Consider the following 576,716-nt stretch of genomic DNA (forward strand, 5'->3'; position numbering starts at 1 on the left):
TTAGTGTGTGCGTGTGTGTGTTGTTCCTTGGCAGCCACACATGCTTCTTGGCCCTCGATCTCGTGATGTCACAAATTGTTCTTGTAGGAGAACAAGTTGTACTGATGGTGTCTGAGAGTACACATAATGCCTGTCTGTCAGAACACTGTTTTGTTTTTGTTTTTTGTTTTTTTTTTTTCTTTGTACATATCTGTGCATACATGATTTTTCTTTGGCTAAATTATAGTAGTTTGGTATTTAAGAGGATTCCTCACCCTGTCTCTTAAATAACTTATTGATTGTTGGTGAGTGCCTTGACAAAACTTCTGGGCAGGACCCATTGTACATATGTAAATATGTATTTTTGTAGTGTTTACATTTTATGCATTTTGATACTACTCAAATCAGGTCAGGGTTTTTTTTTTTTTTTTTTTTTTTTTTTTTATTGTCACAATTTTTAAACTATTTTCTTACAGGATTGGTTTGTACACACAACGCAGATTTTTATAGATTTGCTAAGCATTGTGGGCTAGGCCTACATTTCTTTGGATTCGTGAGGGTTTGCTTGAGCAATGTAAACAAATTCAGGTACTTTAATAAAATTTCAGGATATCAAGTATTATGCCACCTTTTTCACACCAAATTCCATACCCAGCGTTTTTTTTAAGGACTTTTTTTTTTTTTTAATTATTATTCAGAATGAAGAAATCCCCTGAAATGGTTAAACTACTGTACTTGAACACAATTGCCTCTCGGATGTTTAATTCTCCAAGAATGCTATTGTTTTTATGTACTCAAGGGCTCAAAAATAAAAGTACTTTTGCAAATATTTCTGTCATTTAGTCCTTTATTCACACTCCCACCCATTTATCTCCACACCAGCTTTAGTTAGCCTGATGCAACATTGAATTAATTGCACTTTTTTTTTTTTTATTGGAGCATCATGGCACAAATGGAAAAATACAAAGTATGATTTTTAAAGAAATTTCAAGTTATCCAATCACTCAACCATAATTCCCCCTTTGGCTGCTTCTTCTTACCCTCAGATACCTGAAATGAAATCACAACGACCTTGGATGAACCTGAGTACCAGGTGGAGATGTAATACAAGCCTGGTGGACATCACATGATTTATAGTATTAACTAGTAGGACATGGCAACACTTCACTGATAAGACGATCTGTAGGGCTTGAGGTTGCATTCGGAAAGTCTGATACTTCTTATTAAAGACTGCCCCCTACTGTTACTTCACACAGCATTTAAAAGGCTGGTGCCTTCATGCCATTATCAAATCGGTCAGTCTATTTTGCATGAGAGCAGTGAACAAAGTCTTGCAGAGACAGTTCAGACCATCAGATAATCAAATGAGGTAATAATGTGATCTCAAGGAATGTGACATGCCAAGGTCAACTTTATTTTTCCAACAGGGGATAATATTGCGGCACAGCCAGTAGCAAACACAAGATTCAACATAATATAAAATATAATAAGACCGCAAAAAATGACAAACACACAAAACCACAGACCATTAATTTAAAATATTAATGGCAGCAGTAAAAAAAAGAGTTCTGGAGTCTATTTGGCAATCTGTGTCTATCTATCTAAAGCCACAAGGGGAGACAAGTCAGCTAGAATCGTCCGGGCTTTGCATAAAACTCTCAACTTCTTTCGTTGAGAAAGGTTGTTCAAAGTGACGCCTACCACCTTGTGACACACCTTTACAGTACCCTGAGGTCTCCTTTTGTTTTTAGGTTACAAAAAATAAGGTAAAGGTAAAAGAACAGATTAAATAAAACATTCCCATAACAGTGCAATCAGCATTAAACAGACAGCTTACGAAGGCAGTAAAGGGGCAGGTGGGCTTTGTTACATCAGTATGAGGATGAAATGTTGATAACAGTCTCCAAGTGTTTACTCGTGCAGTTGTGGTGAGCATGGTGTAACTATCTGAGCATTGGTGATTGTGAACATCCCCTTTACCTCAGATTACAGATCCTCTAAAGGCTGCTCCCAGCAAAACCTTCCTCAGACTGGTTTAATGAACATAATAATAGGTTCAGTGAACTAGGATGACTTTCACAGTCACCTGATCCGATCCAGTCAGACAACTTTGGGATGTGGCAGAACGGGTTCGCAACATTCATGTGCTGGAGATAAATGACAAGTTTACATAAAATTAGATGATGCAGCATGCAGGATAATTTCAGGGGAAGATTACCTTCTTGTGAAATTCATGCTATGAGGAACTGAGATTGTTCTGAGAGCAAAGGGACTATGGGACCCACGATGTTCCTAATGAAGCGCTGGTAGCGAGCGGAGGTTGAATATCACATCATTATGTGTGTGAATATTTATCAGTAAAGGTGACAGTGTGTGTGGTTGAGTGCCCAGCGTGCATTACACTTCTAAGACCCTGCATTGTCATGTGGAGACATTACATTTTGGGTTCTATTTGGCAGTATACTTAGGTTTGCCTAACTTAGACCTGTTAGCTTTACTCAGTAACACTAATGGCTAACGATTCCCAAAAATAAGCATATGAAATAAAAGCTCTGGTCTCAGCAGGTCAACCCAGTTTCCAGGCTTCGACTCCAGCTTGGGACCTATGCAGTAGGCCTTTTCCCTCTCTCACTCCCTATCTCCCCATTTCCTTTTGGCCTCTCTGCCACTTAGTAGTTTAAACACCAACCAGCCAAAAATATCTAAAGGAAAAATGCAGTAATTGGCCGGCAGGTAGTGGAATTAGCCACACAGGGGCAGTGTAACATTACACTGAGCAAGCTAATCAGCAGAGCTGGGTTCTAATTCAGCCTGCCGCACACAGTGCTGCAGTTTTTCTCTGTTGCTTTGATGCAGTTCACTCAACAGGAACTTATTCTCAGTCACAAATCCGCACAACACGGAAACATCTTTGCAAAACCCACTAAAACAATCAAAATCTTGTTCACATATCAAAACAAAGTCAGTCAATCCCTTCAACTTTGTCACTAATGAGTAAAAGCATCTCGCCAGCGCTTTTAGATTCAGACTTAAAAAGATTTGATATTTGAACAAAAATCTGTCTGAAGAGGAGGCCACTGAAAAATATAATGATAGTTCAGAAAAGAAAAACATATAAAGAAAAAATGAGAATAATGTTTTGTAACTAGAAGCTGGACTGAGAATCCAACTTAAGACAAGTTGCTTTACAATGACATTCGTGAGAAATGAAATACGTCTGCAACACTGTGAATAATACATCAGTCTTTCTCAGTTGTTTTGATGCATCCCATAGTGCAGTTCTCTCAACAGTTCATGGATTTCTTCAGCACATTAAATGTCCCAAAGCCACTAACCAATCAAGAATGCATTTAAATGTTTCGATACAAGCAAAGTTAGTCAGTTACTTCAATGTTGTCAAAACCCTCTCGCTTCTAGACTTACATGTCAAATTAAGTATTTTAACCAAAACCTGATGGACTCTAGAAAACAAACCTAAGGTAGAGCGTAGCCATGAGAGAGAGTCCAGCTCATCATGAGTCTGTTCAATGTTGCATTTTTGTTTACGGTACACTTGAGATCATCTCAGAGGATTGTTGGACCATACTGTCATATTGTATAGAAATGTTATATGAAGGTCAGTGGACGACACAAGAGTTGGATTTAAAGCTGATGACGTGTTACAGCCACAAATTTACATCAATGACAAGCATTTGATACAAATACTTTTGAGATGTGTTAGTTGTATTTTCAGTCCAGTGTTTCATTTTCTAGCACTTCTTGTGTTCTGTGTGTGCAATTTTTGATTCATTCATTCACTCACTCACTCATTCATTCTTCAGCTCACACTGAATGAGGGCGGGGTACACCCTGGACAGGTCACCTGCCCATCACAGGGCCAACACACAGAGACTAACAACCACTCACTCAATAATTTAGTCACTAGCTAACCCAAACATTACGGGGAGAACATGAAAACTCCTGGGAACCAAACCCACAACCTTCTTGAGGGGTGACAGCACTCACCACTACGCTGCCGTACTGCTGACAAACAGATTCAATTCCACTCAAAACATTATGAGACCAGTTTAGCAGTGCACATGGTAATTGTGTTACACTGAAGATCATCACCGCCATAAGTGTCAGTACTTGTCTTCCTTTAAAGCAGAAGTGGCCAGACACAGCGACCTCATCAAGGTTTAGAACCGACTCATTAAAGAATCGTGGCAGAAAGCACCTGATAAGGACGTGTGATTCGAAGCTTTAAAGTAGCTTGAGAGGGAAAAGTAATCGAGTTAAACATGGCCAGAAATCTGAATCAGAAGCCAGTTATAAAACCTATCAGACACAGAAACGGAGCAAGAGAAAAATTATTTTTGAACTGTTTTCTGAAATGGAAGCCGCCTCGCACAGTGTTGACATTTAGATACACTTAACTGTTAACAGTGACACAAATGGTCCCCGTAACAGAACAATCAAGTGCTTTATTTGAACCTGAATCACAATCTTTGGCTAAACTTAACCGAGTAGTATCTGGTCTAGATGCTCATCAAATCTTTACTATTGTGTTAAAAATGATTCATTTTCCTGAAGAGATTTGTTACAGTGTTGGACTTGAGAGATAAATGAGGATGGCAGTCAGTGGCCTCGCACTCAAAGACAATGAAAGTGTACACATTTTGTAGAGGCCTTCAATTTTGTGCTTGAACAATGAGTGATGCTCAACGCTGTAAAATCCATCCCAGTAGTTCCTGGCTCATTAAAAGAGTTTTTTTTTTTTTTTTTGAGTGGGGGGGTATGTTGAGGAATTATTATTAATAATAGATTTTTTTTGTTGCCAATGGAGTGTATTTAAGGATTTGGTTATGTAACCCCCTTGGCCATGGCAGAGGGAATGATTGGTATTCCCTCTAAGTGTGTGTGTGTGTGTGTGTGTGTGTGTGTGTGTGTGTGTGTTGCCAAGGAGGCGAAGCTATGTGTGCCCCTGTAACCTTGTTTACTTAACCTAGCGGATTCTGGGTTTTCTCAGCTGTCACTAGGTCAGGAGTCAAACTCCACTCTCAGAGGAAACCAGGGCAGTGATCAATCAAAATATTTTGTTGGCATGAATGAACACAAACCAACGGCACGTCTCATTGTGACATGAGTGTACATAAGATAACCTTTCAAATTTCCCCAATAGGATCAGTAAAGTACTATCTTAAACTGGTGCGTCATATGTACTGATCCATACAGGAGACTCTTATGCTCACTTCATACAAGGGACTTTTCTCCCAGAACAGAATGTTATTATGCCTTCAGGTCAAAGAGAGATACTTTCCTTTCTCCAGCAGATTCTAAAGATGCCTTGTAACCATCTATCTCTCCTCGGCCGCATGAAAAGAAGGATCTTACAAAGTTCTCTTTTTTTCCCCATGTGTAACTTAAGCTGAAGAACCTGAGCCCAGATCAGTGGCAATGACCCCATTTGACTTAATGATCCCTTCAGATATCAGAGATGAAACATGGCTGAATGCATGCTCACTCATCCTAGCCAACACTTGGTGAGATGGAATAACTTCATGTGCTTATTTTTGTCAGTTTCAGTTTCTAAAGGGGATTACCACATTATTTTAGCTTGCTGGCATTGTCCTACTGGTGTTTTGTTTTTTTTTTTTTGTTTTTTTTTTATTACCATGTGCAATTAAGCAACATATCTTTACATCCAAGTGACGAAGCCCTTGAGAAAGTCTAGGAGCAAAGAGAATGTAAGGTGGCATTAGAGATAAACAAAATTTATAAGCAATCCATTTTATGATGAATCTCTAAATTATTTGAAAGGACTGTGACTTTCTACCTTTGTGATAATGAAAAATTCTCAAGTTTTACTCTGATCTTTTTTGTTTGGCGTGTTTCTTATTGGCAAAGGTGGCCTCGGGTTGACTGGACTTCAAGTTTAGCAACTCCTGACTCTCTTTTAAAGAAAAGTCTGAAACTGGAGGGTCAAATATTTTCTACCACACTGTGTATGTTAGAAAATACTGTATGCATATAACATAGACAAGAGCAAAACAATGTAGCGATTGATATTAACGAAAAAAGAAAAGATTGTAGATAATGCCGTTGGCCTAAGCTGGAAACCTTGTTGAGCTTAGCTGTATTTTTCCATGAAAGGCTGGGTCAGAGTCAAGAGTTTTGTTTTTGTGTTTTTTACTGTCTCTCTCTTTCTCTTTTGCTTTCCCTACATGGGGTTATTAGAAGATTGGCATCCCCAAGTAGGCCGGTTTGACAAGCGCCTGGCCAATCTTGCGGTGGATCCATTTTCTTAAAAGCCTGGAGATCCTGGGTGAGATTCTTCACCCTAGACTTTGGGCTGTTGCTGGGATCTGTCTTTGAGCTTTTGGTTTATGTTTAAGTGTGTGGTGGGAGGTTTGTACTGGGTAAGGCTGGGGTACCCTTTACAGCCACCGAGTGCCTTATTTCTAATGTGCTAGGTTATGGGTGGATGCCAGCAGTGCAAATGTTTCATCAAAGTTTTTTTTTTAGATACAGTCAGACTTTTTGGTTTCTTTTTCCCCTTGCACAGCCTTGTTTTGTTTTTGTATTCATTTCATTAGTTTGGCCCACGCACTGTCTCTCCTCCCCCACATTTGTACATTTGGTTGGTTTAGATCATTTTATATTAAAATAAATTTCCACCTTTTGTTGCATTTTGGCTATATCATTACTTACTGTGGGTGTGACTGTTTTGTTTTTTTGGAAGAGGGATCTCACAGATATTCTTGTCACATTGATCTACGTTTCACCGGTGCTTCCCAGTCCAATTGTGTAGCTGCTGCTGCAGGGACATCCAAAAAAAGTTTTTATTTGCTGTTCCACATGACATCTTCATCTTGTTTTATAATTGGATTAAAAGTTTGCTGCTTCTCAGTCTCACGTGTCTCATCAACATAGTTTTCAGAATACAAAGTCCAGAAAAACTTGTTGTGAGTTTACAGACTAGCAGATGAATACTAATATTGCTGTTACTATTTAATATTTAAAAAGACAAGTCTTCGATAATGTGTGACATTACATGTTCCTGTGATTAAGTATCTCACACTGGTCAAGCCAAGTCAGTCAGAATAACATAAGAATTCACATGCGTGTTGGGAAATAAATGAAATGAAAGTGAAACTGAGACTGGCTAAGAACCAGCAAGCTTCATCTTGCAAAACCTCAAAGTTTCTAGTCTGGCTGCAGAACGTTAGAGGCCCTTTTGGTCTTTGGTTTTGTAGAAAAGCATTGCGTGCACCTTTCCTGCAAGGTGTTGTTTGTGTACTGTAGTTTGCAAAGATGGCTAAGGTGTTTTCTTTTTGTTCTTGAGCAGGTTTTCTTTTCTGTTCATGGATTCAATTCTGATATGAATTGAATAAAAGGGCAGAGTTTATATATAGAAAATCAAGGTAAATATTACAGAATTGTTGTGCATTGATCCTGTAGCACCAAAAGCAACAGAGACACTCCACTCTTCGCATCATATTCTCAAGATGCGAGAGGAATATGCCTGTTTTATACAAGACCGAAGGAAAACAAACAAAAAAAAAACATCTTTGTTTTAAGAAAGATTCAGTGAAAATAAAGTGCCGAGACAATCATCCCATGTAAAATTGGGTTTAGTGGGCTTTGGGGCTTTTTACTTTTTTGTGCCACTCTTACCAAAAAAAAACCTGCCACCTGAGAGATACCTGAAAAGTGCCAATGTTTTCCATTTTTCCATTTTCCTCAGGATTAACAAGAACCAACTAGCCCTCAAGTTGAAAAAGTAAGGGGTTGCTATGGGAAATACTAAAAATAGTAAAAGCACAGGCGTTAACATCACTACTTGCTTTTCACCACTTTCAGGTTTTCAAAACAGTCTCATTACAGTCTGAGCTGTAACTTTGTTGCTTTCCCATAATGTCCATTGCTGGTGGCTGCTCATGTATATAGTCCTCCCAATATATATAGTAACTTCAGTCTTTCCATCTTTAGGTAATGTTTGGATGGGTGCTAAGACCGCATCATTTGATAGTGTGGGCTAAAAAAGCTTTAGGCTGCAGGATATGCAAACATTTCTGACCGCCAGCTCCCCCCTCTCACCCCGGACTCTGACCATCACCGCCTGCATGCATGTCTCCTCCTCCTCCTCCTCCTCTCTCCCAACCGCCCTACAACCTGGCAGCTCTTTAAACAAGGTAAATCCCGTATCTGCATGCCATGCCATGCCATATCACCATCTATTGTCCGCCGCATCCGTCATGCATACCACCAGTCTCTCATGTGTTGCCGCCCCGGAGCTTCCACCCTGCTGCTGCAGCCGAGGCTACCACACCTGTCTGCTGGAGCCTCGCGCTCCTCCACTACCTTCAGCCTTTTTTTTTTAATCAATTCAATTATTTCTAATTCGCATGATCTCCAGATCAATTGCTTTTGATTGTGCTGTGCGCGCACACACACTACTCTCTCTCTCTCGCGCGCGCGCACACACACAGACAGACGTTCATGAGCGAGGAGCGGGTTTTTGTGCGATAACGACCCACGTTAACAAAAGACACGGCAACAAAGCTACATCTGCATTCCTGGTCCACGCAGCAATGTAATGCAGTGTGCATTACGGCGGCAGGTATGCAGACAGCGTTCAAAACACCTGATATGATCAGAGCGTCCGTTTCCTCATTAATGTCTCTGCGTGACGCGTCTGTGGCTCCTGAGTTTGGGTCTGTGAGATCCAAGAGGTATGTCGCCACTCAAACGTGCACTCGCCCCCCAGTTGCCTGAATGAAGCGGAGAATATTGAGCGAAGGCCGGTTGGCAGCAGGCGGAGGACCGGGTGTGTGTGGCAGGTTGGAGTGGCCTTCACATGTTGGAGCGGGGAAGGGAGGGGTTTAAAGGAAGACTTGTTGTAGGGGCCGGCTGTGGCCGAAGAGGGAAGGAAGCCCACACCGAGGTGATGCAACTGCCAATAAACCCAAATCTGGCAGAGTAAAAAAAAAACAGGCGGACTCAGCACACTCCGGCCAAAGGACGGGGCGCTCAGCTCAGGTAAGACTACACCTCCCAGAAACCCCCCGGAGCCGCGGGCAGAGGCATCGCGTACGCGTTTTAATCCTAATCCTCCTCTCTCTGGGCAACAGATAAGCACAGACTATGATGTCATTGTAATCACTTAGAGGGACAACGTTATGTTCAAGTGCACGTTGAAATGGATATTTTACAGGCAACAATTCGAAAAAGCGAGAGAGAGAGAGATAGAAAAGAAAAAGTAATTTAACAGCCGTCCGGTAAGTTATCCCTTATAATAAAGTCGGGGTGAGTTCAGCGGTGATGCAGGGCTGGAAAAGTGCAATTTAATCTGAGTGTGGGGAAACACGTGGCACTGGTAGTGTGCAGACCCCCCTCTCAAATTGTGACCTCACCAAAGGAGGGAAGAGAGAGGCAGGAAGGGGGTTGGGTGAGAAGGGAGGGGGGGGGGGGGGGGGGGGGGGGGGGGGGGGGGGGGGGGGGGGGGGGGGGACTGTCTGACTGCCTGTTAGAGGTAGTTGTTGACTTTTCTGGTGAGGATGGGACGCGGCAATTGCATAGTTGGGCTGTTTGACACAGATCCGGCTTAGAACGCTCTTATTCCAGGTCGCCGATTTGACTACATAGCTACAGGCTATGAAATAAAATACACCGTTTTGACAACATACCTGACTGACATGCCCATAAAACAGCTATTCTCTCCTTTAAAATTCACAGCCGTACCTTCAGTGTTATGTTGGCACACAAATGACTAAAGGGTTTTAAATATAATTCAACATTTTCAGGAATGATATAACTGATTACTTTGTGTGTTGTATTTCATCGTCATCATTATACTGTTGCCAATCCAAATCTTGACTTCCATTTTGTTAGCGAACACAATGGTGACACAGTTCATGTTGATAATGGACACGCCTGTGATGGGCAAATATTGATTTGATTAAAAACATGATGACAGTTAAAACGGTTTATTGTAATTACAGTGGCAAGAAAATGTAAGTGAACCACTTTGTGCTATTGGCATTTACTGCAATCTGTCAGAACTAGTAACACAATCATTGTAAATAATTTCAAACACTCAGTCTAGGATGGAAACAGTGAACTGGAGTTATCGGACCCGGGACCAGATATGTAATTATGAAAGTAGAAACAGACATATGCTCTATACCCCTTTTTTGAAATCTCATTCATTGACAAATTGGGGACATGATCACAAGCCTCATTCCAACACGACAGTCAACCGTCACTGCTTGTGCCATAAGCGATCACGCCTGGCCAGGAATTCACAAATCATTGGTGGGATGGCGAACAGAGCTCATCAAACATTAACTCAATAACTCCAACTTTAAAGCTCTGTTTAATTGTGAACTTCATTTGTCAGGAAAGGTGATGCCTTCATTTGGCTTCAGAGAATTTCAACTGTCATTATTAAAAGGTCAAATAGTATTTCAGTTAGTCACAGGTCGCGTTGCAACAGATAATGCTAAAGGAAAGTTTTAGTCCAAACACAATTCTGTTGTTTAAAAAAAAAGAAAAAATATATATGTAATTTTGAGACGAAAACGGGACGTTTTATAATGATGCAAGTTTGATAATTAGATTCATGAACGCAGCTCTGTTTGGTTTTATGTTAAACTTAATGTCTCCTCTTTATTTTGCAGTTTCACTTACTCTAACTTGGCTCGCTCTTAAAAAAAATAACCATGAGGAGGATACCGTCTCACTGCACTCCATGTAAACATACTGATGAATGTGCAAGAAGTGGCATAATTTTGTCTTTTACACACGTGGGCCTTGGAGTACAGTTGATAAGACCAGACACATAGAGGCTGCAAAGTGTAAAAATATCGAACTTAGATCCAACACTGATTCGCTTCCTTTTCAAATGAGAGACATGGACAGACAAGACACAGACACACACAGGCAGGCAGCAATCTGGTGGTCTACAGTGTCTGTTGCAAGTTCCAACTACGGATGCACCAATACCACTTTTTTTTTCAAAATTAAGTAGCGTGTGAGTACTTGCATTTGAGTACTCACCAATACAGATACTTTGAATTTTCTTTTTTTTCCCCACACATATTTGTTATCTGTTATTTGAACAGCATTCTTCAGTATGCTTTTCTTATACATGGGTGACTGTATTGGAGTGAAACTTTTGACAAACACAAATTCATAAACTGACATTCAACATTAGTGCTTTTAGAAACACGGCATTTCAGATTTCAGTAAAACTTTGTCATACGCTGAGTGCTGACATTTCACCAAAGTGCTTCAAACATAGCACTACCACACATACTGACATTTAATAAAAGTGTTTCAAAGTTGGCACTGCCACGTGACATACACACATACATATTCTGCTGCAGTAAAGTGGTATTGGCAATTTTATGTGTACGAGTACGAGTACTCATGCCCAGTATCAGTATCGGTGCACCCCTGGTTCCAATTACACAAGATTGTATGTCACATGTACTTTTTTCTGAAATACCTCCTTCACTTCTTAGCTGTTCTGCTAGGATGCTGATGTCTGTTATATCCCTCAGTTGGAGCTGGGGGTGATGAGCAGCAGAACAGAAGTCAACTGGCAGGAGATGTCCTTGTCTTTCTTACATATACTGAAAGGTCTCATAAAGGACTCAAAGGTGGAGGATAAATAAAAACCTTCCTGCCTTATCTATCAAAGAAGCCTCCAAACATTACAGGGAGTGGTGCTGTGGTGCTACTGCGTACACAGTATGTGAAGTATGCCAACTTGCCTGCCTTATCCTCGCTTCGTTTACCTCCACTGCTTCAGCAGGATGGTTTAAATCAAGAGAGAGAGGCACGTTCTCATTCAGGGGGCCCCCCTTATATGGCGGATTCCAGGCAGGCGATTGGTCATTTGGACGTCCGGCACTCATTTAGGGGTTAGTCTGCTCAGGTGGAGCCCATCCACCGCAATCAGCACCTGGAGAGAAAACAGGTGAGAGCGAAAGGAAACACACAGTGCTCATGCCTGGCATGCAACAATGCCAGTTGATGTCACACTGCCGTGAAGCGTCGCCGGATGTGGTTGTACTGTAGCACTTTTATGGTTACATGTACCCGACACTGGTAGCTAAAGGCTGGAGCTGGTCAACAAACTTTTCAGTGTCATTTACATACAGAACTGAAAATTTTTTTTATTAAATATGGAAAGTGTTGCAGTACAGCATGTAGTGCAAAAAGCAACATGAAAGTAGAGGGAATCACGGAGCATCCTCATTTGGGGTATTCCTGACTCTCGGCCTTGGGGGCAGACTTAATTGAAGCAGCAGGATAATCCTGCACATCAAAGTACACCTACTACAGAAGGACATCAGTGGTCCACTCAGAGTCAAGACCTTAATCCAGGAGAGATGCTGTGAATTCACCTTAAGAGAAACTCACAGCAGGCACTTTGTGAATATGTTTCCTGAATGTTATGCAGGTCTGATCAGCAGCCTGTTTGAGGTTGTTGATGCCAAAGGAAGCTTCCTTTAATTCCTCCTTCAACTTATTAAATACAAGGCTTCTCTTTCTATCTCTACCAGGCCTCTAAATGTTGAATATTGGAAAACCAGTTCACATATTTATTTTTCTCTCAGAATAAACACATGCCGAAGAGACAAGAACAAGAAGAAAGAAGGGACCTGTTTTAAATTGACCACATTTTCATTTTTTTTTTTATATTTTTATTGAACCTGCTATGGTCCTGCTTTAAATGTGTCTACTTACAAACCTAGAAGCATTTTATATACCTCTTGGTATTTTGTGGATCAAACTCAGTTTGTTAATTTAGTAAAATCACGTAAAGATTCAAATATAATGAACATAACCATATCCCACTACAAGACTGTAAATAGTTAGTTCTGTACGTGTCACTATTATTCAACAAACATGCAAATGTTGTGCACACATTAATGGCAGTAGCCCCAGCCCCCGATGCATGCCCTCACCACAACCTTTCCACCGTATCCTTATACACACACAGGACCGCCTTTCTTTCACTGTAGAGCTGGTCTGTTTGCTTTCCTCATGGCACTATGTGAGTAACCCTGCTCGAATTATACCAGAAGTCATTTGCTACATTTTCTATGACTCTTTTCTCTGTTATCACTTCATGTGGTCAATTACAAATGATTGCAATATGAGCAATTGTTAATACATTGTCACATTTTAACAGGGATCGTGCCCAACGTTTTCTTGACTCTGCCGTTAGAGTTTGGAACAGAAGGAACAAGTGATTGAGCATTAATTGCTTTGACACCTAAACTAAAAGAAGACTTACAGGCAAACTGTCATGTATTACAATGCAATTCATATAAAAGCTGCACTGCACCGCCTGACACCCAATGTCATCCAAAATGTATTCAGGTCAGGTACAATATCTCCTAGTAAGTGAAGGGCTCTTAGAAAACTGAGATGAAGGTTGGCGTTAATGCTTTTATTGTAACAGAAATCCTAAACTAGGCTTGAAGTAATTATTCAAAGAATATGAGTAATCAACTGTGAAGCTGGAGACACCAGTTTCCAGCATAGTGAATATTAATGGATTTTTTTTTTTTTAATTTTTTTTTTTCTGCGCTGACAGTAGAGGGAATGTGACAGTGGAAGGAAACTTTGACTAGAGTGAGGCAGTAAATTACCTCCCTTCCACCTCCAGGGCATCATGTCCTCAGATCACAGTTTGAGGTAGTTAAGATAGAGAAGCAGAGTCTGTGAGGAGCTCAGTATCATCTCAGTCACTCTTCAGGCGTCTTTAGGAACATCCAGCAATGATGATGATGATGTTTGGACCCTTTTGGCAGAAAGGTAAAGCAAACAATATGATCAAAATCAAGGGGGATATGAAGAGGATGGCAACTAATAGATAATTGAATACCGATGAAAGCAACGCTGTTCTATGGTGGGCCATCAGCGTTGTGTTTTATCGTCTTTTCATTCATTTTTTGGCTCTACAGCTTGCAGCCTCACTGCTTTGTTTTGTCTCATTCCAATCACTCTGCTTGATCTTACTTCCAATAGAGTATGTCGGGCATTTTTCAGAAAAGGTTTCCTTACCGGGAATGAATTATAATGCGTAACTGCCAGTTGAGTGAGTAGGAAACTGACTGTTAAACAGATTCCATGCATAAATCTCTCAATGACTACTTGTTTCACTATCTCAAAGAGTAGTTTATTCATGTGGTTTTAAGAGTCGGCAATAAAAAGACGTGCAGAGATTGTGGTCGCAATTGAAGATAGACAGTGATACTTTGCTGCGTACAAAATGCAGAGATTGTGGTCACAGTTGAAGATAGACAGTCATACTTTGCTTTGTACGTACGTGTTGCCTTTTCACTGCAACAAACTGTGCTTCCGATTGCATAGGATATTTGCAATGGTGGAATTTTCCCATGGTTTGCATCAGGCCGCTTTCACAGCAGGCGTTGTTGTTTTTGTGAAGAGTTAGTCCAGACATGTCTGGACATCTGGAATGCCCTGATATTTTGGGAGAATAGGAAGAGAGGGAGTGAATGGGCTCAGGAAAAAGAGACAGAGAGGGCAGAAGTGATGTGCTTTAATAGCAGTAATACAATTATAGTGTCAAGGCTGCTTTGATATGAGAGACCTCTGTACTTCATACACAGCTGGTAATGTCAACATATCGATATGTTCATATAACGTGAACATATCAATATATTTGTTTAACCCTGTGAAGAGAGGAAGAGATGGGAGAACAGGTCATAAAGGACAGGATGGAGACTCAAACCTCTGCCATATGAAATTTGTCCCACCAGGGGGCCCTGTAGCATAGTTAAGTATTTTTTGAGGAGTGCAGCAGTTCAGTGTCAGGATCTCATCCTGTTGCAGTTTTGAAACATCAGGTGAGATTTGAACGCAGCCTGAATGGAAGTACCTCACTGGGCGGAAAACTACCCAGTCCGCTTGGCAGCACAGCCTCTGCACATGTGACAGGGTGAGGCAGAAAGAAAAAAAACAAAAAAAACTAAACTAAACAACATTGTACTGTGCCGCAAGCAGATATGCTGAATGCTCTGGTCTTACCAAAGCTCACAGTCCCTCCTTCTCTAAAAAAAAAAAAAAACTAAACAAAACATATGGTAACAGTTTTGGGCTCATTGCAGAAATCAATCTAATTACTCGTAGTGTTTGCATCAAGAATGACTTTCTATCCATATGCATGGTTTCATGCAATGCAAAGAAGCAGCAGACGCTTTTTTTTTTTTTTTTTTTTTTTTGGAAAACATTTGTAGGAAAAGCGCATATGAAAGAACGAAATTCAGTCAAAGATAGCTGAGTTTTTTTCAGCTATATTTGTTTCACAGTCCTGGTTCTGTACCTGATGCTGGGCTCCTGTTTCACTCATGAAACTGCTTCTCCGTTTTAAATTATAATAATTTTAGGGACAAAGGCATTTTGCTACCAGCGTCATAAAGGTTTATAGGACACTAAGGCCACATACCAGGACAAGAGGACCAGCAAATGTTTTGATGCCTACAAATGAATAACTTTACTTTCTGATTACAAAAACACAAAACACAGATTATGCTACATTTGTAGATTATCAACTTTCCCAAAAAAAAAAAAAAATGCATCATCAATTCACCAGAATCTGTAAATAGATAAATATATTAATCTCCTTGAACCTTTCAGAAGCTTTCTGCAGATGGATGGAAGAACAATTGTCAAGTGTCAAAGTCACACAAAGCATTTTGCACAGGTTTAGGGTCAGTTCAGATATTCAGGGAAGAAAAGCCTCCATCTAATATCTTCACCACTTGTCCGTGCAGTGTCACAGGAGCCCATTCCAGGTGACACCCTGGACAGGTCTCCTGTCTGCCACAGGGCCAACAAATAGTGATAGACAATCACACAAGCTCACACTCAAATCTACAGGCAGGACAGAGTCACCTAATGTGCATGTCCTTGGACTGTGGGAGGAAGCAGGAGTAGCAGCATACTGAATATGGTTATAGAAACTGCTACAGAAAGCAAATCCGTCCTGAAACAGCTCAGTACCTGGGTAGTGTAGTGGACGAGACAGAGAAAGAGACAGCCCCATCGGCACAGAGAACCAATGGCTGTGGAGAGCACAACGATTTTTGTGGTATCAGTCTAAGGGAGCCGCAGCGATGGCCATGGCCTGATGTTTACAGTGGAACATGTGCTGTAAGTTATTCATCATACGTGCTCTGACTGATTCATTCGTCAGTTTTTCAATGATCTTGTTTGTCTGCCGATTAATTTTGGTGCAAAGTGGCCGGAGCACTCTGGAAATTATGCTAATGAGAGCAGTAAGGCTGAATCAAAAACCCAAACAATTAACTACCAGACTTTGAAATACTATGTCGAGCTGAGAGGAACTGAAGAGGTAGGGGTTATTCACCCAACCTGTTTAATCTATCTGAACTGGCTATTCAGATTCCGCTCTTTTTCACCCCTTTTCATGCGCTGAATGCTTCGGTACGTAGCTGACCCTAAGTTACATATTCAAGCAGCTATATACCCAGCATTGTGACCTGTCTCTGACCTAGAAAAACCTTGCAAGAGGTTTTTGCAAACCTACAGTGGAAATCTGTGGGCTACCTGGATTTGCAAAGAACCCTTGCAAATCCAGAAACAGACCACAAATTTCCCTTGCAGTCAAGTCTGTGGTCCCACTGAATTCTCACACATTTCCTGACATAAACTATTTGTTTTGTAGCCTGTATTTATGATTGTGTTTGATTGCTGCTATCTCTGGAGTCGCTTCTGGGCCAAGGTCTCCATTCGCTGAAAAAGATAAGAGAGGTTGACCCCTTTCTCATGTGTGTTTGTGTTGAAGCAGCAGCTAGTCATTGACTGCCACCAGAATATGCCTTTGAATAGATTTTCTCTCTGCTGTTTGGCACAGTGATTTGGACTCTTTTGTCTTGGCGCAGGGTTTAATAAGAGTTTTCTTTCCACTGCTATTTTTTAAACTGCTGTAAATGATGTATTTATGTGTTTTTTTGTAATGCCCTTCTCCTTTTCCAAATCGTCTATTGCAACAGTCAAAGTGAATGAATGCCTTAAAAAAAAAAAAGAAAAAAAAAAAAGAAATCATGATTTGCAGTCCTCATATTAAAATCCTGTATCTCCTAGTTTCCAATGTCATTGCTCTGTTGTAAAAATGCATATTTTTTCAGCAGCCCAGAATAGTGCACAATTTTCTGGCTTCAACAAAGGTCTAAACATAGTCATCACTGCTTCAAGTACCATCCCAATTTCTCTGTTTTTTACCTTTCTGTGCACAGTGCAGGAGAGAGGCTTTCTATCGTGACAAAACAGCTCCTGTGGAGTCCCAATCATAATGCAGCATATTGACATTATTGATAATAGACACAACTGCCTTGCAAGCCGAACAATATGATGCATTTTGCTTACAGATAGCAATAACCGATGTTGTTTTGTGTAGAACCCATCTGTAACACACCATGTCAGGGAAGGCCAAATACCTAGTCTGATTATAAAAGTACAAACCGTGTGCCGGTAAATTTACAAACACCTGCTATTTGAGGGAAATGGATAGAAATTTATGCCTTTGCCTCAGTTAAGTTTTTTGCTTCAAAGATGCTTCAGTCAAGTAACACTTGGAAAAATAATCTTTCTGTTTTGTGTGCCATGACTTGCATTCCTTTGACTCCTCAAAAAATAGGGTCTCAACAATAACCTGCTCTTGGTGGTTAATGTGTAACTAGGTGGCATCCACACATTTTCTGCCCTTCCATTATTTTTGGCTTGCCTGGCCGCAAGCCAGAGCGCCATCTCTGAATATCCATTATGTCCATTGACAGTCGCTCAATTATTTGGTGGAAATAAATTTTCTTAGGTCAACAGGAGGACGTTTACAGCAGCTCCATGTTGTCAACTACTCCATATTCTCAAATTGTGACTGGGGCCTGTGAGGCATGCTTGTGTTAGAAGCCTGCTCCCGTTTCCCCTGTTTAAGTTACTACATGATGAGTCGGTGTTTGTACGCCTGTGACAATAGCCTGTTCACGTGTGTTGATGGCGCTATGAGCTGGTGCAGTTGGAGGGAATTTTTTGTCATATGTTGAGGAGCAGGGGACAGCACAGTGGCATAGTGGTTAGCACTGTTGCCCCACAATAAGAAGGTTGCAAGTCTGGTTCCCAGCCTGGGGCCTTTCTGTGCAGAGTTTTCATGTTCTCCCCGTGCCTGTGTGGGTTTCCTCCAAGCATTCCACTTTCCTCCCACCGTCCAAAGACATCATATTTGGGTTAATCGGAGTGTGAGTGTGAGTGATTGTTGGTCTCTGTCTGTCTCTGTGTGTTGGCCCTGTGATGACCCCGACTTCACCCAGTGAAGGGATTGGCTCCAGCACCCTGCGACCAGGAAACCACAAAGCATTTGAAGATGAATGAATGAATAAATGAATAAATGCACGTTGAAGTGTTTTGTCACATCAAGGTGACTGGTGCTGTCCATGGTACTGAAAGGACGATTAAACTTTATAATGATAAATTAGCATTGAACCACGTGCTTTGTTCTATACATATAACTGTAATTAGGCAAGTAAGCAAAGTTTATTTATTTTACTTTGCTCAGACACTAGGCAAGTGTGCCTAGTGTGGTCTAAAGAATAAAATAAAATGAAAGAATTTAAAAACAAGATACAAAAACCACAAGATTAAGTATACTAGGCAAAAGAATACCAAACGCTACTTAGAAGACAGTTAACAAAATGCTTGCCTGAAAAACATCTTACATGTTTTCAGTTGCTTTTTAAAGTGTCTTAGGTGAGATGGGAGACAATTTGAGAGCCTGAGCATGTAGGGCTCATGATGTGGAAAAACCCCTCTGTGACTTTTGCTCATCTGCTTATCTGTCACTGAATGAATCACCTCTACATAAGAGAACAGCGATGTACTTAATGAGTTACAAACTACGTTGTCAGAGAAACATGGATTTCAAAACCAAGTTTCACATCACGGCTAAAATACTCTGTCTTTTCTTTTCTTAATTCATCATTTATCCATTTATTTACTTCTGTTTTCCTTGATTAGGAATGCTGTTCTATTCAATGTTGTCTAATTGCTTTCATTACAAGCTGACCCATAATTTAAAGAAGAAGTTTAATTAAACTTGAAAAGCAGCATTGTGAAAATCTAATTACTTTGTTGATTAGTTCAGCTGTTTGCCAAGACAGCCTTCCTTTTAGCACATGAAATAGTGAGCGTCAGAAAGAGCGACATGATTTTTGCTCACAGTCACACCAAGACGTGCAATGGTAACACAATAATTAGGACCTTTTCTTCATTCTTTTTCCCACCCTGCACAACAGGAAATGCTCAAGCCAATCACCAACTTGGGAAAGTGACTGAGTGGCATGATGTATTCTCACAAATGTTCACTACTATAGTGTCTTAACAAACACAGAGAAACATTGCACTGAGCAACTTAGCTTCACTTAGCTTCGTCAGCTGTGCCTTTCAAAACACCAAAATTCCTAAAAAATATTTTGCCCTTGAAAGTCAAGCATAGTAATATGGATGTACCCCCATGGTGCAAATATTACTTTCACTAATTAAATGGAATAAAGTCACAGTAACATTACAATAAGACACATTCTTCAAGTGACTGCCAGACATTTTTCAGTCAGCTGTTTTACATTCACTTTATATTCCTAAGCTTTATTCCTAAATTCACAAGTTTAACTGCACTGTTATGTGCGTTCGGTTCAGAGCATTTCGTTCAGAGCAGTGTCGTTGACCTGTAGCGCAGTACAGCAAGAGTTAGAGTTAGCATCATCGTCCTGCTTGCATGGTTGCATGGTTTCTTTCTGGGATTTTTTTTTTTTTTTTCTTCACAAATTTCACAAAGATCCGAAAGTGAGAGAATAAATCTGAGAGCAGAAGTTTTAGAAGCTGCGTCTGTTTCAGAAGGACTCAATAGGAAGTTTAGGATGTTTCATGAGTAAGGCCACATCTCCTTTTTGCCAACAGCTGGATTTAGTTGACATTTATATAGAAAGAGTAATAGTCAGCACATGTATGAAGGAAAAAATTAAGAAAAAAATCGATAAGCAAATCATATAAGTGAACATTACAGCGTTGTCTTTACCTAGAGAAAACACAAGCCGACAGAAGTCAAGATGTCTTTGTCAGAACTCATCAGGAAGTCTATGTCAGAGTGGCACTTTAGCTCCAGCCTGGACGCTGGCTGTTTTGTCCGGGGAACATCATTCATAAGAGTCAACTGACAGGGTCCTTTTGGTGTAACATCTCACTGCCACTCCTCCTGGGACTGCCCAATAGGCTTGGCTCAGATCTTGTGTACATACATTAGCAGAGTCAGTGGGATGGGGCCAGATCACTGTGACTTCACCTCTCACACCAGTTAGTTCTCACAGGCTCAGCTGCTGCTCCTCTTTGATGCAAAAGTTTTTTTTTTTTTTTTTTTCCTTTTCTTCAAACGTCATATTTTGGATGGTAAGAATCAAAACTTATCCGTCTGTCATCTTTTTAATGAAGTTTTTATTCATGTGTGCGCGATCAATGTCCCTGGGCATGTTTAGCTCCCTGTTGGTTCCTGTACATGTGAAAGGGGGAGTGTGTACATGTGTGTGTGTAAATATGAATAGTGGCTATATTTGGCCTCTCTCTCTCCCTCTTTCTTTGCTGGAGGGTTTTTTATTCATTAGGCCAGTGATGGAGTCAGAAGAAGCAGCAGAGTTGCTGGGTTTGACTCACACTCACCCTACAGTAGGAGAGCTGGCGAGACATATTCTCTCAGTACAGAGTTATCTAATCAGGTGATGAAAGAAACTTATTTAGAAATGTGGTTTCGCTGATAAAGAGAAAATGAATAATTCCACAAAGAGTTTGGTCAGACTTGAATTTTGATTTGAGTTGATTTCAATTGGGAATTTTAAGCATTTGCAATAAAAGATTAATCATTTAATGAAGAAAATTATTTGCAGATTAATCTGTAGTGAATATTTTTATTAGCTTATTATTTACCTGCTGAGAGAACATGAAAATCTTTGGGAAAAATATGCAGGTTATTCACTTTTACAGTTCAAAACTAATCGCAGGTGAAATCTGAAATAATCTTCACAGAACATGAATAATTGAAGTCATCAATCACATTTCAAACTACATCAGAAGTATTTTCTGGCTGCTTTTGAGTGTTCTTTTCCCAGCTTGGCTCTCTTACAGCAGTAGTCAATGGGCAGTCTAAACGTTCCCCTAACAGTTAATCTCTTTACACAAAAGGGCACTTTGTTATGGCAGCTGCTTTGCTGCAAAAATGCAAATCTGGTTACTACATGTTTTCTAAATTCTTTCTTTTCATCTTAAAGATTCCGTCAAAGTCGTTTTCCAACTCAAGTTTTTTGTTGAACTCGATGGAGCTCAGTCTAATGCATCTGTATTTCTGCTTTTTTTTTTTTTTTATATTTAAAACAGGTCATGTATAAAGGGGGATGATTTGTTTTGAATGTGGCTAAGGGGACAAGAAACTAAAAAGTGTTGCCTTGCCCCCCTACCCCCACACCGTCCCTCCTCCCCTCTCACCCCCTTCTCCTCCACCCCTCTCTGCCTGTCACATGTTCTTTTCACAGCATAGAAAAGTTTCTGGATTAGGGCAGAATTAACACAAAGCGACGACGCCACTCCAGCTACACTCGCGCAAACACCACCGAGGAGGCAAGAGGGGGGACGGAGAGAGAGAGAGAGTCACACGACAGGGTGAAGACGGGCAAGACACATCTGAGAACTTCAAACTCTGATAACGACAGGCGGACGAGCCCATCCTGAAGAGAGAGTGAGAGAGAGAGAGAGAGAGAGAGAGAGAGAGAGAGAGCGACGGCAGCACAGAGGCAGCGGGATCTTTGCAGACAAGGTCCTGAAGGATGGAAGAGAAGCAGTTTGCTGGGATCCTGGTGAGTTCACTTTTGTCCGCACTCAAATACATAGATGCTCCAGTTACACACACACACGCACACATACTTGACAAAGTGAATAAAGGATGTCAAACAATGGATGCAGCCACCTGTCTGAGTCCGCTGCTGGGATGCAGCTGCCGGACCACCACTTGAGTTGCCCTCTGCTTCCCCTTCTCCCCAGTTTGAGCTCAAGAGGCCCAGGTGATTCACTGTCACTGGCACCCACAGACTTTTACTTTCTTATTTTGCACACTTCTGTTCATCAAGTTCCGATCCAATCTGATCTGCTTAACCTAGAAACACTTTTCAATCTCTTCATCTGATCTACAATTTGGCTTTTTTTTTTTTTTTTTCTTTACAAAAACAAACATGCACAACTTTTCTGCTGTTGTTCAGTGATCAGGCAGGAGCAGAGATGTCTTCAGCAGCTGCTCACTCAGGCAACCCGAAGCATCTAGTCTTCCATCCACTCACACTCTCCGTACATCTGGTCCTTATAACTCATGAGGCATTTTTTTTTTTTTTTTTTTTTTTGGCAGCTTGCAAAAGATGATGCCTAGAAGAAAATGTGTCAGTGTCAGGCGTCTGCTGTTAGTGAAGCTTTAAATAGAGGTTTGGCATTATTGATCACTTCTCTCTCCCTCTCTTACTCCCTCTCTCTCTGTCCAGTCCATCTTGAGACAGCGATAAACACGTAATCACAGCTTTAACTGTCTTCTGACATTCTTTTTTCATTCATTTTTTTTCCCTTCTCCTTTTGTGATGCATCCTGCTAAAATCCATATGTGCTATCTGAACTTAAGGAGCATGTGTGTGGGTGTTATCAGTCTCTCTCGCAACATTTGAAGGTGACTGGAAGCTGGAGATTGATTCTTGTTCTCAGAACTGTTTTTTTTTTGTTGTCGTTTTAAGCTCTGTGACAGGTTGCCAATCAATCTGAACTCAAATCTGCCAGATAGTTGGAAATTATAGTTCTGTGAGTTTAGCGGCTGTCATCTTGCTGTGTAGTATTCAAAAAGTCATTTAATGATTGGGACAAATGAAGAGTAGGGTTTGAATCTGCGGTTAGTGTGAACTTTTTTACTGCCATTCACACATTCAGTACGGTCTGCAGTGACTGCCATGACTCCTCAGCCTGCCAGGAGCTCATCGTCCATGTATTTGAATGTGTTGCTTATTCATGCTTATTCATGGGGTGCTTTGCATCTGAAAGCACCTTCCCTGACAGTAAGTACCCACCCAGAGGGGAAAAAAAACATGTAGTTTGTTATATATCAATGTAAATAAAAGTCTCAACTATTTCAATAAAGTTCAGTTTAGTTAAATGTTCTGTTCTTTGTGCTCTGGGTCGGTTTTAAATCTACTACATATCATTGTATGTACTGCAAAGCAAACTCTGAGATGCTAATAACGACGCATTGGCCTTGCTCTCTTGGCCGGAGTTTCCTCTTATCGCTAATACGAATGATTGCTTATTTAATTTGGCTCAGGTCATCACAGCAGTTGGTGGAGAATGTTTGTGCTCAAAATCTAAAACTTTTGTTCCCTCTCCAACACTAACAAAACCCTGGTTTGATGTCAGTTCTTTGGATTTAGTGAACTATTCAAATTTTACGATGTTGCTCAATTATCACCACAATCAGTTTTGGTTGGGGGAAAAACAATTAGTAAATAATAGCTTGTAGACTAACTTAGAAGGCCTTAGCTTTCTTCTCGGTCAGAGCCCAGAAAATTATGACTCTGGTTCAACTCAAGAGTCACTGTTTTTCCTCAGAAAGTAGGGCAAAGGTCGGAGTGTAACCGACGCACGTCTTATCTCTGGAGGTAAACATGGCCACAGAGCTGCAGGAAGGCTAAAGAACAGCTCCAGCAGTGACAGTGGCCGGCCTCTCACCACACAAACACACACACACACACACACACACACACACAAGCACACACTTGACACACAACTTGCCCTCTTGTGATTGGTTGGCACTGATGGCTGGGGCTGTTGTTTTCAGCAGTGGCAGACAGTGATGTCAGTGGAGACATCAACCAAGAGTGAAAGACAGTGTGTGAATGGGGGAATTACGGACAGACCTTGTTCTCCCATCACCAACTGTCACCTCCTCTGCAACTATTCTTCCTCGTCCTCCTCATTCATCTTTTCATATTCAGAACAAAAGTTGATGAAATTAGAATTTTTCATTTCCCATCTACGCCTTTCATCATTACATCTGTCTAGACTTACAAAATCGCCCTTTTCTTGTCGAGCTTTATTGACAAAGCGGTACTTTTTCTTTGTAAGTTCCTGCCCCGTCTTTACTGTCTGGTTCTCTTTATTTATGTTGGCCCAGATGGTTGGTGGATGGACATGTCACCGTAAATCTCGTGACACACAAGGCGCCTGCTTCCTGCTACCGCTTGGCTCGGCTGGTAGCCTCCTGCGAGGCACTCTTTCTGTCCAAACTTAGTTTCCTTGCTCGTTCACAGTGTTCAAAAGGGAGCCCCGTCCCCTCAATCTTCCTGCGTTGTCTTTGACTGCCCTGGACGCCTCCACTTCCACTGGGCGGATGAGCAGATGGTGCCCTGGCACAAGCGTTTATTGGGCGGATAGCTGTCTCTTTGTTGTTACTCCTTAGTTACGTCTTTGCCCCTTGTTGTCTTGTAAACGTCTGCTGTCGGGATGTATGTACAGCGATGTGAGAGGAGGTGGGGTTGGACCGAAGTTTGGCGTATTTGTGCTGTATTCATATGTCTGGCTGCTGCCCCTTCATCACTATTAAAGCCAAATAGAGGGAGAGGTCACCGAAGACTGGCTTGTCATCAAAGGCCAGCGTTGGCAAAACCTCTTTGTCCTCAGTTTGGGCTTAGATGTAACAATTAAGAATCCGTCAGCAGTGAAATGACCCTCAGTTTCTTTTTTTCGACACAATCAACTTTGAATTTTCACCTGTTCAACACAGAAGATGTTACAAATGTCATCCTCTAAATGCTTCTTAAAGCACAGCTTTGAGGCCTTTTATACTGAAGTTTTCACAATTGTTTATTTTTACCTTTTTAACCTTAGTTGTGATTGTTGTCAAATATTAGTCCAGATATCTTTAGATGATCTTTAACATACATTTTTTAAGGGCTTTTTAAGGCTTTCTCTTAACCACTAATTGGCAGAGAGATTGAAGGGGAACAGGGGGAGAAAGAGGGTAGTGATTTGCAGCAGAGCTTCCAGGCTGGACTCAAACCCAAGGCTTTACCCAATGGGCCTAGTGGGCCATGAACTACATTCTTGCTCAGTGTCATTGTTAAGAATCATCTGATTTGGAGTCAGATGTAGTTGATGCATTATTTATCTGACACAGTGATTAACAGATGCAGCTCAATTGATGAGCATTCAATTCATAGTTTTCACAACCGTCGTAATCAAAACTGAGGATGCAAATTATGAATCACGCAATCAATCATTTACTTTTACCACCAACGATTCCAGGGGTTGCTGGAGCCAATCCCAGCTCACACTGGGTGACGGCAGGGTACGCCCTGGACAGGTCACCAGTCCATCACAAGGCCAACACACAGAGACAGACCAACAACACACTCACACTCAGACCTGCAGACAGAATTTAGAGTCACCAGTTACTCCAAACATGATGTCCCACACGGCAGGAGGAAACCCACACAGGCAGAGAACTTGCAAAGAGAAAGGCCAAAGGCTGGGGAGCCGAACCTGCAACCTTCTGGTTGTGGGGCAACATTAGTAACCATTATACTGCAGCGCTGCTCGCGAGTTAGAATTATTTTAGATTATTGTTGTGGTTGCAATGAAGGAGAGACTATAAGAATATGAATGGTGAATTTAATCAGGGAGAGTTTTTGAGAGGAAATGTGTCCCTGGAGTGACAAACATACTGCGGTTGCAAAGTAGCGTGAAGTTTACTTTCGCCCCGGCATCGTGTTTTTGACAGAATTATGGTGAATTATAGTTACAGCTACTACAACGTCCGTGTCTGTCGCTTTCATACAATCAGCACAGGCATAAAAAATGAGGGGCCGCTAGCTGTAATGGATCATACGCTGCTCTTTCCTGATAACTCTTCAGAGATCTGTGTGTTCTGACAGCCTGAGTGAAAAGTATCATTTTTCACATCCGCGCAAAATAATGCTGGGGGCAGTTTGGAGAGGCGACAAGCACAACACAGTGGAGCCAAGGAGGGATCTGTATCTGATGCAGTCACATGAAAATGTGTGAGAAAATATCTTTGGCTGCCATTACGGCTGAGTCTTAATTTCTAGTGTTGATTGACCCAGCTGTTTTTTTAGTTGTAAAATTGCATTGTTACTGCTTCGTATCAAAAATGATCTCCATCCATTCTGTCACATCTGAAAAGTCAGACATAGATGATCACTGGCATACACTGAGAATGTGCAAGCTGCTTTAAAACAGGAAGCAGGGTGTCTACTCATTAGTTGACTCGTGACAGAAAATGCCATGAAGGAGGAGCATTTCTGAATATCTGAGAGGTGAGAGGCTGCTTTCAGAGCGTTTTATGGCTTCTGCTTAAAAAAAATATAAGTAATTGAAATAGTTATTTTTCTGCCATAATTAACTTGAACCTGAACTTAGTGTTTCCACACTAAGTTCAACGTCTACTATTTCAGCCTGAGGCAGATGCATCAAAAATATCAAATGTTTACCAACTACAGGAGACACTTCATCACGCCACATTACTTTCCTCTCTTCACTGAGTCGTTGTTGCATCAGGCCTTTCTCCTTTTGAGGGCTGTATATACTTTTTTTTTGTGCTGGCATCGTGCCATCAAACAGTTCTAATTTCTGTCCAACTGTCGATGGAGACACAGCCACGGCGTTCAGGCTTTCAGGGGCTGGTCAACAAAAGAGATTTAGTTTCTTTTACAATGCAGCGCAGCTAAAATTCGAAAATGTCTCTTATACGCAAAGTGGGAATTTTGTATTTATGACTCTTATGCAATAACATGGTTGTGTAAAAAAAAAGTGCATCAACAGCATCAGCCAATTTGTTACACTACACAGGAATGTGCCTTTGAGAGGCTGTGATAGCCCCACAATTTGTGTACCCCCCAAGTGGGGGGTATTTGTGTGATTGTATGTGTGGGTCGATGTGAGAGAGTGTGTCACCAAGTGTGTGCGTGTGCAGCATTACCCAGGGGTTGTGTGGCTAATGTGTGCTGTAGACTGTGAAGTGGAAACTAAATGGAAAGAAATTGTGGAACCCACAGCCACAACCTCCCCAAGGTCAGGACACACACACACGCACGCACATACAACCGACGCACAAACACACACATACATACAAAAACAAAGCACACACTCATACACAGAAACAAACACACACCCACACACACACACACATTGCTAACAGAATTTGATGCATTAAAGTTGATAAGATGTGCTTCTAAGTTTTGCTCCATTTTGTCTTAAATTATAAAATAATAAACGCACAATCTGTTTAGTGGCCCGAAGGCCACAAGGCTGTGACTTTAGATCCAAAACTTTGGTCCTGGAGCAGATTTTCAGTTCACTGGGGATGTTTCATGCTTTTTTAAAGAATAAGTTTATTTCCTAGTACGTCGCTTTGTTTGTAGTCAGGCTCCATGTGTAGGCCTGTGAATGATTCTGAATGTTGTGTTATTGTTTTCATCTCTCTATCACTGTGAACTGTCATGATGTGGGTGCGCTCATTACAGGTGCAACGAGACAGCTTCCCTCCATCTCTCTATTTCTGCCCTTATGTAAGAGACATATTGAGTTGCCAGTCAGCCAGTTTAGTTAACATCAGTGCTCAGTAACCGTGTTTACTGCCTTTGGGGCAAGGGGCCAACAAACAGATGTGAACCGAGAAAGAGAGATGGGAGGGCAGGTGGGGGGAGAGAAGTCAGACATGATTTCTGTTGCTGATTTCACCCTCTGACTGACTGATGAAATGAACGGTTAAAAAAAAATACTAGCAGCCATACGGGTTGCAGGCAGTGCCTAATGTCAGCTCAATGGCAGCCACTGTGGCGAAGGCACAATTGAGGGACAAGGGCCACAAATGCCAGACACGTCCACTGCTGGGCACTCTTTAAAAGGTAACCCACCACTAACCAACCCCCCGTGTACACTCACATACACAGTAAAAAAGGGAGGGGGTAAATTGTGACTTCATTGTGTTTCCAAGCTTTAGATTTCATTTGGAAAAAAAAAAAGACACTCAGGCTGAAAATGTAGTTTTTCTGATTTTCTTCCTTTCCCCTTCTCTTTCTGGTTTAATGGGTCTCTCTTCTTCCGACAACACAAGAAAGGCAGGCCAGTTAGAGTTAGAAAGAGGGGGACTTTACACTGTTCCTCTCTCTTCTTCTGGAGTCGGTGAAATTATGGACAGGGCTCTGACATTGTGTCCACACAGCGGAGCTCTTAAATCTCTCAGAGTTTCTTTTAGCATTATCATCATTTTCAACGGTTTCCAATTGAACTCTTTTCAAAGGCCCTTTCACAACCATATTTAGGTAATTTGTTGCGCTTGAACCCAACCTGCTCCCTGGCTCTGTATGTGTATGTGAGTGTTGAATGGCAGCTATAAGCCTGGGATGAGGGGGGGTCTGCTTTTCTCAGGGTCGGACGGCCTTCTCCTGTTTGGTCACACACCACCCCTGGGTTATTTATCACTTCTCCCTCTTGTCTCCTTGTTTCCTCCTCTCTAAATCCACTTTCAGACGTGGAATCTGTAACACTGTGGGTTTCAAAGCATAATGGCGACGTTCCTTGTTGATGGTGGGCGGACATGTTACTGATCCAGGTGCAGCACAGCTGGAGAACGGCTGTTATTTGGAAAATAGTGCCAGAAGAGGCTGCAGAAGTGGTGACATGTAAAACTATAAAGCTTTAGGATGTTGCCTATTTATCCTCACAGCTTAATGGTCAATCGTCCACAGATTGCCCTTGTTAGAATAACCCTGTTGATTTTTTTCAGTTTTCTCCCATTTACATTTTCTTCAGAGTTTAACATTCAGCAGATGCGACATAAATATATATTTTAGTACTCAAAGCACAACAGTCAGGCTGCTTCCTTATTGTTTCCTCACATGCTGTTGATTTTAAAGTGGAGAGTTAATTTTGTGGGTTTTTTTTTTTCTGTTTGTTTGTTTGCTTGCTTGTTGTTTTTTTTTTTTTTTAAATCTTGTAGACATTTGGAATTAATGTGTATTGAAAAATCAGCAGCCGGGAATTTGCATTCATCTGCTTTCAACCCTCTCATTTAAGCAAAAAAAAAAAAAACCTTTTCATTCGCGACGTGGGGCAGTGGAACTAACTGTCAGGAATGAAACGCAGCATTAGCGTCCATTCACCGTTATATCTGTGTTCGGTTTAAGTCCAACATTCACACTTCAACGGTTCATTATTTGCTAAATGCTCCACTACAGCTGACTTTGCACGTCCAACATTTGGAGTTAAATGGTACGGTATCCTAGCTCGGAATGAGAGCAGTAAGATTTTACAGAAAAGACAACCAAGCCGAGAGTTGAAAAAGTACAAAACATTCCTTCTGAGTTGTCTCCATTAATGACCCCTTTTAAGACACATAATCATTTGAGTAATTTTTAACATAAAAATATTGTGTTGTATTAAAGACAGGCTGAAGATAAACTTTCTTTTCCCTTTAATTAGCCCTAGATATTAGATTTAAATTATTATTTTCCTTGCACATCAAACGCGAAAAGCCTACTTTAGAAATTATACCAGTGTCAACATATATGCTGAAAATTAAATGAGCAAGCCCAAGTTTGGGCAGTGAGTAGCTTCCTTTGTCCAACCAACAGCCCAAAACCCAAATATACAAAGTTTACAATGGTAGAAGGTAAATGTTGCAAACTCCCATCTGAGAGGTTGATAGCTGTTTTGAAGTTCTAGAAATGAAATTTTGAGGCGAGGTGTGAGAACGTTACTGCATCCGAAGTACGAATGCCAACAGTGCAACTCTTAGAGGAAAAACAACTGTGGGTCTTTTCAGGCACGGTGCTGACACCCTAGAGGTGCTGCTCTGAAAGGGGCTTTTGCTCCTGAACATCCTGCTCCCACTTCACCCAGAGCGGAGAAAGCCACCCATCTCACTCCAGTGTCTGACTTGAATATAACTTTTAGAAAGAAGTCGAAAAACACTTCAAGGCCCCATTTAGTAGCTGTGTGGAATTTTTCGATCACGTTACACGAGCTTCATCAGCAAACAGATTTGGTCTAATTGCCACAGAAAGGTAGAGAGGAAGCCTCTGTTGGCTTGAAAGCTGTTTTTAAGGCGCAGATTAAAAGTAGAAAGACTTCAACTTTTGTGATGTTGCAGTGCCATTTTTTCAGGTTTGTTTTGTTGCTGCCCTTGCAATGGTCGATCTTATCCGACGCAGGGATTTGTGTGTCCCAGCTCTGTAACGAACAATGAAGACGTTTCATATCGCTGTCTGTGTCTGTTTTCCACTCTCGCTCTCGTCACATTTCTAGCGCGACAGTGACTTCTGCCACGTGAGGCCAACTTCAGTCACGTGTTCATCACTTTCATCCCCAGAAACGGTCCCATATGTTTGTCAAAATGTGTATGTTGTGTGCTTTTTCCAGCCCGATTTGTTCCCATGCCTTCTCTCCAATGAGCCCCACTCTCCCCGGGGGTCCGAGCCGAAGCCTCACGCTATTTATACAGACCGAACAGCTGGGGCCCTCCCAGCCAAAGCAGTGAGGGATGAGGGGTCGGGGGATGGGTAGAGGAATTATCATGGAAACTTCAGGTTAAGCCAAGCGTTGGAAATGTCTCTCTGTTCCCTCTTTTTTTCTTTTTTTGTACTGTCTTCGTCTGCATCATGTCTTTCTCCCCTGGGTGTCCACAGAGTGGCCAGCTCAGGTCAGCTGGACGGTCGCACAAACACCCCTCGCTCCTTTGAGCTTCGGTTCGCCATCATCCCTTCAATCCCTTCCTTTGCTCTCTGTTTGTTCCTGCCTTTTATTCTTATTGCCGCTGACGTTTTCTCCCTGTTCGCTCTGAATAACACTTTCTTCTCCCACTTCAAGTTAAAGAGCTGGCTGTTTTGGACCGAACATGAAAGGATTTTCCCTCCAACTGTGCCTCAACATATTTTGTTCTTTTGTCATGCTGGACAAAGCCAACCTGCTGTTGCAAAACTGAGCTTTTTGTGTTTCTTCCCTTTTCTTCAGCTCTACGGCTCCTGTGGTGCTTGTCCTATTGTGAACCATCAGCCCTGTGAAGTTCTGTCCTCACCGCTCTTCCCCTTCTCCTACACTGTCCTGTCTTCTTTTCACCTCTCTTATCATATCTTCTCGAGACCTTCCTACCCTCCATGCTTAGCTTTATCCTCATATGAACCGCTAAGGAAGGAAGAGAAAGTCAGACCTATCGATGCCTCCTTCAGGCCGAACCCCCCCCCCCCCCCCCACACACACACACACAGTCAGACATCCCATCATAGGCATCTGAGCCAACTAGAGTTGAAGACACATTAACCTAATTGCTCGTAGGGACAGATATATAGATCGAGGGGGATGTAACAAGCTCAGACATGGTTGTTGGCTCCCTGTGAGATCAGCCTGTCTGTGTAAGAGCAGGCTGATCCACAAATATTAAAAGACAAGACATCATGCTGAAGCAGCCAGCTTTATACACGCTTTTTTAAGATTTTACATTTATGCATCAAGTTTAAGCGCAAATCAGCACTTTTATTGCATGTTAATGTCAAAGTTTGCTTGAGTGAAAGTGACAAATGAAAAGGGATCCCATCTTTTTTTCGGCCTGTGTGACTCCACTGAAGCTTCTCTTTTTACACCAGCAAATATTCGAATGTTTTACTTTGTGTAATTATGACATCACACAGTTACAAAAGTCCTGACAAATTGTTTTAAGGCTCAGTTTTTTAATATAAGCTTTAGGCTTTGTCAAGCGTCATTGCATTTGTTGAAAGAACGTTTTGCAGGGTTTTCTAACATTTCACTGAATATTAATTGCATTTCATTGACATTTTGGATCACAAACCGTCTCAGTCCATAAAAGAAAGCCAAAGCACAGATATCTCTCCATGAGTCTGCAGTGATATTTGAGTTTATTTGTCAACACAGATAAGAACGCTTTGAAAGGGGAGAGAGAAGTATGTGAGAGGAGATGAAATCCCAAATCTGCTCCATTTCAGGCTCCCAAAAAATATTTCTCTTGCAGGGTCCGAAAGACACAAGGATATTTTCTCCTGTATACTTTCGCTGCTTCACCACACAAGAAAAGATTACCACGCTCTGAGGTGAAAAGTTTGTTGTGTTTACCTGCACAACTCTGCCCCGTCGTCAAAATATCTTAAAATTTTTCATTATGATCTGTGGCTTTGTATACTGACACTTTCAACTATCATCCAGTGAAAACTTTTTTTTGTTTGTTTGTTTCTGGTGGTAAACGCCGACATTGTTGTCTGATTGTAACCTGCTGCTTAAGCCAAAGCTGCTTAGAATCAGGATGTGGGAACACATTTCAGTTGCTATGTGGCTGTCAGAGCAGTTGCTACAGTTACACACGCACACACAAAAGGAGCACAATTTTAGTGTTATTAGGCCAACAATTCAGTATGTATATATTTGCATTTTGTTCAAGTCACAGGGGACCTTTCCTTGGTGCATGACTGAAAGGACATGTCTTCTAGTAATTATAAAATGTTCTTAAACATGTTCCTAAAGATTTCTTTTTTATTACCTGTTTGATTTAGGTTTCTAATAAACGTAAGGAAATGTTGTTCCGGCCAACAGTGAGAATAATGGTCAGTCAGAGTTTGAGCGTGAAACGAAAAGTGGAAAAGGACGCCTCCCTGGCCTGGTACTTTGTCTGTTATTTCTCAGTCTCCCTTTGAAGTGAAATTCGCCGTCTGTTGTTTGTATTGAATGTTCATTGGAGGTGTTTAAATCAATGTTTGCATTTGGCCTAAGGGTTACATGTAATGAATGTTGGCATGTGTTTGGATGTTAGCAGAAAAGCCTGGAGGAAAGGGGAGATCCATCCTGACCTTATCAGCCCTATCTGTCCTCTTTGCTCTTTCCGCTCTTGGACATTGATGGTGGCAAGCAGAAACCATAGTTTGTTTTTTTTTTTTTGTTGTTGTTGTTGGTCATTTTACTCCCAACGCAGCATCAAAACGCTTCATCTTCTTTGCTTTCACAGAGGAAACAATAAACTGTGCATTTGCACCAGATTTGGTGAAATTTCAGCTTTTGACTGTATTTAGTGATGCGTTTCCTGCAGATGTTGCTTGTTAATCCATTTAGCATGGCCCTGTTGATTTTCTTTGTTAGCTTAGACTAGTGATCCACAGCCAGCGGAAATTTTTTTCCCCCAAGGTTAATTTATATTAGAATGCCAAATAAAAACTGTCATCCCGGGCAGCACAGCAGCACAGTGGTTAGCATTGTTGTCCCAGAACAAGAAGGTTGCGGGTCCGAGTGTGAGTGTGAGTGCTTGTTGGTCTGGCGACCTGTCCAGGGTGTACCTCGCCCTCACCCAGAGGGAGCTGCGGAGCAGATAAGCAGTAGAAGATGGATGAATGAGTGACGTTCCTTACACTGGCATGTTGCTCTGTTAATAAAAGAGCCAAATATGTGACGATAACTGAATACCCAAGAAATTTCATCAGTCAAATTTCATTTCAAAAAGACACATTAAATGAAATGGAGAATGTTTGTAATGTCACCTTTCTGAAGGGGTCACACAGAGCCAAAAGAACTGTGACAAACAGTTGTGGTTTTATTAATCCGTGAGTTGTTATTCAAAAGACACGCAGATCCAATCTGAACAAGCTGGCTGGCCCCTGAGGCCTGTTAAGAGGAGATCCTTCATAAATATTATAATTCATTTTAGTCCCACAGCACTTAATAAGCCACCTGACAGTGCAAAGACATACTTGTATGCAGTGGGCGGATGTGGAGGTTGCTCTCAAGAGCAGAGTGTGAGAACAATGCAGGAATCAGCAGGCTTCGGTGTCGCTGAATATGCAAGAGAAAGTCATTACTGTGCACGTTCTTATTCTCCCTGGCAGGCCGTTCTGCCACCGTAGCCAGTGAATACACTTCGAAACAAGTGTGTATTTTAACAAGTTGCTGTTATATTCAGCAGCAGCATCTGTGCTTGTCTAATTAGAGTTAAATGACCTAACATAATAGGGCAATTGCTTAACCAAACAAGTCTGCCCCGCCATCCACAAACAGCCAGCAGCAGCCACAACAAGCATTTATTTGAAGATCTATTTTTTCCTCCCAAATTCAGACCGAGTTTTAAACGATCTTCCCCACAGTTAATGCTTAAAAGTCACTAAGTTTGACCAAATCTGAGGCCAGCAGACGCTCATGTGGCAGAGTTGGTAAGAAGTGGCTCTGTTCACGTTGCGGAACCAATGATCTACCAAAGTTTTTGTTCAAAGGCACACACACTTGTCTGTATTATTATGCTTCTTTGTCGTAGGGCTACAATAAACGACCTTATGTTTCGAAAATGTTCTCTCCCTCTCTTTCACTCGCACACACACACACACACCTCCTGACAGATTTTCTCTAAGCAGTGTGTGTGTGTAACGATGAAAGCACACACACAGAGCGTAGGGCTTTATTACTAAAAGAAGTTTTTTTGCTCTGGTAAGTTTTTTTTTTGTTGCTGTTGTTTTTGAATAGAAACAAACTATCAGACTCGGCTGGCTGCACCGTCAGTCACAGTCTGCAGTAAATAGCTCCTTGGTAAAAGACATTTTTCAAGAAAATGGGATAGCTCACACATCTAGCAGCGTTCCCAATGTGCCTTTGTGTTGCATTAAATTGGAATTATACTTGTGTATCAGCCTCACTGTAGGTGCCCTCAGATGTAGAGGCAGATATTGTTCAGCTCAGCATTTTGCCCTCTGATATTCCCACTCGCACATTATTGCCTTAATCGTATATACTACAGAAATAACACTCTGTCTTTACATGTTGGAATTTAAAACAACAATGGGAAGGTTTGTCCTGTGTGTGAGTGAAGTGGCTCTGCAATATCATAAAACATAGCATGTGATCGAGAGTCATTTCAATTCAGGACGCTTCATTTTATATTCATTCATTCGTTCATTCAATATTCATTAGTTCTTTCTAATATCTATAAAGACACACCTTTGTCAAACCAACCAATCACAGTTTGTTTTTTTTTTTTAACTCTTAAAGTGAAACAAGCATTGCATATCAATGCATATTTTTGGGTTGTTTCAAATGTGCCTGGAAAGGAACTTTAAATTATATGACTCGCTGGGGTAATTTGGCAGGTTTTTGGCTGTTGTATATAACCTTGCAGTTTAACAAACCGGAATAGAAACTTTAAGCAAACGATTTTAAACTTTCAGCAAATGATTAGAAAAAATTGTAATCATTGTAAATGTTATACAATGATCCTTAGCCCTTTAGCTGCCAGGGAATGTAGCAAAAATAGCAGCATTGCTGCACACATCTTCTAAATAGCTAAACTTAGCGACTGAGCAGCCATTTACCCAAATAACTTTGTCAAAAACCTGCTACTTTAATAAAGGGTTATCAGTTGCTGTGAGGAAGGAATACAGATGTAATTGCCAGTGTGCAACAGAAGCTCTTAAACAACGATTTGTCTGTTCTAAATGTGTCAGCATGTGCGACTACTTGTTGAGAGCACTTGTTTTCATTGCCCTTAGAACTTCCTCCGAGTACACTGAATAGGGCGGGTATATGGTAATGATCCCTTTATTGGATCCCCTGTGAGAATCTAATCCTCTGAATTGATGGACAAATGAATAGCATCCTGTCTGCGTTGCTTATCTTGTGTTAAACATAACTGCAGGGCCTCCACTCAAGCGGCAGCGGCCATTGTCCGCGGCTATCAAACACCCATTAGGCTGGGGGCCAGTTGCCCATCAACTTTTGACATCACAGCACATCATGTCAGAGAATCTGACAGCAAGTGATATGTTGAAAGAAGGCGTCTCATTCTGCTGCATGACTGATGTTTTTGTTAATCTCTCAATTGCACCCCTATTCGAATCACTTTTACCTTTTTCTTTGGTGCCCTCACTTCCTCGCTCTCTTTGTCATGGGCGGCCATTAGCCATATGGTGGCAAACAGGAACAACAATGTGCAAATAAAAAAACGGAGGCTCGGGAGGGAAGCGCTTGAATTTGAAAGGGTGTAACTCAGCGAACATGTTGCAGTAACGAGGCGCTGGGGGAGGAGGCGGGCTTTGGCTCAGTCGGCCTCTCGTTGTGACATGGCAGAGGTGGGGTGTGGGACGGGGGGCATTGGCAATGTCAGGGTGTAGAGACGGACGAGGATTTGGAAGAGTCAAGTGCTGCTGAAAGAAAAGTTGTTGGTGGTCTGCAGAGTTGCAGCAGCTGCCTCTGAAAACAAACGGAAGAAATAAGAGAGTCACAGAGAGAGGGGTTGGGGGGTAGGATGGCTGGGGAGCAGGGAGGGTACCCGGGAGTCCAGCTGAAGGCGTGCAGCATCCTCACTTTTTTTTTTTTTTTTTTTTTGTCTTCCTGTTATAATCTGTTGGGAGAAAGAGGGAGAGAGAGAGCTTGGCTATAGTCCACGGGTGCGCCAGACCTCCCCCCATTTTACTCCGGCCTGCTAAAGTAGAAGATCAGCACCCCTCTGCCCCCTCCGCCACCACCATCACCACCATTGGTCCTCCGCTCTCCCACTTACTTGCTCTGTATTCAGCCTAGGTGCTGGAGTGACAACGAACCATTCATTGTGGAGGTAGAGGCAAAAGACTGTGGATCTCTCCTGTGTCTTTTTTTGGGAGATGGTGGGAGTTGGGGAAAGGGAAAGGAGGGTTGGGGGGGGGCACATATTCCTGAAATGGTGAACTTCAACAGAAAAAGGGGGCATACGGAGAAAGTTAAAGAGGGAGAGCAGAGAAAGAGGGAGGGGGTGAGTAAAAAGTAAGAGCGCAAAGGGAGGGGAGGGATGGTGGGGATGCAGAGCTAGAGTCACAGAAGTAAGGGAGGAGGAAGGGTGGGGGGGGGACAAGAGAGAGAGAGAGAGAGAGAGAAGGAGAGAGGGGAGAGAGAATAGGCTACCATGCCGAATGAGCAAGAGAGGCGGAGAGGAAGCAGAGCTCCATCAGATGAAATGAGGTGAAAGTAATTCAGGCATTAATCAAGCCAGGGCAAAAGGGAGGGTATACTGTGTTTTCTCCCCCCTCTTTCGCTGCGGAACTGAAAGGCAAGGTGTGAATGAAGGAGCCTACAGTGGCCAGCAGAGAAGCACCACTGGGTCACAGCATCAAATCATGTCTGAGTCGAACACCATTGCTGCTTCCACAGCAGACCAGGTCAGTTCAAGCTGTCATGTTGTTCTTTTTGTTGTTGTTGTTGTTTTGTTTTATTTAGTTTTTTAGCTTTTTGGGGATTTTATTTATTTTTTTTATTATTTATTTATTTATTTTTTTGGTTAACGCGTATCCGAAGCAAGTGTGTTTAGTTGCACCTCACAAGCAGCCGGAAACGTCTTGTTAGAAGACTTAGAAAGGAGACTTGAAGGCAAAAGAAAAGCGAGCATATCCCAAGTTCCGGTCAGATGTATATCATCTTTAGATCCTAATTCGGAAGTAGTTAGAGCGAGTTTCTAAGAGCAACCGACTGAGTGTGTGTTTCTTGGACTATCAAAGCAACGATTGTTTTGCCCGGAGCTGCCTGGACAACGGTACAGGGTCCTGAAAGAATTGAATTCATCAAGACGAGCTATTGTCAATGCCGCCTTATTTTTCGGTGATCATTCAGGGGGTCTGTGACGACTCAATACCCCCCGCACCACGTGAGGAGGGGGACGCAGCTCTTTAAAAACCTGACCACGTGTGGTGGAGCTGAAAAGTTTTTATAAGTAATTGCAGTGGGAAGTCCGGGCAGTGCTGTGAGAGATGGGGTTGGTAAGGAAGTGGGCTGGTCTGCCGTGTGTGTGAAAGAGAGTGACAGAGTAGGAAAGTAGAAGTGGCCAGAAAAGGCTGATATTTATGCCCCCCACCCTCTCCCTTCCACCCCCACCTCCCTCCCGTCCACTAGCTGCTTTATAATTGCAAACATCCCTCGTTTTCCTTTAAAACTGTCGTCTGACTTTGAAATACTTTGAAACAATTAAATCGACTGATCTGTTTAAGATAAGAGATGCCATTATTTCCGTTATGGAAGGTAAAGACAAAGACTGTGTGTGTGTCAGTGTGTGTCTTTACCTGCCTCTGTGTCTGTTTGTGTGTGAATATTTGCACATCCGACCTTGCTGCCGGCTTATGTTGTTAGCCAAGTCCTTGTTTCCTGCTTCCGTTCGCTACTGTCAAGGCTGAGTCAGCTTGGTAGAGTTCTGTACGCAAACACACACACACACACACACACACACACACACCTAAATGTTTTGAGCCTTACTCTCGTACATAACAACACGCACACCAACACAGCAGCTGCCCAAATTGCTCATACACAAAATGCGGGAGGTTGTTGTGGGTGGAAGCTTGAAGATATTTAGAGCTGCACATTTTGTGTGTGTGCGTGCGTGCGCGTGTGTGTGTGTGCACAGATAGAAAAGCAGCACTCACAGCTGACAACTCTCAAACAGTCCACATGCTAATCCTCTCATTCTGGACTGTTAAGATTTGTTAACGTGCACATACCATATTTCCCCCAAAGCTTTGACTGACAGAACTAAGCACATTTACAGGTTTACTTGTGTAGTCACTAAGTAATTACAAGCCTGCACACATGGGTGCAGATTTTGGATCACCAGCGACAACTACAATCAGAAAAACTGCCTTTAATATTCAAAGGGAATCATCAGTCCACAGCATCTGACGACTGACTCCATTTAGTTCAGAGATGTTTACACTGTCCTTTCATTGATTTTGTTGACATGAAGCTTTAGGGTTTGTTTTGATTATGTGATAAAGTGTGGAATACGGCCCTTTCGCTTTCTGACTTTGAAACTTGGTACGTCCTAAATGGCTCCTTCACTCACATGCGTAGAGGGCAAGTTCCCTCTCTACAGTAGGCTGATACTTTGTTCACATCATACTGTACCTTTACAGTAAAAGAAAAACACAACAATATTTTATCACAACAAAATGTTGTCCACATTGTCATCTATGTGTTTCCTCTGTAAAGGCATTAGAAGAGACGAACTACCTTATGGACAGGCATAACACCGCTCAGATTCACATCTACATTCAGCTATTTATCAGATATTATCCAAATATATCCAATGTTGGAAAAGCACATGCTTTTCGTGTTGTCATTGAAAATTGCCCCCTGAAAAAGAAGCACCTTGCATCATTTCTAAGTAGCCGTGTTCGCCACCTCTGCTCAGCTTCCACATAAATTACGATCATGAAACCAAACCTCTTCATGCTTTGGGTAAACATATCAACATATATAATGAAAAGCGCTTAATTTCACAGACCTGAAAGCACATGCAATAACTGGACAAGAAAATTTGTGAATTCATCATGTTCAAACTTTCTACTTAGGAATTGTGGCTCTGTACTACTGATCCTAAAAAAAATAAAAAAATAAAAAAATAAAAAAATCCAGCGAAGTCTATACAGGTGATTGACCTAGTTGTGATTGACTGTAAGGAAGCATAGCCAGGATGCTATTCATCAAGTTTATGTGAAGCCACAGTTTGAATTCCCTCTAATTTCCATCACATTTCCATTTGATTAATGATGAAGCCTTGGAGATTGGGTAATCTGCTACAGTGACTTTTAGATTGGTCAGAGTTGGACTTTCTGTGAATGCTGTATAGCTGAATATAAATTGCTGAGTATAATAATGTTATTATCATCAACAACACACTATATGATTTTCAGCCATTTAAAATGAAGTTTTCTTTTACAAACAAGGGCCTCCTATAAACACCTGTCCTCACGTGAAGCTCTCGGTCACTATCCACAAACAGTTTTCCCGTTTCTGAAATCACCCAATATCCCATACTTTTCTAAAAGACATAATAGAAGAAAAAAAAACAAAAACAAAAAAACAGCTCAGCTCTGATCAAAGCCCTGCTCGTTCATTTCCTATGTCATTGCATGGGTCAAATCCTTCCTCTCAGTGGTAGACCGACCTCTCCATGTTGGGACAATAGTCCGAGGTCATGTGTGATTCGAAGGCATGCTTCACTAATAATTGGAGTAATAAGGAGTTCAGATTGACTCGGTAATTGCTAAGTGAGCACTGGTGATTGGCTTTGACATCCTCTTACTGAAAGAGATGATCTGAACTGATACTACGTACACGTCCAGACCACAGCTCTGATCGTTCTGTCACTGCTTTGACGGAAATTGTCGCAAGTCCAAAGTTTCCAGTGCCGCACGTTTTTTTCACTTGCAACTGCACGCTTACTTGCAAGAGTAAACCGCTTGTTGAGCACCTTTCAGCCTTCGCTGAAATTGTCTGACTTGAAGAAAATGACTACCCTCCTTACCAGACTAACCCAAGTTATTGCTTTATAGAGAATATAAGCAGATTTTCTGGATCACAAGGTGCCTGCCAAGAATCTAATGAGGCCTGTTGTGTAGAGAAGTCAAACGTTTTCTGGTCCATTCAGAGCAAACACCTACCTTTTCTTTCTCTCTCTTGTCTACAAACATACTTAGACATATTTAGCCTGTCTGCCCTGCAGGCTGTCACGGTTTTACTGCCTGCTATTAAGTTCTCAGAGAGTATGCTTTTTTGGGGGGGTTATTTTGACACATACACGTTGGTTGTGAAATTAAATGTATTGAAATGTATGGAACTGGCTGTGCCATACGTAATTTTAGCTGCTAATACACAGTTCAGTACATTGCAACTTAGCGTAGGAAGCCAGCAGGGGCCCACACACTTACGCATGCTCACAACCACAAAAATACTCTGCCCATCTGGGAGCAGGTGTAGCAGTTTATGGAGCGGAATTGCAAAGTAGCTGTGTTTACTCAGTGCATCATGGCTTAGCAAGCCCGGGAACAGACACATGGAAAAGAGAAAAGAGAGACAGAAATAAATGTAGTTATTTGTGTGTGTGTATGTACGGGCCCCTTGTCCATCTCCCTGTGGTGGCTCTAACATTCGGTCTCCCTCTGACTTCACTAAGTTAAGCTTCCGGGCTCACAGCTGGCCTGCAGAAGCATGCCGTCATATAACCCCACACACAGCAAACTGACTGTACATGCACAGTCGGGTGGATGGATAGATGGATGCAGGTTAGATGGATAAATTAGAAGAAGTGATGGCTGATAATGACCGGCTGCATGATGACCGGATAAAAAACTGATCAGTTGAGCAGCTTGATGAGAGTAGAGCTGGGTAGTTGGTGGGAGGGAGGAAGGAAACAGAGCAAAATATCAGTGACCTGCTGTGCATATAAATGGACAGGGAGACGCAAGTCAAGGGTGAAAAGCTGAAGGAGTAATTTGCTAACACGTTACTCAGATGTCTGTTTTAGCCACGGTGTATCAGTAGCGTTGCTTTATGGTGATAACATCAGTTTGACAGTTTGATACTATAAATTAACCTTGACCCTTACTCAGTGTTTTTATGGCAAACTGCCTTTCAGAGACACAAACCACAGCTGTAGTTTTTAAATGAAAGGTAAAAAACCGACCCACATAAGCATTAAGTTTTGAAGCTGTGTGATTCAAGTGCGGAGTTTGCATGTTCTCCCCCTAACCCTAACATGCATGTATAGATTAACTGGTGACGTTAAATTGACCATGGGTGTGAATGCGGGCATGAGTGTCCTGCGATGGACTGGCGACCTGTCCAGGGTGTACCCTGCCCCTCACCTAGTGTGAGCTAGGATTGCCTCCAGCAACCCCGCAACCTGGATAAAGCGGATGAAGATGAGTGAGTGAGCTGTGTGATTGGATGGGTTCTTGCCGAAATGCTCTCTTCTTAAAGGGTGTATGCGTTAGATAAGAGAGCGGGCAGTCTGTTAGCTTATAGTATAAAGTATAAAGCCTGCATGTTTGCAAGTTTCAAAATAATTTACCACCTACCACCATTGAAATTCATTAATTAACATGTTGCCCATTTAAAAAAAATATTTTCGGGTGAGTTTCATATGATTTTTACCATCTGCCCCCTAATTTGTAGATTTACTAGAGAGGTTTAGTGCCTAAATCAAAATGTGTTGATAAAAAGGAAAAGAAAAAGAAAAAAAAGCTGAGAGTAGCTCAAAGTAGCAGAATAACTGCAGTGAAATTGGAAACTGTAGGGTCATTTCTCCAGAATGTGTGTCTCACCGTGGGGGCACTAAAAATGACAGTTTCGGACAACTGCTGGAGACAAGGAGGGGTTAAAAGGGTCAAACCTTTAGCTGGTTCAACATTGAACATTTAGTTAGCAACCCTCATCGCAATAAAAGAATATTACTTAATCACGCCTTTCACAGTTAGGTCATTTTACCAGCGTGTGATATGTTATCACTGGACTTTTTATTGATTTTACTCTGTGTACATTGAAATTGAAATACATTCGAAGGACAGCGAGTAAGCACTTGTATGTGGTTGCCATGGGTGTTTAGGAGCCCAGCTAGAGTTTCCCTCCTCAGGCAAAACCACCAATTTAAGAATGTTGAGGTCATGGCAAAGGTGAGCCTTCAGTGTTAAAGGGAAGTGTTATCCAGCCTTCAGAGCCAATGGGACTGTAAGTGACATGGCTATGTTCAAGTATAAGCAGGTCCTTACAGTCATCCCTCCACGCTCAAAGGCAAAACCTCTGAAAGGCAGTCAAGGTCAGTTTTGTTTCCATTCAACACATTCACACAAAGCTAGAGTGCCAATTTGCTGTAGGAGCCCATTATCTTTGACTGCACCTCTCAGGAGCGGTTACCCAATTATTCCACTTTCTGGATGTTCTCATTACAAACTGGAACTAACTGGACCATTGTGGTGAGTTCAGGTCTGTCTTCCCTGTGAAAATGGCAGCAAGCCATTTGAAATTCTGGCTAGTGAGGCACTGAAGTGCAGATTTAGCACCGTGGGAGGTCGCTGCCACCCCGCCCACTTTTACTGATATGAATAAGGTTGATCTCATTAGCTTTATGGACATGCAAGAAGAATTAGAACAAAACAATGATTCACTCTTGCATCCACATGCATATATACAAGATGAAGAAAGTCAGACCAGCAGCTGGTCTTCAATCTGTTTTTCATGAAGAATCGCAAAAAATGACAATTTTGTCTTTGAAATTGTTGCTTCTCCGAAATATGATCCAAGTCAGGCCAAATTAACTGACTCAGTTGTTTGTTCCCATTAATTTACTCATCTTCTACCTCTTATCCATTTCGGGTTCAATACGAGCCGATCCCAACTCACACTGGGTGACGGCATCGTACACCCTGGACAGGTCACCAGTCCATCACAGGGCCAACACACAGAGACAGACAGAGACCAACAACCACTCACACTCACACTCAGACCTACAGACAGTTTAAAGTCACAAGTTAACCCAAACATGACGTCTTTGACAACAAGCTGTATCTCAGATTACGGTTGTTGTTCAAGCCCATGTTTTGTTTTGTTTCTTTAATTCGTGTACCTGCTCTTATCAGCTCTGCATGTGGTTTTCAGTTTCTTTTTTTTTTCTAGTTTAGGTTCCTGATTTTGTTAAATAATTGCTCTTTGTCCTGATTTGAATTTGAATTTGACATCACAGCCATTGTATGTTCTTTTTGTACAACAGCTCAGAACCAATCAGATTGCTTCATTTAATCTACCCATTTTAATAATAATAATTATTATTATTATTATTAATAATTTTAATAATCTGGAATCAAAAGACAAAAGACATTTTACGTGTTGTTTGGTCAAAGTAAATGATTAATAAATGGGGTCAAAGGGAACAGATGCCACTCCTTATACAAAAGACCAAAATGAACACATATACGTAGTTTTCATGATATTTGAGGTAATGTATGACATTGTTACGTAGCTCCTCAACTCCTGGCACGCATGGTTGCAGCATTATCCAAGTATCTGATGTTGGTCTGCAAATGTTTTCCTTTAATTTTTGTGTTTGCTGAGCAGACACAGTGTGGACACAGATCACAGCGGTTAAAACCCTGGCTCAAGTGTCCACATGCTGTATCCCAGTTCATTCAGATTATCTGGTTGAAAACAGGATATAATGGCAGTGTGATCATACAGAGCATCAACTGAAATCATCTTGGAGACACGATGTGACCAGTTCAGGAGGTAGAGCAGGTCATTGTCCCAATTGGAAGGTAGCTTTTTTGATTCCAGGCTTTTCCATTCTTGTGTTGATGTGTCCTTTGCAAATAAATGGTGGCAAACCACTTTGAGGATTGATAAGACCGGAAAGGCATCATATACATAAGTGTATACTTAGCATTAATATATCCTCATGTAGTTTTTTCTTTGACCTGTCTGCATTTGCATTGAACTCTTTGGAGGAGGGGATCATGTGCCAGGAAACCCAATGAATATTGAGGCAGATCACTGTGAATCTGATCTCTTTTATCTCAGAAGTCCAGAGTATGTCATCTTTGGGAGAGGTCAGAGGTCCGCCCACTATGCAGTGTATTTATAAAAGCTTTGAGGTTGTATTACTGCAATGCACATAACTAGCATCAGTTTCAAATTTCAAACATTCCAGGATATAATTGTAATTCAGCAAGCGCAACTAAGGATTAATTCAAAACCAGAACACACACACACCGCAACCTCTGTATGAGTCAGAGCTTGTTTTCTAACACTAGCTGGTGTAGCTGTCTACAATGCTCCATAGTCAAATCTGATAAACTCATCTAAACTATATGCTTCAGATTTAAAGTGCAGCGACGCTGCTTTTACAGATTTGGGAAGTTAAAGTAAAACTCTGAAAATGAGGTGAAGAGAAAAGGCTGATGAAGCTTATTCATCAGCTTTGTCATCGATTTGTAGGAAGCAAAAACCAGGGGTGAAAAGAGCTGATGATGAGGCTCATTGAGGCAGCATGCTCACTGTTAGCAGTGAAAAACGAGGGGGGGGGGGGAAAGGCTGATAATGCTTTCTCAGGCTATCTGTGTGTGCATTTACAGTGTGTGCATGTGTGTGTTTGAACACTCTTGTTGAAGCAGCACACTTGTAGTGTGAGGATTGCGGGCAACTCCACAGAGATGAGGGTTGTTAATGCTGCCTCGAGTGAAGAGGGCTAAAACAATGAGGTGAAACAAGTGCAAACAAGAGCAGTAGAGGGACATGGTGACGGAGTCTGATGTGGTTTTGTGTTAAAAGAAAGAGAGGCGATAGAAAACCATCAAAGTAAAACTCAAGTCATCGACTAGGACTGACACCAAGTATTATTGTGATTATAGATCAATCAGATTGTGTCCATTAAATGATCTAAATTGTGTCAGAAATTTGTCATGGGAAAAAAGGAACACTTCGTGTGAACAAAGCAATCTGACTTCAGGAATTATCTAGGTCCCTTAAATTCATTTCGTGGGATAACTGACTATGTGACTGCATACTTTGTCCTCTTCTTCAAACTTCTGGATGGCTGAATGGCTGAACTGCATCAAAGGCTTCTGCAGCCTACTGCAAGAGAAAAAAAAAATAGAATATGATATTAATTCAAGGGGGACAATTTGAATCATGATTTGTTTGTGTCTTCTCCACAACACCTTCCAGGCTTCAGAAGAATGCGGGGAAATGACGTTGTGACGTTGTTATAGGCTGTCATATATACCCACATATATTTCATTTTCTATCACATTAATTATGGCTTACGCCAACAATTAATTGCCAAACCAGTTGATCTATCGGCCCATTATTCCTGCTGCGGCATCAGCAAAACAGTTCAGCTCCACAGCTGATATTGTGAGAATATCATAGCTTGAACTCGGTGCTCGCATATAATTTCCCCATAGATGCCTGTGCTCTTGTGCAACTGGAAAGAATGTGTGGGTGTACGGGAGGGTGTGCAGGGGTGAGCAGAGGGATGCAGGTGAACAGCTTGCGAGAGGCCAGCAGTTCCGCAGGCCAGTCTCGCGCATCACTTGACAGCCATACCTGATGAAGGCCTACGCACAAATGAACTTGTTAAGCAAATGAGTGAACAAGCAGGGACAGGTGGAGAGGCGGAGGGATGGGTTGGTGCACATGGCTGCAGCGGCTCCAGCTAGACCTGCCTGTCTGTCTGCGCTCATTAACCACAGATGCCTCCTCCTCTACCGTCTCACTCCCGAAGAGCTCTCGGTTACTTTGTCTATTTCATCCTGTCGCTTCCCATCTCTCTTGTTTGCTGAGGCTTGCGTAATCCCATTGTTTTAATAGAGAACGGGTCTATTTCTGAATTGGAATGGGAGATTATCTTTACGATGCTTTGACAGTGTGCTGTCATCCTGGACTCACAGATAATAAACGGTGAAAAAGGCTGTCACAACAGATTGGTCCACTTTGGATGCCAAAGATATAATAATAGTATCATGGTATTTACATGGATCTTACATGTAGCTGGTGGAGAAAGGCAGGGCCGGAAATCCAATGACAATAATGCGCAATCATCTGTGATTATCTCAGGCAATCTCTCCCAAAATAAAACTCACCGATCATAAATCCCGCATATGCACACGTGCATGAATGGACTAATCTGCACAACCACAAATGAGCACACAAACATAGCCATACCCATACTGACATGTGAAAACTAGCCAGGAACCAGTCCAGGAACGTTTCAACCCCTATAACCTTGAGATATCAACTGCTAACCTTATGCCCTTTGCCCTAACCCCATCCATTCCAGCCCTCCTTGGACCTTCTCAGCCCTGCCCCCCACCTCTCTGTCTTACAAAGAAGTTTCACAGAACTCCAACCCTCCATTAACCCACAGGGGAAAGCATTTGAGTATTCCTTCCTGGTAAGTTTGGTGCTATAAGTATCACAGAGGTGGAGACGTTGGTCTCTCGACAGGCTTATTGGGACTATTTGATGGGCTGATGGTGCTTTTGCATCACTTCCCTTACCATGGAAGATTATGTCAAGGTAAGAGATGACACATTTCAGAGCTTTTAAGGTTTTTAGTTTGGTGGTGGTTGGTGGAATATCAGCAGTACCAAAGAATCTATATATAACTTGTATGACTCATCTGAAGCGCTGCCTTAAATTCAGCCGCATCATCTCCCTTTTGTAACAAAAGGTGATAGACCTTCAATTATTATGAACTTTTCTTAGTGTGGATTCAAAACTGTCTCCCAAGACAGCCATTGCAGCCATTTTATTATTTAATTGGTTAACCAATAGCTTAGTGATTGACTGGTTTGTTACCTGTTTGAACTGCCTTCAATAATGATTAATTTAAACATATCTCAAATCTGTCATGGATACTGCATTTGTAATGGAATGTAGCCATGATGTCTTCTGTGACTTTCTGTGATCAGATATCACTTCATGAAAGGGAAACTGGCTTGTTCCTAATCCACATAGCCAGGAAAGGCGGTTATTTGCATACTGGATGAAACTGCCAAGAAAAGCTCACAAGCTTGAAAAATTTGGACGCAGAGAGTCTTGATAACGCTGAGTGGCATAGAGAGGGAGAGATGCTAAGTCCTTTTGCATGTTGTTGTGTTTGCATTGCGTCTCGGCTACCAGTATGGCAGATGAGAGTACCAAGAAAGCTGCTAAGAAGACTATTGCTGCTATTTGGTACTTGAACTCAGGCATAAACTTTAAAACTTGTCCCAGGTATTTGACATAAGCTCAGTGGTTGATTTGTGTGTTACCTGCACATCTTTAAAATTGTGTTAATACATGTTTTTGGATTGCCACGAGCTGGAGGTGGTGTGAAAAGCTGACCACTACAGAGAGTTGGGCAGTAATTATGCATACTTTCTGACTTTCTGTCAATGTTCACCCTTCAAACTCATGCTATTGTACCTAAAGTTGGCATTCTTTTGGTATTGATTTTTCAGACAGATACAGAAATGGGCAGACACAGCTCAACCAATTCTGACACAGGAAAGGCTTGGGGGAAAATTGCCTCAGATGGTCTTTGATGATCAGCCTTTAGTTGAAGCGTTGCTCATGCCTCAAAAAGCCAGTATAAGTTTCACAACTGCTCGTCAGAAGGCTGAAAGTTTATTGAGTTCTCTGTCTCATCATGTCTGGAACTCCCCTGCTATGCAGAAATGAAACCAGAGCAAGGATGTTAACTGTAGTCATAAAGTAGTCATAGTCTGATTATCTTAGACGTGTATAAAACGTTTTCTATGCACAGACTATTAGATACATTATCATCCTTCATCACTTAACTGACTGTTCTTTGTGCGCACCTGAATCATTAAAAGCTTCACCTACTATAGAGCAGATCAGAGATCTGCCGAACATAACTTTACTACCCTTTACCCTTTAAAGCATCACACCTATTTCCCACCCCGTTAAATGCCCTGGCCATTCACATACTTAATTAGATGTGTCAATTCAGGTGGCTCAAGCACAGTTCAATGCAAGTATCTCAACACTCTGAGAGGCCGTATAGGGTGAACTACAAGCTGAACATGGCTGACACGCTGAGCGACTTTCTGAATATATTAAACTTATAGGTGACCCCCTAGCTTTTGGGCAGCCATCAACCCCAGCCTTTTGTCTGACTGGACTAGACCTTTCCTGCTCCTCTTCATGACACCCAATCCATTGGCTTCAATTAATCAGCCATGCAGGGGGATTTATTCAGTCCGTGCCCAATGGGATCCTTTGGTATGTGGCCCCAGTGGTGGCAGGTTGAGAAGCCACAGTCTGGACTGTCTTTAGGCCTATTACTCTCACCTCAAAGCCCACTCATAAAGACAGCTTGTTTTTGGGGGGATCCAGTGAGCTTTTTGTCCCATAATAGATTCAGTCAGTGCACACAGACATGTTTACTAAACTCTGCATCGGTGGAGCGAGGGAGATTACGTGTGCCACTTTGAATAACAGTCCTGGTTCCTGGCTGCTGACCATCTGCAAAATTACTTTTTTAATTTTTTTTCCTTGCTTGTCCCGCTGGGAAGTTGAATAACACGAGTCCACCCCAGCGTGAACTCTTGGATAAAGTTGTTTTTCATATCTGGTGTAATCAGGTGCATTATGTGGTCCATTATGTTCAAGACAGTACTTCCTCTGCTCTTTGCGTTTTGCTGTCAAAAGGGTCTCCTGACTTTATCTTATTCAATAGAAGTATCACACATCAAATAAACTGTTTCTGCTCACTTTTGACAGAGCTTCACATACCCCCTAAAATAAAATAGAGGTGAACTGAAAATTGACCACTGATGCTGCAATATAAAGATATCAAGACCAGAGTCATTATAAAAGAGCCCTTAACTAAATTAAAGGTCAACTTTGTAGTGTGCCAATAGTATAACAAACACAGTTGGATGCAATTGATTTGAAAGACATTCCAGACTTGGCCTCACCTGGTCTTAAAATGTGTCTCAGGTGACCTGTTCACCAATGGACCAATCCACACCTGATTTGAAATGTATTGAAATGTGTCTGGAGTGACCACTTGTGACCGGCTCTCCCCCCCACCCCTTATATGCAATGAATCATGCTTGTGTTGTCGTTTACAAGCAGTCCAAAGGGTGGTTCTGTGGTGTCCGAGTGAGAGGGGCAGAAAACTCTTTTCAGTTTGTTAGAGAACTGTGTTCGGACTAATCAGACCATGTCGGAGGATGTTTATAGTCTTTCATTGTGGTCCAGGGCACATTGTGTGTGTAGAAACTGTGGCCACATGTGGCTCAGACCACCTCTGAATGCGGTCTTGAGTGATTGGATCTTAAAAGTGTCACTGCATCTTGGGTGAGATCACATGCTGTCCACCTCTGACTGGATCAGCAGGGATGAATGCTACTACCTGTTTTGGACATCCAGTGGCATTTGTCTTTAAGGGTAAGGTACAACATACTGTAACATCATTTATCTCCATTTTCTTCTCTTTAGCAGAATTTTATTTAAAAAAAAATGTATTAATGCCAGCTGTGAACTGCAGCTGGATCCAGGTTCTTTATACACCATTAGAGAAAGGCCATAGACCTGTAAACCCTGACTTGACTGATACCCCTGTGAGTGTTTGGACAGATGTTTCCAGTCTGCCCTGATGAGACATTTCCTGCTTTCACTTTCACCTTTTTTCCCACTTCACCGTTGCATACCACTTGCCATAGCAGGGAATTTGTCAAATTTTTCACCCATGCTTGGTAAGTCATTTTCATTTCTGTTCACATCTGTGACCACGGCTCATTAAGACCTGTTTAGTCTACAATAAATGTCTGTCACGGGGTAGCACATTACCTAACAGTTTTGTTGGAGGATACACATGCCTGTTTAAAAAATGCCCATGTTTTGGATCAGGTGTGAGCCCTCGCTCATCATCTCTTTCATCCCAGCTTCCTTGTGCTCAGTTGTTAAAATCTGAATAAAAGTAGACTTCGGTTTAAGTTGTCATCATTTTGTGAATCAGATGAACCACAACATTTTTGGTTATTTTTCTCCAACTGCTCTGCTCAGTGGCCTTCATGTGTGTGCAGAATGTATAGGTGTACGTTTAGTGAGCTTTTCTCTTGTATTGACACTTTTCTTTTTTCTTTTTTTCTTTTTTTTTTTGCCAGGAACAGCAATTCTAACTGCCTTTTGGTTTGACATGCGCATTGGTAGGCTGCAGAGAAGACCTATTAAAATGTGTGAGAGATGGAAATTAAATAGAATTATATGTCCAAACTTAAGCTAAGTTCAAAGATCATCTTCAAAGGAATGAGAAGGAAGGTGGAGTAACACAAAATATATGTGTGTGTGTGTGAGTGCTGCTGCCATCACATGAACGTAAGTGAGTAATTCATGCTACTCTCCAGTGGGCAGTATCTCTTTCAGACATGGCTGCAGCTGTCAGGAGGTTTGCACTGCTGTCTGTCAAAATAGATCTATGTGTGTATGGAGATGTGTTTGTGAAATTGTGCACATACTCGACACTAGTGTGTGTGGGTTTGTGTTTGTCCACAAAGCTGGAGTGCTTTCTTTGGACTTTGAGGGCAGTGAGGATGAGCGGGAGTGGTGTCAAGAGTAAAAGTGGGTAAAAGTGCATCAGGGATGAAAGTGACGTGCTCTTGCTGCAAAAGCAAAACTGACAACGAAGAGTCAATTTTCTGTAATATCACATTTATTTTTATTTTCGAAGTTTATCCAAAATATTGTTGGAATGATTGACAGCAGTTTAAATCTTTTAACAGTGTTTAATGTAGACTAGTGGTTCTCAAATGGGGTTAAATGTACCCCTGGGGGTACATGAGGGCACTCCAGGGGGTGCGTGAGATTTAAAAAAAAATATATGTTAAAAATAGCAATCAATTCAAAAGCCCTAAAAAATGGTTTAGGGTTTTTTTAGCTGAGAGGGGCCCTCAGCTGAAAAAGTGAATTACAGGGGGCACTTCACTGAAAAAAGGCTGATAACCACTGATGTGTGGTTGTGTGTCAATGTTAATCTTTTCAGGAACAAAAGACACTGTCTTCCCTTCAGGAGTGTCCTGAGTCACTGCCACACCTTTTCTCTTTAATGACAGGGGGTAACAGCGGCCTTGTGCTTGTTGTCAGTGAGTGTTCTCCAGCTCAAGGGAACTCAGCTGCTGTCTTTGAAGGGCTGCACATTCATCCTCCACACCTACAAACGCAGTAGAACATTTATTCCCATCACATTATGCCTGCCGGCCTTTGTAGTGCGACACATTTTTGGGGGTAAATCTCACTGATCCCGCCTATGTGAGGCGTTCATTCTGAGCCTGCCCAATTCGGCTCAGCTCTCCTCTTTGCATTCACATCCCAGGAACTGAGCTGGCAGTCTCTTCAGGATGAGCTTAGCTTAGTGACTGTGTTGTGTTGACAGCTGTTTGACAGACTGTTGGACTCAAACCTGTGAGATTTATGATGCCAGATTTGTAAATCGCTCTTTGACACCTGCTACTGCCAACAAGAATATCAAATAGTGTTTGCTTGGTGACGTTACTTTATTTGTCCACATAGGCAGATTAGGTTTGTACTGATAGGAGCCATCCATGTGCACAAGGAGATTAAAGATAAATATATGACCTAGTTAGAGAATTGCCACTTGGAAACCGATCTGATTTGTTCAAAACAACATAATATTTGTTCGCATACAAGAAAGGGAAGTGAGATCCAATCAGAAGCGATCATCACTCCAGGTACATGTTACGCATACCTTAAAATCAGGTTTGAACAGATATGCTAGAGCCAATCACTGTCATGCCTGGTCCCATTATCCTTTAAAGGACAGATAAAAGTGGTGAAAACCCACATCTTTGCAGGAAACCAGATGACAAGCAGGTTTTTTTGTCTGACAGAACTCCATTTACTTTTAACTGGGACCCGGATGACTGAAAACCTACAGAAAACTGCCCAGATTTAGCGAGTTAAATTAATTAGTTGTGGTGACTTGGATGGCCGAAGGATAACAATGACACCCCTGCTACTGAAGAACGAGTTTGGGGACTAATTATTTCACTAAGCAAAACAGACATGGACGCACAGATTTCTTTTGATGCACATGATGATCTCATTACTTCGCCCTTCATTTGCCTCTTTTTATCACTGGAAACATTTGGACCTCTAAATTTTAAAACCTGGTGCTTTACTTTCTGAAGCAACTGTGACTGAGCCATTTAGTTATCTGCTAATTATATCAAATCCAGCTGCGGACATGGACACAGTGGCAGCAGTGAAGAGCAGTTAACGTATCGGCTCATGGTCTGTGCTTTTTTTTGTGTTAGTATTTTTCAGACTAATCTTTGTGCTGGTTCAACTGATGATCGCCACACCAGGCCTCTTGAAAATCACTTTAAATCAGGCATTCGTGCAGCAATTTGTAACTGTACATAATTTGCTCTCAGCTATTTTGATGCTGAGTGCGTAAAAAGAGTGGTGATACTTAAGAACCACGATGCGACATGATTTAAGAGCTCCATGCAGGCAGTACTTGAAAAGACATGTATCATCTTTACTCACAGATCTGTTGTCCAGATCAATGTGTCCTGCTCTAACAGCCTGCTTCCTGTATTTCTGTTATTACAGCCCTGAAGCAGCAGAGTCAGAGAAATACTTGGGGTGGGGGGGGGGGGGGGGTGGTCTTATATAAAGCCCAGATGGTCTCAGAGAAGCATGTGATGCAGAAATGGAGGGATATGGATAGAGGAGTGTCTGTCTGTCTGATTCACTGGCCACGGGGCTCCTGGGAGTCAACACCACAGGCTACAGCACCTGGGCAGTGAGAGGCAGACATCAGGGTCAGTGAAGGGAGAGAGGGATGTCATGAGGAACACAAAGTTCAGCTTTTAGCCACAGGGTTCAGCCAGTATATGGTGCTGATTAGGCTGATATCGCTCCGACTCCACGTATGTTTTGTTGATGTTCAGCGGATTCAGCGCCGACCCCCAGCTATATCGTTTCCTGTGATCTGTGATTCTGCTGGAGTTTCGTTACATACCATGAATGTTTAGAAGAAAAAAGTGTCAATGTCCAAAACTCCTAACACTGAGAAGGCTACTGTTTAGGGTACGCAGTGCTCACACTTGAGGAGTCTTCACCTTGTTGCCATTTCCCCTCAAATCTCTTCAGACTCTTCCTGTAGCCAGACAGCTCATCCGTAAGAGACGTGACGTGTGACAGCTGCTCTGCCAGTCAGCTCTGCTGAGGCTGTTTTTGGTAGAGATCCAGTTTTTTGCATTTCTTTGCTGGACAGATGTTTGGCCAGTTTAGAATGATACACTCATCCTATAAAACTTTTTTTTTTTTGTTTTTTTGTTGCCAAATACACCTCCAAATTCATCATGCAATTGTTTTATGGTGATGTTTCGCTTTTTCTGGTAGATTTTTATCAGAGCAATATATTTTAAAATGTAATTCTGGAGAAAGTTATTAGCCATATTTATGGTGGGAAACAACAACTTGTCTCCCAACATTGATTTGTGCACAGCTTGTAGTGATAAATAATGCAACAAATGTAACAGGAATTTCTGTGCTAACAAAAAAAAATGACTCAGCTGCTCACAAATGAAATTAGGCCTTCAAAATTTATTTTACGCTCAATATTGTTCCTACAAAAAATTAGTCGGTTAATCATTTAGTCAATAAAGTGTCATAAAAAATCGAAATAAAATACTTTATAGAGCAATTTTCATACAATTGATGTAATTCAATGTGTTTTAGAATAATAAACAAAGTATTGCCATAAAATAAGAGTGGATAGAAAGAAAATGAAATTCAAAAAACAAATACTATAAAAGGCCAAGCTAAATAAATGGTAACACCAATGGCATAAAAATGTAAAATAGTGATTTTTGTAATTTCCCAAAGGTCAAGGTGATGTACTCACATGGCTGCTTTTAAAGACATTTTCAAACTTTAAAGACACACTGAAAACTTAGAAATGTTTAAAAAGCTGGAAATAAATGTTTTTTGTTTTTTGTTTGTTTCCTGTCAGCTCTATGCTAACGAAAGCTTGAAACTAAAAAGAAAATACAAATGAAATGATCAGTTCATCTTCAAGGTATTTGCTCATTAATGTGTGATAAATTAACTGTTAAACTGCTGCAGCTCTGGTCACATCTGATTCCGTTAACAAGTTAAGTGTTTGATCTACCAGATACTTTTTGTTCATGTTCTGTAACAACATGTGAAAACCGTGAAAATGATATTACCGTTATTTTAACAATACCCTTTATAATGATATTTGACTTTTAGTTTAGGTGCAGCATCCACCTACAGTTTTAACATGTGAACATTTTAGCATCACTTCCCTCAAGTGCGCCGGCACAGGCACCCTTTAATTAAAACATCAGAGCACGTGAAGTAACAATGAAAGAAAAAAAGAGAGTTGGGGTCAACTTTGTCCACTCAAACTGACAGAAACAAGATAATTACTTCTGATTATCATCAGGCTGAATACAGCTTAATTTAGTACAGGCCGCCTACACACTGGCTGAAAGCTCTGCTCAGTTTGAATTGAAACTCCTTACAGTTGGCTTTGAGGCTGTCATGAATACATCAGGCTGAGTTTAAGCGGGAGGACACTGAAGATTCAGCAGCCAGTGTAATGCTCAGTTACTCTCTCCCGCTCTGTTTGTCAGGCTGCAGACCTGAGCAAATCTTTCAGCCTGTGTGTTTATTTTAAAGTCCTACACCTGGTTGCTGATAGGGAAGTCAGACGTACAAGATGTACAGCCATGCACTGGGTGCGGTAAGAACACACACAGCTGTACAGTGTTTCTGAAGCTAATCTGTCCTTCCAAAGTCAACTGCAGACCGAGACGCTGTAATGTGTCATCCCGCTGTGATGGCGTGCTCACCGCTGGGGTTTCCTCCTCACACACTGCGTGGACACTGTGGGTGCCCTCTGAATATCTCCTCACAGACAACATTTGTGTTTGCTGATCTTCCTGTCTGTCCCACCTGCAGCCCCCTCTCCCAATTGTGCAAACTATTAAAAGGTCAAGGATGCTGGAGAGATGCTTTTTGTTTTGCCCTCCTAACATGCGAGCACAGCCAGACTCAAAGATAAACGCTGGCACATTAAGGGGAAATATGTTTGTTTTATGGAGTTGTTGCTGTTTTGCTGTCCAATTTTTCTCCATTGTTAGTCATGCTTTAGTGCCTCAGGGCTGCACTGTGGCACCATGGGGGCAAAATCAGGATGTTGTTTTTCAGTTGTTGTGGTTTGGCGCTGATGAAAACGTTTGCCCTGATGAGCAAGTTGCCTCACTCCCTGTCAGAAATGGTGTTCGTCTATGAGAAGCAGTGCTTTGTGTCTATGTGGTTTTTTTGGGTTTTTTTTTTTTTTTAACCACATCTGAGGGCCTTGTGTTGTTCATGGACACCATAATACTGGACTTTGCACTTTCAAAGGGCTGTTTGAGGATTAGGTTTAGGGTAACGGCTGAAGTTAGGCGCTTATTGTGATGGTTAAGGAACAACAGGCATTACATCAATGATGCAACCCCACAAAGATAGCTATACAAACCAGCTTGTCTGTGTGTGTGCTCACCATGATGTCCCCAGGACATAGTTTCATATAATTAAGAAACAAATGTGACTCTACTGCCAATTTATAAACCTTATTGCAATAGCTCATTAAAATGCACCGCTGTTTCAATATTTGAACTTTAAGACACATATACTGCTATAGGCAGAAAGCTGTTTTTGCAGTTGTCAAGATTTTTTTGTCATGCCAAAAAAGATGGCATTTATGAGCATTATTCACATTTTTCTGTCACATTCAAAGCTTTTCTCACTGAATCTACAAAGCTGTTCATTAAACGCGAACCCTCAGTCGCAGACTCTGCTATGCACAGATAACATAGGCAGGGTGAATCAATAAATGAACGAAAGTTCTTTTTATTATTATTGCGTCATACATACAGTTACGCTCAGCCCGCAGTGGAGAGTTTAATCGCATCATACATGCATTTAGACAAGATAGAGTGCTGTATCAAATAAAATTTCAGAACAACATTATAACTGCCCTGATGCAACAACCCTTTGGATTATCTGTGTATCTGAATATTTCCGGCATTTGTCAAGTCATTTCACATTTCATGAACTCTCCTAATATATCCTGCTGCATTCTGCATAAAAAGAATGTTTCCACTTCCTCCAAATCGCATGCTTAGCACTATTTGTTTTCTCTCAGGATATTTTATTATATGTCAAACTCAGTGGTCAAATGAAGCATACACTTCTTCTCTTAAGTTAACATTGCAACAGAAATAATTGCTAGAGATAAAGTACATATCCAACAGCATAAACATTCGGTTCACATTTCAGTTGCACTGTTCATGGCATTCTGTCATGGAGGTAACCATATGCAAAGCAGTCACGCTGTCTATCTTCAATCTGCTCTACAAGTACCTGTGTTCACATTTTACTAAAGGAGTGGACACATGCGCTTAACTAGCAGTAGTCGTTTTTCTGCAGGTACGTGAGAATGTTCATGTGCTCCCACAAACACAGAGAGACAGACAGACGCAGCTGAGGTTGGGGAGGAGGTCAGGAGAGGGACCATCTGATGCCAGCAGATGGAGTGATTGAGGGAGGGAGGGAGGTAGGAGAGGAGAGGCTGGAAATCAGGACGACAAGACCAAATGCTTATGGGCTGTTTAAGGCGCCGTTTTCACTTTACATCCTGTCTGCTCCAGTGGCCCACCTTATGCCAGGCTTCAGGGCAGAGGAGATAGTATTTTACAGAGAATATTTAATAACTGTGAGTGTGAGCATGCCATATGAATAATTCAACTCCACATGCGCCTCAAAGATGTTTATTGTTCACCACCATTTCATAATACTAATGAAATTACTATCAGGACCGAGACATAGATCTGATCACCAAGAACAAATAACCCTAACCCTGAAGAAGCTCTTCTCTGTGCATGAATCAGACAGCACCTGTCTGATTCATGCAGCTAGGCGAGGTGTGTCTTCACCTGCTTAGCTGCAGTTATTGGAGCCACTGCAGCAGCACTATCTCAGAAATGCACTCATTTTCTCGCCACCTGAAGTCACCTCTGCCTCTGTCACTGTGTTTTTATTGCAGAACGGAGCGGTTCCAGGCGAGCCAGTGAAGAAGGATGAAAACTCCCGGAGAGGGAACTGGGGCAACCAGATAGAGTTTGTTCTCACCAGTGTGGGCTATGCTGTGGGCCTGGGCAATGTCTGGAGGTTCCCCTACCTGTGCTACAGAAATGGAGGAGGTATGCATTTGTAAATAGTGCTTACTTCTGATTGGCTTTATTGTTGCTGTTTAGAGTCTAGTGTATTCATAAAATGAATACAAAATAGTTTGAGTCCTAAAACAACTTACAGTACTTAAAGCAAGCATGAATGTCTGTGTAGATTAATTTAAAAACTCTATAGAGCGGATGCAGGTAAAAGATTTAGGAGTTGTGATTTTTTTTTTTTTTTTTTTTTTTGCTGATTTAAGTAACATATTTTTTTATGCACCCTTGTATTGAGCAAGAAGTTGTCAGAGTAGATTATTCAGTGAAATACTGAAAGGCCTACATGCCATGTCTACTCAGTTTGCATAGTGAAAACATATTAACACAATTCCTGTACAAAAACCTGCTCAGTGTATGCAAGTGATCAAGTGAATTTATTGTACTGTTAACACTGTTACACAATATTTCTGGTTTTGGTACACTGTTCCCGCTGAATTTCTGTGAGTCACTATGTAAAAAGGAATCCACTGAATGTAAAACTAGAAAAATGTACCCCAGCTAATGGCACACACTGTGTCGCTCCTGTTTCATGACTGCCACTTGTGAGTCCTTAATAAAAGTGTGAAGCCCTACAGTGACCCGCTAAAAAGGTTTTCTCCATTAAAAACTTAGGGAACGGCTCAGCTTTTCAAAGATAAAGGATTTGTGAAATGGTTGCTAGGAAACATCTGTAGCACTGTCAAAGGCAATCAAGTGCTTTGTAAAGGGGGACTTGCTGTGGCATCAGCAGCTGTAACTCTTTAACAGCCTCTTTGTAGATGTGCTTTCATCTATTAATACATTTATACAATAGAAATATGTGTTGCAGACTCATCTCACACAATTTACAATAAGGAGAATCTCCTTATTCACTCTATACATTGTTTAACATTCTAATATGATATTCCATATGTATGAGCGTACTAAACCCAGCTATCTACAGCAGTCGCATAACAGGTGGCTTCAATCCAAAGCGTCTTCTTAGGCATCAACTTTTGTGTAATGACATTATTGTTTAGTGGGCTGTGAATGCTTTCAAATGTGTGTGAGTGCGTAGAACCAGGATCCAGCTGCTGTTGTGCTTCTGACGTGCTGCCCTCGCTCTGTAGATATTCAAGACAAGAACTCAATGAGAAGAAACTGTGGCCATGCTCTGTCGCTGTCACACCTGCAATCCCTTACAAGGACACAAGTATTTTGTAGACCATGCATTAGCGCTTTGCAGCTGTAGATATGATAAGGTTTCAGTACTACACAGGGTCACAAAATTCATTTATATTTACATTTAGTTGCTTAATACACTTTATCACTATATCGACATGTTTTCATCAGTGTTTTACTGATAAAGGTATCATGTGTCGCCTTGCTTGCAAACGAGTTTTCTTCTGCATCCTGTAGTTAGAGTTCATACCTCTACAGAGCACATCATCACTACCAGCTTGTTAAATCTGTCAATTTAAATAATATGTCTGATTATCTTTGTGCGCTCGTGCTTATGGGCCATACGCCTCCACATTCTTCATCTAGCTGTACAGTACTTATTATCTTTGGCAGACAATGGCATAAGAGTGAAAGTGGTATTGTATCTTTCTGCTGGACTGACATCTTTTGTGTGGACTGTCAATAACAGTGTTCTCAAATCGGCAGCAAAAAGCACTAAAGTTATGCAAATCAGGCAACTTGCAGCAATTGTGTTTGTGTCACATTGTTTTCTGCTCTCCAGGTGCCTTCATGCTGCCGTACTTCATCATGTTGGTGTTCTGTGGCATTCCCCTCTTCTTCCTCGAGCTGTCCTTTGGCCAGTTTGCCAGCCTCGGGTGTCTGGGAGTCTGGAAGATCAGTCCTATGTTTAAAGGTTAGTGGTTTCATTGTGTTATGACATGGACAGCTTGCCACAAAGATAGCGTTTCTGTAAAAATGTGCACATTATATCTAAACAATCTAATTATGGTTGTTTACACCCCAGTTTTGGACAAAACCCCATTCCCCACAAAAGTGACAGTACCGTTTTGGGTTAAAAGGCATTTCACCCAATGAATGAGAATAATAACGATAAAATAAAGAAATGTGTCATTTTGAAAGTCAAATGGATTGTAGAGTTGACATCACAGCTGTAATGACAATGACAGTGGGGGATAATCAGGCTGGGTTCACTTTCAGAGCAATTTGATATACAACAGAGAACTGACCCGTTTATCCAAAATATTAAAGATTGTACAAATCTAATTGTATTTGTTTCACACACAGCAATAAATTATTACAACAATACAGTCAAGTTTACTTCTCGGAATAATCTGAACTGCTCTCCTTTCTACTTTCCCCTTTGATGTTCATCAACACTGACACTTTGTCAAAGTTATTTATGTATTTACTTTTGGACAACCCTCTAGATTTTCTAGAGTTGTGGCTTGTTACGGCAGGTGAGCTCCTGGTTCATGCATGTGCATGTATACAAATAGCGCCTGACACTGAACTTCAACTCTTGGAAATAAAGTCCAGCACAGAAAAATCTCCAAGGTTACTCATGTGTCCACTGTAATAAAGTTGTGTGTGTGTGTGTGTGTGTGTGCAAAAATTCAGCATATAGTTAAGATGTTGAGGTTGGAGTTTTGCTCATTATCTGTATTCAGCAGCTTGTCTTGTCAGATCACTTGATGTGGATGATAAATACAGAGTAGAAATGAACAGGCATCACTTCCTACCTTAACAATTGACCATTTTTCCTCCATCCTGTCTTCATCTCCCTCCAGGTGTCGGATATGGCATGATGGTGGTGTCCACCTACATTGGGATCTACTACAATGTGGTCATTTGCATTGCCTTTTACTACTTCTTCATGTCCATGACAAACCTGCTGCCGTGGACTTACTGCAATAATCCCTGGAACACACCAGACTGCAGCGGCGTGGTGAGCACGAGCAACCAGCTCAACGCCAGCCTGGCTAACGCTACCACCACCCTGGTGGCTGGAGTGTCCGAGCTAGTCAACCGCACCAAGAGGACCAGCCCAAGTGAGGAGTACTGGAAGTAAGTGCTGGAAGTGCAGCAAGGAGCTGTGGTCAAGTTCAACTTCTGAACTACAAGCAAGGCTGTTTACATTCAATGGTATTCATCCCTTATTCAGAAAAACGATGAAGCACACGAACAAATGGAGGCCCAGCTTGTAGAAAAAGTGAATACATTTAAATTATGAGATGCAGACAGTATTGGTTTGACTCTTTATTAAACAGTCTAATAAACTCTATTCTAATTTATTCTACCCAAACGTCAACCTGTGGAGCAGAAAGCTGAGTCCAACATTAAACCAGCAGTTCTTCTCACCCCATCCTGACTCAATAAGTGGCACAGCTCCCATAGACCTCCATGTTAAAATGAATGAAAATTTTCACAGCCTGGTCTATAGTTTTCCTCCTTCATGTTGGCTGTATGGTGGTGAATTTATACATTTCATCAAGGCTCTTCATAACGGAGGGTGTGCGGCTTTGAATGACAGGCATGGGGACCTATGGACAGACTGGCGTGTACTGAACTCATAGACAAAAATTAAAAGAGCCACTTTTCAGTTCGCAGAGTCCTGCCAAGATAGTGGCAGCATAGCAGCCCACTCTCCAGCAGCCTATGGGTTGGAGTCATGAAAGCTATGCCCACGTGCGGTTCCGCTGAAGTGTTCAGTGGATAACCATTGTGTGGTATTGTTCAGTACGACGTTTACCTATGTTTAGGATTCATAAAGCTATACTTTATATAGTTAAACGGTCTGCTTAGTGTTGCTCACCAAACCTAAGATACAGGTTAAAGTTTAACAGAAAGTTTTGTCTGTCATAATTTTGGACAGGGGCGGATCTGTTTGAGAGAACATTTTGACTAATAGGTCTAGTAGGTTTTGCCCAGTAAAGAGGCCTCTTTGGTTTTTTGGGTCATTTGTGTTTGACACAGAGGTCAAAATTGACTTACACCTGTTAGATAAGCCCACCTCAAACATTGATCTTGTTTTGCGGAAAGCATTCAAATATTTGAACTAGATTTGACTGGCAGTGTAGCAGCTTTTGAATGGGCCACAGTGACAAGCAGAATGTTTCCCATATTATGTGTCAGTTTTTGAGGATGGACTTCTATCTAAGGCCTGTAGAGATGCATCTGTGCTACATACAGTAGGACTTCTGGTGATATGGATCATAAATCAGAGGGGTGTGGTGAACAATTATTCTTCGAGTCACACTCCATGTGACTGATCATTTGGATGAGGGGCGAAAGAGGGAGGGACGGAGGGAGGATGAAAACAAGACAGCTGTAATTGTCTGAAAATGCTTTGTGAGTCGGCTCAGGTAGTCAAGTGTTAGCCCAGGACCAATTCAATTTGACAGCAGCAGCAGCACAGGGATTTCTGTGGTCACTTCATAGCAGCCTGGTGTCACACGCATGACTTAATGACGACGGATTATCATGTGTAATTATTCTGTAGTCCAGCTCCTCTTGCCTTCAGCTGCCTGCAGTTTAAGGTTCTCTCACTGTGTAGCAGCAGTAGCTGTTGTTGAGAGTGCAGCTCTGCACAAACTTCTTCCAGCCACAAGGTTCATATTCAATTTATGTTTGTAAGTAAATGTGCCTACTAGCAGGAAAGTAGTGAATTGAAAGTTATTTCCGTCTCTCAGACACTATGTATTGAACATCTCTGATGACATTGGGAACTTTGGAGAAGTCCGTCTCCCAATCCTGGGCTGCTTGGCTGTGTCCTGGGTTGTCGTATTTCTCTGTCTCATCAGGGGTGTTAAATCCTCTGGAAAGGTAAGTGCACACACACACCCACACACACACACACACACACACACACAATATACACTTATCACTCTGGTTCAATTTTGCTGCAAAATGCTACAATTTCCTGTGGACTTAGCTTCTCTGATTATGTGTGTGTGTGTGTGTGTGTGTCTGTGTGTCCAGGTGGTGTACTTCACAGCCACATTTCCCTATGTGGTTCTGACCATCCTGTTCATACGCGGCATCACTCTGGATGGTGCCATCAACGGTATCAAGTACTACCTGACTCCACAGTGGCAGAAGGTTCTTGATGCAAAGGTATCTCCTTAGACACACAGGCAGATGAACAGACAAATCAGTCAGAAATAGAGGGGGATTTATTTGCTCTACTCTGATTTATTTACTTTTTTTAGGTGTGGGGAGATGCTGCCTCGCAGATTTTCTACTCTCTGGGCTGTGCCTGGGGTGGACTCATTACCATGGCCTCCTACAACAAGTTCCACAACAACTGTTTCAGGTTAGTGCCCCAGGCTCTATGCTCGTAGAGCGTCACTGACCACACAGCACTTTTACACGACGAGCCGCATGGTCCCATTCCTACAGCACTTCCGCTCTTCACATCAAGTACTTCTAGCAGACACACACACGCACCTAAACACTGATGACAGAGCCATCAGTGGCAATGTGCATTTCAATATCTTTCCCATAAACATCTGAAACATCTTTCACACAAAAACTGTAGGGGTAAGGGGTTGAATTACCGGCCCTCCAATTCCTCACAGATGAGAATGTGGATTCACCAAGTATGTCGCTTGAGACATAAGCAAACAGTGGAAACACTGACATTGTCTATTTAAAGGTAAATAAATCCATTTATCGGCACCTAAATGAAAGGAAGAGTGATATATTGAGCTCTAGAGGGCGTAAAATTTAGATTTTTGCCTTTGCCTAGATCTCTTGTTTCTATTTTTGTGCTAAGCTAAGCTAATCGTCTAGCTCTTGGTTAGAAAGTGCATAGACATTCTTTATTGAAACTGTCATCTGCTCAGCAGAAACGTTTGGGAAAAGGGAAAATGTAAACAATTCTGTATGCTTTTTGGGGTGCTTATCCTAAAACTACTGTCAGAGAAAAGAAATCTTGAACACATTTCCCTTCCCAGAAACAAAAAGAGTTTGGTTGACTGTATTCAAAAACAGATTTTGAAAAGCTCGGATATGAGGTTTCTGCAGTGTGACTGTAATACCCCGACATTAAGATTTCCAAATCAAATGATTTGCGTAAAAGCACTGCTGTGCGACATCAACTCAACTACTGTGAGAGGTTTCTGGCTGCCGCTGACTGTGTGAATATGCCCACTAATTTGTACTGAACTATATTGCAGCAGTGTCTAATCAACAGACCAGCATGTTTGTATTTCGACTAGTGAGAAGAACTAGATGGGGTGTGAGACGGTGAAGAGGGGAGATACAGCGAGAGCATGAAAAGGGGAGTTGGATATACAGAGAATAGACAGAGAAAGGGAGAGGAAAGGACGAGTTGTCTTTACTTTCTGTATGGCATCCTCCCAAAGAGTCAGGGCCAAAGAGTGTTAAGAGTGAGAGGAGAAGGCTAAAATAGTCAGGAGCGAACTTCAAGGCCATGGGTCCAAACAGAAAAGGAAGAGAAGGTGAGATAAGGTGAGACAGGAGGAGGGGCAGAGATAATACTTTTTTGGACTCTCATTAAGAGACTGGTCGCACTCAGCCTGGACACCAAGGAGACGAGCGAGAAGCCAAGGAGAATGTTAAGATATGCAGTAAAGGAGACAGAGGAGGAGATAAGGAGAGGAAAAGATGTCATTTGTTCTCTTGAGCTGGTCTACACATACTGACAGTGGGGGCGTCGGGGGTGAGGAGGAAGGATGGAGATATAATTTGTGCCTCTGCCAGGAGCTTGAGGTTTTGCTATCAGCGCACACAGCTGCGCGGCGGCCTAATCAGCTTGTGTTTTCCAGCTCCGTCCCCACAGAACCGCTCTCTACACTCCTGTAACAGCAGTGCCTGGTGCAAAGTCCTACACACAGTGTGGGTAGTAAAAAGGAACTGACCTTAAAGACATCAAACACATTCTGTGTGATGACTCTAACGGGAAATACGAGGAAACAAAACACTTTCTGACCACAGGAGTCTCTTGCTCAATATAACAAAGCCAGCGTCAGAGAGAGAGTGAAGAAGAAAAGGTGCTCTCCTGACACCTGTTTCCCAGAGACAAGGGCAAGCCTGCACCACAAAAAGTGTTTCTATATTATTAAAAAATTCTGCATTGTGGCTGAAGTTGACTTTAATTCCATGATTCCTGCCTTTGAGAGTGAGATCACAGTAGTTCTTACGCATTTCATCCGCCTTGGGTGGCATTCTGTATCAATATTTAAAGCAATATTTAAAATTTGCAAATTGCTGGTTGATTTTTTTTGTTTTTATTTACATTTACCCCTACAGATTTACAATATTTATATATTGGAAATTTCAAACTGTCATGCTTTTTAAATACCTTGAAAAAGCAATTAACTACGAATAATCTGTGCATCTGTGCTCAGGGCCTGTATGAGTGACAACAATGCAGGATTCAGTGTTTTCCAGCGGTTTGATGAATGTTCTGCATGTTGTTTTTGCCTGCTGCACACAGAGACAGCATCATCATCAGCATAACCAACTGTGCGACCAGTGTGTATGCCGGTTTTGTCATCTTCTCCATCCTGGGCTTCATGGCACACCACCTGAACGTCCCTGTGTCTGAGGTGGCTGACCACGGCCCGGGTCTGGCCTTTGTGGCCTACCCAGAAGCCCTCACTCTGCTTCCCATCTCACCGCTGTGGTCGCTGCTCTTCTTTTTCATGCTCATCCTCCTAGGACTGGGGACACAGGTGAGGCTGGAAAATTGTACAGCACTTGTGGGTTTATATTTACATCACAACCACATCAATAGCCAAAAATCAAATCACGTTTTTGATAAATTAGTTGTGCAGTGCAATGTTATTTTTCTGCTCATGTGGGTCTTGGAGCAGTTTGACCTCCCAGTTAAGGGCATGTTTAATGCTAGGATCATTTAAATTAAACTAAAACAGACTAATGTGACCTCAGTTGTACATGAATCTATACATAGTGTACATTCAGTACATGCTTAACACCACAAATCCAGTTATGTCTGACCGTCTGTCTATAGACTGTAAACAGAGTGCAAAGAGTGTGTGTTTTTTCGGCTTTGTAGCTGGAACTTTCACGTGAGTTGTAGTTTGCAGCTATACGTTATTACAGGCAAATCTTATAGTCTCCAGCCTTACCCTGTGTTTGTGTTGTCCAGAGCGCCTTGCTGATGCTGTAAATGGGCCTTTTGAGAAATTAGTGCTTCAGGAACTGAGGATTTGTTTTTTACTGGATCTGTACAGTAGATGTGTTCATAATTTGAAAAAGCTTAAACTTTAAAATGTAACTTTTGCTCATGCATAGAAAACATTAGCTTTAAAAGGTGTTAGGTACAAGTCCAGGAGAAACATTGTGAGTTCAACATCAAACTTCATTAGTGTACTCACTGGGTACTGTTTCCTGAGGTGGAAAGCAATGTCAGCATCTTTTGTTCTAGCGAAGTTATCGTGCAAACCGGTTGGCCCAGCCCATCTCATCACACTCCGACAGCCTCTGACTGCAGCCTCCAATCTGCCCTGAGGACAAAGTGCTGCTCAGGGGGCATATTTTTACCTATTGTCACGCAGTGACGGCTGAAGCTCTTGTTTAGTGCCAATTACAACTCCCGACCTCCACTGAGAAACCACAGCAGTAAAAAAAAAATCATCGGCCCTTTAAAATATATTTTATTTCTTGACAAGTTAATTGCATGGAATTGTAACTTTTTTTGCATAATGTCGTACAAGTAGGTTCATATTAACATTTTCAACAGTGTACTATGATGTGGTTAAATATTTAGCTGTCCCCAGGAAACAGTTGCATCAAAGCATTGCATTTAATTTATGAAGAAAAATCCAGCTTACCAATAGATCAAATACAATGAATCAGTTTAAAATTTACAGCCTCTCTGCTTTGAATGATGGCGTTATGCTCAGTTACTGATGAATAAGTAAAAATTGATAAGATGAAAAATGGTCTGTCTCTGGTTCTTTTAGTTCTGTCTGCTGGAGACCCTAGTGACTGCCATCGTGGACGAGATCGGTACAGACTGGATCATCAGAAACAAAACTGTGGTCACGCTGTCCATTGCCGTAGTTGGATTCCTACTGGGAGTGCCACTAACAACACAGGTAAGGCCTCAAAAACACACAGAGAACTCTGCACGCAGCCTGTTTTCTCTGGTGGAGACTCACTTTGCTCTCTCTGTCTTCTGTGTGCAGGCAGGGATCTATTGGCTGTTACTGATGGACAACTATGCTGCTAGTTTCTCTCTGGTCATCATCTCCTGCATCATGTGTATCTGCATCATGTATATTTATGGTAAGAGGCTGGAAAGGCATCATTAGTTTGGTAAATATAGACCGATTTTTCTCATGGTGTTTCGGACAAGATGTTCATTAATAAAAGATTATGAATTGAATTATTAGCACTCTAAAAACATATGCAACTCAGTGGTTTACTAATTGGCCATAGATAAGAAAAATGGCTCCACAGAGACTGTTTCAGCAGAGCAATAATGGAGTCTGAAATGCACTCTGTCACCTGAACATCAGTAGTAATTCTCAGCCTGTCTGATGACAACAATGAATCAAATTTCTTAGGCATCATATCCGCACATGAATTTTTCCTTTTACAATTATTCATTGAAGAGCCCTTCAAAACTCACTATTAAGTATGCACATAAAACAATCATCAGGCTAGTTTGACAGAGACACGGCAATTTTTTTAGTTTGTGCGGCACAAAAATAAAACGATATTTTCCCTCTCTAATGTCCTAGATATTACCTTGGAAAAAAACACTTGCTATTTGTGGTTTGATCATATATTAGAAAAAGTAGCTATTTGACGTTAATTGGTTGCAACATGAATGGAAGGAATGTGTGTAGAGCTAAAAGGAGTGTGTTAAATCATCCAGCTGGCTCTGCGCGAAGGCAGCTGTTCACTGTGAGAATGGCTGATGGAATCAGATGCATATTTCCTTGACTTCATAGGTTTCTTGACAAACCAATTTTGCAAATCAGAAATGAGTTTGACCCATAACACCATTGAGCATTCAGTGCTTCGTTATGCACAAATCCATCCATCAATCCATCGATTTTTTTTTTTTTTTTTTTAATGGAACCATTTCTGGGGCCTCCTGCATGTGGGGGCTCTCAGCTGCAGTCAAAATCACCAGCCCAGGTGCACCTTGCCTGATGATGCGTTTGTTTTCGTTGCAGGTCATAGGAACTACTTTAAAGATGTGGAGATGATGCTGGGATTCCCTCCTCCTCTCTTCTTCAAAGTCTGCTGGCGATTCATCTCCCCTGTCATTATCTCTGTAAGTCAACATGCACACACACACACATGCTAAACACCTTAGCTCAAACTGTAATGTTCCTCGTTGAAAAAAGATTGGATGACTCTGACAGGATGGACACCACACACACTGGTTCAGCCATTTAAATGTGAGTTTCTCAATTTTCCTGAGTTGCTGACACGTTTATTGAGACCTGACCTATATTTCCACGGCAATCGACACTAAGCTGTTTGGCTGCCGTTGGCCGAACAAAATCTTTTTGACTGGAAAATGGACACATGCAGTTGCTATCAATAGTATTTCCCAAGCGGGCGCATTAGTCCACTAAGCTTCTGGGCCAACCAAGAAATGCATTGTTGTGGATTAGTGGTCAGATATCAGGAACTTTTGTTCTCTCTTGCATTTCATTACCGAGTTTAATGCCCTGCTTCCGAGGGCCTCAGCTAGAACTGTAACCAAACTCACTGCTGCAGGGAGCAGTCAGTATTTACAGTCATAATTATCTACAAATTTAAAAAAAAAATCATGTGTTGCGTGAGCTGCTGACAGCAGATATTTCACCTGCACATTGTGTAGCTCTGCAGGAAAAGAAATATCAATTTTTTTATTCCGACGTTAGTAATAACATCTATTTGTTTGCGCAAACTGTAGCTGCTATCCTCCTTTTACTGTTACCATTTATAGCCTTCCAAATTTTTTGCACACAATCACATTACATATGTATTTTGTTATTATCTGAAACTGTTGCTTCGTCCTCACCACTTCACCACTATGAAGTAAACAAAGAACAAATATTTTAGCATCTGTTGGCCTGAAGCACTCTTTCTATCTGTGTAGTTCATCCTGATCTTCACAGTGATTCAGTACAAGCCCATCACCTACAATGACTACGTGTATCCCGGCTGGTCTCTGGCTATCGGCTTCGCCATGGCGCTGTCCTCGGTGGTCTGCATACCCATCTATGCCCTCTACAAGATCTCAAGGTCCCCCGGAGCCACATTCAGAGAGGTACAGCACCTGTCCCAGCTCATTCTCTGTTATAGCAGCAGAATATATGTAAAGGAAATGGAAATATCAGTCTACCCTAAAATACAATACTATCGTTCATCTATATAAATAGAAAGAAAGAAAATAGAAATAGAAGGTGTATGATATGCATGACAAATGGTAAAAGCTGCTCACATCACTGTGCAACAAAATCATCATGATATAATCATTGTTTCATAGCATATGAAAAATTACCCCAATTATTTCATCTCACCTTCATCCTGAAGGTGCATCACCCGAGTGCGTCATTAATATAACAGTATTATTACATAGAAAAATCTAAGATTTCTTAAGAAAACTTAAATTGGACACGTAATTCCAACCTAAAGCCTACAAGCTAGAATTGTCTGGATATGTAAAAGCCAAAAGTTGCTGAAAGCATTTGAAAAATGTCTTTGGTGTTGACAGGAGATTTAGTTTATTACAAAAATGTTGTATTAAGCTTTTGCTAATGTCATTGTGCCATTAAGGTAACCACTTATGATCATTGTTTGTGGTAGCAAGTTAATGACATTCCATTGTCTCAGTGAAGTTTAAGGTATATAACTTTATATGGTATCACCAATGTTTCACACACACCGTGTGCTGTGTGTAGGTCCTGCACTGCAGTTGAACAGAGTGGATGCATAGAACATGTCACTCAGTTCAGTTTCTCAGCTGCTGTTTCTCATTATTGGAAATATAGGTTTAGGACAGAGTGAGAGAGAGAGAGAAGGAGAGTCCTTCCCCTCAGGGTATTACTGAAAGAGCAAAAGAGAATTGTGTTGCTCAAAACAGGTCAGTCTAAATGTGATCCAGAATTGCTTTCACGAATCACATGGTCAGGGTGTAGCTGATGGAAGGCTGAAAGCAGCACCTTGGAGGAGTGGAGTCAACTTGTCTTTGTCAAAGTAGTAAACGGATATGTGAAATGTCAGTTAGTAAAAGCAGTTGAAACTGTTCACAGCTTTAACATAGTCTGATGACTCTCTCCTCGTAAAACCTCTCCATCTGTGTCCGCCCTCTCAGCGGTTGAAGAACGCATGCCGACCACATCCCAAGTGGGGCCCCGCCCTTCAGGAACACCGGACAGGCCGCTACGCCGCCATGGCCTCCGAAGACACTGTGGAGGCTCGACCCCTCAAAGAGAAGGAAGAGCTGAGGGAAGAGCTAAAGGAGGAAGAGAAAGAGAAGGAGAGGAAAGATGAGATCAGCCTCACTATCCAGGGGAGCAACGGCTCCACCAACACACACAACAACCCCAACCCCAGCGCATAGACAGCACCCGGCTCTGTCAGCGCTCCTGGGCATGGCCCCCTTGCCCAACCTCCCCAACATCTCCTCCTTCTCTCCCTCCCTTCTCCTCCTCTTCTCCATCCTCACCCCACTTTCCCACAGCCGTCTGTGGGGGAGATCCCATTCGCAGGAGACCCTTACATATTGTAAGGGCTTATTATATCTATCCTAACCTCTTCTATCTGTCTGTGTGTTCTCTCTAGATAAATGAGAAAAAAAACAAACAAACAAACATACAAAAAAAAAAAAAAAACGAAAGGAAGAAAAAATTGGGTCATCATCCAAAAGATTTGCGTGTATGTTTGTGTGTGTGTGTGTGTGTGTGTGTGCGTGCGTGTGCACAAGAGAATGAGAGCGGATGTCAATTTGTTCAACATAATTTAATAATGCCGTTCGTTTTTTCCTTTCATTTTTTGTAAGACTTGTGTATGTCATCATCATATGCAGTTAGAGGTACAGTAGATTGTGACGCTGCATGCATTTGTTTTGTGCACGCAGCAACATAGAGACAAACACTGTTCTCCTTTATTCTGTTAGTCGGGTCTGTTTGGGATTGGTGATTTTCCAGCGGCAGTGATTTGTCAGCTAGAGACTCGTTGTGGTGCTGTGACATAGAGGAGGAGGGCGAACTGTGCCTGTACTGGCCATCAGCAGTTTGGTGATGCTGAAAGAGGGAAAATAGTTGCAGAAAAAGAGGCAGATACATTCATTCACACTCAAACTCTCACATTTTACAGCACACAGTGACCTCAACCATAGTTGATCTCAGCTTAAGACTAAGCCTGTTGTTTTTTATGCTGCTGCTTCTTTAAAATGAGTAAGTTCTCCGGAGCACAAATATTTAACACCTGAGAAGGCGACTGACACTTAGGGCTGATTTTCTGTGGAAATTTCCTCCATTTGTAAGTTTTTTTTTTTTTTTTTTTTTTTTTTCACTAAAGCTGCTTAAACTTTGAAAACTCAGCAGAGAAACATCAGTGAACTTTAACTGTACTGCAACTCTCTGCCTCCGCATTCACATGCGCCTACACAGACCCACACACACACACACACACACACATAAACAAACATATTTTCTCACAGTTTTTTGAGAGAAGAGATCCCATGGCCAATTCTCAGGGTCCAAGCAAAGCTAAACGTTGTGGTTTTGTTGTAGTTTCTCTCCTGTGGAAACCTTGTCTCGACTAAGGTGGCCTGTCAACACCTTAGGGACTTTATCCTCGCTGTTGAAAAACACACAAACACGCACACACATACACAAAACAGGCAGATCCAACTCTAAATATAGAAGTGCCATCTCTTCTTAAGTCTTCCAGGCATTCTTTTCGGGTGAAATGAATCTTGGTACAGTATGTGGTCTGTGACAGTGGATCTGGGCTCCAGAGAGTAAGCCAGTGATGGCTTTTTGGAGTGTATGTCTCCCTGTTGGTCGTAGCAATCTGCCCTGTTAAGGCATGTTACCAAAAACATTACCTGAGTTACCAGAGTCCTGCACATATTTTTGGTAACATACACACACACATATATATATATGTATATATATACATATATATACATATATATATATACATATACATATACGTCAAAGAGACTGATCTGGTGTCAGTCTCTCACAGTCAGTGGAACCTTTAATGTATTTACAGACACTTGTTTTAAAGCTCTGAGCGGAGCTGTGCTGGGGCTGAGTTAGAGACAGAAAGCAAACAGAACGCAGCTTGTTTTCAGAAGGAATTTAGAATAAAGAACTTAAATTAATTATGTAGTTGTAAATGTAGCTGTATAGTATCGTTCTCTCAGTAGGATTCTCCTTTTTACCTCTACCAGTATTGTAAAGTCACTTAGTAAATAATTATAAAGACAGCATATGTTTATTTTGTACAAAAATAAAATAAAATAAAAACTCCAGAATCCACCAATTAACCATGTTTACCATTCCTCATCTGTAAGTTGTTTTGTTGGTGGGGGGTAGGACAGAGAGGGGGTGTCTTTAGTATGCAGAGCGTCTGACTAAAAAGCATCCAGGACTGTATTGTCGTAGTGTGACAGGAGATGTTTGTGGTGGTATAAAGGCAGATTAAACAGCTATCGGAGGATTTGATCTGGGCCACATGTTCCTTCTTATTATCATCCTAAAACGTTTTGTTGGACACCAGTTCAGGTGGTTGTGAGATGTGTTTAGCTTCACAAGCAGTTGGAAGATTTTTTGACTATTGACTAGTGTGCTGTAATCAGCGAGGAACGCACATTAATATACATTAACCTCATATTAGACACAGCATATTTATATGTAGCGAGACATAAAGGAATAGTTTAACGTTTTGGGAGCTATGGTTACTCGCATTCTTCCTGAGGGTAAGATGAGAGGATTGATACCTCTCATGCCGGCAGCCAGGTAGCTTAGTTTAACTTAGCTTACCATAAAGACTGGAAACAGGTAGCCTTGCTCTGTCCAAAGGTAACAAAATCCACCTCTAAAGCTCAGTTTTATATCTTTTGTTTAGGATGCACAAAAACTAATAAAATAATAATAATAATAATAATAAAAAAAAAACTGCTGGTTGCCAGGCAACTGGTCCCAGGCAAGGGATAGTCCATCACACAATGTCCTTAAATCAGAAAATTGTCACCCTGACAATTGGCGCTGAGAAAAGCCTACAAACACGTTGATCTTAAGCACAGAACCACAAGCAGTGGGGTTGATAATGATAAGCACAGAAAGCATTTCTGAAACAAGCACACACCCCAACAAGGTGTTTATCAGGCTTTTGCACAGGACGGTTCTCCGAATGCAGAAACACGCAGTGGCTATTCCTATAAATGGAGAACTGTTGCGAGTCATCTCTTTATTCACATGACGTATTTTGTAGTAGGTGTTTTTTTTTTGTTTTTTTTTTTTATGAAACCAGGTGCTCTATGACACGATACATCACCGCCATTCGCTGACATAAAATATATTATTGTTTTGCCGCTTCAGAAAAAAAGGACGTTAGAAATTCCAAGTCACACTCTAGCAATGAGGTTTTATTTGCTGAAAAGAAAAATAATAATGAGGCGAAAATGAAGTTGTTGTACTTGGTGTGTAGTTCAGACCGTTTCCTGTTTGTGATTGCCTGTCTCGTGTGGTCATGCTGTAGTAACTGAAGCTTAGCCGCCATGTTACCATGCTATCGCTCTATATATCCCAACGCTCTCCATCTCAGCTGGCCCTCTGGCAACTCTTTCTCCCTTTGTACAGTAATGTAAAAAAAAAAATGTATGTATGTGTGTGTTTATCTTTGCTTTTATTTTTGAGGATAGGTGTGCGTGTTTTTTGCAGGCGCGCAGGGGGGGGGGGTGGGGGGCTCATTTTGTTTTCCGATTTGTCATTTTTCTTGTAGTGTAATGTAGACAATGTCGTGTATTGTCTGTGTGTAGTGGATTAGCTCTTACGGCTGAGCCTGCGCGTAGAGCTGGTGTAGTGTCATTTTTGGTGTCAATGTACTTTTAATCTATCAGAACTACCACGTCCTACTCTGCTAATAATCTAATCTATCTTTTAAGAAAAAAAAACAAAAAAAAAAAACAAACAAAAAAAAAAACATTTTGTACTAAAATAAGAGAAAGAAAACTACAAATTTTATCTTTGGATTTTAATCGTTGTTTATCCATGCTCATTGACTACTTTCTTTTTTTTCTGATTGTTGGTTTTTGATCTTTTATTCATAGGAACATTCAGATAAAGCCAGCAGATATTAAAAGCATTGCCAAACAAAAAGCTTTGGATCGAAACTTGAACTACAAAAGAATGGTTATATTTTACTGCAACCTCTGGTGTAGATGGCGGCTGCAGCAAATCATTGTTGTTCTTTGGTAAACGGTAACAACATGTACTTTAAAAGTATTTTACACAGTGCAGTGCCAACAACCTGTGGCCCTTAAAACTGAACAGTTTCGCATTTTCTGTTTAGTTGTTAGAAAAGGTTAGAAAACGTAAAAAAATCAAAACACCAAAATTACTCAGCAACCATGACTGAAACAACTTCAGGACCCGCTAAGTTACGATTTCATTCTTGTGCAGCTCTGATGCATAATAACAGCACATAACATTGTTTTATATTGACATTTTAGACTATTATATGACATACGATGTATCAGACAAGGGTGTTGTTACTATTTTAAATGGATTAACTGCTAAAACAGACCTCTACTGCTTAAGAAGAAGAAAAAAATTAGACCTGATCCATTCGGCCCTCCAGAAAAGCTAAAGAAAGCACATATGGGAATTGATCCGTGCACAGACGTGGCTGCACAGAAAGCCACCGATGCTAAAGAACCATGAGCCAGTTCATGGTTTGGACCATTTTTTGCACAGAAATTTACAGCACAACTGCTCCACTGTACTAAAAATAACAATAAACTGTGATTTTACCTTGTTTCTGTGATTCTCTGTAAATGGCAGAAAATTACCTCTTGAATCTCTTACTACTGCTCACATAAGCATAATCTCATTTTTCAGCACTTTAAAGAAATCATTCATTTCTTTTTTTTATAAGCAAAAAGAAAAAATATATGTAATTAGAATAATTTACATTTCCATTTGGTGAAAAAAAAAGGGGGCAAGAACAGCAAATGTCTCCGTCAGTGGTCTGGCTGAAAGAAAACTGAATGGAAATGCTGTGTTGTTGCAATGCCAATGTGAATTGTTTAATGGGAGGAGTGGAGAAGAAAAAGCACAAGTGAGTAAAGAGAACACAGGTCTTATGGTACCTTCTATCATATCTAGCTGTCTATCTAACCATGTCTGTTCTTCGTCAACCTTTAGGGCCAAAATCCATTGAAATGTCTTAGTCCTGTCAGCTGTATATCGTAAACTGTTGAATTACAAAATGGTAAATAAAATTTATTTTAAAGATCAATGTGCTGCAGTTTGTGTCATTTTTTTGTTTTGCTTTCGCTTTTTTAACAACCTGAGAGCTTGGTTGCTGTGGAAGTACACAGTGATTATCTCCATCTGATCATATTTTTTTTTTTTTCTTTGCATCATTAACTATTTAAAAGGAGCTATGTGTAAGTTCACTCTGCCACTGAATGTGATTTCTTGCCTTGTGGTTGTGTCACTTGACAACAGCATCAGATATTGCTTTGCTATCGCTGTCCCGGAGTCAGAGAAAACTGAAATCTTTGTACTACGCATTTATGCTTTTCAAATATTAATGTTTACATTTGGAAAGAGTTATTGCATATATTATGTCATATAACATGGTTAAATATGAAACATGATCAAAATTGTCATGGTCATATTTCCTTCCGAGTGAGATACTTGAAAAGGGAAACATTTAAATCCTCTTCTGATAAGTCAAATGTGACATTTGAATATTTAAGCAAACACATCGTCAGGAAACACTTGTTGTTTCATGCTTCTTTAACTCGATCTATGTGCACAACTAACTGTCTTGGCAGTTGAATTTTCCCCACTATTCACTGTTCAGCAGTGACTGCACAGTCTCACATTAAAGTAAAGACCTATCTGAAAAGGGAATATCTAGGGCTCTCCAAGTCTTGAGAATGATAAAAAGCCTTTTCATACCACTGGGGTGAACTGCACATTCGAGCTAAAAGCCCTAAATCGGAGGCTTGAATTAAAATAGGCCCAAGCAGTCACTTCAACGGTACAAGACATGGCTCTAATAAAGTACCAGTGTGTAGATGGAGAACAAGTGGAGGGTGGGGCGACAGAAGAACCATCAGAGAAAAATCTGAGTGCCAGAACTGTTCTGTTTACCCCCACTTGATGGAGTTAGAGAGAGCATTACTTTGAAAACAAGCAGCTTGACAACAAAATTCAAGTAAAACCGAATGAAATTATTACAAAATTCCTCCGTGATGTATCCAAATCCAACATCTGAATCGGATTAGCCATAACATCGCAATGAAATTGTTTGTTGTTGTTGTTTTTAAATTCAAATTCAAATTCATTGTGTGCAATTTATGTGAAGAAAAGCAAACAGATGGCATGTGCTCAGAGAATTTTTTATTTTTTTTTATAACTCTTGAATCCTCCCCAAATATGCCAGATAAAGCGTAAGTTTTGCACAACACAGGGCAAAGCCACATGAAGCTAAATCTAATCCAGAGACACAATCAGGTGTGTTGTCACAACTACTCCCCTTCACTATTCTGGCTGCAAACGAGCTCTGGATGAAATGTGTGAGCGCCGATGGGTGGATGGCCACAGTACCACGTGGAGTCAGCAGAGGGCAGCAAGGCAATGACTATAAACACTGCTCTCTCTGCATGCTGTGAGCTGGCCTCACACGGGCATGAAAGCATCACAAGCCTCAAACACGGCAACACACATGAAGCTAAGGGTCACAGAGAACATTCTGTGAATGGGCTGACAGGAATGTGCTTTGATCCATTTCATCTCTCAGTGGGCGAGGGACCCCACAGCTCAGAGAAAATGCAATGTTACTTAAGGTCCACATCACAAAAGTATTGAAAGGAACTTATGGTCTATATCACAGTTCTAGGTCCAGTAAAGTTCTTGTCCTGTATGACCTCAGTGCTATAACACTAAATCTCTGTATGTTATAAAAGGGGAAATCAGACGTCAGCCCCAGTCCTGAAAATGCTATCAAAGTAAAAATCTCTTAATGGCACATTCGGCAGATTAAGTCAGCTGGCTCTCTATTATGCACATGATTGTGCCCCGCAGGTTTTGGGTGATGTTCGATAAAACGGCTGGAGAAGTTGGAGGGGGAATCAGAAGGGGGCAGCATGACTGTGGATATAAAGGCCAAGCCTGTTTTACAGGCACACCTACTCATGCCAAGCCATTTTATTACCGGGCCGTAACATCCATCATGGGTGTCACCAGGTTACAGGATTAAAGCACATAATGAACACAGTTGTATTTCAATGACTCTTTAACACAACACAGATGAATTCATCATCAATTCATTCATCATCAGCCGAAACAGACGTGTTTGGAGAAGCTATAATGAGCAAACTGACGCAGGGAATCGTCTGTTATTATATTTCGGACGGTGACAGACAGATGACAGGTGCGGAGGTGTAGCTGGTGATTGTTATGCTTGTACGCTGTCCATATTGCCCAGAGGACACTGCAGCTGCTATATCAGGGGAGGCTAAAGGACATTTCCGTTGACTGGAGTCACCTTTTTTTCTTTTTTTTTGACAGCTAGCAATTTTCCTGCTTCTGGGGCCATTGTTGCATTTTGTGTGAAAGGTGACTCCATTCCTGGGAACTCGCCCTTTCTCCTTTTCGAGAATGAAATATAGCCACCTCCCAGGGTCACAGCCGCCATGCTGTTGGTTAGCTATAATAAAGGATATATCGGCAGTGGCACCAGGACTTAATACTTGCATTAACAAGGCCGATGAGTGAGTGAGAGCGCAATTGCAATGAGCTGTTATTGTTATTCAGATCATCTGAGGCCACCCAGAGATTAATAACTTTACCGAACAATCCCTCATCATGATGCCAGCTCATCATTGTTGGTTTCACTGCAGCCTTTGCACAATGCAAAGCAATGCGAGCCAGACACATATTCTAATTATTTCTATTTTAAATATAAACATTTATCCTCACAGGTTCGAATGAAAAAAACGTGAGAGACCTTAGCGTCAGAAAAAAAGGATTGCCTCATGCAGAAATAATAAGTTGATTGTTAGAAAATTAATCAGCTTCTCTCTTGATAATTTATGAACCTTTTAATCATTTACAACAATAACAAAAGTGTCACACAGTTTCTGGTTCAAACTGATGCTCTACCGCTTTTCTCTCTGTTGTATCACTGTAAATCAATTTAGCTTGGGGGTTTCGGACCATTGGTTTCTGATAACAGAAAATTTGAAGCTGTCACCTCAACCTTTTGAGCCATTCTGAAGGCATTGCTGATCAGCTTTAGTCAAATCTGAAATATGAAATTTCACACAGTTGTCCACCGGTGCCCTGAGGATGAATCCTTATCACCCCTGACTGAGACTTCCATTAACATCTAAACTCTAATTTGCTAGAGAGCAATTATTAGCACAAACTGAGCAGTGTCTGAGTAAGTCTTCCGGCGATCACAGTCTGTCTGATTTTCTGTACAGGCACTTTATTTGTAGCTTTATGTTTAGGTGACATCTAGCAACTTTAGCAAGTATGATGAGAACAAAGATGGAAGCCAGGTGCCGTAGTTCATGACAAAGTCTGTGTTGGGAGGAAAGTGGATGACTTTCATACATTGTTTGCTGCTCAGAATAATTGTGGCTTCTGTCTAAGGCAACAACACATCATTAGCCACCCGTTTACTTTTGTAGCAATGACAACAAACGTCCTTTAATTATCCTTTAAGAAGTGCCTGTTTTAATTAGACTTTAATTAGTCCTATTCTTCTTTGCTGCTTGAAAATAGTTGCTTAACAAAAGGTGCTCTGCAGAGGCTGTGTAGAAGTGTAGCCACGTATGAATGAAAGATTCTATATATATGCATTCATTTCATCTGAGCAATCCAACAATCATTTCACATCCACACTGGGTTAGTAATATGATTGGAGTACATCTGAAACCACTCTAGCTGTTATGGTCACATTATATTTTTTACCTTTTGTGAAAAATGAAAGCCTTAATTAGTGATTCGAGTAATTATGAGCCGCATTTCCTTTTTAGTCACTGAAATTAGTCCAAGAACAAAAACCCTGGGTGCCACGCTTTGCTTCATGCTACTCCAAAGCATCTTTAGCATAATTGTCCCTCCCTGCACAGTAAACTCTTTTCTCTGTTTGCTCTCAAGCTGTGTTCCAAGTTTGCAGAGCTGACAGTTTTTTGTTTTTGTTTTTTTCCTCTTTCAGAAACAGGCCCTTCAGAACTACTCAGAATTATTCAACTATTTCCACCAACTTATCAATGCTGTCCATGATTATTATTAGTCTATCTTAGCAGCACCCCATCATGTTGCCAAACCAAACATATTCACAACATTCCTTTCAGACATTTATTGATGTGTTATAGGAAACAGTACCATTTATCAGAGACGCCCGTACCTTTCTTTCCTTTTTACAGACAGTTTGGAAATTTGTTTCAACATCATGCAGAATTGGCTTTGCTGGCTTTGCTAAATGTTCCTCTGCAAGCCTGTCTGTCACCCAGTAATTGCTTTGCCACTTTGCAATTCTTCTCAGATTTCCCAAAGATAGTGGAGCATGTCAACTGTTAAATAGAAGGAAAATCGTTTCCAGAGCCAGCTAACAACACTGACTTTATCAAATTAACCCAGTGCTGCCTTTGCCAAGGTTTTCATAATTTGTCCATCTCTTTAAAAATGAGCTCACTAATTCCCATTTCCTGAAGGGTGACTTTGCATTTTCTGTGTAATTTAACTGTGTTTCTGTCAGCTGGTGAGCAGCAATGCCGCTGTTCACTGAGAATACAGAGGGGAAATGTGTTTACTTGGCAATTTCAGTCACCATTTCACCTAGTAGTGTCAGAATAGCATGAAAATTGAACCAAAATAGTTTACTGTTACAAATGAAGAAATTGGACTTTTGTTTCAAAATAAAGACATTTTACATTTATGTCTTAATGATTTTAGCGTGACTTAAGTATGACTACGACGCAAACAACATGTTTAATGAATATTTAGTCAGTGAAAACGCAGTTTTTCTCAAGTAAGACAGTTTAAGAGTACATTCATACAAATTGTCTTTGAAATGGCCCAATAGGTAAGTGCTTACCCTCAGAGAGTTTATTTTGGGGCTGACTGCTGTTTGGGGCAACATACAGCATGCACTACTAGATGTCCACTTGTAGGGATTGAGCTGCCGGTCAGACTTCCCTGGCACTCTCTTTACCCTTCACATTGCCTGGGTGTAGTTCTGTCAAGCCCACATTGACTGATTTGGATCAGTGGGTCCCGAGAATTTGTCTTGACTGCAGGAGGTTGGGGAAACAGACCGTTCATCACCTTAATGGAAGAGTATTGATTGTGGTGCAGAAGCACGATACCCGTCTGCAATAGTAATGGACTTCCTGAGAAAGCGCAGATGAAAAGACATCAAGGGATATCCAGGAAGATGGAGACACCTCTGCCTTGATAATCGGCACCTAGTATCCTGTTTAGTGTGTGCGCTCAGGGCTATTTGAGCAACAGGTTTTTAATGAAGTTTTTGTGTTTTGACCAAATTGTGAATTAGTTTAAGTCAACGTTTAGTCATTTGTTTTGGTTAGTTGGAGTCAACAATAAAACTGCACGTTTTTAGACTTTAGAGTTTGAAGCTGCCTACGCTATTCATTTCAGGAGCCATCCACATCAGCTTACCTTTGTACAAATGTCCTTGTGCTTTCTGCATGTTTTTGTCCATTAATTGTAGCTCAAATGGCTTTTGCAGCTCTGTGTCTAGTTTTCAGCATATTGCTGGTGATATGAATGAATATATCCATTTGCACCAAGGCAGATTAATCAGATAACATGAAAGATGGGCGCATTACTTTCCAATGCACAATGCCTAACGCTAGCCGTGCAGCAGCTAATTCATCCTCTGAACAACAGAGGTAAATGCTTTACCAATCAGGGGATTTACTTTGTGCTCCCACAGAAACAGGGATGATTGTTGAGACTTGCACTAAAACCATCTGCATGACTTTGACTTTAATGCTTTATTTTCATTATTTGATAAAAAGGCAACTTAGTATTTAATTTTTGTCTACATTTTTAATGAATGCTCTAATTTTTTTTTTCATTTCAATAAAATTATGACTTAATCTTTATCTGTGTACCAATAAAGCATAATATAATTTTAGTCATGGCCATATTGATTTCTACATTTGGAGATGTGACATCATTTATACAAATATAGTGGGTTAGGCAGGTCTTAATTGCCAAACCATAACTATAACAAATTAATTCATTAACAGCTCTACAAACTATGTCATTTAGTTTTTCAATAGCAATTGGATGTGTACATGTGTTTTCTTGCAAATTTGACACATTAATTAAAATTTTGATGGCCATGTTTATCCTGTGGCTAAAAATAAGAAAGGAAAAAGAAAACTTTCACAAGAAGAAGATGAAAAAGAAGGATATGGGATGATGGTGATAGAATTATCTGCAGGTTCAATGTTTGTACATGTTTTCACTTTGAGCTACAAATCTATGTTCAATGTCCAATTACTGAATAGTGCAGATATAATAATTTCCAAAAACTTCAGTGCCCACATAGTTTTGTTGTATTGCCTGGATCCATTGCTTCATGTAAATAACTTAAATAACTTAAAACTTAAATAACAATAATAAAATAAAAAAAAAAAAACCTTCATGAATTATTTAAACATATTCTTTTTTGGCTTTAAGTACACAAATGCAGATGACACAAAGCAGAAGTGATTTTATATTTCAGAAAAAAATACACGAACCATCATAACCCTTTAATCTTTGATCGTTTTTATAAAACGCTGTTTACTAGATGTGTACACCCTTTGAACTATCTGTTGGGAAATGGCTTTTTCTCTACAGATCAATGTAATCCCTCTCACAAGTCAAAATCACTGACAGCTGTCAAGGTGTGAGGGCCAGAGCAAGGGATGATGGACAACAGTGTGTGTGTGTGTGTGTGTGTGTGTGTGTGTGTGTACTGTGGAATCACAATATCTGGCCCCTTCAACATAAGACTCTCTTAGCCCTCATTCAGCTGTATGTGGCAAAGCCCTGAGCGATTAGTGGCACAAGTGTCTGCTTGTCGCATTACATTTGTTGTTTTGCTGGCCATTTGTAAAGCTTTCATGTCCTGCATGCTTTTGAATGGGAGATAATCTCATCACAAGATGTGTATGCATATATGTGTGAGTGTGTGTGTGTGTGTGTGTGTGTGTGTGTGTGTGTACGGCTGCAGGTTTGCTTGAATTTGCTTTTATCTTCCTAGCATGTCTGTGCAGGTCATTGTTTCTAACCCATATAGACCATATCGCAAACATAAAGGTGATTTCCTCACCTGCTTGTCTTTTCTTTTTCTCACATTTGTATGGAAATTACAGTCATTTGCAATATGCTAATGAAAATTTTATTGCGCAGTTGGTAATTTGTCGTAGACTGCATTGCTCCATCTGTCTGAGAATGGTCTTCAAAGTCTAGCTTTGCGAGGCATTTTGAAAATTGCCAAAATGTGTCATTTTTAGTGAGAAAGAGATGGATGACACAGTCACAATCATATTTCTCTCAATGACAAAGGGGCGAGTAAGTTTCTTTAAAGCAGTTTCTGTTTCCGTTGTCTTCTTGTGGTTGGCTGCATTGTGTGATGCAGGAGATGTGTGGCTGTGTTGAACGTTGCAAAGCATTTATGTGTCTTAAATTGTAGTCAGCTGTGGTTGCGTTGCTTGGATTGTGTGTGTCTGTAACGAGCGGGTATCCTCGAGGGGAGAGCTGCAGATGTACTTTCCAAATTTTGGTGTTTAGACTCAGGCCCTCTCCAATTTTAACACACTGTTGCTCAAGAAATTCTTAGCGCTTAACACATTCCTGTTTCTCTACCTGGACATTGAAGAAACAAATAAAGACACTTCAGCAGTGGAGGTGAAAAAGCCTGCACAATACAGCTGAATCCAATGTGTTACCTCTTTGATATCGAGGTGTTTTCATACAAGGCCAGTTGAAAAAGACAAGCTTCCTAATTACAGCGAGTCCCTGTGGGAGTAGTTGCAAAGGGATGAAGGTTTTTACTCACTCACACACACACACACACACACTTCACAGATACGCACACTCACAACCCTGGAAACAGCCCAGAGAACTTCAAGTCTTCTGAGGTTGGTCACAGAGCAGCACTAATGAAACTGTGACTAGTTCAAGTGCACTTAGACAGTTGGATAGTGTAGTGAGCACGTGTGGAGGACTGATTTCCCTGCAGATGTGGGGTTTCAAACTGGCAACCTTGACAGTATAAGCCCAACTGTCTCATTCCAAGGCGGTTTAATAAGGTGTTTACGATTGGAAAACACAACTTGTTAGTAAAGTTTATGGACCAATTTATGTGCAAATAAAATCTGGAAAAGACTTTGTATGCATACAAATAGCCTGTGTGTCGTTATTTAACATTTGTTGCATCTCTTGTGAGCCCAAAATGGAGAGTTAAGGGCGGCGGGATGAGAAGAGGAAAGACGGTGAAAACAGCCCTCTGCTCTTACAGACATTTCAGTGTGATGGTAATTGTCCTGATGTTGGTCGAAATAGGCTCGTGATGGCCCGGAGGGGGTTTGAGGAGATCATTAAAATCCCAGCTGAAACACACTCGCATCCACAAAGCTGCACGTTCAGCCACACAATTAAACACAAACTAATGTAGCTGCTTTTCATACTTTGCTATGCATCAAGATGCATGAAGATGTGCGTGCCTGTGTGCATTTGAATGAAAACAAACACACACACATGCAGCCATTAATCAAGGGATGTAAAATATGGGTCAGTGCGGTTTTAACCACTGCGGTGTGTGATTAGTGAAGGATCAAGTCATCACTGCAGGGTGCGCGCACATTCAGAGGAGCATGTGTGTTACTTATGTGGCTCAATCAGATTTTGGTGACTTGTAGCAGTACCAGTAACTTGTTGGTGAAAAGACAGTGGTTAAGTGCCTGCAACGGGTGATTAAAAATAACGAGTCAATGGTTGAAATAGCAAGCAAACAACCAATAATAAATGCGCAGTTTAGATAGTCAGGGATTATGGGCTGATAGAGTTTTGCATGCACACATTAGAGATGGTTTCATGTGTGCGTCAATTTCCATGTCAGTTCCTTATTACGTTATTATTTTATTATTATTTTGAACATGCGAGTGAATCAGTTCATGGAGACCTAAGGATGGTGAAAACCTTCTCATAGAAAACGGTCATCATAGCCTTAACTGACACAATAATAAGTAACTGATGACAAATTCTGATGTTTTCAAATATCTCTGCTCTCTGCTCAGGACACCGTTAGTCCACTGAATTGCAAATAGAAAATAGTTGGTTACTTATGTTTTTTTTTGTTTTTTTTTTATCTTGTTGACAAAACTGCCAACCCCAGAAAATTAAACTATATGAAACTGGTTAAATAAATGGGATGGAACAATGAGCTGAAAGAGGGCAGAGCAGTGAGCATAATGGTTAGCACCGTTGTTTCATGACGAGAACATCCAGGGCTCAGCCTCTGGTCTGGGTTTGCTGTTGCATGTGTGGCTTCCATCCAAGTGGCTACCCTCTATGACATCAAACACTGGTTTATGAGCTGCCATTTTTCCTGTCCTCAAGTTGTAATGGGCTTCCTAATCTTCCTTTCTGGAGAAGTTGGAGCTGAGGGTGGGGTGGGGGATGAATCTGACATGATCTTTACTCTGTCCTGATTGTTTGCAACCTCTTGGCAGGTCACATTCTGTCAGTCACACAGTAGCCGAGCCCGAATGCATATCCTGTTTTTAAGGTCTATTTTTGTGCAAGTGGGATCACCATTTGAAACGTGAACATCATGTTGTATTGAGAACGGCTTGAATTAGATGCTACCAGACCATTCATTTCATTAAGGAGCCCAGAAACTCCTTAATGAAAACGTTTACTGGGCCTATAAATCATGCTAGACATTTGGTAATTTTCGCATAGAGTTCAACACAATCTGACCTGCTTTTGGAGTGGAGTCGCCCCCTTTAGGGCAGTACATGGGATGCGGATTCAAGGCTCTTCATGCTGGCTTCACTTTTCACAGCCGGAGGCTAACAGGAACTGAGAAGCAAAGAAAAAAAAAACAAAAAAACTTTCAAATTAAGATTTCAATGATACAATCAGCAACACGTGACCTAAAAAAGACATGAAGAAATTACTACGTAACTTCAGTTCAAATTCAATGAACTCTAGCCGCCTGGCATGATTGGTATTTTTTTTTTTTTGCAGGATATTGAAAGGGCCACAGTTCAGCCTGAAACCACTAGTGGCCTAGAAATTGCACTTTTTTTTTTTGCTCAGTCCTTTCGCAGTTTCTCACACTCCATTCCAGTGGTTGCCGCCGCAGGAAATATGAACGGCCTGTCAGTGGAGGATCAAATCTCACACGCCCGTAACCTTTCATAACCATAGGCGGCTGTCCGTGGTGCTGAAATCACCGCGCTCCCCCTACCAAATGTGTTGTTTCACATTAAAGTGACGCTTCTAATCCGGCTTCATTTCGCTCAAGAAATTACAACCAAAGTTAACTGTTGCCGTCGATTCCATATTGACAAAGAGACCACCCAATCTGTGTTCTGAAAGTGAATGAACAAGAATAACAAAAAACCCTCCCTTTTTTTTACAGAGATAGACAGAGGAGAGAGAGAGAGAGAGAGAGAGAGAGAGAGAGAGCGAGAGAGAGAGAGAGAGAGAGGGGGGGAGGGAGTCAATTCACGCAGGGATAATTAGAGGAGTAGGTCACTGTTAGAATATAACGGCAGGGGAAGGGGAAGAGAGAGGGGGGGGAGGGAAAAGCGAATCAAGGCCACTAACAATATCAGAAGGGAGAGATAAAAGTCTAAATCGACCATCATCAGCGCTGACGTCCGGCTCTGGCAGATGCGAGCAGTTTCCTCCGGCTCTCAGCATCCAATTACAATGGACGAGCTGAGCCCGAGTGGACTCTAAACCGCTGCCCAGTCAGGAACCGGGGAGGAAAAGAGGCAAGCGGAACAGAGAGGGGGGAACAATGCTTCGACTCAACAATCTGCTGTCAACTGAAATGGGATACCTCTTTTTAGAAAATATTTTCTTTTTTTAATTATTATTATTTTTGTTGTTTTTTTTTTTTTGTTTTTTTTTTTGGGGGGGGGGGTTAGTAAGTCGCTCGGGCAAGTGAGGGGACCGCTGCCAAGATCAAGTCCGTGCACGCCGAGAAACGGTAGGTCGCTGTTGCGTGTTTTGGGGAAATGGGGGAGGGGGGGGGGCAGTGTGCGCCCGGGATAGTAACACAGAGGGGTGTAAGAGGATGTCTGGTAGCGACCCCCTTTTGACATCTGATGCATTTTAATCATCCTAAAACCAACAAGGGGGAGATTGTGTTGATATATGGTAGAGTATAAAACTGTCTGAGAATACAGAGCGAGAGCGAAACAAATGATGTTTATTTTTTATTTATTTCTTTTTCTACTGGAGCAATCTCAGGATTGAAGTTGAAATAAAATGAAACGGTTGTTTTGAGACTTGAGCACACCTGAAGGTAGCCCAAGCGCACTGATTCATTGTTTATGGGTTCAATTAACTAATAACTTCATTTAAAATAGTTCAGATATTACCCAGATGATACCACTCATTATGTCCTTAATAGCAGAGCAATGCACTAAATGTTTATTTGCCAGTAGATAATATCAGGCACATCGGTATCAAAAAAAAAAAAAAAAATATCTCTAGATATATGAGCTTTGTAATATAAGCATTGTCATATATAAGTATAGGACAATGCTGCTGTATAAAGTGACCACTGAGTGTATGTTGAATAAACAATGACCACAAGCAACAGCCTTCCGAATGACTGCAAAGTTCAACCATAACTGACCATCACAGATGTCGCCTTCACAGGAACTCCTTTGTTTTGGGCAGCATTGGTTTGAGCAAAGTACCTAATAACATGGCATTTCTATTTCCTTTACCTCCTCTAATATGAATGGACAAACGTTCTCTATCTTTTATAGTTCCTTGGTCTTTTTCCTCTTATCATCCCACGCTCCAAACGGTGAATAATTAAGATAAAAATGTTTCATAAGAAAGTTGTCACTGCAGTGATTCGGGACTTGCTGTTATCTTCAGCATCTGCCCTTTTTGAAACAGCTTTAACACCACTATCTCCATCTGACAACCCATTTTGATCGAAAACTACCACTTTGTCTGCAGAGGCACTGTGTATTCCAATCACATAGGTACATTAAAGTGATACTGTTGAAGTATAATAAGATTACTGCTGAGCACAGCACACACCTCGTAGGGAATCTGGCAGGAATATTATACAGACACCACAGGAGATGCCAAGAAGAGTGTACTGTGATTAGGTCACCACTAGGTTATTGTTCCATCTGTAGCATCTGACCACGGCCATGTTTTCTCGCTCTGACTCATGAGTGTCACAGCGTTTTTGCTCGCGCCTGACTTTAATGCGTGTCTCTCAGGTTAATTGCTATTCTGCTCACGAGGCAGCATGGAGCCAAACAGCGGGCCCCTGGACAGGACCTCGTTTGTTTGAATCCAAAGGTGGGGTATCTGTCTTTGTGTTGACAGATCCATACAGACAAGTTGACTTCTTATGCCTGCAGAGATCTTTTAATTTTTCATTGACTGGTGTCTGCCAGACAATAATGACTGAAATCTCTCTTGGCTGTGATTGTTCTGGCCTGAGTCGAGAATAACATGGTCAGACTGATCACCGGAAAGAGGAAATGCATGGGAAGGGGGAGGAAGGATTTTTAACTTTTTTTTTTTTTTTTTTCCTGTCCTTACACCAGAGTGTACAAGACAACCACCATATAACCTACAAGGCAGAGTCTAATTTGACATACATCTAACATGCTCCACTTGCAGTCAACAGATGCTGTCACTTTCTTGGAATAATTTATGAGGATTGAAAGACTTCTGCTGCAGACATTACTGCACATCCACTAGTACTGAAATTCAGTATAGAGGGATGATAAGCAATTGTGATTGAAGAATTGTTTTCCTTTCATGATTGAGGAAGCACACACGCACAGATACACACAGAGACACACACTTTTATCGCTGCTTGAGCATTACCCGCACTTTGGAGTGAACTGCCATAAAAAGGAGTAATATTTACAATTCAGATACCTTGATCTGGAACACTAAAGGAAGCACAATGATACATTTAAAAGAGAGCAATCAAAACACAAATCCATTCAATTGAATACTTGCATGAAAACTGAGAGTTGTATTAAAATGTAAGGGATTGTGCCGCATCTCAATAGAGGAGGCTAAGACTCCGCTTCATCCATCTCCCAACCTGTCTGATCTCACCCGTCCATTGCACTGCGAAACATGAAAGAAAAGAAATATAAAAATCAAACCACTGCACTGGTATAATCCTCCATCTCATGAATTCTGCAGCCTGTCAGGCGAAGCTACTGTGAAAGAAACTGCTGTGATCGATTGCATCAACCAACCTTGACAATTAGGGTGGGCAGTGTATACATATGTGTGTGAGAGCGAGAGGCACACTGAAAATTGACATCTGAAAAGAGGTGACACAAGAACCATCAAAGCGTCAAACAGGTGATGTTGACACAGATTTATTTGAAAGGAGACAAGCAGGAAATGCTGACAGTTATATTTCAACACATGATACAATTTATGAAACTGCTGCTGGTGTTTTTACCAACTAAATCAGTGACACGGACACAGTTGATGATACATTCACTTTTATTGGTTTTCGGAGCAAAAAAAGTCGTCATCATCACTGTAATGCTTTGGGAAATACACATATTTGCTTTTGTTTCAATGATTCCCACACTCTTACACATATATACTGTGAATGCTATGATGCTACAACCAGCAGGTTAGCTTAGCATATGACATGTCCACAGTGTATAACTGGACTGAAAGATTTCCAAAGCAATCTTTGAATGACCATTTTCATAAAATCTTTTTGTGGACGCCCTTTTAGGTCTAACCCCATCAGAATCATGTGACTATGTTCCCAGTACAACAAAATCTGATCACGTGAGAGGCAAAAACACAGCAGATGCAAGTGAAGGCCCAGGTCTTTCAAAACGGCCCCAAATCTTTTAACAAGATTGGAAGAAATTTGGAATTCAACTGAACTGAGAGTTTGTAGTCCACCTAAAATTCCACCATGTCTCCACTGGTTGCCTGGCAAACTTACATTGGCATTGATTAAGTATATGAGCAATAGATGTGCTGGTCGGATCTGGTACCTTCAGACACAGCCAGGTTAGCTGTTCCCCTTTCTTCAGTCTTTATTCGAAGCTAAGCTAAGCTAAACTGAGCTAACAGTGTCGACACTTGAGGTTCATATCTAACAGACGTCAAGGTGTTTAATCCTCCTATAGTTTGATTAGAGTGTGACCAATAGATTGAGCAGAATGAGAAATCTACATTGGCCCTGAGAGCTCAACACACGGCTAAATGAGAAAATACTCAAATTCACAAAACAAAATGTGGAAAAAAATCTTCATTACTGTGGCAACTCACCTGCTGCAAAAGTTAACAAAAACCCCAAATACACAAATGCGCAGAACATGATGAAAGTATTTCTAATACACAAAAGAAAGAAAATAAGAGGCTGCACATGGTGCAGGTATAACAGTAGCAGCCTCGTCTTCTCGCTCTTGCTTACTCTCCATAACCTTCTATTGGTTATAATACATCCATGGGCTCTTCATCAATGCTTTCAACTTCAAAACCCAGATTCACCACTTTTTTGCGTCCCCTGGAAACACTTCCATTTTGCTGTCAGTGTCTGCAGTGCACTGAGCTCTCAGGGCCACTGTACATACCGTCCAATATTAGCGTCTATGATATAGGTTGTAAAATAATATTGGCTTTTATGTCATCATAAGATCTTCTTAGGGGCGTTATGGGTTTATACGTGTGTTAGTTGTAACTAGATTAAATTGGTTATACTGCAGTGAATCCCCTCCTTGAGGATAAATCGGCATTGTGTATACAGCAGCCAAGCTATTTCAGCGGAAATGCCTAAATAGGTTTGTGGTAATCAAAGACAACGTCACAATTACATAGATGAACCACCAGAGAGCTCCGACATGCTTCTAACTGTAAAATGAAAAGTCAGTGTGTTTATATTTACAGCAAAATAAAAATTATTGGCCAATATATCATTAAGAAGTTCATGTAAGCCTCAGATGTGCAGTGTCTGTTGGGTTATAGTGACTAATGGCTTCATTTGTGCTTAAGAAAACATTTAATAATCCTTTGGAGATCGCATAATCCGATATAAACCACTAATGAAAACACATTTTGTGTTGCCAGGCTGTGGAAAATCCAGTTGGCTTATGTTTAGCATTTTCATTTGGTGATACAGATTTTTAGATGATAATAAAATATCAATAAATCGTCATTAAGTTTAGCCCTGTTAATCATTTACACCAGGTGCCTTATGGACAAGGGGAATTATCCTTTAATGACATGCTGTGAAACCTAAACTTGAAATGATAATTATCTTACCCCAAAAATGTTTTGTTGGTTCAATCCGTCCCTCGTCATTTTCAAATATTTACCAAACACAACGTCAGCTGATTCATAACATGTCACTGCTTTATCAATGCTTCATTATTAAAAAAGGGCTGAAATGTTTTTATTCGACACAGTTCATCTGTGATATGATAGATTATCTGTAAAATCAATATGTTTTTCCTCGGCTTAATACTAAAAAGCTGTTTTGCCATACACTTTGTCATACAGTTTTTTTTACACAGCTGTTTAGTCATGCAGACAAAGAAGAGGAGATTTAGAGGAACGTAAGCTCAGAGTGACAAAAAACGGGAGACGTCACTGAGGTAAAAGATGCTTAAAATCTCCCTTAAAGCTTTGAGCCATGATGATGTTGTCAACCCTCCTGGACAGGGAGTGCATCAAAGCAAATCTGGTCTGGAAAATGGATATTGACTTTGCAGTGGCACAGCTGCTCAAACTTATGCATTTTGCAGCTTGTCGAAAGTGCGTGGAGAGCATATGATGATTTCCTCATCAGCAGTTTGCTACTTTTGTCAGAGGAATTAGTGTGGCCATTTCCACAGCTTCAGCCTGGCAAAGATCACAGTGTTTCTGGGTTGATTTGAGCCCCCATGCCGTTTATATCAATAACCTCTGAGCCTCTCTGCTGGCCAGCTTCCATTACTAACAACAGTCGCTACATGGCAGGCAGAGCCGTCGTCGTTTATCATGTGAACTCTTTAAAAGCGAAGATTTATCGCGTTAGTCTAAGTTTAGAGAGATGGAGTGAAGGTTTTAGACCAAAAATTCCACTGGGAGGAATGGCAGTGTGCCGCTGCTATTTGTGCTTAAGCTAGCCATACACACACACACACACACACAAGCACAAAGTGTCCTAACAGTAAGCAACATGCACTCATTTATTTTTCTCTCCTCAACACACAGACAGTTGCAAAAAACTGTCTCACCCACCTACATACCCAACCCCATAGCCTTTCCAAAATAAAAAAAAATAAATGAATAAAGCAAAGAAACACCTGCTTTCATGGTGAAAATCAATGGCCCAGGAACCCAGCTGGACAGACTAGTAGTGGAAAAGTAAAGAAATCAATGCTGGCTTATTATCTCCCTTTACCACTGACACAAATGTATGCGCAAGTGTATATATGGCTGTCTCTTTGCATCTGACTTGGTTTCTGTCCGTGAATGATGATGGCTGCTGCCAGTTGTAGGCAGGACGTGCAAGTGCATAAGCATGTGTGTCTGTGTGTGTGCGTGCGTGCGCATGTCTTGCTGTGTGTGCATTTGCCAGTCAGAGTGTTTGTGTCTGAACGTTGGTGGTTAGTGCACGTGTACATGTGCTTCTTTGTAGGTGTGCTACGCATGTTTATGAGCAGGTGGACGTGCGCTTGTGTGTGCGCACGGGCGCACACATGCTTTTGTGTGGCTGTTTGAGACTATCGCTCAAAGTCAGCGTGGTCTTGGGTTAGCGCCACAGCATCCTCCCAGTGCCTTGGCCTCAGTCTATGCGTGGACAAAAGGATGCTCTGAGACAAATGATTTAGCACCTGTCAGTCAGAGCAGAAGGACGAGAGATGAGAAAAGAAGGAGGTCAGCGACGGGAAAAAGGAAAATGATGGAGGCTTTCAGAGAAACAGTGAGGAAGCAGAAGAGTAAAAGCGTGCTAAGGGAAAAGGTGAAGCATTGCAGAGGGAGAAAGAGAGCGGGATAGACTAAAGGAGAATTTATGATTTAGCTCTGGGTCATCACATAGCTCAGGTTCCTGTGAGCAATTTTCCCTGGGAAATGACAGCTTCTCTGTCAGTGGAGTTGTTTGCCTAACACCGGCAGACAGGAACTGTGCCTGGCCTTCAGGCCCCACAAGGAGACCTTCCCTCATCACAAGAGTTACCATAACAACAGATGAGGCTGACCTGCACTGGTGGCAGCAGAGGGATGTGAACTTTCCTTCTGCCTGCAGCACTATGGACAGAAACACTTTGCTGCATCTCCAGCGCATCACCACATAACGTCCTTGGAAAAATAAGAGGAAATCACAGCAGCATTATGCAGTGAACTTTCTGTGCTGTGAATGTTTGGCCAGCTGGCCTGTGATTGCTCAGCACTGTATGATGCACTATATCAACAATAAAGAGACACTTGTTGTTGGGGAAATTACCAAATAAACACGCTGCATGCCACCCTGGATTGCAGCGCAGAAATTATGTTTGCAGAGATGTTTGTGGATGCCTGTGCTGACATGGTTGCACACAGTGAATTCTGAACAGGCTTTGTGGGATGCACACTTTATTAGATTTCCTTCGGCATTTGTTGACTGACATTTGCCCAGGTAGGTCTCGGCTGCCTCTCCTCTACGCCACTCAGATCTCTGTCAACAACATTAGGCTCTAATCATCCTATTTACACATTTTCACACAGTCAACAGAGATATATCGCAGGCCTATTTTTTTTTTTTTTTTTTTTTTTTAATACCAAACAAAGCAGCCCTTCTCTGCATAAACATCAACAGTGCCCAGAGCAGGTGAGCTAACAAGCATCTGACGGTGTAGATTACGCATGTTCTGCAGAGGATTACTGAAACTGAAATGAAAAAAATTGACCTCTTACTGCTGAAATCCCACATCAGCATGACAAAAGCTGAGTGCCGAGCACAGTTGGGGCGGTACCATTGTGAATCATCAGCGCTGACAGTACACTGTTAGACAAGTGGCAGTCAGCAGGATTGTTTGAAGAAACCCTCGCCCAACCGTTGTTTTTCTTTTTTTTTTTTTACGCTGTTTGCATACCCTGATAACTCCATAGGTTATCCTTGTCGCCCATCAAACTCGTCCCAACATGGTATGCGTGGTGCGATTGCCAGAAAAAAAAAAAAAAAAGACAGAGATGCATAATCTATTTTCTCCACCTGGCAGGGTGTCATTTGCATTGATGTTTGGCACATATTCCATCAACAAATATCTGTGCATCCTGTTCCACGTTTATTCTTAGCTGAGGGCAGGCAAGTTTCTTCCTCTCTGGTTCCCTGTCTGACACTTTTCAAGTAAGCCAAAGCTGTTTAAAAGTCATCTCACTGTGAAAGTAACAAAAGCTCAATGACAGACCAAGGCCTTATTCAAAATTCAATTTTTGTGCTCGCAACAATAGAAATACATAATTTCTCTCCATGCTTGTTTGGAGAACTCTAGAGAGGAAGTGGCAGGCTCTTGTTAATAAGTTCTTGCTCTGTTTTTGCTGAGGGAAGAAGATTGAAATGCCTATGTAGGTCACATTGTATCAATCTGGCTCAATATCCTGGTAAATGTGCTCCGAATCAAACATGCAATATTAAAACGCAGTTCATTGCTCATTTTCTTCGTAATGCGGTGTGTCCGCACTGAGAATGACATCTGAGGCCATGATGAGACAATGATCCAACCGCTGCCGTTTTTGCCTTACATTACCAGCCTGGATTAAAAAACTACAAATGACACAAACTGGATATAAATCTGACAGAATAGTTCAAACACCCTGCAAGCTGAATATTTATCATCCACAGTTTGTTACAGACCCTTTCATCACTGAGCGGGGAAAAGATCTGTATGCACTCTAATAATTAATAAACAAGATAATCTCGAAATCATTCAGAGTGAGATCTAAATGCCATCAATTATCTGTTTGGGTGATTCTGCAATCTTCAGCAAACTAGAAATTTCACTAGTCAAACAAGCTTAATGGAATACAGAGACATGGCCGGGGTGTGCATGAATATTTGATGACTTTAGATTGGATCAATGTGATTCCTGCCTCTCCTCTGGATGGAGATTCTCCAGGTTGAAGCAGCAAAGCAATACAACAGATCTAACGGCTGTCACTGGAGCGACAGGCTCAGTGTGACATTTCAACATGTGTCATATCTCCAGCCCTGCCATGTCTTCATGTGATCGGCTGCCAATGAACTATAGTGAACACTGTACTGATACGTGGTCTTGGACAACCAGTCTGATGTGGAGCAGAACAATAAATCTCTTCCAGGCTCTGTATATATAGAAAAAATAAATAAATAAATAAAGAAGTGCTTGGATGAGTTGCTCAGTGATGGCTTTATATTAAAGGAGGATATGGCTGTAAGGTATAGCAAGCAGCCAATGCTGATGTTTTTGATCAGAAGATTTGAGCTGGTTACCACTCGAGATTTGTTTTGAGGAGGTAAATGTGGTTGGGGAGATTGTGAGGGTCACAACGGAGCCTGTGTCTCTGCGCTGCACATTTGCACCCCTCTGTGCGCCTGTGTGCGCCTTTGTAAGACAAAGAGAGACAGAAATAGAGGTAGAGTGTGAGTGTGTTTGTGCATGCATTAAAAAGACAAGAGAGAGGTCCTTGAGGCAACCTGCACATCTTTTATCACATCTTTAATTAATTGGAGCCCATAATAGAAGCTGCTGCAATTCCACTGACTAGACAAAGCTGAATGGAAAACAGGCAGGGATGAGGAGATACTCTTATATTGCTTCACTTTTTTTTTTTTTTTTTTTCACGTCAATCCTCCCTTGCCATTTCACAGTCATCTGCATACACAACATATCTGCGGCTGCTGTCAGTCCTTGGCTTTGAGGATGAAATATATTACCGTGAAGGAAAAAGGTTACATTGGATGTGAGTGATTAATGATGACTTTCCGTCTCCCGCATCCTCAGGTTCTGTCTCCGAAGGCCGACTGTAAAACCAACATGATCCTCTTGAGGTTCTTCAGACTCACCCTGCTCACAGTGGCCCTCATCCCTCAGCTGTCTCTGGGATGCCCATCTGGCTGTCGCTGCTACAGCCTCACGGTGGAGTGCGGCTCCCTTGGGATCAAAGAAATCCCTCAGGGTGTCTCTGCTGTCACCGAGGTTAGTTGGTCCCTCAACAATAAGTCAGGGCAGTGTTGCTGATCCACCCACCCCCCAGCCTCCCCTCCACCTCTCACATCACTGGTTTAGTATCAGTTAACTTCCTTTCTGATCCATTCTTATTACCCTGAGATGATTGTGGTTAATCAATTCGCCGTGACCTCTTTGATGTAAGCCTTAGGGAGGGGATGGGCCGCTGGCTGTGCAATTATTCATTCTTGCACAGAGACTCTTGCATGCCCTCTGATCATCTGTTGAGAAGATGTTTAACATCACACCGTCTTTTCCTCCCGGGTTCAGGCCCCCCAACATTACTGCAACTTATGAATATTAATGTGAACATACCCCGCATAAATTGTTCCATTAACCTCATTCAGCAGGTCTATCTCCTCAATCATACTTTACCTCATGGCCCGTGTTTCTTCTCCTCTTTTTTTTTTCCTTCTTCGTTTTCAGAAAACGTCTACTAGTGAATGCATCCAAGCAATCAAGCAGAAGGCTGGATGTTCGTGCACTTGTCATGTCACTCCAATCACTCAAGGCTTTTTTTTTTTTTTTGTTGTTGTTTAAATTTGAAGATGTTTGCTGACAAGAGCTTCTGCTGCATTTGGCAAGAGAACTGAAGCAAAAATAAAAGAGGAGAAATACTGCAGAAGCCACATTGTCAGTGTCATTATCCTGATCCTGAATGAGCCCATTGAACACTGTTTGTGTTGCCTGCATTAACATATATCCAAAGCTCTTCACAGCCCTGTGAGAGCATCGCTTTAGAAGTGGCTCTGTTGCTAATGTAATCTTTCCTCATGGTTAATGCATTTTTCTACCCACTGAGCACAGCACCGGAGCAGACCACAATCACTTTCTAGTACAAAACAAACACCAATTCAAATATCCCATCTCTTCCTTTGTTCACCTAATGCAATCAATCTGTGATCGCTCTACTAATTTCATTCTCCCTTGCTCCTCTGAAGACCATCTTTCTTCAGGATAATGCAATAGTCCAGATCCGCCTTCAGGACCTGACTTGCCTGGGCAGCCTCCATTACCTTTACCTCCAGAACAACAGCATCTCAGCCCTGGAGCCTGGGGCTTTTCTCAAGCAGGGGCAGCTGCTTGAGCTCGCCCTCAACGGCAACCTCATCCACCTGGTCACCCCGGACATGTTTCGGGGTCTGGAGCATCTCCGCATCCTCTACCTCGCGGGCAACCAGATCACTCGAGTGCAAGACCACACCTTCAGGGGACTTCAGGTCAGAGCCCATGAGCTAAGATAAAGGAATAGCAGAAAGGATGGCTGATGCAGGTTACTAAAATCTTAGTTTATGCTAGCAAAGCCACAGCAATTGTAAGTGGGATTCGTTTTTATGGATAATATAGAATGACATCTGTGGCTGTAAATCCAATTCATGACAGTTTGTCTGACTAATCCCTTTCATACAGTAATACAGCATTGACACAGTCTAGGGAAATAGAGTTATCCTCTCTTAACGTTTGACAGTTCTATTCCTACCCCTTTAACTAACTTTCACATTTTCCATCCACTGCTGTATGTCTTTTTTGCTGTGTGCAGCGTCTGCAGGAACTCCACCTGCAGGAAAACAGCATAGAACTGCTGGCGGAGCAAGCTCTGTCTGGCTTGTCATCTCTAGCCCTGCTGGACCTCAGCAGAAATCACCTCCGCACACTCGGAGCCTCGTCCCTCAAACCACTTGTCAGCCTGCAGGTGCTGCGTGTCACAGGTAGGAAGAGAGAGCCCTGAGTTCCGAGAACACATTATGTCTTACAGTAATATGACTTAATCCTCCAAGATTGAATTTAATGCTTCATAACACAATTCAGAAGAACTGATGCAGCCTTAGGATGCACTAAAATTCATGCACAGCCTCTTTAATTTAAAACCAGCCACAACCAAACAGGCTGACGCTGATGAAAATTATGGACCATTACACACATTTTACATACAAAAGAATTTCAGCCAAGTGTAGACCTGAAATGAGAAAAAACCCCTCAAAGGCATAATTTAAAGAAAAAGAAAAAACTAAGCCTGTAAAAGAGGAACAATTAGTTGTGCAGTGGGTGCCAAAGCAGCTCAAACTAATTGACACAATGGAGCATAGTGAAAACACACTTGGTTTAACCCATGTTTCCCTGTTTTGACTCTCCTCCAGAAAACCCATGGCGCTGCGATTGTGCTCTTGAATGGCTGAGAACCTGGATCAGCAAAGACGGTCAGCGTCTGTTGAGTTCTGCCGAGCAGCGTCAGCTGATGTGCTCGGAGCCTCCTCGCCTCTCCCACCTCAGCCTGGTGGAAGTGGCCCCCAACAGCCTGGTCTGCATCCCCCCAGTGGTTCAGCTGGAGCCCAGTCATTTGACTGTGCGCCTTGGGGAGAGCCTCAGAGTCTCCTGCCAGGCCTCAGGATACCCTCAGCCTCAGGTGACCTGGAAGAAAGCTTCCCATGGCAAGGCCCAATTATCACCTCGAGGCTTGGTTCAAGAGGTGGGACCAAACGGTGAGCTCTTCAGGCCAGGGGCCGGGGGAGTGGTCACCGCCCTGCCTAGCAACGGAGGGATCAAGGTGGGAGGTGTTGGTGGGATACATGAGCTTGTGCGTGGAACTGAGGAGGGCGGCGAGAGGGACAGCTTTGACCCGGATATGGGCAGTGGCATGTTGTTCCTCAGCAATGTCACTGTAGCGCATGCTGGACGATATGAGTGCGAGGCGTGGAACCCCGGTGGCGTAGCCAGGGTTACCTTTCACCTGGCTGTCAACATGTCTTCGTCTTCGTATTCATCCCAGTTCTGGCCCCGTTCAAACACCCACACTTTAGTTTCTTCTTCGTCTAACTCCATCTATCATCCAGAGGTTCTGGATGTGAGCCAGGAGCCCCTGTATGAGCAGGACAGCATGGATTTCAGCGCTCTGGGCCCTGCCACACAAACTGCCATTGCAATCGGTATCTCCTTGCTGGCGCTCACTGCTGTTCTCCTCCTTATTATGATTTACACACGGCATCAGCAGTACCGCAAAGAGGAAGGAGGCTCTTACTGCACCAGCAAAGAAGAGAGCATCCTTTATGTGAACGACTACTCTGATGGCCCCACCACCTTTGCTCAGCTGGAGGAGTACCGTGATGACCACGGCCATGAAATGTACGTCCTCAACCGATCCAAGCCCGTCCTTGGGTCCACTTCATCCAGGTGTCCCATGATGAGTGGGTTTGTTCAGCAGAAGGGTATGAAGGAGGCTCTCTTGGACCATGAAATGGTGCAGACTCTGACCAGATCAGGGGGAATGGGGCTTCGCAGGAACCCAGCAGATGGAGGAGAGGGACCCCTAACAACAGACCCAGAAGAGCTCTTCCTCAGTCAGAGTCTCCTCTTCGGATCCCAGGTTGCCTATGAGATCCATTGCTAAAGGGTTTTTACTTGTGTTCTGCCACAAGTAAGTCAGTAAACAACAAGTAACAACATGCTGATGGACTTAATTAAAGACATTAAAGGAAATCACCTTGGTGCACCTGATTTGAAGAATCAGATTATTGTGTGGTCTTCAAAAGAGGGGTGTGTGTCAGTTAGCCTCTCAGAGAACCTCACCTGACTGACTGGACAGTATTAAGAGGTGTCAGAGGAGAAAACAGTGATAATTGAAGGGAAAATAAGAACTGAATTGTACCTGTCTGTCTCCAAATAAACCCTTTAAAGATAATAATATGTGGCTAACCTTATCAGAAGTGACAGCGAATCTAAATCCTCACAAAAGAGGTTAAAACTGTGCAGCACACAGTGGCAACTAACAATATGGATTAAAACAGCAGCTCATATTTCGTACTTTAATTTCTTTCCTTTTTATTTTCTTCTTCAGGCTTTGTCTGTTTTGTCAGTGTTTTCTGTGTGAATATAATGGAACTAATTTTCACTGTGAAGTACAGTTGTTGTTTTGTGGACCCTGTTGCAGATTAGAATTAGACCTAAACCTTCTTAACAGAAACTGAATTGTCATCATCTATCTATGTGAGTGGGTGTGGGTGGGTGGATTTGTTTAAAAGAGCTTCATTTTAAATGCACCAGTGTGTCTTTTATAGAACATTTCTTCCATCCCCTTGTGTCCCTTGATGCTGACAGTTTGTTTTTTGTTGTTGTTGTTGTTGTTTTTGCTTTGTTTCCCCCCCCCCCCCCCATCTACCTATTTGTTGAAACAATAGAACAAAGAAATGCTTTTCCATTGGTACAATCTGAATCTTCAGCAGAACGGATCCATTAACATAAGTTTGTAAAAACCAATCTAATGTGAAGATTGCACAATTTGTCTTTGGTTTCTACCTAATAAAAATGTATTTTAAAAGAGCTACTGTTTCGTCGCTCACAAGGTCAATGCATTGCTGTTTTTCAGTTTCCTTTCTCTTATCTTCAACACATGATGTGCAGTAGCTGAATATGAAACGTGTGCTTGTATAGATAGAGGCTTTCAGTCAGTTGGTAGGTCAGTTTGCAAGAGGTCCATAGTTCACAAACTCTGTTCTTTTATTCCCCTCTGCTGTGCACTGCAGTACTTTCAGAGCTACTTGTGGAGTTGGATAATGGAGCACTATTGTCAATGTGTTTTGAAACGCCATATAATCTATGCGGGCTTCCGAGATCCAGAAGCATATTGATTCTAAAGCATTTCAATACACCGATGTCATGGTTATTTCATGGGAACTCAGTTGGGAGCACAACTGAATGCCACATTGATATCACTAACATTTTATAAATAATATTGTTTGCCAGACAGAGCATCATCACAGTTTAGTGTAGCGAATCACTGAACAGTATCATGTGTCAATAAAAGATTTGTTCAGGTCTTGGGCAAATACTTTGGGTCTTATTGAGTTAGTCATATATCAGGAGAGTGCAAACCAGTTGTCGAGATATTATAATATAGTCCTGCATATCATGCAGTCCTGCATGCAATCTTTCACCCAGTAAATTTTTGAAAAAGGGTCACTGAGGCGGTGCACACATGGTTTCCCAATAGGCCCTGTGATGTCTGCAGTGAAATTCAGCACATTTTATCAGTCAGCAGTAGTAACTGTCCCTTTTTTTGCATTTTTCCGGGCAACAGCATGTCAGACCTGAACACAGGGAGGCTGAACAAACTTGCCAAAATAGCTGGGTCTGGATTTACTCAGGTCTGATGCAAAAAGAGGCATGGACTATTAGATGGAGGCCATCTTGGACAAAACCAACCACTCTTTTCACATCATTGTGGCAGGTCAAGGAAGCAGCTCTATCCATCTATCTATCAGAAATATTAAGTTAGGTATGTTAAGAGTGTATGTGCAGAATAATGAAGGGTGAGTCTTGAGCTTGACCCTATTTAAGAAAAAAACCCAAACTTACATATATAAAAAAAAAAAAACCTCCAGATGCCCTCCCGTAGTGCTGAAGTGCTTACTGGGTCTCATTCTCGCCACACTCCTTCACAATAAGCCAAAAAGCTGAGTTGGATGGGCTAAAATGGCAGAGGGCCATATCCACGACAGCCAAGATCAGAAATCAGATGCTGCAGCAGTGACAGAAGTACCAAAAATGAACAGCTGAATCATCAAGAGCATAAATCTACAGACCTGTCCTGTTTTGTGTCAACAGTCCAGGCTGGTGATGGTGCAATGGTGTGGCATACGTTTTCCTGGCAGGCGCTGGGCCCCTCTCAGGGATTTGTAAGCTTTGCTGTTTCTAAATTGCTGATGTTAGCATTAACAGCTGGTCACTCAACAGTCTTGAAGCCTCACAGCCTTCAATCTGCCCAGAAGACAAAGCTCAGAAGGTGCATTATAACCTCTTGACAACCATCCATGCTCTATGACAGATAAATCCTCCAAACAACCACTTTCAACCAAATATTCAAAAGAAAGTTTAACATTAACATTAAGTGGTATTGAACTTTTCCTCTAACTCTAACTGAAAATGTCAGTGTACTAGCAGAGGTGAAATCAAATTGACTTGAAGGGAAAAGAATGCAATTTAAGTGGCCACATTTCATTAAAATGTTAAAATATACACAACTCATGACAACAGCACAGACAGCCTGAATACCCCGAGATATAAGATCTGGTTGCCTGTGGAATACATTGATCTCTCATAAACCGTGTTCTTTGTGGCCAGAGACATCCTGCAGAGGCAACCAGGGTTTAGCTTGATAGAGAGATCAGAGAGATGTGTTTGGCTGATGTTTCTGTAAAACTCTGCAGTGAATTTCAGATGACATTGTCCACATGGATTCAGCAAGAGCAGCCTCACCAAAGACAGCTGAGCTAATAGCAGGGGTGGAAACAGAACATATCACCAAACATAAGCAAATTAAAATGATTACAAAATATAACAGAATAGAGCAGAAAACAGACCTGACCAAAGACCCAACCCCACACCTCCTCATCACCACTGAATACGTATTGCCTTGTCTATCTCACATAATGAAATGAGAAATACTCGTAGCACCGCTGTCCTGTGAAACAATTTCATTTCCTTTCTGCCCCCTGCAATCCTCAGGCTTTGTCATTACATGTCCAACACAGCCATGCTCACAATGGTTGTCATGGGCACATGGATTTGATACTGCAACTTAATGTTGCTGTCACTGCTGAGTCTTAGTTTCCCTCCCAGCAGACATACAACAACAACAACAACAAAAAAAAAACATGTACAATAATCCTGGCAGCTAATCCAGGCGCAGTGAAACTCAACATGTTCAGTTGTTAACTGTCACTTTCGAACACGTCTTTGTTATTTTGTCGAATTCCTTTGTTGCAGACTACACACCAGGCATACAAATCTGATGTTTACAGTGTGTGCACCCTCCACACCTTTGCATCACCGCAAATGATTTCCCCATCAGTGTATCTGCAGGCATGCGCCAGTGATTAGAGAGCTCCATAAGTGATTTACCAGCCAGGAAATTATTAAAAAAATGGCACTAATGATAATAGTAATGTAGGGAATCAATGTTTTAACGCATTGCTGTCTGATACTGTGAGGACCTCAAAAAAATGCATGGCACATTTTACTTTTTCCAAAGAAAAAAAATTCATGCACTCATTGTTGATAGGATGCCGAAGATAATTATTGAATAATTTTGACTCAGAAAGAAATATTTGGCTACATACTCATAGGTGAAATCACAATTTTCATATGGGGCATCAAAACTGTTCAAGGAGAAGTCAAGGGCAATTTTCAACATTCACTTTTGAGCTCTTTTCATTGAAAAACAAGGAGGGAAGGAAATGGAGCAGCGACGTGCTAAGGTTATTGCTCAGTGGTTTTAGCAATAAGATTTAGGTTTTCCTTTTTATACCCGAAAATGATACCATCAATCAACATGCACCAGAGAAGAGTGAGAGCTCTTGCTTCTCATACTGAAATGGTTCTTTATTTACCCATCTTCCTTCTGTTATATCTCTCTTCTCATCTATCTTTCAAAGTTGGCTCAACGCCAGGGTATTTATTTTTGTATGAGGTCAAATATGAAATATCTGAGACTGAATTATTGATGTATTTTACCTATACAATGGAGTTTCTGTGAAAGACACATTTGTACAAAATTCATTTTGAAGATCAGTGTCACAACGAGTTATTTCCTGGGCTTATGTGCTATAAAATAGTAACCCCCCCAACACATGCCTTTTTAAATCTAAGTCCATACACCAAAAGATTCATTTCTGCAATATCATGTAAAGAATATATGATCCTCACCTTGGAACAACAATAGGTTAGCTTGGGAAATGGATGTAAGGGAGAACATTTCAGATGACCATTACCCCATTCTTCATTGTTTGAGACAATTCAAATGAGGTTCTGTCATATTTGATATATTCTCATATTCTCTTCTTCAATTCCATTGATAAACTGGGAAAAATTCACCCATTTCTATTTTGCACAGTGCCCTTTGTTGTCATCATATGTTAGCAGTCGCTTTGGTTCCTGTGGTCTGCTCTTGCCAATTTCATTGGCTTTTGGTCCTCACTTGTTGGATGCAGCCAAACCAAATCCCCTTAGTGCTACCTTCAGGACAGTTCCAACAGGTGGCGCTTCCTCCAGGCCAATGATGGAGCGCAGCTAAGTTTGCCTCCTTGCTGGCTCTGCGACCTTTCCTGTGTAAATGAAAGGCAAAAAGGCAATCTTTGTTCCTTCATGGATGTCGTGGGTAAGGTTTGTGTGCTACATGTAAATCAAAAACTTAATTGGATAAATCTTGGTCTTAATTTATTAATTATGCTGAGCCATGACTGCTGTACACACTGTAAACCAGTTAACTGGAACATCCTGTGTCAGAATATGTCAGTCTAATCTGCTCCTGTGTGGTGCCTGGGGTGCACTGCAGTCATTAATTCCATCTATTTTCTTTCCTCATTGCCAGATGAGATGTGTTTGGACTAGAGTATTTTATTAAAACATGAATCCAAACCAACATCAACTGTAATGAATGGATTAACAGTGTGCGCCTGCATAGAAAGATATGCTAAGAATATGTTTTTCAAGGCACGATGTGGTGATTTAAAGTTTCTCCTGGAATGTAGACTTTTAGGTATGGTACACATATTTGACATGAATGAACAACAGCTCTGTGATTTCTCACCAAGTACTACACAATTGAAAGTCAAGAAATCTCTTCAGGTAAAAGCTAGATTTTTTTTTTTTTTAAGCCAACAGCATGCCTGTCAAACAGACGTCGGATGACTGTCTTTTTTTCCTCTCAGAAAACTTATTGAAAAAACCCTGTGGAGAGTGGAAAAACATCCACACCAATGACTCACGCTGAACTTGAAAGTTTTGCTTGATATCTGCAGAGCAATTTCATCTTCTCCCATTGCTCTAGCAAATCTAATGGAGCCTCATACTGCACAACACAAACAGTAATGTAATTGGTCACCTGTGGAAAACAGTGTTTGGAAGTGCAAAACACCTCCTAATGAATATTTCGCAGTGCAATGTTTATGCAATCATAAAACTCCGTTTGGTTTGTTAATTGCCCTGACAGTTTTAATGTTTAATGTTAGTAGGTCTCATTAGTAACACTGTCAGCACCTTCATATATGACAACAGAGTTTCCCAACCAGGGGTACCTGCTGTTATGTTGGGAAAAGTGGTTGGTTGTTGCTGTTTAATTACATTTTTGAAAAAAAAAAAGGCATAATCATCTAAGCATTTGGCTATACCTTGATTAGATACACGGATAAAAAACTTTGCGCAAACCACTAAACAACTATAAACCAAGCTTAACATTTGTGTAGCTACTTGGAGAGTGTTGAAAAGTATTAATCTACAGTCACTGCAAATGTTTCAGTTCATCTGACAGAGCAGCAAGTGCATGTCAAATGGAGAAAACTGGACAATGCGCAATTGCATAGTATATGTGAAGCATTGAATGCGGTGGTAAAGTGTAAAAGGCTGCAGTTAAATTGTTTCCTGTCCCACTAGATTATTTTCAGCAGACGGTAAATAATGTATGTGAAACCAGTGGTCGTTACCACTCTGATGTGAATGATACTCTAGCACCAGTGTGTGTCCTTCATCCCTCACCGTCACGGTGCTTGCCTCTTTCCCATCATCCCTCAGCAGTTGAATGTCATATAGTGAAATGTGAAGGGCTGAACAGGATTGCGGGTCTCTGTGGGGCTCCCGATAACTGTGTAAGTATTGAGCCACAGAAGATTGAACAGTGATGCTGCCTTCCTTTGCTCCACTCCATGTGATGCTGAGCGAACATAATCCATATGCAAAGAGAAGGCAACAGATGTGTCAATTGCTTTGTCATTGAAAGGAGGGTACATTTAGCCCAAGTATACTGCTATTGCAAGGCAGAAAGTCTAAAAAAGTCTTTTAATACATCATAAACTGTAGGGCTCATGTATTTCTAATAAAATTTGAAGAGGTTTGATAAGACGGAGAGGAGAACTGTCTCATCTTGTATAGCACCGTGTGCCTCTTCTTTAGGAGTGATGGCATTAAAAATCACATTTTGTTCAATGGCAGCGCCAACCTGTGCCTATAAATGGGAAATAATCCCACAATGAAGTGTGCATGAACAATGCAATGAACTTCAAAGCTGGTTTGGATTTGGAAGCAGTGCGGAAATGCCTTACTGGTTTGAAGGTCAGGGAAATATTGTAACTTTTAAAGTTTCACAAGTTAATATGTTGATACTACCAACAGACATGGAGTAACAAATCACTGAACTATGCAGTTCACCTCCACCTATGTTTTATCAAATTTTATCTTATTGTTTGGCTTGTGGCCAACTGTCACTGTTCTCCGTGGGATTCCACTGTACAAATGCAATAATATAATAGCACTACAGAAGCATGAAATAGATATTGATTCTTATGAGTGGTGCATGTTTTCTTCACCATCTTCTCTCAGTGAAGGTTTGCAGATTTAGCCTGAAGTAAAGACCCTGCTTTTATTTTTCGCATCTCAGCTGATGGTGAAAAGGTAAGCAAACTCTCATATCAAGCCATAAATAATGACATTGTTGCAACCAAGAGTTGTCACACAATTTATAGTTGTTCTGATTCCGAAGATCGATGGCCTTTGAATATTTTATTTCGTTTGATAGCACTTTGTAGATAATGCATGTGACACCAGTGCCCAGTGCTCAGACATTGAATCTATCTTTTGAAGCGGAAACATTTTTAATTTAAAATAAATAATATCAAGGATTGATAGTGAATGGAATTCTGAAATTGAACACTCATAAGGTTTCTATCTAATGAATTTAAAGAAAACAAAAAAATCCCACTGATAAAGTATTTCTGTCTTATATATATATATATATATATATATATATATATATATATATATATATATATATATATATATATATATATATATATATATATATATATCACATATATATATATATATATTTATATATACATATATTAGATGCACTCCATGCTTGGTGCCCATTGTTATCACTGTGTATTCTCTGTAGACAATAAGAACACATTGCTTTTGCAATTGGACAGTATTGCAGGAAAGCTGCTCAACGCTGGCAATGACATTTAGAATCGCAATCTTCATTGTTGAGAGAGCTGAACTCTGACGCACCCCCATCAGCAAATGGTCCAAAGAGTCATTTTTCCCCCAGCGCTTTCTATGACTATTTCCCTCCAGAGGAGCTTTTCTGATAGGATTGAAAAAGTCCAACTCAACCTCAATTATATGTGAGAAGAAGCCAAGATGAATTCCTATCACAGTATAGTCACATGTGTCACAGATGATAATCTAATGATGAAGGTTTTTCTTTGTCCAAAAAACTATTTCCAGGCTCAGGAGTGAACTTTGAAGTAGTAGAATCCATAGTTGCAATCACATCATGACATATCATAACAAATTCAACATATCATGGACTCTGTAATTACGTTTATGAAATACTTCTGAAAAGCTCAGTAAAAGCTCACTGGCAAGACAACTTTAAAAAGTCTCAACTTAAAGTGACATTAAAATGTTTTTTGTTTTTTGTTTTTTTTTTTTTGTTAATGCAGGGTATATCATGTTTTGTGTTGATTTATGATGTCCCATGAGCAGCTAAGAATAAATGTTACTAATGTTTGGCTAAAAGATCATAAATGATCAGAGAGTCTCTTTAGCAGTTTCTCTTATATTATTCTAGATTGTTTGACTTGCTCTGGTCTCTGAATGTCTTTCACTGCTGCTGAAGGACTTTTGCTTTTATTCGTCAGACTCACTTAGAACATAAAATAAACTATACTATATGGTCAAATTACAATCCACAGATTTATATTTTGAACAATGATAATGTTAGAAGACAAGCAGCTGCATTGGTCAAGGCAGAACAAAATGAGACAGCAGTCCTATAAGAAGAATAACAGAAAAAGAAAAGAAAAGCTGGGTCATATAAAAACTCAGATTTTCACAATGTGTTCCCGAACCCTAACACAGCAGTTATTTTGGTCACTTTGACAGCAAAAGCTCTCCCTCACAGAATTCAAATTTTAATTCAATTCACAATCTTTAGCTAAATACATATTTTAACCAAAACCAATGATGTTTCACTAACTCTAACAAAGCTGTTGTCCTGGAATCATATTATCCATCAGAAGGGTCATATAAGAGGAACAGCGTTAATTTTGGACACAACGTTCAATGGAAACTTATCAAATCACGTAGGAACAAAACTAGACTACTATCATTGCTGTAAACTTCAGCAATTGCTACTATGACTTTGAGGTCTCATTCCACCTCCATCAGTTTTATGTTAATGCACTTCTATAGCACATTTGAGACAAATCAAAGAGAGCAAAGATTTATTAAATACCCCTAAATAATACTTCTACTACTACTTCTATTACTACTAGTAGTAATAATTCATTCATTCATCTCCACCCACTTTTCCATTTCAGGTTAAAATGATTTATAAATTAAAAGAGGGGAGGACCCTGATTAAAGGTTACACATGATGTTTAAGTGTTAAAAAATGTAATGGTTTATGCCGGGTGGGTGGAGTCCTGGAGAAGGCTGTGGGTTTAAAACAAGGAGAAGCCCTCGGTTCACCCTCTTGCCTTGCTGCTGCTGTGTCGCTATGAGGAGCTGTCTTGCCTGTTTTAAAGACATGTTGGGACTTCCCCAAGTAAATTGCTACTCTTGTGCCTTGAGAAAATAAATCATCCTGAACCTTGGCCTGTTGTGTTTCTCTGCCATCCCTCACTCATGTTGAGAGTTTCTGGTCTAGTGCTGAGGGGTTACACTACGCCCTCACTACACTTCGCCTAAGTCTAGGTGTGACACTGGCGAGGGCTGCTGGAGCCAATCCCAGCTCACACTGAATAAGGGCAGAGTCACACTGGACAGGTCACCAGTCCATCACAGGGCCAACACACAGAGACAGACAGAGACCAACAACCACTCTCACTCACAGTCAGAGCTACGGACAATTTAGAGTCACCTGTTAACCCAAACGTGATGTCTTTGGACGATGGGAAGAAACCGGAGTACCGGAAGAAAACCCACGCAGACACAGGAAGAACATGCAATCTCCACACAGAAAGGCCCCAGGTTGGGAATCACAGCCACGGCTTCTTATTGTGGGGCAACGGCGCTAACCACTACCCCGTCATGCTGCCCTTAGTAGTAATAATAATAATAATAGCAATGCTTTTTTTATATAGAGCCTTTTATTGCACTAAAAGTCACCTTTGTAGCCTGTTCCTTTGGTGTTATTGTCCCTTATATGTAGCCAGTCATCTTTGTCTCAAGATACTGCTGGCTTTGCTCGGGGCTTTCAGAAAAAACATGGGACATAGCAAACAGAACATATCAAGTAAGTGAAACTGTGATATTTGTGTGTGTCCTTCAATGAAACAGACACTCTCATTAGGACCTGGGCACTTATTGGATTCTGGGGTGTTATTATTTTTCCTCCGCCGCTTCGATGGTCTTTTTGGGGACTTAAACATGAAACCCGAAACACATGAATTTCGGACAGCATGTCAGGATTGCATGAAATAGCTTGACGTCATTGGCTGCAGAAATTTACATCAAAAAATGGCTCCACGGCACCACCTTTTGTCAAGCCCCTCCCTCTGGGGGAGTCCCGCCCTGAACACGTCCAAGTATTAATGATGAGACGGAATTAGAGCGCCAGCTACTGCACACAGGAAGTCACTCTCAAGGACCATGACACATAGATCAATGAACTCCTACAATTTTAATCCGAATGACTTCACATCCACTGAGTATTAGCTCCAGACCTTGAAGATGAAAAACTATCAAAATATTTTTGGCCCATTATCCATTGAGTCGCCATATTAGAGGAAGTCCTCACAACATAAGCATACATCGTCCAAGCTTTCCAAAATTCGCCACGCGTGATCAGGGCCCCACCCTGAACACCCCTGTCTGTTACACATAGAGCACCACCTACTGGACACAGGAAGTTGGCATGCCTCATAAATAAAAGAACTCCTCCTGCAAAATTTATCCAAAGACTTCACATGCACTGAGAATCGACGAAGATCTTTCAAGATGAAAATTTAACAAATTGTTTTTCATCCACGGTACCTGTTGGCTTTGGAAATGCGATGTATCGCCATAAAAGAGGAAGTCCTTGTCACTCCAGCATGCATTGTCCATGCATCTGCCCCGAATTTTGCACACATGATAAGACTCCCGCCCTGGACACCTCTATGTGTCAATACTGAGTCACACACAGAGCACCATCCGCCTAATAACATGAACATACACCAGATTTAGATTATATTTATAGGGTGTGCTCTTCACATCCTACACTACAACATAACGAAAGATTAGTGGATGTTCTCTAGCACCACATAGTGGACACTGACAATAAATTACATGCATGCCACTCACAATAAAATGTTTCAAGTTTTAACGCATTTGCATGGGGTGGGTTAGGGTTAGGGTTAACACTACTATTTATCTCTTTAAATGGACCCTGCCCATCGCCAACAGAATAGCCTAATATTTTATCCTTTAGAGTTGTTTATATTTAGTAAAATTGTTATAAGCAGCATCCTCATTTCAGACCAGTTAGGTCTGGGCGAATAAAGGCATTATTTCACATGATCTGTGAACATTTCTGCGAGGCTTGTCCCTCATACCAACTGTCACAATTGGGTATAGAGGAGTTTCTTATCTTTCTGCCAAGAACTTCATGTTTCCAATGACGCCTTATTATCTGCAGCTGCCGTGCTGGTGAGCACAAACGTATACATATGTATTGATTGCCAGTATGCAATAATTAGAGTACTCAGGAGATTCACACACCCAGAAGCAGGAATTACAATTATTTCATTTGAACGTGAAGAATTAGTGTAAAGATGTTGTGTTTTTCTGTATAGATCCCTGTGGTGACAGCTTCCTGTTATTCAGTGCTTTATCAACAGAATATTACTTTTTTAATTTTTTTTGTAGTTCCTAAGTGGACACACAAACCAAAGCACACGTGCCATCGATATATTATGGAATGAGCATATTTCATACAGGGTTGACCTCCATCTAGTGGCTGAAATGTATTCAGTTTGAAACGTATTAATTTTAATGACTGAGTCCCTGTAACATTCAGACAATGGTGAAACTAAAGAACAGTGCAGATGGCTGGAGAGAATAAAACAGAATAGAATTCCTAGAAAAAAAAATCAAAATAAATGAACAAAATCAAAATACAATATAAACCTTGGAGATAATATATTAACACAGTTGCACCACAAAGCCATGTCAGGTTAATTTACCTTTATACAGCTTTTCTCATTTAGCAATTTTGCTAAAGATAGCACCTTAGTCAAATCCCTCCATCAATGTGTTTTATTATTTACAAAGATGAAAGACTCAACAATTGTATTTCAAGTTAAAATTATTTCCAAGCTGTCAATGTCAATAAAGAATAATTAAAAATTAAATAACCTAAGATGTACTGTTATACTTCCAGCCCATTGCTTTAATTTAACATTTAACTTCATATTTATGTAACCAGGCAGATCCTGTCCTCTTTATGGAGTGAGATCAAAACCAGACTGCAACATAAAAAGTTGCAGAAAAATTCAGGTCATGGATTAAATAAACCTAAAAGCAGATAACAGTGGTGAGATATGGACAAAGTAAGATCAGAGCACAGGCAACAACTCATTCACTGTGGCATTTATATTAGTCCCGAATTCTGAGCAGATATTTTACACATTTGCAAACAAATGATGGAGGTTTACCTGGAATGAAAATTGAAATACATGTATACCAATGACTCAGTCAGCTCCATCTACTGTGAGCATTTGAATGCAGAACAGTAATAATAGAACAGGTTTTTGTGATTCAAGATTTATTTATTATAAGCAAAGACAAGAGGTGAAAAGAAAATGACTTTTATTGTGTGACTTTTGTCACTAAGCAGTTGGCAATGCTTACAGAGTTGTTGTTAGATGTTGCTGTTGTTTGCCCTTGCCGTGTCTGCCACCAAATATGGTTTCTTGTGGGGAACGGGTGGCAGATATTTTTGAAGAGCTTTGAACATTAATGCCATTAACTTGAACAGCTTGTGCCCTCCGAGCAGTGCTCACTATCGGAAGGTGAGGATATACGGCTGACTCGTTAGCATGCTAACTGACTTCAGTAGAAAGGGCATGATAGAGATAAGAGTTGCGCTCCAAGGCTGGAGACAACTGTTTGGATTTCAGCCTGTAACTCTACATTGCCCATAGAGTAGGCATGAAGGCATGTGTGAATGGTTGTTTGTCCGTGTCTGTACATGTTTGTTCTGTGATTGACTTGGCCACCTTGGTTTTACCAAACACTGCTGCAACCGTAACGGATAACCCATAAAGGGTTTGACAAACATTTGGTGAATCTATCATTTGCTATGTAATAATAACAACATTTTAACTCTCTGGTGAGTTAAGCTAACTGCACAATGTGATATACATAATATGTATGACATTTTTCTTTAATATCATGTAAATTGGGCCTTATAGAGAAAAATATTACAATAAAAGCTTAAAACATCAGAACTAAGGGAACCACAGACCAGCAAGGTGAGCATGGAGTATTTTGAGCCTGCATGGCACTGTATCTGAAATTTAAAACATGGCCTTTGTTCATATTACTCAGCAATTGGGGCTCTAGCTGGTCATCTCATTAGCCTGTTGAATTTACAATTCTAACACATCGTTTGGGGTTCAGTATGAGCACAGAGCGTCTGAGGATGAAATGTTGAACTGTTCATTTTAAACTCCTATTATAGTCTGTTTCCATTTGCTTATTTTTTTTCTGAAAGGATAATCTCACCTGATCTCATCACAATATTCACATCATCAGTGTCTGGTCCCACAAATTCTCTGTCAAACAGACTGCATCCGAGCAGAAATGTTAATTAGACATCTCGTTATATTGTTATGAAATAAACTCTAAACTGTGTAAGCAAAATCTGAAAATGTGTTTGTGCCTCACTCCTCTGGGATTTCCTCCTGCTGCCTTGATATTATTAATTAAACCTGGACTTATTTTTGTGCAATGGTTAGGTGAAGCAAGGAGCCATTTGGAACTGGAAACAAATTTCCACAGAGAATCTTTCAGAGTCCCATAAGATGAGTATATTTTACGTGCATGGCCACTGAATCCAGATAACTAAGGTTGGTATTGTTTCTTGAACTGTGTTGTGTCTAGGATTGTGTGTATCATTGCCTCTTTACAAAACTCAATCTAGAAGGGATGTTCCTTACTGTGGATTTACTTAAGAAAAATTATTGAAGGAAGGAGGGTAATAATGGCTTAATTTATGGGAGGTTTTTTTTTTTTTATTAAAGAGGGGTAAATCAAAAGGTGCTCATTATATACAGGTGCAGATCAAAGCATAAACTAGGTGAAACAGGTGAGCTTGGATATGTAAATGGATTTACATAATGTGATAATGATGATTCAGCAGCTGATGACTAATTTGGGAACTTGGGCGAATGAATGCAAGGTTGCTTATCAAATACAGGGCGGATTTATCTGACGAAGGAGAGCTTTTGAAACTAAATTTTGGGTTAGCATTGTCTAATAGCCATGCCTCGCACCACTCAGAACAGCCAGCTGGAGGAGCAGATGAACGCAACCTTACTTTGGATGGCAGCTGGCACCGAAAAGGGCAGAGGAGATGGAGAGAGGAGCGCGGCCGCGTCTAGGTCCTTCGTCGTGGCCTCCCAAGCTAGACTGGTCCTCGGCTGAAGTGGCTCTCGGTCAGCGGCAGTGTTGTCTTTCGTGCGATTGGCTTGGTTATTAAGTTAATATCCGAATTATTCTTCTCTTTTCTGCGTGCACCAACTCGAGACGCTGGAGGCTGAGTGCTGTGCAGCCAAACTTGTTCCGGTCTCCAGCAGCGCCAGCTTCAACTTGGAACTTAGCCCCTGTAGCTTAGCGGCTACGTTCTGACTCCTGAGTTTGTTTTTTTATTTATTATTATTGTTGTTGTTTCTGTTGTTGTTATTGCTTCGTCAGGTCTCCTAGAGAAGCTCCCTTCTTCAGAACTTCCCCAGAACTTCACCAAATTCAAGACTCCATAGAATTTCATTTTGACTGCTTTTATTTGGGGGCCGGTCCATTAATTACTAATTAACTAATTAATTAGTTAGTTAATTAGTTAATCACGACCTCGCAGAGCACACAACCAAATGAGATAAGAGAAGAACATTTTCATGCACATCTTGACTGCTTGTGGTAAATCAGAAATGTATGACTATGGACTGTGTATGAAGTTTCTTTTTCTATTTACAGAACCGTTATAGGCAACAACCAAGCACATAGATTACGGTGCTCAGGCAATATGCCATCAGTTCCGGTGGTTCGTCATTCAGGTGGCGCTGTTGTTAATAGTTCATTGTCCGATGTAAATTCTATCTCAGCCAAATTGTCTTGTAGAAAAATGCTTCGAACAGCTGTAAAGTCCTCTTCCCGGGGGGGGGATCAGTTCAGTATGTTTGCAGTCTCTTATTTGATCGGAATATCCAATTTGTTATTATATCGAACCTTGTGTCCTTGTTGGCCTGGATGCATTCCAGAGGGCCAATATACATCCGTTGCCTGATAATGTTGTCAGGCCGACCCGAGTGGAGGGTCAGAGAAGGGGTATCTCTGCGGGGTTAGGCAGGTTTATGCTGATTTTTGGCATGGACTGCATTTTATTGTTTTGGGAAAGCAGGGTCTTCTGATGCCAGTTTCAGATAAAGGTCCAGAATGGCACTTAGCAGAGATCTGGGAAATCTCTGTGGAGGCAATACCCTCTTGAAAGTCCGAGGGATGTGGGAGATCAGAATCAACCCCCCTAACTCTCCCCCTTTCCGGACCTCACAACAACTGCATGATTTTTGTTAACTACTGTTAACTTCTGCTATTCATTTTTTTTGTCTGCTTTTGGTTGCTGTACATAAAATCAAATACATAAAGCATCTTTGAACATTGTTTAAGGCACTCAATAAAAATTATTATTATTATTATTATTATTATCATCACCAATAAGAATCCATACTTCATTCATTTATTATGTTTTCTGCAGCACTACAAAGTTCCCAAGCAAGCAAACAACTGAGCTTACAATAGCTAAAGAGCCAGATTTGTCCTATGGCAGATGGTGGAGGCCAACACAGCAAAAAATGCAGATACATGCTACCTGGATATTGGATTTTCATTCATCTTACTATAATGCTTCATTAATGCTGCACTGCTGGATGTGTGATTGGCAAAGTTCAATAGACAAAAAACGTGATAATCCATAATTGCTGTGCTTTCTTGTTGCTGGTCTATTTGCTTTCTTTGGGTTTGATTTAAAAGGCAGTGGCAAATATTAATTCATGATTAATCATGAAGCAATCAGATTTTATCATTTCATCACTTAAATAAAACTCCAGTACAGGAAAAAAACAACCTATATGTATGTATTCTGATGCTCAAAACTTTAAATGGACGTTATGGCCTTGTATTTGATTATTTCAACAAAGGAGCACATGATTATGCAATGAAAAGTTTGTCACACAAGGAAAGCATATTGATAGAATCAATGAAAAATCCTTATAAAAGTCTTTAAATGCAGTATTGTGTGCAAGATACAAAAACTGCCATTATCAGAATAACGATCCAACAAGAATTATATTCAGTAAGCACTAAATTGTATATGTGCGTCCTGGGAACCTCTGTTCAGGAAACAAAACAGGAGCATCTTAGAGGTGATCCACATCCAATGAATTCTCCTGAGGAAGACAGCAAGAAAAATGAGCACTATAACACTGAAGCCTAACCTTGATAATGGTGTTTTTAAGTGTGTAATGGAACAGTGATAGACATTTTAATGGGCACTTACATTGAGCCTGGCTTTCATCTCCTTAAATTGTCTTATAACAGGATTGTGCCCTAAAAAACGAAAGTTAGAGCTGAACGAGAGAAGAACGTCTTGCTCGCATATGTTAAATGCATTCACAGTATTTTATACAATGCCTATTTAGGTAGTAAGTAGAATGATTGCGCCCCGATTTAGGTATTAAAAATGCAAACAAATGAGAGGTTGCCTTACTGTGTAGTTTCCATATCTTTCTCGCCAATATGGCCAAGCCCACAAGGAGCATCAGAGAAGAGCACACCAGCAAAGACTGCAAGATGTGGCTAAAACAGAAACGTGGTACAGTGAACAGGGGCCTAGGCTTATACTGCCTATCAGTTCTTACATAGTCATATGACAGCCAAGAAGATGACAGCTTTTCCTCTGCAAGAATGATATGATCATTATCTGTGCTTGGCCGAGCTCAGCTTGGGTGACCTCCATCATGATGGTATAGATAAGTAGCCATAATGTTTAACAGTGTGAACGCCGTCACATCAAATATTGAAGGTGTGCTGAAAAACAAAGCATGTATGTATGTGTGTGTATATATATATATATATATACATACATATATATACTGTATATATGTGTGTGTGTGTGTGTATGTGTATGAATAATACACATTTGTTCATACAATATGGGGAATGGCAACACAAAAACACTGTGCCTTATTTTTACCTCTGAACTCTCAAGGGCTCCTTCGCTATTGATTTGGGTGGAGGCAGGTGGGTGACAAATGGACTTGAGGTAGGTGGAGATGTCGCTGCAGAGGATAAAGATGTCACTCAAAGTGAGTCAAATAATATATTATAAGAGAAGGAAAGAGCGAAGCAGTATACCCCTCAGAGTTCTATCCTCAATATTCTTGATAAGTGACTTGTAATAATCAATACCTTGTACAGTTGGAGAACTAAGAGAGTCTGCCGTTTGTCACAAATACGTATTGATCTTTAATGCTGCACTTGGCCATCTTTCATTTCAGAGGCTGCAAAGTGATGTCGGGTAAAAGGCCACACAACCAGGGAATAGTGCTTCCTTTCATATCGACAAGGCTGAGATTTAAATAGTTTTCAGTGACATTTCAGAGTTTGAAGTGGCAAGTCTGATCACCATCTACTCAGTTGGCTGGTTTGCACCCATTATTATTAAAAGATACATAACAAATGAAAGAATGAAAAATTGGCAATTGAGATTTGGGCAATTTTCAGACTAACCAAGTTTTTTTCAGCTTTTTGTTTGTTTTGTTATTTATAAAGCAGCAGAAACCCACATTGAAAACAACTTGTTTTCAGTTGTAGGAGTCAGCTCTTATTTTCATTATTTTTTAAGAAAAACTCACAGTAAAGTATAAAAAGCACACTGTAAAGTAATCTATTGATAATCAAAGAGCAGATGGGCCAGTGAACAGAGTGGCTGAATTAGCAGCTAATGGGTAAGATATTTTTCTCAAGAGTCAATGGAAACCAAGCAAAAGACCTAAAAGGAGACTCTATACCAGGTTTTTATTTAACAGCAGGCTGTTAAATAAAACTTTTGACATTTTCGCTGACCAGTAATTTGGTCCTCTGTTGCCACAAGCTAAAACCAAAATTCAATACTGTTAATGATGAAAAATCTTGCAGAAACACTTTTTTAAGACTTACTGGTCGTGGGTCGTGGTGTGACCAGCACATTCACAGATATCAGCTGCTGTCCCGCAGAACACCAGTACCAGCCAGTATCTCTCAACTGCAGATTCTTTAAGGTTACAGTAAAAGTCCCAGTTCTGTCATCGCTGATGGCCACTGAAGTGTCTTCATAGCGCCCTTCAGAATCTGTCACCACACAGGAGCTCCAGTCTCCACTCCGACACCACTTCTTCTCACTTTCTCTGTTGGCAAGCAGTCTCAGAGGAGTCAGTAAGGGCTGTCCGTCAGCGTTTGACGCAGATGAGAGGATGAAATTTTGAACAATCTGGATATTGTTTGTGCTTTATAAATGTTGTTTTAAAAGTTGAGCTTGGTAAAATATACAGAGAAGAGACAGAATTGCTGTGCAGTGAATGGGAAAATCAAATACCTGTATCTCACACTGTAGTCGCACTCAGCTGTGACACTGCTCCCTTCTTTGGCACTCAGTTGACTGTTCACCACTGACATGCCTGCAGGGAGGATATCATCTTAAAATAGGAGCTTGTATTTCCAATCCAACTGTTCTAAAAGTGTTTTGTTTTTTTTTGTTTGTTTGTTTTTGGATGCATAATTTGGCCAGATCACTCCATTACTCACCATGAATGGCCTTGATGTTTGTGTATGCAACAACATCAGCGGTCCACAGGCCACCTATCTCTATGCCGCACATGTACCACCCAGAGTCCCCGGCGCTCAGGTTGTTCATGGTTACTGTGAACACCTGGTGGACCTGGTCGTCCGAAATGCTCACTTTGTCCACCCGTGGGTCAGTTGAGCGGGGGTCATCTGTTCGGGCCAAGCTGGTGCAGAACTCCCTCATGCTCCCTCGACACCAATATTTGACATAGCTGGCATACTGCGGCTCATAATGGCAGGGGACTGTAAGGGATCGACCCTCCAGGACTGAAAACTCGTAGCCCGTTTTCAGCGCAGAGATTAAGGCTGATGGAAAGTGGAGATGGTTGAAGACTTAAATTTAAACTTTCAGCAATGGTAGAGTCAGAGCAGATCTCACAGTGGACATTTTGTTATCTGTGATTGAGTAATCGGGGAAGTGGCCTTGAGCAATACTTAGTGTCATATTTTTGGTTTCAGTTTCCTCTGTAAGAAACACTTTTCCTACTTTGAGTTTTCTCTCCATACTTCCTATTCCAAAACAGGATTATTCCTCTATAATACAGATTTGGGGAGACAAATATAACAGAGCTTTTGAAAACCTGACAAAATAAACATCAAACATATTCTTGCAAACGGAAAACACTACAGGAGCTTGGGAGATTACAAAAAACAAACAAAGAAAGAAAAAAAAAACACTGAAGCTTTCTTTGCCTCCTCCAACCCTTCTGGTTGGTCTTCAGACAAATATAAGGACAGAAAAGTCATAAAACAGTAAAGAGAAGAAAAGCAAAAGAAACATTTCATATTGTAACACCAGTATCTGCCAAAAGCAAAATAATAAGGCAAGGCAAAGAATTAGCTGCAGGAAAAAACAGCCTCTGTAAACATATGACCTTCATAGTGATAGTTATTACCTGGGATCCACAGTAAAAGGCTTAAAGCGGTTACAAAGAGCTGCAGCATGTTTCAGCGTCAGTTTGAGGTTTACCAAGAGTGTCCTCTCAGTCTTGCCCAAACACAGATTCCAGTTCCCATTGGTCATGTGACCATAAGTTGGATCCAGATGTTCCAAACATTAACTATACAGGCACCAGTGAGATTCTAACAGACATGTCAGACCCGTAAACTGACAGGATTTTGACCAAAGACTCCCACCAGATTTTTGCCATTATTATAGAAAAACTTTGGAGCCAAAGCAGTGATAGCAGTGATCAGTGTGTTAAATTATAGATGGATAGTGAAAATGTATTTTTGCTGGGTATCCTGAGGAAACCCCTCAAGCATCCCTCTGAGAACCACATCTAACAAGCTGTTCTCACTGCGGTGTTGTTAAAATAGCAAGAGCTATATTGTTGCAGTTTTTGCTCAGGCTGTGACAGATTTTTCACCATGCTCAGATGAAATCACCCATACCAAATGCAAAATGCCAGAAAACTTAGAAGTCCAAGAAAGATTATTGAAGATTTTTTTTTTTTTTTTGGGGGGGGGGGGGGGCAGAGGACTGACCTATTTACTGCCATGTTTGCCATGGTGTGCTCTGACCTTCCAATGGGATTTTATTTACACATTCAGGCGCTCCATGTGTGGAGTGAACCTCCAAATTTCCATGATATGCAAAAAATCAACAACTGCCGACTGGCTGCAGTCGGCAGCCAGTTGGCATAAGAACTGGAGACTAAGGGAAGCAGCTTCAGACAGGTTCATTCTGTCTAAAGTACTAGCTTCATTTAATCTCACTCACGTACTGTGTCAGATACTGTATAATATGTTTCAAATTAAGAAGACATAGGGTCCAAGCTATGCTAGGTAATTACCTTCTGATTGTGGCTCTATATTTAGAGTACAGGTGCTATCAATCTTTTCTGTCTTCTAATGCAGTGCAAGATACAAAAGTGCATTTCCCAAATATGTCAAACTCTTCCTTTAGGATAAAACATGTCATTCTTTGTAAAAACTCCTTAAGCTCCTAATTTTATTATTTCTGGGTCTTTTTCATTGTTTCTTCTCCCCCCAAAAAAACCCAAATGATGAGTGCCTGCCCTTCATCCCCGCAGATAATTCTTTTGGCAGGCTACAATGAAATTATTTGATTTTGATGCCTGAACACATTGGATTTGGTCCAGTCTTCATTTGTTGGACCAAGCTTCTACACACACACAGCCCTCAGCCACCGAATTAACAAACAATTATTCCAAGCCTCTCAATTTGCTCTGTGAAGGGTGTCAAGGATGATCCAAAAGTCCCGAGCTTTTTTTCCGCCTACAGCTACAAAGCCTTTCATGGTCATGGAAAAATGGAGGCATGTCCTCGAAGCAAAACGAAACTTATTGCTCTGACAGAGTTAAGAAATGAAACCTAACGTTCAGAGAACTAATAATTCTTAGCCAATCACAAATCGTGATATATATGAATCATTTTAGCCTATGAATCATTTTAGCCTTGTGAAAGATTGGTGCACATTTCTGTTTGTCTCCGTTCAAAACAGGCTTGAAATAGATAAATAAAGATATAGATAGATAAATATCAAACTGAGAGATTATAACCAGAGTCAATCTTCCCTCTGTTTTGCAGAAAATGTGGCAATTTCCTCAAAATAGTGCCCCTTAAGTGTCTAAATATTTGTAATAGTATACCACCATATATATATATATATATATATATATATATATATATATATATATATATATATATATATATATATATATATATATGTATATATATATATATGATTTAAGCAAAATGATGCCATGATGCCTCTTAATGTTAGTTTTTATTATTGGGATTGTAATGTTCATTGCTTATTGCTCTGACAGTAATACCAGCACTTTGCCAAATTGGCCATCGATCAAAATGGTTGTTAGTTAATGACATTGTTTTGCTTCCAGTGAAGCAATAGAGCCAGAGACATATCAAAGTGTGATTGCAAGCAGTAATAGAAAGTGCATGCACTGTGCTATACTTATGCTTATGCGAGCATTTTAATTTTATGATACTTTTATACTAATGTGACTCTGCATTTAGATAAATACATTCACTTCTGGGTTTTATGCATTCTCATCACTTTTAACTCATTTAATTTTTTTTTCTGCATTTGTCCTCATAGCTTAACACCACAATACATGTCAGCTTTTGATGACATTGGTGCAGTTATAGTCTTGCAACTAAATGTTTAATAAGTGCATATGTCTGACCTTTGCCAGCCCTCCCTGGAAGCTAGTTTGTTGATCTTTATTGAGTGAAATGACCTTTGTGTGGCAAGGAGGGCAGTGCTACACCTCAGTGAATATAGGGGGGAACAAAGGACAGAGAAGACGCAGAATGATGGACAGGGGAAGGGAAGCAGGTGGTGCTGGTAGGAACTAGTGGAGAAAACGATCCGTTGCTTTTCCTGCCACCCCCCCACAGCAGCCCAGCATGCCAGAGACACAGGACATGGTTATGGCAACACCAGCCGCCGAAGAGTTGACCCCAGAGCACCAGGCCAGAGCCCAACCGCAGGGGCCAGGCGGCCCTGTCCAGACTGGGGGCCCCCTGGGGAAGAGAGGAGGAGGCATGGGAGGGAGCGGGGAAGGGGGAAGAGGAGGTAGCTAAGGAAAGGAGATGAGAAGCCAAAGAGCCCACTGGCCTACACTGCTGAGGAGGAGGAGCCAGGATGAGCCGGCAAGCACCACCTCCAGACCCAGGAACAGCAAACAGGCCCCAGAGCCACAGGGCACATTCGCCAGGGTGCCTTAGCACATTGACATGAAAGGGGCAGAAAGCCTGGCAGACCCCTCAGAGCCAGAGATAAACCCAGGGGTGAAGAGGAGAGGAGCACCTCTAATGCATGCTCAAGGTGCTGCAGTCCAGAGATCTGCCATAGTGATCCTGGATGTGGAGGGTAATAACAATACTGACATGAAGAGGAATTATAATAGAGAGTACAGAGAGTAATGTTATTGTAGAGGGAAGGTACATATGTGTCGAAATGCCATATGCTAGCAGGCAAGGTCAAGCTGCAGAATGACGTTTAGTCAATAAATGCAGCCCATTTTTTTGTAAAGTCGATTGGATTATTCAGGCAGGAGATATTTTCTCCAATGATACATATTCTACAAGGAGGTTCAACCAGCAGGAGACCTTCGGAGGCTGTTTATTTTTCCAGTTAACTAGGATTGTTTTCTTGGCGATGGCTTGAGCTACGAGAAAAGATTCAGATCACCAATAAGGCAGAGGTTAGGAGTTAGTGGGCTTCTGCAGTCCAAAATGGAGGAGAGTTTCTGTGTTACCATTGACTAGTAGTGCTGCACAGGAGAACAGAGCCAGAGAGCGTGGAAACAGCTGTCTGACGTGTTCTGAGTGCATTGAATTGATGTATCAGACTGAGAGAAACCCATTCTATACATCCTGAACTGAGTTAGGTGTGATCTGTGAAGTACTCTTGAATTGGATCGGTCAGAAATAAAAAAAATAAATTGTCATTTTAAATGTATCTAGGCAGATCTGGGTCCAGAAGTCAAAATCAGTGGACAAAGACAGATACATTTCCCATTTTGACATTGGTAGATTCATAGAATTGGTGCTTGATCTTAGAATGGTTTTTCTTCTTTTTTGGAGAGAGCTTTGTGATGTATATAACAAATGTTGGAGGGCTATAAGGTGTTCAGGAGTGTTGGAATTTTCTTCTTAACTGTGTTCATCACTTGTAAGTACTGGAGAAAATTTGAGTTTCTTATTTCAAAAGTTTCAAATAAATCTTTGTGTGCTGTGTGCCTCTGATTTTGATACTGCTATTGATCAACGACAGAGAGCCATAGCCAGAAATGTTTAATAAATTCAGTAGGGAGCCTTGGCGGCTGCCATACTTTCTAATGCAGTTAATAGTTCATCAGTGGTCAGTGCCACATCCAAGAATCTTCTTTGTTCTACAGTCAGCTGAAGAAGATTTTGATTTTTGAGAAAGGCCTGAATGAGTCCAGAATTGCAGCTATAAGAGATTTTCCCTTTTTGCGATGGAGTTGATTTGCAAGAAATTTGCCTGATGTGTTGTTATGTTCAAAATGACGGTATCTGAATTGTAGTATAAACTTTATTGTGGGGGGGGGGGTTATTGATTTGCTGATGTGAGAACTTATATGGGAGTCAGCCTTCTTCCCCTTGGCTGGGTCTGAGGGACACTCCATGACGCACCACTGAAAGTAAGCGTCGATGAAGCTTTGCAGATACTCCACTCTGGTGATGTTTTTAAATTTAAATTCTGTGAGTAAATTTCTGTGTGATCAGGCGAGCCAAAGATGCAGTCCAAAGAAAAGGCTTGCTGTAAATAGATCTAGTTTTACAGCAGAATGCCACGATGTAAGGATTCAAAATCGCACACAGTCTCCCGATTTCAATCTTGATGTTCACTGTCCACTATGGGGGCATGAGATTCCATTTAATTCTACATGTTTTCAAGATGTTTTAATGGTCATTTTATTTATTTTTTTTATCTATTAATGTATAACCCTTGGCCAATGTACTTTGTGCTGCACTTTCTGGATGAAAGGGGCTAGTAAAAAAATGCATCATCCTTATATAATTACATGTAAGAAATATTGGGAAATATTGTACTTTTTGCAAATTGCTATAATTTATTTAAGTTATGCTGTGCCACGACCAATTTTAACATTTAAATGTGGCTGCATGTAAATGCCTCAGTAACAGCAAAAGCGGGATGTTTGTCTAAATATTTACTGCTTTTAATTTCCAAGTAAAGCTTGATGACAATAGTTTTATTAAATGTTTCTTTTAATGCATGATTTCAACTCGTTATGAAATATTCTCATAAAACGTTACAGCTACTAGAAACTTCTGTCAACTACCAGATTACTGGGAAGTGAAATTATGAAGAAAATGTTGTACTTCCTCACTGAGGACGAAGTCCCCTTCTTAAAAATTTTGGTGTCAGCAACTTTTGTTCAGATTATTTCAGGTCATGTATATTCAAATTCCTTTCCAGAGTCCCCTGGAAAGGAATTTTTTTTTTTTTTTATCTTTGCATGCAAGGCAATTTTATATCCCTTTCAATTTGGTCATATCTGTCAGACCAAAGTAGCTAAAATATGTCAGCACATTGTGGAACAAATGTAAGTGAGGACCAGTTCAAAGCAAATGAGTTGGAAAGTGTCAGACTTTATCAGGAAAGCAGACCCCACGCAGTCCTGGAGGGTAATGCTCTCTGGGCCCGTTGCCCACGTGGAAGGAGTCCACCTCACACAGCACAGCCTCAATTAAAGCAATGGTTGGATCTGTAGTTCAGGAAAAGCTCAACAATATATGGATTGTGAAGAGGTAATTATTCAGATCTTTCATATGTGGTAAAATAAATAGAAGCACGGTATAAATCAAAATGGCTTCTTTGAAAAGTATACCAGAATTAAATATGCTCAGAGATCATATTATCTGCTATATCGCTGGATCATTATTATTGATATTAATTCTTGAAAGCAGCAAGTTAATTTTTTATCCCAGTGGAGGTATTTCAACTACTTATTCCGCTGGGTGGTTTAATTATGACCAATTCATTTTGGTTTATTTGATCATCATTCTTCTTTTTTTCCTTTTACTTTACCATGTTAAGTAGTTAACTCAAGATGTGAATATGAAATAGTATGGTGAAATGCATTTAAATTGCAGTCGAAAAAATGTCATGAATCTGGAACAATTATTAGCATGAAATGAAAATGCACCTCTTCTGAAAAAGTTTTCTATTATTGGATGAGGGGTCCTTTGCCTTCCATTTTTCATTATCCCATTAGAGTGTTGAATTTCTCCTTCCTCACTGAACAGCAATTTTTCCTCGCAATTAATTCATATCATTGTCAACAGGCAACTCTGATATTAAATGTTCTGTGGTATAAAGTTGCTATCCAACAACATGGAAAGTAGAAGATCGCCGCCGAAGGTCGCTGGAACAACATCTGTCAAGTTTAATTCTTTACAGTTTGAGCTTAATGCAGCAGATAGCCTAACAACAATCATTTAAAATGTTCTTTCCCTGAACAAGTAAAGCACCAATCACTAAAACATAAAATAACGGAAAGTCTCAGTATTCACAAGATAACCATTTGAATTTTCTTTATTTCTTCACCTCAGTGCAAAAAGGGAATGCTTCACAATTTTTACATAGAAAAAAATGACAGAACTCAACCATGTTGTCAGTAAGAAAATAGCACTGCATCACATATGACAACTGCAACTAGTTCAGTGTTGAAGATGGGACTGCACAAGGAAAATGCAGCATCATGTCTTGAAGGCGAGTTGTGACAATTTCTCTTCTTGTGATCTTTGAATGTAGGAAAAAAAAAAAAAAAAAGGTGGTAGAGTCAGTGACATTGAGGTTAAGGAAGTTGTTATTAAGAAGCAAGTGTGAAACAGGAAAAATCATATGCCCTTTCCCTCTAACTGCTGGTCTAAAAATGTAATAACTGTTTTCTAGCAAAGCAAAAGCAATATGTGGTATCATGTGGATCTCCTTAGAGTAGCGAAAACAAAGTCCGTCTTATCACATGTTCTATATGGAGCTGCTCCACTGAGAAATAACTGAAGACCTGGCACAGATGGTTTATGTGATTGGGAGCACCCAAAGGACAAAGATGTGTGTCATGTTTCATGAATGTAAAGCAATAGAGTAAAGTATATATCCACTTCAAAAGTCACTAACTTCACTTTCATCTGACCACAGCTGCATCTACACTGCAGCAATGGAACTGGACAGTTGACATCTTGATTTGTTTTCAAACTGAAAATGGGAGAATTTGGCTGTAAAATACAGACCTTTTCAGAGTGGGAGAGGGCGCTGTAACTTTGATCCAGATCTCGCTCAACCAATGAAGTTCATCACGACCAGATGGAGGACGGTGTGAGCAAATAGAAAGTCAGCAAAAGCTCTCTCTGGAGAAATAGACAGGAACTCTCCTTTGTTCTGTGGGTTGATCTGGATACGAAGACACACTAAAATCAAAAAAGAGAAAAGGAATGAAGACCTCATTCTTCACAAGTAACACTTTTGAAGATGATATCCAATTCATTCTCCCTTGAGCTGGATGGTAATTAAATATAAAAATCATCTCCCTCAGTGGAGTAACTCTGTTCATGATATACATTGTTAAATAACTATTGACTAATTAAATATATGTGAAATCTTAATTTTATTTACCTGAAATTAGACCAAAAATATATATATATTGTTATTAACATGACAATCATATTCACCCAACTACTAAAGTTCATCCAGATTGTGAAAATATTTGATGAAGACGTTCGGAGATGATCTGTCACTTCAATCATGCTAACAGGAAAGCTGACTGGCATTCACATCGTCCTTAACTTTGCGAATAGAATGGATTTCTGAGGTACAGCTGGATGCTGCTCAATGATACACATCCACTTAAAACTGAGACTCTCTAATGCAACAATACAGAAAAAGGTAACTATATAAAGTTTATTGACTTGTTCATGGAGGGCAGACGAGTCTGCTTTATGGGGCTGCAGTTTGCGGTGCTACTGAACGTAACATAATATAACTTACGGTGTGTGTGTGTGTGTGTATAATCATTTTACTTATTTATTTATTTTAAGTCTAGCTGCACAGCTCACCGTTAGTCATTAGCTCGGTTAGCTAAGCTGCTTCTGCACACACATTGAACCCCCCTCTCACTTCCGCCTTTTACTTATTGCACTCAAGAGAGATATACAGAGCAATCAAGTGCAAATACATGTATTTTACCTGCGAGAATGAAAGAACCCACGCAGGAGATGAAGCCCGATAAGAAGCTGTTGAAGGGGAAGGTGCCGACCAGCAGACAGTAGAGGAACTGGAGCGCTCCAGTCAACAAGATGTAGAGCAGGTAAGCGTCCACCACTTTGAGCTTGTTGGGGGTGGAGGAGGAGTACTCCTCCAGAAACCGAGAGATCACCGATATGACCGAGTTCGACATCGTTTGGCCTCTTAATTTACACCAAATGTGTCAGTCAGAGAAATCAGTACAAGTCCTCTGCTTCGGTCCAATGAGTGACGTGTCCTCATCTGCCGGAAGCGCCTTTCGGTGTTACAGAAAACAAAGTCCGACATCCATCCCTCTCGGAACTGAGAGCGAAAAGGCCGCTGTTGAATAAAGGTTTGTTTGGCCCCGCCCAGCGGGAGTCCTGTGAACAAAGATGTGTTAAAGGTAAGAAGAGGGATTACTCCAAAGGTATTTCGCGATGTTGCGTTTTCAAACTGTATTCTCGATTATCACATTAGTGGGACTTTAACGTGCCTCGTTGGTTTAACTATGGTCTCAAGAAGGTGAATTTCTACCTGAGTGATGGATTTAAATAATTGTTAATGTGCACAAACTCACAACAACAGCACACAAAAGGATCTATCCGCGTCTACCTGTTCCATTCGTCGCTAATACGCTTTGTTAGCTTTGTCAACTACACACAGTAAAGCAGGGCTTGTCGTTCACTGTTGTCGTATCAATAGACGATCTTCGTGAGCAGTCAGCTGATTTAGACTGAGTTACAAAACAGTCGAAAACAGCGTGCAGAAGCAGGATCTACCTTCAAACAGATACAAAGGATCACACCGTCAACCCTGATACGGCTGAATGTAGACCCGTCTATGTCAACCAATGGATCCTGCTACAAGCTCAGCCCCGATAAACGGCGATTGTGAGACTGAGTGAGTGACCTGAGAGTGAGCTGAAGCTTCCTCTTACTTCCAAAAGAATGGAATTCAACATGCGCGTCCCTTTCCATGGCAGGATAGATTGCTGTAATGATGTCAGATGTTCTTAGATTTATTAAATGTGTCATAATCAATAGAACCTCTGGTCGATGGAAGCAGATATCATCTCTGACAGTACATCGGGTGAGATCATACAGATAAACGTGTACTTTCGGTTTGTCACTGGGTGAAGAGGTGACCAGCTGTGGCTCAGCTATTTGTCCAAATGACTCAGCAAATAATTCAACGACAACAACAAAACCATTTATAAAAAAATCATATTTAGCCAGAATGAATGTTCGTTATCATATCAATGCTTTAGGTCATGCTACTGACTTTGACTGGCAACTTGAATTGTAATGCTCCAATCGGTGTGTTGTTAAGTAATAAACAATAACATTGACTGCACTGGCTTTAACCTTGGACTCCTCTCCTTGTTCTCTCCATTCCTTTGGATTGTGTTTCTCTCCCATCAGATCACATTCACTGTGGAGCTGGTGGCCTTCCTGGCGTCCAACCTCCATGTCCCTTTTGAAGACTGTAGAGACCAAAATTCTAGCTTGTAAGAAAGTTTTCACTCAATAAGCTAATTATGTAACTTCTAGGAATCAGTATGAATGTAATTAGGCACTAAAATGAAATTTTAGAGCTGCTAATCTGTTCAGAAAATGTTTTTGTCTTCTTAACCTTGATTTAAGTGTAAGTATAATTTAGCAACATTTGAGTTAATGGTCATTGCACAAACACAGAATCTAAATCGCATTTAGGATGCAATAATAATACAAAATAATAAACATAAAATTACGGTTTGCCTTGTCACAACAGGTATTCAGAATGACCTGTGGGCCAGGTTTGTAACTTTACCCAACCAGGATCGTATATGGACTCTGACCCTCACCAACAAGGCCGTTCTCAAACCTGCAGGTAAGCAACCATCTTTGTCTCAGGCTTTGTTTACTATGAAAGCAACATCTGCAACTCAGTGCTCCATCCACTTTAAAACCCCTTTAACAAAACTTCCCTGCCACCCTTCTTTTCCATTAGTCCCTAAAACCCCCTTGGTGATGGTCCATGGTTTTGGAGGAGGGGTGGGCCTATGGATCAGGAACCTTGACACCCTGAGCCGGTCGCGGCCTGTTTACGCCTTTGACCTCCTGGGATTTGGCAGGAGCTCCAGGCCCCCCTTCCCCTCGGATGCGAGCAAGGCAGAGCAGCAGTTTGTCAACTCCATTGAACAGTGGAGGCAGTCTGTAGGCCTAGAGAACATGATTCTCCTGGGGCACAGTCTCGGGGGATACTTGGCTACCTCATATGCTATTCAGTACCCTTCCAGGTATTGAAGCTGATTGGATACCATTGTTAGACAAGTTAACTGTTGGATTCTCCTCATTAACAGTCGCTCTGTCAAAATGAATTTGCACCAGGCAGCGTTACCTTTGTCATGAGATTCATCCACTTTTTAGCTTTTTAGCACTGAAATCATTTTCTATAATCCATAGCTATTGACACTTTTATAAAAAAAAAAAGACCAATATTGCCCCACTAGCATTAGGTTTACCTCCGCTGGCACGGGAGGAAATGATTTCAGGTTAACATTTAGTTGATATTGCTCCTGCCCTGTGTGCCCTCCTTTTGTGGATCATATCGCTCTTTTGATTATATGAAATCTCTTGGAACAGTGAAATAATGTGCTACTGACCTGTGACCAGTTTTTCCTCCGTAAATCAAAACACAGCCAACACAACCACATGAGAACAAGTGAATTCCCTTTTTAAATAATGTTGTTACTGGACAGGGGAATGACAAGTGTTGTGGTCTGAAGCTAGTAAAGACACCCATCTTTTTTTTGTGCTTGATGTTTCATATATTTCATAGATGAAAAAATATTTTTAATTGGGAATTTAGCTTATTTAGAAACTGCACATGTGACCACGAGGAGTAGATGAGAATGAAACTAATGAACTGAGTAACACTAATGCAAAGAATGAAACATAACAGTAGTACTGAATGAACAAATGAGTGAATGTACGACTCCAAATGAATGCTGATGTTGCAGGTGTATAAATGCAGTTTGATAACACATTCACCACAACTACATTTAAGTTGATGATGTGTCCAGCATTTTCTGCTGCTCCAAATGCTCAGAAAAAAATCAGTTAATGCTGCTTTAAATCCAAATTCAAAAATTCCGCTGATGTAGTATGACATAATAATATGATATTGTTGTATTTTCAAAGCGTTCTCCTTAAAAAGTGCATCCATATCGTGATGCTCAGTCATGGCCATCATAGATCTATTTGTCCCTTAGAGCCACTGGCCATCTTCCCATACTAGTTTACAGAAGGACATCAATGCACACCACCTTCTGCTCTGTGCAGAATGATGGCATTTAAGTGCCTGTTAAAATAATAGCATAACTGCCTTCTGTTGTCTTCTTCCAGAGTATTACATCTTATCCTGGTTGACCCCTGGGGTTTCCCCGAGCAACCCAAAACACAGCCTGATGATAACCCTGGTCAGGGGGCAGAGCTGGTGAAGAGGCCGTCCCCACCACGATGGGTCAAAATAATAGCATCAGTGGTCTCCCTCTTCAACCCACTGGCCGTCATTAGAGCGGCTGGCCCATGGGGTGAGAGAGGTTGCTGTTACTGGAATACTGTGCTGCGCCTTATATAATACTCACAGTCCGCTCATCTAACATTTATGTCACAAATTCAGGTCCGGGCTTGGTTAACAGATTCCGTCCTGATTTCAAAAGGAAGTTTGAAGATCTTTTTGATGATGACACTATGACGCAGTATATCTACCACTGTAACGCCCAAACCCCAAGGTCTGCCATTACACAAACAAACATGCCCAACAAACAACAAACCAACATGATTGCCATAACAAGCCATTCCCCCTTGTTTTCTTCCCTCCCCCCAGTGGTGAGGTGGGTTTCCGTGCCATGTCAGCGTCACTGGGCTGGGCTAAGCTGCCTATGCTGCAGCGTGTTCACCAACTGCCGCCCTCCATGCCCCTCACCATGCTGTATGGACAACGGTCCTGGGTGGACAGCTCGTCCGGCTACAGAGTAGTCCAGATAAGAAACCAGACCCACACCAGAGTGCTGGTAAGTGCAGATGCAGAGTAGAGACACCAGATATTATCCAAATTAATGTCTGTGAAGAGTGCAGTTCAGCCCTTAACTTAGAAAAAGCTTTCTTCAATTGATAAGTGGTTTTTATTTTCTGGAGAAATGCAACATGCCTTTGCAATTGCTGACCTCCTTATCTTTGTTTTTCTATTCCACCCTGCAGCTGATAAATGATGCCTCTCACCACGTGTATGCTGATCAGCCAGAAGAGTTCAACAGAGTGGTTGAAAGCATATGTAACTCTGTTAACTGACTGCACAGTTGTGCTTGTTTGTGTGTGTGTGTGTGTGTGTGTGTGTGTGTGTATGTGGGCAATCGTGGGTGTACGGGGATTGAAGGTATTGAGACAGTTCACCATGGTGGTTTTAGCAGTTTAACCTTTGTACGTTAAACATGCTGTGTGGTTTTGCTGTGGAGGAAAATCCTGAAGTTCTCTAGCTCTGCACAGGAATGTTGGTGTGAATGGTTTTCTCATTGTACCAATTTATTAATATTATTGTCGTACAATTCTTAGTTGATATGTTTCGGCACATGTATTTATATCAGATCAGGCGATATCAGATCGCCTATTTATAACATATGATTAAATTTATTTGTTATTCATGAAACGTAAATGAATCCACTGCTGTATTGTGCACTGGGTTTATACGATACAGAGCAGCTATGAGGCAAATTATTTTCACATTGTCCATGTGCCTGGCATAGGCCATACACTGTGTCATTCTTTGTCTCCTGTTCTGCTCTTTTACCTTCCCCGCTGTACCAAACAATCATTGTATTTTTTACCTTTAAGATAATAAAAGTTAACAAATTTATCAAGCAGTTTACTATTTTGTACTTGTGCTAGTGCTACAACTTGCACTTTGTGACTCAGGCAGCAGAGGTCAGTAACAAAGCTTTACCGTGTCAAAGGTCCGACTTTCTCAGCGATGGAGACCGAAACAGTACAAAATGTATTTTGTAAGTAATAGACTTGTGATTTGTGCACAGCAGCATTGTCAATTTATATAAATGTATCAAAAAAAGCAATGGAATTTTATGTAAATGTTCTATGCTGTTGGCTAGTTTAAGAAACAGCAGCATGAAGTTAGAAATTAGATGAAAAAATTAACTAGTAAAGTTAGTTAGTTGGTTGCATGCCCCACCATTGCCCTGTGCTTAGCAATATATGCACATTTACTTTACTTCAGAGGGGGAATATGTTTCAGATCTTTCATTCAAGTAAATGCAACAGAGCCATCATAAAAACACTACGTCTCTAAAAAGCAGTCAAAGAAAGAATACAGTGTATAAGCAACAGAAATAAAAGCACCATCTCCTGTTGCTGCTCATTGCAGCTTATCTAGCTCCAATTATGGTGATATTTTCAGATAAACTTAAATATCTAGACGTGCTTCCCTCGGCTTTCAAAAAACTCTTCTCTTTTTTTTTTTTTTTTAATCTAACCCTAACCCTCGATTTAAACTAAAAAGTCTATGATTTCCATATTTAACATGGTGGAGCAACATAATTTGTAATAGCAAGTGCAACGACGCGAAAGTACACAAGAAAACATGCTCATCTACATTCCTGCCCTGAAAGACAAGCTTTAGCTCATCTTAAAAGAGTGCAGCCAATATACTGTCAGGAGGTTGAAATGCTCAACACTCAGCAGTAAAAGAGCAGAAGCGAAACAAAAGAATATAGCGGCGCTTGTGTAATCAATATAGTCTGTCTTGAGGCTTTGTTGACCACAGAATGACAGATGAACTGTTGCAGAGGTATTTCATAGTCCTCATGTTGTACAGTCGACACACATGATTTTTTTCTCATATGAGTACAGCAAATTAATAGTCGCTGAGAGGAAAAATTACATGCTGACACTTGCTTTCTCCCTTGCCAGATCTCTGAATTACATAGTTCCACCTTATCACTCCTGCAACTTTTACAAGCTTGCGCACAGAATAACTCTTCAAACATCACCTCATTTAAACTTTTATTAACAAATATAACACAGACATTACAAAAAGAAGGTCCAGGTAGATATCGTAGATAAATAGAATAATGTTATCAAAATAGTTACTTCACATTATACTTTGAGTGCTGAGGTTACGTAGAATGAAAGATGTTAAGCTAAGGTGAATTACAACCAATGTAGTCTCTCTTATGAAATGTTTTGCTTCACTGACAACACAGGCAAGTCCACTTTTGCAGATAAAATGAAAAGCACAGGGAAACTGATGTCAAGGTAATTAGTCACACACAAAGGAGAAATACACACAAAAGAGTCAGGCAAAGTTCAACCACAAGGAGAATTTAGGTCTGAATTCTGCAAATGGAAAAGCTCATGAGATCTAAGCTGTGTTGCCTCCATTATCTGGAAAAGTAATGGAGGCAATATGAATTTTCATCTCATTGGATGATTGAAATAACATTTTAGCCATGTCCTTACAGACTTTGTGAAAGAGTATCCAACATCAAATTTTGGATTACAAAATTGTATGTGAAATGTAACAGTAAAAAAAAAACATGGAAAGTTCCAGCAGCCCTTTGCGGAAGGTGAGACCCAATTTCCGTATCATTTCCTTGAAAAAACATTTCATAGGATCCTACCATCATTAAAGCTACTGAAAACATTGAGTTTTTTTCACCAAGCTATATGAATGAACAGAAATTTCATCATCACAAAATGCTGATGACTTGATTGCACCTTCACATAATTTGTTCAGTGTCTTCAAACCTAGAACAGTCACTGTAATATGACAGTTAAGTTTAAAATATGAATGCGCGTTAATTTAAGCAATCAATTTTCATGCTTTTAAACACGTCTGCATTCTTCTTCACCACAGATTGAACATTGCAAAAGCAAGGCACAAGTGTGTATTTATACATTCTCAACGTAAAAAAAAACAAACAAAAAAACATTAATACTGATAATGTTATAATTGTTAGAAGTCTACACGTAGTTTTTAAAATATATAATACAAATTTTGCTGTATAAAATAAACAAGTTGGCTTAATATAAAAGGAAGGACTCTTTTAGTTCATATTTCATGAGCAAAAAGTGATGTCAGCAAAGCACCTCCTCATTGTTCAAGCACGACAACATCAGCCACTCCATGCACTTGTGTGAGCTGTTTACAGTCTAGAGATGCCACCAGCTTCCTGGGTCCGGGCTGGGAGGGGATGAAGTGCTCTGTCAAAGTCACTGTGGAGTGACCACCAACATCACTGAGAGGAACAAAGAGCAGAGATATGTTAGTGTTGAGGAGAGCAGTAGGGGGATTTGTTTGTGTGGGTGACAGGGCCGTGTCAGATTCTTACCCTACAAACACTTGATGCCCCTTTTGTAGCCCCAAGCCCTCCACTCTGAACACTACATTTTTTAGCATACGTGGCAGGGGGTTGGTAAAGGTGATCTTCGCAGCCATCTCCTTACCGACAACAGCTTCACCCAAAGGCTGCAAAATGTAAATTACATAATGTCAGAACAAGATCTTATTGTTTAACCCCAACAATCAGAAATGAAGCTTTATCAACAGTGCTGTTGAGGCTTTGATAATAATGACAGAACCAAAAACCTACTGTGATGATCAGGTCAGGTGTGCGGAGCCTAAAGGTGGTCTGGTTGGCTAGCACCTGCTTGGTCTCACTGACTCTTCCTGACAGGGTCAGCATCAGGGCTGCCTGATCCACCAATTGGTTTTGGTACTGCTGGTAGGGCAGCACCCACTCAATGCTCTTTTCTGCGTGGAGAGAAATTGAGTTATTCACAATTTTTTACGAAGAAAGTTTTACTTCCTTATGAATTGCGAGCGTATTAGCTAACAATTCAATTTGACTAAAACACAAAATTTCAATTTGGGCTTCCATCCAATTTTGATTTCGGTGGCATTTGGAAGAAGCAACATTTCCTCAGTTATTCCTGTGCAATAAATTGCATTAATGCCAGATGACAGTATGCCACAAGAAGTAACATAATCTTCCTATTGCAAATAAACAGTTAATTACATCACGCCCTTGCGCAATTGTGGGAAATCAAGAATTTTGTTTGTTGATCTAGGATGACCTTTAGTTTATCAAAGTTATCTACTGTTGAGGCCTCTGCAAGTGAGCATCAAATGCAACCTGTAAAGTTTCTATGGCAACACATCAAATGGATGCCAAATAATAAGAGCGTAATTCATCTCATCATTTCATCCACTGCTATCGCAAAAATATTGAAGATAGTGGTTTCATCCCCTGGTGGAAAGCCAACCTTCATTGGGCAGAAGCTCCACAGGAATCTCTTCTTTTTTGATGGTTCCCTTCAGCACACCGGTGTAGTACATGACAGCAACCTGGCTGTGCAGCGTGGTCTGACGAGGATGCGGGCTCTGGTTCTTCACCAAGATGCTCAGCTTGGCATCAACACCCATCCTGGGTCCTTCGCCCTCCATCTTCACCTCCACACTCACGTCCTCTGCCATGGGCACGGAGTAGACATCTGGCTTGCTGCCATAGCGACTAGCAGTCTCCACAGCGATGCGCTCCTCCTCTGAACCTGGGAGTGAAAAGGGAAGAGAGGGTTAGCGCATCTCATTCTGAGATGTCAGGATTTATGGGAGGATGCAAGAGATATGACTCTTCCAAGCATGATGCTCATATTTTAATATCATCCAAGCGCGGTGTTAACACATCAATGTAAGGTAGGGCTGAAATTAGCCGATTAAAATGCGTCGGCCATTACCTTCTTGGTGTTTGTACAGGTGTGTGATGTCTGCCCGCTCATCAGAGCCCACTGCTTTAGTGCTAATGTTGTGACCAACAGCTTTCTTCTCACTGTAGATCTGGCTGAAAGTACCATCCAGGTTCTTTTGCCAGTAGATCTTATCACTGTTGACCTGACAAAACAAACAAACAAACAAAAAAAGCGTGAAGATGCTTGCCAGCCATAGAGATAATGTAGTTGGACCACACCCTCTGTCACTTTCATTCATTTTTTTTCACTCTTGGAAAAATGAATTAATTTTATTTTTATTAATTATCTTGAGCATAAAACAGGTGAGTTGTTTTTCTTGGTCTGGTGAGAATCGGGATGGCACTGGTAAAGGTGTCTGCTGAGAAGCTTTAAATTGTATCTATTAAATCTTAAGAATTCACATTTTACTTCTTTCGTAGTTGTTTCAGCTCGACAGATTTCTTCAGCCCTCAATACCAGTAATTTAGTTCGACTGTCTTCCTCTCATCTTAGCAAACCATCAAAATGAGCCTTACAGTGGAAGTAAATCACAAAGACCGCTGCTCCCTTGCCAATTATAACTCACCTCAGCAAAGACAAAAGGCGTGTCGTGTTTGAGGTAGACTTGGCCAGAGCGGATAGCACTGACTGAGGCGGGGCCACAGCGGAAAGTGCCCTGGCTTGTTTCCTGAGGAGTAGAGTCAACAGCCTGCCAGCCTCCATTACCAGGAGGCAGGTCTGGTCTGGCCATCCAGCAGTCGTTCCATACATGAAAATTCCTTTAGGCAGAAGAGATTGAGAGATTTAAATTTGCGGCCGCTTTTAAAGATAGCTTGATATTTGGGGAAATCTGCTGAGTTTCTGAATTGGATGAAAGGATCTCATCTCTGTCCATTCAATATAAATAAGAGATACTTCTTTTGCAGAGACAGTCGAATACATTCAGTCTCTGGAAGGGTGGCCCTGAGAGCTCAGTGCATTGTTACATAGGAAAATGCAAATGCAAATAGATATGGACGTGCATGGATGTATCATGATACACAGATTACATTACATCGATGCAAGCACAAAACCTTTTTCTGCCACGTGGAAACTTCCACTGTAATTTGTGAGTATTTGTAGGGTCTTTGTGTACTTGGTTGTGCTGTGAAATATTTGCATATAAGGCATATGCAGTCAAATGGAATGGAGATCATTTCTCAATTTTTGTTTTGTCTATTTGGATTTGCGTTGGATGGATTTGCGGGTTGACTCAGGGCCACCATGCTCTTTCTTTGAGCTAAGCCACTGATCAAATGATTAGTTTCATGTTTAACAGATTAACTCTTAGCAGGAAAGGCATATCAAATAGCACATTAAAAGCGTGCAAGCAGAGAACAAGTGGGTGCACAAGTCTGGATTTATTTTTTTTTTAAGCAGAAACCAGAGAATCCAGCTTCATTTTGCTATTTAGCAGCAATTGCCTAATGCACCTTTGCTTTGTATTTATCAATAAGTGGTCAAGAGCAAAAAAAAAAAAAAAAAGCACATGTCATTCAAAGGACACACGTAGATAGCAGATAGATAACAATCAATTGAGCATCTGCAGTCCCAGAGGAGTTGTAGATAATTGATGGGGTTTCAGATGAGGGGATTGCTTGCTTTGTGATCTAAATATATGGTGCATTCCTAATGGATGGATTTTGCAGCAAGCTATTTTCCTAGCAGGGTGTCATGTCAAGTTACAAATCTTACCAGACAGAGTCACTATTGAGGTAGTCAATTGGCTCCATGTTGGCATCAAAATACACATCTGTGGTGAGGGACACGTCAGTATCATGTGCAGACTGGAAGTTGGTCACACTGCGGGCAGGTATCCCAAGGCACCGCAACACTGGAAACAAGCAGACAAATTCACAGTGAATTTCTGGTTTTCTGGTATAATTTGATTTATGGCTTCGGCTGATAAAGGATGTGAGCACACACACCTCCCCAGGTTATTTGGAGCTAAACAGGATGAATGAAGGCAACACATGCGGCTCTTTCTGTGGCAAAAATAGAAGGTATTGCAGGAACGTCAATGCAAAGTATTTAGGGTGTGACTGACCTATACGTTGCCATCAGAAGCAATGCTATGCGCTGAGGTCAGTGAGCCGACATGTGAGGCACCCTGTATGAATGAAATGCTCTGTTTCAGAGCAGTGAGAGCTGATGGAAAGGGCCTAAAAGACAGGGCGTCTGAGACATGATCACTTGCAGATTGTTAATTAAATTCATATGAATACTGGGAAGTGTTCTTTGTGGCACTAGTTATGCACACACGCTCACGGAGCCTTTTCACATGCCTATTGCTTTCCGTCACCCATCAAGCTTAAGTGTGTCTCCTTAAACACAACATCACATGCTGTCCTTTTTTTTTTTCCCCTTTCTGGATTGGACAGTTTGAAGAGAGGCACAAAATGAGAGAAAGAGAGGGAGAGAGGGGAATGACCAGCAGTGAATAGCTCCTGCTGGAACCGAACCGGTGCCATCACCAATGACCTTGTAGCCTGGTGTTCGTGGGTCATGCACTCTTTTAATTTTCCCACACTTACCTGATGTAGTGACTCCAGAAAAGACCCAGCACTGTCCATATGACACAGGCGTGCCGTTGGTAGAGTGGTATTTCTTCAGAATCTCCACACTGCTGCTCCACGCAGCGGGAGAGACTCCATCAGAGTAATCTCCGGACCAGTTCCCAATCAGAACCCCAAAGTCGTCCTGCGCGTTTATCTGAAAGAGGATGGGAGTACAGTCAATGACAGCCGAGTGATGATTGAGGCTGGAGCTAAACTTAAAGACACTTAAATTATATTTATTTATAATGGAAATACGGTTGTCTTGGAGGTAACCAATGCACCATTCACTCACTTACGGATCATTCAATAAAACACATTCTTCACACATTCAACAAATTTTTCTTCCTCTTCAAGTCCTGGACCCTTCATTACCAACAATACAAGCCAGATCTAACATTTGACTGTGTAATGCCAGAAACAGCGAATGTAGCCTCAGACTGGTAACCTCAACCAAAGATAAATATCAGTCTTCTTTGGGCCAATAAATTTTTTTGGTTTGCAAATTTTTAGACTTGCTGTCTTCAGAGCTTTTCGCGTATCACACATGCAGCTTTACCTCCGGCAACTAAAGTATATTATCACGTGAGTTTTCTTCCTGATAATGGTGAACAGAATGCTTTCTTTCTCATATACATATATAAAATATGAGTGCTAAAGAGCTCACTATTTCAAAAATTATTACAACGGGCCAGGCACTCATAGTAGGATGTTGATATTGAAATAATGCTTATTTGTACATGTATGTGTTGTATGTGTATTGATGCTTTACCATGGCAGAAATAACTCTAACTACGTTGACAGGATCCCCTCGTCCAGATGGAGGCATGTCACTCTTCTCCAGGATGAACAAACACGCGTCCAAGATTCCTTCATGAAACTACAGTGAAAGCACGCAAATTATTAACATCAACATAACGTTCATTCAAATGGGGATAGGTCATATCGTGAGAAAATGATACATATTATATACATTTCAACACTTAAAAACATTTAAGCAACAGTACTGCTTTAAACTATGAATAATATGATTCTGCTTTTCAGTCTGTGCATTTGAAGATTAGTCTGTGTGACAAAACAGGAAGAAGGTGATGTCCTGGAGGACATATGACGGTGAATTTGTCAATAGCAGAAGAATCATTAATCTACTGAGACACAAAGAAGCTCTCCATGAGGATTTACAAAAGCTGTTTAATAACAGAGAAGATTTTCATTGCGAAGCAAGTGAAATGAAGGTTTTCAGTCAGCTGTGGGCATTGCATGTTTTGTTTTGTAGTACAGTTAAAAAATATGCTTTTGAAGCAAACCTCTACTTTTATTCTATGGTTTTCTAACTGTCGTCTTATTCCACAAAAAGAACTGAAACGATATAATCCTGTGAGCCGTATAGTAAAGCTTCACTGGATATAGTATACCATATATTTTTACTATATGCATATTTTTGAGAACTGTTTATATTCTCAAGAGGAGCAGATGGGCTTTTGAGTGTCTTGATAGCGCATACCTGGCCAAAGTTCCATGTGCGGGCACCAATTTGCTTCTCTGTGCCATAGTAAATCCTCCCAGTGTCATTCAGCACATATTCATTCCTCTCATCCTCGTCATCCATGAATACTGTGTCCTCTGGAAACACATCACGCAATTAGTCTAACTGACTGTATGATCATTTATCAGCAAAATACTAACAGAACAATACAATACATAGACATAATTATCCTTGAGATCAAACCAGCCACAGGAATATATGAATAAACCTTTTTTCTGCAGAACTCTGAGACTCGAGTCAGACATTTTGCCTAATTCTCGTCCGTGAAATGACCCAGATTTAATGGCTTGTTCACCAAGTGACTAAACCCTTGAGGAATGTGATTTCTTTTCACAAATGATGTAAAAGAGTCTCCAAGGCCGGGAAACGGCGAAGAAACATAATGACTCCATGGACCTTGTAGTGGGGCCCACACTCATGTATGGGAAATCATCTGCTCTGAGTGACATCAGCAGCAAAGACTTGGGCGTGCGTCCCTGCAGCTTTCTCTCTTGCTGTTCGCTCAGCAGTTAGTGTTAGGTGGGGGAAAAAATAACATGAACAAGAAAAAACCATGAAAAAGGCTGCAGAGAGCTCAAGATGGACAAGGAAAAATGAAGTGCACTGAAGGGGTTTGGCAAAGTCCTGAGGGATGCCCGAGAGAAAGAGGGGAAGTTATGCTTGGAGGGGGGAGCAGGGAGTGGAGCGGAAAAGTCTTCAGATATTACAGTAGAAAGAAGGAGGAGGTGAGGTGGACAGTATCTGGCAGCTGATAATTGTGTTTTTCACATATAAGCGATTATTTGTGGAATGTATGACAAAACACAGGATGAAGAAAGACATGGAGGAGGAGGTCAGAGAGCAGAGCAGTCAAGCCACAGAGGGAGTGTCAGGGCAGCAGACGGCGAGCGGGGAACAAGACTGGGTGGGAAAAGCATATAAAGGCAGGAAATGCACATGGAGGCAATACACACGAGGGTGAGGAACAGTTGTCACCAGCTGCAGGATTACTTTGAGTTTGCCCCACAGCGTCTTATACAGTAAATGTAGGATTTTGACTTTTATGAGGATGAGTGAGAGATTGGTTTTGGGGAGTAAGAGATTGAAAGAGCAAAGAGGAGATTGGGCCAGCCGCCAACAATAACAACCTCACAATGAAAGACTGTCTTTTAATCAAATCCAGGTCCATAGTGTTTTTTTTTTGTTGTTTTTTTTTTGTTTTCTTTTGCTGTGTTGCAAAAAAAATTAATAAAATAAAAATAAAACACCTTTTGTCAAATATACTGTGTGCATAGTTTGTTGTTCTCAGCAAACTTGAAGGAAGTCTGGAGAATGAACAATAGATGTAATTTCCTAATGTTTCTACAAGTAAATACTAACTGTGACTAAGACTGACCTCTGTTCATTTGACATGACATGACAACACATATTAGTAAGGTGTTGCTGGCTGCATTTTAACTGTATCTGTCAGCTGATTGTTAGGATGTTCAAAAATCCCTTTAGTCTTAATACACCAATCAGCCTTATCTTTAGACTAGTCAGCTATGTTTTCAGTGAAAAAGACCAGTGATTTTAGATAGATCTGTAAAAGGATCATCACTTTACTCTTGGATAAGCGTTACGCTAATTACAAAGTTTCCAAAAATATAAAGACTATTTTAAGCCTGGAAACGACAGCTCTCCAGCCAGCCAACTGGAAACATAAGCTGCATCAACACATCAGACATTCAAAGATGGCAGCTGCATCCTCTAAGGCTACTGCGCCTCAGTCTGAAGAAGCATAATCAATAGACAGCAAAAAAAAAAAAAGGAAACACAAAGACGCAAAAACCCACAAGACCAGTGAACTACCTGCTGAGAAAAATGTTTGCAATGGTGGTTTTACTTAAGAGATGGACATGTGATTGACATCTATTGAATTCCTACATCCACCGAGCTTTGCCAGACGTTGGCAACACATCTGTGCATTTTACTGCCAAGTCAGAGTTTTCAGAAAAATGCCATCTCGCAGCTCTTAGATTTCCATTCCAATTAATTGACTTGGGAACAAAATGGTAATTACGTTAACTCCAGTATGAATGCAAGCAGATTTCATTTCTATGGTATCAATCGCTTGCATCTTCTGGCCAGTGGCACCAAATGAAAGAATAATAAAAAATGTGTCATTTGTGTAGTTTGCCATTGATGTTTTGGAACAAGCAGTGTGAGAAGTGTAGGAGTTTTCATGCAGCGGAACAGAAAGGGTGTTGTCTATAGTTCTTGTTTGCACAAGGAAACGACCCTCGTTCTTCCCTCCCTGAGCTCTGCCACAGCACAGGCCAGCCATCTCTTCTCTGCAGTTCTGCAGCCTATTATATTGAGATTTTATGCTTGTGGACATTTGTTGCATTGCCATCCGATTTTTATTATTGTGATTATTGGGCTCATGTTCAGGTTGAGAGAAACATTTGCTTGTATGCATGCACGTACAACAAGACTGTCATTCGCTAACAAATTAGTCATTAAGCTTGTTTTTGCTGCCCTAAAGTGTCCACAATATAAAAACCAATATTAGTATGCTTGATTAAAACAGTAAGATGGATCTTGCTAATCTATTTTGAAAATAATAATGTGGTGATGATTAAACCATATAAAGTGTTTGAAATACACAAAGGGGTTATAAGTCTAATTTGTCTGTGCTACTATTTTAGACATGAAGCTGCTACAGGTGTGTTTGATTTCACCCACAATATGTTTCAGTTTAATGCTTAGCACAACTAAGTGTGCCAACTACTCGTAAATCATACCCAGTCGAGTTACACAACTCCCACAATGGAGCACTTTCTCCTCTTATCACCCATTACTCATTTCTTTTTTTATGCCTCCTCTCCACATTCCTGGTCTCAGCTCACGTAAACTCTCTCACCTTCGCACCAAGGGTTGAAGAGCATGACAATGTTCTTGCTGGAGTTGTGAGTCGCTGTAGCCTCGCCCTTCAGTGAGGAAGTAGTCACGCTGAGCCCGTACAGGCCGATCACAGCGCTGGCTGGCGAGTTGATGGAGAGCCTGATATTGTTGCCAGTCTGCTTCACAATCTTGGCCTCCCAGCGTTCATCCTCCAAGTGCTCGACCAGGGGAATGATGACGTGCGTGCCTTTGGATACCATGGGCAGGGGTCCTACAGCAGACAGGTAAAGGTTTGAGTCATGTTGTGGCAGAGTGCAACATTACAGAAGAAACAACACTACAAAAAAAGGTTCATGGACATGTATTGAAATGTACTTCATGTTGTGCATTTAGGTGGATGCTGTATAATAAGCTGCATATTGCAGTAATGTGCAGAATTTCAACATCAATAAATAGTTTTTCTTACCAAAATGTATCTATCAGTTGAATATGGAATAAGACTAACATCAGGTGAAAACAGCTGCCCCTGTAGTCTGACTCAGTTTAACTGATTGCTTTCCAGCGCCTCTGCGGTTTATTACTAATGTGTTACATGTTGCTGCTTTCCCCTGCTTCCAGTCGTTGAGATAAACTAATGGCTTCCTCGCTGCTATGAATTTTAAAACTGTTTGGATTGCTGCATGCAAGTGACTTGCTGAGAATAGGTAAAACAATTAAAATATGAAAAGCATCCATTCATCCAATGATCGGCGTTCAAACAACTGATTATAGCGTAAGGAAGTAATGAACCTTTTGATGGCAGTAAAAAGACAAAAATGTGTGAGAGGAAAACACTGAGCAAGTGTATGGAAAGGGTACAGTCCAGTCAAAAGTGTCTTTGAATGACACTTTGCGTTATGTGTGTGTGAAAATTCTAACCTCTTTATTTGTGATCCTCTGCTGATGCTAAAATTACATGAATTTAGAAGTTAGAAGTAAACTATGGCTTTATTGTCAAAATATTTTTGACTCGTGTTTACTTGTTCTCACAACAGAAGACACAATGCTAGTGGTGCATATCCCATCTGGGAATGACTTCTCTGAGTAAACAACATTTTACACATGCATTCACACACACATCCCTGCAGAGAGTCTGGCCCATTTCATACTGATTTAACTTTGATGTTCTTTCTTCTCATGACATGATGTCCAACTGCAAAATAATTCCAGCAAAGTGACACACTGTCCACCAGAAGAAAAAACGAAAACGGATGTGTTTACGTTAATCCCCTCCCAGTAACTACTGGATGCTTTCCTGTGAGTGCTTTGCTTTGCAGCACCCTGCTGGTCTTTAGCTGATATTTGCTGAAGCGATTATGAAGATTACCAAGAAGCCTTTGTTCCCTGGCTGGCCACTGCCAGAGTCCCCCGTCCCTTCCTCTCTCACCTATGAGTGCTTTTTCCAATGGAAATCAATGGAAAACAGTGTCCCTTTTCTTGAACAGCATCACCTTTATTGAAAATAGACCCGGGTTCTTTATGTAGTGCCGAAGCCAAATAAAAGAGGAGCTTCAAAAACGATGCACTTTTCACTTCAAATGCAATAGTAAAAGGAATGGCAATGCGAGTCTGAGGACGGTTCTCTGCGTGTGCTGATGGTTTTTCTCCTCCCCTCCTGGTATGTAACTATCGAAGCAGCAGGTGACAGAAAATCACTTCTCTGTGTTGATGTAATGGCCATTTATTCCCGAGCGTGCAGTGGATCGTTGCAGTGCGAGGCCTGTAAATACCAGAGGGAGGTGTCTGGATTCCTGAGGTCTGGAAACTGTTAGCACCGGGCTGATAGGTGGAATCCAAAACTTGTGGTGCTGTCGTGACTCAACTGCAGGGAGACTTCTGATGTACTAGCTAAGCATTGCGCCCTGACCGCATTTCCCAGGCTCTGTTCTGGGGCAGCGGTTTACTCCTCCGCTGTTTCACAGGGGTTTGTGGTTACTGCTGCTTAAAGGGTCACTGCAATATTTTTTTCATTTGTAAAAGCCATCAAAGACTGTTTATTCTGCGGAGGGAAATCCCCCGTCACATGCCTCTCATTGACTCCCATTATGTTCCTAATGTCTGTATTAGAATTGGTGGAGAGTTCAAGCTGTTCAAACATAAAATAAAATTGTCTGAGACTGAATTAATGATCAGTCTGGTCAAGTTGGTATTTATGCAACAGAAAACGTCATGTTTATCTTACTGCCGCAGCTGCTTAAATACCTCCTCAGTTTCATTTGAAAGATTCAGGTGGGAAAGTTGCCCCACTGAAACATGTATATGTTTATATAGTTGTATTTCAAAGTCACAAACTATCTTGTTGTTTTTCAGTATATAAATTGTGCACAAATGTTGATTTTAAGGTTGAGTTCTTTACTTGCCGCCACGTCACAACCTTTCTGACCTTAATTCAGTGCTGACTGAACCATCTATTTAATTTATTTCAGCGCGTTTCGGTGGCAGCTTTCCCAGGTGCGGCTCCCTGTAGAAACTGTTGGCGCTTGCTTTTTGTAATAATGGAAGGTCTTCGCCTTGAGATAATGGATGTTATGATTCAGTGCTACCGGCATATAAATGAAGAGATTTCGGTTTTGTTCATAATGAAATACAGTTAGTTATTTCTAATTTGTGTTACTTTTTAATCATTTCAACCATCCATCTGTTAATATTTGCTATATCGAGAATTTTCTCAGACCTCCTGAGACTTTCTTTAGTCTGAGAAAAGACAATATCATAGAGAACATTTTCGAAAAAAATATTGGTTGTTAAAACTCATATTGATAGCTGCTCCCCAATAGTGACAAATCATACAACATTTCCCAATAACTCTCCCTTTTTTTGAAGAGTGAGACAGACCATTGATTACTCTCTTCTAGTGTTAAGTGGACCAACACTTTTCTTTGTGGGTGGGGGGTTGTATGTCTGCAGCAGCATGAAGAAAAACAAAAGTAAAAAACCCACTGTGCAAGGGCACCCCTGCCCATTAGCAGCAACAATATGACCAGCTGTATTATTTGTATTGGAGGCTGAAATTAGTTTCTCTGAGATGGCATGTCTAAAGTTACATTATGGGAACTGTAGGATGAAGCGTTTTTAAAACTTCACCCATACTTTCTGTGCTGATGCCTTGATATGTATGAACCTGTAATGTTGAGATGCTGGTTTGCTCTCTTCACCTATTTGGTAAATTCTCTCTTTTGTTTCACTCTGTTTTTGGTGCCACTGCAACACTGGCTTTGTTTCTGAATGATGGACAGCCCAAGTACTTTTTGTGCGCTAGCCAGTCATTGCCCCAAACTTTGCAGGTTTTTGCTTGAATGTTTTGCTAAACCCTCAATACGGTATGATGTAAGTATGATGACATGGACTGTCATTCTGTTGGTGTCATACCTGTTTTCAGGTCCAGATGCAGCTTGTCGGTGTCAGCACTGAAGGGCCTGTTGAGCTCAAGCTCCATCTGGAAGGTCTGTCCTCTGCGGATGATCAGCTCATCTCCGTGATACAGGTCGGTGTGGTGCTCCCGTCTGTTCTGACCTGTCTTGGAACTCAGCAGGTCCACTGATTGAACTGAGAACTTTAGTTCTGAGGGGGGAATTTTAACATCAGATTTAAGTATCTGTCTGTATCTGAGGATTGTCCGCAGAATTTAATTTAACCTTCATAGCACAATTTACCTTCCATTTCTTTTGCTTCCCCATTTTCTGACTTTCGCTTCTCAGGTTCTGGTGTGGGGTCAGGCGCCCCGGGTTTGACCACCTCAATCTTGTCTGTGACATCATAGGAGATGCTGTTCTGGCGCTTACAGCAGCACGGACACATCTTCTTGAACCATTGACGGCAGCCTCCCTCTTCCTGTTTCTTTACCTCCTCTTTCTGAATGGTCAGCTCTACCCTTGTAGGCGGAGATGCTCCAGGGAAACGCCCTATCTCCGACGTGCCTCTCACTGTCATCCGCTCACTTGGCATGCTGTTGAGGGGTCAAAAAAATTGCTATTTCAGCCGCTGATGTCATTCTATAAGTGAAGCCTTTGTTTAATTACAGAGAAAACATTTGAATCATGCCATGAGTTCATAAGTTTAAACTCTAATAACCAAACAGTGTGAAGAATATTACCAGGTTTTAAAATGTTCATCTCTGAATAGACCCTGATGTAAAAAGCTTTCACACTGTCATCAAAAAAATTGGATCATTGCCGAGTAACTGGCTCTTTGAACCATCCACTGATATTTTTTTGGCTGTTGCTATTGATTCCTATATACATATTTGGAGCAAACAACAAACGAAATGTAATTATTATCAACTATGTATATTGGCAGGAAAACAGAAAGATCAGACATTCAAATAAAAAACTAACCGATCTGCAATAACTTAAGGTGAGAAAAGTTCAACAGCTCAGTATTACAGAAAGTAGCAATAAACAAATAGATGAGTAAAACATTGTAGAGGTCATTGTAGACACAGGGCATAAAAACAAAGTTCATCCAACCGAGGCTTTGTTTGGTAAAGCAACATTAGTTGTTTCATCTACCCATCATGAAACACTCACGATACTTTCTCTTTTATTTTTTTTCCCACAATTACCAGATTCCAGACACGCACTCTACTCAGTCATTGCACTTTCTCAAAATAACCTGGGGTATTTAGCCTTTCGCTCTTGCCAGCTATGTTCCCTGAACCATCCAACATCCCTCCTGCAAACAGCTGGATCCCATCTGCTTAACCGTAGCTGCTGAGTATAGTTTCCGTGCATGTCTCCGTCCATGTGGGTGTAGATACAACGCAGTACCGTAGCACCCATGAACATTTATCACACTCTCATGTTCCCTCCCTCCCTCCCTCAGTACAACAACAATCACAGCACAATTATATCCAGCGAGACATTAAAGATAAGCCCGGGCTTCTGAACTCGGAGTCAGACATCCTGCGCCAAATATCAGAAACCTTTGCGAGGCAAAAGTAGGAGGCCTTTCTCTCTCACATGCAGATCTTCCCCGCTTCCTTGATACCATCTGCAAAGTATCCATCTCAACATAAATGTGACCCAAGGCTGTGGCAGTGCGATCACAGGAAAATAAATCCATATTACCCAAACATTAAAGTGCCATCGGTGTTGGCTCATTAAATGTAATGCGCTGCAGTAATGCATGTCGTCAGGAGAAAGGCAGCATTGTTAAGTAAACACATATATGAGCTGTTTCGTTTATGGGGCTGTTTTTCTCATTTTTACAAACACCCTTCACGAAGCCCCGCACCCCTCCCTGTAGTTTCTGTAGATACTGCTGTCAAACTCGCCCTTCTATTTTGATAAGGGTGGGAGATGGAAGTCTTAATATTCGTAAATATTTTTTTCTCCTCAAATTGAAGTAAAGAGTAGCTGGCATTGCTTTCATAACCAATAGCAGTTACTATAGCAAGCTAGTTAATCAATGCTAACTCCCAGCCTGTAATGCTGAAACATAATGCAGTTAAATGCTCCCTGGATGTGACAGCAGCACTAAGTTTTTGTTTTGTTTTTCAGGTTTGATGCATCGGGGAAGCTCACACTGGTAGTTTCTTAAGTCGGTAAACACAAGCCGATTTGTATTCCTCTTTACTGAAATGTATTTTAAAATGTCCCACTTGCGGCGACTAGGACTTCTCCATACTCTCCAACTGTTAAAATACCTGAATATTCAAACAATAATCACAAGTACTCAGCTTTATAATTATACAAATCCTAATTTGTTGATCATAATTTAAAGAGAACTAAAATCTCAACATCATCCTCATTTTCTCTCTAATGATGTTAATCATCACTCATATCTGTTTCTCCTATATAACAAATGATGCAATTGTAATGTCTCCATTGGACCTTGGATATCTTTAGTAACTACTAACCCTAACACGCACAGAAAGGCCCCTGACCTTCAAGCTTCTTATTGCGGGCCAACAGCGCCAACCATTATGTCACTGTGCTGTCCTTCTATATATTATATATACTTAAATTCATGAGACAAAACAGAACGAACTATATATCTTTGCTTGAAGTTCTTGTGATAATCCCCACTATGATTTTTTTTTTTTTAATCTGAAGTGAAGTGATGGTTGAGCCATGGCTGCTATTTGCAACAATGGCACAGTGCTGTCTGTTCACACCGACTTATCACTCTTCAAATCTCACTGTCTTTTTGAAACCTTCGGCTGTGCAACATAACGCAGCATTTTAAGGCTGCACAGGTGGAAGGAAGTTCATTTGACCAGCAGAGGGGTAGAATCTCTGATAGCCCTGCAGCTGCACTGTGGATTTAATGCTCATACAGGACACTGCTGTGCAGAAAGAAAAAAAAAAAAAAGCAGAAGACAATAGCTAAGGTTAGAGGTGATAGGGTGGTCTATCCACACTCTCAGGTCAGAACACTGTCTGTGTGTGTGTGTGTGTGTGTGTGTGTGTGTGTGTGTGTGTGTGTGTGTGTGTCTGGGCTTGCACTTCTATGTTTGTAAGGACAATTTTGAGTTACAGACCTAACAGGGTTTGGATTATGAATTTAGTTGTGATAGTTTAGACTATAGTAAGAGACTAGGAAATGCAGCATGTCTTCACAAAGCTTGCTCTGTTTCAATGTGTGTGCGTGACATGGATTTCAGATTTTTCAATTCAGTGACTTCCCGAGTTCATCAACAAGTTAAATAACATTCCCATCCTCTCAGCTGTTTCCAGATCCTTCAAATATTTGGCGAAAACATGAACATGGCCATGGCAAATCTAATAGAGGCAAAAGGTTATGTATATTGAAACTATGACTCCTTCCAAATTTCACACTGTTTTTCAGACAGCCCAAAAGACACGCTGTCTAAATATGGGAGAAAAAAAAATGCAGTCAAATCAAAAGAAAGTTCAACACATTCTGGTGTAAAAGCAAGTAATTTAATTCCATTATTTAAATGAAAGTTGTCTTTTTTTGCACTGTCACTGCGAATAATTGACTAAAAATTTGTGGTGACAAGAAATAGAAAACATAATGGGCCAAAAAAAAAAAAAAGCAGGAAATATGTCTTTTTAACTGAACAAAAGCTTTTCAGGCTGTGTTGTTGTTAGTGTGTCTCCACAGGCTTTAAAAAAGTTCAGTTATCTCACTATTGCACCTTGGGGGGCCTAAAATTTGCCAATTAGTCACCCACTCAAACCCCTAAAACCATGAAAAGCCATTCCACAAGCCTAATTTTTTGGCAGCGTTGCTCTTCCCTCACACTTTACTGCACAGACCTAAATGGATTTATAATACAGCCATCAGCCATGCTTGAAATGAAGTGCTACTTCTTCATCTTTTCCTTGCCCTGCCTATCACGACCCCATGTGCCACTGCCTTGAAATTGCTGCATGTGCCCTCTCCCCCTAACAGCTCTGCACCTCTCTTCAGTCTGGGTTTTTTTGTTGCTTGCATGCTTGGTATGCCCAGCAGCCCCTCAAGATAAGCGCTTCAAATTCAAGTCACTGTGCACAAACAACATCAGTTTGATTACCTGATGACTACGGTCCTGTGTTAGAGCATTGATGGATTTCCATTAACAAAGCAACAACAAAAATAAAACATAAAAAGCCATATCTAATAACCAAAGCGCTGTTATATGCAGAAGAAAAAACACAGAAATGGTTTCAATCCTCTGCACTGCACATCCTTCAAGGTTTCTTATGGGATCAACTCCAGCTGGTTTGCTGGAGTCTGAAGGCTTGAAAATGCTTCAGCTAACTCACTGTGTGTTCTTACTGATCATGGGGAAAAAATCTTGAAAGATGAAAACAACATTTTGAAGTTTGGGAGGAGGAATAGGCCTCCTTTGGCAAATTAGTTGGTCTGGGATTAATTAAACTGTTGGCGCATTTAATAGGAAAACAAGATTTCTTTCATTCAAAAACTTCACTCAGATATAAAAGCAACATCAATTAAAAAAAAAAAAAAGGTTTTCTTTCACATTGTTGCATATTGATATACTTTAGTGTTGGTTAAATGTGTCTCTGTGTTTGAGATGTGAACCTCCCTGTGTTGAAGTCAGGCAGAGAGAGGTTCACATCGCAAATAGAAACCTCAGACTTCCTCCTGTGTAAAAGAAGAAACCGTTAGGTCCTGAACGATTCATGTTTACACTTGACTTCACTTCTCCTGTGAAACAAAACGGAGAAAAAAAAAATTACAGTAGAAATGACTTACTTTCTGTTTGTTTGTGTTGATTCTTCTCTCGATCGGAAATAAACCTTTGCGTCTTCCTGAGTTAATTCGATCTCCGAGTATAAAAACTTTTGGAAACTTTTTTTCCCTTCACTGCCTTCTTGTCAGATCTTGAGTGCTTGTATGACCGCACTAGGATGAACTTCTTGGTTAAGTTGAGCTGACACACCCCCCTGACCCCCTTTCCTACAGCCCAGCCCAGCGTCCCGCCCGCTCCCCTCCCTGCGCTCATGTTCCCCACTCCCACCGGTTCCCATTTAGGGGCGCTGCGTAAAAGCGCACGTACGTACGGAGTACACGCACGCTGGGAGAGAGGGAACACCGAAAGAAGAAATGTTGTTACGCAATGTTTGGTTTCAACTTTTCCAACGCCGGAAGGGAGTGGAGGCAGTGGAGGGCAGTATGATAAGTAGTTTTTTGAAACGGTGAGTCTTAATTTGATGACTCAATAAAACCAGTAGGTTAGAGACGTTGTATCAAATAACGGGGACTGCATCATCATCATAAAAGAAACAATCATGACATAAACTACCCTCATTCAAAAAAAAAAAAAAAGGATGTACATTTAAGCATATACATTCCCTAACCCTAAAATCTACAAACACACAGTAACAGAGCAACCACATGAGTTGTATTTGTGACCACTGAAATAAGACCTAAATAAGGCAGGAATGACTCAAGGCCAAGCTCTCTTTACTGTCAAAAGCTCTGCTGCTTTCAGTTCCTTTAACGTGGTCAGCTGACGGAGAAAAAATTCAATCGAGTAAACTCTTCCTGACCTCTCATCCCATTGCACTCTAGCCCACACTCAATTGTGGCAAAGCTCAAATCTGACAGACATCCACCAAATATTCAGAAGAGGGTCAGACCATAAGTGTGGATGTTGTTGCACAAAAACAGAATTATCAAGTGTTTAACATCACACTCTGTGTCACAATTGTCAGTGACTATGATTAGCTAACGTATTATAGACCAGCAACTCTGGTTTGGCAGTAGATCACAATGATGTCATGTGTGATTAGTGCTGTTGTTCGCAGTTACAAAACAGATCTAAACATGCCTTCTCCTCTCAGGCAAGCTAAAATGATCATGTCTTATTAGAAGAGTGTTACAGCATCAAATCAATGAAATAAATTGAAGTTCAAGTATCATTCATTCATTGTCATTCCAAGAAATATGCCAGTTGCTCTGTGAGGCTGAGTCATAAGTACTTTGAGCTAAATGTAAATGTAGGCATTCTAATACGCTCCTAATGACAATGAAGCGTTGATGTTTAGTAGGTATCATGTTGAATGTTGATCATCTTTGTTGGTTTGCGTTTAATGTGCGAGCATTTGACAGTTACACTAAACTGCAGAGGCTGATGGGAACACTGTGTCTTCATGTCTTTCATTTCATTTCATTGCCAGCTGCCTATCTGTCAGGGTCTCTTGAGCCAATCGCGTTGAGTGCAGGGTCCAGCACATTACAGGGCCAACACATACAGAACTACAGAGACTAGCAACCACTCACACTCACGCCTATGGGCATTTTAGAATCACCAATTAACCTAGACATGCATGTCTTGGTGTGACGCGCATTTGGACTGTGGGAGGAAAACCGAACCAGGGGCACAGGGAGAACATGAATAGTCCACACAGCAAGGCCCCAGGCCCTGAAATCAAGCTGAGCGCATGTAGGTATTTTGTCATTACAAAATTGAAACAGTGGTACAAGTCAAAAAGCCAGAGGGCCACCCCAACTGCTACAGACAGAAGTATGAATGTGTGTACCAGATTTCATAACAATTTATCCACAAATCATAAATCCATTTTGATCAAAACTAAAATTGTCTTCCTTGTGGGAGTGCTAGTGGAAGACAAAGTTCATAAAATATTACCAAATCTCATGACAAATTATCCAAATTATCCAATCCAAAAAAAAACAAATTATTACTTCTTGCTGATGCAAGGTAAAAATTCAGTGGACCTAAATCCATCGGTCCCAAATGGTTGGAAAAAAACCCCACACTTCTGCTCAATCCAAAGCTATTGAGATATTTTAGTTTACCCACAGTAACACAACCATCACAGGAAATTATACTGCAATATATAACATCTGCAAGGGTTCAGTGAAGCAATACAGTGATTAGAGCTGGCTAAATTTGTACAATATGTGTCGAGTGAATTCTAGTTGCTGTAAGATATTGAGTGGTCTGCAAGTCAGAGAGGGGAAGCTGCTATTTGCTCTGCTGATATCGGCTTTAATAGTACATTATGTCCCCTCGCATTGTGTAGGAGGTCAAACAGTGTGGATCAGTATCAGAAAGGATTCAATAAACAAGAAAAACAGACAGGACAGCCAGTAAAAACCAAAGCGACAAAGACACCACCAAAAGTAGAGCTGAAACATTATTTTATCACTCACTGGTTGATTGTGCCGTAATAAAGACTGATTGCCATTGTATGGCCTCACCGCTTCTTTGCATGTCCAGCAAGTCTTTCTGTATGTGGCAACAAAGAAAGCACAGGAGTTACAACTAATGTCAGAAATGACTAAGTCCTGTTCAGGTGTGTTCAGCAGAGTTCCTCTATTCAGCCTGGCTCACTGGAATGGGCTACAGCTATGCTTTTTCTTCTGTCAATGTTATTTCTGTAACGCTCATAACGAAAGGAAAGGAAAAAAAAAAAAAAAAACTAACGAGGAAACAGCTTGATAATACAATTCATTATTTTGTAACAATAGCATGGTAAACATATTTTGATAAGAAATGTGTCTCAGAGCCATAAATTAGATATTGGATATTTGCATTTTGAAAAGTGTCGACCATTTGGCCATTTTATTGCTGAGCCGACCGCCTTGACACCAGTGTGATAAATGACGTGGACAACATTTGCGGCTTTTGCTGAGTGGTGGACGTGAGAGGAAACATAAAGGTGACTGTGGTTCACTGACTATCTGAGTATAACAGATGGGACTGGGTCCTGACTATTGCACTGTTCGTGGGAAACCGAACAGCCAGCAGCAGGCCAAATGAAACTTTCTAACTGTGGGAGACGTGATAGAAATGGGGAGAAAGAACCCGGAGTTCACTGACAACAAGTGGGGAAAAAAAAAAAAAAAAAAACAATAAAGGAGAGAACCTGTAATTCGTTGTATGTTGAAAGAGTTGGTATGATTTCTCTTTGCAGACATTCAATGCTCATTGTCAATTTAATCAAGGAGTGTCAGTTCAAATAGTTTTGGTATGCACAGTATTGACACCTCTTGTAAAATTACAGCAAAGCTCCTCTGACCTCTTTGTGTTAAGATCAAATACCCTCACACACAACTGCTCCATGTTCTTTACATTCAAAATACCCAGATAACGGCACAATATGCTGTTATCTGGCCTTATCTATTTGGGAATTCAGTTCGACATCTTGGAGAATATGCTCTCACAAAGAAGATCCATACCAGTCCAGCTGACAGTGGGCCACCACGTGAAAATGAATAAGTGTAGCATGTCGTATCATGTTGGTTTCATTCGTACATGATAAGAATAATAAAGGTATAAAAATTCAAGTTGTTGTTTTCCAAGACCATTTTCTCCATTTTTGACCGTGGAGCCATAAAAACTAAAAGCTTGGGCACACAACTTAAAAATGCTCCAGCATAAAACCTAAAATCCATAAAATCCATAAAACCACAGCACAAGGTTTTTTACTATTTGTTTTTTGTACAAATGAAACAAACACGATGCATAATGTTTGTTAATTAGCTATTTCTTTTTATCTGAACAGAGCCAGTGTAGCTGCTCCCAGTCCTACTTTTACTGTCTTTAAGGAGATAAGATCATAGTACAGCACGTTTTTTTGTTTTTGTTTTTGTTTTGTTTTTTTATCCAACTTTTAATTAAAAAAAAAAAATCATATAAGCATATCTTTCAACATCTGAAGTGCTCACATTAATGGATTATATCTCTATTGTCGGCCAGACCAGAAACTGTTACAACCAACTTGCATGTGTGGGTGAAATAAGGAATACCACGTAGACTTTCTCTGGAAAGCTGTTTAATCACTATGGCCTGGTCTGGTTTGCAAGATTCATGACTACATTTCATGACGACATTCAAGCCTGTGACATCAAGAACTTTGCCTTATTTTTTCAGTGGTTGGTTGAAATGCGCCTGAGTCTTAATCAGCTTCAATTCACAGTTAGTGGTGCTGTTTCATTTACTGCAGTTGCTGTGGAGATAAGCACAAACATGCCAAGCCTACAGGAGCTCTGCTTCTGAAGAAAGGGCTCATTGTTTGCTTTACCGCACTGGTTTCAGACACTTCTCCTGCATGTAAGGTTGAATTTCTCTCCCGCGTACTGATGACAAAGCCAGTGTGTTTTTGTGAACATAATTAAAACAGGAAGCGCATTTCTCTCCTCAATAATTTATTCAACAGCATGACATTTATTTACTGTCAGACTTTGGATATGTTTTTATGTCCCTATGTAGGCTAGGTTTTGCCTTTTGCCTCAAAGATGTGAAGAAGAAGAAAAAAAAATTGCTCACAACTGTGAAACCAAACTAGCACTGCAGTGTGCACTGATCTGTGGGAATTGTTGATATGAGTTTATTGTGGACATGCTGAGGCTGAACTTTCTTCATAAAGCCAAATATGAATAGAAATTTAACTCAATTGTGGCGCTAGATGTGTTCGTTTTGTGAATTTTGCTGGTTATATATGTTTTTACTGGTGCTGTTTTTACTTATCTTTCTTTTTATATATAATTTGCATCCTTACTGTGATTGTAAATCACTGTAACGTCCTTCACGATCAATTAAGTGAATCCATCTAATATAATCTAGATAGACGTCATTGTAGCACTTGATGGAAAGTTAGTGATTCATCCACGGTCTTAGGAAAGCTACTTTGAAAGCACCCTTTTGCTAACAGTTACTTCACACTTAAGGACGTTGAAATACATCAAAGCTACACTAGGGATCGGTTCACTAAAGCTACTTATAAAAGTAGTTCAAAATTCTTCATAAAAAATAAGCCAAATAGCAATTCATATCTGGTACAAAGTTATATCCAAGCATCATACTAAAATTACGTGGAAAAAGTGCTTGAATTCCTTCTTTTTATCTGTGTTCAGTAATTGCTCAAGTACAGTTATTATGTTGATTTCTTTGGGTGGAGGCTGAGCACAATAAACCATGATGATGCTATTGCTATGTGGGAATTAGCTACGCCTAACTTTTTTTTTTTTTACTGTTGCAGATGCCCAGTACAGACTTTAAGTGTGTGTGTGTGTGAGACTGCCAGACAAATGCCTTGCCTGGGCATGTCGTCATTGGGTAAGTGCTAGAGGGTTAGGGGGTTATGGTTAAAGCACAAAAGTGCTAGTATTATTGAAATATTACATTTCTTTTCTTCTCCTTAATGCCCATAAAGTTGAATGTTCCTTAAGCATTAATGTCTCAAAAATAGCAAAAAAACTGAGTGAACTTCATGATTCATCACTACTTGAACGTGATCATATGAATGTATCTGAACTACTTGTAAACTACTCTAAAATGAAGTAAGAGATGTAGTCTGATCATGAATGTGGTCTTAAAACCAAACTGTGCACCACAATTGTTTAAATTGTTTAGTGAATTGTTTAGTGGACTATATAAAGACCATGTCTTTTAAATGTTCACACAAGTTCCACAATTCTTGCAATTTAACCGTTGAAAATATCAATTACCTGTGTTTCATGATGGATTAGGAATGACAACAAGTAATGTGTCACAACTGATTCATTAACGTACACACCCAAGCATATACGGTTTCCATGAGTATGTCATTTTTTCTGAAGAATCAGACTGATGTCATTATTGCCACCGTTATTGTTTCACAAGAAAGCCACTTCCTGGGTTTGCATACTTGAATTTAAAATCACTCTTGTAAAGGAGGAAAAAAGCAAAGATGACAACAGACCAGGAGACACAGTTAAAAACCATTATGACTGATTTGTACACCAACATTTTGAATTTTATAATCCACTCAACCCAGTGTGTATTTATATTGTGAAGGTTTTTCTAATAGATCCAAATGCATCATCTGCTGGGGCATCTGCAGAGCCTCAAAGTGGATTTAGTTATTGAACCCTTGTGACAGGAAAGTAACCATGCTGCCCTCCGGTGGTCACAACCAGAGCATTTGCTATTGATGAGTCGAGTAAGCTGTTTTTAGCAGTACTCAAAATCCTACAATTTTACATGTGGCCTCTGATTTGCACATCCTACAAGTAGTTGTGGTAGGAAGTTGGTTAATTTTGAGGTAGTATTACTTTGAAAGGGCATCACTGTATGAAATGTTATGGGAATATTAACGTACTATTAGCTGCTTTCTTGCAAATTATGGTAACTTACCTGACTGTTTTTTAAAGCAAAACAAATTTAGCCATATTTCAAATTTTAAACAAATTAAATCAAAGGAATGGGAATACTCCCAAACAAAAAAATACAGCGCAAAAAAAAAATAAATAAACAAATATTAAAAACTTATATGTATAAATTACAATTTTAAAAAAGCAAGTTATGAGCATTCATTCCTTACTACATAATTTTTTCAAAAAGAACTGCAGTGTCTAGTGTGAAGTTGTTTCAATGGTGCTCTCAGGAATCTGCAGGCAGAGCTATCGGACCATACAAACACTTTTTGAACAGTGGCTGCCCAAGTAAGGGAAATTTACGAGGACACTTTCTTCGTTGTGTCCTTGCTGGAATTGGTCTTGTGATCCCAATATTTGCATCCTTGCAATCCTTGTTGAAACTCTGCAGCCATCCATGTTATAAAGAATTGATTTATGATTACACTAAATGTTCAGGTCACCCTAAGTCGGGGCATCCTTCATTACAGGATCCTTCACAGATGGTTTAATTATTAGCTCAGTTGACCTTTCATAATACCTGAACAGATTTGTTTCACGATCAATATTCATCACCTCATCTGTGATGTGGGTGTAAAAACACTCGATTGAACACCTTTGCCTCATCCTTCAAAATGCGTGAGAAATGGGGGACGTATGTAAATTACCCAGTAAATAATGTAGCAATGAAGTTGTGTAAAAATATGGCTAAATGAACATATTTGTAAAGTACGTGATCACCTTAAAAGATGAAATTGCTTCTCTTGAGAGTCAGAGGTGAATAGATTTCTGCCATGAGTGTTTCTGAAGTGGTCTGCAAGGGGAATTAATTTTTCCTGCACTCTGTGGCACCAAAATGGTGATATAGAGTGGAAGAACACTTTTTATTATTAAAGGAAAGAAGAAAAAAGTAGAATCTGATTTTAAAACACAGGTCACCTGAATCCCATTGTGTCCAAACTCTGAGAGCACGTTAAGGCCATTTTCAATGGCCTTAAAAATTTGGACTGAAGTCAATAAAAAATAAAAAAAGTTGAATATTTATGCAGGCATTTCCACCTTTAAACATCTAATCACTATATTTGCTCTTTTATTCTTGCTAACTTCTGCTTTTTGAAAATTTACTCAAAGTTTTCAAAGTCTAAAAGTAAATTGCTTAGGCCACAGACAGATATCATTTTAGGATTTGCATAGTTTACTTTAACCTCTTCTGCACCTTGAAGTGCAGTATAGGTACTTATGTGAATGGGCTACATCTGCTTGGCAAACACAATATTATTGTAGTAATTAGCAGTTAGTAATATTAATATAATCGTGTGGAAGACATAACGAAATATAAATATTATCTAATCAATATTCCAATTGTTCCATGGCCTATATAAAAGCACAATAATAACTGCAAATAGCGTCTAAGACCGTTAAAGTTATAAATTGAATGTCAAAGCTGCAAATCACAAAGGGCAAGACGCAGCCCACTATTACGTCATCACTACGCGTCAGTTAACCACCGGTGGTTAGGAGTCATTTCACACGTGAGTTAAACTGCATCGTGTTGACTAACGTAAACTGTCTTTACATTGAGTTACATCAAGTATGCAGAATGTCTCACTTAAGTTTTTTTGGTTTTTTATTTTAGCAATTTCTGGAAACATCCACTTTTTCGGATAAACGTCGAGCTTGTTTTTGTGCCAGTTCTCCTGTAGCTTGTTAGCATGGACGTCTCTTAGCCAAACTCAGTTTCCACAACATGTCAGTTTAATTTGTCACCGTTTACAACAGCTAAATTGACCTTAGGAAACAGGATGTATAACGCTGCCTGCAATTGCTCTTGCTAGTGGTAACGTCGGCATACAATAGATTGCATTAGCCTATAAATGTAATATCTGTTCTTCATACAGAGTTTCCTGTTTGTTATAGCTTCTGTGTCAGCCCTCAGAGGACTGATACAGAAGCTATAATCAGTCTGATCAGATCGTGAACTGGTGGACTGAAACGTAAAATTGATGCCACGATACTCTTTACTTGGTTGCTTACTTTGCCTGTCTTCTTGAGTATATGGATCACCACAGCAGTGTTTGCGATAATATAATCTCGTCACAGAAACATTGTAACTCTTACCCAAATATTACTAATTCTATCAATCATTTACTCGATCTGTAGATGTGAACTTGAACACCAGTCTTTCATGAAGACCTCACAGTGCCACCTTCAAGACCAAGACATTTAGCTTATCGACTGGAGGCTATAAGGTGAAAGCTATGCTGGCAAAAGCAGAGGAAAGGAAGCCAAAGAAAGGAGGAGGGAAGAAGAGGAGACACGCCGCTGATGATGGGAAAGGAGAGGAGAAAAAGATGAAGGGAGAAGATGACAATGGGAAGGGTCAGAGGGATGGTGGCAAGAAGCGTCTGGATGCCCTGAGTGTGGGCTATTTCCGCCGAGTCGGGGAAAGACTCAGTGAAGGCTTTGAAGATAATGAGGAGAGAGGTGAGAATAATAATTTTCCATCAGGAATAAATGTAATGCTTTACAGTTGTACCACCACCATGTCAGAGCGAAATCAGAGCTTAAGAGCCACGTTATGTCCAGAGAAATATCTAGCAGCAACTTCAAAAATCATTATTGTCATGTCTGCTTAGATCGATTAGATTAGTTGTCTTCCTAGAGTTTATTAGGTTGCACAAACTCTAACAGTGGGACCGTAGTTTACAGCTGCATTGATCTTGCATTCAATTTGCTCAGTTGATATACAGATAATTGAAAACTGTCATAATTGATTGGTTATTATTATTTTTTTAGCAAGTGTGTCAAGCATTTACAACCATTACAACCAACCATTGCGGGTTCTCGAACACGACAGTTCTGTGTTTTTCTCGGTATTTTATCAGATGAAATTCAACATTTTTGGGCAGTTTGAAGCAGTAATTTGAAAATGTTACCTTGGCCTGGAACTGTGATGAAAAGTTTTAATATTGTCTTTCAGAAATCATTCATGTTAAAAACACATTGCTGTGGATTCAGTGCATATTGTGCATTTTTGAAAAAGGAAACTTTCAAATATTCATTAACTAGACATGACTTTTGCAGTAAGACGGTTTTCTTTATTTAGGTGAAATTCTCATAAAGAAATTGACATTTGACATTTGGCTTTATTCGTTAAGTGAAAAGAAGAATTTTTGATTTCCTTGTCAAACACGTTGACAAAGATTAAAATAAATTATTGATTAAATTCGTTAGCTTATTTTATAACCATTAATATTCATAATGTTGTCTAAAAATGTCACAATAATTTACCAAAGTGGTTTTATTCAGAGCCTTTAGAAAGTCTGTTATAACCATCAATCAGTGTTAACTGAAAAGCATTCTGTGCAGGAAAATACAAGCTACAAATTCTCATATTAGAGAAAAAGGAGCCATTAATGACATATTTACTTACTGTACGTACAGTAAATTATGTTGATCTGTCCATTATTTTATCATTGTTGGAATTTAGGAGCACGCACAAAAAGTGCTAAAAGACAGCGATCATCACCTGCGCTGCTGGAGATCTTGGACTATTCATGACTTTTGGTTGTCATGTTGCCCATATGATTTGACAATGTTCTGCTTGTTGCATCCTTCCAACGAAAATATAACAAGCACGTCACACTGGCTCCCTCTGCCCAGCTCCATCATATGTTTGATTTCAGCCTTTTTCTCTTATTTCTCACCTCTGTCCACCCTTGTTTTGTCTCTTAATGTTTCCCACAGAGATTTTTGTGGAGAACGTGCTCTCCGAAGTCAAAGGTAAAGCAGTGTTGGTGGCGATGGACCGGACAGGAAGTATCACTCTGCAGCGGCTGCTCCCATTGTCCAGCCTTGAGAAGGTGGGAGAGGTGCTGGCTGAACTAGGAGGAAAATCTGGCTTGGAGTTACAAGCAGTTTCTTGTGATCGCTGCGGGGGCCATGTAGTGGAGAGTGCAGTCAGACAGATGTCCAGATGGACAGGTAAGACTTCTGATTGACAGACAACTCATCAAATTGGTTAAATGGCACAAAACTATCAATAACAGCTCTGTGTGCTCGTTTTTTCATGTTGTTTTTAGAGGCATCACAGGACGACCCATCTGCTGCCTCAGAAGAAGAAGCGAGTTGCGGGGTGCTGGAAGCCCAGGTGTTGTCTTTAACTCAGGTGGTCAGAGACAACATCGCAGAGTTCATCAAACACACTCACGGCTCACACGTGGTCCGCACACTCTTACATGTGCTGGCAGGGTGTGTTGGGCCCCCCCGCACCGAGTCTCGTCCAGGTACACTCACACACTATTTAATTGTGTGACCTTAGATGGTGTTTTTCAAAGTCTGGCATTGTGAGACCCCCCCCAGAGGCAGCATAGCTACAGCCATGCCAAAGTAGCAACCCACAACATGGCCCATTGGTTTGAGAAGTGGCCACTCTGAAGCCTCCACTTTGTAATTTTTAGGTTGCCACCTTGCCTTTTTGAAACCAGTAAAAACCAAATTTGGAGGAGGAAGGCGAGCTGAGGAGAGGAGAGGGAGCTGGATCTGGATCTGGCCTGCTCTAGACTCTGACTATGTATTGAAGAATACTTGAAACAAGAGACTGAGACCATAAACTCATCCGGAAAATATTTACTGAGCTAAAAAAATTAAGTGAGAAATGGGCCCAAAGAAATAATAATGGATTATTATTCTTACATAACGACATATTCATTGAAATATTTAATCAGCCAATCATAGAGTACATGAACTTACATGTCCACAGCTCCAGGTAACATGCACTGAGTGACGTGGTATTGTAGGTGATATGAATATTGGTGTGAGACAGGGCTGGTTTGATAGTTTCTAAAATTCCTAATCTCCTGGGACTGTCACGGACAACAGCCTCTAGACTACCTGCAAGAACCCTAATTTCAGCTTCCCTGACAACACACCAATCAGGCATCTGTAAATGTTTCTTATGTGTACAAAATGTGCCTTGTTTGTGGAGCTAATGTGGCTGTAATTTAAGAATTAAAAAATTAAAAAAAAATGTTATGTTCTCAGGGCAGTGCAGCGGCATAGTGGTTAGCACTGTCGTCCCACAATAAGGAGGTCATTGGTTCAGTGTGGAGTTTGCACGTTCTCCCCGTGCCTGAACGGGTTTCACATGACAAACACAGGTTTCCTCCCACTGTCCAAAGACATCATCTTTGGGTTCACTGCTGACTCTAAATTGTCCGTAGGTCTGAGAGTGAATGTGTGTGGTTGTTGGTCTCTGTCTGTCTCTTGGGTGTTGACCCTGTGATGGACTGGTGACCTGTCCAAGGTGACCCTGCCCTCACCCAGTGTGAGCTGGGATTGGCTCCAGCCCCCCCATGCAGTTGAAGATGGATGAATGAATTTATGTTTTCAAGTTCTCAGTAGACATTTTTATGGAGAATAAAATATTTATAACTCTATTTATTTTGGGAGGCAAAATATAGCATTCTGTCTGTTTCAATTCATATATCTATTCAAAGCATGGTTAATTTTAGTCTGTTAAATATTTTTCTTCCCTGTTTGGCCTACGACCTAATGTGTGCTATGAATTTTGGCCCCTTGTGTGATTGGGTTTGACACCCCTACTCAAGAGAGAAGAACGTGAAATGCCTCCATGAAGCGCCTGTCGCATTTACTGCTGCAGCTCCAGCTACTGCCTGTATTGATAAATGACGCAGATCATTGGATCAGACAGTACAACCTAACTTTCAGTTGTTTCTAGAGGACTGACATCTTGCTTTCACCTCATGTAGTTTGATTCCCTTACAGTGCTCCCTCCAACCTTTCCCTTTAATTCTCCTTTGAAATGTTTGAACCCCCCTGGCCGAACAAATTAATCTTCTATGTGTTTTGAATGCCTGTGACCCTGCATTGCCCAATAACTGGTAAAAGTGTGTTTAAGAGTTTTTCACAAAAATAATTTCACCCACTTTTCACCTGAATCTCTTCATTCCCAGGAAGAAAATAAACCTTATGACAGTTTCCTTTGTCAGCAGGAGACTTCTGAGGCTGACCCAGTGTGTCAGGATATTTACAGCCAGCTAGAAGCGTGTTCGCTTCATGCCATCTCTTCTGCTTTGACACAATCTGTTCCTTTTTTCAGGTGCAAAAGAACGCAACGTTGCTCCTCAGCTGACAGACTTTGAGATTCCTACGTCATTCTGGTACGAGCTCAAACACCTGACAGAGACCTTGATGGAGAATCTTAATCGTGAGTCATCGCTCTTCCCCCGCACTTTAATCATTGATCTCCCTGAAAAAAACTTTTTCTACGTGGAACTTTTTCATAGAGGGAAATGCTGCAAAGCAACGGGACCCATCCTCTCCTCCCTTCTTTGTTCATACCTGGTTAAAGGTGTAATCAGGAATCGGGCAGGGTGTGTGGATTTTTATTCATGATTTTTGAAAGGGGAGGTTGCTTTCTTGGTGTGACGGGGTCTCACTTTGTGATTTCAATATTTTCAGGATTTCATTGTTTATTTTATTTATGAAGAAGAGTCTTTCACATTGTCTGCAAGGTATTCACAGTTAAGCAAATGCTGCAAGGACTGCAGTCTCTCTCCTCTTACACTTTGCCAAGACCTCTTAATATAAGATTTTCTTCGGAATAGCAAAACCTCTGTAAATTACTGTTCAGTGAAAGTGAGAATTCAGAGGAGTAAGTGCTAAGTGCTCAAGGGCACTTGTTTTGAATAGATATTTGCCAAGGTTGTGCTCAGAATCAATATATTGACTGCAACCTTGAAGATTTAATATGGCAGCACAATGTAATTGTCAGTAAATGGTCCATAGGGCAAACATGCAAAGAGCAATTGTTTTTAATCGATCCCTCCTGCATGGGAGCTAAAGGAATTTCTTTTTTGCTTCATGCTTTGTAAATTGTCAACTAATTCCTGTTCTAAAGATACAGTTTGAGTTGAGTGAATATACTTTTCATACATGGGGAGTTACACTTCTGCAGTCACACAGAATAAAACATAACCCCTCTCCTAACTGGCTCTGGCCTGGCTCTGGCTCTTGTGCCACATAATCCCTTTTAAACATTCATTTATCCATCCATCCATCTTCTACTGCTAATCTGTTTCCTGGCTGCAGGGGGTTCTGGAGCCAATCCCAGCTCACACTGGCCGAGGGCGGGGTACACCCTGGACAGGTCACCAGTCCATCACAGGGCCAAACATAGAGACAGACAGAGACCAACAACCACTCACACTCACACTCAGACCTACAAACAATTTAGAGTCACTAATTAACCCGTTGATGTGTGTTTGTTAGACCTCTAGGATGCACACCATGTGTTTTCATTTAATGTGAATATAACTTGAGCTTTGGTGCAGAGCTCCTTTAAATTCACTGAAACTTTGAGTGATTTTTCTCTCTTTCCTTCATAGTAAGTGTGACAGATGCTGTTGCCAGCACAGTGTTCCAGACCATGTTGACTGTTTGTCACAGGAAACGGCCAAAACTCTGCAAACAGCTCATCAGGAGCATCATGGAGTATTTGACAAGCCGCAGCGCCGCTCCAGGAGTCAGGTCAGAGACAGAGGTGGAGTTGTGCTTGATTTTACCAAAAGATGTCATGTGCCCCCAAATGTGACAGGAAGTGTTGTTTTTATTGTCATCTAGCCCACTTCTGGTCTTTCTGAAGGACCAGGCTTCTAGTCGCCTCATTGAGACCATCATACAGCAATCCCACAAGTCCCTTCTCCGCGATCTCTACAAGAACCATTTGAAGGGTCAGCTAGTTGATCTGGCCCTTCATCCAATTGCTAACTTCCCCATACAGAGGCTGACTGCAGCCTCGGCCAAATACAAACTGGTAGGTCACCTGGCTGAGCAGATGAGAGCGGAGATTGTATAACTCTGGGGAGATGTGAACTTTCCCTCTTGGTTTACTACCCCTGCTTGTTTTCTCTGTAGTTTGTGAGGTTGTTTGATGAGCTGGTCCAAGGTGTGGAGGCCATCTTAGCCGCGGGCCACATGGGGGTGATTGTCCAGCTGGCAGAGAGCTGTGCAGAAAGTGGAGAGAAACAGGATGAGCTGATGCAGTGTCTCATGCATGTAAGCCTTAATAAGGGTTGGTTCTTGAGTTATATAGAACCATGTGGGTCTTAAATCAATATAACAATTCCCATGTTTCTATTTCTTCCTCCTTTTTATGACTGAGATGATTGAAAGACCATAAACAAACTATAAACTACTACTTAATGGTGGATTTATTGATAATGGTGCTGTTGATGTGTTGGCTTCCAGGCGTTCCACTGTGCTGAGCCTGGCTCTCGACACGTCAGCTGCCTCCCTCTCTTCATGTCCCTGCTCACCTACGAGGTGTACTACCACTCTGACACAGCAGAGGGCAGCACACAGACACAGGTAGACAGCTGTCTACAAGTCCAATCAAGCCTTTGAATGCCAATGAATCACAGTGTATTGGCCCTGAATAGAAGCTGCAGCTACAGGGTGATGAGGTTGTGGTGGTTTTGATCACTTCCAGGTCCCGCTGTCTTCCATCTGTTACCACGGCTCCCGGCTGGTTCAGGCACTCGCCAGGTTCAAGGAGCGCTCACACCTCCTCAGCAGCCTGCGCACTCTGAGCCCCGCTGACCTCCTGACGCTGGCCTCTGATCCTGCGGGCAGCCACGTCCTACAGGCCCTCGTCACCACATCAAGTGACAAAGGCAGAGGCAAGATCCTGAAGAGAATGGAGGTAAGATGGCAGAAGCTTTGATCAAATATTGTACTGAAATAAAAGTTGATTAATAAGTCGATGGAGCATTTTTGAAATCTTCCATCCTGCTCTTGTATTCCCAGGGTCTGTTTGTTCAGATGGCGTGCTCCAGATTGGGAAGTCGGGTTCTAGAAGCCATATGGTACAGTGCATCAGTCAGTCAAAAGCAAAGCATCGCACAAGAACTTGGTAAAACAAACGGACTCTTTCAGGCACTGTTTTGTAGAATCACACATTTTATGTGGATTTTTTTCACTTTCCGGTCTTCCTCTTCCATTTCAGTTCCATCCGAGAACCAACTAAGGTCCGACCAGTTTGCTCGCCATGTGTGGGCCAAGTTTGCCCTCTCCCACTTTGTACACAGACGAGCCCACTGGCAGGAAATACAGACCGGCGAGTCAAAGAAACGGAAGCTTTTTAGTGACATTCTTGAATAGGGAGTACGTATTCTAATTGTTATTTGCTATATATTGGAATTAAAAAAAACTAAATTGTCATATTTCATGTTGTGTTTTAGTTTTTTAAGAAGAGTGTTGCTCAAAGGATGGCAATGGCCATCTTAAGTGCAAGAACCATCCTGGCCTGTAGGGGCCGCTGGTGGAGCATTTATTCGTTGAGTCTTGCTTTGGCCGTGTTTTAGGGTCTGGGATGAATAGAGCACCACATGCTCAAATGTTTAAACATAAAGTCGATTACGAAACTGTCTGAAACTCTGATGCAGAGATGCACAGCTGACACTACTAAACCTTTTTTTGAGGGGGGGCATTTGAATAGCCGGTTTGCTGTCAGTGATTGCATGTATACACAGGGTGTATACTGCCTGTTAAATAAATTATAATTTGCTTTACGTCAAGCAATTTGAAAATGAATAGAATAGTTGAATGTTATTTTCCTCATTATTCCTTCACGGAAGCACAAACAAATTCAGGCTGTAGTAAAATCAATTTGTGCCTCAGCAGTGAACTGCTTTTGTCCCAGGCCTGTAGGAGACACATTTGTTAAGTCACAGTGGAGAACATTGATTAGAAATTGATTTGACAAAGAAGGACCTTCATCGTGGCAGATGCCTCTCAATCAAGAGGATGTACAGGGCCAAGGAGCCCCACTGCAAGATGACGCCTGTCAGTGCAGGAACAACACACGACCACGCCTTAAAGGAATAAATTCTGTCATTTGATTTACAGTGCGATTCGACCACGCAGTCATCAGCATACAGTTTCTGCTCTTTATACTAACCCAGCAGTACTCCAACTCCAGTGCTTTTCTTCTAAAATCCTTAGAAGACACTTTTACAAACATGAATTCCCCAGATTAAAGATAACACATCCACATCCATCTGCCCATCCATTATCTATTCTGTTTATGTTGGGAGGGTTGCGTAGGGGCTGGAACCAATCCCAGCCGGCATTAATGGAGGGTGGGGCACAGGGCACGAGGGTGGAACATAGAAATGTAAAAATCAGTCACACTGATTTGTCTGATGGTATGGATGCGGCAGAGATGTGTTACATTAACACCAAAGTGCAGATGTCGCATGCAATTACATCAACACAGAAATATGTTTGGCGTTGCACTGCTTTACCTAAGTGAGGCTGTTTTCAGTCAATGCGCTGAATGTAGAGAACCTTGACAGACCTAAAGGATCAGTTCACTCAAATCTGCTATGCCATAGTTTTATGTTGTGAAGTTCTTATTACGCCATCATGTGAACACAAATGAGGTGAATTATCACAACACACAATATATTTTTTTCCTGAGATCTCTTGCAAAATGTAAAGCAATTTACTTTGCTATAATAATCTAATAGTCTGAATATATTCACACTCCCATTAATGTGAGATGCAGGGCACTTAAGGCACTTCAGACAAATGATCCTGAGCTTCAATCAGGAATTCTGATTGTGGCCTAACAGCCCTGCTTGGTAGCAGCACCCCCCCCCCCTGCTCCAAATGTACCTTGTAATCAAGTCTCTGGATTCATTACAATAATTTGAGCTCTAAGCTTGACAGAGGAATGGAGAGAAGTGGAAAACAGCCAACCTGGCTCTTTCAAAAGGCGACAAAATACAGCCAGCAGCATATTTTAAGTTCACTGATGAACAGGTTTTATCCAATTTGTCTAATTGATGTAAAAAGGAAAATTGTTCTAACTGTAAATGTAATGAGGATTTAGGTGATAGCCTAAATCTTGCCTGGGAACAATAACCACCCATTGGCTGTGCTACAGCTGCTATATATATATAGTTGCTTGGCAACCTCACAGTGACATTTCAAGGTCTAAAGTCTGATCCCGCTCTTTACCTTATTCACTACTTTGACCAAAGGCTCCCAAAAATATCCACTCAGTTCTAAACTGATATTTTGAACATGATTATGAATGAAAAACACTTAATTTAGTCTTTGGCAGGTCAGCCTTTTGTGTTTGAACAATATATCATATGAACACTGCATGAATGTTTCTTTTCCATTGTATGAATTTCTGAGGCCCCTAATACAAAAAAATCATCCTCATGATTTGATCTCAAAATGCAGTGAACTTTATAGTCTGCAACTATAAATTGTCAGACTCAGACCAATTTATGACCAGACAAGACAACAAATATCACAGGCAACAAATGCAGGAGCCTTGATTTTTTAGCAGTTGCACAGAACCAGACTAATGCCTTTCTGCATTCATTCTTTGTGCCAAGCTGAGCTAACATCTCCTGGTTCCTGATTCATATTTACCAGACTCATCCTACTCATCTAATCATCTCTGCAAGAGAGAAAATGAGAGAATTTCGTCAAATAGCTCTTTGAAAAACGTGTTTGTTAAAGTTTCAATTATTTCAACCCATGACATTCCCATGATGGAGGCAAATGTTGAGAACAAATGACTTTGCTGTCACCTTTCAACCTACTATTAATCTACATTACATCAGAGATGGAGCATGCATGAGGCAAGTCCACAATGAGACTGATTTGTGCCCTCCTCTATAACCCCCTATTACAGTCTCTTCACCTGATTGATCCTCCTGCTTTGACAAACCAGTTCTAATTACACATGCTTCAGTCTGAGCATGACGTTTGTCTGGCTCTTTCTAACTCCCTTTTGTTGTTTTGTTGTTCTAGCTCTCTGCCTGTGCAGTCGGCTCTGTGTGCTCAGGAGACAAAGCAGACCGACAGTGACCTTTGGTGTACATTGCTGCCTGAAAACAGATCACATGGATTTCCCAGGGATTCAGCCACACGTCCCTTCAGTGCCACTCAATGTCTGGCCACGCCGGCGCATGGCCGTCACCCAAACTGAGTCTGCCCTAGTCTGCTTACAGCTACACTTCAAATACCACTTCTAGTATTACCTCGCAGCTAACATGCCGACACCCACACCCAGGGAAAATGTGCATCTCATTAGATATGCGCAGCACTCACTGAAAATAGTCTTTCTTTTTGGAGCACAGTGAGGAGTAAGTTCGACAGGCTTTCACTGACACAGTAGGTGGCTTTTTTGTCTTTCAAGCTGCCTCTGACTTCCTTTACTCTCGAGATGTACTTCTGCCTGACAATCACAAGGAATGCCCACAGAATGAGTCACAGACAGAAAGATGGAGAGAGGGAGGATTTCGGTCACGAATCGTGACACTGATAGGGCGTCATGAAAAGAAATCATATCATATTGTCCTCGTTTCCCGTTCTATTTCCTGCAGGCTTCAGTGCGGCTGTCAAATATATGTTATTATCTGACAGTCATCTGACCTGCTTAAGTGTGATGAAATCCTTTTTGTGTCAGTTTCGATTCGCAGTATAAATTCCAGCCTGCCTCAATTTGAAGAGTTTACTTTATCTCTGGACTCATCACTATCCACTGTTTATTCACCTAACGCTGTATGAAAAGAGGGAATACACCCCCCCCAAAGAAAACCCACCTCTTTCTCTAAATCAACATAAATATAGGACATATGAGATACCAGAAGACTCCAGGACTCATCGTCTCCTTGACAACAGTGTCCAAGCAACCATTACTCCTCAAAGCATTTCTCCAATGCCGTCTCTCTCTCTGAATCCCTCTCTCTCCTCAACCCCTCTGTCTCTTTGCCAGTTTACCATCTCTCTCAAGAGTCCTCCCATCCTAACCGCTCCCGATAGTTACTGTTACTCTACTAGCATCAGAACAGCGAAACCTGCAGTCATCTATGTGACTTGCTGTAGGGAACAGTGCTCTCTTAGCCTGAGGCGTCTACACCTGCTGAATCTAGGGTGGAGCAGAAAGAGGGGAGGCTGACAGTATTTTTGTGCGAATAAACTGAAATACATTTGCGGTGCATCATCTTTAGCTGATTTAGGGCAACATCTTTAACATGTTATACAGCCTCGTCAACAAAAATTATTATAAAAAATTATCTGTCTAACTGTTAATTTACAATTGAAATGTCACATTATGCACCTAAACAAAAAGAAGCCTTTTATTCTATTGGTATTTATCCAAATAGTTTTTTTGAAATTTAGTATTCCAATACATATATGGGAGTTGTTAGGCGTACTACTCTGGGAAATGGTTCTGAAACTCTTCCTGTCATTCCCCTCTTCAGGAGCCCACTGATTTGTACGCTGTTCATAAATTCATAACATTCTTCACCAACAGGGAAACAATTCTGGGAGATTATTTTGTTTTTACAGACAGAAGAGACAACAAGGGCCTCAATCTTTGTTCACAGCAAACTTGAACTTCAAAGCATTCTGGACTCAAAAGCACTGGACCTTTTGACCTGTCATACTTGGAAAAGCACAAGAGGAAGTAAAGTCTTTAACGCCTCTCGGTTCCAGGAATTACAGGAATCAATATCCAGGAATCGGTTACAGGAATTACAAAATAACGTATAAATATTATTAGTCACACTTGTGTTTGACCAGTCACAGTGTTTGTTGTGAAAAACATCCATTCAGCTCTACTTTTCCCTCCCGCTAACCCTCGTGGTGTAAGAACCATAAATCTAAAATAAAAAGGACAACTCAGAAAAAGCTATGTATGGAATTTCAATTTTCTATTAGTGTGAGGACCAAAACAAAATATTGTACGTTGTGTTTGGAAGATGGAAGAAATCCGTGAGAGATTCTAAATCCTGGACAGACCATAAAGATATAATTAGAGGTAAATGAGACAATTTTTCTAATTTTGGAAAGCCAACTCTATTTAGTCTTGCCATAGGGCAGTAGCTCAGCTATGAAATAATAGCTCAAATTTAATAGAATTTGAATTTTGATTTAAAATCAAAGAAACAAACAAACAAAAAAAATCCATCCACTTAGTGAATTGAACTGTGAGAAAGCGGTAGCACTACTCATTTCCAAGCATGTTTTTTGTTGCTTTGTGGTTTTTATTTTACTTCTTGTTTTCATTTTGTTTTGTTTGAAATAAATTAATTCAAATGATAGGACTGGAAAACGAACCAAATAGTTTTCTAATGTAATGGATTAACAGTTGAATGATTTATAGACAGACCTACTAATTAAACTGTTGAACCCTTGAATGTAAATGTAATTCATAAACTACTGAAACCATTCATGCAAAAAGGTTACAATAGTTAAATTTAATGGATTCCTAGTTGAAGAGGTGAACTTAAAAGAGTAACAGCTGAGAAGCAGTTCAAATAGTTTACTCAAAGTGAAGTGAAGTAAAAGTAGTCATCTAAAGGTAATAGAGCAAACATTTTAATACTGATTAAGTAATATATAAATCATTTTTGATTTTTGAAATAGTTAAAGTATTGCTTAACATGATAGCTAAATGAAGTAGTTAGTTACAAGTGGTAGATAAACAATTAAAATGGTCAGTTCAAAGTAATGGATGAAAAGTAGGATATAGCTGAGTTAACTGTCAGGCACAATGATTTAGTTTTGCTTCTTCAAGTAGTACTATGAATTTAACCAAACCAAACCAAAGCAGCCGGGAAATTGAGTTTATGAAAGAGTATGAAAGAATTACAGTAACTATACTGCTGTTTTTACAGCTGACAGAAAGGATAAGAGTCGCTGTCACAGAGGACTAAAACAGATAATCTGCTGAAGAAACATTTTTTTTTATGTCCTCGTCATCAGACTAACAACGGGACAGATCTGCATTCGTCCTGAACTCAGACAGTTCATATTGGTTGGTCTCAGTCTCTATTCTTCCACCGTCAATCTATTTTCAACCTGAGATTTTGTTATAGCCACTAAATATTACACACTTAGCCCTACATGGAAGAACATTGTTGAGAGGATGTCATGCAGTCTGTCTAGACGCCTTGTGACTCATCTGATCACCCATCATGGCACCCCTTAACCTTGTGAGGACAGTAATGAGACAACGTTAAAAAAAAAAAAAAAAAAAAGAGAGAGAGCGAGAAAAACAGGACAAGCCACTTATTCAGGTTGTCAAACAAAAACTAATTTATTTTCAGTGGAAAGATGACAGTGTTTAGTAGACAGTGACTAACAAGTGAGGATTAGTAAGTGACACCACCACACTTAACAAGATTTCCAAGCAACGTTTCCAGAACGTTCTCTTTTGGGTCACCTGTGTGGCCAGCCCCCACAGCATTCAGTCTCCACACACATTTTAATGCCAGTGGTAAAGAGAGGAAAACGAAAACATCAGCCACAGGTAGATTTCAGGTCTCGTGTTGTTAGTCCTCCAGAGCGCTGTGACTCAGCTTCAATTCAGGAAAAGTTCAGTCCGGTCATTCCTGCCAGTGACGCTTTCTTTATGGCCATTTTGACCCCCCCATCCCCCTTTCGCTCCATGTTCTATGTAAAGGGCTCTTTGGGCTGATCGTTCGGGATCCATTCAGCAAAAATATGGCTTGGGTGCTGATGTTTTTAGGTTTGTATAAAAGTCACTTATCAACATATGCCAACGGTGGTATCAAACACCTCTTTGAATCAGTAGGAGACACAAAATGTGGATGCAGTGAGAAAATTGTGGCTAATATATAAAGGGTCTTGCCTTTTGATGGCATTGCTAGATACACTAGCTGGATTGTGCATTAGCTATTGGCCAGTGAGGTACAGTAAGTCCAGTATATGTAATTGTAAAACCTACAGAGTCATGTCTTGTATCATCTACTCGGCATGCTATAAAACAAGGTGTACAATAGGTTTACTTCAGATTGCTATCACTCTATTTAATCAGTGCGTGCTACTTGGGTGTGTGTTTACTTGTGACCCACCCCGTTTCTCCTTCTTCTGCCTCTAAAGTTCCCAACTTTCTCCTTCTTGGCCGTCCATCTAGCCCCTTACTCTCCAATACGAACCTCTTCGGCTCCGTCTCCTTTCATGCCTCCTTTGTAACCTACCATCCGGTGTGTTTGCACATGTGTGGGAGTGTGTTTCTTTGCTTGCGTATGTGTGTTGTGTACGTGTCACAGTGCACTGAGGTCGTGGCAGGAGCGAGACTTCTGCCGGAGGATCTTGCTGCCCCGGTGACGGCTCATCTCCCGGTAGCGCCCCCTGTCCCGGTCCCGGTCACGGCCGTACGAGCGTGGCACCAGCCCCGCCAAGAAGCGCTTAGCCCGGCTGGTGAGGCTCTCCCTGCGACCTGCTCCGGGGTCCCCGTCAGCCCAGCCGGGACCTACGCAGTCGCCCCTTGCAGTCCGGACTGCCGCTTCCAGCAGCTCGTTGGTGCCATGGTCCAAGGAGGCCGAGAGCTCCAGGTAGAGGCAGTCGAACATCATGGCGCTGGATTGGGCCTCTAGTGACAAAGCAGACAAATTTTGAGAGATGTGTCTGGGTGGAGCTGAGGCTGCACACACTGGCAGCTACAAATGTAAATTAGATGCAGTAATTAACGGTGAGGACATGAGCTCTGAGGACAGTCAGCCGTCCACAGCTTGGTAACGACCCAGCTGCTGTGTGATGTGCATCACCACAAGATGAAATCTCTGCACCAACAGCTCGCTTATGGCTGTTTAGAAGACTCTCTTAGACTCTTAAGTGTTAGCTTGTTACTTCAAAGTGACAAAGTGAGACAAATAGAGTCAATTTACAGCGTCTGACTCTAAAAGCAACGCTGTTTTTGTTTTTTAAGTCTGCTTCGAAAATCTTGCCAGATAAGATGGCAGCTAAAGAGAACTAGTTATGAAGGAAGATTTTTTTTTTGATAATTGTGATGTATTGGGCTACAGAGGAGGCTGCACAGTAGGCACATTCTTCATTTGTAGATAGTTTGTTCAGTTGGGATTGAGACAGATTGCTTGACATCTGCTGGTGACTTGTAAATCTACCTTGAGTTAAGATTGATTTGTCAATTGGCCAAGTTGCATGTTCCATGTTACATGTAAGTGGTTCTTGAGTTGGGAAGGATTTTTTCTTTTCTTTCACCAATGCCAACTTCGGGTACGCTTTGTTTACAAACTATTCTCCCTTTCTCTAAATATATGACCGTATAACTAAAGTCCTCCTACTGGCTTTTTTCAAATCTTTCAAATCTCACCATTGCGCTATGAAGACTGCATGATGCAGTTGAAAGTTCTGAGGAAAGTGTGTGTGCAGTACATAGACCTTGAGTTGTGATTGTTTTGTCAAACTTTGTTCAAGCTACAGAAAGTCTTTAAGATGCTGGAGACGATGTTTCAGCAGCATATGTGTCAACTGACGCATGTCCATGGCTCCTGAGATAATGCCATGTGCTGTTGAAGACTGCTAAAAGATCTAGAAAGAGCTGGAAAGCAAAATGTCAGCTGAGAGTTGATTTGGTAAATTCTGTTTACTTTTCACTACTACTATTATTATGAAAAAATATGGGCAGCTGATCTTTCACTAGGGGATTAGGAGATTTTCATCAAGAGTCAATTTTTATTTTTTCATTCCCATTTTCATTTAGCTTTGCAATAACCCTTTTGAATCTTTTTCCAGTTCAACAAATTAGCCATGATTACAATGAAAGGTTTCTGGGATGGACATCCTAAAACATTTTGTCTCATCAATCATAAATCAACAAACAGATCCGGATGGAGACGTTATGGCAGGAGGGGGGTTACGCTACTGCCTGAGCTGTGTAAGCTCAAATCTCTTGGCTGCAGCTCAAATGGGAGAAAAACATTTTCTATCTCAACGTGACTCCCCTGGATAAAACCACGTGACTGAACGTGCTGACAACAGCTCGGTATCTCAGCTTAAAGCGTCTGTCTGTCCCTGATCAAACAAGGAAAGCTATGATAAGGAAAGCTGGGCGATACAGATCATTCTGCAACAAATGGGCCTCACGGTCAGCTCAAATAGCCTCTTTTTTTATTCCAGGTTCTTTATTCCTGCTCTGCTCAGAGCAGGACAGCATTTTAATGCTCACTATTAGTATTCACAATAACTACATAAAACTTACACTCAAATGAGGGCAAAGGACTATCAGCTGAAAGAGTTTACGCTGATTGATTAATTAAAAAAAGCATTCTGTATATAAGTTCAGTAATTATCAATTAAGTTCAAGCACAAAATAATACGCTGAAAATACAGATAAAAAAATCGCTCCCAGGATGAAAACACAGTACCTAAGAGGAGAGAATTTATATTTAATATAAATTAAATATGCCAGAACTGCTGTAGCCTCATCCTCCTGTAGCTTATGCAGCCGCTGCTGTGAACTTTTGGCTACATGTAGCAAAGGTTTAATTACTACCTCCTACTATCACATCCAAACATTTCACAGATTTTGACACTTCATTCACACATCGATGTAAAAAAAAAAAATAATAATAATAAAAAAAAAAAAGATTCCAGCTTTAACTGTCGCCCTTAAGACTTATTTTCTTCCCAATGGTAATGGCAAATGAAGAAGCTGTCTTTGAGAGAAACGAACATTCAAATAATTGCTGTAGGATGTAAATGCTGCACTTTGCGTCGTTTTTGATTTTATCCTCCAGCTGTTGAGTGCAATTACCAAACAGTGAATAGTTCAAGTCTATTCATCTTTAATTGTTTCCTCGGGTAATGAGGTTGTTTAAGACCTTGCGAAGTTGTGAGGTTGCCTTTTGCGGTTCATGTTTTCATGACACATGCTGTGGCTTTTCCTATGCAATATTAAGACTATGAATTAACTTCATCAGCTTAAGGATTTCTGTTAATGCATTCCTTCATCACTCATGGCGCTTTCTTATTTTGTTATTGTGATGGAGTTTTGATTGTTTTTATCAAATGAATATGTCGAGAACTAACATCCATAACACCATGCCTAACAAATCAGTCAACAAACAGCAAACTTCATCTGTTGTGTGAGAAGTGTGATTTGCTTCAGAGCTCTCATGGCAGCTATTACGCTTTTATATAATTTCCAGCAACATTTCTTGTAACAGTGGATGAAGTTCACTTTGTTGACAGGTAGATCTATGGATCAGGGATTAGCAACCTCCATCTGTTGACGATGATGATGATGTGATACAGTTGAAAACTACGCAAAAATGTAAAGGGTTGCTGTAGTTTTTGCACAGCGACATGCATAAAACACAAACATATATGCTCCACTGTTACACGGGTGTTACAACAGACAGCATTAGATTTGATCTTGGTGTAGTAATCCACCTGCGGAGCAGCTGTCGACCTGCTGCAGTCACCTAATAGAGGGAGAGGTAAGAGTGAGAGGAAATAAAGATATATCCCAAACCAGATCAACACAGCTTATCCTAATACCTGCAACAGCAGATGGAATTGAACTGAATTGAATCTTTCTAACTTGTTAAAAGAGGATTTGGGAAATGGAATTGGATAAGAGAGGTTGAGATGAGAAGAAAAAACAGCAGGGGAGATAAGAAGAAGAGAAGGCAAGTAAGGGAGAGGAGGGAGGAGAAACAAGAGGACGACAAGAGGAGACAAGATGAGATGAAAGATGAGATGAAAAAAGGGGGTCAAAGTGAGGAAATAAGGAGACAACACAAGTAAAAACAAGGAAACAACCAGAAGAGTGCAAGGAAATAAGGGAGGAGATGAGACAGGGAAAAGAGAGGAGGAGGAATCTAGAGGAGAGAAGAGGAACAGACAAGGATATGAAACAAAACAGGACGAGATGCTGAGGAGAGGAAAGAAGAAGAGCAGAGTTAAAAAGAAAAGAAGAGATAAGACAAGAGAAGTTAAGATGTGGAGCACCACCCAAAGGTTATCTCCCTCAATGCTGACAAAGATAAAAGAAATAACGGGTGGAGAATGACAGAAACAGAGCGAAGAATAAAGTGAGAGCCGCATTCAGCAGAAGAGGACGAAGCATGTGAGTCATGAAGACAGAAAAGGGAGATGCAGAAAGGAGAGGATAGTCGACATGGCATAAGAAATGAAGTAGCAGCAGGAAAAGAGGGAGAAGACGGAGGAGACAGAAATATGTTGACTAAGCAAACCAAGCCAGAGTGCGTATTAATCAAAGCCTCAAGGAGCCGCCACACCACAGGCTTATTGGTGGAATGATAAATATGATAAAGTGTGTGTATCATGGTGTGTGTTAATGAGGGATAAGAAAAGGGGGGAAGGTGAGACATCGCAGAATAAAACTGTCACTGTACAAGCACATGCCATAAATAGACTTTATGAGTTCAGCTCTCTCGGCCAGGCCTCGGGTTCTTTAAGGAGGATGTTAGCTAAGCGGACAGGCCAGTCAGCTTCCGTTGTCAGGTTCACATATCACAAAGAATACATGTGGTCTATCCACAGAGAACATAAAAACATCTTTGTCAGGCGGCCCTGGAGCAAGGATGGACCATTCCATAGTGCTGACCACATCCATGCTCCTGCTTTGGCTTTTGCTTTTTTGTTTTGTTTTGTTTTTTTCTCATTATAAATAGAGCATTCGCTCCTCCTTCCTGAGAGTTGCTAATATCTGTTTGAATTGCAAAACAAAGCAAAAGCAAACCAGATTTTACCAACACAACACACGCATTTCTCACATGCTTTCCCACTATCATCTCCCTGTAAACACCTCCTGACTGTGTTCAGTTTCAGCCTGAGGTGAACTCTGCGCCCAAAGCTTAACTCATCATAAACAAGCATCTTGAACCTTAACCCTAATATAAATCAAACCGTAATCTTTTTGGATTATGTAGGATTAGGTCAAACATTTTCGCCATGACAAAGCACAAATTCTACAGATGTTGAGTCATATTCTAAAAATCAAATGGAAAGTATTAGTTAAACAGAAAAGAAGAAAAGCCAAAAGCTTTTCCCGTATTGTTTTAATATACATACAAGATAGATACTCTAGATGAGAGTAAACATATATTTAAAAGATAAAAGGAGTTTTGAGGATTAACATTAATTCATTAAATATATTTGACTGTGAATAAAGAGTCGTCAAATGTAGCATGAACAAACTAAACTTTTACTTACTTATTTTTATTTTAATTTTTTGTACCATTAAAGAAACCTTTATGTAAATTTGGGCCACTGAGGGGTGAGAAACCTGAGCTGCCATTTTGTGCCAATGCTGAGCAGACAAAGCCAAATTTCAGTCATTCTTTCTGTTCATGATGAAGGCAAAAATATGATTTTGAGCATCACTTTGGATTTAATAGATGAAATTTGACATGTGTGCTGGAGGTCTTGTTCAGTCTCATGCACATATTTTGAACATTGTGGCATTGAAATAACTAATGGTTCATTCAAAAGGCATGAACATAAATATATTGGCAATATGTTTTGAGGTTGGTGGAGGTTTACGTTCACTGTGTGCTCACATGGCTTGACTGATATTTATGTGAAATTTTATGGGTTGCGTGTAAAAGTGGTTTGTGTGGTGAATAATGCTCTTTGTCGTATCACTCCTGCTGCAATCAGGCATCCATATTTTCATGCATATTATAATGTTTTTCTCAAGTGTACATTACCTCTGGAGCTAATAGTTTGAATGTAATACTTTTAAAACTGACTGAGGCTCCCTGTGAAGTCCCAGTGACGGCTGAAGTATCATGTCGCAAACACTGCAACTTAGTGGACTACATTCAAATATGCCAAAAACTGACAATATTCCATATAGCTGATGCTATTTTAATGCAGTTGATATTTTAGATTTGATATCTATTTATTTAAATTTTTTAGATGTTTGTATTCTTTATTGTCTTATTTTTCACTGTTCATTGTACCTTATCCCACTGTGGGACCAGTTAATAACTTTCTTATCTTATCTTATGATTACTCGAGTACTACACACCTACTTTAGCATGCACTGAACAAATGTATCATATCTTTGCTCGAGTCTCCACCTCCTCCTGAGGAGGAACATTACTCAAGTTACTCAGTCGCTTCACCTCTCTGCTGTTTTTTGGTGACAGTGTAAGTGCACACTTGGTAAACCGAGCATGTATGCTGTGGCTTTTAAATGAGAGTTTCGCTCATCAGTTGTGCCCCATCACTTAGCAACTCAAATGAGCTTAAAGCAACTGATGAAGGAAAGAGCTAAAAGTAAAAAAAAAAAAAAAAAAACGCATGAGAGAGAAGATCAGGATTCTTTAACATTAAAAGCTGGGTCAAATGGACACCAACATTACATTCCTGTTTGGAAAGATTCTTGTAAGGATAATTGGCCTCTTTACTATATCTAAAAGTTAACTTCTCCAGTTTACAGTTTCTGCAGTTGACAAATGAGGCAGTTTACAGCCTCTCCCACCGGCGGCACTGGCTTAAGGAGGCAATTTAGCTGTTTTTGAAGCACTGCAAAAAGGTAGAATTGGACAAAATGGGCGGCTTGTTGGGAATGTCTTTCAGAAAAGAGGTACAGAACAAGCTCCTTCATACAGGCAATGATATGCCAACAGGAATGTGAACTACTTCAAGCAGAGGTTAACATCACCCCACTAAAAGCGAATGCATTGGTATAATTGGCACAACACTTGCTACTCCCATTATATATATATATATATATATATACAAAGAGAGGGAGACCACTGTGTCTTGTTAAGGTTTAAAACTCAGAACGACAGAACACACAATTCATACTTCTTCTCGCTTCTGTCATTCTTCTCCTTCTTGTCCTTATCACAGTCCTAAACATGAAGAAGCAGCAAAAATAGGGAGAGAAATGTGGGCTGTGCGCCTGCCTTGTTTGTGCCTTAGCCTCATCTGTGTACACACCAGCCATGCTGAGAGCATGTATGGAAAGTACAGACATCATAGGAGCAGGAGAGGTGGCAGCGTCCTGAGCTAATTCGAACAGAGATGTGCTATCTGGGGATGAAAAAAACAAAACAAATAGAAAGATAAAAATTTAGCAGCTGACAGACACAGAGAAATGGAAGCCCTCCAGAGGATTAGATGGGGAAGGATAAGGTGCGATACAGGAAAATATGATCTTTGTGTCAGACTTAATTGTGTGAGACATTCACAAAGCAAACTGCTGTGCCGTGGGTAGACAGAAATTGCAGGAGTCACCATGAGAGTTTATATTCAATCAAGGTAAAACTCTGCTCTCCCTCTTTCAACCACAGTCAGTAGGCACCCACTTCCTATTTGAAACATGCTTCATAAAAACCTCCTCATTCAGTCCAGTGAGGTTACAATCTGCCTTTGGTCTGATCTCTGGTCAGTGCATTTAATGCATTTCTAAATTGATTCAGTTCAGCACTGTCTTTCTTCCTCAGTGATTTTGTTTTGCCCAGATCCTGCTTCAGTGTTGCGTGCCAAAATGTTGACTGTCTGTAAAGCTTGCTGCCCAGTAGTGATATTTACCAGAGTAAAGTGAGCGCTTAGATCTACAGGGTTTAATCATTCTGCAGTAGTTGCACCAAAGCAGCTCTGACACATTTAAAAATTATTCATCCCCTTGGACTTTCTCATGCTTTCTGTTTTTTCTTGTTATTATTATTTGATTAAATAATATTTGATGGAATTATGAATTTCTTAACAGTGATGAACTGAAATATGCCCAATATCAATGTGACTCCAAATCTCATTCTCATTCATCTAAATTAAGGACAACATAACTGCATTATTCAGCTTTGGCAGCATTAACATCCTCCAGTACTATCTGTGGATGTTGATCCACTTCTGATGCCAGAAAGCCTTTTCTACCCATTTACGAATGTGGTTATGTTATTTTTGTAGAAACATTTGTTTCGAGACAAAACATGGACACATTTTGATTCGATGATGCCACTCGATGAAACTTGAAGGTCTGCAATCTTCCCAACAGCTGTTGAGACATTTCACTCTGGCAGCTTGCTCGTGCTGCTTTGGAAGTCAGGGATCGCCACAGTCATATAGATTCATCTTTTGAGAAACACAGTTTCATGATAATCAATGTGCAGTGTCTGTTGAGAATTTCAGTCAGACTATATATGGGACAACAAATTGACTCACGTTAGGTCTGGAAATACTAAACTAGAGGCTTTAGGCTTAGCTAAAGTGTTGATTAAAGCACAACAACAGAAGGGTTCATGTGTGTGTGCACTCTCATCCATTATGACCAACAGAAAAAAGACAATAATATCTACCAGATTACTATAATCACAGCACCCTGATGTTTGCTCATCATTGCTTATATCTGGGCAGACCCATAAGCATGGTAGCTTTACCACCAGAGATTCCTTGTCATTTTGAAAGAATGACATTAACTATCAAGGCTCAGTGGATAAAAAAAAATGACCAATCAACCTTGTTTGACACTTAGCAGTTATTCAGCCATCTCTTTTGTAAAGGTGGAGAAATTCTTTCCAGGCTGCAGGGGGTTTTATAATTGCAGTACCAGAAGCGACCACTCTGAGTTAGCGTGATGGGAGCCTTATCTGGGGGGAGTGAAACATTCATATTGTAAACCAGTGACTTTTTCTCCCCTTACCTTCAGAACTAATTTCACGGGAGCGGACCAAGTCACTCTTGTTGCCCACCAGGATGATTGGTGTGTGCGGCTTGGACTCCCTGAGGAGCAGGCGGAGCTGGGCAGTGCGGTGGAAACTTCGCCTGTCAGTCACTGAGAAGACCAGGATACACACATCACTCTGTAAAGTGGACAGGTCCTGGGAATGTAAAGCACACAGACACACACACACATTCATCAATACACCGACACCTTGCCGGAGCAAATTAGCTGTCTATAGAGGAGAAATCCAGTAACGGCTGAATCAGTATGGACCATCCAATAGGCAGGACAGCTTAGCACAACGTCCCTTACATTTCATTCAACAATATTTTTAAAATCCATCTTCCTCCACAAGTCCCTGTATGTGAAAGGACAATACTGCCCATGCCAGACAGGCAAGTTTTTAGTATCATCCCATGAGGGGCCGCAGTCGAGGCTTTGCTGAACTTGATTGTATGCATGTCACGCTTCGCTTTGAATTTTCTGACCCTTTTAACAGTGGCCACCAGCATCCCATTGGGGTTTCCTGTCACAGAGGCTCAATTAGCCCGAGTGGCTCTAGCAGAAACAGCAGACTGGAGTCGCCTGGAACAATTTTTGTCCTCTCTTGCTTTTGCTCTGAACGTGGCTTAAAAAAAGGAGTTCATGGTGAGGTTTTTCTGGCTGCACCTGAGTTTTAATGAGTATATGTGTTCTAAGCCAAAAGTTGACAAGACACTTGGTTTTGTTCCAGAGAGAGCAGTGGCCTTATTACCTTTGAGCAAACTTTGACAATTCTTGTCTTTTTCCACAGACAGTCCATAAAAATAGTGCATAAAAGAAAAAGTTAAACCATTTGGAATAAATGGATGATAAAAACTACATAAAAAGCTCTTGAAGACAGTCAATGAATTCAGCTTCTGCAGTAAATGGGTCCTTTGTTGTCCCTGTTTCATGGCCAAAGTATTACAGCTCTGAAAATGTTCTTCTTTCTAGTATTCCCTTTAAAACAGCTCTGAAAGATATTTGCCTGTATACATTATGGGGCCAATAAGAACATGTGACATGAGGGGGTTGTCTCTCAAAAACTTACAATCATCAGACACTCAAACTGCTCAGCACCAAACAGCAGCGAGACAAACAGCATTATTAACAAGCTAGATAACTTTCACAAATACAGTGCAAGTACTTAAAAAAAGCTGCACATCTAAATGAATGGGGTCCATCACCAGACAACAGACAGACAAACTAACAGCCAGCTGGGGAAAATAGTGCAGCATGAAGAAGAGACATCTATTTCCCATTCTCTCTATATGCACTACAGAGAGAATAGATTGAATACATAAATGACCAGAAACCCAACTTCAAATACATTCTTTATGCTTCCTGCCTGCTGGATGTGTAAATGTGTGTAAAAAAAAACCAAACAAACAAGTTAGTCAAGAAAACTTCAGGGTGACATTGTACACGTTTCCAAAGATCTCTAAATGCAGCTTTAATATTCCAAATATACAATCCACAGCCCACAGAAATATTTTTACACAAAGTTATGTCGGTATCTGCTTGATCCAAAGCTTCCATGATTTTGAAGAATGTTTTGGAATTTACACTTTAAGTTCTTAAATGCAGTGGATTTGTTGACAGAGCAATATTACTCCAAGCTAACACAGGTCGAGCTGACAAGATTCAAGCGAAAGCCATTTTTTCTAAAGTTGGACGAGCACAATCAATACAAACTATTTTTGTCCTAAAGATAGAAACCTTAGACCAATCCCAGTGTAAAGCCAGTTAAACTCATGTCATCATGTTCTCTGTCGATGAAACAGAAAGCCAACATAGAATTACAAGACAAACAAGAAAATTTTTTTCAATACAATCAAAATGTTGTCTCTAAATTGATTTCACCATGTTAGCCCTGTAATGCCAAAGAATTTCTACTCACTGCTCATAGCACAAAAAAGGAAGGCGATGTTTATATTGCAGGTCAGAGGGAGTTGGCAAAATTTTATTACTGGCCTGGTTCCAGGTTTAATCTATAACATTCTATTGTGTCATTTCTAAAATCGCACAATTCTGAGGTGTGGAATTGCAAACCCAATCAAGTTTTATTTGAACTGTAAATAGGGCTCTGAAGCTGTAAATGGTGGTGACTGAATCAATACAGAAACATGTTATTCCCGCCAGATAACCCGATCTGCCTGCTTGTTCTAGACTGCCTTCTGTCAGTGTGTACGGTATGTGTGAGTGTGTGGTTTCCCTCGCCCTACATCCTCAGCCCTGAAGATAAATTCCTGCCCCATAGAGAGTTCCAGACGCCAGAAAAATTCACATAGTCTCAAGCAGCCAAGTAGTACCGAACCAGACCCAGGAGCAGGAAATTCATGGCAAGTGCCTTGGTGCAGTCTGCTTGATGGAGCAGAGGAAAATGCAGGGGAGAGAGAAAAGAGGCGGGGAGGGTGCCACTGGTGTGGAAAGCGATACCGCCACCTGTCACAGACTGAATGAGGGACGAGGAGGAAGAAAGCAAACAACAACACAAAGGGAGATAAACAAAGAGAAAGAGAACCTAATCTTAGCGAGCAGAGAAGTACCAACACAGTGGACATCGATTAGTTTGATGGAATGTTCCAGGAGGAAAACTGTTGCCAAGTAAACCGGCTTCACTCCATCAAACTGAGGCATAGCGACTCATGACAGTGCCAGCTCCCTCACTCTCACTTTCCTCTTTCTCTTTCTCGATTAAACAGCTCCTCTGTTTGCAGGGATCGGGCCATCTGTCAATACTTACTCCTTGCACACACACGCACGCACGCACACACACACACACACTCAAATGGACTAACACGAGCACAAAAGCCAGGCCAACATACACAAATAAGCAAACCCTCATATATTAATTAAGCCATCTTAATCACAGAGCAGTCATCTGGCAGATTAGGCCGTTTTTTTTTTTTTTTTTTTTTTTTTTTTTTTTAATGTTTCATCGGATTCATATTTTCCTGCTCACTCATCACCTTTCTTGGCACACAATCTGGGTGAATACAGGGTTTCATCCTTGCCCTTAGTTAAAATTAAGGGAACGTAATCTGAAAGGCATTGAATATGTATTTTCTACCTAATTTTCTCACTATAAGCAAGTTGGAACCTGCACACATAATTTTCTGCTGAACAAGTGTGATTATTTATCTGCTCATAATACACACAGCGATATGTGTGCGTCGCTCTGCCTGTGATCCTCTCACTGATTTGAAGAAGATTGGACTTGGGTGGGCAAAGGTGACATCACATATCTGCACACATTTTTGGCTATATTTAAATCTAAACGTGACGACAGCTGGAGCCTTATTTGCATACACTGCCAGCTCTGTGAGTTAAATCTGACACAGTCCAGTGCCAGTGTCTTGTTATTACTGTTAAGCAGTCACAACAGTTGCTCAGCAAAAGTTGTCGCCTCGGTTTGATGCTGTGGGGTCACAGTGACATTTTACACAATCTTCAAAATTTCACGCTTTAGATTTGATCAACCTCATTCAACAGTTTCGGTGTAAATTAAAGCACTCGCGAGATGTAGCACTATGTTATCACAGAAAACATTACTGCCCAACCTCGCAAAGTTCCATGTGGCTGCATGTGAGCAAATCTCTGGAGCCAGGTAAAAAAAAAAAATCAATGTGGGCCACAGCCTTCCCAGAAGACTGTTATATCAGTATACAAATGCTCATGGATTAGAAATCAAGTGTTCACATACTGCTATAATGTTCATTCGCTTGCTAATAACTTGGTGTGTTTATGTTTACTAAATACTGAGGCTGTGAGATGGTTATGTAGCTACTAAGTTGACATCAGTAGTGATGACATTCACTCACACCACAATGGCTGGATATTGAAATGATGAATAAATATTAGATTTATTTTGGGTGAGGGGGTCGTTCCTTTAGGCGACATACTTTAATGTTTCTGTCAAATGTCTCATGTTGTTAGCCATCATTTATAACTGTGTATTACAGTCTAGCTTACCGATAGCTCAAGTTCCATGAAATTTAACCTTTAGGGCTCAATTTCAATCTGATGCCATGGACACAAAAATAAGCATTTGTTGTAATAGCATCGAAAAAATACTGAGTAGGAGCAAGTCTGCCAACCCTGTTTCTCAGTTATCTCAAACATATATTCATCATTTGTGTGCTATTTGAAGACTGCAAATAGAGGCAATTTAGTTTAGGCCTTCATGCATCTTGATGAATGCTTTCAAAGCTGAGACAGGCGTCTGCTTTATCTTTTTATCTTTAAAAAGGGGTCTCAGGCCTGGCTTTCTTTGAGTTCATTTTTCAGCCTCTTCCTGTTTCTGCTGCTGCAATAGATCAGAACACATCCAATAAACCATGACAGAAAGCATGTTATCCAGCTGTTTTTTTTTTCAATGTAACATATGGACTTATGGGCATTAGGATAGTTTATTTTTGAAAAGGAGTGAACTAAGCATCCACCGAAAGCTCCATCCATCTCAGAGCTCTCAGTGACGATGTGGTTGTGACACAGCCTTTAATGCCACACTAAACTGGAATGAACTCTAACGTCGTATGTTTCTCATGCACACACGCTTATCAGCAAGCACTCGAAAACACATTCAAACACCAATTCACCAGAGCCAGCAGTGCATCAGCAACCATTAACTGTGAGGAAAATGAATCACTTATCAGACCTCATTTGCATAACATGTAGTGGCTCTGTAAGCGCTCAAACTATTTTTCCTTCCGGTTGCCAAAAAAAGGCAGAAAACACATCATATGAGCCCTTTTGTGTGTGACTACATGTGTGTGCATTTGCATGTATTCATCATTACACAACATGTCCCCTACTGCCTGGAACACAGACTCCCCACTATTATATCTAAGTTAATAGCTTTGCTGTACAACATACATGAGCAAAGCAGCCAATGGCCTTAACATGAAAGAAAATCACACCCCCACCTGCTTGCATGTGCACACACATGCACAGGCAAATACATAGACACCATTTGGCATTATAAAAAGTAAACACAGGCGCTGCACACAACTGCCTATTTGGCTTACGCTGTATCTGTTTCATCACCTGGGCAAAATGAAAGGGCAGGCAGATCAATGTGGATGTTGTGGGGACGAATGAAAGGAATGGCAGAAAAAGAAAAATGGCGAAGGAGAAGGGAGGCTTCAGAAATGCTTGCTCTGGGGTCAGAACCTGATAAAAGGATGACAAAGATTAGGGCAGATGAAATGCTGAGTTAGTTTGTTTTCGTTTTTCTCTGACTTAGTTTCTGTGGTACAAAGACAAAACTCCCCGAAGGAAACATATTACTGAGGCCATCTGGCTTGCACTGGCTTGGCAACACACACACACACACACACACACACACATACTGTACATGAGGACTGCACAAGCAGTGACCACCAATAAACACATTATTCCCTAGAGCAGCTGACATCACTCTTCAAACATAGCGCGCCATACAGACTTTGCACACATGAACAAAACCACCTTCCTGGCACACAGACACACACAGACAGACAGGAGGAGGAGGAGGATGTGGTGAGTATCCCTGTATGACCCATATTTAGGATTTATTATGGCAGCATGTAGAGAATTCACCCTGCTGGAGTGTCCATCAGAAAATCCCTGATTCAATACTGGTTTCAGGGATGCTGCTCAGCGGACCTCTGACCTCCCCTGTAGAGAGACGATGAGAGAGGATTTCCCCTGAGGACAAGGTGAATTATTGCATCACATTCTGTGCCCTGAGAATCAAACGGTGTAAAACATGCTTGCCAAAATTAGATATTCAAGTTTTTCTTGTGAAAAATGTTGTGAATAAATCATGACATGACACAAATGTATGATTCGAACGACGCTGCAAATAAATATTTTAAGCAACATGTATACCCTTATGGTAGGAGGAGAAAGGTTAATGTCCAGTGTATCAAATATGACACGAACAAAAAAGCAAATATGCAATAATTAGATTTTGTAAAGGGCAGGATAAAAGTTTGGATTCAAAAAATTTTTATTTCCTGTCTGTTATTTCTTGGGTTAGGGACTGTAGAGTTCCCATTAACTGCCTTGCTGGACAATTTGTTTACACAGTGTCTGTTCTATCATCCGTATCAGAGAATTAAATTAGTCTCATGACTCTGACACTAAAAAAGTTATGAATTGAATTCATAATCTTCTTGACCAAAATGCAATTTTACCAGTAGTTTCCATGATACACTTCTTAGTAATTTGTTGCAGTAAGAATTGCAGCACTTACACACACTTGCTCGTTTCATGATGGTATCACAAATAGTGCTTGCAATAACAGAGCCAGGCTCATAAATGTGTGGACTGATAGGATTGAATAAGCACTGGAGTAGCCTGTGACACTGTAAGGTCCCATTTCTCATTGGTTCTTGGTTCAAAATAATTCAGTGGGAACAAGCAGCACTAGAAACTTAGCCAACTTTTCAGACCTCTATAATTACTTTAATTTTTTTTTTTTTCTAAAAAGCTCCTAGTAGCACATGTTCCCCTTGGAGACATACCTTTCTATGTTGACTGTATGGTAGGTGACTCTCCGAATCGTCATGTTACAAGAACATAGAGCTGAAATCACAGCACACCATATGAAGCAGATGGACATTCCAAACGTAGCAGTCGACAGCACCACCATGGAAATCGCTGACATGTGACCGCTAACCATGTAAAATGTTAATGGCTGCGTTTCAGTCCTCGAAATTGTTTCCATTGTCTCACAACAAGCGGCAGAAATGACAACAGTACAAACTCTGCTGTATTAAAACATTGCACACATGAGCACAGAGCGGGTAGATTTTCAACAACTCTTGTTCGTCTGTTTTGTATTTGATGAAAATGTGTTCGCAGCTGAGTTACAAAAGTCAGTTCATACAAATGTCTGTTTGCAGGAAGAAACATTAACAGTGATTCAAAGCTGCTGCAAATGCTTTTGAGATAACTGAACACCTAGCGTGGCCAATTATTACCTTAATCACTGTAGCACTAACTGATGCTAACACTAAGTGGGGTGTAACTTCTCTTCTACAAAACAAACAGTGATAATAATATCCACATTGGGACATCAGACACTGACAGAGAAGACAGTTTGTTTGGACACGTACGTTTAAGAACTCTCTCTCAAAATTGATTCGTAGGCACCTGGACTTGTATTTGTCTATGAAGACGTACTACAAGTCCGCACTCAACCAACAAGCATGAACTTATGAAGTCCCTTGGATAACGTCTTCAAAGACAAATACGAGTCCGGTTGCCTAGAAATCAATTTTGAGAGAGAGAACAATGACCTGGATGAATGAGAATATTCATAGACGTGCGTTTAAGAAGCATCAAATGTTGAAATACAAAAGAGAAGGCCAGCAGTAAATATAATCATTTTCAAACATTTAAAACAAGTTTCTGAAATGTTCTTCGTGTCCAAATGTGTTATACTATATAATTATGCACAGGCTGATGTTTTATTCCTATTATTCCTAAAAAAAAAAAAAAGGAAATGATTTCTGTCCCTTCAGAGTAGACCTATTAGAGGTTTTACTTACAATACAGGGAATCGGGAAACAAATTTTTAACATTTAAATACGTCAAAGGTTTATTTATCGTTTAATACTGTGCAACAGCTGCAATTTCCAGCTTTTTATGGCCTTATTCTGGTTCATGAGTTTTCCGCACAAACAAATAGTGACTCCCAGCAAAGACAGAAACAAACAGAACAGTTCAAGTATTTCAGCCTATGAGGATTAGGGCAAGAAATGGGAAACCGTAAATAGAGCAGAACGACTCTTACAGAGCAACAAAACAACGAAACAGGAAAGAGAAAATGTCCAGGAAAGGAACTCCCTGAACAGGTCTGTTTCCAAGAGGCGGATAGTGGAACATTGTTTTGTTTTGTTTTCGTCACAAAGCAAGAGAATGTGGTCAGACAGTAATTATCGTCCTTAAAATTTCATCCTGAACTTTTTCTCTAATTTGCTTTCACAAAGTAAATGATCCATCCATCAGCAGCACTCTCTTTGATGCATGCTGATAATTATACACATATCCGCTGCTGCCCTCCATCACCCAGGCCTTACACTGCACATTGTTTTTGATAAATAAATCATTTAATCTCAAGCTATCAAATAATAATGTAATCTTAGACTAACTCAGGCATAAACTCAGGCATGCATGAAAGCACAGACACTGGAACAGACACATTCGAGATAAGAGGTGGTGGAACGTTCCTTTGGTCCCGAATGACCTCATTCTCCTACATAGTCCACCTGCATGCACAAGTCAACTGACCGTGCGAGAGATACATTGTCAGTCTAAAGGCAGAGGAGAGCATGGGCCAGCTAGGTCAAGGCCAAGTGTGCCAGTGTTTCTATTCTGAGCGCACGGATGACTTATTTAAACCATCCAACCCCAGTGACGTAAACAACACTTAGAATATCCCAGTGTCTGGCAGATCAGACTTTCCAGCCTTAGAATTGTGGACGCTGCTGTTTTACACATTTGACCAAGCCACATGCACCGAGTAAACACACACACACGCCTATCAGTAGAATCTATATTTATATATAGACAAGTATTGGTAAACACAAAGTGACCTCCATACCTGGAGTTTGTTTTCCACCATATATTTATATATATATATATTTTTTTTTTTTTTTTTTTATTAAATTATAGCACTGTCCAGACCTTCAAGTGTCAGTAGGAACTAACAGACATCTGAAGGAACAATTGCTGAGTATGACTTTTTCATGTTGTCTTGAAGGGAATGGTGAGGAGCTGAGTGGGCTGGCCAGAGAGCGGATGAAGCCCCACAGCGTTGGATGCTGACTGTTCTAGCATGATGTTATGCGTGAGTGAGTGATTAAGTTGGCCCCGTATGTGCATACGTGAGTGCGTATTTGTGTGTGTGTCTGTGTGTGTTGCCATGGTAACTTGGGTGTAGGTTGGGATGCCCCACAGAGAACACTTGCAGCTTGCTCCAGCGCCAGAAGCTCTGTCTCTTGTGACTGGAAGTGATGGGGGTTCAGGCAATGCCCTTTGAATGCTATGGCACGTGTCCAGCTGCTGCTGGACAACATCTGTCTGAGCAGCTGTATGTGTATGTGAGCAACTGTGAGCTCCGACTGTATTCATCTGAGTATATCTCTTCCATTTACAGGCATTACCACCAAAAAAAAAAAGGGAAAAGCACTAGAATATCAGCATGAATTGGCAGATGATTTGGGCCGATGTCCAGTCCACTCTGCATCCCCCCACTGCTGAGGGCCCTGGAGGTATTCCAAGCTTCCCACTGGCTTACGTCTGTTGCCTCAGCTTTAATGGCCTGCCTTCTATTAACATGCACATGAAAACCAATGCAATTAAATCTTAGTGAGATCTGATGGCAGAAAAGGGCAAGAAGGAAGAGATGAGCAAGTGCAAGGAAAGATGAATGACAGAAAGTGAATGGTCAAGGATATTTAGAGATGGTGAGAGATGCAGGAAAAAAAGGACGACAAAACTGGGCGCGAGAATGTGAAAACAACGCTTACAGAAAAAGTGGGGAAGTCATGAAATGAGTTTGCTTCCAGTGGACTTCCCCTGAGCTAAATGTAGCTGTATGTGAATAATTTAACCTTAAGGAGAAAGTCTCTGAAGGGTGAGTGGAGATCTGGAATCAGATACATCAGGGATGATCCACTCCAAAAACTAATTAGAGTGTTCCATCATCATTATTAGTGGATATTAATAATTGTATGCTTTGACATTTAGCAAAACATCCTCAACCACACAGGGAGCTTTTTGACAAGCTGTTACCGCTGCTGTCTGTCACAGCCAAAGTAACTCTTGCAAAGAAATTGTTGCATCCTGGGTGTATTAACTAATTTACACTGCTCAGCTCTGACGGCTGATGATGCATCACCCCAGCAATTTAATCCCTCAACTAAATGTTCTTGTTTGCTGTAGATTTGAGTTGAAATAGGAAAGGCTAACAAGAGTCACTTCCATGTCTAAAGTACGTGGAGCACGGCTGTAGGGTTGTGCAGTGCAGCGTACAGTAGTCTACAGAACAAAACCAGGCTTTAAGAGAAAGGTTACAGTATAAAACTTCATGAGACAAACAACACGGAGCAAGCTTTTAGTTGACAATCAGTGGCTCACCTGTTTCCAGTTATCGAAAATGATGAGTTTGCTGTCCTCGTCGTCAACTGTCACTGTGCACTCGTAGCCCTCACCTGCAAACAAATCCGTACGTTAAACACATAATCATGATAAAGGCCCACCACAGCATACGCTGCATCACACCTTAAGTAAATATGTCATGGACAAATACTTACTGACAAAAATCTGACAGCATGCATTGTAGATCATAAATTAATAGTAATAGCAACTCAAGTGCTGCTTGAAAATGTTGACAGTTACTCTGGATCGTAGAAAATGTCACTGAAGCCTTAAATAAATTTAGTCAATATGTTTAAAGTATTTATATGTATATTCATTCATTCATCTTCTACCACTAATACGTTTCTGGATGGCGTGGGGGATCTGGAGCCAATCCCAGCTCCTGTTGGCCAGGTTAGGGTTAGAGTCACCAATTAACCCAAACATGCGTGTCTTTGGAGGGTGGAAACAGGAGTAGCCGGAGGAAACCCATGCAGGATATATGGCAGCACAGCGGCATAGTGGTTAGTGCTGTTGCCCCACAACGCAGGTTCGGTTCCCAGGGCTGGGGAATTTCTGTGTGGAATTTGGATGTTCTGCCCCTGCTTGTGTGGGTTTCCCCCATATATATATATAAGAAATGTTACTCCCAATTTTTACAACAATGTTCTCATGTCAACATTTTTCAACAGTTTTGAGACTATGTTGAAGTTTATATTTTTATTTGTAATAACAATAGACTACAGCTTAATAGCAACTTTTGAAACGCGCATTTCCTTAAATGTCACTAAAAAGACAGCACTACAATGAATTACATGTCTATTCCAAGGTACAAATACACCTACTCTATCATTGATACTCTACTGTCTTCTCCTGGAAGTTACTTGGCAAATTCAAGTCAACGAGCTGATATATGAAATGTCTTACACTAAACAGACCAAAGAGCAATTTAGATTAGATTAAGATTCCCATGCAAAATATGGACATCACCAAGCTACATGGATTAAAGTACTTCTTTGTCCATTATTGAATGCATGAATCCAAGTGTAGTACATGAGCAGTGTGAGTCAGGGGCCAGTCATCTTTATGCATGACAAAGAATAGGTGCCTCTGAGTGACACAGATTTATCGATGGATGGTTGCAGGTGAAAGCTGATTTTCCTCTGGCCTAATGTCTGACACACACACACCAGAGTGAGGCAGGCGTGTGTGTCTGTGGAGTGGATCGCACATGTTAAAACAGCATCAAAAGGAAATAAACATATCAGCTGCATACTGTACAGAAATATGTGGTCAATTGCTTGCTATGCCATTCAAGCATCTGTCTGTTAAATATGAAGCTAGATAGCTGAGCTTAGTATGTAATCTGGAAATGCAGATAGGCGAGTCACTTTTCCAACATAACACAGAAATACACCTCATAATTGAGAACACTTTTAGGGCTGTATGTTATACGTATATATAGCAGATGGTTAGCTTAACACTGTGCACTTGTTTATATATATGTTAAATTAACAAGATAAGACAGGTGTTTTTTAGTGTTGGACATAGCTAAAGGTTGCTAGCTGGAGCTACATTTTTTACATTCACACTATAGTGTCATTCTTCTCGAAATCAAGGCAAGACAGCTAAAATGTTCCCAAATTTGTTAGAATTGTTTGTTAAACCTATTGTTTCTTAAAGCTGATCTAAATCTTAAATCTGTACATGAGGAAAGATGAACATTTCCTTAACTTTGGGAATGCTGTAACTCCACACTAAGCATCTAAACAATGAAACTAAAGATGCCAATGCACACAAAAACATAGTAAACCCAGTCAAGGCCATTACCACAGGCTTGTGTCTCAGAGTCTATAGAGAGGGATCTGTCCGACTGGCCGGCCAGAGATAAGGCCAGAGATGATTTGCCCACGCCATTCTGTCCCAGAAGAACAATTCTCAAAGCCCCGCCATGGCTGTGGTAAGCTGACTGGGTGGCTGACGATTGGCTGAAGGACTCATCCCGAGGCACCACTGTGTCACTGATAGGCAATCTGGCAGGTTCATCCAATCCCGGGATCCAATCGCAGTCCTCCGATACGGCCTCTTCCCTCCGCAGTTGGTGTTTGACCGGCAGGGGTGTGCTCCCTCGTCGAAGTGGGGGTACCGTGGTGAGGAACATACTGTACTAGAAGGGGGGGAAAAGACAAAGGTCTAAGTGTACAGCACGCATACAGCAATGTTCCTTGCAGTACTTTAAAATATACCAACGGTTCCACCTGTAACCATGTCTATACTGGTAAATGTTATCATGGGAGAAAGGGGGAGGGGTGTTTCCAGTGTGTGTGCCTATATAAAGGTGATAAGAATGGAGGTGATACAGATAACTGGCAGTGTGAAAGAAAGATGCAGATGAAGACGCAGAGCATGTCACAGGGAGACCTGTGAGAAGGGGGGGGGTGGAGGCGGTGATAAGAAGGAGACGCAGGACAAAAGGAGCTGTCGAAGGATGGCAGAAGACAAGAGGATGCTAAAAAGAAGCAGGTAGACATGGACACACATAGAGAGAGGGGTAGACAATGGAAAACTAGGAGTGTGTATACTGATAGAAAAACAAGGGAGGGACAGGGAAACAGGCTGCAGCTGTGTGTTACACAGGCATAAGTGCAGTTAGGCAGCTGTATACTGTACAAAGTGCACAGCATGAGTGCAGCATGAACACACACACAAATAGGTCAGGTACAGAGTCTTGATTTCTGTTTGTGGTTAAAAAAAAAAAAAAAAAAAAAAAGCCTATAAGAGGCTGCCTGTCGTTTTCTCCTGAACAATAATGTGACAGAGAAAAGTGCGTGTGCCAGGAACAGTGTGTATGCACGCGCATAACAGTGTGTGTTTGCAGCCCCAGCAGGTCAACCATAGATGGTCGCCGCCAACATTAATACACCAATTAATCTGGCTCCACTGCAGCCCAGTGTCTGCCTGCAGAAGCTAAGTACAGTTGGGCACTTAATTAAAGGGGATTGACACAATAACAGGAACATATTAGAGAATAATAAAATCCAATTAAGCACCACCACAGAGGAAAATGTGACAAATTATAGCTTGCTGAATCAATGACTCCATGACACCGTGTCAACAAGACCTGAGGATTATTGCTTTCACAAAGTTAAGATTCACTGCAAGGCTTTTGCATTGGATTTCATTGGATTGTTGAAATGTATCCAATGAACTTTGCCTCAGATAAAAAAACAAGAAAGAAAGAAAAAAGGCAAAGATTGTGCTCCGTTATAACAACCTTTATATAGAGCATAATGACACTACCAGTCCTTCATTATTAAAATCTATGCCACAGGACGACAGTATACTTCACAGCTCCAGTACATCACAGGATAGTAATATATATCACCTGCAGTAGAGACCAAAATGTGTCTCCCATCATGGCCACTGGAACAAAAAATTATAGCCCTTCAGGAGCAGTCCATTGTCAGCCCGCGCAAACAGAAGCCTATTACTAGTGTTGTGCTCTCAATAGTACTCTGTAGTAGCAGAGCATCTCTGCATATATTGTACGACACAATTCTACTGAGTAAAGTTTCATTCATTGTGTTGCTCTGTATAGTGTAGTTACATTATTAGATATACCTGAAGTGTAGAACAGTATTTGCTACTTATGGTTGTGTGATGTAAGTCACACTAAAACTCTGCCTAATATATTTTTGTGTCATAGTATATGTTTTTATTCAGTGAAGTGCGGTGTAAGACAATATACCGTAACACTGTGCAGTGATACATAGGTGAAGGAATTCTACTACAGTGTGAATACCTGTAATAGGTGTGTGGCGTAGTGTTGTGTGATGTATTGGTTTGTAATTGTTTTGTATAACATAATGAAATGTAGTGTCATGAAGCACTGTAGCCTTGAATGTTGCAAAGCGTAGTCTAGCAGAGTGCGATGTGTTGTAAAGTATGTTGTTAATTTGTGTGACATATTATATATATTATAGTTTAGTATAATATAGTACAGTGAACTGTAGAATGATGGGATGTAATGCTCCATAGGCTCCACTGGACACAGTACACTACAACTAGGATACAATATGGCATCCTGACTTATAGTATTGTGTTGCAGTATAGAATGCTGTAGTACAGATTCAAATAGTAGCCAGTATTACAATTCATTTTTATATGAGGTGTGGCTGCTTGTGACATAGTTGTCAATCCACAGGGACAGACTCACACACATACACACACGCAGCATTCACTCAGGTGGCTCAATTAGGTTAATTGGGGGACTAATACATAAAACATGGGCTTTGAGCACAGCTCAGGGGAGCTTTACATGCTCAGAAAGCAGAGGGACAGTCGAAGCCGGTGTGTCAGGCGTTAATCTCTCTCTCTTGCCAGACTGCCTCCAAACTGGGGCAAACAACAACGCACAATGCAAAATGAATACTACACGCAATGTTTTTCAGCTATTCAAGCCCGATCACACCAACTGCTCTGCAGCTTAGTTTACAATCCCCTGGACTTTTGATTGATTATACTTCAAATGCAACTATGGAACTATGGAATGATATGTATGGAGTAAGAGAGATATGGAGCACAGGAATATGAGCGTATGAAGTTTACAATAAAGTCTCTGACGAGCAGAGAACTCCGTGTCATCTTTTTCCAAAACATCAACATGTGGAGAGTAAATGATTTCAAAAAAAAAAAAAAAAAAAAAAGCTCGAAATTCCCTCACACACACACTGTCACGAACAACTGCTCTTCGTGAAAACAGTGATCAAATCGCCTGATGTTACACGTCAGTGTGTGTGTGTGTGTGTTGTAAGGCGCGCACAGGGCGGGTTTAAGCAGGATGGGTGTGTGCTGGAAAATATCCGTCTCCCTACCTGGTCAGCCATGGTCATCGATAAATCTCCTCTACGTGGAACAAAGTGCTGGACTTTCAGCCGTTCAGGTCATCTGTGCAGACGCTCCACATTTCGATAAACAGGCTTTTTTTTGGGGGGGGGGGGTTTCTTTTGCTTTGTTCTTGTTCTTTCTTCTCCGGCGCGTAAAATGCCCCTCAGCTGACAGGAGAGAGGAGGCGAGTCGCGAGGAAGGTTGGCGGGGTGGAGGGGTGGGGGTGGGTTGGGTTAAAGAGCTTACACCTGCGTCTCCGGTTGGAATAATAAGGAGCGAGTTCTAGTTGGAGGGAGGAAAGCGGTCAGCACAGCAACACATCCCCTCATGTGCCTACACTGTGCCATCGGCTGGCCACTACTGCGCCTCCCTCCCCACCTCCAGTTAATACCTGCATCCCTCTCCCTCTCTCTCTCTCTCTCTCCACAGTGAAGTGTGTGTGTTAGGGGGTTGTCCTTGACTCAGTGTGTAGTAGTGGCCCCTTCACTTCGCTCCCTCCCTCAGTGGTTAACATCAACCCCGCTGCGCGCCCGGTCAAACGCCGGTGCGGTCCGGGCTGATCCCGGCGTTTTTCGATCAGCTCCGACGAAAGAGGCTGTTATTGTTGCTGTGAGGGGAGGTCACCGGCAGAGGGAAGCAGAGGGACACCCGCTGAGAGGCGGCTGGAGAAGGTTTGACTGAGACCTACAGTAAGGCTGTTCACCTCCACCCCAGAATGAGATGATCTATTCAGCACTCCTCTTAAATGTGCAGTAGCTTCCACGAGGAGGAAAAGACGTGGACTTATACGTGTGGAGTAGTTTATTTGTGTATTTGGTCTTTAAAATTGTTGAAAAGTTGTGTCTGTGTAACAGGGACTTTCTGAATTATGAAAAAAATAACCCTGATGTTGTCATGAAAATGATCTTGTGTTGATCTTCACACAGGGCTGCCAGGTAGGCCTGCAGAGGTTAGAACGGTTTCCCTTTCCCTCTGCAAAAAAAAGAAAAAAGGATTTTACACTGGCTTTTGGACTATTGCAGAAAATTAAATAAATGTGTATGATACTTCAGCACGGTAATCTTAAAAAATAAGCAAGCCAAAATACAAAATACAGTTTTTGTGTTTGGCATTTAAATGTCCTTATAGTCTACATTTGGAACCAGCATTTTTGAAGGGGTGGAAAAGCTTAGAAGCTCGTTTTTCATAAAAATCTGATTTTTTACAATAATGCACACAAAATACTGCTGTCCCTTTTACTCGGTGCAGACATTATTAACTCTGTACCCCCCCAAAAATACAGAAACTTTCATCCTAACTGCCACAATATCCCTCAAAGGTTTAGATTTCTCCCTGAGGTCCACACTGTTTCCTGGCTCCTCCGAGATCTAGCCTGAAAAAGATCCAGGACCTTTGTTGCATATAACCTTTTTTCTGTCTTGTCTTCTCGCCCATTCAGACTCACAGCTCTTTGGTTTCCATTCAAAACCGAATGCCAAAAAAAAAATAAATGGTTACATAAAAATTATTATAAATAATAAATAAATAAATAAAAAAACTATAAACAATAAAGCTTTAATTACAGATGAGGATGAGGAAATAAATTTTACAAGAGAGCAAGCAAATAATGAGACTGTTTTTAAGAGTTTGTTTTCTCCTACCATTAAAAACTCAACGGAAAATATAAAAAAATTACCATGAATCTCATTAGAAAATTGCTAATAATAAATATTGAATTCAATTATTCTTTCATGCTTTCAATAACGAGTCACAATTATGAAAGTCCCATGATATAGTGTCGATGACGATGTATTCACATCGAACAAAGAACAATTAGTCATGTGAAGATGCTCATCATTCACACTAATAACTTTCCTGCGCAGCTCTTTCAAGTTGTCAGAAATCCAGATTACGACCATTCATGTCCAGGATTGCTTGTCATGAATACTCTGTTTCACTTGTAAAATCATAACATCTTATTTAGAGATAAAATATTGAGAAAAACAACGTCAAATTGAACAAAGTACTTAGGTTGATGATAATTTATTGAGGGGACAATTCATCCAGAATTGTCGATATTGGAGACGTTATTAAACAGTGAAATCAAGGTTTCTAGGCTAGTGGTTGGGATACATTACATGTGACCACAGTTTCATTTCCATTTCTTTTGTCTCATTGTATATATATCTTACACTTGCATATTTCCTGCCAATATCAACACTGTTCACTTGAAAAATGGCAAATGCAGTAGTTTGCAAGGAAGGATGTTTCTGAGCATACTCGTATTTAGTTTCACTCAGCCATCAAGTCCACCAGCGATGCTGCCACCATAACACCCCTCTGTGACTGTGTGCATTGGCTAACTGGCACACGCACTCGAAACATTCCTGAAAATTTGTTCAATTTTATTACAAAATTGCTGTTGGCCATATCTGTCAAAGTCATGGCAAAACGTCAGGGCTGAGTTGGAGCCGTCTTTGATGTCGCTTTGCTTTTGATGCGAAAAACTTTGAAAACCTTTTAGGTCCAATTCCAAAACCACCAGCAAGCTGGGCTTGTCACACATAAGGCCCTTATTTAGTGATAAAAAGGCTGTACTTCCAGTTTACAGGACAGGGGAAGTAAAAAGCTAAATTAATGTAAAGAACAACTTCCAGTGAGTGAATGTCTTTGTAGAGTAATGTGTTATACAGTGCCCTAACTCAGTAATTCAGTTCAAATAATTAATTCATTCAGGGGATCACAGATAACTGTTGTGTGTCTTCATTTACACACAATTGAAATAAAAGTATGGCAGTATTCTTTCCGTCACTGCAGAGTGCTTGGTTTATATTGTGGTGCCATTATCAGTTTGTTTGAGTTATTGTGTCTCCTGTGTCTGTCCTCCTTCCTGGTTGGGCCAAAATAGGTGGCTGATTGAGGAGCCCAGGAAATGGACCAGAGCACAAATTGTTTCCTCTTTGATTTTGTTAGGAGGGGTAAACTGAGTAAAGCTTCTGTTTTCAGCAACACTTTTTTTGGTAGATTTCTGTTGTATTAACTTCTTTTAAAGACCCAGTTATTTACTACAGTGAGTCAATTAACTTGGCGTCTCAACAGTTGCCTGATCTGGTGTGACCAAAACAGCAGTGAAAGGGTACAAATTGTCACGATGTTAAATATTACACTATGTTGTTATAAATGCTGATGTAACAACTTTATTTTGGTGCTTATATTCTCTCTCCTACATGCTCCTATAATGTGCAAATTTCCCAAATGAAGGACTAATAAAGGATTATCTTATCTTTTTTTCTCTTGGGGAATGAACAGGTTTGTCATGCTGCCTCCAAGTGGCCAGACAGACAACATACAGACACAATGTCCTGTCAGAAATTTGCCACTAACGCTTAAAGACGTGGTGCTTAGTCCGCGGTATGAGAAGTGCAACTCTGAGCTCGCCAGATGGCCGTCCCTCCCCCTCTCCCTAATGGGACAGTATAATGGGAGAGAAGGAGGGAGGACTTGATAAAAATGACAGTACTCCCACAATTTCTCGATTTATTTCAATGCATTCCTGTCCTGATATGCTAGTCCTTTTTCTCCAAGCTTGACCAACTACTCAGCTCCTTTTTGTGGGGTGAAAAAGGGCGATCAGCGGTTGATCTTCTAAAATCTAAGAGCGTGGTGGGGCTCCCTAATTATAGCTATTACTACTGGCCTTGCAACATCAGTAAACTCACCCTACTGGGCCACCTACAAAACACAAAATGAATACCCACAGTGGGTCTGTCTTGAGACTTCCTCCCCACAGTCCTCCCTTCGGTCGGTAGTCTGCGCTCACTTGCCCATCACCACTAAGCAAATAAGTCCTAATCCTGTTGTTACGAGCACATTGATAATTTGGACCCAATTTAGGAAGGCCAGAGTCATTGATTGACCAACTCCTATCTCTCAGCAACAGGCGAAAAGGTCTCATAACAATTACTTATAACTGTCACAGAACTCACTGATCTCCTGAAGGGTTGCGCGGGGCACCTATCTATCTGATGTGTGTTGGGGACAAACATTAAAACATTAAACTGCGTAAACACATCTTCCAATTGCACAAGAATGGCTTGCTACACTGTAAAATTTTCCACAGGATAATGCTAGGCTGGCCAAAATGTACCCCCGACAGAACACATGATGCTTAAGAAAGACTATAAGGTTCTCCTTCGAGGGTTCCTTAAGCACATTCTATGAAACATGGTAACCTTTCGTGGACTCCCTCACTACTGATACAGACGATGTCTGTCTGAGCTCTTACCCACGCCCCAACCCTTTTATTGGAACTGGTACTGAAGGAGTACACATTTGAATGTGCTGCCTATTCATTCTGGTGTTAAAATCAATAAAGACATTTCTGAAGTAAAGATGTGGTGTTTAATATGTGTTGGTGAAATTCATGCTCCATCAGCTAATTCTCAACCTCACGCTAGTTCTATTTGCTTGTTAGCTTCGGTATGAGCCAATTATATAATAAACAATCTTATTACAGTTTCATAATGAAACCTTTTCACGTTCTTTCCATCTTCCCAGTGCGTTGACTCACTGACTGTGGTCACAAATATTGGCTGAGTAAGGGTACCATCAAGGCTAAGACAGATGTCCAAATGGACACTGTCAGTATCTAGTATTTCTCACTAACCTAGGTCTATAGGATATAATGATCCAACAACAAACCAGCCCAAGTGTTATGACTTAAAGTTTGCCTTGTTGAAAAGACAAAATTGGTGCCAGGTTCTTAATTAGTTCAGAATGTGAAGAAAAATATTTGTCCTTTTGCCAGAGTGAGTCTCGCTGTTTGAACGTGCTCGCTTCGATTTGTATTAAGCCATTCTTCCCTCTGGGATTTGAATAGTGTTAAATGACTATGAATGAGCTGACATGCTGTAAAGGTTAAGTGGTAAGTGTTTTTTCTTGCTGCCACACTCAAATCAATACTGCTCCAAAATGTCGATACAGGCGCTGAAAAGTCCTTTCAGTTACAGCTAGCATCTCCTGAATCCCTTGGATATTAATCATCTCTTGGGCTCACATTGCCTCCCATTGTGCTCCCTGCTGCTCTTAGCTGTCTGATCACACAGCACTTTCAAGCGTACGACAGGCTTCCAGGCATGTCAGGGCTTCAGTAAACAGACTGAATAGGAAAGGGAAGGATCCTCTCAATGGGCCTGCTGAGCACGACTTATATTTTAAGCTTTCGCTAATCTGCAGACTTAATTGAGTCTCATCAGGACATCGGAGCTCGTCGTGCTTGGCACTGTTTGAGAAGCACAGACAGATGACAGAGATATGCTCTCATTTGCCACCGCCACACCCTGCCAATGGAAACGCTTGTGGTGGGGGATGCCAGGAGGTCAAGAGTGAAATAAGGTGGGCTTTATGAATGCCAATAACATCACCCGCAAGGTCAGAGATTACCTTATGTTATTATTATTGTCACATGGCTGCTGTGACCACAACTGAAATTGAATTACCTTTTACCCATACTGCCCATGATTTAAAAGTTGCTTAAGGAGACCAAATTGTATCTGTGAGCGGAAAACTGAGGCAGTGTTTGTTTGTTGTCTTTTTATTTTTCATGATGGCTAGATTGACTGCCTCTCTTTCAAGAACAGTTTTTTCCCCAAAGCAATAAACACCCTTAACTGTCATATGCACTGATCTTCATAGATTCTGCAATTGATCAAACCTTCAATATCCAATATGTGTAATATATTTATATATTTAACTGTAAATACTCATATTCACCATACTTACTTCAAGCTACCTCCTCATAACTGTGCGCCTTACTTCTATGTTTATATTGTATATATTGCTCAAATTTTGTATATTTTCCTAAACACTTTCTTTTTACACTGTCTTTTTTTTTTTTTTGCACTGATACTGGTGATGCTCTGATTTCAATTTACTGATGTATAATGACAACAAAGGCATTCTATTCTATTCAAATGCTGTATTACCAAGATGGCTAAAAGAAGCTGTAGCCACATGACCACTTAGCATGAGTGATGAAGCCCTATTGCTTTAATAGAGCACAAAGCAAAACTTCAGTTTTTTGTATCATTTTCTCATGATGGCATTTTATATTACGCATTTATACACTAATTTATAAAAGTGGGTCTACCAATCAAACATATTTCTTGTGTGTGGTTTTTAATTTAGATAGATCTATTTGTGTAAGTTACACATTCTAATACTGAACGATCTCCTCAGTGGCTCCAAAACAAGCCTGTCATATGAGATTTCATCAGTGGAACAGATTCCAACCTCCCAATACATTTAAACTAGTGTTTTGCATTTCTAAATGTAAATAGCCTGACGACACAAAATGCAATTACTTGCCTGCAGGCAATCTGTCAAGCAAAAGCACTGACCAGTGCAAATATGTGACAGGCCCTTTACATTGTGACATTACTCCCGTCCGGATGCAAATTGGCTCCGCTGGTATGAATTCATTTTCTCATGCGGCCATCCTGATGTGATTGTGCCAAATCCCCATCCAATAAGCACTTCTCTGCATTCAAGCTCAGAACAAAACAAGTCATATTCTATTAATACATCTCATAAGTCAGCAAGGGCCTCTTTTTATAAGGTTATTGAAATGACATTGAATTTAGATAATGTTGAAACCAAGAGATTTATAGGGAGGTTAAGAGTGTTGGAGCCACAGCACGTTGCGTCCCTTGTGTTTTTAGCCTGTCAGGCGGCTTAGTAATAGAGTTACAAGATTGTGCTGCTTGTTGTAATCAGATAAATGCAATACATTGATGTCCTGTGGAGGTTTCTCATAACAGGCAACGCTCTTTTCATTGTGTGTACATGCTCCATGTCATACTTCTCAGATATTCTATCGCAATATTTAAAAGCTCCACGGGGAATTTGATTTGTTTGCTTGGACGGGTAATGTTGGTCGCTGTGGGCTCAGCAGACGTCCTTCAGCCCCTGAGAAAGGCTGTTAAGATTGCAGGTTCAGGTCCTGTGTGGGAGCTCTAAAGGTGTCTCTCTAAGTTCAGTGGCCTGGATTTGTAGATGTATCTGTAGTGCATTTTATTTTGAAGCGGAACTGCTGTGTTTGGTTATCGAATCGTTTCAGATTTACAATTTTCCGCTTCTGAAAGCCTCCCACTGCCAAGACAAGGAGTTGCTTAGTGACTTTGGCATTGTGAAGAGTGATATAAACCTTGTTTTTTTATGATGGCACATAATGCATTCTTTTGATGATACACAGTCATCTTTCTGAGCGCTTTGTTACACAAACATTGTTGCCTTGAGCCTTTTTATACTTTTACAGGGAAAGCAAAGATGTTGCTATGACCAATAGGATGTGTATACCAAGCATGTCATGACCATGGACTGTATTTACCCAACCATAAATGCTTTTGAAGCTCAGAGTGGGCTGGTGTGTCAGCACAAACTTGCCAGCGCACAATGCTGCTGAACTCCCAGCTAGTCAATGAATGGACAAATGGATGATGTGGAACAGAGATTTTTAGAGTTTTAGATTGAAGATTCAAGCCCATATAGTGACCACTAAAATTTGCTATGCAAACCATTTTTTCTACCAGGAGTTCTACATATAGGATCCATGGTGAATGATTCGCCTCTCAAGTTACCATGACAGGATTTGTTTTTATCTTTAGTAATAATAATGACAATAATAATAATAATAATCACCTTCATTCCAGCTAGTTGCTACTTGCTTCTGACTCATGTTAAGTATTATATCATCTCATATGAACAGTTTTTTTTATAGATGGAAAGTGTGAACAGTGTTCATGCAAATAAGCATAGCTATAAGGGCACTCTCTTTAGCTCTTTACTCAGTCCGTGTGTGAGATTTTGGTGAGCGAGTGTGGAGGTGGAGGAGGGTGTGGCAGGTGTGGGGGCAGAGCAGGAGTGATCCGCCAGCGCTGGAAAGGTTTTCTTCGCAACTGACAACAAAAGACAGCCGGCAGTAAAGCGCGAAGCTGACGTACTGCCGGACGGGACAACAGGAAGTACAGCGGCGGGTTCCAGCATGGAGCCAAACACACCATTAAGATGGCTGCTAAGGAAGCCACCTCCCACAATAAGGAAACACTTGTCTCCTGTCGCTCACCTGGCCCATGTGATGAAGGCAAAGTTGGATGGGGGTTAAGTCCAAATCTGCTGATGGGAGAAGCTGCAGAACTAAGGCAAGGAGACAAAACATTGACAAATTCAAGGGCATAATAAGGCAGCCAGCTAATCGCAAAAGCCAACATTGAACCAATTAGCAGAGCTGTAGCTTTCTTGTTGCGGCGGTCTGCAGTCAGGGTGCCACGGCAGCTGTGGAGGTGGTAGATAATGAGCCCACAGTTGATGGCGATACAGAGGAGGGGGGCCACGTAGTAAAACAGGAAGGCAGGAACCAGGAAGAACAGCCACTCCTCCCGGCCCACTGACCACGTGCAGCCACCGTCAAAGTTGATGTAAGTAACCTTGGGTAAAGCCATGGTTACTGAGACCAGCCAAATGGCTACCACAATGCACAACCTGTGGGAAAGGAGGAGAGAACGTTGGTTTATTTATTGTACAGCTCAAATCAGTGCTAGTAACCTCAGGTAAGTCAGACAGGACATGAATGATATCTTAGTTTAATGGGCTCAGCCGACAGCTCCGTCATAGATCTACTGTATACAGAAGATTAAAAAAACAAACAAACAAAAAAAATCCATTATTTTCAAAAAAAAAATTATGTAGCAGGAGCATTTTTAATGCTCAGATTAATTGATTTCTTAGGCTGATTACATAATCACATTGAGTCGACATGTTAGTAATGACACTTTGGTTACACAACCAGACAACAGGAACAACATTTGCTCTTGTTCTTGTCGTTGTCCTTCAAGGCACTACGAATCTCTGAAGAGCTGAGGGAAATTGGTTTGGCAGTTCATGACAACCAGTGAAAAAATTTCATATCACTTTCAGGTTTTTTGCTTTCACAGACCCACTTCTGCTTGAAAAGTGATACTCACACTTGTGTCAGACTAGCGGGCAGTCGCGTCCTTGGTGCGACAATACGATACCTCAGCACTGACAAAGCTGCAAGACTGAAGATTTCCACTCCCACTGTCACTGAAGTCATGAAGCCCAGGAGGACACAGGTCCCGTCGCCGAGCTGCCAGTTCTGGAAACTAGCACTCAGAAGCACGCAGGGCAGAGTGAACAGGGCGCCCAGGTCTGCAAGGCTGAGGTTGAGGAGCAGGATGGAGCTCGGCTTGGAGCGACCCTGGGGATTCCTCACCACCACAAGCCAAAGCAGAAGGTGGCCTCCCACCCCCACCAGAAGAGAGACCAGGCTGACCATGGGAAGCACTGCAGTGAAGGAGATTGTGGTGTTGGTGGAGACGACGTTGAAGAGGAGGTTGACTATGGCAGGCATGGTGAAGATGAGGCTGAAGTTCTGATTCATAAAAGACAAGATTTACAGAGTGAGAATAATAAGAGGGCAGCATGGCGGCATGGTGGTTAGCGCTGTTGCCCCACAATAAGAAGGTCACGCGTGAGTGGTTGTTGGTCTCTGTCTGTCTTTGTCTGTATGTTGGCCGTGTGACGGACTGGTGACCTGTCCAGCGTGTACACTGCCCTTGCCCCGTGACCTGGAAACGGAGAAGCCGTAGAAGATGGGTTGATAAATAAAAAGAATAAAAAATAAATAAATAAATAAATAAAAAAAAACTAGGACAGATATGGATAAAGTAGAAAAGTTCAGGTGAGAGGGAGGAAATGCACAGAAGGTTAAAAAAGGGGTTGCAATGGAAAAAACCATCGACAAAGACATGGGATGAGACAAGAACAACAGAGAGATGGGAGGAAAAGAAAAGGAATTATGGATGCAGGTATTTACATGTGAAGAGAATTACCAGCAACTTAGAGAGCAAGGAGGACAAACCCATAAACAGAGGGAGCGCTGATCTTTTTGCAGGGCCAGCTCTCATGTATTATTTGTATATATAATAGGTGCCACACTGTGATTCACCTGAATAACCTGAACGTCAGAGCTCACCCCAGCCTTCCTGTCACTGAGAAGCCTGTCGAGGATGAGACAGCCGCCGCTCCAACCCCCCCCTGCTTTGCAAGGAGAGCGTAATAACAAGCATTCATTGACATCAGCAACTGAACTGTATCACGACTCTTGGAGCAAGACACAGACAAATGCGTCACACAGACAGGAAGGAAGCTCGTTCTCTTCAATCCCCAGCGGGGTAAACAACACAAACATAGCATAGTTGTGCAGGGGGAAAAATTGCTGTCTTTAGTAGAAAAAAAAAAAAAGCCTGCAGTTGACCGGAGCTCTGCAAATAAACAAACCACTTATCCTCATTTGTCAACAACCCACTTCTTTGCTGTTAAAGAGATGACCCAGCTACCCACACACCGATATTTGGTGTTTTCTCACTAATGTAATTCATGGCCATTCTTGTGCAAAAAGTCCTGCATGTGCTGTCGTCCATTAGCCCCAAATGGATCAAAAGGATCATACCACTGACGTTCTGATGGCTGGGTGAATCGATTCAACTACTCACTGCTGCATCCCACCGGAGCATAACAGACAAAACAAACCACAAACCTTTGAACAAGGATCATAATACGGGCTATTCAACATCCTGAGTTACTGTAGTGAGTCATGAAGGCATTTAAGATGTCTAGACAAGCATCCTTCACCCAATTTTACATCATCACAGTTTGTTAAACCTTAAAGACAGAAAACTGTGGTAGACACAGTACGTGGGTTACAGTGAAGTTTGAGGCACTAAAATTAAGTACGTCATTGTTTTGCTCAACATTAAGAGCAGGAAGGAAGCAAGCACAAATAGGTCGTACAGCGCAAACTATAAAATGCGTCATCAACAGCATTTCTTAATGCAATAAATACTGTTAATCTGGTGCAAGCCTTAAAGGTGTCAGTGGGTGCATTATTTTAAGGCTAGCTGTTTCTAACCTTAGCATATATAGATAAGATAGATGCCGTGTTAGCATCAGCAGCAACTTCATGTAGTGGTTGCGTAACTTGAAGATATTGAAGGCAAAGGCAAAGAGTCTGGAATGAATGAGAAATGCTGAGAATGGCATGCATGCATCAGTCGTCCTGTGAGCCCATTGTTTTTAGCTCAATGATAGAACCAGCACAGGAACAGCAGACCTAAACAATTAAAAACTGCTTCATAGAAAGATTATTGCAGAAATTAAATACCGCTGATTGAGAGGAAACGTTAATCGACTTGGGAAAAAGGGGATCATAGTTACAACAGCAGCAATCAATATAACAGAAGGGTAATTTTTACAAAACAATATGTTTTCTCAGCACTTTCACAGATATGCTCCAACCATTGACTGGAACATTATCATTATGTTACATTATGATTATTGGAGCGTAGTGGTGGGATACACCATTTCTTTGGCCAAAATCTGATCTGACTCCATCTGAGAAAGTGTGTGTAAAGGACAGATGGCCAAAGAAATGACCAAGCACTTGCTCATTCTTTCATCCATCTATTCCTTTCAGGCAGCATCCCTGTCTGAATTTTGCCTTTGGGTGTGGAGGAAACTGTATCTGCCTACAAAATTTTATGTCTGAAAGGCAGCACAGACACCAACTAATTAATCACCTCTGCCATAAGTTAATGTGAGGCCAAATGGATTTATTACATTGGAAATAATAAATCATTTTGCTTCCAGCTTTACTAAATTTCACCTCACACCACACACACACTAGTACAACGCAGGACTGAAGCGGAAAAACATATAAAGGGGGGAAGGTGGCACGTGAAAACAACCCGGAACACAGAAGCAATGGGAAGCAAAGAAATGAACTGAGCAATACAAAGAGGAGAATAATCATATATTTCAAATGCATTGGCCTTCAACTCAACTGATTTATTTATTTTAAAGTTATGACTGGCTCAGGGCTATTTCCACTCCAACCACTTCTTCTTCTTTTTTTCAGCCACGGAATGGATTCACATACAAGTGTAGCATGCAAATCGATCAATCCAGGCTGTGGCTCTCAGAGGAAAATGGAAATTCAAAGGAAAGGATTAAAAGGATTTATCATGCAGCTTGATGTAGAAGTGAGAGATTAAATGAAACATGAATGCGTGGAGCGGAGTGAAACACTGAAAATAAAGTTAACAACATATGCTTTGGCCTTCACTGACTGATGTTTTAGACAGTCCTCCACATCAACAAGATCATTACCCGAACACCAAATGAGCCTACGAATAGTATTAATTGCAATGTATCACATGGAAGTTGCAGCTTGCGACCATAGCAACAACATTTTTGAAAAGTTTAGCAATTTACACAAAGGTTGCATCCGGATTAGTGCCAGATAGGTCCATCACTTTGGTCCAGACTGAAGGGGCTTTTAAAAGGGCTGCCAGGGAACTGCACAGATTAGGTGAACAGGGGAATCAGAGCATGGTATCATGCCAGCAAATATTTATGTCAGACAAATGATCAGTCACATCTTCATCACTTAATCACATTTGCATTCATCAGAGCACCCATATGAACAATTAAATGACAAAAATTAACATGGATATGGAAGTCCATTACAAAGAAAATAATTCTTTCACAGCAGCTCCATCAGAAGTAATCACAGGAAATTGCAGTCGATGTAAAAAAAAAAAAAAAAAAACTTTTCCCAAGAGGCTTGAAATAAATCTTTGTGCTGTAAATCTTTCAGCCTGAATTGGACTGAAGAAAACAGTGCAAAGTTTAAACATGAGCAGAACCACAGGGATATATCTGAATGATCTTCAAGGTCTGTGCTCACTTACTGTGAAGAGTATCCACTCCGGGGAGAAGGCCTGCGCTCACCATCAGCTGATGTTCTGTATGAAAAAAGAGAAAGAGCACACACCTGCGTTCCTCCTCTCTATCCCCTCCTCCACTTGACTTCCCGTGCTTTGCCCACAAACACACACACACACACACACACAGGTACACATATGGACATGATGTGAGAGAGAGGGAGGCTGTTCTTTTTTTTCTCTTTTTTTTTCAGATTTAGTTTTCCTCAGCCCTCAAAGTGTCAAGATAACATGCAAAGATGCTAATCGCTTATACAAACCATACTGGGTGGGGAAGATACACAGGATATCACAGTCAAGGGGGCTATCGATGCTAAAACCAACTGTAATATTTTAGATAATATTTTATCTTCCAACCTTAATGTTTGGGGATCACTTATCCCTGCTATTAACATAAAAAGGCCTCTGTCTATGAAGAAATGCTTTTTGGGGGGCTTAATTGGCTTGCACAAAGCACATCCTGATTTCAGTCCCATCCAACAGCATTGGCCTGAACCAGAGTGCCAACTTTGAACTGGATCTTACTATCCAACATCTATGCCAGAATTTACTGATGCCCTTGTGCCTTAATTGGACAAAATCCCTACAGCAGGCGCTCCAACTGTTCTCTTAGTGTTCAAGGCCTCATAAGAGGCTGTTTTTGCCAAACAATAAAAAAGGGGGAAAAAATTACAAAAAACCTCTTAAACATTGATGTCCAATGGATGACCATAGTGGAGGGGAAAAGCCAAATATTTCCCTCTTGAGGTGGTTATGGTTAGGGTTAGGGTTAACCCCCCCCCAACACACACACACACACCTGAAGAAAAAAACAAAAACAAAACTTACTTGTCTGGCAACAGATGGCCAAACCACAACTCCTACAAATGCACCCAGTGAACTTGCTAACAAGTTTGCTGGGTGCATTTGTTGCCCCTATTTCTACATCAGTTTGAATCTGTCTTCTTTTTTTGGCTAGTATACTGCTGCATCCCTTGGAGCAACAACTGAGGGAAATCATGGGTGTCACATCACTGGTGTGCCCATGCATCCTTGAGTTATTGCATACAGACAAATACACTGAGGGCCAATTGAGCAGCAGCCTCTGGGGTTGAGAAAGAAAGCCGACATAATATCAGTGCCAAAAGCTGCAGCTCTCCAAAGGACCAAATAATTCTGGCTCCAAAAGTGCATCAATCTGCTTAGATTCTTGTGTTAAAATGCTCAGCTTTTAAGCAGAAAGCATGCAGCCAGCATCTTTTTTGGTTTCTAAAGCTAATTTCCCACTTAGTGGCACCATAGTCCGGACTACTCCATTTTGGTTTAGCTGATACTTGGTGGAGTTGGGCGCTGGCCCAGCAGCCCATTTGGAGTTTTAAAGCCAGTCTTCAGAAACTTATGGTAATGTCTAAAACGCTACAGCCATCCTTATGCACTGATAGCTAAATTTCAAGGATCACCACCTTAGCTTGGCATATTAGCACAATCACACAAACATTAGTAGCAGTAAAACAAGAAATTCAAATTTCTGCTGTGTTGTGTATCTACATGGAACCCTTTAGTGCTTTAAAATTCCTTTCCTTCCTTCCTTCCTTCCTCTTTCTCTCCAAGAATTAGTTGTCGATAAAATGTCATAACATATCTAACGCTGCCTCGGCCGCACCACTGGCCTCACTATCACTCTTTTTTTTCCACTTGCACACAGTCAGACACACACCTTGCACTTGCATAGGGTGAGAGAGAGAAAAAGATGAATATGACTCCTCAGATTGTAAAATTGGAGGTAAGATGTATAGAAGCCTTTTATGAACCTGAGAGGAAAAACACGGTGGTAGGTGCGTTATTGGGAGATGTCTCAGTGAGTGAGGAAGTGAGGAATTTGTTGAGTGTGTGGCGTCATGCTAATGCTTTTCAAAGAGGCATTAAGGTGTAAAGCTAACATGTGGTAACAACACAGAAGGGAAAATAGATTTACAGGCTCTCCTCAGGGGATTTATTGTTTCTATACTATTTGCCTGATTTATTTGGTTCCTCTTTGATATGTGTTATTTCTTTCAATTCTTTAATTTTTGCATTATAACTTTTATGCAGTCTTGGGGGTTTTATGTTTTATGTTCATTATTCTTTAATCATTTAATCTGAGATTGTATATTTTATTTCCAGGACAGCTGTTAAGTTTCTGTCTCAAACAACTTTTAATTAACTTGAGCAGGTTTTTAAAACATGCTGTGAAAATAACGAACCAAAACAAATATACACATTTACTTCCAAAATGCAATGCCCAACACACACTGAAGGTTCTTGACCTGTACTATAAGGATGTATGTAGTATGTTGTTCCATTGATTTAGATTTTTGGTTAGAGTGTCTGAGACTTAACATTTTGTTTTCCATGCTATTAACATCATTTTGTCCAGGCTAGATGGTTTTGTCATCAGGAAAATGTGGCAGATTTCTTTGGCCTCATTAACTACAAAACTCGATGAATGTCAAGAATAGCTACTTTATTGATTGATTGATCAAAGTTAATATGAAATCATTAAGTCATCAAGAAAAAAGCAGAACCAGCGCAAATGCGATGTGGAATTTCCTGTTTGTGAAATTTACATAACAGGCAACATTTAAATTCAGGATGTTATTGTGAGATCTGAGAATAGCCGTGTCCATCATTTCATTATTTCCTGATGTTTTATAGATTCAACAGTTGCAGACATTAACACAAAATCAGATTGGGCCGAAACTCTGAACTGATGAACCGTCAGGGGAAAACTTTCTTTTCCAGAAAAACTGATCTGAGGTTAGTGGACCCAGAGCTAAGACAATGGCGGCAATAAAAATCTACCATCAATGTAACTTTGATATTATGGCTCATCATAGCAACCAGTAAAAAAGAAGGGTCATCGTGTTTTTTAAGTGTATCAAGCATATTTTCAGAAACAAAAGCAGCACGGCTGCAGTGGCAAAGGGCAGAGAATCGTGTGGGAGAGAACTTCTGCTCAGTCATATGAGTCGTCTATTCATTTAACATTCAAACACACTTGCTTTTTAATATTGCAGGAGAAAAAGTGGTGGAATGCTGAGGAAGTGATCTTGGATGCAATCCCAGTAATATTTATTCATTCATTCTTTCATGATTACTGGGAATGAAATATAGAATCACCAAACAGAAAAGGTGAATTTCACTATTATTAGAAGATGAACATCTGAGCAAGCAAAGAAGTCTGGAAAACTGGTGTAGACCTGTCAAACCCCAGAGCCAAAACACTGTCTCATCTGAGCCAAACGGCAACTTCACGACAAGAAGATGAAGATAATGATGAAGATTTGCAGCCTACTGCTAAATAGAGAGTCTACAGAGGGACAGATCGCATATGAATCTGAACTCTAGTGACCAATGTGATTGGAAACAACTTGTACATTCTTACCCTGTTTATCTGAGCAGCGGTTCCCGGGCCTGAGGCCTTTCAGTGTGGAGTTTGCATGTTCTCCCTGTGCCTGTGTGGGTTTCCTCCAGGTACTCTGGTTTCCTTCCACCATCCAAAGACATCATGTTTGGGTTAACAGGTGACTCTAAATTGTCCGTAGGTCTGAGTGTGAGTGTGAGTGGTTGTTGGTCTCTGTCTGTCTCTGTGTGTTGGCCCTGTGATGGACTGGTGACCTGTCCAGGGTGACTCCGCCCACACCCAGAGAGCACCCCCTGCAACCTGGAAATGGATAAGCGATTGAAGATGAATGAATGAATAAACGGAAAAAAAGGGCAGTGATCATTCAGCCAATGGACAGTGACGCATGACCGTCTCACTTCTTTTCACATCCTGTAAAGGGGAAAATGGATGATGATGATGATGAAAATGTTGTTAATAATAACAGAATATTGATCAATCTTTATTGCCTAAATGTCCATGAGTGGAGGGAGAAAAGTAGGAGTATCTGACCGACAAAAGCCGGCAGATGTGGATGAAGAAGCGGATCGACTGTGGTCACCAACCCTCTGCTCCTGAGGATGTCCTCTCTCTAAGTCTGTTAGTACGTTTGGCATGTCAGTCCAATTTTGTTTCCATATACTTAGTTCTGTGGAACGGAATACAATTCCTGATCCCAGTCTGAGGTCTTCATTAACAGAATCTAATTTTAAATATCATCATTAACTGACTGATTTTTACATCAATCACCTGCAACATTTTTCATTGATGGTCATTCGAAGTTTGGAAACAAACTGATCAGTGAAAGGGACACTTTTCTTTACAGCGCTATACACACCTGTAATACACACACATTTTCCGATTTCAAATGCAGAACAACACAGTAGTTATTTCTGATCTGCTGAAATTTATGCCCACCAATTAGAGAGCAGCGTTCAGACAAAAATGGTAATGTCTGATTAACAGGCCATCAGGGAATAACAGCACGTCTAATCAGGGTCTCTTCTCTCTGTAATGGAAAATGCATCCAGTGTCTGGCAAGAGCAAGAAGGAAGAGGCAGGGAGAGACTAGTGAGTTGTAAAAACAACAACAACAAAAACAACTGCCACTGAGCAGGTTAGGTTCAAGGAGTTAGTTACCACGGCAACCAACCCAGAGGTTGAGTTACCTGCACCTCTTTCTGGAGCAGAGACCCCAAAGTCCCCCTCATCTACAGGTTAACAAACTTAATTTCTTAAAATAAGAAAGCAAAGCTTCCCAAGCAACACTGACAGAACGAGAAAATCCAGTTGGGCTCATTTCCCAAATAGTGTTGCTGTTCTGCCATTAATAACCTCAGAATACCCGCAACATCACTGTTTTGCATCCTAATTCATCAACCGCAATTTAAAGGCTTGTGGTGCTCAGGGGCGTTTATATATAACCCGGAATTCTGCAAGGTCACTGCTCACACAGGAGATTAGGGTGTTTTAAAGGAACCATGATGATTTTGTTCATATTTCTGATTTCCAGCCTTATGAGCTTCAATTAAAGGAAATGATGTAGTAGTATGCATGGCGGTAAAGCCTCAGTGTTACTAATGTTATATTATGCTCAATGTACTGTTTACAGCTGTGATGACACTAATCTGATCTCTTATTATATAACCTGAAACTTTAGCTTTAGCTGCTGTTTTAGCTGCTCCAAAGGCACAAACACATCACCAGCTTTGCTGTGTTGACACAGAGAGGCAAGTGGCTTCTGCTGACACGTGTGCTGGTGCAGAATGCATGCATTTTGAACGCGCACATACAAACAAACACACACGCGTGCACACACACACACACACATAGGGGGACATAGATGAATAAGCAAGCTAGCAAACATGCATATAAGTGTATTCAGACTTCACACCATCTGATGCACATAAAGACGAATAAGCTGGAATATGTCCAGATAGTAACATGCAAAACCTGCACACACACTCACACACACACATAAACAGACTTTTACTAGTGGAACCTTAGCCGTGTGAACCGTGTAGGTTTACATAAACAGTAATGAGCTGACCATATGGCATGTGGGACTGTATGTGGATGGAAATAAAGACAGAGAATTAACTGAGCTTTTCCGATGACCCCTTGAATGTGAATGCAACACCCACGCCTGTGATCTGTCTTGGCATGAAGGGAGATCAGGTGACTGAGTGTCAAAATAAAGAAGGCCCATCATTGTTTGGAGAGGCTGAAAAACCATCCATGCCATATGGCACCTGCAGATCTGAGATGGATACGTGACAAAATAACAGCATTCAAAGTAGTAGTAGAGTAATTCATGAGCATGGCAATTAAGTGCTGACCTCCCCCATTAAAAAGTCTCACCTAGAAAGAGGAGACAGCTGTATCATCGTGTATATTCTGCATTCATAGCAACAGGGACTGCTGCTTGGATCCGTCGTTGTGGTGATGACAGAGGATGATGATTTGTCTCTGGAAATGTGACCGTCTCTAGGCAAGAAGCACGCTCAGTCTCTGCTGCCATCTGCTGCTGAGAGGCAATAAGACTCATTTAGAAGGATTATCTGGTGTCATCTCATCACCATCTGTGCCACCATGCGACCAAATGTGTTGACCAGAGCTTTTAAGAAAATTATGCATCCACATTGTTATAATATGATACCTTATGCAACCTATAACTGGGAAGCAACAATTTTCAATTGGCTCCAATCACCACGACTAATCAACATGGAGGGATGTATGTTATTATTTTTCACAAAGAGAATGCCTTCATATTTTGAAAAATAAAATGAATAGTTTTAGTGCTGAGAGTTGTATGAAAAAGCTAACCATTCACCTGTCTGTCTAAAAGGTTAGAGCAACTGAACAGCTTTGGCAGCACAAAGATATCATGGAGAAAACAGAAGCTTTAAAGTGTATGCTGTTTTCCTGGTTTTCAATTGTGTATCAAGCTAAGGTCTGCTGTGGTAGTTTCATATGCAAAACTGATATCAATCATCTAACTTATTAAATGAGAAATGATTTCCTTACATCTGAAGCTAGAGTCAGTGGAAAGACTGTTTTTCCAGCTTCAGAAACCTCCTGAGCCACAGAAGACACAGGCTGTGCTGCACACCTTCTGACAAAGCCTGTTCTTATATCTTATATATAAGAGTATATATCTTATACACGATGAATTGATGAATTGAAGTTAACTTTTGATCAATTATCAATTATCATATTTTATTCAAATGAATGACAATGTGGCACTAATGTCACAAAAGTTTGACAAAGTAAAGTTTTGATTTACAATGACAAAAGCATTGAATTGAGTGCAATGCAATTAGAGATCAAGTTCCACTTGTAAAGTTGATTTTATTTATTCTGATCCATAGAAGCATTTTTAGAAAATATACTTATTTTCAGGCCTGCAAAATCAGATTAAAAGTGTGAGTAAGCCACCAACTGACTTAAATACTAAGTGCATGATAACACATTTCTCAATCATCAACATCAGCATACACCAAAAAGCATACTTACAAACACAATTATCAAATGACACTAGTTCACAAATAAAAACATGATTGTTAACTGGTAGTTATCACAATGACTAGTGCAGTTTTACATTTAGTATTTACACCTTCAATAGAGTAAATACAGTACAAACTCACTTTCAATGTATTCACGGATTGTCAGTAAAAGACGGAGAGAAAGGGAGGTGAGAGTATTTTCAACATCAAATGATTTTGTACAAATGCATAAAACGACAGCTTGTGAGTCTACTGGAGAGACACTGAAATAGCATGTGTTTGGATGAAAAGTATTTTATGTACTGCAGGTCAGAGTTTCCCTTTTGCCTGAGAAAAACCATATCAAGTGCAACCAGTTAAAAACAAAAAGCATACAGTACATGCATTTAGCAACAAATGTTCACATGGAGAAAAAGAAACAGAAGAAAAGAAGAAGAAGCAGCTGCGTCAGCTGGGTCCACAGTTTTAAAAGCTTGTCTCTCTCCAGTCCTCCACGTTCAAGTCTTCTCTTCTCAGCAAATGTCTCCCAATGTGCTGGTAATGTCATAATACATCTCTGTTACCGAGCTGGGGGTTTTCATAACCTAAAGAAGCACACATAATATTAATGCGTGGCTCTCAGACTGCACATCTGAAAAATGTTTCTGTTAATGATGAATCAGTTCATCATGGGCATTCTTAAAGATGGCACTTGTGGTGACAAACCTACAGAGATTTTTCTGATTGTTTTATTTTATGTTTCAGCTGATTGAACTCCATTTACGTCATCTCTTGTTTTCAACAAGAGGAACACTGACAGTGAAAAATATCGGCAATTTACTGTACTCTACTCATCTAGCTACATGCCAACTAACGGGACAGCACCATGGAGCATTGAAATTACAAAGCCAGATATATTTCTCAAGAGTTCGTTGGAGTGCAAAGCAGAGCTGAAAGGACTGAATATTCATCAGAAAACAAACACAACAAATGCTAATGCTGCTGTGAATCAGCTCTATGCGCAAATGGACATTTGTTTCCTTATTAGCTTTAGAGGGTTAGTATTCACTCAGAATGGCCATAATTACAATTCTAGGATTTAAGGTGCACTATTTTATTTGAAAAAGGTTAAAATAAACTTGTACAAAGTGAAAAGTGTTTCACCCAGAAAATAATAGTCAAATGATACAGTTGTTCTTAGCTGTGTTTAGTTTGTAGTCCATTTTGAGCCATTGTTTTGTACTTCTGGTCCACAGAAGTTAAAGAAAGGCTCTATCTGTCTATCTGGTGCTGTACAAAACACCACCCAGGCAAAATCAGCAGCTAATGTCTAATAAGAATATTACTGCATTTAACAGGAACAGGAAATTGATATTGGACTTGCGCTGCTCAGGTGGCAGGAAATACTTAATTTTAGATGAGTGTTGCCATGCGTCTTCAGATTAGTGTAACTCGTGTGCAGTGTCATTTAGATAGTATGCGTGTTGTGTTTTCAGCCACCCTTAAAAAATATGAAATAATGGAGTTTTAAGTTTACCAAACTTAATAGAAAATAAATAAATAATAAATCAAAAAACTGGGTGCAAGTTGGCTCAGTGCTCGAATAATGAGAACTCATCATGTGAAGGAAACTTTTAACTGACAATGTGCTGAATATGGATAATTTGTTGGACAGGTGAGCTGGCCTGACTTTTCAACACACAAGGTACAGGCTTTCCGCCACCAATGGTGACATTTGGGACCTTTTATCATTCTCACAGTGACGGTAATTGAGTCCCCCATAGCAGATTTTTAATATATAGTTCTGCATTACAGAGGTAATTGGCAGCGGTTTAGCCACATCATTAGTACCCCTTGAAAATCCACTGCCTCGGGTTTTCCTCTTGAGTGCAAAGCGGCTCAGTGTGGAAAGTGATGTTGAATCAGCTAAACATGGCTGCCAATTTTTTTTTTTTTTTTTTTTTTTTTTTTAATAATTGAACACAGTATCAGAAAGAAATCAGCTCCAATTAAAGCGGGAGTGATAAAAGGACCTTATTTCAAAAATGATGAAGTTCTCATATAATAGCACATTTATCCATGCAGTGTCAGATGAAGCAGCCAGCTGCAATACGTGTCATTGCATCAAATTATGTTTTATCCATCTTTGGTGACGGCTATTCATCAAATACTGGACCAAGTATGTATTCAATGTGCATGATGGGACTCATCCGTGTGCAGCATGATGAAAAAGCTCACACATTTGAGTTTTTGCAAGAGTTACAACTTGATACTTTTGCACAAGTTTCCTTTGATTGAATTTAATTCACTTGGTAAAAGACTAACTTGCTGTTATACCACCTCTGGAAACATTATTATATAACTGTAGCGCAGCAAGCAATTCATTTTGAAAAGAGATCTTTAGAGAAATACTTTGTACAAAAACTTATGGACTGTGCTAACTTTTTCCGCTCCATGGTGGTAGCACACATATTCGCAGGAAGTGAAACAGATACATACACCTGGTCCCAGCAGGATAATCCAGTGATCTGTTTCTGTACTGGGGGAAACAGGGCTTTTTCACAGGGATTCTGCGACCTGAGGACTTTTCCAGATCGTAGGGACTGTCCCGTTCCATGCCTGGGGGGGGAAAGGGCAGGAGACACAAACACATAGGCACACGCAGTGGGGTGCAGGAACTCAAAAGGGGGTTGCAGGATAAGGGAGGCACACGATGCACAGCCAGCCAATTCTACAGGCTCGGGAGCACATCATATCAGACAATCATGCTGCTTCCATTTAATAAAGAATAACAAAGGCTTTGTGCCATTGTTATGAACTATGAATAAAAACAACAGGGTGTGCATTTGTACAGTACATGGGCATCCATTTGGGTAACTAAACACCATGCTTATTTTCTATATATTTGACATATTCATATAATGTGTAAAGGGCGGCAGCGGTGCAGTAAACACATCGGCAGTCATACAGTACCTATGTCAAATGAGTTGGACTTCCTGGCGTGATGTGATGTTGCTGTAAATCCATTGCGGCTTTCTTCTTCATCTGAATAATCACAATCATCATCATCATGCACAACATCATTTTTCTTTCTGTTTGACTTTAATGACATCATCAATGCATATTGCTTCCTTGAAGTTCGGTTTTGTATATTTTGAAATACACCAAAAAGACATTACAGTAAACTCAGTGGCATTTTATAATGTCTACTGACACTCTATTTAATTCTTTGCTACTGTACCTTGACTGACGGCAGGATCAGCTGCCTCTGTCCCGGGCCTGGCAGATGATGGTGGGCTTTTCCTCTCAGTGGTCCCTTCATCTTGACTGATTGGTTGAGCCGGAGGAAAGCTCCTCTGGTCACCGGTGGACTCTTCTTGCGAGGTCGAGGGAGGGGTCTTCTTGCTGTTTTCCGGAGAGGCCTTGTCTCTTGAGAGGTCGAGGCTGGGCTGAAAGCGGGACATGGAGTAGAATTCAGTGACGTGATCAGAAATCTATTGCATGTGGAGAGTGACTTCTCCTTTTTCACATGCTAGATGCTTACCTTAGTGGGAATGAGAGGACGTTGTCCCTCTGGTCCTCTCACTCTCTGCTTCTCTTCACGCTTCCTTTCACTCTGCTCTTCTTCCTCTTCCAGCTTTCCTGCCCCTTCTAAGAAACAGAGCACAGAGAGCATAGTCTTTACATCTAACCAAGCAATTTTCTTTATTTTATGGGAAGTACAGGCCATTAGTAATGAGTAGCAGGAGCACATATTTCATGTACTTCTTGAAATTTAAACCTTGGCTAACCAAAGGCCCTAAAACATATTAAACTAATGATAAAAAAAACCTGCCAGTGATGTAAAACAAACTATAATAATGGATTGGACTGCTGTTGTATTTTCTGTAATAAATGCTTCCTGCAGTTCAGTCTAAAAGATATATGGATGAGGACCTGGCAAGCCTTTAACATGTATACATGCGCATCCGTTTTGCAGCAAATTTATATGGCGGTTTATCTCTGACATCACACACAACTCACCTTCAGCTACTAAAAAAAAATCATCTGCGGTCTCTGGCTGTTGTACTGATCTTTTCATTTTCTTTGAGCCAAACAGCTGTCTACAGCCTCTCTTGTAACTTTCGAGGTTTAGGTTATTAGAAAGTCTGGACTTGAAACTAAGAAAAGATCTTAACAATGGGAATCTCCCTGTAATTTGGAGCAGCCAACCTTTGGAAATGAAGCCGAATCAAATCACTGCCCTTTTACTTCATCTTTCATTGAACTCACTTTGACAGATTCTTTTAAACTAATCTTCCTCGAGTGATGCTGACTGAAGTTTTTCTTTAAATGCTTTAAGTTGGCTTCTTTTTACCTAGAGCGTTTCACCCGTAAACGCACAAGCAATCTAAAAATGAATTCCTGTAAATGAGCTTTGTTAAATCAGATTTATGTCCCCACGTTATATGTAGCTCGTGTAGCTCATCTATAACTCAACATTACAGCTAGAAATAATTATGGACCCGCAATTTGAAAAATGTGCAGCATGATGTATTTTTACATCAGCAAAGACCATTAACAAAAAGCACACAATGAATATGCCACAGCATTACAGTTGAGTCACAATCTGACCATGATTGACAGACACGACACAGAAACTGCAGTTAATCGCAACATACTTGGCTCTTTTTTAAAAATAGAGATTTGATCTGCAAAATTCTTCATGCTGTATTAGACGATACTGTAGACATTATTCATATATATATATATATATATATATGTATATATACTACTATATACTACTACTATATACTATATATAAGTATATATATATATATATATATATATATATATATATATATATATATATATATATATACTTATGTATGGAAAATAGTCTACATCAAATAATGTCAACACTATCTTTCATTTTCATCGCAGCTCTCTCTTCACTGATCATTTCCTCAAGATCATACCAAAATGAAATGATGCTTCTGCTGTGGGACTATCTGAAATGATGTGCAGCAAGAATGAGTTTTGACAACTTTAATTTTATTTACTGAATATGCTATATTTCGCTATAACTGCAGATAAGCAAATAACATCCACCTTGATGATACAATTAGTCCTATATTAATTTAAGTGGCTTGTAATGGCACATCATTCCATCAGCTTACTGTCTCTGTCTTTATCAAACAATATGATGTAGATTTAATTATCTGAACTGAAGAAGCAGCAGTTTCGCTGCGATGATGTGAAGTGCATGAGATTTAATCACTTTGGCACTACAACAGAGACCACATTCCTTTCCTGCTGTTGCTGTTTTCATTACTTCTGTTCATTTCTAATGGCAGCAGCAGTCATTCAAAGCTATGCTGCTACATTGTGAAAAATAATCCAATGAGTTTGTATTTGATTCCTGTGGTCTGTGCTTCTGATCAAGCCCTGAAACGAGTGTTAATATGAGGCACCAGGATTGAGAGTGTGTGATTTGGTGTTTAGCTATTCGTGCGCCAGAGCAGGAGATTCAGGAATTCAGTTTGTCTGTTTTCATCAGGAGCCTGTCACAGTATTTTTTTTTTTTTTTTTTTGGGGGGGGGAAAGCAGAGCCAAATCAATCACCAAACACTGGAGTGTGACCTGCAGTACCTAAACTCTCCTGCAGGTGTCTCTGCTTCATGACAGCCAGGCTTCATCAGCAGCCTGTCACTGTGATTTTTTTTTTGTGGGGGGGGGGGCTGAGCCAAATCAATCGCCAAACACTGGAGTGTAACCTGCAGTACCTAAGCTCTCCTGAAGGTGTCTCTGCTTCATGACAGCCAGGCTGGGCTTGGTGTTCTGTGGCAGTGGCTCTGGCCTCAGCCCACAGGGAACCATGCTTCCACCACAGCCTGGCCTGTCCCCATCCGTCTCAGGGCGCGAATCTGCCAGGGGTACGGTCCTCTCCTGCCTGTCTGTCTCCATCTGTCTGTCCGTCTGTTGCATGGAGGGCACCACGTGGCCATTAGTGCGAGTGTCTACAGGGGCATCTGAAATGGTGGTTGATCGGTCCGTGTCTTGGTCTGATGCTTTGATGTCACAGTTGCTGCTTCCATCTGAGTCCTCGATTTCTGCCCCGATGCAGCTGTATACCATGCTGACCAGGTCTGTGGACTACAGACACAAAGGCAGATAAACACAAAGGCAGATGAACACAAAGCACAGCAAACCTAATTAAAAAGCAGCTCATTTTTGATGAGCTACTGAGTCTGCCTGGCAGTAGCAGTGATGAGAGTGAAGCCTATGGTTTATGGTTTCAAAATTATTTTCATGATATTCAATTATCCCAAAATTTAATTATCCCTCATTTTGCTAGGGATGTCCCCAAAGCCCCTCAAGGATCAGTGAGGACTTTTTGAGAACCAGAAGGATTTGGATGACTTGAACTTTTTCTGCTTATGTGTGTGCGTGTGCGCACACATTTGGCAGAGATTTAAAATAGGCCATATCATCCTCCCCACCTCAGAAAAGCTGAGGCTGAGAATAGCAGGTTGTGGGCACAGCAAGCAACTGCACCACGTCATGTGGGACTCACGGAATTGAGAGCAGGATGCTCATTTTGGGACCATCCAAAGATAATATAGTTAGACTGGAAGCATATTAAGATACAAACAAAAAGTTTGTATCCCACAGAGGAATGGTTTGCTAAAACTGTATGCAGGTTGAATGAACACTTTGTGCTTTCAAAGGTCATGATCAACTAAAGAGCAAAACCCCCCGAGCTGCTAGGGACTGGATTTGCTAAAATAAAAATTCAAATGTAGGATTTCTGGTTGAACATACACTGAGTATACTGTCCCTAACAATTCACCTGTCTTTGAATGAGGCAGGGGGGGCTCGCCGCTCGCATCCCGTGCACAGGTGGACCCTGGCTTGGCCGAGGTGAAGGCATGTTCCCATTTGCACCGGGCACAGTGCTCTCTGGCCTCACAGTGTCCTTAGGATGCTGAATCATGGAGTAGACATTCTCTGAGGCAGTGCTGGAACAAAGCAACAGAAAATTTACAGATAAAAACAAATGTTTTTGATGTGCCAGTCAACTCTTGACCGCGAAGGACAGGGCGGGTGTGAATACATGGTACGTGAGTTGATTTGCGCTCAAACTAACTTTCATGGCTATATTTTTAATATGCTGTATATAATCCCCTTCCTTTCAATAAATTTTACAACACGCATGTACGTTCTTTCTCATTATTATAAAATTCTGCAGTTTATGGACCACACATCCCTTTTCACTTTCTCTTGAACGTAGACAAATGAAATGGAGTCCAGGCAAAAAACAACTGCTTAGCTAACAACAATCTGTAGGTAAAATACCACAAAAAAGTGTGAACTGTAGACTAAAAAAGTCGTTTCTATCTTTAGCTGCTCTTCAGATAGTGAGTCACCAGCTCTTGCTGTAAAACTTGGCATCGGATTAAGTGTGTAACTCCTGTGCCACTTCCAGGCTGTTAACCAGCAGAGACAAATGAGTCATCAGGTTTTAGTTTAGCCGCAATTCCTCTAAGTGCAATGTTTAACAGTTTTTTCCAGTTTAAACATACTGTAGCTCTCACCAAGTGCCTTTTTTTTCTTCTTTGGTCCAACTGTGAAATTCCTATTAATAGCGAGAGCCTATACGTGGCAATATGTGTAATCAAATAGTTTTTTCCCTTCTTACAATACTCTGTAATACAATTTGGTTATATAACAGTACCTTGGATAGCTTCAGTGACCTCAATTTAAAGCAAACCAAAACAGTTGGAGATGAAGAAATATTTCTTTCCCATTAAAATGTTCGTGACACTATGATGGCACGTTAATGCCCAGTGCTGGATTAATTTAACAGTCATCTCATTCTCGGGGTCTGTGCATTTCAACGTTGCTTCCATTCCCTCTCATAGCTCAACCACTCTGCTGTGTACATACTCTGAGTCCTGATTAGAGATGGTGGAGTTGCGGTTCTTGCGGAAGCCGGAGAAAATGGACAACATGCTACGTCTTTTCTTCCTCCTCAGCGACTGGGCCTGATGGAGGGAAGACAACTGACTGAAAGGAGAAGGAAGAAACAAGAAAGGAGGAGAGATTGCAAAAAGATGAATATAAGATCCTGAATCAAGGTCATTTTTCATCAACTATTTAAGGCAATCAGCCACTAACCATTACTCACAATTATGCTGTTCAAGCCATCACTGGCTAACTGATCCCAGTGTTAACAGCTGACTACAGTCTATATCCTATCCCTTATAGTAATGGAGCATTTGACAGTAACCCATGCAAAGTGGCTCGTGCAGATGGTTAAATATATCTGACAGACGGCGTAACATTGCTGCCTCAGTGATTCTTTATCACGCACTAACTGCTGGATGACATGACGCACACATTCTACCTGTTCGCAACTATCATTTCCATGTGGCTCAAGTGAACACGAGCTCTCCAGCTCTGAGTTGAAAACTTTTGGGACATTTATGAAGATTCTGCAATCCCACCTGTCTAATTTGCTAATGAATGGTTGGCTTCGCTGAACCTGTAGACTGTAGTCACATGTATGTATGTATGTATGAATGAATTAATGAACTATTCAAGATTCAAGAGTTGCAATGTTGTTTTCTTAATTAGCCTCTTAGTAATATCATCAAGCTTTAGATTTTTTGTGGTTTTGGACAAAAACCAGTTGTTGCTGGCTATTCATGGGACCCCGCTTCTAAAACAACATATTCCAAATTAAGACCCAACACAGCATCATCTGAGAGACATGGATCAAGGTTAATGCACAAACTATTTTCATAATGAGTATCAGCCAAGACACCTGCTTTTAGTCATGTAAATATGAACTACAACACTTAAAATTCTGTTTTTCACTGCACATCTGTCTACAGTTAGATGGAACCTTGCTTGTTGTGGAGAGTTTTTAGAGCTTTTTGCTAAAAATAAAATGCTAATAACAAAGACTGTGTGGTGGTAGGGTCCTCACTTTAAGAGGGCTTTCACTGTAATCTATGGTAAATACATACAGATTATAGCTGGTATGGAATTAAACAAAAGGGAGGAAATTATTACTTCACCCCACTATTGAATTCACCGCTTTACACAAATCACACTGATTAATTCATGTTTGTTCATCAAGTCACATAAAGGGACCACTTCTAGTGAAATCGTTAATTTACTCACAAACATATACGCTGACAAACGCTGATCATAGAAAATGTTGCTGACATCCTTGTGTCTGCGTCTACTGAAGCCAATTACTGCATGATGCTTACACTGGTGCTGCTCTGCTTCTCTGATATGTAATTATTCTATCTTATTATCAATAGTCTGTCTACGCCTATATGAATTGGAAAGACTACTCTATTTAAAACAAGGAAATGTGGTTATGAAAACAGGAGGCTGTGCTTTGATGGTAAATACAATATGTTTTATATATATATTGGAATATCTTCTATCTATTGAACAATAGAGGTTCAAATAAAGCCCCTGTTCTCAATATTATCCACAGTTAGATCACCTTGTCCTCCTGTGAAATTGCTTACAGGTGATATGACACATGTGGGGCAGTGGTGGTCACTAAGACAGAAAGAGCAACCAAAGAGCAAACAAGAGAGAATCAACTCACTCTCTCTTTCCACATTCCATTTTCTGACAGAAAGATGACAAGGCCTTTGAGCATCCCTGTGGGGTGCTGGGCACTACACACTGAAAGAACTCCGACAAGGTGTCGTCCAGACCAGGATGAAATGCCCCCATCAGCGAGTTAGACGAGCAGTATGGAAAGCAGGATACGTTCACTGTGTCAAAGGCTGCTGATACATCTAGGGAGATGAAAACTGAACCACTGCTCCCACCCTCCTTAGGGTTTCTATCATAGAGAAAAGAACCATTTCACTAGAAGGGCCACTGAAAATGCCATACAGATTTGGATCATGGTGCCGACCCATGGAGCGGTGAGATGTGTGAAGCCCACCCTTTCAATACCCTCAGATTAGAATGAAAGGATGCAGACTGGCCAGCTGTTTTCAGCATGAGTCAGGATGAGTGAAGGCCTTCTGTTAGCCAAGCCCTTTGAATGGAATTAGACAAACTGTTAAAGCAAGTGAAGAATTTATCATGTCAGGTAAGTGCTGGATTGGAGGAGGCTGGCAGAAAATGGGGTGTATGTCAGGAGATTTGACAGCTTGCTTTCATTGAGAAGGGTGGATGAAGGAAGTGCTTTACTGTATCATTAAGTGAGGCCCATCGAGGTATCCAGCCCTAACGCACCAAAAAGCGTTGTCTGTGAGTGCGAAGAGAGCTGGCTACTGACGGCTACTGAAAAATGTATCATTCCAGAGGTTTTTGTCTGGTGGAGGAGGAGGAGGACTGAGTGCTACTTTGAGGTGGACAATGAATTCCAAGACTTTATATGTTGCTGCTGATTGAATCATGGGGAAGAAAAACTGAAGTAACCGAGGTTTGATGCATTCAGAGGGATTGTTATGTCGGTATATATGAATTCATTGCTGTTTCATTCCCCAGGTTCACAGGTGCAACTACAGCTGGTCCGATAACGTTTTCACCTTGCAAGTGTGTGTCTGCTTGTGCCATTATGGCAAAATGTGATATTGACATTGAGTTTCTCTCAGTATCATCGTCAGCGGTAGTGCTTATGTTAACTTTCATTCATGGCAAACTGATACCCTCAAACCAAGCGCATTTTGAGCATGTGTGAACCTTCGGCTTCCTTGGTTTTTAACACCAAGGAAAAAAATCTGTTTCCTTAATGTTTCTTTTACTTTACTTTTGTATCTGTGCGGTCCTCAGGGGCAACCACAGAAATGAGATCTACTGCATTTTTAATGACTCTATTAAAGTAAAGCTGATTCTGCAAGATACCTGTCAGGTAGGACTCTCTTGCTGTAGAAATCTGGTAGTCCATCCTCCAGCATATTGACTCCTCCATTCTCCGAGCAATGCTACACACACACACAGGGCCGCATGCAGGCAAACACACACACACACACACACACACACACACACACACACACACAGATAGAATAACAGGATAACAATGACCAACCTGCCATATCAACAAAAAGCTGAAAGGCAGAGAAAAGGTATTATCATTCCAAATGGTTGGCTGGTGAACCTGAATCCACTGCCAATGTAAGTCTGTTTATAAAACAAAACCTCATCATGCTGCCCTAACCCAGTTTGTATACCGATTTCAAAAAAGCTTTTAAAAAGCCTCAACACAAACAAGCCACTAAGATAGAGGCAGCCCCCCTGGCCCCTGGGAGATGGCTGTGCATGATTAACATTTGAGTCAGAAACCCATACGACAGCTTCCTATTTTACTTCCTACAAAAATGCCACGAGCAAGGAAAACAAGATGAATAACAAAAGTTCACGCAAAGAAATCAGGAGGGAAAAAAAAAATGCTCAGCACTATTCATGTTGTTTTTTTTTTTCTCACCCCTGTGCCCTCCAGAGCTCTTTTGTGGAAATGTAAGGCCTGATCGTCATGCTGCATTGTTGCAGGATCACAAATAAGCATTGGGTCAGTATGCAACTCTCATGGGGACGGGGTGCGGCTTCCTGTCCACTGAAGCTCAATAATAGGTCAGAGGTCACTGGACTGCTCACTCACCGATTCAGGTGGTAGATGCCCTGCCCTGTGTCGCCGGGGCGGGCGAGGTCTGACGTGGGTCACATGACGCAAGGGCGAGCCGTTTGTGGGGAGAGTGGACAGACACTCCCACGATGCCGAGTGGGAGAGCGAGGCGGAGTGCGGTGGAGCAGAGGGGGTTGGAGAGGGACAGGGCTCGTCACCTAAACCTGATGAGATGGTGGATTGTGACAAAGTGGAAACAGACCTCATGCTTGGTTTTCACTCTTTGAGATACTGACTTACTATGCTTCAAGGCGAGCCCTCTGTGATTTGAATGAATTATCAAACAAGAGCTTAAAAATCACTCAGAAAAGAATAGTTGGAATCGCATTATTGTAAAATATGCAAAGACAAATAAAAAAAACTTAAAATGCCCCCACTTTTTTTTCTTTTTTTTTTTTTTTAAATCAAGGTCCTCAGCTATACTTGCTGCCCTGTAAGGCAGAAAAAGGTTTGTTTTTGGACAATTACCATTAGTGTGTTAAACAAAATGAAAGCTTTGTCCTGAGGGGAGTGTCATCAAAGAGGCTGAGTTAATCTTTTAATTTCAGCAAATTGAAGGCGAATTTGAATACACAGAGATAACAGCACAGTTACTATTAGAATAAGCATTAGCAGAAATGAGAAAAGTTGCACACCATTAGTCCGGCTGAGGAAATGCAGTGACCCTGACCCTGCTGTTACTTTTAACATATGGTGCTGTGTCAACAGTTTCACACAGAAAACTCACTCAGTCTGGTGGAGACGGGGCGAATCCTCCTGGTCCTGGCGCTCCGCTTCTTAATAGCCATGGTATCCTTTGGCCAAACAGAGCAGTGATTCTACTTTTAGGTACAACTCATTTACAGTTTATTTTGGAGTATTTATCTTAAACTAATCCACTGCAACAAAACAGTCCTGCTTCATGAGTTATTTTATGTCCAGGCTTTGCTGAAACTCTTTCAAAAGACTACACCTTATGATTCTTAAATCTGGGGTTTCTGCTGCTGCTTAAACAGTTTTGTGTCACACAAAGAGATGTTTTATTTTGTATATCAAAGACAACAGAATAAATTTTATAAACACATCTCTGCATAATTTGATACGATGCAATGCAAAGTACCAAAACTTGCGTCTGTGATCTTTGAAATGATCCCATATTTTATTTTTTTTGTTTCTTCCGAAGAGCACAACCTTAATGGAGGGAGGGTTTATCACTAGACTGTAAGATCGGACTGAGTTACCATAAGACCACAGATTATTCTGGCATTAGTAGTTTAAATTTGTATGGTGTGCAACTGTGAACTCATATCTTGTATTGTTTTTCTTAAATATTGTAGTGACAATGGTCCAAAATGAAAATTAGAAGGTTTTAGTCAATTAACAACCTACATGGAAGGGAACATTGTCACTTCAGCTGCCAAAAATCCAATCTTACTAAATTTGCCTCAGAGGAAAGAGACAAATACTCAAATCTCATGGAGCTGAAACTGACACACTTTTCACTTTTGTTTGAAAAACAGTGTAGACTGTCAGCTCATAATGGAAATTGTTGCAATACATTTGAAGAAAATGAAACAATTGCATGTAAAAAGTGTGTAAGAATACCTCGATGTTCACTTAAGCACACACGTGACACTTACAATTCCAAGACTGATGCCGAAATCCTCGTCAGGAAACTCCAGAGACTCGACTATCCTGGATTGTCTGATGGTACGTCTCCCCGTCCCCATGTCATCCCAACGCTTGGCCTGAGACACCTGGCGCAGCTGATGCAACACACACACATATAATTCATACACAGTGATGACACCTGCAACAATATCCTTCGATACAATCTCAGTAGCGCAGCACCTTCGCCTTTGTATCTAACAAGTTCACAAACAAAGCATTGGGTACTTTGTCTGCTTGGTTGGCAAAGCAGCACAAAAAAATATGAATAAAATACAATTTTGTGAGAGCAATAACAGAACAAGGGCATAATTAAGGACAAACTGGGACTGCAGTAAAACAGAGGAAGGCGAGTTAGGCAATGAAAGGAATGTATAGCAGAGCAGCAGAGAGAAGATAGGGTTACTGCCAGAGATCTATTTTTGCCTCCTTTTCCGCCACCTTCATCTTAAATAATCAAATGTTATGAAAAGGAGAATTCAGTGGGGGCTATCATGTCCTCAACTGACTCAACAGCTCTGGGTTGTCTTAAAAAAAAAAAAAGATGCCTTAGACCTATAAACTTTAAGCCTGATGACACATGAACCACAAGTGTCTTTGTCGAATGATTACACACTAGAAATTTAATAGCCACAGGCTTTTTGACAGCCACAGAAATTTGCATCAAAAACTTTAAGCGCATCAAATCTTCATGCGTGTGATTTGTTAAAAAGCTATTTTTTCACGCTGACGTTTCCATAGCTGTGGTTAGACCGGGACACAACAGTCAAACATCTTAGCAAAAGAAAACTGTGAACTCCCAGGCAGAAATCATCATATCACACACAAACACATTCCACCGATGCCTGCATGGGTGCCTGCAAGTGAATGGTTTTGAAGATGAAGTTGAAGTTGGTTACTTAGGGATTGTCATTGAGGAGCAATAAAAAAAAAAAAACTGCAGCTTTTCGGGAGTAGCAAGTGTTGGAATAATGTAAGCAAAGACAGGAAGTCTGAGGAAGAACATCTGCCTGCGTTCTGAAACTCACCCCTGACCTTGTTCTGAGGCCATTGTTTGGATCAGTGCAAGAGTGACATTCTCTGAGGTTGATGAAATTTCCAGAGATATGACAGTTTCTCACCTAGTTTACACCACCTTGATTAGATTACTTATGTGGAGTGTCTCAAATGCCAAAGTTGAAGTATCTTAGCACAGTTTGACGTGGGCTGGATGCAGTAGGAAAAACCATATCACAAACCTTAATGCTCCGGTTAGGATTTAGCAGCATTTGATGGCAGCTGTTCAGTTGTTTACTTAGGTTTCCAGACCAACATCAGTTAAATTTCATCTACACACAGACAGTCTTCATGAAGCATATGAGCACAGCTAGAAATGCTTAAATAATACAGATTGATTTACTTAAGTGCAACGTTGCTTATTTGGCAGAGCAGGGGTTTTTTTTATGGCAAGGAAAATGTGGATTGAAAACAAGCTTTCAGACTTTTGAGACAAATTGCAAAATACACTTTTTCACTGTCTCACAGACGTTCGAAGAGAAGATCAATATCACTGTCATCTCGGTTCATTTAATATGAAGCTGGAGCCAGAAGACGATTAGCCTGGTGTAGTGCAGCTCAGTTTGTCATAAGGACAAACTGGCAGCACCTCTGGTCGGCTTGTATTTTGTTGGTTAGACTGAAACAAAAACTGAAGTCTAAAGAAATATTTCTGACTGCTCTTGGCTGGAAGCGGTGACTTCCTGGTGACTTACCATCACTGTGAGGTGACCAGGCAACATGCTGAGAGACAAATCTAACTCTAAAGTGAACAAATACATTTCTCCCAATGTCAAAATATTCTGTACACGGATTTAAAAGGTGAAATCTGTTATCGAATATGTGACAACAGTTATGATCTACTTTTACTGTTGAGCAAGCATTTGACAGTTAGTCGATAACTTTTCCACTAAAAATTAGCTGAATCAACCAGATGATCCTTCTTCATGTGTCTGGGATGGAAAGTTACAGATTTCATCTTTAAACCCCATTTTATCCTACAACCTACAAAGACGTCATGCAGTAAAGGGATATTACCAGTACCAGGGTTTTATGAGTGGTGTAGAGCTCCTGTAAAATCTGATCCACTATAGAGTTGGTCAGATACGACACCACAGACAACTTCACCTCCCTGAGAAGAGAGAGACACACACACACACACACACACACACAAGAAAGTTTCATTGAGTCAGTCAACATCTTAGCGTCCAACTTTTTCCATTTGATGCTGCTGTTCCGCCAGATCTCTTTTCTTACTCCAGGGCTCTGTTGATGTCCTCAGCTGCCCGCTCCATCAGGGCATTGTGGATGGCGGAGCGAGGGATTGAAACTTGCTCAGAGATGGATGAAAGAGGTGGGTTGAGTCTCTCTGCTGCTGAGCAGGACATGGGACACAATTCGCGGCACAGAGACACCATGGAGTCCACTACCACCTGGACACATACGCCACGAAAAATCTGTCACGATGCAAGCTCAAACAACATTATCTAGAGTTTCATTGAAATCTCAATATATATTTTTTTATGCCTCCCTAAGCATTTTATTATTCACTACGAAGCACCATTAATCCTTTATCACAGAGTAACTATTTACAGCTTTTCAGATCTTTTACTGGTGTGGACACGCAAGAAATTTCCCTTTGTAATTGATTCTGATCTCTGCAAATAAGAAACATTGCCTTGCACATGGGAACTAAATTGAAAAGTACAAACAACTGTGGAAATTCAATTGAAAGTATCTCAGGTTCATCCCCTGAGAGAGGTGCTTCTTTATCATTCATCCACATTGTGCAGCTGTCATCCCAGTGGGACTAGAAGTGAACCAAATAAAAAAAAGGAAAAAAAGAAACATTCACAGCTTTCCTTCTTCCTTTGAATTTAAATGCTGCATTTTCTTTTGAAGTCAGCACACCTGCACTGCACACACAGTCGCACGCTCTTAATGGGCAATTTAAATGCAACCTGCCCCGATATGGAGATGCACAAGGGCAAGTCTTTTGATACCAGCCTCCATTCAAACCACCATAACATACCTGCAGTTCTTTGTCGGCTGCTTTGGCCAGTTCTCCAGCTAGAGTGTCGAGGCGTTGCTTGACGGGGCCGTCCACCGACAACACGTGGGCCAGCTCACACAGAGAGGGGTACAGCTAACACACACAGCAAGTCAGGAAAGGGGAGGAGTTAAAATCAGTGGAGGAAGAATTAAGTAAAATAAGAGTTGAAAATTATATTTCTAATTATTATTGGGTTATTTAATTATCATTATTAAAGTGTTTTGGTCTTCCAGCATGTCAGTGAATTAAATCTTTATGACATTCACAGTCGTGTGTGACCTTTGAGAAGAACAAAAACATTTTATAAACTCACCAACATCATTTATTTTCCTCTGAGGTCATTTAAACTAAATCAAGTATCCTACAACTCTTACCTCATTGCTGGCCCGTTGGCGTATTTATTGAACTTTAATTCATTTATTTGGTACTGGTGTACCGTGGTTAGTGCTGTCACTGCACAGCAAGAAGGTTCTTGGTTCGTAACCCAAGCCAGCACACTTCAACATCCTTCCACATTCCAGAAACATGTCTAGGTAAATTGGTGACTCTAAATTGTCCGTAACTGTGAATGTGTTTTTGTCTCTCTATGTCTCTTTGCCCGCCCATGTCCGAAGCCAGTTAGATTTGAGGGCAGCCCCCAAACAACCCTGCACTGATAGATGGTAGATAATAGATAATGGATAGACTTATTAGGGACTTGGAAACTAGTGACAACCTGACAAATTCTAAACTAAATAATTTCACATTAATGATGAAAAAAAGTTAATTATGAATTAGCCTTTAATAAACTCAGTTATGCCTTATTGAGCCTTTACAGAGGAAAAGACTGTCGCAGATGCTTCTTTCATGTTGTTAGCCTTTACAGCTACAGCATTCAGACTGAAGCATGATAAAAAAAAAACAAAAAAACAAAAACTAATTTGATACAGTGTCCATTAAGGTTTGAAATAGCAGCAGTTAAATGCTGTATTGGTGTCCTGGAACTTGATATGGTCACAGAGCAATTTGCAGCAGTGACTACGCTGGCAAGTGCTGTATTTTAGCTGTCAGTTTTGCTGGTGCACTCATACAATTTTCAGTTTTTCTTTCTGGTCATATTGGTTTTATTGGCTTCTCATGGTGACTGTACTGTATATTACCAACTTGTTTTAAATGCAGTTAAATATACGACTGATTACAAGGAAGCTGCTTAATCTGAAGATGAATATTCTGCAGTAAAGAGCTGCTGAGCCCCTGAAAAAAAAAGATAAAGTAAATCATGTCTTTATTAGAAAGTGTGAGATGTGAACTGCGGAAGTACTCGTCACTGTCAATGCCAAATATTTTTTAAAATTGTTGATGTTTAAATATTGCGTTTGGGCAGTATGGATACATATTTCATATGATGTATTCAGCCAAGCTGTGGTCTGAATAGCATGTTATATTTTAACCTTTCTGATATGCAGGTGGGCAGCACTGAGGCATATTGTTTGTTCTCCCTGTGTCTGCAGAGGTTTCCTCCAGGTACTCCAGTTTCCTCCCACGGTCCAAAGACATCATGTTTAGGTCAACTGGTGACTCTAAATTGTTTGTAAGTGTGAGTGTGAGTGTGAGTGGCTCCAGCACACCCGTGACCCGGAAAAAAATTGATAATGAAGACGCAGTTACATTCTACAGGTTTATACTGTGCACTGTATGTGCAAAGCTGAGTCAGATGTGACTGTGTAGCAAAAATTAATGGCCCCACTTTTCTTCCACGTGGAAAATTTACTGGGAATCAATAATGAGTCAGATCCATTAGCAGAATCGATAATAGCATTGATGTCGATTCGAAACTTAGTAATTCCCACCGCTACTCTTTACCACTTATTCTGTATTGGGTATTTATTCAATTATTAAAAACACAAAAATTGTATGGGTCACTCACAGCTCTGGAGTTCCTAACTTCTTTGAGGATCTGCCTGGCCATCTGCACTTCCTCTCCTTCCTCACTGCCTTTCAGGACACACACCTGCTGTTGCACCCGCACACACAGTCGCTCCATCACCTACACACAAACGGAAAAAAAAAAAACAAAAAACAAACCAACAATAAATCGATGCATGTAGTAAGGTAAAAACACAAAATATTCAGTCTAAAATCAAAATAGGAGTCTTGGCTTGTTTGCCATCGTGTGCTTGTACAGATACACACACACACACACCTGTTCAGCGGTGCTGGTTACGAGGCCTTGGTGCAGCCTGAGAGCTTGTTTCTGAGAGAAACGCTGAGTCTGGTTGTTTCTAAGCAGGGCACGTTGGATCTGTCACACACATACAGACATGTGAAACAAACAGGGAGGGAGAGTGTGGATGATGGGTGTTTACAAAGCGCAGTGTGCGGGAGACAGGAGACAAGTCCATTTGCATGGTAATAAGGAGACTGGAGAGACAATCCTCATCCCCTGAAATAAACTGGGTATCCTTATTTTTTTTTCTTGACTCAGCAGGTCGAAGTGTTCACTGCTTAATCATCTTATGTAAAGAAAGATGGAATCAAGTGTTCCTAAAGGACTGAGGCTCTTCACTGACAATGCATATAAAGAATTCCCCCAGCCCTGTGTAAATACTTCATATATACACACAAGCTAAGTAGTTAAGTCAAAGCCTAACATGATTCATTAGGGTGGAACCACAGGAGAATGTGATGATGTTTGTACACTTGATTTTTTTTTTTTTTTTTTTTCCCCCAGGTTTCTTAAGATGTATCAGGAATGCTCCTTTAGTCTCAGAGCCTGTGGTAAGGCGGCAGGGAGAGGGTGTCTGACATGCAATGTAAACAGACTTGTTCCATTGACCGTAGGTTGGAAGTGAAGTGACAGAGAGAATTTATTTAGCTACAGCACTGAGGGAAGCTGACCACATCATTCAGTAGGGGAAATAGCGGATTGTTTTGAAGCTGTTTTGAAGCTGTTCAAGGCTCCAACCGATGAGCCATCGAGCAATTTATCACACCTAATGATGTTAGCAAGTGCACTTCTTCCTCGTGGCTGATTGTTTATGGACTCAAGCAACAAGCTTTGAGATAAGATGTTAAAAAGAGACACTGTGACTAAAAAGCTCTTGGCACACAGTGTGTTCCTTCGCAGAGATACATAACTGCACACGGGGCGATACATCATAGGACCAGAAAATTAAAAATGTGAATGCCTGCCTTTTGTAAAACAATTTATTATGCAGTATGTCTTATTTACAGAGAGAGCTAGAGGCCATACATCCGAGCAGGGAAAGCAAACAGAGCAGTACGCCTTACATTTTATCACCACCAATGGGCCCTTGACTAAGGCCCGTAACCCTGCCAGTAATCACTCCAGTGGTGCTGCTCAGTGGCCAGCAGATTAAAAAAAAGAAAAACCAGTTGGACAAAAGCAAGCTCAAATTCAGTAACTCAAATACAAAGCACCAATGTGTCAGACAGCACCTGTGAGTTTGTAAAGTCACATTACGCACAAACTGAGCTCTTGGAATTCAACTTTTGGAGGCAGACCAACAAAGAGGCTGGTTGGCTTAAAAAATCTTCACTGTTTTAATGCTGGGTGTGAAAAAGCTTTGTTGAAAAGCATATCTTCACAAAAGGTTTAACACAAGTCACAAAACTCATCCCTTTTTACTCAAAACCTGATGTCCAGCGCTCAACATAAGAACCAGGCACAAATTTTCAAGGACAAACAATTTTATTTTATTTATTTTCATCATTAATTCATCTGCAGATTGTTTTAATATTACTGCCTTCTGATTATTTAATTGACATGTATCTTGACTTTAAGAGAGGGCTAGTTATTGGATTGAAAGTTACCAAAGGAAAAAGGTAAGCAGCTCAGCTTCAATCTGTTCCATGATATTTTGGGTCTGCTGAAGAGCAGTAGCCAATGACTGATTTTAAAAGTCAACCTGCTTTATTCTTTACGTCTACCAGCTTTAATCCCACGGTCTGTTACTTATGGAGCGGAGCAGACCTCTGTGGATGATTCTGCTGCTGGGAGTAACCTCCTGAATGTCTGGCATAAGTGATCAAAGAAACGATCAAAACAAAGCAGGAGTCTCATCTCCCACCCTGTCTCTGATGTTCTCTGTCTGACTGAGATGTGACTTTAAATGTGAAATTCAGTGCTTATAATATTTGTATCTGTCTGTTTTGGAGAAAACCAGCAGCACGGCTGCATAGTGGTTAGTGCTGTTGCCTCACAACAAGAAGGTTGCAGTTTAACCCTTGCAGCCTGGGGCCTTTCTGTGTGGAGCTTGCATGTTCTCCCCGTGCCTGCATGGGATTCCTCTGGGTACTCGGTTTACTCCCAATGTCCAAAGACATGATGCTTGGGTTAGAGGGTGACTCTAAATTGTCCGTAGGTCTGAGTGTGAGTGTGAGTGGTTGTTGGTCTGTGTGTCTCTGTATGTTAGCCCTGTGATGGACCGGTGACCTGTCCAGGGTGTACCCCCGCCCTCACCCAATGTGAGCTGGGATTGGCTCCAGCACCCTCTGTGGCCCAGAAAATATACGCAGTAGAAGATTAATGAATGTTTTGGAGAGTAGGAGATATCAGCTCAAAGTAAAAATCTCCTGAATGACTGACACTGAAGAAATCCAAACCTGGAAAAGCTTACAGAAAATGTGAAGGCAACAACTCTTTGATCCCACGTGCTATTCTGTGATGCCACTGGCGAAGTTTATCGTTATTTCTTTGATTTAGGGGAAGTTGCTTACTGTGCGTTTAATCACCACTTCTGAATCACAAGTAAATGAAAGTCATCCATCAGAATATCTCATTTCAGTCTCAAACTAATTGTCAGGTAGGGCTGTTATTCACCACCTGCGCTGTCGAAACCTAAGTCCCTCTCACCTTGGTCAAGGCTTGGTCAGTCTTCTCTGGGGCACTGCGGTATGCCTGGGTGACATCACTGAGGGGGATGGGCATGTACTGCAGGGTAAAGTTGCTATTCAGTGGCAAGAGGAAGGAGACAAAGGAAATTGGGATAATATCACCCAGGCAATAAAAAACTGGAAGATTTATGATGTTAACAAGAACAAACAGAAAACACCCAGGGCATTTATAACGGTTGTTTCCAAATCCCTAATTCTCAAATACACCCACACACCCTTGTACATACCCACACACAGACTTGCAAACACAAACTTCACTCCCACATTTGACTGGCATGCACACGTCAAAAGTCTGATGAAACACTGTGCAATAGTAAACACTGTACAAAGATGGCTATCTGCCTTTTACATATGTGTGTGTGTGGTGTGTGTGTGAGAAGCATTTTAAGTGTGCATCCTCTCCAAACGTTGCTTGTGCTGTGTTCGTCTTACTGCTCCAGCGCTCTCGCCACATCTTGGAACCCCGTCGCCGTGGTGTTGTTGCGATCCCATGTCACACTCCTGAGAGGGATCAAACAGCAGGGAATAGGGGAAGACAGGCACAGAGGAGAAGGAGAGCACGATCAGTCGCTTTTTACAGCTCCTGCTACAGATACAAACACAGACATGCCCCTGTAACCCTGTCTTTGAAGGGACCCATCAGTGGCATAATCCTAACCCGAGACCATCTCAAACAGCCATTTAACTAGAAGTGGAGGCTTGGTTTTTGGACCCCAGGAACACTGTAAACAGGCACAGGCACACAAAGGACTTAATGGAATAGTCCCACTACTTATCTGACCGTGCAGCTGCACAAACACATCACAGAAGGATTAACAACACATTTGTCAGGACATTCATTTGCCACATGCATAGAATAAGTCCATATCACAGCATTAAGAATGCATGAGCGAGTGCCGTGCAACTAATGAGCTTCTGTTCTTTCACAGTGCAGATCCTCCACCTACACTCAACACTGTCTGACTCCAGTTTTTAATACATCACTCATCTCCAGCCCCTCTTCTCTTTCATCCGCCCTCCTCCTCCCCGATCCCCGTCTCTCCTTCCCCACCATGCTCTCTCACTGCCCTAAAAATTCAATCAGCGGAGCCCAAATCTCACTGCTTAGGTGGTCTCCCTCTCTCATCCCTTCATAATGTTCTCCCTCCTGAGTAGGCATCCACCAGTTTCCCTCTCCTAATACTACCATCCCACCCCGTCTTGTTGCTGCCTCCCAAAACACTTTGCGCCCATCTTAGCGCTTCTTCTACTTACATCTTCCATTTCCTCACCTCCAACCCATCTCAAAAACATCAGCACTTCTTCACTCAGACTCCTCTCTTATTCTAGTGTTGTACAATATATTGTATGCCTGAAGGCCATTTTCCATCCCTCCTTCCTCCCCCTTTTTTCTCCTTCCTACAAATTTGCCTCACCACCCCCCTGACTCCTCAGTCTTACCTTCTTATCTCCTACACGGCTCACTTTCCCTTTCCTGTCTTTGAAGCCCCCGCACTAAACTCACTGCTCTGCCTCGCAGCTCCTTCGGTGAGTCCTCCCCTTAAACCATACCCATAATATTAATTTTCTCTGACCCTATTCTTTCATCCGTCGTCAAAATAACAATTTGTCTTTTGGTCTTACTTCTCCTTGTCAATAGTAATCTGTGTGAAAATCCCCCTTTGTCCCCATTACCCTTGTGATTTTTAATTGAAATGGCACACACACACGTACACACCTGAGTGTTGTGTTAATCTGCAGGGCTTTGCTGAGCATCTTGGCCCCAGCTTCCTCCAGAAGGTTGCCACTGAGGTCGACCTTTCTCAGGCAGGCGTTGGAGCCCAGGGCATTGACCAGCACTGTTCCCCGCTGGCGAAGCCTGGAGTCAGCCAAGGAGAGCGACTGCAGGGCCTGGATGACACAGTGAGTGAGAGTGTGTGGACGGAAAAAATATGGAGGAGGACTTGAATAAAATCACTATCTAGAATTAAGTAAATATGAATACAAATGCCCAGAAAATGGAGAAGACAACATAGATATTTTTTTCAGATATGGGTGGGGAAAAAAGTACCCCCAGGAGGTTATAAGCAGGTATTTTCATTTTTAAGTAGAGATTCATAAAATATTTCCTCACTCAGAAAACTTTTTCCATTTGGACATATTACAGCTTTTGGATGTCTGGGGAAATCAGTTCAATGTTGAGTCAGTCAGTAATTTCACAAATAACATTATTTTCAAGGAAAGTCTGTAAAAAAACATTTTACCTGAGTTGGGGGTTCTGCAGCATTATGCTTACACTTAACATTGTGACTCGATGTTTAATACCAGTTTTGAATTTCTGAATATGTCTGAAATACATTCATTTAAGTTTGTGTGGCAAGTGGAATTACAGCCCTGGTTTGTTTTAAAATGACAATTAGTTGGCCCCCACTTCCAACCAGAGTTGTAGCAATCTTGCTGTGATGGAAAACCCAGCAAACCCCGCCCCATCCTCCTCCAACTAAATTTTTGTTTATGTATTTTGAATTAGCTGCACATTTCAACTGGAGTTCTCATTTTCTCACTTTGAAGCTTGCTGCCTTACATGACCCACTGGAGTGTTAAACATAACACCTCGGATCAAAGTTCTACAGGAGGAAAACAGATGATTTTGATGTTTGTGTTCCTGGTATTTCCTGGGTGAGCTGGTTAACAGGTTGAACTCGGAAGATCTCTGTGTCAGGCCTTTTAATTTACACATTTACACCCAACTATGCTTCTTTGAGTGCAGCATTTGCATGCACACATCAGTCTGCGCTCAGTGCAAGAGTACACTTGTGAGCTATCACCATCACCAGTGGTAAATAATTGAGAAAGATACTTGTCATGCTGGATTTGCAGAGCAGGGAGGCGAGAGAGCCCCGGGAGTCTCGTGAATAAACTGAGACCAAATGAATCATTCGCTGAGCCCATAGACATAAATACTGTGTTTGCACCTTGTACTGCGTATATGTGGCAGGTGGGAGATTAATCTTAAATGCACATGAACAACGATACAAAAATTTAAATGGGGACCAGTGTGTGCTGTGTGTGCGCACAGGATATGCGCTTGTGGCGACAAATCTGAGGCACGAGTAGGCGTGCGTCTGTACATCATACCACAGAGGATTTCTGTTTGAGTGTGTGTGTGTGTGTGTGTGTGTGTACACAATATGTTACATAATCCAACTCACACACTCTTCCTCTTGCACCAAATGAACTAGTTTCTGCAGAATTTCATCGAGCACCCTGAGGACACAGAGAGAGGCGGAAAACATCAGTCAACATCAGCATCATTGTCTCAACCATCTGTAGTGCTGGCTCCCTATGTGGTCCGGACCTGCCCTTGATGTTGAAGTTCTTCCCAAGCATCAGGTGTTTGAGTGAGGGGTGCCTGGAGAATGCTGGGATGACAGCCAGCAAGTCAGCATCCAAACCTGCGGTGAAAAACAGCACAGTGCAGTGGAGCATCACAACAATTATGCAACGCAAGCTATGCTATATTCCACTGAATCTCTGTTTAAATGGTAATCCTCGGTGATGCTTACTTACTTACTTACGTCCTTGCAAGTAACGATTAAATGCGAGAACAGGCTAGAAGATAGACCGCTGATTAATTAAACTCAAAACTTTCTTCTTCTCGAACACTGGGTCAGAGCAGTGGCTCATCCTTCAGCAGTTGCTAACATTTTTGGCTTTCAAAGCTCCTTTTTTTGTTTAATGGTTTTGGAACAAAATCTCATCACTGCCCACTGAAATTCCAAAATACTCCCAATTAACACCCCCCACCTCATCCAAAACCCCCTCCCTCCACTCCCACCTACTCACATTTTCATAAAAGCACAAGGATGGAGAATGCTGCAAAGAAGAAATGGTTACCATGGCAAGATATAAGATATTTCAGCGACAAAGGCTGAAACGGCTTATTCAAAGGGGTGGAGGGGGGGACATATTTTTGGCTAAATGTGCTTACATGCTTCTAATTTGAAGTGAGTTTATTTTTGAGTCAATGGCAGTAAAGCTGTGACATGATAGAGCAGAAGGGAGGCGAGAAGCTGCGGAGGAGAGACACGCTAGTTTTTCTTCTATTGCTGCTCGAGATGAGGAATGTGGTACAAAGCGTTTCAGTGACGTGTAGAATGCTTGATGTGAGGCTGCGTCAAGGTGAAGAGGTTTATAGTAGATTATATATTTTCTGCTGCTGGACAAAACTCTTCAATGCATTCATCTGTGACTTTCAAATAAAAATGTAGATTGAGATGGTCTGGTCCTGATAGCTCACATCGGAAAGTGGTGCTATGAAATGAATTTTTAAAATTTCATCAGGAGGAGGACACTTTGCTTGTAAATGAGGAAAAGTTTACAACACAATTCCACTGTCAAGACTGTTAAGGGGAAAAAAATGCTGTCTGACACATACGTATGCTGCTATGTGTATGCATTCTATTGCCTTCTATTACAGTCCACCCATTGTGATACCATTTAGAAAGCCAAGGACAGCCATAATCTACATCTCAGCATTATTTTATTCACACTATTTACATTATCTGCACAGCAAAAACAAAATAAGAGCGGTCTTAATGCTAGGTCTCCCAGTCCCAGGAGGGCCTGTCTCAGTAGTTATTGCACTTTTAATGCACCGAATTTAATTCGCCAAAAAATTTGCAATTGGCCAAAACCAGATAAAATGCTAAGAACCTGAAATAACCAGGGTTCTCCAAAGAGCTGTCAAACTGTTTTGGGTCTTTGCCAGTTTTGTTGAGTTGGTAATCCAGCCTGGAATATAAAAGGGAGGACACCTGTTGCATTATGAATAGAAGCATTATTGCCTTTTTTGTGGAGCACTGTGTGAGTTTACACACAGCACTGAGGTCGCATTTGCATCAGGTGAATGGCATCAGCTGATTTATTCATGCATCAATTTCTGAATCACCAGCTGTTTGGTTGGCGGCTGACTGGGGACATCCAATCATAGTCATGTAGGCTTACAGCACATCCGTTACAGCCTGTCACAAACAAGCTGCCTGCTGGTGCAGCTGCCACTGCTGCCCCTGCCTCTTCCGTGTGTGATAAGCTTCTCATATTGTTGATTTCATAAAGATTTAATGTTCATGCATCGTAATCTAGGGGTAATTAGTTTTCCAAGCAAAGTCCTCGTTGCTGCTCAAATTCTCCTGAGCTCCCGCAGATACCAGAGACCTTTCTGACAAATGTAATTGTACAAGCACTTGCTTTGAATTCCTTGACATACAACACTGGCTGAATTCTTGTTGCTTGTTAGTAAGATTATCGTGCTGAATGTTTTTAAAAGTTTGCAAGTAAGCAAGTGTAAGCAAGTTTAAAGATTCAAGAATTTTACTACCCTTTATAGAGTGGCTGTAAATCCCATTGGGTAGGGACGTATACTTTAAAGAGCAATTTTTTATGAGCAATTTGTGCATTTCGCTATTGCTACATAATCTCGAGGATGAACAGCTGTTCATGCTGAATTAAACTTCATTGCTTTACTCGCTACTCATTCACTAACAGCTGTCTCCAGATGTGGAAAGCAACACCAACCCATCTCTCTGAAACATTTTTTTTTTCTTGAATTGACACGCTAACTAGCTAGCACCAAGCTGTTACCTTCTGATAGCAGCTAACTGTAACCTCCAGATTGTCAAGAGACCGTAGCAATTAGTATGATTTCTTATCTTGTAAATACAATTATGGCGGAAGCCTTCGTCAAGTCGGCATGTAGTCAGTTAAACCATGTTAAACATATTATCAAAAAAAAAAATAATAATAAATTAACATATATATATATATATATATATATATATATATATATATATATATATGGTTGGACAAGATGAGGAGGCCAGGACATTCCTAATTTTAGTCTAAACCAGGTTAATCTCCAAATACCCTGGATCCCACAATTCCCATAATCTTACTTAATAGTGTTTCATTAGACACCCTGCTGCCTCCCAAACATGTATCAATCTTCAGCTCTTTTTATCTGGGTTGGACTGACATTTATTCAGTTTTTCAGTTATACCCATTTCATGAAGAACTGTCGCTGTCAGTGTCCAGACCATCAATGTGTCCACACAACAGCAGCCTGTCCCTTTGTGGGTCTTATTTGCAGGCGTGTCTCTTACCATTATCAGAGATGTCTAAAGTCCCCACGCATGAAACTCGAGGAAAGAGCTCCTGAATCACCCCGGCGCCTGCTGACCTCAACTGTGGGAGGAAAAGAGAGACGAGAGGAACTTGTGAGATGGCCACAAGCATAAATCTGTGAAGAAGATGAGCAGCACAGACTGACAGAGCATACCTCACAGCTGCTGATGTCCAGGTGTAAATCAGTGATATGAGGGTTATTGGACAGACCCAGGAACAGAGCCCTGAAGGGAAAAACAGTAAGGGTAGAGAGGGTGGGCAGAGAGAGAGAGAGAGAGAGAGAGGCAGAAGGAGAGAGGAAATGGGAACGCAAAGCAAAGAAAAACAGAAAAAAGGATTCATGGAAGAACACATGAAGGAAGGAGAAAAGTGGGCACAGTGATAGATAATAGGGCAATTAATTGGGCAATTAATGGACAAGGGAGTGGCAAACATGAAAGAGTGAAAAAAATAAGTGAAGTTAAGATCAGTCCCAAAATGAATCCATTTGCTGTTTTTCCTCCCTCTAACAACCTGAACGGATCATCCGACCCCTCCCTGCTGGCCCATCATGCTTCACGTTCTCCTCTGCACACCTAAAAGTTTTAGAGCCACCTTAAAGGATTTAGAGAAAAGTAGCTTAGGAAGAAGATTCATAGCTCACTAAGTCCCCACAAGAAATTACCTCAAAAACCTTCAGTATTTATTCAGGAGAGTTATCAATTGTTGTGTGCGCACATGCATATATATATGCACTCCGAGCTGGATGCGGAGATGAAAACTGCATTTGCACATCAAGGCCCTGCTGGAGCTTGTTCTTGTGCAGTGAATACACATTTAACAGCTATGCACCACAAGGAGGTAATGAGGAGAAATGCTAAGTGGGAAGTCGACTCCATCCATTTTGGCTAAGATCCATCATGCAGCACACGATCGTCTCAATTGTTGGCAGTTTGCTTTGTTTGCTCAGCTACTGATGGTGCTTTTCAGGCCATGAGGGGCTAACAGCAGGCTAAATACCTAAGAGAGAAGCTGCAATATTGCAGTGCACCACTCATCCCTGTAGGGAAAGTGGCATTTAACTCAGATGCTCTCTGAGCTGGATTCGTTACAGATCTCCTGAAGCTGGTAAGGGTACAGTCCTGCAGACACATAGACATAATGGCCAGCGGCCAATATAGACACTTAAAAGCCAGGCTTCTGAAATGATAGAGAAAGAAAACAAAAACAAACAAGCAAACGTTTGAAGCGTAATGTTGGCCCTGATGATTGAGTTTCACTGATGCTTTTGATGCAGGTTCCTCCCCATATGGTGTAAACTATTCTAGTACCCAGGTCTGAGACGACACAAACAAAGAAAATAACATGCTGTTCTGCTGAGTAGCTCTGCTTCTAGTTATGGTGGAGTGGACCACTGCACTCCTTTCAAGGCCACTGTGCATAAGATTAGGATTAGATTCCCAGCCACTGAACAGCAGAACAATGCATTTAAATTATTATATTTGACTCGGTGCTTCAGCACAATGAGTGGATACAGTTTTAGCACAAGTGGCCCAGGTGATAGCATATCCTCTACTCCTCTCAGGCCTCAAGTTGACTAAATATTTCAGCAGCACAAAGGCTTGTTGACACAGAGAGGTGGTGTCAGTGCATTGAGTCACACATACACACACACAGGAAGACACACAGAAGATGCTCACTTTAAAAAGCTTCACCAGAGCCAATCATGGCATTGTTTCAGGTCTGTAGAGTTTCATGGCACCAGCGGAAACACTGGCTCACATGTTTGCAATCAGGAAATATCTCCTAATTTACAGTCTTTAATTCCTTCATTGGTTTATTTATGGAATTAATTTCCTCCTACAGTATATATTATTCATCACAGAAATATATTCACTTGTTTTACAATTCTAAGCCTATAGCATTATTCCTTTGGCACTGTGGCAATATCAATAGTGGGATTATGCTATTTCACAGTGATACATTTAAATCCTTTCATTTCATTTTCAATGCCACAATAATATTTCCTTTATAATTCATAGTATTTCCATTATTGTTTATTTAACAGGCATGTATATACATATACATATACATATATATATATATATATATATATATATATATACACACACACACACACACGCACGCACGCACGCACACGTAGTTTCTGCTGTTTCTGCTCAGTTAAGTCAGTATAATATTACAGGGATAGCCTGATGTGCATATTGGTGCATCCTCTTGGCTTTTATTGCGGTTTATTTTGCCAGCTCAGTGTGTGTGTCCTGACCAGAGGTTGTCTAAATGAAAGGAAACAGAAGCTCAGTTGCCAGTTGGCTGTCACTATCAGTGATGCACTACTCAAGGCAGAATATACTCAGCAGAATAGTCATTGCCCAACAACATCAAGAACTCCATGACTAATGCAGCATTAATAAAACACAAACAGAGGATTTGGTTAACAAATGAGTGAATGCTGGGGTCATCCACTGATTATACTAGTTTACCGCCATAAGTAGTGATGTACCAAATCAGATTTTCAATTTTCTACCGACAGAGTTTCTGACTTTAATTTTGTGCATTTGATAATGTCAGGCTTGTAAATGTCAGTGTTATCATTTTATTTAACATGAAGCTGGGGATTATAATTATAGCTTTTATGAGGACAGTAACACCACATTGCATTAAACATGAATTGGTTCTGGAGTGAATTCTGACTCAGTGTATGTAACAGATGCATCAGCTAACTACAAACCTCTGTTTGCACTTTGTACAAACTATTTACATACAACCAAACAAGCACAGGCACACTCCTCAGACATTTTTTTGTAATGTAATGAAAAATTCTAAATCTTGGTGACGGCAGACATAGCTCCTCCTAATGCTTTAACCTCAAATATGCTCCCTGACACTGTCTGCTAAAATGCCAGGTAGATAGTCACTGATCAGCCATAACATCATGACCACTGAGAAGAGACGTGAATAATATTGATTATCTGGTATTGACTATCATTTAGTCCAGAAATTGACATGTTGAAGCATGGAAATGGTCATGTTTGAGGACAAGAGCTGTTCACGTCTTGTTCCAGATACCACAGCTCACCTTCAGAGGTCTAGAGGAGTCCAGGACTCAACTGGTAAAGGCTGTCTGAGAAAACGTACACAATATTAGGTAGGTTCCCATAATGTTATGACTGATCGGTCTACATGGTTCTTTGGAAACTTTACCAGAAATGCAGAAGTCATCGATTAATTCATTGTTGTTCTTGGTTGGTTGTTATGTTATATTTGTGTGGATTATCCTATTTGGAAGTGTTTCAGGATTAGTAGCAACCAGTACCCAGAGTGCTTTGTGGGATCTATTTTTATGGTATTTCTGCTGGCTATATTGAAGTACAATCTGATCAGTTCGCATAACAATGGCACATGTAAGAAGGGTCAGTCTGACTGAGATTAGGATTAGTACGGCCGCTGCTTTTTTTTTTTTTTTTTTTTTTTTTTTGCTGTATAAAATAAATAGTACAAGTGATTTAAACGTACGACAGACCGAAAGATCCACAGGGTTTTAAAGGTCATTTGAAATCCTTGCCGGTGACAGCCACTCACCTCAGCGAATCAGGAGGGACTTTCATAGATGCCAGGCTGACATGGGTCAGGCTGAATGCTGAGCTGAAGAACTGGCGGAAGGTTGGCAGAGAATCTCTAGCTTTCCTGGAAAAGGACAGTGGAGAGAAGAATAGGGAGATTTAGAAACATGAATGGGGGAAGGAAGGCAGAGGGTGAGCATTAACAATGGATGTCGATCAGGCCTGCAGACGGACAGAAAATGAAAGGTGGTGAGGGAACGATGGGAACAGATAAGGGACTGATTGTGAGAAGACAGAGGACGACGAAAGGACGTGGCGTGATGGAAAGTGACAGAGAGATCACAACAGACAAGTGGGGGAAGTGAAAGAGAAGAGCAACGGGAAGAAGAACAAGACTCAGGTGGACAGATGCTGCTTCTGACATTTAGGTCAGCATTATATCAAACAGATAAAGTGAAAAGGTGAAGTTCGCATTAATTACTGCCAGTAGCTAAAACAGTAAAACTGACCAATTATCCAGCCATCTGGCTGGCACCTACAGTATGTTAGCCTGTCATCGGAGGAAGGACAGAGAGCACATCTGTGTATGTACTCACAGGATAGTTGTCGTACACTGGTTCAGAGCCGTGTTTAGAACTTGTCTCAGCAGCAAATTTACCATTTCAACCTCAATTGCTCAAATAATTTCCCGCAGCAGAGGTTGAAAAAGGGGTTTCAGAGATAGCAGGAGAAAGTGATGAGACTCAAAAGAGGAGGAGAGAAGGGAAGGACGAACTCATCCTGTCCAAAAATGAGGTTTGTTGTTCTGGAACAGATTACCTACGACCTCTCTTCAGGCAGCTGATATGTTTTTTATTTGAGCAGCACAGAAGACTTCCCCATCTTGATAAACAACAGCTACTGTTTTCAGCAATGGGTTTTTGTTTTTTATGAACACTAACTACTTGAAATTTGCTCTATAGCGCAAAATTGTTTTGAGGGCTCTACTGAATTATTTTTCCAACAACCAACAATCTCGTGATAGTGTGTAAAGAGGAGACAGCTCATTTGACACTCATCCATCACGCAGAATGTCACTTCAGGTTCACACTCATCATTTTGTGGCAGACATTTCGACTTGATGCAGCCAATTTTGTTCCATAAATGGGATACACCAATTAATATTATTACCAAAAATCTGGACATTTTTGGCAACAATGTCTTCAAAGTACTGTTCTGTCACTGCAACTTCTTTTTCCTACAGACACCATTATCAACAGATATGGATCATTTTCCTTTTAAATAAAACCACACTCAAGAGATTAAAGCTGTTCTTTAACAGGTTTATCATGTTTATCATCTTCAGGTTAAAATGGAGCTAATGACCGGAAGACTTCATGTCTCAGTCTTTTACAATTATTTAATCTCATTCTGTTGCTCTCTTGTATTATGCCCAAATTTCAACCACTCACTTGTGTTGTCTCTGTTAATGTGCTTCTCCTCCCTCTTCACCTAGCTGTCAGTCACAGTGCTGAACTTCTGCACCAGTCTTCATATCTGCTCCCAGACCAAGTCCTCATCACCTCACCTCTTCAGCAGGACCATAATTAGTGTCCAGACCCAGTGGGGTTTCCTATACTTCACATAACTTTGCTCCCTTTTTACATAAACACCACAACAGCATCATCACTCACTCTTCTTGTTAACTTAAGTTTATTTGTTTATTTGTTGATTCATCATTAAGGTTGGGACCAACACTGCAGCAGTAGTTGATTAGCTATTAATAGCTATTTCAGTTTCGGTTGTCATGGTTTGTGTGGTCTTTTTATGTTTCCCAGTGATAGGGGCTTTTATTATTCTAAATCCTGTTGATGCTGCTCCCGACACTACAAACTGCCTTTCAATGTGTTGAGGCTAACGCATAAACCACCTGACTGTTCTACTAGGTCTGAAGAGTGTAGCTGCTACATACTTTTAGGTGAATGCACTGTGAAAAATATGAAACAATGAGCTGATTTCAAACATGTGAACTCATTCAAGGGCCTTCTTTGTCTTTTTTGTTTCACTTAAATTGTATCAAAAGCTTTCAGCAGATACACTTGAACTGACATCAACAGCTTTAATCACTTCACACTCAACTCCTTGTCATGTTTCTGTTTCCACCTCCATTGATGCCTAAAATACTTTTTTTTTGGCCTTGAACTGACACCCCAGCAGTGTCTCCCAAACAAAAGCTCAATAAAACTTCATTTGCCGAGGAAATTTAAACTGTTTTCGATTTTCATTACGTATCAAAGAATCAATCCTGAATTTCAATATTTCCACTGAACCGATATTGGCTAATTATCACTAGACATCACTTTCCTCCGGCAGTGTATCTGTAATCCTATGCAAACTTTCAGGACATTATGACTGGAAAACGGGTCTGTACTTTCCTCTCTGATTGCTGAGGCAGATTTGTCATGTACCCGTGTGTTTGGCACAGCTGTTTAATAGGTATGAGACTCACAACTAGCTGGAAATATAATGGCAAATCAATTCAGCTCTCCAATATATTTTTCTCTTTTTGCAGATTGTGCCAAGAGTATGAGCCCTCATTGTCCTTGTGCACATGACCCGGTGCTTCACACTAATCGTTGCGATTCCTCTGTTAAAATACAGCCATTAATATTTGATTTGGCACATGCCAACATGGTTTGTAACTTGACAGTATTATCTTCCACAGGTGACTTCTAGAGGATACAAATTTCAAGCCCTGCACACACAAAAGCTACGCTCAAAGATAATTTTATTCCTTGAGCTGCAGTGCATTCATTTTCCCCTGTGATAGAGCAAATGTATGGTTGACCGCCTCACACGTCTTCCAGACAGCTCCAGCGTTCAGCCCGCGCAGATAAAAGCATGTTAACTTGGTTAAAAGATAAAACTGCATGTGGCAAGAGGAAACAAATAGAGAAGAAAAATGAACGATAAAGATGTGGGGAAAAAGTGGGAGGAAATTGAGTTATGAGGGGTAAAAATGGAAAAGGTCATCAGGGAGAGAGCAATGATGGGAGGGAAGAAAAAAAGAATGACGTGAAGATATTAATGAGGGAAAAGCAGGCAGCTGCGTTACAAGCCACTGTCACTGCTTTTGATAACCTCTAAGAGTGTGGAACAGCAGCTCTTCTTTGACCTGCTACGACCTGCTAGTAGTAATTAGCATACAGCCAGTCAGGGCTCCACAGATACAGAACGGGGACTGTCGCATAAGCAGATGCAGCGTCAATGTCTCTCACAAAGCCACCCTCCAGAGAACTGTATGAGCAGTTTGTCACCACATGAGCATGTGTGTATAATTGCATCTACATGGAGATCTCACTGTTTCTCCCGAGTGCCACATCTGTATATGTGTGCAAAGCCAGTGCAGTCTGTGAAGTACGATGAGTGAAGGAAGGGTCTCAGGCAGCCCGTTCAATATACATGAGAATGAGCAGCGCAGTTCTTATCAGATCGGTTCAGCTTTGTAAATCTGTTGTCACCACAACACCACAGCCCATTCGGCCAGCACCAAGGCGGCCTCTATTTAATACCAGAGGACCCGTGACCGGCTGGAGGTGGAATGAACTGTGAACAGATGCAGCGAGAGGAGGGGCAGGAGGCTGAGAGGCCAAAGAGTAGTGGGGAAGGAGATGAAGGGTGATAAGGCAAAAGGAGGAAGAGCAAAAGGATATAAGCAGAGCATAGGAAGAGGATGTTGAAGAAAAAGAGGCAGCGAGCAAGAAGAAAAAGGGGAAAACAGCTACAGGAAGGGAAGGATTAAAAAGCAGACTAAGAAGATGGATGGAGCGTGGGTGTCAAGAGTAAAGGCAAGAGGGAAATAGTGAGAAATTCAATCTTCTCATTATAAATATAAAGTTGAGGGAAAAGAAATATATGCCCAAGGGCTCAAATAAGAAAGGGAATTCATATAATAAAAAGTAAGAAGGGTAAAAAAAAAAAGGCAAATGAGACGTTGAGCTGAATATATGCAAAAAAGTAAATGATGGAGAGAGATACAGTAGATACAAAGGAACACAGAGGGAAGAAAATGCAGGCGTGGGAGCCGGGGGAATGGAACCATAATTCCCATCTAAAATTAGTCTCATTTTTCTCTGTAATTCTTGTAATGTAATATGCTGAGCAGGGAAGCTCCTGGGCTCCTCTGGGACATGACATGATGAGAGCCAGAGCTGCTTCTGCCTGCTAGCTAGGTAAACACATACACACATATACACACCCACACGCGTACTGGAAGACATGAAAGACACTTTCGGGAATGCATACGCATGTTTGACAGAAAGAAAACTTGTTAGCAAACAGAGACATGTGTACGTTACAGAGAGACGGAAGAACACGCACAGACACAAACAGCAAAGCAGTGTAAATGAGGGCAGCAAGGTGAGCGCACACACTAATTCCATCAGTGAGGTCCATGGCTAAACACTAATCTACAGCAAAAAATAAATAATGACATCACTGCCTCACGATTGCAATCCCTTCAGAGCTGTTTGGCTGAGTCATTTTGTTTTTGGGGATGCAGACTGGAGGTGAACACCCACCTGTGAGAGAAGGAGTTCTTGGACAGGTTCAGGTAGGACAGGTCAGCGCAGCAGCCTCGCAGCAAGGCCCCGAACAACTAGCAGAGACACACACAGATATGCCGTGTCACATCCACTGCAGCAAATATGAGTCTTGTACAACAGTTACAGTTACACAAATTGAAGCTGGCATACTTAAGAAAAAGGATGCTACTGTAGTTTCAGCCTTCACTACTAATGTCCCTGAGGCGTTAGGGTACACAGCAGACGTTGGAGACCACTTTCCCATTGGTAACATAAGGTTTTAGTCCACGACTAAATGAGATGCACTGATGCTTTGCTTTTATCCTTTCTGGGCCATCTGGTTGGGTCTTGTTCAAGATAACGATTTTACAGTTTTGTATAACTAGTAAAACAACGGCAGTAAATACATCCTCAGCTGAATGTGATTTCTGAGAAATAAGGCATCATCTCAAGTGAAAATTTCCAGGATGTTTGTTGTGACTAATTGCTGAAGATGTGCTGTGAATACTAGACGAGGCTACATTACTGGCATGCACTTTGTTGTTGCTCAGGAAGTCGCTGGCTTTGTGCTCACACTCTGGGATCACCAGTTACTGTTACTGTAGTTCACTGCTAATACATTTCCCTTAAGTCTGGTATATTTCATTGGAAAAACATTGTGTTTATTCATCACATTTTTTTTTCTGACAGCTTAAAATTCATGGTTAACATAAAAAAATACCTATACCCTTTTAAAATAGAGGGCACTGTTTAAGATTAGGCTCTCAGTGTTTTTGGGTTGTGATACAGAGTATATCAGCATCCAACTCGGGTCTTTGTTTCGTTTCAATGTTAGCTATAAGCAGTTCGGAAAAGTCATTCGCCCAGTTAGGGGTAAACCAATGGCCACAATTACATTAGAGTGGTCTGATTATGTTTTGATGCAAGTATTTTTACATGACGCTTATGAATGCAAAATTTTAACTTTATCCATCTATCCACCTATCGCAGGGGTCCCAGGCCCCAAGCTCAAACTTTGGTGTTTCTTAAGGATCCTATTCCAATAAAGAATTTAAAAAAAATAAAGAAAGGATTTAAAAGCTGCTTTATGTTTTAAATGTTTCATATTAAGAAGCTGTTACCAACACAATTTTACCATGGCTTTTAATCTATATGCTAAATAGCTAACTATAGGGCCATAAAATTAAAAACAAAAGCATCATTTCGAGTCCTTTAGACTCTAGTTCGGCGGGAAAGGCCAATTACATTTTTTTCTCAATTATTTCTTTTCTATTATAGGTTAAATGCTGTCTGCTGCAGGAGCCCAGTGAATTACAGCAGACACTGTGTTTCTCCAAGTCTTTTAAAGCTGGTATGGAAAGTGCTCATCTGTCAGAGAAGTCAACTGATTCCCGAAAGAAGGACCAAATGGGCAATAAGAAGTGTAATTGTATTGCAGTGAATCAAAGTCAAGCATTCCCCATACCAGGAAAAAATGTGAATTACTCACAGTTCCTCATTTAGTTATACTGACTACACATCAAATGTCAAATTTCACATTAAAAATATATAAAAGCGTGTAAGAAATCAAACGTGCTGTGTCACCTGCAGTTTTCCTGTCCAGATAGCATCCTTCTGCTTCACAGCCTTTAATCTAACATCCATCTAAGAGGTTATCAAATCAAGCTCTCATCTTATGTTTGCTGATCCCTTTTAAACTAAATGGCTGTGCAAGGTATATTGAATGAATGTAAGCAACTCTCTGACCCAGTTAATCTTAAAATAATGATGATGTATGCGTGTTTGTGAGAAAGCAGAGATCTCCAGGCAAATATGAAAAGAAAAACAATAAGACTCTAAGTAGCATCTCATCACCTGTGAGAGGTTAAACTATCAGACAAATCAATTTCTCCCTGGCACTGTGATCCATCACCAAAATTGACTAATCGACCGGTGGAGGTATGTCAGCACAGATTAAAAAAAGGAACTTATTAATAATTCAATCCCACAGACCAACACTACAAAAGACAAATCTTTCCTCAGACAGTTTCCATTCTCTACAGGATAAATGATAATTAACACAACAGGGCATGAAGTAGCCCTCACACTGAGCACTCTACTCGACTAAAAGCCAGGCAAAGTTTTGAAATTTGAAAACAACAGACAAAACAACTTCCGTTCGTGGACATAACGCAATACAAAATACATGGGGAATTTTAAGAGGCAGGAGGAGAATTAAGTTTACATGTTTGACTGCTATGAGAACTGATTTGTTTCTGTTCCAATGTGTTCAAGTGAATCACAATAAGATGAGAAACTGGGGGAAAAAAAACTAATGACTGCAAAGGGAATTAAGGTTGCTTTTGAAGTGCTGTTTGTTTCCATTCAAACTCCTCTTTAAGTAAAAGTATTTTGAGCACAATGTACTTCAATTATTATCTGTGATGCATTAATTTGTGAACATCTTTTTTCTTATAGTTTTGGTATTGATTGAGGTGAAGTTGCTTTACTAAGCATAAATTACATTTTAAAAACTAATATGCAGATTACATTATAATTTGGCAACCATGATAATTAAGGGTAGGACCTGCAGTAGGATATCAGCCAAAACAGATGGATAGTTCCTATTTTAGAAAGGACAGGAAAAGGATAAAACACAAACTTTCTAAACCCTGAATAAATTCTCCAAACCTTGGGGTAACAGTTAAGCTGTCCTCATGTTCACGCCTTCACAATTTCACGGTTTTGTTTCATCCACGTTGCTGCTCTTTTATAAGGAGAAAAAAAAAACATTGGTTTCTAGGTAACAGACATAATGGTTAATAGAAAGTGCTGGATTGCACATTTATGTTTTCTTCAGGTGAGATAAAAGAGGGTAAAGTTAAAGAAGATAGGATTCATGAATTGAGCTAGGATTTTCTGCCAAACCAACTTGCAATCCCTTCAGATTGCAGATTGCAACTTGGGTTAAAATCCTGCACTATTTACCATCTTCAGAAGGTGGTATTGATTTTTAGTGACAGAATCACACAAACAACTTCTTAGAAAAAAATTTGTCTGTAATCCATTGCAGTTTGTGCATGCTTGGTTTGTGCCAAAAGCAATTCATTTAATATGCTCTTCTCCACTTTGTTTCAGATGTGCTCCAGTAGAGCAGGGGTTGGCAACCTTAGACACTCAAAGAGCCATTTGGATTCATTTCCCACAGAAAAGAGATCACTGGGAGCCACAAAACTATTTTGACATCTAAAATGATGATATCACTGCATCATTTTTTTACCTTTATGCTTACTTTTCAATGCCTTTATGAAATCAAATGAATGCAAGAAAGAAAGCAAAATTTAATGTTTGCATGCAACAAAAACATTTTGAACTCCGAAAAAAAAAAAAAAAAGATGCTAGGTTTGAAGGTTACTTGCAAATAAAATACTCAATGTCTAGTTGAGTCATCCTCGTATTTTTAAAATAAAAAAGCTGAGCAAATCTGCTTCAGTTTGCCCTCATCGTTCCATCCTTCGTCATCGAGTGTACTGTAGCAAACAGTCAGCTGTCAACCTGCAGGTGTCGCACATCGGCGGTTGTGACGCACATTTTGAGCGGCAAAAAAATACATGAATAAACTCCTTTTATTTTAATACAAGATCACCGTAATCTCCAAATTTAGAATTACATTAAAAAACTAGCAGACTACAATAAAATAAATTTGAATTAAATATTAATAATTTATTTTCCAAAGTGGCAGGGAGCCACAGCAGAGGGATGGAAGAGCCGTGGGTTGCCGACCCCTGTGCTAGAGGCTGGTAACAGCATTAGAATTAAGAAAGAACTATTTAGAAAGTCAAATTTGCATCACATTGAAAACAGCTTCAAACGTTTGTATTACATACCATTTTTTATACATTTATTTAAATCATAGGAGGCATATGCAAATTTTGCAATTGCAAAGTAGTCTTTGGTGGCAATAATGGTTGTTTATTTACCAGAGGAAATTTAGCATCCAACTTCATTTTTTCTTCACCACGGACCTACCCCTTTCTATTTTCTTTTCCTAAATTTGCATGCTAACCACCCGTCTTGTCACTTTCTGATGCGGAGTCACTGTAGCGTCCACTCTGCCCTGCAGAAGTAGCTGCTCACAGGACATATCATAACTTCTTGTATTTTAAACACAATGATGGTCGAAGCTCTTGGCAAGACTGGTAAGTAAACAGCAAATAATGCAAATGCAGGCTATCTAGCATGAACAGAAATTAGTGTTATCAAGTAATTTCAGCCTTGACTGCTTAATTGAACGAGCTGTGTGTAAAATTTGCTTATATAATTAACATGTTATTATTAAAAAGGAGTTGCAAAATATGCTAAACAATGAGTAACTGCAGCTAAATGCAGGGAATTAAAAATGCCTCTAAACCTTTACCTCTGAAATGTAGAGCGTAAAGGAAGCAGACTGCTTTAACCTCTGTACCAGTGGTGTTGATTCAATGTATAGTCCACTACAAAGAAGCGACCACTGTACTGAATCGGCAATTGGATTAAAATTTGCAATATGACAGGTCATCATAGTGGCGCAGGGAGTTGGGAGTTCAGACACTGCTCTGCTGCGATGTCCCTGAGCAAGGGCAGAGCTAAGAGCGAATCTGTAGCTAGCGCTGGCCTACAACCCCCTGCAGTGGATGGACTAATGAAAAAAAGATATTTATGTCTGTCTGAAACAACCTTCATATCCCTGCTGTGCATTAAACCCTCTGCAGCAATACAGTAGTGACAACACGGCGGACATAAACAAAAACTGTAACCTCCCATTCCGCTGGCACTTTTCGCAAAACTCTCCATCTTCCAGGGGAAGACAGACACTGAAAATATCCTGATTACTGTGGTAACTTTCAAAATGTGTACACAAACTCTTGTGGCTCCACAGTCAATCAGGCAAAACTGTCATCTCAGCAGTAACCAGCAGGGGCAGACATATTCAAGCGTGGTCACTTTCACAGAGAAAGCTCTGTCATCCCTTCAGCTGCTGGTGTATCCGTTAATGCGGCAAGACACTGTTTTGTCACACTGGCAGTCACAGTTTAAATTTAGACACAGTGACAAACACAGACAAATTCACCCCCTTTGAAGACCCAAAGATGTCAACAAATACACGAGACAAAAGCTCCTGCATGCTATTCATACAATGGTTCATTTGTATAATTCATAAGCAGGTATATATTCATATTGTATTGCCTTCTAATAGCTTTCACTCAAGGCTTCATGCACAGAGGAGCCCTGACTCTGAGTCAACTGAGGTAACAGCCTTTTGTATGGTGAGTGATTTGTATTCAGGATGATACACCTTTCTGCTTCTTGGCCTGAATCCCATCCCAGAGATGAGACCGGACAGAGATAGGTGGATAGTGAGTGCAACAGAGACAGCGAGTACATACTGAGTCCACGGTGCAGTCTGTCCCAGACAGGTCTAAATGGACAAGACAGTTGGGTTGAGCCAGGAACAGATAGAGGTTCTGCACAGGAGAAACAACAGAGTGTTTCTTAGAAATCAATACAAAAAACATATACGTATAGCGCTCTGCAAAAGATTTTAGGCACTTAAGATGACACGATACTATCAGGGGGGGTCTATGATCAGTCCTTAGTTTACTCTGCAGCGAGATGAGCTCAAATACACAGAGTTAGACAGAACTGTCTTCAAAGATAAGAAGAACGAGGAGTCCTACAACAGATGGTCCAGCCTCCACAGGGCCCTGAGCTCACCATCATAGACTCCAGTCTGGGATCACATGATTTGTTAATATTAGTTACTGAGGTTTTTGGCTGTTGAACATCGTAATGAAATTCATTTATAGATAATTCATGACATCCGGTTTGCAAGAACCTTTACTCCACCTTTAGTGCCTAAAACTTTAGCAGAGAGCTGTTTATAGAAAATTATGCAGTGCTGAGAAAAAGTATCCACCCCCTTTGAAAGTTTTCATGTTTTGATTTACATAAATGGATCAAAAAAGGTGACATTTAATTTGTTTGTTTTCTGATCAGTAGAAGAAAACCCTGTAATGTCAAAGTGAAAGTGTATTCTTGCAAATTTATCTTAATTATCCACCAATATAAAAAAATGCTTGCATAATTATTGATTCTTTTAAATATGGAATAACACATAATTGAGTGGCAGTTACCTGTGTGCAACAAGTGCATCTGTATCTGGACATGCACAACAGTTTGCCGCAAGAATCACAATATTTCAGCTTTACAAACAAAGGAAAACCTCAAACACCTCCATAAAAAGCTGACTCAACAGTCAGTTGACACTTACAAAGAACCTTTCTAAGCCTCTGAACATCCCCCTGGGGTCCAGTAAAATCCGTCATTAAGAAACAGAGTGGGGACCTCAGCCTTTACTCATCCGACTTCTTCAGTGGTCTGATGAGACCAAAACTGAGCTTTCTGAACATCACACTTGGTAATCATACACTATGCACCTGCGAGCCTGCTAGGTGAAGGAGGATTTGTTTCCCAGCATGAAACATGCATACCTTTGAAGTTAAAGTGACAAGACCGAGATGTCAGAATTACCAATGACCCTGCATGTCTTTGGACTATTAAAGGAAGCCTGAGCACCTTAAATACTGTAAAACAGGCAGTCCACATCATTACCTTCCATGAAGTAGCAGCGTAATATCATGTCAGCCATTGCTTTGTGAGCCGTCATTTTAGCAGAAACCATATTTGGTGGGAAGGGTGGAGCTGAGGAAGAGCGAGGACTGGATCATGCCTGCTCTCTACTCAGTCCTGATGTGTGTTAGAGTCTGTCAATAATACAGTGACCACACCCTAAAGGATTCCCTATGTGATAGTCTATTTTCCTCCATATGAGGCCATAATTTAGTGAGCTAATAAATCAAATGAGAAACAACAATTTCCCCATATATTTCAATACTGTGGACAGTGGATAAATCTTGAAAGCTTGGCAGATCACAATAAACCTCTTGTGTCAGGCGCTGTTTAACAGCTGCAGTTGAACAGGATCCAACAAAGTGTACAAAATGTGATAGCATTTATGTTTGTTTCATCTGTTAAATTAAGGAGGATTGCATGCCTCTTTGGTCACCCAAGGATTTCTATATGTATAGTTTGGAAAGGCATGTAAAAAGAGGTGGAGGTACTTTTTGAAGACACTGAAAATGTGTGTTGGTTTTTTTTTTTAAGTGTGTTCCTCACGGTTGCGTCCTCTCCAGACAGCACCCCAGGGTTTTTGCTCAGGTCCAGGTGTATCAAGGAATTGGAGTAGTCATCACTGGAACACAGCGCCTGTGACAGAGAAACAACACCTAAAGGGGGGTAGAGAGAGAGAGAGAGAAATATGGGGTTAAGAATAAATTATTTCTATGCATCTTTGAGTCATTTAATCATTTCATATTCCAGCAGTTTTTCTACCCTCCACTGGGGAAAATGTAATGATCTGGATGTGACTTATCAACAACTTTTGAGAATAAACCTAAGTTATAGAAGAGGGTGAGTTCTGTAATGATAACTCTAAAAAATGAATGCAGAGAGGCTAGTGAGCTGCTATTGCTGGCTTTATCAAAAGCAAAAAGCCAGTGACTGCTGCTTCTCATATCCCAATATCCAATTCTACCCTGAAACGCAAAACAAAAAAGAAAAATCATTCTCTCAAATCAGATCACTGCACAATTACACCCACAGGCCTAGAGGAACCCCTCATTAAGATCCCGCAACTTGCAACAGTGATGCAAAGCACAGCACGCCACACACAGACCCAACGACAACAACACAGGAGCAACTGCAGCAACGAATGAAAGAGGTCTTCAACCATCAACCATCGTTACTGTGAGCTTCCAGCTCTACCACATATCCTCGACTGTAGCTCGCAGTTGGATGAAGTGTGTTTCTCCCTGTCTTTTAGAGCTGCATGTGCTGCCCCAAAGCTGGCAAGGCACTAAGCTCTTCATCCCTAATTTGTAGCGATTAGGAGTGAAATGAGGGGAAGAGGGGACAGGGCATCTAATCCTCACTCCCTCCCCTCCATGTATCCATCAGCTGCTCGATTCTGCTGCAAGCGGAGACTTTCCGAAGCCATCCAGTCTGCGTGACAAGTGTGTGTGGGAGAAAGGGGTGGGGGGGTGTGAAAACATGCGTGATGTATTTGTCTCTCTGCTTGGCTAGTCCACGTGTGGGATTCAAGTGTGTGTGTGTGTGTGTGTGTGAATGTGTTTGTATGTGACGGAATATGCGTGGGTGTTTTAGAGACAGATGATAGAGGGAGGGAAGAGGGGAAGTGAGAGAGATCTATAAATATTCAACAAAGAATGCCCATCCCCTGCAAAGTCATCCTAACACCCACTATTCAAGGTCAGCACAATCACTGCATTCCCCCTGAATTGCTGTGTCAATCCACAGCTTTTTTAAAAATTCACTTCATGTAGTTCTCCCATTGATAACATGCACAAGCAAGACATGAAGGTCATTGCCACTATACAGCATTTATATACTGCATATATGTATACATACATACAGATTCATTCAGAGCATTCAGACTCCTTCACTTTTTAATGTTCAATTCTTTCCTTCATCAGTCTACATTTAATGTCCCATGATGGGAAAATAACCGAAAAGCTGGAATATTACAATGATGTAAGTATTCAGACCGTTTACTCGCCACTTAGTTGAAGGACTTTAGGCAGCTCATACAGCCTCAAGTCTGTCCAGGCAGGATGTGACGAGCTTTGCACACCTGGTTTGGGGGGAACTTTCAGCCAGTCTTCTTCAGATCCTCTCAAGCTCCATCAGTTACAATGGAGGCAGATGGTGGGACGGCCACTTTCAAGTCCGTCTACCAGAGTTGCCTCCCCCTGCAGCGTTTTGGCTGTGCTAGTGACAAAGGCCTGGTTTTTACTAAGGATACTTTGCTCCATTTGTCTTTCCCTCAGTAGAGAGCCCTGTGCACTGGTGTGATGCCAGCTGTGTCATTTTAAATGTGGGAATAACTGAGGGGGATATTTCTGGACCCCAGGTCAGAGGGGGGCCACAGTCCAGTGGCTCTACATGATGATACAATTATATTTCCTCCACCGACTCGGCAGGGGTATGAAGCGGACCCGAGGAAGTGCTTCTACCTAGCTGTGTCAGAGAGCATGGTCAGGTATGGGATGTCAGCAGAGTAAAGCAATCTCATTGTATCGTTAAAAGCTTGCTCATTCAGCATGCAGTGAGGGTTGTGAGGATGAATGAACACCGGTCTGTCCAATAATACGAAAATATAAAAACAGTCTGTTCTCAGACAAGCACAGAGAATATTGCCTCACCCGTCTCATGTTCTCCAGGCTGAGAATGAGCTTGTAACCTCTGGCAGACAATACACTCTCCCCAAATGTAAACCCAACTGTTTTAAAAACTCATTTGTGCCAACCTCGATTAAAGTTTTAAATAACGCTGCTTGTTGCTAGAGGGCTTGAGCAATGGCTTCATGGCGTTCTCATCAGTGGTTGTGTAATACGTGCAAAAGCGGCTGATATTACACAGTGTGTGCGTAATGTGCAATATGTATAAAATGGGGTTTTGATGTGCTTGTGCGCTTATATGTTGTTACATATTTATGTGTACGTTATTTGTTTTATATTGCCATGGGAGGAGTTGCGCGTGAAGCACTTGGAGGAAAATTTCCCACTGGGTATAATAAAGACTAACATGTCGTATCCACGCCTGCTGCTGGATGACATTCCCAAGCAGCCCACCACCATGCTTCACCATAGGGATGGCATTGAGCAGGTGATGAGCACTCCCTGCCTTCCTCCAAACACGATGCTTTCAACTGAGGCCAATCCATTCAAGTTTCTTCACACAGTATCTCTGGAGTGTGACGATGGGGTCCTGGATGACCTCTCTCAACAAAGCCCTTCTCCCACAATTACTCAGTCGAGGGAAGTCGGCTCCATGAACAATGCAGATTGTTCCAAACCAAGAGCCACTGAGCTCTGCAGTCAGTTACTTCCTCTTCATTGCTCTGTTGAGCATTGCATTGAGCAGTGAGACCTTACAGAGAAACAAGTGTCAAATGTGTCCTTCATAAATTTCTCATAATTAACAGCAATTAACCAATTAACACTAATTGTTCTGTTTTGTCTTTGCCAGTATGGGATGTTAAATTCATGGCGATGAAGCAAAATTCCTTTGAATGATTTTAAGCACAAAGCCGAAATAGTTCAATACATGTCAAATCAGTTGCGAAGGGGTCTGAATTCCTTAAGGATGCTCTGTGTAACGGCAGCTTTTAGCCATATGAGCCACTCAGATCCATCAATGCTGCCCAACGAAAGCAGAGAACGGCAACTGTCGATACAGAGGTTCAGGGGGAGCCCAAACAATGAACAGACTCACCAACTGACCATGTTGATTCAATTTTCTCCATCCATTTTAGCTGGAATATTTTCAAGGCATTAAAAAAAAAAAAAAAAAGAATCACAGTAGATAAACAGTGAATCAGTTTTGCTAGATGTCTGCCTGGCTACTATTATTGAAGGTATATATACTATACTACTGAAGATAAAGGACTTCGAGTTGAATATGATAAACACATAGCTTAAACAGAGTAAAAAAATTATTCTGCTAGCATCAATAAATTCAGTAGGTACTACCACTCTGCTACAGCTTTAGCAGGAGTTCAGCTGGGTTTGTTTCCCTTCAATATGATTAGATTTAACTAAACACCAGTTATTGCAGTTTGTCTCTTACAGGTACTGCGAATTTCACATACTAACAAATGCAATCTTCTTCAGTATTGGGAATATGCAACAGGTATCCAACATTTAGCTTTAGTTCTTAACTCGCTTCTGACTAAATGTTGCGTCTTGCATTCAGAGAGCAGCGTGGTACTCCTCTTTAGTGCTTAAAAAAGTATTACTATATAAACTGAATCAGATACAGTGAATGCTATAAAACAAGTTATGGGATATGTTGTAATGACAAAAATGCCACCAACATCAGGCTGTTAATGGATAGAATTACATTTGCAGCAATATGCTTTGGAATCAGCTGTAATACTGAGGATGGCTGTATTGTCCAGGATAAAAGCAATAGAACTGGGACACTGCACGAATGCTTTTGTAGGATTTTAGGGGGAAAACAGATAAACTACTTATGATTCTGGCCTGATTATTTTTTGGGACATGAATCATACTGTACATGCATGGGACTGGTGATTTGTGTGAGCGACTGCCAGCGCAAATGAAACTGGAATTGGGGCAGTGTTGTAGTATGACACACCTGGATTAGACCTGGGTTTTACAGACAGCTTCTGCTCCGCTGAAGTGTCTTCGAGCAAGACGCGCAGTGCAGCAGCAACTGTCTGCAAGTGTGTGTGTGGTCAGCTATCAGGAGCTGCTGCATCTCAGAGGAGTAACTCCTACCTTTGGACGACAGGGAGGTCTTTGAGAGGTTGAGGAGACGCAGTCCCTTATTGAGGCGACACACCTGTTGAATCAGGTTGGAGACTCCTGGTGTGAAAGAAGGGGGGGGGGGGGTGGAAAGCAGAGAGAGAGAGAGAAAAAAAGCCTAATTTAATCTAATTTAATCTACCAATCTAAAGCCAAAACCAATTACTGCTCAAATTTAACAAAGCAAATGCTTTGTTGTTGGATTTTTGAGTGTTAGATAATTTGAAGCCCACTATCAGGAAAATGTGATGAACAGTTTCTGCTGTTTTCTGTTCAATGGGTTAGTCAAGAAAATAACTGGCAGACAAATCTGCCTCCAGTCATACACCCATCCCCTGCTGATGAGTTATGACTAGGACAGAAATTCAGCCCACACACCGCTTTGCCACATTACAATGAAACGGCAGATACACCTCAGAAACAGTGCACAAACATTATATATACACACTTAAAACCCACATGTATGGCCTACTACGGTTAAAAGGGCATAAGGCCAACATACTTTACAATCTAATTTTCTCCCAAGTGCCCAGTGCAAGGACAAATTTTGATAACCATATGCCAGGCTAAATTACAGAACACATACTTTCATCTCAACAATTTGATTAAAGACACTGCAGCCATGATGATAATACGACAGGCTTTATTATAAATGGAATTCATCGCAATGCCAAACTTTGTCCTAGCATTTTCCTGGCTTCCTTAATTATAGTAATGTGTATGGACAGAGCCCTTACTTTGAAAGGGGGGGGGGGGTGTATATCTAGTGTTAGACAATTTTATACCTTTATCTCAATACACAATCTGTATCTCAATGTTTTGAAATCTCCCCTAAATTGCATCGTTCTTGCATTGTTTATGCGTTTTTATTTATGCGTAACATCAAAACAGTATGATCATGCTAGCAACTTCTTCCCGCAATATTTGTCTAGATTAAAACGCTCTTGTTTACCGTTCATCCGTTGGTGAAAATTACTGAAATGATTCTAAAAATGCATTTATTTTTTTATTTTTTTATTTTGAAAAAAGTGACAGGAAAAGGTTGACTGCACCCATAAGAGGGATCTTTTCAGGCCTTTTGGCCTGAAAAATTAAGAGTGGCTGATGTATCAGATGTGATATGAGGTGTTTCCAGCAAAAATACACAAGGACAATATCTGATCTAATCATATTGACATCATGCCAGCACTGTTATGCACAACTGACAGCATTCCCCTCCTCTTTTCATTTTAGTGTCAACGTTAAATCACACAGAGATGTCAATGTCAACACTCAATTTAGCAATGCAGCCGCTGTGAACACGCAATGCAAACTTCCTTTTCTTAACCAATTTATACCTCTCCATCTTCAGTAACTGTTTCTGAGAGAGCATGAGGTTGGTTTGATGTTGTACTCTTTTTGCTCTCTCCAGTTCCCTCTGTTCCACTTACAAAAGCATACATTCTTCACCCACAGCACCTGAATGTACCCAGGACAGGTGGGGCAGCACGACACACACAGGAGAGAGCATCAGTGAATTGAAATTGAAAGAAATCCCACATTGACTATATATTTCAAGTGCATTCAATGTGTTACAAACCAAGCAGCCGCAGTAGTGAAGGTGTGTGTTTTTTTTTTTTTTTTTGTTTTGTTTGTTTTGTTTTGTTTTTCCTGATAGACATTCAGGCTGCAGCACTTTTATATTCTCACAAAGTGTGCACTTCATACACACTGTGATGACACATAATGTCAATACGCACATGGGCACACACAAAGAGGGTGGGGAAGTGTGAGCTGAAAGAATCACCGACGTAAATGAAAGTGTCATGTGTCAGACAGGAATGCAGAAATCAGCTAATGAGTGATATTTGCGTGCAAGCAAAGTCTGAAACTGGTATACACACACGTACACACAGGGCAGGAAGGTGTATAGTGGTTGCTGTATAACAAAATCGACTGAGAAAACTAAACTCTAACGTGCATTTCTAAATTTTAGTGTGTGCGTGTCTGCGTATGTGTGCATACGGGTTCAGTTTGTGTGGGGGAGGTTAAAATGAAAAATAAAAGCAGTTCTCTCAGGAGAAGGCTCTGTTGTCAACATATAGCTTGAAAGAGAAACAGATAATGAAGCTTCTGTGAGGACAGAGATTGATTTTGAATTGTTTGACAGCAAACAAAGCTGCTATGAAACAAAAGCAAAGAGCACTTCCGACAGCAGACAGCAGAAGGAGTGAGATAGAATTGGCAGAGTCCAGGCCGGTACCTTGGTTGTCTAGTGTGTTATGAGCCAGGTTGAGAGAGTGGATCACAGAGGCTGGGTTCTCAGACAGAGCCGACGCCATCTTCTGCGGAAAGTCCCTGGAGACAAGACGTTAAAAAGGAAAATGAAGGACCAACTGGGCAGATTTCCCTAATTCCTTTTAATGCATCTGACAAGAAAAATAATTGATATTTTATTGTCAGTGTGCAGACCTCCAATATAGATGAATTATGTTTAAAAGGCAAAATATAGAAGAAATGCTACTAATTTATTTATAAAAGTTTGTTGTTGTTGTTTTTTTTTTAACTGTTACAGTACATACCATCTAGCCACAGTGTGAAACCAATCAGAAGATTGACGTTTGCTACTGATTGGCTGTCTGTTTTCTGAGAGATTGTCAAAATATATCAGATTTCAGGTAAACATGCAAAAAGCAAAGATTGGATGGTGGGTCCAAATGTTCCCAGCTTGGGCTGTGGCAGGGAGTGACAGCAAAGTTACGGATGTCCTGATGACTAATTTTAAGGCTCACTTTCTGAATAAAGGGGGTGAGACCTTTGGTACTTTCAGGATATTAATATAAATCTGATTCGTAGTCAAAAAAGACATTGGTATGGCACTTATTCATTTTAAGTTTTTAATCATAAATTTTAATTTGCACGGCTCATTTTGCTAACCTGTAAGTAGTCAGTATATCAGCATTAAGCAGCAAAATGACAGCAACTAGGTGGTGAACATCAGCGATGAAGTGTGCCATGAAAGCACAAAAATGCTTGATGACCGGTGATAACTAAGTTATGTTCATCTTCTAATAATTTTTGATTGTTTTTCCACTTCTTCTATTTCTGGAAACAAAGAACTCCCTTTTCAAGTTTTTCAACTATTTTGTGTATTAAAAAAATAAATAAATAAAATCACATAAAATATATATTCAAAGGGAGCCCTTCCGGTCATGCCCTATTTAAGTATCCTTCCTCATTCAGTATATTATAATTCTGGATACAGCTTTTGGTGCTGCGCTTGTGATGGGTTAGTGATTTAACAGAGGGAACATTTAAAAACTTGGTAACTTCACATTACGGTGCAGTAAATCATCTTGCCCCAAGGCAACTAATTCATCTCAATTAAAACCACTCTGCTAAATGATGCCAGCCCTGCAAAGCGTGTGAAATGTCTTTCCAGGTAAAGCCGAAAATCAAACTAATGTTTCGGTGGACAAACAATACACCTTGCAGAGGCAGACAGAGGGGTCTTTATTGGAGCTTTATTGGATGAAAGACCGGAGGTTAAGAGAGGGATAGAGGGAGAGAAAAAGGAGGAGAGGCAGAATTGGAAAGGTCAAGACAGCAGTAAGAGCTAGTGGTGGGAGGGTGAGGAGAAATGGAGAGGTTAGAACCAAGGTGAAGAGGTGAGATGACAGGCGGAAGTGAGCGGACACAATACAAGCAATGGAGGAAAGGAAGGGGGACAAGGGTGGAAAAGGGCAAAGGAGGAGAACGGAAAAAGTGTTTGAGATGTCAAAGTGTGAGGAGGAGAACAGAGAGAGGAATGAGATTATACAAAGGGAGACGACAAGCAGGGTCAATGAAAAAAAAAAAAAAAAAAAGGACAGAAGACAGGACACCTACGATTTCAGTCCTGCATTCTCCAGAGTGAGTTCCTCCAGGCTGTTGGACTTGCTGACTGTGTGCAGAACCTGGTCCACCACTTCCGACCCCTGAAGCGAAAGAAATAATTAGTAAATTTGAGACTGGACGATTCAAGCTCATACTGCAAGCATGCAAGACTCCATGATTGCAGAACTGATCTGTTTATAAATCAGTTCTGATAAATTTCAAATTTTGTACAAATAAAGCAATTTTTTTTAAAAGCAGTCATTTATGAAATTGCCCTTATGTCCAAACTCAACAGCCTCATGATGAATATTATGGGGATTAAATAATGGCTACAATTTACAATGAAGCCAAGTACACGTTTTAATCTCCCTGAAAACTTATATTCCCACTCAGCTTCTTGATATAAATGAAATGCTTCAAAATAAACAGTATTTTCTGCAAAGGCAAAATTTTGTATATTGGACACATTTGATTCCAAATCAGATCTTTGCAAATGCTCTTTGAGGAAGGAAACACAATTGCCCCTTTGTTTTAATTCAAGGCTACACACAATGTGTTTTGGGTTTTTTATGAGAAAATTCCGCAGGAGGTTTATTTGTATAATTATTATTCAAAGGATGTTATCAGGGGCTTTAACCATCAATATAATTCACCTCCTGCCTTTAAAATCATATTTCTATGATTTGAAAGCTGTTTCCATATAGTTAAACTTAGATGGATGCCACTCGATCTAATGCAAGTATGAATATTTCATAAAGGTTCACCGTCCTATTAAACAAGTACATAAAACTTTGCAGATGTTAACTCGACTTCATGGCCTCATTCAAACTTTCATTTCATGTAATTTAGTATTTATGGCATGTTGACTTAGAAAATGCTCCAGCTATGGTTTCACAGATTTCTAAAATTTTCCATTGTTGTTCTAACAGCCAAAGGTTTTCTGATTACAGTCAGGCCAGCAGAGGAAACTGATCGATAATGTACATCTGGAAAAGGGGTTTAGAATTGTGGAGGATAAAACAGATAGTTACTATGCGCATGTCTTTGCAGTACAGCTTGGTAAACCAGGTATTGTATGCAATGGATGCCACGATCACCGCCAAGTCCCTGGAACAGACACAGACAGACACACACACACACACATATATGTTAGAGATAAAACGCTATTCTTTAAATTAAAAACATTAATCTGCTCAAAACCATTTGAATGTCATTGATCAATAAATTCACATTATCATAGGCCAAACTTTTTTTTTTTCCTGCTTTGGAAAAGAGCAGTTTATCATCGTGACAGGGAGAACACTGCGGGCAGGGCTGCTCTCAAAAAGATGACTGATACTGCAGCCCTGCTGAGGAAGAGAAGCAGAGAAAAAGAAGAAGAAGGAGGAAAAAACAAAAAAACAACAAAGATCTAGGGATCGATGGCTGGGTCAGTGGCTTATTCAATAATGCCACAGCCTGATCCCAGCTACAGACCTCAAATAGTGCTACATCCACTGGTACATAAACAGACACAGAGCCCACAGACAGCTGTGTACTGTATGTGTGTCCGAGGCACAAAGAGTAAGTTAGATAGAGAAAAAGAGAGCAAGAGAGCTTTAGAATCCTCTGAGGTCCAACTACAGCCACACTGCTTCTGCACCTGTAATACATCATCTGACAAACAAGCAGCAACACAGAGAGAGGGAGGGACAGGGAAAGAGAGAGGGGGGGGATTAGACGAAGAGAGACACAGAAGAAAAACTCAAAGTGAAAGACAGTGAGAAGATGAAAGAGTGCAGTCCAGGCAGTTAGGGTCCTGCCACTGCTAACTACAGTAGCCAGACCATTAGTTTATCTCAGAGGAGTAAAATGGCTACAGGCTCTGTTCCTTTTTCATTACCATCACCCCATCAGACTGGTCCCTTTCGACTGAGTGTATGTGTGTGTTTGTGTGCACGTCTGTGTCAGCAGATGATGCACATGTCAACATTCATCATCAGCACTGCATGTTGACTCTTACTTTGAGAGCAGGACATGTAACTGACCTCCGTGACGTCTCACTAAATTGTGTTGGTGCGTTATGAGTCATTTTGTGCTTGTAGATGAGGATATGTCTCCACAGCAGGTCGCGTTGCTGTTGCTGTTTACTTCTTCACAAATGTTGGATTTGATGTTTGGGATTTGCAGTTTGTACCATGATGGTTAAACAAAAAAAAAAGGACTTATGGTGATAATGATTTAATAAAAAAGGCCCTGACAAGCTCTGTTTTATTACTGGGTATATTGTAACTATGCTATGATGCACTACTATGCTGACCGCTAAACGTACATCGTGCACAAAGGTTCTGTTTCTGTAGCTCCAATTTGAATGCTTTTTCTGATTGCACTAAATAATGGCAACAGGTGTAAAAAAGAGCAATAGCATGAAAATCAGCAGCTAGTGCCAAACCCTGGAACAGGATGGGGATCCTGGCGTGGCCTCCACCTCTAAAGTCTCCCAATTAACCATGCAGTGATAGAAGTTTGTCCTGTGGTGGCACTGGAGAAACCATCATGGGGTCATGCCATAGAAAATTTCCCTTGGAGCGTGAATGTGCTCAAGAATGCTTCATGGCAAACAGCCTTTCTGGTGCTGAAGTGCTAAAGGGAAGGTCACAAGGGATGCGGAATAAACTAGGTTCAACCTATGGGGAGGATGAACCTCAGTAAAATCTAATGCCAAATACATTTTTATGGCAACGTGGTTTTCATGTCTCTTATGAACACATGGAATTGCTTCCTGTCGTCCTACAAAGGTTAGTGGATGTTACCAAGAGAATTGCTATTTATCCTATGGACCCAATTAATATTTATTTATAACACTTACAGAAGATATCCTGATATTTTGACCTGAATTGCAGAACTTGAGTAAAGGATCAGAGGGCACCAAAAGCATTTGAATTAACTTCTGTGGAATATAAACATTATTAACATGTTCCCTCCGCTGTCTCCTAGATTGCTGACTAAAGACCATAGTTTTTCTGTCTTGGTAGTGGTGGTTAGTGGTACAGGAGCTCCACAGGACACCAGCTGTCCCCTTTTCTCTTCACCTTACACAGCACTGACTTCCAGTACAACTCCAGGTCATGCCCCCAGGAGATATTTTTTCTGACTTAGCTGTTGTACAAGAGACAGAGGGACGGACGGACCAGGGGAGGGAGGGGCAACTTTGTGGAGTGGCCTGGACAGAATCACCTGCAGCTGAATATTAACAAAAGCAGCGAGATGCTCGACTTTAGAATAAAGAAGATGGCTTCACAACCGCTGTGCATTCTGGGAAAGGAGGTGAAGCTGGTGGAGGATCACAAGTGCTTGGGTGTTACGATCAGTTCAGTTGAGATCAGCCAAGTTTTGTTCATCATCAACTGAGTGAACTGGAAATCCAACACTAAAGCTGTTTGCAGGAAGGGAATGAGCTGACTCGACCTTGTGAGATCCTTCAATGTGTGCAGCAAGATGTAGGAGATCTTCTATCAGTCTGTTCTGGCAAGTGCACTCGTTTGTTGGGGTGGCAGCATCAGAGCCAGTGACACAAACAGGCTCAATAAACTGATAAAGACGCTCCCTCTGTGAGTGGCTGCAAAGTGGACACTTTTGAAGGTTCAGTGGAGGAGGACACTGAACTGTTGTCCATCAAAAACAATCCACCATCCTCTCCACCCCACGCTGGACCGACAGCATCATCTTCAACAGAAGGTTACAGCTTCGCTGTCGAAGCCTCAGATGGAGAAAACCTGTCCTGGCCCAAGCCGTGACACTTTACTTTAACCCCTTGTGTTGGAGACAGTGAATTCTGAACTCTCTACAGTGTAGTTACCACCCTGGTCCCCTGTCACTTTGCAACTTTGGAGTTTGTTTTGTTCCTTTACACGTTTATCTTACTTCCTGCCGCTTTTTGCTCAGTTTTAGGTACATGCAACTCAATACGGTATGTATTTTTATGACAATTACTGCACATCGACCTGTACAAAGTCATTCCAAAGGCATTTTTACTTTTGTACCATGTATAGTTTGTTCCTGTCACTCTTTTTGCACTCTATTTTGTGTTGTACAGTGTGTCTTTTATGTTTGATCATTTGCTGCTGCTACATTAACATTTCCAAGTTTGGGATCAATAAAGTCAGCCAGAGTCAGTCATATCAGAGTGATTGTCAGTTGGATCAACCAGTTGTCAGCAGCTGGAGGGAGGTTGGATTTTGAAGCTTTGGGTTGAGCTCTACTGTAATGACTCATTGCTGTGTGACTCGGGTTCTGTTCCTGTGACATGTGACGCAGATGGTACTGTAACACTCAGTCCTGTTTCAGCAAGAAAAAATAACCCTTGATGCACATAAAGTTGGGGAGAAGTTACTGGATCCACAGAAGCGTCTATTTTGGTGAAGATAGTGTCAAGCCAAGAGCTGCCCCTGGAAACAAACAAACACATCTGCAGGCACACAAGCTTTTGATAGACAGAGAAACTATCCACTCTACAATGTAGCGAAGAAAAGGGAAACAAACAAGATGAAGCAAAAAAAAAAAAAACAAACCAAGAAGTAGATAAGAGGATGAGACAGGGGTGGAGGGGAAGGTGTACGCTTTCAGTCAGGAGGAATAAGTCGGGGTTGAGACGGACAGCACTCAGCAGAAAAAGCATCGCCCTGTCGCCCACGGTAACGCTAAACATGCTCAATCAGGGGAGATGGAGTGAGAAGAAATGTGGAAAGACAAGGAGGGGGGTAAGAAGGTAATCCAGAAAACAGTTACGAGCACATGGTCATGTAAAAGTCCTTTCTTGGATACATCTTTCGGTCATTTGCACATTGTCTTTCTTCTTGTAATTCCATCCATCAATCATCTACCGCTTTTCTGTTTCCAGGTCCAGACGGCTGCTTCTTTTTTTGAATTTGTGCCTCCCTATATTAATTTGAATTCGACACAGCCTCTCAGGAAAAAAGGCAGGAAGTGAGTTTTTAACATTAAGTTATGGGCTCAAGGTAACAATATATTAATGGAAGAGCTTTAAAAAAAAAAAAATAAACAGAATATGCATGCAGTTTCCCCTGCAAAGCCCTTCTCTTTATCACAGCCGCTATGAAAAATTGGAGGAAAAACAACAGTGAAGCAGTGATTTTAGGTCTCAATATGAAACACATTAATATATTCATGAGTCGCTGCTGCAATCATGCTTCTATGAATGGCTTTTTGATTTACCAGCATTGCAAAGCTTCGACCCTATGATGAGATATGCATTTTTAAGGGAATGCATCCTCTGCAGTCGGGACTGTTGTCACTAGACAACAGCAGAGAGATTCCATAGGCCTCTGGGTTTTCTCAGGACAAAACATTCCTCAAACAAAAGACAAGTAAGCCAGGCTGAATTCTCCATTTGCATGTGTCAGCTGCCAAATCGTTTTATGATCAGTGGCATTGGAATGACTACAACACCCTTCCCCACTGCATCTATGAAAGGAAATGGGGGACTTAAAAAGACATAGTAGTGGGGGAGAGTTGGAGGAGAAGACATATGGCATCTTACAGCTGTTTCTGAGCTCTGGATTCTGCCTCTGACAAGCATATCATTCCCCCTCGCTATGATGTTCCAGAACAAAACTGAACCTAGATATAAGACAGAGTAAGCAACAGGCAGAATGCAGGACTGATACTCAAGACGTTTTACCCAGGGAGGGTCTTGTTAGACAAATAGCCACTCTAATGTCAGATAAGACGATCACTGACAGCCGAAGAGACTCATCGTACCGTACTGGGAAACATTTGTGAAGGATGGCATAATGCAGGATGCAGGCAGGAGGGAACTGCATCCAAATGTACAGAGCAGTCAGGAAGTATTACCACAATGATGCATTATTGTTGTTTTGGGTCTGCACTCCTACACAATGGATTTCAGTGAAACAAGTTGTGTAATAAATTTTAGCCTCTGTTAAAGTCGGTGAGAATGCAGCCCTGGTTCATTGGCAATACCTGTGGTTATTGGTGGGAACTGAAAATGGATTTTAATAATACAGGTCCCAGAGTTCAATTCAAGATGACGTGCAGCAACCTCTGGAGGTGGCGAAATGTGCCCTGAGCAGCCATATTGTCAAAAATGCAATAGAGGAGCAGCTGATGTGTCTGTTGGTGTGGCCAATGTGTGGCTAGTGAGGGTAAAATATGTTGCATGATGCTTTAAAAAGGCTGAAGAAAAATATCTCAGTGCTGCTGAATTCAATATTAAGTTACATCAGCATTTGTTTAAAGCCACATACCACGTAGAAATAATGTGTACACACCACCATAAATAATGATCTGCGTAGGGCCTTTCAGTTGAGTGCACATAAAGCAGCAGTCTGAGTCAGTGATGAGATCCCAGAGCAACTGAGCAGGTGCTTCAACGCAAACACAAGAAGAAAAAAAAAAAAAAGAAAAAAAGATGGCTGTGCTACAGTTCTGCTACAGAACAACAAACTGCATGCCAACTGTCTGCTGGTGTCTATGGGTCACAGACTGCCAGACATTGACGGCAGCAGCAGAGCGTAAAAGTATAAAATATAATGAGTTTGTTTCCAATTACTTTGTGGCCCCTAAATGCCCCGCCTCAAAGCCGATGTAAACAATCTCAAATTAATACAGAATGTCAGCACTTTAACACTATTATCATTGTTTCATTTCAAATCCAATGTCCTGAAGTACACACACACTGTCTGCACTGAGAAATGCTGCAGTCTAAGTTTGGCATAAGTTAATTGTATCTTTCCAAGCAGAGCAAACTTGTGTGCTGTAATGAGCCCTGGTGATGTCAGCAAACTATGTCACCTGCTGTCAAGATGGCTGAAATCCAGCAAGTTGAACTCCCTGTTGTCCTGAGAGTGGTAGATGGTATCAACATCCTGGAGCAACGATGCAAGGCAAGAGAGAGAGAAAGGAGAGATGAGAGGAAAATAAACTGAAAGTTGAGAAACAGACAGTTGGAGAGACCCGAGATGCATACACAACAAAGACTGTAGTTTTTTGGGTTTCTTTTTTTGTTTGTTTGTTTGGTTTTTTTTTTTTTTTTGTTTTATTTTCACAAAAGATAGGAGTAGCCTTAGGTCTAATAAAAACACAGCAAACAGAAGTGGTTTATACAGTCTCCTCACCCACTGGACTTCTTCTTTGCAACCAATCCCATTGTAGTCACAAAGAGCTGCGTAGGTCTCAGAAAAACCTCCTAAAAGATGGAGAGGAGAAGACAACAAATCAATCCAAACCACACTGTAATAGATCTGAAATGGCAAGAACAGAAGAAAAGCAGAGGAGAAAGGAAAAAGTGCGAAGGAATGAAGAAGAGAGAAGGTACAAACTAAAGATGAAAGAGGAAATCAGAGAGAGCAAGACGAAGATGCTAAGAAAGGAAGGATTAGCTGTAAATATTGAGGTGAGATGAAAGTATTGCACCACGAAAGGGCTCTTCCTATAGATTAATGGAATTACCAGCAGCAAGACAGCAAATCCAACAGCCCTGGTCTTCTGACCCACATAGGGATGAGTCTCCAAAATTATTTGGACTGAGTCAGCGAGGTATCAAACAGATGGCCTCTGAATCATGTGCACATCTGTGTGAAGTGTACGTGGAGAGTGTCAGACTCACCGCAGGTCTTTTGGGGCTCTAAAGATGACTCCGAGTTTGGTGAAAACTTGTGGCTTCCATCATTCAGCTCTGCCTCTGCCCGGCAGATTGGGGGACTGAAATATAGAGTGGAGCGGTTCAAGCAGCATCCAGGCTAACTGCTCTGTAAAGCCCAGCACAACTTTGGGCTATGTCAGTATGCTCACACACACACACACACACACACACACACACACACACACACACACTAGCACTCTGGTGATGATGCGCAATATGCAATGTGATGAATACGTCACCACATTCACTTTAGTCGAGTGGCCACCATACTAATATCTGCAGCTGAGGCTGACTCCAATTTGTTTCCAGGTCATACCATTATTGGCAAAATCAAAATTCAGACCTGATGATGGCTGTAGATGAAAGGTTAAGATGAAAAAAATATATATACCCTCACAGGAACCCCAATGTGATAATTGTTAACCTTTCACTGAAAACTACACAGTTGAAGCTCACGGCGGGTGTTGAGTATTTCAAAGGCTGAAACGAAATGTCTGTAATGGTGCTGTAATGCAAGGTTAAGAAATGGACAATGAGATAGGACTGATGAGACATGATGTGTTTCCATGGAGATGGACTGAAATTTCTGACCCTGTGATTCATTACTTCTCTGAAGATTAATGTTGGCAGCTTACAAATGATATACCATGTACATGTCGTCTGTCACTTTTGTTCTGAACATAAAACACAGAAATTATCAAACACAATATCAAATATCAACATTAAAACCTCAACTGAGCATCCTGTCCTGATAGATGGATGAAAGCATTTCTTATCTAGTTTTCCAGGTCATGGCAAATATTTGAAACATGTACAGCCAAAGTAAAAAAGCCTAAAATAAATGCGATACGTATCATATGTACACATTGAGCAGACAATGTGGAAGTCTGCAGTGGACTTGATGAATAGTAGATTTGTACAGGTGCCTTCATGGGACAGGCACACGGAGAGTTGCAGAGGAAATACTGACACACACGAGGGAAAAGATGAAGCATGAAATGAGAGAAACAGGTGCTCGGAAAAGAACCAGAAGTTATTGTAGCTTTCTAGTCTATTTGGCCCACTTATCAGCATGTTCCGCAGAGGCCATGACACTCAGCTTATGGAGGCAATTAAGATACATGAAGCAGCACAATGGAGTCAGATTTTTTCTTAGCTGGAATACTGCAGCCTGCAACTACAAATCAAACCAAAGCATCAGAAGCATGATGAGCATTACCTCTAGCTGGGCTCTGACACAAGTGACTCACCTTCTGTGAATTATACAGAAGTGTTTACTAATGATAGAATGCAGCCTTAGCAACGTTGACCTGGAGGTATCCATGGTCCTGTCTCAAGCTGGACGGCAGAGAGACAGCAAAGGTAGTGCTGATAATTCCATGTTGTCTGAGAAGGAATGACACTCTGGCTGACTTTGAAAACTAATGCACAAACAGAAAGATTATGGGATCCCCAAAGTGTTTAGGAATTATCCTGCGGATACCATGAAATGCCTGTAGAAATATTTGCGATGATCCATGTTTGGGTCCCGATTGGATCGTTAAAAAAATACTGAAAAGGCCATCTGTGGATCCATGCTTCTAACATGGCTGAAACTGTGTCATCTTGCATCAACTATATTCTTTAAGCAGTACCTCTGATTATCCAGAGGAGTGTTGGCTCCTTTGCTAATCAGAACCCCAACAGGGAAAAAAGAGAATGGTAAATATTGTGCTTTTGCTTTTGTAAGCTGCTGTTGCTGCAGTGCCCTTAAGCAGGACGCTGAACTGTACAAGTGCAAGTAGAGCACTCCAGAACCCAGGCGAGAGCACAGTGATACATTGCTGCTCCCAGGTGCGAGTAGTGAAGAGACTGTGACCCTCCCAAATCCCTGCAAGCAGTCACGCCGAAAGATGCTGTCATAAATAAAAATACACTTTCAGAAACCTCGCAGTGAAATAAAGATGCCATAAAAACATAAGAACTAAACTTGCAAAACAAAACTAAATAGCATGACTGTCTTAAAATGATAAAGATCTCTTATATGCCTTGGCAATTTACAGCACCAGTGAATTGAGATTGACCTTCTACATATGCAAGGTTGAAACTGCATGTTATGTTATCTTTGTAGTGAAAAAAAAAAACAAAAAAAAACTGCTATTCTGCTAACAAAACGTAAAATTAAATCTTTGTTTGCTCCTTCTGTTTGCTGACACCTTCGCAATCAGCAGATGAAGGACACACCTCAGCTTTCTGATTGCTCTCTTTTGATTTGTACTGTAGTAAGCAGAAGAGCCCCGTCTGGGATCACAAAGTAAATACTTTGCTTGTGCTTAACACTATGCTGTTCCTGCACTGGCTTTTTGATGGGATTATACCGCTATACTGTTGCATTCAACACAAACTGTCCTTAATCCCATTTGTCGACAAATCACACACACCACACCTTAAGCACATCCCTGACCTTAATCCCCACCTCATCTCGATCTGTCCCTGGAGTGTGAGCGTACCTGCACGTTATCTTGATACTATCAGCATTATGTGCTTTAATGCAGCTGCACCAATCAGTTACAAGGCTGCACAATCAAACCCACAACAAATTTTTTCCTACGCTATTCTCCGCTCTCTTCTTACTCTGTATAAATGTCCTCACTGAAAGCAATCATCCGGCGTGCCTCTAATGGAAAAGAGCCATTCTGAAAGATGATAGAGTGCGGAGATAGCCTTGTGCAGGTCAATAGATGGAGCACAGTCAAACCCATTGCTCTTGGAAAATCTTAAATGTGGGAATACACCCTGCACACTGTGCTTAGTTTACACAGTACATCCGTATGACCACATCACAGAAAGGAATTTCTGGAATTTCAACCTAAAACTCTCCAGACTTGAGCCTTGTCCCAATGCGTTTTTTTTTTTTTTGTTTGTTTTTTTTTTTACTGGTAGTGACTGCACGTTCCAGTACTCACTACTTTCAGCATGTAAACTGTCTTGTTTGTTTGTTTTTTTTAAGTGCCAACACAGTGCCTTCGGGTAACAGCCCACTCAGTGTCAGCTGGCCGATTTAATCCCAGTGATTGCTGGGTGTTAAAGTCTAACGTGACAAAGAAATGGACTGGATGCAAACTACAGAGATTCAAGAATGCATTTGGCTGCTGAGTAGGTAAAGCACCCGAAAGTGAAATTTTTAGTTTGTTTTGTTTCCCAGTGGCGCCAGCTTGCCAAAGCGCTGTCGAAAACTGTTAACGTCAGCAAACTCGTCTTGCTCCTCCACACATACAATTCAAAAACAGACTCGTCACCCCCGCTTGCTCGCTTGCAGGCGAGGATGCTTGGAGACACTTACGCATAGATGGAGTTGTTGAACACTCGGTAGAGTGCGTAGTTTATGTGGCTGACCATGTGATCTAGCTGGTCTTGGGTCTGTAGTCTTAGCGAGTAGGTGGTCTTGTCTGTGTCGATGACAACCTGTAGTGCACGGAAAATATTTTTTTGTCATTACATATCACACTGTTGTGACTGTCAAGATAGAAAAGATTTAAAAAAAAAAAAAAAAAAGAGAGTGAAAATGTTCTCACCTGGTGCTCTGGGTAAGTGTTCATTGCCCTGATTTCCAAAAAGTTGAAGGTGACCTCCACCTGAAAACAGCAGAGAAACACCACTGTGGTCCATCCTGTCTGTTTCACATCATCTTCACCAGATAATTACTTTTTCCTACAGCAGCTTCAATAGCTCTTGAACTGTACAATATTGAACTCAGCAAGGTATTTGCTGTGATCTGGCAATAAACACTAATGTTTCAAAGAGGCCAGATGGGGCAAGAGACAATACGATCTAAGAGAAAAGCTCTGACCATAGCTATTAACTGTAATCATTTGTCATAATCCAACTTTGCTTGGGTAAAATTCTCAAACGGTAACTTGGTTGGCGACTTTCAAGCCATGCCCAATCAAAAAGTGCCCAGCTGTACAAACGGAGAGAACAATGCTAATTCTGGCCACTTTAACACTGCATGTCATTCTGGTGATAGACAGACATCTGTGACCTGGCTGACACGGAGGAGGTACTGCCATGGCTTGAAGACAAAACAATGTCCAAAAATTTTGTCAGCTGTCCCACAACTAAACAACCACAAAGACAAGGGGTAACTATTGAATTCTTAACTCGATGACAACCTTTCTGATCATTTGAGCGCTCATGTTTTCTATTCCTGGTCATCTCTGTTATAGTGATGTCGTGTATTGTCTGTAGTGATTGTCGTAGTGACAATTTTATCATTACTGAGAAATGGCGATGCCAAAGAAAATACATAAATAAGACCCTGAAAGAAAGAATTAAGTTTGACATTCTGGGAAATGTGCTTATTAGCTTTCTGGCGGGGAGTTAGTTGAGAAAATTGATGCCACTTTCACATTTGATTTGATGAATATAAAGTTAGAGCCAGCAGCTAGTTAAACTTAGCTTCACAAGAAAGATTGACAACATTGGAAAAAAGCTAACCTGGCATTTTTCAAAGGTAATTAAATCAGCTTAGTAGCATTTCTAAAGATCACTAATTAGTACATTTTAGCTTGTTTGTTTCATTAGAACAAAAACCAAAGTGTAAAGCCAGCTGCTGGCAAGTATCAATCTTCTCCTCCAGCTCCCAGTAAGAAAGCCAATTGCCAACATTTTTAAACTACTGTTTGCAACAACTACTTTTATGCCACCTGCCACCTTATCATCTTCAATGTAATCATTATGATGACTCATGCCATTCTGAACCATCATCATCGTCATCGTGATGGTGATCATTATCTCCTGTCTCCTGCTCTAAAAGTCAGCTACTTTTGTGTCACACATCTTGTGCATTACCATGAGATCAAGGCTGGCAAGTGAAAGCCATAAAATTTCGCTTAGAGCGGCGGAACATTTACCTTGGTGGGCACTTTGACAGCAAAGAGATACAGTCTCCATGTTGCCAGGACCTGAGGGGAGAACATATTCATTTTTCTGTCACAGAGCAGGAAATGCAAAATGCAAATCACAGCAAAAAATAGCAGAGCACAAACACCCTATAAAGAGAGCAAATCATCTCTGCAGTTCATCTGAATGGCTCATAAGTCATGTTAAGCACTCAAGACATTAGCAAGCTAATGATGATGGCGCATGAGAGCTTGTGTATCTGAAAGAAATATTGTGGTGAGATTGTGAGTCATATGACAGTCCGATTTATCGTTCCGAAGTTGTGTTGATGGAACTAAGTAGCACTCATTCAACAGATGCCTCATCGCATCAGGGAGGAAACTAACGCTAAGATAAAGGGTGGGAGAGAGGAGGACAATGAGGATAAAGAAGATGGGAAGGGTAAGCAATGGAGAGGTGTGCTTTTGCCAAAAGAAAGGCATTACCATTTAAAAGTATCTGGGGAAACATACGAGACGGAAAGTGTGAATATATTCACATCTGCCTATGTAATTAATCTCATTCATGATTCAGAAATCATAATTAGCATGCCCCAAGCATGCACTCTGCATCTCTGTCCCTCCCTAGATCTTTCTCTCTCGTTTACATTTTCTCTTTGCTCTTTTTTCAGCCATCTCTCAAAACCCCATCTCTTCTCCATGGAAATCCCTTCTCCCCAGTCTTCTTCCTTAATCCCTAATCCCTCCATCTCCCCTGAGTGCCACAGTTGCCTGTCTGGTGCGCCCCTGCCTCAACACCTCACTCCATCCCCTCCTGCCCTATGTCCTCCCTCCCCACCACCCTGTCTCCTTTCCTGTTTCAGTATTTCTATTCTTTTTCTGCTCTGTCGCTTTCAATTCCTCAAGGCCTCCCTGTGCTGAATGGCTAATGGCGCCCTGCTGAGCAGTGGGGAGAGAAAGAAAGAAAGAAAGAAAGAAAACGAAACATACAGTGAGAGAGAGAGAAAGAGGACAGAGACACCAGATTTCCCTCCTGATAATAAAGTCTTCAAATTCCCCCTCCGACCTCACTCAACCAAACCCCTGGCAAAAAAACAAAAAAAAAACTGGCCTCGAAGATCAGCCCTGTGTCTTAACTGTGCAGACATCCATAACAGACTCCCACAGAGAGGAGGTGGAAGGGAGCGGAATGAAGCAGCATACGTCGAAGGAGAAGATGGAAGGACACCCCCAACAAGGAAAAAAAAAAAAAAAAAAAAAAACAACCTCTGGGTGGAGGGGCCTTCGGAGAAGATTGTTAAACCAATCACCATTCTTTGACGAGTTTGAAAACTGTTATATAAAGTGAGGAATGGGGGAGGGGATCTGGAGATAACAGAGATATATATACAGCAAGAAAATGAAAGACACAAGTGTCCTCTCCCTTTAAAAGCCTTGCAACCTGATATAAGGTCTCACCGTGTAAACGGAGGCATCAATAATGCAGGCTCTCTGACAGGTGCCGATCTGATCCTGAGATGATGAACACAGACCACCGTGCACACTTTCTCTTCTCTTAATATATCATTTACAGCCCATTGAGGTATAATAAGAGACAACAAACGCTCCACAACTCTTTTGCCTACTGGATTGGGACGTATGTGCTGGTGGATGGAAAAGTCTAAGGGTTTTGAAATATTACAACAGTGCCCCCCGCCCCCGCTTTGTTCTCTTACTACAACCTCCCTGTGCCCAATTATCCTCCATAAGATCAAGAGGCTGTAAAAGCTGTTAAGCAGGCACCTCATTTTCTTAGCTGTTTCAACATTTTTTTTGTGATTTAGCCAAACTGCAGAATCAACGCTTGGCTGTTATCCCACAAACCACTGTCTGACACTGCAGCAAATGTGTTTTTCCTTTCCTTTTCTTCTTCCTCTTTTTTTTTTTTTTTTTTAGATGCTGGAGTTTTGTTTTGATGTTTGAAGTTTGCTTAAATCGAGTGTCCGTGCTTCTTCTCAAACACAAATGGAATGCTATGGTTTTTGGGTCTTGTAACATTAGCTGGCTTTGTGCGTTGTAAAGCCCACCACAGTCAGTCAGTCAGCTTGACCAGAATTTTACACTTTATCCTTACAAGCATCTTTAGCTTTCATTTCTCTCATCTTATTATGCATTTGTTATAACCATAATTTAAGGCTTGGAGCAGAGGTTCTTAACCACAGAGGGGCTACAGAAATACTGCAAGCAGGCTGACAAAGTGTTTGTGAAAGATTGGAATTTTGAACAAATGCATATACATGAGATATAATTACAATTTAAAAAATCTGGGTAAAAAAAAAATCACTCCATTTCAGACCAGATTTTTCTCCCTGGATACAAACAAACATAAAAAGTGAAGACATTATTTCGGGGTCAGATGTGGGTTACTGACATTTCTGACATCTCCAAGATGGCCCTAAGTTGGGAAAACTACAGCCCTTCAAGATAAATATGAACTGTACTTTGAAGCAGTGGTTTGTACTGTCAACTCACAGGAAGAGGGTTATTGTGTGGGTTCCCTCTGGGTAGTCTGGCTTCCTCCCACACAACATTAGGCTCATTGGTGAGGGCAAATTGCCCGTATGTTAGCATGAACAGTTGTTCATTTCTACATGTTGGGCCCCGCCCTGACCCAGATAGACAATGGATGGATGGATGTATTGTTTCAGTCCTTCCATCTTTTAATATAAATTCTGAGCACTCACTGGATATCCTGCTTTCCCTGTATTGTTTTTGTCTTTCTTGGACAAAGCTGTGACCCTTTCTGGTCAGCTTTCGTCAGTGCATGAGGTTCTATTATCCACCTATTAACATTTACTGGCACAAGTAGTCTCACTAGCTAGAATTGTGTTCCCTAACATGGTATTTATATAAAACATTCCTCCAGGAATCTGTCGAAAATCCATACAAAGAATCCTTTTCCACCCAAGAAATCCTCTCAGATGAGATGGTCGACCTTTCTGATCTGGTCAGCCAGAGACTCACCGGGCGACAGTCTTACAAACTGTGTGGGAAAGAGGCAAAGAAAAGGGACTGGCAGAAGAAGATGATGGGGATGATGGGAATGTGGGGGGTGGGAGGCTGCAGAGGTGCCCTTGCTTTGAAAGAGTTGAAAGAGCCAGCCTGATGGGCCCTGGAGCAGTCTGAGAGGGTAGCGAGGGCATGTGTGTCACACAGAGGGGGCACGCGCAATAACAACAATTGTATCTCTTTCAGGATGTGTGTATTTGCATGTATACACACCCCAAGAGGGCAGCGGGCGGGGGCTTATATTAATCATAAGCTGTCAGGCTTTGGGTCTGGCACTTCAAACGAGATGGTGCAAATCAAAGTGTGTCTCTGGGTCTTGTGTGTGTGTGTGTGTGTGTTGCAGCACAGCCTCCAAGGGAACAAGAAGGATCATTGCCAGATTTGGCCACCCATGGTATTTCTTGCTCGTCCAAAAGGGCATTTTAAAACGCGCATTCACACACACACACAAAATATATTTATATATAGTGCAAAAAAGAAGAGATATTTGCATAAATCCCATAAAACACATCCAAATGCAGCACACACTCGCTCCTGCACGTATAATGATGCACAATAGCTTGCTAAGCTGGCTTTGGACTGCGCTAGCCTCACACACACACAGTCAGCCATCACTCAAGTGAACTCAGCATCATAAAAACAACTCTTGCCATCACTTCATCTGTCAGTTTACATGTGTGTCTCTGTGTGTGTATATGTGTAGAAATGACAAGGGGTGGTGGTTTGAAAGCACAGATGCCCCAGGTCCTGCTTCATAAGAGGACTTTAGAGTGGTTGATAGAGAGCGCGAGGGAGAGATGGAGCTGCATGAGAGGAAAAGAATTGCAAAGCCTAAAACAGACGCATCCAGATTCTCTCATAGAATCCAACAAGTCAAACATTCCAAAATCAAAGAAATGGCAAAACAAGTGCTCTGAATCCCAGCGGAGCTCTTAAAAACAGGGAGACAAAACAGAGGTAATGAGGGGTTGAAGGGTGGCACTGAAGATGAGAGTGAGAAAGGAGATGTGTATCAAAATCAGGGAAGAGTGGCAGGGATTAGGTAAACAAACTGATGAAAAAGAGAGATGCAATGAGTGTGGGAGAGGCCAAAGGGGCAAGAAAGATGGAGGGATAGAGGGAGAAGGAGGAGTACCTAGACAGTGTGAGAAAGGCAGGAAGGAGACGAGAAGGGAGGAGTGAAAAGAAAAACAAAAACAAAACAGGCAGCGATACTCTGCGTAGTGTTTTAAACATTCTGTCACACTTCCTCTCTCCTGATTGTGGTGGGAAAGGAGAAGGTCAGCTGTCACACCTCATAGCCTCTCTGCCAAAGGCTACCAACATGTACTGTGATAAAAAAGAAAGCAAAGCCCTAATTACAGCACAGAGCTCTCGCCACACACCATCAGACGCTAAATCCTAGCTACTTGCAGATGTGCCTGCCGAGCATCTCTGAGGGACGAGCCCTGAGAAGAAGACTTTGTATGATGCAGGAGTAATGTTCTCCATTATGCAAGCATATTACCTACAAAAAAAAAAAGTGGAGTGTTGTTGAAAGAGTGAAAGTAGGGAGAATTCTTGCCGCCAGCGCTGGTTGTCTCAGTGTTATTGCTTTGTGCTCTGTGCTTTCTTTCACAGTCCAGTGCACAGTTGGAACCTCTTTGCAACAAAGTGTCATCTGTGCTGAAAGCGAGGCCAAATTTCACCATTTAAAATGAACAAGTTGATTGCATAACTCAAACGAGCATCACTTGCCTCCGACTTTAATCACTGGGCACATTTTTTTTGGCTTAAAAAACCCAATTTTAAAACTGGGTTCTGCCTTCAGAAATCACCGGTCTAAAACATGTATAAATAAAAGGAGTGATTCCAGACCTTGGCATTGGAGCCACAAATCATTTGTCTGGCTTCATTGAGCGGTGGTGTCATAAATGCCAGACAGGGGCCGTTAAAAAAAAATCTTTTTTTTTTTGGGTCTGTTCTGGGGCCACATTTGTTTCTTGGCTGTGTGCTGTGTTGCTTTCTGTGCTACTTTCAGATTCTCAGTCACATTTTTGGGGACCCAAAAGTAGGTGTACTGGGAAAACCATAATTCAACTAGACTGGGGAAGATGAGGGAAGGAAGGTCAATCAGATGTAAAATTTACAGAATGGCCAAGAAGTCCTTTGACTGTCACAAAATTATTAGGATTGACATTGCAAAGATGCCAAAGGGAGAAAAATGCACTTAACGTCAATGAAATCTCTCTCCAAACAACTACAGTAACAGATCAAACAAGGAAACCGCTTCAAATCAATTTGGCTGAGCATTTAACTGCAGTCTGCTCTGGGACACCTTGCTTTTACTCCAAATATCTTGTTTTTACTGTTAATTTTTCTGTTAATTACAGCAAAATTTGTCACCCCGTAAAAATGCAAACAATGTAAGATTGTCATGATGCATTAAACCCACCTTTCATTCATTTATTTACCTATAAAGTAGCGGAAGTGAGTCACTCCAGATGCCTACAGAGACATATTTCCAAACCAGGTGCGTACAGATGTGCACCAAGCTGACCATTTGAACGGGGCCTTTCCCATGTCGTATACCGTCGAGTGTCAATTCAGCTTACTTTATTTTACCAAGTAAATCCACTATAGGTGCTGTTCCACTGGTAGTCCCGGGTTTGGGCATCCAGTAACTCAGAAAATTTGTGATGTGTGACTCCTCAAATACAGTGGCACAGTTTTAAGGGATTTATTGCTGCCCGGCCTTAAAGTTGAAGCACAGCAGATGTCAGATTTCAGTCTAAAGCATGGATTAAGATTCAAAAGCTCCTACATTTTGTATAATATAGCCAATATAATGTCTTCATTGTTCAAGTTGTTCAAACTATACTCTTCTGTTTATTAGACACGGCTGGAGAGAGCTTGCTCCACAGCTACAAATGACATCACAAAACTATTTTCATACCAGTGGTGTAATGTCAGAGACTGAGCAGCCAGTTTTTCTTTTACCACTAGGGAATTATCTCATTGTCTGGACAAACCAGTTAACAAGTCAATGATGTCGTTAACGCCGGACAGAGCACCGAGGAGCAGAAACAGTTTAATAACCCAAAGGGCAATAAAATTGAATAATTAACATGGTTTATGGAGATAAGATTGAAACGCCAACGCAGATGATGTTATAGAAAAGCAAAAGAGTGAAAGAATAAAAATGGAGAAGGGGAAGAAACAACAGCAGTAACTCAGTTGGAAAATGAGACATGCAAGTTTGAATTTTACGATACAGGGAAAGATGGGATCTTAAAAAAAGAAAAAAAGTGGTAGTGACGATGCTGACAAACTACGAACATCTTGAAATCACTGTTTTGTTTTGTTTTTTATTTACTTATATCCGTTTAGTCACAAGATGCTCAGTTATCCGCTGCATGCTTTCACATTTGACAGTGGTATTAACTGCCACCTGCTCAGCATTTCAAGTCAAACCTAGTTTATTTAGCACAAAAAAAGGAAGCTTGTATCAGGAGGCTGTACAGATGGTCAATTCTTTCAACCTGAGGTTCAGAGAGAGATCTCTAGTTAAAAAAAAAAAAAAAAAAACGCACTCCAGTATAATGAGAATATTATGTAAATAAGAACTCTACTAGGTTGGCTTACTTTTACTGACATTCACTGATGAAACAGTGAGAGTTGATATTTACTCACTAATAAGAAGATTAAATATAATATCAGGCTCATAAACAGTTTGAAGCAAGAGTGTTTTATGGGCAGATTGTTGACCATTGTGGACCTAACTGCTCTGAAACTGTGACACAAACAAATACAAGCTATACAACAGAAAACCCAAATAAATCTACAAAATCAAACATATGAACCAGATTAGGACAATCCTGCCAATTCTACTGTCCATAAATTATTCAAGAGGTACTTTTCTAAGTATCATCCCTGCTGTAACCATCTCCAACCTCCTCCAACATCCACTAAACACACCACAAAAAGCAACTCTTCAAGTGCAGAACGCTAACTTGACCTCAAGCTCAGTCTCATGCGAGTCTCATGTGCAGGAACTCCACGTAACTGCAGGAGCTCAGTTGTAATAAGCACAAGAGTGCTCAGGACTGTTGAGCAGTGTCCGTCTCAGCCAGTAATGGGCCCATCATTACGAAGGAGCAAGGGAACTGTAGACCCAACAGAGGAGAAAAAAGAGCAACCAATCGCGATAAGTAAGTGGCGGAAGAATCAAATCGGCAACTAGGGCATCAAACCACATCAAAGATTTCCTCTCCCGCTTCCACTGATGAACCTCCCTTCTTCTTCCATCACACCCACTTACGCTTCCCCCATCTGTCTGCAACCCCATTGAGGATAACATGCACAGTGATGTTGCCCTGGGTGCTGTGTGGATGTCATGCTGCGCCCTGGCTGGGTCTGTCTGAGATGGGTGGGGGGAGGAAACCCTGAGTGTGTCTGTAGCAGGATGATGGCTGGTACAGTCAACGCACACAGACAGCATGACACCAGTAGTCTTCGCAGGGAGAAGGGAATACAAAGAAAGAGCAAGACGTAGAACAAAGACTTTCATAGACAGAGCAGTGAAGATGTCTAATATGTTACGTTTCTTCGCTGTAACCTAAAGAGAGCAGATGAATTGAGATGAAAGCTTTGATCCTGTACAGTTTTGACCTGGGAAATGTACTGCAGTCGTGCAGGGGGGACGATCCACATGAAAGGGAGGAAAAAGGTAAGGAGGGGGCCTCAAGTAAGTCTTGGGGCTTAGAAAAATGATTACCAAGACTAAACTTCAGCTTTGTAGTAGAAAGCAACCCCGGATAGCACTGCTGTTTTCAAGGGGACCATGGGTGACATTAGAGGACTAGAACAGTAAAAGAACTTTTTGGATACACCTGCATTTATTTCAAAATTTGACCCAATATATATTTAAAAATTTAAGTTAACTGTGCAGCCTATTTCAACTCATACCACACAAATCATTACATTGCCATGCATCCATACCAAGCAGCCACCTCAAGCATTGAAAATTAGGCCGCTATTGAAGTGCCACTTCAGTTATCCCAACAGATGTTAATATGAACCGTACATCAGAAATAAACATGTCTACAGCCTGCTAGAAAAAACTATGTTTTGGTCTCTAAAGCCAACTTCTTCCGTCATGAAAACTGTACAGATTTTTTATAGAACTCAACCCTTGAAATTTTATTAGGCTTAAAAGCTCTGTAAAAGTGAGGCAAGCCATTTTGATTGACAGGTGGGTGAGAGTATGATTGCCATAAACCAGCATGTAATGAAGTCTCAGCTCCTCACATGCCCCTTCACAGCCCATTTTGAGATCACACAGAAGTTGGGCCTGTTCAGGCACTGCCAAGATGGTGATGGTGAAGCAGCCCACTCTAGCACTCTAAGATTAAAAATTGCTCTTCAGAAACCTCAGGGTGGCAATCTCCAACAAATTCAGAACTACAACTTTTTCCAAAGGAAAAAAAAAAGGATGATTATTCAGGTAAAACTGAAGAAATGAAGATTAGATCACATTTCATGACCAATACGTGGCAGAAAAAAATGGTACTGGTAATTCCAGTGGGTTAACCCTTTTTTCTACTCTGTGCACAATACCACGAAAGACTGAAACAAACATCTATTTACAAACTTTCTCATCTGTTCACCCTTCATACATCTGAACAAATTTATCCATTAGAGTGAAAAGATTGCCTTTTAGAGGAGGAGACCTTGAAAACAAGCGAGAAAAAAAAAAGCTCATATCCATTTCTCTCTCTCTCTCTCTCTCTTAAAAGAACTTGGAGCAGTGGTGGTAGCAGCAGCAACAGCCAAGGCCCATTTGGATAGTAAAAAAAAAAATTCTTGTAAGGCAGAGACCTAATTGAATTGCTTTTGATGGAAAGAGGAGCTCAATACCATTTTACAGGTTTGAGTAAAGATGGAGGGATGAGGAAAGGGCATAAAGGGGAGAGGTGGAGGGAAAGCAGGAGGCGACTGGCGTGGTGGTGGGCTGAGAGGTGGGTGGAGGGGGAGGGTGGTGATGGGAGGAAAAATAATCGAGATGGACAGATAAGGGGGGAGAGGGAGAGAGGAAACAAAGAGATAACAACACAGACGGGAGGGGTGGTGATGATGGAGATATATGAGGGGGGGGGGGTTTGGAGTGCGAGACAGAAAACTGAGTGAAGTACAGATTAATAGTTCTGATTCGCTTATCAGCTCGTCCTTTTTGTTGTTTCCAGGGGAGGAAATGAGCCTCGCCTGCGCGCATAGCAACTGATCAGTCGCAAATGTGGCTGACTAATTGACAATTTCTCAATAGTAGCGGTGGCCTTGGCTTGAACGTGCTCCTTGAACACAGCACAAGCTGCCCACACACCCTCTGGCATGCACTCACACGCGCACACACACAGAGTGAGGTATCTTCAGGAAAAAAAAAAAAAAGAAAAAAAAAAACACAATGGATGCCTGTGCTGTGTGTACCCCATGTCAGGCTTTAACACACATACACACACTGATCTCCTGCCTGTGGTATTAAGGCCATCCTGCCACATCTAATAAATTCTGAGCATGGACTCGGTAGGCCATGGCACGGTGTCCACTTCACTCTGCTTAGGCAGCATCTGTCTTAAGCCTGATTTTCAACGCATCTGTTGTGTCTCAGAATGTGTAATCTGTGGCTTCTTACAGCTCTTTCAATATGTCGCAATTAACCTCCATCGATTACCATTTTGCCCGTAATGAGCCACGGCCATTCCACATTCAAGGCATCAGACCGCTCATCGCATCTTTCTCAGGTGACCCGGTGTGACTGTAACAGAATGATGGGTTGGTGGAGTAGGAAGGGTGGTAAGGGGGGCATCTCTCACCAGAATCCTGTCCTCTGATTTGCCACTCCTGGTGTCCTGCTTGACGGCTCGCACGAACTTAAGGGCTTGTTTGTCCAGCACCTTCCTGATGCTCTCTGTAGATGAAGAGCCAAAAAAAGAAAGAGGATGAAGCAGGAGCGCTAATTAGATCATGTAAACATAACAGAGAGAAAAGTGCTGCCCTGAGATGCACTCAGAACGTTGCTTTTTAAATGTGGGAATCTTTGTCTTCAAACGCACAGCTCAGTGACAAATGACAGTGGAAAAAAGGAAGAGGACCAGTTTTCAGCTCTTTACACCTCACTGCAGGAATAAACATAGGTATTTCCTCTATGTGTAACGTAATATGAAGATAAAACAAGACATCAGTTCTTTACTCACTCAGTTACTGTAGCTCAATGCAGCAAGTGAAGCAAAAATAAAGTGGCTGCCGCTGCAACAAGGCTGTTTATGCAACTATAGTGAAAAGTGACTGCTAGCTAATACAGTTGCTATGGTGCACAAAACCGTTGACAGCCCAATGTGAGACTGCAGAAGTGGAGACACACAAAAGCAGTGACAGTGTTGCACCCTTACCAAGGTGAGTAACACCGCAGAGACCGATCCAGCAAATTTTACTGTTGAATCCCAAAAACACAGTATTTTGGAATACAGTGATACAATGTGTTCTCTCCAAACACCAAAATAACTCACAGCTCAGTGTCATTTCCAACAGAGAACTTGCACAGTACCTTTGTTTTCTTCAGATATGAAATCCTTTCGCTGCAATGTGTTAGCTGCTGGGAATCATTTGTATGAAGGAAGCATGGGGCTCAGAAAACTGCGTCACAGCGAAAGCGATGGATTTTATAACGACACTGTATACTCTTCTGAGAGTCACTGTCAGAGCAGTGTGTCACACAGCACCATCAGCAAAACTTATTTTTGCCCCTCACTTGATGGAGTAATCTTCAACTCAATTTTCACCGACAGGTAAAAGTACCTCGAGGGCAAGACTGAAGGGACTCTTAAGCTCCACATTTAAACTAGTATGAGGAGAAATTCCAGAAGTGATGGCAGCTAAAGCGGCAAATGTAAATCCAAATAAATGTTTATGCGAAGGCAAATCTAAACATCTGCTGCTTGGACATCTGAACATGTGCTACCATCTTCGGTAAAGCTGTGACTATTAGCAGATTAATCCATCAACATTAAATTGATCTAATCGTTCAAGTCTTTTTTTTTTTTTTTTTTTTTTTTTACTTCCTCTATCAGTGGATCTTGACTTGAGATGGGTTTTGCTTTTTTCCTTCCAGTAAAACATGGACACTGTCTCACTGTCCTATTGTAGTCTGTCATTTATAAAGTGAGCAACACATCACAGCGCTAAGTCTGGGATTTAGGACACAAGCAGGTGACACTTTTTGGATGTCCTGTGAAAATGAATCAGTAATTTTGTTATCAGGGTTCTGGTTTGAGATCTTCCATTCAGATTTGCTGAATTTGAACGTAGCTGTGAATCAGACTTTGCTCCCTAAATCCCTGTACTGTCACGACGACGCTGTCATTGCATCTTAAGGGCTGAGACTGGTGGATTATTCCTTTAAAGTCAGCCACACAGGGGTGAACCTTCACAGAGACAGCTACAAAGACACAAACATGAGGACAGGCAGACACACACACACACACACACGTACACTATCTCTAGCTGAAGAGAACTCATAACAGTTCTATTTTTAGCCTCAGAGAGAGAAAAAAGCAGCCGAGCTCATCTCAATGGAGCCAAGCGCAAGATCAAGAGCTGCAGTCTTCGGGGGCCTCTACTCCACTGTGTCAGGCGACCAAGCTGCACCACAGGCCTCCTCCATAACAATCCAACTGCTGCACACAAACAGCAGCGTCAATCTAAACCTCACTGCTCCAATCAAACACATATGCCTGGAAGCGGTGTGATATTCACAGTTCACATTGTAAAGCAGGAGGCCACCCATGCTAAATATGCACTCATGAAGCCTGCCAGATGGAGATACAGTGTGTCATGCTGTGTCATTACACTCTTTTGGGTCAACTCTCTCCTCACCAGTGCGCACACACATAATGCTCCCGTTCCAGCATCTGCCAACGAGCACCAAGCTGGGTGTTGTGTTCAGGTGAGTCCCAGCAGATGTAGGGATGGGATGGAGGTTTTTGTAGGTGTCGGGGGGGAGGGGGGGGGTCAACAGTAGCAGATCGAGTGAAGGATCAGCAGCAGACAAACACAAGAGTTATTGACGGTAATCTGGGTAAGACCCAGTCACTTAAACCTTTTAATACACTCTGTGACACCACCCTGCTCCACCCCTCCCCCGCCTCAGGGGCTGTAACCTTTGGGTCAGCTGCTAAGTGGGTGAAGAGGTGGAGAGAGCAGAAGCCCCTTTTTCTTGAGTTCCACCTCATATCCCCAGTTCCCACATGACACTTTGATGGATATATTCACACAACCCCCACCGCCGCCCCAGGTCCTGCCCTGACAGGTGTGTTGATGGCCATAATGCTGACGAGCTCCGATCACCAGGCCAGACAGAAGGGGCTTGACCAGGTGGAGCTGGTAAACAGCGGGATTTAGCTTTAGCAGGCTGCATCAGGATAATTATCAGCGGGGGAGACACACCTTCCTTAGCACCTTATCTTCCAAACTAGTTGGCATGTGTGTCTCTGTCTGTGTGTGTGTGTGTGTGTGTTTTGTCCAATATCCCCAGCAGAGCCTCAGCCTGTGTGCAGCCCAACTCATGCTTCTTGCTGCACGCAAAGCGGCCCCAGTTGCAAAATAACTCCCACACACACACACACACACACACACACACACACAGAGAGAGAGAGAGAGACACACACCGCACGGAGAGAGAAGGATGAAAACTCATAATGAACACACACCAAAGCTGCACAAGTTTAGCACTTAAAACAACAAAACACACACACACATTCCTGCGGGACCCATGTGCTGGACAAATGTCCCTGCAGCTCTTTGGGCTGCAGGGACACCGCTCCTGGGAGAGAGCGCTGTGGGACTTCCAGTCCTCCACAGCCATTAACTCCTGACGCTGATTCTACCCGGGGAGACATATCCAGCCGGGAGGAACTCCATTCAAAACCAAACGCACTGGAAAAGCGCCGTTTAAAGAGCAGCCGAGTAAAGACAAACTAACCACACGCTTCTTCTAACTGCCCGCTCCTGCCCCATCAGGAGGCATTGGGCGCCGGTGATACTCTCCACTATAAATAGTAGATGGAGCTCACCTGTGATCTCCCTGCTGACGCTGACGAAGCCCGCCGCCGTGCTCTCCTTAGAAGCCATGGTGTGCGCTCCCCCCGCCGGTCCTGCCCTCTCTTCCTTCCTCACTTCTCCGTCTGCACGCAAATGTCCTTCTCACAGCACACCCCCCCCCCAACCCCCCCCTCTTCTCCTCCCCCCCCGCCCCCCCCCTTCACGGCTGAAGGTACTCCGGGCGCAGCAACAGCCGGTGCCGGAGTGATGCGGAGCGACGCCGCGGTGCGCACTGGATCAACCCGAGGAGCGCCTCCGACTCCAGCCCTCCGCTCAGGGGAGGGAGGGAGAGGGAGGAAGGAACCGGGGGGGTTCAGGGTTATAGGTTGTGTTCATTGGAGCTTATTTGATATGAATTTCTTTGTCCGTTTACAGCGGGGCACATGCAATGAGCCCCAGGTCACGGTGCTCCGCTGAGGGGTTCAGATGTACAAGTCAGGAGCCCCGCAGTGGTGACCAGTCACTTGGCTCGACAGGAAACAAAATAAGATGGGCAGTATTTAACATAAAGTGATTTATTCACTGTCAGTTATATCATAATCTGTAAACGCCAACTGACAACTTCACATTTTTGTTCACGTTTTTGTTGCCCTGGGTGAACATGTTTCAGAATAGCATTTAAATAAAGGGGACTGCAAGTGATAAACAATTAACAATTGCTTTGCTATATTGATTGGCAATGGCAGAAACGATCAATCAGAAAGGGTCAGTTGGAAAATCCATGGAACAAACCAAATGACAATGAGACAATCAATATATTAGACTTCAGCACTCATACTGGGGTGATGGTGATCATGAGTAATTAACAAGATCCAGCTTGTCTAATGCGGGAGCACTCTGTCTTTCAAATACAACTGAAAAAATGTGAAGGTTCAATGTTGTTTTTTGTTTATAACTTCTGTTTTTATTCAGCCCCGAAAAGTCAAATTTTAAAATCATTAATGGAACCAAATGAATAATTAGAAAATATATCAAAAACTACCAGAAAACATTTCACGTAAACAAAACAAAATTTGTTATACTGACATCTTAAAATTTTACATAAAAATTTTTTGATTAAAAGAGAGACAGTTTTTATTATTTATTTTTTTTTTTATTATTTTTTTATGATAGTGCTAAATAGAAGCTGGTGATGTGAAAAAATAAATAAAAAGAAAGAAATCAATAAATGAAAATGAAAAACATAGTCTAAACACTAGCTACAGCACAGTAATCAACCTCCTCTTTTGACATGGCTGATTTGACTTGGAGTGTGAGGTGTTTATCTGGAGCCAATGTATTACCTGCAGAAGATCCGGCTGACTTTTATTTATTTATTTATTTTTTTTGTCAGCATTTTTCCATTTTAGAGAAGCAGCCTGTGCTCTGGTAAAGAATCTGACTGTTGTGCTGTTGTTGCAAAGACACACTCTTTCAGTGAGTAATGCGTTGGATGTTTTTGCTGTGAGATGTAATGAAACAGCCCGTCTCAGGATTCACAGCCACCTTGCCTTTATTACAGTGGCTAGCTAGCTGTTTAATGTAGAGTTGCCTTAGCACGCAACGAGTCCAGAGGCCCTGTCAGAGAAAATGCCTGCTAAAGCCTGCTGAAGGCTTTGTCTGAAATGTCTTCATTGGTCTCTCATTCACTATTTGCTATTGACTATTTTAACATTGTTGCAGCCAAAACTACCTTTTGCTTGTTAATTTTTTAGGCAACAGAAATGAGTAACAGATTTTTTCAAATAAAAGAAAAGCTTTTTAATTATATTCAGTTTTGTCTAAAGTATGCGTGTTAGGGCTTACACTTTATGTTCATCGTGATGATGTACTTTGTCTTATCACCCAGGAGAGGATGCTTTACAACTTCTATATCAATTTGACCTATGGCGTGATCTTGTGACATCGCTGAACTAGAGAGCTGTTTTCTATGAATTGGAGACATTCACTGGACAACACCAGAGTATCTGAGAGGCAGTAGGTGGAATTATTTTGAGTTCTAGATATCCCTAGATGTATGTTGTCTCACATAATAACGGCAACAAATCTAGCTGGTCACCAAAGAAAGGCAGCAAAGGCGCCAAAGATCAGGAGAGCATTGTCAAGTGTAAAACCTTGTCTAACTATTGCTGCTACTATTACTACTACTGCCACTATTATGCTACCATTTTCAAGACAAACAGGATGAATTTACAATGAGGTTCAGACAAAAAGTTGAAATACAATACTTGTCACAAAGGCAGAACAATCGTAGAAAAGAATTTTAATCCTAAAGGCAACTTCAATTACTTCATCTAACTAAAACCATAAAGGCAAATAAGACTATTAAAAAACCTAATGAAACTCAATGTGGTTAACACATCTAAATTTTAAGCTCTCCATAAATGTCAGCAGTCAGAAGAGTAGATTTGTTTTTAAGACCAAATTACAATTTTAAATCAAATTGTGGAAGGTTCCAGGCAGAGGAAGTAGAATAAAGTTCCTTCTGTAATGGAGCGGTCTAATCACCAAATGGAGGTCACACCACTTCCTTTTTTTTTTATTTCCTTCTGAACTGCTGATGACAATTTGGACATTATAGCCTCTAAAATCATTTTCAAAATGACCAAAACTGTTACGGGAATTGATGTTTTGATAAAAAAAAAAAAAAAAATCATTATTTGAACGGTATTTAAACTATAAATATTTGCCGAAAAGTGCTGGTTTTATTATGTCAAGTCTGAAAGCTGATTTCAATGCCTTTTGATAAATGTGTTTTCATGGCAGTATTTCTGTAATGATGTGAGGACACTGAAGGAACAGAGCCATATATCAAATATTTTCATTCAGTGGCTTTCTCCTCTGAATTGCTGTGATAGGATTTGGGATGGAGAGCTAGGAGTCCAGGTTGAAGCTCTCGCTGTAAGTAACAATGATATATGATTCACCCACTCATCTGAATGGCTGCTACTTGTCAATGTCATTGCTTATGTAGCACAGTTCAGTTGTTTTTCATAGAGGCTGCCAAAATTAGAACAGGATTTTAACTCTCGTAGTCCCATATATCAATTCCTATTATGACAAATGTGCTCATGAAGACACAAATGAATGGGTTGTGGAGGGCGCAGCTGTCTCTGGTGTTATTTCCAAAAACGGGCCCTTCAGGGGCCCCAGAGCCATGCAAACAACAACAAAAAATGGCTGCTGTATGCGAGCATGCTATCTATAACTGCGCATGTGCCTGAGAGACCTTTGTGTCGATGTCTCACTGATGCTTCACCCTGATGAAAGAAGACCCAGCGGGAGGCATGATTCCTAGGGTGGGAGTATCAAAGGAGAGAGGCGTGGAAAGGAATGTGTAGGACAAGAATTTGCGGTTCATAGTCTTGAAGAAGTGGCTGTCTCCGGTTTCCATGGGGTTAAAACTTCAACACTGTTCAAAGATGCACATGAAAGGACGATCAATTATTTATTCATCAACTCAGAAGCTCATAGACATGATTTGAGACGATCTATACACTCTCAATTACTTCTTTCTTCTGAAAAAAAAAAAAAGAAGAAGAAGAAGAGACGCGCATTCACTGAGCTTGTTTCGTGCTCTTACTTCTCCATACATTTGTTTGTCCTTTGGCAGATGATACATAAACAAAACAACAAAACATCTGTGCTCAGGAGAGGCAAGATAATCCACATACCAAAGAAACACTTACAGATAGAGAGGAGCGGAGAGGTAACAGTATATAATACACAGGCAGTGACATCCACTGTAAAACTGCTGGCGGATATAAAACTGTTGGCAGCATGCGTCTCACTGTTCTTTCCTGATGTCAGTAATAACTCACGATGATGCTCCAAAGCAGACATTCGATCTGTTCCCAATGTTCACCTAAAACCAGGCTTTCCTCGGGGTAGAGAAGATGCTAGATTAACACTTCTCTCAGGCTGTGTAACAAAGCTGTAATACACTGCCCTCATCAGGTTGTCTCCAGTAAACATCGATTCCATATACAGGAATTCATAATTCATGCAAGTGGAGAACTGTTATTCCATACTAACACATTCCTGCACTGCAACATTGCATAAATAAATCAAGATATCAGTGTCTCTCTTGCTGTTTAACACTGAAATAGCAACTGTTATGATTCCTCAGGGTAAAGCCAAATACTTTACACAAGAAAAGTTGCAGCAAGGTGAAAATACTCCATCAAAAATCAAATTGCAATCAAAATATCACTATCAGAAAAACATTTGACGGGTGGGATCCTGGGTGACACTGCTGGAGGAAAAGCTGAGGGTGTTGACTGATACATTTCTGATATTGGCCTCAATGTGTTTCAAGCATCAAGTAATGTTGTCATCACAGGTTCTACATTTTACACTTGTGACGGTGGTAAGAACATGTATCTGTGGTTATAAGGACTCAGTCACCATCCTTTGCCTCAGGCTTCTCTCTGAAGCTCTAGCATTAACAGTTTCCCGAGGGACATACAGACACGGTTGGATGGCGTATCTGACAGGGGGCGTGGCAGGGGAAAAGGACTTTGTGGCATCACAATGTTCACGACAAACATAAAAATAAGGCAGTTTGGATTTTTTTTTTTTTTTTACAAAATACATGCGAATATATAGACAGTGGCTGAATGCAAGTCCCAGGATGCTTCTCTGGTTAGTATAGTATAGTATAAGTATAGTTTTGAAAACTCTTTTAAAGTTTAGGGCGATCAGGCACGAAAATCATTTGTATGCCACATCAGTCAGTTGTGTGTCGAGCCTGTCCAACTCTTGCGAACCTCATTGACAGGCAAAGCGTATGCAAAATGGAGACAGAGCAGTGTGTGTAGTGTGATTTTTTTTTTCTTCCATTGTGGAAACAGGTCAACACCTCAGAAAAGGTTTTTTAAATGCCACGTAAAGTAAAAAGTCAGACGGCCCTGGAGAGGTCCCCTTCAAAGATAAACCTGAGGAAAAGTGACGACTAACACATCACATGCAGAAAAACAAAATGTATATTATGCCAATAAATTTGTTTCTTTCTTTCCTGCATTATCAAAAGCGGCCTTTTCACAAATGGATTTGATTCCCATCTCTTTTGTGGACAGCCCATGAGCATAAAGTTTTGCTGACCTTCACAGCCATGACTCTGCTTGATAAAACCAAATCCTCAGCAGCCACTTGTTAAATGAGCCTGCATACAGATTAAGAAGGCGTGCGAAACAGCTGGCTACAGCTGGAGACAGCTTGAGTGTCTGCATGTACTGCACTCCACCAGAGGCTGCATGTTCTGCTTTGTTAGGGTTCCTGCTGATTCAAGGCTTTATTTTTGTCAAATTCCTTTCCTTGCTGCATTGGTGGCTCCAGGAGGAAAAAAAAAAATAAAAAAATTGGACACTAAATCAGCAAACTATTGGAGGTAACATGGAAGAGCACTTTTTAAGACCGCAAAGTGGATAACAGCATGAGCTGTACTCTGTAGCTTTCTATTTCATGGCGCCACTGATCTGTTGCACAACAAAAAGCTGAAGAGTATTGATTGGACATGATGCCTGAAGGGCTTTGCTGTACTTTTCCAGACATCTTTGAGGTCTTAGATGTCTCATAGTAGGCAGGTCTTGGCATCATGCCAGAGTTGGGGGTGGCGGGAGACCTGATTAAATTTTACTCACATCAAGGTTTTAACCATCTACTGCTCACTTTTTGGTTGGTGCGTCTCTTCCCTTGAACAAATTAAAGACGGCAGAACATGGTCTATCTCCAGGCCACGTTCTGCCAGGGAGAAACACAATGAGCTACAGCCACAGTGCTACCATTTTTATTTTTAAAGAATCACTCTTGGGCTTTAAAAAAAAACACACACACACACACATATATATATATATGTACAGATATATTCACGTGTACTGAGCATGGAGGGTAAAGAGAAGCAGATTTCTATGAGGGACGGTAAAGACAACCTTGGCATTAAAATGCAGAATAGTTGCTAGGATGAAACAGCTGCTAGCAAGGGCAACAAGGTCAGTTACCTATTGTAATTGGTTATTTATGTTACTTTAAATAATGGTAGTTGCTGATAAGACCCAATCAGGGAATGATAATGAGAATGCCATTGGCTACAAATGTCCCTCCAGATAATAACACAAATCAGAACTTTTTAGGTCAGCACTCTCCCCCCCCCAAAAAAAAAAACAACAAAAAAACAAACACTACATTTCAGGTGTTGAAAATATAGAAGTGTAGCTAAAGACCTGCCATTCCATTTTATAAATCTGAATGCTAAGGCAGGAGGAGACATGGGGAGTATAAGGCACTGGTGTATGTGCAGGAGTCGGTGATAAACCTGGAGCGAGGAAAGGAGGAGGAAAGGAGGGCCAAAACTGTTTACATTAGGGGAAGAGCAAAAGCTGTTGTTAGACTGTAAATAACTGTAACAAGTTCATTTTCCACATTAGGAGCAGCAGCACACCCCCTTGGATACATGAATCACTCTGCTTTATGTTTGGCTCTAGCATGGCTTTTCTGCATCACACATGGTGTATGTACGTTGGATATTGGTCCACATGTGGCTTCCAAACCAGTTGTGTCTCATAATTCTGCCCGTCAGCAGCACAGGGAAACCCTCCTCTCTTAGTAGCTGAATGAAGAAACAGCCTTCTTATATCAAACTCTGCACATACATCATTCTGCTCAATGAAGCTCAAACATCCAAGTGCAGAGCACATTTTTCAAAAAAAAGAGGGGGGGCCTGTAATTTTAAGGTCCACTAACTTTTTTTTTTTTTCCACAGATTTTAAAGCCAAATATCAGGATCTTCAACAGTAGACCCACACAAAGCACATGGAGTTGGTGCTGTTGTCATAGGTCTAGCTCATCTGCAGGTGGTGTTGAAACCTTCTGACAAGTGGGTTTAAGCCCATCTGTACAAAAAGACGGCTGAAAAAAAAAAGTTTCAGTGTACTAAACTTTGTTCCCTTTCTATTTATATTTTTTTTTTTGTATGAACCAAAAGGGTTAGGGTTTGGTTAGGGTTAGGGTTAGAGCATAACGTGTCAGCGTGTGAACAGTCATTCATCGAGGATTGTTACCTGATGCTCCAACTCCTCTCATTCACTGCTCTTGGAACTATATTTCAGCTATATGAGGCAGCTGCTGTCAGCAAAAAAGCTGTGAAAGCCCTCTGCATAGTGCCAGCTCAGCCCCAAATATCAGACACACACTGAGAGCGTAATCGGTGGGTGAGCACAGCTGAGCCTGTAGCAGCTACAGAACCAGGGATATCCCCAAGGAGTAGGGAGATACCAAAAACTGAGCTAAAAGACAGTCGGCTTTGCATTCCGATGATAGACGGATACAAACACAACTCCAGCTGAATAAGAAATTCGCTTTGGATGGATCTGAAAATAATAAAAATATATAGATTGGTTTTCTCCCGCCCTCCGATGCGACCCATAGGGGCGAAGTAAACAGATAAACTCTGGAAGAATAGATAAAAACTTGATATTGGCGTGACCACGCTGGTTTGGGTTAAAATAAGTGCTTGGTGCGGGGTAGAGGCTCATCATTACAGCAACAGCAACAAAAACAACAAAAACAAATCGGGCAACTTCAGCACATCTCATCCCAACATCTCATCACAACCTCATCCCAGGACAGACTTAAACTCACCTCCCTTCCTTATTTGCATAATACACAACATGTTGGGCTCATCGAAACAACCGATCCTATCTTACAAGATTGTTGTGTTTTTTCCCAAAACTAAAAGGGACCAGCGGGCACACATCAGCTGCTTCCACAAAAGATATGGAGTAGTTTTGTTAATAATATTCATGACACCCTAAAAAGATGATGAAGGGGCCTCATTAGCAACCATAACATGGTGCTACTCTGGTTGGTAATGGTTAGTTGCTCAGTTGTTCTGGCCCCTTGCGCATCTTTTTTTTATTATTATTATTTGGCTCAACAGCCCATTGATTTTTAATAAGCCGTTGCGGCTTTCCCTTGAAGGGAGTCCACGGCACTGTAGCTCAGCCTTGTCCGGTGAGTGACAGTGAGCGGGCTTCTTCTTCACTTGGCAAACAGCAGTGGGACTGATAGCATTGTAGAACACACACTGTGTGAGTGAAAACTGCAGATATTCTTCTTTTGCGTACCAGAGGGGCTGCGTTCATGGTCCAACAACTTACATTTGCTTAGTCTTGTTAGCAAGTGTCATCACTGACTGCAGCCGTATATATCTGTGCTGAGAGGCCTTAGGGGAAATTGGAAATTCATTTACATTGATAGATTCTCATCTATTTTGCTCTGCTATAAGAAGGTTATGCGATCATTTCCTTCCATCTGTATTTGTTGTCTTTGTCTGTAATTGAAATTTTTTTCAAAGCTAATAAGCATTGTCGTGTACATTTGCACTCCCACCATGAAATCACATTCATCCAGCCGCAATTTTGCGTCTCTTATATTACTAATATGTTAGTGCAGTCAAAGTAACCAGAAACTGGGAACCATTTTAGGCGTCTTCAAGAATAGCCAGCAGAACAGGAGCCAAAATAAAATAGATCTTATTCTGCCATTCTGCCTCTGGACTGTACACATTTGATCTTTGGAATATGTTTAAGAATTCAAGACACTGAGGATTTCTGCGAATTTCAGCAACAAACTTTGAGGTACAGCAAAGCAACTTGCATGAAATCTACCTCAATGAAAATAAAAGTGGCAAAAAGTGAATAAAGCTTGAGACGGAGTGGTTATGATAGCTCAATAAAGGTATTCAAGCATTAGGCTTTTACAACGCAGAAAAAATCCCCACACTGGCATCACGTGCATCAGTTTAGGAAGGAGTTTAAGAATGACACAGCTAAGCGCAGTCCATTTAATTCAACAGCACGGTATTGAAATAGCTGAAGTGGAAGAGTGAGCAAATGTTTATGCATTTAAGGATGTCATTCTCGGCTCTGTAATCAGCGGCTGTTGCAGTGCTGCTCAACAGAGTGATTACTACACCCCCCTTACAGCAGGTCATCACATTTCCAGGATGATCACAGTCTCTTATGGCCTCCATGCTAAACTGTCAGTACAGTTTTCTTCAACTACAGTCTTTCGTCAGGTTGAAAAATAATCGGTTGCAGCCATAAATACATGAATAAACATGGTTGTAATGCACTGATATGCTTGCCATCAATGAAAGTAAGCAGCCATGTGGTTAGTAATATTTGGATGCTCCTGAATGTGTGACTATTATGGCCTACTTTGGAAAGTGCTTCATATTATGGATGTGGTTGTCATTTTTCTTGTCCTTTATTGAAAACAAGCAGGCACTTTAATTTAAAACGCATTGCTTTTCTTTTGTGGGTAACAAGACAGCATTATGTTGAACACAGTGTTTTTTGAAACCTAAAGCTTGCACCAGGTATCAGAGAGCAAAAAACCCCCAACAATATTTCTCAGAGAATTTGAATTGTAAATAAACACGTGAAGCGTGTTTGATTTTCTAAGAAATATGCATGGCCACGAAGATGATTTACGTCAGATATATTTTCTACATTACTCTTAGTTATTATCATGTACCCATGCTGGTACGAGATAATGGATGGATGGTTGCAAATCCATCCATGTAAATTTAAATCTGTATTTTCTCAAGAGTTAGTTATTAGCCAAGTCAAGCAAACATGCAGGTCCTTATTCAGTCATTCATTAATTTTCTTTGCCCATCTGTTCCCTCTCAGGAGCTCGGCAACTGGAATCTGTCCCAGCATATAATAAATCTGTTGGAAAAGGAGCAATGCCCAATACTATATAATCTGGATGACAGTGAGAATGACTACAGGTTTGTGTTTTTGAACGCTTTCGATACCAGACAGCCATTATTGCATCAGGCGAACTGTAATGCTGTTTAATTCAAATTGAGTGAAACATTCTTAATGCGGTCTGATCCTCTGCAGGTCTGGACATGTGCTCTGTGCTTAAAATTAACAGTAATGAAAACTTAATTTGGTGTGTAAATGGCAACCCAAAACAATTTATGCTCTTCCACTAAAACAGAGCACTGTATTTCTGAGAAATGTGTGCCATTGGAGCTGTCATTTACAGCACGCTGATTTTCTACGACTGCAAACTATACTTACCCAACGGTGCTTGAGTCATTTTGCAAAAATTAATGTCATTTTCTTCAGTTTTACTGTGGCTGTACAGTGCGTGATCTGTTGCATAATAATAAGTGAGTGATTGCCTTGAAAAACAGTCAATTCCCTTTAAAGTAGGCAATTAAATGTCAGAAAATGTACATACATTTATTTGATTATAATTTGGTTCAACCCTATTATTCTGCCATTAATTGGAGTACCGCTGATTTATTTGAATGGAAATGAAAACTAACAAAAATATGCTTTGTAATTCCATGTATTTTATTTGTTTTGTTTTCATATTCATTCTCAATTAACTTGCCAAATACTTTATACTGCAGGGGCTGTACATAGCTTTGTTTTGTTAAATGAACTATGTCAGCATTAGTTGCGGTTTGGTCTCTAACTAATGTGACCCATACCAAACTTTATTTATTTTTAACTCACCATGGCCTGACGTTCTTTTATTACTTTTTTCTTCTACTAACGTTAGGATTGCTGCACAGCGAATACCGGCCCGTCTAGCCTCCGATCTGCCCTCCAAACATCGGTTCAAAGACCAAATTATAATCACGTGTTATACAGACAACTGGACCAAGCGCCTGTCGAGCATCAGTTATCACCATCTGCTCGTATTAAAGAGAAAACACATTTAGTAGCACATAAAGTACACAAATACTCAAAGTTTCTGTTCTTGTCTGAAGCTCACTTTATTTAAAACACTTTGAGCTGGAGGACTCGATGGCCAGTCAGATGTCACACTGCAGAAAATTAACGCGCTATAAAACCAAAACAACTAAATATAGCAACAAAGAAAACAATGGAAATACGACGCATTGGGTACAGCTGTCAATTCACTTGTCTCTGAGTAATCACAATTCATGCTATATGCCGCAGCTGATGAATTATTTAAAAAATCGTACTTTACAGCTGAATATTTCATCATGAGTTGCCCCTTCTTTGACTTTTTATTAATATATTTCATTTTTAATTTTTGTGATCACCATTTCACTGTCTTTGTCCTGTTTTCCTTCCAGTTTGACTGTCTGCCTTGTCCCTTATGTGTTACCCTGTGTCTTTGTCAGTGCATTTGTTTTTTCCCCATTTTCTCATCATCGCTCCCATTTCGTTTCATTCGATTTGATTACCTCCGTTTGGATTTGAGTCTTCAGCTTCCCTTTTGTTTGGCTGGAGCACTATCCCAGCTAGTCTATCATAATGACAGAGTCAAACAACCAGCCAAGCAACATACAGTCACCAGATGATGTGCACGTCCCTGGACTGTGGGAAGAAGCCAGAGTACACAGAAGCTTTGTGTTGATGGGCAACGGCACTAAACACTGCACTGACACTCCACTCATCCATTTATAATGTGTAGTTTGGTTTAATGATAAGTGAGGTATCTGTGCCTGTCATTACCGCATCTGTAAGGTCAGCAGAATATCAGTCCATCAAAGTGATGTCTTGTCAGGAAGAAGAGGACAAGAGGATCAAATGTTAACATCTGTTTGTGTGTCAATTTCCTAAAGGCAAACGCAAAAGGTTCAAAATAGCACAAAAACAATTACTTGGTACCTCCAAAGAATGACTGATAGCTCATCTTTGTGTTACTCCAGGAGGTGTTTTTTTGTATAACAGTATCTGCTTTCAATATTCTTTCTGCTTTTGCGCCCGCCATCTAACCTAAACATGTACCTGGAGGAATCCCACCCAGGCACAGGTAGAACATGCAAACTCCACACAGAAAGGCCCCAGGCTGGGAATTGAACCCACAACCTTCTTAGTGTGGAGTAACAGCACTAAACACTATGCCAACGCACATCTGGTTCTGGAGCTTCCAGTTTGTAATTTGGTTAGTGCCATTATGCTTTTTTTTTTTTTTTAAATCAACCAGAGGAAAGCATATTTTGAAGAGAATGCAAAGCTGAGGAAGAGTGAGGTTTGGATCTGGACGGCTACACCTTCATGCAAATACTGTTACATAGTCAGTTTTCTTCTAAATGGGATGATCATTTAAAAGTTAATCATTTTGTGTTGAAGAAGACTTACAGACAATACACTGAAACCATGAACTCATTAGAAAACGTTCACAAAGCTAATAAGTCAAGCGAGAATGAGGGACATTTTCCCATAGATCTTATTCATAGTTTTCACGTAATGTCACACTACTGTGGGAACGCCACCTTGGAGGGGAAAAGACTACTTTCTCTCCCTGTCCGCCAGCTACTTTTTTATTTATTTATTTATTTTACTAGTTTTGGCTTAACTTTTACCAGAATGCTAGATGGTTTCTGTGCAACTGGCTGCACAAATCAACGAGGAGACAAGCCAGGGTTGTGCTTTTACAGAATCCCGTCTGAGAACGAAAACCCGGAGAGGAGGAGATTGTGGATACGTGCCTTAGGATGTGCCACTGTCCCTGGAGAGGGCAAAGAATGGCACAAGTACACGTCTTTGTGGCGAAAATTTCATGAAAGCTAAGGTTAAGCTCTAAAGTTAGTCACCACTGGGTATTTTAACTATTGTACTGTCAGTCATTATGTATTTATTTATTCGTTCTGACGTGGCTTGTTTAAGTGGACTTATGAAACCAACGCCAATGGCCTTGCTAATTAGCAGTTAGCTAACACTATCTGGTAGTGTTATTTTGGCAATGAAGAATTTCTTGTCCTTCACCCCCCAAACGGCAGCATTGCTGACCCGTCCATATTGAAAATCCTGATAACTGTCCGTACCTTTGAATGCGCTCATCCTGGCGGCAAAGTAAGGAGAGGGATTCTCCACAGGATAAATGCAAACATTGCTGAATGGGAGGTCTAGCAGGGACTGAAATACGGTGGGTGGGTCGCAAATACCCAAAACTTGTAGTTTAATCCTATAGCTTGTGTTTTCTTCTTTAGAGAGATGATCAAAATATTCGTGGCTTGAAACGCTTGGAAATTTACATGTTTACGTCGTTCTCCGGCGTTTTCATTGTTAGCCATCATCTTGGACCTGGTTTTTTGCCCTCAATGGTGTCAGTGTGAGTCACGTAACTGAAAACTATGACTACAAACTGAGATAAAATGTTTTTAAACTAGCGGGGGAGTTATATCCCTGATGGTCATTAGAACCATCTTCTTCAATCCAGCTTCTTCTTAAGTACTGGATTCACTTCTATGTCAAATTTTAGTGAGCAGTCAGCACACCCAAAAGAAACCTCAGGAGCTATGAACAAGTGATGTCTGGGGGAAGACAAGCACGTCCGTTTTATCAAATTGACACATTTGTCATCGAACAGGGAAGTTAATATTCTGACTGGTCATTAGATAAAGCTATAAAACAGTTGCAAAGCATGCTTCTGGCTGTTGGAGTCACATTTGCATTATTTTTCCCCAGACTGATAGATCTCAACTGTAAAAATCTTTGTATTTTCATGTTATGAAAGTCCCAAATCATCCTGACATTTATTTGACCCAGTACGATTTAATGCCGTAGACCACTGGACTGATGATATGATCTCCAAATGGGTATTGGAGTTGCAGCAGTTTTGTTGCAGAGAACATGATCAAAGATTGTGTTGTTTTATTTTAGGAATGTTTGTGTTTGAGAGTCATGCCACGATCTGCCCTCAAGGCTAGTCTATTTCTCCGAAAGAGCTCAGTGCAGAGAGAGTTTCTTTAGGATACTAGAAAAGCTGGTCAAGCTGAAAGAAAATGGGCTAAATAGGATAACAAAGCTGTCATGCAACAAGCGTACCTATTTCTCAGCATTTTATGTTGTTTTAGTTCACATTCAGCCCAAAAATCTGCCAGTGCAGTGGGAGTAGTTCAGCATCGTCATGGACCATCCCTGCAACCCCACCAAACACATTTGTGACGTAATATGTACTTTTTATAATAATTTATTATTAACAGTCTTGAACAAAGTCACGAGTCTGTCTTCGAAATAACTCCACTCTTGAAATGCATATGCACTGACGGGAATTTTCACAAGGGTGTTGGTGCAGGATTAATGATTTATTAAGGAGATTTATATGCAGCGCAGCCTTTGCCACTTCCAACATCAAAGTAAAATGCTAAAAGAAGGCTTGGCACTTCAGGAGACAATATGCCACTTGCCACTGTTTCAGTGTGCTGTGTAAACAGTAATACAGTAATACGATGACAGAGGCCACTTCATAACAGCCATTACAGCCAATTACCTTCTGTCCTTTATTACGCGTCTGTGACTGTGGCCAAAATAGGGAAAAAGATGTGAAGATGTGAGAAGAGAAGAAATGTCTTCATAGCAAAAACACAGCAGAACTTTTCAACAACCCCTTTTTCAAAGTTATGAAAAGATTGCCTTTCCCAAGGACTCATCTCCGATGATATAAATTCAGCATCTTCTTTTTTTCCCGTTTCCAAAAGGAGAAGCGTTAAAGGAAATGATCCAGAATAATTAGATGGAACAACTATAAACATGTAAAAACAAACAAATTATCTCATTCTGCATTGTGTGTCTGCACATGTTTTTGCGTGTCTAATCCCCTACTTAATTCCGGTCATCAATAGACAGGGCAGTGTATTAATTAAAAGTAGGAGTGGATGGATGGATTCCAAAGCAGAGAGTTCAGGCCAGCGTCAACGACATTAGCTACATGCTAATTTGGTATTAGAAAACAATGAGCCAGTGACAGTCAAATTACTACTAATGAACACAATAATAGCCTACCTGCATCTTAAAGGTGGTGCCATTAAGAGATCAATTAAAATGGGTTTGAAGCTCCCCAGAGGATGTATACCTTTAACTGCATAATAAAGTTTAGTTCTTTAACCCGTATAAAGTAATATTTTAATTTGATGATGGTGCTGAAGGAAAGGGAAGTTGCAGTCAGGACTTTGTGTCTTCTCCTCTGCAGACCATGAAATATTCTGTACAAATGTCAGGGGGCATTAGTCATTGGTTTTACATACTTTATTGTGGGCCAAAGAAGTCCCCAATGAGGGAATGTAACCTGAGGTTGTTTCAAGATCAAAGATCAAAAAATCACTGAAAGTACTGAGAAACAGCTTATAAGTACGATAATGAAAATCCAACAGACATGAAAGTAAAAGCTACTGCAATTTAAATGCCATCTGCAAGCAACGAGTGTTGCAACTGCTGCTTTTCCTGTTATCAAGGAGTAAATCTTCATATCAAACTGCTCATCAAGCTGATTTGTGTCAACAAGGTCACCTCTTGTTAGTAGTAGAAGATCAGAAGCGTCGTAAACACTGGGACTCATTCTTCAGGGACCTCGCATCCTGTCATGGTCCAACGTTTTGGTGAAGGAGAAACTTTGATTCCTCCTCTGGGAACTCTGAAACATTGGAGCAAATTGCATTGCAAAGTTATTCATTTTTGAAAAATGTCAGATGTCACTTTCATTACTACACAACTTCTGAGGACCATGAATGTGAAGTGAGCAAGTAAGCAGAAGTTGCGGTGGTGTTAACACCTTTATACAGTATAGAGCGTCTACCAAAATGAGTGTGAATGTTTGAAGAATGCCTCATATATGTCTGATTTGTAAATGAAAGAATACCGCATGAGGAAAAAGCATGCATTAACGAGGAAATTAAAATCTAACATCTGCTTATTTTTTCTGGTGACCATCTGGAGTGAACCCCAGGACCTCCCAGAGTTTCTCATCCCTTTCAGAGGAAATTATTTTAAGAATTCACTTTTTTAAACGATTTATCGCTGCCCTAATTATGGGCCAGTTGCACCACGTATTCCCCTGCGCCAGTTTTTTGTTTCATCTCCTTAAGGCCCATTTAAAATCCCTTCCGTTAATTTTATTGACAGCTGCTTGCTCATCCTTCACAGTGGCTATCAAAAAAGCAGCTGTGCTCTATACTTTCCACTGCTGCATCAGCAGGGGACTGATGGCAGTGATCACAGGAAAAGGATTTGAGACAGCTGGGATATAAAACCTATTGAGTCTGTAAAGCTTTAAAATATATCACTTTGTTATCTTGAGAATGAATTGTTTTTCTTCATCTCTGTCTTTTTATACTGACGGCTCCAGAGGGGAGTTTCTCGTGACCTTTCATAACTATTGCTCAATGGGGAATTGAGCCTAATACGGAAAGTGGAAAATGCAATTATTGTGGCTTGGTGTTGAAATATACAAACAGCTAATAGAATTACACAAAAGATGCTGACCCAAAGCCGACTTTGCATACAGAGGATATATTTGTAGCCTTAGTGGCCCTCTTAAAGATACAGCTTTTCCGAATGAGAGTTTCAAAATGAAGGTTTTAGTTTTTCAGTTATTTACTTCATCATTTGTAGGTGTGAAAACTGAAATATGGCAACCGTGGCAGAGGTTTTTCTGTGTTGTGTACCCAAATGCCAAAGAAAATCCTGCAGGGGAGTCTCTCACACTCCTGCTCATGATGTTTGGCAGCACATTTTGCTGCTGATTGTTTGATATGATGGATTAGAAGTCTGCAGCCAAACAGTAGGATTCAGGTAAGGCCTGAGGAAAGAACAGCCAGTGGACGAGGGGGAAAGTACATTCAATATCCTAAACTGTCATTTTGAAGCATTCTGAAAAACTATGCAAAAACAAGTGATGACCAGCTTTGCTGGTCAATGATCCAGATGCTGAATCATGGTTAGTGCCGTGGCCTCATAGCAAGAGGGTTTTGGGTTCGATTCCCAGGTCTGGGGCCTTTCTGTGTAGAGTTTTTCCCTCCAAAGATGTGCACATTTACAACAGCCCGTGACTGTAAATTGCTTGTTGGTGTGAGTGTGAGTGTGATGGCTGTTTGTCTCTGTATGTTGGCCCTGTGATAGACTAGTGACCTGCCCAGAGTGAACTCACCCTCCCCTGAGGTATCAGATGGGCTTGGCGCCAGCACTCCCTTGCAGCCAGTCGGACCAGCGGTGCAGTTGATGAGATGACACTTGATGAGGAAATTACTGGCTGGACCTTTATAGTGCCCCCCTGCAGGATCTGTCAGGGGTCCTGGAAAACAAGGTGCTCATCACCAGCTAAAAAGCCGTCATTACCTGCCCCATTTAGGTGATCTGTGTGGGGCAGTAATACACCCGTACATTGGGCTATGGTCATATACACTTTGGGGTTCTGAATAAACATGACAACCTAACCGATGGAAGTGTTTGCAGACAGGCTGCTCATCAGAGCTTTTTCAGAATGCCAATCAAGCTGACATAATCTTCAAGCTGTCATGCAGGTATCAAAAACAAAAATGCATCTCACTGCTCCTCTGATGCACAACATGTATTTACAATTGCAAAGTTAATTGCAAAGCCAAAATAGTGTTATGAAAGTTGTATCGACTTTGTTGTTCAGTTGACTGCCGCTGACACTCAGTAATACACAGTCTATTAATGTCAATCTATAGGCACACTAATCATGTGTTTACTAGCATGGTGCAAAATCAGCAAACACAATCACAAGTGCAGGTTATTTCTGTAATCAGGTAAAGCCCCAATTATGATCACTCTCAAAAGCATCATGCAGATATAATCCCCTCCTTCACGTTTTATTGGATTACTGCAATAAATCATTTTAACAAGCTGTTCCCCAAATTGAATTTCTCTCCAACAGTTAGGCAAAATGTCCGGGAGCCTGAGCCCTGTGTGTTAATCTCCCAACAAGAAGGTTTTGATTCCTCAGCCCAGTCCTGTGGGATTAGATTTCTCAAACACGTTCATGTCAGGCAGAATGGAGAATTTTAATTGATCAGGGGTGTGATAGTCTGCAAGTGAGTTAGCTCTGGAATGAACAGGCGTGTTTTGAAGGGTGTTCCCTCTGAGAATGCTGGGATAATCTGTACTGGTGGTTTAGGTTGATTATTATTCCAGCAGGTGGCAGCAGACACAAACCAATACATGCAGGTGGCCATGCGGGGAGTTTAGTGTCAGTGGGGCAGAGGGGGTGGCTAATGAAGTGCTGACTCTTGCACTCTGAGTTCCTCCATTTTTTTGGGGGGAGGGATCATGGTTTTCAGAAACAGTGGGATGGGTACAAGGTCTGGCCGAGCAGCTCAAATACACGCTTCTTCTTCTTCTTCTTTCAAGGATTAATGGGGAAAAAGTGTCGCCCACAGTCTCCATGTGAGCTAAATTTGACTTGAGACCTTTCGATAACATCTGTGCTGCTTCTTCGCTAAAATACTGGATGTCATGGATGATTTATTGCCATTGGATGCTCGTGCACTTTAAAATCCTCAATATCGTGATTTTTATCAGTGAATTGTTGTGCAGCGATTGTGCACTCAGTTGCTAATCCTCAGCTGTGAGCAGACCTTACCTGGTTGAACACTTTGTACGATCCCATGCTGTGCAGCCAATTACGGCACATTGGAATTCTAGTGGGAATCCCAAGGTTTCAAAACGCACATGCGAAAACTGAATTACGGTTAAGTCAGGAAGAAGCACATGCACATTGTATCTGAAATATTTCTCTTTGATGAATGCTGCAAGTACAAAAACAAGGAGGTGCAGAAATAGATATTCCATTCTAATCACTAGTCACTAATCACTATTCACTATCATTTTGATGAAGAGCAGATGAGAACTTATATACAATATAGACATGTAACTGTTATATTTGTATGGCTTTATACTATTATTTAACAGGTTTACATAACAAAGACTTTGATTTTAAATATCCCAGGTGAATTATCTGTAGATGGTAACACTGGTTAACATCACAGGTGGTTATATATATATATATACACTGCTTCATGATCTGTAGGACAATAACAGGAACAGCTGATGAGAATAAGTCCCAGTGAATGCTTCACCAAAGACATAACATCCCCTTCAACTTATCAATCTCCTCATTGACAAATCAAACATGCTGACTCACAGGGCTAATGAGCACACCTAACACCCCCCTCCCCCCCGTTTGTGTGTCTATAATTGGCCATGATCTTCACTTTTACTTTTCGTCTCTAATGGTCAGCCGTCACTTCCCAACACAGTCAAACACACACCCACTCATCCACAGATTTCTCTCCTGAGTCTTCAGAAACCACAGCAACATTACCACAGATATGATCAGCCTGCTCAGAGCACTCGACCGGCTCGGCTCCCAGGAAACCAGAGCAGAGCAGAGCAGATAAATAAAACGAAGGTCCAGACACAATCTCTTGCCCTCGCCACGTGGAGATGTATCAGGACCATGTGTATCTGTATGTTCTCTGCAAATAGAATAGTGGCTGGACAGCAAAACAAATAACCTCTTCTACAGGCACAAACACAATCACATTTAGCCGGTGAGCTGCGCTGCCTTCACAGGCCCCCTGTCACAGGATTAAGTCCTGGGCTAGTTCAACTTCCTTCAGGCAAAAATCTCTTCTCAGCTCATTGCTTCCACAAAGTGGCTTGCCAAGGGACGTTGATGGCCTCTATTGGGACAGCAGCTAAATTGGAACTACAGTGAGAGAAGGAGTCTTTCACTGAGAGGAGGCGCCGCAGAGAGGAGTGACTTTTCTGTTTAATTTTTAGGAACATAATGTATATTTTAATCGTACAAGGGCATATACTAATTGTTTTCTTTTTCTTCTCAGCACCCAATCCCGACACGTAGTTGCTAAATAGTGTTCTGTTGAACGTGGATAAGAGTGGGAGCATTGGGCCGTGTGCTTAGCAGTGTCTTTGAATGATTACTGTCTGGTATTAGGCAAATGCTGTCTGCTTATGGAAGCATGATAAGGGATTACGTCGCTTCAAGTAACACCATGTCACCAAAAGCAAGACAAGAAGAATTCCAATGAAGATTTCTGAATAATGCTCTTCTCTTCTTCCCCCACTCCCCTCTCTCTATCCCCTCCCTTATGCTGAGACCTAGTTTGGCAACAATGTTTAAAAAAAAAAAAAAACAAACCCACCAAACTGCGTCTGACACATGTTGGATTTCTCATTCCAGTGTGCCTTCAAGAAGCAGGCCACTTTAATTGTCTACCACCTCCATACATTCCCTCCTTTCCTTCTGAAGTGTAAATACCACTTGTGTAATTTACCCTTAGGATCCTATTCACCAATTACCCCCTCTAATCCCTTCATCAGCGCCACCACAACCACCAGCAGCAGCTTCCCAAAAGCCACTCCCGCTCCAAGTCTCCACCCTTACACTATGGATTCCCTGTTGGCTTACTTCAGGAGGATCGAACTTTAATTAAGATTGTCAATGAAGATTTAATTTTCCACTTAAAATGACCCAAGGAACTCTGAGGGCATCCCAAGTGAGAAGCTGGCGTGAGAGAGCAGAAGGACAAGTGGAGATGAGGAAGAGCAACAGGTGGGTGTAAAACCCAGAGGGACAGATGCAGCTAAAAGCTTCAGGTGGTAGTTAGACTTTTAACTGCAGGGCACGAAGCTGTCACATCGACAAAGTTTATCTTTTCTTGAGTTCTACAGTCGCTGAAAGTCCCTTGGACTTGACTTGTGTTGAGAAGCGGCAGCCTTCACATTCGTACTTGAAATGCAAAGACGTGTAGACACAAGTGCAGAAATGCACACGCACACAGATGCACGAGCGCTAACACTGAGCTGAATAGCCAGAGGGATTGTGTGTGTCAGTAAGGTTCAAACAGAATGAAGAATCTCCATGTACTTGAATTCACTTGCACATACGCACTCACACTCACCAACTTGTGTGTCCTGTGATGCAATCCTGCAGCACATTGAGTGTGTGCAGCCCCCCGGCACAGTGTATAGTTATTCCCAGGTGTATGGTCTTTAACTGGGCCCATTTTATCTCCAGCACCACCATTATACTACGATCAATTATGCATGCTGTAATTATTGACAGTGCCATGACAGTGCAACTCACCTTGGATGCTGCATTGCAGTGTTGATGCTTGAGGGAGACGGATAAATGTACATGTAGTCGTAAATCGATAAAGAGTGTTGTGTTGGTGGGGAGTGGACTGGGTTAAGGGACATCAAATCTCCAACTGACTGAACAACATCCTCTTACAGGATGCTGTTTCCATAGGAGGTTTACGAGTTGTGTAATTATGGGGTTTCACAGACGGTGAAAGAGATGGCAAAGGTAATCCCCCCCCCCCCCTCCAGCGCTGTGTAGAATCAGCCCGATCACAAATACAGTTTTATGTAACGCAACAGACTTGCATATTAACTGCTAATATGGTTCTCTGTACCCCTTTCCTCTGCCACTGCTTCTCTCCCTCTCCCAACTCGAGGCGGGAATTATCATTGTAATCAAGCAGAGACCCAGCTAACACGATCATTCTCTAAACCATCATGTTGAAATAATCCCCTCTTTCATATTTGATTATTGTAATAAATCTTTTTAACCAGCTATTCAGTCACACAGCAATGGCGTACATCTCCCCGATCCATCATTCAGCCAGCCAACGCTGCAGAATACGAGGGGGAGCTGCAAGGGCTGGTAAAGGGGCCTCGTATTATTCAGTCACAGCTGTCAGGTCTGCTCTATTTGCTGCTGCTCTGGAGTTCAAAATGCCTTTTTTTTTTTTTTGTAGCCCACCCCTCCCCTCCTCTCTTTTTTTTCCCTGCAGGCAAACAAACAGAGAATTCTCCCTACTTCGTCTAAAAGTGTGATTGCTCTGCAGAACTCTCTGTCTGTCCTCTATTACTGACCTCACATCCAGCTATCAGGCTGGATCACACCAGACAAGGTGTTCCTTCATCCTGCAGTCAGACACACACACACACACACACACAAACACACACACCCCTTTGGTCTGGAAATTTCGAGGGGCCAATTTGACAAGGTACACCCGCCTACTCACAGCAAGACACATGCTCAGAAGGTGCACACAGATTTGTATGCACGGCGTGGCACAACTCTCAATCGTGCCGTCTCTTCCTCCAGCAGACAGACACGCACACGCACACGCACACACACACACACACACACACACAAACATCAGGCACATGCAAGCTGAAGTCTGATTATCCAGAAATTCAGAAGACAGCAGAAAGAAGCACAGAGCAGGTCTGACTCATCTCTTTGAAATAGTTCCTTTTTTATTCAAATTTACAAAAAGAAAAAGTACAACAGAAATAAATACACATTGTTTAGCACGCAATTGTGGAATATCAACATCGTGCAGGAGCAATGAAGTCACAGGGAGGAAGGGGTGGGGGTGCAGAACCAATGGGGTGGACCTGTTTGGGGTCAAGGCCAGAGGCTGTGCCCTTCACTCTACAGCTCTGATCAGCTTATCAGCAGATTTAGACATTAAGGTAATTCGCTAATATTCTAAAGTGGGACTCCATCCGACTCAGTGTGAAAGTTTTTTTTTTGACACAGTGCTTGAAAATTGCACGACAAGCCCACTTTTTCTTTTATCGCCACAAGCCGGCTAAAAAAAAAAAAAAAAAAAAGCAGTGGACTGCTGCAGAGAATGGAGGATTTTTATTCTATTAAAAACAACTGATTCAACTAATCATGCTTTTGATTGAACCAATTTGCTAGAATCAAGAGGACAGGATAATCAACTCTGTCAAGTGGTTTAGTTGGTGCCGCACTCTGGTGCTCTGAAATAAGACAAATCAGGAGAATCATCACTTTGATTTCGACCCCTCTGCCAGAGCAGAACTTTGAATCAGACCAATCAGCACAGATGAAACACCTGGAGCCAATCAAGCCTGGGGAATACACTATATAATTAGAATGGCAAGAAAGGTCACTTATCGGTAGACCATGCTAATTGCTTTTGCAATGGCCGGCAACACTATTATGAAAATGAGGATAGATTTTTGTGCATTGAGAGACTCAGAAAGTTGGCACATTTTGCAAAAATTCTCAGGGAAAACATCACCCACATAATTATTTGGCAAAGTGACATATTAGTTCTTTTTACAACAATGCTTATTCTCATAACAAATAGTTCCAAGTCCTCTGGCAGTCATTGTAGACCTATCAGGGAAATTATAATCAGGGACATCACTTCATTCTAATTATTCAGGTTCGTTATGACTTCAGTCCTGAAACGACATCGCACGCACCTTGTCAGCTGCTGAGAACAGCAAGCGTAACGACAACATCTCACTCCAGTCAAAGTCAAATAGGGCAAGAAAGACGGGAGGCCAGACATCCTGACAGCTTCTAGAAAAATAGTTTATAGATCAAACCCATTTTATATGGTGGTAAACCAAGCTGAAAAACACCCTCAGGGCCCGTTTAATCCTTTCTCATATCCAGATGAGAGTTAATAAACTTTTAGGTACATTTAGACAAAAATAAATCTGATCGCAATCTGTCTTGGCTTGGCTTGAGGACTGGCAGTCATTTGACTCTGCAATAGGACCACATGTGGGAAGAAAAATGTAAATTTACAGATGTAGAGGAGGCTGGGTTTGAAGACTGGCGCAGGCTGAAGTACTCATGCAGTCATAACTACTGAATACAGTTGGGTCAGAATACCAACATGGTGATGATGAGTTGATGTATTTTCTCTCAGGCTGAAACAGCTATAAGCCTGTGTTTCTTGCACCATTGGACTTCTTTTATTGACGCTGCCCCCGCCAGATCTAATATCTTAATATTACGACAAACAAATAACATCAGAAATTATGAAAAGTCATTTTTAACAAACGAGAGTTGTTGGCACAGAGTATGTTACCATAAGATGCCTGAAAAACCATCTGTCTTTGTCACTTTGGATTATGCTCACTTTAGGTTTAAGGTTTTATGACTGTGATAACCCTCAGGTTCTGCACCCCAACCCCGCCCCTCCTCCCCTCCCCCCCGCCACCACCCCACCCCACTCTTCTCCAGTTATTGTGCAGAATTTGTACATCGGTCTGGATACCATCCAGTGTGTGCAGTGGCACTGTATAAACGAGTCTGTGGCTCAGGTACTGTAAAGGGTACGGGGGTGTAGGTGGGTTTCTCTGTGGTCAGTGTGTAGCCCGACATCCTGATTGGTTATCTAAGCGGTGACGGTAGTAGACTTTGACAGCATGATCCTGGTGGACACAAGCAGAACTGTAGCTCAACTTATGTGGGTGGCTTCACAATGAACCAGTGACAGACGATCAAAGGTGGCACACCAAACGATGTTCACATTCAGGTTTACAGTATGTGGCTAAACTCCTCTCTGGACACAAACAACTCGCCTCCTGTAGGCCTGTTTGGTTATTACTCCACAACATTATGAGGATTTGCTTTCAGTACTTTTAGAGGTCAAAATCTGAATTACACTCCCTGAACTGTAAGATATAGGACAGTTATTTCCTCACACCTATGATATAAATCTTACTCTGCAGTTTATTGTATCTCAAGAGAGAAATAACCATCCATAAAACTTCCATATCTCTCAGGCAATGTAGCACTAATCACAGCAGTGTCCTCACAAATTACATTTCTGTTTATTATTCTACTTCTTATGAATAATAATCCTGATTTGGGGGTTAAAACAGGTTTGTTTTTCTTTGTTTGATATCTTCCAGAAGATTTTTTTTCCTCCCTCCTTTGGATTTTCATCTAACTGGTTCCTCACTGGAAAATGCTCCACTCACAGACTTCCTAACCGATATTTTTCACAGCAAAAATCTGCCAGAGGCCACATGTATTTGTAATTGAAGCCTTGGCCAGTCCATCTGAAGACAAGCGCTACCACCAAGCCAAACCTGTTCATTTCACACAAAGATGCCGAAAAGAACAGAGGTTGCTTCGGTCCAGGGAGGCTGTTAGGCCCAGCTCAGTTAGTCCACTTCTAATCTACAGTACATACAGATAGTCCCACCAGTGCTCCATGTGGACATTTATGTTTTGTTTTGTTGTTTTGTTTTTTTTTTCTTTTTTACTTATTTTATATACTCTCCTTTAGCAATAATATTCAGTGGTATTTACATTTGAAATGCTCTTACATACAGTCAAACATTGTCTTTTTTTTATTGACATTTTATAAAACAACTGTAATCTTTGACATTATTCATGGTCTATTATTGAACATTACACAGTATAAAAGTGCATTCCAGCTGAAAACTCCAGCCCATTTTCATCCTGACCTTTAACAAGAACAAAAAGCCTATCTGTTGGGACGTCTCTGTGACGCGCTGCTCCGCTATTATCTCATTATGGGATGTGTGGAAATTTTCATTTGGGTAGCGTGAGTGTCCAAAGTGAGAACAGATTGCAGTTACAGATTTTTTTTTGTAGTTAATTTTTTTCTTCAAGAACCATGCAAACTTTGTCCTCGAGATGTGTGAAATGAACACTACATTGAGGGAGGTGGGGGGGAACTTAGACCAAAAAAAAAAAAAAAAAAGAAAACATAAATAAATAAAACTAAATAAAATGAAGTATTAATAATAATAATAAAATAGGAGACTTCTTCCATAGACATTTTAAATAATAGTCATCATTACTTTATGTAGTGGAAGAAATACTTGCGGATGGTTCTGCTTTTATAATTTACTGTAGTACAATCAAAGCCTTGTGGTATTCATCGGTTCTTTTTTGTGTCTGTGTGAGAGCATGAGTCTTTGTAAACATACCAATAGTCAACTACAAAAAGGATTTTGAGAAGTGTGAAGGGAGGGAGGAAGGGAGGGCTGAGATAGCGGGGGATCACATCCCTTAATCATTTAAATTTTTCACAATGTCTGTTTTCCTGGTGGGCTGAGAGAACGGAGAATCTTTTGCAGGATTTAAATGATTCATCATTTTCATTTGGAATGAAATAGTGAGCTGAATAATTCACTTTTCTGCCAGTGCAGTTGGAATAAAAAGTAATTGTTTCTGTACAATCGTCTCACATCACCGACCGTTTCTCTCTATCTATACATCCGTCTTCCATCCCAGTCACTTCATCTTCAAATATGTTTAATCCTCTGTGCGTTTCTACCCTTCATTACGAGATGTTTACTGTTGCACATTGTCCCGGAAAACCTATTGTCACAGCATCTGTATCATCAGTCATCAGTCTCATAGTTTGATCTTCTCTGCATGCGATGATACCTCCCTGCCGCTCTTCCTTCATATACACTTAGTAGCAAAAGTACGTGTGCGACGCAGAGCCACGCATGCACGCACAACAGACCATCATGCACTACAAGAAACACCTTCCTTACTTGTTTCCTGCTGTTTCTAGTTCCATACGTGAGAGTTGAATTAAATCGAGTCTTGGATGTTTGGGTTGTTTTTCTTTGTCCAAAGTGTTTAGCAAATTGTTTTTGCCCTGAGCAGACGCAGCCTCTGCATTGTCTCAGTATCTGTGCTCAACCATATCAGCGTTTCAACACTTATTGCTTTAAATTACATCAATCACTCTCTCCCCTGCCCTCGCATTCTCCATCCTCCCTAGGCTCATTTTTCTCTGTCTCTTTTTATTACTTTGCCTCTTCATCTTTCTCCCCCTTAACTTCTCTTCACATTATTCTAACTCTGGTTGCCTTTTCATCATCCTCCTATTCCCACCCTTTCTGTCTTCCCCCTTTGCCCCTATTTGTCTCATTTTCATTCCTCCTCAGTCTTTCCCCTCTTCTCCAGCCTGCTCTTCTCTCACTTTTTTCTCTTTTTTCTTTTCTGCCTCCTCTTTCTTTTCCTTCTCCTTTTTGTTACCCTCATCATCTTTTTCCTTCTCTTCCCTTTCTTTCTCTCTTTCTTTGAAGAGTTGGGCTAATTTCTGGAACTGGGGACCCCATTCTTCCAAGCCTGCCCCCCAATCCTCCTTCTCTGCATCCTTCTCTCCTTCGCTCTCCAGGGAGCTGAGGGATCCAGCCCTGGAACCTGTGCCTTCAAGGCCATAAACCTGCACCGAATCATAAGGTGGCTGCGAAGGGTCAAAAGTGACCTGGGCAAGACGCAAGCGTAAGAACTCACCCACCCTTAGTGCCAAGGAGGGACCTGCAGGCCCTGGTGCCCCTCTCGCTGCCTCCATTCCTGGAACCCAACTGGCCCCAAAGCCCATCACTCCACTGTATGCTCCTCGAGGTTGCCCGGGGAAGGGCAAAAGTTGTGGGGTCATATCCCTCCTGCCCAAAACATACGCCCCCAGACCGACCCGGTCACGCCAGTCCCCAATAAAGCCAGGCGCTTCTGGGTAGACAGTCGGAGTCCCGGTCAATGATATCCCTCCACCCTCCCGGTCTGGTCTCGCCACAACAAAGTTGCTCCCCATCTCCAGTCCTCCTCTCCCTAAACTGCCAGGGTAGTCCCTCTGTCCGGATACCTCCCCTTGTAGCACAGCAGCATAGTTGCGTCCACTGGCAGGTTGCTGTTGTCCATCTGTGGAGGTGACCCCGGCTCCATTTCCACCTCCACTTCCTCCTCCCCCTCCCCCTCCACTGGAGTCAGACTCTCCCTGGCCAGTGCCTGTACGTTTTGGGGACAAGCCAGCACGGGAGGCCCTGCGTCCTGCCAGGGGGAGTGTAGCAGAGTCACTCACCCAGCCTCCCATCCCGTGACCCTGGCCAATCATGGAGCCAGACCGCGTCATGACGAGATTATGCTCTCTGGGAAATGTCTCCGACTGCACCTGGAGGGAACGTAGGCGAGCACGAGTGGTTTCAGTTTGGGGCTGGGGTAAGGTGTGATACTGTTAGGTTTGGTTACAAGGAGACAAAATGGGATGTGAAGAATTTGCCCAAGCAGGAGGGATAATTTAATAATTGACATAATAGAGCCAAAGAGATGGGGAGTGTGATGATACAGTGGTCGAATGAAGGAAAGGCAGGAGATGGTGAAGATAAAACATAAGAAGAAGGAGAGACAGACAATGAGAAGTATATAGCGGAAGAAATGCAGAGTTGGAAAAAGCCATAGATATTAACTGAACACTAGAATGAGCTAACACTACACTGTGAGTGGGAGATAGGAAGGGAAATGATCGAGAGATAAAATATTTGAAAATTAAATACAGAACGTGCCAGTGAGCCTTGCTATGGCCTTATAAATAAAACAAAACATAGAAAAGATAATGAACAGCAGGATATAAATGTGCTGATATGTCTGAATAATCTTCCCTCAGCATTGTACTAGACATTTTTGCTACCCGACAAAGACTAAAATGCATTATGGAGTTACAATCACGGCAATAATATAATATAGCAGGTTCAATGCAAACTTAATTATTATTTTATATTTGCTTAATTACTTTCGTACCTCCTGGTTTGCTTATTTAATTGAATAATTTAGTAATTCATTCAACTTTAATACTTTCTGCAGTGAAGCCATCTATCATTAATCAAGTCATTTATTCAATTTTAATTCATTATTCAATGAGACATCAAGCACTCTTTCTCTTTCCAGAAACACAGCATCATCCATCCTTCCATCCATGAATTAAACTGTTTTGATATACAGAATCCATTCATGTGGCATTCTCACACCAAAGTATGTAGTATCTGCACAATGTAGACTGAAGGATGGCTCATTACCTAAAGTATCACCATCTAACAAAGCAGTTAACTACAGTGCTCCAGGCTATATTGTAATGTAAACAATCACAATGTGTCTATAGGCCTAATAAACAGAGTCACTGTGTATATTTACATAAATCTTCTTTTTATTATGAGATACACAGCCTCTGTTTTTCATATCTTCCATAATAGTATTGGACAAGGCTGGTGAATTTGTGCTCAAACTTTAATAGAGTGCTGCAGGTATGAGGAGTTTTAAAACCCAGAAATTACTTTTAGCACCACAGGAAATTTTGGTTACTTCATCCCACAGTCAATGGGTTTTTGGTTTGATGCCTAAAATAAGGTTTGTGTGAGCTAACAGCTCAAGGCTTCTTCACATTTTACTCCTAAACATAAAATACATCAGTGAATACCTGAATTGTGATTCCTACAAGTTCATAGTTTTGCGGTGGTAATGCTAAAATCTGCGATTCTGGTGCCTATAGCTCGACAAGCCAGGCAATATTTTTTTGGTGCTGGTGATTTTATTTAGACTTCATAAATCAAGTGCTCAAACTTCTGTTTGTAACAGATATTATTGTCTGCAACAACCCCTAGCCCTTTGGCTTTTTGTGCTTCTGTGTGTTGAGGGAACCAGAGTAATGCCAACTTCCTGGGAAAAAAAACAGCAAAAAAAAAAACCACACACCAGCCCTGCAGCACTGTATTTATTTGAACTACAAAACCTGGAAGAAAGGTTGGATGGTATACGTCGCTATTACAATGCTGTACACTGAAAAGAACAAAAAAATTACGTTTGATGTGAAATCAGTGTCAGAGCGATTCTTACCCAGTCTGCATCTTGATTGTGGTTCACTTTGTCTTCAATGCTGCCCTCTGTGCAATTGCTCATGGTCCTTGTTCCTCCTCCTCTATCCTGGCTGTCACTGGTCCTTGGTGTTCCTCCATCTGATGTGCTCACTGCGCTCTGTGGTGCAGTCCCATCACGGCTTCCTGTGCGACTGCCTGTTTGGCTTCCATTGCTGAGATCTGTGGGGGCTATGTAAACTGCCCCAGACTCCATTGGCCCCACCATGGCCCCCTGGTTCTGGATGACCAGGGAATGATCAGGCTGGCTACCAGGAAATCGGTACCCCAGCTCAGCCAGGCCTGGTTCAAATGTTCCACCCGGCGTGCGCCGGAGAACAGGTAGAGTATGACTGCTGTAACAGAGGCGGCCATAGAGGGGTCCTCCTGGGCCCGTGTACCCACTGTGATCTACTCCTGGATTCTGAGCCCAGCTGTAGGTGCGAGCTTTGTCTTGACCACGATGTGTGTAACGTCTGTAAGACACAAAACAACATTCTTATTTCTGACTTCCTCAGGCAGTGGAGCGCCGGGAAAAGAAGGTCTTTGATGTGGATCTGAGTTTGTGAATAACCGTCTTAACTTGCCTGACCACATTATCTCTCATCAATCTGAGAGCAGTTTGGTTGATGCTGTTGCTGTGCTGCGTAAGTTATTCCTCTTGTTTTGTCCGCCTTGTAATAAAATGCCCAGTTGGATGAAACAACATTAAAGGGGCCTTCAAAGAAAGCTTTTAGTTCCGAATATGAGGATGAAATTGCAAACTGTTGTAATGCTGCTGTTCCGTAAAATATGTGTAGTCTCCAAACCCAATCCGAGATAAGCCTGACAGAAACATTAGAGCTACTTTCTCAGACTCCCTCCAGAGCCGCAGATGATTTTATACAACTGCTACTAGTCCTCATGACAAGCAAACAGAAATTTGTGTGTCCCTGAAAGATCTTACCAATGCAGTACACCAGAAGCACACACCACAGCTTCAAAGCTTCCCTAAAGCTCAACTATCCACTCCTCTGTGACACAGTGTCAACAAAAATGAAACATTAAACACTTCCAAAGGTAGCATTTGTTGCAGGGCTATTGCGTTGGATTGCATTAGATTTAGATGGGTTTTCATGTTGTGTCCACCTACATAAATTACAAGAAGCAATTTTCAATAAACTGAAGGCGGCCTTTGTACTTGTTTATGGCTGCACCGTATGGTTTGCATGAATTCATCAGTTAATTATTAGTCCAAAGGCAACAACAATGTTTCATAGGAACATCAAAGTGGGTGCAAACAACTCTCTGATGTAAAAGCTCAAACAAAATGAACACAACAAAGTGGTCTCCCTGGACCATAAGGCTTGATAGACTTCTGTCTCAGCATTTTGATCGGTGACTGATTATGACCTGGAAGTCATGGCTTCATCATTTACTTAAGTGGATCAATTAAGCGCCGGAGGCAGATGAAAGGATTTACTCTGAAAGGGTAAATTTGTTTCCTTCCAGTCGTCCTTTTAGCATCTAATCAGAGACCAGCCCAGCCATGATATAACTAAACGGCAAACAGTGTATGCTATATCTCACATGCTTTCAAACTTCCACACGCACTCCAAAATGCAGCTTACATATTCCTGCTGTCCAGTGTGCGGTAGCCACGTGAGCGTGAGCTGTGGGGAGCACTTTGCAGCGCCGCGATGTCAAAGGCAGCTGTGTCCGCCTCTCCCCCACCCTCATCATCATATGTTATGATGTTCTCACGTACGTCGTCCTCCTCCAGTGGTGACAGGGAGTCACGCTTCTGACGGCGCAGCGACAGTGACAGGGCACTCACCGCTGCAAAGGGGGCAGCAACAACAATAAAGAATAGTGAGAGAGAGAAATTGGAAAAAGAATGATGAACATGGGGAAGCGGGCACAAGTCCCAAGGGAAATAACAGTAAGGAGGAAAATGAGAGAGTGACGGGAGAAAATTTTAGGCAGACGCATCGGGATAAAATGAATACAGACAGGTTAGAGGGCAGGTATGTTCTATCAGCAGGCTGCATGACGTCACTCTGTAACTCACTTTGACCTATGGCCAGGCAAATGAAGGCTTTATTCTCTCATGATTCCATATTAGCAAAAGCAGAGAGCTACTTTTGTAATGCTGTGGAGAGAGAAAACAAGCGCTGATGCTGCTTGGACAGTTGTCCAACAACGCAATCGGTGATAAAACCGACCTGAAAAGATTTATTTTTATACATTTATGCGCCATTTCACCCATGAATCTGTGTTAAACTATTCAGTATTCAGAACATAAATAAAGTGAAGGAATATTGCACTGGCATTCATTTAAAACATTTTGATGTTGATGATTTTTCTATGTAGAGCTCTTCACAATCCCAACTTTGAGACCAAACCTGTAGTGGCCTGGTGAGAGCTACACACCCAGAAACCATTTAAAAAAGAATCACCTGATCCTGTAGGGACAGACAGAATCAATCCAAAAAAAGATCTAAGGATGGTTGACCATTCAGTTTCGCCACCAGTCACTCATTAGGAAACTTTTAAACTTTTCCAATCTAGCATGGCACAGACTTGTCATTTGCTGCTAAAGTTTTAAAAGGCTTTGGGTCGGGTACCATGCACAAAAAACATGCAACCATAAACAGAGAAAAGATTTAGCTACAAGTTCGTCTCCACCTGCCTCCACAGGGCTGGTGAGACGATATATATGGTTTATCATGATAAGGTGGAAATGTACCAACAATGATTTGTTTACATTTTTTGAAACAATAGGTTTTTGATTTCACACAGAAGCAAACAGAAGCCGACCATGGTGGATTTTGTAACCTAAAATGATAACTTTTATAACTTTCAGAGTTAACATATTCTAAAGGTATATTTCTCTCGATTCATACCATTTTATTTGTTCCAAAACAACATCTGTGTAAGCTTTAAAATAAAGAGTGAGACAGAGATGTTATCCTGACTCTAAATCACTACTTACATCCAACTGCATGACGTTCCAGTTCATTTACATTTATAATGTTGCTCCTGAAACGATGTGTTCAGTTAACAATGTTGCCTCTGGAAGTAATGCCAGGTTATGACCACACAGTCAGGCCGGCAATCTACCATTTCCATCTTAAGTTAAGAGTAGATTCACATTCATTATTCATTTCTTACACTTTTCTCTTGTGCTTTAAAAGCGTAAACTAGAATGGCATATACCTCCACCGGGGCAAAACTGCACAGTTTCACCACCTGAAAAATGTTTAATTTTTACATCAAGATCCAACGATTGTCTCCTGAGGAACTGATGAATATGCAAAACAAATTGCCTTTCCTATCATTTTCACTCATGGGGAAAATGATAGGAAATTTCTTGGATCCACAGCTAACATTTGTGAGTTCTTTTTGTGTAGTTCTCTTGTAAAATAAATAAACAATAGCTTAAAATACAACCCCAGGCTTTGGGAATATGATGGGCATTCAGACAGCGACGCCAACAGACTATAGAAAAAGAAAAAAAATAGTAAATGATCCAAATTTGTCCCCAATTCTTATCTACAATGCATCCATACTTACGTCCACCACAGTCTGTGTTCAATTCAGCCAACAGATAGAAACAAAACCTTCTTGGAAGAGGTTTTAAAAAACAAACAAACAAATAAAACCCACCAGCACCATTATCAGTTTCGTCAGAGCTTTAACTCAGTGACTGAAGAAAATTGCTGCTCCTTATCATGATACAACTGGACAATCAATCTGTTTTGGAGGAGGGACTTATTAAACATTCAATTATATTTGATCAAATATGAAACTACTTCTGCACAACATGCGCCTTTACTGTTGCAGTAAGTTAATCTCCAGCTTCATTATTGTTAGAGGTAGCATTATTTCATTTTCCTAGAAGTAATCCAATGATCGCCAAAAGGAGTCTTTAATAAACAAAATGAAGGATCATCATGGTGCACATGCATTTTTCTCTTCTTCCTGTCCACAGGGAAGGAGTGGTGACCTACAGTACTGGCTCAGTATCCACCTTATGTATGCCAGCCCCCTTTTTAATAACCACATGGGATCCTAATGGAGCTATTGTCAGAGCTTCTGTAAAAATATCTGGCATTTTGGGAAAAAGGCCCAGTTCTACTGATTGGCATTAGCAATGTGTGTCAAAAGTTCTTTTAGAACAAAACTGTTGTGCGGTGTGAAAGCTACACACTTGTGGTGCGTGCTTTAAAACTGTGTGTATTTCCTCCTTTTATACTTGATGCCCTTGTCACTTAGAGAACTAAACTCCACTCAGCATGATCACCTTCATGCTATGCTGCGTTTCTTTCTTGATTGAACTGGTCTCTTCCAGAATGATAATGCCTCCATCAACTAGGCATGAGTAGTGATCCAACAGAATGAATTGAAATTACAATGATGTTGGCCATAAGCCAAAGCCTTCTCAGCATCTAGACATTATCCAGTTGAACATTTGTGAGTTTCTGCAAAGGTGGCAGTGGCATTTTATTAAGCTGCTATCTGGAAGGCTCCAATAATCACACATTATTTTAATAGTGATTTGTGCTGACCTTGCTAGAGGAGACACTGAGACCAAAAATTGCAGGAAGGAAAGTAAACCTAGCTTTTGAACAGCTGTAACTGAGTGAAATATTTGCGCTGTTACTTCCATTATTTTCATATGCAGATTAAGCACCTAGGGATATAGTGGAGGGTAAACAGCCCTAAACTCTATTTAGTGCGTTTTTTTTTTTTTTTTTTGGTAGATTACCATGAAACTCCTTTATAGGCAATGATATAATTTCACTGCATACATAATATTAAGCACTGCTGTTAAATATGATGCATGTTATATAGATAGGGGTCCTTTGAGGGACATCAGCCTTATACTGATCCCACACTTCATCACTATGTGTCTTCAGAAACTTTTTCATCAAAATATTTACCCAGTAGCGTAGCAACACAGGCCAGGATAGCAAGCAGGGCAGCTGTACTGAGGCCGGGGGAAGGCAGTGTGGACTGCTGAGGGAGACACACGGCCTCTCTTTCCCAGTCCAACTCGCCCTCCATCTGTTTGTCTTTCTCTTTCTCCCCAGCCCTTGCTCCCCCTCTCAGGCAGGGACAGACAGACACGGTGACTGTCCCGGTGCTGGTGAGGCCTGACGTCCCGTCCCTCAGGACCAGCGGCACGTAGAGTGTCAGGGTGGAGGATGGCGAGCGGGACAGTGGCTGGAGCTGGGACAGCAGTACCAGGCTAGCAGTGGGGCCTGAAGGAAGATTGACAGAGAGGAAGTCAACTAACCTATTGCTCACTGCTTGGTGCAATTTCCTCAGTTTTCTGTTCTGAACAGATGTTACAAGTTGAATATGAAACCCCAACAACATGATGTTTACAAATGTGTGATTCCAATCAATGGGTGATGGATTCATGCTAGAATGGAATGAAGTGAGCCAAAATGATGCTTCAGTGGCTCGCATCAGAGTAACGACGACAGTAATTAGAGATTATAGTTTGAATCTAGTGCGCGGTGTCTCAATTAGGCCGAATAATATCCAACTGCTCCTGCAGCCTCATTTCCTGATTTATTATCCCCCGTTGCAGAGAAAACAAGAACATAAAGTCTGATACTTCACCTTTAAAACTAGTCTCTCACACAATACACACAATATGCTGCTCTCATAGCCATCTGCCTAGGAATACTGTCCAACAGCCAGACGCTCACACCGGTTTTGATCGACAGAGCCAATAAACTATGTGAATAATGGACCAGGTAACATCAGAACTGTCAAGTTTGACACCATGTTTTCAAGCATGGAGCATCAAATGTTACTAATAATTATAATAATAATAAATCAAATTTGTACGCAAAGATGCTTTACATAGAGACACACAAAAAAAAGTAAATACATGACAGGACAGATACACATCAGGAGAATTTGGTGAGGGGGGGCGCGATTGTAGGAGGACAGTCAGGTGTTATATTAAGTGATATTGAAGTGGTGGGATTTCTGTTGACTTTTTAATGTGGCGAATGTGTCAGAGTTGCAGAGGGAAATCCAGCGGTTAGGGGTGGCGATGATGAAGGCTCTGTCCCCCAAGGTGCGGTTCTTGGTCTTAGTGGCGGGGGTCACTATGCTAATCAATAACAGAGAGTCACCTTCAATATTTTAGGAGGTGCGAGAACAGGACAACAATTCTAGGCAAAACAGAAGTGAGAGACATTTTTAGATTTCCCCTCGATTTAATATCAAGGGTGCCAAAAAACAATATGTCAGTCGACAGGACGGCACTGAGAAAATTGGTGCGGAAAACATTTATACAGTAATGGTTTACAAACATGACTCAATTATGAAAGCACTCTCCAATGATCTGAATCACAGATCAAATCATAATCTCTTTTTTTAATAACAAAGCATGCCTTTGTCAGACAAGATGTCCATATGAGATCAAAACATGTTCCCCTTTCTCTGTTCTCAGCGTTGGATGACACATCAAAGAATCCTTTGATTTCTCGTGTCAGTGAGTTTATCCCCTTGATCCTTAATCCAACCAGAGCAGGTTCCCTCCTCTTGGTTTTGCAAAGTTTAGGAACAATGAGTCAGTTTAATGAGCTGTATGGCGGTATGGAGCCAATCATGCCAAACAGCATGCAGCGCTCGTCAGCTGCTGACAATGGAATAAAATCCTTCTGTTCGATGCAACAACACTATCAAGCATTAGGTGTAAAAGAGAAAAAACATCTACACAAGGAACCGCTGGACTGCTCCCTTTGACCAAACAAACTAAATTTTCATCGTTCATTATTAAAGCAATTTTCTTAGCAGCTCTAATCAATATTCCCTCAGCTCTGTTGTTTGGATTAACATTGTTTTGGATTAACAGTGATCAGCTTCACTCTCCCTGCTTTCATCAATCTACTGCACAGTACACCCCTTCACACAGCACCAATGGGCGGGCAGACAAAGAAACCAATTTGCAGGAAGACGCAGTGGCACATTTAGCAGCTAATTACTGGAAACAAAATATATAATATTGCTAATATTATATTTATACTCGCAAGGTAGCCAAACTGTGTATGACAATGCACCTCTGTGTGTACAGGATGTGTAATGAGGCAACTGATGGCAGCATGTTCACTGTATCAAAGTCATATGGTAATAATACTATACATCATTATATGAAGTTTGCTTCTCCAAAAGAACAAACAACCAAAAACACCACTGCCCTCATATTTCAGAATCATGCGGGACCTATTAGTTCCTCATTTTCAAGTGGGAATAAATTAACACACTGTGTATGCTTGAAAATACACACATCAAAAGTATCCTGTGGAATTTCTTGGAACCATGATTGATTTGCACTATGACCCTGCATGCTAATGTGTTGTGACTGTAATGCGCCAAAATAAATTATTAAATAAAAACGTAGCAACATGACAGTAAAGGGAGGGAAAAGGAGATGAGTAGCTGATGTAATCAGGGATGTAGTGTGCAGAAAATGGCAGCAATTTCCACATATTCAGTGTTCTCTTTGTTTTATTGAGCATGTTTTGTCAGGCCTCAAGCATACGCACAACGTGTTTTACCATGAAGCACCGATTGCCAACATTACTGCACTTGTTTACAGCTGAACTCCACAGGTGATGCATGACTGCAAAAATATATCTGAGAAGCAATTATTTTCTGTCAAAAAGAAGTGAAAGTGGTTGATTGCCAAAATGTGCTGTTTATTTGTGGGAATGCATTTAATTCCTATTCCTATTCTTATTTAGATTCTATATCTATTTGAGTTTTGTTAAGCAAAAATCACTGTTTACATGAGTATAAAAACAGTACATGAATTAAAAAGCCTGAATTATGTGAAAGCATTTTGCTTGTTTGTGTGTTTTTCACTTCAAATACAGGATGTTTGTGTATCTGTGTAGCAAAAGGGGTGGAAATACAGAGGTGAAGACAAAGAATGTACTAGAAACTAATACAATGCAGCTCAATTCAATTCTATTTTGAATTAAGCATATGAGGTAGCTGGGAGGAGAAGATGGATGTTGAGGATATGGGAAGGCAAACAACAGGGGCAAACAAAGGAGAGGAAAATAACAAAGCAAAACAACGGGGCCACCAGAGTTGGGAGATGGATGGTAGGGAAGAAAGGCAGAGACAGAAAAAAGGGAGTGGGAGGTAGTGAGGAGAGGGCTGGAGAGGAGAGTAAGAAAAAGAGAGAATGGGAGAAAAGACGTAGATGGAAAGAGAAAGGCGGAAAGAAAATGTGGGATTAAGAGCCTTAAAAAAGTAGTGAGGAAAAGCGTGTGCCTTCTAAGGCAGAAAAAAAGGAATTAAGAGGAATACACAAAGAAGGAAAGATTGAGTGCCTACCACCACTATCCCTGATGCTGAAGTTGAGGGCAGTGCTGGACTCTGGAGGGATGCTGAAATACACAGTGCTGTCATTTCCTCCCTCATCTCTATCAATCGCCCGCAACACCTGCACCACCTGAAATACAGAGATAGAGAAAGTAGAAGAGATTGGGTGAGGGGAATGTGTGAATATGTGGTAGTGTGCTTGTATGTGTGGAAGACAGAAAGGCAGAGAGAGGGAGAAAAGAAGGTAATGGAAGAAATACTTACAAGGAGAGTGCTTTTTGCTATAAGTCATTAGCCAATGTCAGCAGGGCTCAAAACAAGCCTGACAATTAGTGCAGAGACAGAAACAAACTGTGTCTGATACTCACAGCAAATAAATAACAGCGTCTGGTGTGAATCTCCCTCTCACACGCAAACACAGAGTGGCTTTCTGTTTTGTTGTTGTCTCTGAACAAGTGGGCAGCAATTGTAAATAAATTAATCTAAAAGAAATCTCCCACTGCCTAAGATGATGGGTAATTTCTTTTTAATGAAAGACCCCCGTCGTCATTATGCGAACTGTACTTTCAGAAATGCTTTCTAATGCTGGTTACGAGACTGAAAAACTAAAATGTAGGCTGCCGAATGCTCTCTCAGTTTGTCAGTGTCTCTAGGCCTAAAGAAGATTTGTTATGTGCAGTCACATTACATTATCAGTGGCTGTGTGCGAGCATTCAAACGCATTTTGCCTAATGACTTGTCATACAGACACATGCATCCCCAAACCGCAGACGCGCTGAAGAGATATCATAATATTTCTTTCATGAAGTGCCTTCCTGCTCACTCACATTACAGCGCACACAAGACAAACATGAGCATCACAGGGAAAAACAAATCAATGTCATTGCCATGGAATCACAGATTTAGTGGCAAAACAACGACGACACAAGCAGAGCAGTGAAAACACCAGTGAAGAACAACAGATGGGCCAAGACACCAAATTATGGCAATAGAACCCAGCGTGGAGTGCTAGAGATGGAGGAGAGAGGAAAAAAGAGCAAAGGATGGTTTCCAGGGAGAGATTGAGGAGCAAACTGAATGATTTCTATAAGTGAGATAGAATCAAGTAAGAACACCATGATGCAGAAAAACAGACAAGAACACAAAGAACTCACAAGGGATAGCAGAGAGGAGTGAGTCTCAAGTTTAATTACAATTTGAATAGCTGCTGTGTTGTGATAACAGGCTATTGAGGATTCACCTGCCTCCGCAGTGAATGGGTGAGTGTAGCTGCACAGAATGTGAATAGATGGAGCTTTGTACAACTGTACTCTGTATGTTCCTGTAGTCGAGCGGACATGCCTTTGTCTCCTATGATTCCCTGCAGGAAGGGAAACAGCTTTAAAGCTCAGTCTGTTTCCCCGCAAGAAACGTCACTGTTTGGTGTAAAGCAAATGAACTTGCAGCGAAAGATGGCATGAGCCTTTTATCTGGTTCATTGTTTGACAAAATTATGATTGGCTATGTTGATTCTGCTGTTGTAAAATGCAGTGTATTTTACTCAGCTTTATATTAATAATTTAAGATGGCTTTTTTTTTGCCCAACAAGCTATATGTTTTACACATGGCAAAAAATTGGATATGAAGCTTAGGGTAGCAACATAAAGAAAGTAATAAATTAATGGAATAATAAAGATGAACTCAGGCTCAGTGAAATCAGCCACAAGTTTCTAAGGAACGCTTATGAATCTCAGGGTGGGCTGCTCCACTGTCGCCACCTTGGCAGTGCCTGATTCCACCGACCTGGCTAAAAACGGGCAAAGTGTTGGAACATATGTGGCGCTTAGACATTAGCATACACTTATGTTCACCCTCCTGTTTCTCATTTTCAGTTAAGTAGAACTATCAGCTTTGATGACAGGTGTCATAAGGAGGGAAACTGGCTACAGAGCTCATGTTTTTGGTACTGGGTTGCAAACATCTTTATGTAACATTTGAGTCTATGGGGAATAACTCACTTTAAGAGCCACTCTGACATAGCCATTTGGGGAACTGCAGTTTTTGCCACTTCCACATTGGTTTCATTTGTCAGCCCCAGAGGTTGCTATGTGGGTATCTCATAAACCACACGCACAAATACAGTGTTTATAAATGTAAAAAAAACAAAACAAAACCAACAACTATTAAATCTGTCAACCAACACCAGTAACTATATTGAGGTTATGGAGGAGGTACTGTTTATATTGATACAAAAGATTTAACAATATTGAAGTAATAGACAAAAACATAGGTACAATCCAATTACTCCAGTGAGGAAAATAAATATTTGTATCAAATTTCATGGTAATTCTTCAGGCAGTTTATGAGACATCATTAAAAAGCACAAATGTCAGTGGAAGCACTAGAGAAAAATCATTATTTATTAGGATTCATTGCCTCGGAGCAAGGAATGCCTGTTCAAATTTTCAAGGTGATGCAACAGCAGTTCAGATATCTCATTCTGGACTCACTGACATTACCGTGTGATCCAAAGAGCTATGCTTCTAGTCACACTAAAATGAATTTAAAATCCAAATATTGGTTTCACATAAAAAAAAAAAAAAAAAAAAAAGAGAAATGTATGCTAATCACCACCTCCAGCACCATCCCCACCACCCTGGATCAGGCCCCAAGACAGTGAAGTGAACAGTGTAAGAAACACACAGAGCCATTTTTTTAATATATATATATATATTATTTTTTTTTTTCCCCCACCACTGTGTAATCACTGACTCCAGCTGCCTCTGCCCCCTTCTCTCCTAAATTCCAATGTGAGTCTGGACTTCTTTGTTGCTCTCAGCTTTCAATTGTACTTTTTAAGTATTTGTTGTCCTAGTCGATACAGACGAAGCAGCGAAATGGCAGGCACCATTTGTTGTAATCACTCCTGTTGTGATGTGGCAGCACATTTGTTTGACCAATTACAATAGAAAGCACTCCACTTCATTGTCAATCTTTGAACACGTCACAAAACTGGTTGGGCAATAGCACAGCATAGCATTAATAGAACTTGTAAATTTGATTTTTGAAATTTGATCCTATGTTCTGTTACATTTCAGACCTTAGCAGTTAACATTGATGTCACCAAATTTCTATATGCACAATAAAAAAGAAAGGCTTTGTGAATAAATTGAGCTTTTTAATTCTAGTTTTGGAGTAGAAATCTTCTTGCACACAAATATTTGAAATCAGAGGTCATTTAAACGCATACTGACCTGCCCGATGGAGGATGAGTCACACATGGCTGTGGTGTATTGCCTGTCCAGCTCAGGTGCATTGTCATTAAGGTCTAACGTCTCAATCGCCACCAAAACTCTGGAAACCTGGCTGGGATTGTCTGAAAAAGACAATCAGAAGGACAAAGACCGTTCAAGATGCACACGCAGCTGTGTGTGGAAAATTTATGAAAAACTGTATACAAACGTGAAGTGGAGCAACCAAGCTCTCCATTACCTCCACTAAATTGTCCTAATTGACAAAATCGAACATTTTAGTCTTTCTCAAAAACGTGAACTGCACTCACATCACATTAGCAAGCATACAATTGGCGTAATACACAGTAGTGCATCTGGCTTCATTCGGCTTGTGTTATAGCTCGCAGAGTCTGGGCGGGAGTGCAAGTGATGCTGCAAGGCAGTCACCCTTTCCCACATCTAACTGTTCCTTCCTTAGCCAGATCATCTCACGGAGTCAAGAGTGTGTGTGTGTTTTTTAAGAAAGCGAGAGCGAGAGAGTCAGGGAGGGCTGTAGAATGCACTCAATCTGCATGCAGTAACACAAAGACGCAGTTTAAATGGATTGGCACAGGGTCTCCCACACGCCATTCATGTGGATATACACACATTCGGACATGAAGTTCTCAAATCCATGCTTGAAACCCACGGAGTCATATTCTGAGCTGAACATGCACCATTTCATTTTAGCCTATACTTCTGCCAGGCATAATCTAGGCTCACCAGCACACATCTTCATTCCTTTATCTAAGGAGGCAACCCAGCAACACAGCCTGGGTCACACTTTCTGTGAAACACACGGACACACATACACAAACGCACGCGCACACATACTCTCCCACACCGTGCTCTCAAACCTGAAGCAGTAACACTGTGTCATGGATGACAGCGACTGGTTGACATTGCTGAAAAGCTGAAAATGAGCTCTTGCTGTAATGCCATTGGGTGAGCTGGCCTGCCTGTGGCCATGGCAGAGTTCCTGCTGTGCTTTATGTCAACACAGCCACCAACAGCCTGTTTATTAGATGGAGCTCATTATTCAGACAGGCACTCACGGTGCTTCCTCCACAGTCCTCCCGACACTGCAGCCACAAGGAACCCTGAACAGACTTTAAGTAAAGATTAAACTTTGTCCAGAGTAAGGCTTGGCAGGAAAACAACCGCCGTTACTTGCAAACAGCAGCCACTGGACAGCTTTCACCAACGATACTTTCATATTTACACAAACCAATTTGATAGATTTTTTTATTTTTTATTTTTTTAGGACAGAAAACATTCAAACATTGGCTTGACACCTGCCAAAATAACCATCGGAGCACAGCCAGGAATGCACAGGAAGCTGATGTTCCTAGCAAGGACACATTATTTGTCCGAAATCGTAAAGGCAATTCATGTAATGTCTAATGTGCCACCACTGGCGTCAAAATTTGCCTTGATTAAGGTGCAAAAACTGTTAAGATGAGCTCAGAGTTGTTGTCAAAGTCAGGGGATAAAATACCATCATACTGTTTTCACCTTTGCTTCTGAGCGTCATTATTTTCAGAGCCACAAGGAGTGCCTGTCAGGAATTGTTTAAGGCACCTGAATAAATGTCTGGGACCTTCCCTGCCAGCCAAGGACAATTTTCAGAAGTGATCTGGAGATATTTAACATTTCTCTCATATGTCAACAAATTCCATGAAAAATCATGATGAACACTGACAAATTGACAAATACTGTTGCATTCCCTCCATCATTACAATGAACATGGGAACTGTAGTTTATTTTGTCAGTTCCACATACACTTTCCTGCTGCTGTAAATACTGACCTAGGCTCCACATACATTGAAAACAGCCCCGAATAAATAAACAGATGACTCATGTTTGAGATTCCTGTGCAGAAATCCACACTGTTGAGCTGTTGGAGGATAATATATCATTTTATTAAATGAAAGTATAGATTTGTGACACAGGTAATGATTACTACAGACAGGTTAGTACTGTGACATGCTCTTGTATTTTATTTGTAGGATTGGTTGACAAAAAATATCATGGCTCCTGAAAGGGAATCTTTCAATGGCTTAAAGGTTTTTACTTGTATGAAAAGTGGATCTACTCTGATGTTTCTTGATTTATTGAATGGAAAATGTGTTATTTTTCAGTTTCACAGTTTATTTTTGACCTTGGAAATGGCAGTAAAAAAATAATCTCAACTAATCATGACTGAAAGCTCTAGAAGAGCTACTAAAGGGACCCAAGTCTGATCTATCGTCTGCACTTCTGTTTACTTGTGTCTGTTCACTTTCCTGACTGAAATCTTACCCTTGAGTTTTTAAGTGCATGTCTGGGTTGATGCTAGTTATCTTCATTTACAAAGTGATAGGTGTTTACCACTCTCCTTTGCAATTAAAGTCTTCCTGCAAAGCAATGTCTGTCCTGGCTTTGTTGCTTTAACTCTTTGCTTCCAGTCAAATTCTTATGAGAACAGATCTTTCTCAGCATCAGATAACTCACACAATGTAGATCAATTGATTCTAAAGAAGTAAACTATTTGTGGCACCAAACAACATTTCCTTCGTGGCTTGATGACTTCAGCGCTAAGCTGCTGAACTGAATCACAAGCTGGATATTGTGCTTTTCAGACACCATATAATATGCACTTTAAACTCCATAAACCCGAGGGTTAGGAGTCAAGGCTGCTTAATTGTCACCTTCATTGTAATCAGTTTCATTGAGTTTTTGCTTTAGATAAAAGAAGGACTTCAAGGAGCAAACTAATGATATATTAGTGGTAAATGGTGTACAAAGGGGGATCTCTGACCTCTCTGGGTTGCAATGACAGTAATGTTGTGCCAGTTTTCGCGTTCGCGGTCCAGCTCCATGGCGGTGGTGATGAGGCCAGTGTCTGGGGTGATACGAAACAGAGCCTCCGGGTCTGACTGAGGATCAATGGAGAACCTGGAGAGGAAAAAATACTTCAGTGAGGGAATTGAGGAAGGGGCAGAGAGGAGTATAGAAAGAAAGAGAGAAGGTAAGAAACAAGAAGTGGTTGCGGTGAGATGCTTTGTGAAAGAAAGCAGACAGGGCAAATGTGTGAGAGACCGGTAAGGAGGTTGGCCAAAAAAATTAATAACAGGGGATTATCACAACTGATACGAGCACTTTTGAAGTGCTGTTGATTATCCAAATATCTCTATGAATATGTACCAACTATGATTCCTTCCCACACGCTCACTCTTAGCACTTCTGCTGGTGCTAATTGGGACACAGTTATTTGGGTTACAGACAAATAATTTCTGCTTCTTGCTGTGTTAAACTATGTGAGACAAAATCTTCTCCAAGCAAGAAACGCTTGTTTCTCGCTGAGGAGTTGGGGTTGAATTTGACTCAAAAAGTACAAATATTCCTTTTCTGAAAATGCTTGTAGTTGAGATCCAACTATCAATAAGACAATATAAAAAAAACCAAAGTCTCCTCTGTAAGACTAAAACTCAGGAGTGTATTTCACAGCACCATTATATGTTGGATTTCTCATTTGGGGGTGAAATTCCTGAGTTGGTGGTAATAAACAACTAAAATAATAACGATTTTGCTGAGATGGTTACCACTTTAATGTGTGCGTTGTGAATATAATGCCACAGCCAATAGCCATTTAGCTCAGTTTGACACAAAGACTGGAAACGGGGAAACAGCGCTGTCCAAAGATGATCAAACTCACCTACTTACTTGCTTGAAAGCCTTCACATTTAAAATCTTTTCTCTCTGCTTCAGTTTTGAGTACTCACAGCCCTGACAACTCTTGTGAGTGGATATCTGTAATGCATGGAGAGAGAAGCCTCACTTCACCTGATATTGTTGGTAAGACTAGTGTCAGGGTCTACAGCGCTGACTCGACCCACAGTGCAGGCTGGCGGGCAGTTCTCAGACACATCCATGTGATATCTGGCCCGGGAGAACCTTGGGGGCTCATCTGCATCCAGAACTGCCACTCTGATAGAGGCCCGGTCCTTGAAGGGGCCTCGACGCAGGAAGCGAGGGTCAACTATCGGGTTGAGGACTTCCACAGAGAAAGAATAAGAGCTCCGGCTCTCGTAGTCCACAGCCTGGGGTTGGGGGGATAGGGTTAGGAAGAGTGAGCTGGGATGATTAAAAACACTGGTGGAAATATATAATATTCAGCATTTCAATATACACTTACCGTGATATTGACATTTTATTGGCAAGAAATTATGCAAATGGAAGTGATTTGAAACATCAAATCCAAACATATGTTTTTTTGCCTTCATTTGGTCCAATTCTTATCAAAAAATCTTCCACAGATGACTTCTAAATTACATATCCAAAGCAACAAGAAGGCAAATAATGAATACAGAGGGCCAATGAGAGTGCTGACGCTCAGTGTGTTGAAAGGATTCTTGAGAGATCCGACACAGATGCAACTACATATTTGGGCTTTGGTTTTGTCAGAGTTGATGATGAGATGACAAAAACTGGAGGATATGCAGTATAGCTGCTTTAACATTTACTGCCAGGACATTAAATGACGATGGCAGATATATGGAAATTGGGTAAGATTAAAGCTTCCTCCTTCATGCAGCGCAGATGGATGTAGGCATGTGTGAAATCAGGTAGCTGCATTGATACATTGATCTAACATCCGCATTGTCTGGAGCTGCAGTGTTGCCAGCACAATTGGAAGTGTGTTACTGGATAGTGTGTTTTTGCTGTATTGTTACAAACGTGTTATTAGGGGTAATTTCACACCTAGTGACGCACTTTGGGACTGAGACATGCTTTGTGACAGCATGGATGTAGATTTTGTGCTGTGTACTCTAGTGACAAATAATTTCCACAAAGAATAGAGTTCTAATTATGAAAATAAAAACAAACCCAAACTGTCACTGTCACCATGGCAACTCTATTAGCCACCAGAGAAACTCTTACCTGGCTAGGAGGAGTGTGAAAAATTCCATGCATCTACACAGGTAGAGGAGATTTCATTTGGGATAGAGGCCCAGGCCCTGGAGATTGTTTGTTACAGAGAAGTTATGAAGCCTATTTGTCTGAGGTGTCCGTGTGATTGCATGCTGCACTCCCACAAGCGGGCCGGTTCTGAGGCGATGAGATAGCCACTGATCGGGTTTGCCGAAATAATTGTTAGTGAGGGGAGAGGCACACATTCTCTCACACACACACACACACACACACACACTGACATACACCTGCCAGTGATTAAATCTGGAGAAAGCAACATGTTTGGGTCCGGTTCAAAATACCTGTTTGAGGTATTAGAGCTGGTGTGTGTGTGTGTGGGCTTGTTCACAAGTACAAGTGGTTCTTGAGCCTTTGTGTCCTCAGATCCTCTGTCAGGATGTGTGTGTCCTTAAAGCAAGTGTGCATATGAATCATCTCAGTGTGATTGGCACAGAGAACCATGTTGGACAGAGGATTAATAGGCTCCCTGGTTATGCAGAATTTTTGCTGTCAGATTCAAACGGGGGGAAAAAATCATTCTGAGGATCCCAGCCGCAGCGGGAATATTGATATCCTCTCACTCGAGCTCTCTCCCTCCTTTCTGATCACTCTTTTTCCATTTCTACTTCTTTTTTCTTCCCTCTTTCTGAGATTTAAACCAGAGTCAATGCTTTACAGGAAATCAGCAGTTTTAGAAAGAGGTACAGACTGATTAGAAATTATGCAAAGAAAAGGTCAAATGAAAGGCGTCAAAATGTAAGCAAATTGGGGGAAATCTCTACAGAATAAATAAACAAGAAGCATTTGATGAAGGGGCCTAGAGAGATGGAAATTGTAACACTGTGTGTGTGTGTGTGTGTGTGTGTGTGTGTGGAGGTAGATGGAGGAATAGGTTCTTCAACAGGGTCCCCATTACAGCGAGAGAGAGACAATCTGTCTGAGGAGGAGATGTGTCACTTACACTGTGAGCACACACTCATCAACCCCCCACCCCCTCCCCGCCCTCCCTCTATCCAGCACTCCATCACTTCGTTCCCTTTCCTTCGCAACCTCATACACTCCATCACACACTCCCCCTCCCACCCTCCACATATCCCCCCCGAAGTGTGTGTGTGACAAGGCATTGGCTCTGACAAACCACAGTGCATACTCATCCTTCTCCCTCATCTGCCCCTACAGGGTGCACTTACCACAAACTTTTTGTTTTTGTATGTTTTGGTGCATTGTTTTGTTTTGTTTTTTTCCTCTCTCGTACACCTTTGGGTGAATGAATGAGATCACATGTTCTTCTGCCTCATAAACACACACACACACACACATCAAAACACACAACTTTGATAGCTGTTTGAACCTTTACAGGAACTATCTGAAAGTTAAACTATTGCCACCTAGGCACCAACAACTGTTTTCTCACCAGTCAGGCTAAGAGCTTCAGCTGTTGCACATAGAAAGAAGAAAAGGCAATGACCCATCCCCTGAGGAGCTCTATGTCATCATCACAGACTAAACACTACCATCACTTGGTATGGGGAAGCGATGAGACAGTTTGTGACACAATTTATGACATCTTTTTCTTCGTTGTTTCCTGACCTTTAGCAGGCAGAGACCATTCACACTAATCATAATCAACAATTTAATTGAAAATAATCAGGAGTTGCAGTCCTTGAATGTGCATACACACTCTTATCTCAAGTTAATGTTGCTCTCTGCTTTGTGTGTACACACACACACACACGCATGCTTTACAAGTGTAACCTTCCCCTGTCCTGCGATGCAGCACCCCCACAGTCCTTTTTGAAATTCAAATCACTCCATACAATTTCCCTTTTAAATTCGCTTCACAGTTAGCAGAAATTAATTAGCTAACCTGCATGCTAGACTGGCGATACATAATACATGTCACCTCAAAGAGGCCGACCCATAGCCATACATGCTCGATTGAGGAACAGTAAGTGTGTGCTTGTGTGTGTGTGTATAGACCTTACAGTGAAAGTACTTTACGGTAGAATGAAGATGGTGCTTTTCCTGACTTTCCTCTAATAGATGGAAGATAGTCTGCACATGTGATTGAAAAAAAAAAGGGATAATATGTGCTAAGTGTATGTCGCAAGCTTGCGTGAGCATGTAAATAGTCTGGCGTGTGCATTCAGTGTCCTGCTGTCCTTGGCAGCTTGATTTTGGGCATTCTAAATCAAAATCATACATCTCATTTGTCTGATGACAAACGCAGCTTTGGACATCGCTGCCAACAAGCACTACTGAGGAGATGGGAGAACAAAGACCCATCTAAGTCTTCTGTTTGACTTTGTTCTTCTTTTGTTTCTTCTGTCTTATTTCGCTCTCAGATGTCCTGTGTCTTCCTTTTTCTTTTTTCAACTTAGGAGTGAGACATTGGTCTCTCTCTTTTTCCCCTTTTCTCCTCCTCTCTCCATTTTTCTCTCTCTTTTTCCCTTCAGAGGAGATTAACACAATCTCCCGTCCGCGTGAGAAAACAAACACAGATAATCCTGGGCGCTCTGCTGGCGTGTGACCGAGGATTAGCCAGCCGTTTTAAGTGAGAGCATATGGAAATAATAACGGCAAACTGACACATGCACGAGCTAGCTTGTCCCCACAGGTAAGACAAAATGAAAGATGCACAAATAGCAGGCTTATGCAGCTCACAGCACCCCGAAAACATACCTCAGAAGGGAACCTCCTGAATCGGATACTGCCGGATCTGTATTAATGATGTTGTGACATGTCTAGTTTTTTTTTGTCTCATGATCCCATTTCGTTATAATACGTGCTAATAAATTCAGTATACAAGTGTAATGACTCATTGTGAGATCTGGGCATTATGCTGGTTTCCTTTTCAAATCTTTTTTTCTGGCAACATCTGTCATTCAAAACACATGGAGGCCTCCATTGACTCATCACCTGTCTAAGTCACATGTATCCATCAGCTGACGACAAGACTCCCTATGTCTTTTCCTTTACTTTTAATTACTTCCCATTGGAACAGTTGTTGTGGTTTTGATTAGTTGATTGATTTCAATTAAGTCTGAACCAGCATCCTCAAGTTAAAGTTCCCTTTGTCTTGAGTGTTACTCTCTGGCCATCAGGGGGCACTGCTGTAGAGCAATGCCAAGAAGCCACTATGCTAGAGAGTGGTTTACAAATTCTTCAATTACCTGCTACTTACACTGTGGCCCTGTTCACATGCTGTATCAAAAATCTATTAGCTGCAATGTGTACATTCATTAACAGCAGCATGTCAAGTAAATAACTGGAGTGGATCTGATCTGATGGTGTCAGGGAGCATAGGAGAAGAAAATTAAAGAGCATAAAATAAAGCGGAAGGGGAAATGTTGGCTGAATCATCAATGTGTACGTCTGTGTATGCCTGCATGTGTACCTTTGCGTGCCCTTGCACGAGTGAATGTGAATGAGACAGACCTGGGGTGAGTCAGAGCCACAGAAAAACATACACACAGTCTGACATGGCCCCCAGACACAAAACAGAGCAAGGACAAGATAGGATGGGGAGGACTTGTCTGTGTATGTGTGTTTGTGTGTGTGCATTCATGTGTTTGCATTTACTAGCATTTTAGTTTGTGTGTCTCGCTCTGAATCTTTGGATGCGTGCATTAGGTGAGGGGGGTTCAATGAGAGAGAGAGAGTAAAGGTAACGTAGAGAGACAGCAGTGGATGATGGAAAAAAGGGTAAACAGGTTGAGGTTGGGAGTGAGGAAGTGGGTGGGTAGGGGTGTGGGATGGAGAAAGGGGAGATAGCTGGAGAGCGAGTGGGGAGAAGGAGAGAAATCGCTTTATTGCTGGGTCTCTCTGGGGGAATGACAGTAAATAAGCAGTGATAAGCAGCAGGCCGCTTCAGTCATAGCCCAGTCTTGCAGGCTTTTAATGACCCAGCTTCCCCTGCGTGTCCCCAGCTTTACCTCACTCTCCTCTGCCCTTTCGCTCGTCAGCAAATCATCCAGTCTTCCTCATTTTCCACTGTCTCATTCTCTCTCTCTGCACTTCCCCCCGTGTTTTATTCTACTGAGCTCCATTTTGTCATCGCATATTCTCTCTAATTTTAACTCTCCTAACTCATCTTCCTGCAGCTCCCTCTCTTCCCTCTATATATCCCTAATCTGCCATTAAACCTCTTCGCCCCCCTGCCCGTCCCCTCAATCTGCCACCCACCTCCCGTCTCACACACTGTTGCAACATAAAGACGAGCTCTGCCGTGTGGTGTTCTTCACCATCCTTAAGTGCAAGGAGCAAACGCCTCTTTGCACCCATTTTACCTTATTCCCCACAGCTTAAACACAGGCAGCTGCAAGGTCAAGTGTGTTATATCGATGTGTGTCACTGTATATATATCCATGTTTTCATTGCTGCTTGTGTAGGTGTACGTCTCCATTCTGTGTGTGTACGCAAAGACAGAGAGAGTGCATCTTAGACCAACGGTTAAAGAGATTCAGCCCACAGCAGCAAGATGACCAGCAAGGTCAAGACAACACTCAGTGGCAACGCAAATTGTTCCATTCGGAAATCCTCCCTTCTCCGGGGGCGCACAGATCATCCATTCCCTTCACAAAATCCTTCACAGTTTGAGAGCTGCCTGACTCCGGGAAATGGACATGGTGCAATGTGACACTGTAACACACCTCGCCATATGCATGCTGCCATAACAACACCAGGAAAAAAAAATACTGCTGTTGTAGATTACTTTTTCTTTTTTTTATTTTTTGGTAGTTTGAGGAGTTTGTTTAACAAAGTGGAAACTGAAGGGAAGCTTTGTGATAATTTTATGCTTCGTTTATTTGAATTCTAATAGAATTTTATCCCATCTTAGATGTTTTTAGTTTCCCTGAAAGGCTAAATCCTTCTTTAGCTATACAAGTCAGAGTTTTTTCATTATTACTATTAATGTGAAGTTGAGTTGCGTTTACTGTAGCACATCTACCTCTACCCAAAATCCCAGTCCTGCTGTTGTAAATGGAGCCTTCCAGCATCTGAAATTATTCAATACATGTTCAACTTTGCCTGAAAACGTTGAAGAAAAAAAAAAGAGGAAGACACAAACTGTGAGTCAGTTTGATTTAATATTTCACCCTTTGCAGTGATCCTGGTGTAGTCTATTTTGCTCTCTTGGTGCCCTTTGTAGAGGGATTAAAGCAACACAATAGACCACTAAGGAGGCCATGTTGAAATACTAATTGTGCATTTTGTTTTGTGTAGCTGGATCCTGTAGGAGGAATACTGTGGGTGGGATGTATGTGTATTAGTCCACATGTAATTTTTCCGCCCAGCACGCAATGCTAAATCCTGCTTTTATACAGAGCAGGTTGTTCTCTTTTTCCTCTTCCTCTGCTGCTCTCACTTATTCACTCTGCTTGTTGTTACTTCCCTATCTTTAAAGTTTGCTATTCGGCTCCTCTAATTTTTATTATTTATTTTGTCATCTTACCTGCTTGTCTGTGTGCTTCTTCCTCCCTGTGCCTCTCAGGCTATAGCTGTGCTAATTTCCCTCTATTGCTGTCGCTGATTTCGCAGCTCTTGCTGTCTCTGCATCTCCCTTCCTCTCTTTTGAGTGTCTCTCTCTAGGTCCTTTATACTTTATACTACTTTGTTATATCACACTCTCTGCTGTCATTGTCTCTCAGGAACTCATTTTAACACTCCTCCCTCACCCCTCTCCCATTGTCTCTCTCTTTCTTCATCCCCACTCTTTCCACTTACTCCTGGGTCCTCACCTTTGATTTCCTTCTTACTCCATCTCTCACTGTATCCAGCCCTCTGACTACTTCAGTTCTTCGCTTCAAAAACAGAAAAACAGAAAAAAAAAGCTCTTGAAAAATCCTACTCCACACACCACCTCCAGGTGCGGATTGTTTTTAATGAATCCAGCAAACCCAAGGCTGAGAACTGACACAGTGATAAATTCACATACACTCCCTGCATGCACCAGTATGCACAGCTACACTGCTAGAAGAATTTCTGTGTATCGAGCGAAGGCAACTGGACTTTTGAGAGGTTGAGAGGTGAAACAGCTCCAAGAAGCTCATGCCACTCAAGTCACCCTGGTATAGCACTTCACAGGGTATGTGAAGAGTTGTTTGTGCTGTAATTTTGTGTCTCTGTTTTCTGAAAAAGAGTGGCGAGGTTTTAAAGTTCATGATCACTTTTGTTTAGCCGCGGTTCACAAACCAATGGGTTACAATCCAGTTTGAACAACTTAGTCCTTTGAAGTGAAGGACCAATATTACTAGACTCCTCCTTGACATGAAGGTAAATACATCAATCTCAATATAAAATTCACATTACATATGCACAAATCTGTCAGCCTCTACAGATCAGCTACACAACAAGCAGATTAGCAATCAGATCCGATGGACTACTTTGAAATGAATGCATCATATCTTAGACAGCCCCGCCCATTATTTCTCTCATTCAGACACACAGGTCCCGAAACCCTATTAAACTAGCATTACCATGCAAGTGTCAAGCCCTCTGTCCCGCGCCTGAGACCGACATGCATGCACTTTACCAAGTCGCACTGGTGATTAGTGGGTGTCAGCACGTATCACACCCCCACTGAGCACACGTCTTCATAAGAATGTGGTTATTCATGATGGCAGGCTGCTTAGGGGATAGCTGTTTGAAACTGAAATCATCTAGAATTACACTAAAGGGAACTATTAGCCAAGTGAGCTCAGAATGGAGTCTATCTGATCTGTCTGGACATGCAAATGCTCTGCACAGAGAATCTTGGCTGAAAGGCAACACTTACGACACCTCAACAGTGGTCAAAACAGGTCTACTGCAAATTAGATACACTTAGCCACTGCCAACATTTGCATTCAGATGTGTCATGCTTTGATTGGGCTTCGAAAGGATGTTTCATTATGTTTGCTGCAAGCAGATGGAAATATTGATAAAAGGAAGGCCTTTTTACAGTGAGTGAATCAAGCAAGAAATTCAGTTGTTAGAAGCTCATAAAATCACTCTTGTGATGGGAGGAGATGTAAGTTGAATACAGATCACATCTTGAAATCCTCAGTTGAAAAGCAGTTGAGAGATGAGTTGTGTTAATTCTTTTGGCTCTTTGTGTATTTCCAGGTAATTCCAGTTTAATGAGTTTAGGCAACTTGTTAGTAATATTTGGATTCATGAGCAAAGCAAAACTCAAAAAAAACTTAATTCCATTCATCCTGTGTTTTCTCTCTCCATCCTTCCCTGTCCTGTTCTTCTTTCCTTAACCCAACCAAACCAGACCCTTTCTACTTATGCTCTAATATCTCCCTCACCTATCTACCTCTCTTCTCCTGCCGTCATCAATCATGATATCTAAACGACCCTTCCCTCATCATCCCCCTAACTACTCAGCTCCCTCCTCACCTTGTTGAGTGTGATGACTGCCTCTTGGTTCACTCTGGTGATGTTGAATGTGTCCCCAGTCTCCCCCTCCAGTATGGTGTATTCCAGCTTGGCGTTCTCGCCGAGGTCGGCGTCAGTGGCTGAAATACGCCCTATTTCAGCACCCGGGATGGCAAGCTCGGAAACAGAGAAGGACCACATGCCTGCGAGAGACACATGATGGCAATGCATTAAGGAAACAGTCTACATCATTCATTAGCACTGATAGGCCTCATTTATTGGTTAAACATTTCATGTTGTCTTTTGAACTGTTTTCAAATAGCTTTTCCCCACCTGTGCTGAGCTAATATGTACAATATTTCCTTCAGATAAAGCGCCATTTAATTTAACAGAACGGAGAGGATGAAGGAGAGAGATTAAAGGCAAGAAAGGCAGTATGCATGTTTGAGCGCTCAGCACTGAGATCTTATTAAAAGCCAGGTAAAATCATAGCCAGGAAAGCTGCTGTTTAAAAAGTAGCTAAATTAAAAAGAGGCCAGGATTAAAAAAAAGAAAAACAGAAAAAACAGAAGGAACAGATACAGGAAAAGCAAAGATTGCTTGAAAAGTCTTCTTCAAAACATTCAAACTCCATGATGTTAGCTAAGTACTCATCACACACTTCAACTCTTTAGTCTGAGTCCTGCGTTTCTTGCGAACAATATTAATCACCACAAGACGCTCTTTCATGTTGAAACTTTTCCTTTTAGTGCTGCTGCCATTGAAGAGGCCCATTTTGATTCCTTTTTCCTGGTTTAGCAGTTCATATCAAACGGAATGACATCACCGACGATTTACGTGCTGCACTTTCTGATGAAAATACAGAGCACCACACAACAATGGACCCACATTACCGCGTAAAAAGCACCACACAAATACTACTTTACTCCGACCGAAGACACACACATCATCCACTGGCAATACTGACAAGACTAAGTATGGTAGCAAAGACAGAAATTGAGCGAGGGGTGAAAAAGCAAGATATCACTGTTTGGCTCGCACACAGAACAGACAGGCTCATTCAAACAGTGCTGTTATCTGCTCAGCTAAAGCTAAAGGAATCAGATAGACCTGTAAACACGAGGGAGAGAACAACGTCGCACAAACACATTGGGTTGACAGGATAAAAGATAGCCAGCACTTCAACCAGACAGTATCTGGGCCAGCATACAGTCAAATGAGTTCCTGCAAATCTGACAGCATCAGAGCCAGACAAAATGTGAGGTTATTTTGCTTTGTGGATCGGTTCAGACATCAAAGCAGCATCAGCAAGCAAAGTTATCACTCACTGTGTGTGTGAATTTTGTGTTTTTAATTCTGGCGATGTCCAATCGCTGGCGCAGGCTTCCCTGCTAATAATTACCAGTTTTACAATAAAGAAAATTCCCAGGGGTTTCTCTCTGCCTCTCTCTAACACCAAAACAGGTTAGTTGTCGCTGCCTTCAAAAGCTACCAACAGGACTGTTTGATATGGTAATCCTCTCTGCATTAAAACATTTAGTCATCACCTTTAAACATTTTGTTTCCTATACTACAAAATCATGTCTGTAGTGGTTAAGTGCAAGCAATTAAAACCACAACATCAGCTATGATTTTTATAGATGGACTGCACTTATGCAGCTTTCATGGTCTTTGTTTATTCAGATCTGCATATTGGTTAACATGAATGTAGACAAGTAGTGACTGACACCAATCAAGAAGCTAAATGTGGCATTTTTAAAAGGACTGGCAAAAAATTGCTAACAGGTGGTAGCAATGCTGAAGTGTTGACTCTTTCAGTATTTTGTGATTATTTTAAATGTATTAAAATGTTTATATTTGTAGCGAGTTCCTTTGAATGGACACTCTGTAAATGACTGAGTTTTAAAGTTTTTGCGATTTTGCCTTGTCCATTCAATCTGCCTGTATGTACTTAGACACACGTTAATACACTATTTTTCTACCAAGAGCAGAAATTTGAACAGTTATGTTACACCAGGGACAATTTGAGTTTAAATAGCTTGCTCTAATGTATTTTTGCAGGCCACCAGGGAGGGAATAGCACTGCCAACCATCTGATTAGTGAACCTCCTGAGCCACATCATCCCTAAAGTCATTAGTCCAGGCCACCAATCCTCACCCAGACTTTTGAAAACGAATGCGGGCTGAGTTGTTAAATTTCCAGTGGGAAATGCCGTGGTGCTCCTTACAGGCCGTCTGCCGATTTTTTTTATTTTTATTTAGTTTTTTATGGGACGATTGCTAGTTTATTTGTGGGAAGATTGTTCGCATACATTAATCATTAATCAAATGAAAAGATGTGTGCACCAGCTTTTGCAAAAGCTAATTCTCACCTACTGGTGACGTTGAGACAATTTGCACCTTTTCCAGAATTTAAGGCAAAAAAGAGCAAGAACAGTGCTTAAAATACAAAATAAATTAGACCAAATATAAATCCAGGAAATAAAAATTATTGGATTAGCCACCCCTAAACAGAATGGGCAAGCTTGAAGAACTCTTTAAGTAACTGTGACATTGTTATTAACTGCAGTGGAATTGCCAAGTTTGGCTATAACCATAAAAAAGTAAAAGTTACTATTAAAGCTAGACACCAAGGCTCTTCAGCTCAAACCCTTCACACAGTTACAAAGGCTTTGCATGAAACTACAACATTTGCATGGCCTTACAAGGTGAAACGCAACCAATCCTGTCCTTCATCTCACAAAATGTTTTGTTTGAGTCAAGTTTCATTTAATTTAGGATGAAATACTTGATAGTCACATTTAGTGGTCTTAAAAAAAAAATATGGCGCAATCACTTTTAGATTGTTTAAACATGTTTTTTTCCACTATCTCTGTTGGATTCTTTTCTGGATATTGTTCCCATTTACTGATTTTGACTGGACAAAACATGGACTCATCGATAAAGAGATCCATCTAGGAGATTAATTATTTGCTGGTGGTTTTAAATTAAATACATGACCAATGAAAATAAAAATAATAAAGAAAAACAAGCAAACAAACACTCAACCACTCTGCAGCAAGGGTGAACAGACGATGCTGCATCTCCAGCCTTTTTTTAATCAGCTGAAATACAGAAGTTTGCAATTGATGAGTCAAATTTTTGTTGTTGCGCTAATATTCGGATGGAGAGCTCTAAAAAACACAAAAGCCAAGGCTGGATCTGAGGAGATTAGAGCAATTTCTTTTTCTTGATGAAGAGGCGATCAAAGCTTTAGACATTTCAACAAGCTGCCTTTTCTAATCAAATCATTTCCCTGCTATGATCTCACTGTTTACCTGAGTGCCTCCTAATAACTGCCGTTTTATTAACTGAGGGGAAATTCTCTTTATTAGTGCTTTCCGTTTATGGCAGCTGGTATATTGGCTGAGATTTTTTGCCAAATGATCCTAAGCAGAGATTATATAAAGACTGCACAATTACACAATTCATCGCTGACTTTCAAATGAGATTTGTTTTTCAGAATTGAATAAGTGCTTAGCTGAGAGCTAGCACCACAGCACCTTCTTTATCAGCAATGGTGATGGCAACAGTAAGTGCATTGCTCAGCTGATGGCTCTAAAGAGTACTAATTGACTGCATCACCATGTGCTACTCTCTGCTCAACTGCTCTTTAGCCAACTATACTTCATTTACCTCCTGGTGAACAACCGCTTCTTCCACCCCCATTTACAATTTAGCTTCGCTAGCGGAGCAGCGTACCCTGCTATCTGGAAAGTGTAATGTACAGGATGTAATGGCTGGTTTGAAGTTATACACTAATGGTTTGCGAGGGAAAAAAAGCAGGACTGTGAAGTGATTTAAGGTCACTTAAAGGCACCACAGATGAGTGCGATGAGGACTTCATAGCTTCCCATAAAATGGTCTCCCACCGTGCTGTGATTCATAATTAAGGAAGTATTTGTCTTTGGTCGTCACTCTCTGCAAGCCTGAACTCTGATGTACGCGTTTCTTCTCCACCTATGTGTACTATCAATTTCCTGCCTTCTTGGCTGCCGCCCTAAATCCCCGGAAAACACGGCTGACACCTGTTACTGTTCCAGAGCCTTTGGACGATTCACACTCCGCCACCAGTAGTCACCAGTAGTTTGACTTAGTTGGAGCAGTAGTTAGAGCTCAGAGCACACGACACTGGCTCTGTGGATGTGCACGATCAGATTTTTTTTTTGTGTTGTTTTTGACAAACGTAGAGTCCATGGATGGGTTTAACATGGGCCAGGTGTTAAACTTTCAGTTTGTCTAAACAGGGAGAAATTTTAAATCACCTTGTTCATTCTATACAGGCTCAGTTTAGTCTTTGACAATTCTAGCAGCTAAAACTCATTTTGAGGTATAAATTGCTTTGCTTCATTTATTTATTTTTTTTGATCGCGCTACCTGCTCTTCAAATAAAAGTCATGATTGTTGTTTCTGTGTGGATGTCTTTCAGTGTAGTTATTTGTGCTAATGTTTTAATGTAAGCTACGTCACTGAGTCTGGATGAGTTATACAGTAACACAGTGCATAATACTCGCTCAAAATAATCACTATGACTGATTGCTAACATACTTGATTTAAAACAACAAACAAAACACTGACAGACATGCAAACAGATGAGTCAAGTGTGGAATAAAGTTTTTGTCCTAATCCTTATTTCACAATATTACATTTTCCCTCAGGAAAATAAATAAATAAATAAATAAACAAAGTGCTGCAGAAATAACATCTACACCATTTACAAGCAGACATATGTAACCAGTCTGCAAGTAACATGGCTAAAAAGCCTTATCATTTCCTTCAATTCTTACATTAGGAAACCTGACACGTTCCTGCAAAAGGCAGCACACATCCAATTTCCTTTCAAATTCTTCAGCCTGATCAACCTACTTGAGGAGAAAATTGTTTCAAACTTGTAAGAGACAAATTTTCATGCACTTTCGAGAAATTAGATGTGGAAACAGCAAATACACTTTTTTGATGCTTGGGTTGTATCTTATCAGTCTCAACCCCAATGAATGTTCACTGACACAATGTTTTATTTGTTTTCCTGAAGCAACCACTTTCATCAATAACAGCCAAAGGAATTCATGGTTAGATCGAGGCTCCAACATCAATTGGTTAAGGTGGGGTAAAAATCATGGTGTTAGTGTAATATTTAACACTCAACAGTGACTATGAAATGATGCACGTTCACAAGATCAACACATAAATAGTAAAATATTTGTGCTATTGATGCCTGAATTAAACCACATTCAAGACTCTTGTGTTGTCACGTTTGCACACCTCCCTCCTATATAATCTAACTATATATAATATTGCCACCTAAAGAGGTAAATGACAAAACAAATAGGGTCGAGGGGGTTTTTGAATGTGCAACTTATCTAAAAGTAATCTGGCAAAATTAAAACAAAATCTGACATTTTACTCCAATAATATTACAATTACATCATTGTATTAATAAAATGAGAGTCTCAGCCTTTGCAGCAATGTGCAATTTTATTTTGGACCATTATCTCCTTCGGGCTTTCCCACACAGCTTATTCACAGCTGCTTTTACATGACAACGTATGAAGAAATGGATTTCCCAGTTTGTTATAGACTTCACTGGTCTATGCACAGCTGTGACCTCAACCCTATCCAGCACCTTTGGGATGAATTAGAGCTCTGACTGTGACTGTGCCAGACTTTATCAAAAAACCATCATTGCCTGACATCCCTAATGCTCTTGTCCCTGAATGAGGACAAATCCCTGCAGATCATGATGAGAGTACTTTTGTTGTGGCAGCATAATAATGCCCATGGCTTGGGTGGAACATTTTGTGGGGTTTTATTTTTACTTACTAGAATCTGTTATCGAGTTAATATTGCATGATAACACATCAGAAGGTCTTGAGTGACACATACGAATGCTTTAGGTGAATATATTCTTGTACCCACAGAGTGCTGGAGCACCCACATGGCCCTAACAAGGGTCTACTGCTGAAAGGAACAGCGTGTGCCGTCAATGCTAAATGCCAGTTTATGTGGTGTGACTACCATGCCTACCATCTGGGACTGACATAGCACCAGAAGGCTGAGACGAAGAAGGCATGAACATAAAAAGGCCTGTTGCTAATGAGATTGCAAATTAGGAAAGTTATTTACAAGTCAGAGAGTGAGGCTTGTATTGATCCGGGCTATCTTGTGGTGAGACCACAGCACAACAGCCTCACCCACACCTGCATAGCAAAATGCCCAAGCCTCCTTTTCTCTCTCATACTCTTCACACACACAGAGGAGTGACATCAGGGGTGTGTGGCTGGCAGAGCTGGCTAGGCCTAGTCATTATCAGCTTTCTGCTCACTCAGGAGAGCAGCTGGCAACATAAGTGATACATCATTTCCACCAATGATGGACTTGGGGAATTAAAAAAGGGAACCGAGGGGAGGTGTTGGATCAAGCAAAGGAGGATGGAGGAGAGGATAGTGAAGAGGTAAGTGGCAGGGAGTGAATCCCATCTCATTTAGCGCATAAAAAAAAAACCATCACAAAGCAGCTTAGGTGCCTCGTGAAAAATCTCACGTATGACAAAAATAGGGATGGGGTCGGGATCTGTCCAGTGCTTTTGTTTGCACAGGTAAAGCTAATAGAGCAGGCTGTGAGGAACCAGCATGGGTGCATTGGTTCAATGCCCCATGTCTGACTAATACAGGTGCTTCCTGCTGAGCTGGCCATAATGGTACCAGAGAGAGAAGATCGAAAGCCCTCCTGTGCAGGATTTGGACACTACTTCACAGTTAAGAAGACACTCTTTACACGTCTCTTTCTCTCCTAGCCCACATCGGACTGCCCTGATTCCCCTGACTGTTGTCAAACTATGGGATATGGGATGTAAGAATTGGCCGGGGACTATGGCAATGGGATGAATGTTGGCAGGGGGATAAGTGGGAAATGAAATGAAAAGACAGGTGGTGAATGTTAATTAGGAAGGGTGTCACTTAATACAGATTTGTAAGTGGTGAAAAGACTCCCAAAATGAGAAATGGACAAAGGACTGGGAAGGATCTAACACCCTGAGGAGGCAACTATAAAAGGACAGTTTAAATGTAAAATGCTTGATGCAACACAAAAGGGATAGAGATGGTGGGGAGAGAGAAATGCAATGGATGAAAAAAGCAGCAGGGAAACGCTTTTTGAAGATGAAGTGTGGACTGTGCTGTGAAAGCACTGGGGAAGATGGGGGGGGAATAAATAAATATATAGACGAATAGAAGCATGTGATGCTGCCACATCTTATCTGAAGCTGTGTACGTGTTTCTTGTGATGCCAGCGGTGGTGGTGATGAAGGAAGGCATGAAGTTAGGGGAGTCATTAAAAAAATGTCTAGCTGGCTAAAGCGCACGCACTGGTTTTGAAAATAGCCTGAATAAAATCTGCATCCGTTTAGAGTGCACGGGGGTGGGGGGGTAAGCACTCATACTCGAGAGGGCTTAACGGAAAAGGCCAGAGATGCGGCGAGGGAGGATAAAGGTGGCAAGAGGGTGATTTGGACAACTTCTCAGGCGGGAGAGGCAGAGAGATGGAGCGCGAGCTAAAGCGGGGATGGAAACAGAGCTGCTGTCAAGGCAAAACATTTTTATTCTTCCCATACCACAACTTGGTTAAATGAGACCACATGCCGTGAAAGTGGAAGTGAAAGTGACACCCACTATCTCGTTGCTAATGAGGATAATAATTAAACAATGTTGTTTTTTAACTTCACTGGCTCCAGGGTAAGCAGTACACAACCCTGTATGCTGCTGTTTAACTTTCCCTGCATGAAGAGGAAGGCCATTAGCCATCACTGAGCTCCACTCTAATGCCATATAGAGTAGGAGGAAAAAGCAAGTTGTGCTTGAGTGTGTGTGTGTGTGTGTGTGTGTCCATTAGTCGGTGACAGGCTGTGGTTGCAGGTCAGCGTGGGTGCAGCCAGGTACCTAAGTGCAAACTGCTCTTAGCAGTGGTGACTTCATCAGCCTTTGTTTCATCAATTTCAAAATAAAGTCATGCAGGTATGGTTGTAACATGTAACTTATATAATGAAGCATTCAGCAGCAGCTGCAGTGTCATTATTTTTTTTAGGTCATGAACGGTATGTTCTCTTTAAATGAGATTCAGCTGCAAGGTGAAGAAAAGAATGCTGTCACCAGCTCCGGTCTAGCCAAGATTTCAAGTAGCTAAAAAGCTTTACTTTGACAAAACGACAAAATGCTAGAATGAAAAGAGGATGGCAGGCCAGCTGACTGCCTGAATGACTGGCTGGCTGATATGACTAAGAGAAGGGAAAGGAGAGTTTGCGTCTGGATCAAACCAGTTAAGGCTCATTGCTGACATTTGCCTCCACCTGCTAGACATTATGGGGGAAGAAAGAAAGAGAAATGTGTGGGGAGAGCTCAGGGGAAGAGAAAAATAGGAGAAATACAGCTCGGGGGCTGAGAGGAAATGAAGAGCTGTGAGTGAGAAGGAGAGGGAGCGAGAGAGATGTGACTGAGAGCAATGTCTCCAGCAGTGATTTTACTGTCTATTGAAGCAGAAAGCACTGAACTTTAGATGAAATATTAATACGGAGCAAGAGAAACAGAGGGATAGAGAAAATAAAAAGGATAAAAAGCATGCCGGTATTAGCCACCTCCATTTTAATTAGTTTCTCTTTTCATTTCATTTCCTCCATCACTTATTTGGGCTCTGAAGATGTCAAACTTAATTAGGGAATAACAATTATTGGAAATTATTGCCTGTTACCTAATTGTTTAGGTTATCGCCATAATCATCATTACTCTTTTTGCAAATGCAACCGAGCATTAGAGCCAGATTAAATTAGTCAAACAATTTTAGGAATCAAACACTCAATTTCCCACCCCACCTCCTTCAAAAAATGTACCAGCACAGAGCAGCAATATCCATAGGTCAGGTTTAATTAGCACAAGGTGTCCTTCCCGCCTAGAGGTATAGCCTGCCGACTGGAAATGGACTTTGGAAATGGACAAAAAACAAAAAGCATCAATTTGTGACAATGATGAGAATAAGCCCTTACAGGAGGAAAAGCTGCAGAAGAGAACAAGAAAACAATTCACCAAAGTCTAAATTGGATATTTGTGCAGGCCTGTTTATGTTCAGTGATTTACAGTGAATGCATGCATCATATAATGGCACTGGCTTTGGAGGATGCAATCAGGGCCCGTATTTATAAAGCCCCTCACAATTACTCTTATTTACGAGCTTCACTTTCGGCTAGGGGTGAGGGACTGCTCCTCAACAGAGTGTGAAGTCACTGTTTTCCAACAGTTATGGTCCTCCTACTGAATGTGCTTGAATCAGTCCCAAGGGTTACTGAGCTCTTCCTCACTTCAGCAGACACACAAGTCGGTGTTATCTAACTTGACAAAGTTGATGAAATCCGTTTAATCCTCATACAAAAAGAAGTTTTGTCCAGTTCAAACTTATTTTCTATTTAAGACTGTGAAATAAATATATGCCTAGGTCCATGATCCATTAGAAGAGAGGGGAAGAAGAGAATCTGAGAAAGCCTGTGAAGTACAGAGAATGTGATTCATGACTGTGAAAAGATGATCCTTATCAGGTTCTAATAAATTAGTAACTGTAATGCATTGCGGTTACAGTGATGGGCTTTGAGATAAACTGGATAGAACTGGAAGATAACTGGTTATTGCACTACCCAGAGGACGAAAGTCAAACTAGGCATTTATTGCGATTACTTTAATTTTACATATCTTAAAGTAACAGCTGATAATCTCTGCAGATGTTGATAACGCCATGAATATGAATTCCCAGGCTGTAAACTAAATGAATGTCATTTGCAGTAATACAGATACATCTTCAGCACTTCATGTGGAACAGATTTCTTTTAGAGACTGACCTTCCCTTCTTGCTGTTGTGTGTTTTATGTAAAGCAGACTTACTCTGCATTCATGCACAGTAGCAAAAGTGAGCCTGGAGAAAACTACACTCACAATTGCAAGGGTAGCAGCTACAACATGCTTTGACCACATGGGAGCTGTCGCACTGCCCTAGAAATACAATGACTCTGCAGGCACACTGCTTCAACAGTACAACACTATATAGTGTCCACGTATTCATTTGAAACCATGAGTGTGGATGTTTCTCTTCCTTTTCAAGCCGGTGAGACTACACATCTTATCTGAAGCTACGGGGTTAGGTTCAAGACACGTCGTCTGTCCTACATTTCCCTTCAGTCCTCTTCAAGTTCTTACTCTGAAAGATGCATTTTTTTTGGTCATTCACATCAAATAACAAGCCACTCCTGCATATTAGTAACCGATTAAAACAGCTGGACGACTTGGCCTCTTGCAAGGGAATCTGTGGCATCCCGCAGGGTCCATCTTGGCACCATATCTGTCTCCCTACAAATTTACTTTCATATCTGTTCAGCCCTCAGAATGATCATCTGTTTACCCAAAGCAGGAGGTTTCATACCTGGCCTTGCCAGCAGTTTTGTATAAGGTATGAGCATGCAGACCTGAGGCGATTCATTTTGCACCCTAGAGAGAGAGTAGTTTACCCACTGCCGCTTTTCTGACAGAGACCGTATAGAGAGTGTGAAGCAGCTTAAAATATCTGCAGGAGAAGACGTGCGGACCTGCTTCCAGTTGCATTGTGAGGAGCCTGTTGAGAGGAAGGTCAAGAGTGTGGAGAAAGAAGGAAGCGGATGGCAAAGACCTCAGGGAGCTTGTTCTCTCGGCTGCTCAGGGATCCTCTTAGGGTTAGGTGGGGATTGTGCATGTTCACCCAAGTGCACATCAGTGTAGCTCCTCAGTGGAAGGGTATAAAGGATTTTAAAAGAGTCTCAGAAAGTGTTTGTTTCTGTCCAACTTCTTTTCAAGGATCCTATTTTGATGGGCTGGGGTTTCAAGCTGGATTTGCACTCCCGTATACCAACATAAGATGAAGGCTTAAAAAAAAAAAAAAAAAAAAAAGCACCCAAACACACAGTGACGTGAGACAGATAGCAATGGCCCACCACACACCATCGAGGATGTGCCGCTCACAGTCCAGTGGCTCCATTCATCAAGCTCGACAGAGAGAAAGAGAGTGTGTGAAAGAAGAGGAGGTGAAGAGAAGTAAACAGGGGCTGAGAGGTGAAAGGTAACGTTGCAAGACAACAGCAGAGGGATTGAGTGCTCGGGCACACAGCAGGTACAGGTAGGAAAGCACAAAGCAGACAAGAAGAAGAAGGAAAGAGTGCTAGAGGAAAAGGCAAAGAAAGAAGAGTGTAGATACCAGGAAGGTTCCCATTAACATGGAAATCATGTTGTCAATCATGGGTCAGTGATGGCAAAAGGAGAATGGCTTTAGGTCCTATTATTGCATGTGAGGGGGCACACTGCCAGGTCAGATGAAAAAGTTAACAGTTAAAAGTTTGTTGTTTTTTTTTTATCTTAATTTTACTTTAATTAATACATTTTAATCAAGATGGTTTCTTTGCAGCCAAAATCCTGTACGTTCTACAGAAGCAAAGGGCCATGGCATTGCTGGAGAAAGTGTGATGGATTCACCTAATTTCCAAAGAGGCCTGAGCTCGTACACTGAGAAAAGACAAGAAAACAAGGACAGAAATGGCCCCGTTTCTGTGACTTAATGAAGTTTTAAATTTCCCTGTTTTTCTTTTGTGATGGCGGGGAAAGTTGTGAGAGTGACAATTCTTTAAGTGTGGAGAATTTAAGACCCTCTCGGGCTTCCACAAGACTGGATTGCTTGCATGTAGGTCTATTGCAAAGCTTGTGTTGTATAGAGCGATTACTGCACGATGAATCTCTCCTCGCAGGCTCTTTGGGCTACACAGGATTGTGGAAGAAAAGCTCACCAGGGGAAGCTCTGCCCGCAGATTTCTCACAGGAACCTACTGATTTGATGTGGCTATAAAGTCGGTGGAAAAGCCTCATTTGTTTGTGCATGTATATGTGCTTAGAAAAAGAGAGAGAGTGAGGCAGAATAAAAAGCCACTACCCACAAGGCTGACTGACCCTAATACTTCAAAATTCACGCACCTGCCGGACACACGACACCCACACACGCACGCACACATAACAGAATTAGTGGGCTGCAGCAGCATTCATACGGAGAGTCTGAGCCTGGAAGAAGCAGGCAGAGCTCCATACCATGCCGCCACTGACTTCAGGGCAAAGGCACGTCTATAGCAGGCCTAATTGTGCGTTGCGATGCGAGGGAGCAGATTCAGGAAAGGCTTTTCATGCCTCAGTGCTATCTGCCGCTCCTGGGCTGGCTGCAGCTATAGATTCATTATATGTACTGTATCTCAGACGGTATGTGCTCGGGGTGCAAGCATGTGAAATCTCTCAGCAGGTCTTTCAAATTACAGAAGTAACCTCACTTGTTATTAATTAATTACTTACCAATGCAAAACCTTTCCCCTTTCATGTTTAAGTGTTTAGCGCATGTTCAGACATATGCATGCATACATGAACACACACTCATCTGACACATCAGGGCTGAGGAGCACAAGACGGGAAACTTGCTCTCTTCCATTTGCCAGCTTCCTTTCAGCTCAGTGTGAGATGAGGTGATTGTCAGCTGGCCTGATTATCACTGTTGCCATAAAGCCATTAGCTTTACTCTCTATTTGTCTGCCTCCACCCTCACCCCTCCCCACATCTCCACATCGCCATCCTGTTGTCTCCCCCCTCCCTCCTTCACGCTTTGGTGGACTTGCCCCCAGGACTCGCTTTCATGCATTTTAAAGAGAGCCGGCTTCATGTCTTTATCGTGCCAGTCCAAACAATGGGAAACGTTGTGGTGTGGGTGGCGATCATTGGACAGGACGACAGGACGTGGGCGATCGCGTTGGACCGGATTGGCCTACGCGCAAGTCCCTTAACTCTGATGAGCCCATTACTAGTCAACAAACGCACATTAGTCATGCCATTTAACTAAATTCATTATCAATGCCCTATTGAAGAGGACACAAGCTATTTTCGATATGCATTGGATGTTATTTATTTTGATGCAACTTCTAAAAAGGGTATAACAGGAGATGATGTAGGCTGATGCCAGCAACGGTGGTAGTGTTGTGTAAGTGTACCACTGTCATACAGACAGAAGTATGAAAAGACAAAGAAGCTGACTTCCTGTACAGTCAAGCTCTCATCTTCTATTAAAATGATTTCAACATTAAAATTGCACAATATATGATTCATTATTAAAGAACGGATGAAGAAACCTTGATGGCCAATATTAACCCCTGGAAAGGAAATTACAACTTGCCAGTGCACGCAAATGTTCATTAACAATAGATACAGCAGTTTATAGTGAGCTGTGAAAGTGGATAGCTTGACAAGTGGGATTTCTCAGCACAGACACTTTCTGCCACATTGGCTAAAAATGATCTGTCCACTGAGGGTGTTTTTAAAACAGGAACAGATGGAACAGGGCTTGATAAGGGACACGAGGCTACTGGGTGTGCAGAGCACACACTGAGAGAGTGGGAGTCAAGAGGCTGCATGGATGTGTGTGTTTGTGTGTCTGTGTGTGGAGGGATGTATGCGTGTCTGTGGGCTTGAGGGGAGATTAACACCATCACCTCCCTGTCTCCTCACCTGACTGATCGTCAAGTGTGCACAGATGTTGTGTGTGTGTGTGTGTGTGTGTGTGTGTGTGTGTGTGTGCGTGTGTTTGTGTCTGGTAAAAACTACAAGAAAATTAAAAATAAAAGATTCCAGGAGATGAAGCAGAAGCTCTAGCCACAAATAAAAAGCATGCAAATGGTTACATTATAATGATCTGTGAGTATTCTGTTAGTTCTCCCACTCATCTGTCTTTGTTGTCTCCACACCTTCTTGCCTCACTGAAGGACATACCTTGACTAACCCTGAACTCTATATTTCCTTCACTCCCGCATTCCCTTTCTTTTACATTCGTTCCCTTGTCCCCTCCCTCTCTCCTTAAGCCTCTTCTCACTCATTTCACCCATTCCCTCTTTGCTTCTTCCTCCTTTGTCTTAGTCCACTGACATCTTAATCACACTCTTGTTTTAGTGACCCCATATTTCTTTTTCTCTTGCAAGAAAAAAAAAAAATAAGTGCACCCACGTCACAAAGACACACACACACACACACACAGAGGAATATTCACATTTTCTCGCACACGTCTAACCTTTCTCTCATTCTCTCTCCTCCCATTCACAATCTCTCTGTTACACTCTTGCTCTCCAGGGAAATGAATTAGTGATATTTATGATGAAGCCCTTTCAGAACTATTCCCTCTCTCTGTCTCATCTCCCTGGCGCATAAAATGACACTGATCTTATCGACGGTACCTATGTAGTCATCTGTCAGCCCATCTATCTTCCCATCCATCAAAGCACTGGGAGAGTGATGGCTCCCTCAATGTTTTTATATGGGACCATTGGCAAGCCAAGGTTGTTTGGAAGCCACATAAAAATGGGAAGCAGCACCTGCGTCTCTGTCTGCGGATTTGTTGCCGAGCAGAGTTGTAACAATTCAAATGGCTCCTGGAGGCAGAGAAATAGGAAGCGAAAGTTTTCAAAGAGCCCAAGCGATGACACCCTGGGTGCATCTGCCTGTTTCTTTGTGGCTAGTTAACGTAAAACAAAGTGCTGTTCAAACTGTCACGCCATAATGAATACTTTTTTGCACTTCAGTTTCATCTTAACTCTTTAAAAGAGGCATGGTTTGTGTGCCGATCCCATATAAAATGCTGAAACACAAAAAAAGCAGCACAGAGTGGCATTCCTCTCTCAGATGTATTTCAACTTGAATGTGGCTGTGAATCATCCCCGAAAAGTTTTGAAATTACAGCATTCTAATGAAAGCAGAGCTCATCTTGTACATAAAGTAAAATATTTACAAGCCAGAGTGTTTTTAATTATTCTCTTTATGCTTTGAGAACATTGGATTTGAAAACACAAGATTCCTTCACAGACATCATATTTCTAACTTTTGAGTGGATTAGATTTACTGCTGTTGTGAACGGAGCGCTGGTGTAAGATAAAAACAGCAGGGGGATCAATGCGTATTTCAACAAAATTCCTTCACAATAAATCACACCTCTTAACCGCTTCATCTGCTGAATGATGAGAAAACATTAAAGCATGGTGGAAAAGTACTTTAAGGTTTGTGAACAACTAACGTACCTTACTGAATGCATTTCAAATGAGATTTAAGAAACCTTTAAAGAAAATTTTAAGTAGAGATGTCGTAGAGATGTTGCTAATGTCATTTCTTCTTTTCCACATTAAAAATACCTGAAATTGTGTGTAGGGCACTGACCCAACATTGCCTATTAAAAAAAAATGTAATAAATGAGTGAGTGTGCTGTCTGGAGTGTCCCCGACCGGCCTGGGGTCCTTTGGTTCCCTTGTCTCTCTATGGGCTAAAGCTCCTGTGTTTTCCTGCGTGTCCTTGCATGGGTTGGACCTGGGGCTGTGTCCTGGGCGGCGGGCGCTCAGGCTCCCTGTGTTCTGGGTGTTGCTGGGTGCCCTGGTGGCTCGGTCCTGACCTGCCTGCTATCCTGGGCCAGGGGTGTGTTGTACCAGCTACCCACAGCATCCAATAAAAAGCCATAGTATATATATATATATACACACACTCGCACACATACAAGGTGCACAATTCAGATGGCATGGAAAATCCTGCAACCAATGCTCTGACTGTTGATGTTGTTGTTGTACCCCCCAACTTCCCTACCCTGTTTTCATTCTCTCTTTCTATCCACTCCTCACAGTTGCTTTCCCATCAAACCAGTACCATTGCCAATAAATTTAAACACAGAGGGCGACAGGAGGACTATGTCAGACTCCTTCACAGAGTAAAACTGTTTTAGCACAACAAGACACCAGGAAAACTCACACTGCCTGCCCCAGCTGATGAACAGAACAGGTAAAGAAGAAGAAAAAAAAAAAAAAAAAGTTTAAACCATCTACTGATAAAGAACATGTTAGGAAAGATGGAAGTTTTTTTGTCTGAAATTGGTATTTCATACGCTGCTGTGAAACACTTTAATGCAAATAAAAAGTCCTCGCTAAGATGAAGAAAAATGGTTTTTAAATGAGGACAGCAAGTGAATTTGTATTAGAAATTTATAAATATTTTCAGGATTATCCTCCACAATGTGCAAAGACTCAGAGTTGGCTTTTAAAGCTAACCACTCATTTAAGACAGAAAAAAAAAAACCTAAGAAAGGAACAAGCCTTTTATTTGGACAAATTGAATTAATTCTCTTTCTTCTTCCAATGTAAAATTCATTTCATATTTTGCACATAGTATATATATATATATATATATATACACAGTATTTTTAGCAAATCTGTGCTGTCATAGTTTTTTAAGCTTTAGCCTAAAATATTTGTTTTGTTTATACTATTGCACATACTTTACTGATATACTCCAATATTGCGCATCTTCTTCTACAAGAGTATCTAGGTCATATCAATTTTTATGTTTCTAAGGTGTCTGAACTTTTTCCTTTTTTTTTATCTTGCATATGTCATTTCCTCAGATGTCACCGTAGAAATTGCTTCAACTCTGAGAAAATATACTGTATTTTTGTATAATTCTGGTACTGAGCTCTGAAAGAGGCGAGACATTTTTGTTGATAATGTTTTCCTGAAGAAATCCAACTACAGTGACTTGTTGATAAGACTGTATGTATTTTATCATGTGATACTATTTCAGTATCAGTATTAACATTATTTTCAAGTATTAAGGTTTCCAGAGGAGTCTTCCTCTTAAACAGGGTGGCTGTCCTCCTAAATAACCCACTTTTTGAGGTTAGAATAAAAAAAACCTTGTAACTTCTATTAAATTAAGTGCTTGTCTTTTTTTTTTTAGGTACACTTCATTCCATTGCTCATGCCTCTATTCCAATTTATCCCAGTGAGAATTCAACTGTGCTATACACACAGTCATAAATTATTCAGCTACAGTAAACATGGAAAAACATGTCTTAATAAATGACTACATGAAAACAAGAGTATAGAATTTCATCTCAGCCCAACAAAAACACTATAGCCCCACTACAAAGCTGTATGATGCTGTGAAAGCCCATCAGCTTAATTTCCCTACGGATTACCGCGGGACTAGAAAGTCATCTACTGTGCCTGTCCCGAAGCTTCGTAACAGGAAGCTGATAATATGAGATGTGATTTGATACCTAACACCCTTGTTTACTCTCAGACAATTAGCCAACCATGTATTCAACACTGCACTACAATAATTAAGAGCTTAATCAGGCAAGGAGTTGATGTGGAATGAGATGGTAATATAAAGTCCCCTTTAGCACAGTTTTCGCATCCATCTGCCTTGTTAACTACACATTTTGGGGAAGCAGTAAGAAAAAGTTTGTCTCTTCTTAGTCTGACATCCAACAAAGATACTAAAAATTATGACTTGTTTCGACACTTTGTCCAAATATTTGTCATCCTAAAATGTGTAAAAAGCACTGGTACCTTTAAAAATAATTTCATTTGATATGGATGAAAACAAAATTAAAGCCTTTCTTGTGCAAAGGAATGCAGAACTAACATCAAAAAACATGTTGCTGTCCAAATACATTTGGAGTGCGGTGTAAGCCATTTGATAATGAGACCCTAAGGAAGTGGGGCGAGAGCGTTATGTTTGCCAACAGAGCCTCTGAAAATATCCCCCATTTTCCACTTTTCATTTCACAAAAAAACACAATGGTAGCCTACTTTCTCTCTCCTATACTGCCTCCTCCAGGCATAGGAAATCCCCTGACAGCATTCAGAACTGTACACAAAACAAACCCACTTATTTTCCAGAATCATATTTTGGCTAGGGAGAAATTCTAGGGCAATGTGAAAAGACAGCCCACAAAGCAGGCCCATTGTTTTTGAATTTTGTTAAATGTACAGCTGATACCTGGTTCATTCCCTCGAGTGTAATCCTCTCCCTCTGGTAAATGCCAGGAGGAATAAGCAGTGTTGACCTTGGGAGATTTGAGGGTGTCTTTTTAAAAGCCCTGGTGTGTAATTGAGTAGAGCGACGGGATGGCTGGCTTTGATGGTGTAACCACTGTGAGTGCGTAAAGGAACACACAGACCGAAAAAGAAAAAAAAAAAACGCAAACAAACCTCAATAAACGTGGGAATATGTGGGCTTTTTACACAAGCATATGCATGTAGACTGCAGCAATATCCTCTTCAGTAGAGGCTACAGCTAAGAGGTTTGGGGAGACTATGGGGTTTTTTCGGGCAGCTGTTGGATCCTCATCATCCACACCACCCAGAATGAACCTTGTTTTCCTCCAAGTAGCCCTCTGGTCCTCGACTTGACTTGGTCAAAAAAACCAGCTTTGATGGGGGTTAAACACAATCAACAACCCTCCCACACTAGGATATCATTAGCTTATTTTGTCTGTAAGAAAAGCCAATGGTCAAATGGACTAGAAACTATCACTGCCTCTATGAAGCCCATCCAGCTTCTGACAACTCTGTGTAATGTTCACCTACTCCTGCAGTCGTTAGATGATAAGCTATCATGTAATATTTCTTATTAAATTACACATGGAACTGGTTCATTCAGTACACTAGAACACTAGTTTTAAATAAAAATCAAATCTGTGTGTCATTAGAAAAGCAGCAATCAATTTTCATTTATAAGGTACACAGTGTCTTACGAAGCTATAGGGGGTGAAAGTCCAAGTGGCCTGTTATTTTTTGGGACCGATGTCTACAGATTTACTGGACTGAACATATGTGGTGGGTAACATGCATGTTGGAGTCTCTACTATAGAACTCTTGAAATTCCCAGTGGGATGTATCTATTTGCAATAAGGGAGCAACAACAGAGTAGTTTCTTAGCGTTATCAGGATGGGTGGGAGGGTGGAGCATGAGAAATGTGCTGTGTCACATTGCAGGGGCTGTGTGACTCAGAGGACATGGCTTTCATGGATTTCCACTGCAAGTTAAGTAAGTAAGGACGGGCCTAATAACTTTAGGCCCTCGGTTTTCAAGGTTACACAGCTGATCAGATATCCAGTACTTGGGACACTAAATGTAAAAGTGTAACTCCAAGAACAAACTGGCTGTGGTGATTACGGAATGTCTTGGTTTTCATTTTAAGACCTATGTTGACAGCCTAGAGCAGACACACTTCATGCATCACATGATCTAGGGAATTGTGATATTTCATATGTGATATTCCCAGCTAAAATAAACTGAGAAATTACCTGCTGTCTTCATTCCTGCAACAAAACATCAATAGAATATGACAAACAATTACATGTAATGAATATGACACACATATTCTATATATCTTGTTGCATGGGGCGGCAATTTAAGTGACATTCTGACAAAAGTAAATAAAAAAAAATATATATATTAGTAATGAAAAGAAATCCTGCATTCCAGTAATTTGCAATTTAACCAAGAAACACTTAACTGTCAATTGCAGCAATGCAGCAAACGTGGCCAGCGTTAACATACACAGTGACACAGCCGCCATACAACACGTTCCCAGCAAAATCATTGGACGTGCTCACTGTTGTTTGCTGCCTTGTTATGTTTATTACCAGTGAGCAGCAAATCATGGTACAAGTCAGGCCAGGGAGAATCCATCCATGAGAGACTTTGCTGCCCAGGAAAAGACAGCTGCTTTAAAAGACACCTCAGTTCAAGACAGCCAAGTTACTTTAAATACAACAATGTGGCGCCAGGATTGGGACAAAGCTACTGTTTCAAGTGAAAAGAACAGTGTTCTGTTGGAGACTAGATGCTGATTTCTCCAGTTAATCAATATGGTCTGTAGCATTGTGTGGTGCAGGACAGTGTCTATGAACGCCCACACCTACACGAACACACACTAATATACACACAGGTGATTGTGTGTGTTTAGAGATGGGTGTGTTGGAGTCAGAGAGGAACTCAACCAGCTGAAACCATTTGATTATAATCAAGACTTCAATAAATACTCAAGTCTGCCCTAGAATGCTGCCAGGTCCTAGACTCTGCTTCCCATTAGGGCTGTGGTGCTTTAAGCCAAATTCATTGCCTGTGTTGCACTCCGGTGTTGAGGTTTTGTTGCCTGTTGTCCCAGTACTCTTCCTGTTCTTGGTCCTGTCTGTTCTTCTCCCGAGGGAGTCTGAGAAGGGACAAGTCTGAGGTTGGTCAGCCCTGCTTTTCCAACCTCAGACTTGTCCCTTCTCAGACTCCCTCGGTTCCAAATCTGGGTCTAACTGCCCCTAGTTTAGCTCAGTTCCTCGTTCTCAGCTGCTTGAGCTTCCCCTCGCCTTACCTTATCTTTGACCTCATTCCTGTTTTATCATCTGTCCTACATCCCCTCAGACAATTACTTTAAGCTGTCTTTCCTCAAAGGTCTGAACCTGTCATATCTGCCCTTTTGGTGACTCTGTTTATTATTTCATTTTCATATTACTTATTTTGTGTATGTTTGTTTTTATACTTCCTGTTGCTATCTAGTTTTCCTACTGTTGTGATTGCCTGCCCCGTCCTGATGCTTTTTGTCTGTGTGTAATTATCTCTCCCTCCCCGTGTATTTAGTCTCTGTATCATCCTGATCCAATGTGTTCCTCTTGTGCTGAATCCAGCATATGTTAGTTCCTGAGTTTTCCTGTGTAGCTGTGGCCTGTGTTTATTTGCCTATTGTTTTTTTCCTGGACACCTGCCTACTACCTTGTATGTACTTGGGTCAAACTTTTTCTGAGCTGCTGCTTCCAACAGCCACAAAAGCATATGGATGTCTTGCATTCAGATTTATGAAGCAGCCTGTAATGCTAAAATCAATGCTGTGCTTAAATCCCGAGCTGTCAATATTTTCAGTCAGATGTGAGATATCAACCTCATCACGTGCCTTGTTTTAATTTTGCACTTTCATAAAAAAATGTGCACATGGCACGCTTGGCCAGAGGTGGGTCTTTCACATAGATAATCGAACCAGCTCTCTTGTGGCTGACTGGTTTGAGCACATGCCACATTACCACAATGTCTGTGGTCTGAATCAAGCCAGTGTCCCTGTTTGCAAGTCACACTTTTTACCTTACTGCCCAGTGTTTCCTGTGTACCTTTTTATCAGCTTTCTGGAAAAAAAGATAGATGGATAAATGCTGCAGAACCACCACCTTGTGGTTGTATGCTTCTCCCATTCAGCCTTGTTTCTGATTTTCATTGTTGCTTTTTACATATGAAATATAAAGTCAAACATTTGCATGTGATTTGTCATTATTGCTTGTTATGCCCCAGTCTAGGGGTACCTAGAGCATAACATGATAAGGTCCCATCTTCCCGAAGTCCCAAGTAGCCACCGATGAAACAATTGTTGTTGTAACAATGGATAGGATTTTATTTACTTATTCAAGTGCATTATGCACAATACATACACAAAGATAAACTAAAGGTGAGCGCTAGGCTTCAGGCTGAACCAAGGCCAAAAAACAAATAAAAGATTCCTAACTATAAAAAAAAAAAAAAAAAAAAAAGGCTTACCTATCCAAAACTACTCAAACAAAAGACAGAGGACTTACTTCCCTACCTAACAGAAACAGGAGAAAACACCATAAACCAGAACTAGCAGTCTGCCCCTACTGCTCACAAATTTGTATTGATAAGCAAAGCAATCTAGTGTGTCCGGTTGGGAGAGGGGGAAGATGAGCAAATTCCAGCTGCCACCTGACGTCTGCCACCTTGCCTCCTTTTAGCTCAGGTGGTTCTTGTCGTCAGCCTATCACAGGCCAGGCTGGAACTCATCCACCAATCGGCTCATGGCTATGGCACACCACTGTTTACATATTGAATGGAACACAGACACAGGGCACACACGCGCGCACACACACACCAGGTTCAACCCACACTACCACCTACCTTTAACAAACATAATGACCCCAGTCATAACATGCTGTATTAAAGCTTGAGTAATGAGCTAAAAGTGATTTCATAACCTGTCCTTTGACCTTTAAACTTGCCCACCAAAATCCCATCTCCTCTTTGACTTCTACCAAATTTGAAGCTCCCTCAAGGCATGCACAAGGCCAAAACATGTTCTGTAAAGTCTTGACCTTTGACCACCAAAATCTACTAACTTCCCCCTCAGGTCCTAATGGATGTTTCAGCAAAATTCAAAGGCATTCCTGAGACATCATGTCCACAGGAAAGGCATCCCAATAACAATTCGCCTGTGGCTCTGGCTGTTGCCACCCTGGACCTAGAATGTATAAAAGCATCAGGGTCATAAGATATCAGCAGGAAGTCTTATGTATCAGACTTTGTCTTTTTAGCCTAAAGTTACATTTCTAGGAATACTGTTGCTCAGAAAAATCTGATTTAGATCTTTGCTAAGGCTATTTGGATTGTCCACCCACATGTAGCATTTCAGAAAGTTGTTAGTTATAATGCAAATATTTCACTAAACTTTACTGTAAACCTATATTTTACTGAATTAACTTAGATAATTGTCTGTAAGCAGACAAGCTAAATACTTGCCACTAATTGTCTAGTAAGTAATGATCACATTTCCCTGAAAGAGGTGGCATAACTATTTTTACTTCAATTTGAGTTTATGATGGAAAAGCAGTTTATTAGTCTTATTAATGCATCTCGAAGCTCAAATTTAGCAGAACTTTGAAAAAGGTTTTGGACCCCAACTTGAGCTCTTCACTTTAATTGGAGCAAGGTCATAGATTATCTGGGAAGACACAGTGCTGATTAGGCAGAAAAACGGATACTAAATAACCATGAGAAGAACACTGGCCGTCAATGTCACTCTGTTCTCTTGATCATCCACAGAAGGAGTAGTGAACGTCCTATTTGAATGAAGTAAAGGACGCACATACCAATTTCAATGTGGAACTGGAAAAGAATTGATTACTACTGGCTTCTAATGCACATAAGTACACTCCATGACAAAGACAAGACAGAGCAGCGCTGCCCTGGGAGTTATCTCAACAGGACACTAACCTCCTTCTGGATCACTGAGAGATGATTTATAGAACATTGTCCAACTATGAAAATAAGGTTGTATAATCAAACTTTATATTAACCATAGCAACCAGCAGGCATCATGTACATAACTAATTTGATCAAATTTTGGTTTTATGTGCTGCATAAGTCTAGGCCACAGGAGTGAGGCCTAATGTAATTGAATTCATCAGGATTATAAATCACAGCTATATGGCATGTAGAGACTTTTCACCTACACAAAAAAAGTTTGGAAATTTGACTGGATTATTGATCATAATCTGTGCATCTGCAGTTGGAAACGGGTGCTGATCTATCATTGCACAAGCAAGTGAAATCCATGACTGAATGTGATGGGACAATACGCAGCCCTGCAGGTGTCTCCTCTGCCTGAGTGCAGTGAAAATCCTGACAGTACCTGCAGGTCAAAAGGGTGTGAAAAGTCTTCTGCCCTCTGGTGCAAAACAAACACTGTTTATGCTGTTATGCTGCCTAGTATTTGTTTTTCCGAGGATCAAGTATTAGAGAGTAAAAACAAGCGCAACAAAGTCATTCAAAGTCAATTCTGTTACTTTGCAGATATTTTCTCATCACCTGGTGCTGCACTGCTCTGTTGAGATGATCAACCTGAGCTCTGGTCTGTGTCTGCAACTTACATCCATCTTATCCAACACCAGAACATCTCATTTGCTTTGGTATGTCTTCATTATGTTACACAGACTGATACCCTGCAGAGATTTGCTGCTGTGGGACGTTTGAGAGGGAGCTAAATACCTTGGAAGAATGGACAGATGTAGACCACTCATCATACCTCATTGATTGTCCAGGTGAGCCCTGAGTCCACTCTCTTTTTTCACTGTCAACATTAAGTTGCTAATGTAACTGCTCGCTCGTGTTTTTCTGCTCTTCTCCATCCAGAGAACTGCTAAGTACACTTGGCTTCAGGAAGCTTTAAGCTTAAAGTTGTGAGTCTGCTACTGGGGTCTTGTCAAGCACTCTTTCATACCAAAAACAAAATTCTCCTGAGTTCAAGATCGCGTCCTTGAAAGGATATCACAGCAAATATTTTGGTCCAAGTGCAATTGCTTTTTTCACAAATGTCAAATCGAATTACATCCAAAACAGGGCTCAATTTATAGGGACTAAAAAGAGTAGGTGCAAAAGCATCTTTCAGCTCCTGCAAGGTGAGTGTGTGTATATATTTGTGACTGAGGCTGAGGTGCATACAGTTATTGTGCATATGCGTGTGTGCCAAAGCTTTGCTAATATATATTTATTTATTTATTATATACAGTCTTTTTTTCTATTTGTTCTATCAGTCTATTCCTAGTAGTCATTCATTCTCTGAGTTGTTGAGTAACTCACTCTGGGTGAACCGTGGAGGATTGTCATTGACGTCGGTGAGCCTGACGGTGATGGTGGTGGTGCCTGATAATCCACCCAGGTGGCCCCCCATGTCCTTAGCCTGGAGCACCACCAGGTACTGGTCCTGAGTCTCTCTGTCCATGTCAGGTACGGCTGTACGCAGAATACCTGGAAGACAAACAGGCACACGTGCGCACAAACAAAAAGAGTCGCATCAGGGTTGCCATGGACCATATAAAGCAGGAAAAATACAGTTTTTTATGTGGCGACATGGCACCAAATGACCATGATTAATCTCTGCATGACAGAAAAGGGTTTTTTAATCAATATTTATGACTCATGATTACCAAGCACAGACCTTTCTGGCATGCAAAATATACTTTCTGGCCTGTGCTGTGTTTTGGAACAAAAGCTCCTGGCATGCTGGGATCGCATCCAGCTCTATTCACATTTCCAACAACATAGTTATCTTGAAAAGATACAAAAGTGGTATCATAACTTGTTTACAAGCTGCAACTGAAGGCAATACTAGTGTTGTAGAAATCATTTATTGCTTTGAAGACCAGTAACAATACATTTCTGAGTTTACTGCATCTCTCTGTCAAGCTATGTATCTGTAATTTTTTATTTATTATTTATTAGTTATAATCCTAAACTCAACAGATTATTGCAATGTCATAAATCTTCATTTTAGATTCGCTAACATGTATAACTTCAGACCTGGGGACCATTATAAGGAAAGTCGAGTTGATTTTCACTAGGCCTCAGAAAAAGGAGTGGATTTAATCTTCATCGGCATCTTCTCCTGTTGTTGATGCAGACATAGACACTCATTATGAACTGAGAGAATCATGGCCCATTATTAAATACTCTAATGAGATTGCTGTTATGCATGTAAGTAAATCGTTAAAAGGTTATGTTTTTCTAGTTTACAATACACCATTTTAATGGTGACACATTGTCATTTAATGGATTTTGTTCCAGACGCTCTTCAGCTGTTTTCTAAACAGTATCTGGTCAAGTGGTAAATTACAGGGGTCCTGTGGATTAATTTAAGTGCCATGAACACAGTGAGGTTTGCTGCAAGTATTGGATTTTCATAACCTGGAAGTCTAAAAGTTGTTCTTTCTAATGGCTTATTCTCAATGGCAACAGAGCATTAGATCAGATGGGCCAATATGTCAACTAATATTGACTGTTTTCAGCGATATCAGCATCTGTCAGCTGTTACATATGAAGACGTGGCATTGCAGAAATGCCAAAGACAAATTTAACTTGTTCTATAAAGAGTCTCCTCATTATGCAATTTGGCCAGCCAACAGCTCTCATTTACACTGTGAGATGTCCCATGTCCACTTCTGTTAGCTACTGTACTCAGTGTTACTAAATTAATCAGGTTAGAATTATTTATGTGATTTGTCTTATTAGGTTGTAAAGCTATTTAGTAAAGCAGCCACTGATGTAGATTGATTATTGCAGGTCAAAGGTCATAAAGCCTTAGTTTTAATCAAGAAAATTTCTTACTAACTCTAATTGATGGATCAGGTTCTTTTTAGGTCAAATAAATGCCACAGATTTCCTGACATTTTGGAGACGGGGCCACTCGGTTTCCATGTGATAGACAAATTGAAGTCCTATTGATGTCTCACACAAGCACAGAATCACTTAAACCCCATGCATATACAAAAATAGATATTTGAGGAAGCTCACATTGCAGAAAAATAAATAAATCAACACGCATTGACAGATGGAAGTGCTGACAGAGCATAAAATCTCGTTCTGTATCTCACACTCTTTAAACAGTGTGCACCAAGACGCATCATTTACAGGTGTTCAGCATCGATCACCTCCTCTGTGAAAATGGCCTCATTCTGCTACATATGATTGGATGTTGCACATCAACTGCTGGCTGTTTTCTCACCCAGCCTCAGCTCAAACACCAGTGTGGATGACTTGGCAGCTCAATGTGAATCCCATTTAACATAGGGCTGTTTTGAACACGATGAAGCGCAGGAACACGTCCAGCTTTTTGGAGCAGAATTTAACAGTAAACATGCTGCATATATGAGCAGACACCCTTGCCTGCAATTGAACCTTTTTGAAGACCTCTGGTGATGGAACTGATGAGAAACAGGGCAATTGAAAAGGGGAGCTAGTAAGCAGGGATACAAGAGGGAATGAGAGTGCTAGAGGGAGTGCGAACATGTTCCGAAGACTAAATCTTATACCGTAATTTCCGGATGATAAGACACAACTTTTTTCACATGCTTTGAACCCTGCATTTTAAATAACTATGCAGCTAATTTATGGATTTTTATGGGTCACGAGCTTCATGCCGCCTATACATTTAGTGTCATATCAGACCAATGAAATTACTGAACAGGTCACAGTGGACCAATGAAATTGTTCGAATTAAATTAAACGCATCCACATTAAATTCTTCAGATCAGTCATTTATTTTGCACTTCATGCACACACCCTTATCATGGAAAACACACAAAGCAATGCATATGATGCAGCTTTCAAGTTGAAGGCGATCGATCTGGCGAAATCTTTCTGTGGAACATAATTCCGGCCATATGCCATTTCCTCACATATTTGCATACATACATATATTCATATATATGTACAAAACTGTTTTTCTCTTTAAATTTAGCGAGTGCAGTTTATATTCAGGTGCGCTCTTTAGTCCAGAAATTACAGCATCATGGCTAATACACACTGATTGGAATTAGGCTTATGTTCACCAATTAACATTTCAAGCTCCATGGCCCTCCTTTCACATAGCAGAGGTCCTCATTTCAAAGCATTCAGTTACTAAACCTTTAATGTGGCCTTAAATTTCCTTTGGGATTAATAAAGTAACAATGTATCCATCTATCCATCCATCTCTCTGTCTGTCTAACTTCAATGATCAAAACACAAGTACCAGCCACCTGTGAACCATTTGGGCAGAACAACAACCACAAGCAGGCATATCCTCCCATATGCAAAAAAAGAAAAGCTATCATGAACTAAAGCTCTAAAGCACTGTCAATCAAAACAGCATTTAAAATATTAGACAGTTAGAACTCCATTTGACAGTGAGAACTGTTTTCCCTCCAAGGTAAGAAGCTAAAAATAATACAGACACACAGACAAAGCACTCTCCACCCTCTCCCTCCACTCCACAATAAACATTTCTGCCCTTGGGTGACATGTGTGACACAGAGGCATATTGAGAACACACCCAACAGACGGGACCTTTGAGAACTCTGTAATCTGTCCTCTGTAATAGTTCACAAACCTTCGCTGACATCTCTCTTTGAACACGTCTTTCGGTTTTTGTTTCATCCAGAAATAATAACATTAGGCTGCTGCTGCTGCTGCTGTTTGGTTCAGCATACGCAGGCCCTGACAGCATGAATATATTTCTGCCAACTCATTCTGAAGCGAACCTGGGAGGAGGAACACTCGAGGAGGGGGTCTGGTATATATGCGGGTGTATGTGAGTGTAAAAGAATGTACATGTGGGTGCGTTTGACTGTGCATGTGGGTGTTTGAGTGTATGTGTGGGTATGTATGATTGTGTGTGTGCGATTGTATGTGTCGGAGTATATGTTAGTATGTGTGTATAACTGTAAGTGTGTGCGATTAACAGGAGGTTGGCTGTAAGTGTGACACGACAGCTAGGGATGCACAGTGGTGGGGGGCTCCACATATCTTCAGATGTTCAATTCTTCCTGTGTTTGTAGGTACAGTACCTGTGTCCCTCTGATCATGTCCACGCACTGTGTGTGTGTTGTTAAAGACTTAAAACTGAATTCACTTGTTTGTTCTTCAACATCTTGAGTACATTTGCTTTCTGATATCTGCATATCTTCTTTGCATATATATGTATATAAATAAATAAACACACTCACCTGTCTGGGGATCGACAGAGAAGTACTGCTGGCCTTGCACCAGTGTATACACCAGCTTGGCACTGTTCCCATAAGTCGGGTCATCGGCATCTGTTGCTGTCACTTGGATTATAGACGTGCCTGTAGGGAGGATAGATGAGAGGGAGGAGAGGAACAAGTTAAAGAATGAGGGACCAGGAAGAAAGAAAGGAAAAAAGACAGAGGCAAAAGAAGGTAAAATAGATCTAAGTGAAGAGTATGCTGCAGCTTTGAGAGCATAAAAGAAGCTTTATATCAAACTCCAGTCCTTCAACAACTTCTTTTTCAATCACTTTTGGCAACACGGTGACAAAATACTTTATTTCCCCCAACTCTCTGTACTACACTCACTGTTTTCTATCCTGCTGCTCACCTTCCTCCTCTCTCCCCCGATTTCCTCTGTCTCACTTCATTTGGCTTCATCTCTGTCTCAACTTCCCGACTGCTTCCTCTCTCAATCGGCTCATCTCGTCTCTTCACTGGTCCTCCTCACTTGCTCCCTCTAAAAATCTTCATTCTACACCCCTACAGAGTGTCAATTTGGCACTGATTTTTTTTTTTTTTTGTTGTTGTTGTTGACAGAAAATTGTAAGTGTATAAATATATCAAATAAAGTAAACAGATCTCAAACGCAGAGTATTAATTTGGATCTCTAAACATACATTAGTGCTGGGGGAGCCAGGATTCCCACAGGGGACTAGAAACTAGCATGGGAGGAAGCAGGGATTTGTGGGAGCAGCTGCTATATTGCCGATCAAAGCCATGGTACTATCACTGTGAAAGATCGTTGGAGTGTGTGTAAATGTGTGTGAATGTGTGTAAGGAGAGCGGGAGTGAGCATTGGATCATCTGGTTGCAGATCCATTACAGGTAGTTAAGAGTCAGAGCACACAAATGACAAAGATTGTACCAGAGAGAGTCTGAGAGGGAGCAACAGGGTTCGTGCATGTGTGTGAGTCTGTGTGCATGTGAATGGATGCCCAACAGAAATGACTGTCAATCCCACAAAAGGAAGATGCTACTCGAAAACTAAACTGGAGTAGTTCTCAAATCTCAAAAGTATTCATGTTGTGTGTGTGTGTATGTGTGTTTTCCTGACTTAAAATTCAAGGCCCTAAGGAATTGAAGGAGCTGCTCACGGCTGGGGGGAAAAATAAATAAATAAAAGCAAAACAAACTAAATTGTGAAAGGATTTTTGAGACACCTCAGGAAAGATCTTAGAAAACAAGAATTTAATTCAAATGAAACTTTAAATCTTTTGGCAAAGTTTTATCAGCTATGGCAATGATTTACATCTGATGCGTAATTTCACATAAACGCACACACACACACAAAAATACTGTGACTACAAATACAAATTACACGGGACACAATGATATGTGGAACACAGTGAGAGTCAGTTACACCTTGTCAAATTACCAACCGGTGAGTGTGCAGCTTGTTTTCAGATGTTTTGGCAATTATTTTTAATCTATTCTAAGTTTTTTTTTTTTTCTTAATTCTGCATTTCACACACCCTCCAGCCAGCTAAATATAATAAAAAAAAAATCCAGTTCCAGCACATTCAATTCAAATTTCAAAGCGTTCTCTCACCAAACCAGTTTCATTCTCAGACTGGCACAACTACAAAGTGTCTGCCATTGAATCTCTTTATGTTTTAGTCTTTTTATTCGTCACTATATGCATTGTAGATAAGTCCAAGGGGACACGAGTAGATAAGGCAGAAATGTTTCTTCTGACAGCCGTTAAAAGTAATCAGACATAGGGATCAAACATTTTGGCTCTGAGGTTAATGTAACAAGTGCAAGGCAAAGGCAAATCTATTGCTACGCAGCCTGCCAGCCGTGGAATAGAGCCAGTCACACTCCACAAGGATCAAATATCATCTGGAACACATGTTTTCCGCATTAGACATCTTTCCTCCTGGGAAAAGGAGTAGAAATCCTCACTTCATACTGTACACATATACATATATACACTCTCAAGGTTAAACTTTAACTGTGAATCATTCTCCCTGTATGTCGATACACATCTGGCAAGGTATTTATACCTAGTCAAGTGAAACCAACAGAGAGCTGGCTTGGTTCCAACGCACATTGCTTCAGTATCTCATCACAGTAGATAAGACCACCCCCCACAACCCTCAAATGTCTCATGTAGCAAGTCGTTGATAGAATCCTCTGTCATGAGTGCTGCAAAGTGCCTTGGCAAATATTGAATTGTCAAGTAAATATTGAGTCCTTGATTGACTGAACAACTCAATCTGGAGACTGAGCTGCTATGAGCAGACACTCATTCGGCAGCTGATAGGAGTACTAAATAGTGCTCGTCTCCATCAAGTCCCTCTCCTTGCTCTGTCAGGATTCTGGCAGGGTCATTATTCTAATCTGAATTAAACACAGCAGTGGGGGAAGCTTGATCTTTGAACGGGGAAAAGAACTTTAAGATGTAGATGGCCAAATCTGTTTCTAAACCAACCATTTTAGAGGGGAATCATTCAAAATAATACCTACTTTCTGGCAAATTCTGACAAATTCAAAAGTTTTCCTGAAAGCATTGCTCCTTGCTTTTAAACTGTTCTTCAAAGTAGAACCCGTTTTCCAGGGGCAGAGCTGAGTTTAAATGGAGATTAGAGCGCTATTCGTACATACAAACTGTTTCCTAGAGACACCCCACAGTCATGCCCTGAATTACAATCTGAGGCAATAATTGTCACTCCAGCATCTCATTGCAATATATGACCCCCCCCCTCACGAAAACAAACACACTGCCCTTACATCTTATTTCATTTCTATTCCAAGCAGAACTGTCACACTCGGCAAGAGCTTTCTGTGACTTACAAAAGTATTATCAGGTCACTGTGGCTATGAAGGGCAACTCTCCTCTCACCAACTTTCAAGTGAAAATTAATTTTTTGAAAACAGCAAATAATTTTATCATCCACTATCACTAATTGAGTGGAGAAAAGGGTTATTTCTCACATCACAGAATCTGTCATTGCCATGCATTGGCACAAACAGTACAGCAGTTAAACATGAATTTACAAATTGTACATTCTGATTTCTTTTTTTTTTTTTTTCTTCTTTTTTATGATTTCAGCTGCACCCAGGATTGACTTGCTGGATTTTTAAGGTGTTTACCTTGCATCATGGTGGTTGAATTTATTAATTTCGGAGAATCCGCCATTTCAGCTACAGTAAAAGCATTTCATGGTGTATTGCTTTGCAAACCGTGGGCTCTATTCCCCCAACACTGGGTACAGACACAAACTTGACAAGTGAATGTAGTGCTGGTTTGTGTGCGAACCAACTCATTTTTGTTCAAGGTGCAGTGTGAAAAAAGAGCCCGGCGCGGGATGAATACATTATTCGTCGGCAGAATAGATTACTTGCAGGTGGAGCCAGGGTGGGTTTCAGTTACAGGCCAATCACGTCGTGCTCCTCATCCTGGTTGAAAGCAGCAGACAGTTTCCTGATGAGCTGAAATGAAAATTCTGGGCTGCTGAAAAATAACTGCTCATCTCTTGAAAGAAAAAGGAGTAGCACAGTAAACTAGAATCAAATATGAACAGACGGCAACACTAATAGGCAGATTATGTTCTCCTCGGTATATAGTAGACTAAAAGCCATTGTTATTTGTATTGTCCTTTGTACACTAAAGTGATTAAATATGTTGTATTCAGTTAGTAATATCTGTGTAAAATATATTTATATGCACATAATCAAACCACAACTGTAAATACTGAGATAAATCCATTTGCATGATTACATAACCTGGGTGCTCCCCATAATAATAACCATATTACTATCACAATAAACCACAATGGTTGACCTGAATATAATTACAAGCAGCACAGCTTTTAAATTGGATCCTACAGATGAGCAATGTTGCCTTTACTCTGTCATACCTGCTGCTGGATTATGGCAACAGGTATTTGCTCAAGACAAGAAAGGTTGGCCTCCCTGCCCACCCTACCTTTACCATAACCTTCCTAAAAATAAAAAGAAAAAAAGAAAAAGAAAAATCTCCCATTGATCTGTGTATTACAGATTGTGCTGGCATTCCATTTAAATTATATTCACATTTGCGGTGGATTTATTTTTTTAAGAGTAGAGGTAGAGAGGTGTGAAGGTGTGCACATCCATCCAACTCCAGCCATGAAATGTGCTCTATGTCGTATGAGCAGGAGGTAACAGAGATGCAATTTCATGCTAAAAATGGTAATAAAATTGAACAGTGGCACCTGACCTGCCAGCTCCTGACAAAAAGTGGAGAGCAAGTGCATTTGAGCATTCAAATAAAACTTTTACAAAAACTGTATAATGTAGTTCTGATATGTATTTTTCTAATCTGTATCTGTATTAAATTCTCCTATAACCATTTTTGTAAGAGGGTGTTGAAGTAAAACTTGTGACCTTCATACAAAAAGTATAGCAGTACAAATGTACTTCAGTTTACGTCCCTTTTTGCTTACAAGCGCACAGTAGAAACTATAGCTGGCTGAAAGAATCTGAAAAGGGCAGGAATCCCAGGGTGCTTGTATTCTGATTTATGCTGCATGAAGCTCTGTGGGAACAATGCAGGTGGGAATACACTTCACTTTCTACCCTCCTGCTGGTGCCAACCAGTTTGCCAGATTTCTAACATTAATAAATGTTTGCAGAGTGGAGGTCAGAGTACGTTTGACTATTCAAAGCCTTAAGAGAGACAGAAAAGATTAAACTGACCTCTTATAAACATATTATGTAGACATGCATCACCTTAGAGTTTATTCATTAGACCTAAAACAGGCTAATCTCTATTTGTACTTAATTATAGTGTACTTAGTGCTATAATTTGGCCGGGGCACAAGGTAATGCTTGTTTTTAATCAAATCTCAGCTTGGCTCATTAAAAATTAAGCTATCAGTGTAATAATACAGTATTAATGTTAATGCAACCCAGGCTGAGGATTGGCCAATTCCATCAGTGGAACAGAAAGTCACAAAGGCGTGAATGAAAATGCATTTATTTTTCAAGGTTCCATGTGCATGTGATAATTTTGTATATCTTAGCAAGGAGAGGAAAAATGTATCACCTCTAATAACATTGTAACTTGTTATACATAAAGGGCCATTTCTTTATATTTATGTTTGTTTGCTGCATCACAACCTCTGAAAACCTTTCTTATTCAGAAACTTATACTCATGACAAATTGAGCTACAGCAAAACTGACAGATCATTTTATATTATGTATTGTACATTTAGATTTTTTACTTCAGATCTTAACATGAAATGTCAGTTAATCTGCTTCATCGCAATTGTGTGTGTGTTTTGATCAGATTAGATCAACAGTGATGACACGACCTACCAACTGTCACCAGATTCCCATTGAAATGTCTCTAAACCCTGAATGGTCCACAAAATGTGTAACTAGAGTGGATTAGTAGTAAGCAGAGTGATGACATCAAGCCTTCATGAGGTCAGTGTGGGTTTTTCCTTTTCCTTTTTCCCCCAGCAATGGCTGACTATGGAGACAATGACACCAAACAGCATCAGCTTTGTGGACTCGCAGCTTTTACATTTTTATGAGGTCAGTTGTTACAATCAGCCCACACTGGTGTGATTGCTGATTGTAATGAGCTCATATGATGGAAGTGTTTTACAGCATTTGAGCTCTTTACCATCCAGCAGATTAACGGATTAACAGACTTTACTAGCTACCTAACATATGTGTAAACTGGGTAGATCTGAATGATATTTCACCAACAGGATTAGTATTGTGAAGTGATTTAGACAAATTTTAAAAGCAGCTATATTACAGAGTATTTTATGGAGCTAAATTAGTATTAGAAACATATCTGCCAGAGAGGCTTCCCTGTGAGAAACAAACCTTTCTGTGAAAAACAGTGATTCCTTAAAATCCCTCAATAACATTAGAGCCTGGTGTTGAAATAGCCATGTTCAGTTACATATTAAATAATTTGATGACAATTGTTGATCATATAGAGGTTCACAATTTAAAATACAATACAAAAAAAAAAAAAAAAAAAAAAAAAAAAAAAGCAAACCTATATATATATATATATATATATATATACTTGGTTTGTTAACACAAAATACGACATGTCAGTACAGCAGGCTCCTGCAATTTAACGTTTCTTCTGTCATATTCAAATTATAAAATTTGTATTTATTTATTCATTACTTTTTATTATGTTCCCATAATAAAAGTTGTATAATAATCCACATATCTATCAGCATAGTGATTTGTTAGAGTGAATTAAACTAGTACAAACATCAATACACCTGAAATGAGGGGACCTTTTAAATAAGCTATATTCCTTTTAGTGGAATGTTGAATGTTTGTATGGGTCAGTATGAGCTTTGGTATCTAAAAGTAAGAAATATATTGTAATTAAATTAATTTAAAGACATTAATATTTCAAACATTACCCACCTATTTGCTAATTTACATGATTTAGTTTGTAATGTAATGTAATGTAATGTAATGTAATGTATTGTATTGTAATGTAATGTAATGTATTTAGTTGTAACTAGAACTACACCTGGGTCACATGACCAGCTCTATTTTTGGCCCCTCATTTTTAACTGTTTCGTCTAAAAGGGCTGTGTATTTGACATCCCCTAGGTATGGCCGAGCCCTGCCTGCTTGAAACCAGTGGGAAAGCAGACACACAAACAGAAACACCTTAATTTGTCACGTGGAATGATCAAAACTGCTCTGATTGTGGCAGAAAATATTATAATCATGTAAGATCCTGTTACCATAGTCAGAGCTTTCAGGGCCTTTGAAGTTTTGAATTTCGAAAGTGATCATGCAAGAAACAAGTTCTTAAAAATAATTCAATAATTCAGAATTTTAACATTACTTTATGTTGGACAGGAAAGAGTAATAGGTTTGTTTTGTAGACCTAAAAGTACTCTGGAAAAAAATTCATACAAATGTGGAAAAAGTTAAATAATTAAAATTGCTGCATGTGCTATGATTACATCACACTGATGTGTGGCACAGATAACAACCGTCCAAGGAGAAGCATATGATGTCAAAGTTGTTTTGACATCTGACGCTGGATTCAGAGTCCATCCAAAGTTGTATTGGACCTATTGTATTGCATCAAAGCAGCAGGTTTTCCCATTGTACAAAAGCATTTATTCATGATTCATTTTTGATGAAGGATAAAAAGGCTGTATACAAAACAATTATATGCTGTGAATGCAATCCTAGCAGGCATTAAGGTTATGGCAGCGCAGTGTGATAGCTATCTAGCTACGGTTGTGACAGCCTGTCGGTGTGCCACTTGGAGCGCTTCATAGGTGTTTACAATAAAGTACTTCTAACTGTGGCTTTAAATGTTCAACAGTGAATCTATTATTGTTTTAATTTGGCCTTCAATAACAACAACAATATTTTACATTTCAATCTTACACATTTCTCAGATTAAAGGATGGTTTTAGTGCAGGCAACCTGGCCACCACTTTCAAAGCTCTTGAATAAAATACATTCAGACACTTTGGTCCTCTGAGATAGAAATAATAAAACACACTGTCTAGTTGTGGTCAAGTGAGACATCCATCATTTGGGGGCCTGACAGCTGTGACTGGCTGGGACTTTTTCTGATTAAACATCAAACCATTGAAATACTGGTGTCTCTGTTTGTTTACAAAATGTGACTTCAATAACCAATTTGGGAGCTAGCTCTAATCCTAGCTTTTGAGATTATTCTTTATGATTAATTTATTCATTTCTTCCCTACTGTATGTACCCATTTAAAGTATAGACAAGAATGGGACACTGAAAAATGAATGTGACAGAATCCTGGTCAAATTGGGATCATAACCCAAATGAGCAACAGCAAAATACCCAGTTTTGTAATTAGGTTTCAGTTTGACCAGGTAACTTGGTCAAACCACAATAACATTTCCACCATGCTGCCTCGTGGTTTGAAGATTAAATGTAATCATTTTTGTGTCATGAAAAATGCCTCTGTCTGGATGGCAGATGGGAATGCAATAGCAATTTCATGTTATAACTGTGGAAAGGTTGTAACCAACTGGGTTTCTGTGGTTGACTGACCAAGACAGATCACAGCAGGAAGTTCATGATCAGATTATGAGGACGCAAATTCCAGATCAGTGAGTAATTTACATATACAAAAAAAATTATGTCAACAAAGATATGGGAAGTATGACAAATATTGTTTTAATATCACTTTCTAAGATTGTAAAGTTTTCATCCGTATCAATCTCATCAGCTCACAGTTTCCCAACAGGTTAACCAGCTGCCAGACAACCAGATACAATTGGCAATAAAAACAAAAACAGACCCTAGCCTGTCTGAAAACACTTCATATTGACTATTGCACCCTGCATGTGCTGTCCATCATTTTTCGAAAGTTTGAATTATGAATGTGCGCAGCATCAAGTTCCCATACAAAACAAGAAAATAGTTTTTCTAGACCCAAGACGTTTGTTCAAAACATCTTTCGAGTCACAGTGTTAAAGCTTTCCCTTGATTCTTAAGAAAAAAACATCTGAGCTAAAAAAGTTAGGTTGCTCAGATAGTGTATGCGGCCCCATTAAGATTAATAAAACTAAGGGCTAGCTACTGAGCTGTACTTCTGCTTATTTCCCAGCAATTTGAAGACCGTAAGTTAGCCTGCTACAAGTTGAAAGCACGTGGGATTGGGTGAAAGGAGAGGTGAGTGTGCACTGTTGACTCCACTGTCATCACAAGTGCGATAGACTAATAGCATTTAACAATTATGAGTAATAGTTGACTGATTGGATCTTTAATCCTACATTTTATTTGCCGATTTGTACATTTTGAGAGATTTATTGAATTGATTATTCGCAGCACGTTCTTTTATTGGATAGTACTTCCTACTTCCCACAGGGTCCCTTACCTATATTTGCCATCTCAGGCACGGTGGCGCTGTAGGGGCCTTCATCAAAGACAGGCGGGTTGTCATTGATGTCCTGCACACGGATTATAAATTGTGACGAGGGCTCCAGGGCACGATCTGTCTGCCTGTCAGTGGCCGTGGCGATGAGACGGTACTCGTCCTTCTCCTCACGGTCCAGTGGCTTGGTGACGTGAATGTTACCCGTCTTCTCGTCTATCACAAAGACAGAGCCTGCCCCCTCACCTCGCAGGACATACTTTGTCCGTCCATCATTCCTGTCCATGTCAGTGTGAAGCTAGGCAAGAGAGGATGGGAAGAGAAAGGAAGAGACAAAATGGAAGCGAGAGAGGGCAAGTGCATGGAAATGGAAAGAGTATTACGAAAGATAAGAACAGAAAGGAAAGCAAAGTGTGGGAAAGAAAGACAAGAGTAAACAATAGTTAAAAATTAAGTTTGCTTATTCTTTTCTTTTTTTTTTTTAGACAGGCAGCAAAGACAAAAACAAGCAGATTATCCCCTCCATGCCTGCCGGATATAATGAATTTAAACAGAGCCAGACTAAAGAAAGGCACACAATACCACCGTCTCACTCACACACTTTCATCCCATTGTCATCTCACTATTCCTGCAGTCTGACTCGTTATGACTAGTTATGAACCAGGATGTATTTAATCTAATCAATATCCAGAACACATGCTCATACTTGGAGTATGTTTTTATATCCCAGCAGCAGCAGGCACCAAGAGCTTCCTAGTGTGGAAATGCAGTGTCCGGGCTATTTAATGAAAGCACCAAATCAAAAGGAATAATGAACAGTAAGCCAATCAATTATTCCCCACTAATCGGAGTATATTAGGGAGAATTGGAGGTGTGCACGGCAGTGGGACATGCTATATCGATCACAGCCTTATGTTGTGCTTTATTGGATCAGGTCCTGGTGGGATGGCAAAGCAGCCGAGCGACAACTGTCTTCTCATGCAGGGAGAGGTAATATCAGGGAAGGCTCCACACTGTCCTTCATCCCCAACACGAGAGATATGCCAGCGGGATGCACCCAGCACATCAAGATTCAATCTTATTACCCCACACCTACGTGGATCGAATAGCAACTGTGACAAGAAAGACTGTTAAATTAGCCCCCCTTTGCACAAAAGTATGATATTGTGACTTTAGACACAGAGAGAAGAGGAGATAACCAACTATGTGGAGGGGGGGGACTGTTGCATGGCAACAGCTACGCATATTTGCTAAATTAAATGAAAATGGATACTGTGAATTGAAATGTTCATTTACTTTGAGGGTCGAAGGGAGGAAGGGAGGAAATAGCACGGATATGCCAGTTTCCCCAGGGGGTAAACGATAAGTGCAGATGTTGACATGGTTGTTTATAGCTAAGAAAGCAATCATAACTTCAGAGCTTTGAAAAGTTGAACGCTAAAAGTCCATGATCAATTTGGTTCAATGTCAAAAGTTAAACAACATTTCACCTTCAAAAGATTCCCTTTATTTACTTGACAATGCAAACTAGAAAATCTAAAAGTACTCACACTGACATCGTTAATATCATGCACTCAGAGCTGCAGCTGGTTTGAAGGCTGCTCTCTGTCCCTGTATGATCTCTATCACTATACCTAAACTAGCATTCACACTTGCCAGGTTGGATTGGGTTGGGTTTGTGTTGAAAGAGCCCTTGAAAGGCCTAGTTGTCTTTTAGCATACCACACGGCCACTGTGCAAATTAGTAGTTGTGATCAAGTGAGGCATCCATCATTTGGGGGCCTGACAGCTGTGACTGGCTGGGACTTTTTCTAAACATCAAACCATTGAAATACCGGCGTCTCTGTTTACAAAATGTGACTTCAATAACCAATTTGGGAGCTAGCTCTAATCCTAGCTCTTGAGATTATTCTTTATGATTAATTTATTCATTTCTTATAGATAAGAATGGGATGCTGAAAAATGAATGTTACAGAATCGTGGTAATATCCTGGCCCTGAGCCCACTGTGCAAACAAACCATGGTGGTTAAAGAGGCTCTTTTTTTTCCCAGGGGGAGACTGATGTGGTCATGTGGCTGAGACCCTTCACTTCAAGGGTGAGCGAGACTCAGGAGCTCACACCATAGGACCAAATTCATTCTTAAAAGAGCCATTGCACTTATGTTACCTTTATTAAAAGTCAAATTGTGATAAATTGCCATCATACATGAATTATAGATTAGCATAGCTTCACTTTCTCCATAATCATGTTGATGTAAATACAAAAAAGTACATGATATACATGAAGTTTTCATGTCTAGAATAGTCAGTAAGTAGTTTGCACCCTGCCCAGTTCCCAGTTCAACTACCAGCTATTCCCTATTATCTTGGTTAAAAAAGGCATAAAAATGTTTTGTTTTTTTTTTCACACCAGATATTTCGATTTTTCACTGCAGGAAAACAGGGACATTGGTTCCTTTCAAGTGTCTCAGTAAGCCTTGGTGGTGTGACTGTCACTGTCACCAAGCATGTTCAATATTAGGTCTCTGAAAGAAGTCCCTGAAGCAATCAGATTCATCCATCATTAATTGTTTCATTTATACATGCACTTTCGTACTGTCAAAATGTCCATAAAAAAAAGTTCAGCCAGAGGTCTGTTTACAAGTAGTCATCTATAATGAGTATCCATCTGTACACTTGACCCTTGATCTCCCTTATCAGCCTTTCCCTATATATTTACCTGCCCAAAACCAGCAGCCACGACTAGATTTCTAATGAAGCTCCTGCCATTGGACTCCATTTCTTCCAGTCTGACTTTACTTGCCTACTTCTCCTTTGGCCTTGCTGACTCATTCCCTGTCTTTTGAGCACTAAGCACTTTAACTCATTTTTATCCTCCCCGATTTGGAACCCAGACAGCATGTACCAGAGCTCTGACAAGGTTCATTATCAATAGCAGTATTAAAACCCAGAGAAGATTCAAACAAATATTAAAAAGCCTCTGTATTTTCACTAAGGCACATTGTATTGATACACATTGTCCACCTGGATCTGAAATCATTGAGTCTCCAGTGACAACCTCTGTTCAGAGTTCACTGCCCAATACAAATATGTGTTCGTGAACCAGCCGTAGTTGTAGTAAAGTAGACAAATTACCTCCCTGTGCTCCACTTTCAGGCAGCCCTGGCGCAATATACTAACCTGGCAGAGGCAGCGCTGCAAGCAATCAGACATCTATTCTAGTGTATACTGTGAATTCACTTTATGTCAGAATGACACAAGTAAGTGTGAGGTGTGTGGTCAGTGGAGGGCAAGCAGAAAAGAGAAACACTTGACTGCCTAACAGTATAAGGGAGGCAAACGATAAACACACCTTACACATCACTAACCATGGGAAATCTAGATGGACAGGGCTTACAATGGGCCAATATTTACTGCCCTTCCTCAACCTGCACCTAGGCTTCACTCACATTACAATTTGTTACACAACCATAATTTAGGATGGGCTTCCACACAGAACACATTTTGTTATCAGTGCCAGGTGTATGGGTTAGAATCACTTTTGCTGATGTTGTGTGTACACTTAATGTCACAGTTTTTCTGCAGTCTAGTCGTTGCTTCAGTTCATTACCGGTACACATCGGTGTAGGTTCAGAGGCTTTCTAACCAAACCTGCTTATTGCTGCAGATTGTGTCACACAAGTTCACTGAAAATTGTTTACACATCGACCTACACTGAGTTTAGGCTTCCTCTTGTCCTCTGTGCAGGCCAACTGGGGCCGATTGGCCAAAACACCCGGCTGGTCAGGGCCACCATGGGAGCTTGGTTCCGCTCTCTCCTTAACCAAGAGCCATTAACAGGCAGAGTCTTAACGGCCCTGCAGCTTAATGAGGGGACTTAACGAGCTTCTTAATGAAGCCCCGGCCATCATTACCACAGTGAGTGGTGGCAGCACTGATTGAAAGCATAGCTCACAGACATTGTGGAGGAGCAGGGCCCAGCCTAAGGAGATCAAATCCATTTAAGACTCACCTCTCACCCTTATCTGTCCCTTTAAGACTAATAGAGAAGTATAATAAAGAAAACACAGTTAACCAATTATCACGGTGATGGAGACTTTACAGTTACAGGGGTGGCACAGCTGTGGAATATCTTTCAGCCACCTGTTGGTGTGGAAAAATATCCAAACAATATCATAACACAACAGGCTATCACCATATTTCACATCCGCTTAACTTGAATAATATGACATTTCATAACGCCTACATTTCGTATCCCCAAGATATACTTTCAGATATATTAGGAGCCAAACAATATGAAGCCACTAGCCACAAAAGCCAAATTTACTGACGTGTCATCTCTGCTTGGAGAGTGATTTCAGCCTGATAAGCTGCCATTTCCATTCTCCCTGATGCTTCTTGTGTATGCAACAACCGGCCTCCCCAGACTCCTAAATCTCTTCAATTACTTATATTATCATAAGGTAATATGCTTATACTCATATACTCAATTTCACATTTTTGCAATAACCATAAATCATCAAGCGAAGAGGAAAAATACTTTCTGCCAACCTCTAAATCACTTAAATAACTAATACCCCATATACACAATTTCACATTCTTGCCACACAATAAATCATAAAAACGTCAGGAAAATGTGTTTTTTTCCACAGCTATGCATTAGCCTAATGAATGTGGATGTTTTCCCCCACAAATTCATGTGTGTGTGTGTGTGGTCTCTCTGCTTGCGTGAGGTGGAAAAGGAGGGAAGTTATGAACCGGGAAAAATTGCAAAATGTGGAAAATCAGCTTGCCATTCACATGAAACCCCAAGAGGCAGCGGCAGCACAGGGCCCTACTGAACTCTGCGATTGGCAGAACAGCTCAATTCCAGAGAGGAAGTTTGCAAGGGTAACCCGGCGGGTGTAGGAATATCTCCCAATCTCCTCTGGAAGCACATGCGGGAGGGGAAAGCTATTCATCTTCAATGTGGCAACTTCAAAAGAAATACAGGCCTATAGGACAACAGCAAGCCCGAGCGGCCAGTTGAATTCCACACTGATGCTGGGTTGAGATATTGACAGGGGGGCTGGGACTGAGCCAGCTCTTTCATATCAGCCAGGCAATGTCAAGCAGGGCAGAGGGGACCGGCTCGGCCAACCGATTTTGATCAGGCCCACCAACCTAGAAAGACGTCTGAAAAAGCAGGCTGATCAGGGAAAACGGCAGCAGAGTGCATTTAGGACAGTGCCCATATAAGTAAAGACAGGCAATTTGAAATTAAAGTGTTACTTGTGGCCAGTTTACCTACTACTGAGATGTCATTAGTTTGTTTTGGTTTGGGGAACCATTTGTGTGTATGTGTCTTTACAATGAGCCTGATCATTTTAACAACAATCCTTTGAGGTGAATGTTTGTGATTGTGGGTTTTGGCATGTGCGTGTATATTGACAGTATTTTTATAGAAAGTGTTGCAGCCACTCTCAGTTGAACGTGCATGTCCGCGAATGTGTTTGTGCCTGTGGCGCTTGACCTGGAGAGAAAAGAAACAGTTGAGAGCTGGCCAGGAAGTGTGGGGCAGTTAATAGAGCAAAGCACATAGCAGAGGCCAACATCTAAACTGTGACTAATAATTAGAGTCAACAGCTCTCTAGTTGTGATCTGGTCTGCCATCATCAAATGTCTCCAATCTGCCTCCCATCTGGAAAACGAATCCCCATCTGCACCTCATGTGAGTGATATTACGCACTCCTACACATACTTATATGAAGACAAATGGACAAAAGGTCTAGTCTGATGACTGCAACAGTACAATTTGTATGTAATAGAGAAATGACTATGTGAAAATGAGTGGGACTGGGTGAGTAGCTGAATCTACACAACATTATTTTTCATATTTTTCTTCATAATCTCAAAAGGCCCCCTAAATCTTCATCTTGACCTGCATTGTTCACAAAATAACTCATCTCTCCACAAATTTGGAGACAAGCATTATTATTATTTATATTATTATTATATTATTATTTATTCTTATTAAGCATTAAGCAAGTAAAATAAGATGCACTTCATTTTTACAGGTCCAATTGGATAGATAGTTTTCTAACAATTCCCAATGCATTTCCTGGAAACTACTTTATTTGATTACGTCTATTCAGGATAATATTTTCTTTGAAAGAAAAGCTTAGTTTAATCCTTAATAAAGTGGCATTACTTAGTATATGGAAATAATTTCCCTCACATAAATTTGCCATTATATGTTACTTTGGACAAGTATTCCTACTTTATACTGGCTGAATCTTATTATAGGTTAAAATAGCTGTTGAGGTATTCAGTCACTGGAAGTTACCAATTCTCTCAGTTTGCTTTTTCTCTTACCAAAAAAACATCTTTAGAATATTTTAAAAGAATTAAGATATTAAATTATAATTTCTATAACAAAATTTGGATTTGCAAAAATTCTACTACAGCAAACATTTGTTGTAACAGTTGTCCAGTGCAATAGATTACTCCCAAAATTACAGGTGCATGGCATGACTTTACCTTATTATATGTTGCTTTAACTTGTTAACATCCTCTGTGTTGATCAGACTACTTGTTTCTTGCCATTGCAGTCTTGTAACATTTAGCTTTGTCAGTATAATGCGAACTGAAAATATGTAAAAACTGTGAAAATAAGAACATTTGTTATAGGTATTCTTTTAGAAAATTCTTTCATTGCAGATTCAATGGAAGACAATAATTATTGTGATTTGAAAACTACCACTGCCTGACTTAAACTATCATAATAACATGAAACGTCCACAGTCAAAACGTATGCAAATAGAGTTTCACCTGCATGTGGCATACATATGCATCCACACACATGCAAATTTCCATGCTCTCATTCAACCGTGCGGCTCTAATCAAGGCAGTCACACATAACAAAAACAGTCCCCATTTATGCAGAGAGACACGATAAGAAACCTCTCACAGAAACAAGAGGCAGAAAGCAGCCAGCCTCTGAGGAGCAGTTGAGACTTCAGAAGGCAGACCTTTGTTCTGCGACAAGTTTTAAATTCTGTTGGAACATTCAATCAAACCCATCCTCACAGCGGGTGCGGAGGGGGAAATTCCCTTTTGTTCTGCTCTCCCAGTAAAATGTCAAGATGGTATTGACAACAGTCTCCTCGCACTCCCTGTCTATTTGTCTTACAGGGAGAAGCGGTTTAAATATGGCATGAGCAGCAGCAGTTAATTGTTTAACATTAATCCACCATTGGTTCATCATTGAAGTGCGGTTAGTGTCGATTGCTTCTTTAATTCAGTTGTGGTGTGGACATGTTGCCCTGTTCTCATTTGATCCAATTCAGTTTGTCTCTGGAGGGCATGCTGTGTGGCCTCCACTTCATCTCACATACATGCACGCACATACAGACTGAAATCCTTCTGTCACACTCACACACGTCTGCCCACTCACACGCTTCCTAATAGAACATTCATTATTCAACATTATTAGACTTTTCCTTTATCACCATAAGCTGTCCAATGTTTCTCACCACTGTTCCCTTCCTCCGCAATACATTATTCAGGGCAAAACTGCTTTTTGCCTCAGAGTATGCAAATCCCACTTTTGATTATCATAATCAGCTGATGTATGAGAGGGAGTGTGTGTGTGTGGTTGCTGGTCGGATGATTGTGGTTTATTGCTTCAGTGCGCCAATCTGGTGTATACTTCACATCATATTTTTTGCCCAGGGAGACGAGCTTGGAAAAGGCCACTGGAGGCTTAACTCACTTCTGTACATTTAAAGGGCAAATCGCCCACATATATGCCACTGCGTCGCACTGCCAAGAGAAATGGCTTTGACCACTGGAAGACCAAAAGTTTGCGTGTTTGCATGTGTGGGTGTTTGTGTGTGTAAAGGAAGATGAGTGCGCAGTAATGAATTTCAAGCACTGGTAACTAATACCTAACCTGATAACATGCTGGTATAAGTACTGAGCTTCTGTAAAAGGATTGACACTTCAACACGTAAAAAATGGTTACCTACGTATAAATTAAAGGATGTATTCGTAGGTTTCTCTGCCACAGAACATGGTTTATTTATAGGAGTGGGATGGTTGTGATTATTGTTTTTCAAGCGTTTTGGCCATGACTGAGTTCACAAGATACAGTGTTGATGCATCCTCTTGGCAGGACTTTTTCTTCAACTCAGATTGAAGGCAGCATTGAGTCACTGGCAGAAAGTGGGGAGACATGGTTCAGCTAGCTGCTTAGCATGCTGATTTCAATAGAAGAAAAGATGTGACAGAGTTATGAGATGAGAAGTAAATGACTGCTCATACTAATGTTGGCCATGTAGAAATAGCAAAATATAGTGCACTGCAATTGTATTTCATTGTTATACTTCAAAAAATAGATAACAGTGTTGAACTGTGGCAAAATGTATGAGGAGTCTGCATACTGTCACATAGTTGTAATGGGTTATATAATGAGATGTATGGGGGTGTACATGCATGTACTATATCCTTTATTAATCATGTCTGTCAGTTCAGCTGAATTATTTTAGCGTGTGTGTTTGCTCTGGGATGCCTCTCAGGGTGCATTAAAAAATTAACCAATGTGTCTGCATGTTTCTGCAAGATAAAGAGACAATTCCCTCCCTCTGTTTCTTCCTATTCACATATTCACCTATTCACTTCATCCTTTTCACCCCACCCATCTGGTGTCACCTATCACCCATGCACTCTGCTTTCCCCTGCCCTATTGCCCAACTAATCCTGTTTCTTCTTCTGCAGTCATACATCTCATCTACTGTGTGGTCCAAGACTTTTGCCCTTTCACCAATTCTTGCACCAGCTGTCGTACAGCTGTCGTACATAACTACTCTTTTTATTCCAGGTCGGGGGTACAATATGGCAACTAAAATAATTTAAATGTTGATGATTTAAGTTAGCTGGTTGAGCCCTTTCTTCCTAAAGAAGAGGTGGAACATTTTTTTCAATTAACCATGCAGGTATTTCAAAATAAAAGCTGATGAAATTATTTTATTTGTATTTTTAGCCCAGACGTGGGCATTGTGTGGTCTGAGCCGGATCTGTGCCTGCATGATCGTTAAAGACTAAACCTATGCCTTATGAGACAAATCTTTCACGTCAAAAGTAAAACAGTGCAGTTTTTCCTTGACCTCATGGGCAGGAAGAAGCGATCGTGCAGCCGCACAATGTCCAGTCCTGTCCTAAAGGGTTTTTCTCTGTCCATCACCGAATTCATAATGAAGCAGGTGGGAAAAGCAATAATCATCCTCAGCTGTATTTTCTGCATTGGTTATCACTGATTGATAAAGGCCACAGTACACTGGCAGGGTTGTTTATATCGATCATAGCATCAACTTACTTTTTTCTTTTCAGCTAATGTTGAATGTTTTTCAACCCTAACTATGTGGTTATTACTCTGACCATGGAGAGGAAGCTTCCTTAACCTTAATGAAGGCACAATTTAAGGGTAGATTTATATTGCTTTTTCTCTGCTGCTGAGCAGGTTTTCTTGTCAGGAGTGGATTAAGGTGGTTGCTGCTTGACAATAGCTTCAGCCATTGTTGCATTTACAAAAACAATATATACTCTCTGAGCACCACAAACATCTTTTCCAAAACTCTAAAGTAATATTTGAGCATAAATCTAATTGACCGTTAACCATAGCTTTGTCACACCTTAAAACAGATTCATTTTTCAACAGTTATGAGTACAGAAGGCTGGTTGCATAGAGAAGGCAACTGTTAAGGATCTCATTATTCATCCTTCCTTCATTTTCTTTACAATGAGCATTGCAGACTATGTGCTGCTAGCATGGCTGTAGGCTATTGTTTGAATTCGACTAAGTGACCAGAATAAACTGATATAAAACATGCTCTGATTCAATAGAAACTTGTATCTGTATTTAGGTTTCTAATGTCGCTGTCTTTACTAGGGATGCACCGAAAATTTGGCCAACAAAAACTTTCTTGCCTGTACAAAAACACCCGCCACAGACGGAGTGGGCGTGCTCCGTGTCAGTTTCCTTTTCTGTGTCGCATTCTTCTCATATTCAGAATGGTGATCGGGATGTTTGGATTTCAGGTGATAAATTAAACCCAACGCTCTTGAAAGTTCATCATTGCATGTTTTGGAAATCGCTATCCGTGGGTCTTTCTCCGAGATAGTGAAATAAGTCCACACCACGGACATGCTGCCTGCGCGTTTTCTTGCGTCATCACAAGTTTCAGCCGTGTTATTTTGGTGATTTAAGTCTTTCGGCCGAAAACCAAAAATGCACTTTCGGGTCATTTTCGGTGGCATCCCTAGTCTTTGCTGCTGTAAGAAAAGTCCACACCTCATGGGCCTACCCAACAACCAAATTCATGACAACACTATGGTTAACATGTGAGTACATCAGACTGATTAAAACAAATATAAAATTTTTGTTTAATAATCTGATATTTATCATTTATATTTATAATTTTTTTATATTATAATTTTATAATATAATTTCCTTTTCTTCTCTCGCTCTCACTGTCACATGACCACTTCTCTTCTTTAGCCTCGACTACCCTCCTCACTTGCCCATGCCCTCCGCTCCATGACTCACAAGCTCCTTCAGGGCCACAGAGAAAAGTGGCCAACGCATAAATATTAGCTCAAGGTCACGGTCACAGAACTCACACTGGGCAATGCATAATCATGAATTCAGCTCCTGCAAAGCCTCTTCACACACTCCCTATGTCACATTAACACTCACAGACTTAAACCACACTGCATTTCTCACTATTGACATGGCTAACCTTCAAGGGTTAACCTCTGGTGATAATTCCTGCTCCAACTCCAATTTGCACTTCATTTTACGTTATTACATTATCTCAGGTTGCAAAGGTTTCACACATCCTATCCCACATTTACAGGGTTATCTCAAATTGCATTTTTATATCAAATTGAAAATGGTGTCAACGTATTCTAAGAGGTTCATATGCTCTCAGAGATAAAATAGTGCCATTCTCACATCTGGGAGAACGATGCTTTAAATTCACATGCTCACTTTGCTGATTTGTTCAACATTATCCCAAGATGAAACACAGGGCATAAAGAGAGGGGGAAGATTGGAAATAAAGAACAGAAAGGAAGCATGAGTTTCCTTTGAATTCCATCTTTAATAGACTCCACAGACTCTTCTCTTTTCATCCTCTTCTTTTCCCCTTCTAGCCCTGTTCCCTCAGTCATCCCGTCTATTATTTTCTCTATGTGATCCTGCACCCACTCAGCACCGAAGCACATTTGAATTTGGCCTCCACAGGGGCTTGCAATAACATGGTATTTAACCACTCTCTCCATTCTCTGACTCTCTCCTACTCTCTTGCATTTCCCTCCTGCTCTTCCCTTGATTGCCAGCTGCCTCTTTTCATAACCCCCCCGACTCTGTCTTTCTTCAACTTGCTTCAGGCCTTTACAGGTTGCAAGGTCAGCTTTAGAAATGTGTGTGATCTTTCACTCCTTTTCCTCCATTTTTTTTCACTAACTCTCTTACATGTTCTCCCTCTCCCCCATTCAACCATCCACTCAGTATATCCACATGCTATTACCGATGCCCTCACTGGACTGGACACATTACACTCTCTCTTTTCAAATCTCTCTCTGGTTTTACCCCTTGTCTTCTCCATCATTCCCTTCTCTTGGTCCCTGCCTGGTGCACTTGCTCTCCCCTGTCTTGTTATCCCCCCCGATCTCTCCTCCCTCTCTTCGACACAAGTCTCAGTCTCTAATTGCTGTCTCACCCCTGCTGAGCTCAAACCTGCAGGCTAAATAATTTCTACAGGAAGAGTTAGAATGAAAGCACACCACAACACAGAGCTGTTTACAAGGGGGACATTTTTTCTAATTATTATTGATTAGTTCTTTTTTCAGGAGGTGTGTGTGAGCGTTTACATGTAGTGCAGTCTCCAACACCAGCACCAGCACAACTTCCTGTTACAGCCTTCTTGTTTTCCATCATACTACTGACTTCCTACAAGCATTTTCAGAATATCATGAGTGCATCCACTGCACCTAGAGGCACTGCACAGAGGCGCATGAGTTAGAACAACAGAATGGTCAATAACCGTGTTATTTATACATCTTTGGATGCCCTCAGGTTGGAAGAATCCTTTAACTGCATTTTGAAGAGTAATTTTCTACAGTGAATGTTAATGAACAGTTCAACATAATAAGTAAGCTAAATATATGCTTCACTAAGAACTGACTGAATTTCTCACTGTATCACAATTTGAGGGTACTTATTACTTCAAATTGATACCTACATACTGTATATTCTGACCATGCTGTAAATGTCATGTATGGCAGAGAAAATTATTTTAATTGTGTTATACAGGCACATTTCACAAACTATGTATTACGTATGTTCATGTTGATATTAATAATATCATATGCTAATGAGGATGATAGCTCTTAGTCAATTTCCTGTTGCATTGAAGAAATATATATGAATATTCACCGACTTGCCAGGTAGCGCTGTAACTTGTGTTGAATGAAAGCTGAAACAAGGCAAGATAAACATGTATGAATTTCATAGACAAAGCCACTATACTCGTCACGTTTCCCTGCTCTGCTGAGGCGCCTTTTCTCCTCAAGAAAAATCTGTTTCTTTTGCACTGCCTCTGCAATCACTCGAAACCCCATTACAGACCATGTGACAGCATCAATTAAATTCACAATTATCACAGGGAAGACGCACTCCAGAGTGAGAAAATATAGTAACGCTGCATCATCTGTAAGGCTCAGTGTGCGTGCGTCTGTGTGCAAGTAAGAGCGCAAACTAGAGAGTGTTGATCAAAAGCAGGAGACCGATTTAGACAATTTACTACTCAAGAGTGTGCCTTGCCTTTTATGGCAACTCTCACGAACCTGAACGATTCTTCGAAAGCAAGATGCTAAAATAAAGAAAAACTTAGATTTTGACAGGATAAAAACATCTCAAGGATCTCTCCAACAGCAGCTAATTATCAACTGGTAACTCATCAGCTGTTTGTTCTAATCACTACACGATCTGTTCAGATAAGTCTTCAGAAAAATCAGAGAAAGCACTTATGAACATCCCTAGAAACTTGCACTGGACGCTGCCACTGTGTTCACAATATTGGTCCATAATTCATTATCAGTTTAGCAGCAGAGCCTTTGTATCTCATCAACATCACAGATTAGAGTCTTAGCTCTTGTGTCCAGCTTTACTGGAGATTTATCCTGACCAAATTGTCCGAGATCACACACACATAAAAACAGCATTAATCAGAGGCGGGTAGATTGGAGTCCGCAATTTGGGGGGATATCACCTTCAGATGTACACGGTTTGTCTGTGAACATCTGTGCCATACTAGACTGCAGGAGACGTGTTTTGAGTCACAGGCAACAGTGGCTAAAGCAGATTCCTCCTGAATTTTGGACTGAGTTGGACATGGCAGGTGGGGTCGTTCTGGCCTGTACTGTCAATTTCTTCAAACCCTCCATCACCGCTCTCTCTGTTAAAGCACAATCAGGTCCCCAAGAGGAGGAAAAACAAGGAAGCATGTCTGCATTGATCTCGCTGCCTATAGCAGTGGCCTACACTGGAGCAGAGCAGGAGATTAAAAATTCATAAGCGTATTAAGATCCATAAGAGCATTATTCCTGTGTGCCGTCACTGTCTAATACACTAGGGTACTAATCATACACATCTCTCTACATACACACACAGACAAAACAGTATTCTGGGTGTACTCCAAGTGTCAGCACTATCATATGGGCATGTGTGTGTGTCCTGGCATTGTTCCCTCCTTGAGTGCCATACAATGTGCTGGCATAAATACCTGCTTGACACAGCAGATTGGCACTAATGGCTTTACATGCAGTGCCTTCTGTAAGCTGAACCATTAGCTTTTGCATCTTCTCCATGGACACTAACAGAGCCTCATCACATTCACTTCAGACCATCATCAGTTATAGTGCAAAAGTAAAACTAAAGGGGGCCAAATTGAATATTGGGTCATCATTGATGTACTCAAGGAGACAGCACAGGAAGGGTTGCAGAGCTCTGCCCATCTGTGTGCACCTGGATATTAAAATCTAAAAACAAAAAGCAATTTAGGCCATTTGGTCTATCAAGTGTGAGGCACTGCCCGCTGAGCTGAAGCTTTTAACCAACAGCCATACTTTAGAAAACACACACATCCACAAGCACACCAACTTCTTATTCTGTGGTTTCCAACAGCCCTGCAGCAGTCACGCAGGGATCATTACTATTCATTTGCTCAGCAAACTGGCCACACAAGCTTATAAATTAGCTCATCTACCGCAGCTGGGTACTGAGACAGTTGGCACATGCTGAGGACCAAGAGTGCAGCCATTACAGTGCAAGGGCTGCGAGACACCTTCTGTCCAGTCAACGTGACCTCCTCCATGCTCATCTGCCCGCTATTTCAAAAGAGGAGGGGGGTGTGTTGGGTTGTGGGGTTGAGACGTCCAATGTCTAATAAATTACATAGCAGAGCAATAGACCTACAGCCCTGTGCGTGTTGAGCTGAGGGAGAATGCAGTGATAAATCCTGTCAAACCAAGTGTAAATCAGTCTGAATGAAATAGCATTAGCAGGACCTCTGACCATGAGGGAAGAAAACTGACAGATCTGATCTACAGTGAAATGAGGGAGCGCTCAGACTACTCTTGCTTTCTGCCTGGGGGAGGATCAATGGTAAGAGGAAAAAGTACAGCTATTAATTCTCCGGGACATGTCAATTCCCATTGGCGGGGGCAGATTGGTAGTGATCACGACTAGCCCCTTGAGCAGACTGGAGCTGTGGCTTTTGTTGTGCCTCACTATGCCATTGATTCATTGGAGTCTTTATGGCTTCCTGAATACACCAGATCAAACTGGACCGATGTAAATCAATTCCAAATTCTATGCACAAAAAACTGTGGGCTTAAATGCTATCCACTTCCTGTAGTGGACCTAAGGTTAAATAAGCCACACAAGAGACTTAAAGCACTATCTTAAATATTCATTAAACAGTTCACAGCCTTTGTAAATGATGAATGAAGATTTTCTTTTTTCCTTACCCGTCCGATGAGAACTGGTTCAGGCCCAGCGTATTCTTCAATGACAAAAAACTGGTTCCAGATCCAGCTCCTTCTGCTGCGAGAACGTGATCCCTTCCCCTGCACACGATTACGTGCCTCCTCTTGTACCTCCCTCTCCGCCTCTTCAAACACAAGACTGTTCCCGTCATTTGGATCAACAGCTTGCATCTCAGGGTCTTTTGCGTCGTGGCTCCATTCCGGGGCTGGATGGAGCTTCAGGATGTGACTGCTGTTGACAAGCTTCTTGTCTTCATCTGCAGGGTACTGAGCTGTGCTGAGTTCTGTTTGAGGAGTGTGAACTGACTCTGTTAATGGGTCTCTATGGGAATCTCCTGCTCTGTTCCCCAGTCTTAATCCCAGGTGTTGCATTGTCAGCACAGATGGAGAATCATTTGTTTCAGAGGGAGCATACAGTGGGAGATGTTTGGTTGTAAATGGTGGCTGGGTTTGGCTGAACACTGCTCCTTCCTGAGGGCTGAGACTGACCTCGCTGCGAGGTGTTGACAGAACATGGACAAGGCGTTTGCTCTCACTCTCGCCATTATCTGAATCCTGCATTCCCAGGTTTTCTTGCCCTTTACCTAAGGCTGGCTTGACTTCACTTAGCGGATAAATACGAGCATCAGTTCCCTGCTCTCGATTCAGATCTGGAGTGGTGACTGGGCTTACATAAGGGAATGCAGTCTGATTATCAAATCCAAGATGAGGATGAGTGACAGCCATATCTTGTTTGGGAACTCTTTGAGCCTCCAACTGTCCGTGATTAACGTCAATCAAATCTCTCTTCCTGCTTCGACTACCCTTGCTAGGAAAGTTCAAGCTAGGAACGCTCTGCATTTGGGAGTTGACAATCCTAACTAAGTTCTCTTTGGACAGCAGTTTCAGGACCCCGTAACTGCCAGTGAGGTTTAGCTTTCGGTTTGGATCTATGCTGAATCCTTTCCCTGGCACACCTGTCGTATGGACACCCAAATCAGGCCTGCTTCTGGATCTGGAGACTGATTTAAACCTTGTTTTATTGGAGTGTAGATCTAGTTTATGATGGATCGTCAATGGTGTCCCTGTTTTGGTAGACTCAGCGGTCTTGGTGTTGTTCTTCAGCTTCTTCACCTCCTGGTTTAATTCCTTGTTGTGCGCAGCCACTTCCTTTTTACCGACTGAGTCAACCTCACACTTGGGCTTGAAAGTTTGCCTCTCCTTGTTAGCTACAGATGGAGTTGCATGATTTGGCAAAATTTTGGAATAAGAAAAAGCCCCGGTGTCCCCTGTCGGCTCATGATTGATTAGGTTTCTAAGAGTCACCACGGGCATTGCATTTGCATCCACACTTGCATCCCGTTGATCTGCAGCTCTGCCCTCGCCAAGTTTCCCCAAGTGCAATCCACCCACTCCTCTCCTCCGTAATATTTTACTGGCAGAGGAACTTTGCACAAGTCCCTCCAACAGGCACAGGGAAACCAATAAGAGCATATTTCTTGTAATCATCTTGTCTTAAGGAGAGACGTCCTAATTTGAGCAAGGTTTGCTGTGAGGCAGGACTTGTTTTCCTGTTGTCTTCATTCTCCCCTGGTTTTTCCCTCTTTTTATGCTCCTCCTCTCACTCTCCCATACTGTGCCCTTCACACTGAGCTGGAGGGCAAGTGTCAGTCACTCCTTTTTTCCCCTGTTGCCAAATATCTTCCTCTATCTCACCAAGCAGCTCACTGTAGTTTTTTCCCCACTCCTATTGCGAAGCGTCTCATTCACTTTTCCACAGAGGGCTGAACACCCTGAGAGAAAAGATAAAGATAATTAAGTTAAAACTTTAATCATTGTACGGCGTTAATTAAAAGTGCTGTGGCACAGACAGGTGGGAGAACTCACAGACAAGCAGACAGGACAGACCTTTTAACAGAGCAGCAATCACATTTTCACACGCACAAAGGGCTTTTTGGGCCCAGAACACACATCAATTTATACCTTCATAATGACCCAAGTGCTTTTTCTAACATATAATAGACAGACAAAGTTATCATCACACTATTCTACATGGGGAAAAAAGATAGGATAACACTATTAGAAATCTCTCTGAGCCTTTATTAGTGGAAATGACTGTCAAGGATTGCTACCTGCTGTGCAAAAGGGGACCAGCTATGATATGAAACAAGTTTCGCATCACTTTGATGTGTGATTAACTAGCTGGATTAATATTGTGATTTGAGCAGTCAGCTTGAATGTCAATGCAGATGCACTTTGTTGTGAACAGTGTCTTGTGAGCAATCTCAAAGGTTCCTCGACTCACATCATGCATGACTCAAGCTTGCAGCATGTCTGGCATGCACTCGATCCTTGAGTGGAAATCCTAAACCAAATCAAAATGTCAGATATCAATCTATGTGCTTGTTTTAAAGATGATAGCAGGCACAGTTCAAGAGTATTTCAGTTACATCCACCTACCCATCTGACAAGTTGATAATGTGACGACTTGCCAGATTGAATTAAAACAAAAACCTTTTTTCCTTGTTCAATTCAGGAAATTTTTAACTTGAAAAGACTTTTAGTTCCAAGGATGGTTCAAGCCCTCGAAATTCTGGATCCTGCGTTTCTCAAAGAACAACAAAGCAGTGTTTTTCACCAGGCGTACCCTCTGCCTGGTAAATGGCCACAATCACTCCACATTCTAACTGTAGCATAGATACTGAAGGCAAAAAAATTACTAAATGAGTGGAGGAATATAATGCAGATGCACATTCAGTCATGCTCGGCTGCACATATGAAAATGCTGAGCAGGCAGAAAAAAAGAAGATCTATGGAAAAAAATGCTGGAAAAAACATACAGTGCTAGAAACTGGTCAATATGTCAAGACAGTGGCCCTGAGAGCTCAACACACAGCCACCTATGAAAAAACATGAAAAGGGGCACAGAAAAATTCTGAAAACATCAATTTAACAACACATGTTCTGGAAACAGGATGGCACAGTGGTAGTGTGTTTGGCCTCACAGCTGAAAGGTTCTGGGTTCAAGCAATTGTGTGTAAAGTTGGCACATTCTCGCTACAGGTATTTCCTCCCTATGTTGAAACACAGCAGATTTAGGTGATTCATGGCATTGCTCATAGGTGTGAGTGTGAACAGCTGTTTGTCTCTGTACATTGGTCACGTGAAGGACTGACGCCCCGTCCAATGTGTATCCCACCAAGTGTCAGTTGGGACTGGCTCCAGCCTAGACAGGAAAGGAGTAAAAATTATGGATGGATGCTGTGACAAAACATGGCAACATACTAAAACTGTGCACGCCAACCTCAAGGCCAACATGCATAGGTACAGTAATCAGTGAGAACAACAGAAGGGAAACTTTTCCTAAGGCAGCACGGCAGCATAGTTGCCTCATAGTTGCAAGAAGGTTGTGGGTTCAATTCCCAGGCCTGGGGCCTTTCTGTGTGATGTTTGTGTCGAGGGGGAGTTCCCTCCGGTTGCTCTGGTCCTGCGATGGATTGGCAACCTGTCCACAGTGTACCCCAACCTTGCTCAATGTGAGCTGGGATTGGCTCCAGCACCCTCCAAAACAGAACAGTCTGCAGACATTTTAGGACTATATTGCATGGCTGCGGTGCAAACTCCACTCATTACAGAAATGTATGTACATTACAGTTCAGAGGCGCCATAAGCAGAAGAACTGATATTACAAGATGACAGCACAGACCTAAAAGCTGGACCTCTAAAGCCAGGTGATTTACTGGCCCTGTTATGGTATTGTGGGGGACCATGGTGCTGTCACAGATTATTCAAAATTTCCTTTGGATTAAACTACATCATCCTTCAGTAGGGTCCACATATGTAATGGCCTAACAACTTACTTATGAAACTTACTTATGAAAGGTGTGTTTTCCTTTATTGTGGAGGCTTTCTTTTAAGGTAAATAATGACATCAAAAGGGTTGATTTTCTCTAACCCTTCATCCAGAGATGACATAATACAACTGTTTTTATCCCAAGACCGATGGACTGCCCCTTTAAATTTCATTTTTCCCCTCAGTCAAAACTATCAAACTCTGTAAAACTATCTTCAGTGTTCTGCGCATTTTGTGAAACGTGTGTTTTGTGTGCTAAGTAGTGCCAGTTTCATCCTGTCCTGTGCAGCGTGCTATGGTTTTTCTGGGTGTCTGACACTTGCTCCGTTGTGGTTCAGACAGACCCTGTCAGCACATTCACTGGGGCATGACTGAAGTTGGGATGTTCCTCATGGAATACTCTTCACCCTTCTCTCTTCTCAGCTTCTCTTTAATATCTTCAGCTGCCGTTCTTCCAGCCTTTCTTTCTCTAAGCAAATCCTTTTGATGAGCCAGATAGAAAGGAGAAAAAAAAAAAGATTATCTGCCCCCCCCTCTCTTTTGCCACCTCTCCCACTTGCCACCTGTCTCTTTTTTGGCCGATCTAGTTCTGTAAATCTCCCTCTATCCCTTCTCTTTCATTCACCATTGTTTTAGCATCCCATCCTCACAGCTGCTCGCTCCTATATCATCTTTCCCTCTCATCTGTGTCAATCACATGCCTGTCACTGCATCCCTCACCCTCTATGCACTTCCAAGCTTCAATCAATCAGCCAATCTCCTTCCTCGGCCTTGCAACATTGGAAGTGACAGGTGTCTCGCTGGCTATCATCTTAACGACAGGCTACAACATCATAATTGTACACATAATTCCAGTCATCAAATAAAATAAAATGCTGCAGGCAGGATATATTCAGTGCTAACACGAGACAATTGCGAAAGGCAGGGCAGATTTTATAGAATAAGATGTACATAAACGTCACAGGCCATTACAGGGGACGTGAGGCCGAGGTTGGACGCATATTATCTCCAGTGCACAGCATGAGGAGGTGATTGGGGTGAATTCAATGACAGTGTTCCTTTCTCTCCCAGAGGAACTTGTCAGCTGGGAGTTTGATGGCCAAGCAATCATTGCCACAGGCACCTTGTTAACAAGCCTGGGGCAGGTGGCGAGATACAGGACAGAATCTCAACATGGCCCTGTCACCAGCTGAGCACAAATTTATAGCATTTTTTGTATGGGCGTATCTGTCAGTGTGAGATTCTTTGAAACACCAAAGCAGGAGTTCCAAAAAAGATGCTTTTATTCTTCAATTCTTTTATCTTTCACACAATTTTCAAGGCCGAAATGTCACTCAGAGCAGAGTTGAGGCATTTCTGTAATGTACTGATCTTTGTCGCAGCCTTCATATTATACTACCTTTGGGGAGTGCTAGTGTAATGGTATTACCCTGGGTGCATCTACATGCACAGCAGTGAGTAAAGATAATTGGGTGCTCCGAGTTAAAGCACAAGGGAGGTCATATTTCCTCATTAGGGTTTTATATAAAGTAATAGTACAACAAAATTGTTGTTTTCATCCTTATGAACCAGCTAGGCTCAGTATGGAGATTCCACCCACAGCCTTTACATACAGTACCATGATTCTACATAGAGTAAATAAAGATGATGGGATACTACAGTCAGTAGCTACAGGGAGCTCCCTTTTCCTAATTAGAGTTTATGAAATGTATAGTTGAGGTGCATTCCCAAAGAGTTTAAATCACATAATCTAACTGTACTGAATTTCTTTGTTAAGTTCTGTGCACCTACAGCAAATTTCTCAGTGAACTGATTCATTTGGGCCATAAATATCTTAATTACTTTTCCCCTTACTGGTCCTATCCCACCTAAAACTTGAATGACCTTTTGGATCGTTAGCATTGGAGGCAGATCCTCACCATCGATTGCAAGCTGTCACCAACTTAACGAGACTGAAAATTTTAATTACGATTCACCTCCGTACTTGCTGTCTATCTTCTCACTCTCTGTCCCTCTCCTGGTTATGCAGCAGAAGTGCATGCCTACACACACATATACTTACAACGTACACATACATTGTTTGATTTCAAGTCCTGTTCACAAAACATTCTAAAGAAGATGAAGAATAAAAATAAAAAATACATCCCTAGACTCACAAAGCCACATTCACACAGCTTCTCAAACATACTTTCATGACAACACATAAAAACGTCCTACACACAGAAATCCTCCTCTTACCACTTATATCTACCATGCTAGGAAAAATAAAGCAAGCTCTAAGGACTGCCTCAGTGGATGCAGTCAAGTCAAAGAGAAAGAACCAACACTCTCACATCAAGAGTGAGGAGAAGCAGCAGCCACCCCAAAAGAATTATGCATGGGCGTTTTGTGTATGCGCAAGAGAGAGAGAAGAAAGCAAAAGGTGTAGGTGGAGGGGCGGCAGCAAGAGAGGAAGGCCATGCCATCCTAAGACGACCAACTGTGTAATTTTTAAGTGCAAATCACCGTAAAGCAAGCCTGTGCTCGCCTTGAACCTCTGCAGATGAAAGCAGACTTGTCAGTCTATGAGGTGGTGAAAAGCAGCAGGGTTTTCGTCCGTTAATGTATGAAACCCTCTTAGCCTTAGTCTCCTCACCCTTGTCTCTACCTCAGCCTTAGTAATATACTTTACAGCTGGCACTGACCTCCCATGGGAGGGTGTATCGCATCAACCTATGGATAAGATATAAGATAATTCCCTATAGGCTAGTGGTTTGCAGAGGGCACTGAGAGAAGCAACAGCAGGTAAACACACGTGACAGCACCAGCTTTTCAGTAAAAAATAAATAAATAAATAAATGAAAAAGCAGTATGAATTTACAATGTTACATGGCAGAAGAGCTGTGAAATTCCGTCCACTTATTGGTGGCTGTTTGCCTATTGCTGAGATTAAGACTTAAAAGACTGTGCAACAGAGCAGCAACAGGGGGTTTCGGATTTGCTTGGCTTTCAGCTAGATCAATGAGGTTACATTAAATGACACAAGTCAGAGGATTGTAGAACATCCAGTAAGAATGATGAATTTCAAAATATAGAACCAACTCGCAAAGGAAGATGGAATAAAACAATTTTTACAATAAGATAAAAGGCTGAGTTACATATTCATAAATCCAGTTATTCATCCAGCTGTCCTCCTACAGAAACTGAGCCATCTTTCTGGTGCATGCTGAGGAAGTACCCTAAAAGAGGGGTTTTTCAAAATGTGGGAGAAAACAACAACAACACACACACACACACACACACACACACACACACACACACACACACACACACACACACACACAATTATGGCACAAATCATTAGACATCTATTATATTTTATGAGAAGACATACATTTTCATTATGAAAATGCAGATAATGGTCAGTGACCACATCAGACTCTTAGCAGTAACAGTCTCTTATTATGCAACTCACAATATGCCACAGAGAGTAACTGTGACCTTAGAGCACTGTCCTTTAATGAGCCACTTGTCTTATTCCAACATCTGAAGCAAATTCTCAGAAAAGACTGCTTGTGCCTCTGTGGTTGAACATTATAGCTTGACAATAAGTCCAGATTGCGATAGCAGTGAAATACTCTGCCAATGTTCAAATTTTTGTTGGTTAATCACACACTCATGTGCTATCACATGGGTGCAATTTAAACAACGACAGCTGTCCGAAACCAACAAAGACAATGGCAGTGTGTATTATAGCTCTTTGTAATGTAGAGCCCTTGACTCTTAATTTAGCTAACCAGATTTTGACAGTAATTTTTTGCTAATGTTGAAATGTGCATAATCTTGGCGATGCTGGTGTTCAGCTATATTAAAATTAACACTTTCAATTAAATTAACACAAAAATGTGCTCTCAAAAAGCTGTAAAACCATAGATATTATGGATGCATTTCGTAAGTTTAGCATGCAAGTCACCATGTTGGTTGGCTGGTTTGCGCCTGGATGTCGAGGCGAGTCTGAAGCACAAAGGAGGCATTTGTTTTGAAGAAAACATTTTCGGAAATGGAAAGCTGGACAGACCTTTTGATTCGCCCTGTCCTATTGCCCATACACTGAGTTAACAAACCAGTAGTACGGGAGAAAGAGGCTGCAGGGCTGCCGATTGTTTGGGGTGACCTTAACCCGGGCTATAAGCATTAAAATTAAAAACAGGGGGCGCAGCTTCAGGCTTTAGTCTGTTGGTCCGGTGAACAAATCATTTGCCTGACTAAAAGGTTTTAATCTCTGTATAATCTTCCTCCAAAAATGCTCACTGCAAACCCTGGAGTCAGCACCCATTGGAGGATTCTCCCTCTTCATTGACGCTAGCTAACACCGCAGTACGTCTTTTTCTTTTATATGTTTACATTTTCAATCTTTGTCAAATAATTTTTGAATAGAGTGGGCTTCCATTTAGCAATTCAGTGCTCCACCTCCCCTTTAAGTTCTTTAATGCTCTCAAGCTCCCCCAGTGGAGGCTTAAAGTCTGTTTGACTGAGCACTAGAGTCATATAACACCTTGCAAAGTTAGCGATGTTATGCAGGTTGTTTCTGCAGGTGTGTTTTAGCAGTACCAGGCCTGCGGGTAATCTGGACCACCAACAATGTTATACACACAGGAAAACACTGTGCAACAATATATATACCAATATATAAACAGTTTGTGCCCTCTCTGTGGATCAAGACACAACAGCCACAGTTAGCCTCTTGCTAATGCTTGAACTTGTTTATTTCTGATCTCCAGTGATATAAAATTTCCTGTTGCATTCTCTCTTAATTATCTGATATGTGAATGTAAACTCAATGCCAAAATATTTTGCAATATAAAAGTGGCAGCAAACAAGTAAATAAAACATTATACATAAAGAAATATAACTATATATAAATTCTAAAACGGTCAACATATTTCATAGAAACAGAAATTCACTTCACTCATAATATGATTTAAAAAAAAAAAATCTATAAATCTCCTTCACTTTTCCTGGAGAATGAATAGACAATCCTGCTGACGCTCTTCTACAGCAGTACATTAACAAAACCTTCTACACAGTTTTACAATTTACTCTCTTTCGCCTGCTCGTTTCCTAACACACAAACACACTCTAACACGTCCTTAAAAACGGGATTTGACAAAACGTGGGGACCCCGCCGGGACCGTGTACCGAGCTTGAACACATTTCCACTAGCACCGCTCGCTCACTGCGGATGCTCCGGCTAATGCACGTAACAGTATCTAAAGGCGTTATTATGCTAAAGGAGGCTAACGTCAGCTAAACCCACGGATAGAAAACTACAGCGAACCGGAGCCTCCTTAATACAAGTTAGCTTTTCGACTAGCATGTGGAGACAATTAACTTAAAACATCTGTTAGCGAAACGACTGCGCGTCTCAAAATTAAGTCAAACTGTCGGCAAACATATATTAAAGCATTGGAGATGCTGGAAGGTAGAAAAACCATTTGTACCGTACCTGGGGGGGTCAAAAGGGAGGACCACAGTGAGCATGTTGCTCCGACCTGAACTTGTTTCCGCTGAGCTGGCCCACGGCAGAACCAGAACGAACTCTGTAACGTCACAGCGCACAACTGTGACGATAACTGCGTGGACGTTCGTGAACGCGAAACGCTCGTTGTTCGAATAAATGTTACAATTCTTTAACTACGGGCAAAAAATAGAAAACCCAAATATATGGCATTTTCAATATACTACACCTGCTAATTTCATCGGTCCTTAAGGCTATTAATATTGGTGTTTTGTAACAGTTTTTGTTATGATGTAATCCAATCAAAATCTTACTTTTTTTACACCTTTTATTTATCTTTTTTACTCCACACTCTAACAGCAAGTTATTGTACATTAAGTCTGTTGATGCGCTTAGCGAACTGGCACCACCTGGATGTAAACATCTAATCTCTACATAAAAAATGGTTTGAGTTGTGCCACCTGTTTTAATTTACAAATGTGTACATTTCCATTTACTTAACAGATGAATAGCTCTGCTGTGCTGTGTGAACTCAAGCTCCTCTGCTGCTGCTTTATCTTAGGCTACAGTATATAAACTGTGAGCGCTGGCATAAAGATCAAATAAATCCTGACAGGAGACAGTCCAGGGAATCACAATGCCAGCGGACCTGCCAATAGGTCGCGACAGGGACAATATTTGTGGCCCATATTTTACTGCCTTGGCAGGGGTTCAAGTGGTCCTGAGTCTGACTCGTCTGGTCGTAAGGTAAAGTGCTGGCTAAGAGCTGGTGGATATGGCAGCTGTGACAGCACTGACCCACTGAACGCCTGTGATTTAGTGCCTCTCATTTAGGCCTTTCAAAACTATAAATAATGCATAGATTTTAGAGTGTATGCATTTTTGTTAAAAGGTAGGCATTCCATGTCAAGCATCTGCTCTACAAAGCAATAACCACACAAAACTACTTAATTTTACTCAAACTTTCCCATTCCTCACATTATAGGAAAAACTGAATTGTCATGTCATAAAAAGCAGATACGTGTGTGTGTATTTGCTGTGTGTTTTTTCTCAGTGTGTTTTGTCATTCAGGACTTATTTACAGCTGAATTGTTTATTATAAAGGCAGCAGGCTTGGGTTTCCTCCGGGTACTCCAGTTTCCGCCCACCATCCAAAGACATGCATGTTTGGGTTAACTGGTGAAAAATTGGGCCTGACATGGGTGAACATTGAAATACAGAGAGGAGGCTGACATAGTGAGGTGAACGGTCACTTCCAAATGGCCTCAGACTCTCTCCGCCTGACCTGCCAAAGCTGGTGCTACAGAGTCCTTCAGATGCCGTGAGCTGGCAAAACTTAATTTCCAGGATTTTCCATTTCTCTGAATATCAATCTTTAGTGGTTTGTGTATATATAGTGTCTCTTACGTCAGGTCTAAATAACTAGTGGGTAGAAATTTTCCCTTTTAGTGTTGACAGTAAAATAGCATGTCTTAAACAACTAACAGGTAGATTGTCATATGATTAGAGTCCACCACTAATGGAGTAGTACAAGAAAAATTACCATAATAAATGCTCTTCAAAGCACATGGTGCAATTTGAGAGAAAAGGACTCAGCAAGAGAAGAAAAAACGCTAAATTGGGAGGATATGATGTGGGAGACAAACACTGTAACGTCTTAAGTGAGGGTTGTTTTTTACATAAAACACAAAGTTGATTTTATCTCAGATAGATTTTCACTCTGACAAGTGCAGTCATTTTTCTGGCTTGTATATCAATACTGATTGGAAATGTTTTAACATAAAAATGAAGCATATTGTTCTACTCAGTCACTTTGACTATGTTGTATGGCTACAACCAATGATTATTAAGACACTGAATGTACTACATACATAAATACATCCCTGGTTTTGTTTCATGTCAACTTTCTTGAGGTGATCAGCTTAAACCAGGGCAGCAATTCTTTGTGTCGTGCAGCTCATCTGGTTTGAGCCAATGTTTTTCTAGGTGGGTGCTCAGTCTGTTTTTTCTGAACAGTGAGTCATAAGATGCCAAAGCAGTTACTGAAATTACACCTGATACCTATCAGGCCTGTCTTTCTTCCTCTTCCACCTGACTGCATGTGCAAAATCAAAAAGCTATCTGATCCTTTCAACACACTGGCTGGCATTTCTGCAAAAGTCCCCATGAATGGCAGATGGACTTTGTCTCATCATAGTTGTGCATGTGTGTGTGAACAGTATTCTCAAGTGCATCATGATGTGTGTGGGAGAACGAGGGAAGACATTTCAATGCAAGCTGTTAAATGAAGTTTATATGAAATTATCCACTGAAGGGGCCTGTTGACAAGAATTTGCCTAGCAAACACACCACAGCACAAATGCATGTGACTCAGCACCCATGCTTTGTGGCTCACTAAGCCACAAAGCATGGGTTATTAACAGGGGGTGTGCCATCAGGAGGAGCAAAAAATGTACAATGCCAAAATGATATAAAACCAGACAAAGTTTTGCCAACTAAAGCATCTGATGTTGCCTGGGTACATTCATTTTGTAATTTGCGGGCCATTTGTTTGGACAGAAGTTGACTCCCAACCTATACATCCATCATTTAGACATTTTCGTGGAAATGACCATATCCCGTAGACTTGTCAAGCAGATGGCAGCACATTGAGGATAACCTTCGATGCTGTCAAAGCTGAATGCCTATAGCTCCTTACAGCCATCTCTGCTTATCAAGCTACCTTTGACACAGCTTTCACTGAGATTACTTATGGTACTGCACACACACTGGGAAATGAAAGTGCAGAAATGGGTGTTACCCCAGCAAGGAATAGCACTGTACCTCTGAACTACTTTCCTACTTTCTCAACTTCATCTTTAAAAGAACAGTTCTGTACCCAAAAATGTGGCTGAGTGTCCTGGTCTGAAAATGTATACATTGGAAAGGAACAGAACTGGTGCCTAATTAGATACAGTTGGAGATATGTTGTGGAAACTGTACTTGTTCATGAAAAAAAATTACCTCAATAGTCTTTCTAAGCATTAAATGACAGCAGGAGCAATAAACAATCAAATCAGACTGATTTATCATCTGAAATCAATATACGCTGTCTTACAGCTTGGTCAACATTTGTGACAACACGCTGAGGAGTTAGAGTTTATGTGGAGTAGCTTTTAATAACGCAATGGGCATTAACTTTTTCCTGCTATATTAAGTTGTTTCTACTTCTTATCAGCAGCTTTGCTTGTTTGGTCTAGAGAAGTCAATTGCTTTCCACTGGTGAATAATCAGGTCAATAAAGCTACTAATTTATTGGAAAGAGAGGTCCTTCGCTGCAGAGCACTTAAAAATGTTTTGTATAAGGTTGAATTCATGGCACACTTTTCCTCCACCTTTGCTGTTGCATTTTCAAGGGTGTTCCTTTCAAAAAGCACTGCAGCTGGACAAAAGGCTGGTAAAGAGGACCCAGCAAGGTGGGAGAGGGTCATTTCAGAGATGAATAAACACTACAAACCCAAGGTTGCTGCTGATGCAATGTGATGCATTGCTTTGGAGGTGAATGCACATGGTAGAATGGCACCAAGGCCACTGGCCAAGAGAGAGGGTGAATAATGACACTCAGTATTCCACTTTAATCAGCCCAAATTGTCTTTTCAATTTACATCAGAGAATCATTTTCATGTTTATCTACTGTCCAAGCAGACTGTGTAAAAAGAATGGGTTCACTTTTAATGGATGTTTAATACAATCAATAACTCTGCTGTGAACTCAAAACTTTCCCTGAATGTGTTCTCAACAGGTGGTAAGGGATTTGGTCTCTGCTAATCATCTGTTGTGGCTAGATGCATAAATGGGTGCGATCTTTGCCTACCCGGCATCTCCAGCCACATTATCAACCCTGTGAGGCTGCCCTTTGAGCATCAGTACGCTCACGGCAAACACTTTGTCAAATAATATCTGAAACCTCAGTGCATCCACCAATTTTTGCAACTCTCAGAAGCAATCTGACAAATACATCCTCTTCATGCAGCAGTTAGCAATGTGGGCAGAGATTAAAAAGTAACTGTAGATAAACAGTAATTAGGTAACTTTTTGTGCGTGCTACTAGGTGCAACACCATGAATGCCTTATAGGAGAGACAGATAGAAAGCTGGTGCTGTAATTTTCTTCCAAAGGTTCACAACACCAAGTCTTTAGACACAACACTCGAACTGGCCTAATCCAGCCTTCTATTTCAGGATATATAGTATAGCCTGAGTCCACTTCTGGTAGCTGCATTTCAAGACTTATTGTTTCACTCCAGCAAAAATCAGCTATCCCATTTCAAAGGCCTGTCCAAATGCAACTGAGAAACACGACCCTCTTTAACTTGGCAACTCCAGTCCAGCAGGTGGCCTAACCGATCCCAAGCTTATACGTAATGAAATGATGATGTGGCAGGAAACAACGCTGAAAGATACATATTGGGTTTTCTTTACGCTCAACAGCTCATAGTACAGTAATTAAAAAGCAAAAAACAAAAAACGAAAACATTATGTGTAATCAAGATTGCTACATGCAGGCAACAAGAGGGGTTTATTGAGACACAACAGTAAAGGCAGGAAATCCTACATATGACAGACCATCTAATTTCAGTTCAGCCTTTGTGGTGTACAAAGCCTCTTCCCAGGTAGCTATCATTTGATAGTCATCATCTCAAAAGGTTTGGATGAACTGGTAAAATGTCCATATAATCCAGATCAGTCCAGATCTGAAATATAATTTTCACTTACACCCCTGAGTCCAACTGTAGGACCCCTGGGCCCTTTGCTGCCAGAGCTGTTGCTCCACCAGATCAAAAATATCACGCAGTACTCAACATGCTCACATCTATTCACCAGAGACTGGATATCAGCGTTTTGTCAGTAAAATCTGTCCCAGTGATGTTGTTGTGTCCTGCTCCTTTATCGTAGTCTGCTGCCTTGATGTCTCTGCTGCACTAGCATATACACCCCTCTCCCCTCTCCTCTGCTCCCCAGGTCCTCTGCTGCTCGTGATGCCGCAACTGACGGTATCATTTTTTGATGTTAATGACGTTACAATCTCACATTCATTTCAGTTTTGTTTATCCTTATTTTGGTCACTTTGTTGTTTGCTTTCTTTTTTTTTTTTGTTTGGGTTTTTTTCCTTTGTTTTATAGCAGCTCAGTGTAATGGAGCAGATTGCAGTTTGTTGGAGTCGTTATCTCTAGTAGGTTAGAGCACAGTGTCACCTTGGGTGAGGATTGGATGAAGTCTCTGGAAATTAAAATGAAGTGCTATGCTCAGCAAGATCTTTTGCATCCAGTAAAGCATCAGTCTTGTAGCAGATGTTCGTTTCCAGGCAGGCAGTGATCAGCTCCACTAAGTGGGCAAGAGATTCATTACCTTCCTTTGAGCTCACATTCTGGTAATATCTGAAGCCTTGTTTTTTTGTTATTGGGACCTTATTCCGTGCAAGTTGAAAGATGTTCAACAAAGCAGTTGGTGTATGTGAAGAGAAGATTTCCAAGCTGCTTTTCCCATCACAGTGGTGTGTTGCAGGATGATGTAGAAGATCAAAGTTTGGCAGTGTTATATTTTCAGAGCGATTTTTTTCTGCTGGGCGCCTTCATGCTGTGTAATGTTTGGAATTTTCTGGCACTGCTCCAGCCCCAGGACTATAAATTCCGTTTAAGACATTGGGGGCAGACTGACATGCAGACACACCACAGTATATGCACCAATAGAAATATCCGCTCAGACACAGACCATCACCTCACACAAATCCCTGCCCCAGAAAAAAACAGAGCTGCAAGTCTTTTCAAGGTCATCTTTGCTTCAGCGAAGGTACAGGAATGATGCCTGTGAGGACACATAGGTGGGAGCCAAGGCCACCGTCTGACCTGTTTCAAGGAAACCTTTTCTCCCGGGATGGAGATAGCAGCTATCAGACGGAGACCATAAAGGGAGAAGCCCCTCCGCCCTATGCCTTTGTCTCTAATGTGGAGCAAGCATAGCAGGGGCCGATGTGTTTAGAAAAGCCCTGTGTTTCACCCATAAAAGCCACATCTATGGCCGTGGAGAGGCTTACACTGTAATCCTGCATGACGGATTGAGTATGCCACTGCATCACTCACCCTCTCTTTCTTTTCCCTCCTCATTTCCCACAGAAACTTTCGTCGACAGTGGGTGTGTACTTGAGTGTGTGGGCACATGCATTTGTCAAAAGGCAGAGTAAATGCGTGTGTGTGCAGGCTCAAATATGTCCATATAATGTGTGCACGTATACATACATGAGTTTTTTGTCTATTCCTCCGCATCAGCCGCTTCCTCCCCAAAAAATGTACAGGGACCTATAGCTGTCTATTGTGAAATTTTGCACTGACAGTCGAGAGAGAATAAATAGAAGTCAGTGGCAGTGAATGGAAAATAGGTTTCCATTTCTGCAAGTGAAAGAACAGAATGTAAAAGATGCTGTCTCACAGTACAACAGAATGAATCCCGATGGGAAGTTTCAGTGAAGTGAGTGCTGGAGAGGTATACAGATGACCTGGATTTTGTAACTGTACTCCCATGGCATGGATTACTGCACACTGGTAGAAATGGCCTGTAATACAGGGGCATTTAAGTGCTCACGGATCACCACTATTTGGGCCCCTCTGAGCCTGATTTGCTCGTGTCTTTATCTATCCATCCTCTTGTCACTCTAACTCTTTATCGCCCTTATCTCTCCTGTGTTTTTCTCTGTTATTGTTGTTGTTGTTTTTTTTTTTCTCATATAGTTTCATAACCTCTCACCCACCCCACCCCCCATCTATTAGACATTCAAAGATCTTTCTGTGTTATGTGGTGGAAGTTATCACCTGATCTCTCTCCCTTCCTAACTCTATATCTCTAATCTTCCTTAATCTTCCAGCCCAGAGTGAAGTGAGAATTAGTTTCTCACTCTCTCTCATCAATCTCTTGCACCTCCCCTTCTTCGTCTTCTTCTTCTTCCATTTCTTCACCCCCACCCCCCTTCTGCCTCATACACACTCACACACTCTCACACACTCCTGCGCATGAGTCTGAACAGTTGCTTTCTTAATCCTCCTTCTTGCTCAGTTAGTCTCCGCTCTTCCCTCTGGGCGCTCCTCTCATTCACGTCATCAACGAAACTAGAGGTCATTTCTGCTTTGCCCTTGTATCACTCCCCTTTTCATGTTTGCGTTCTCTTCTCATTTCCATTTCTTTTCCTTTTTTTAAAAAAGCTCTCTCTTCAAAAGGCTGTGGGGACTTTAGCATTCAACCCAGCATGTTAACCCTGAATTGTGTCCTTAACTTCTATTTTTCAAAAGCTTCTTTTCATATATACCTGTTCAGGATTTGCCTTATTTTGTTTTGCTTATGTTATTTAATTCAATCTCAAACTTCGCCCTTTTACCCTTCAGAGCACAGGAAGCTACTACAGTAGTGAGTGTTGGCAGGCTGTGGCACCAAAGAGGACTTAGCAAACCAAAGTGTAAATGGCTGGGAGTAGAGAATCTCCCAAGCCACATCTCATCACTATCTTTTCACCCCAGTTTTTCAATACAGAACGGCAATGTCAAGATTAGAAGTGCAGAACATTATATACAATTTAAAGTTTGAATGTCCCACCATGCTCCACGTCAGAGCTGTATGCTATCCAATTCTCTCATGATCTTCTTTTAAATCGCAAACCCCCAGTGGAACATTTTACTGAAAATCACAGAGCTGATTAGCTAAGGAGATGAACAGCACCAAATGCAATGCATGAGCAACCACCAGTATAATTAGTTGCGGTTTTAAAAATATAAATATTTGCCTTTTTTCCTGCAAGTGGTGCCAATAAAAGTCATTTGTGACAAAAAAAAAATCCTCTTCCACTTAATTAGCAAAAACACCTTGGCCCAACATAGCCACAGGGAAAATAAGTATGCACTAAATGCTCTTCATTTTCGATTGTCTTTGTAGCATGCAGAATTTTGATTACCAGATCTTCCTAATACCTACACTGCTAGATTTAACAAGAGTAAAAGCAAGTCACATGGTTCACTAACTTCCTAAGTTTCAATGCAACACCCCTTCCACAGCTCATGCTCGGATTGGGCTCGTACACATGAACCAGTGTGCCACACAGAGTACATCCCCACGCATTTCAGAGTCTCAGCAGACAGAAAGAAACAAATGAGTATTAATTCCACTACTGCTCATTATTAGAGCAGTATAATCATGATGAATGTGATCCTGCATGGAGGGAGGCCTTAGGATCAAAGAAATGCACACAAACAAAAAGAAAATAAATAAATAAATAAATAAATGATAACACAAGGCTGGAAATTCTTAACATTAACAAGTTATTCCAAGTGGGCAAACAAAAGCAAGGCTAAAGAAAAGTAGCTTTTCAGTCCTGACCTTAGCAGTAAAATATCTCCTGAATTACCATTCAATGCTCAGCTGTGAGCTACTACATTTCAAACAAGCAACTACACTAAGAGCTCTGTGGGAATGCACTTAGGCACAACAGTGGTTTGAGCTAAATGATAATGTCAGCATGTTAAAACGCTCACAGTGACACCATTAAATGCAGGTATAATACGTTCACTGTCTTATTGTAGTTAGCAAGCTAACTGGCACTAAAAAGTTGTTAATTAGCCCTAAATACAGGTATAACTGAAGCTGATAAGACTGTCAATAACTTTCTAGTTATGTGGTTATAAACCAAAGAGTTGGACCATTTCAGATGTTGACACGATGATGCTGCTACAGAATAAATTACATGAGATGATAGATCCTAAAGTTACCGAGGTGCATTTTATTGTATCGCATCCGTAGAGGGTTAGTAGTAAACAGCTGTGATTTAAGGTCTTCTGGTATCAGATCAGTACTCAGTATCGAGTGATAAATAAATTCAGATAATAGAATCAATGCCAATAAAGAAAAGATGGGACTGAAACATTGTTTGGAAAAATCTCTAATAAAGGTGCATGTTCCTCTATTTAAATGAATATTCAAAATCCTGTTTCAGTTATAAAAGGGCCCCAGAGACCTTAATATTTGAAGCCAGACCTTGCCAGTAGCCAAAATGTATCTCTTAGTTCCTGTCAACTCAATCTGTTCTGTCTGAGAAACCTTAAGTAAAGCCAAGTAACACAGGAGAGCAGATCTTCAGTCAGATAAAAGCAACAAAAGACATTAATGTTAAAAAAAAAAATGACAGAGTGGCATGAACAGACAAGGAGAGAACACACGAGAAGATGCAAAGTTCAAAAGATAGAGGCATGAAGGGAGAAAATGCCTGGGGACTGTCCCAGCTCCTCTCCCTCTTTCTTGCTATACTTCAGAAAAAAAAAGCAACAAATGGGTGGCAATGAGATGAAAGAAAGATGGATGAGAGGTGAGAATCGCACTGAGCTAAAATTGATAAAGGCTTATTACAGTGTGGATGAATGCTGGGTCAGGTTATTGCCTTAATCAGGAGTGGATTTGCCGGCTGTGTGGCGTGTATTAACACGGTACAGCTGGAGAAGTTGGCTTAATTCAGACTGTTTTGTGGGAGAGGGAGGTAGATAGCGGGTGACACAGAGATGAAAAGAGAGGTGGATGCTAGTCATTAGCATGCATGCAACAAAGCATGAGAAATCACATTAATCGCAGGGAATGCTAATGACAGTGATTGGCGTAATCACAGCAACACGGGTGAATGGGATGAGATGGCAGGAGGTCACCCATTGCTCTTGTTATTATTCTTTCACGTTATTCCACCCCTGCTGATGTGGCACCTCGATAAATAGCACCACTTTGTCTCATATCTTCCTGTTGATGATGGAAGTTGCTTTACTGGCCTTTTAATCCCAATGGCTGTCATATATTTTGCCCTTAAACCTAATTTTAACAACTTTGTCATCAATTTCTGAAGTCAAAACTGACAGCATCGTGACTCAACACCCTGAAATCCCACATCGTCCCAGCTTCCCCGCTGCTACTATTTATTTTTCAGTCTTCCCTTATTTATACAAGAAGTGGATGGCAAACAGGCTTTTCTATGCATGTGTGTGTAGGCGTGAGCTGTGCACACGGTTGAGAACAGCTACCACAATAACAAATGGACTGCAGGTTGTATTCCCGACGGTATGGTGGAGCTATATCCACAATCAAAGCAATTAACCTGTATACGTCTGCTGGGATCTCCAGCTGTGGGGGAGACTGGGTTTAACACTGTAACCTACCAAAGTCTAGCTGGTAGAGGGCATCTGTTCAACAAATCAGCAAAGCTACAGTATGTAATCACGTTTCACACCACGCTAATCACTTCAGCCTAATTTATGACTGCTATGAAAACAATCTTATGCGCTATTAAGGGAGACCAGACAAGGAGGAGGAGGAGAGATGGAGAGACAGAGGGAGAAGGAGGAGGCAAAGTCGCGAGAAGGGAAACTCAGAGAGAAGAAACAAGGGGAAATGGTGAGTGCAACATTGTGAACATGTCCAAAAGGGCTGTGATTTGTCTAAAGCTCACTAATTCAATCTTGGAAATCCGATGGAGTGACTGAGCCATCCCCCCTCCCCTCTCTACACGCATCGTCCTCGTCCTCCTCCTCCCCCTACGAGGCCTCATCTTCACTATTTGAGAGCCGAGCTCTCAGAGTCCCTAATCCGGCTTCTGATAGCAACACCCTGCAAGGAGGGAGACATCAACACCATGCATGGGTGGGGAGCGAGCAGGATGAGTGGCAGAAATAGGAAGGCTGTGAAACAGAGGGGAATGCAAGCAGATAGAAAGAAGAGGGGCGAGGGAGAATAACAGAGGATTGTGTTGCAATTGAACTCAGTCAGTTGGTCGCATCAAATTCCTCTTTAATTAAAAGTCTAAATCCTCCTCACTTTAAAGCCCCTACTTTATAATTAACACTCTGATCTTGGCCCCCATCCTCCCTCCATTCACTCAAAAAGAAAAACAATTAAAAACTTTTGCGAATTTTACTTGAAAACCCATTAAAAATCGCCAATGAACAATATTGCAATATTGAGGCAGACCCCCCACTCTGCTCATTAGCCGCTGGTTAATTGATCCTAAAGGCGATGTTTACCAAAGGGACTCTAAAGACGAAAACATTATCATTTTACCATGCCTAATTGCAGTCTTTAAAGGAGGGCTGCCAAAAGGGAATTTCACAGAAGATTCCAGAAGATCCTCCGTAGATTTGTCTCTTGGGGTTTTCAGAGAATTAAACATGGTCAGTATGGAGCATCAGAAGCAAGGGGTGCTGTAATTTCAGGTGGTCAGATATCAATATAATACAGACAGTTGTACCCACCCTCCACTCAAGACCCCAGCACAGGCCAGGCAACACTCATCCATCAAAACTCCATTACCCAAGATCCATCATAATAGCTCCCAACAGCAAAGACCAAATGCTTTTATTTTTCAGAAGACCATAAATACACTCACAACTTCCTCAGTATTAACTTTCTTCTGGCCCCCTTTCTCAAAACAATTTCAAGTTTTATCTCTTCCTGACTTTGTCTCGCTGCTGCTCTCACCTCAGGTCAGGGGACGGCTAATGAAAGGCTGCCCTCACAGGAACACGGGTGAGACATATCACCATCTCTCAGCCATCTTACCATCTCTCAGCCGACTATGAAAAATTCAGGGCAGCTGCTGCTATGGCCACAGAGAGCTTCCCTCTGTCATTTAGCCACCTCAGGTGCAGCCTGATGGGCCGGCGTTCTTCCTCCTCTCTTTTTTTTTTTTTTTATCTCTCATTGTTCTATCTTATCAATATTCAGTCCCCTAACTCTGGTCTGGTCTCTCCTCCCCTTGCAAGGTTCGTTTCATCAAAGCTCTATTCTCCTTCCTCCCCTCACTCTCCCAACATAATTTCCATTCCCTTCTTCCCCTCTTCTCAACTATTTATTTATTTATTTTATGTCAAGCATAGTGTGATTTGACCCTCATAATGTATTCCTTCTCCTCACAATGAAACAGAAACAAGGTGCAGATGCAAAAATTGATTTTTCCTCAGTTATGTTTTTCTGCCTTTTTAATGTCAGCAGAGAGAGAGAGTGTGGGAGAAAGGGCATTGGAAAAGCATGCAGCTTTATTAACATGAGTGATGATCTCGTTAGCGTGATCCCCGGACCTGTCTCATTGAGCTGTTAGCATGTTTGCAGCACACCGTGACAATGTGATTAGCAGCTTTGGATGTGGAGCCATTGTGCTACTAAATCAAGTCTGTCAAAAAGGGGCCAAGGCACAGACAGACTGCCATCTCATGTTGACCTGCAAATTCTCAGTGATAAACAGAATAACCAGCACACAAACGCTCCAACACTCCCTCCACAAACACTTCATCAATGTGCATTTATACTTGTAACCCCATGTTGTGTCCTGATGGCTGTTTAAGGTTTAATGTCTGTTTTTGTTACTCCTGCTGAGAAATCCCTTCATCATAAAAATGTATTAACTCTGCCTTGATGGATTTACTGCACCCTCCTTTTAAAGGATCAGTTCATCGCAACCACAAAAAAAATTAAAAAAAATAAAAAAATTTACGACCTCTTGCAGAAAAAAGTCAAGCAGATAAGTGGTCGCTCTTGTCTTTGTATTTCTCTCTACAGCGGAAGTGGACGGACGAACTTGTGTGTGTGTGTGTGGTGCTTCTAACAGTGAAACATTCTCCAGTTATGTGCCCTGTTTGTCAAGGTAATCCACTGTATTAGACCTCTGTGTGAACTCTTTTCTATTTGGATGACTTTTAGCAAGAGAAAGTTCATGTGAAAACTGACACCAGGTCAGTGAGAGACCCACAGCAACAGCCCAGTCACACCAGCATTTTCAATCAACAGACGTTCACTTTACACCAGGGAATTCGCAACAATCAGCAGGTTCAAAAGAGAGCAAAGTAAACCTGTTACCTTGCACTGCTGACCAGTAGCAAACTGTCTGAACTAAGGAAATAAAGCTTAGCACCACAAAGCAACAAAGTCCGAAATAAAAGAATCCTATTAGCTGTGTTGAACCATCGACATTGACTCAACCCTCCCCAGTCAGGGTGTAAATGGTTCCACTAAACAGAGGAGGCTCAAGGCAGTTCTAAGATAAGAGTCAGTGGTGCAAAGAAAAACCTGTAAACTGTATGAGTCCTGTTAGTCAGTGAACTAGCGATAAAAAGAAGGGAGGAACTCTGTAGCTGATTAGTGTTGGCAAGGTTTCCCCTTTCTAGTGCTACGCCAGTCAACTATCCTTATGAGTAGACACATTCATCACAGCATCCTGGAGGCAAGTGAAGATGATCTTTGTCATGCTACTCTCTGGTGTGGCAGGGCCTAAACTGCGTCACCAACATCTGAGATTTCTGAGATGTGTTTTTAATAGATTAAGTGCACAAAGAAAAGATGTTTCCTGTTCCCTTCCTACCCAGAATACTTTGAGACAAAGTGGAAAACAGGCTCATATTTAGACTCTGCATCCTGATCTAAGCATCTACATCTGAAATATCAAGTAGATTTAAATGAAAAAGAGTCAAAAATAAAAGCAAAGAATAATTATACTTTTTCAGTGCTGTCAGCACAGTGAATTTAATCCCATTCGCTTCATAGCAAAATGATGGAGGCTGAAATCTCAAAAACCAGCACAAATAAAATGAAAATTATCTTCATGGCAATGGCAGAAAATGTGGGATTGAATCAGCCTTTTAAAACGACACCCATACCTCTTCTCTGTGCCTCTATTTCCTTCTCAGTGCCTCCCTCTCTTCTCTCACTGTCTCGTCTCTGCTTTACAACCCTCATTTCTTCCCCTCTTCCACACTAAAACAGAATGTCGTTAATTATTTATTCATCTCTCCACTCAATAAAACCGTCCTAATTGTCCACGCTTTTCTCTGGCGCCTCGTCACGCTCCTCTCAGAATACTCTCTGGCCCACTGCCTCTCACACTTTCCCCTTTACCTCCCGTCTCGTGGTCTTTGTTTCCTCCTTTCTCTGTACTTTGTATTCCATCCTTTACTGTATCGACACAGACCCACCCAGCCATCCCCCTCGCATCTATTTTCTTCTTTTCTTTTTCCATCTTCTCTGTCATCGTCATTCTTTGTTGCCATCACTCCCACCCCTCTGTCCGTCCTTTTCTTTCCAATTCACCCACCCACCTCATGATCATAAGGGTGGCTGCGATGGCCTTTTTCATTCAATGAAGTCCCCAGTGTTGATGTTATTGTTGCAACTAATAATGAAGGCCCTCCGTGTAGCTCACTGCCAGTCCTTCACAGGCTCCATCATCAATAGTCGCCATCCCTCATCTCCATCTCCGGCAATCACTGGCCTTATTACTATCATCTGAGTGGAGAGGACGAGCATAACACACGCACAAAGACACGCACAGATACAGATAGTGATGTGTGTGTGTGTGTGTGAGTGTGAGTTGTGTGCTGAATGAGACAAGTAGGGGGTGGATGGATGGATGGAGAGCCTGAGGAGAGGAGAATGAGAGAAATGGAATTGGGAGACAGAGGAGGGGACCGATAGGGGAGATTTGTGTGTGCGTGTGTGAGAAAGTGAGTGAGTAGATGCTGGGTTGTAATGCGTTTGGCTGGTTGGTAGGTGGGTGTGTGAGTGACTGTGTGTGGGTGACAAAAAGAGACAAAGCTAGAAGGAGTGATGAGATTATTCTGCGTTAGTGTGATATGTGCATACACAGCGTCTGCGTGTGTGGGTGGATGTGTGTTTGTATGTGTGTGGAAAGTGGCATCCAGGCAGGGAGAGATGGTGAGTCTGTACCAAGAGATTGAAGGCCCCTGGGGGCTGTTGTTACATTTGGAATCCAGGACGCACAGTGACATGGATGTAATTGGTGGAAACTAGCTGGGTCTGTGGTCTTGTGGAAATAAAGACAAAGTAGACCTCTTTTTAGCCATCCGCCTTACTTTGTCCCTCTTGATCTTTCCCCATCCAGCACCTTCGTCCATCAAAATGTCTGGCTCCTTCGACACTTCCCTTCTCCCATTTTCTTGTCTTGCTGAATTTGTTTTACTCGTGTGTAAGACCTTTGGAGCAGTGAGAGTGCTTTTCGCTCCTGCTCTCATTCATGGTCTCACCTCCTCGCTTATCTTTTTTGCTGTTGAACCATGTTTCAAATATTTGCATTGCCTGTCATTGGGTAAATGTGAGTTCTCACAAGTTTCTCCTGACCTTCCCTCACTATATGTACTCTACTCCCTCTCATAGAAAATTTTTCATATGAACTTGTCTCATCTCATCATTCAGGTCAAAACCAATCACTGGTGCTAAATATTTGACCATCGCTGATATCCATGGTGATGTTGCTCAACAAGGGCCATATCCTGCATTATTTCATAATATCCAATGCCCTTTCATTTCTGATTATAAATCTGATCCAGGCTTTTTATTGATACTGTAAAAGTGTCAAAGAGATAAGCACACAGAGAGATGTTCACAGCCTTTATTCAGAAATTGGACTGTCACAAAAAAACTGCCACCCCATGCTCTGCCCACTTGAAATTATTGCCCAGTATTGCAGGATTTAGTTTCTTTTACCCCTTTTACAGTGAAATTAGCATTTCACTGTATTAATTGTTAACTATGAGAGTTAAAGTGTTTTTAAACTCAAACAGTAATAAAACCTTTTTACACTGCAGTGTTTACCTTTCTGTTTGGACTAAGGGCACACAGATCACACACACACACAACTACAAGGACTGACGCCATCACATGCACTTACAGAGCACACACAGATGCAGCAAAATGAGCGCTTAGGCGCTGATCTGCTTTGTTTCGTCCCCTTGGCTGGTGCTCCTGCAAAAGTGTCGGAGCCTCAGTGTGAGACACTTCTCTCTGTGATTATGTCATTGTCTTTTTTTTTTTTTACCTAGTTTGTTCCAGCTCACTCTTTCTTCCCCACGCTTAGTAAAACTGCAGTGTGTCTGGTCCTGCTAGTTCTCTAAAAGATGTTTACAGCAGGACAAAAAGATATGATTAGCATTCTGATGCCATTTGATCGGGGTGTGATAGCTAATTGTACAGAAAAGCCAGATTTGAACTAGCTTTTTGACCAGTGGAAAAGGGGTTTATGGGTATTTATATGAAAGCTATAATTTCACACATTACTCAATAGTCAGCCAATCAGCTCACCAGGCTGTTCTTGCTTCAGAGAAGCCTAAAAGAGCTGTAAAACTAAACTGAGATGACAACAGAAACCACCAAAATGTCTTCTGATTGATAGCAATACGATGAATAGAACACAGGAAAAGTAGAAAATGTGGTATAATGGTTGATATAGTTTGGGAGGCAAAAAAGAAGAAAAAAGATGTGATATGCTTGTAGAAGATTAAAAAGATCCTGACCTTAGCATGACAAGGTTATTTCTGCTTTAACCTGTCAGATTCACTGTAATCATAAGAAATGGTTGTAAAGGGGATTCTTACTCAAGACTGCTGTCCAGTAGGCTGACACTGGACCATCATGGATAAGACAACCTTTTTTTATTATTTCCTCTCCTCACTGCTGTTTGAACTATGCAAGAAAACAGTGAAATAAACAGGGTAAAAAAAAAAAAACATTAGTTGCCGGCAGTCATTTCTGTCTTTTTCAGAAAAGAGCTCTGGTAAGCACCCAGTTGGCTTCCTAACTGTGTGTAATGAGACAGCTCCCTTCTTCACACAAAAAGGTGTTGAGTTTTCTTTTTCACCTCTAACACTGTGCTCATGATAAATATCAGCAGTAGAGTTGAACAGGCCCCAAACTCTAAATACTTTCAGAGCAGCCCATTTTGCCCCTTGCCCTCGCCCTCCCCTCGCCCCTTGTTCGCCACTGCAGCCAAACTTCCCTGACATCTTTTCCACACCTTGGTTGAGAGAGCAGAAGTGCAAGGGTTAATCCCTAAACTATGCGCTGTTACTTCTACATTCAATTACCTCTGGTTAATGCATCTGCTCAACCTTCCCTGTCAGTCGCAGCAGAGAAGCCCTTTCCCTCTTAATTCTGTTCAAACTCCGTGTGTACGCGTGCGTGTGCCGAGGAGAGCCAGGTATAAAATGTTCAGCGTATTGCTGAAACTAGTGGGGCGATGGCAAATCATTTTGTTTCATAAACATATTACGCTTTAACAGATCCTCACTGATTGGTGTCAAGCTGATTGATGGAGTGGGAGGGTGCGTTAACACATGGAACTACAAGAAGCCAAGCTGTGAAGTGCATAAGTTGCATAAAGAGCTGCAGAATGAGTGTCTGCCATTTGAATGCTCTGCTCTCGTGGGTGTTCACATGCATACACAAGCGGCTTAAATTGAATGCCCTCTTTAAAACAGTGCACATGTACATTTCACTCGAGTACAAATGACTCAGAGCATACACTATGTTTTCTCACCCAAATAAAATCACACACACACAAAATCGTGCGTCTCCCTCATCGCAACTGTGCGTTCGCTATAAAGTGATACGTCCCCATGTTTGCTGGAATGAACCCAGAGTTATAAATACACACTGGGAAATATATCCCAATACAGAAGCATGTGAAACTGCAGTGCCTCCATTTATTGCTCACCTTCCTTTCATGGTTTATGGTGAGAGGACGTTTTATCCCAAACTCGGGAAATCAAGAAGCAACCAAGTGCCTGCAGGTCAAAGGAAAACAGGGGCTGTCTGCTGCGTAACCAAATGACCCATCAGTAGACTGAGTTTATCTGACACAATCTAGACGAGTGACAATAGTGTCTAACCCATTTTTGCTGAGCATGCACGCTCTTTTTAAGTAATATCCTGCTTCACATTCACACAATTCCATATATTCATGTCCAAGAGCTACCCAATACAACCAGACACCCACTGTTGGCCACTCAGCAGCTTCACTGAAGCATTACTCATTCACTTTCCCCGTTTTACTGCTTCACCAATAGGCTTTCATTCACTACAGATTTCTCTATTTCAAAAACCATCTTGTTCACATTCAAAACTTGTGAGGTGGTCATACATCAAGAGGTGGCAGTGCCTTATTGGGCCGAATGCGCATTGCGGTTTGACAGAGCCCCAGTGCAGCACAGCGGCAGATCCATTAATTGGAAAAGCGTCTTCTTTTTGGGGGCACGATTAAAAATGTGGTGTGCTGTGTTTTCGCGATAAAGACTCAGAGAGATGGAGCGATACGAGGAGAGAGAGCTCAGAGGAAAGAAAAGAAGGAGAGGCCCTCAGGAACAGCATGCTGGGTTGCAATCCAGCACCTGCAGGGGGTCTCTGACAGGAGGTGGATCATCGCGGGGCCACATGAAAGCAGACTAAAAGCCAGCATTTCCACTCCGCAAGCTCACCATAAACAACACCACAAGAAGGGACTTGACAAAGTCTCCATTCCGGTTTTGAGTCCACCAGCACGACTCCTCGTTGCCAGAGGTGGTTATAGATTTAACCTACAGTTATGGAGATGACATTTCCAACTGCAGAGAAGCAAATGTTCTATGACAGTAATACCCCATTTCTCAGCAGCATAGACAGAAAAAAGAAACTTTCAGTTTTTCTCCCGCACACTGCTGCTCAAGTGACTGTTTAACACAACCTGATCTCAGCTCTTCCACATTACACCGCAGGTGATACTCTACATGCTCATGTGGGAATAAAGTTGCAGAGTTGGGGATATTGTGTCCCTAATGGGGAGCCTGGTGTGTGTCTTTTTATATTCTCCCTGCTTCTTGTTCCTAATTCCATGGTCTGATCCCATGACAGGCCTTGGGATGTATGAAGCCAGTGTGGAAATAGGCTTGACTGACTGCACTGACTCCACTCCCTTTTCCATATCTCCAAGGGGTCTTTCCTACCCCTCTCCCATGCTACCCATCGCACCTCAAGGTGGAGGGATAGTTATCCATCCATGTTGCAGAGCACTGAGCTCCCCTAAGGCCAGGCTGGCTGCATACTGGGGCCAAGTCCCCGGCCGCTCAGGGGAGGGAAACAGCAAAACCGGGCTGGAGGTCCTGCTTTAGGGGGCGGGCCTCAGCAGGGCTGTACTGGAGCCAGGAGGTGTGGAGGGATCACTGGTAACCGCAGGGCTGGTTAGAGATGCACAGCATGAGCACAGCATGACTTCCCCTTCAATCAGCGACACACCTCAGTAGACATTGTCACAATGAAAATGGGCTCCATTTTTACTGCAACTTTGTTCAGGAGCAGTGAGCTGAGCAAAAAGAGGTACAGTAATTATAGGAGCCAGAATGAGCACTCTGATTGCAAAATAATGTTTCAGAGAAGAATTTATGGCAATAAGAAACAGCACGAGACAGAAAAGTGTATGGTGAGCTTTGTTGGCTTAAAAAGGAAAAAATATTTTCTTTTCTTTTCAACCATAAATACTATTGTAGGAAATTGCCTTAGAACATTACTGGTAAATTCTCATGAGTCTGTGTTTTGTGTTTTTGTTTTTTTGTTTTTGTGTCCTGTCTGTTCTTCTGTATCCTTTTATCTGCACAGTGGTTTCTCTTTCACTAAAACAACATGGCCCCGACTGATTTCAGACCACTGGCATTAAAAAAAAAATGTCACCAGCCCTCCATTTACTGTCTGTGGAGACATAATAATCATGTGGGGCTAACAAATCGAAAAGAATCTTCACCTGCTGAGTTGACTTCAGCTCCTGTATGCAGAGAAAGGAGAAGCACGCTGTACCTGAATGTTTGCTCTCTGCCAGTCATTGATCTGAGGCTCTGAGACTTGGCCGAAGAGTTATCAACCTTTTAAAGTGTCACTTTCATGGGGAAATCGAGTGTAGCGGTGGGAGGGGACAGAAGACAGACTGATAGAGATGGAGTGCAAGCTATCAAATCGAATCAAGTCAAATTTATTTATATAGCGCCAAATCACAACCGATTTACATCAAGGCACATTACATTTAACAGTCAAGACCAAACTCTTCCCAGAATTATTAATTGTTTAATCAAAGACATAAAATCCTTTCCATCAGAACCTTATCCTTCATGGCTAAACAGCTCACTTCTGTTTATTAGTGTTTATGGATGTGTATGTATTTGAACTCACTGAGGAATCAGATCCTGTTCCTTTATTGTCAAAAGGCAGTGTTTGTGTGTTTTCATTGTAGCCTGTCAACACAAGCTATAAACCAATGAGCTAAAAGCTAACTTTTGAACAAACAAACTGACACTTACTTTGAAAAAAATTGTTCAGCAGCAAATCATTGTCTTTCACTGAGAGATGGAAATATTCGATGACCCTTGTTCATTGCAGGAATTTTTGATACAATAAAATTTGAATTTGAAGCTGAAACGAGGATCTGTTAGCCTAGCTTAGCATTAAAAATGTGATGCTATGTATAGACACCTGTATGATTGATCATATAATGAAATGTGCATTCATGTAAATATTAATATTAATATATATAAATATTAAAAGCAACTATTTGTGGTTTAAGAAAGCCATTGGTTGTTGGATAACAAGATAAATTCCAACTCTGTACCAATGCAAGACATTAATCAGACCATATTTCTAATTAGCTTATTGGAAAAACATCTGGGCATCCAGACTTCTTTTTCAACTGATCTGAAAGGCTTCTTCAGTTCTATGAGCCAGAGTGCACAAGTATTTAACCTCTAGAGGTCAAACGTTAGAGATGAGAAGTTATATTTTCTTTTAAAAATGAAGAAGCCTCTTGGATGAGAGGTGAAACATCTTCGATAACCCTTAAGTCCAGCTGCCCTCCACTCAAGAAAGTAGGAGAAACATTTTTTTATCACCCTCCGGAGTGACATTACAAGGACTTCCTGACAAGTGTGACATGAGCTACACACGGACCAACAAACATTTTGGCACCAACATTGAAAACTCCTCATCACATTGTTTTTACATCTATAAATAAATCTATTATAAATACTAAAAATAGTCACTTCAGCTAATTTCAAAGACGCTATGCATTGATGTCTGTTTTCAGATACAAAAACTGCTCCAAATGATCACTGGACTGTATTAACACTGTAAAAGTATCTAAGCAGTGGGACAACTAGTGAAGGCCAGCAGTGAAGAGCCAGTCATATAATAATGTGTGAGGAGGATTTCCTTTCACAGCGAAGAGGGTACAATAAACTTAGTGAGTGGGTTTTCCTTCACCAGCATCACCCAACAAGCAAATTCACAGATATTTCTTTCCTACTTTTGACAGAATGTGTGATTTAAATATACTTTAGTTTAGAAAAGACAAGAAGAAGAAACAAACACTTGAGACTTCAAGCCCTTAAGAGAGCAATCTGTCCTCTGGATGACTTTGTATTACAGTCATGCATATACACGCTACAGCTTTAAAAAAGGGCATCAAAGGAAGCAGATATTGAAATGTAGATTGTTTTATTTCTTCAGCGAAGAAGCCCATTTTTCCTTTTCCAAGCTATACCCCTCCACAATTAAATGCCTCAGGCAGTCTTTAAGGTGAGAAGTTACTTCAAGTTACTTCAGCTGGTGAGTATATATCTGAATGCAATCAGGCGAGAAGTAGTTTTCATTTTGGGGCTTGTCTTTGTTACGCCTCATACATCAACAACATTTCAACAACCCCTCACTCACACTGACGCTCAGATGTGCAGGTGCACGTTAAACACACTGCTTCTTATCATCCACTGATCATCTTTGAAAAATATGATGTTTCCTTTGTTGGAGGTGTATATGGCATGCTCATGCTGACATTATCACAGCTTTCTTCCTGTGCGTCTTTGAACTACTAACCCTTGTGCTGAGTGCTTGAATAATTCTTGAATAACCCTGGCTGGGTTTTCCGCAGATATGAAGTTTCATTTATTTTATGGATTTGATTGTTTGAGAGAGTAGACCTAAGACCTGTCCTTCTGTGGCGTTGTAAGTTTGTCCTTAGTAAAACTGAATGCAAGCCTCGGCACAAAGCCATGATGACTTCAAAGTTCATTCAATTCACGGAGAGAAACAAGGATGTGGTGGACAAATAGGCCAGCACTTCTATGTGGATGGGTCAAATCTTGGCAAACATGATTCAAATTCTGCATAATGGAGTCGAGAGGGTGTGTAACAGGAACTATTCACACATTGATTAGGCAATCTTTGTGATGGTCGAAATGCTGGCATGAAGAAGAAGAAGCTTTTTTAATTGGAGTGGGAGAATCAAGGTTGTGCAGCTGGCTTGGCTAATGGAGGAGCACATTAAAGAAGAACTGCGTGTTATGATGCTACTTCTGTTGAGCTGTTGCAAAAGGCGGAACTGACACTTTGGCCACAGGAACCAGAAGAGGACCTGACAGACACCAACACATGCACGCACACACACATGCACAAAGCAGTAACACAAATTCACTCACAAGGAGAACGTACGCACACTTCATCTCTTTAGCGGGAAGATAGAAATCCAAAGACCTAAGACGACAAGTGAAAGGGATCCAAAACCTTGAGGCAGCAGAGAAGAGAGGATGAGGAAAGCAAGCAAGGAGAAGAAAGATGAAGGGAGAAGTCGTATACATGTGGGATGGAGACAGAGTGACACTAGGAAAGGATGAAAAAGAAATGGAGGCAGGATTTGGTGAAGGCAGGCAGAGGAAGTGGAGGCAGTGTAGGAGGAGAGATGAGAAATAACAGGAGAGGAGAGAAAAGTGAACGGAGTGGTGGAGGTACAAGGAATGAACAAGTGTGGGAGGAGTGAAAAAGACACGAACACCAAGTGTAAAAAAAAAAAAAAAAAAAAAAAAAAGAGCGAGAAAGCGGTGCTGCATTTGGAGATACTAAGTGCGTCCGAGGACAGGGCTCGGGAGGAGAAAGAGAGATGTGTTCTGTGTGCACTCCAGATGAGAGTGAAAGAGACAAGGAGATAAACTGTCAAAAGAAGCCAGCGAATCCGGAACGACAGAGAGGGAGCATGTATGCATTAAGACGGTAGTCTTGCATGTGCGGAAGGCCTGAGCGAGGCAAAAAATATCCAGCGAGCGATGTCTGTGAGAGGGGGAGAGAGGCAAAAGGGGGACAAAGTGACTGAGAGAGATGGTGGTGGTGATTCGTTGATGCTATCTGGGCACAGGGAGATGTGTGTGACACAATCTCAAATTGGAAATCGCTGTTTCAATCTCGCCTCGCTCTGTGGCTACCCGCTCCACTGATAACAAGAGCAGCCTAATTCTATTAAAAATATCCCGTGAGTGCAGTGGTGGCTGAGACGAAGACAAGAAGAAAGAGAGATTGGAGAAAAGACGTGGAGAGGACGAGTGACAGTTGGAGACAGAGGCCAGGGGAGGGAGAAGACAGAGAGAGAAGGAAGACTGAAACACATCAGCGAGCCTTGAAGAAAGTTTGGCCCGTTTTCTCGCCTATCTCTGTGCCACATCTGCCGTCATCTCTCCCAACCTCTCCTTCTCAGCAAATCCGCTCCTTCCGTCTATCTAACTACCCATCTGTCTATTTATCACTCTGTCCATCTGCCAGCCCTTATCACTCCCCACAGGTTAGTGTTCTCATTTAGGACCGTCTCCTTCCCTCCCCCATCCTCCCCTCTCTGCTCTGCTCCACTCCATCATTGTTTGACTCTTTGAATCCATTTGCGCTACTCACTTTCCACGTTAGTTAACCTGTGGTGAAATGCTCATCAGACAGACAGTTGCTTCGCCTTTCGCCTACCTCTTCAAAACCTCCTCAGCAAACTGGAGTACTGAGAGAAGTGCTTTCTCTTCCCAGGTTTAACCGAAGGCAGAATTAAGTGGCCAGCTAATCACCAATCAGCCCGTGGATCAATCTGAATTCGCCAAGGGCCAGCATGGAACAGGTCCTGATTTCACTTCTTCTCCGCCAAATGAAACCGTTAAGATGTCTTGGCCTCTGCAGAGAGTTGGCCGGTCTGAGCCTGGAGATTGTCAGTGAGACAAAGGATTTGATGAAGATGGGTAAAAACTAGAAGCAGCCAAAGAGCACTCCAGGATAGTATCAGACTGCTCTGGCTTTGCTCAAACCTTAATTTCTGCTGTGCCTGTGGACTAAATACAGAAAAGACTTTCAGCATGTCAAGAGGACGGTATGTGCACCCTATAATAAAAAAATAAACAGCTACGATTCCAGCAGCCAGACAATAAAGTGTGAGTCTAATGAATTAATCAGACAGTCATTATTTTCTTTCTGCTGAGGTCCGAGCCGACCGCATCCACTCACCCCCCATCTCTCTTTCCATTTGCAGACAGAGAGCATACAGGGAGTGAATGCTCATTCAGCTGTGAAAGAGACTGTGTGTACATGAGTGCATCTGTGTGTGTGCTCACTCACTCCCTGCATGCCTTTATGCCGAACTAGGGATGCTGGCGTGCGCGCGTGTGTGCGTGATTACGCCCATTACTGTGGGTAGCTTCTGTTGATGATCGCCTGTCATACCAATAAACTCAATCCATAAATGTGAAGGGCGGGAGGGGTGTAGTGAGAAGGGAGGAAGTCAAGAAAGCAGAAGAGGGAGGGAGGAGAAGGAGAGTGAGAAGGACAGAAAGGGAGAAAGAATTAGGTGGACAGTTGGGAGACAGTTAAAGCCAAGAGATAAGACACTTGGATTAGTGGAGGGAGAACGGGAGAGTAAGAGATGAAGAGGTTAAGATACAGAGAAGGGCAGTTGTGTAATCTTCAGGCTTTCAAATGAGTTGGCGACTGTGCTGCGGTCAGGGGGCTCTAAATTGAGATTATAATGGAGGGATTGTCAGAGTAATAGGTAGTGATACAGAGACACTAATAAACGGCAGAGATAAAGAGGTCTGTGAGCTGAGGATCAAGACAATAGCTTTTTGTAGATGTGTGTCCCGGCTGATACTTAAACCCTCCCATCAAGCATCACATCATTTAGCTGTAGCAGGAAATCAAATGAAAATGATATGACCAAGACACTCATATAAAAATCAAAAATCAAAACTGATTTGATGTCCGAGATGCAAGTCTTTTTATGTGTCTGTGTACAAAATCTTGCCTCGGTAAACAGCGCAGACTGTTTCATTAATGTATGCAAATTGCACAGAAATGAGGAAAACAGGGCTACAGATCCCAAAATAGCGAAACAAATGAAGCAGAACAATTAATTTAAATTTTCATGAGTTAAATAAAGGCTGCCAGTTCGCACGGATCACTTGAAGTTCGACCAGTAAGCTCTCACAAACAATCGATAGACTAATAAGCAAGGATATGGACTTTAGTCCATCAGGCAATATTAGCAGCACCACAAAGGTTAACCAGGGGTAGACTTCACTGTATGTATGTATTGTCTCACTCTCCAGTTTCAAGTCTTCCATTCAGCGTGATGTTTATTTTTTAAATGATCGTCCCATTTAGAGGATAATAAACCACAAATCAGGATCCTATTAAGGCACGGCCTCTGTGTGATTGACAGACTGTACCACACAACCAGGATAGAATATTGAGCAGGTCAGATCCGGCCTCTTTCTCTTCCAAACATAGTTTCTTCCAGAACACAGCTATTTACTCACCACCAATTTACAAACTGGAGGCTTCAAAACAGCACTGTTCGTGAGTGATTCTGCACTTGACTGGAACAGATACATTCATTTAGCTGCACTGATGTCACAGCTGTTTCAGCATGATGAGCATTACCAATCGAAACTGCAAATGGACTTTCTACTACATGTCATGAAAAACCGACAGAGAGCATACATCTGCTCAGACTTGTTTTGCTTTCAAATTGATTGGAGAAAATATTCATTTATCACAGGCGACCAGACACGATTCTTACCATAGGTATGAAACACTTAAAAGAATTATTGTTCACTTTCACTTGTGCCCGCGTCCTCCTTCTCGAGCAGGCCAGAATTCAGATCATAATCCCTTTGTTGTTTACTGGCGAGGACACACAGAATGTTAGCGCACACATGCAGAATGAGTGAGCTATTAATCATCTTGCAGACTGGTATCACAGACCCGTCTTACCTAATCTCAGGTTGGAGATCCTGTCCATGTGGCAGCCTCTATTGTGAGACACTTTTTCTTTTTCTTTTTTTTCTTTTTTTTTACGTACTTCGGGGAATTGAGCTGACTCTTTCATCTCTGAGGACAGCGTAGCCGTGGCATATCTGGTGTTAACAGCACCACGCTTGACAGGTGACAGGTCTGTTTACGGGGACTGTGCAGTCAGACACTTCACAGCAGGTAAAAGGGGGGGAAATTAACACGTTCACCCAGATGTGCTTACATCAATGCCAATCGGTGCTTGAACTATTAAATAAGCTGCATCTGCTGCAGAGAGATGTGACTGCTGACTCCACCTTGTCCATTACAGCAAAAGCAAAAGCTGGTAAAAAGTGGAAAAGGAACTTAATATCAAATATAATGTAACAGTTCCTCAACTTCACCTCTGTAAAATAGCAAGAGTATGAAATATTTTCCACCGCTTTTTTGTTTATTATATTTACAATATAAGGTCAAAGAGAAGTCTTCGCTCAGGATCAGTAATTTCTTTATGCTCTTTGGTACAACATTTATACAATGCTTCTTATATTTTTGTATAAATACAGAGCAGTTTGATCACTTAAATGTTGTATTTGACCTTTTACAGCAAAGCTACATTTGGCAGATAAAGGCTCTGCTCTGAAAGAGCCCTCAGAGGAATCAGAGCAGCAGCGAGCAATGTGCTGGAACAACTAAACCCCCCCATTAATGAATACATACATGAACATGACATCTCTGTTCAACCAACAGTGCCAAAGATATAGCACATAGGAGGAGCACTGGGCTGGTGAAGGAATGTGCAGCGTTGGCACGAGTGTATGAGCAGGATAATGGTGTCAGGCTGTAATTGTTGTGCAACACTGTGACACAGTATGAGCACAATTGGACACCACTGGCCACACAGTCACAAGTGAGGCAATGGTGGTGAAACATGGGTGAAGCAGCTGGAGCAAATCAACCAATATGAGCAATTTCACTGCTTTTTGTCTGGAATGACATTCTAACTGCCATCTGTCCATATAGCTTCACTTTTACAGCTCTTGGTTCATTGGAAAAAGTCAATTTGAGCCCAAGATGGACTAAGACAGCCTGAGGTCAATAGAAAATCTAAACTAGCACCTAAACACCAACCTTTAAGTAAACGTTGATGCATCTTCCTCCTCATCGATTAGCACACCAGACCAGAAAAAGGTGAAGGATGATTGACATTTGACAATAGATTTGCTCTATCTATCTATGGTCATCTCTATACCTGTCCACCTCTGTCACTGTGTTGCATGAGGGGGATTAAAAAAAAAAAGAAAAGATCAATACAGCTGATCAATGGCCTCAAAGATTTGGTCTAAGCTCTACTCTATTCTGTCAGGCTGTCATTCACCATTGACTGCCAGGACATCTCATTCCAACAGCAGACAGCTATTCCTTCCCTGCTCTCAGCTGTCTGAGCAATGTAAAGCGCTGCCTGCTGTCCATTCTTAAGGATTCTGACAACAGGCAATGGTGTGGTTTCAGTGGTTTCAGTGGTTTCACCAGTCGGGGGTGGCTCAGATTGGCGTGTCTTGGGAAGAAAAGGGCAGAGAAGTGGAGGTGGTGCTGTGGAAGAGGCCTGGCTGTGAAAACAAGACGCTCGCAGAGACTGCTGCTCAGGAAATGATCAAACAGCAGTTGGTTAAGTGTCTTTCTTGTTCTAGAGCAGTAAAGGGACCCTGAAGATGTGATACCAGGCTGAGCTGATGAATGTGACTTTTGGCTCTGGTTATAGATAGTCCCATTTTGTTCGACATGGGCCGCCTTTCTTCCACTGGCAGCAGGCTGAATGCAGCCTTGGTATTTGAAAGGAAGCCGAGAGATTTGCTGGCGGATTAATCCTTTCATTAGCAAAAGTGAGAAGTTAATTGCGGCAACAGCTGCATCTCTCATGTTTACAGAACTGACGTCTTAAACCCCATCCCTATAAACGGAAAAAAGCAATTATCAATAAATGCAGGGCAATCTTGCCATGATGAATGGATCTCAAATTAGGCCTTTTTCTTCTCTGCGCCACATATTCAGGACACAAACAGCCATGTTGGCTGGCAGCACATGGCTTTTTCATTTTCGCAGAGTTGAATTGTCACACAACAAAGATAAAACACTTCACTTTCTGTGTTGAAGAGTTCCCAGTGAGAGTGATCAAAGGTGAGTCAGAGTTGTGAGTTCTAGCTGAGGGAAGGAGGGAGGGTGAAAAGAGCCTTAGCTCACTTGTGCAGAATGAACGGCAAGAAGAATCTGGCATGTTGATAAACTGCGGAACAACAACTTCCAGGGAAGGAGAGCTCGCCAAAAAACTCTAATTGAGAACAGCCTGGTTTATCTACATCAATGTTGTATTCTTACTGAGGCTGAAGAAATACGAGAGTTCAAAGTGGTGCAGGAAGTGGGACAAAGAGGGAGGTTGTGAGAAAAGAGAGCGAGAGGACAGGAGGCAAAAGTAACACGATCACGGAAAACAAGTGCACAGGGGAGTGTGACAGTGAAAGGGAAGACGGAGGACAAAAGACGCAGCAGGGGCACATCTGTAGTCAGAGGACCGAGGGAGAGGGAAGGGTAACCGCCACCGTTAGAGCCGATCAATTTCTCGTCCCCTTCAATAATAGATGTGACGAACACGGTGAGCTGTTATCCGTCAGGCTTGACCGACCAAAATACAATCCCCACTGGGAGCCATTACACACACACACACACCTTAGCTGAGCTCACACACAGTCACAACATGTCAGAATTTAACACACACTCTGAGCATTACTTATGAAATAACCTTGAAACATGTGGTGGCAAAGGAATAAATAAAAGAGCAAAGAAATGGAATTTAAAAGAATATGCAAATCGATTGTGTTCACTGAGGCCTTGATGCCATCTCCACGGTCGCACACAGATGTCACTGATGCTGTCATTCATCACACCAACTTTCCATCCATTTCACACCTTAGGACATGAGGTAGCCCCACCTCTGCTTCTTTTCTCACGCCCTTGTGCTGTTTCCCTTTAATCTTTCATGCTGCATCTTTCATGTTGCCCTTTGTCATGCCACACACAGCCACGCTTGCACATTTCCGAGGCCACTTTGGATCAACTGATATTTGTGCTTTCAAGAGAAAGCTGGTATCAACAGACACACACACACACACACAAAAGCATCAGGTTACCTAACAGCAAGCGCGAACATCAAGCATACGGTGGAAGCCAGGCATGTGGAAAAAAAACCTCAGCATGACAGAGCACAACAGGAAGAGGCTCTCATTCAGCCCGTGTCTGTCAGGACCCCCTCATGTCGATTTACCCAGATGTGTCACACCAGAACACACGCGCTATCCCTACACATTTGCCTTATCTCCAGCTGTTCCCACTGCATGTGCATATGCAGAGGGTGGGGGGTTCACTACATCAGGCTTGTGATAGTGTGTGTTTGCACTTACAGATCAGAGGTACATTTTCATGTGCATTCTTTTGTCTCTACTGACATTTGCCATATTGCATGTGTCACTGCCATTCTTTGTGGACACATACAAGGAGAAGATGACAAAAGTAGAACAATGAAATATGTTAGCGTGGGTGTTTTGTTGGTTTTATGGCAAACATCAACTGAAAACATGTCAGGCTGACACACACAAACAGGATAAAGTGAGAGAGCAGAGCAGATACATGCAATAAATTGAGTTGCAGCAGGAAAAATGATGGTGAGGCGATCATCTGCGTTTCAACTCCCTAATTGAGAACAGAAAAGATCAAATAAATCATATGATCTCATTTGTGTGCCTTGGAGTCATCACCACAGTCTATGATGAACACTCCGATAGAAGGCTGACTGGCTGTGAGACTGTGAAAAGCATCCATTGGCAACAGGTGAGCAAACATCCCCATCATCAAGCACCTGACAGCATAAAAACGACTGTGATTTATTTACACAAGGATGAGGAGCGATTTCAGGCAGCTATAGGAACAATCCGGTCCTGTGGAGCTGCACTGAAATGTATGATTGCTGCAGGCTTTTAAATCATGTATCATTCATGGGTTTAAACAAAAAAGGAAATTGGAGTTCTAATCAGAAAGATTTGCCTTTCAGTAAAAAGAAATAAGATAATAATCATGCAAATACATAACTAGGGGCTTCTCAAGAATTGTTCATACGCCAGCCCCCACCTCCCCTGACCAGTTCTAACTGTGAAACCTCCTGACCCACTCACTTCCACACTGGATAGAAAGACAATCCCTCGCTTTGATAGGAAATATCAACACTTTTTTGATATTTTTGGAGTAAAAATATAAAATGGTCATAAATGAACTGTGATGGGACTCCTGTTCTCTGAGACCACCACCGACTCAGCCCCTACGAGGTGAGACATGACCAGAGGATCATACGGCTAAGACTCTGGACCTCTGCGATGTTCTGGGTCATCATTGTCTCAGCAATGCAATTCTGGGTGAGAGGACGTATGCAAACACATGCACCTTTACACGATGCAATATGTACGTATTTACTGTCACTACATTGTAGGCATCATCTCCTGTTTACTAAGCAGACTTCACTCTTTCACGCAGCAGCAGCTGTCTCTAACAGCAGAGACCACTGTTCTCTCTTTTGCTTATATTTCTACCATATCTTTTCTTTTCCCGCCAAGCGTGTCTTGCCAGGAGCAGGAAGTGCTGGTGCTGGTGGTGATAATGGTGCTTGCCTGGAGTTTCAGCCATTATCGTGTTTACGAGACAAAGCAGTTAGACTACACCTTCTAGCAGCAGCTCCTACTTCTTCACTTTCTGCCAATCATTTTGGTGCATGTGTGAATGTTTTAAACCTAAACACATAAAGCACCTTTAAATATTCCCAAAAGCTATATGCATTGCATGACCTTTGCTGCCGGTTTAAAGACATCATGCAGCGCGTGTTGATGTGTTGTCAACCCATTGTGACAGAAATAGACCTGTCAGTGTGCATTATAGTATCAGTTCAGCTGATGGTGGCGATGACTCTAAACAGCATTGCATCAGCGAACAACAGCCCAGCCCACCCACACAGGTGATTTTACTTACTGCAAGCAATTAGACCTCCATTCAGAGCTGGAGTGAGGCTGAGGGTTGGTTGAGTCCGCTGAGGTCAAGTCTACGGTGTAACTAGTGCAAAAGTACTGCCAGGAGAGATAGAGGTGCTAAAATTGCAGAAAAAAGACTGATTTGTTCCATCAAAAGCAGGGGAAGCTACTGATAAACAGAACTGTCAATTTAACTTAATCTAAACACTATTTTATTATTCCAGGTGAATCAAAATATTAATCTAAGCACATGTGACTTAATTGGCTTGAAAATCAACCTGGGCTTCAATTCATTTATTCAATTTAGCCCGGCATTCTGTTCAACTTATTGTGGGACATCAACCAATGAGCAGAAATGGACCCCCCCAATCATTTCCACTGGGCAGCTGTGGTAGCTGACAGCAGTTAACCTTTTCTAATTGGTCATATGAAGAGTTGTTCGTTTTGAGTTAACTACTACACCGTGTAGGAACAGGGAGGCCTTGTTCTTTCTGGACACTGCCCCATGTAAATCGGAACTGCTGAGCGATGAGGAGCAGGCTGAGCCTCACAAGTCTGGAACCCGCCTGGGGAGAGGACTGCATGACTGGATTCTGAGAGGAACCAGCTCTGATCAGCCAATTAAGTGCAGATGCTGTGAGTCCAGCATAGATGAGAAGACGCAATAATGCATTTTTGCAAAGATCTGATAACATTTTGCGTTGCCTTTATTCATTCATAATCTGCTTATTGCTGCATTACATTTGGAAATCATTGACTCCAAGACAGTGAACAAAAAATTCATTTTCAGAGACTCTAACTGCTCTCTGTGTTAGTAGATTAATGTGTAATATTTTTTGTATATGTGTTTCTCTGTGCTTGTCTATCTGTTCCCGCCCTGGGATAGACTGGCTGCCTGCCTGGGATTTTCCTGCCTTCTGCCCGGTACGTGCTGGGACATGCTCTGGCAAACTTATGAACCCGTGCAGGAAGATGTCTGCGTGTAAAATGAGTCATTATGGATTTCTTAGACTACAAATTGCCCTTTGTAATGTGGTCAGTTATATGTCCCAAACAATGTAGTAGTCTGATACATTTTGCAATACATAGAACATTGTATTTTAATGCCTTGCACAAAGCATACTTAAACCGATAGGCTCATGAAAGATTTTTAAAAATCACCACTAATTTCTCGAAGCTCCTTTAAATTTTAAACACCTCTTTCATGTACCATTTCCATTTTTCCAACTAGCATTACTCAGGCTTTTATTAATAGTCTTGCAGTAATTATAAAAATAGCTGGAATCAGTGTACAGATACAATATACTAGTGGGGGGGAGTATTATGATAATAATAGGAATTTCTAGGCCAAGACTAGGAGAGAAAAAACTGCTTCCCAAGAATCGACTTTGTAGCAGCCCTGCACGTACACTGAGGGGAAAATCACAGTCCATTTGAGAAGAGATGAATGACAAGACTGTGAAGAACAAACAACCTTTCTGACTAACACCATGTTAAACGCAACAAGGAACAGATCCTCCATCCAACACATGCTCTGTCAAGCTCAAAACATGATTCTAGCATTGTAGCACTGTGAAGTCCCTGCCATGTAGGCCAAGCCAAAACAAATGCAATGTCAATGCAATAATAAACGAGCTTTGTGTTTGAGTGCGACCATAATAATTAGTCTCAAGACGGTATGTTAGTAGAGAGAAGGCTCATAAAATATAGAGGCCATTTGGCGTGCACTCAAGAACAAATCTGTATTCTAAGAGCGTGGGCTGTTACACTAATGTTCTACACAGTTTAAATCTGGCAGAGGCACAGCCAGAAAACTTTGTTTGGAGGAAAGATGCTGACAGTTCCAGGCAGCAGGCGAAAAAGATTACTGAGTCAGCGCACTCACATAGATGCACACCCTGTCTCAGACACACGACACACATGAAAAAAAAAAAAAAAAAGTCCCTCCTGTCACCTCGACCGCTGGTGTGCCCAGGACACGGCACACATCACCATTCAAGGTTCCTGACAAAATTGGGGTCGCCGCAGAACAGCACAGTAACACAAGGTCAGGCAGATGATAATGATGTTTATGAATCTAATCAACAAAATAAGATTTCCTCTGTATTTCCCAAAGTGCTAACCTGCCGAACAAGCATGCATTGCCGCCACATGTGAAAGGTCTGGTACGCAATTTTAGCTCAGAGCTGCTTCACATTGTGCAGTCTGGGCTGATAAAAGAGGCTGAGGAAGAGAGGTGAACATAAACCTTAAGAACCCGAGGACTCTTAATGTAAGTGTCGTTTGAAGGCAGACGGGAACAAAAGACACACTCCTACAGCTTCATGCTGTGAATTGGAAAATTATCATCCCAACCCTCCAACACCAGCAGGGAATGCAGTGACATTTTGACAACACTAATCACCTCATCCTGAACTTGCTCTGTTTGTTCAAGGAAGCGGAGAAACCTCCAGCTCCTGAGAACCTCAAGAAAACTCAGCGCGCAGCAAAGCCTGCTGGGTGGTCCAAAAGCTGCTTGGTTGAAGATGCTCGCTGTTTGCTCAAATTGTTACATGGTGTGTTTTCACAACTTCAGTTAAAACGGCCCCCCACTGGTCCCATGACAACCCCTCCAGAGGAAAAGCCAATACATCTCCAGCCATCTCCAGAGGAAGTGGCAAATAAGAAAGGGAGACTTTCTTCAAACATTTAAAGCTGTTTTCCCTCTTGTACTTTCATTTCTGCAGCATTAATTATGCATTGTGCATGTTTTTATTATTTATTTTTTTATTTATTTTTAAGCATTGAAAACAGCGGCATAAATTTAAATGAGGTTTTATGTTTTTTTATCAAGAGGGAAAGTTACCAAGCTTAATTGATGTGTCCTTCACCAGCAATCAAACAAACAAAAAAGGGGGGAAAAAATGAGTCGATGCTTGTTGTTCAAACAGCTGGGCTGCCATGCCGAGTTAAGACTCACGCATATAGAAGCGGTGAATTATGTATAGTGCTTTGTTAGAGTAGCCATGTGCATCAGATTGTGATCCCTGTTACCTCAGCTGTGATCTCATACTCTGGTCACATATGCTATGTAGACACATACACAACCTCGACCTCTAAGTGCAGCTACACACCCAATTACAATTAATTTCTGCGCCCAGCACTCCCGGGGCCACAGTATCGATGATTCATTTTCTATTTTATCAAAGAAAAAGGAGTTCCATTAAAAAGAGATCAGTCAGCCACTGGGCATGAGGAGTCTGCCTCTAATTGGCCATTCATCAAAAAGGCTTCTCAAGTAGATCGTCGCGCCGAAATATCACATATGACAGCTGAACTGCACTACATTAATTACACCACTGAGGAACCTCATGCTCCACAGCTTGCCCCTTGTGATTCAGGGCGGGCTGCAAAACACGCAGATACACACAAACAAACACAGACACACACACCTCGATACAAATGTGCATATGACTCTGAACGGGAAAGAAAAGGCAGTTAATTCTGACCTGGAACAAAGCGCTTCACACCAAACTCAAAATCATGTGATAAACATGGACAATCATTCCCTTTGCCTCTGTATCTTTAGTTTTTAGGCTTCTATTAGGACCCTTCTAAGTTACACACATGCACGCATGCGCACACACACACACACACACACGCACGCACACCCTCAATGAGCCACTCTCAAGTCATCTGCTCAATCAATCATCAGTCAACCTTGAAAAAGGTTCTTTCAGTCGTTTCACTTCACAGTGTGTCCAGTATGTTTTCAGAGATGGAGCGCTGGTTTGAAAAAATGCTGTAGTCACCATCTCTCAGCTGTCTTTGTTCTAGTTGTTCAAGCAGCAGGACGTGAAGATGAAGCGCGATTTCTCACCTCTCACCATGTGCAGGGAATTCTCCCTTTCATCCCTTTCCTGATGCACTCTAACTAGACAGTTTTCGGTCATGTCCCAGAATTATGAATGCTCGCTCTCCAGATTCCCTCACACACACACACACACACACACACACACACAACAGGCACAGACATGAACAGCTGCACATCCACTGACGATTCATCCATCTCTGAATATCTCTTTTTCTGGTTAGAGCATTTTGCCTGCGCATCCAACACCCTGGGTTCTCTGAGTTGCTGGATCAGCGTGAGCCCAGTTCATTGCTCAGCAGTTGCCCAGAGGCCAAGGCACAGAGGGGAAACCGTTGTTAGGGTAGGTACCGAGCGGTTACAGGCTTAAAATGGGCAGAAAGACAGTTATATGTAAGCTAGTTTGCATGTACGTGCACACACGCATTTATCAGTGTTTCCTTTAGGCGCAGGACTGATGAGGGAGGAATCTTCAAAGTAACGGTGTGAAATCCAGATGGCGTTTGATGTGTCGATAATGATTTGGGTTAGGATACGCAACACTTTCTTCACAATGAAGCTCAATAGAAGCCTGAAACTTGTGTAGGCTTGAGCATGAAAGTCAAAGTTTGAGGCAGGGGGAAACGCTCTGACATCCTAGGTGTGCAGATTGCTAGTCAAAGTGTCTTCCTTTGGGGTGGTCTTTCACACATCAAGCAGCCAGAGCCATATATGAGAAGGTAACTTTGGGGTATCAAACTTGTGACTGCAGCTATCGGCCCATCGGTGTCATACAGTAATTGAGTATGGAAGAGCAGGAACTGTGTCTACATGGAACATGCTAAGCCCAGTCGCTGTACTGTAGGAGCGGCTATTTAGTACAGGAATACGCCAATTATCTTCATGGAGTCAGCAAATTTACAATAAAATGTGCTCAATTCCTACAGAAGTCCTATATCAGGGGTGGCAGCTTATACTGTAGGTTTCCTTCTGTCATGGCCCCACAGGCTCTCACACACAGAGAGCCTTCCCAGAAACACACACACAGAACTGTGCAGATGCACACTACCAGCAGCCCAAGCAAACACCTACACAGTCACTCCTACCTCAGGCAAATACAGTTTTCCCAGAATTACTGGCAGTCACGATAAAGACCCAAAACATACCAATGACAAATAACAAAGCAAAAAAGAAGACGCTACCTTCTATGAAAACATTTTGTTCTTTTTTTGTATGAGTGAATGTTAACAAAAAGTAGTTAATTTCCTAAGTATGAAAATTAAATTCTAAGACGCTGGTTACAGTCATTGGCACCTTTTATTGCCAAGCTTATTAAAGTCTTTCTAAATTGTGTTAAACCATGGTGAAATTATTTAAATAGCTACAGTTAGTGCATTCAATTTCATGTGTGCTTATGAACTGAGAAATAAGGACAAGTAAATGAAAAGCCACTGAGAGCTGTAAAATTGAAAACTGCCGCGCCGTCACAGGTTTTAAGGATTTTCACCAAAAACTAATCACTTAAATGTGAAGTTTAAATGGGAAAAAATCAAATGTGACATTGAAATGTTAAATTTGGTTTTCTGCATAATGATTGCTGATTCCACGTGCGTCAGTGCTAATAGTGGCTTCTTCCATTTCAGTGCAGCTCAGTGAGATTTGACCCTCCTTATGGATTCCACCCTCATTATCCTTGTAAATGTAAGTAATGCAAGCCGGGCTAAGCTACTGATACGCCTGTGCTTTGATCTGCTCCTCGCTTTTACACCTTGGACCTCCCACCATAATGACTCTATGACGCGATGGACAAGCTTTTTTTTTTTTGGGAGGGGGCTAGATATCCTCATAAAAAAGTAACAAGAATTAAACTTTTTGTGATAAAGTTAGAGTTTAATTTGAGTCAGGTGTGAGTGATTGTATCTGCTGTACTGGTAAGTAGAAGAGAGTAAATGAAGAAGAAAACCACTGGTGAAGGCTCTACCTCTACCAAGAAGCTGAATTATATTAGTGCACCACAAGCTGTTTTAACAGACGTTTTCTTGGCATAAATGGGTTTTAAAGTGCTGAGCATTAGCTATTGAGTTATGAGCTATTTTGGGAAATGTAATCAATTATTCCTCACTAATTGAAAAAATAATTACATCACTTTACTGATTATTCAGCACCAATATATATTTGTGACACGGCATGTTATATAACGTTCTGTGCTAAAGATGCCGCTACACAACTTGGGAGTGCAGTAAAGTAAAGCCAACTAACTGCAAGCTACCAACCAAGTATATGTAAAGCTAATGGTAGCCAGCTGATGGCTAAAAAGGCATAATGTCAGAGGAAATAAAGTGAAGAGTTATTTTAAGGTAAACCTTACAGATTTAAAAGTCACACAAATTTTTCCTAAGACAACATTATTTAACATATCCAGAAGGTGCAAAAAAGTGCATGGAAAGATTTGGTGGCAAATGTTCATCCTTTAAAGGCTCCCATCACAGTGTGCTTCTGACAGCAGGGGCTGTTTTCCTCATAACTGCAGAAGCAAATGCTTTTGAATTGGTTCCCACATAGCAAAATAATTCGGGAAAATGCTTGTTATCACATGATTCAGTACACTCCCCGGTCCATGTCTCAAAACTGGCCCATATAAGCTGGACTGTTTCTATAGTTTACCAGCAAAAAGCAGAATCAATTATTTTCATCCGATTTCTTCCATGGTCTACTTGATCCTTGATGAGGAAAAATTTGAGAACCGCTTGTTGGCCACCCTGCAGTGAGACAACCTGCACAATGTTGAAGTCAATGAGCCTTACTGGCTAAAATGAATACAGATTTTTTATGCATTCCTCCTCACACTCCACATTCCAGTTACAGCTTCCGAAAATTTATCACTGCTTTGACTGTTGGGACTGTGAACCTCACCATTAATAAAATGTACTTCTACCTTTACTTTCATACATTTGAAGCGTTCATACATTTAAATCTTCCCAGTAGCCAGTGGAGCAGGTCTATAACCAACTGACACACACATAAAAGCAACAATTTTATGAGCTTTCTCATTCCGTCAATGCCTGACTCTTCGGCCCTCTCTCTGTCTCATTTCTACACACTAAGGTACAAATGTAAATACACAGAAAACACACACACAGAAACACACAGTCAGCCAGCAGCAGCATCATGCCTCTCTGTATAATAATGTCTCCAGTGGAGCAAGCTGCTCTGCTGTTTTCACTTTTTTTTTTTTTTTTCATCCTCCCTCATCCTTCCAATGCGAACAGCCATCCACATCCGCACTGGGAATTGCCACCACCAGCCGCCGAAATTCAGACGAGTAATACAGACCCCCTGCTGGGTACAAGTACAGGATGCAATTCCTTACTCTCATTTTTTTGCCGTGAGGAGAAAACTCTGAAAATCAAAATGTGTGTGTGCTCGTGCAGTTTTCAGCTTGTCTGAAGACCGTGATTGCGTCGGACAAGTGTATGTGTGGCTTTCTTGTCAATATGTGGGTGTTTGCATCTCCCACCTGCCAGCATGACCACGCACACACAAGTAAACATTCATGTTGGTCCGGGAACAATCAGACCGTGACAGACTCTGCAGCACCATCCGAGGAAAAACACTGCACTGCCAGACATAGCCATTTCCTCTAAATGACCCCCCACCCCTCGTCACCAGGGAGAGAATGGCCCCCTGTCTCACCATAGAGGCTAAGGCTGGGGTAGACATGTTCTGCTCTTAACTTCTGTTTCAGGGCACCAGAGACGAGGCACAGCTGACTGAATGTGAAGTGAAGGCGAGTGAAGGATGAAGGATGTTTAAGCTAAATCCCAACCTTTTCCCAGGAGATGTCCCCCGCCTTGAAAAAGTTCACATTAGCAATCATGTTTTCACCTCCTTTGATGCACTAGTCACCATCAGATGGGACAGAGGGATGGAGCAACATCTTCCCTCACATCTATCTGCAGTTTAAAGGCAGCATCACACATGGATGAAGAATTGCTCTTCAGTGTCTTGTCTTGAGTAAGTAATTGGAGAAGATATAGTTGCGATTCAGTGCCCCACAAAAGTCACTCTAGAGTCACAGGTTTTCACTCCCCCTTCAAAAGACTGACACCAGAGAAAAAAAGTGGTCTGCAGAAGGTTTAACACAGCTCATTCCTTTTTCCCCGTGCCTGGAAATCAAGAAAAGGGGACTGCAAAGAGGATCTGAGGCAACATAAGATCCTGGGAGCTCCTTGTTTCCTTTGAAAAAGTCAGAGAGGGAATTCTGCCATTACATTATCTCTGTGCGGCAGCGCCCTGGGGAATGTTCATGTCTTCAGCGTTAAGAATTTATTTCCTTGTTCTTCACAAGGATCCCCGGGAAGCCATGTTGTCTGATTCATTTCACTGAATTGTCAGCTAATGAATGGTACACGTCCGTCGATTGCCATTCACTCTGTCGGAAGAGAAAAGGCCCCATGGGTGCTCATCTTGGGGGCTCTCCCATTCTCATTAGGAGGGAATCAAAACGAAATAGAGACTTGATGATTGTTTACAATGTTTCTGATGTGTGTTTCTCCCATGGGGAAAAAAGAGCGGGGTTGCATGTGAAGCCCATATTTCTCATCACTGGGGGCATGCAACAAAGCAATTCTAACATTTTCGAGGCACATCATCGATAGAGCTACATTTAGTCTTTAAAGGACGACAGCTCGTGAAATCTCTGCAGCTGTATTTGCAAGTAATCGTTCTTCCTGGCAGAACATTACAAGGTACTTCAGGCAGGAGTGCCATCTAGGCAATGTAAGATTGGTGGGTGTAAATGGTTAAAGAAAGATTGAATGCACGACCACAATTCAAATTCCATTCTCAGGTTCATCTGTCTGTTTTGTTTCTTTGCTGAATGCACACAAACCTTTTGTGTATGTCCTTGCTGTTTTCTCTTTTCTCTAAGTGTTGTTCCGTGCTCCCTCCTCTCTATGTGTCCCTGTATTGATCCAGGATTCCTTCCTATGCTGTCAGCCATAACACACAGTAATGTCCACTAACAGCATTCACTGTGCCCCTCTCTTGTCAAAACAACAACACTCCCTCTCCTTCTCTCTCCCACTGTGTATTCTTGGGGGAGGTGTATCACCCGCATAAGTCAGCGACGCGGCGTGACCTGTCCCCTGCCACCACCTCTACCGCTCCCTTTTCCTCCTACTCTCCACTCATTTTTCAGTCTTCCTCATGTTCTGCCCCCCCAGCACCACCATCACCACCAAGCTAACCGCCGCTCCTCTTTCCTCTTGCCCTTCCTCACAGCTCACTGTTAACTCTTTAGGTCCCCACATCCAAAAATGCAAAGGTTATGCAAATAATTACAAGCTGAACACTGACACACAGATCACCAGACTCCCGCTCTCTTACAAACACATTAGATGAGGAGAGAGTGTGTGTCAAATCATTGGTCTCCCTCCATCCCATCTCTCCCACTCAGAAACCTTGTGATGCCTCAGCCGGCCAGAGGAAAATGACCCTCAAAACTATCCTCAAGTGCCCATGCAATCAAAGATACTGATGCACACTGTGAAACATACATATAAACACGTGGATGGCGAGAGGCTCCTACACATAAACAATCATACATCGAGCTGATTGTACCCATTCACACTGGCGCATCAGTGATGTATAATACATGAGCTTTCCGCATACATAAACATGTTTCACAGATCAGAGCCATTAGTCGCTTAGGCCCCATCATGTGCGTGTGTCTGTGACTGCCCGTGTGCATTCATTCACATTATTCCATTAGTTTTTATGTATATGTTCGACAAGGGTCTGTACGAGCGCACAATTTCCACTTGAGAACTGACCCAGCAGCACGGATGACTGTATCAAAAGCTGGCTGTGCTCCCTTTAACACCAGGAAATTATATATAGATAGAGCACACTCACTTTTCTTGCTCTTACAACAATACAGTACACAGCCGCCTGCAATAATCGATAAGACCTGAGGAGGGAGGTCATCAATCTGAGCAATTGTATTTCCCAGAAGGGCAATGGATGCTTAGAGTCTCACGCAAACACAAACATTATCACATATGTGCACAACATGCACACAAAGGAGCGTGGCGCACAGACGGAAGCGCACAAAGCAGCCAAATACTTATTATCACTGACTTACGGGGTCACGTAACAAATGGACGCAATTAGAGCGGGCTTTGGAAGAGACTCGCACACGGTCAACCTCGTTAGAGGTGCGCTGAACCGCGCAGGAATCGCGAACGAGGCCGGCGTAGAGGTTAAAAAAGAAGAAGAAGAAGAAGAAGAAGAAAAAGATTTGCCCCCCCCCCGCCACCCCACCCGGGGTGGGTTGTCAGTCTGCGAGCCGCTGCGTGCAGACAGGCAGGAGTGCGCACACGCACGGCAGTCTGTCATGAAGGAAGCGACTCGCACGCGTAAAGACATCGCACCAATTCCAATTTAGCACAAAAAAAAAAAAAGAATGAAAGAAAAGTGACAGCGGCTTCTCTTTAACGCGCAGACGGAACAAAACGCGGAGCACAAATTCTGGTGGGTCGATGGACGGATCGATGGGGGCATCAATCAGTGTAGCAGTTATTATGGCGCTGAAATTCCCTCACATAAAAGCGCCTGTGAGCGTGTGCCAGCAGACAGGTCCTCAATCTCCAGGAGCTGAGGGCTCCCAACAGGGGACCGCGATCATTACGAAACTGGCTCTATAATAATTTTGCCATCTAATTGGGACTCAGGCGATTTTACACTCAGCCCTAAAATACTTTTATTACGAAAAATATATCTAAAAAAATCCAGCGAACCCCCCACCCCCCCTTCGGCATCTCACAAACACGCACGGAGTCGCTCCGCAATGGGGATAAACCACATGCACCTATTTATCTGAGACAATTTAAGCAAACTGTGAATTCTCACGAGGTATTGCTAGGTGCCACGTAAGACAATTTAAATTCAAACTGGGCTCTCTCGCCTGATGAATGCCGGGCAGTGATGCCAAAGAGCGAGCAGGCAGACAGACGCAATTCCCAAATAAACAGGCGATGGCAAAACTAGGTCTGATCTTCAATCAGCCTGACCGCCGCGGGAAAAATGAGAAAGAAATCATGCAAGCTCACAATAACAGGATTATCTGATGTCAATCCGATTCATGCTGAATTTACCTTCAAATGTCGGATCTCCGTGTGACTGTCTCAAGTTTCTTTGTCCGTCGACGCTCCGGCCGTCAGCAGGTCACAAAACTGTGTGGAAGAAGGACAAACGCTGTTACAGCCTCTCTCTCCCCCTCTCTCTCTCTCTCTCTCTCTCTCTCTCTCCCTCCTCCCCCGCACCCTCACTCCCTCTCTCTGTCTATCTCCCTCTCTCTCTTTAATAATACCGTGACTCTTGAAAATCTCGCTGAACGTTTTTACTACTTCTGATTTCCAGGGTTTCGTCTCTCTGTCCTCCTGATCTGTTCATCACCGCGCTCTGTCGAAGTGATTATTATTATTAGTAGTAGTAGTAGTGTTTTGGTCCCTAATCACTCGTAATCACACCACCTCCTCAGACATCACCACCATCACCATCATCACCATCATCATGGTGTGCAAAAAATCAATACATCATTATAATTAGTATGATAGACTCACTTGGCATTTTATGTAGAGTATCTAGAGGGACTGATGCATCGTTTAACATCGACGTAGGCCTGAATTAAAGCTGAATAATGACAATACCAAAGGGACCAGTTGCATCATCAATATAGGAAATACACCACGCAACTTTGGGTTGTCAAGATGGAAGTATGATAAATGCTGGAGACACACTTGTTATAATAATATTAATACAAGAGAGCAAGTTGTGGCTAATGCTTTAATGACTGGCAGCTCATAATTGTATTAATCAGTTATAAATGCTGATGAGCTAAGAAACGAGTGAAGTTTTTGCTGGGGTGTTATCATTCTTGAACTGTGACCTATGGGTAGCACAAGTCTGTAATAATCTCAGTGTCTGGCCACCTACATTTTGTCCAAGCCAATAGTCATTACTAACTGATGCCAAAAGACTCGCTACATCATTTATCAGCTATTAAATAAGCCATTAGTTGTATTCTTTTTATAGATGTCCTGTCAAAACACGAGTCTTCCCGTGTTCCTGGTCACTGGGTGCCTTTACAGCAACTTGCTCTTATTCATATTTCAGATTGTAAACCTATAAGAAATCTGAAAGTAAACTGTGAATTCTAGAAGATATTATACAATGAAAAAGTTGGTGTTTTGATAAAAGAGGCGTAACGATCAAGTGACATTGAAGAACATATCATGACATACATGACTAATACAAATTGAACATCTACCGTTATTTCTGCAGACTAAAACAGTCAATCTCTGTAGAGCTGTGAAATCAGTGGTTTAATGGTGCGCAAGTGGAGGAGCAATGCCGCCTGATATCCACACAAGGGCTTGAACGGATTGGATTCATTTGCATTTCTTCTTGCCAATTTCGTAAAACTCAATTAGAATTTGTAGTTTTTGGATGGAACTCGAGCTATTGTCAGTTATCACACAGAGACGCCTTCCTAGAGTTTCCGGAGCTCTTAAGTTATTACAACCTATTAAGCCCATTATCACATTTAAAGGTGCCCATTGCACAGTTTTGTCAAGATGAGAAATTTGGGTCCTTGTCTTGTGTGCATTGTCCTGCAGATTGAAAGTAGCCAAAGAAACACCAAAAAGGCGGTGATGAAAATGGCAAGCTGGAGGAAACATGGATGTAACACTTTAAATACTCAATAAGTTGGCTACGCAAATGGGCATTTATGATAAAGGAGTGGGTGTAGCATGTTTTTAAGGCTCAGATCAAGGTACGTCCATTTACTCAACACTCTTAAAACGAATTAAAAATTACTGAAGTGTTGTTGCCAACATTAAAAAATAAAACTTCCCTTTGAAACATGGCAGATCTTTTTTAACGGACACGTCATCATCATCATTATAAAAATAAGCCATCAGGCCAATGATAACATTATTATAGTTATGTTAATCAGACCATCTTCTTCAGTCGCGGCCCCATTTCAAAAAGCTGTTACCACCATCCTTATCACTTAAGAGCAAATGATACCTCGTCATCTTCACACACATGCTCGTGCACACACACACACACACTCACTTTGAATTAGAATGATAAAGTCATTGCACATGCTGTAAGTCTCAGCCTACAGAGTACTTGTGGATTGACTCCACCAGAAGCCCTTTGAAGAACAGCAGGAGAGGGAAGGGAAAGATGTATGTGTGACCATTAGAATAGTAAAAGAGAAGGACTGCTCTTTCTCCATTATAGAAACACAGTAGAGCAGGGCCAGCCAGACGACAGAGCATGAAAGGACTGATTTATCCACCACGGAGAGAGACTGTGTATGTGTGTATGTGTGTCTGTTTGAGGACGAGAAAATAGGAAGGAAGAAACAGCGTACGCAAGTAATGCGTGGTTTGCTCTCTTTATTATTAAATGATAAAGCGTGTGTCTACATTATTAAGTTGAACTTATACGTCTGTGTCTGTGTGTTTGTTTGTGGGCATTGATTGCTGCTTCTTTTTCTCTTCCTTGGGCCAGGATGCCTGTCTGCCTGGATGAGCCATGCTTTACTACAGCCTGGAGAGCTGGTTTTGCCATACATGTGTTTGGCAGGCAAAGTCGGTTAGCTAGGCAGCAGAACTAGGCTGGGTGTATTGTACACAGCACCGGAAAATACGCTTTCAGCGGCTGTGTAAAGGGACGACTTGTGCCACAGCAAGATACAGGGTTTATTGTGTCCTCACAACATCACAGGTTCAAATTCAGCCTGTGAGTCAGGCCAATTCCTCCTCTGCTGTGCAGCTTGTGATCAAGTAAGCCAGGTGTTATTCAAGTGAAAACGAACAGTTTGTCCAATTTTCAAAGACGCAATGAGCCGCTCAAAAGTTTTCACTTATTCTGTGAAATAGCTTGTTGTCTACTTGCTTACCGTGGGCCACTTTTTTTTCATGGTTGCCAGACGATGACCCTTGACAATATAAAAAAAAAAAATTATATTGATTATCAATAAATCTAATAATCAAATCAAATAATTCAACATTGAATTGATTGAAGGCAAATAATTGAGGAAAATTCCAATATCTTTGGTAAACTCACGACTTTTCATCTAAAATGTTAATTGTAATCATAAATTGGTCCATTGCTTTGGTTTATAGTGAAGTTCTGCCAAATCAAATGGTGTTTCTATTAACCCCAGCTGTATGTTTACTGTTGTTTATTATTTGTTATTGTAACAGGGCACACTGAAATGTTGAAAATGGCAAATCTCCTAAACATCAGCATGTTAGCTTTGTTTCTGAGCGTGCGTTAGCATACCAATGTTAATTGGTGTCTTCACACTGCAATCATTTGAATATCTCATGAGATCAAAAAGTCTAACCAAAAACTACTGTTCTTTTTAAGTGGCATTGAAACAGCTCACATAATAATGCAAAATCCCAGTTTTGTTGAGTAATTAATCTCTTATTAACAGTGGATGGGTTGTGGGTGGAAGAGATAATACATCATGCATATAAGATAATCCATCACAAATTAGGCTTTCTGTTTAGATTTATTATATACTTTTGGCAGCAACCAAACTTTATGATTAGTTCTTAAAGGGTTTGAGAGAATCTATGACCTTTTCATTTTAGTTAATTAGTTGCCACCAGTACGTTAAAAATGTCCGCGTGGAAACAACAGTTGCGATTTTCAACTTTTAAAACCATCCTACTTCAGTGTAGTGTGTTGTTGTGTCCAATATCTTGCTGGGAAATAATGGTAATGTTCATTGGAGGACGGATTAATGGGTGGCAAGTGGATAATTCTTGCAAGCATGCATATTTGGATGACACTAAGTCCACATGATGACACATGACTCTTGTATTCAATGTATTGTTCTCCGTCTCCCAACAAAATACACACACACTATAACTGCTCGCATGGCTGAGGATTCTTAATCTATTTTCCAGAGAAGCGTTACTGCCCCACTGTTGACACTGTGTGTTTGGATACATGGCTTTCCTTTCTCGCTAAAGCTATGGAGGCTGACTCTGAACATCATAGTGTCATCCTATGTTTATTAAAACACGCACTCATAAATTCAAAAATCGGGACCTCGCTGCTGAAGCAGGCCAGCACAGAAAAAGGCTTTCCAACAAACTTCAAGGTGAACCAGGAATGAGATGAATCATTTTCATGAAATGTTAATCGGTGTTAGAGTGACTAACCTTCTATTTAAATGACAATCTATTATTTAAATGACTGTATCTGAGGTGATTATTCAGTCTGTTTTTCTAACTGTTTTAACCGTTGCATAAAACTGGTATGAAGTTAAAATCTAAATTGCCTGTGTTCTGCACACTCTGCACAGAGTTTAGTGCTAAGCTACTGTTTAACTCCCTGGGTATCTAAAAAAAAAAAAGAGAGAAACATGAAAGTGAAAATGAAAGAAACCCTGACCCATACTTTCTTGTCCAAAGACATGCGCACTTGATTTTTCCACTGCCCCCTCAGTCCCGTGTGCGCTTCCAGGCACTTTATTAATGTCCATGCCACGGAGTGTGCATGTGTGCAGGCAGACAGCATGTGAGTGTGTTTTGAAGGCCAATATCATGTGTTAGGAAGTGTGGAAGATGGGGTGGGCTGGTTGGGGTGCACTCCCTGCAACCAAGGAGCTTTGATCCCAGTCTATCCTCCAGTTATCTTTCAGTATATAAGGTCCACAGGGAACAGCGGAGACAGATGATGCTGGCATATGCACAGCACACACAGGAAGCCAGCGGTGGGTATGTGGAGTGACAGGAAAACAGCACAGCTATGGATGCACCAGATAGACAAGCAGGTGGGTCGATATGACACAGAGTCGGCTCCATGCAATAGGACCATGCATTGCTTGTTGGACCTGAGGACAGACAGGCAGAGTGACAGAGAGCATGAGGACAGCAAACAGCTGGACAGATGCATGATGGTAACCTAGATATACGGGAAGCTATTAAGCACCAGATATAGTGTTTCATAGCAAAGCGTCAAGACGGAAACGGACAGCTGCCGCCCGCTATAGTCTGAGTGGAGAAGAGACGGACAGATGCCCTTCTCTCAGCTGGAAGGATGGTGCACTTCTGCACGGGCACACACACACACACACATAGACCCTCTGTCCTCCTCCTTTCTGCACCTGTCTGCTCCTTGCTGTCAGAGAGACAGGCTGTGATGTTTGTTCCCTCAGGCACTGCCATTTTTTCTTTCTCTCCTCTTAGCACTTATGTCTCCCATCCTTTCCTTCCTTTCCTCCTTTCCTCTCTTGTGCGTGGCATTTACCATTTTAAGTGCTGTTGCACTGAAAATAACGCCATGGGAAGACAGGACTGAGATGTTTGTCTGTCGGTGGCAAGTCTCTAGGTATGAATATGACAAGGGCTTTGTGCCAGAGAGGGTGCACAAGCGAATGTCTGAATGCAAATGACCATATAAGGAAGCATTGTTATTTAGCTTTTTTTCCTCTCTGTCACTCATCCAACTGGCAAATATTCTTTTAGCAAATTATTTCAGCCTTTGAACGGCTGTTGACGATGAGGGAAAGAGAGGCAGATATGGGACTAGGAGAAAAAGAATGGGCAGAAGAGGATGTACGTGAAAAAAGCTGCTCTGGCATGCCAAATGTGGATCCATCCTTCACAACAGACCTTTGCGGAAAATATTCAGAGAATAGCAATGCAGTGTGTCACATATAGTGGGCTTTAGCAGTCCAGCTGGTCACATTTGTACATTGTGGGAATGTTGAGTCCAGCTGGCAATTGTATTTTTCCACATGAAGCCAAGCATTCACATTGCAGAAATTATTTGGGAGCAGAGTGTATTTAGGTATAGAAATAGAAACTTGCATTACTTTGAGTTTATGTAATCTCTTACCAGAAAAATTTCAATCATTTCAATCAGTGATTACAGCGTTCAGCGTTGGCACAAAGTCTACATTTTAAAACTGCTTTTTACTTCTGAAAATAAAAAAAGAGCAAGGAAAGACAAGCATACTGAAGAAAGCCTTGAAGCTTGCATTAAATGTTTTTGTGGCATCACAACAGACTGAAAAGCTGATTGTGGCTAACATGTCAGCAAAAAAAAAAAAAAAACAAGAGCGAAAACAGTGAAGTCGGAGCTGTAAAAACCCAAGCAATGAAGTGAAAATGAGTTTGAGGTTTTTTTTGTTTGTTTGTTTGTTTATTTGTTTGTTTTTTCATTTTTTGTGTGAAATTATTGATAAGTACAGCTTTAATGAGTCTGGGTATTTTATCAATCTAGAACCAAATCCAAACTGGAACAGGCTCAAGCCCAGCCCCAAAATGTTTCCTTTTTTCTGTCATGGTTTTCCAAAAAGCCAAAGCCATAATTCTGCCAATGTGTGGTTACTGTGTTGTCTGCAGCCTGGTGTCTGGGCTCAGACAAAGGCTGCTTACTGGAGACAGAAGATCCAGTCTGTGACAGCATGCTAAAATCAGGACTGGACTAAACTCTTAGAGACCGAGATTACGAACTGAGGTCATTAAAAGTAATAAGCTGACTGGCTAATACTGGCCCAGAGCTGCAGCTGCTGAGATCCTCAACTCCGCTCACTTCAGTAAGTATGAAAAACTAACCATAAATAGGATGTGGCTGTTACTTCAGATACATTTCACATATCATTCTTTCTATGCTGCTCATCTCATTGTCAGATCGAAAACATCAACCACAACTAAAAACAGAAGTGTTTATGCCTTGTCAGCCCCCAAAAGGTAATGACAGACATCAACTGAGCATGTTTTCTTAACTTTGATTTAAGGCGGTACATAAATAGATTTGATAGGAAATTCAAAGAGGTTTGGTTTCAATTAGCAGTCATGATACGATCTCAGATTTTGCTACAGTATAGAACCCATTCCTCGTCATCATGCGCTTTGATCAAGTATCAGAGCAGAAAAACCCAGATTTGAGTCCCTCTGGTTTACTAAGTACAGCTGAATTTAGTGAAGCTCAACTCCCTCTTTTCCAAATAGCATATCTACAAAATGCCAAATGCAGACAGGGTGTTTACGGTCACATAAGAAATATTTGAATTCAGCGTGTCGTGCATCACCCATACGGTTACACCTTCTAGGAAGTTTTACTTCAGGAATCCCACATCTATCTAATAGGAGGAAAAAGATATTCATGAGAGTGGGAACACATAAAGATATGTTTGATTTGTGCATGAGTTTGCTCTTGTTGGGTGCCCTGGCGAATAAGAAACCTTTGATTAATATCAAAGTATTTTTTTCAGCTATGCCATTTTTATTTTTGCTTTACCAGCCTTTTATTTTTATTATCTATTTGTTGGTAATAATATATTATTTTAGTATATACTATTGTCTACCTCTGTTGACAGTTTGAAAGGTTATCCTAATGAGTTCATTCCATATATCTACCCAAACTACTCCTACACATCACTTTAAGAGGTAATATATTCATATAAAAGGGAAAAAAAAGGATATACCCTTATTTATTAGGATGAGCTGGGAAAATGTGTTGTGTGCCAATTAAATGAAACCTTGATGGGATTTATGCCCTCCTCAAAATCCATAGTTGAAGGCCCCATAAACTTCAGGCTCACAGCATTTATAAATAATCTAGGAATGCTTGCTCAGGATTATTTGGATGTGATAGCGAGCATCTGTTAAAACACAATTTAAATGATCCCTTTTTTGTCTGAGCTGCAAGAAGCACAGCTGCAATGTCTGGGATTTTTGCTTCACACCTACAAACCGTACAAAAGGTCTTGTATTTCATAAAGATGTCCTGTATATGATAATGACACAAAAAGATGGAAGATGAAGACATCAGATAAAGATTTTTTTAGGTGTGGGAAGATAAATGTACTGCATACTCCATTACAGTCTGTACACATCTGTCTTGAGATCTGCACTTTTTCAAGCATGCCTATGTGTGTGAGCAGGCTTGTTTATATGCCCCTGGTGGGGACTTCCTCCTACTCCTGTGGAGACCAAGAGGTTGAGAAAGCTTTGGTAGGTCTAGCTTTAAGGTCAGGTTTTGTGTGTGTGTGTGTGTGTGTGTGTGTGTGTGTGTAGCTCTGCATGCCATTTAGTCATTTAGCACATACCTTGCAATAGTGTCCCAATTGGGAGTGATTAAAATGATCAAATCCTGTATGTTTTAATCAGGTCTTATTATCAGGTTCAGGCAGAAGTGGTAAGACCCAAGCCTGGATAAATGAGGGAGGGATGCGGCAGGAAAGGTATCCAGTGTGAAAAATGTAGCCAAATCAATCATGCAAGTTACGGAGCTGACTCTCCGTGTCAACCACAAGTAGTGAAAAAGCCGAAAGAGAAATAAAAAACAAACAAATTAAAAACATTTTAATGATGTGACTTTTTTTCTTTCATATCTTGAATGTTCCAGCTAATGGGGATCCTTAATAAAATGAAGCAGTTGCTTTAGGCCACGGAGTGACCACAGTCTCCATGGAGAAAAATGTTCCAGCACCAAAGCCAATCATATCTTTATTGGTATCATTTTGCTGTTGTAGCAGCACACGGTTAAAATTAATCAATAAATATGAATGATTGTCTGATGAATATTAGCTGTGTCAGTGAGGATATGAAACTGCAGCTTGCAAGCTGGAGAAGGAATATGACTGCGCGCTTAGACACCAGCTGCCTGCCTGCTGCATCTGCATGTAAAATGCGAAATAACTCAACAAAAGCAGAAAATGTCGCCATAAGTAGCAGCAGCTCCAGCGGAGCAGAAAAACCAGGTAAAACACCCAGCTGTTGGCTAAATCAGCCTCATTTAAGCCACTACAACAAGCTTCACATTTTCCAACACCTTCGGGGCTGCAGAGAGCTCTTAACTCACCTTGTAAGTTGATTCTGTGGCAGTTTAAATGGCGTCTTTCACCAATCATGCATGGAATGAAATCTAATTCATCAAAGGCCTTCTTTAAGCTTGATCTCATGACTCAAATCTGGCAATAGTTCATTATATGCAGCCTGTGCTCTTCACTGCAGGATTTATGTAACCCTGCTGGCCAGATTCATGTTTTTTTCTGTTTCTATTAATTTCTAATTATTGCCTCTGATCCATTTTACATTGAATCAGTTCATGATCACATCAGTTCAGATAAGCAATTTTAATTTTTCAAGGCTGTTCAATTTTCTGCAGAAGCAAAGCGAGTTAATGTTTTGTTTTGTTTTTTTTTTATGGAGTGCTGGCATTAACTTTGCAGTCCTCCTAGGTCCTTTTGCTTGACATGTTTCCTGTAGGACAGTTGGATGGCTGTATATTACTGAAACAAACAGATTTAAAGATGTTATCGATTTTTTATGAACACATGCATCTTGTCCAGAAAGAAACATCTACCTTAGAACCTGCTCATTGTAAAAGAAACAGCTCACTTTTCTTTCTCCAGGAGCCCATTCATCAGCGTCTTCTTAAAATTAGATACTGAGGTAAGACTCATACAGTCCTGAAAGAAATCCTACAGTGTTTAGCTATGGAGCTTAAACTCTTTCAAAGAGGTGTGGTTTTACCTTGTGGCCATGCTGGAGGCTACAGTTTGTGAAGCGTTTCCACTTTATAATACACGGCTTGTCAGAATAACAGAAAATCTTTTCTGTGAAATATGACACGGTCTATCTTCCAAAATCATCAACCAGTTCAATCAGGAGCTTTCTAAAGCAACATAAACATCATAACCTTCATGAAGGGAAGATTTACTGCAGTCCTCTTGTAATGGACTGAACTAGTTTAAGTTTGTTTTATCAAAAAAAAAAAGCTTGTTGGGAGAAAAAAGCCAGGAATTCAAAGCATTCCCATTACACACAGTGACAGTTGATGAAAGATGTTTTGCTGATAGTTTTGCTCCGGCCTCAACACTTAATTTTTTAACTGACCTTGTGCATCGTCATTTCAGGATTTATTTGAACCGAATTTCCAGTGATGCTCTCTGTCTGGACTCCTTCTTTGAAGTCAAATATTTTTTCAATCCTGGCATTGGCTTCGCTTCTCGGTTGCTAGGCTCCACCTGTCCTTCATCTTCCAGCAGCTTTAGGCCAGTGCCTGTGCAGGAGTCATGCCAGAGACTGTGGCTTCTGTTGCCTCTCTCCTGGCCAGCTCCCTACCAGCTCCCATGGTAAGGAAGGCTTAGCAGTCTGGCCTCCAGGACGGCTGCCCAAGCAACAGAGGAGGATTCCTGTCAAATGTGCCTGAGCCTGTCAACATGCAGCTGCTGTGTTTTTGGCCAGATTGGAGGAAAGAGCGAAGAAATTGAACTTTCGCCTTTGTCCTCGTGTTTAAAAAATATCATTTACTGAGCAATCATTTCAACTTTCAACTGGGCTGTAAGAAGCCAAGGCCTGGTCCAAACCTAGTGGTAGCTGGACCACTTCATATTTGCATTTTGTTGCGTGTCATTCAGTTTAGCCCCTTTATCTATTTACTTCTCTCTCATTCTTGATGCCCGCAAATATAGCAAATTTGCGCAGCACATGTTAACCAGAAGTCAACTCCAAGCCAATTCCAGGCTGCTGCTCTGCACTGCAGAAATTCTGATTTTAGCAACACTACTCCATCTGAATCACCATACACTTAGCGATGTTCACCGGTAAAATTAAAAAGTTAGAAACTCTTTCACGGAAATGCATGTGTCAGAAGAAGGAACACTCAACTTCATCCTTGCTCGGCAGTTCTGGAGACTCTTAAATGAAAGTTTTGGCTACGTCGTCTATATTGTCAGGTAATCTAGCAACACAGCTCTTTGTTTGTGCAAAGCTTTAACTTAACTGTTTATGTTCAGCTTTGGCGAAGGAATATGGCTTTGGCATCCAGGAGCCACTACAGGTTGAAATACAGCTGTCAGAAGTTGAAACGTTGATACAAGTGTGCAGTAGACAGTAAACTAAATGTACTGTCATCTGCAAATCACAAGCTCTTTGGAACAAAAAAGAAAAGCAACGTCTACAAACCTCTGCACAATATACTTAATAGGTTTCATTTTAATTAGTCTTCATTGTGTTCCTTGGATAAGCATACTTAACATAATTATGTTTTTCTACGCTGAGGCACGGCAGTGGCAGCATGACGCCGTGGGGCCTCCCATAGGAAGAAAAAAGGGCTTGAAGAAAACCTGCTCTAGAGCACACTAAACTCCAGGCAGAACAATAGTTTGGCTTTCAGCAGAAACAGTGACCCGATGTGCGCAGCCAATAAAACACTGGAGTGGCTTCAAGAGAAGTCTCCAACAGTCTTTAAGTAGCCCAGTCAAATCCCACAATCAGATCTCATAGAACAGCTGAGGACAGACCTGAAGAGTTTACAGATGTTTTCCATCCAATCTGATGGATCTTGAGAAGAACTGCCAAGAAGAACGGGATAAACAGGCCAAATCCTGGTTTGTGGAGTCTTAGCCAAGAATATATGAAGCTGTAATTACAGCCAAAGGAGGATCCAGAAAGACATGAATGAAGCAAATATTTCAATTTTGGATTGGTAATAGAGCTGCAAAAAAATGTATTTTCGTCATTTAAAAATTAAAGTTCCAACAAAATGAAAAATGCAGCAACAAACAAAAAGTTGTTTCAATTTGTTTTGAAGTGGCTATAATACCATTTCCACTTCAGTAAATAGAAATTGTTAAGGAAATTTAGCCTTAGGGATACAGGTTAATGCTGTTTAATTATTTTTATTACTTGCATTTTACATCATCAAAACATATCAAATTCCTTTTCCATATCAGAGTAGTTCACAAGTCACTCAGACAAAAGAACCCCATGATAAATACATTAAACACTTTAGGAAAAACAAGGAAAGTGAGTACCTTTAGAGCAGCTCTTTCATCCACAATAAATAAAAGAACAGGTCTTCAGAAGTTCAAACTGAATTTTGTAGTATTGTTTCAGTGTGCATTGTTAATGTGTAATGCGCCTGGAAATGTATCCACTCTCCGAAAATGTGTGATTTGAATGGGGGTTTGTCTTAGTATAGTGATGGAGTCCAAAAAATGGGAGCTTGCTGTTTCATCTTATGAGAGACCAAAATATGGACTCCGGACATTTAAAGGGCTGTTGGAGATTTAAGTCTTGGTTTAGGGCAGTGTTTCCCACACTTCCTCTGTTGGGCCCCCCGAGAACAGGACATACATACACTCATTTTGTTTTCAGAGTCCATTGCAGTTTATTTCACGCAATGTAATTACTACAAACCTCAACCTTTTTTGAAAAAATAAAAGGAAACGGCCATGAACTGCAGGTTGTAATAAAAGACAAACCATCTTTAGCTGATATTTACTGTATTTATTTATTCATTCATTTTTCCCTCACCCCGCGCCCCCCCTGCAATTGCTCTGCGCCCCCCACTTTGGGAACCACTGATTTAGGGTAAGGCTTAGATTAGCTTTGACTAAAGGGCGAGGAGATGCATTATGTCCATGGTGGGTCCCAACAAAGATTCAAACATATACGTGTGTGTGTATGTTTGTTTACTTGTTCTGTCATCTTCAAAAGACTCAATGTCAAGCTGCCCCCCATCTACGTTCTCCAAGCAGGAATTTTGCAGCAGCATTCCCTTAAAGGAAAATAAAATGACTGCACTGGAAAAGCAAGATAACAATGAACCCACACACCTGTGTAGATATCATAGTAGCTGTAATATAAAAAAGGAAGGGGGAGAGGGCAGACCAAACCTGAAACATCACTTGGGACGAGAAGGCATGGAAAGATGTGCAGATGAACAACAAACACAACCAGAGCCAAGTGAGTGATAATCACAGTAATGATGATAATCATCGACCATCCAAGCGGAGAGAAAATAAAGTTAGAGCAAATTATATGCTGGGTAATTCCCCCCCACCACACACACACACACACACACACACACACCAGAGTTAAGTTGGCAGTAGCAGAAGAGCTAACAATGATAAATTGTCCATACCTACGATCATATTAGCAGTAATTATAGCATTAGTGTATTTCATACAGTGATGAAAGTGGATACTGTGAGCTGAATACAGAGTTGAGGGTGGACTGTGAAAGTGGAATTTTTGTCGTGGCTCCATGTATTGTCATTTCCCATCATGTTCACTTTCGCTTTCATCAGGAGCTGCTATTGTTTCGGCACTGCTCCGGCTGACAGAGTCTAATTTACAGGTGGAGCCAGGCTTCCTGCCAACCTAGTGAAATTGGTCTCCATTTTCTGACATTGAGGCTTTTGGGAGCGTGATTTCTTTGATCTTTCCAGGCCCACCAGACAATTTCTGGTACTCTGTTTTACATCATCACCCCCTGTGTCTCTGTCTCTCACTTTCTTTTTGTTCTGTCTAGCTCTCTTTCTGTCTCATCAGACTATCTGCCTACCGTATCTTTTTTTATTCTAGTCCTGTCACTTATCATTTCTTTATCGCTTGTCTTACTTATCTCGGCTTCATCTTCTTTCACTTTCCCTTCTCACTGTGCCACTGTCATTAAGTGTAACATACCATGTCATGGCTTTGGTTGCCTCGTAAGTCACAAGCCCACAGTATGTTTTTCACTCAATGTATAAATTATGCTTTACTGTGTATTTTGCCCCACTTTATAATTATATTCTTCAAGTCACATGGTGTTTTGTAGTTGAACTTTCACAATTTAATTGGTTTAATCATCAAACAAACAAAATTACAGAAATTAAAATGACAATCTCTCATTATTTGTGGGAGTTCTTGTAATATGGTGTTTCGTATAAGTAATGAAATAAAACTCAGTATTTATATTAGAGGTGCTAAACACATAACATTTAGAGGGGTTCACATGTTTCTTGTTCCTGGTTGTGCCATCTGAAGCACTGAGACTGGAGGTTTTTAAGGTGCTTTTGGGGCAACAGCGCCAGCCACTATGCCCCTGTGATGCCCCTAAATGGGACCATCATTTCAAAAATGAACATCATGTTGTATTGAAGTAGACTTGAAACTAGAAGACTGGGACCATAAAGTGATCAAGTAAACCTTTACTGAGTTCATGAGTAAAAAGACAAGTAAGCCCATTTTCATAGACTTCAATACAATTGGACTGCTTTTAGAGAAACACTGTTCATAAAAAAAAAAACTTGATAAAAGTTAGTAAAATTTTTGTACTCCCTCAAATAGCAGTTGTTATGACAAGTGAATCATGCATGATTTACATTTGATCATGAGCACATTAACAGCGACGACTCCAAATCAGCTGGAGGACGTGTGTCGTGAACTGTCCCACAGTTATATACAGTTACATACAACCTTAAAAGGCAGCAGCTGAGTAACCAAACACTTAGGTTCGATCGCATCTGCTGCAAAATCTCAATGCAGCTCCGTTGTACATGTAACAATTAACTGAGAGTCAGCTCGTCGAAGTGTGTGTTGCATGTGTGTTCATCGAATTATAACCTATCCACCCCTGTCGTAATAAGTTATGACAAAAAAAACAAACCAAATATCATCCTGACATTGCCAAAAGCACACGCTATAAGTGCTCTGACCATTATGCCGTTCATTCTCCTTTGGCACAATCCTAATCCCGAGTTCCATAGTCAACAGTCAAACATGAATGGCTACACCATTAACTAACCATTTGTGACTGCCTGCATCTGTTCCACAATTCGGTACCTGTTGATGGAAAGAACAAAGGGAGAAATTACCATTTTGCCATATGTCTCTACAGCAGTGGCAAAGTCTTCCAACAAAGCAAGAGCAGAGAGAATCTGTTTTTTTTTTTTTTCAAGTAAACAAAGTGCAAATAATAACTCATGCATTTATAAACCGTCATGTTATAAAGATTAAACTGGAGCAGGCTCATTGATGAGAATGCAGTGACATTTAATATACTAATTAAGCAATATCAAAACTAGTATTTATGTGTTTGGAAGAAAATCTGTTGAGCCATGCGGGTCGACATTGAGCAGAGCAGATGAGACTTTGATGTCTTGCACCTGCAGGTCCCTGCACCTGTATTGAGGAGGCAGACTTGATGGCCAGATGCAAAAATTATTCTCACTTCTGCTGGTCACTTCCATTTCATACTACACATATTACGCAAGTCAAAATGTAAATTTTTGCTGCAATCCCCATGAAAAATACATATCCAGAGGAAATGAGCCGGAGTGTGGGTGTTGCTACCTGGTGCTTATTTTACCCCGTCTACACTCTGGGCTCTCTGTACCTCCACATCCTATGGGACGCTGGTCGTTTATATTGACTTTCACACCGAAACATAACCCAGCTTTTTCTCATTGCTTCTCGTTTTGGGAGTTTTTTCTGCCAAGCCATTTTTAAATCGATTTTATCTTAGAACCGAGCCATAAATCATCCCATCATGAATACATAGAAATGATGTGAGGAAACAGATGTTTTTTTGCCACTTCACCCGAGCGTCTAATGGATCACCCCAGACGGTAAGGAACCCCATCAAGAGGAAGCCTCCTCCACAGCACAGGGAGAAGAGATGATTATGTTCAAATTGTCCGTCACATCAGAGACAAGGGAAAACCTTGTCTTCATAAAATCAGATTCATATTAAAATCACACAGCACACTGCCTCTTTTGTTTAATGATGCAAAAAGCAGTATATATTGGGGGGTCACAACTATTTATCTGCTTAACCAGTTGTGTGTCTGCCCACCATCTGCATGTTTATTTTTTGACTAGTGTGCTACGTAGACATTAAACATAAACCAAAATAAACAATAAAAAGTGATTCAATATTTGCCACCATTCCGGCCAGTTATTCAGGATTAGGATAAGCCTGCTGTGGAGCAGACAGACATCCTCTATTTTACTGCCAGAGAAAAGCACCATGAATTAGAAACACTAATGAACTTACTTTTTTACCTTTTTTACAATTAAAGGGATAAAATATTTATCATTGTCCGCTTCTTTGCCAACATGTTCTGTGGCAAAAAGCTACTTTAACCTGATAAAATAAGAGTTTTATTCACAGTGCTTGCTGCCATTATGTGGGTGGCTTACTGCAGTGCGTGACCACAACATCTCATCAATAGAAGTAAACAGTGCTTTCGTTGGGGGCTGTTTTCAGCTGTGTATTAATACACATTTGGTGTTTAGTGGATATCTGTGGCAGCAGGGCAATGTCTGTGGGACTCACTGAGAATAAACAGCAGTGTCCGTGCTCTTGGTAGTGGAGAAGATGTCGCACAGTGTGGGTCATTCATTTCTTTTTTTAATAGTTGTTGTACAGCAGTGACGCTAAAACGCAAAATAAACTACAACAGGCTCTGACTCTGTGGGACAGTGTTGAGGGAAGTTTTGGAAACAAATTTATTATAGGAAGGCGGTGAGTACATTCAGGAAGTTTTATGCATATACATAGACCTTGACTTAATATCGTGTGTTTGAATGTAACACGAGTCTATTCAACAGCCCGCCGACTGCCCTGGCCACCTGCACCTGAATCTTGCCTGACCAACCATGATGCACATAAACATTCCCACACAGCTACAACACACTACAATCACCTACTCCATGTGCGCACACACACACACACACACACACACACACAGATATTTCCCATGAACAAACCGCCACCACCCTCCACCTCCTCACACATTCCTCCAACTCTCTCTGTCTCTCCAGTGCACCCTCCCTCTTCTTTTCATCTCCCTCACTTTTCCTCCATCCACCAGATGGCTGACCCATCTGCTCCCTCTCTCTCTCCCTCACTCTCCACCTCCATCCCTCTCTGCCTCTCTCCCCCACTGCTCATGTGGTTGAGATCCAAGTTGTGCACGCACAGGACCCTCAGTTCCCTCTGACGCTATGCACTCATGGGGCTGACTCGTTCCCTTCTCGCACCGATTGCGGGTGTTTGTGCGCATCTGCTTGCCTGCCAGCTTACGTGCATGGAAGCCCACGTTTTGAAGGCATTTCTGACAACGGTTCTTGAAACGCATGTGTCTGTATACTTTTTGTGTTGTATATACGTGTGGTTTCGTGTATGTGTCTGGACATTTGTGTCTGTGTACACATCTGCTTAGGTGGCCAAATCTGTGTGTGTGTGTGCAAACTACCCTCCATCTGTTAGAGTATTTATGCATGGTGGGGTAGAGGGAGTTGTCTTATTATAGACTGAAATGTGTTTTTGCTTTGGTGTAAAGTGTATGTGTGATATTTGACTCAGCATTGCTTTTTCTGTAAGGAGCTACAGAATTCATCACTGTGGGAAATGTTTATGCTCTTTTCTGCTAGAAATGAAGTGTGAAGTTTGATCCTACTCATTTGCCTTTACATTAAATATGAAGCCGGGGTGGGGTGGGGGGGGTTATCTTACCTTAGCATAAAGTTTGTGAACTGTCCAAAGACTTCAAAGAAAGGCAATTTAGGTGATTTTGATCATGATGAGGTTGTTGGTGCCACATAAACTGGTATGAGTGTTACAGATTTTCATGCACAACCATCTCTGGGGTTTAGAAAGAATGGTCCAAAAGGACAAATTATCCAGTGTGCAGGAGTTCTCTCAGCCAAGATGCCTTGTTTAAACCAGAGGCCAAAAGAGAAAGGCAAGACCAGATCAAGGTGAAAGAAAGACTAGAGTAAGACTAGAGTATCTTTGAAAGCAAAACATGTCAAACACACAAGCTCACAAAAAAATGAAACAACACAACATCAGAAAAAAATTTTGTGTCCATTTCTGCTGTGACCGTTGGGTAGTAGGGTCAGAATTCTTTATAAACAACATAAAAACATGGATCCATCTGGCTTTGAATCATTGTGAAATGATGAATGAAAGTGAGCTCTACAAAAAATAACCAAAGTGGAATTTAGCAATGGTGGGGGGTGAAGTTGCCTTTCCAAGATAGTCCAACATGTAACCACTACCAACATCCGTTGTCCCCTTCACAGTACCTTTGCGACGATTAAAAATATCAGAAATCACTCAGTGTTTGCCTGTTTTCAGCTTTCAGAATTAAATAGGTAAACCATTTCCTTGCTGTAGCATATAGCATATTTTCCAAAATATCAAGCTATAAGGACGAATGAACAGAGGGTTGCTATAGGAATGTAGGAATCACATTTCTGACACATTTTACTGTGTATTCTCAACTTTCTTTAAATATAAAATCATTACAACATTTGATAAAAACCGTTGTTTTAAAGATCTGATTGTTTCAGACAATTTGCTAGCAGGTGTGTTGCTGAGAATGCAGCTATATGTATGTATGGGGAGAAATCTGGCTGTGTGCAAGATAAGATAATATATACAGTGGGGAGAACAAGTATTTGATTGTGCAGGCTTTCCCACCTGCAAAGCATGTAGAAGTCTGTAATTTTTAATCATACGTACTCTTCAACTGTGAGTGACGGGATCTTAAACAATCACACTGTATGATTTGAGTAATTAATTAGCATCTTTGATACATCAGAAAAACAGAATGTAATATTTGGTACAGAACGCTTTGTTTGCAATTAAAGAGATCAGATGTTTCCTGTAGTTCTTGACCAGGTTTGCACACACTGCAGCAGGGATTTTGGCCCACTCCTCCAGATCCTTCAGGTTTCGGGGCTGTCACTGGGCAATATGGACTTTGAGCTCCCTCCAGAGATTTTCCTATGAGGCTCAGGTGTGGAGACGGGCTAGGCCACTCCAGGACCTTGAGATGCTTCTTACGGAGCCACTCCTTTGTTGCCCTGGCTGTGTGTTCCAGGTCCTTGACATGCTGGAAGACCCATCTTCAATGCTCTTACTGAGGGAAGGAGGTTGTTGGCCAAGATCTTGCTATACATGGCCCCATCCATCCTCACCTCAATACGGTGCAGTCAGCCTGTCATCCCCAAAGGATGATGTTTCCACCTCCATGCTTCATGGTTGGGATGGTGTTCTTGGGGTTGTACTCATCCTTGTTCTTCCTCCAAACACGGCAAGTGGAGTTTAGACCAAAAACTCTATTTTTGTCTCATCAGACCACATGACCTTCACCCATTCCTCCTCTGGATCGTCCAGATGGTCACTGGCAAACTTCAGACAGGCCTGGACATGTGCTGGCTTGCGTGCGCTGCAGGATTTTAATCTATGATGGTTTAGTGCGTTACTAATGGTTTTCTTTGAGACTGTAGTCCCAGCTCTCTTCAGGTCATTGACCAGGTCTTGCCATGTAGTTCTGGGGTGATCCGTCACCTTCCCCGTGATCATTGATGCCCCACTAGGTCAGATCTTGCATGGAGCCCCAGACCAAGGGAGATTGACCGTCATCTTGAACTTCTTCCATTGTCTAATAATTGTGCCAACAGTTGTTGCGTTCTCACCAAGCTGCTTGCCTGTTGGCCTGAAGCCCATCCCAGCCTTGTGCAGGTCTACAACTTTTACCCCTGATGTCCTTACACAGCTCTCTGGTCTTGACCATTGTGGAGAGGGTGGAGTTTGCTTGATTGTGTGTGTGGACAGGTGTCTTTTATACAGGTAATGAGTGGAGAACAGGAGGGCTTCTTAAAGAAGAACTAACAGGTCTGTGAGAGCCGGAATGCAAATCAGTTATTTAAAAATCATACACTGTGATTTCTGTATATGTGTTTTAGATTCCGTCACTCACAGTCGAAGAGTACCTATGATAAAAATGACAGACCTCTACATGTTTTGTAAGTGGGATAACCTGAAAAACTGGCAGTGTATCAAATACTTGTACCCCCACTGTAAAAGCTAAAATGATGTCCATGCTGACGTGTCACACAAACTCTTATCTAAAACCATGAAGTGGATCTGTAAGATAACTAATCTTCATTGTTCATTGTGACTTTTTGAGCTTTATTTTCTCCTCCAAATAAGGTCAGACAGCCCGAAAACTGTCTGACTACTGATTATCTGAGGTTCTGTTAAAGTTTTTCCTTGAACTGAGTAATAAATTTAATAGAGCCATCAAAGGTAAAGAAAGAAAAGGAAGATTGAAGTTGTAATCAAAAGGACATCTCCATTAAAGCTAGCTCTATCATGCTGCTGTCATGAAGGCTCAGTGGTAGCTCTACCCACTGCACATCAGAGTCACTATGACCTTGTCTTTACAGATAGCTAATACCCTGCAGACAGGCGTTTGACTGACAGGTGGGCACGCGGAAGCTCTGTGCACACACACACAGATTAACAAGCAAGCGAGCAGACACACACATCCCAAGCTTACATGTGAGTGGACACACAAAACACACGAACCATGAGGCAAATCCAGACACAGAGGAGGAGATAAACAGCATAAGCCTGAGGAGGAGAGTCATTTCTTCAGACACATGTGGCAAGAGTCAACAAGGAAAATAACAGAGAGGAGGAAATGGCTAAGCAGACATCTGACAGACATGCTGGACAGGCACACAGATGCACAGATGGGCAAAATGACAGACAGACATGCGAGTAGGCAGACTGATATTTTGCTATGCAAGTCCCTGCTGCCTTAGCCTGATATGAATATCTAAGTGCAAGCACAGAAACGTTGTGAAACTGAAAAACAAACAGAATTTTGACATTTTTGAAAAAGAAAAACAAAACAAAAAACAACACATATACCAGCATAACCTTCACCACAACAAAGCCTCTTCAATACAGATGTGGAGACAGTGATATTTGGTTTTGAGATAGAAGAGTTGTGCTCCAAATGTGATCGCAGTCTTCTGAAGGAGACAAGAAGTAGGGGTAACGGCGAGTGCAGTGATGGGACATTTCCTTAGATGTTCCGGTTGTTCAGATATTCAATAAAGAAAAGAAAACACGAAGTGCATGTATGGAATAAGAATCCTCCACCTACTTCAAATGCGTGCATTTGTGTGGAAGGTACGGAAACCCAAGCTCTGTGTCTCTCTGCGTCTCTCGGTTGCTATTAAGGACACACCTGGCAGAGGTGCCTGTGTCTTGGGGAGTGTGGTGAGGTGTGGTGAGACAATGCAAACGATGGCAGGGGAAGGTTGTGTTGGCGGGAGGAGAAAAACAAGGAGGTCACAGGGGTCGCTATGAGCACCAGGCCAACTGTATTCAAGTGGAAACCAATGTCCCCCGACAGGGAGGATGAAACCACACGGAAAATAGGGAATGGCGGCCTAGATGCCGCCCACTTGGACACATGCAGCATCCACAGATGCTACCCTGCATATGCACGTCCAAACACAATATCTACCAGATACAAACAAATTACAGAAACCACCACAGGCAGAGCCAAGTGAACAAGAAGCATCCCACATGCCAACAAGCATCATAATGCTCCAGTTTACCCCTGACTCCTCTCCACACGTAGCCCCATGCCTGAGGTGCTTAACAGGAATTGGTCAGACCTCCTGCCCTCTCCTCTCATCTTCTGCTTTAACCCTTCATTAATCCCAAACAGTTTGTTTTAGTCCTTTGCTGCCAGCCCTCTTAGCAGTGCAGCATCCCCTTCTGAAATTCCCCACGGACGCATTCAGAACAGATTAGACAAGATGAAAGCCCACGTCAGAGCCGGGCGGCTGCACCACAGGCGGAGAGCAGAGATTATGAAGACTCGGGTGAGAAGACTCAGGTGAGAAACAGTAACAAGCAAACAAACAAATTTAATTTCAGATTGCAAATCATTTTGATATCATTTGCACACTGACAGGAACAGACAATAGGAAGCGGTGCAAAGTAGGTGTTTCATCAGGTGTTTTTTTGTTTTTTTTTTAATGTGTGTGTTTTTTCTATTGTTTAACAGAATTCTCATTTTTATTTTTATTTATGAGCATAAGAGAATGCACAATAGGAAACAAAAGGTCAGGATAAAGAATGACAACATGAAAACGTTTGTTCTCTTCTGACAATGGATAATGGGCACACTCTTGAGAAATATATCTATGAAGGGAAAAAGTACGCAAAAAAAGTGTTGCCACACTCAGGGATGAGGAAAACGCTTTAATGTTTTATGTTCCGAGACGGCAGCAACACTGCTTACTGTGGAGGAGACACTGTATAAATATACCTGAACAGCTTTACAAGGTTGTTTTGAAGAACAACAATGCAGAGAGGCACAGGAGTAAATATCCACAACAAGCATCACTACTGGAGGACCCTCCCAAAGTAGTAAAAACCAACACTACTGAATAGTTAAATGAAAGGATATTGTAGTAAGAAGCACTACAGGGATTACAGACAAAGGCGACGCAAACAGTAGGCTTATTCTGATATATTTTAACAAGAAAAAAAGGGGATGGAAATAGCAGAGCTTGCTTGAAAGAAACAGGTGGGATGTGGGGGAACAATGCACAGCAGGAAAATGTGTGAGGTAGTAAAGTCCACACTACCCCTTAAAGAGAAATACACAGTTAGATACTACCAATGTTTTATATTCATAACAAGACATGATCAATGCTATTTTGCAACAAACATCATACCATCAGACTTGCTCCTCATTCAAAATGCAAAATGATCTTTGGCGCACAGTGGTGTGGTCTAATAACTGGTATCTGCGTCTTTTATGTCTGTGTCTTATGTGGCTTGAGACAATGAGACACAATGAGTGTAAAGTTTTGAGGTGGAATCAAAAGTCCTGATTCTCTGATTCTGAGGGGCAAATGGGTTATTAGATTTGACTTTGATGTTTCTGGCATTGCTTTTTTATCAAGCAAGTTTGGCCAGTGATCAACACAAAATCCAACAGCAGAGCACACAAATATACCCAGAATTAAAAGGGACACACAGAGGACAATCCTCTCTTTTCATGTCTTGACCCATCAAAGAGGGAGAGGCTCAAGTCGAGCTGATGGTTCAGTGTGGCCGACGTGTCCCAGTGAGTCACTGTGCTGGACTGGCACTTCTGCATGTAATGCAGCGATTTTTCACGTTATCAGTAACAGCTGTGTGCTCCCTGCTGGGCCACGCCGGCCTGAAAAAAGGCCCACACCTCTGTCATAGAGTGAATAGTTGGACCCATTATACACAGCCCTAACGAATAACATTAGTGAAACTAGCTCACTATTTGGATGTAGCTGGTCAGCACTATGTCACTATACATGATGGTCTTCTGTCTCATTATATATATATATATTCATTACAGTACCACTGATCGACCACAGTTTGTCAAATCACATGTGACATAGAATTTAATTTACATGGTGTGTATTGCCACACAGTCATGCCTGTAACACAGCTTAACATGGTCCGATTTGGCACCACGCTGAGCACGGATAAGAATCCTGTCTTCACACATTCATACTGTATGTCGTTATTGAGTCACATTTTAGCTGCAACATTAGCAACAGCAATTTATGTGCACTGTACTTGTAAAACCTGAAATATTTCAGATTTGATGATGGTACATTGTAAAACTGCATATCAAAGGGTGATCTGTGTCCCACCTCCCACCACAATGTTTTAAGATCTAACATGACTGCGTAGGTGCAAATCCAAGGGGGGTCCAACGGGTGCAAAGGCCCATTTGTCGCTGCTTGTAGTTTTAATAATGTTTATATTTTCACCGAAAATAAAATGCTAAAATATAACTCAAACTAAAATATATGATATATAATTGCCCTGTAAGTTTTTGTATATTGATCAGTGAGCAATGTTGCTTCTGGTGACCCAGCCTCTGAAGGAGAAACTTTGCTGTTTTGGTGCACTCCAGGTTTCATATTACCAGCCTACACTTGCTGCTCAGCACAAAAAGATGATTGTGAAAGTAGTGGGACATTCTGTAGCATTTAGAGAGTTGGGGATGATCAAAACAGAGCAAACACACTGCAAATGCTGGACTCTCATTCATCAGACTATGAACGCAACTGCAAATAAATGCTATTGGATGTGTCAGCTGGATGTGTAAATACATTTTTGCAATATGAACTTAAAAGGTGATAACGTGTCAACATTGTGTTTACATCTTCTATCCAGTGCTGTTCAGAGGACAAACATCAATGAGCAATGGTTTGCTTGTAAAGATGAACATAGTTTTGTGTTTGTACTGCTTTCACATTGAAACACCAAATAATGTATCCCACTGAAATTTATGAGTATGTTTATATTATCAAATCTGCTAGATTTTACTAACACAGTAAAATCTGCAAAGGGAAAGGAGGAGCTGCTCACAGTTAGAAAAGGCTAAAACTAAAGCCGATGTGAAGACAGCTCCAAGGGAAGTAGTAAACACAGCAAACTACAATAACTTGTCTTTCTCTGTGTTACGTTTAATTGGCGTAATTTTTTTTTCTTTTTTTTTGAGTCAATTTGATTTAACATGTTATTATTTGCTTTCAACTACACAGGGCTGCCTACCATCCCATAAAATATGGAATCATCCTGTTCTTGGAGATTAGACCATGTGTTTGATATTGAAGATAGTCTTGACTCATGTAAAAGGATGGGACATATGGGTTGACTATGATTATAAACCAGTGATTTGTATGAATTTGTATGAAATGGAAGCAAACCTTCCTCATCTGTCTCCACCTGATAGCTGTTTTTCACTACCCAAAGACGATTCACCGATGCAAGTCTCCCACATTGTATTTTTGGTGTTGTTGTTGCTATTTTTGCTTCATGAAGATTGAACCAAGAGCAGAAAAATTTACTTTCGAGACCCGACCCGCTTCAAACCACCAAGTAACAGGCAGCCACTTTAAAGCTGGTGCTGTACAGCACACTGACACAGATGAAGGACAAATATTGACACTGATAAAGGTTTAAATGTGTATATATGCATTTAAGCCTTTGTCAATACACACTCTCCATGGTTCAGCTATTAACTTCATTTTACAAATCACTCTAAGAGCGATGGTATAATTAATTAAGATTTATATGTTGTCACCCAGAATGGCAGAAAGGTGGCAGCTCCCTTCCTTGGAAACATTCACCTGTTCCTCAATATTACTTCAGTCCAAACGGCTAAACATATACAAACATATTTTTATCAGAAAAGTATTTTAAATCAAGAACATTGTCATTTTCATTCCATTTCTTACATTCTTCCGTTTCTTCTTCTCCATCTTTTCCTTTTCTCCAGAATTTAGCAGTAGCTGGCATTCATTATACTGAATTACTACCCCCTTCTGGTCTGCTAAAAAAAAATCAAGACTTCAGTGTCTCAAAGTGTAGGAGTGTTCACAGATGGATACTGCATGCAGTTTTTGTGCCCCGCACACAGACCTTCACAAACGCACTTCGCTTTTCACAGTCACAGCAATCTCACCACTGATATAATTTGGTCACAGATTTGACTCACACTGTCTCTGTCCCCATACATCTGTAACCACCCACACACTTCAAGTTCACATTCGCTCCAAAGAGACACTAATTAGCTGTCCTTCAGGTGGAGGGTTAGGACTCATCAGTGAAGTCCCCTGCTGGACTGATCTGCTGGAATGAAAACCTGCAGACTCTTGGCTCTCAATGGCATCTGGTGGACCGCCCTATTGCAGTATATAAACCTGTATGGTTTCAGTCTATCAGTCTGAATTTGTCCCAATACCCTGGCCCGCGCACTTTATTTCAAAGTCATCTTAGTTTAGAGTTGCTCCTGCTCTTTCTTGTGACTCATGTTCTTGAGGTACAGTTTAAGAACAGGGGCTAACCTGCGCAGCATGAACATGTAGGAACACTCACCTCTGCTCCTCCGAGTTAAAACTGTGAAAATGTGGAAAACAAATCTGTGGCCAATGAAATTAATTATAGGTCATTTTAATTGTATATTATCAGCAAAGCCTTGGTGCTTATTCTATTCGGCTATTCGGTTAGCGCTGTCGCCCCACAATAAGAAGGTAGCAGGTTCAGTTCCCGGCCTGAGTCCTTTCTGTGCAGAGTTTGCTTGTTCTCCCTGTGTCTGCGTGGGTTTCCTCCCACCGTCCAAAGACATGCATGTCAAGGGTAACTGGTAACTTTAAATTGACCGTAGGTGTGAATGCGAGCATGAGTGGTTGTTTGTCTTTGTGTGTTGGCCCTGTGATGGACTGGCGACCTGTCCAAGGTGAAACCCACCCCTCGCCCGGAAAGTTTGCTGGGATTGGCTCCAGCAGCCTTGGAAAAGCGGTAGAAGATGGATGGATATTCTGTCCTTATGAGTTAAAAAGTTGTGAGTTAGAGTTGTGTGATTAGTAAGCTGCCAGTTGATGGGATTCTGTCGAATCTGCTGTTTGCTGCTGGTAATTTTTTACCTTTTTTTTCCCCATTAGATCCACTTTGGCCAACGGAGGAGCCATTCAAGATTTTTCTATTATTCCTTACAGGGAATCTTGTTCTCTCATCTTTTGTTCATCTTTCAGCCAGCAGTGTGGTGTCTGAATCTCTGTTCTCTTTAAATTTGAAATAGTCTTGCAATAAGAATCTTGTTTTCATAAGAACACTCTGTAGTTATAAAGACAGTTATATTTCCATAAGGAGATGGTTGAGAGATTATAACTACCTCACTGTGGTATCATAAAATCTGTAGTGGAGAGGGGAAGAAATGCAACAAACAAAAATACAGATACCTTACCTACAGCCAGCTCCTAGCATTTGAAAACCAGGACAAAACAAGATTGGAAAATAAAAAGGGTAGTGATGGCAAAATCCAAACACTGTTTCAGTATGTACCGAAACCTAGGTGGAACGTTTGCTTCAAAGCATTATTCTGAGGTCTGTATCAGAGGGATGTTACGTGACGTTCTACTTGGCGTTCCATTACAAGAACAACTGTTCTGAAACGTCACAGTTGTTTCATATCATAGTCTTTTAGCCTTTGCCTGCTTGGCTGCTGATTCATCAGTCAATATGCGTAAAACAATTTTAAGTAAAGTGCAGTCTGAGATTCTTATACTGAGCGTGCTTTTGCATTTGAAATGGATGAGCTTCTTGAGGAATACAAAGTTAAATGTATGCATTGCTGATATCTTTATTGTACACAAGAACTGCTACAAATACTTAATGATCGACACAAAATATCCTTCTATACAAATAATACTATAAACCCAAATAAAACAAAACACAAAAAGGTGAGAGAAAAAAAGACACACTAACACACTCCACTGAGTGAGTTTAAGTATAGCATTTTAAGATAACATTTCTTTTTCTGAATCTATTGTTCCAAATGATTCCATCTCTTGAATGTTTCATTTGTGGTATCACTAGAAAAGGGTTTCTCACCTCTATTGTGCCCAATAAAGACACATATATCAACCTATTCACAGATCAGAACAATAAGCACACAGGAAGCTGGCTGTGCTGCAGTGAGAAGGGTGGTGAGGCCATCTTGGTGGCTAGGGATGCCACTTAAACCTTAAGGACGCACTCAGTCAACAGCAGCCAGGACTCCACCTCCACACACGGACGCAGCCACAAACTCATACAAACAGGGAGGCAGAACCCCATAATACTAAAAAGCTTTATTTAACTTAACTCCATTTTTCCCTTGAGTATTTTTGTCTTTCAACTTTTTCCACTGTAAAGTAATTGGTATCTTTCAAAGTTACACTTTGAATGTAACCTTCCCAGTAGTGCATCAAATTTAATGATACTCTACTTACATCTACTCTTTCTAATGGGACTCTGGGACAGGCATTAGAATTTCTTGCTGAAAAAGCCAAGCATTGTTGAAACCTACAGATTTTCAATCAGAATCTAGCTGAGATCCCAAAGTACTTAAACATACCAAAAATGTCAGACAAAATTTTGAGATACGTGTTTAAAATAATATCTGATGTCTGAACACATTGTGAATATTTACATTTGATTGAATAGTGTGACAACGTTGGGTCTTGGTGTTTGAGTAAGTAATTTAGTGTAAATATCAGATGCGTTTGCTCCAAGGGAGGGTTGAAACAAGCCAACACAGAGTATGTATGACATTGTCAGACAGTGTGGAGTAAAATAATTTTTCCAGCCTTAAAGGGGAAATTCATCAGCAGCAACACCAGTGTATGTGTGAAGGTAATGGAGGTTATTAATGCATAAGTGGAAAAAATTGAATAAACACTTTTGTGGCTCCAGAGGGAGCATGTAAAATCCAAAAAATTGCCTCAAGTGATTGCAGAGGCAATGTTGCGGCAGAAACCTACAGGTTTAAAAATAGATCAAAATCTGTGGTTGCGCAGTTGAGGTGGTAAGATTACCAGGCCTCATCACTCCTCATAAGTGGTACAAGCAAAACACACTCATCTCCAAATGGGCTGCCAACATTTGAGTTGTGGGTCATGAAGGCAAAAGGAAGATCGTGCATGGATTTTTACGTTTTATTTATAGCTGTCTACCATGAGTTATGACCATGTTTTAGGAACATAATATTGGGAAGAAAGAAGGGGAAAAATGGATGTTAAGGGGTGGCAGTGCAGAAATTTTTCATAGAGGTGGCCAGATGGGGCCACTGAAAATCATGGGGTGGCACAGCAAAACCAAAAGTCATACTGAATTTCAGGATAAATATAACATATAACGTTAGCGCTAGAATTTATCATGTCAAAAAGCTAGTTAAATAGCATAATAGCAAAGTTTACTGAATCTTTACACTTTCCACGCTTTTAGAAGTTAAGACTTACTCACTCACTTGTAGCCCTCTTTCTTCACTTCCAACCCGCGACCGACGGGAATGATTGATTATGTTAACGTTACTGACACATACTGAGCAAATGTATCCCGCTGTGACCGCTGTAACCTGCAGCGGAGGTTACTCTGAATATGTGAAGCATGCACCATTAGAGATGACTGATAGAAGGTGGTTGTGGTTCAGGTAGTGCGCAATGCAAGTACACTCTGGCTTGTACCAAGATCACAGAGAGAATCTGATAATTGAGATCTGAAAGACTGATTCAGTGTGAGCAATATGAACAGGTTAAGCAAAGATCATTCAATCTACACCTCGCACTGGATTATGCCTCACCACATCTCAATGTTTGCTTTATTTCATTACGGTTACGTTCACACCTGGAGACTCCTAAAGGCACAGATCAGTACACAAACCTCCCAGTGAACTGTAGGATAATACCAAGAGGTCACAGGGCTGAGCAGCAGGTGCTATGCTGTCATTGTGCCCACAGAGAAGGAGCCAAAACTGTTGTCTGCTGAGTCCTGCTGCATGAGCAGGCTGCAGAGAGAAGCCTTGGAGAGGTGCTGGGGAGAGAGTGCACCATTCAATCAATATAATGAGAGCAGATTGGTCCCGAGCAAAGAAAGGCTGGAATGGAAAAAGTGAGAGAGGGACAGGATGAGCTGGGATGGGATGGGATGGGATGGGATGGGGGAGGCATAATAGGGAAAGTAGAGAGAGTGAAAGAAGGGAGAGGGTGGATGCCGGAAAAATGTGGTGCAGAGGAAGGGAGAATTTGGAAGAGGTGCAAATACAGAATATAGATTTGAAGGATAAGAAAAGGTTGGTGATAGAGGGATAGGTGAGAAACAGGCTGGGGGCTGTGGTTGATAAATGCTTCAGGAGAAACAAATGAACCATTATTTACTCACTGCTATGCTTACATGAAAACATGGGAGACTGAGTAGCACAAAGGAGGCCAACTACTGGGCACTCACGACTTGAGCAGTCAAACTGTCAGAGAAAAACTGCAACACAAATGGGAAGGCAGAGGAAAGGATGGTAATATGTGGGGATTCACCAACAGAGGTAACTATGAGAGCGAGAGCGAAGCTTTGTTGTCTCTGTACCTCAACTGGCAACAATATTGATCAGTGAAACTGTCCCAAATGTTGAAACAGTGTTTATAACAGGGTCCTGATATTCAATTAAACTGCCATGATTTAGTCCATTACCTTCTAATTCTCATAATGCCATCAATTGTGTCATTTCTGGAGCTGTGACAACCCGGGCAATTGTTTGCGATCAGAGAAGCTGAACTTCCAAGAGGTCATTACCCATTTCTGGCATTCAACTCGGCCCCAGAAGAGAAAGTCATAAATTAATTCTCTCACACATAATCCCAGTGCCAAAGTTGTGTGTCAATCACTTCAGAGTCGCTCCCTGCCCCCTCACCTCAGTTCCATCACGTCCAGCCCAGTGGATCATCTATCAGTAGGCGATCATCTGTTTGGAAGGGCACCCTCCGTTATTACCCTCACATCCTGCCCCCCCAAGTTGAATTACAATTGCAGAGTCAGTGAAGAGTCAGGAAACTGAGAGGGCTGAGCCTGGGTAACAAGCTGTGGGGTGGGTAATTAATGCCTCCATTTCCCTGTTGGTATTGTCAGAAGGAAGGGAAGTGGCATTGATCAGAGCGGGATCAGACCACAGGGATGTAGGCAGCAGGCCGAGGGCACTGGAGGGGAGGATAATGGGGGGAAATGTAAAAGAGAAAAAGGCATGGAAAGGGGATTGGAGGTTCTTACACAGAGGCCAGCAACTTCATTTTAAAGCTTGCAGCTCTGAGTGACACTTTGTGCCAATAAAAACACTGCGGTGCTGTATTCTTCAATAAGAATGATAAAAACAATGTGCTCCATCTTATAAAGCTGATACTGTAGAAGCAAAAATGATTTATTAAAAAAATTGGCAGATGACTGCCTCCCTGTCCCACAATTCAAAATTATAACAAATAAAGATTACAGAAGCAAAGTGTAGCATATCAAGCTCTACACTGGGTCAGTTAAAGTAACAACACAATATCCTGTAATACATAAAGAAATCAAACAGCTCACATAAGTGAACTGTTTGATTGAAGTCTAGGAAAAGAGTTCCATTGGTACTATGAAACAACAGAATCCGCAATTCACTTTTCGTTACCCTGGGGGACTTATAGACTGCACGTATTAGAGGACGCAGTGCAATATGAAAAAGAAAAAAAGAAAAGAAAAAGCCAGGAGCCACGTGGGAGTAAGTGGAGTGACCGTGGCAGCAACCATCGCTCTTACTGCCACATCTTTAGCTGTAGTTTCCCTGACCCTGTCTCTGTTTGCCTGGGAGGCAAGGCCCGGCGCTGTTGACGATAAAACAAACAGACAGGCCCCATTTATACAGTCAGGTGTCATGACAAGGGATAAACAGCCGACTGCTTTGGGCATCTTGAGGCACAGTCTGCACTAATAGTAGGTGCTATCATCCTCCTCACCATCACCATCACCATCACCGTCATGATCATCATCATCATCAAGAGCATCCATAGTGGTGTTGGCAGGGGCTCCTAAGTGCCTGCTGGGAAACGGACAAGTACTGACTCAGATTGGACAGAGCTCAAGGGGCTGCACTGCTTGCTTTGCTAGGCTGTATTCATCCATGTCACTGAATTAATCGGGTAAAAGTACAAAAAGCAGAGAAAAAAATAGCGTCAGAGTCTCAAGTAGAGTGAGGTGGCTGTGGCAAGCATGCAGCAGGAATGACAAAAAGATGGCTGTCATCATGAGGGATGAAAAACAGCACCCCCCCCCCAAATGAGGCGAGGCAGCGGCCGCCTCTTGCGCCAGTGAGGAAGGGGATGCGAGGGGACAACAAACACAATTATCTTCATGCCAGCTTTGTTGTTTGTCAGAAATGGCACGCATTTAAGGACTTGGGCGTACTGATTATATGACACCCAGAGAGCCTTCAGGGTGGAGAAGAAACAGCCAGTCGGGAGTCATTACCCAACCCAAATAGACTCCTCATTTGCTTTTCCGTCATAGTAAAGCTTCAAAAGGAATAAACAATGGTTGCTAGATACTCAATCACCAAAGGTGTGTACCCTTGCAATGTTTTTTTTTCTTTCTTTTGAAGCTTCAATTATAAAGTTCTAGCATCAAAACACATGGAATAACACCTCACATAAAAAAACAACAAAAAAACTAAAATGGTTCTCAGACACCCTTAGGACTGTGTAAAGATATGATTTGCTGTCCAGGAATCAAATCACATATGACCACCTGACAGATGGGGTTAGTTAATGTGGGCATGGTGGTAATTTTCTGACAGTGTGAAAATCATTGCATTGGCACCTTTCTATATCGCCAGCTGGTCCTCTTCATAGCATTTCTTCTAATTTAGGCAAAAAATAAAGCTATTTTCTTCATTTTGTCATGCCTGCCCACAGTGTCACCATCTTGCCCTGGGTCTAGAGCTCTGCGAAAATATTCTGAAAGCTGGTGTTGATGATAATATCTATTCTGAAAATACCTGTTGACAACCTGCAATCTCAGTGCCAGACAGAGCAGCATCTACACTTGCAGCGCACTGGCTATCTTCTGATCCAATGCCAAGGTCACACTTCACAGACGGGGTAGGGTGCTACAAACGTGGCGGAAAAACCATGGTTGAGAAGGGTTTCTCCCAAACATGACTAGACAGGCTACAAGGCCAGAGAGGTACATCCACAGCAGTCATGAAAAAAATCCATGCCCTCCAACAGAGAGCTACAGTGACAAGAAAGGTAAGGGCTCTGGGATGACCTGTTCTTTAGTCATAGAGTCTGATCTGATGCTTAAGTAAACCACAAATGTTGACAAAAAATTGATAGCACACAACCTATTGTACGCTTTGAAGACAGTCGTTCAACATTTAGAATCCTAGTAGAAATAGAAAGTAAAGCCTGGTATTTAATAAATTGATGAGCCTCCTTTGGCACCAACAACCTCAAGCAGACCTGCATAAGGTTCATGGGACATCTTCACAAAGTGGCTGCTGTGAGTTTCTCTTAAGGTCAATTCACAGCATCTCTCCTGGATTAAGGTCTTGGACCACTGATGTCCTTCTGTAGTAGGTGTACTTTGATGTTTAGGGGCATGACCTGCTACATCACCAAGCTTCTGAGCGTCCGCAGGTGGACAGCCACACTGACATTATCCTGTGATATATTTTGATAAAATAGGGAATTCATGTCCCCCTCAATGTTGTAAAGCTGCCTTGGCCTGGAGGCAGAAAAGCCCAAATTTACAATGATTACTCTGCCATACTTCACTATGTTCCCTTTTTATACCACACATTCATCACAAACAACTCAACCTTACTTTAATTCACATTAATTTTCCGAGTATCCCAAGATGCTTTTTGGCTAATTTCAGGCATGTTTGTGATGCTCATGGTGTCCCACACTGTGCCACAATTTGCATGTAATAGAGTCCTGAACAAAGATGTTAAGTGCTGCAGCGATTATTTTCAGCCTTTAGCTGTTACTCTGAGGTTCTTCATTGATGAACACTCTCTGAAACACTCTTAAATTATTATGTAACCATTTTCAGCTTCATGCTAGACAATTAGTTAACATTTATAGGTTGTGAGTGTTCTCTTTCTTTTGTGAGGCATGTTTAATTAGAGCGCACAGCACACAGAATACTTTTATTTTTAATTTTTAATTTACTTTAATTTTAGGATTAAAGGAACTACACTGAGCTGCTTTAAATCATGTTCATCAGATAGATTCCACTTTGTTAATGTTACCAATAGCACTTCCATGAAAACTTGGGGTTCCACAGAGTTCTGTGGGCAAACAAATGTTTGTTTTTTTTGTTGTTTTTTTTTTATCCATTATTAATATTATCAGGTAGTACTCCGTAAGATTTATTGCTGCACAGACGACACACAGCCAAATTATGCTAATCAGCTAGTCAAATTTCAGCCATGTCTGAAAGACGTCAAGCCCTGGATGTTCTGGAACTCTTTACTTTTAAATTTACTAACACTTTTAACCTGTAGTTATTTTAGTTGGGCCTACCCACCTCACACAAGCAGTATCTGGTTATGTAGTTGCTCTGAATGATGCTATCTTTGCCTCTAATTTTACTGTAAGGGAACATGCAGTCATTTTTGATCACAACCTTTGTCTGTCACATAAAACAAGTCTCTAGGACATCCCTCTTCCACTGGAATATTTATTTGTTTATTTATTTTTATTTATTTATTTATTTATTTTTAATTAGAAAAATCATGTCTCAAAAGGATGCAGAACAACTAGTCAGTGCATTTGTTGCCTCTAGACTGGACTACTGTAATTTTCTATTATCAGGGTGTCCCAGTAGTTTTCAAAATGCTGCTACACAATTCCTGACAGAAACTATTTCTCATGTGTTAGTTTCTCTGCAATGGCTCACAGTAAAATTCTGATAAGAATTTGAAATCTGTCTCCTTACATACAAAGACGTTAATGACCAAGCTCCAAAGAGCTTACAATTATTTCCTCACTGTGCCAGGAGGTCACTTCACTCGCTACATGGTTGTTTACCTTTGGTTCCTGGAGTCGCCAAGAGCGAAACAGGAGGCAGAACCTTCAGTTCTTCTATGGAACCAGCTCCCATTGTGATATTACTTCATGTCGCATTGTCATTCTGGTCAAACACCAACTCTCTTCCAGTATCATCACTTGCCAAACACCACTGACTGTTTATAAAAACGGATGAAAACCATCCATTTACACTGAACTTGCCCCCTTTCCCGAATTTCATTTTCAGTCCTCTGGATATTACAACGAGGAAATTCTGGAAAGAAACGCAGCATCACTGACCTCCCAGCAGCTTGTGGCAGACCAAGTATTCCAGTTTCCACCACCATTAACAAAGCCACTTCCCATTGCTTATCATTTCCATTTCCAGTTTGCCATTCCCTCCAACCTGGTCATCTGACGGGAAGATTCCCTCACATGTCTTTGGCTTCAATCTTTTCTTGGTCACGCTGTTTTACCCACTGGAGCGGGATCTCTTGTCTCTACGAAAGCAAAGTGACTCTACCTCATAACATCTATCGCTATGCTAATTTCACTTCAGGTTTCCATAATGGCAGACAGTCAGCAGAAAAATTGCCCCTGGAGCTGGGGAAAAAATAAACCTTTGAAATTTACCCAATAGTAGCTTCTGACATCCTATGAGTTCAGTAATGTAAATCCATCCTCATACACTAAGACATTACATGGCAGAAGACACAGTCAGTAAGGAAATCTCCACCTTCACATGCAGCCTAACCTGACATTTGAAGTTTAGAAGCCCAGATATTTCCTCGATACTTGGAAGTGGCATTCAACATGTAAATTATGCTTTGGGACCATTGAGCCTTGACTTCCAAAACCATATCACCAACATATCATCAATCAATGCTAATTTTGGACAGCTTGGAAAAGTTTAGACCATTTCCACAACCACCATAAGATGATGTATTAGTTTGGCTTCCTCAGAAGCTCTGCGTTCCCTCTCTCAATGATCTACTTTTCAGCTTGACCTATTTATCAAATGACACCTTTGTTTTCTACTTTCAGACTAAAGCCATCCCCTCCACCTACAGCCACCTTCTACTTTAAAGCCGCTCCCGAATCCTTATGTAACCCTCACTAGGTACCGACTGTAATGAAAAGCTCAGAGCACAACAACAAATCCTCTTTTTCTGAACCTGGATTGGTAGTGGTGGTCGACTTAAAACACTTCAGCCCATTATCTCCTTGTCTGGTTGAATACATTCATGGGTCAATAGTTTAACATCAGAGCTCAGAGCTGCCTTAAGACGTTCTGAAGAAATAGAGTTTTTCTGGGGTTCACCAATGGCAAGACCAAGAATCAAAGAACATCCTCCACGGACGTTTTGAATAAATCTTTCAAATGCACCTTGTCGATGGTGTGGTCCTCACTGTAGGACACAACTTTATTACATGTTGTAATTAAAAAATCTATTAAAAAAATCAATTTCTGCAGATGCAGATAAGCCCCAACTTTGTCTAAAATGACACGGTCAATTAGCCTCATGTTTTCCTATCAGTGATGAGACAAAGATATTACTCATCTGTGCAGACAGAGTTGTTAGTATGAAATTCTTTGTACAGCGCCAGTCTGTGATGCCACTTTGCAAAAGTTTTGTTGTCAGCTTTTGATTCCAGCTCAGATAAACACATTGAAACTGTGGTTCATTCCTCTTTAAGTTACTGTGAAATGTGCCAACGTTTAGACCATTTCAGTCAAATGAAAACGCCAACACGGTTCACCAGTTGTTGCCTTAGTTTTACTGTAGTTCTCTAGGCTGTGGTTGTCTGAAAATGATGCCCACCTTCTTTACTGCTGATTCAAAACTCTACTACCTGAGCTGAAAAAGGAACAAACAGGACCAAATTTCAGACGTTCTCATGTCTCTGCATTGTAAGCATGTGTTTTTTAACATTTTCTGATTATATTTAAAGCCCTGGATCACTTTGCTCTGAGCTCCATTTGTGATCCTAAAATAGTCTCTCTGGCTCGTTCGAACTCTAAAATGTTTCTCTTCTTTTATTCTGTGATCCAAACCTTGATGATCTTGTCTCAAATACAAATGTGAAAGACTTTGAGTCTGACGGCAATGTTTCATCCCTACTCAACGTAAAGTCCATACGATGTTGTTGGCATGCTGATAACCTGGCAATTACTCAGCCTGTGATTTATGTTTTTTGTTTGCATGCTTGTGTTCTTTAATTGTGTTGTTCTGTGACTCACAAATCGAATGAGGCTGTCATGTATCTGCTCATTTGTCTGATTGTGCTTGGGAAAGCCGCACATCAATATTCTGTTTCTTGTCAATGTGTGTAATTAGGCACCCTGTCCATTGTGGTAATTATGCAGGTTTTTTTATTAATATAAATTAAATATTTCTAAAGATGAATGAATATGATACAATTGGTAAATAGGATTTACACTCCACTCTGCTTTTGCTCAAACAACCTACCATTAAGCAATTATGGACTAAAATTTAAGCCTCTAAAAGCAAGCTGAAAAAAAATAAATAAAAGGAAATGAAAGAAAGGCTTCCTACGTTATACTTACATGACAAGGGAGTATGTTGGCTATTTAATGGTGCTGGAGAGCACAGCCTTGTGAGGATGTAATTTATGGCCGTATTCAATCTGTAAAAGAAAAGAAAAACTCATTCTTTTAGCCAGGCTTTTTGTGGGGGTTAACCATTCTTCAAAGTATTGACGCTTTTATCCACATTTGCCATTTGCTCCACTTTAGAATATTTTCATGGGCACAAGCAGTCACTTTGCCAGAATCTGCTTCTATTGATGGTGCAATTCACATCACTTGCTTTACCAAGAGCAGCATCACAGATGAGACCCGCTCATTTCCCTTTATTGAAATCCCATTTCTATTCCATCTGCTAACTAGTCACCTGTGAAACTAGTTTTTAACCATGGTTTGAAATCGCTCTAGGTTTGGATGTATACCCCAGCCCCTTTATTAGTGTTTATTCCTGACCATAAAAACTGCTGGAGGAGCACAGACTGCCAGTGCAGGTCATTACATTGTAAAACACCATGGCAGGGTGGTACACAACATTGCACATGGAGAAGTTAAGTGTGTCAGGGAGGAATTAAAGAATAAATTCCCCCTTCCAATTAAAAGATGCATTTGTGCAACGTGAGCAGAGGATGGGAACATTATCAATGAGAAGAAGAAAACACATTGTTACAACTGAGGAGGCACAATTACTGAGAGTGGTGGTGTGCAATTAAATAGTGCTATTTAGACAGCACTATTCTGCGCTAATAAATGCAAAACATATAGGAGACAAAACAGGCTTTCCATGTACCTCCGCATCCCAACAGCTGGGAGACCAGATGACTGAAGTGTAAACACAAACAGTGGCAAAACGACTACATCAGAAGGAAGATGTGGCAATGAGACCAGACATTTACATAAAGAGTAGACTCAGAAATAAAGAAATAACTGTTCACCATTAGGAAACTTAAAAGCAAAAGTACCAATTGTACACAATAAACAACACTGTTGGGAAAAAAAAGAACATGACAGGTTTTATTGAGATGATGTAATTTCCCAGGATATGAACCACATTAAATGTACGTAGGGCAAGCACACTATTCCCATACTGTGTTAAAGCATGTTTGAATCACCACTGTCCCCCCCGCAGACCTTCAAATCATACTTGCATCATGTGTAGGGAGAGAAGCTCATTAAACTTAATAAAATGCACAATATAAAGATTTAAGCTATCAACAAGTCAAAATCAGTCAAAGAAATGAAGTCAATTGGCAGTTGAGTCCTTTTTATTCATGTTAACCCCACTGATATTTCTGAATGTTTTTAACATTAGATGCTAGAATACACTCCTACCCCTCCCAACTATGCCTGATCTTTGTACTGCTGGTGCAGCATGAGCACATCTTCCTGGGAGATCCTGGTCCAGCCCTCGCTGTGGACGTGGTACAGGTTGACCTGCCCTCCGCTGTATGCGTCACGGTATGTGGCCTGGTAGATGGCGCGGCGGCCTAGTTCGCAGGCCTCCTCCACATTTAGATCTTGTCGCAGGCCACTGTCCATCACGCCATAAGCATACATGGAGCCTGAGCCTACAGCAAACAGGTCGCCACACACCCGGTTTCCCTCTGAGTCGACGTAGTACAGCCCTGAGGAGGACAAAAAGCAGGTCAAGTGAGTACAAGAAATTGTGTTCGAACAAAAGCATTGTCTGATTTCCTGACTCAGGTGTTCAGCTTTGTTGGGAAAACTGAGATCAGATATATACCTCTAACCTCACCACTATCACACAAACGCCCAAGCCTGTCAGGGCACACATACAATGTCCTCAAGAGAGAGAATATGAACAGCTGCAACCTCTCCATGTGAAGTAAGGTTTGCAGCTATGAACAGCTGCATCCTCTTCAAGTAAAACAAAACCGGCCACGGAACCTGCTGACAAGGTGTAGGCCACATTGCTGTCTGCCCAGGGGCCTTCCTCCAAATCTTATTGATCCTTGCACACGCAAAAAAATTAACTATCGATCCACAACATAAGCTGCACAGGTAAATGCATCTCGCACTGCAATAGAGAGGATGAAAAACAACAGCATGTTCACATCCTGTCAACATCAAACAAGTACAGCACAGGCCCGCACACCTGTATGATACAAAGGCATGACTTCTTTCCAAAAACAAAAAAAAAATAAATAAATAAAAAATTGACTAAACTCGTAATCCCATGTGCACAGTAGACCCACTATGGACACATGTGAGACATTTTGTTCCACATCATGACACATTTGCTAGGCCTGGCTCCAGAGTGACGTAGGGTGGGTGACTAGCACCAGCCTGTGTGCTCGCCCACATCCAGTATGCAGATGGTAAAAAGACAGCCTGTAAAATGGCATATTTTTCATAGCGCTTCACAAAGTGAAACCTGTGAAAATGATTCTCACAGAGAAACACATGCATAGAAAACTGCCTGAGACCCATTGCTATAACTCATCTCACATTAAAAAAACACTTCAAAATGCCCTAAGATTCCACATCCTCGCTGATAGCGCTCCCCAGCTAAACTAGTAACGGTCTATTAGGGATAGAGAGCCACTTGCTTTCTGGGGAAAAAAGAGGCTTACCATTGCTTTCAACTAGCAAATTGCAGCTTCCTCAGCCTGTCGTTAGCTTACCATGATAATCATCCAGTGCCTGTCTATGCATTGGGGTAATTTGCCATTCCGAGTCCTGCCTGTTCCTCTTGAAAACTGTAAGGGACTCGTTAAAAAACATAATAGGCCGAGAGCTGGAAAGGCAGGCTCTTATGTTGAGTAGCACAGTTGACAGAGGTGGATGAGGACTCTTTCGGAGGTCCAAGTATAGAAGCAGAGCAGCACAAAAAAAAAAAAAAAAACACTTTCAAAATCCATTCCTTTCCAAACACACCTGGGGTCTTTGTAGAGCTCAATGCGATACCACTTCAACATCTCTGCAGCTTAAACATTGATGGAAAAAACATGCAGGCATCAATGGGTGCTCAAAAAACAAAAAGGATGGGTGAAATTAATGAGGTCCACATTGAATCATAAGTGGGGCCATATTGAATGGATGGCGGAGCATTGTAACACTGGCAGCCAAGTGAGGCTCCTTCCACTCCATCAATCAACTGACAGGTGCTTAAGGAGGCTTTTTTTTTTTATATAAACAGAGGTCTGTGCAGCTGGCTGTACTGACAGCTTTTAGAGGCAGATGAGGAGCACAGTGCAATGGATGGGTAGCTAGCATCAAATGGGTCAGTGTCTATCTGTTATCTGTCCTTCTCAGTCACATTCACCACTGGATGAAGAGGGAGAAGAACAGCTGGGGGGGCACACATTTAATCACAGTTGATCTTTTGTGTCCTTGCAAGGAACAGAAGAGGGGGGCTCAGACTTAATGTAAAGCTAAAATATGAAGTTATCACCTGCTGACTGTACCCAGGTTACAGGTGTCTTTAGATTACATGTTATTATACAGCAACATATTTCCCAAGTTCCTCAATATAGCTTTAGCGTGCACAGTAAGACAACTCCATCAGGGGACAAGTGTTTTTGACATGATTGTAGCGAGCTAATGAGCTTCAACCTGATCACAATGAATTTCATTTATATGACATTTGCCTCACTGAAATTATGGAGGCTATGGCTAAACTCCCATTATTTCCGGGATTTAGCGTGTGTCATTTACTTTTTTTGGCAGACTGGAGAGACGTCATTGCTCACACAGACTTCTTTGCCTTCCTGAAAAAGCTAGCATCGATCTCAAAGAGTGTACAGGCATTATGCATGCGACCCAATTGTCCGGGGCTGAGACCCAACGTCCATCATTCAACTGCACTCTCACTAGCCAACAGTCCGGGCTTCATTGATTTCCCATTACTGTCTTGCAGTGGCGGCCTCTTTAAGCACACCTTTTGTAATATATGGCCCCACACTGTGTGGCAGCCAAAAAACACAGCTTTATGAAGAACATTGGGCATAAGAAAGGCTACAGTACCATCTAGTGGGAAATATGGAGAACAACTAGTGTGTTTGTATTTTAATGCAGAAAACGGAATGTATCGACAGGGTAAATCAAAAGAAAATAACTTTATGGCTGACTCAGAGTGGAAAAATGTTGAACATTTTAGTTCATATTAAGAAAGAATAACACAGACTACAGACATGTAGAGCAGATACACACACTAAATAAGAAATGCAATCAGTGTGAGGCGTGATTAGTATATTTAAGTGAAATAGTTAAATTGCAACTTCACCTGAATGTCGTCACAATAGCAAATGACTGACACAAAACCTGATTAAATATGATTACATATCTCTATACCACTAATACTGACTGGTTATAAATTGTATAACTGGTGCTGTTGGTTTTGAATATAGAGGTGTTTACATTATTGACAAGATAGGGAGAAGGATAAAAACTAATTACACATTTAGAATTGTGCTTTATTGCCTTGTTAAACTCAAATTTGGTGGGAAAAAAACATTTGGGTGTCTCAAATAAATCACACTCATTTGTCTTTCTTTGAGGGGATGGACATGATGGATTTATGGTATCTATCATGTTGAGTAAACTGTCACATTTTCTTTGAACAGATTGGTATGAATTTCTCCAAGATGCTCTGCCAAGTTGAACACGGTTTGCCTGTTCTGTGCAGGTTTAACCAATCTTTTACAGATGGGCTTTGTAGTGCCTATGGCTTGTCCTGACTGTCAGCTATCCCATTGTTATAAAGCCATATTTCACTTTGTCATCAAGCAATGAATGGAGTGCAAGAGCACTTGTTTTTGCAGCTGAACCTCTCATGATGTTGCTGTGATGGCTGTTAAAAACTGATATCTGGTATGATGACAACAGGAAAAGAAAGAAAGATAGTCAACCAATATTATTTTTTTCTCAACACATATGCAATTCATATAGTACATTTGTTTATATCTGTTCCTAAATTCAATAGCGAATCACAAGATTTTTTTTCCCCTGAGGGCGACCATTTTGGCTACATTTTCACATAGTTTTAACTATTTTTCTGGTGCCACTGAGCTTTGATACATATTCCATTGTTGTAATCATTTTGTTTACTTTTACATTTAACATGTGCTTGTTTTAACAGATTTATCATTTCTCAAATGTCAAACTTCCATTTCAAACTCCTATTTCACTTAGCTGCTTGTTTTGTCTGGCCAGCACTATGACAGCACTATGAAAAGTAATAAAGCAGACAGTTCTCATATTGAGAAGCTGGAACTTGGTGTTCTTAGTATAAGAAATTTGCATGTTTGTTAACTTTAGTATGTAAGTGGTTACAACATTTTCTGTCAATCAAGTAATAGATCAATTATTACAGCTCTGTCATCTTTAATTCCAATTACGACTTGCTATTCATAAATGGCACAACAAACCAAGCAAAAAAAGTCACAAGTTTGTAAAGTTGGCTCCCTGCAGAAATGTCAATTGTCAATGAAAAATAAATAAATACTCAGCATAGACTAAATGTGAATGTTAAATAGCCGTTGTATTTACCTGGGCCTCTCTTGTCCCAGCCACACACCATGGTTCCCATGCTGAGCCCCATGCCCTTATACTGGTACACCATGTTGGCAAGCAGCTTGGAGGCTGCTGCCACAGAGATGCGCTCCTTGTTGCGCAGCTCATAGATGCGGCACTGGCGGGCTAGCAGGCGCTCCCAGAAGCTACAGTCTGCAGCTCCTCCAGCCATGGTACCCAGCAGGTAGGGGTTGATCTCAATCACCTTCTTCACCGTCTGTGAAGCGATGTAAGAGCCCGCCGTGGCCCGAGAGTCCACAGCAACAATAACGCCATGCTGAAACTTAAAAGAAGAAATAGCATAGGAGGCAAATGTTAGTCAGGCAAATTGCAGGGTAGTTCTTGCCTGATTACGTCCTTCAAAATTTAAATGTTTTACCCCCAAGTCAGTGACTAATAAATCAATGCATGCCTTATTTGCGGCGACTGTTGGCCTCACTTATTTCTGTATAAACAAGGCAGAAATTTGCTACTACTCCCCAACTGCCAGAGCAATTATTTTAAGGGTTGAGTTCTGCCAGAAATCTGCCAGATAAATAGATAAGACGTTTTTTCCCAACGAAACATGCAAACAGCAGACAGACTGTCACAATAGTAGGACATCTCTAAAATGAAGACAGCGCACATGGCCAGTGAGATTGAGATGGCTGCTGGGGAGGTTTTCATCAAGGCAGCCTCCAATGCACTCTGGGATTTAAGGTACAGTTGGTCTTGTTTATCTATTCTTTTTAATCAACAAAACCCCTGAAGAGTCCAAAGCCAACTGAAGGAACGGTATTTAATATTTACACTGCTCTGCTCCTTTAACAAAGTGAGAAGACAAAGCTGCAATGGCTTATCATTGTTATAACAAGATGTCTCCCCAATGTAATAATGTGGGTCTATTTAAATGTTTATGGACAACAATTAAGTTCTGTGGCATAGAGGTATACTTTACTATACAATCTTGTTAGCAGAATAAAACCTGTTGGATTTGGTGTTTTCATTGGATTCTTGATAATTACAAAGTGTTCACTTGCTCTTTCACTGAAATGTAATCTCCCCAGAACTCATCGTAATCTAACTGAAATTTATTCTGCATTTGATTGGTTTAAGTAACCAGCATACTTGAGGCTCTTTAGAATTATTCTGTTTGTTTTAATAGCATTGTTTGAGAGCTCTGGGAAGGCCTACTTTGTTCTTTACTTGTCCTACACATGTATATGCCAGAGTGTGTGTGTGTGTGTGTGTGTGTGTTTTCAAGAAAATAAAAACATTGAATGTTATGATTATGATTTTTCAGTTTATAAAAAGGTAGAGAGAATTATATTTTATCTCAAAATATGTAAAGTCTAAGGAAAACATTATTAGATAATTATTTCATTATTATTTTATGCCTAGTGAATCAATGATTTTAAGAAGTGGTCGGTTCTGTAAACGGGATTTACCAGAGAAGGGAAAACACACAAATTTTCTTAGAGCAAGTAAATTAAGAAATAGATCAAGTATTCGTTGACTTTTATACATCTCTGAATATGTTATGTGTTACGTTTTAAAACGCGAACCCACTAAATCCTCTGTTGCACAAAAGCACAACATGAGTGTAAATCTTTTATTGGGGTTCGAGGTTTGCCAGTAAATGTCAAAATTAGCTAAATAGAATAGAATAAATAGTGTGACTCGTTTTGGCGTCCAAAGAAATTTAACGTGAAAACAAAAACGTAATTTCAACTTTAGTCAGCTTTTGCTGTATTAAACTAGTCCAAAATAAAAAGATGTAGCGCCTCCAACACTTGTGATTCACCGTTATGTAAAGCACAAATCGAGTAATCGACTTCGATGCGAATTTCTGCAGATGTGTCGTTTCCCTATTTAATGCACTTAAGTCACCCAGCAAAATATTTGCAGCAGTTCTAATGTCGGTGCTGTCAAAAACTGCATCCATTTTAACCTGGTGATGATAAACGCAATCCCACCCCACAGGTCTGTGAGCATCTGCAATGAGAAAGCGCTTTGTAGCCACGCTAGCATGCTAACACTTGTGATGTGTGATGTAACATCTCAGGTTTCTCTCTGAACTGTTTACCAGACCTTCAACCTCCACAACTGTGAAGTGTGTTGGGCTTGCGTGGTGTGAACTAGCTGCACTGATGTACAAGTTAACTTACTTTAAACGCTAAAGTGGTGGTCCCATGCAGAAACTCTATTTTCCTCTCGACGCCATCCTCGTCTCCGGCACTCAGCGCGCTCTTAACGGAAAAACTGAGGCCGTCTAGGGAACGTGCCTCAAAACCAAGACTGCTCTGTCCGGGTTCACTACCGAATCCAAAAGGCTGACAAGTATCAAAAGAAAAATCCGCACAATCACTGTTCAACACACTAGCAAGAGCCATCTTTGAAGCTTTCTGATCAACGAGCAGCTTCCGCCGCGTGAAGGCAAAATTTCAGGAGTCATATCGGCAGCAGCACGCAGCGCCCCCTGAGACCGGAGGGCTGTGGTGTCAGTACAGTCACATCCACAGCACCCACTACTGCATCACTTCGAAGAGTCAGAAAACAAATAAACCCGACTAAACTATAAAGACTGGAAAAAATCTGTAGCCAGTGATTTAATCATTCAAAATGTGACTAGCTATTTCTAAAAGTTTGACCCCACCCTGACTGCAGCCATCCTACTACACATTAATGCTTCATTCGTGTGGGCACTTTCAGCTCCATCACCCTTTTTCTTTCAAGCACTAGCCTCGCCTTCCTCTCCATATCTCTATAATATTCCTCTTTCAGGTCCTCCCTTGTTCTTTGTTTCCATCCCTGGGCTGTGATGTGGAAGAGGTCCACGCTGTTTCCTGAGTATGCATCTCTGTGAGTGGCTCTGAACACAGCTTCTCTTGCCAAAGAGATGGCCTCATCTTTACTCAGACTCCACTTCAGTCCTATATCGAGGACTCCATAAGCATAAGGAGAACCGGAGCCCACAGAAATCACATCTCCCTGTAGGCGGGCTCCATCGCTGCACACATATATCACCTGTGGGCCACTGCTCGGAGACACAGGATATGTCTTTGCAGTAGCATCTTGGATTCGAACAGCAGCAAAGGAGCTATCCTCATTCAGAGAGGACGAAACTTGTGAGGTCTTTGCACGCTCCATGCTACCTGCCTCCTTGTCCCAGCCACACAGTGTAAGAGCCACACACACATCAGTTCCTTTAAAGGGATGCAGCATGAATGATAGGAGTTTAGCAGTGCCACGTATTGACAGACACCGTCTGTGCCGCAGCTGGTAGAGTCTGATCTCTCTGGTTAGAATTCGCTCCCAAAGCATGCAGTCCGCACCACTCCCAGAAGAGGTGACCACCAAGTGGGAGTGAATTGGGCTAACTTTATGAACAGCTGGACAGGCAACAAGCCCCCCAGCGCTGGCACGTGTGTCTGCAGCTGCTATGACTCCACCTTGGAAAATGAAACCAAGCGTTGTTGTTCCATGAGACAGAGGGAAAGGCCTGCGGACTGTCACTGAATGGTTGGCTGAGAGTGAAGGTTGGCGGTTGTAAGAGACAGAGTTTGGTAAAGCTGGTATGAAAAAGGGTAGAGGAACCTCACAAGCTGTCACACATTCCATTATTCTCCTCGATCCAAAGCTGAAACAGTCAGTCATATGAAGAAATGAGGTTGTATCTGCCAAAGATGAAGAAGAAAACTTCTTGTTATACAATGGATTGTCCTTGAAACAGCAAATATCTTCTAAAGCCATACTGGTGCTATTTTAACTGACACAAAGCAATTCCTTGGTCACAAATTCAGAATAATTTGCTGGAAAAAAGTTATTTCATCACGCTGGGGTTTGTAGCGGTGACTGCTGCAACCTCTTGTGCTCCCATCCACTGTATAAACTACAGCGATTGGAGCCTTTTATAGCCTTCCCAAATATGATACCTTGCATAAAAAAAGTGCACAACAGGCGTCAGTGCAAAACCATTTTAGTGAACATAAGTGATATTTTATCCTACCTGCTGTGAAAGTGATATCTAGAGAAGCCACTTTCTGTAAATCTCATTTGTTTTTCTTTGTAATCAAGTCACCGTGTCCATACCAATCATTTTCAGTTTGTTGTTAAAGGAAGCACCAACTGCAAGATGTACATTAACACTTTTTAGACGTGTTTAAAATATTGCTACAACATGTTGATGCTTGATTTATCTGAGAAAAATGCACTATTTAAAAAAAAATAATAATCTGAAATCCATTTAACATTTTACAACATACTAATGTATCTGGCTTGCAAAACATTTTTGTAAAAAAAAAAAAAAAAAGTAAACTAAACATAAGGGCATCCTCTGGTGAGTTCAATATTCAAGTAGTGAGGACCTTCCATGCAAAGTTATCGCGGTATCTAAAAAAAAACTACGCAACTGAGAACATGGCGACGCCATGTTGGCTCTAAAATACACAGCTCACCAATGAGCCCGGGGGATGTTACAGATCCAAGATGGCCCCGGTTACCTCGAAAGCGGCGTAACGAGACGGTTCCAGTCATTCAGTCGGCTAAAATCATGGCGTCTGCCAGTACGGGGAGCAGGGTATCCTGCGGGAGAGATTTGAATTGTGTGCCTGAGGTAGCCGACACGTTAGCTGCGGTGGCCAAACTTGGGTGAGCATCGTGCGGGACTGAGTTTTGTTTTTTTTTCTGTAGAAGTGACTTTAAAAGAACCGCATGCTGGCTTGCTAGCCAAAGCCCGTGCGTGATGCTTGCTAAGCTAGCCGGTGAATTAACAGCACGTGCCCATTTCCAGCGGCGCTGGACTCGGCTGTCCAGACCCGCACAGTGAGACAGACTGTTAGTCTACGAGCTGGCAGAGGGACAGTGAAGAACCCCAAACCCTGCCTGGCATTTTAATTCATCTCAGTGTTATAACCACCCTCTCTTTCTGTACAGGTTTGACTTCTTATGCATGCCCCTGTTCCACCCGAGGTTCAGGAGAGAGTTTGAATTGGAGCCCGCTAAATCCCGAGCTGGTGCCCAGACCCGGTCAGATCTGCTGTTATGTGGGAGAGGTTAGTCCGTGGACTCGCGTATCTTCTACTGTGCCAGGTCTTCATAGTTTATGAACTGTTTTATGTTCTTTTTACACATTTGAATACCGCCCCCCTCCCGTGATGGAGTAGGCCCATGGTGACGCCAGTGATGGGTAGATGACTTGATGGGTGATTGTAGAGTAAAGAGTAAATCTTAATGTACAATATTATTGCAAATGACATACGTTTGTGTGTAGACTCCAGTTGTTACTGCAAGAGCTACTCCACTTTTTTTTTTTGCTTATTCAGGTTCTCATTATGTTCAACAGTGCCTCAAGTCCCTGCCGTCAGGTACATTGTGCTACCTATTAGCACTAATGTACAGTTTAGTCAGATGTCACTAGACAAAAAAAGGAACCACTGATAGTTATGAAGCAGGCACACAAATGGTTCTGGGTCTTTTTACATCAAGGACCATTAAGTGTTTGAAATCAATTCCCAAACCAGTCATAACTTTCTGCAATTATGTTGCTACTTTAACAACCACTGCTTTAAACCAAATAATTTCTTTTTTTAATGGTACTTTTAAAATCCGTAAACTTGATATTGTTCTTTTGGTTAGATTTATTGGTGATGTGCTAATGTCAGTTTCAAGTTTTACTTTTCTGTAGGTTGGTTAAACTGAGACTTGATTTCATTAGGTTCCTTGGTATTTACACAGTTCATCAAGACTGAAATATGCATTCAACATGTCATATGAAAAGTATTTGGAAGTGTGAGCCTTAAAAAAAACAAGATCACAAAAACTAATATTGCGTGGCACATTTAGTTGGCCATTATTAATGTAGACTTGGCTACAGTGCAATTTAAAATTGAGATTAATGAAACATCCTTCTCTTCGTACCATCATCAACAAAAGGCCTTCTTGCATCAACTTTAGTTTGTACATACGATCTCAACTTATACCTCCATTTCTTTCATCTACCTGGTTTGTGGGATCACAAAAAATATGTTAACGTGGGTTTGGATGACTCAAAGGATGAATGACAAATGGCAATAGGTTTTCTAAAAATGCCCTTTATGCTTTCTTCAGATTGGAATACTCTTATTGTTGGAAAGCTCTCACCATGGATTGACGCAGATTCAGAAATTGAGACAGAACGCAGAAGCTCAGAGGCAGTGAGTTCCTCCCTCTGGAAATTTCTTTGACATGATCTCAAGATGCTGTTGCATCTATGGTTTCATGCTATCTGGTCTCTTGCTCCTCCTGAGATGTCTCCTCATATGCTCATCTGTATATCTCTAGGCTCTGTCACAGGAGCTGAACTTCTCAGCCTATCTGGGCCTGCCGGTCTTCATGATTCCTCTGAGGGGCCCTCATAATGCTAATTTAGCCCGCTTGCTTCTAAACCACATCCACATTGGACACCACACTTCCAACGTAAGATGCACTGTGACAATAAACAAAACTTAATATGCGCTTGTGGATTGTTTATGTATAACAGCAAAGCCAAACAGAAAGCAATTTACTTGTGTTGTCCTCTGCGTGTGAATAGTTCTGGATACGTGTCCCACTAATGGCATCAGAGGACATGCGGGAAGATCTCATTGAGAACGAACAGACCTCTTGCATTGATGACACAAGTGTTGATGAGAAGACTTGGAGCTGGTGAGTTTTGTGAAAGTCTACTCCCTGAGTGGTCGACTGCTGTTGGCATACTAAAACACTTGTAATTGATTTCCTTTAAAATCCTGGTTGACTTTGTTTACTTGCCTCTGGTCCTTCAGGTGGCACTCATTTAGAACCCTTTGTGATTACAACAAGAGGATCTGTCTCGGTGAGAGAGCACACTGTGAAGCAGCTGCCTAGGGCAAAGTCACTGTATTAAAAAATAATTATGGTCATGTCTACGACTAAAAATTTACTTTGTTTCTGTCTTGAAGCTATTGAAGTCGGAGCAGACATGCCGTCAGATGCTGTGATAGATAAGTGGCTTGGGGAACCTATCAAAGCAGCCATACTTCCCACCAGCATATTCCTAACTAATAAGAAGGGCTTCCCTGTTTTGTCAAAAGCCCATCAGAGAGTAATCTTCCGTCTTTTCAAGGTATAGAATACGAATTACATGTCATTTTCTAAAAGGATGTTTGTCACCAAAAATGTTCAAACATGAACATGTTTCAATAAAAACTTTCTCTTGGCATAGTTGGAGGCCCAGTTCATCTTCACAGGCACCAGTCGGCACACTGACAAGGACTTCAGATCCTACCTGCAGTACCTTGAATACCTCAACCAAAACAGACCTGCACCCAACGCATATGAGCTCTTTGCCAAGGGCTACGAAGACTACCTGCAGTCTCCCCTCCAGGTATGAAGTGCTTATTTGTATCCATATATTTAAATGAACTATAATATATATTTAGCTTTTTTTAATAATGAAGACTAAAGAATTCTTTTCCCCTTCTCTACATAGCCCCTCATGGATAACCTAGAGTCTCAGACTTACGAAGTGTTTGAGAAGGATCCTATTAAATATTCACAGTACCAACAAGTAAGAAAATCAGAAACTGGTTGCTGCTCCCAGTGAAACATTCATACACTGCTTAAAAAGCATAGAGCATAAGTTCACAAGCCACAAAGAACATTTAATTTGTCCAATAGTTGTGTAAATAAAATACACTGTGTGTGTATACATACACTTTACACAACATTCACTTTGCTGTTCATTTAAGTTGGAAACTGTAAAACTATGTATTTGTTGTGCAGCCAACCTTAAATCTCAGCATCACATTTGTCTGGTATTAGCTTGCCTGGTTTCAGGCTTTGGGCCTACTAGCTTGCCAGCTCTGCTTAGCTACTGCTTGAGGGAAACTAATTCAACTACTCTCTCTTTTCATGTAAATTCAGAGTTAATCATGATGGGTTCTCGATGAAGTTGAGTGGTCAGCCAGCTGAGTGGAGTATTCCATTGGATGGACTTTTTTAACCCACCTAGTTACAGTTCTAACATTTTGTACAAACAGTATCTAATTTCTATAGAAGAGAGTCACGTGTTAGAGCACAGCAGCTGTTTGTTCAACAGATAGATTTTGGGTAAGAGAGACAAGATAAAAATATTCTGGCGCTCTGCAGGCTTGTCCTTAACTTGTATGCCTTGTTCTGTTGCAATTTTGCCCTAGTTATAAAATTAGGATTTTCACAGCAGGGCAACAACTTAGAAGTGACTGCTGGTTAGGTGCAAGTGTATAATTTATAAGAAAGCTCTTCTTTATAGTCTGAAACATGTTAATGCTTTTGTCTTATGTTTCCAGGCTGTTTATAAATGTCTACTCGACAGAGTTCCAGAGGAACAGAAAGACATAAATGTTCAGTGAGTAGCAGGACCCAATTCTTTGAATCAATAATGGAAAAAAGTCATTCATTTTTGAGAAAAATCATGAGGCATTCTCTAATACTATGTTTTCTTTTTGACAGAGTGTTGATGGTGTTGGGAGCAGGTAGAGGGCCGCTAGTCAATGCATCCTTGCGCGCTGCCAGGCAGGCAGACAGGAAGCTGAGGGTGTATGCTGTGGAGAAAAATCCCAATGCTGTAGTCACGTGAGTGGAATTCTGCTCTTTATTTATGATATAGATTTTTTGTAAACACATCCATATGAACATAAATTATTTGTTAACCCAAATGTCTATAGCATCCAATATACATCAGTAAGTGTGGCTGGAGATGTGCAAGACTTTTCCAGAGCTACACTACCACAGGTTTACAGAACTGAAAATGTTGAATGTTTCTTAATGTATTTTATTTTATTTATTTATTTTTTTTCTGCATTGCTAACATTTAAATTCTAACTTGTTCAGGCTAGAAAATTGGCGCTTTGAGGAGTGGGGTGATCAGGTGACTGTTGTGTCATGTGATATGCGAGAGTGGGCAGCACCAGAGAAAGCTGACATCATTGTCAGTGAGCTGCTTGGATCATTTGGTGACAATGAACTCTCTCCTGAGTGCTTAGATGGAGCACAGCACTTCCTCAAAGGTAATTTACTATGGTGGTCTACTCTCAAAATAGTGTGTGTTTGGGTGTTTCGTACCACATGAAATAATGTGGAAAGCATTTTTACCCTCCATTACCTTGCATGCTTCCTTGGCATCTTAAATCACTTTCTCTCTTACCAAACTCATCTTGTGGCAATCAGATGATGGAGTCAGCATCCCCTGCTCCTACACGTCCTTCCTGGCACCTCTATCCTCCTCCAAGCTTTACAATGAAGTACGCAGCTGCCGGGAGCGTGACAAGGACCCAGAGTGCCATTTCGAGACACCATATGTAGTGCGACTCCATAACTTCCACCAGTTGGCTGATCCCAAACCATGCTTCACCTTCACACACCCCACAACAGGTGGATAGAAACATACTAGAGACAGATTTAGAATGATTAGTCTATATACATTTAATTTGTGATCATGTTGACCACTGTTTGTTCTTCTTTCAGATATGAACAATAATCGGTATCAGTGCCTCAGATTCTCAGTTGGTTGCAACTCAGTACTCCATGGCTTTGCTGGCTACTTTGAAACCACGCTGTACAAAGATGTCACACTCAGTAAGTCAACTTGATGAAGAAGTAATTATGCTGAGATTTGGTCCAAATATCAATGTATATGTCTTTTTCAGGTATAAAACCAGATACCCATTCACCTGGAATGTTCTCCTGGTTCCCAATCCTCTTCCCCCTCAAAGTGAGAAATAGTCACTTCCTAATTCATTTCCTCTTTAAATTTAAAAATCAACCATATTTTCAGAGTAATACTCTTTCCTGTTTGTTAATTCTGTTTTTCCCAATAGCAACCCATCCCTATAGCCCGGGATGATGATGTTACAGTGAGGTTCTGGCGCTGCAACAATGGGAAGAAGGTGTGGTATGAGTGGGCTGTGACCGAGCCCTCCTGCTCTGCTATCCACAACCCAGCTGGTCGCTCCTATACCATTGGCCTGTGAAGATGACACATTAGCACACCTGCCAAGAGGCTTACATGCACACCTTTCAGTAAGACTCGGTTGCAGTTGAAGTGGGGAGACCTGGTTCATTTTTATGTATACAGTTAAAACCTGGACTTAATGTGTGATCCCTTAGAAGGTCTGGTTTGGGTTTCAAACCTCCAGTGGTACCATTTCTGAGGCAGCATTGAAAATTGAAGCTTGGAAAAATTGGATTTCTCAGCATCTGTTCTCAGAATTTGTTGTAGAAGTCTTTTGAGACCATCACTTCTACACAAAGTGTGTTGTTGTTGTCAACTCATTCAGATTAGGTTAAAACCCTCACCACTGGTTGTCTTTTATGTTGGATTTTTTTTTTTTTTTTTTTTTTTTTTTTTTTTTTTTTTTTTTTTTTTTCATGTGCTGTTCTGAACAGGCATTGCACATGTACACACTCAATCCTCCTGAACTTTTGCCTTATCAAATACACATTCCATATAGATTCGAATTACCGGAGAGAAAACCCTTTCCCTCAGTGTATGAGGGCAACACTATTCAGGTCACATTGTTTTGGGGGCTGTCTCTTCATACCTTGGTTGATTTGTTTCCGTGTGTTTGAACCATGTTAATAAAGACAAGACTGTAATGTCATTCAGCTGCACTACAAGTTCTTGGGATAAGAATTTATAGGATTGTAATAATGTATGATTGATTTTATAATGGCAGCGCAAACAGCTTAGTTTCTTTAGAGATTGTGGCTGTCCACTAGATGTCATCCTTGGACTACAGTCTGTTGTCTTAACACACATCACCTCATGTCCATCAGCTCTGTACCTCTCTCACTAGGCTTAATTTATCACTACCATGACTTGAGTCTATGGCCCAATCCCAGTGTCCTCCCTCACAACCTTTGAGGCACATTCCTGTTAAGTCAGTAAGGACTGTCTCACTGTTTAACCCTCAAAAGCTCTGAAGCACACGTCCCTCAAGCTTGGAATTCTGCTGATTAGTCTGAGGGAAACAATGAAAGTTGGGATTGGCTCCAGCACCCCAGTGACCCAGAAATGGATAAACGGTAGAAGATGAGTGAAACACAGAAAGTGCCAGTTGGGCCACTAGGCTATACTGCAAGCCGTTGAAATAAATGATAGCTAGACGATCTTCTTACAACAACAAAGTAAAAAACAGTTAGCCCTAAATCTTAACAAACATTAAAGAAGCCTTAATATGACAAAAAATTTACATTTTACATTAATATAGATGACTGATGGACATAATTTTGTGTAGTTAAAATGTAAAAATTACAAACTTGCTCTGATTAGATCTGCTCCGGCAATAGTTTGTGGCGCAGAGGAAGGAAATAAGAATCCAGCCACCAACTGATATTTATCTACATCATAATTTAGTGCCAAATCGCATAGAGAGCAGGTCTAAATGAAGCCCATGCTACAATACCTATTAGGCGACACTTTGGGCATCAAAACAAACACGCCCTGTCTGGTCTTATCATACTTAGCATGTTTGGCGTGATAACAGTATTGGTTGGATTATGTCATACAAGTTGCAATTGCTGTAGACAGGCAGACAACTAGTATCAAAATCTGTGATTCCTAAATTTTGTTTTATAATGTTTTTAATTATTGATTGCGATTTTTCGTTTCACTTTTTTTGATAACTGTCAGTTATCGTATATGTATATGTAAGGTAAGGGAGTTCACATAGCTAGAATTCCAGTTTAATTTCTTTTGTTTCTTTGACAATTTAAGAAGAACGTGAGTCCCAAATACGATGAGTCAAGGTGAGTAGGCAACATCACACTGCCTATAACCAACCTACTTATTTTATGAATATTTAAAAAAAAAAATTAAGTTAGAAACACTACTGCAACGATTCCGTTCAAATTATAAATAAGATAAATGAATACCGGCAAGTTTCTAATAAATTACTGTTAATGTTTTTTGATGTATTCGTTTCCCTCACGTTTTGGATGCTAATACAATTCCACAGTTTTAATTTTGACAACAAAAGATGTTTTTTTGCAGGCTTTATGTCCTGCTTAAATCAAAGGGCAGTAGCCCCTCACTACAGGGCGGGGCCTAAGACGTGTTGACAATACGGGCTGCGCTGATTGGCTGTAGATAACCAGCCTTTCTATTTATTGAGGCAGTCAGCTGGAGGTCTTTTGTCGTTCAGTTCATCTCAGCCCTCCGGCAGGAAAAACAGTAAGCATGAAGCCCGTGTACTAACAGCTTCCACGGGGTTTTTTCGGGTCGCCGCGGCTGCTGCGAAGGTGCGTTACTTCTGTGTGAGTTACTTTCTCAATTTAAAATCAGTGAAACAAAAAGCGAGAGGCGGCGGCCGTTGATGGGTTGATTGCAGCTTCCAGCGGACTTGGTTACCACAGAAACAAATTATCGGTTTCCTCGCGCGCGTTGCAGGTCAAAGCAGCGATTTTTGAAATGCAACTTTATTTACATCGGTTCATTTAACCGCTTTTAAAGTTGTCTCATGATGATAAACAAGCCGGAGTTGTTTGAACGTCTGCCTGTGGTCGCTACATCAGAGCCTGCAGGTAAAGTGTCAGGGCCTCTCGTCTTGTAGCACCCTGAATTATTAATGAGAGATGTGGTTTCTAATTTTCGAGCCAATGTAGCCTACTAAAGATGGAAACCAGGGCCGTCGGCGTTTTTGGAATCTATCGAGTCGAGGGGACGGTGTTGGGCAAATTACTCAGCAAATATGTTTGGGGATATTCCTTTACCTTAAACAATGTTGTTATTCATATTATTATTGTTATTATTATTATTATTATTATTATTACTACTACTTTTTATTCTTACTCCACGTAGGCCAGTAGGGAGACGCTGCCTCTGTCACCTGAACAGTGAGAAAGGGGCTGCAGGATGAGCGAAGGTCCGAAGAAGCGCAGCACCAGCGGGGGAAGTCAGTCAGCCCCAGCGGCCCCTCAGTCGGATGTGGGGAAAGACTCAGAGGGAAGCTCTGGGGTTGCTCTGAAAAAACAAATCGGGCTGCTGAGCGCCTGTGGCATTATAGTGGGTAAGTTCATCCACATGAACCAGTGCATTACTATCTCCTATTGCACCCCGAACAGTGAATCTCTGGCAGGTTTTTAAAGGATCAACTGTATTTTAAGAAAATTCAAAGAAACAGCTTTTGAATCGTTACTACTTTAGATTGGATCAGGCTTCAATCAGATCACCATTTATTGCATCCTTCAACCTAAGGCCCTGTTAGGGTGGCCAAACGTCGCTTGAAAACGCAATCGTCCGGTACTTAGAGACCAAAATTCGCATCCCGTATTGATTTTAAAAGGGGAACACTTTGTCCCATATTTCCGCGAGGATCAAAAATAGTCTATAAACGCGATTTCACCCCTCCCGTCCTGGTGGGGGTGAAGACAATCGGTTGTAGCATGATACAGTCTGTCAGAAATTACTTTAAGTTGGAGTTCATTCCAGCTGTCTAATAGCTTGTTTGTGTTAGATAACAAAAACATTGGCATGATGTGGCAAAATCCCCAGCAACCTATTTGTTGATTTTTAGTACAAGATAATTGTATTGCCATATAGACCTATTGACAGAATCTCTCTAATCTAATTTTAGTTTGCTGTAGTCTCTTTCTGTTGTTTACTAGGGATGCTCACTGTCCTCCCAGCATCATGATTCCTCTCTGTGCTCTCATAGCTCATTGGTCACTACCCACCTCCCCCACATGCAGAGGGGAAAAAAGGAGTCAATAAAAAGCAATCCCACTAATGGGGGTCCACCATTGCTGAGACTGGGACTGTATTTTAGGAACATTGGATGTGGTTGCTGCACCACTGATGAAAAATAGTCATATCCTTTTTTGTGTTTTGGCCTATATATGACGTATGGATTATTTTATATAAACACTTGGTCCATCAACTACCCAGCAAATGTGTGATTTGGCCTGTGATGGGCCTCATTTGCCCATATCGCTTGTAACATTGTGATCATATGGTGCTATTTAAACTTACAATTTATTACATTGAGGGTTTAATATCATGAATTTACCTCAAGACTTGGACTTGTTTCTTGCTGGTCCCAAATCAGGTTGCTGAGCACCTGTGGCATTATAGTGCGCGACTCAATCCAGGTGAACCAGTGCATTAGTGTCTCCTATTACACCCTGGACAGTGACTCACAGGCAGGGGTTTTTTTTTTTTTAAAGGATAGGTTTGTTGCCTTGGGCAACAATTTTATATATAATTATAATTAAGAACATAATATATAATTAGTTATACTATCTCCTATTACATCCTGGACAGTGACATGCAGGCAGGTTTTTAAAGGATCAGCTGTATTTTAAGCAAATTTTTAAAAAGTGCTTTGCAAAGCCACAGGATATGAATTGATTTTAGCATTGCCTTGGGAAGACAAACATTACCATCTCTGCCAAAGCATATTTTGGCAGATATAAAACTTTGCATGTAATATTTTACAATGTCATATATTTGCCTGATATGACATTGTAAAATATTGGCATCAAACTTGGTATTGTTTTAGTGTTTGTCATGTACAGTAAAGAAACACATTTCCCTGTACAATGAAATTCTTTTTTGCTGTCCACAATGCACATATATAGAAATAAATAAATAGGATGAAAAATAGAATAATGTAATAAAAACAGGACATTAGACCAAGGAAGAATAGTAGGTAAATCCACATACAGAGAACCATAAAACTAAAAACACTAAAATTCAAGGACGGAGGAATGGGTGTACTGGAATAATGACAATATTAAGGATTGCACGGTGAAATGAGAACTGTGCGACTAGGAAAATTATTATTATTTTTTAGTTTTGTTTTGTTTCTCCCTTTTCTTGTTCTCGCGCCACATGCTGTGTTGATGAACTAGACTTAAAATGGGTAGCGATAGAAAAGTGTTGTCTTTTTTTTCCATTCTATGTCTTTTCAAACACTTAATGGTCATTTATTGTTTCATACAGAAATTCCATGGGTGTACTGATATTTCATGTTTTTTTTTTTTTTTCATCATCACATAATCTATATAGGCTATGTATCTATGTATGTATATTTATATTAAGTCAAAGTGGGCATAGTTTATGCATGTTATCTAACTTTGACTCTAGAGCATCTGATCTGTTCCTGTCTCTGTTTCACTCTCCAAGGAAACATAATTGGATCTGGGATTTTCGTGAGTCCAAAGGGGGTCCTGGAAAATGCCAGCTCAGTGGGTGTGGCCGTCATTGTGTGGGTCACCACTGGAGTTATCACAGCAATTGGTGCCCTCTGCTATGCAGAATTAGGTGTGACCATCCCAAAGTCAGGTGGAGACTACTCCTATGTCAAAGACATCTTTGGAGGATTGGCAGGGTGAGAATAATATCCTTTTAATAAGAAAAATATTGGGTTTGGTGATTTCAACAGTGAAATCACCCCTATACATAAGGGCTTTAACAAATACTTGCAGTTATTTGGAATTCTTTTTGAAAAGTAGTTTTTCAGTCCTTTTGTGATTCATGTAGTACAACAATAAATAATAAGCCCAAGTTATATAGTGTACAATGAAGCCTGGGGATGTAGCTCAGTGATAGTGCATGCTTTGCATACAGAGACCTCGGGTTCAAACCCCGGCCATAATGCAAACCAGTGGTACCTACCAAATAAATAAATAAATAAACAGACTGAGTCCACTTCAGTCTTGCAAGTTACAGAGCTGACTTGCTGTGGTGACCCAAAATAGGGAGAAAGGAGAGGGTGGGGGAGTGTACAATTTAAAAACACAGTATGAAGCACAGGTTACCTAATGTAAAATTAATAAATACTGCTCAGATAAAATGCATAAAATGTGATGCATGATATGTATCTAAAAAAAAAAAAAAGGTTTTTGTAATTAATAGAAAGTTTACTGTAAGAGGCTCATGTAATGTAGTTTGAATTCCTAGCATCCCAGAGTGTCATTGACCTACTTCCACACAATTCTGTCATCTTTAACGTCAATGCTCCAGTGCTTTACTATAATGTTCTCTAGTTAATATGCTTAATTTCCTTTGTTTTTCACTACATTTTTCTGTAACAAGGGCAGCTATTCTCATACACTGGGGTTAGCTTGTTTATGGTCGCTTTGGCAGTTGTATGCACTTCCTGGTGTTGGACAAAAATATATTGCCATGTCTCATTAACCCAGACTCCCTCTGTTGTCACTCAGGTTTCTGCGTCTGTGGATCGCAGTGCTGGTCATCTACCCCACTAACCAGGCTGTGATTGCTCTCACCTTCTCAAACTATATCTTGCAGCCCCTCTTCACCTCATGTCTTCCCCCAGAGAGTGCACTTCGCCTGCTTGCTGCAGTCTGCCTGTGTGAGTGATCTTTTGTGTCTGTGGGGTTTTTTTTTTTCCTCAAAAGATGATACATAAATAATTTGTATTGAGTTTAGGGACAAGTTTGATTAAAACATTTTGACCAAAAAGCCAGTTTTAAAATGGAAGGCATGAAAGTTGAAATAAAGGAGTTTGAGATAAATGCATAAGGTAGTGAAGGTCTAACAAAAAATGTAATTGAATTGCATTATGGGCAGACACTGACTCTATTTATTTTGCAGCAACACATCAATGAAAGTTGGTTCTATATGAAAACCCAGATGACAGTCAGTTTGCTAGAATGTCTCAGGAGCCATGCAATTTTAAAACTAGCTTCGCAAAAATGGTCAGAATAAAAATGCTGACGTTGTTGCCATGTTGCTCTGAAGTTGTTGGTAACTAAACCAGAGGTAGAACTTTCAGAATCCTCCTTTTGAGGAATTTTAAAAATTGAAAAACTGTCTTTGCATAATAAATACACATAGCTTTAGTTTGTAATGGTCCAGGAGTTTAGAGGAATGTTTCAGTTCTCCACCTGATTGTTACAGCTAAATTTATCACAGAATTATGTCCTTGTTATTAAACTGGACCTTAAAGGCTGGTACATGCTGTTCTTTGCCCCTTGCTGCTTTAGCTGCCAGTAGATGAAACATCATTACTTAATGTGATTTTTGCTTCTTGCTCTCCTCAGTGTTGTTGACATGGGTGAACTGCTACAGCGTGCGCTGGGCCACATATGTCCAAGATGTTTTCACTGCTGGGAAGCTTTTGGCCCTTGGCCTAATCATAATCATGGGCATTCTCCAAATTTGCAAGGGTAATATTTGTTTATATTTCTTCTTGTTTAATGTTTTTTATATGCTTCTTAAAGGAGTATTTTTAAATATTTTTGGCCAATACCATTTTTCTTTTATTTTTTTTTAAGACCCTGTGAACTGCTTTGATGGAAAATTTTAGCTTTGATGAGCTCTGATCCCCTCCGAGTATTTCTGTTTATGTAAAAATATCTGTAGTTTACCAACATTTCTTAACAGATAGGAAAGTTTTCTTGTTAATTCTTCCTACTCCCTTTCATAACCCCTCATGTGGTCTGTACCCCCAATTCAAAAATGGCTGTCTCAAGGCATGATGTGAACGTCAGGAAAATGCTTTTTTTTTTTTTTTTTTTTTTTAAAGTAGTGACACTCCAGCTGCCATCACAGTATAGTCTCCTCTGCCTCTCAAAGGATTTGTGATCCCAATGTGAAAGAGAGATTAAAGTCCCTCATCTCGCTTCACCCCCCTCATAATCCAGATAATCACACGCATTCATGGACGCACCCCCCCCCACATCCCACTCTGTCAGACATAGATAGTGAAGATGTAGGGTAATTTATGCAAATTTTGAAACCATGGTTTTGACCTCTTGAGAATATTTAGTGGGCTAAGACATGAGTTCTATACATCTTCCATAACCAGAGGTGTGATTATATAGATGAGTTGTATAAAAACACTTTAAAAGCAAAAAGAAGTGAATAAATTGTAACATGACAACAACTTTTCATGAACTGGGAAAACATTATATGTTATGTTTAGCACCCTCTGCTGCTGAGATTGTGGAAATGAAAAGCAGTTTCATCAAGTTGTGTTTTTGGGTTCTCAGGTCACTATTACTGGTTGGAGCCAGTGCACGCCTTTGAGACCTTTCGCGACTATGATGTTGGTCATGTAGCTCTGTCTTTTCTGCAAGGCTCTTTTGCATATGGAGGCTGGAACTTCCTCAACTATGTCACAGAGGAATTGGTAGACCCATACAGGTAAACATGCGAGTAGAAGAATTAGAGTAGAAGTAATTAGACTTTGGTTAAAGTCTCATGCTTTTGGACCTGGGTGACTCAACTAGGACAAGAAATTTATCCTTTTTATTTTTTTTTTTCCTGGATGGTTAAAAAAGTGGACTTCCTGTACCTGGAAAGTAGTAAAATTCAAAACAGTTAGACATTTTATGGACTCCAATATTTGACTGAAATATTTATGGAAAAAACCCAAAGCTATATCAGTTAAAAGATACTTCCATATGTGTATGCAAATGTTTAATATTGAATCAAAGATTAGTAACATTTCTCAATGGAACCAGCCACCTTCAGTCATAGAAGAGTTTAATGAATCACAATGAATCACGGTCTTGTCTTTCATCCTCAGGAATCTACCACGTGCAATCTTCATCTCCATTCCTGTGGTCACCTTTGTTTACGTGTCTGCCAACGTGGCATATATTACAGCCATGAGCCCCCAGGAACTGCTGGCCTCTAATGCTGTAGCAGTGGTGAGAAAACCAGCCTGAATTTGTATGTAGTTAGAAACTTTAAGTTTTTTTTATGTCCTTGAAATGGAGTTGCATCTTACATTAGTGATTTAGAGTGACTGCACTGTTTTAACGCATGTTCCTTGTGGTATTTACAATGCCTGTAATGCTCTGTCTGATGTCCTGCGCTCCTTGTTGGAATGTCTTGATAATCGCTGTTATGTAATTTGTTTCAACTGTATGTGTGTTCATCCTCCTCCTTCTCTCTCTCTTTCTCCTCCCAATTTTTCTCCCAGACATTTGGAGAGAAATTGCTAGGAGTAATGTCATGGATCATGCCCATCTCTGTGGCGCTCTCCACCTTCGGGGGAGTTAATGGCTCCCTCTTCACATCATCGCGGTCAGTTTGTCCAACCCCATTTCCCTACTCTGTCCATTCTCTCTCCTCTTGTTGCTTCTATGCCTGCATTGCATTCTTTTTAGTCTCATGAACACAGAAACTGGGTGAAGATGCAAACCTTTAATCAGGAATATGGTGTGTGGGCAATGTAAATACCCATCTCCAGGACCACAAGCTGGATTTCATATTCTAATTAATTGGGAGTTTGTTTGAGATTTGCCATAATGTGGTCAGAGAGAGAAAGTGCTGATTTTTGTTCTGGCTGGGTCCATTGTGACCTATCAGTTTCTGTTCTTTGGCTTTTTTTTTTTTTTTTTTTTTCTTCCCCTTCTACCCTCTCTCCCCCAATTGGTGTTTCCATAGTCATCTGAACTGCGTTTTCAGACCTGTTCCCTTAGTTGTTGAGTGCACACAGTAGACCAGCAACATCTGGCTCTGTTCTCAGGATTTACCTGTTGTTGCCTCTGTCTTACAGTCTGTTTTTTGCTGGAGCAAGGGAAGGTCATCTCCCACGTCTGCTGGCCATGATTCATGTGTCACGCTGCACTCCTATTCCAGCCTTGTTGTTCACTGTGAGTCTTGTGGCACTCAGATCAAAGCTGAACATTTACTGTCTTTAATGTCCTCTGTCCTCCCATATGTACAAAATTAACTTCTACTCCCTTTCATCATATTCAGTTAATCTCCACTCTGCTGATGTTGTGCACCAGTGACATTTACACCCTCATAAACTATGTGGGTTTCATCAACTACCTCTTCTATGGCGTCACTGTCGCTGGGCAGATTGTTCTGCGTATCAAACAGCCTGACATGTATCGGCCCATCAAGGTAAAGACACACTTGGAGCATTCTTGGTTTAACTTTTGAAAAGCTGATGTAGAAAAATGTAGAAAAATGTAGAAATCGTGGTGTATCAGCAATATAAGGGGTGTTTTTTTTTGTTTATTTTTTTTTTTGGTTTGTTCGTTTGTTTGTTTTTGTTTTTTTGTGGGGGGATGCTCGTTTTTTCATGAGGACTAGCTATAGCTAGCTATAACTCTACAACTGCTCATCCATGCAAATATTCAATTGGCCAGTTATATGGCCAGGCAGGACAGAAGCTTGACTTAATGTTTGTCTCAGAGCAGGGAAATTAAATGTCAGTGAGTTTGGCTGCACAATGATTGATGGTGTCAGATAGGCCACTTGGAGTATTTTTGAAACTGCTAATTCGTTGGGATTTTCGTATACAACAGTCCCCAGAGTTAAATGCTGGCAAATGTGGATTGGGTTGATTGAAGCTGACAGGAAGCCTATTGTAATGCAGATATCCAATCTTTGAAACTGTTGCCAGTTTTGAGGTGGCTGCACTACCATAGCATGTCCAAGAACATGTCAGGTTCCCTTCCTGTCATGTGAGATTTCAAATATGACACTGCAGTGAAAGGTTCCCCAAAAACTGGACAACAATTGAGAAAAGTAGGCTGTTCTGATTAACTTTTACTTCCACTGAGGCAGTACTGTATTGGGGTGGGGCTTGTTTTCTTGTTTTCTTATTATAGTCAGTCATCAGTCATGGGTTCTCTGTCACAGCTTTTGAGTGTTGGTCCTCACCATGTTTAACCCATTATAGCCTGTTTACCATCTAATGAGTACTTTCAGCATGTTAACTCAGTGTCACAAATCAAGTCATCCCAGCTTTGTTGCATCAACATGAACGAGTTCAGTGAACTTCATTTCCCTCAAGTCACCAGGTCTGAATCCAATAGAGAACCTTTAGGATACAGTCCAACCGGAAACTGCCAGCATCAATGTGAAGCATCTGCTGAAATAATCAGCAGCAATCATGTCAACATGCAGCAGAATTTCAAAGCAGGATTTACAAAAATAACTGAGGCTATTCTAAGAGCTGTAGGAGGATCTACCCACTACTTGTATAGTGTTCCTGGGGGAAAAAAGTCTTTGAGTCTATTCAGCATTGTACTGTCTTGTCAATGGGCTAATTTTTCACTTCACATATCCTTGAGGTCTTCTGGGTAATGCCCTTTTTAACCAAGGAGCCTGTTAAGATTTCACAGAAAAGAAAACATCCCCCCCCCATGAAGTGAAGTGTAACAGTATTATTTCAGTTGAATGTGGAGCCTGATGTCTGAAGGGATGAGAAAAATACTTTACAAACATAATTTAATTTTATGTTTGTCTGTGTCACTTTTTTTTTTTTTTTTGCTTCTCTCATTTGATGCATTTTGAGCTAGTAACTCAATGTGAATTTGAGGTTTGAGAACTCACTCATTTTGCAGGTGAGCCTCATATGGCCAGTGATCTACCTTCTGTTCTGGGCCTTCCTGCTGGTCTTCTCCCTGTACTCAGAGCCTGTAGTCTGTGGTATTGGACTGGCCATCATGATGACCGGTGTCCCTGTATATTTCCTTGGAGTCTACTGGGACAACAAGCCACAGTGTTTTGATACCATTATTGGTAAGGACACCTCATGATGGTATTGTTATCATTTGATTAGATATTGCAGTATTTCTGTTTAAAGGTGCATTAACACAAAAGGATGCCCTTTTATTTCTAAACCTCCTTGTGAGTAGCAGAGAATGTGTTATTGTTAGAGAACACATGTAAGGTTTTCTGCATTATTTAATAACCACTTTGCTACAGAAGCATCATCTTCTAATATAAAAATGGTCTCCTTGGTCTCTTTCTTCCCCAAATATATTCAGGTAAAATGACTCATCTGTGCCAAAAGCTCTGTTCAGTGGTCTACCCAAACACGGCTGAGAACCTGGAGGCCAACAGTCCACAGAGGAAAGATGGAGGCGGGGATAACTAATAAAGGCCTCAAATGGCTATTAACCATTTTCTCACATGTGATTTCAAGGATGTAAAGCTTGCACAGGAGAGAGTCCCATGAAGATGAGCATACTTAGTCACTTAATGAAGGTTTTAACACGTGTATAGACTACAACACTGGTTTTTCTTGCTGTTTCTCATTTGCCTTAATTCTTGACAGATTTGGCACATGGGTGTTACATTCACTTACATTGGACAGAGGTGTTGAATCACTGCCTTTTTTTTTTTCCTTTTCTTTTTACCTCAGTATTTAAACTATCTCTATTTTGTTTGTCTGAGTCAATGCTGTGTTTATGTGGGGAAAATATTTTATGTGTAAATTCATAATCAAATTGTATTTCTACTTCATACTGTTTTGTTTAGGCTTGCCTCATTATAGCAACACTAAAACAAAAATTTTCAGATGCTTTAATTGTTTTTATTCTCAGACTCAAAATTTGGACTCAGAGCATTCAAAATGTGCCATTTTGAATACATATTTGTATTCTTTGATTAAAATTTGTTACTCCCATTATCCACATTGAAAGTTTATTATTATACTTGCATTCTTGGTCATTTGAATTTGAAAGAATTGCAGCACTGAACTATCCATAAACTGTCGAAGAGGACGCACAGAAAACAAACACTGTTTTACCTCCCCTGTCTATCCTTGTTGCGCCGACTTCCTCATCAATGTTTCATCCACCTGTTGGAACACCTGACGTAAAAAGGGGTCGAGTCCACGCACATAATAAGGGATCAAATTGCGGAAGTCAAGAGAAGAACAAGGTGGGTCAAGGTGTCATTGGTCCAAGAATAAGACAGGAAACAAGATCATTTAGCTTTCAAAATAAAAGCTACGGACTCTGAAATCCATCCAGTTATTATTCAGCCCCTGAGTAAACGGTCCTCGGAGGCGCTGGTATCAATTTGTGCCATAACAGCTACAGAAGACATCAAGTTCATGATGTTAGATGAAATATGGACGTTTTAATGAGCACGCGATGATTTTTACAGAGGATTCCATCCTGTGTTTCTTTTTGAGAATGATTCGAGGAATGTTAAGACAAAGTCTTTCGTGATTGGGGAAAAAAAGCGTTTCGAGCTATATGAGACAGAAAATTAGTCAGTTTATTATTTTTTTTTTAGTAATTCCATTCATTCTACACGGTTCTGGCAGTTGGGCTTCAGCTCATTTTATTTATTTTTGAAAGCACTGACAGGAAGTGGTGCGGAGGTTTTAGGGCTGTTGGTGCTACATGGACTCCTTCAGTGTTATCGGGGTTTCCAGCCCGTTGACCGCTGCCGTGTGACGGAAGGGGGCTCTGCTCAACCGGTCTGCACCTTACAAACTGTGACTGTGACCGCAGCGGGCAGGTACGTTGTTCACTTCACCACAGACCGGCTGTCGTGCTATCTTAGCTAGCCGTTTAGCTCGACACAACAGGCTTGACAGCATCTGCAGGGTTGGCTCGGCTCGGCTCGGCTCGGTCAGCGGGTTAGGCTCGTTTCTCTCCCCCGCATCATCCGCCGTGGGAGCGTCACGCTAACTCCCTAGCTCCGCAACTGAAATGCATTTTTCCTCCGTGGATAAGTAATTTAATTGCCATTAAGTGCCCGTTGAAGTAGCTGTAGGTGTGTGTAAGCCAACATAGTGTGAGCAGCCATTGTTAGGCAGAGTTCTCAGTTAGTTCAGGCTCTTAGTTGGTAGTTTCGGTGAAGGTTCAGCTCTTCCCTGGTTAAAGTCGGTGTTTTTACCTGATACACCCACAGGCTGAAATACCAACCATCTCTTTGTACTAAGAGTCTCCTTCTCTGTTAATACTTGTTCTGTTTCAACATTTACACAATTACACTACGCCACATACAAACATATTAACACACCTACACACACACACACACACACACACACAGACATGTCTCCATCAGTACCCTTGCAGGAGATGATCCGGGCCATCAGGTCTGCCAGGACACAGTGTGAGGAGCGGGGTGTCATCCAGAGGGAGTGTGCAGCCATCCGGGCACAATTCAGACAAGTCGACAATGGGGCACGATCGCACAACCTGGCCAAGCTACTTTATGTGCACATGCTGGGCTACCCAGCTCACTTTGGTCAGGTGAGGGGATTGTGCTAATACTGTTCATGGGTTTTGCTTGGACTAATGGGGTTAGCATGCTCAAAACCCATTACAGCAGCTCATTTCATCACTGAATGGTTGTAAATTCCCACAATCTGGCCCAGTCGCACTGTCTGACAACTTGAGCACCAGTGGAGCTTGAAATATGTAGAGAGATGAAAAAGCACATACTAAGAATTACGATATAACAATACCAAGAACGTTGACCCTGTGTGCAAACAACTATGTACTTTCTGTTTCAGGCTCCCCTCATAAATAAGAATCCTGTGAATTGAAGCTAATTCTCCCAAGAAAAGTCTTCCACTTTGGGATTGTGTGTCAACGTTTGTTAGTCCACAAGGGTGGGCATTGTAACTGGGCCACTGATTTCCTCACAGCTCCAGGAGTGCTGCTCCACAGCTCTGGAGTTGAGCATCACTTTAAGCAGAGCATTCCCTGAGGCCATCAGTACTTTTAGTGTTCAAGTATCTTCACATTCAAAGGATGTGTTACTTCTCCTTCTAGATGGAGTGTGTTCGGATGATAGCCAGTCCTCGCTACAGTGAGAAGCGTGTGGGATATCTGGGAGCCATGATGCTGCTGGATGAAAAGCAGGATGCTAGCCTGCTCATCACCAACTCTATCAAGAAGTAAGGACAGTCCAACACCAAAGGATGTGAAGTCTATATTTTTTTACATTTCAGCATTTAAAACTATTTTTCGACCCCATATTTGGCATTAATATGCTAATAAAAGGTCAATACATGGATTTCAAAATGAGTCTGGGTGTAGATCTTGATGATCAATGGAGGCAGCATCAAGATGTTTTTTCGAGACCTTTGTGGCATGCTCCTAATTGCAGTTTGAGCCAGTACAAGCGTGGCACACAGGTCTTCAAGGGTAAAGTGATCATGAGTCTAAGAATGTTAGAATGTTCATTGCTAAATTAGCGGACTAAAAGAAAACCTAGTCTTGAATAGCCAGACCCTTGTCAACAGCACTGTGTCAGCTCTGGGTAGTAGTCTGGCTGCTCTCATCACTGTTCTGCTGCAGGGGGGAAAATGCCCATGATTGTTTGCATTTCTAAAAACCAGTCAGACACTGAGCCTTTGAAAAATATTTTGGGACAGCAACTGGTTTTGGTTGGGAAACTTACACTTGTGGAAATGAGCACTGTCATTAAAATGGATGCAAAGAAAACTAAATCTCAATCAACAATCTCAGAAACAGCTATATACATTTACAGTGTCGTTGCCTACCTCACATATTGCCTAGTTGATTCCTGACGGCAGGTGAAAATGAAATTATAAATCTGATAGTGCTTCATGACTCTTGCATCAATTGAAACAACACTGTATATATAATTCTTTATTATTATGTTTATATAATTCTATTTCCTTATAAAACATTGTTTAACTGACAGTATCCACAAGTAAGCACACAATGTGTAAACTCATGAAGATATATTTATGATTACATCAATGCTACAATATATTATCAAATATATTGTTCCTTGTTGCTTAATGAAAGATTTATAAATGCTTCACATAATCAGTCAGTTATTAACAAATATTTGATTAAACTGAATTACTATTAATAAAATATTTGTGTGTGATTCTAGCCACATTATAACATTTAGATGATTATTATAACTCAATTAGTGTTGAGGTTTTTCTAAATGCTAGAATAAAGTCTTCATGGGTGAGGATTTTAAACAATAATTTGAGTTTTCTGTTCTTCGTACATAAATAACATACATACATTTAGCATGTCTAAGCAAACCAAATGGAGCATAGTCTGATTAGATTTTTAAAAGATGCTGAATGTTTCAGACAAGTTGACATACAAACCACTGTCAGTCTTTCTCTCGGTGTTTTTCAGTGACCTGTCTCACAGTAACCAATATATACAGTCTCTGGCTCTGTGCACACTGGCCTGTATGGGCTCAGCTGAGATGTGCAGAGATCTGGCACCAGAGATCGACAGGCTGCTCCGAGCCTCCAACTCGTATATTAAAAAGAAGGTGGGGACTTGAACAGAGATAAGTGATGTTTATTTAGTGACACTGAACAATAGTAGTGTTACTGTATGTTGTTGTTTACGACTAATCAAACCCTATTAAGTCTTTCACATTACAAGTCATTTATGTTTCTCCTTTTCTCTGAAAGAGCTCAGTAAGATGTTGTTTAATATCTAGTGAAAAACAAAATGTCAGATTTTTCTAAAAGAGACATTAAGCCTCTGCCATAAAAAAAGAACTCCATTATCAAATATTTATTCATTTAACATGGGCTGATCCATGAATTTACCACTCTTTCACCGTCTCAGCACTGTGGCATTATCACTTGTAAATGCAGTTGTACAAAGATTTCAAACCTTTCGTCAGGAGTAAAGCTAACAAGATCCAACTGTCCTCTGCTCTGTAATAATGTAATGATGTAATGATGTAATGATGTAATGGGCTGATGCCTTGCTCCACTCTTCTTTCAGGCTGCTCTTTGTGCTGTTCACATTGTGAGAAAAGTCCAAGATCTGGGGGAGCTTTTTGTCCCAGCTGCTCGATCTCTTCTTACTGAGAAGAATCACGGTCAGTTGTTTTTCAATCAGTTAGCCAATCAATCAATCAATCAGTCATTCATTCTTTTTTTTTGTTACAGTTTTCAGTCTATATACATGAAGATAAAACAAAGAACAAAACCTGACAACCAATATGAATGTGAAATAAACAGTAAATAGCGAAAAAGTAAAATGGATGTGTGTAAAAGCAAAATAAGCATACCGTAATTTCCGGACTATAGAGCGCACCTGAATATAAGGCGCACCCACTAAATTTAAAGATAAAAACAGTTTTGTACATATATAGGCCGCACTTGTTTATAAGCCGCAGGTGTCGGAAATATGGGAGGAAATGGCATATGGCAGGAATAATGTTACACGAAAAGATTTTGCCTTTTCGCCAGATCGATTGACTTTAACTTGAAAGCTGCATCATACACATTACTTTGTGTGTTTTCCATGATAAGGGTGTGTGCATGAAGCGCAAAATAAATGACTGATCTGAAGAATTTAGTGCATTTAGTCATTTACATTGCACATAGGTCAGCTAGATAGCATGATAATAATGTACATGCTTCATATTATTACACATGTATGGGATACCACATGTGTGAAGTTTGTCATATAGCCTGATCACTCATAAAAACCTGTCAGAAATCTGGAAGTGCACGTTTTTAAGGAGAGGCTTTCAGAGGGTAACAAGGTGAAATGATGGTTACCTGGAAGAGATTAGTCTCTGTGAGGTTTGAACCAGACAAGACAGAGCTGGGATTTTTTTTTTTTTTGGGGGGGGGGCACTCTCACCAATTGGCAAACTTGTTACATATGTACTATTTACAAATATTGTCTTTGTTTTTCCCACTTAAACCCCCAGGCGTGTTACATGGTGCTGTGGTACTCATTACTGAGCTGTGTGAGAACAATCCCGAGACACTTGAAAGGTTCAGGAAGGTATGAGGGACGCAAGCATACCCTGACCTGAGTCCAGTGTGGCTACGCGTGCAGTGTGTTGCAATGTGTGTGTGTGTGCTGTGTGTATTTCAGACAGTGCCAGATCTGGTTCAGATAATGAAAAGTCTGGTCATTTCCGGTTATTCTCCAGAGCATGACGTGGCAGGAATCAGTGATCCTTTCCTACAGGTCAGCCACTTTCCCTCATTTCTAATGCTCATCTCATATCACATGTCTGAAATGCTTTATTAACCACATAATATTGGAGATACTTTAAGCTGATCCAAAAATCAACATGTATCTTATCTTGGAAGCACCTGAAACTTTTGATCTCTCAGGAAATGGATTTGAAAGCAGTGCAAACGCCATATGTGATTTATGCATTTGTTTCCAACATCAGATGAGAAATCTTCTTTTCCTTACTTAAGTTTTATTTGTGTCATTAGCATCCCTCATGTCATGCATCCACCTGTTTCTGCTGGTCTTCAGGTACGGATCTTGAGGCTGCTGAGGATCCTTGGCCGCAACAATGAAGCAGCCAGTGAAGCCATGAACGATTTACTTGCTCAGGTAGATTATTCTCTCCCAGATAACCTGTTTTATTACTTGCAAGTTTCTTATTATTTTAGCTTCATGTTTTTTTTTATTTTGTAGCCAGGGTGGACTATCATAAGATCTTTTTTTTTTTTCTCCTCCAAAATTTTCTGATGGGGGAATTCTACTAGTGTTTAGATTTATTCCAAACAAAGACCACATCATCTCCTATGCCAGAGTATTAGTATAAAAAGCCCTTACATCTGAGAACCTATCTATCTTTTTATTGTTTGATGGCAGGAACAGGCAAGAATTATAATTTATTCAAGAATGCTTTTAATCTGACAGTTTGTTTTATTTGATTTGGGGTTGTGTGAGGCGCTTAAATAAAGTCCAAGCATTATTCATAGAAGATTCAGCTTGACATGCTGTTTGTTTAGAGAAGCAGCAGGAGCACCAGCACAGAAGCTGAGCAACATGCTGCTGTGAACAGGACATCTTAAAAAATATACTTTAGCTTCTTCTTTTTTTTTTTAAACTGCCCACTTACAAAAAAGCCAGTAACATTTCGAGTTTTGCCTTCACTTAGTTCTGTGTGATGTGTGGTGTAATTCAATGGCTGCCATGGGTGCAGCTCAGCCTGGGAATATGAGATGTCAAATAATGTTATTACGTGTTTTGTTCCTGCTGCTGCTTTGAACTGATGATTACCACTTTTCTGTTAATGTTGCACAACTTGGGTAAATGGGTTAGTGATGTATGACTAATAGATTGATGTGTGTGTGTGACTTGCCACACAGGTGGCGACCAACACTGACAGCACTAAGACCGTGGGCAACGCTGTGCTGTATGAGACTGTACTCACTGTGTTAGACATCAAGTCAGAGAGTGGACTCAGGGTGAGAGAATCTCTGCACCTCTCACTGTGTTTCAGCACATTATGACACAGGAAACAGTGTTGACAAAAACGCAAACGTTTAATTTCACCTGTACCATAGGTCCTGGCAGTGAACATCCTGGGAAGGTTTCTCCTGAACAACGACAGAAACATTCGGTCAGTGCCGCATCCTTGAGTTCCTTCATTCGTCCTGTTTATCTTTCCCTTGCAAATCTCTCCCCTGACTCTTTCTTCATGTATTACTCTCCCATTTCTTAAAGTAATTTGCCCTTGCCTGTTACACAAGTCAAAACAGCAAACTCACTGCAGGCAGAGTCAGAACCCACCGAACTGGCTGTTATCAGTCTGAGCTCACTAATCACGTTCCCTGGAGTCTTTCCTCTACAGCTACACCAGAAGGTCACCGTCTGCCAGTTTGTGCTGATCTCAGTTTTTGGCCATCAGGTAGTGAGGAGGCCCGCTTACAGGCTCCCCAGGGTTTTTTATGTTACTATTTTTTAGCTTTGTCTCCAGAGGGACCATGTGACAAACAGGCCTGTCTTCTCTGTGTGACAACAATAGCCTCTGTTTATTCCTGTGAGATAACTAGATAATATCTCTCCTGTGCTTACATAAATACTTGATCAGCGCATGAGGAATTTCAAGTGGTAACATACATAATTTATCTGGTTATAATGAGAAAGTTATGTTTATACAGCTCTGAAAATGAATCTCTTTTGTTGAAGCTGTGTAAAGTTGCAGGCTATAAAACTAGCTGATAGAAATTATTTAGCAGGATTATTTGATAGATATGCTGTGCTGCACCACACACACTGACCTTGGTGTAGTTCGGAGCGAATGCGGCTCACTCTCACTACTTCATAAAGGAGAATGAAGCTTAAAACCTGGCATCCTTTATTTTTGGTCATTTGTTTATATATTTCCAGGTACATTGCCATGACCTCTCTTCAGAAGATTGTAGGGACAGATCACATTGCTGTGCAGCGCCACAGGGGGACCATAGTGGACTGCCTTAAGGACCAAGATGCATCAGTCAAACGGTAACATTTTAATCAAATTTATCAGTTCATTTTAAAGTGGAAATCAGTCAAATTCCTTAAATGTACAGCTCATCAAAGAGCAAGGTAGAAGTGTCCTCATAAAATGTGGTCTTTGGCCTGTAATACAGTATCTTTGTAATAACTCGCTAATAAGCGATTTTCTTTAAATTTGGCATAAATATTCAGCAGGATGAGCAAAAAAATGTTTTGGCCCATAATACATGAAGCACACAGGAGGTATGACAAAAACTCAAGCTTTAATTTAAACCTAAGAATAAGCATTTAAAAATACTTTCCCAAAGGTCAAAGGTCAACTTCAGTGGGGCATTTTAAAGTGTTGTAAAAGCCCCTTCCACCATTATTCAAGACTATTACAGTAAGACCATATATCCTACCACAGACAAAGTTTTATTTTATGTTTGAGATATTCTCCAACGCTCTAACCAAAGATCATAAATCCATCCTAGATGTCAGTGGTGCATAAAAAACAAAACCAAGGGACAAACCCAGTTTATGATAAAAACTGAAATGTTTTATGATTACATCAATGCTGACATCTTTTATGTTCACACCAGGATAATTTTCATATGTAGAGAATAATAAAATGTAAAATACACTGCCACAGTATGAGGAGAAGCATGGGCATATCTGAACAGTACCTGAGGCTGAAATTAAGTCGACATACCTATAACAGACAGTGGGATTTAGTGTCTTTGATGAACAGATTTTGTTTCAAAATCCCTACACTTTAATGGGTGAATAACCACTCAGGTTAATCTCCAAGGCAAAATAGAACAACACATTATTTATATTTACAAAATTGCCAAAAAAAATTGTCAAATGCTCCAACTCTGCTCAAAAAAGTTTTAGCAATTGATTCTTTCATTCTTAAACGAACTGCAAGATATAAAGACACTGTGCATAACAAACAAATCATACATGATGACAGGGCCACACCTTCCTGCTCCAAAAGCACTGTGATATATTTCTGCATGTTGATGGATCCAAAGCGACTGACCCTGTGAATGTTCACTTCCTGTTCTCACTGAACTCCTACATTACGGCTACATGTGGTGTCAGAAGATAATGACCGCAGCTGCAACAACACTGTCGTCAACATTTGAAATTAGTTGAGTTATGTCAACTGCCAACACAATCACATCTGATCTAATTTTAGATCAGGTTACTTTATTTCTTTCTGCTCTCACCCCCACAGCCGTGCACTGGAGCTCTCCTTAGCTCTGGTGTCAGCCTCCAACATCCGCTCTATGATGAAGGAGCTGCTACTCTTCCTTTCCTCATGCCCCCTGGAGCTCAGGGCCCAAGCTGCCAGCGGCATATTCAATGCAGCTGAAAGGTGAGTGAAACACTGCAAAAGCATTCACATGCAAATATAGACACATCACACAGACATTCTTCTACATATGGCTGTGTGGAATATGCTGTGTTGATTCAAGCTGGTAGATCACAAAAATGTGATGTGAAAACCTGTCTGGTTGGACACTGTATATGGCCTGACATTACTGTTAAGACTTAATGTGTGATGGTGCTCCACTGCGGTATTTAGACATTCAGAGGTGTGACATGCAGCACAACAGTGTCAATGTTTGAGGTCTACACAGATGCCAATCCAGATCTGCGACTTGTTGTGCAGCCTGCTTAAAGGTTTAACAGCAATTCATGGGCTCATTCATATGTTTGATCCAGTGCAGAAAGGCAGATTAACTGCAGAAGATTCCCACCTCGAACAAGCTATGTTTATAAAAAAAGACTAGTCATATTTCTGTCTCATTAGCTGCCACTGTGATGGTGGATAGCATTCAATACTGCATATCTCTTAACAACTTGATGCACTTCCTGTTTTAGAGTCACCCTTTAGCACCAATGAGTTAGCTGTGTGTGTGTCTCTGTCTCTGTCAGGTATGCACCCTCCCAGCGCTGGCACATTGACACCATCCTGCATGTCCTTACCACGGTAAATACAAACTGAGCTGCTCACCCTGCTGCTTCTGACATTGCTTTCACAGTCTCATCCATCTTGCATTGTCATCCACTTTAGACTCCATGAATAGGGTTAGGTGAATAAGGTCAGGACAGGAAGTATATCAATCAGCCTTAACATTTTGACCACCTGCCTAATATTATGCAGGTCACCCTTTTGCCACCAAAGCAGCCCTGACCATCAAGGCCTGGCCTCGTCTAGACCTCTGAAGGTGAGCTGTGGTATCTGCCCCCAGGACATTAACAGCAGCTCTGTTAACTTAGATGGGGCCTTTGTGGATCAGAACACTTTACAAAAAGATAATCAGTGATTGACTTCAGTGGTCATAATGCTATGTCTGATTGGAGTAAATGCACTTGAGGACTAAAGAGGATTGCATATGTTCACATTTGACTAGAAACAGTGTGGTGGATTAACTTTGTGCCCCTCTGTATAAACTTTCATAAATGGATCCCAATGACACGAAAAGGCTTTTTATCCTGTTCTAATGGCTCACATTTTGCACTATGTTTAGATCCTTTCTTTTCATTTTGTCCTGCATCGAGGTAAGAGAGTAGGTGACACCCACATGACTGCTGTAAATGTAATGCTCACACTAATCCTTTGCTTTCCAGGATGATGGAGGGTAGAGAGAGTAGAGGGAGTGCATAGACAGAGGGTTTTTTTTTTTATGTTTGATTGGAGAGCATCCACAATTCCACCATATTATTCCATAGAGTGACAATAAAGGCATCTTATCTCATGTTAATCCATTTGCTTTAGTATCTGTAATAATGTATATGAACTGTGATGAACACATCCCCCAAGTGAAGTCATCATGTCTGGGAGCAAATTTAGGGCGACCCAGATACTTCGACCAGCTGCCCAGCTGATGCGTGTAACTGTGATTCCTACTCTTACAGGCAGGGGGAGACGTGAGAGATGAAACTGTGCCCAACTTGATCCAGCTCATCACCAACACCTCTGAGCTGCACTGCTACACTGTCCACAAACTCTACCGGGCTCTTCTCACTGACATCTCCCAGGTGTGTGTCCCTGTCTGTGGGTCGCTCTGAAATAATTACATAAAATGTGGCATTCATCATGTAAGTTGTAATTAAAATACTTTTTTTGTTCTCACTATCTAATTACAAAGAAATATTTTAGTATAGTTGATCAAATCAGATTTACTTGTATCTTCACAGAATAAACTAAGCTGCTGAAAACTATATACAACTACAAATACAATTTTGCTTGCAAGCAAAATAAACAAACCACAGGAAATGTAACTGTGTCTTGGCTTGTTGTTCATGAGCTGAACCAGATAAAACGTATTGGCGTATTGAAAACTCATTCATAGGATGAATTATGTAAATATCAAAAAAAATGTTCAGACATTTTTATTTCAGACAAAAAGTCAGTCTCTGTGCAGAACCAGATGGAACTAGTTTAGTTCCATGGTCGTGAAAATAGCGAGGCTTTCAGTTTGAAATTGGCTGATGCAACCAAGTTTATTTTTGGAACCAAGTCAGATGAGCAGCCATGTATTCATCTGCAGTGTGTTGCAGTTCCCATCTTTCACCGCATTAAGGCCCAATGAAATCAGACAAAAGGGACTCTAAACATATCGAACTACTACTGGCCAATAAGTCCGTCTACAATGAATGTGATCAGTTCTATTATGTTTCTATATAACAGTACTACAATGACTGTAGACTGTAATGTGTCATCTGCTCTGTGGGTATGTTCAGCAATCCCTGGTGCAGGTTGCTTGCTGGTGTATAGGAGAGTATGGAGACCTGCTGCTGAGAGGAGAGTGCCAGGAAACCGAGCCTGTGCAGGTACAGCCACCACAGCAAATTCTGATTTATATTTTCATAGAAATGATTACTCTTTCATAATCTATTGCCAGATGGTGATAGCTTGAGATATTTGTAGCTCTAAATATCTTGTGTCCACTGCTCTAGGTTTTCACCTGGCACTAAGACAGGTCTGCTTTTAGAAATACAGAATCTGGAGAGTGCAAAAAAGTGGTGTCCATTATGGCGAAGCAAAGGAGCACATTATTATACAGAAACTCACATTTAAGTTTCAGTTGTCAACAATTAGTAATTTAGTCATGTTGAATTGCATTCTTTCATTTAAAGATCTTAGCGTGTGTGCGTTTGTGCAACACATGCACAATATACTCCCCATCTCTAATACACTTATATGTGTAAACCAGAAGAGAAGCACAATCTGTCCAGCCTGTGCTCCCTGAGGTTGGTCCAAACTGCACATATGTTGTGGTCTTGTGTTCTTCAGTCAAGCTTCTCATAGCAGCTAAATAGCAGATTGGAACTGATAAGAGAATAATTGTATAACCCTGAAAACTGGTGGTCTGCATCTCTGTGTAATGAATGTCTGCATGTGTTGACACATCTCTTGATCAGGTGACTGAGGACAACATCCTGGACGCTTTAGAAGTAGTTCTACAGTCACACATGTCGTCGCCAGCAACCAGAGGCTTTGCTCTCACTGCCACCATGAAACTGAGCACACGTATTACGGATAATGTCGAGTAAGAAACTGTCACTTATAGCACACAGCTTAAAGCCCCATTGGCCTGACACCACCATTTAAGATAATTAAAAAAAAAAAAAAACAGGTCTACCCTGGTCACAGGGTTTTGTTGGTCAAACGCAGTGCATGAAAGGTTACTTTATCACATGTTGAGATAAACAGTGGCCATATTGGAAGAGCAAATGTATGTATGAATTACGTATGGTAATGAACTTTGTGCTTTACGTTCAAATGCATGACAAATGACCAGGCACTGTCTTCAGTCAAAGTTTTTAGAAAGGGGACACTTTCCTAACTCTGTTGCTGCCTTTTTGTTGTTCCACCTTTTGTAGCCGGATCAGAAGCATTGTCAGCATCTACGGCAGCTGTATAGATGTGGAGCTCCAGCAGAGGGCAGTTGAATACAATGCCCTGTTCAAGAAATATGACCACATGAGGTATGCAACTGCTCGAGGCCTTTAAATACAACATGTTGGTTTTTTTCCCATGGAAAATCTGGAGCAGAATAATGTTGCACCCTTACATGTTGTGGTTCCAGCTGTTGATACCAGTAACAGTACAAACAAACTTCTTTCTAGCCAATAAAAAGATAATGCCTCTTCGCAGGGCAGCAGTGCTGGAGAGGATGCCTGTGATTGAAAAGAACTCCCCGGGTCATACCAATGGAGAGTCAGCTGGCGAAGCCCTGAAGGAGGTCCAGCCCGCCAAAGTCAAACAGGGAGACTCTCTGCTGCCACAGCAACCAGCTAACCAGGTAACTAATGATGAGTGAAGATATATTGATATTATATAACAGTAACTTTTTAAAGATTTGGCTGGTAAGTCTGACTTTGTTGATCACTTTCCAACTATAGTCAGGTCAGGCTTTATCTTATATCTCCATGTTGCCATGTCAGTGCAGGGGAATATTCTGACAACACCCAATAGCTTTTTTTGTTGTTGTTATTGTTGTATCTTTAATTCGATCATAACAATGCTACAGTAGGTGGTATGAAAAAAGGAGGCGTATGGGAATACTTGTTTTGGTTGAAAGCTTGCACATAGTGAATCACTTGCATTAAAATGGTGGTGTCCCTGCAATTTAAAAAACCACAGTTACTATTATACAGTAGTAACTGTGATTGTATGATACAAAATGTTGTCAAAACTTGCCATCTTTAGCACGTAGGTTGCGATCTGGTATCTTGGAGGGTGTTTTTCTCTATCTAGCGCAGAGGTTTTGAGAACAGGATCTGGTAGATAGTGGAAGAGGAGAATGGTCAATGGCAGGTTTAAAATTGTAGCCACCATCCAGGTCAAGCTCTCAGCTGCCTTGGCTCTGAAATCTCTGCTTGCTGTTAAATGTGAAGGCAAAATACTGAGCTGAGAGTTTAATGTAATGTACCAACATCAGTCTGGCTTAATTTTAAATGTTTTATGTCACTGGACCTTGTGTTATGAATGGTCCATAATAATAACAGTTTTCTCCTCTTCTCTGGGACGTGCTGTGGACTTTCAATATCTGTTTAGCAATACTAATCATTATTTAAAAAGCAGTGCAGTGTTTTAAACATTTAGCTCACATGAATCTCCATTAATGCAAAGCTAGGTGGCGTAGCACTATTTTACAGGTGGTTTCCTTGAGCAAATGCATAACTAAGGGGGCAGGACTGCAGGACAGATTTTACTCAGTTAATCTTTTATGATAGCATTTGAATGTGATTGTTGAAACATTACAGCCGCAGTAAACCACTTTTTTTACTTACCATCCATAGTCCCATCTTATTCTATAAAAATTCTGTTGGTTTGAGGCTCAGATATCCCTTTCTGTCTTTGCTCATCATCAGGTGTGTGATCTCCTGGACCTGCTAGGCAGCTCAGATGAGCATCTGCAACTCAGGCCAGCACAAGGCAGCACTGCACCCAGTCTGCCCAGCAACACAGCCAGCACTGCAGGAGGAGACCTTCTGGATCTGCTTGGAGGGTTTGAGCCAACACCCCCTGCACCTGCACCCCAAGGTCTGACGTCCACACACACACACACACACACACACACACAAATATCAATGATAAAGTGCATCTTTTTACAGTGTTGTTTTTTTTGTTTTTGTTTTTGTTTTTTTTTTTCTACAGTTCCCACACTGACTGTGTATGACAAAGGTGGTGTGACTTTGACACTAAGTTGTGAGAAACAGTCAAACTCAGGCCTGATAGTTACACTCACAGCCTCCAACTCCACTGACTCAGATATCAGCGGCTTCACCCTACAGGCTGCAGTGCCCAAGGTTTGTTGCAGTAGCTCTTATTAAACATACATCACTGTGGACAAGTCATTATTTCTATTAAAGTCTGCATGGCCAGATATATTTAATTGGGCCAGTTCTGTGCGTCATTATTCTCAAAGATATTATTGTAGTATGATAATGTTACTCAGTGTCAGTCAAACTGCTACGAAAAAATGTGTTTATGGTGTTGATAGAAAGGTGTAAGAACATACAGAGCATCACAGTTTGTTGTATAGCTGCAGAGCAGTTAGGGTGCCCATTTTGACCCAGCTCAACCTTGATGGGTCAGGGCTGTTTTTAAGGCAAAACTGGAGCTGAAAACTATTAAGCAGGTGGTCACAATAGTAGAGCCAGTGAGTGCATATTTAATCATTTTTCTGGCAATTGGAGAATTTTCTGAAGTAGTGTTTAGGATTAATTAAACAATTCAAGTTTGCCGGAGAAGGTAGACCAAAGCTCTGCCACTCTTTCAGTACAGGGTCGGTCACGTTCTCAGAGGTAGAGCCAAAAGCAACATGAATGTGTTCAGTGCTATAAACTTCAAAGTTTCATTTGATCTCCCTTCAGAGTGTCCAGTTACACATGAAGGCCCCCAGTGGTGACTTCCTCCCAGCTCGAGGCGCAGCTAAGGTGACCCAGATGGTGGTCCTCAACAACCCAAACAAGGTGGGTCTGCAGTGGCTGTGGCTACAGACACAAAGCTAAGGCTATCATGCAAGTCAGTAACAGGCCCTTTGGTTAGTCAGGTTTGGCGTTGTTGTTGTTGTTTTTTTATAAACAACATCAACAAAGGAAATTAGGCCTAACAAGTATGGCAATTTTAATACACTGGAATTATTCTTTACACACATTTGTAGTAATCAATTTTATTTATATATATATATATATATCCGCAATTATAAAGTGATTCCTTTTGTCAACCACAGATGTTCTTTTTAAGCCCCCCCCCCCAAATTCTTCCTCTTTAGGTGAATCTGAAGATGAGGATCCGCATATCTCACGGCACCCAGGGATCAGCCTTTCAGGATACAGTACAGATTGATTCCTTCCCAGGACTCAGTGTTCCTGGACAATGACAGCAGTTGTCAATCCAAATGGACTCTAACAATCTGTGGATGAGTCAGCAGGTGTCACCCTCACTGACAGTCTGCTGTAAAAACCCTTTATAATACAGTTCAAGCTGCTGCTGTTGTTCAAATACCTGATTTTTATTGTTGTTTTATGGCCGAAAAACACAAGCAAGTTCTTTCACAGGAAATGACAGCCTCATGTATGGAGTCGCCCCTGCCCCCCGGACTCAAGTATAAAATTGATTGATGACTGGAATATGGAGGTATAATGTGAAAAGACAATTCTCCATACAAATGTCCAGGAAGCAACATCCAGGGCTTTTACTACCGGTTATTCCAGTTGATTGCATTCAGTGTTTTACTTTTAGTCATCATTTACTGTTGCCAGGCTTCAGTCAGACAGGATAGGCTGGTAGATCACAACACTCCAGGTACTCTGCAAGACAAATGCCCACTTCACCTCAAGTTCAAAAACAGCTAAACACTAAATAATGAGCACACAAAAAGAAATGATCTCCCCCATTATACTGGATTTTATTCAGCACTGCAGTTATGTGAAATTTGGCGGCACTGTTTCAGTGGTCAGCACTGTCGCCTCACAGCAAGAAGGTTCTGGCTTCACCCGAGGCTTTTCTCTGTGGAGTTTGCATGTTTCTCCCCGTGCCTGCAGACATGTTTAGGTTCATTGATGACTCTTAAGTTGTCTGGATTTGTCAGTGAGTGTGTTTAGTTATGTCTGTGTGTGTCAGCCCTCTGAGACTGGTGGCCTGACCAGGGTGAACCCCACACTCACCCACTGTCAGCTCAGGTTAGCTCCAGCTTCCCCAAAGCCCTGCATGGATAAGTGGTAGCGGTGATGGATGGATGTGAAATTGAGTCTGAAGAAGAAATTTTAACTGATTTTGTCTTGTGTTCGCTTGTCTCCTGTTTCTCCTGTATTTTATGCCTCAGCTCAGTGTTGGAGCACCCATTCCCTAATAATTTCTCCTGTGCCTTTTATCCCCTCAAGAACAGAGGTTTAAAAAAAAAAATCTATTTAGTTTTGCAGTCTGAGAATGTTTTAACTGTAAGTACTTTAGTCATATAAACATGTCTTATTCCCATACAGACAGCACTTGCTTTTAATGACCAATATCTCCTTGTCAATTGTTTGCAGAGACCATTAATTAGGGTGTTACTAACTTCAACTAGTAATACAAGAGGAACAGGCATGATGCTCTTTACAAACTGTAATATTTTGAAGTTTAGTATAAAAGCACAATTGGACATATTTTGGAAATTGAACCTTTTGTTGGAGGACAATAAAATGCGTAAAACACATGACCTAAAGCACAGGCTGCTAACAGGTTGATAAATCTATTTCAATTCACACTGGAAGCTGGATGGAAGCAATGGTGCTTTAAAGTGTTTCAGATCACCATAAGGAGCATGTACAGTGAAGACCAACGGGCAGGTTTTGTCAGCGGTTATCTGAAGCCATTTTCTAATAAAAATCAGTTTTCAGGATCATCAGCAGTGACTGATCATTGTGCTCAGTGTGTCTGTATGTGTGTATATTTGAGGACAACTCTTTACTTAACTTCACCGTTTATTCACAAGCAAAAAGACCAGTGTTCTCAATCTGTCTCTTGTACTGCATGAGTGCCTGCATTGACCGAAGCTCAGAAAGCCAATGTGGGTTTACAAAAAAGAGCTAAGGAATATGAATGTTCTTATTTGGTGTTTTCTTTTTACCGCTGGCCCAGGAGCACAGGCCTTCAAAGCTCTGTGCCGCAACATGGTTAGACAGTGACAGACACCTAAAGCGTTGGCACTCGGCGGGCCCCGTGGCAATGGCTCATCACAAGGAGGAGAGGTGTAAACAGCTGGAGCTGTGGCTCGATGAGCCGCCTCTTAGTGCCAACACAAGATGGAGCACCGAGCCTCCCTGGATCTTATAGTCTGCTGCTGTCTTCTCATCGTTCCTGAGGGGAGAAGGAGAATGCAGAGAAGACAAAGGGGTTGAGAGGAGAACGCCTGAGGAGGACACGGAGTATCTCTGCAAAAAGAAGGCTGACAGTTCATGAAGCAGGAGCTCACATCTGTTTTCCACTGTAGATGAGTCTCTGTTGCTGCGGGGGGATCCCTTCCTTCTCCTCTACTCTTTCTTTAATTCGCTCCACCTTCATGTGAACAGAGAGAGCGAGAACATTCAGACGGCACTGAGCCTTGTTGGTTTCAGTTATTCATGTTTGATTCACTTCCACGTATTTCACCTTCTCACCTTGTCTGTGGGCTCAATGTCGATCTCTATTTCTTTTCCAGTGAGAGTCTAAAACAGGTTAACATCACGTCAGCATCATGACCACAACGCAACTTCTCTACCAACACAAGGACAATTTTTAAACTGTGTGAACACTGATGTGGTGGATTAAGCGTTAGATGGGCCGATTTGTTTGTCCGGTCCGCAGAGAAGGGGGACCGTCTGTCCCTCTGGTCACAGCTCTGCTATTTGATGGTTAGCTAGCGAATTATACGAAACACCACAGCTGAGATCAGCCACTCTGAATACCGGGCCAAGACAAAACAATCCGAGTGCATGAAGCTCTGCCCTGAAACACATTAGCGGACCTGTGAGTGGCGTTAGCCGAGCAGCCGGCGGGGAGGCGGAGCGGAGGTCTTACCTTGACTTTGATCAGCATGGTGGAGCTACAGCGAGAGACAAGTCGAAAAAAATATCAGCCGCTTACTGACAGAAACACTTCATCAGCTAGCGCTTTGCAACCCGCCTGTCTGCCCGTCGAGAGTTTACTTCCTGTGTCACGCGCTAAATGCTCCGGAACTCACAGTGTCCCTCTGAAGCCGCTGAACATTTCCGCCCTAACGAAACAAACGAAACAAACGAAAAAAAACGAACGGCCCCCTCAGTATCACACTATATGTTTTATTTTTAGCAATATTATTAAAATGTTAGCACCATTTTGATGTTGGCTCTGAAATATTCCCACAGTACAAATACCGCAAATATAAAACAAAATGTACTACTACATAATTGATATTAAATATATTATATTAATTAAGAATGCATACAAGAAATACTAATGTGCCACAACAGTAATTGACTCCATAAAGAAACCAGCATATCAAGTGCAGACTAATAAGAATGCACAAAAACAGCACAGTATAAACAGAAACAGATCAAATGGCTTCCTGCTCTGACACAGATGTTCATCATTTCCCTAATTAGACTTCTACAAAGTGTGCCAGTTCCACGGTGCTGTGGATCATTCAGCCATGTTGCCTCATCTCTACCTTAGTTTGACAGTCTTGGCTGCGCTTGCCTCCACACTCGTTGATGCAGGTATTTTATGGCTATTTTACAACCTTAGGTAAGAATTAGTGGTGTTGTTTTACACAAACTGATACCATAAGAGGTTGTTTGCAGATATCAATGTAGTATGCGGAAAAGACTCTGTAAGAATCTCGTGGAGGATCAGCCCACAGTTGGTGCCGTATGCAGCTCGCCTCTTCCTTGGAAGCTGCATGCCTTCTCGGCTGAAGGTCATGCCCGATGGCGAGGGGGAGGCCCAGTTCAACTACCAGCTTGCTGACTGCAAATTTAAAAAACTGGTAAAGTATAACAACTTATTCCCAAAGTACCCACTAACCACCTGGGTAGTCTAATTTTTTTTTTTCTTCCCTCCTTCTCCACAGATAAAAGGAAAGCGCATTATCTATCAGAACGAACTGACTTATAGGCCACAGGCAAAGCCAAAACCTGCAGCTTTTGTGTATCCCATTGAGTGTATTTATAAAAGGTGTGTTTTTTTTTTGTTTTTTTTTTTAATTTAAAAAAATTCTTGTCTAAAGCTGAAATGTGAGGAATGTTGTTTTAGACCTGAGGTGTGGGTTCCCCAATTCATGAATCCTGGATCAGGTGTTTCTGATGGCCGAGGTGGGCTGGTCTTCCACATGGCGCTCCTTAATGGTTGGTTCTCACACTCAATAAAATCTGATCAGTTCCAAGGACACATGCTAAACTCCTGTCTGTCACCCAACAGAGCAATTAACAGCTGTAGCCAGCACCAATGTGATCCCCCTGGGTTCCTTCATGCCACTATGGGCTGCTGTGGATCAGAAGTCCCATCAGCCTTTGCTGCTGCTCATGGAGGAATGTGTGGCAGCAACCACACCAGTGCTGCAGCCTGGCAGCCATGTGTACCCCATCATCAGCAATAAGGGGTAGACTTCAGATACTGGTTCATCTTTAGAAGTCATACATAAAAGAATTCTTGTTAATCTGAGATGTTTTCTTTCCCTCCCCCCCCTTCAGATGTCTCTTGGAAAGCAAGAAAGCAAACGCCATGTTCCTTCCTCGATACCACTCATCTGCAATCATCCTCTACCTGCAGTCCTTCAAGTTAGGTCTCGGGGAGGAGGTAAGGGCAAAATGCCATCTGGCTGATATCAGGAATGTCTAAGAACATACTGACTTGGGTGTTCCTCAGATTTATATCCACTGCAAACTGGTTGCATGGGATCCTGAAGTTCTTGATGAAAGCAAGAAAGCCTGCCATTATGTCAAGGAAAGTGGGAGGTAATCATTGAGTTGATATCTTGAAAAATAGCTGCTTTCACTTGGCATATTGTTTCAACTGATACTAAAGTATCAATGCTCCTCAGATGGGAACTACTGGATGACCCGTTTCAGAGCAACCTGTGCAGCTGCTGTGATTCAACCTGCACATCCCGCTCCAAAAGAGGAGTTGAAGGGGGTATTGTTACTACACTTTTTTTATTTATTTTTTTTAATTTAAGTTTGAACTGTCTTATGAAGTTTTTTTTTTTTTTTTTTTTTTCTCCCTTCCTCCTCTCTCTCCCTCACTTTGCAGAACGCCACAGCTGGAGTTACCAAACTGTTTTGGGTCCCTTGATCATTGTGGATCGGTCTGACATGAAGACCCACAACAGCAGCAGCAGCAGCTTGCTCTGAGGTGTACTAATAAAATGAGTCTGCTATTGGCAAGTGATGTTTCCAACTCTGGACAAGAGGATTGATCAACACTCTTGACAGGATGAACTCGGCCTAAAATGGCTCAGGGATCCTGCGCAACAGAGACCAGTAGCAGATTACCAAGTCTCCTGACTTTCAACAGGGTGGAACACCAGCTTTGCATGATCCTGATTATTTTAAGAGTTACAGCAGTGAATGTCATAGTGCAATAAACTGGCTTAATCTTCTACTGGCTGTTCAATTTTATTGATCCTCAATTTTTATTCCATAAAGTCCTCAATGACTCCAGAAAATAAGCTAAAATACCCTCCATACTGATAGTTGCACGTCTGCTTAAGACAACACCTTGCTCTCTAGTTGCATGTGCTAAATGTCAGTTTGTAAATAAGACTTGTCTTAGTTTGTCACTAATATTTATACCTTGTTTGTTTCAAGGCAACTGATTCAAGAGTTTCAATTTTTGGCTTTCCACCTGAAGGACTAACTGACTTACGTTCCTGAAGCTGGAAAATTTCTGATCAGTGGCCCTCAGACCTGCCTGTGTGAGAGAATTTAACCCCTAAATTCAGACAAACTTTAAATTTCACTGAACACCACAGCTGACTTACTTTTAACCTGAAGCACAACTTGAAGTCAAAGTACATGTCCTTGAATTCTGATCCAATTACTTACTGCAGTCACAGATCACACAATAAACCATTCAGACCATAAATGAAATGGTTTTGATCAGTAGTGAAAATGTCACAGGGGCTCTTCCTGTTAACTTTGGCATTAAACGGTTAAACAATTTTAGTCAAATCAAAAGAATTGTCTGAATTGAGTTTCCTTGTTTTCTGGTCATAAATATAAAACAAATGGAGAAAGGCATGATTGTGAAAGGCAGGTTTGGTAAAAACGTTCAAATTTAACTCTTTTCAATACTCGCTTTTAGAAAATGTCAATTCTGATACTTCCATTAAACAACTCAAAAAACTAAACCAGTACAAGTGTGTCAAAGGCTATATATACTGGAGCGCATTGCATGGATATACTGGCTTTCACGCTAATTAACACATAACCTTTATTTACTGACTGCAATCCCTACAAGAAAACCATAAACCTTCCACTTACACTCTTATGTAAACACATAATGTTGCATTTTCATGACCATCATAATAATAGTGATGAAATTGTATTTGAGTGTTGTAGTAATTAGGCTGATGGCTGCTACACCTGAGATTGTGGGCACACACCAGGTGAAAGCTATTAAGCAGATTTATGTTGTTAAGTCACAGCAGCACAACGCCATAAAGCCTCCAGTTGCGGTGGTTTCTAGCATCCAGACATGATGGCTCCTCTTTGGCAGTGTGTTCTGCTCTTGACCCTGGCAGCTGCTGTTTCAGTTTATGCAGGTATTGTTGTGTTGAAGACAGAAATTTGTTTGTTTTTTTTGGGGGGGGGTATAATTCTTCACTCAAACTGCTCTAATACAAACTTGTGGTTCTTTTTGTGTTTCCTGCTTGCTAGACATGAAGCTGGACTGCAGGCCTGACTTTATGACGCTAGTGTGGACAGAGAGCAGGTTCCAGGTTGATCCGTCACTCTTCCAGCTTGGTAGCTGTTTCCCCACCAGCTTCACAGCCAGGGAAGTTGTCTTCACTGTGAACCTTAACGACTGTGACTTCAAGAGAATTGTTAGTATCACATGAAAGAATTAAGCACTGTAAGTCTGTGCTTTGTACAGCTGAATGATAGTTGTCTCCCTCCCAGGTCACAGGGCATCACCTCATGTACACCAACGAGCTGACCTTCCTGTCGTCCCCTGCTTCTCATGTACACACTTTCAGTCATCAAGTTGTCTGCACTTATGAGAGGTATGTGTTTTGTTTTTTTTTTTTTTTTTTTCTTTTTTCCTCCCTTCTCCTCCCCCCCAACAGATCAGTTGGGCACTGAGTGTTATGGCCATATGACTGTAAGTGTGTCTCTTGGTAGGCCAAAAGACTGGTACCCACTCGTCTATGATCCAGAGTTTCATACATATGGTCAAGGGGATCTGGTTTTCCACATGGGTCTAATGAATGGTTAGTGTCAGAACATGGTACATGACCTTGGTGGCAATGACCATCGCATGCCTTGAGTTGACTCGTCTTTCTCTCCAGATGACTTCACAGGTCCTGCTGAATCCACCAGTTTTCCCCTGGGCTCACTCATCCCAATCATGGCAAGTGTGGAGCAAAGGACCCATCAGCCCCTGCTGCTCCTCTTTGAGGAATGTGTGGCTTCAACAACAGCAGAGTTGCAGCATTCAAGCAATCTATACCCTATAATCACAAATAAAGGGTACTGATGTAATACATGCACTGATGTTTGGCTTAGAAGCTGCAGGAAGTGCATTTTATTTTTTTCCCTATATTCCTTCACAGGTGTCTTGTGGACAGCAGGGTGTCGCGTTCAAAATTTGAGCCAAGGCAGAAATCATCTGAGCTCCACTTATCTCTCCAAGCATTTAGGTTTGCGCTTGGAAAAGAGGTAACCTTTCTTGTCTTGGCTACAAGGCTTAATCTTATAGAGACAAAACATGAGTTGAATGCCTTGCAACTACACTTGTCTATTCAACAGGTGTTTATCCATTGTGAGCTTGTAGCTTGGGCTCCCAGTCTTCTTGACAACACAAAGAAGGCTTGCCACTACAAGAAGGATCATGGGTAAATGGCAGCCTCTTGACTGGTACTGAATTATTATTGTTTTTTTAAATCAAATCTGAACTATCTCAAATTTTCTCCCGTTCAGCTGGGAGCTTTTGGACAATCCTACATACAGCAATCTGTGTGACTGCTGTGACACAAGCTGCAAGTCCAGGAGAATGAGGAGTGTAGGATCAGGTGTGTGTCTGCATGGGCTGCACTCAACTGGTCACATTGTGTTTGGTCTAAACTGTGCTGCTCTTACAGGGAAGCTGGGTATAAGGCACAAAGCAGTCCTTGGGCCACTTACCATCACTGCAACTTCCTGAGGTGTCCAGGTGAATTTATTTTTAAATATCCCAACAGCATAGGCTGTGTAAATGACATGGCATGTAGTCTAACCACTGCCAGAAGTTACTTTTTTTTTTTTTTTTTTTTTTAATTACATAACACTGTGTGCTGGCTCTCAACACTTTCTCTCTTCCCCAGAAATGGCTCCACCTTTTTGGACTAGCTCCTTCATTCTGGACTGGTTTTACTCTTTGCAGCTTTAGGCATGGTTGTCTCTTTGCATTCCAAATCAGTGGCTAATAAAGCTTTATTTAAAAACAACCTATCTCGCTCAAGGCTGTGTTCATTTGACTGCAGGAAGACTTTAATTCGTGTGTGTAGAGGCCATTTTCACATTACTTGACTTCCGGTTAGTTTAAACATCGGTCACGTTGAACAAACGGCATAATCTGCTCGGTGGCTTTTTTCTTTTTTTAAATATAAACACTTTTGTACAGAAACTAACATTAATACATCCACTTAATGTTTCGTGACTAAAGACTACAGTTTATTAAAATAACTGTAGTGGACTGACTGAACTGACCGGAAGTGTCGGTGAAGGAGCCGTCCCGTCAGCTTAGGGCTCTGAAACGGCCTGCTTCCAAACTTCGTGCTAAGGTAATGTAACAAACTCACTTCTGACCCTAATGCCGATAGAAAGTTTTGTTTTTGTCTTTTTTTTTTTTTTTTTTTGGCTCCCCCCGCTTTGCCGTATCCAAACAAAGCTAGCTCGCAAACTCAATACTTGTTGTTATAGCAACCAGTGCACTCTTCACCAGAACTGTAGGAAGACGGCTGATAAGATAAATCACTACAGCTTACAACAGTTTTTAAGACTAGTCTGGTTAGATAAGATTCATCTTGCGCTAACTAAATTAGCCTAAATTGAACTGCAGGTGCCATCACTCGGTCATGATTGGGGGCAAGTAGTCACATGACACCCAATCAAATAAGACGCTAGTAGAATATTACCCAAATGCAATTTAAAACTACAACACGCCTTCATTTTCATTTTATAGTGTCAGCCGGAGTGAAGCAACACCTTACATTAGTAAGGTTCAGCAGGCTGCACCTGTACAGAGGCAGCAGGTTGGGTTTGGGGTGCAGTTCCTGGTTTCTTTCATTGTAACATCAGAACAATGTGGATGATCGTGGTGTGATTCTGTTTCACAATCATTAGATTGTCCAGTATTGCAAAACACATGCTGCTAAAGCAGTCTGTGCACAGCTATGGCCAATGAGTCTTTCCACAATATTTTCAGAGCTGACAGCAGGTTTTTTGTTTGCACATCACAAGTGAAGTCAGGTAAAACTGTCTGGGCTCTGAGGCATGGCCTGGACTGTGGTCAGCAGTCTAGTTCATCCCAAAGGTGTTGTGTGGGGTTTATGGCCAGCAAAGTTTTTCCACACCAAAATGGGGGGAAACATACTTATGAATGTGGCTTTGTGCACATGAGCGGTATTGTTGATGTGGGAAGGGGCCTGCTAAGCATTGTATGTCATTGCATTATCAAAACCCACAAACTAAAAATAGCTAATTTAACAGTTGTGCACTGCATCATATAGCATATGTAATATAACAGTCACATAATGTGGATAAACTGTTTGTTTGCAGACAACTGATGGTAAGATGGACTGGTTCCATTGTAACCAGTGCTTCAGAAGGAAAGGCCTGACATTTGCTGTGTCCAACTGTGGTCATATCTGCTGTGAAGCATGCATTAAATCTAGTAAGACAAATAAAAAATATTCCAACTATTCTATGCTTTTTTTAATTTTTTTTTTTAACTTTCCCTAAGATCTCTAACCTATGAGCACACTGACAGAAAATGTCAGGCTTCTTGCGCCTATTGTGATCATGCCTTTTCTGACAGATCAGTGCAGCATATGTGGGGCCAACTGCAGTTATTTGCCCATCACTGATCAGGTAGTTGAGTTTGACATATTCCCTGCAGGTTACTGTCTGATGCCAACATCAGAGGACTTGATTTCCCACTGCCAACATATATGTGCACAAATTTAAATTTCAGATGAAGCCACAGGAAAAGATATTTTTCAAGGACCCTGTGAAGCTCATCCAGTCGCGGCTGGAACACATTTCACAGGTCGGTCTCCTTGCTCTGTTACATCAGTACTTAATTGCTATACCAGGATTTTAAATGTCAGAGCAGTCGGTGAGTCATTCAACATGACTGAAAGATTAAAAGCTTCACTTCAGCTTCCACTTGCTATAAGATCATTTAGCAATCTCTCACCAATCGACTGAGGTTGATTTACAGAATCTTTTTTTTCAGTGAAAGAATCTTTAGCTGTGAGGTCTTTATACTCCTTAGGTTGCACTTTTTCAGCGCACACAGATGGAGAGAGTGTCACTGCACTTCAAGCATAAGTCTGCTGAATTGGAAGGCCATCTGAAGGAAGTCACTGAGCAGGGCAGCAGGTGATTTCAGTATCTATTATTATTCCTCTGTTGTGGTACAAGTATAACCATAATTACAAAGCTATTCTCTTCATGTCTGTTATCATAAGACAACTCTCTGAGCTGAAAAGAGAGAACGCTGTCTTAAAAAGGCAACTTTCAGAGCTGAGAAGAGAGACTGCTGAACTGAAGAAACCACTTTCTCAGAGGAGGGTAAATCTTCTGAGTTTCTATGCAAAAAACAACCTTATTACATTGGATTTCTAATTTATCCTGTACTCTTTCTGCTTCTCACAGGTTTCTCCAGGACCGTTTCAACCTCATGGGTAAAGGCCAAATTGCCCTCAGAACAATCATACTTGATGCATCGTTCAGCATTTTTCATCAAATGATTTAATTTTTGTTCTATCTGTAGTTCTCAAAGGATGTCTCTTCCAGTGGCTGTCGCCTCCCCAGGTAAAGAAATGTGCAATTCTTAAAAACTTCTGCAACCTGACCTCAAATAAATGGATGAAGACGCATGGATGGATGGATGGATGGATGGACGGACGTTAGAAATTGAATCAAATATATGAAAGTGACCAAGACTTAAACTGTAACTCAGTTTCTGTACGTTTGTTTTTGTTTTGTTTTTTTTTGCCAGTTACCCCTCGTTCAGGAACTATCAGGTGTGCCATTAATTTCACATTTGCTATACTGTCACATACCCCCACTGCTGTATATTATCTTATGTACAAACTTGTCACTTTGCCAGTCATTTTGACTCAGCAGACTCCCGGGGTTGGGCCAGAGACAGAGGGCCCAGTCTCTCCTCCCTCACAGTAAGTCTCTCTGTTTCCATGTCAATTCCTGTGACCTAAATTTGTGTCTTGAAGGTGATTATGTTCATGACAACTTAGGAAACTCATGGAGACAAAGGAAATGTAATACTTGTAAGACAACTTTGAAAGTTCCAGGAATAGGTTTGGGATTTCTTATGCGAAATTTCTTTTTGCAAGGTTAAGACTGTATCATACTTTGCTTTCTGTTTTAAGCAGACTCCTGGATCAGCTACCTCTATTTCAAGCCACAGTTCTCTTCATGAATATGGACACAGTAAGTGTGGCTGCACGCATGCTTTTGTCTCTGGCAGGCCTATGTTATTAAACTAGACACAGTGTGCATCCCCTCCTGATTCAAATCCCAACTTCTCATTACAAGGAGGGACATCTACGTCATTCAGCACCTCAACAAGGTAAATGCTTTCTAAACTTCTGCCAACAAATACTCTTAAAATTGTCTTCCTGTTAAATTCTGAGAGGTACATATCTGTTGTCCTCAGACCTCAGTATCAGACTCCTGTTTTCCAGCTCCAATTTATGAATGGATTATCAATACAGTCTCCCGGGCATTAATGAAACAACTGTTGATGTGTCATCACTTATTGTGTGGCCATTTGATTCATATTTTCCTCATAGAAACTGTTGGCACCATCGATCAAAAATCTTGGGTACTGGGATTTAGTTACTTTGTACTTGTGAAGATTGCATAGATGTGACTGTTATATTGTTCTATTAAACTATCATACTTATTTGGTTGATCTATATTGTGTTTTTTGTGGCCGCATATTTTAGCTGCAGTTTTTCCTTGTAGTTATTTCTGAAGAATCATTTCACCCACTTCCTTCTTTGTTTTCCTCATGACGCAGCATTTACATCAATAAGTTTGACTTGTAATAATCGGGTTGATTCACTACAGCACACAAAGAACCATTACTGGCACACACAATTATAAAGACAAATCCTTTACTGGTTTCCAGTGACAGCTGTGAAACGATTTTTTTTCACACAAGGGGAAAAAAAAACATACATTAAAACCACCAGTAAAGGAAGAAAACAAGTGTAATGGACAATGCCCCACAGCATGACACTTGCGTTAACCATTCATGACTAATATGATGACAAAACAGTGATGCATCACTACTTTGTCAACATTCTCGTCACCTAACCTCGGTCCAGACATTTCTAAGACACTAAACTGACTCTGTAGCAGACTTCATCCCCTGCAGGTCGACTAAGAAGTACAGTACTTCTGATAAGGGTGTATTGTTTGAACTATGATTCATTATTTGAGTTGACAGGGAACAGAATGTTTTTTCTTTGGATTCAAACCATTTTACAGACTATCACGTACTATGTCAGTCTTTTAAAATCAAGTCACACCCTACACCTAGAGGGAAAAAAAACAAAACAAAACACTGACAATGAGCAAAAATCAAAATTGAAATGGTCAATTCTGATGTTTGTATTAATAATTATGTAATTTCTGCTTTCATAATACTGTTTTACTTTTATAGGAGCAGTTAAATGTAAAGGACAGGCAACAAATATTACAACAGACAGAATTAGGAATGTTTCAGAAAAAAAAAATGCAATAGAGATCAGCCAAATTAGATGCAATTTTTCTGTTTTTAAAAGACAATGACTGGGTTTCATTGCTACAGGATCAAGAATGACACTGTTTGATTAGGAATTCAACCTTTTAGATATAATTGGATTTAATGAACAAAATGGCAGCAGGCTCTAAAACCAAAGTGCAAGATGTCATTTTAAAGTGTACATGTCCAGTGTGCTTTGAATGATAAGGAATTATTGGCTGTAATGGAATGATGACACACAGTGATCAGTCAACGAATTATTCAACATTGACATTTTCTGGAGCAGTAACATATCTGCTATAGTCAGGTACCAAAAGTACAACCAGTTTAAATTATACTGCTACAATAGCATACTAGAAAAATCTGTAGTAGTGATATCTAAACAAAAATAATAAGCTCAAAAATATCGCAAACCAGTGTACAAGTTACTGTCCTATTTACAGCAACACAGGCAGCACAATTATAATTCAAGTCCAAATATATTAGGATAAGCAAGAAATGCAGCATATATATAAAAAACAAACCTGATTTAGGGCTTGTACTGGGAAGACTGGATGTTACAAACCTGCCTCAATTAAAGCAATTTAAACCAAAGTAATAACTATGCTTGTTGTTGCAAAGATGTGAGGAGCACTCCACCTACTTTGATAAATGCTCTAAAGTCTTGTTCCAGTGTCTCAATCAGTAATTACATGTTCTTGATCGGTCTCCCCAACATCCTGAGATGCAAACCAGTCTCGCACTTGCTGGTAGCTCATTCTTGATTTCTTGCATAGAGAGTCTAGGTCTTTTTCATGTAGTGAGCCTGTTGAAAGGTAATATGCCATCAATGGCTGGGTATCAGGGGAATCTGCGCTTGTTCCATTTGCTTGGGATTTTCGTTTGCGGCTACCACCAACCCGGTTAGATGTCCCAGAGCCACCTCCGTTAGTTAAACCACTGCTGCTTTGTTGAGCAGCAAGTTCTGCCAAGAACTGGTCACGGACCCCCTTCACCCAGCGCAGCTGACCATTTTTGACAGCATACCGCGTGTCACCAAACCATTGAATAACATCTGCGCGGGGTAAACCTGTAAGCTTCACAAGTTCAGTGTAATCATCACTCTTGGGCCACTGGCATCGCAAGAAGTGCTGCTTTAACACATCCAACTGCTCCTTGGTCTTTCTTGGTCGCCCAGCCGGAGTGAGAGCTGGAGATGTGGATGCAGATGAAGAAGCCCCTGAGACCCGCAATGGGGTTTGTGAAGGACTTGCTTTCGCTGAGTTCGCTGGCTTCTTTGATGTACTGATGCTGTTTGCAAGCGGTTTATTAGGTGAGGTGGTCAGTGGTGGGCTGCCGGGGGTGGGAGAGAAGGAAGAGGACTTTAATATACCCGCTGCTTCCTGTGGAACATCTGGCTCGGTCTTGCAGGTCTTGGTCAGCTGTAAAGGTTTTTCTTCACTCTGCTCATTGTCTTTAAAAATGTCACCATCAACAGAAAGTTCCTCTGTAGCATCACACTCTTCTGCCTCAAGGACTCTTTCTCCAAATGCTTCTAGGCTGTTTGACAAAAAAGTCTGAAAGAAATGTGAATTTCTAGTTCCATTGCTGCGGGCTCCCTCGTGGCCTTTAACACTGTTTAGATGACGAGTCTTTTGAGTAACAAGTGGAAGAGGCTGGGTTTGTTGATCATGTTTACCCCCTGCAGCAGGGTGTTTAGAATAGCTCTGAGCTGCTGCCAGGCTTCCTCGGCCAACCCTAAGCTGGTAACGGCTGTCGCTGAACCATTTACGAATGTCATTGCGGCTCAGCCCAGTTTCTTCTTGCAAACGTCTTAGCTCAGCCTCTGCGGGCCAGTTCTCTCTCAGAAAGCTCTTTCTGAGAGCAGCAAGCTGAGCTTTGGACTTTTTGTAGCGCCCATGACGGTGCTGTCGTGTAGATGACTCTGAAAGGTCAAGAGAGACATCGGTTGCAGTACTGGCTGGTGTGTCTGCTGGTGGGCGGTAGAAGTATGAATCCTGAGGAGGTGGAAGAGTGGAACTGAAACATGGGACGCTGAGTTTGGCTGGTTTATAGGAATCTGGTGACTCGCACTTTGGTTTTGTCTTCTGGGGGGTGACGGTGGAGAGAGCAGCCTCAACTTCATTTTGTTCCTTATCCTCAACTGCCTGTTCCTCACAAGTTGTGCTCTTGTCCTTTATTTTGGTTTCTTCGTTGGTTTCAGTAGCATCACCATAAAGCTCAGGCACTGCTAGTTTCCGCCGTGTCTCCTCTATCTCCTCTGAAGACCAACTTATACCATATTTGATTCTCTGCACCATAAACCACACCTTCACTTTGTCCAGTGGCAGGGCACATAGCCGGGCCAGGGTGCTAACCTCATGGGATGATGGGTATGGAAATAAGTTAAAGGCTTGGACCAGCTCTGGGATTGCGTCAAGTTCACGGGTCTGATCAGACTGTGTCCATACTAATTTCAGTCCCTCTGACACCAAAGGCAGGCACACAACAGAGTTGTGGTTCGTGGTGAAACTAGCCACACCACTTGTGTTGCTCTCTGCTGAGCTGGCAGAGTGGCATAAATCCTTGGAAGACCGTTTAGCTTCAAGCTTTCCTTCACATACGGTCTTTGTTACTTTTCCTTCAAAAGGCTCCTTCATGCTCACAAGTAGTCCATTTCTGCTGTTATGTTCACCGTAGGTTGCCATCTGGGATGTCGAAATCTTTCACCTAGAAAACAAACACCAAGAAGTCAGTTGCTGACGTGTTTTTCATCTTTTGACTGCCTCACAGATGATTTCCTCTGGGGAGCACAGCCAAGAGTACAGACTGCCATGCTTTAAGAAGTTTTTACTCTCATTCATTTTCAAAGTCAATTATCTGACAGCTGTTTCCCCTTCCCCCCTACTTTGCACTTCTATTCTGAACTCCCGGTGAAACTAGTCGTATACTCCCTGTCCAGGCTGGGTTCCCCTCCCCCAAAGTGTGGTGACTGACTTTTGTTTTGTGTGAGTGGGGGGATCGGCCACAAAGGGTGGGAGTGTGGAATGGGCATCTATGAAAAAAAAAAAAAAAATCCATCACAGTCTATTTTCTCACCCCTTCCCAGTCGGGCTTTGTTCCACTTTCAAGTTCTCAGTCCCCAAAGATAAGTGCAGCCTCTTCACAAAGGCTGATGGCACAACAGAAACCTATGGAAAGAGAAAACAAGTTAGCCATACTCAGGTCTGAGTGTGGACATGATGTGGGCACCTAGAGGGGAACTGATGATGTTCTTTAAGAAAAACGCTCTGAGAAACTGCACACATTTCTTTTCTAGAGCAACAGGTGTTGAGCTAGCACTCCAAATAATACACAGGATAGTCAGATTAACGACTTAGAGGCTGAATATTGGGGAATAGTGTGTCAGATATCCTTGTCGTCCCGTGTTGACATCTTTGTCTGCCCGCAGTCGTTACCTTTCTGACTCACTTGTTTTAATTAGTGAAGCAAAGACCCTCACGGACAGCCGTACCCCGCTTCACCGGGCAGGAGTCGCTCTTTATTCGGGGGAGCGGAGGAAATGTTGCGCATTCGGTGGAGAGGTTACGCCATGGCCGACGATTTAGGTCGATCTGAGCCACGCAAGAAATGTTCAAGAGTGCCCCAAAAAAAAAAAACAAAAAAAAAAAAAAAACAACAAAACAACAACCCAAAAACAAACAGCTAACAATCATGAGATCGCGGTGTCGGTCAGTCGTGACACACTGAAACCCACGGGGGATGAGCTCATGTGCGGCGGCCCGGCCGCTTCTTTCCGCAGCTAATGTTAATCTGCTGTGGGAGTTTGCCGGTCGTGTCTTTGTTTTAGTGTAACAAAGCTGTAAAAGTTGCTCCGGGGCCGGCGGCGGTAGCGGTCCGCTGCCTCCCCCTTTATGGCGTACTAACTAAAAGGCTTCACACTGCACAGGCGCACTTCGCCATCAGACACGCTTCACTGAAACATAAAAATAAACTTACCCGAAAAGCCAAAACACACAGCTCCCCCCGAAGTCCGCTTTACTGAGAGGATAACAAAGGAAAGCCGGAGTTTCCCCTCCACCGCTTCGCTTTTTTACGGCCGAAGTTTAGAGGAAGACCGGGGGAAACAATACCGTCTGCCTGCCTGCCTGTCGGGTTGACCCTTGTCTTATTTATTAAGCACCTCGACGGTTCACGGGCGGAACACAAAGATGCGAGGCGACCAAGTTTGTCGCCTTCCGTCTGAGTTCAGTCGGCGGCCGGTCGTTGCCTCGAAAGGGCGCAAATCCCTCAATCCGTCCGCTTCGACTGCGAGTCGGAGTCGCCGTTACTTCGTCCTCCTCGGCCCGTCCGTTGTTGCTTTTGTTCTTTAAGTGAGAAGTGTTTCCCCTGTCCGGCCAGATCGAGGCGAGGCGGAGCTCAGGACCAGGAAGCCCACAAGGCCCGACGACTCTCCCTCCGTGACGGAGGGTGGGTGTGCCCGTCTGGGAGAGCGCTCCGTGGATTGGAGGGAGGAGGCGCTTGTATAATAAATCCGAGGCAGTAGGCTAAACATTTTCACGTCACCCCCCCCCCCCCCCCCCCCCTCACACACACACACAACAATAAATAAAGATATAAATACACGTATTTAAAAATCAGGTTAAAAAAAACACATAGCTAACCCCTAACCCACAATAACCTGACAGTCCACTACATCGTTTCCATTTAAACCTTGTATTCACACATCTCCAATGAACACCGGGAGCTTTCTAATGGTCAGGCCGGGACCCTGAGGGTTGTCTCAGCTATCTACCCGGATCCATTTGAGTAAGGGTGTATATTTTCACATCTAACACACAGATTCTATCAGTCTTGAACCAAGTATGTTTAAAATTTGACTATTTATAGGAGTTTCAGACAGCACAAAGACCTTCATATTGAAATAAACAAATACATAAATAAGAATATAATTTGCAGAAATTAAAATTTGACGCTGAGTTGAACATTTGAGCAGAAACATAGTATACAAAATCAAATGTGAGAAATCTAAATGGCTAGATGTCAAGTATTGCAAAGAATTGTGCTGGCGGGGAGTTCAGTGTTTTAGACCCTGGTTATGGCCCTGTATCACTCCTGAGTATAACGAAAATTAAAATTCAGAAGCATTTAGATGTTATTCTAAAGCCCTAAGGAGAAATAATTGAAAGGACATTAGATTTTTCTATGGACCTTAAAAAAGATAGAGGTATATAAAAAAGAAGTAGTCTACGACTGATACTGTATATCCTTGGGCAGCTTAAGACATGATGTTCCTTCTTTTATTGGCTTTGTAATTTTTTTTCTAGGTCAGGGAGGCATTCATGATATACAGTTCTTAAATAATAAAATGTAGACTAGATGTGGATACTAGATGTTTTGGCAAAAAAAAAAAGTGTTAACATTCCTTTATTTCATCAGATTGATACAGTAGTGTAGTACTTTTGCTGGATGCCTTCATTTATAGAAACACAATGTAAATGTAAAAGTTCAAACAAACGTATATTTACACATTTTAAATGTAAATATTGCATTATGGCGTAATAATTCCCATTTTGACATTGTGTGGCTTCACCCACATACATTATGCTAATGAATCCTTCACATTTACCTCATAGAATCATAAGTATTCAAATTGGAATAACTATACAGAGTAATTTACAAAATATATATTTAAAAAAAAATAGCAATGAAATCTGTAGATATAGAGGTCAAGCTAAATAATTTACCCTAGTTTGGGCTTGTAAGTTTTCTTGTCACAATTAACCATTTTGATCAACAGTCCTTTATTGCACTTTTGAGTCTGCTAAAACACAACAATACCCTGCCACTACAGGTCTGATTAGGAAATGTTTAGAACCGGCTATTTGCCAGGGTGAGCACAAAGCGTGGCACACGGAGGAATGCTGGGACAACAGCTGACAGCCAGGAGAGATATGGGACCTGAGTCAAGAGGAATTTGAAGGAAGTGTAATCAGTTACACTCCGGCCTGGAAACAAACAGATGAATGGAATGTGAGAATTGAGATCATACCTAACAGTAATTTCAGAACATAAATCTTAAAAACTGCAAATTTACCATCGATATCTCGTATCCCATAGCGTCTTGCCAGGTCACAAGTCATTAGGACTTTCCCAGTCTGTGACATCAGACTTTTATCTTTAAGGCAGAGAGAAATCATGTCAAAATACATTCCGGTTGAAAATGAACAAGCCTCGCTAACACGAACCAGTAAATGCTTTTCAGCATTTTGGTAGTACTTAATGAAAACATGTTACAATGAAGCACATGCAGATCAAATGTGTGTCCACCCCTATAAAGCCTTTCTGGCTGACATTTAGTGGACTGGAGGTGTCAGGGTGTGTGACCCTGTTGCATTTTTTTCCCTGAGTGCCAGCCTCTTTTTCCAATTGCTCCCATAGAGTATAAAGCACATGCAGCTCCAATGAGACGAAATGCTTGTCTTTTTCTTGCGTGCCCTTGCTCTTCTTGTTGAAAAACTCAGAACTTTTCTGAAAGGAGCTGGCATCATCATTCAACGCAAATTTGTGGTAGCAGCAGCCCAACATTGAATATTGCTGGCGAGTTTCTTCCTTTATCACTGTACCGTCAACGATGTCAAACAAATAGTAAACAAAAGCAAAGGAGCAATGCTGCTCTGTTATATAATGACAGTGGATCTGAAACCCATGTGGAAAGAAGCACCTTACCAGCACTTTTCTGCCTGAGAGGAATGCAACATAGACACATGGCCTCATTTCATTCTCCATCTAACAATCTGTCTGTGAAGTCGATACCATACTCATACCTTTTGCCAGATTGACAATGCATTTCCCACTCAGCTCTGTGGTCTCTCCATTGGCAAATAATGCTTGATACTGAAGAACAAAAATCAAAAGAATCAGCAAAGAACAGAAGTATCCACGAATAGGAAATTGCTGTTAGAGAAGAGGTTACCTTGGAGTTTGGACCTTGTGGTGTATTTTGCTCCAACACGATCTGAGACACAAGCTCTGTTTGTACTGCCCCTGGCCACAGGCTGACAGAAGCCACTCCCCTGCTTTTCAGTTCAACAGCCATGTCTGCTGCCAGCCTGTCACACTGGAGACAGACCACAGACCAAAACATGTTTGTATAACACTGACAAAATGTTCCTAGATGTAACATTAAGATCTATGATAAAGTACATGAACTGTGCTAATACACATTTGGGTCTTGATAACAAAACCATAACAAATAATAACAAATTACAAATAACAAATCTAAGACTTACAGCAGCTTTACCAACCCCGTATGGCACATTGAAGAGATACTGCAGTCCTCCCATAGATGAAATAGTGACGATCAATCCTCGACCGTGAGCCACCATCAACCGAGATGCGTAAACTGAGAAGAAATAGTGACCCCTGTGAAATAAACATAAATGGAAATAAGTTATGCTTTTAATTAAAATAACTAATAATATCCTCAGTAGCACTGTTGGAAATTACATAAAACACATGATCTGTGCATCACATCACTCTCCCTCTCTCTTCTTTTGCTTTGTATTCTGTACAACCTCCTGCTGACAGAGGGAATTCCCAGTGAACTCAAAAAAAAAAAAAAAAAAAAAAAAAAAAAAAGGAAGTTGAGCAACAGTTGATGTCAGGGAAACTTGCTATACATAAGGACATGACTAAGCAATTTGCAGACAATGACTTAACCAACTTATCAGATGTGATTGCGTATGAAGGAATACCTGAGGCCTGTGTTGTTTATGGAATCCCACATGAAGGGATCCATTTCCCAGAACTTCTTCCCCATGCTGTCAAAAATAGCCTGGAATAACAACATAATGTTTCATTTCTGGTAAATCACACAGCTCTTGTTTGTTTTACCAGCTTGACTTTTTTCTTTTAAGTGTGCAATATAAACTGGAAAGAATATATATAAAATAATTGAACCTGTACTCCAGCATAGGCATTGTTAACCAGGATGTCCAGCCTGCCATTCTGTTCACGCTTGATCTGCTCAAACAATTCTTCAATGTCTTTATCATTTGTAGAATCACAGATGACTGGCACACATGTACCACCCCTTTCATTTACCTGTGTAGTAAACAAATATAAAAAATATTTACAAAGTGTAAGTAAAACACAAATTTAGAAACATCTGCTTATATGCAATTTATATTTTAATAATTCCACTTAATCAAAGGCCCTTACATTGCCAGTAACAAAACAAATTTCCCCTGAGGATTAATTAAGTATTTCCTGAATCTGAAATATTGTAGGAATTGACAGTTTTTTAGAGACAATGGCACTCTAGTCATCCAAAGATATATTTATGGACATTGCTTTTCAATCTGGTGTCTTATGTAGCTCTTTTAACTAAGTTTAATCTTAAAACTTCACCTCTGCAGCAGTGTCTTTCAGAGTCTTCTCCTGGCGCCCAGTGATGTAGACAGTGGCTCCGGCCTCAGACAGCTGGAGAGCTATTCCTCTGCCAATACCTCTGGAGGCACCAGTTACCACACATACCCATCCTGACAGGGACATCTCTGTGGGAGGACACACCACTTACAGCAGGTTAGTAAACTCAAGCACACCATGGAAACCAACAGTGCACAGGCGGAATATTGCTCTACGGGAACTAAACTGGATCAGAGGTCAAATGGGGAATAAAAAAAGAATTAATAAAAACTGGATCTGCATTCCAATAGCAGTGGTCAGGGTTGCATATGTGAAACTGTTTGGTCTAACCCATTGCTCATTGTTACACAACCAAGCTTTCTTACACAAATACACTGGGAGTGAAGCTATCAAAACATTGATAGAAACATTTATAACAGTGATTAATGATTAGTCAGAAATTTTACCTTATTCACATTAACATCAGTTTGTATCAGCTGCTAAATGTGGTTTAAAGGGGAAATAGAACATATTAATACAACACTGGAGGTTTACTCTCAGGGCTGGAGAGACACTGATAAAACCAGGGACAACTGTCCAGAAACATCTTGTGTAACAAGTTTTTCTTTTTTACTCATACTAAAAACACAACCCCGTGATATGAAGTCATGAGTTTCTCTGTATAATATAACTTTAATTTGCTCTTATAAGGATTTCTCTTCATTGTAACCAGACATGTTGGCCACGTTACAACAATTCAGATGCACTGTGGACTCGATTCCACAGGGTGATTTAATTATTACAGAGGGCAGCAGCTACATTACATTTACTATTCCGCTTATCGCAGACGGGGCTTTACTTTTATTAACCGTTAAATAAAATCTAAACAAACGTACATCATGTGTTTTACTGCATCGAGTAAGAACCTTACCTCAATCCACAGAAAGCTCTGAACAAGTCGAGAAAACAGATCTCCTTCGGCGGAAACGTGTGCGTGTGATAATGAATATTAAATAACTGCGCCCCGAGCAACAATGACACCACCGTCCCACAATCAGACACTTGGCCTCTGTCCTCCGCCTGATATCGCGAGAGGACGTGAAACGGGAATAACCCAGGAGGAGCCTTTGTTGGCGGTAATCTTCCACATTTGAAGACTCACGGGATATAAATTGACCCCTGTACCCCCCCTTCCTCTGCCGATGTTCATTTTTGACCTTACTAACTCATCGAGAGTTTTTATGAGTCAGTGAACCAGGATGCACTTCGTAAGCGTCACGCATGCGCTGTTGTGTTCGCTGCCGGTTGGATGATGTCCAATGTGGAGGCTGTTGTGGTTCAGATGACGGGTCTTACACAACGACAACCACAAGTCACACCGTCAGATGTGGTCTTTGGATTAGTTTACAACATTGCACAGACGATGGCGCTGTAGTTCTCCTGAAGATGGAGGCTGCAGGGGGGAAACAGAGCCCAGGATGAGAGGAGGTGTCTTATACACAACAACAGTATTTCCAAGGGATTCTGCTTCGATGATTTAGAGATAATTTGGTGGCTTCAGAAATCATTTTAACACACATTTCTTTTGCACTTAATGATGATTTTGTTAAAATCTAACAAACCCTGAATGACCCTTAGTAAGAGTCCAAAAATGTATTCAGTGATGTCAGTGATAATACACAGCAGCATTAATTGAAATATGTCCAAAATTGGGTTGGGTTAACTGGCGACATTAAAATTGTCTGTAGGTGTGAATGTTGTTGGTCTCTGTATGTTGGCGATGGACTGGTGACCTGTCCCTCACCCAATGTGAGCTGGGATTGGCTCCAGCAATCCAAGAAGTTGAAGATGATTGAATTATCAGTAAGGGCTGATCCGCAGGTTGCTGCTGGGTGCAAGTCGGGGCTAGATCAACCCTGGCGGAAGGGGAGCTCCCGTTAGACAGACCTAAGGTGAACAACCCGCACAGATGGATTGACGACGAGAACATGCATTTACAGAAAACTGTGCATGAACTAACGCAGCCAAAGAATCCATCATGAAAGAATGAAATGTCTGGAGCGGGGAAGTGAGGTGCAACGCACAGGTCTTGCACCTGGTGACACACAGGAGGCCGAGCCCAGTTGCTCCACGTACCAGAGCCTCCCAATCCTGGCAGAGCAGTTCAACTGCAGCGGATTAAGTGGCCCCCAGCCAGCAGATGGAGAGAGTGGCTGCAGTTTGGCCAGGATGTGTAAAACGTCGTCCATGAAACTGCGGTGAAAACTTCAAACACTCACCACCATCATCATCAGTTATGCCTTAAAGAGATTTGGCCAGATTGAGAAGGGAAATACCAAGATTTTAGAGCTCAACAGGGGAAGTAAATAATTTCCTCCAAGACACCTAGGGTGATCCAGTGAGGGGGCAAGAGTTAGGTGCCAATTTGGTTAATTGCATCACTTAAAACAATAAGAATGAAAAGCAAAAACAATTATTCCAACTTAAATTATATTGCATCTTACAATTGCTGCCAAAATAATCACAATATGATGTATATAGTACCCTATTTCAAAGCATCAGATAACATTAACAAATGGTATTTTTGCTCTATTGGTGGCCTTCAATACAGTAGAAGCAGTAGTAGTAGTGTAAAACAGGTAACACTTTGGCCTGGTTCGTTTTAGTGTGTTTCATTTTGGGGGTTTGTGCTGCTTATCTTTGATGGGTTCTGAAAGGAATTGCTGTAATCTTAAAGGACAGATCAGCACTCCTGATGTAATAAATTCTTCACTGGCCAACGACTGTGTGGTGTGGGCAGGGCTGATATGAATCTCTTGGAAAATCATTTTGAGACTGCCGGATTATCAACAGGAATGTGTGCTGTTCTTGCCTATGAAGTTGTGATCCTGCAGCAGCCCCCCTGCATTTTTCAGTCCTCAAGTATGCATAGTGGTATCATCTCCATTGTATGCTAGGTGATTAGTGTGTGCATTAAAGGCTTGATTTGGCATTTAAAAAAACAGTCAAAACTGTTTTCTCTTCAGCTTTTGCATTATGATCAAGTCTCATTTGCAGTTGCTTGCATTATTGTTTCCATGATCACCAATCACATTACATCATAGCAGATTGAATGTTTAGTGAGACCAGTTTAAATTGGTCCTGAAATAGAGCTCTGTCTGTGCTATCCTTATATCAGATAATTACACAATCATTAAGTTAAAAGTAGATCAGCTACATCAAAATATTGAATTATTTTTTAAATATATTTCACTGGAGCATTCATGCACACAAATGGTTACTATTGTCACTACTGTACTCAAATTTTTGTAAGGTCAAAACCACAGCCTATTCCCGATGTCGTAGTTCCTCTCTGCGGCAAACAAATGACAAGAGAAAAAGGCACAAGGATCCAGTTTCTGGTTTACTGGTAGTGTGTTGGGAGAGTACAGCCCCGTATCAGAGGCATCTACTTCAACCTCAACCTGGCAGGAAGGGTCCGGGTGCGCGAGAACAGGTGCGCAGGTGAATAGGGCCTTGAGTTTTTGGAAGGAGGCTCCCGCCTCCAGTTCCAGTTGAATGTTACTTTGACTGATATGAGTGGAGTGGCTACCTTTCTGTAGTCTCTTATAAAACAACAGCAGAAGTTGGCAAACCCCAGGAAATGTTGCAGCTGCTTCCTGGAGGTCATAGTTGGCCATTCTGCCACAGCCCTCAGCTTCTCTTCCACGACAAAACCTAGAAAAGGCGCTGAGGAGATTACTGGATTCCCCAGTAATCGCTGGAGGACCAGGCGGATGTGCTGTATGCACTCACACTCAAGTCTCTGGAGGTGGGGGGATCTCAATATCGTCCAAATATACAAACACATAGCACATCTCTGAGCACGCCATTGACCAAGCATCCAGGAGGGGCATCACCAAATAATCAAAATGGCCAAGAAGGAGTGTTGAAAGCAGTTTTCCACACGTTCCCCTCCCTAATCCTTACTAGATGGCATGCGTAACCGTTTGCTGAAAACTTTGGCCTCATGCAGGGGGCTGAAAGCAGAGTCAGTTACAGGGAGGGAGTATTTGTTCTTGACAGTTATCTCGTTTAGGCCTCGGTAGTCTATACAGCGTCTCAGGGACTTGTCATTTTTCTTGACAAGGGAGTGAGGAGGAGGACCGGATAGGCCTGGCAGCAAGTGAGTCTGAACCATATCTCTCCATGGCTTCACGTTCAGGCTTGGTGATGTACGGCTTGCCGGTCAAACACGATAACACATTGGTGTATAAATTGTCTGCATGTTCCTACATCACCTGAATACCTAGTGGGTTTGGGGAAGAAGGACTCCCAAGGCAGGTAAATATATATATGGTTTATTTATTTATTCGTTTGTTTATTTATTTCTTTATTCATTTATTTGGGGGATTATTGCCGGTAAATGTAGGGAGCAGAAAGGCCCACTGGGAGATACAAAAAAACAATGAGGGGCAGCGGAAGGAGGAGCACAGAGAACAGGTCAGGCAAAACAAATTGAGCCAAAATATGAACCATGACAAATGGCCTCGACAGGAAAGATTTAGTCAATCATTATCAAACCTTACGGGAAGCTTCTCGAATTCTCAAAGTAGTCAAACTAAACAAATATTTGAGCCCACTATTTCAGATTTTGCACCATTTAACTCTTTTCAGAAGGACTTCTGTGCCTTAGTCTTACATGTAGTTGTAGTGTGTGTTTTCTTCATGATTGGTGAGATACCATTAAATGGGTGGAAAATTGCATCAAGAGAGACAAATTTGAATTGATGCATTGAGTTTCCTAAATTCCCCCACCCACACAATCAAAAGTCTGCCATGCTAAGTAAAGTTACAACTTGAGAATAGTCATGCAAGTCTATGTAGATGCATTTACCTTGTGACAAAAGTGGTTATTTGTCTCTAGTGTCTTGTTCAGTAATCTACTATATACCAGAATAGACTTCCATCTCAGACTGGGCATAAAAATGTGAACATTATGTGGCGGGGTGGAGGGGAGTTTCTTTGCAATTGGGGAGCACGACAATGCCACCTGGGGAATTGCACCCCACAAAAAATAAATAAATAAAAAGGAATTCATAAAATAAATTATTTTATTAATAAAATATAATAATGAAATAATCTAAACAGAACAGAACGGGGGAGGACAGGGCTGTAGCTTACCATGGGAGTAGGGGATGATGAAAGAAACAGACTGCCACCTAAACTTGAAACACTGGACTGGACTGGAGAGAGAGAGAGAGAGAGAGAGAGAGAGAGAGAGAGAGAGAGAGAGAGAGAGAGAGAGAGAGAGAGAGACGAAACAGCAGTGACACTGAGGTAAAGAAAACATTTCAAAATATGAACCCAACTACAAAACAAAGCATGTGCCTTTGTGAAAAGCCCCGTGAGAGTTCATTCATTATGAAACTGTGCTGACTCTATACCTTTCTGTACAGGGTTTGCTTGTGTGGGTTTCCTGCGGGTACTCTGATTTCCTCCCACCATCCAAAGACATCATTTTTGGGTTAATTGGTGACTCTAAATTGATTGTGAGTGTGAATCGTTATTGGTCTCTGTCTGAAGATGGATGGATGGATGTAAAGTAACTTGATTAGCTTTACACAGATTTGTTGTTTTCTTACTGAAGGGCATTGTAACAATATTTTATTGAAACCTTTTTTATTCACACTGTGAATACTAGACTCTGGCCTTGATGAAATAATTGATTTTCTGCAGTGTTTGGCATAGACAAATAAAATGACTTACTGTCTGTAACTCATGCAATTCCTCTGTCAAGAAACCACCTGACTAAAATCAGTCATTGATCGATATTGTGTATAAAAAGCAGTGAACTCTTGATAGTAGGTAGAAGGTTCATAACAGAAACAGTGCAATGGCTGGAGGATTTCATTTCATGTGGCTTCCCCTGCTTCTTTTCTGCATCTTTCAAACATCTGACAACAGATCTGGTGAGGAACAGAAATCCATATTACATTCAGTTCACAACCAGTAAATAGAGAGGGAACATTTTGACTATTACATTCAGTTCATTGTTGATGGTTTTTCTGGTTCCTTAGTCCATGATGATGAGACAACCTCTGTTGGAAGTGTAACAAAGTCAGAGCTGGAAAAGATTCGTTCACGTTTCCAAGTAAGTCCCCAAAACTATCTAATACTGAATGAGAGAAATGTAACACTTTGGGCTGTGTTCATAGTTCAATACCCTGCCTTCTGTCTTGTTTACCTCAGATAGAACTACCAGAAGGGATTAATCCTGATAATGTAAAATTCACGGTATGTTATTAATACTTGAGATTGTTACATGTATCTTTTATGACTTGTTTTACTATATGAACCCATCAGGATTCTATATATATATATATATATATATTTTTTTTTTTTTATTTTTTTTATTTTTAATCTCCTTCCACAGTTATTTAAAGTAATTCACTCATTTTGATTTCTTTCAGTCCATTACCATTAAAAACTGTACTGGTGAGTAGTTCTTTACCAAACAATAAAGACATGTTGAATGAATCAGAAAAATTAAAAAGTTATTAGTCTGGCATTAATGCACACAGTGGGTTAAGGTTTGACATGCAGTAATGACTATAATATTGTTTAAATGTAGTAATACAATTCCTCTTATGGATGCTGAAATGAAATTTAACTTTGCTGTCATGTATTGTCAGGTTTGGAGCTTCAGTTAACTTCACTTAACAAGCAACTTCAGAAGGCAATGGAGCACAACAGCGAACTAGGCAAGTGCTCAAGGTCTTGAGCTACAAACTTATCAGGAATGATACGTTCACAGCTTCTCGACTACACTATAATCTCTGCACGTTCCCACAGATGAAGAAGCCTTTGGGTTGCGGAGGAAAGTCAGACAGCTGAAAATGCAGGTCGCTACTTGCGGTTCAACAGCCTCTGCTATCTCTGAATGTAAGTCTTTCATTATAAACGCATAGAGTGTGTTGCACATGTGGCAGTGATATCGCCCAACAAATGTTAAAATTTGTCTTTAAATCCCGGGCAGCCTATCAAACCCAGTTGCACAATAAAATTGAAGAGCTGGTGGGGAGGTTTAATGGAGATACATTACTAAGTAAGTTAACCAGATTAAAACCATTTTTTAAAATTCATGCTCAGTACATGTCACCGTTTCTTTAGTTTCTTCATCAGTGGATAATGCAGTAATATTTTTATCCTAGTCCTGAAAACCATTATACTGACCAGGGAGGTGAACACATTAGAGAAAAGGATCAAGGCCTCTAATTTTACTGAAGCAAACACTCCTCAGAGTGTCCTCAGAGGTGAGTGTAGTTTCATTGCTGTTCCTTAGATTTGATGGCAAAGTCGCTTAAATTTAACACTCCAGTCTTCTTGTTCTTCTTGAATATTTTTTAAGCTAAATTTCTAAAGATTGAAAATTTCTCACTCCTAACTTGTGACTTGTAGAGCTACGGCGTGAGCTGCAAGGGAAGATCGCTGAACTCAATGCCATTTGGCAGCAACTTGAAAGAAGTGACACAAAATTAGCACCAAGTAAGGATATTGTTAAAGATTATCTTATGGAGCAGATGAGCACACAGACAAACTTGTCCCTCATTAAATTCATGCACTGAGGGATGGATGGGATTTGATGGTTATTTTTATGTGCTCAGTTCGTCAGATCATCTCTCTGCAAAATGAGATGTGGGATTTAGAGCAGGAAGCTGCGAGAGGAGGAGAAGCCAGCGATCTGCTCTTTGGGAGACTTAGAGGTAAAAGTTGTCTACATCACTGACATGTTTACATGTTAAAAAAAAATATATAAAAATAAATACATTTAAACGCCAATCGGTACAAATTTGGTCTTGTATAACTTTTTAAAGAAGAAATGAAGTTCTGCTGTTGCACTCAGTGGTTCTGCTGACTCAGCCTTACTTACGTTGGCCTGGTTTGATAACTGACTTATGGTGGCTAATGTTTGCAAACATAAGGCAAATGCTGCTGTGCAAAGCTCACTACTGTGTCAGTTTGCTGACTTTACTCAGATTGCAGTACTAACTTAGCTTAGCATTAACGTTAAACAAGGCCGGTAAGTTTTTCTTAGCTTTAATAGTAGCATATTAGCATACAGCAAGTTGCTATTGTGACTTCAGTTGCAGTTGGGCTTGAAATGATTTCATGTTATATTTACTTACTGTTTAGCAGCAATGTTTTCTATGGATCTATATGTTTCAATGAATGGTTCTCTCACTTTGACTTCATGTGCTCTTAAAGAACAACTGGACAGTGAGCTGAGGAAAGTGCAACAAACAGGAGGAGTCAACTCAGCTAGTCAGTACATTTATCCACATCTGTTCTTATTGCCTTCACAATTTACAATAGCAATAAATCAGGGTCTAACATGTGCTGACACATATCCTTTGACGTATCTCGCAGTGCTGGGTCTGATGTTTGTGAACAGTAAAATTGATTTGATACAGTCGCTCATTGGTATCTACACACAGAAGTCCAGCGGTGGGGGTAATGGTGAGTCACTAAACGCTTCATTCCGTTTCATCTCTTACGAGACGCCATCATTTTCCTGACGTGCACGATGGTGGCATTCTTGTTTTGACTTTTTGTTTGCTTGTTTTTCTTTAACAGATTACGAGAGGCAATTTAATCAGAAGGCAGACCTTCTTAAAAAGAAGATTATGCTCTTGAAAGATAATGACCAGAACTCAGATCTTAGTAAGCACACAGTTCAGAGAGATTTGTTTCCTTTTAGTTGTGACTGCTGCATAATTGATTAATTTTTTTCTTCTCCAGCAAAGGAAATTTTGATTTTGCAGGCCGAGGTAGAAAATTTACGGCATTTAATTTCAACTGCCCATAGCACAGCTACTTCCAAACTTGCAGGTGAGTGATCCTGGAGCTCTATCAGTCTTGATTTACCTAAATTAATTGAATAAAAATATCACAGTTTTGCAGATTTAATGTGATATTATGAAATAATAAACTTTAAGTAATAGTTTTCAATTATTATATCACATGATTATAATGATTATAGGTACTCTACAGCAAAGATATTTAAGCATAATTGTTTTCATCATAGTGCTGAGAGTTATGTTGGAGGCGGAAGAGAAGCAGCAAACAAACTTACAGAAGCAGCTCCAGGAAATAGATGTGGGCCAGACAATACTGAGTAAGTATCAGTGAGAAACAGGTGCATTGTTCTCTGCATTGAACTAAAGCTTAACATTAAGCAATGATCACATATTCATTCCAACCCTTAAAGTGTGTTTCCATCCCAACTTCATCCTTTTTTAATATTATATCTTTGCTATACATTGAAGTTTTCATCTTTTATTTTGACCAGTCATGAATATTATCAATGCGATGAGAGATATGAGACAACTGCAGAATGATGAGCAACAGCAGACATCAAGTCAAATCAACAGTGAGTCCAAATTCATGCAAAAACAGACACTATCACTGTATAGCCACTTTCCACAAAGACTACTCATGAATATTTGCCAAATTACCTTGGAAATACATGTCTTCCTATGATATGGCACAATCATGTTGGCAAGACACCTTGTTCTGTCACTGCCTCTTACACATTAAAGGTATTATATGTGGGACTGACTGTAAATGGTATTGTTTTTAGGTATTCAGGCTCTGCTTCGAGCCAAAGAAAAGAAATATGCCAAAGCTCAGGATGACATAAAGGGTGAGTCCGGTTTACCCTTCAAGTAAACTCTACTACCAATATTTTTTTTTTTTTTTTTTTGGGGGGGGGGGGGGGGGGGGGTTTCATAGCAGAGTGGTTCATGTGATAGCTTTGATGATCTGATTCTCTCCTTCCACATGACAGAGCTGAAGCGGCAGCTGCAGTTAAAGAACGAAGAGTGCTCTGGATTTGAGCGAGAGTATTCACGTAAGCTATAGAATACCAGCCCGATTAAAGGCCCCGATGCTTCATGTGTTAGTTTCAGGTCTGATTTATTTCATGTCTGTTTCCATCAGAGGTGAAGACTGAGCTTGAGGAGAAAATGGCAGAGCTCAACAGAACGGCAGACTCCAAAGCAGCACTTGGTGAGTAAAATCTCTCCAGTTGACCTAAACACTCCCCTCTGCTCAGTTCTTCATTGGATAGTTTGTGAGTTAAAAACATTGTGGGGATTTTTATGCCATTTTTGTTTGAGTTAGTTCTGAATGTGATAAACCTGCATGATGAGCTGAGGACTCTGAGGAATCTGATCTCAATAACACGAGAGCCACAGAACAGAACAGGTGAGTAGCACACTGAACATTTGACTGCAGAGCTACGTATCTGTTTTAGGTTTGTATTTTGAAATGGGTTATCAATTATATTTGCTTTTCTTTGTCACCTCACAGACCTGCTGAGGGAACTGGAGGCCAAGCAAATTGAACTTCACTCAAAGTATGCAGACATACAGAAGCTCATTGCCAACCCCCAAATAGGTGAGTTCATTGATTTCAACCTCTGACGATGAGAGTCACTTTTCTCAAGGCAAACTCATTTCGACTTTATTTGGCATAAGTGAGTCTTAACATTGGGGTGTGGACCACAAATGGGGTGGATTGTTGGTCTCAGATTGAACCATGGCCGGTGTGACAGTGCAAACTAAATATAGCCGCTGCACACGGTTTAAAAATCGGACACACTGTTTCCTGACTGTCATAGACATAACACTAGTAAGTAAGTACATCAAGAAAAATGTGAATTAAAACTCCAACAGGGGTCAAGAGAAGCTTTGTGTCATATCATTGACTTTTTTGTAGTTTCTAAAGTTGCATTTCTATGCAGATTGAGGGTATAAACAGTTTTATGTAGTAGTAGTTGTTTGAAGGAAACAGGCTCATGACTAATCAGACTGATAATGGCTGCCAGTCTGGCACCAAAAGCTACACAGCTGTGAGAGAGTGGACGCTTTTGGTATTAATGTGTTAAACTGGTGAGAATCATTGATCAAAACATATAAGCCCCCTCATCTTATGCCTGTGTGTTACAGTTTTAAAAATCATTAAGCTGCAGAATGAAATCTGGGACCTTCAGAATAAAGGTTCCAATGGGACTGTGAGTAACCGTCTAAAAGGTTAGTTGGTATTCAGATGGCATCATAAAGATTTAGAATAAAGTTATTTGACAGTCAAATCAGAAAAGTGTACATTTTAAGAATAGTAAGCTTACTTCTTTTTTCCTTAGAGTTGCAATCTGAGGTGGATGGTCTTATTACTGAACTGGATGACAAAGGCAATGAAAACACAAAACTAGGTGAGTCCAAAATGTGAAAGATTTTTTCTCTCTTTTCACACACTCTTTTCTTTCCTGCACTTAATTAAGTCCTTCCCTCTCTGTTGTGTTTTGCGTAAGTGCTGAAAATCGTGACACTGCAGAATCTGGTGGCACAGCTACAGAAACAGCTGTCAGAGGTCCAGCAGTCACAAACTGCTCAGGTGACCCGTGAGTATCTCCAACATCTTTGCTAATCTCAGCATCTATTTTCACTTCAAGGATTGCAGTTGTTATTTGATTGCAGTGCTGAAACTTCTACATTTCTGACTTGTCTCAGAGCTCAGAAACGATCTTACGAACAAGAAGAATGAACTCCAGCACACCATCAATGAGCTCCACGAGAAGAATCAGACAAATACCAGGCTGAGTAAGTAAGGAGGGGACATGGTGTCTACATTCATTATCCAAGAGAGAGTCCATTTGTGTTAATGAATTCACATGCACTATTGTGTATTGTGCCAAATAAGAGAGAGAAGTGAGAGATGTGAGAGTCTTTGACAAACAGTGTAATAGACTGTATTGTGATTGGGCAATGCCATTTGGAGAGGGTGGGGCTGTAGGTTATGGGAAACCATCCCTGAGGCCGAGACAGTTCGGCTGGTTGTGCTAATGTAAAAGAAAGGGGGATGATTGGACGTGATGAGCTCACCCTGGTTCTGCATAAGAACACTGCAGGTGGATGGGGAGGAGGAAAGTCACAGCAACTCAGAACAAAAGGAGAACAGATTTCAAAGTTTGAGAGTGACAATGAGATGTGGTTGAGACTGTTGTGAAATCCGATTGGCTGGTGATCACCTGAAGTCAGATGATTACAAATCAGGGGTGGAAGAAGGAGAAAAGAAGAAAACTGGGAATGGAAGAGGAATGAAGATAGTTGTGAACTAAGCTTCTTGGTCTAAATGTCTCTATGTAATCTGATATCTGTTTTTCACAGCTCTGACAGTAACTAATCTGCAAAACGAACTCAGGAACCTCGAGAATGAATATCGCAATGGTAACGCTAAGTCTTTAACAGTGTTTAATTTTCATCAATCATGGCTGAACTCACCAAACAACATTTAACTCTGATAACATTGAGCAACTCTTCCAGAGCTAAGGAATCATGTGCATGAAAGCCAGACGGCACGATCTCGAGATCGGGCTGAAATCAAAAGTAAGTGCCAAACGTAGAATATTTTTGTCACTGGGAAAAGAAAAAAAACCTTGAATAATTTTATATCACATTGTTTTAAATCAGCCCTGAATAATCTGCTCCAAGCTGAAGAAAGAGCTCATTCCTTTACTAAGGCTCATGTCAGAGGTGAGTTGAATTTTCCTAAATGAGAGTGTCATAATTAAGACTCCTCTGAAGGGAGACCTTTGGTGACCTGCCATTCTCCTCTCATTCAACAGATCTGGAGAAGAAACTTAAGTCAAAGATTGATGAATGCTCTGGACTTGAGGAAAGATATTCCCGTAAGCTGTAGAACATTGGTTTAATAAAAGCCTTCATGTGTTAGTATCTGGTCTGATTTATTTCATGTCTGTTTCCATCAGAGGTGAAGACTGAGCTTGAGGAGAAAATGGCAGAGCTCAACAGAACGGGAGACTCCAAAGCAGCACTTGGTGAGTAAAATCTCTCCAGTTGACCTAAACACTCCCCTTTGCTCGGTTCTTCATTGGATAGTTTGTGAGTTAAAAACATTGTGGGGATTTTTATGCCATTTTTGTTTGAGTTAGTTCTGAATGTGATAAACCTGCATGATGAGCTGAGGACTCTGAGGAATCTGATCTCAATAACACGAGAGCCACAGAACAGAACAGGTGAGTAGCACACTGAACATTTGACTGCAGAGCTACGTATCTGTTTTAGGTTTGTATTGTGAAATGGGTTATCAATTATATTTGCTTTTCTTTGTCACCTCACAGACCTGCTGAGGGAACTGGAGGCCAAGCAAATTGAACTTCACTCAAAGTATGCAGACATACAGAAGCTCATTGCCAACCCCCAAATAGGTGAGTTCATTGATTTCAACCTCTGACGACGAGAGTCACTTTTCTCAAGGCAAACTCATTTCGACTTTATTTGGCATAAGTGAGTCTTAACATTGGGGTGTGGACCACAAATGGGGTGGATTGTAGGTCTCAGATTAAACCATGGCTGGTGTGACAGTGCAAACTAAATATAGCCGCTGCACACGGTTTAAAAATCGGACACACTGTTTCCTGACTGTCATAGACATAACACTAGTAAGTAAGTACATCAAGAAAAATGTGAATTAAAACTCCAACAGGGGTCAAGAGAAGCTTTGTGTCATATCATTGACTTTTTTGTAGTTTCTAAAGTTGCATTTCTATGCAGATTGAGGGTATAAACAGTTTTATGTAGTAGCAGTTGTTTGAAGGAAACAGGCTCATGACTAATCAGACTGATAATGGCTGCCAGTCTGGCACCAAAAGCTACACAGCTGTGAGAGAGTGGACGCTTTTGGTATTAATGTGTTAAACTGGTGAGAATCATTGATCAAAACATATAAGCCCCCTCATCTTATGCCTGTGTGTTACAGTTTTAAAAATCATTAAGCTGCAGAATGAAATCTGGGACCTTCAGAATAAAGGTTCCAATGGGACTGTGAGTAACCGTCTAAAAGGTTAGTTGGTATTCAGATGGCATCATAAAGATTTAGAATAAAGTTATTTGACAGTCAAATCAGAAAAGTGTACATTTTAAGAATAGTAAGCTTACTTCTTTTTTCCTTAGAGTTGCAATCTGAGGTGGATGGTCTTATTACTGAACTGGATGACAAAGGCAATGAAAACACAAAACTAGGTGAGTCCAAAATGTGAAAGATTTTTTCTCTCTTTTCACACACTCTTTTCTTTCCTGCACTTAATTAAGTCCTTCCCTCTCTGTTGTGTTTTGCGTAAGTGCTGAAAATCGTGACACTGCAGAATCTGGTGGCACAGCTACAGAAACAGCTGTCAGAGGTCCAGCAGTCACAAACTGCTCAGGTGACCCGTGAGTATCTCCAACATCTTTGCAAATCTCAGCATCTATTTTCACTTCAAGGACTGCAGTTGTTATTTGATTGCAGTGCTGAAACTTCTACATTTCTGACTTGTCTCAGAGCTCAGAAACGATCTTACGAACAAGAAGAATGAACTCCAGCACACCATCAATGAGCTCCACGAGAAGAATCAGACAAATACCAGGCTGAGTAAGTAAGGAGGGGACATGGTGTCTACATTCATTATCCAAGAGAGAGTCCATTTGTGTTAATGAATTCACATGCACTATTGTGTATTGTGCCAAATAAGAGAGAGAGAGAAGTGAGAGATGTGAGAGTCTTTGACAAACAGTGTAATAGACTGTATTGTGATTGGGCAATGCCATTTGGAGAGGGTGGGGCTGTAGGTTATGGGAAACCATCCCTGAGGCCGAGACAGTTCGGCTGGTTGTGCTAATGTAAAAGAAAGGGGGATGATTGGACGTGATGAGCTCACCCTGGTTCTGCATAAGAACACTGCAGGTGGATGGGGAGGAGGAAAGTCACAGCAAATCAGAACAAAAGGAGAACAGATTTCAAAGTTTGAGAGTGACAATGAGATGTGGTTGAGACTGTTGTGAAATCCGATTGGCTGGTGAAGTCACCTGAAGTCAGCTGATTACAAATCAGGGGTGGAAGAAGGAGAAAAGAAGAAAACTGGGAATGGAAGAGGAATGAAGATAGTTGTGAACTAAGCTTCTTGGTCTAAATGTCTCTATGTAATCTGATATCTGTTTTTCACAGCTCTGACAGTAACTAATCTGCAAAACGAACTCAGGAACCTCGAGAATGAATATCGCAATGGTAACGCTAAGTCTTTAACAGTGTCTAATTTTCATCAATCATGGCTGAACTCACCAAACAACATTTAACTCTGATAACATTGAGCAACTCTTCCAGAGCTAAGGAATCATGTGCATGAAAGCCAGACGGCACGATCTCGAGATCGGGCTGAAATCAAAAGTAAGTGCCAAACGTAGAATATTTTTGTCACTGGGAAAAGAAAAAAAACCTTGAATAATTTTATATCACATTGTTTTAAATCAGCCCTGAATAATCTGCTCCAAGCTGAAGAAAGAGCTCATTCCTTTACTAAGGCTCATGTCAGAGGTGAGTTGAATTTTCCTAAATGAGAGTGTCATAATTAAGACTCCTCTGAAGGGAGACCTTTGGTGACCTGCCATTCTCCTCTCATTCAACAGATCTGGAGAAGAAACTTAAGTCAAAGATTGATGAATGCTCTGGACTTGAGGAAAGATATTCCCGTAAGCTGTAGAACATTGGTTTAATAAAAGCCTTCATGTGTTAGTTTCAGGTCTGATTTATTTCATGTCTGTTTCCATCAGAGGTGAAGACTGAGCTTGAGGAGAAAATGGCAGAGCTCAACAGAACGGCAGACTCCAAAGCAGCGCTTGGTGAGTAAAATCTCTCCTGATTATATCAACAGTCTCCTCTGCTTGGTTTCTCATCTGATGGTTTGTTTCAAAGTTAAAGACTTTTTTTCTCTGTTTTTCTGGGCCAGTTCTGAACGTGATAAACCTGCATGATGAGGTTAAGGCTCTGAAGCATCTGATCTCATCTTCAGAAGACGAAGAAAGGATTGCAGGTAGACAACAGTGGTTGCAGCCAGCATTTGAGATGACAACTATTGATGAAGCAATTACTTTAACATTGTAAACATTCTTTTAATTTTTATGTAGATTTACAGGTGCAAAAACATTTTTTTCACTTTTGCCAATTGTATTTGTTACAGTATCTTGAATTAACATGCCTATTAGTATCAGCTGTGTTGATATCTTTCTGCTGCAAATGTGTGCTTCTTGTTGTCCCCTCACAGACCTGCACAGACAGCTGGAGGAGAAACAAGATGAACTGAACTCCAAGAATGCAGACATAGAGAGACTGATCGCCAACCCCCAAACAAGTAAGCACACTGCATCTGCATCTGGAGTTAAACTTTAACTCTGTTGGCTCTGTCACCACCTAAAATATCATTTTTATTTTGAACTTTTTTTAATTGGATTTTCAATAAGCATGTGCAGTAAAGGCAATAATGTCCTTGTCAAGATATAGTCTGTGTTTGGCACATGTAAACTAGTGGAGCAGGCATGAGACACCTCTCAAGCAACCGCTCAGTGTGACGCCGGTGCCATAGCAACCATTCAAATTTAATTTTTACATTCTGAGGCTACTTTTACACAATTCAAAATATGAATTCAATCCGTAGTTTGTCTAAAAGCTAATTCCAATTTTGATTTTTAAGAATTACAGTGAACCTTCCTTATACTGAGACAGATAACTATCACTCTACTGTGTGTGGTTGTAGTTAAAGTGAATGTTAATATTACACTTCTTATATGGTAAATAATTTGGTATTATGTATGGCTATGGATTTAAATTATATTTTTAAAAGAACTGTGTCGATTCTTGTGCATTATTCCTACGTTTAATGTCAAAAGGGTCAAATAGATAGTGCTTCCAGGTTGTTAAACGCGGGTGATAAATTCACAAACTATTATTATTTTTGTGTTTTTTGTTCCTCTCTTTTAATTATGTTTCACAAAAACTTTAACTCAAAGTTATAAAAGTCACTGTTGCAATTAGTTATATTTGAGGCAATTTAAACACCGCTTAATGTCCAGTAATCAAACGTCATGTCCAGGACAATAAACCCTTTTTTTTGATCATTGCTCCACTATTTCAGTTTTACAAATCATTCAGCTGCAGAATGAAATCTGGGACCTTCAAAATAAGGGTATCAACAGCACCACAAGTGACTATGTGAAAAGTGAGTTTGTTCTAAATATAGTAACACCACTGTTACAATTCAGAGTTTTTAAAACTTTAAACCACATTTAATACCTTTGACTTTTCTCCCAGAGTTGCAAGCCAGAGTGGATGGGCTGCTTAGTGAGATTGACGACCAAGGCAATGAAAACACAATCCTGAGTGAGTGTCAAAGCACCATGAGCCAGAGGGACCCCAACCAAGTTGTGCTTTCTTTCTTTTTCCCCTCAGATGAGGCAGCCTCTGTTCTTCTATTTTGTGTCTTTTTTCATTTATCTCAGGACCTCTTGAATTCAACTACACTCTGTTGTTTTTCAGTTTTGAGAATCATGATGCTACAGAGTCAGGTGGAGCAGCTGCAGAATCAGCTGTTAGAACTCCAAACTGTAAAAAGCACTGAGGTAACCCGTAAGTATCGAAGTATCCAAAAATCACAAGCATTTAACATATAACCTGATTGTATCTAGTATTTTCATTGTATCCTGTTACTTTTCATTTAAGTAATAGACAAATTTGAACTGCCTAAAAATTCCCTCAGAGCTCGAAAATGATCTTAACAGTAAAAAGGACGAACTGCAGAGATATGTCAATGAGCTGAATGAGAAGAATCAGGAAAATGGCAATTTGAGTAAGTACAGAGTGACCATGGCGATGCATCAGAAATAACCTGAAGTGGTTTTTCCAAGACATATCTTCTTCTTATGTTTCCTCAGTTTTGTCAATCACCAATCTAAACAACCAACTCAAGCAGCTACAGACAGAAAATCAAATACATGGTCAGACAACTTCTGCTTCAATTAATAGTATGAGTTTTATTTCTCTTTGGCATCATCAAAAACATATTTCAGATGTAATTTCCTCTGAAGCTGGATTATATGTTTTCTAGCGCTAAGGACACAACTGAAGATAAAAGAAAAGGAGCAAGCTCGTGACCAGGATAGGATCAGAGGTTGGCACAGTTCTGACATGGAAGCTTCTGCAACAGAAAATTAAGAGATTATTCATTTGAATTTGGATGTTTTGTTGTTTTTTTTTAAATTTAGGCTTAGAGAGCAAACTTAAGGAAACGCAGGCCCAGTGTTCCAGTAATCAGCAGAAGATAACAGGTGAGTGATGTAAAAATTGGTGTTACTTTACAGTGATACCTGAAAAAGTAAATCTACCTTTTAGTAAATGAATGGTCTTCAACCATATAGAAAAATTTATGCATTTGTGACCTTTTTGGCTATTTTCTCAAATATATAAAGCCATCTAGACTGTGGTGTGGTGAGATGCTATGTTTTATTTTAAAAGAAACTATAAACCTGGCAGAATGTAAGCATAGTGGTTAGCACTGTTGCCCCAAGACAAGGTCATGGGTTCAGTTTCCGGCCTGGGGCCTTTCTGTGTGGAGTTTGCATCTTCTCCCCGTCCCTGCGTGAGTTTCCTCCAGGCACTTGGGTTTCCTCCCACTGTCCAAAGACATCGTGTTTAAGTTAACTGGTGACTCTAAATTGTCTGTAGGTCTGAGTGTGAGTGGTTGTTGGTCTCTGTCTGTCTCTGTGTGTTGGTCCTGTGATGGACTGGTGACCTGTCCAGGGTGACCTCGCCCTTGCCCAGTGTGAGCTGGGATTGGCTCCAGCACCCCTGCAACCCAGAAACAGAAAAGCGGTTGAAGACAAATGAATGAATGACTATAAAACTCTTAGCGGTGCTTAAATTGTGACATGTGTAGTCTTGACAGTCAGTTGTGTGAGTGAGTGTGTGCTGCTGCAGCAGAATCAACACAAACCAAAACCAAATGGGGCCTCAGAGAAGAGTAGGTGGAGAGGGTCTTCACAATAGTACAACAACTTGAAGTTCTGTGGTCAGATCCTGCTCTAAAGGTGGAGGGAAAAGGATCAACTCCAAATTTCATAAAACAATCCCTTCAGAAGAATAATTTCCTTGGGAAATTGAGGTCTTAATGGATGAGGATCAGGCTGTTTTTCCCACAAGCCCACAAGACAAAAGAGGGAAATACACACACCTAACCCTGCATCAATATAAGTTAGATTTAGTTATTAAAAGACGATTCCAAGCATATGAATTAAATTATATTCGACAGTAAGTAGTAGCGGATATATGAAAGAGACAACAGCCCTGTGGCGACCTAGACATAGAAAATCTGAGCAGATGCTAAAACTAGGACCAGGAATAAGCAGAAGTGCTTCTTCCTTCCCCAATTTATCCTAATAGACAGATCTGTACTTTGTCATCATGAATGTGTCATTTCAGAGTTGCAGAATGATCTGGATGAGAAAATCAGCAAACTTCAGGCTGCATCTGACAGTATCACCACACTCAGTAAGTGATGGAACTGTGTTTCTGTTGTGATCAGTCACCAAATTTCACTTCCTTGCACAGCCTTGCATGTGTGAATCAAATTCCACTTTCATTTTGTGAACATGTTGAGAATACATCTCTCTGTATCCACATTCGTGGTTTTTCCTGTTTTGTATTTGAACTGTTTTTAAATATGGTTCTTTCAGCTCTTCAAATTTCTACGCTGACCCAGCAACTGAAGGACTTACAGAGACAACTGGAAAATACTGATTCCAAAGTCAAGATAGCAGGTCTGTGTGCTTTAATAACATGTACTTCTGCACACACACATATACATAGATACATATATATGTCTTATCTCTGCAGAGCTTCAAGCACAGATAGAGGAAAAAAATAAGGAATTGGAAAAAAAGAAGGTGGAGCTGCAAGAAAGAAGCGCTCAACCACAAAGACGTAAGACCTTTTTACTGATTGTTTATGTTCTACAAATTCCCTGATTTATGCGGTCAACGTAAGAAGTTAACAGGATTGTCAAATAACATTTAACCTTTCTATTTCTATCAGTTCTCGAGATTATTGCAATCCAAACAGAGATAGAGAAGTATGTAAATGCACCAGTAAATGAAACAAATGCGATAAGAGTTAAAGGTGAGTTAAAGAAATATATCTGAGTCCAACAACACTGAATAATGAAGAAAATGAATATAATACTCAAACTGCATATGAAACGGTTTTTTCTATGTTATCTGCAGCACTCCAAGATCAATTAAATTATCTTATCGAGGGAATTGAAAATGAAAAAGATGACAATACCAAGCTGGGTGAGTCATGATCAAAATAAGATTAAATGAAAAGAAATTGTTGATCACCACCATCTGACCAGTGGTTTCATTGAAACCCTGCTTTCCTTATGTTAGTGCTTCAGATCCTCAGTAAACAAGATGAAATTTCAAGACTGAAGAAGCAAACAGAGACTCAGAATCAAGCTAATTTAGAAAAGATTAAAGGTGGGCACTCCGCAGACTTGTTCTAAATATTTTTCCATATGCTTTGAGGGAATAAAACATCTGTTTCTTCTGTCCTGAAGACCTGGAGAATGAACTGGACCAGATCAGAAATCAGTTAAATGCAAAGACACTGGAGCTGGACTCCAGTAACATGAGGATTACTAATCTAAGTAAGTGTTTGGCTCAGATTTGATGAGGAAAAAAACTTAAATAGGAAGTACATTAATTATGAGTCAGAAGATTAAAAGTTCCTTAATGTTTTGTTAGCGGCCCAAATCTTGAAGCTTCACAGGAAAATCAGACCACTGGAAGATGAAATATCTTACCTCAAACAAACACATGCTGAGGAGATGGCAGGTAAGAACCAACACTTTTACTGTAACATACCAAAATGCACAAGTTTAGATTTTGTGAGCTTGTATTTCATCAAACTTTGAAATGTTTTCAGCACTTCAGAGGAGATTGACTTTGGCAAAGAAGCAACTTCAAGACAGTGAACGTCGTCTCAAGGATGCAGATACAAAGAATTTTGACTCAAGTATAAAGATTCCTCATTTACCAACATTTTGTTTCATGTTTGTTTCCTATAAGCACAAAGTGACACTGTGTTTGTTTCTCTCCTAGTAATGGAGATTGCTGAACTGAGGGCACAACTGAAAACTGCTCAGAGAGAGACATCCCAAGTTGCACAACAAAAAATTGAAGGTTTGTCAGTGTTTCTGCTGCCAACTGTGCATGCTAGACTGGATGTTATAAAGATTTTGCAGACTAATATGGAAAAAATTCATCTGTGTGTTTTCAGAAACAACCCAACTCATTGAGAACTATTAGGGTTTTTTTTTTTTTTTTTTTTCATGTTGTTGTTATTGTTTTTTTTTCTCCCTCAGAACTGGAAGATCAACTTCAGAGCCAACAAGGAATTCACAAAAAATTGGAAAACGCAAACAGAGGTAAGTGCTGCATACTGAAATGTCCTGAGTTTTGGGAAATAGGCTTATTGAAGAAGAAATCATCTGAGATATAATAATAACTAATACAATAATGCAGCAATTTGTTGTTTTGACACTTTTATATTTATTAGTTCTGTATAGAGGTGCTGGGTGGTTGATTTTATTATGTTCGCACAGAGTCTGGCTGGCTGTCCCCTACTCTCTATGTCTTAATATTTACTGTAAATACATGCAAGTGGTGTTCATTTTCACATTTTCTCAAAATTATTTAGTTTTCTTTGACATTTATATTGCCAGTTGGTGTTTGATACCCTCTTTCCTCTGTCAGAATTGCAACAAGAGGTCAATGACCTGAAAAAGTGCTGCAATGATGGCAACATCCATTGTGAAGGTGAAACGATTGGTGTGACCTTATTTTCTCATTATGCATATAACTGTTCGTGAGATCCAATGACAGAGTACCTGAACTTATTATTGCTCCGAACAGATTTACAAAAACAACTGCAACAGAGCCAGGAGGATGCAGATCGCCTACAACAGCTGTTGAATGAGAAAAGTGCCTCCTTCAAACAGCTGGAGAAGGAGTTGAACAGACAGACCAAGGAGAATGAGAGACTGCAGAACAATAACAGAGGTATGTTCACCTCCATGCTCACACCTAAATGCAAGAAAATTATTCAGGAAACATTATTGACTCTACACTTTGTCAACCAGACCTGGAGAGTCAGCTAAGAAACGCCGAGGACAGAGTTGATAGCCTGCAGCAGCAGGTCACTGAAAAGGAGGCCTCAAACAAGCAGCTGAAGCGGGACTTCGACAAACAGACCACCAAGTACAACAAACTGCAAGATGACTACAACAGTATGTCTATCTGCCTGTAGATGGTCATGCACACAATAAGTCCACTCTTTGAGATAGTTGCTTCAGTGATTTATTGATTTAATGTTGTTTTCTGTTTCAATGCTAGACCTGCAAAATGAGAAGAATGATCTGGAGGACAGAGTACAAGGTGACTTTTAGATATTTTCAGTAACAACACAAATATACACATACATATGCACACACACACACATTCTAAAAAATGTGGTGTTCTTTTCTCACTTCCCAGCTCTTCAAAACCAATTGAATGACGTAGAAGATAAGACGATCCATACCAGTGAGTCACACACAATTTTATTTCAGTTCTTTGACATTTCTGTTGAGTGACGTAATTTTAAATCCTATGATGCCATGCTTACACAGACCATTTTGTATGATCTTAACTGTATAACTATTAAAGGGACCCTTCACCAACTCTACACAACTAGTTCAGTTGCGTAGAGTACTTGTCATTGCTGGTTCTCCTCACCTTCTGTGGCTCTGGCTTTGTCGAGTCTGACAAAATAACCCTGACAATGACACTGTTACAATGTCAACGTTGCCTCAGAGCACAGATTTTTAACAGTCCTACATTACAAACTGAAAGTGGGACGTTTGAATGATTCTGAGATTTACAAGGCAGCAACAGTTTAACAAAAGAGGCAATCAATTTGCATTTTGGGGAACATGGGATATTGTTTTTGGAGGACTCTGGATAATTTGGCATCTGATGCTCCAATTCTAAGTATTCTGATCTGACTTCAATGATTTCGCCATCTGAATGAGATTGAGCTACCAAATCTGTGCAGCTCTGCTTTAATTTCACTGTCATTTTCAAAAATTATATAAAAGTAGACCTGATCTATATTTCTCTATTTACAGGGAGGATTACATTGGATCCAACCACAGCACATCCAAGAATAGTACTGTCTGCAGACAAAACTGAGATGCACACTATTGATGATGCACAAAATGTCCCTGACAATCCAGGCCGATTTGATGTGTCTCTTGCTGTTCTGGGCAAGACTGGCTACTCATCTGGTAGACACTACTGGGAGGTGTCTGTAGCAGGGAAGAATTGTTTTCACCTTGGTATGGCCAGTGAATCTGCTCAAAGAAAAGGATCTATTTCATTCAGACCAACAAATGGCTTCTGGACTATGGTCCTTAACAAACAGGGTGTGTACAAAGCTATTGACAGAAGATCTGCTGTTCTTTCAATTAATCCACCTCTTACTCTAGGTATTCTGCTGGACTACAAAAAAGGAGAAGTCTCTTTTTATGACCCTGGTTCCAGATCCCATCTGTATTCATTCACAAGTCAAACATTTACAGGAAAAATTTATCCATTTATCAACTTTTGTGTTGAGGATGGTTCGCAGGCTCCAATAACTTTACTTACTCCCGGATCAGTTGACTGGATTGCATAAGCAGCCATACACGTTACATTTTGTCCCATGTCAAATCTTAATAACCATTGTTGTAGGTGAAATAACAATATGGGAATGTAAAACGGTTCTTACACATTTCTGTTGTTGCTTCGGTTGAATGTTTCAGACAATAAAAACACAATATATAAAACAATTCATTTTATTTAATCTTGTTTGTAAAAAAAGGATTGGACCTCCAACATCTGTTTTTAAACTCAAGTTGAGTTGAATCTGTTTATTTCCCACTGGGTGAAAATATAGCAGAGCATCACCCTACATCTCTACACAAAGTTATTTGCCAAATATGAATGGTTTACCTTCAACAACAAACCCCATAGAAAAATTCAGATCTAAAACACATCTCCCACCTCAAGTCATATCTGTAACACATATTGGAATGATCCAACTATCGCAGTCTCAACATGGCTCAGGCTCTTCCTGCTGTTCCAGCTACACTGCTGTAGAAGTGGGCCACAAATGCCGGCTCTCGCTCCTCCAGGATGTGCAGGAAATGATTTCTCTCCTCTTCTCCCCACGACTCGAACCACTGTGTCCACAGCCGCAGCTGGCATTCAAAGATGTTCGGTAGTCGGTCTCTAACCTGGTCAAGGTGCAAAAAGCAGAGCACTTGTTAAATGTCACAAAACATTGGAACGCCAGCCTCTAGATCATCTATGTAGAGCAGACAGAGACGCAGTAGCACCTGCAGACTATTGAGTGAATCCAAGAGAGTGCACACTTTCCCGGGTACGGCTTTCCCGAGTAAGTCCTGCAGGAACCGCTCCCTCTGAGCGGGGGTCCAGCCCTGGAACCAGCTCAGGACGCAGCGCTGCTCCTGCAGGGTCACATATGAGATGGGCTCCGGCGGTCTGACCTGCCCGGCGCTCGGAGAGGCGCAGGACAGGCTCTCGAGGCTGGGGGGGCTTGCTACAACCTGAGGGACCGATGGAAGGTCCTCCGGACTAGTTGTGCGGCAATCGGTAGCGCCGGTCCAGTGCTGAGTCTCCATGATCTGTAGTACTCCTGTTGAACCTCTGAGGACAGAGTTAGTGCTACACTAGAAACCAGTGGCTGTGAGTCCGTGTCTGCTGTGTTTACGGCTGATTTAAGCTTCGGTTGACATGACTGAACCCTGAAACCACGAGCGAGGCAACGTCGCTCCAGCCGCAGAAACGCGGCCACTCATGCGCTGGAAGTAAGGAGCAGTTACTCCGAGCTGGCTAACGATGTGTAGCTTAGCATTTGGTTTCAGCAACACCACCGCCGCTGTCCGGACTTAAAGCCGACATTCCAGTCAACAACAGCTACTCTCAACACAAACCTTTGTGTGTGCCCATGCCTTTAAACATACAGCTAAGTCACAGTGTGGTCCCTACAAATGAAGTGACGGGTTGTTGAGCGGCTGTCGCGCTAACAAACACAAGAGAGTGCTGTATGCCGAAGAGTGCGCAGTTAACTAGCTTAGTTGGGTAGAGAATTAGGCATGCGCAGATTTTGCGCAAATTTGTTCGTTAACAAAGTAAAAAAAAAAAAGTAAACATAAAAAAATCGTATGATAAATAAATACATATATAAATAAATAAAATTCAGTACTTGGTTGAATTAGTGTGTGTTCCGTGGTTTAAGGTTTTATTTATTTGATATTTGATTAGGGGGAAGTCGTCGACGATGACGCAGCGAGCAGGAAGGCGTTGCTCTTCGCTGGGAACTGACTAGAGGAACGGAAAATGGCGGACCTCGAAGACGTTACGCTGGACGGGAGACCGCTCCAGTCTCTTCGAGTGGCGGATTTAAAAGCTGCTCTTGAGGAGAGGGGACTCTCGAAAAGCGGGCAGAAAAATGCTCTCATTAAAAGACTCAAGGGGGTGAGTTTCACCGTAAACACCGGAGTACGGTTGCTGTGAGCTAACATTAACGATGAGACGGGCTGATGCTCTCCTGAGGGCCGACAACTGAGTATCGTTACTGCTGAGCAGAGTTGTCGAGGTTGACGATCACGAGTCAAGTGAATAATATCTCGATTGCACTACGTTGTGGATGAGTTGTGTTTTCACCCCGTAGACACATGCGACCCGTAGAAAGACCGGGACTCCAGACAACTTAGTGTGTAATTTAAAAGTGTGTGGTATGGTGATGTTGTCCTGTTAGCTCGTTAGCTTCCCGGGCTAACGCTGTGAGTTTAGCAGTGGCCTTAGCGACTGCCTTGCCTCTGTGTGTTTCCGTTAAAGGTGCTTGTCCAAAGCCCTATACGTGTGCATGAGTTAAGCCGGAATGTTGTTGTTTCCCACCTCATGTAGTTAGCATTGGCCAGCTAACGCCGAATGTCGACAAAACAACACTAAACTTCACGGATTTTGCTGTGTTCCGCTAAAATGAAGAACAGTTTGCTCCAAAATGTTTGCCAGACTCGCAAATTGCTGTAGGTCTTGAGAGAGACAGTTTGTTTACATTGCGAGGGGCATTCAACCTTATCTGCTCCGCCATGGAAGTTGGGCCTTCAATTTCTTTGCATTTTTTTTAACTTGTTAGCTGGGTTACAATGTGTCCGCTGAATTGCGCCATGAAGGCAGTAAGTGCTGTTTACACTCAGCTCTGCAAGTGAAACACGTTATCCCAATGTGTTGTGTCACCTTTGTCTCTCTTGTGCAACTCGTACAGTTATCCATTTAAAGAAACAGTCTGTTTCTGCGTTAAATGATCTTTCTAGTTAAATCCCAGTCCCAGCTTCTGTTAAATTGTGGCCCTTATGATCGTACATTCGTATGCAGGTTGGGCCTACTCCCTCCCAATACTCTGGGTTGTTACTTTCTCACTATTCGGTACGTAAAGCATCAGAAAGGTGCAGTGATTTGGTAAACTTGGCAAAGTTGGGCGTTGTTTATTCAA

At 41.2% G+C, this 576,716-nt stretch overlaps 24 protein-coding genes and 1 long non-coding RNA gene across 33 annotated transcripts in view; 13 read left to right on the forward strand and 12 right to left on the reverse strand.

Moving 5' to 3' along the window:
* Positions 1-798, forward strand: part of klf17 (Kruppel like factor 17) — a 2,826-nt gene extending 2,028 nt beyond the window's left edge. Inside the window, exon 3 of the mRNA XM_029524856.1 lies at positions 1-798. This exon is cut by the window's left edge and continues 302 nt beyond it. The gene's annotated coding sequence lies outside the window, so the exon portion shown is untranslated.
* An 8,067-nt stretch (positions 799-8,865) lies between these two features.
* Positions 8,866-70,480, forward strand: slc6a9 (solute carrier family 6 member 9). Its single transcript, XM_029524730.1, has 14 exons — positions 8,866-9,000; positions 21,591-21,911; positions 57,524-57,680; positions 59,410-59,541; positions 60,437-60,713; positions 62,339-62,471; positions 62,628-62,762; positions 62,858-62,961; positions 65,110-65,347; positions 66,602-66,736; positions 66,827-66,926; positions 67,826-67,926; positions 68,743-68,913; positions 69,961-70,480. The coding sequence occupies exons 2-14, from the start codon at positions 21,882-21,884 to the stop codon at positions 70,207-70,209; spliced, it is 1,962 nt and encodes a 653-aa protein (XP_029380590.1). The 5' UTR covers positions 8,866-9,000; positions 21,591-21,881; the 3' UTR covers positions 70,210-70,480.
* Positions 70,481-95,118: 24,638 nt separating this feature from the next.
* lrrc24 (leucine rich repeat containing 24) lies at positions 95,119-98,695 on the forward strand. Its single transcript, XM_029525553.1, has 4 exons — positions 95,119-95,280; positions 96,252-96,530; positions 96,851-97,019; positions 97,449-98,695. The coding sequence occupies exons 1-4, from the start codon at positions 95,119-95,121 to the stop codon at positions 98,693-98,695; spliced, it is 1,857 nt and encodes a 618-aa protein (XP_029381413.1).
* Positions 98,696-114,294: 15,599 nt separating this feature from the next.
* pigr (polymeric immunoglobulin receptor) lies at positions 114,295-118,456 on the reverse strand. The gene is made up of 8 exons (XM_029524533.1): positions 118,338-118,456; positions 117,403-117,747; positions 117,194-117,275; positions 116,779-117,005; positions 115,814-115,898; positions 115,328-115,416; positions 115,118-115,167; positions 114,295-115,007 (listed from the first exon to the last, which is right to left on the reverse strand). The coding sequence occupies exons 1-8, from the start codon at positions 118,384-118,386 to the stop codon at positions 114,978-114,980; spliced, it is 957 nt and encodes a 318-aa protein (XP_029380393.1). The 5' UTR covers positions 118,387-118,456; the 3' UTR covers positions 114,295-114,977.
* Positions 118,457-124,501: 6,045 nt separating this feature from the next.
* On the reverse strand, positions 124,502-126,524 carry dad1 (defender against cell death 1). Its single transcript, XM_029524467.1, has 3 exons — positions 126,170-126,524; positions 125,218-125,394; positions 124,502-124,726 (listed from the first exon to the last, which is right to left on the reverse strand). Exons 1-2 carry the CDS (start codon positions 126,378-126,380, stop codon positions 125,264-125,266), a joined length of 342 nt encoding a protein of 113 aa, XP_029380327.1. The 5' UTR covers positions 126,381-126,524; the 3' UTR covers positions 124,502-124,726; positions 125,218-125,263.
* A 418-nt stretch (positions 126,525-126,942) lies between these two features.
* abhd4 (abhydrolase domain containing 4, N-acyl phospholipase B) lies at positions 126,943-131,258 on the forward strand. The gene is made up of 8 exons (XM_029524466.1): positions 126,943-127,108; positions 127,630-127,715; positions 127,979-128,077; positions 128,198-128,486; positions 129,595-129,782; positions 129,872-129,983; positions 130,079-130,265; positions 130,453-131,258. The coding sequence occupies exons 1-8, from the start codon at positions 127,059-127,061 to the stop codon at positions 130,540-130,542; spliced, it is 1,101 nt and encodes a 366-aa protein (XP_029380326.1). The 5' UTR covers positions 126,943-127,058; the 3' UTR covers positions 130,543-131,258.
* Positions 131,259-132,251: 993 nt separating this feature from the next.
* tgm1l1 (transglutaminase 1 like 1) lies at positions 132,252-150,346 on the reverse strand. The gene is made up of 14 exons (XM_029524656.1): positions 150,199-150,346; positions 145,686-145,978; positions 145,402-145,593; positions 142,013-142,264; positions 139,087-139,205; positions 138,355-138,462; positions 137,562-137,739; positions 136,723-136,861; positions 135,575-135,767; positions 134,998-135,151; positions 134,527-134,811; positions 133,854-134,014; positions 133,593-133,729; positions 132,252-133,499 (listed from the first exon to the last, which is right to left on the reverse strand). Exons 2-14 carry the CDS (start codon positions 145,975-145,977, stop codon positions 133,355-133,357), a joined length of 2,355 nt encoding a protein of 784 aa, XP_029380516.1. The 5' UTR covers position 145,978; positions 150,199-150,346; the 3' UTR covers positions 132,252-133,354.
* A 7,736-nt stretch (positions 150,347-158,082) lies between these two features.
* On the forward strand, positions 158,083-168,576 carry nop9 (NOP9 nucleolar protein). Of its 4 annotated transcripts, XM_029525372.1 has the most exons (13): positions 158,083-158,120; positions 158,749-159,072; positions 160,336-160,572; positions 160,671-160,874; positions 162,710-162,817; positions 163,998-164,139; positions 164,233-164,425; positions 164,527-164,667; positions 164,860-164,979; positions 165,101-165,313; positions 165,418-165,523; positions 165,617-165,774; positions 168,445-168,575. In XM_029525372.1, the coding sequence occupies exons 2-12, from the start codon at positions 158,847-158,849 to the stop codon at positions 165,769-165,771; spliced, it is 1,845 nt and encodes a 614-aa protein (XP_029381232.1). In that variant the 5' UTR covers positions 158,083-158,120; positions 158,749-158,846; the 3' UTR covers positions 165,772-165,774; positions 168,445-168,575. The 4 variants fall into 4 exon arrangements, with proteins under 4 accessions (XP_029381232.1, XP_029381229.1, XP_029381230.1 ...); XM_029525369.1 differs by having other exon boundaries at positions 165,418-165,774; positions 168,445-168,576; XM_029525370.1 differs by lacking the exon at positions 168,445-168,575 and having other exon boundaries at positions 165,418-165,823.
* Positions 168,577-171,761: 3,185 nt separating this feature from the next.
* On the reverse strand, positions 171,762-196,488 carry rem2 (RAS (RAD and GEM)-like GTP binding 2). Its single transcript, XM_029525455.1, has 5 exons — positions 196,144-196,488; positions 193,100-193,436; positions 191,270-191,343; positions 181,094-181,271; positions 171,762-173,041 (listed from the first exon to the last, which is right to left on the reverse strand). Exons 1-5 carry the CDS (start codon positions 196,159-196,161, stop codon positions 172,713-172,715), a joined length of 936 nt encoding a protein of 311 aa, XP_029381315.1. The 5' UTR covers positions 196,162-196,488; the 3' UTR covers positions 171,762-172,712.
* Positions 196,489-218,317: 21,829 nt separating this feature from the next.
* Positions 218,318-292,519, reverse strand: carmil3 (capping protein regulator and myosin 1 linker 3). Its single transcript, XM_029524682.1, has 40 exons — positions 292,427-292,519; positions 289,172-289,266; positions 279,285-279,335; positions 277,947-278,006; positions 277,715-277,836; positions 274,357-274,451; positions 273,866-273,936; positions 273,543-273,616; positions 267,761-267,836; positions 266,742-266,830; positions 265,117-265,211; positions 262,848-262,934; positions 258,643-258,752; positions 256,854-256,931; positions 251,446-251,522; positions 250,453-250,455; positions 246,906-247,010; positions 243,478-243,547; positions 243,302-243,383; positions 240,499-240,595; positions 240,353-240,407; positions 238,879-239,051; positions 237,594-237,662; positions 237,121-237,214; positions 234,448-234,546; positions 234,172-234,291; positions 232,245-232,358; positions 231,470-231,645; positions 231,257-231,344; positions 229,150-229,275; positions 228,258-228,324; positions 227,507-227,688; positions 226,753-226,832; positions 223,810-223,929; positions 222,713-222,881; positions 221,646-222,015; positions 219,425-219,531; positions 219,122-219,329; positions 218,854-218,925; positions 218,318-218,499 (listed from the first exon to the last, which is right to left on the reverse strand). The coding sequence occupies exons 1-40, from the start codon at positions 292,482-292,484 to the stop codon at positions 218,318-218,320; spliced, it is 4,266 nt and encodes a 1,421-aa protein (XP_029380542.1). The 5' UTR covers positions 292,485-292,519.
* Positions 292,520-304,866: 12,347 nt separating this feature from the next.
* On the reverse strand, positions 304,867-468,452 carry cdh24b (cadherin 24, type 2b). The gene is made up of 19 exons (XM_029524683.1): positions 468,355-468,452; positions 467,903-467,958; positions 399,035-399,096; positions 397,871-397,963; positions 382,801-383,095; positions 373,877-373,996; positions 369,975-370,142; positions 345,652-345,833; positions 337,138-337,394; positions 336,113-336,249; positions 333,295-333,416; positions 330,074-330,191; positions 326,798-326,967; positions 326,647-326,740; positions 323,332-323,539; positions 321,705-322,197; positions 319,074-319,989; positions 309,360-309,503; positions 304,867-304,943 (listed from the first exon to the last, which is right to left on the reverse strand). The coding sequence occupies exons 1-19, from the start codon at positions 468,450-468,452 to the stop codon at positions 304,867-304,869; spliced, it is 3,810 nt and encodes a 1,269-aa protein (XP_029380543.1).
* An 18,179-nt stretch (positions 468,453-486,631) lies between these two features.
* psmb5 (proteasome 20S subunit beta 5) lies at positions 486,632-493,571 on the reverse strand. The gene is made up of 3 exons (XM_029524463.1): positions 493,327-493,571; positions 491,156-491,462; positions 486,632-487,269 (listed from the first exon to the last, which is right to left on the reverse strand). The coding sequence occupies exons 1-3, from the start codon at positions 493,549-493,551 to the stop codon at positions 486,986-486,988; spliced, it is 816 nt and encodes a 271-aa protein (XP_029380323.1). The 5' UTR covers positions 493,552-493,571; the 3' UTR covers positions 486,632-486,985.
* Positions 493,572-493,840: 269 nt separating this feature from the next.
* On the reverse strand, positions 493,841-494,779 carry psmb11a (proteasome 20S subunit beta 11a). The gene has a single exon (XM_029524685.1). It carries the CDS (start codon positions 494,777-494,779, stop codon positions 493,841-493,843), a length of 939 nt encoding a protein of 312 aa, XP_029380545.1.
* A 928-nt stretch (positions 494,780-495,707) lies between these two features.
* prmt5 (protein arginine methyltransferase 5) lies at positions 495,708-501,509 on the forward strand. Of its 2 annotated transcripts, XM_029525092.1 has the most exons (16): positions 495,708-495,808; positions 496,094-496,212; positions 497,267-497,352; positions 497,480-497,614; positions 497,730-497,842; positions 497,962-498,011; positions 498,118-498,281; positions 498,381-498,542; positions 498,648-498,725; positions 499,486-499,544; positions 499,649-499,771; positions 500,030-500,205; positions 500,366-500,569; positions 500,663-500,773; positions 500,845-500,909; positions 501,016-501,509. In XM_029525092.1, exons 1-16 carry the CDS (start codon positions 495,711-495,713, stop codon positions 501,166-501,168), a joined length of 1,896 nt encoding a protein of 631 aa, XP_029380952.1. In that variant the 5' UTR covers positions 495,708-495,710; the 3' UTR covers positions 501,169-501,509. The 2 variants fall into 2 exon arrangements, with proteins under 2 accessions (XP_029380952.1, XP_029380953.1); XM_029525093.1 differs by lacking the exon at positions 497,267-497,352 and having other exon boundaries at positions 497,508-497,614.
* Positions 501,510-503,319: 1,810 nt separating this feature from the next.
* Positions 503,320-513,524, forward strand: slc7a8b (solute carrier family 7 member 8b). 3 transcript variants are annotated; one of them, XM_029524266.1, is made up of 12 exons: positions 503,320-503,452; positions 503,997-504,204; positions 506,322-506,526; positions 507,362-507,513; positions 508,205-508,330; positions 509,156-509,309; positions 509,695-509,818; positions 510,094-510,197; positions 510,673-510,769; positions 510,876-511,025; positions 512,477-512,654; positions 512,903-513,524. In XM_029524266.1, exons 2-12 carry the CDS (start codon positions 504,051-504,053, stop codon positions 513,010-513,012), a joined length of 1,554 nt encoding a protein of 517 aa, XP_029380126.1. In that variant the 5' UTR covers positions 503,320-503,452; positions 503,997-504,050; the 3' UTR covers positions 513,013-513,524. The 3 variants fall into 3 exon arrangements, with proteins under 3 accessions (XP_029380126.1, XP_029380127.1, XP_029380128.1); XM_029524267.1 differs by having other exon boundaries at positions 503,340-503,437; XM_029524268.1 differs by lacking the exon at positions 503,320-503,452 and having other exon boundaries at positions 504,033-504,204; positions 507,450-507,513.
* Positions 513,525-514,244: 720 nt separating this feature from the next.
* On the forward strand, positions 514,245-530,503 carry ap1g2 (adaptor related protein complex 1 subunit gamma 2). 2 transcript variants are annotated; one of them, XM_029523989.1, is made up of 22 exons: positions 514,245-514,388; positions 514,922-515,128; positions 515,654-515,778; positions 517,010-517,151; positions 517,619-517,715; positions 518,559-518,635; positions 518,729-518,824; positions 519,125-519,205; positions 519,970-520,068; positions 520,168-520,223; positions 520,994-521,107; positions 522,324-522,464; positions 523,028-523,082; positions 524,012-524,134; positions 524,840-524,929; positions 525,521-525,648; positions 525,983-526,087; positions 526,257-526,404; positions 527,477-527,648; positions 527,763-527,914; positions 528,482-528,580; positions 528,883-530,503. In XM_029523989.1, exons 2-22 carry the CDS (start codon positions 514,928-514,930, stop codon positions 528,988-528,990), a joined length of 2,409 nt encoding a protein of 802 aa, XP_029379849.1. In that variant the 5' UTR covers positions 514,245-514,388; positions 514,922-514,927; the 3' UTR covers positions 528,991-530,503. The 2 variants fall into 2 exon arrangements, with proteins under 2 accessions (XP_029379849.1, XP_029379847.1); XM_029523987.1 differs by having other exon boundaries at positions 514,926-515,128.
* Positions 530,504-530,559: 56 nt separating this feature from the next.
* nedd8l (NEDD8 ubiquitin like modifier, like) lies at positions 530,560-531,781 on the reverse strand. Its single transcript, XM_029523990.1, has 4 exons — positions 531,648-531,781; positions 531,248-531,295; positions 531,064-531,146; positions 530,560-530,948 (listed from the first exon to the last, which is right to left on the reverse strand). The coding sequence occupies exons 1-4, from the start codon at positions 531,663-531,665 to the stop codon at positions 530,825-530,827; spliced, it is 273 nt and encodes a 90-aa protein (XP_029379850.1). The 5' UTR covers positions 531,666-531,781; the 3' UTR covers positions 530,560-530,824.
* Positions 531,782-532,257: 476 nt separating this feature from the next.
* On the forward strand, positions 532,258-533,956 carry LOC115057531 (zona pellucida sperm-binding protein 3-like). The gene is made up of 9 exons (XM_029524686.1): positions 532,258-532,324; positions 532,409-532,593; positions 532,678-532,781; positions 532,860-532,951; positions 533,025-533,205; positions 533,297-533,402; positions 533,472-533,560; positions 533,647-533,738; positions 533,856-533,956. The coding sequence occupies exons 1-9, from the start codon at positions 532,258-532,260 to the stop codon at positions 533,954-533,956; spliced, it is 1,017 nt and encodes a 338-aa protein (XP_029380546.1).
* Positions 533,957-535,301: 1,345 nt separating this feature from the next.
* Positions 535,302-536,969, forward strand: LOC115057532 (zona pellucida sperm-binding protein 3-like). The gene is made up of 9 exons (XM_029524687.1): positions 535,302-535,368; positions 535,484-535,650; positions 535,727-535,830; positions 535,949-536,037; positions 536,116-536,296; positions 536,380-536,485; positions 536,576-536,661; positions 536,747-536,838; positions 536,908-536,969. The coding sequence occupies exons 1-9, from the start codon at positions 535,302-535,304 to the stop codon at positions 536,967-536,969; spliced, it is 954 nt and encodes a 317-aa protein (XP_029380547.1).
* Positions 536,970-541,162: 4,193 nt separating this feature from the next.
* homeza (homeobox and leucine zipper encoding a) lies at positions 541,163-546,241 on the reverse strand. 2 transcript variants are annotated; one of them, XM_029525730.1, is made up of 3 exons: positions 545,968-546,241; positions 544,884-544,975; positions 541,163-544,514 (listed from the first exon to the last, which is right to left on the reverse strand). In XM_029525730.1, exon 3 carries the CDS (start codon positions 544,490-544,492, stop codon positions 542,483-542,485), a length of 2,010 nt encoding a protein of 669 aa, XP_029381590.1. In that variant the 5' UTR covers positions 544,493-544,514; positions 544,884-544,975; positions 545,968-546,241; the 3' UTR covers positions 541,163-542,482. The 2 variants fall into 2 exon arrangements, with proteins under 2 accessions (XP_029381590.1, XP_029381589.1); XM_029525729.1 differs by having other exon boundaries at positions 545,784-546,241.
* A 954-nt stretch (positions 546,242-547,195) lies between these two features.
* dhrs1 (dehydrogenase/reductase (SDR family) member 1) lies at positions 547,196-551,344 on the reverse strand. Its single transcript, XM_029525350.1, has 9 exons — positions 551,125-551,344; positions 550,197-550,342; positions 549,747-549,890; positions 549,542-549,621; positions 549,077-549,209; positions 548,761-548,904; positions 548,612-548,681; positions 547,882-547,962; positions 547,196-547,792 (listed from the first exon to the last, which is right to left on the reverse strand). The coding sequence occupies exons 2-9, from the start codon at positions 550,338-550,340 to the stop codon at positions 547,656-547,658; spliced, it is 933 nt and encodes a 310-aa protein (XP_029381210.1). The 5' UTR covers positions 550,341-550,342; positions 551,125-551,344; the 3' UTR covers positions 547,196-547,655.
* An 11,891-nt stretch (positions 551,345-563,235) lies between these two features.
* LOC115058344 (uncharacterized) lies at positions 563,236-564,098 on the forward strand. The gene is made up of 3 exons (XR_003842051.1): positions 563,236-563,271; positions 563,377-563,463; positions 564,015-564,098. It is a non-coding gene; the product is annotated as an uncharacterized LOC115058344 (long non-coding RNA).
* Positions 564,099-570,684: 6,586 nt separating this feature from the next.
* On the forward strand, positions 570,685-573,953 carry LOC115057999 (E3 ubiquitin-protein ligase TRIM69). Its single transcript, XM_029525284.1, has 11 exons — positions 570,685-570,762; positions 570,860-570,949; positions 571,041-571,130; positions 571,217-571,297; positions 571,480-571,542; positions 571,871-571,933; positions 572,030-572,176; positions 572,257-572,403; positions 572,510-572,551; positions 572,651-572,698; positions 573,283-573,953. Exons 1-11 carry the CDS (start codon positions 570,744-570,746, stop codon positions 573,828-573,830), a joined length of 1,338 nt encoding a protein of 445 aa, XP_029381144.1. The 5' UTR covers positions 570,685-570,743; the 3' UTR covers positions 573,831-573,953.
* Positions 573,954-573,976: 23 nt separating this feature from the next.
* On the reverse strand, positions 573,977-575,285 carry c17h14orf119 (chromosome 17 C14orf119 homolog). The gene is made up of 2 exons (XM_029525285.1): positions 574,534-575,285; positions 573,977-574,431 (listed from the first exon to the last, which is right to left on the reverse strand). The coding sequence occupies exons 1-2, from the start codon at positions 574,837-574,839 to the stop codon at positions 574,258-574,260; spliced, it is 480 nt and encodes a 159-aa protein (XP_029381145.1). The 5' UTR covers positions 574,840-575,285; the 3' UTR covers positions 573,977-574,257.
* A 253-nt stretch (positions 575,286-575,538) lies between these two features.
* The window catches only part of acin1a (apoptotic chromatin condensation inducer 1a), a 14,705-nt gene continuing 13,527 nt past the window's right edge, over positions 575,539-576,716 (forward strand). The window contains exon 1 of the mRNA XM_029524465.1: positions 575,539-575,695. Coding sequence (XP_029380325.1) covers positions 575,558-575,695 — 138 coding nt within the window. The 5' untranslated portion in view covers positions 575,539-575,557. The remainder of the gene's footprint in view (positions 575,696-576,716) is intronic.

The sequence above is a fragment of the Echeneis naucrates genome, chromosome 17 (assembly GCF_900963305.1).
Source record: "Echeneis naucrates chromosome 17, fEcheNa1.1, whole genome shotgun sequence".
Lineage (NCBI taxonomy): Eukaryota > Metazoa > Chordata > Actinopteri > Carangiformes > Echeneidae > Echeneis > Echeneis naucrates.

Bases quoted from the DNA above. Each gene is read 5' to 3' on its own strand.
- LOC115057999 (XM_029525284.1), top strand. The intron at 571,934-572,029 runs GTGAAACGATTG...TGCTCCGAACAG, and splicing joins TGGCAACATCCATTGTGAAG to ATTTACAAAAACAACTGCAA. The intron at 572,552-572,650 runs GTGACTTTTAGA...CTCACTTCCCAG, and splicing joins TCTGGAGGACAGAGTACAAG to CTCTTCAAAACCAATTGAAT.
- psmb5 (XM_029524463.1), bottom strand. From the start codon at position 493,551: ATGGCTCTTGCTAGTGTGTTGAACAGTGATTGTGCGGATTTTTCTTTT. The intron at 491,463-493,326 runs GTAAGTTAACTT...TCTTCTTTTAAG, and splicing joins CCACCACTTTAGCGTTTAAA to TTTCAGCATGGCGTTATTGT. The intron at 487,270-491,155 runs GTAAATACAACG...TGTCCTCCTCAG, and splicing joins CTGGGACAAGAGAGGCCCAG to GGCTGTACTACGTCGACTCA.
- tgm1l1 (XM_029524656.1), bottom strand. From the start codon at position 145,977: ATGCCAAGTGAGCGGATGACAGTGAGAGGCACGTCGGAGATAGGGCGT. The intron at 142,265-145,401 runs GTATGACACCAA...TGTCTGCTGTAG, and splicing joins GCATCTGGACCTGAAAACAG to GACCCCTGCCCATGGTATCC. The intron at 137,740-138,354 runs GTAAAGCATCAA...ATCCTCTTTCAG, and splicing joins TTAGAGTTATTTCTGCCATG to ATAAACGCGCAGGACGACTT.
- psmb11a (XM_029524685.1), bottom strand. From the start codon at position 494,779: ATGGAATGTGTGACAGCTTGTGAGGTTCCTCTACCCTTTTTCATACCA.
- prmt5 (XM_029525092.1), top strand. From the start codon at position 495,711: ATGGCGTCTGCCAGTACGGGGAGCAGGGTATCCTGCGGGAGAGATTTG. The intron at 497,353-497,479 runs GTGAGTTCCTCC...GTATATCTCTAG, and splicing joins AACGCAGAAGCTCAGAGGCA to GCTCTGTCACAGGAGCTGAA. The intron at 497,843-497,961 runs GTGAGTTTTGTG...CTGGTCCTTCAG, and splicing joins GATGAGAAGACTTGGAGCTG to GTGGCACTCATTTAGAACCC.
- lrrc24 (XM_029525553.1), top strand. From the start codon at position 95,119: ATGATCCTCTTGAGGTTCTTCAGACTCACCCTGCTCACAGTGGCCCTC. The intron at 95,281-96,251 runs GTTAGTTGGTCC...GCTCCTCTGAAG, and splicing joins GTGTCTCTGCTGTCACCGAG to ACCATCTTTCTTCAGGATAA. The intron at 97,020-97,448 runs GTAGGAAGAGAG...ACTCTCCTCCAG, and splicing joins GCAGGTGCTGCGTGTCACAG to AAAACCCATGGCGCTGCGAT.
- nop9 (XM_029525369.1), top strand. From the start codon at position 158,847: ATGCTGGCAAAAGCAGAGGAAAGGAAGCCAAAGAAAGGAGGAGGGAAG. The intron at 164,140-164,232 runs GTCAGAGACAGA...ATTGTCATCTAG, and splicing joins AGCGCCGCTCCAGGAGTCAG to CCCACTTCTGGTCTTTCTGA. The intron at 164,980-165,100 runs GTAGACAGCTGT...GATCACTTCCAG, and splicing joins AGGGCAGCACACAGACACAG to GTCCCGCTGTCTTCCATCTG.
- nedd8l (XM_029523990.1), bottom strand. The intron at 531,147-531,247 runs GTGAGAAGGTGA...GTTCACATGAAG, and splicing joins ACATTGAGCCCACAGACAAG to GTGGAGCGAATTAAAGAAAG. The intron at 530,949-531,063 runs GTGAGCTCCTGC...TTCTCCCCTCAG, and splicing joins ATCTACAGTGGAAAACAGAT to GAACGATGAGAAGACAGCAG.
- LOC115057531 (XM_029524686.1), top strand. From the start codon at position 532,258: ATGTTGCCTCATCTCTACCTTAGTTTGACAGTCTTGGCTGCGCTTGCC. The intron at 532,594-532,677 runs GTAAAGTATAAC...CCTTCTCCACAG, and splicing joins ACTGCAAATTTAAAAAACTG to ATAAAAGGAAAGCGCATTAT. The intron at 533,561-533,646 runs GTAATCATTGAG...AATGCTCCTCAG, and splicing joins TATGTCAAGGAAAGTGGGAG to ATGGGAACTACTGGATGACC.
- slc6a9 (XM_029524730.1), top strand. From the start codon at position 21,882: ATGGAAGAGAAGCAGTTTGCTGGGATCCTG. The intron at 62,472-62,627 runs GTAAGTGCACAC...CTGTGTGTCCAG, and splicing joins GTGTTAAATCCTCTGGAAAG to GTGGTGTACTTCACAGCCAC. The intron at 62,962-65,109 runs GTTAGTGCCCCA...TGCTGCACACAG, and splicing joins TTCCACAACAACTGTTTCAG to AGACAGCATCATCATCAGCA.
- abhd4 (XM_029524466.1), top strand. From the start codon at position 127,059: ATGGATCCTGCTACAAGCTCAGCCCCGATAAACGGCGATTGTGAGACT. The intron at 127,109-127,629 runs GTGAGTGACCTG...CTCTCCCATCAG, and splicing joins AACGGCGATTGTGAGACTGA to ATCACATTCACTGTGGAGCT. The intron at 129,984-130,078 runs GTCTGCCATTAC...CCCTCCCCCCAG, and splicing joins TGTAACGCCCAAACCCCAAG to TGGTGAGGTGGGTTTCCGTG.
- ap1g2 (XM_029523989.1), top strand. From the start codon at position 514,928: ATGTCTCCATCAGTACCCTTGCAGGAGATGATCCGGGCCATCAGGTCT. The intron at 526,088-526,256 runs GTATGCAACTGC...GCCTCTTCGCAG, and splicing joins AAGAAATATGACCACATGAG to GGCAGCAGTGCTGGAGAGGA. The intron at 527,915-528,481 runs GTTTGTTGCAGT...ATCTCCCTTCAG, and splicing joins TACAGGCTGCAGTGCCCAAG to AGTGTCCAGTTACACATGAA.
- cdh24b (XM_029524683.1), bottom strand. From the start codon at position 468,452: ATGGTCAAGACCAGAGAGCTGTGTAAGGACATCAGGGGTAAAAGTTGT. The intron at 337,395-345,651 runs GTGAGGAGGGAG...CCCCAACCCCAG, and splicing joins CAGTCATCACACTCAACAAG to GCTGTGGACTACGAGAGCCG. The intron at 326,741-326,797 runs GCTGGGGAGAAA...TGGGAAAGAGAG, and splicing joins GCCTGAGAGGGGGAGCAAGG to GCCGTGTGTCTCCCTCAGCA.
- dad1 (XM_029524467.1), bottom strand. From the start codon at position 126,380: ATGTCGAACTCGGTCATATCGGTGATCTCTCGGTTTCTGGAGGAGTAC. The intron at 125,395-126,169 runs GTAAAATACATG...TTTTGATTTTAG, and splicing joins GGGTTCTTTCATTCTCGCAG to TGTGTCTTCGTATCCAGATC.
- slc7a8b (XM_029524266.1), top strand. From the start codon at position 504,051: ATGAGCGAAGGTCCGAAGAAGCGCAGCACCAGCGGGGGAAGTCAGTCA. The intron at 507,514-508,204 runs GTGAGTGATCTT...TGCTCTCCTCAG, and splicing joins GCTTGCTGCAGTCTGCCTGT to TGTTGTTGACATGGGTGAAC. The intron at 509,819-510,093 runs GTGAGAAAACCA...TTTTTCTCCCAG, and splicing joins CCTCTAATGCTGTAGCAGTG to ACATTTGGAGAGAAATTGCT.
- homeza (XM_029525730.1), bottom strand. From the start codon at position 544,492: ATGGCAACCTACGGTGAACATAACAGCAGAAATGGACTACTTGTGAGC.
- rem2 (XM_029525455.1), bottom strand. The intron at 191,344-193,099 runs GTAATGGCCTTG...ATTTGTTTGCAG, and splicing joins CTCTGAGACACAAGCCTGTG to GTGAGGGCTACGAGTGCACA. The intron at 173,042-181,093 runs GTAAGGGGAGAA...CTTTGTCACTAG, and splicing joins CCGTGAAATTAGTTCTGAAG to AGGCCCAATCCAGCGCCATG.
- c17h14orf119 (XM_029525285.1), bottom strand. From the start codon at position 574,839: ATGGAGACTCAGCACTGGACCGGCGCTACCGATTGCCGCACAACTAGT. The intron at 574,432-574,533 runs GTGCTACTGCGT...CACCTTGACCAG, and splicing joins ATTCACTCAATAGTCTGCAG to GTTAGAGACCGACTACCGAA.
- dhrs1 (XM_029525350.1), bottom strand. From the start codon at position 550,340: ATGTCCCTGTCAGGATGGGTATGTGTGGTAACTGGTGCCTCCAGAGGT. The intron at 549,210-549,541 runs GTATTCCTTCAT...TTTATTTCACAG, and splicing joins ATAAACAACACAGGCCTCAG to GGGTCACTATTTCTTCTCAG. The intron at 548,682-548,760 runs GTAACCTCTTCT...TTTGTTCTTCAG, and splicing joins CACAAGGTCCAAACTCCAAG to TATCAAGCATTATTTGCCAA.
- carmil3 (XM_029524682.1), bottom strand. From the start codon at position 292,484: ATGGCTTCTAAGGAGAGCACGGCGGCGGGCTTCGTCAGCGTCAGCAGG. The intron at 262,935-265,116 runs GTACCGGCCTGG...CTTTCACACCAG, and splicing joins TAACACACTAGACAACCAAG to GAGTCTCCAACCTGATTCAA. The intron at 234,547-237,120 runs GTGAGAGGGACT...TGTGTGTGACAG, and splicing joins CTGACCAAGCCTTGACCAAG to ATCCAACGTGCCCTGCTTAG.
- pigr (XM_029524533.1), bottom strand. From the start codon at position 118,386: ATGCTGCAGCTCTTTGTAACCGCTTTAAGCCTTTTACTGTGGATCCCA. The intron at 117,276-117,402 runs GTGAGTAATGGA...TCCTCCCTGCAG, and splicing joins AAACATCAAGGCCATTCATG to GCATGTCAGTGGTGAACAGT. The intron at 115,899-116,778 runs GTAAGTCTTAAA...TATCCTCTGCAG, and splicing joins CACACCACGACCCACGACCA to CGACATCTCCACCTACCTCA.
- LOC115057532 (XM_029524687.1), top strand. From the start codon at position 535,302: ATGATGGCTCCTCTTTGGCAGTGTGTTCTGCTCTTGACCCTGGCAGCT. The intron at 535,831-535,948 runs GTATGTGTTTTG...GTCTCTTGGTAG, and splicing joins GTTGTCTGCACTTATGAGAG to GCCAAAAGACTGGTACCCAC. The intron at 536,662-536,746 runs GTAAATGGCAGC...TCTCCCGTTCAG, and splicing joins CACTACAAGAAGGATCATGG to CTGGGAGCTTTTGGACAATC.